Source organism: Thamnophis elegans, chromosome 2, assembly GCF_009769535.1.
Source record: "Thamnophis elegans isolate rThaEle1 chromosome 2, rThaEle1.pri, whole genome shotgun sequence".
Lineage (NCBI taxonomy): Eukaryota > Metazoa > Chordata > Lepidosauria > Squamata > Colubridae > Thamnophis > Thamnophis elegans.
The window spans coordinates 56,420,222-56,976,822 of NC_045542.1; the positions used below are offsets into that span (position 1 = coordinate 56,420,222).

Consider the following 556,601-nt stretch of genomic DNA (forward strand, 5'->3'; position numbering starts at 1 on the left):
AAGGAACTATAGGACAGGCGCACAGGGGCGAATGGGCGGGCCCACCTGATCGTCGAAGCGAACTGGTTCACTCCCAGCTGATCATCGGAACTACCGGTTCACCAAAACTGGTCCGAACCGGTAGAATCCCATCCCTACTTCTGACAAGCAAAGTCAAGAGGGAAGCCAGATTCACTTAATCGCTGAGTTACTAAACAAGGGCACTGATTCCTTTAACGACTGTGAAAAGGAAGGTTGCAAAATGGGGCAAAATTCAGTGGACAGCTGTCCTGCTTAGCAATGGAAATTTAGGGCTCAGTTGTGGTCGTAGTCAAGGACTACCTGTACCATAACAGAAATAAAATGTAGGGGGGGGGGGTTGGCAGGGGCACAGGGCACACACTGTGTGAAAAGACTTCTGGCCAAACAGGAGTCTCTGCCTGATAAGAAAGGAAGAAAACTCTATCTATCTCAAGAGAGAAGCTGGAATCACCACTGAGAAAGTCCCCCTCCTGCCCAGCAATTGGTTGAGCTCCACATCTTATTTAAATGTTCCATATTCAGAGCAAAGCCTCAGATGTAAGCGAAAGCCCATGGGATAATGTCACGTACAGAGAAAGGCAGCTCTAAGATCAGTTATATTATTAAGATAGTTGCTTACGCATTTTCCCCAAAGGAAAACCCATCAGCCAAAAAAAAGCAGAAGAAGATTAGTTTGTATAAAATTTGCACGCACTAGCTTTATCTCAGAAACAAATTTAGAAATAATTACTGCCAATATGCTAATTGGTTGTTTTGTTCCCTTTCTTTTGATTCATTTCTGGTTTTATTTTGTGTGTGTGTGTGTGTGTTTTCTGGATTTGGAACTGACATAGAAAACTACTCTGTGATATACGAACCAAAAAATGTATCTAAATGTTAGTTTCTTACGTAATTAAAATAAAAGAAAATCTGAGATAAGGAATATAGCATGAAAGTCAGGGTGGCTGTACCCTGAGTGCTCACTGTAAGAATAGCCTATCATTAGATTTAATAACAATAGTGAATAGTTAGTATGTTAGTAGGATTAATTGTTCAAAATTAAGCCTGGTAAGGATGCTCTTTCTCAAAAAGATATGTGTCACTTTACAGATGAATCAAGTCTTCAGCTGAGAAATTCTCTCAAATAAAAATCATTTCAACCAACCTTTTCTCCCAACAGAGTCCTTGGTGCTCTCTGAGCTTGGTTGCTTTCTCGCAGACATTTCATTACCCAAACTAGGTAACATCATTAGTTTGGATAATGAAACTTCTGCAAGAAAATAACCAAGCTCAGAGAACAACAAAGACCCTTCATCTCAACCCTGAGCTACAAATATTCTCCTTTAGAGAAGCTGATACCTGTGAGATCCACCTCCCATACATAACTGCAACCTTTCCTCTCTGCTTTTTTCATCTCATCATTATGGATATTTTCCCAGAATATAATAATAAGCTTCTTCTTCACCTTGGGGGCTCATAAGACATCTTCTCATACCTGTTGTCAATGAGCCCTTCAGAAATTTGGCTCACTAGATGGAGAACCCTCAGATCAAAGATAATCTTTTTCAGCTGGACTCAACACTTAAGATCAGCCTCCTCAACATCTAAGAAATGCCTATAGAAACCTGGAAAAAAAAAGATTCTTGATAACTGGAACATGTCACCATGCCTACAGGAACTTTCATTCTGGAATCTGCCTTTTTTCTTTCCCTAATTAGGATCAATGGGACACGGTGGCTCAGTGGATAAGACACTGAGCTGGTTGATCAGAAAGGTCGGCAATTTGTCAACTCGAATCCCTAGTGCTGCATAATGGAGTGAGCTCCCGTTACTTTTTCCAGCTTCAGCCAACTTAGCAGTTCGAAAGCACGTAAAAATTGCAAGTAGGAAAATAGGGACCACCTTTGGAGGGAAGGTAACAGCGTTCTGTGCGCTTAGTCATGCCAGCCACATCACCATGGAGATGTCTTCGCACAGTGCTGGCTCTTCAGCTTTCAAACAGAGATGAGCACTGCCCCCTAGAGTCAGGAATGACTAGCACATATGTGCGAGGGGAACCTTTACCTTTAATTAGGATGAAGAGCCGTTCTCTTCTTGGCCCTTATAGGCAGCATCCTATCCCTTCCAGAAGCAATACAAGCTGGCTGAAAAGGTCCAGAATTGTGGTAAGAAATTATCACCAGGTGCTTTTGTCAATCCCTGTTCAATTTAGTACACTTTGGCTCATACACACTCATAACCAGGTGCAGCTCTTGATGCCTGTAGAAGAAAGTTGACATATGCTGAAGTACTCATTTTGGTTTATTTAGGGATTTCACAAATATAGCTCCATGGCAGCTCTTAGAGGTGTGGCAGCCTTTTTATAAACAAAATCATTTGCATCTTGATTGGGAGCAGCAGAAGTCACCCTGAACTGTCAGGGAGTAAACATACATATTAGGCCAGGGCTGCTGCCAAAATGGGGAGGAAAAAAGGATTGAAATGTATAATTATGTTACAGCATGATGGTGTTTTGAAAGAGCAGGTATACTTGCCAAAATTCTTCAGGGAATATGGGGGGAGAAATGGCAAGAGAGGAAAGAGCATACTTTCCTTTCCATTTCTACACTCAAAATCAGCCTTCCTGGAGTAAGTTTTTACTTTAAAAATTCCAAACAAAAATGGGGTGGGGAGAAAGGGAATGATCACATATGGATAGGTTTTGGTTACATATGTTTGCATATATTGCAAAACCAGACCTTAAAGCATGACTGTCACCTCTTTTTGTGTGGTGTGTCCAATTTATTCATGAACTGGTATCATATTATATTATTTAATTGGTTACATTGATTAAAATACTTTGATAAAAATGCTATGTGTTTTTATCTACCTACGTATGTGTGGGGTTTCTCTCCTCATCTCTCTTGTTTTGGCATGGATACAGAGCACCAGCTGTTTTTTTCTTTTTTTGAGAACATGAACACATGATGGGACCCTCAGCTGGCCTCAATCCTTCATGAAGGCAACTTTTGCCCATCTGGTTCCATGGCCAAAATAGTCATTTTCCCTCCAACTTCTGCTACCACAAGACGTGGCTGTCTTTTTTCACAGAAGGCAATTTTCCATTCCAGTTGGCTATTGTCACCATGTTGGAAATGCCCACTCCCTTCCATTGAGCCAGTAAATGTTTACATTTCAATTGTTTTATTGGGAAACCTTTGAAACTATGACTGTCTGTCTATTTCTCTTGTTTTATCAGTCCATCAGTGGACTGGTGAAAGGTGAGGCTGCTTTCCTTTTTTAACAGAATCAGAGTGATTGGTAAAACACCTGCTTGTTTTGTTTTGTTTAACAGATTCACAGTGAAAGTGTGGATCTTCCTTACCTTCCCCTTCCCTAAAATTAACAAGTATTCTCCCAGTATCAGTGGTGGGTTCCTACCGGTTCAGACCGCTTCAGCCGAATTGGTAGTGGTTTGGTGGCCTTGGTCGCTGGAACCGGCAGCAACCTAGGCCTGCCACGCCCTCAAACCGATTCTCCCGGTGGCACTGAGGCGCTGCCATCTTGTTTTTTGCTTCTGCACATGCCCAGAGCAATTTTTATTGCACTGCGCATCCACACGCAAACATGCATCAAGTGTGCATGCACAGCATGGCCACAAGCAAACTGGCAGTAGTGAGTGCTGGAACCCATCCCTGCCCGATATCCCTTTCTAGCACATATGACAAGGAAGGGAAACAAAATTGGTTTTTTCTTTTTTCTGGCCCACTAATGAACCAAAAGGCATCAAGTATAAGAGAGGAGGCCATTTTGTGTGTGTGTGTGTGTGTGTTTGTGTGTGATATGTCAAAGCACCTGGTAACGAGAGGAAGAGCTTCAAATGTATTAATAGAAATTATAAGTTCTCAAAGTTTGGTTAATGGGAAGGAAGTGATTGGCACTTGCTTTCCCAGCATGGGTAAGGGATCAAGAGCAGGAGAATCAATCAGCCAGGATACCATATTAACTGGCATCCAGAGCGAGCACCTACTGGAATTGTTAGCAAAGTATTTGGACAGCAATCTGGGCAGCCATTTTGTATAGCAGTTTCATTTCCAACCGGCTTCAGCCTAGAAGTCAAGCAAGCTTAGGAGTGCAACGCTTTCCAATCTTTGCTTAAGAAGCTTAAGCAAGCTTAAGACTGCGGTGCTTGATGTATCGAGAAACTTCAAAAATCAAGGAATCAGTGAAATGAAATCAGTGGTATTTAAATTAATCATAACCACGTCAGTGACACTTGTGACACAGGTGCTCATACAAATTCCAGTCTTTTTTTTTTAAAAAAAACTGTCACTTCTAAAAAAAGGAAGAGGGAGGCCTCTTGAAGGATGTTTTGCTAGAGATAATCCTCCTCACCTCATATGAAGAGAGATCTTCTTATAATTATTCAGACATTAAGCCTGTATAAGTTCCAACAACAAGAGCCCCGACCAGGTCTATTCTAATATCCCCAGTCTCTTCCTACGGCATGCTGCAAAGGGTTATCTTGCATGCAAATGGAAGCCTCTGCTATGTTTAATTCCAATATAACAGAGTTCCTAATCACACTGATGGTCCTAATTACATTCAGGCAAACATCTTCCAGTTTAAACCCCGGGGATCCAGCAATTTCGCATGCACAGCTGGTGTCCACAAAGATGGCCTCTGTGTCTCTTACATGTGCTGGTATGTTGTATTTCAGGAGTCACATGTGGGATTCATAGAGAGAATTATTTAGACAGAGTTGTCTTGATGAGCATGTACAGTCAGGGACTTTTACTTATTCTTGGCTCATTTGTCCATACTTCTTTGGGGGATTTTTAAGCTTTCACATGTGGAATTCGGTCTTTTTCCAAACAAGAACAACACTGATGGTCTTCAGGTCTCTGTCTGGACTGAAACCATACAGCAGCCTTCTCCAGCAGCATCCTCTAGTGTCATACTGTCAGGGAAACCTGGGTGGGGCAGTCCCAACACATCTGGAAGGAAGCTGATTAAGGAAGCATCAAGCTGTGAAAGCCAGATGCACTTATTGCTTTTCTTGGAAGCTGCTTCTTGTGCTTGTGGCAGGAGAGAAAAATGGGCTTCACAGCCCAGAGATTGTTTTCATTAGACCAGAATACATTGCAGTTTCTCCCTAAAGGATGATAATTCAAATGCAGAACAAAGGGAAACACTCAGTCAAATATGAGTGATGAATCCTCTTCCCCTCAAAAAATACCTACATAAAGAGATTGTGTTTTAGTATACTCTGTATTAGTCATCAGGAAGCTGAAGTCTTTATTTTGTTAAGTTTTATACCCAAGTTTAAAATAATCTCACCACCATGCATGGCGAGACGAGAGCATTTCTTCCTTTCCCATGTTCATTCCAGCAGGGAGAATGAATCTGTGACCCTCTGGATGTTGTTACACTTCCCAGCATGTGTTGCCATTGGGGGCCCCTCGACTGGGACTGCTAAACATTGTGGTTTCATAAAATCTGAACGGTGCAATTTTATCACTCCAGTGCAGGGCTGTCACGCTCAATTTCATTGAGGGGTGCCTCAGGGTTGTGCTTGACCTCGCCCCCCCCTCCCTGGCCTCCCGGGCCCTGGGCTGGGGAAGTGCGGCCAGGATGGGCGTGGCTGGGGTGGGTGTGGCTAGCTTGATGTCACTCGTGTTGGGGCACCTGTGGTGGCTTGGTCGGGCTGGGGGAATCCTCCTGCCTCCCACTGTCAGTAAAAGCGGAGGCTGGGAGAGCCACACACGGCCCATTTTTTCTGCAGAGGGTAGCAGGAGGTCATTGCAGCTGAAAACAGAGCCCAGGAGGATCGTTTTCACTGGCAGAGGGCTTGAGGAGGCTGTTGTGACCAAGAAGAAGGCCCAGGAGGGCTGCATGCAGCCCTCTTGAGCTCCGTTTTCACTGGCAGAACACACAGACTGGTCCTTCATTATTTCCAGGGCCTTCAGTTTGACACCCCTGCCCCTTAGTGTAAGCCATATTTCAGAGTTCCTGGCAATTTGTTTACCCATTCATAGGAACTTTCACCTTTCTCTGCTTCTCACCTTCTGGATTTAAGCAAGCTATTGTTTTTCCCCTCTCCTGCTTCTCCTCTAGTTGAGGTTCATCATTTAATTCTGGGGACACATTTCTTCCTGAATGCGTTGTTTAGATTTTATCTTCCATCTCTCCCAATTTTGCTGCCATAGCAACTTGCAGCTATGATCACAATATTGAGAAAAGTGCCTGTTTGCAAAATTGTCTTTTTAAACTTAAAAGAGGAATGGCAGCAAAGTGGCTTGGGGGAACCTTGGAAAATTTCAATGCATTTCCTTAACACTTTTTACAGTAAACATTCCCACATAAAACCTCCCGTCCTATTAATCTTTCAGGGTTTGTTTTGTTTTGTTTCTACAAAGCATTAGACAAATGCATACAAACACAGATGGGGATCAGAATTACCAATTTATTCTGCTCTCTCCCCCTCCATAGAGTGGGAATGACTGTAGGAAGTGTGGTAGTTCTGAAGGTAGGCACTAATTGGAACTTTACGTCATGTTTCTATTGGTCAGTGGAAGGAAAGGTGGAGCTTGTGGTGTTCTTTGCCTTTCACAGCTGGCAAAGGTAAAGATAATTGCACATTAGTTTCAAGCTTTTTTTAAAAAAACTAAGGATTAAGGTGGAGGATTTGGGCAAAGATTATCCAGCTGGCTTCATGCCTAAATGGAACTAGAACAGAGTTTTCCAGTTTCTGATGCTTTAACTATTACACCAAACTATAGTTGGATGTCCATGTATTCCAAACTGGAACCCATGTATTCCAAAGAACCTGTTTGGCCTCAGTAATCTCTGAAAGTGATTTTTTTTTAAATGTGCCCCTAATTATTTCCTGGACTGTTGAAATAATTGTGTGCCGTGTGTCTTGCCTTTAGTTGCCCCTGTGTGGAAAACCCAGGAGGGCTGCAAAGGGAGTCTTAACAAGATTCACATGCTTCAACAGACTGTGTGAGTGAGCGTATAAACTGAACGTGGGAGCACATGTAAGCGAGTAAATAGTTTATATTTGCAAATTTCCAATCTTGTCAGTCCTAATTTATTAAATCTTATCCTACCAGAGAGTTGCAGGTTTGTGTCAGCCATACAAGGTAGATCACGAAAAAGAAGGCTCCACCTAGGTCTACTTTTATTAAGATCGTCTATACCAGTAATGGCTAACTTTTTCTGGACAGAGTGCCCAAAGTGTGTGTGCATGCACCTGAACCCCCAAAATGCAATGCGCCCCACCCCTGTGCATGCGCCCCACCCCTGTGCATGCGCACATGGCTCCCATGCATGTGCATGTGCCCCCTGCATATTACCTGCCCCCATGCTTGTTTGCCTGCCACCCCCATGCTTGTTTGCCTGCCACCCCCCTGCTTCCACCCCTGTGCATGCACAAATGATCCTGTGCATGCCCCCTCGCGAATGGGCGGCAGAGACCTGAAGACCAGCTGGTCAGTGGAGCTGAACTGGGGCAACGGCTTGCGTGCCATCAGAGAGGGCACTGTGTGCCACCTCTGGCACATGTGCCATAGATTCACCATCACACGGCTAAATTAATAGAGACTCGCAAGTCTGACTGTGCTTCCTCTCCTCCCTTTTTTGTTTATCTTCTTGAGATTTGGGGTGGTGGGGCTGTCTGAATCATTTGTGTAACCCTCCCTCTTTGTCTGAGCTGAAACAATTTATTAGCCACTTGTTGCCATGGTTACAGATCTTCCCTTTCTCCCTCAAGGTCACCTTTTTTACTTTCTACAGTTTGTTTCTCCATTTCCCATGCTGCACCCCTATGGTAGATTAGGCTGAGTAAGAATTGACTATCCAAAATCAGCCATTGGCCAAACCAGTGGATCTTGAACATGAGTCTCCTGACTCCATGTGTCAGCCTCTGCTTTGCTGTTGCTTCGGCTGCCATGAAATGGGGAGGGAGGGCATGGTATTTGGGAGGGGTTACTCATTGTGCTGGAGGAAGGTTCTGGAATTCAACGGCTGATCGGACTACGCATGCGTGGGAGTTTCCCGCCAGGACTAACGGCACCGACATTCCATCTTTGTGATGCCTTTTGAAGTTATCTCGCACCTGACACTTGGGAGAATTATGATTGTCTGTAACTGTGATGCCAAGGGGTGGGGAATGGGCTATTCTATATATCAATCGCTTTCGCGCCTAAATATTCAGATTTTGCTTCGCTATGCCTTTAATCATTTTTAATTAGTAAAAGTACACTTGATTTCCACACATGGAGTCTCATGGTCTTTCTTTCCTAATTAGTTAATGGAGAGGTGCTGACACCATGTCTTATACCTTTAATACTACACTACACTGACTCAAAACTTTACAAAATGATAATACACCAATAATGTTAACATCTAAACCCAATGCAGGATATTAGCATATACTGCAGCATTACGATGTAGTCCCTGATACTGTTACATTACAATGTACTGTAGTTGCTGTATAATCCTTCCCAAAGTAAACACTATTTTATCATCCCTAATAAAAGGATGATGATTATATGAGTATGGCCTACTGAGGAATGTTAGCAGAAAAGAGAAACATGGTACAAAAGCTAGCAAAGAATAGAATAAATTAGCAATTCAATTTAATAAAGATGATTATTTCTTTAAAAATGGGACTTACTGAAAAGTATTTTGACTTTTTTTCATTAGCGCTGCAGACCAAGGGACATGTGTAATTAGTAAACATTTGGTGAGCCAGTTTCTAATTAGTTTGAAAGGACACTGTCAAGTTTATATAACCATTTTAGCATATTTTCTTTGAAGAGGTGCTCCTAAAAACCAGGAGTCGATTTCCCAGAAGGATATTTTTGAGCTTAGCAATTAGAACCAAATTTGCTCCTACTGAGGTTCCCTCTCTAATTCACACCAACGTTGCTGAAATTCTTCAATTTTGTAAAATTCTTAGTGTGCAAACTATTTAAGAAATTTAGTTTCAATGTCTGGTCTTCAGTCAATTAAATCCATTTATACCTTAGGATTGCCATATCTGGTATGTAGAAATCATGATAACATCTCGCAAAGAGTTAAGAGTTTTTAGGTTCTTTCTGCTGTCATGTAGTGGTCATCTAGATTTTTTTTGTACCTCGGATGAGATAGTTCTTCATTCACAAACCATTTCTACAGATACTTACTTCCCTGTGGCCACCTTAATGTACTTTCCACCTTTGTACTACTGAGGGAGATACAAACTTTAGTCAGGAGACTATCAAATAGTTCGGTCAGCTGTGAATAAGTATCTTCTTCTTTACTTCCTCTTTTACTGCTTTGGATGTTGACGGAGATACAAAGAACTGGTTCTTGGTCTTCTGGCGGCCTCAACCATTGATAATTGATGCTGTTGAATTATGTCTTTGATGTTGTCTCTACATCTCCTTCTGGGTCTTCCTCATGTTCTTTGTCCTTCTCCTCTTTTTCTATATGCCTTGTATGGTATGGAATCTCACAACATCCTCTCCAGGTGAGCAAACTACTTTACTTGCTGTTTTTATATGTAGTTAAAGATTAGTTTTATGCCAATTCTTTCTCTTTGGTCTCATTTCTGATTTTATCTCTTCTGGTCACTCCAGCAGCTTTCCTCAAACATCTCATTTCTGAGGAGATGTGATATAAATAATAAATAATTTTTAGCTAACTACAACAATAACAAGGAAATGTTAATGGATAATGTTTAATGATATATACATGTGTTGTATTGGTAAAAGCAAATTGGATACAAGCTTTAAATAGTGAGTTGGGGGAAATGCTTAGATATCTTATTAATTGATTTTTTTTCAGAATATGTTATAAAGGTGTAATGTTATTGGAGGTTTATTGACATTGCGAATGAATGCCAGTGGGTGATTGTGCCTTTAAATACAAATGATTTCAGATAAAAGCACGTTTAAATAATTGTAGTTAAATGAGAATTGTGGTACATTGATAGTAAAATACATAAAGATTTTTGATTTAAAATGTACAATTCAATATGAAGTATAAGTAATGATTGTGGAAGAAACGCATGAAATGTATTTGTAACCAATCAACACACTTTCTACAAGATGTAATGAAGGATGATTTTTTTTGTGTTTTTGTTCAATTAAAACAATAAAAAAACTTAAAAAACCCAACAACATCTCATTTCTATGCTGACTAACTTTTGTTTCTATTTTGTTGTAAATGTCCATGTTTGGCACTGTAACATAGAATGGGGATGAATATACTTTGTATGAGTTGCTTCTTTGCACTGATACTTATATTTATGAATAAGTATAATGTAGAGAAATAGTTCCTGACCCACAATTGGAAATTAGCCAATTGCAAATTAGCTTAACATAATGTACAGGTTTGGATTCATAAAAACCCACTTTCTTAAATATATCTGTAGGGTATACACACCGACTGTACTATAAAAAATACATAAATGTATTATTAGATTAGAATGGGCAAGCCTATAGTCCAAATTCTCCCAAGATGGAAAGTGTGATTCTTTGCACACTATCTTTTGTAAACATCTTTTCTCTATGAGTTGGAATTTAACCACCTGCTATAATGGAGGTAGATACTACCCTGCCTACAAGCATCAGTATATCCTCAAACATACAGTATGTTTAGCAGATTTTGAATACATGGACAAAATTTCCATCTGGACTTTCTCCCAAAATAACAGATGTCCATTAGACTTGGAATAATCTGGATGAGGCAATTAAAGTTTACTTTAGATTGCATTGTATTTCTAAATTGTATATGAAAGTACATCAATTTACAAACATGTAAATTGATACAACGAATGCAATTTCAAGTAGTTGAAATAGAAGTAGTAGCTGAAATTGAAGCTTGGCTTTAATGTTGATCAAATTGTTTGCATCATTTTTCAAGTTACCCAATTTAAATTTTTGGCTTCAGATTATTTTGTGATTACATGTCTAAATTTATCCAAGTTACTTTATTTGGTGCTCTGATAATTCTTCCCAATGGGTAATAAAAGAATATGCACTCCATTCTTCCTTACAAATACACTGTTTTTGTCTAGTTTATTTCCCGTGATATTTCCTTCTTTGATACTTAAACTTAAAGCAAATGTAGAGAGCACAGAAGGTGACCTTGATGGAGATAAACAGGCTTGGTTGCCTTGGCAAAAGGCGCTGAAGCATGTCTAAAGTCCAGAACAGCCAGAGAACACTTGGGAGCACCTCAGAAAACACCTCCCTAATTCATTGGTGTATAAGAAAGAGAAAGAGGTGCAGCACAACTAAACTTGGAAGATTCTGTTATTGCAGCCAATACAGTAAAAGCAGTTTTTAGCTTTCCTGTGGAGTGGATTTCTTAGTCTGTCTATTTAGTGGAGTTGACAGCAGGTGAGAACAGAACAATTATAGTTTAGAATCATGCTTTCACTGTATCAATTGTATCTGACAAGTCTTTAAAGGTATCTAGGTACTTTTGAATACAGTATAGAGTTGCTGAAGGATAAAGATTTCCTTAAGGAAATGGAATGTGAAATTAAAGGTTTTTTTATTACATTAACAAGTACTCAGTTATATTGCTGTCTTTGATAGGGATACCAACAAACCACCCTGTTCTAGGTCAAGTAAAGCTACCCACATCTTATCAAAAGAAGTAAAACCAGCACTTGCTAAACCTTAGATGAAAACATTAAAGACACTTTGGTTCTTTATGCACCTTGATCTTTGCTAAATATAAAAAAAACCATGCTTCTCAACCAGAATCTTTATTACAATGTAAAAGTGAAAAGATGGGGGATGAGATGACTCTTGGTTAAAGATGCTGAGCTTGTCAACTGGAAAGCTGACAGCCCAGGTGTCAGGACCTAAGCAATGCCCTATGGGGTGAGCTCCTGTTACTCACCTCACCTCCTGCCTACCGACAGTTTGAAAGCATACAAATGCAAGAGATAAATAGGTGCCACTTAGCAGGAAGGTCACGGCATTCTGTGTACCTTCAGCTTATAGCCATGCTGGCCACATGACCATGGAAACATCTTGGAACAATGCTGGCTCTTTGGCTGTGATCGGAGATGAGAACTAGCCCCTAGCATTGGATACGACAGGCAGGGGAAACCCTTACCTTTATCTAAAAGTGAAGATATACTCCACTCAGGTTTGCTGTTGAAGATGACAACCATGACAACAGCAGAGTTATGGAAGTGTCTTGAGTTGAGTTGAGTTTATTATATTTCTATGCCGCCCTATTCCACGAAGGGACTCAGGGCGGCTCACAACCAAGTCAGGGGGGGAGGGGGTACAAATAAGAAAAAAAGAACGCGAACAAAACAATACCACAATTTAAAACACTCAACAACCATACCATTCGAGGGGGGGACAAAAACTCATTAGCCCCAGGCCTGTCGGAACAGCCAAGTTTTAAGGGCTTTGCAGAAGGCCTGGAGGGTGGTGAGGGTCCGAATCTCCATGGGGAGCTTGTTCCAAAGGGCCGGAGCAGCCACAGAGAAGGCCCTCCTCCGGGTGGTCGCCAGTCGGCATTGGCCAGTGGATGGAATTCGGAGGAGGCCTAATCTGTGGGATCTAATCGGTTTATTGGAGGTAATTGGCAGTAGGCGGTCTCTCAAGTACCCAGGTCCAATACCATGAAGGGCTTTATAAGTGACGACTAGCACCTTGAAGCGTATCCGAAGACCAATAGGCAGCCAGTGCAGCTCGTCTTGCCACTGTCTTCTTCTGGAATGGTCTTCCTTCCCCACTTCCTTCCTTCCTTCCTTCCTTCCTTCCTCCCTCCCTCCCTCCCTCCCTCCCTTTCTTCCCCACTCCCTTATAGCCCCCAAACTCCCAAGTTGTCTCATGTCAGAGGACTATGCAGAGCTTCTCTCAACTTCCGAGGTGAACCAAGATCATCTGGTAACTGTTAGGCATCCAGGGAACAATGCAGGGGAAAGAAAGAGAAGCCTGCTAAATCATTGACCTTCAGGTTCAAACAAGTGGAGTAATTGGTACCATCAATTCTGGGTATAAATGGGAAAGTGTTTATGGATTCTAGATCTTTTAATCTGCTTTTTTTGAATTGAATCCTCCCACCCGTGAATAGTTTATATTTCAAATCTATTAATAAAAGTATATGTTATTTCATTTTAAAGAAAGCAAAGTTCCACAGTTACCACATTCATCTTACTTCACTATTTTCACTGATGTTACAAATCTAAGCCAGGTAAGCTTCTGACCTTGATGGTTTTCCACTGTCTTCTTCTTCCTAGAGTATTACTGCAGGTGCAGGGTCCACTTTTCGGATCATTGAACACTACTTTGCATGGTCAGCTGCGTCTCCCTTGCATACTGCATGGGTACAAACTGTGCTTGGTTATTATCTCCTTTTTTATTGGAGTTACTATATAGAAAGTTTAAAAAATACACCCTTATGTTTTTAATGAGGCAAGCATCACTGTTATTCTTCAGTGAGGCAAGAATATCCCTCTGAATTTTAATTATAGGCCTAGTTTTTGATAAATGTGAATGGTGAGATTTCAACAATTATCTTGCCCTACAAATTATAGCTTGTGCTGGTGTCTCTTGTGCATAAGGCTGGATTTATACAGGACCATCCAACTTCTGACAATATCAGAGCTGAATTGATTGTAATTATGCTGCTGGATTTCAGGTTGGAGCCAGCGATAAACTCCCGCAGCACAATTGCTTGGGAAGCTAAGATAACCATTGATGTGGTTTCTTGGAAATGTTGAGGCTGTTTGAATTGTGCTGCATTTCCCCAAGTAAATGGATATAGTATATTCAGCTTCCAAGTCATAGGTTAGAAAACATGAATAGGGTGTCTTCTTTTTGATTATACTTGCACTGTGGTACACAAGCAGGGATGCCCTCTTCCCACCCCCACCCCACTTTCTTTAGAAGCTCTCATGCTTAGTTCTGAAGAAGCTGTTCTTAATACTTTTGTAGTTTGATCAATCTCAGAGTTATTCTTGGGAGACTTTATTCAATTCAGATTTCTGTTATGCTGCCTATTTATACAGATGCCTGTTACATCTGTATAAATAACTAGCGCAAATATGCATTATTTATTTATTTAGAAGATGTATTGGATATCAAAAAGATGAACGTTAGGAAAGATGCCAGGAAAGATTTTTATAATTAATATTTATTAAAATGGTTCCTAAGACGCTGAGCTTGTCGATCAGAAAAGTCGGCAGTTCATATCCCTAGCGCCGCGTAATGGAGTGAGCTCCTGTTACTTGTCCCAGCTTCTGCCAATCTAGCAGTTCGAAAGCACATAAAAGATGCAAGTAGAAAAATAGGGACCACTTTGGTGGGAAGGTAACAGCATTCCGTGTGCCTTTGGCATTTAGTCATGCCGGCCACATGACCACAGAGATGTCTTCAGACAGAGCTGACTCTTCGGCTTTGAAATGGAGATGAATACTGCCCCTAGAGTTGGGAAAGACTAGCACATATGTGTGAGGGGAACCTTTACCTTATATTTACAGCATTGGAGAATTATCCCTTCAGAGCACCATGGTAAGTCCAGATTGTGGGAGGTATGTAGCCACATACCCATTTCTCATGGATATGTTGGATATTTTTGTAGCTCTTCAACTTCAACTTCCCTCTGGGTCTCTTTCCTAGCCCCTCCAGTTATTTGGCCCAGACATCAGCAAGGAAAGGTTACATATCAATGAAAATGGATGAAAATGAAAATTACCCTCATTGCTAAGTGTCTGGCAGGTATTGGATGCCTAGCTGAGAAAAAGGTGGAAAACAACTATCTAATTTGGGTCAGAGTGGGACGTTTGTTATCTCATAACTTGGCCAGAGTAAATAGGAAAATATATCTGTCTAAGCAGCCTCTGTTCCAGGTGTTAATTAAGAAGAGGGGTAGGAGAATCAATGACAGGACTATGTCATTGCTGCTTTGGACATTTGACAGGAAGATTTAACTCTTGCTGCTAAGTAGGAAAATAGACATTAGATGTGAACTCACTTTCTAGAATGGAAGGCTTGAATGTCCTTGCAAAAGAACGGATGGAAGGTGACTTTGTGTATCATGAAATTACTTTCCTATGATCTTAAAGTCAGGTCAGTAGAACAACTAAACATATATTATTGAGGTATATTGAACATCTCAGAAAATATTTTGTATCATTACCAGGAATCCCAACCTGCAGCTTTCCTAAAGAACTGACAGATAAGCTTGGATACCTCACAGAGTGTAAATACTCCATGAGCTCTCCACTACAGTGCCTCCAAAGAATCAAAGACCATGGATGAAGAGGAAATTATGGTCTCATTTGATGTCACAGCACTCTTCACATTCACAGGTCTAGAACTAGCAAAAGAATCCATGACACTGACCTAACATCTGACCCATCACGCCTGACCTAATCAAGTACAGCAAGATTGAAATATCTACAAACATGGACCTTGTCAACCTTTGCCTGACCACATACTTTCAGTTTGAGGACAAATATATCAACAAATCAAAGGAACTCCTATGGGCTACTTCTGATGATGTTATCTAGTTTGGTAATGAAATGTTTATAAGAAAGCCACCAAGTGCAGAGAGCACCAAGGATCCCACAGAAAATATTTACAATTAGTTCTCAACTTACCATCATTTATTTGGTGACCATTCTAAGTTACAGCAGCCCTTAAAAAAGGGACTTATGGTGTTTAAACACTTAGAACCATTGCAGCATCTCCATGGTCATGTGATAAAAATTCAGACTCTTGGCAACTGGCATGTAGTTATGACAGTTTCAGTGTCCCCAGGGTCATGTGTTTGCGATTTCTAACCTTCTCAGCTGCCTTCTGGCAAGCAAAGTCCAGATTTTCTTAACATCTGCGCAATTCATTTAACAACTGCAGTGATTCACTTAATAAACATGGCAAAAAAGTCATCAAATGGGACAAAACACATTTAACTTTCTTGCTTGCTGTAAGTTGATGACTACCTATAATAAAGATTGCACTTTGAGGTGCAATTCAGAAGTTGGCCAATTAACTCACATAGACTGGATTTGTGGAAAGAAAAAAAAAGATTCTCAAACAGTATAATCTTCTCCTTCTGTTCATGATTTTCCAGGCCTCACCCCCTCATCTTTCTCTATGAGTATTATTTTTGATGTTATATCATTAACACAATTAATAGTGCATGTCCCTGCCCCTTTTCTTACTTAGTTTGACATGTCAATCAATCTATTTCTCTTAGAGAGGTATTGAATCAGATTAGAACTTGAAGGGACCTTGGAGGTCCTCTAGTCCAACTCCCTGCTCAAGCAGGAGACTGAAAGGGGCCTTCAGATTCTCCTTGTAAACTGCCTTAATAATTCCTGGCCTTCAGTGGTACACTTTAAAAAAATAAATTATTTTTTTAAATAAATAAAAAAAAAAAATTAAAACTCAAGAAAAGCTTGAGTTCTGGATAGCCTGGAGAGTTAGTTTTCAATGGGGATAGATTTCATTTAACTATTTGGTTGCTTTGGTCAGGGTGTTAGACGAGACAGATTGTTTTCTAAACACCTATATTAGCACTTTTCTAACTATATTAGCACTTTTTTTTTTTAAAAAAAGAAGCTTGTATAGACAAAAAGAGGCAGCTGAATTTTCAGTTGGTGGACAATATTTATTTGCATATCATATTTTAGCATTTGCATATCACCCCAAACATTAAGACTCTATTTATTTTATTTCATGTTTTTCTCCATTCCTGTATTTAGCAACCACAGCAGTGTGTTTTAGTTCCACATGAAATGGACTACAGCAAAGCAATAACTCAGAGTTGCTAAAGCTCCCTTCTTTTTCATCTTGATAAGATTACTACTTCAGCTTATATGAGTTGACCTAATGCTGACCAATAGTGTGGACTATTTACTGTACACTTAGGAAGTTTTTCCTCTCTGAGTGCTGCATTTAACAAATTAGAAAAAAAAATATTTGCCCCACAGGAACCTGCAGTGGGCCAGTGATTAAAACTGTATTGTGACATCAACCTGCAAATCCAAAAGGGTGAGGTTTTTGTTGCCAAGGTTGGGCACTCTTGTTATAAATGGTGCTTCTTACACTGATGGAGATGAAAGCAACAAAATCTTTCAAGCTGTGGAACATAGAAAGAAATCAATTTTTTTCTTTTGCCTTGTTCTTATCAATAGCATTTTGTAAAATATTTATGGCTTTGCAGTCAATCAGGCATGCTTGATGAAACCCTTCCAGCATTTGCTGGCAATTATATCAGGTGACGAAAAAGTGAGCAGGCAATTTTTTTCAATGAGGGGATGGTAGCTGTCCTGAACATATTTTTTTCCTCTATCCTTTCTCTCTCTCTCTGGACATGTTTCCAGCAAACTATTCCCTCCCCCCTCAAAAGAAAGCTGGTCAAAATGACCGAACACTGGCTGAATTTCAAAAAGAGAACAAGTGTTCCATCACGGGGGGTTTTCAAGAAGAGATTCCGATGGCCACTTGTCTGAAATGGTGTTAGGTCTCCTGTGTGAGCAGGGGGTTGGACTAGAGGACCTCCAAGTTCCCTTCCAGGTCTGCTATTTTGTTAAGGTTATGCCATGACATTAAAGGTAAAGGTATCCCCTTGCACATATGTGCTAGTCATTCAGGACTCTAGGGGGCAGTGCTCATCTCTGTTTCAAGGCTGAAGAGCCAGCACTGTCCGAAGATGTCTCCGTGGTCATGCATAACTAAACGCCGAAGGCGCACGGAACGCTTTTACCATCCCACCAAAGGTGGTCCCTATTTCTCTACTTGTATTTTTACGTGCTTTCAGACTGCTAGGTTTACAGAAACTGGGACAAGAAATGGGAGCTTACTCTGTTACAGCAGTGCTAGGGATTCGAACCCCTGAACTGCCAACCTTTCTGGTCGACAAGCTCAGCGTCTTAGCCACAGAGTCACCGAATTCTTGCAATGACATTGCGACTCATGTTTTGACATTTTGGTATTGTGCTGGATAAGAATAGTTGCTTTCAATCTGCTTCCTTCAGAAACTCATCTGCTGCTTTTGCTGTATTCTAAGCAAACTAAAAACTATCCTCCCATTTTAATGAAAAGGTATTGGGGAGAAAAATGTATTCTTGCAGGAAAATGGAGAGTCGGGGGGGGGGGGAGGATAATATCATCATCATCATAAGGTTAATTGAAAGGAGAACTACCCAGCTGCAAGATTTGCCATTATCTGCCTCTAGCTGAAATCATTTGCCTTGCGTGACAGCCGGTGATCTCCAGTGCATGATTTTCACTAAACTATCAAAGTGTTAATCAAAAGTTGTTAGATGTTTTCATTAACAACATTATTGAAAAAATGATCAGAAAAATAAAAATGGAATCGTTCTGGCTTTTGCTGAATCTGAACTGATTTTATGCTTCTGGAAAGATATAAATGGATTGCTTTAAACACACTCATGTACAAAGCACATAAGAAAATAGAATTTTATTTGACTGTTTTGAAATTTTGCCTAGGCTGATTTTATTTTAAAAAAAATGTAACAATCCAACTGTGTGTTACAATTTTTATATTACAGTTCAGATTTTTCATAAGGGTTTTGTTATACTCATTTTATGCTTTAATTTCTGTACTATTTTCCCAAAAATGTGACCTACTCCAAAAGTAAGTCCTAGCTTGATTTTTACATGGATGCTCAATATAAGCCCTGCCCCCTAATTAATACCCCACCCACTCCAGGTTGCATGAGTAAAAATTAAGCTAGGGTGTTCTGACCTAGGCTTCCTAGGAGCATGAAGCAAACTCCTTGTCCCAACCAAAACCCCTTTTATTAATTTACTGTGAATTCTGCTCATTCACATCCAGCAAAGTCTTTCAAAGGCGGATTTACAGTCACAGAGCTTGTCTGGCTTGGAGAGCTGCCAGGCCGATATCTGCAAAACTTGGCAAAGAGTATTGGAGAGTCACAAACTAATTAAGCGAACTAATTGTCTCCTGCAAACTTCACTCCCCTTTTGCTCCTCTTTTATTTCCTCTAGGAGGGCCATTCATTGTCCACCTGTGGCCTTACTCCCATGTTGCCCTGTTAATTAGCTGTTCCCTTCGTCTGGCAACTCTGTGCCTGTGCACACTGGGAACAGGCTCCAGCTGTTCATCTGCCTCACTGATGTCTAACTCTGAAGGCAGCTGACAAATGGCATACAGCTCTTCCCCCTCTCTGCCTCTGACACAGAGCCCTCATCAGAGCCTTCTCCAGACTCCAGGACTGGCCCACGTTTCTCCCCAACCTCCTCACTGTCCGAATCTGCTCCCAGCTCTGCTGGCTGCTGGTGGGGCACAACATAGGGTGGGAATGAGTGGTGGTGGAGATAGCCTACTACTTACCTTCAGACAGTTGCAGCCAGGCTTTGCACACCTTGTCCCATTTTCTCTGCAGCTGGCAAGGCTTTCCTGAAGGTCTCTGTAGCCAATAACCAAGCTCTAGATCAACCAGGAGCTCTGTGATTAGCTGCAGAGGCTTTCAGGAAAGCCTTGCTAGTCTTGCTGGTCTTGCTGGTTGAAGAGATGCCTGGAGGCCTCTGACAGCAAAAACGAGGCCGGGAGCGATGCATGCAAGTGAGGCAAGTCAGTAGATGACATCCGCCCGAAAATAAGGCCTGGTACCTTTTTTGGTGGCAAAAAATATAAGACAGGGTCTTTTTATTGGGGAAACACAGGAATCTATTTAAAAAAACATTATAATAGTACAGAAATTAAAGCATAGAATGAATCTAATAAAAGCACTATGAAAAATATAAAGATTTTTTTTCTCATTGTTTACGTTTAGGAAGACAGTAACAAAATGGTTCAAGAAAAACAAATGGTGATCACTCTTCACCTTCTCCACAGAATTCAACCTGGACTATCCAACAGGACTACCATAGCTTAGATCCAAGAAATATTGGAATCTATTATATGTCGAGTTGAATAATTGATCTGTCTATCTTAGAGTAGTTTACGCTGATTGGCAGAAGCTTTCCAGGGATTCAGTCAAGCTTTATTTATCTTTATTCAGAAATGGTTGAACTTTCCAAACTTTTTTTGGATAAGGCCAATGGCTTGAACCTGGATCCTTATTAATATGACACATATTATGTATTCTGTCCATCACTCAACTGCTAAAAGGTCAGATAATGGTGTGGAGCTTTTAAAAATATAGTTGAAAGGCAGGGAGAGCTGTTTGTTGTTGTTGTTGTTGTTGTTGTTGTTGTTGTTGTTGTTCTTCTTCTTCTTCTTCTTCTTCTTCTTCTTCTTCTTCTTCTTCTTCTTCCTCTTCTTTCTCCTCCTCCTCCTCCTCCTCCTCTTGTAATTAAATCTCATGTCCAAAAAGTGTTGCCCAATGGCAAAATAACTTTGCACAAGCAGGTCCTGTGGACTTTTATTAATCAAAAAATCTGTTCCATGAATGTTACATTCATAGATCATGTAACATGCATTCAAAGGTATCCTTGTGGTCAGACAACTTACAGGTGAGCAAAATCCTTTTGGAAAACAAAAAGAAACAAGAGTCCAGAGAGATATTGGAGGACTGTTCAAGGCAGGCAGTGGAAGGATATTTTAAGGAGGAATGCACATAGCCCCTTCCAAATAACTTAACAGTGCAAAGTATTTGAACAAGTATCATGAACAGAAGATCTCCCTCCAATCAATTGACAGCCAATACCATTGGATCTTCATGGAGAAAGATTCTAAGAGCCTTCAAATATCTAATTTGCCTTATCAGAGTTTGCATCTTTTGCTTCAAAGAACCATGCTAATGTCAGAATTCCAAATAGCATCCAAAAGTAAATCAGAGTCTAAGGCAAAGTATTGCTCAAAGTTCCAATTTATTAAGAGAGCCATGTTGGCACATCTGGGAAAACCCAAATCTGAAGGCTTCCTGGTTTTCCCCACCTAGTTGAAAGTTCAAGATCTTGCCCACAAGTCCATCACATGATCCAATCTTCCACTGCCATGCTGGCAGTTCCACCCTTCCAGTTCCGGTCAGGTGCAGAGGTGCAAAGACAAAGAATGACTTTGGCTTTCTAGAAAGAATTTTCTTAGGGTTACATAGCATGCAACTCCTTACAATCCCCCCTCCCATTTTCCCACAATAGAAAATGCATAGCAGACTAATAGAAAGTGTGGCAGGCCAAAGATCCAAAAGAAAAGATGGCTGAAGGCCTGACAGCTATTTTTTTTTTAAAAAAATTACAAAACTTTTTATAGCATGGACAGAATTAATGCTGAAGAAATTGGTGAGCAAATGAAGATCCTTTACCAATTTGCTTAGATTACTAGGAACCGAGCAGCTGCCTCCCTGTTAATTCAGTATAAACAATGGATGCATATATAATACTTGAATAAATATAAATGTACTTAGATTTATAAGGAAGTGGAGGAGTGGTTGTTTGTTAATTATTAGAAGTCAACAACAGCATCTTTATTTCTTCAAACACCAAGTGATGAAAAGTGCGTTCAGACCGATCCCTTTTCCATCATAATGGAACTGGTGCATGGCTGTTGGGGGAGGGGCAGGAGTGGGCAGCTGTTGGTAAGGAAGGCAAAACCATAGAACATTCATGACGTCATCATGCAAATGTTCTAGTTTAGTCTTTTCCTCAGTTCTCATGATGGAACTATATAATGGTGGGCTTTGCATGCTGGCATCTCCTCATGCATGTAATCATTTTGATCATGCAGATGTCACTGGCTGGAAATAGATCAGCTCGGTTGCCAAAGGCAGAACATTAAGATCCGGAGTTAATCCAAGAACGAAGTAAATCCCTTCTCTGAAGATGCCTTCTGTGTTCTAAAATATAGTATCTTGTTAGAAATAAACCTCTTCTGGGAAAGGCTTATTCTTCTAATCCAATCATCTTCCTTAAAGGCTTATTATAGTTGCTTAAAAAAAAAACACCTTTTGGGGCCATCTAAAAATTAAACATAACCCCCCCTCTGTTCTGTTTTCAGTCTTGAATCGTTCAGTTGTTTTCCATGTATACGCTACTCTTTTTGCACAGTTTGTAGACATCCACATTCTTTAATTGACATCTTGCTGTTTCCCCCCCCCTCTCTCTTTCTAAAAGAGGTCCTGCTACATCTCCGCATGGGGTTCTAATCAATGTCTCCGGCTGCAGAAGGTACTTGCCCACTGGTTATGCTCTACGCAAGGCAGGCTTGGGCGAGGGTCAAAATAACCTTTTTTTTCTTCTGCCTCTGTGGCTTCTGGACTCCATTCCGCTGCATAAGCACAGATGGTTGGTAAGTGATAAATGAGGCACATAGGGAGGAAGCATCCCTCCCTCCTCCCGCCCCAACCAAGCTTTGTCTGGCTTTTTCCTCCTAGCTAGGAATTTGATTTCATTATTTTTTCTCTTCAGGAAGACTCCCTAATTGAAATATATGTGGTTGCTGGAATGGGCTGAGAGGAGGCCTGTTGCTAAGCAGGTAAACTTAGGGATGTGGGAGAAAACAGTACGGAGATCGTCCATGCATCTGTCCAAAATTGGTGGTTTTGCTGTTGGCAATATATAAATCCAAAAGCATAGATGCACTTGTGCATGAAGGCATCGATGGTATTAATCTCTGCATAGCATCAGGTAAGAAGATGTACCTATAAGGTATGCTTGAATAAACAAAAATGCCAGGGCTGCATTAAGACCCTCTTAGCTCCTTGGTACATTTATTTGCCCTTCATGGTCCCTTCATGTTGCTAATCAGGATGGTTAGGGTGATAAAGGTATTCCTTGGCCCAGTGATGGGATTCAAAAATTGTTACTACCAGTTTTGTGGGCATGGCTTGGTGGGCATGGCAGGGGAAGGATACTGTAAAATCTCCATTCCCTCCCAATCAGCTGGAACTTGGGAGGCAGAGAATAGATGGGGCGGGGCCAGTCAGAGGTGGCATCTACTGGTTCTCCGAACTATTCAAAATTTCCACTACCAGTTCTCCAGAACTGGTCAGAACCTGCTGAATACCACCTCTGTCTTGGCTCTATATTCTTCAATAACTCACAGGAATGTTTCTTTTTGTCCCAGGACACATTGTGCCACATGATTGGATTACAATAAGCAGACACTTAGTAAGTTAGAACAGGTAGTTCTTGACTTACAATAGTTTGGTAGTGACCATTCAAAATTACAATGGCACTGGAAAAACCATTTATTCCCATAAAAACCATATATCACAGTTATGATCTTTGCAGCATCCCCTTGCTCATGTTATCAAAATTCAGATGCTTGGCAGCTGGTTCATACTGTACTTATGACCGTTGCTGTGTCCTAAGGTCATGTGATCCTCTTTTGCGACCTTCTGATGAGCAAAGTCAATGGGGAAGCCAGATTCATTGAACAACCAGGTTCCTAACTTATCAACTGCAATGATTCACTTAACAACTGAGGCAAGAAAGGTTCTCAAATGGGGCAAGCTCACTTAACAAGTGTCTCATTTAACAACAGAAATTTTGGCCTCAACTGTGGTCGGAAGTTAAAGACTATCTGTAATGAAATTAAAATAAAATAAATTCTTGTAGAATTATACAGATTCTAGGCCTGTGCCTTGAGAAAATCAATTGGTCAAGCTACTTCCAACAATGAATGCATTTGCAAAGAATTTGCAAAGATTTTCTCACCGTTTTGCAATTTTGAATGCCCCTTCAAAACAAAAATGAATACAGCTCATAGTCAACTATCCTGCCTAGTATCAAGAATCTAACACTTGGGATCCATAAATCAGGCAATGACAGCAGGCAATTGATTCAGTTGAAATGCATGGAAGGTGGCTCAGTAATAATTCCTGCACTTGGTTCAATGCAGTATTGATTGAAGGATTGGTTCATTTCTCTTTGTAGTGTAATCTGCAAGAGTCTGCATTCATTGCAAGCTGCATGGTAGATAGAATCCAGGGCTGCATTCATTGGCTGTGTTCATTGGCTTCTATTTAAGCCATGGTGATCTGGCTCTGTGCTGTACCCACTGCTTGCTCGTGATAACCTCCACCCATAAATCTTTCTTCTGCATTTTGGATCATTTGAGAATGTCAGGCTACAAGCTGACATTCACAGCTAGTCACCTGCTGGACAGGGAGAGAAACAAGCAAAATCTTCCCAGGCGGCAGCATGCTCACACACAGAGGAACATCTCTCTTGGAGATAGAAAGTTTTAAAACAAGTGAGAATTCAGAAGGCTGAACTGTAAGAAAAATCTGAGGAATAAGCTTGGTTCTGAAGCTGATAAAAAGATTTGGATTCTCCCCATCTCTCCGGTAGCTTTGGATTTAGTGAGATACTGTATTTCTTTAGTGAGATGCTGTAGTTCTTGGGGGTGAAGCAAGTCCTTTGGAAATGGTCCTCTGGCAGATGTGATCACTGAACCATATTGTTCAAAGACCCTGGAGCACTGGGGAACTATCAGAGCTGTTGTGTTCCCATCTTCAAAAGGGGAAGGGGGGGGGGGGAATGGATCCAGACCAAACAGCTTGACATCAAAAGTTGGAAGATCCTGGAAAACATAATTAAGCAACAGATCTGAGAACACTTAGAAACAAGCAAAGCTATTACTATAAGCCAACATGGCTTTGTCAAAAACAGATCATGCCAGGCAAACCTTATTACATTCTTTGATAAAATGACTAAATTAATGGACCAGTGAAATGCTGGGGACTTAAGTACACTTTGATTTCAGTAAGGCATTTGACAAAGTAGACCACCTCCTATTGATAAGATATAAAATGTGGGATACACAGTACTACCACTAGATGGATTCATACCTAGCTAACCAACCGTACTCAATGTGTTGTCCTCAATGCAACTAAAACTACACAGAGGGAAGCATGCAGTGGGGTACTCCAAGGTTCTTAGACCCAATGCTCTTCAACATCTTCACAAACAATTTGATAGATTATGATACTGTGTAAGAGGAACTCATCAAATTTGCAGATGACACCAACCTGAGGGGAATAGCAACACTTTAGAAGATTGGCTCAAAATCCAGAAGGATCTTGACAGATTTTAACATGGGCCCTTCCCACAAAATGCAATTCAGTGGTGAGAAAAGTAAAGTTTTACATATGAACAAGAAAAACTAAATGCACAAGTATAAAATAGGTGGTATGTGACTCAACAGCCATAATTTTGATCTAGGAGTCCTAGTGAACAACCATTTAAGTGTGAGCTAGCAGTGTGCTACAGTTGCAAAAAAAAAAAGCCAATGCAATTCTAGGCTGCATCAATAGAAGGATATTATCAAGATCATGTGAAATGTTAGTACTTCTTTATACTGCTTTGGTAAGATCACACTTGGAATACTGCATCTGATTTTGGTCACCATGATACAAAAAAGATGGTGAGCCTCTAGAAAGAGTCAAAGAATGAAGATGGTAAGGGGAGGCTAAAACATAGGATGAATGGTTGGAGGAACTAGGTATATTTAGTCTAACAAAGAGAAGAACTAGGAATGACATGATAACAATCTTCCAATATTTGGGGGGCTGTCACAGAGAAGAGGGAGGGAGAGTGCTGTAAAGCACTATGAAGCAGTATTCTAAGTGCTATTGCTATTGAACAGGAGTTGGAGTAGAAGACCTCCAAGGTCCCTTCCAACTCTGTTATTCTGAATCTTGTGGTTTGTGCCATGTCCCACTTAACTCTTTCTTCAAATACAGTACTGTACTGAAAAGTCTAGAATGGCAATATGAATTTTTACAGCTCCTGAAGAGTAATGTCAATATGTATAAAAAGATAAAATTTGGAATGTTTCGAGCATGGTTCAAGGATGGTACAGTTGAGAATTCAAACTGCTTACTTGGAGGGAACCAAAACTGCTCCCACTCATGTTTTTAAGACAGAATATTTGTGTTTTAAGATTGTTCTCAGTTCCAAAAACGCAAATGAAATGAGATGTTCCAAATTGGAAACATTTTACAACTTGAGTTATTATAATTATTTTCTTCTAAAGGAACTTTGCTTATAAAATTCTTCTTTTAATTTGGGTTTATTTGTGTTTAAAAATTACATTTTAAGTTCCTCCTTCTTTCCTTCCTTCCTTCCTTCCTTCCTCCCTCCCTCCCTCCCTCCCTCCCTCCCTCCCTCCCTCCCTCCCTCCCTCCCTTTCTTCTTTCTCACAGAACAACTTTTGGTGGTGTGCATTTTTGCACAGTAACTCTAGTTCCATTTCTCCTTTTTGACTGAATGCTAGCATGTTGTGTTGGCTAAGAACTAGCCCGAGTGACCTCACAGGAGATTTGTAGAGATATAACTGAGACAGTGCTTCCTCAGTAAGCACCTTTGAATCCTCGGAGAAAAGGTGGGATACCAATCTGACCGTAAATACATAAGTCTGCACTTTCAAAGGATGAACTCAGAGGTTAAAGTGAATAAAAATTCAGGATCATGATAAATACTGTCTGTTGCAGTAGTTGCTAAGTAGGGCAGTGAACGTGTCAAAAAAAGATTCGGAGGAAGTGTTTCAGACTTCACACAAGAACAGTAGCTCTCTGCTGCTCATTAAAGCAACCCAACTTTGTGACTTCTGCTCAAGTCTGAGAAAAATTGCTTTGTAAAATCCGCTCATTAAAATTAATGTGATGTAGATCTTTTATTTAGGCTCATGCACCTCCCTGGAAAAGATATTACTGCTACCCATAACTTTCAAAGGAAGCAAGCCACATGAAAGGAAAGGAAGCTCTGCAGCACACTTTCTGATACCTTCAAAAACGGTGTGCATGTGTGTAAATAATAATAATAGCAACAAAGTTCTCCAATAAGATATGTAGCATGGATTTTTGTTTCCAAGGAGACTGACATACCTAGCGCATCAGGTCAATATCTTTTACAATTCCATAAAAAAATCCTGCAAGGTATAATAATTCCACCAAAAGCCTGAAGATAACAAATTCCAAGATTAAAACAATGCTCTGGCCTAGCATCTGATCCACAGGGCAAAGGAGATCCACAGCCCCTGCTTTGTTGTTGGACAGTGAATTTTCTTCCTGCAACATAGAAAACTGAGGGCTTCTATACAGCTAGGGATGGGCAGATGAGTACATGTGTAGGATGACACCATCAGATTCCATACTTATGAGGCATTTCTGGTGGGGTCTAGGACAATTTGCCATAGCCAACTTGCCACAGCCAACTCACTGCAGTCAACCTGCTCTTAGGACATTTATTTATTATAGGGTGTGCCAATTTTTCAACTTGGTTGTGACATGCCTTGGGGATTGTAAAGATATTTTGCTTCCTTTAATATAATTTAGATGTGCTCAGTAAGTAGCTACATAAATATCATAACTTTTAAACATTTTGTTTGTTTCATTAGGACAACTTGCCATGGCCCACTCGCTGCAGGGCAAGAGTATTACTAATATCATAGAAATAGTGGAATAGAATAGAATTAAAGAAAGAATGCAAAAGAAAGGACAGAATGAAATGTGAATGACAAAATGTAAAATATTTTTTAATTTATTTGAAATAATTAAATTGAATTGCTGAATTTTCCTGCGGCAAGTTGTCCTGCAGCGAGTTGGCTACAGTGAGTTGTCACACAATGAGTTGGTTGTAGTGAATTGGTCACTGTGAGTTGGCCATGGAGAGTTGTCCCATTCTACTTCTTATAAGGCCAGCCAAGCTGGTGCCTGCATTTTTTCTCCTCAGAAATTATGAATTCAATTGTGCCTGGAGCTCTGCATGTAGCCTCCATGAACTCAAGGTTTGACCAAACCCCATCTTTTTAATCACTTTGGAGTTTATTGTTTTGTACTGTCTCTTTATGTGTGCCTTCCATGTTTAGTCGTGCTGGCCATATGACCATAGAGACATATTTGGACAGCGCTGGCTCTTCAGCTTTGAAACGGAGATGAGCGCTGCCCTCTAGAGCTGAGAATGACTAGCACATATATGCGAGGGGAACCTTTACCTTTATTACCTCTTTAAGATTGCAAAAAGCTTCAGAATGTCAATGCTATAAACCACTGGGAGAGTTTTTCTTCAATCTGTTTAAAGAGAAAGGAAACTATATGTTCTCAGCTTTCTAATATTTTAATATAATTTTATGTACATTTTTTGCTATATGCAACAAATGAGTAACTTTAGATTTTAGGGTTATTTAAACAGTTTAAATGCTAAGGCTTTCTGAGCTGGTTTAAAGAAAGATTTTGAAACTAATTAGAAAGATCCTCTTGTGTGGGAAAAAATCAGTTTTGTTCCAATGCAAAACAAGCCTTTGAAGGTTAATTACTAAGGCATATGATGGCTACTTTAAAGGAAAGTTTTAATCTGAGAAGTGTTTGAGCTTTTTAACTATTTATGGAACTAAAACGTGTCACTGAAGATGAACAAACTTCTTGGAGGCTGATCAAAATGGATTTAAAATTGGTTTAAAAATTACAACATACAAGACAGAGATGGAAATACTAAATTTACAAGTGGAATTGAATGATCTTTAAAAAAAAGACATTCAAATAATTTACCCAAAGGGTTATATGGACTAATGTTTTAAACTAAAATATGAGAGATTTATTGGAATGATTTGATGGAAAGAACAAATTAACTTTAAAAAAGAACTTTAAAAAAAGGATCAAAAAGACTAGACAAAGAAGAGTTAGATTTTTATCTATGGGATTTAAGTAAGGCTGGGTAGAGGAAGTACAAAAAACTCTACAAATTTAGTTTAAGAATAATTACTTGCTTCCTTTGGTGATGTTGGATAGCCAAATGTTTGGCATTTTTATACACCTAAGGAGTCCTTCTCAAGCATGAGATAGACAGATGTTGTTTGATGGTGCTAAAAGCATCATCAGAGGATTTAAACTGTTTCACATAAAGCTGCCTTTTGCAATTGACAAATGGTAATTTTGTCAATGCTGATGGCGTTCAAGTGCTGCTCCAGATATTTTGGGATTGCATCCATTACATCTATTATTTTTTGCTTTCTTTTGCCACGGTCATTCTATTTCTATTTGCAAGTGTTTGTATTTTGTGATTTACTCCAGTTCATTCTTTCTTATTCTGCTGTCTCCAGCACTATCCAGACTTTCCCTTGTGCAGCCAGAATTACCCTCCCTCCACCTCTTTCTTCAATTTTCCTACTCTTAGCCATTGCCAGGCCTTGTTTTACCTGTTATATTTACATACTTACCATGTAATGCTATGCCTTGCCGTGTCTCTATTCTACATTTGTACTTACTTATAAGTAAGAGTACAGAGTACAAATACTCTGTAAGTCTTCATGATGTACTAGTTTCAGTGCATCTTCTTCATTTTCCTTCAGTGCCCTTTTCCCCAACTGTGTAATTTACTTGCAACATTCCATACCTATTTTCCTTGATAAGTAGTCTGTCAACATTACTGCATCAATGAAGGACACAATTCATTGTCATTATATTTCCTATCCTGGACTTTTAGTTCTGCTTGAGTCCAGGCCACTTTTGCAACTGTCTGTCTAATGACTGGACTGCCCAGGTGTTAATTGCCTTGATGGTATTTTTTCTACTGAAATTGGACTTTAAGATATTTTTTCACTCTCATGATGTATTAAATTCTAACCTTCTTGTTGACTTGAGTGTGCTTGATGTTGTCACCTTGAAGGATGCCCAGGTATTTGCAGTGAGCATCTTAATCCAGACTCTTAATGTTATTTCCACAAGGCATCTTGATTCCTTCTGTTTTCACTATTTTCCCCCTGCTGGTCATGAAGAGGGCTCATTTGTCCAGTCCAAATTCCATTGCAATATCTTTATGTATGTGAGTGTTGAGCAGTGGTTCTATTTCAGATGGTGTTTTTCTGTACAACTTCTGATGATCCATGTAAAGGAGATGGAATACGCAGGCAAATGTTTCTGATGTTTGGTAGCCATGGCTTTGTTCAGTATGGTTGAAAAAGGAATCATTGCAATGACAAACAATAGTGGTGATAGTGTCTCTCCTTGAAAGAATCCTCTTTTGATATTAACTTTTCCCAGTCTATTGTTATAGAGCAGCAACCATTTCTTCCATTATGCCATTGACCTTTGCCTAAAGCTTCTGATGTTGTGATGTAATTCTTATTGCTATTGTTTTGTAATGTTCAATTGTGAAGAGAGGAATGAAGGGGATTTAGATTAAATGGAAAAGGATTAATTATATAATCTATGGAGATTCTCAGTCATCCAGGTCATGGTTTTCCCAAAGGTGCTTTTTCAGGAGGCAACTGGACTTTCTTGCTTTTTCTTTTGAAGACGTTTCACTTCTCATCCAAGAAGCTTTTTCAGCTCTGACTGGATGGTAGAGATTGGAAGGATTTATATTCCTTGCAGACAGCTGGTCATTTGCATCCTTTTAGAGAGTCGCTGAGGCCACTTGGAGTTTTATCCTGGTCCTCAGGGTCACCTGAGTAGTGCAAATAGATGTGGAGCCTTCTTGGCAGCAGGGTATTTTTTGCCCTGTGTTCCTTCATTGTTGAAGACAAGCACTGACTGTTGGGGATGAGTCTGTGTTGTCTGCATCTCAAACCATTTGCACTTTAGTACATGATAGTTTGGAGGATGTGTAAAACCTGCCATTTTATTGGCTACAATAGAGGCTGAAACAGTTGGTGTCAGTGATAGAAAAATATCTGAATAGATAGTCTCTTGGGTGCATACATGTGTGTGTTTTAATGCTTGTCTCAGTCAGCAGACAGGCAAAGATTTCTGGGAGGGAGGATGTGTTTGATGCTATCTTGAAAGTTCATTTTATGCTATTTAATCTCAAGAGTTCATTTTAAAAATGCTCTTTTAATTCTCTTGAGCTGCCATGTAGTTTTAATTTTAAAAAAACTAATTTTACGTATTGGGGAAGGATCGCTGAGAGAGATGGGATTAATTTTGCATTTGGATTGTTAATATAAAAAGCATCAATGTATCTAAATTTTTCCAATTACTCAGATACAAAATAAATTTTACAGTCACTGATCGTGTCAAGAACCCTTCATGGTTTGAACTGCTGATGGAGAACACTGTATTTATTGTGTCACATTTTTGAAGCTTCAGATTATTTAAAACTAAAGAGACACATTGCCAAGTTTGGCTCCTATGTCTTCTGCTTCATTAAAGACCCTTGCTTGATGGACTGCTATTGCTCCTATGTTTTCTTATCTAATGCAGATTTTACATCCTGAAAGCCACTCTATACTTCTGCCCTGGTCTGAGCCAGAGCAACCACCAAAAGCTTGGTTGAATCCCATCTTCCTACCATGTGAGAGGAGACATCAGAATCTGGCGGGGCATAACTGGTGGTGGTTTCCACACAATCATTTAAAGTTAAGCATCAGATCCTCAGGGCATCCTCAGATTTTAGAATCAAGCTCTCCTAAGTGCTCTGAATTTTATTTTTAGTTCAGGATGGATTTATATGAGTCCCTAATTCTGATCATCAACCATGACTTTGAGCTCAGCAATAGCACCAATCAGTTGAGGCATGTGTGCACAAAATGCCTGCATTGACATGCTCACCTCCTATTTGTTAGGGTACTTAAAAATAATAATTAATAGTCTTGCATGGAACCAGTAGACCCATGAAGACAAAATATCTGCATAATGGATGATTTTTGCTTGAAAATTTCCCAAGTTATCATGTTGGTCAAGCCAAAACAATCATGCAAGAAAGCACGAAATATCAAACTTATTTATTTTATTTATTTAGATAATTTATATTATGCATAATATATTTTCCTTAGCAAGATTTTCAGTAGTGACTTGCTATTGCCTTTTTCCTTGGGCTGAGAGAGAGTCACTGGTCCAAAGCCACCAGCTTCCTGCCTAAGGGAGGACCAGAACCCATGGTCCCCTGGTTTCTAGCTCTGTGCCTTTAACTAATACAATGCACCAAATTCCCCCTCACCACTTAGATCATTAGATCATAGCAAGTTAGACAATCTCAGGTATGAGCTTGGAATGAAACAAAGGCTGCATTAGGGGAACATGTTCTTAGAGAAGAGTTAGTGTCAGCCTTTTAAGACAGTCCAGATAAAAAGCACACCCAGAAGTAGTTTTAGCTCTGACTTTATTGTAAGGTTACATTAACATAATGTCGCATGTCTGAATTTTTTTTGTGACCTCTCCCTTTTACAGTCCAAGAAACTAGGGAAGGTCCTTTCTGAGATATTTGACATACTCCCATGACTTCTATGAGTTAAAGTGCCTCTTAACTGACTGACTCTTCCTCTTATCTTCCAAGCTCATTCCCAGACCATTATAGTTAGCAGGGCTTCATGAAGCCACAGTGAAAAGGTTGCGTGCAGTGGTAGGATTCAAATTTTTTTAGTGGTTCTGTGGGTGTGCCTTGGTGGGCATGGCAGGGAAAGGATACTGTAAAATCCCCATTTCCCTCCCCACTCCAGGGGAAGGTTACTGCAAAATCCCATTTCCTCCCGATCAGCTGGGACTCGGGAGGCAGCGTATAGATGGGGGTGGGGCCAGTCAGAGGTGGTATTTACTGGTCCTCCAAACTACTCAAAATTTCTGCTACCGGTTCTCCAGAACTAGTCAGAACTTGCTGAATACCACCTCTAATTTTGTGGATGAGCACTCAGTCTCAGAAAGTTCATTCTCACACATTCAATCCAAACCATAATAACTCTCCATCTAATGGTGTCCACACACCTTTCATCATGTTCCTAAACAAAATAAGTTCCAGATCTATTTGGCACCCTTTCCTTTCCTCTTCTTCTTCTTCCTCTCCCTTTGTGTTCCTCTCCCTTGATTTTGTTTTGTTTTCCCTGTGACATGGAAATGTTGTTGGGAAATGATGACTCTCCATATCACCACTTCAGGCTCTCAATGCAGACTCTCAGCCATCCTTGCTCTCACCTAGAGAAACTCTCCTCTTCCATAACAAAAGCAGACAGTGGCGGACAGTCATTAGGCAAATTTTGAAAAGCAATACTGAGCTGCCTGCATCTCGTTTTTCCTCCTCTGTCAAAACTTCAGACAGCACAATCTGCTCATGGGGTGGCATCTAATCAAAAGTGGTCAAGGCATGTGTGTTTATTTCTCATCTATAAAATGGAAGAATGGGCTAAAATTGGCATGAATTATTCATGTGAGCCTGAAGGAGAGTCATTCTACTCCCAATCACGAGAATATGGAGACGTACCTAAGAGGCTCTGCCTGGTTTTCTGCTGACACCCCCTTCCCCTCAGTTATTATTTTTGGATGTCCTTCCTTTTTAGTCTTCTAATGAGAGTTGCTTAATTGTTTAGAAGAGCGGTTATCTCGGTATAGGCGACTATAGTGAAGGAGCTATTGAGTTCAAATAAATCATTCTTTGGTGTATTCCTGAAGTAACAGTCTGTGCCCAGAACACAAATGCACCATCAGGGAAATAAATTAAAAACATTAAATTTATTGTGATCCAGCAGCTTCCATGGTTTATTGTCATGCTGTCAGCTTCAATTCTCCCCCCCCCCCGGCCCTAATTCCCTGCAAAGGCTGAAAAATGTATTTTATTGATCTTGGTCTCCATGTCTGATCCTGTGTCAGCACTGATATCACCTTGGTTGCAGGATAACCCATACTAAACCTTCTACTCCTCCTTCAGGTTACTCAGAGTAACAGATATGGGATAAATTAGTGGATGGTGTCCTGTCCATGACTTCTAATTGGCTCTGATTGAGCTGGTTTCTGATTGCTGTGCAGGTTGATGACAGCTTGTCTCTGGTTCTTTGTTTGTACCTAATATCAATTGGTCATTTTGGTGGCATTGGGCGCTTGGCTATAAAGACAACAGCCCAGTCAGTCCCTGTCCTGTTTCCTATGATCTCTTTGGCAGATCTCTTTGCTTCTGAAAATTGCGACCACAGTTCCTGGTGAAATATCAGGAAATATGTTCTCTGTATCAGGGTCAATAAACCCTGAAGCCCACTGGTGGGATTCACTTACCTTTGCTACTGATTTGCAAATGTGAGCACACTCACACGTGCCACCTTCTGTGCATGCGCAGAAGGTTGTGCATTACGTCGGGGTGTGTGGGCGCAGCATCCAACAGCTGCCGCTACTGGTTTGCCTGAAACAGTAAGAACCAGTTGCATACTACCTCTGCTGAAGCCCAACACTGCCCAACGAATACCAGCTGTGAAGGCCTACCCCTGTATAAGCTGATAATGGAACTGCCCAGTACCTCCCAGTAAATTCCAAAAGTAAGACAGCACTGAAATCAAGATTTCTCCGTCCAAGATCAACATTTTACCCATTTCATCCATCATGTTGCTTTTAGAGCAGCAAGTAACAGAAGCATACACCTACTGCTGCTTCATAGCATGTAGAATGTATGAGTACAGCCTAACAAAGAGCACGTCCCCTGAATCAGCTCACCCATATCCTGAGATCTTTACTAGAGGCTCTTCTTGATATTCTATATCCATGATGGCGAACCTAGGGCACGGGTGCCCAAAGTGTTGCCCGGCACACGCAGTCTTGCCTGTTTACCTTCCAGTTTTCTGGCACGCATGCACATGTGATGATCAGCTGTCCACATGCGCAGCAGTGCCAAAAACTAGTGCACGCATGCATACCGGCCAGCTGATTGTGGGGTGCGCATGCACGCTAGAACCCAGAAGTCCACCTTTTCCGGAGTGCAGCCCCAACGAGCATATTTGTGTGCATGCGATGTTTCCATGCAACTTTTTTTGGATGGAATAGGTTATCCCTCCTCAATGTTAGTGTGCAATCTGGAGGTCTTTCTGGACTCACAGCTTTTGCCTGAAGAGCAGTGCCAGCTGTAGCAAGGAAGAGCTTTGTACAACACCATCTGCTGAACCAGTTGCTCCCTTTTCTAGTTTAGGTGTAAGCAGCAATGAGCATGCTTCAGTATGCCCTATAAGTGACACTGTGCTTTGTGAGCTCCACTGGTTGCTGGTTTGCTTTCAGGTGCTGGTTGTTACCCATAAAGTCCTACGCAGCATAGGGTCTGGTTTAGAGGTGGGTTCCTACTGGTTCGGACAAATAGGTAGTAATTTGGCTGCCCACCCCACCAAACCAGTTCTATTGGCGGCAGTGTAGGCGCAGCCATCTTGTTTTTTGCTTCTGTGCATGTGCAAAAGCATTTTTTACCTACTGTGCATGTGCACATAGCGCACATGAAACATACATGCGTGGCAAGCATGTGCCCCCCTGAAGTGCCCCCCTGAGGAAACCGGCACTTGGTGTACAAGGATGACTTGATAAAACAAAAGCTGAACTGAATTTATTAATTGAAAGCACAAAAGAATTTAGCCAAGACATTGGTATGCAGATTGGAATTGACAAATGTGCAACAATGGCAACCAAAGCAGGCAAGGTCATAGAAGATGATGGAATAGAACTTGAGAATGAAGAAATGATAAAGGCAGTAAAACCAGAAGAAGGCTACAAGTACTTGGGGATTTTAGAGGTCTCTGACTTAATGCATAATAAAGTCAAGGAATTAACTTCAGCCAAGTACATTGAACAAATTTGCAAGATATTAAAGTCCAAATTGAATGGAGGAAACATCATAAAAGCCATAAATACCTGGGCTATACCTGTGATTCAATACTCTGCAGGAATAATTGACTGGATCCAGATGGAGTTGGACAATTTGGACAGAAAAACAAGGAAGCTTATGACAATGAATCATGCTCTGCCCCCTAAAAGTGATGTTGATATCTACCAAGAGCAGAGGATGATCGTGGACTCCTACAAGTAAAACAGACTGTGGAAGAGAAAAACACAGCTTGAATGATTACATCCAGAAAAGTGGAGAACCAATGATTAAGGAAGTAAATAAAGGAAGCCTTTTAAAGACAACTAAGTCAAAAGCTGAATATAAGAAAGAATTAAGAAGCGAGCTGAAAATTGGAAAAACAAAGCTATGCATAGCCAATACTTGAAAAGTATTGAAGGCAAAGCTGACCAAAAGCTAACTTGGAACTGGTTAAGATCAGGAGCACTGAAAAAAGAAACAGAAGGCTTAATTTGGGCAGCTCAAGAACAAGCCTTAGCCACAAACTACATGAAGGCAAAAATTCAACATGTTACCACCAACAGCAAATGTCGCCTCTGTAATGAGAAAGATGAGATAGTCGACCACTTGACCAGTGGGTGCAGCAAACTGGCTACCTACAATGCCATGACCGTGTTGCTAAGGTCATTCACTGAAAATTGTGCCAAAAGTTTGGATCTGATTACAGCAAAAATCACTGGGAACATCAGGTTGAGAAGGTTTTAGAGAATGAGAAAGTCAAGATCTTGTGGGACTTCAGAATCCAGACTGACAAACACTTGGCCAACAACACACCCGACATAGCAATAGTTGAAAAGAAAAAAGTATGGTTCATTGACATTGCAATACCTATAGATGAACAAATTGAAGATAAACAGCAAGAAAAAATCACAAAGTACCGAGACTTGCAAATTGAAGTTGAACGACTGTCGAAAAAGAAATCGTGTGTTGTCCCGATTGTAATTGGAGCCCTTAGAGCAATACCTAAAGGGCTACCTCACTATTTGGAAATTCTAAATTTATCAGACTTGAACATTCTGATTCTACAAAAAATTAGCCTACTTGGAACAGCTTATATCCTCCAACGTTACCTTAACAGTTGTTAGGTCCTTGGTTAGGACTCGAGCTGTTGAGCTACCAACCAGCCTCAAAGGCTGTGAATCTCACCAAAGATTAACCACATAATAATAATATGAAAGCAAAGATACAAAAATCCATTGACAACCCAAACTGCCGACTTTGCAATAACAAAGTCGAAACTGTTTCACATTTGATATGTGAATGCAGCAAAATCGAACAAACTGATTACAAAGCTAGACACGACCGAGTTGCTAAATTAATCCACTGGTCATTATGTAAAAAATATGATTTATCTGTATCTAAAAAGTCATGGGAACATGAAGTGGAAAAGGTTATCGAAAATGAGAAGGTAAAAAACTTGTGGAACTTTTGAATACAAACGGATCATCATTTGGAGCACAACATGCCAGATATCACGGTTGTAGAGAGCCGAAGTGTACAGTTTATTGATATCACTGTTCCAGGAGATGCCAGAGTTGGAGAAAAAGAACTAGAAAAAATAATGAAACATTGCGATCTGGCCATCAAAACTACACGGCGATGGATGAAGCATGTAACAGTGATACTCATTGTCATCGGGGCACTTGGCACCATGTCCAAGAATTTTATAAGATACATCAACAAATTGCAGCTTCCTGCATTAACACCAGCAGAACTGCAAACAACTGCACTACTCGGAATATCTTATATTTTAAGAAAGTACTTGGTTGATAACTAGGATGCTGGCAGCAAACCATATCAACCTTTAGCACCAGTCACTGATATTTGTAATGCATTTTTGAATGTTCAGTTGGCTGAGTTTCATGTTTAATGAATTAATAATAATAATAATAATAATAATAATAATAATAATAATGATGATGATGATGATGATGATGATGATGATGATGATGATGATGATGATGATGTTGGGGTCCCTGGACATCCGTCGACAAGTGGGCTACAAGTGGACCAGCCAACAAAACGACAAAAATATAGTGCAGATGAAAACCGTGCCATAATGGCCTGTTACTACAACTCAGAGCCAGAAAAAAGAGGCTATTTAAAGCGAATGTATGAATTATGGAAACAACAATATCCAGATTCAAATGTTAGTGAACAACGACTAGCAGATCAAAGGCGATTTATTATACGGAATAAAGTGTTTAGTGAAGTTGAACATGAGGAAATTCAGGCAAATTGCAAAACCCAAAAAACAATATCACAAGCGGAAATAACTGATATTCAAGACACAACTAAAGACATTATAGTAGAACTCCCAGAAGAAGCTCTTGGGGAGGAAATAACATCACCACCACTAGAACCAGTTATCACTGAAACAACTGATGAACTAACTCAAAAACAAAAAGAATTGAAGGATAAGATCATGGAGCATTTTCTGCTTAATGAGGAAAGGCAACGTTTACCATCACTAAAAACTGTGCCGAAGAAAATTTTGGCCCCTATCATGAAAATGGTTAATGCAGTGTTTTCAACAATTGAACCGGGATCCATCTTGGAAACAAACCAGTTAATGTACAGCGCAGCTGTAATAGTCACTAATGAACTAGGCATTAAAATTAAAATACCTAGTCATACAACAGAAAAAGCATCAAAGCCAAAGTGGAAAATCCGTTTAGACCAAAAAATAAAAAAATTAAGGACAGATGCTAGTAACTTAAAGAACATGCATGAGCAACGGCTTAAAAACAACAAAATCATAGATCGGCTAATCAGGAGATATAGATTGGATACAAGAAACATCAATGAAGCTGTAGAGATTGTAAAACAGCAGATAACAGCAACAGCTAGAAAAATTGAAAGATATGAGGCACGAATCATCCAATATAAACAAAATCAGCAATTTCGATCAGACCAACGGCATTTTTATCAAAGTCTTGATGTAAATGGTGACACCAAAAGTGAAAAACCAGAAAAACAGGCCACAGTTGAATTCTGGAAAGAATTGTGGGAAAATGCAAAGGACTACAACAAGGAAGCAAAGTGGATACATGACTTTGAGAAAAGCATTGGCAACAAACAAATGCAAGTATTAGAAATAACAACTGAGATGGTCAAAAATCAGGTTAAAAAGGTAAAGAATTGGACATCACCTGGAAAGGACCAATTACATGGTTTCTGGCTCAAATATCTGACCAGTTTACATGCAATATTGGCCAGGCAACTGAATGAAATTTTACAAAAGGGCCAAATTGATGAATGGTTGACAACTGGAAAAACATACTTGATTCAGAAAGATCCAACTAAAGGAACAACACCTGAAAACTATAGACCAATAACATGCTTGCCAACAACCTTCAAATTACTCACAGGCATTATTGCAGATAACATGATGGATTATTTGGAAACAAACAACATCTTGCCAGTAGAGCAAAAAGGCAACAAAAGAAGGAGCAGGGGCACAAAAGATCAGCTTCTAATTGATAAAATGATATTAGAAAATTGTAAGAACAGAAAAACGAACTTGAATATGGTCTGGATTGATTACAAAAAGGCATTTGACTCACTGCCACATAGTTGGATCATAAAATGCTTAGAAACAACTGGCATTAGCAAAAATATTACATCCTTTACTGAAAAGGCAATGAAACAATGGAGAACTGAGTTGGCAGTAGGGAATGAGAGCTACGGAATGGTTAACATCAAGCGAGGAATTTTCCAGGGTGATTCACTTTCACCTCTTCTCTTCATCATCGCAATGATCCCACTATCAGTAATCTTTAAAAAAATGAAATTAGGCTACCAAACAGCCAAAAAAGCTGAAAAAAATCTCGCATTTACTATATATGGATGATTTGAAACTCTATGGAAAGTCAGAAATAGAAATCCAATCATTGACAAATACAGTCCGAGTATTCAGCACCGATATTTCAATGCAGTTTGGCATGGAAAAATGTGCCACTGTATCCATAAAAAGGGGCAAAATCACTGCATCTGAGGGAATTGAAATGCCCAATGGCCAACTAATTAAATGCAAAGAAAATGAAGCCTACAAATACTTAGGCATTCTGCAGTTGGATAACATCAAGCATGGAGAAGTAAAAACTATTGTCAGACGAGAGTATACCAACAGAGTTAGGAAAATTTTGAAATCTAAATTGAATGGTGGAAATACAATCAAGGCCATAAATACCTGGGCAATACCAGTTATAAGATACACAGCTGGCATAATTAACTGGACACAAACTGATTTGGACCTTTTGGACCGAAAAACCAGAAAACTAATGACAATGCACTACAGTTTACATCCACGTGGTGATACTGATAGACTATATCTGCCCCGAAAATCAGGTGGCAGAGGATTATTACAAGTGAAGCAAACAGTTGAAGAAGAAAAACATGCACTGGCTGATTATTTAAAAGAAAGTCAAGAACATCTATTAATCGAAGTAAAGAACAAAAATCTACTGAAGGCCCAACAGACAAAACAAGAATACAGAAAAGATGTGATAAAATCAAGAATGGAGAGTTGGCAGAACAAAGCACTGCATGGTCAATTTCTGGAAAAAATAAAAGATAAAGTGGACAGGGAACAAACTTGGTTATGGTTAAAAACAGGTACATTAAAGAAAGAAACAGAGTCACTAATCCTGGCTGCGCAAGAACAAGCTATCCGCACAAATGCCATTAAGGCCAAAATCGAAAAATCCTCTGATGATGCCAAATGCAGACTCTGCAAAGAAGCTGACGAAACTGTTGATCACATACTCAGCTGCTGTAAAAAAATCGCGCAGACTGATTATAAATTGCGGCACAATTCAGTAGCACAAATGATCCATTGGAATTTGTGCAAAAATTATAATATTAAAACAGCAACAAACTGGTGGGAACATCAGCCTGAAAAAGTCACCGAAAATCAGATGGTCAAGATCTTGTGGGATTTCCGTATACAAACCGACAAAATACTGGCGCATAATACACCAGACATCACACTGGTTGAGAAAAATAAGGTCACAATCATAGACATCGCAATACCAGGTGATAGCAGGGTCGCCGAGAAGGAACATGAAAAAATCGCAAGATACCAGGACTTAAAAATCGAAATTCAACGACTATGGCACAAACCAGCAGTGGTAATTCCAGTGGTAATTGGCACACTGGGTGCTATTCCAAAAGCACTGGAATTACATTTAAAACAGTTAAAAATTGACAAAATCACCATCAGTCAAATGCAAAAAGCCGCACTGCTTGGATCTGCACGCATATTACAAAAATACGTTACGACATCCTAGGCCCCTGGGTGGGGCCCGACTAGTAACCAATGCCAAATCCGGCGAAACAACTGGCCGCTGTGATACAATTGTATAATAATGATGATGATGATGATGATGATGATGATGATGATGAACAAGCTATCCGCACAAATGCTATTAAGGCCAAAATCGAAAAATCCTTTGATGATGCCAAATGCAGACTTTGCAAAGAAGCTGATGAAACTGTTGATCACATACTCAGCTGCTGTAAAAAAATCGCGCAGACTGATTATAAATTGTGGCACAATTCAGTAGCACAAATGATCCATTGGAATTTGTGCAAAAATTATAATATTAAAACAGCAACAAACTGGTGGGAACATCAGCCTGAAAAAGTCACTGAAAATCAGATGGTCAAGATCTTGTGGGATTTTTGCATACAAACAGACAAAATACTGGCGCATAATACACCAGACATCACATTGGTTGAGAAAAATAAGGTCACAATCATAGACATCGCAATACCAGGTGATAGCAGGGTCGCTGAGAAGGAACATGAAAAAATTGCAAAATACCAGGACTTAAAAATTGAAATTCAGCGACTATGGCACAAACTAGCAGTGGTAATTCCAGTGGTAATTGGCACACTGGGTGCTATTCCAAAAGCACTGGAATTACATTTAAAACAGTTAAAAATTGACAAAATCTCCATCAGTCAAATGCAAAAAGCTGCACTGCTTGGATCTGCACGCATATTACGAAAATACGTTACAACGTCCTAGGCCCCTGGGTGGGGCCCGACTAGTAACCAATGCCAAATCCGGCGAAACAACTGGCCGCTGTGATACAATTGTATAATAATAATAATAAAACCTGCAAATAGAAATAGAATGATTATGGCAAAAGAAAATAAAGATAGTACCAATAGTAATAATAGGTACCTGACAAACTCACTATCAATTGCAAAAGGCAACTTTATTCAGATCAGTTTAAATGCTGTGGCAATGTTTTTAACACCATCAAATAACAACATTTGCCTGTCCCGTTTCCTTAAGGAGGACGCGACAGGTGGATAAAAATGCCAAACATCTGGCTAACTGTGCAACTAACCATGCTAATAACCAGGAATGGGCTTCAAAAATTTTAGCCAGGGGTTCTCTGCCCTGTTGCTTGGTGATCGTGGCCTAGTTGGCCTCTTGCACCACTGGGGGTGGGGTGCCCTCACCAGGCTCCAGAGGCTTTTCTCAAGTCTCCGCGGGAGGATGGTTTTCCCATTTTCGGCCTTCCCAAACTTCAATTAGGCACTTTTTTCACTCTCCCTGAGCCTGCTCATGCGCCCTACACTTACCTGCATCCAAAAAGGGCCCCATAGGGATTTCTGGGAGAGGAGGGGAGAGCCAGGAGTGGGATTTGGGGTTTCTCCGAACTGCACAGAATCTTAGCTAGAGGTTGTCCTGAACTCCTGCGAACCCCCAGAAGCCACCCCTGCTAATAATACTTAAAGCTGTTAAACATTACCAAAAATAATAACTGCTTAGAACAATTAGATTCGAATGCTCTTACTTACAATTGCCTTTTGGAAGGATCTGAGTTGTGGCTTTGCCACTGTGCTTGAAGATCTGGTTGTGCTATAGAGTCAATTCAGGGGTTAATGCTTTGAATGTTTTTGTAACTCACCTGAATATGTTTCAAAGTTTGAACATGGTTATATAAGTTTTGCTTTGTTTTTCCCCCCAGTGGTTTTAATTGTGAGTCACCCAGAGTCACTTATGTGAGATGGGGAGGGAGGGGGCTAAACAAATCTAATAAATATATATTGTATTTAATATATCATTTTTTAATTGGGTTTTTGAATTGTGTTGTATTCTTTAACTGTATTTATATTTATTGTATAATCTCTCAGTAATTCAGAAGATGACATAAATATATTTTTAATACAACACACAGTCAGAAGATCTCCTTGGAAGTTTATTATCAATGCTTGAAAGGTTTCTTGTTTCTATTACTGTAGTAGAATTTCATCTAACCTTGAATTCGGGGCTTTTTAGAAAGTGGTCCATTAATAATCATTTTAGAATTCATCCAAATAGTTGGCAGGAAGGTTGCCCTCCACAGCCCATAACACCAGCTGTTTCTTGGCTGAAATGATTATTTTTAACAGAACAAATTCTATATGGGCTAATTTAAATGAAAAGTGGCAAAACATTTCTTTGAATTATTTGCCAGGCTCTTGCAGACATAACAATAATTACAGGCATCTTATTGCTTAGATGGAGAACAGCAAAATAAAGCACCACATTTATTCTGCACAAGAAAGCTGGCTTGGAGAGGCTAAAATCTGATTGTTCACTCATGCATTTCTAGAGAAAATTATTTTACACTTTAGATGAAGCTCTGAAAGGTTTTGAAAAGTTGTTGCAATCTGTCTTCTCTCCACTAGCTAAACCTTTTGATTTGACCGTACAACATTTTACATAATCAACAAGGAAATATTTATTATATCATTTTGGTCTAATGGATCTCTTATTCATTTATTTAGTTGCTTCTTCAGGAACTCAAGACAGGATACATAGCATTGACTCCCCAAGTTTTCCCTACAGGAAACTCTCTAGTGAAAAGGAAATAAAGGAAATTAAAAAAGGAAAGTGTTTCTTGGAACCCTGACAATCACCTAGTTTCCTTCTACATCTGTAGGTAGATTTGAATCTGGGTGTCTGATTCTAATTCAACGCCTAAACTATAATGCCCCTGACTTTCTTTTGTTGCCATTCTCCCAAGACACTTTGGGATTTCTATGATGCTATCAGTAATGGAGTTCTGTGAGATTTTAAAAGTATTTCTGATAAGGGAATTAACTGTAAATCATATGTCTAATAGGGGCTGCAGACCAGCACAGAAGATGGTGAGCAATGGCTATTTCTGCTAACACCATTCATCTTCTTGCTATGTGCTGCTTGAGGAAGTTGCCGGTATCTGCCTCATGGCAGAGCTGATCAAGAGAATTGCTGCCTTCTTGAGGTGCTCATTTCCAGCTGTGCCATTCCTGCTGGCTACAGCAAAAATCCATGGCTAGATGTGTGTTTTGTATCAAGGAGAAATTGCGGGAAATGATGTCCTCTGGAAATTACACTTTGCCCTTATGTATTTCATCGGTTGTTTCATCTACAAAATGAGTGCTTTTCTTAGCTCCTTCCACCTTCTCCTTTTAGCTATGATGTTTTGACAGTGCTAATGTTTATCTGTAAAGTTTCCATCTTTGGGGAAGATAGCTGCCTGTATGCAAGATAGGATACATAGGCTTGAGAAATATCCTGGAGTTTTGCACGTATACAGCTAACTTTAGAAATAGAACTAAGGGGGTAGATACTCCCCATACATGTTGACAGCCCTATAAAATGTTGTTAGAGTATTAAAAGACCAAATGTTATGCCATATATGTTTAATTTTGGTTTGTGTTTAAGAGAGAGCATTTTAAGCTCTCTCTCTCTCTCATTATCTCTCTCTCTCTCTCTCTCTCTCTCTCTTTTCTTTGCCTTTCTTTCCCCACTTAAACTTTACAAGCAGGTGACAAGTTAAGATGATAAATGCAAGGGCAAAATAATTTTTAGACACACATATTCACATACACTTATGCTGAACCCTGTTGTATGGGTCACTGAAGTGAGATCCATTTATTATGTTTACTGTAATTATAATTCTGCTGGATACTTTTCCAAGAAGAATAACAGAGACGCAAGGAAAATGGGACTTTCCACCTCTGTGTTCGCTTCATCGCCTGATTCTAATGGAGCAGATCCTGTGAGTTCAGAAAAGGGCTTCCTAAAACAAACTTGCTATTGGTAGGTGTGATTGGGAAAAGATACTGAGAAAGGGTGGTTAGTGAAATTAGATGTTTTGTACTAAATATTATTAGTAAAGTGAAATGGCAGTGTCATTCAGCTGAGGATGTAACTGTAGATATGTGACAATTCGCCACAGCTAACTCACCACGACCAACTCACCAACAGTCAACTTGTCGTGGCCAACTTGCTATGGCCAATTCGCTGCAGAACAATTCTCCATGGCCAACTTGCTGCAGGATAAGAGTTATACTCTTAAACATTAGCATTATCAAAGAAAGGGTGGCATAAAATCATTAAAGAAAGGATGCAAAAGGAGGAGCAAAGTGAAATGAGAATGACAAAAATTAAAGTATATTTTTTACATTATTTTAAATAAATTGAATTGTTAAATGGTCTTGCGGCAAGTTGTGCGATTTGGCAAGTTGTTTCACAGTGAGTTGGCCATGGTGAGTTGCCTCATTCTGTCATCCAAGTTGCAGAAACAATAGTACATTATTATACTGGAAATGCAAATACATTAGAATATTTGGGGATTTTATTGAGTTCATATAATTTTAATTCTTGTTAGGTTTTACTTTTAAGTTTTAATAGTGATTGGACTGTATCCTAGTGGGGAAAGGGGTATTTTTGGCAGAGTAGATATTTTCTTTCCAAATGAAAGCGCTTCCTCAGTGGAAGGGCCACTGGTTTTTATTCATAATTACTGATAGTCTGGAGAAATATCTTTTGCTGGTTTAGGATAATACCAGTTTAGAAAATAAAGATCAAACCACATGGAGAAGGAAGAGAATAGAAGGCATGGGAACCTGGACAGGAAACACCATATGTTGAGCACTCAAAGTCTGTACAGCTTATTTCCTAGCTACCTTCAGTATGTTAATAATAGAAAAGCAAGGCCCCAGGGCTCAAGTACATGTATATCTATATATCTATATCTCACCAGCACTGTCTGCTTAGTAATTTAAATCAAATTTAGAGAAGTTTCTTCCCATTATTTCCTAGCAAAAGTCAGAACCTGAAGCAAGAAATCTGACTTGCTGGATTAAGAATTTAGTTTTGATGTCACCAAATCTCTGAGGATAATAGGTCTCATTTAAAAAAAAAAGCTTTAAGCAATATCTCTGGCAAAGCCACTTTGATTATGCTTTCTCAGCAGAGTGGGATTCAAACATGATTTGAGAAGATCAGTTAACACCAGCCATAGTAGACAGTTGTTTAATGCAATTATTTTGGGTGCAGTTATACCATCCATATGGAGAACCAGTAGGGGGTAATAAGTAAGGGTAATACACCCAAAATGGAATTCATTGCATACAGTGAAAAGCCGTCTCCTTGCCTAAATCACTTCATGGCTCTTCCACTGAATTCTTCCAATAAAAAGCTATGCATCCAGGTCTGCTGAGATAGCAAAACACGTAAGCAGAGGGTCCTTATGCTCTTCCATCTCGGCTGATCTTGAAAAGCAGGCCTGGATGGAAGACCACAAAGAAAGCCCAGAAGTACAAGCTAGACTGGGTAGTCAAAAATCATTTCAAGAAGAAGGCAAAGCACTTCCACATCATTATCAAGAAAACCATGTGGACATGTCCATGAAATCATAGGATAGGAGTTGAGCACAGAGGAGATTTCTCTTTAAAAAAATTTTAAGAATATTGTAAGGGCTCAGATTTAGAGGACAGCATATAAATTAATAGGATGAAAAGACTTAGATTTCAAGGTACCATGAAATTTAGAAATCTTGAAAGAGAACCACTTTGGTTAAGTGATTAAGGCACCAGTCTAGAAACAAGGAAGCTGAGTTCTAGTCCTGCCTTAAGCATGAACATAGGTTGAATGATATTGGGCGAGGCATTGTCTCTCAGCCCAGCCCACCTTACAGGGTATTATGGAGAAAATAGGAGGAGGAGGAAATAGCAATAGCAATTAGACTTATATACCACTTCAAAGGGCTTTCAGCCCTCTCTACAGAGTCAGCATATTGCCCCCAACAACAATCCGGGAAAGAATGTTAGGTAGGTTTGTCTGCTTGAGATATTTATAAAAATAATACAGATGGGATTTTAAAAAATCTTAACAAAATTCAATTCTAAGAAATATGGGTAAATTGAGACAAAAACATCTGAAGAATGGTTACAGGAATTGGGTATGGCCAGTCTAGAGAAAAGAAGGAGTAGGGGTGACATGATAGCATTATTCTAGTATTTGAAGGGCTACCATAAAGAAGAGGGGGGGACTTATTTTCCAAAGCACATGAATGTAGGACAAGAAACAGTGGATGGAAACTAATCAAGGAGAGAAGCAACCTGAAACTAAGGAGTAACGTCCTACCACTGAGAACAGTTAACCAGTGGAACAACTTTGCCTTCAGAAGTTATGGGTGCTTCATCACAGGAGGTTTTTAAGAAAAGACTGGAGAGCCATCTGTCTGAAATGCTATAGGGTCTCCTGCTTGAGTAGGGGGCTGGACTAGAAGACCTCCAAGTTCTCTTCCAGCTTTATTAGTATTGACTGACTTACAATACAGAACATGAACCTGGCTACTGTAATCCAAGTGGGAATGGTCTCTTTCTAGAAAGCTCTGTCACCCCATTTTAAAATTATCTCTTTGTGTTCTGTTTTTCTATTGCGGATTCAGGACAGATTCTTGATCTCTGTACTTTAAATATTTTCGAAAGTGCTTTCATCCCCTTTAGAACTTGCACATGTCAAGTATACATTTGATAAGCCTCTGCTCTTCCCCCTTTTCATCCAATAAGGCTTAACCTTGGAGGAACTCTCAGAGGACTCACTTAATCATTGTGCCTTAGTGGCACTTATCCCCTAATTCTGAGCAATAGGTTTTGAGCCACGCTTTCCAATCAAGCTCCCTTTCCTAACTGTTCATCATACTGTCATGCTGGATTTCTATCAAGGCTAGAGATGATGTGTATATGTGTGTTTTGTTTTAGGCTTTCAATGCAGTCTTGACTCTGGACAAGTCCCTGCAGTTTTCTTAGCAACATTTTTCATGAGTGGCTAGCCAGATGTTTCTTCCTGGACTGAGATTGAGTGACCTAAAGTCGCTCAGCTGGTTTCATGATTAGGGAAATCTAGAACTCCCCGTCTCCTGGTTTCTAGCCTGGTGCTTTAATGCCATGCCAAACTAGCTTCAAGATAGGGTTTGGCCATTTGCAAATACAAAATAAAAGATTGCTTTGTAAGGCAGTTAGGTGCCAGTGGCACACTCTTCCTTTCAAGGTGACTGGCCAGTTGAATCATATGACCTTACTAACTGCAGAGAAGGGTCCTTCATCCCACTTGTACAAGAAGTGTCCACACAGGTTCTACCTTGCCATAGCTCAGCACATCCATCCTGAAGCTCTTACCTCTTGGAGTTACTATTTTGTAGTGTTTAAAATGGATGATTAAAATGACAAGAACCAGGTGTTTATTAGCTCTTCAAATAGTCCTAATTTGGGCCTGTTTCTTAAATGTTGCTGTGTATGAGAACTACAGGTAGTTCTCGAGGTTGTGGGTCATTGCTTATGACCACAATTGAGCCCAAAATTTCTACTGCTAAGCAAGATAATTTAGTTTTTTTCCCCATGACATTTTTTTTGCCACTGTTGTTAAATGAATCACTGCAGTTGTTAGGTGAACCTGGCTTCACAAAAGATGATCACATGATCACAGAACACTGCAACCATCATAAATATCAGTCAGTTGCCAAGCATCTGAATTTTGATCATATGATCATGGGGATATTGCAATAGTTATGTAAAAAAAAAAAGGTCATAAGTCACTTTTTCCAATGCCATTATAACTTCAAACGGTCACAAAACAAATGATTGTGGGTCAAAGTCTACCAGTAGTTTAATTCATTGATGGTGTAAGGAAGAAAATGCCATGGTCTCCCAAATCCTCCAGTGCAGAACTGACAATGAGTCCACTCCATCATCATTACTCCAATCTTTTTGTAATGGTAAGCTGATTTCAAGCTGTGTGTGTGGGGGGGGTTATTTTCAGAGGTGGTATTCAGCAGGTTCTGACCAGTTCTGGAGAACCTGTAGTGGAAATTTTGAGTAGTTTGGAGAATCAGTAAATACCATCTATGACTGGATCCACCCCCATCTATTCAGTCCCAGCTGGAGTGGGGAGGGAATGGAGATTTTACAGCATCCTTTCCCTGCCACTCCCACCAAGCCACACCTACCAAGCCATGTCCACAGAAGCAGTAATAAAAATGTTTGAATCTCACCACTGTGTATTTTGGTCTGGTTTTGTCAAAACTAGGCAAAGTTTCACATAGCCATCTAAACTCTTCCTGTCCTATTAAGACACTAGGAAGGAAAGTCTGACTTTTAGTGAAAATATTTAAAAGCATTTGATCTCAGGCAATGGAGGAGGTCGTGGGTCATTGCTGATGTGGCGTTTATGCTGGGTGGATTGGAGATGCTGTGTGAATCTATGAACAGCTGAAGGAAGAATCTGCTGAGAAGCTAACTGGAACAAACAGGATTGGAGAGAGAGATTTGCAGAGCAGACTATCTAATACAAAAAGACTGCTATGTTTGGAAAGGAAAGAGCAGACATCAGCAAGGAAATCTTAAATTGCTAGGTTCTCAAGTAGCTTAGGAAAGAGTTATTTTTTCTCTCTTTCCACCTTTGCTTTAGGGGAAAAAGTAAGCCCAAGACATGACAGTACTGATGTCTAATGGAGTAAGCATATCATAGTTGTGATAAGAAGCAGCCGTGAAAATCAATGTGTGGGGGCGTGAGACAGCTAAGTTGTAAAAAGCTCCATATAGAAACGTCTGCATGATATGTTAAGCTAAGGCTAGTTATCTATTAGAAATAAGCACATTATTTACTTGAAAAACATTGTAGCAGTCTTTGTATATCTGGAAAATCCCTGTCCCCTTTCTCTGTCACTCTGATTGCCTTGTGGATCAGCATTGCTTCTAGAATTTGAAACATAGAATATAGGGCTGGAAAGGACCACAGAGGTCTTTTGTGACTATACTTAAGTGTTGTACCTTATGATTCTTGATGAATGTATCTTGTCTTTTTATGTTCACTGAGAGCATATGCACCAAAGACAAATTCTTTCTATGTCCAATCACACTTGGCCAATAAAAAATCTATTCTATTCTATTCTATTCTATTCTATTCTATTCTAGTCCAACCCCTGTTGAAGGCAGGAGCCTTATACATCCCGAGTCAAATGATTGTCCAGTCTTTTTTTTAAAAAAAATCTCCATATGTGAAGCAACCACAACCTCAGGAGGCAAGCTATTCTATTGTTTTTTTCAGAAAATGCCTCCTTACTTCAAGGTTGCATCTCTCTTTAACAAGCTTACTCTCATTAATTTTTGTCCTGCCCTCTGGTGCCTTACAGAATAATCCCCTCTTCTTTATGACAACCCTTCAAGATAAGGGACACGGTGGCTCAGTGGCTAAGATGCTGAGTTTGTTGATCAGAAAGGTTGGAAGTTCGGCAGTTTGAATCTCTAGTACTCCCATTACTTGTCCCAGCTTCTGTCAACCTAGCAGTTCGAAAGCATATAAAAATGCAAGTAGAAAAAATAGAGACCACCTTTGGTGGGAAGGTAACAGCTTTTGGTGTACCTCCGGCCACATGACCACAGAGACATCTTCGGACAGTGCTGGCTCTTTGGCTTTGAAATGGAGATGAGCACCACCACAGAGTCGGGAATGACTAGCACATATGTGCAAGGGGAATCTTTACATTTACTTTTACAAGTATTGGAAGACAGCTATCATGTCCCTCCTACTCTTTCTCTTAGATAGGCTAGACATACCTAGCTCCCCCAACTGTTTGTATATGATTTAGCCTCCTTTATCATTTTTGTTGCTTTTCTCTGAATGTTTTCAAGGATTCAACATCTTTTCTGTATCTTGGTGACCAAAACTGGATGCAATATTCCAAATGTAGTCACATTAATGCTGTGAAAAGTGACTACTATCTCTAGCCATTGTCTTGCTACTCTATCTTTTTATTGATGCAGCCTAGGACTGCACTGGCCTTTTTGGCAGCTGCAGCACATTTGCTGGCTTATACTTAAGTTATGATCCACTAGGACTAGGGCTTCTTTCACAATTATTATCCTTGAGCCAGGTACCACCTGTACCCATGTGTTTGGCTTTTCTTGCCTAAGTGCATGACTTTACGTTTCTCACCCCTGGATTGCATACTGTCTTTCAAAAGACTCCAAAATCCTGCTCCCTGCCCTGGCACTGAGTCAGGGCAAGGTTGGTGATGTGCCTGTCTTGACTGTTTCTGATTACAGGGTCTAAAGTTGCCTCTGGCATCATATAGTTTATTATGTTTTAATGCCCTTTGGGCTTATGTATGTGAGTCACCTGTTGAGTGGGCCATTACATTCATTTTATTTATTTTTATTTATTTGGTTTGTCAACCATGTATGAGAAAACAAGTATGAATATAGCATATAAACATATATGTATAAGCAAGTATACTTATATACATAAGAAATGAGTACAAACAGATGGGAACAGTAGGACAGGGATTGTAGGCATGCTGCTGCGCTTATGCACACCCCCTTACAGACCGCTTAGGAATGGGGAGAGGAGGTCCACGATAGACAGTTTAAGGTTAAGGTTTTGGGGGTTTGAGGATGTAACAACAGAGTCAGATAGTGCATTCCAGGCATTGACCACTCTGTTGCTGAAGTCATATTTTCTGCAATCTAGTTTGGAGCGGTTTGAGTTTGTATCTATTGTTTGTCCATGTATTATTGTGTTTGAAGCTGAAGTAGTTGTTGACAGGTAAGACATTGTAGCAGACAATTTTGTGTACTAAGCTTAGATCAGTTAGTAGGTGGTGTAGTTCTAGATTATCCAAGTCCAAAATTTCAAGTCTGGTGGCATAAGGTATTCTGATGAGAGCAGAGGAGTGAAGGACTCTTCTCGTGAAATTCTTCTGGACTGGCTCAATTTTATTAATGTCCAATAAATAGTGTGGATTCCAGGCAGATGAGCTGTATTCGAGAATTGATCTGGCAAAGGTTTTGTATGCCCTGGTTAGCAGTGCAATGTTACCAAAGAAGTAATATTTTAATAAAGAACACATCTGTAAATCAGCAAAAAAATTAAACTGAAAACAAATTTTGCTGTGTCCATTGCCAGTCCCAATGAACTATGCACTTACTTGAAGCCAGGGGTCGGCGTCTTACTTGCTATGTACTGAGGGCTGCCTTCCATTTATTCTCCACATCACTTGCTGATGGGAAACATCTGCAATGTTTTTGGCACATGGCTCTAGAGCCAAGGATTTAGTTATCTGTCAGCACTTACCCCTTTCATATCCCCAGCTAAATCTCCCACTTGGAGACCTGGATCAGATCAAAAGGTTGATAGGCATGTCTGTATATGAGGGGATCTTGCAGGAGCCATTTGTCTCCCTCTGCTGTGTTTCAAGCTGTTTTTGAACAAGAGGAAGAGGAAAAGTACTAAATGGGTTTCTGAAAGCAGCCTGAATGATGGCTACAGCATACAGATGATGGCTACAGTTGTGGGGGATGGGAAGTTTAGAGCCCAGAGTCACCTTATAGGGGAGATCGGAGCATAAAAATTTAACTATAAATAAAATAATGGTGTCATAAAAAGTACAGAAAACCAGAGGTGAGGTATAGATCAAGTAAACGCTGAAGCAGACTAAGCTCAGATTGCGCCATTAGAACAGCAGTATATAAAAATCAGCTGCTTTTCCCATCAAAAATGAGAAGCTTTCAGTCTGTTGGCTACACTGGTGGGACAAAGAAGCATGCAATTAGAATCTTGATTCTGCTATATGTATGGTTTTTGCGCTATACTCTGCAGTTCCTGTATTTCCTCATTAGCAGCTTTTCTGAGGCTTGTAATAAAATGGACTTACAAAAAGCAGTGCCCTTTAATTTGCTGCCTCTGAGACTTCTAGTATCTATTGGGGAACAGTTTGATCTCATCTCTCTCCCACCTCCTCTGGCTAAGTTGGCCAGCTGCCAGTTTGACTCATCCAGATCTCTGAATTTGGGATCACCTCCAAGACCTGGCAGATACTGTAGAGGGCAAGGGCTTTGTTTGAAAGAACTGAACTTTCCCATTGCCCAAAGCAGAATGACACTGGAGCATAGTGTATTTCTTGCTTCTGGTTTCAGATACTGACTCACACAGTTGCTATGGTATTTCACATATTACTCAAGGTCAAGGAGTTAACAAAAAAGATGCAAACCCAAAACAGTCTCAGACACTTGACTGAATGATTTGCTTTTAAATAAGAATATGCAGAAGAATAGTCCAAAATTAGTCCACCTTCCAAGAGACAGGTCAGGGTTGGTGCCAGTCCAGAGGTCAGGTTCAAGGTTTCTTACACAAACAGGATTCACAGGAACATCACACAAGATCTGGAGATCAGTTTCTAGCAAAAGGAACATGTGTAAAGGATACCTCTTAAATCATGCTTCTGCCAGCTGTCACTATTAAAGAGATTTACTCACTTGCTTGGTAAGAAGCCTCATGGACCATCTCTACTTTCTACTGGGGGGTGGGGAGGCTGATAGGTCTTATGTAGTCTTCCTCTAAGTGTTCCAGCTGTCCAGGTGATTCCAGTTCTTGACCAGCCTCATGTGATTCTTGGCTGGTTGTCTTCTGAGAGTGACATCCACAGGTTCAGCTGTAGCAGTTTATTTGGAATCAGATTCAGTGTTTGAGTCCTGGGCAATAATAAGGTCCAGGAAGCAGACTTTAGAAAGTATCTATAGCGGCTTAAAGTGGCCAGGAGGTTTCTCACTTCCAAGAGATTGTAACCATGGTAAAACACCTATAGCTTATTAACTAATTAGGGCAGTGAAGAACCCTAATTCAAGCTGCTTTAGATGTGTGTTTAGATGAAGGTAATATACAATAATACAATACAATAATACAATAGCAGAGTTGGAAGGGACCTTGGAGGTCTTCTAGTCCAACCCTAGGCAGGAAACCCTATATCGTTTCAGACAAATGGCTATCCAACATCTTCTTAAAGACTTGCAGTGTTGGGGCATTCACAACCTCTGGAGGCAAGCTGTTCCACTGATTAATTGTTCTGTCAGGAAATTTCTCCTCAGTTCTAAGTTGCTTCTCTCCTTGATTAGTTTCCACCCATTGCTTCTTGTTCTGCCCTCAGGTGCCTTGGAGAATAGTTTGACTCCTTCTTCTTTGTGGCAACCCCTGAGATATTGGAACACTGCTATCATGTCTCCCCTAGTCCTTATTTTCATTAAACTAGACATACCCAGTTCCTGCAACCATTCTTCATATGTTTTAGTCTCTAGTCCCCTAATCATCTTTGTTGCTCTTCTCTGCACTCTTTCTAGAGTCTCCACATCTTTTTTACATTGTGGTGACCAAAGCTGAATGCAGTATTCCAAGTGTGGCCTTACCAAGGCATTATAAAGGGGTATTAACACGTCACGTGATCTTGAATGTATCCCTTTATTAATGCAGCATTGGATTATATATATTTTTTGCACACCCAGGTAACCCCTAAACACTGGGACCGGTCCAACTTTCACTATCCATTTTAGACTGGTGCAGGAATGTTGCCTCTCCACTGCCCCCTAGACATTTTTCTGCAGGTTCATGTTTAAATGGTTGTCCACTAGGATTCCAAGATCCCTCTCACAGTTACTACTATTGAGGAAGCTACCACTATACTGTACCTATGCATTTCGTTTTTCTTGCCTAAATGTAGAACCTTACTCTTTTCACCATTGAATTTCATTTTATTAGATAGTGCCCAATGTTCAAGTTTGTCAAGATCTTTCTGTATCTTAAGCCTACCTTGAGAGTATTGGCTATTCCTGCTAGCTTGGTGTCATCTGCAAATTTGACGAGTTCCCCATTTATTCCCTCATCCAAATCATTGATGAAGATGTTGAAGAGTACTGGGCCTAAAACAGAGCCTTGGGGTACTCCACTGCATACTTCCCTCCATGTAGATGCAATTCCATTGAGGACTAAGTGTTGAGTGCGGTTGGTCAGCCAGTTACGAATCCATCTGGTGGTGATGCTGTCCAACACACATTTTTGTACTTTATCTAGTAGTAGGTTATGGCCTACTTTATCAAATGCCTTACTGAAGTCCAAGTAAACTATATCGATGGCATTCCTCTGGTCCACTAATTTTGTCACGTTGTCAAAGAATGCAATAAGATTAGTCTGGCATGATCTGTTTTTGACATACTCATGTTGGCTTTTGGCTATTACTTTGTTTACTTCTAAGTGTTCACTAATTCGTTGCTTGATTATCTTTTCCAGAATCTTTCTTGGTATTGAGGTCAGGCTGATAGGTCTGTAGTTTCCTGGATCTATCTTTTTCCTTTTTTGAAGATGGGAACCACATCAGCTCTTTTTCAGTCCTCTGACAGTTCCCGGTGCTCTAGGATCTCTGAAAGATATAGTTCAGTGGTTCTGAGATCTCGTCTGCCAGTTCCTTCAGAACCCTGGGGTATAATCCATCTGGTCCTGGTGATTTGAACTTGTCTAGGGTAGACAGGTGCTCACTTACCATTTTCTTCCCTATTTCAACTTGTATTCCTAATCTGATTTTTGTGGTTCTGTTTTTGATAGGTTGGACTGTTTTTTCCCTTTGTGTAAAGACAGATGTAAAAAGTGAGTTAAATAGTTCTGCTTTCTCCCTGTTGCTTGTCAACTTCTTGCAACTTTCTCCCAGCAATGGACCAATTGTTTCCTTAACTTTTTTCTTGTTTTTAACATGTTGGAAGAAGCTTTTTTTGTTATTCTTTACTTTTGTGACAAGCCTTTCTTCATTGTGAGCCTTAGCTTTCCTCACTTCATATTTACAGGCTCGGGCTATTTGCTGATATTCTGCCTTAGTTATGTCCCCCTCTTTCCACTTTTTATACTTATCTTGTCTTTCAATTTGTCAGACAGTTCTTTATGCAGCCATGCTGGTTTCTTTTGGGAGCTGTTATTTTTCTTCTTCATTGGTATTGTTCTAGACTGGGCTTTTGTAATCTCATTTTTCAAAATTTCCCAAGCTTCTTGAGTTGTTTTCCCCTTGAGGATTCTCGTCCATGGAATTCTTCCCAAGCTCTCTCTAAGTTTATTGAAATTAGCTCTCTTAAAGTCCAAGATTCTAGTTTGACTTTGTTCTACTACTTGTGTTTGCATAATGTTGAATTCCAATATTGCATGGTCACTTGCCCACAGGGTTCCTGTGACTTCAACACTTTCTATAATTTCCTCCAATATGGCCCATCCCATTGTTCCCTTGTTCCCGAGGTGGCGCAGTGGGTAGAGTGCAGTACTGCAAGCCACTTCAGCTGACTGTTATCTGCAGTTCAGTGGTTCAAATCTCACCGGCTCAGGGTTGACTCAGCCTTCCATCCTTCCGAGGGGGTAAAATGAGGACCCAGATTGTTGGGGGCGATATGCTGACTCTGTAAACCGCTTAGAGAGGGCTGAAAGCCCTATGAAGCGGTATATAAGTCTAACTGCTATTGCTATTGCTGTTTACGTTTTGGGAAACAAAGTTGTCTGCTAGGTTTGTTAGGAACCTGTTGGATCTTCCACTTGTTGCAGAGTTTGTTTCCCAGTTGATGTCAGGGTAGTTAAAATGCCCCATTACTATTGTGGTGTGCTTTCTACATACCCTAGTTAGCTAACTAACTAGCAAACTAGTTAACTAGCAAAAAGTTCATCTATTTCCTCTGCTTGGTTGGGTGGCCTGTAGTATAGACCTATGGCAATGTCATTCCCCCCCCCCCCAAGGATATCATGGAGACACTTCAGAAGAAGGGCTGTTCCAAGGTTAGGTGCAAAAGGAGAGAGACACTTAGTGGTATCCAATCATACAAAAGTCTCTTTAAAGTCCCAGTTTTGTTTACATCACAATGTAGGCATCTCTTCTTTTCTAGACCCATGAAATCAGCCCAAGCAGCTAAGATTTAAAATTTAGTTGAAATTGATATAGAACCTTATTCTATGCCTGTTTTGTACATAATTTGCTTGCCATAGAGAAAATATTCAGGTGAAACTGAGGTTTAAGAGCATTCATATTCCACACATCTCCCATTAATAGCTAAGCTATGTAGAAGTAACTTCTCTGCCCACATAAAATAAATTAAAAACTGCTCTGAAAACATTATGTTCCGTTCTAATGGCAAAGCGAACTCTCTTCTTGAATGATGTGCTGAAATGAATTGTGGTCTGTTTATCACCAGTGCAAAACTATCTCTTTATTGATTCTTTGCTTTTGGGAAGAAGAATGGAGAGGGTGAAGGAGGCAAGACAGGAGAAGAAGAGAGAGGATGGAATTGCCTTGGATACAGCATAATAATCTCCTTAGCATTTGATTCAGAAACTATATTCTTGCAAATTATGATGTTATTGACTGATGAATGCTTCATATCAGATAAAAATCTTTTAGAAAGTGTGTGTGGGGGGGGGGAAGGGGTTCTATTGAATAGTTCAGCAGATATCAGTAAGGGGAGCCCCAGAATGCTTTGACTTGGATGAATTCTAGAAAAGAGAAGGTGTCTGAAGACTTAGGCAATAAAAATAAAAATGAAGAGACAATACTATTCTGGTTTCTGATGCTTACTTTTTGTACAATTCAGGACAGTAAGCTGCGATGATCAGCAGGTTGTCTTTTTATTAAATGTTTTTTAGTTTTAGTTTAAAACGGGTACAGCATCTTTCTTAATATATCAATCAATTACAGATACGTTTTGGTACATCTCCTCCACAGTCAACCAACATAACTCATATTAACTCAAGCATTATTATATATCCATTTTCATTTAACTGTAATTATTATTTAGAAATATTGGTAGGAGTAATAATCTTAAACAATACCTACCCACACCGATGGGAAGGGAGAAAAATCAAAAAAAAAGAAAAAGAAAAAAGAAAAAAGGACAAATAGAAAATAAAAATTAAAATAAAAGATAGTAGATAATACAAAAAAAGACAAAAACGACAATCAGGAAAACAAAACAAAACACAGGTGTCTATTATGAAAAAAAAAGAAGTATATCAACTGGTTACAACATGTTTTGGTGCTTCTCTTCCGTTAGTTCATATTAATTCAGATATCTTAACTCGAATATTTACCATATCAACATCATTATACCTCCAGTTTTAATTATTATGGTTATTTGAACATCCTTCATCCTTAGCTATGCTAAAGAATTAGTCCATAACACATGCTGGCAATTCATTTACTTATTTGTAAAATCCTCTATTATCATCAAATCCTCATATCCTATTTTAGCTATACATCCATAATATTCAATTATATCATATATCATAACATTTTCCCAGTATTGATTAACATTTGATTGTATGAATTTTATTTAGTTTTTTAATAGTGCTAATTATTATAGTTAATACTCTTTATGTATAATCTAAAGGTGTTTTCTCATATCCAATTGTTAGTTATCATATCAACTCCACATTATATACATTACTATCAATATCAATTATTATTCAGCAATATCTGTTACAAGAAAAAGCAATTAGGTTTAACTAGTTTTCAATTGTATTCATCAATCTATCAGCCAGTTCCAAATTATATATATTGCTATCCATATCAGTCATTATTCAGCTATATCTATTACAAATTGAAGTAATCCGATTTAGCTAATTTTAGGTTGTATTGTCCCATCTGTCAGCCTGTGTCCCTCCAACAACGAGATTTCCTCAGTCCAATAGCCATTCGTTGGATAAATTTACCAAATGTTTCCATAAGCAAATCCAAACAAAAATATTTCGGCACCTTTGGATTCTGAATGTCGGTGATGAAATAATAATGTTGCCCTAGGCTTATAAAATTTCCCAAATTAACTTTAATTCTCAAGGGTGGATTCTCCATTCCTCCTGCACACTGTCTCTTTAAATGAGTCGTCTTTATAGCTTCCCCCCTCCTTTCTTCCTCTGAGATAGACCAGACACCATTTCTCACATTTTCCATTTGTGTTTCAGGAACATTTAAGCATTCAACGATCTCAGTTTTAACTTCATATTTTAGAATCAGTTGATCCAGTTTTCTTTCCAGTTTTTGGTAAGAATCAAAGAGTCCTCTACACGCAGAGAAAAGAGTCTGAAATGAAATCTTAGAGGTATTTTGGGACGCCATGATGTGTCGTAGTTAAAAATTAGAAGCTCTCTTTTTTTTTTCCCCACAGGCTTCAAAGCACTTTTTTTTAGTCTCTTACAGGCTGTCAATCTTATCTAGTTGTAAACAGAACTAGGTAGTAAAGTAATAAAAATGTCGAATCGTGACGGGCTAATTAGTAGGAGATAAGTTTTACGATCCACTTAGGGAGATTCAGAGGGGGGAGGATGTCGCGGAGTTTCTTGAAGCATTTAAGAAGTAAAGTAACCACCAGTCATAAATCCATTAGAAAAAGCCAATTCGCCGCTAAATCTTCCTGTTCTTTGGTTTCAGTTAGCTTAATTTTTTAACACGAACAGTCTCTCTTGGATAATAAAATCAGCTTACCAGATGACATCACTTCTTCCATTCTTAGGGGCAACCTGCAGTTTCAGTTAGCACGCAGCTAATCCAAAAAGGAATTGGCACGAGGAGTTAATACCCCCCCCCAGAGATTTGCGGATATCTCTGGGGTCCTGGGTCCCTCCCCACCTTCACTGTCGTCTCCGGGACAGCTAGAGTTCAAAGAACCCGTCCAAAAATCCTTTGGTATAGAGGAATTTCAGGAGTAGCCTGAAACTCCATCTTCTCACTGCTAAGCCCCGCCTTCTTCAGATCAGCAGGTTGTCAAGGGTCTGAAATAATTTCCAGGGTAGCAGATTTTCAGCAATTATACTCCCATCTTAACTACTAACTCATTATTATATTGCAATTCTTCTCTTCCACTTTTGTTCAGGGTTCATCCATTATCATCTGCTTCTTGGCACCTGGTGACATGGTGTTTTTTCAGGACCAAGGCAGAACATGGAGAGGAGAAATAATTGGACTGATGTATAAAATGAATGAAAAGGCCGGCAATAGTAGACAGTCACAACTTGGTTCAAAAGTTCTATGATTCTGATTATCTGTCTATTTATATAATTATATTTAAATGATTAATATAACTGTAATTTATATGATAGCATAACTTGTAAACTGTGACTTGGAGTGGGTTACATAAGATTAAAACACCCCCCTACCCAACAGAATATATAGAACAGAGGCCAACCACAATAATAATCTCAACCATTGTAAAATGGGCTCATCCAGCAACCTGGTCCAATGCCTTGAGAAATATCCAGCAGGCTGGTAAAGTCAGGGCCAAATGTATCCTGGAGGGAATGTTCTTCCATAGGATTGAGACTGCAACAGAGAAGGCACACCCCCTGTGTTGCACCAAATGAAATGGTTTCTCCTTCAATCAGGAGGTACTTTGGTACTTTACCTAGGTAAATGCAGAAATAAATAGGAATGGAGAGAATATAATAGCTTTAAGGGGCTGCCCATCCTATTGCTTCTCCCAATCAAGCCCAGAGGAATCTTAGACAACTAGACACAAGAACAGATTTTTCCAAATGGCATCACTCTGCTAAACAAATTATTCCCTCAACACTGTCAAACTATTTACTAAGGCTGCATTAATATTACTATTAATCGTTTCATTGTTCCTTTCACCTGTCTCCTCTCACTTATGACAGCATGACTGTAACTTTGTTGCTTGTATCCTTACTATTTATATTGATTGCTTCCAAGTATGATTTGATTGCTTATTTGTACCCAATGGCTATCATTAAGTGTTGTACCTTATAATTCTTGACAAATGCATCATTTCTTTTATGAGAGCCTATGCACCAATGACAAATTCCTTGTGTGTCCAATCACTCTTGGCCAATGAAGAATTCTATCCTATCCTATCCTATCCTATCCTATCCTATCCTATCCCATGCCATCCCATGCCATGCCATGCCATCCCATCCCATCCCATCCCATTCTAGTCAACCTACATACAGAAAGGAATGCAAGGATCTTTGTGCAAGAAAAGTGCTACTTATCCCAAATGTGTTTTTTCCCCAAAAGGCAACTGGACTTTCTTTGTTTTTCTTTGAAGACATTTTGCTTCTCATCCAAAAAGCTTCTCCAGCTCTGATGAAGAATTGGATGAGAAGTGAAATGTCTTCAAAGAAAAGCAAGAAAGTCCACTTGCCTCTTTTAAAAAAAGTACTTTTGGGACAACCGTGACTTGGATGACAGAGAATCCCCATAGACAAAAGTGCTATTTGTGTTTCCATTTCTGGGAAGCTTTACCAAGCTCACTTACAACAGAAGGAGGCATAGGAGGATAAGTAGAAAAAGGAGACTTGTGATCACTGACAGGCTTCCGCAGGTAGACGTATGCCAGCCCTGCACAGCACCATGATTTGTGGATGATTTTCCTGCTGGCTGGGGACCTGCTTGTAGAGGAAATTCAGATGCAGTGGGTAAGGAAAATGACCTTGATAGAGATAGGAAGCTGCCATTGCCTTGGGGGGTGGGTGGGGGAGGACTGAAGCAAGATTCTGGTAATGTAGCCATCTGATAGAAGCAGTCCCAGCCATCCTGTGGAGTTGATTGCATGGTCTGTTTTACCCAGAGGTGCTGACACCAGCCAAGTAAGAGGAATCCTCTTTGTCTATCATGCACTGCACACCTAATTAAGGGCAGCATTATTCAACAAGGCATAACAAAGGCAGCAGAAAGAACCGGCAAAAGAGACAGTAGATTTCATGGTGATCGTTTTCATGGCATCTCAGGAATGAGTGGATAGCATTTTAAGGAAACTCCTATAATTTCTGTTAAGAAAAAAAGTAGCAGCATGTTAACATACCCTCATTGCACCTTGCAAAAGGCTTTGAGATGCACAAGGAATGGCCTTTTTTCATTGCTAGGGGGCTTCTTATCTTAGTAACTGTTCAGATTTTTTTGGCACATAGGACACACTGTGTAGGGAAAATATAGAATGGAGGAGGGGAAAACATAATTTATTTCTTTTAACATGAAGGAGAGTGGGGAGATTTTTCTTGTTGCAGGTCTACCATTGGTTCAGAGTTAACTCTACAAAAATCAAGGGTGGCAGCCATTACTGCCGGTTTGCTTGTGGGTGCTTTGTGTGTGCGTGCATGCTTGATGTGTGCTGCGTGTGCATGCACAGTGCAATAAAAATTGTTCTGTGCATGTGCAGAATGAAAAGATGGCAGTGCCATAAGTGCCACCCAGAGAACCCGTTCAGGGACGTGGCAGGCTTGGGTCACTGCCAGTTCCAGCGACCCAGGCTGTCAAACCATTACCAGTTCATCCGAACCAGTCCGAACTGGTAGAAACCCACCACTGACAAAATATATTCCTAGGTGCCTACAATTGCCATCAACTTGCTACATAGTGCAACAAATTGGCCTCTTGGCATGCTGTACCTGCTACTGCAAAGTCATGCTTTTTTCTCTCTTAAGTGCATCTATCTCCCGGCTTTCAAAAAAGCTATATTGTGTGGAATCTGGGTGTGTGTGTGCCAAAATCAATAGGGGTCTGAAAGCCCACATGATTGAAAGGACTTACAAGCTCATTGTTTTATCTAGATTTTTTCCAGAGCATTCATTAATTCAGTTGAGTTATACTAAACAATGAGGGAGATTAAAGGTAAAAAGTATTCAAGATAAGTGTAAGTGTGTTGCTTGCTCATGTTAAAAGTTACTTCTCATACTGATAAAAGGGTTATTACCAGAAGAATGAGAATGGCCTACTTTCACCAAGTCTCCTCTGCATCAAAACAGCATGAGAAGACAAACAAGAATTTTGGTGCCTTAGATTGCCCATGTATAGGCTTTTCATTAGAAAAATGAAAATAAAATACTTTAGAAAATAGAATACTTCTTGTGTTGTAATCCTAAATTTCTAACAAATACAAGTTCCTTCTAAGTAAATGTAACATTAACGTTCCTTCAGAGCTCTTAGATCTTTGATAAAGTGGAAAATCCTGTACAAAATGAATTAGGGAACTTTTGAAGTTTTCTCAGTACATTTCAAGCTCTTTTTGCAATTGTGATATACCACATATTCACTAGAATAGAAAGTTGGTATTTCCATTGTTGCCTAGCACACTATTCCTCTTTTGCTCCTTGAATGAAAAAGTGGAAAAATGTAGTTTTTATCATTCAACATAATGTTGCACGTTATTCAATAACTATGTTTGCATTGTGAGCTAGTAAAGTTGGGGCTGCTGTCTGTTATTTTGAAAAGTAGCTGCAATCATGCAGACAAGTTTCTCTGCTCCTTCTTCAGGTATTCCTTCCTTCCTTCAGAACTGCATTCATGGGCATTCAAAATGGCGTCCCAATTGCCTGGCTCATTGAACCTTGGTGTTTAAGGCAGAGAGGGAAGTGGGGTGTATGAGGAAAGGTGAGGAGATATCTGAAGATTGACAGCTACTACAGGTAGGCCAGATGACTATCCCTCAATTGTCAGGGTCACAAATTCTGGTAAGCAGCACATCCTGTGGGATTCCTGCCTGGAGCTTGGCATGGCAGCTCAGCTGGAATGCTGAAGAGACAGAGCTTAGAGCTTGGCCTGGGGCTTGACAGCAACTAGAAGAGGGACAACCAACTGAAATAGCATCTGAATTGAGGGTTAAGAGACTGAAGAAGCTTCTTGGATGAGAAGCAAGATGTTTTCAGGGGGAAAAAAAACCCCAAGAAAGTCATTTTGCCTTTTGAAAAGCACCTTTGGGACAACCATGACCTGGATAATTAAGAATCTCCCTAGACAATAAGAGACGGAATCTAAAGGACTGAATATTAAGGAGATATTTAGGTGGCAACATCACCTAAGTCCTAGAAGCCCTAGATGGGGGAAGTTCACCCAGAGCAATATCTTGTTGGTGTGCTACAATAAAAATGTTGTGTATAGATTTGGTATGCTATTGTGTGCAGTCCTTGGAAATCAAATAATCTTCACATATATGCAGTAAATATTGCTTCTGAGATTGATCTTCTATGAAGTTCATATTACAATTTAAGATTTTTGTTTAATATATTGCCCTCATGTGGTATAATTTGCAATTGTTTACCGATTCCATTAACATAGTATCTGTGTAGTATCTGATCATATTCCTGGTCTCTCACATTCGTTGGCAATGGAGGACCCTCAGTGATAGAAATAGCTTTGTAGGAGTTGGGATGCCTTATAAGAAGGACTCTGTTTTGTGCTGGGGCACCCACTACAGGATAGGTGATGGCAGCACAGGCTTGGAATTAGAAGGACTTGAGCCACTGTGGATTAGGCTAAAAAGGCCTAGCAGTATACATAGCCCCTTTTGTATACCATTTAATTGCTCTCTGAGTGGGTGACCTGTTATATAGTGGATCCCATTTGGAGAACTGGGGGTTTCTGGGAGTGGCTCTGCCTGCCATAAAGAACAGAGGGGCTTGGAGTTTGGGCATTAGTGAACGGTATAGGGAGGGGAGGAATTTCACTATTAGTTGGGGATTGAAGTAAACCAGGAGGAGTGAGGAAATGTTGGTGGCTGGCTGGTATACCATTTTATATAGCAGTGATGGCTAACCTTTTCTGGAGCAAGTGCCCAAAGTGCGCAAGGGTAAACCCTCAAAATGCAATGTGCATGCAGCTACTGCACATGCGCCCTGATCCCCACGCATGGATGTGTGGCCCCCCTCATGTGCCTCTCCTTCCACACATGCATGGCAGAGACCTGAAGACCAGCTGGCTAGTGGTAGGCACGTGCGCATGTGCAGCAGAGCTGAATTGGAGCGATGGCTAATGTGCCATCGCTTGCCATAGATTCGCCATCATGGTTATACAGCAATGCCAGACTGCTGGTTAGCAGGTATACTTGGGTTGTATGAGTGGTATTTGAGGGTAAATTAATCCAGTTGTGGGGAGTAAAGGAAGACATGGTGGTAAGCTCTGGTGGGAAGGAATTGAGGAAGAGTGAGAATCTGGTGAAAATTAGCATTTCCAGTCAAGTGGAAATGTTTAATTCTGCTGCTTGAAATGTATCAGAAATCCAGAGACAACAGTATTTCTGTGCCACTTTCTTTTGTCACTCTTTGCAAATGCTCGTCTATCGGGGCCCAGAAGATCTGAAGTTTAAACTTCAGAAAGCGGAGAAGAGAGGAGATTGGAAGAAAGGAACAAACATCACATTCTTTAAGGAGGAGTGTCAAAATATATCATTACGTGTTACATATCAGATATAGTTAAATTATTTAAGAGGGAAGAAACAGGCAGCAAGTTGTAACAGAATGTGACTATGTTGTCTGAGCAGCCCATTCTATTTCTTAATTGCACAATTGCCTGACACACTTCTCTGCCTTTGTGAGTTCTCTATTCATTCTTAATTTGCTTTTCCTCCTTCACCCTCCTCCTTCCACTAATAGAAACCGCTTTGTTGTTCAACTTAATTTCACTCTTGAATGCATTGAAATGGGCTTATTTTCTATGCAGCCTTTACATAGAAGAATAATGCAATAATAAAATTAATACAATTAAAAGCTATTCCTCGGGAGAGATGAAAATGAAAATGTCATTTCGTTCTTTATAGGTTAAGGGAGAAATGCCAGAGATCTTGAAAAGTAGGTGAGTGTAATGGTGCACTAATGCCTTGGGTTGCTTTTTTCTTTTTCTTTCTAGCAGTCTGTTTTTATTTATTTATTTGAATGAATTTGACCTCACTTTCAACTAAAACTAGTTCCCAGAGTAGTGAAAAAGGTTTTAAAACACTCCAATTTACAAAATTGCATCACCCCACATCCCCATCAAATAAAAGCAGCAGAAAAACAAAACAGGAAACATGGAATTAGTAGAATACAAAGCACTCTCACTGGAACAATGAAATAGAAGAAAAACTGTTTGGGTGCTCAATTTATATCCAATCACTTCCAATTCCCTCCCCCCACCCTTATACACATATCATGACTTGTGTCAGAATATGTTCATAGACTGGAATAGACATAGTAACAGGCCAGCCAATGGGGACTGTTTGGATAGACATGGTAACAGGTCAGCTGATGGGGTTTGGAACTGTTTGACTGTTTGGAAACTGAAACATAATATTTGTTTGTATGGGTTTGTATGGGGCCATAGGAGACAGTTTGGAGTCTGGGCATGGCTTAGACCTGCTGAACTGTATATAGCAATAGCAGTAGACTTATATACCGCTTCATAGGGCTTTCAGCCCTCTCTAAGCGGTTTACAGAGAGTCAGCATATTGCCCCCAACAATCTGGGTCCTCATTTTACCCACCTCGGAAGGATGGAAGGCTGAGTCAACCCTGAGCCGGTGAGATTTGAACCGCTGAACTGCTGATCTAGCAGTAGCCTGCAGTGCTGCATTTAACCACTGCGCCACCTTGGCTGCAACAAAAACTCTTACAACTTGAACCAAAGAAGACCAGATATAAGAGTTGGTTTGGCCTCTGTAACTTTGCAGCCTCTGTACAATATTAGCCTCTGTATCTCTCTACTCTAATGACTTGCTTTTATGAATATTGCTTCTGTGTTCCTGATATTGTATGCTGAATTCTGCTGTATGGTATTGAATATAAAGAAGTTTCTTATATATAATTGAATCCTGCTGAAGTACATTTATGTGTATGTGTGTGTGTGCGTGTGCGCTGGTCAGATGTGCTACTGCAACAAAAACTCTGACAACTTGAACCAAAGAAGACCAGATAGAAATGTGGACTGGCCTTCCTGAATCCAGGTGCCCCGCACATGTGTGAAGATCCTTTCTTAGTAAGCTCCAAGCAGGATGGCTGCTGCTGATCATTCTGGGAGTTGAAGTCCATTCATCTGGAGGTTATCAAGGTTGGGAAAATCTGCTTCAGACTAGTGGTCGAACCTTTATTAGTGTATTATAGTATATTGTCTATCGCGATGCAGAAGAAAATCACAACAAAACTCAAAAGCCAGTAGAAATTGTAGAGATAATCCATCTGCCCCATCAGCTTGTTTCTCAGAACTTGTTCTTTTCTTTCAGAGAGGGAAGCTCCCCGCTCTTGATTCCAATTTATTGGAGACAAAATTATTTTCCAGGCTTGGGTTGTTGAAGTCCCGAATGAAGGAAAGTTCTTATCCCCAGTACAGTATATAGCTATGGAGCTTGGTCAGTTATTAGGATCAGGGATTCAGCTGGCTCGGACCGGTTCGGGCGAACCAGTAGCTCCGACGATCAGCTGAGAATAGACTGGTTTTAATCCAATGTTCAGGTGGCCCGCCGCCTGCCCCTGCACTAGTCTGACCTATATTTCCTTTGTTTGAAGCCCAGCTGATAGGTGCAGCAGAGTGGATTGCCATGCTGTTTTACTCACCGGGGGTGCAGTAGAAGTTAACTTTTTGAGCTGTTTTCAAACTCACCGCATGTGCTCAGCGAACTGGTTGTTACACCGGTTGAATCCCACCACTGATTAGGATGGTATGTGGGAGACAGCAGGAAGAGCTACGGTCAGGGCAGGGGTGGATTTCAAAATTTTTTACTACTGGTTTGGTGGGCGGGGCTAGATGGGGGCATGTGACTGAGTGGGCATGGCCACCTTGATGTCACTCATGCACACTCAGTCACATGGCTCCCTCATCAAGCCATGCCTACCAAAACGGTGGCAAAAAATTTGAGGTGGGGGAGAGCTCCTGCCTCACCATAGCTAAGGGAGTCCCTGCAAACTACCCAGTAAGAAGAAAAGGTTTTTGTCCTCCCCAGCCCCCAGGAACACTCTGCAGTCTTCAGCAGGGCTGGGAGAAGGGAAAAATGCCCCTCCTTTTTGCAAAAAAACAGGGGCATTTTTCCCTTTCCCCAGCCCTGCTGAAGCCTGCAGAGTGTTCCTGGAGGCTGAGAGAAGGAAAAAACACCTCAGTTTTTGCAAAAAAATGGCACATTTTTCACACATTTACTGCAAAACGGAGACATTTTTCCCTTCCCCCAGCCCTGCTAAAGCCCGTAGAGTGCTTCTGGAGACTGGAAGAAGGGAAAAATGCTGTGGCCAACCCCTCACTCAACCTGCTGCTCAACTTCCCTCCCGCCTTCACCCAAAGCCTCACGCCACACCAGGAGGCTGAAGTTGGAATTTCTTCCCCCACATTGCGCACCTTGGCAACAGGACTGTTTCTCTCTGCCTCCTTTTCCAGCCATAAAACATGCCGGCAATGGCAGTGGCGACTGAGAGCACCGGTTCAGTGGTGTGGCCAGGCTGCCATTACTACCGGTTCAGAAAGGTATGCCAGATGTTTACTACGTTTTCAGCTGAACCAGACTGAATATGTAGGAACTCACCTCTGGATCAGGGGAACTGTTGAATAAGAGGCACTTTAGCCCCCAGAAGGAGGGTGCTGTGCAGTGGTGGGATTCAAATAATTTAACAACTGGTTCTCTGCCCTAATGACCAGCTGGGGGTGTATGGCTCAGTGGTCATGTGGCTGGGTGGGCGTGGCCAACTCAATGTCACTCACATCATTGGGTGCTTCACCTTAACTGTTACAATGTAATAAGGGTTAACTGGAGAGGCAGTTTCTGTAAACAGGGCAATAAAGTTTAGGCTAGAAACAACACCAGAATGTTTCCTTCCTGCCTTCCTTACAGGATTAGCCCTGTAAAGTGGAAAAAAAACAAAATGAGATTTCTTCTAACAACTGGTTCTCCGAACTGCTTAGAAAGTTAACAACCGGTTCTCCCAAATAGGTGCGAACTGACTGAATCCCACCACTGGTGCTGTGGCTAATGTCTCACAAGGCACTCTCCCTAGTTTCTTGGGCTGTAATGGCCACAGGGGAGAAATGTACTTTCAGACTTTCAAGATTAATGTCTTACAAGCAGTCCAGAGGGAAGCCCAGGTGGATTAAATCTACTTTATTGTAGTGGTTGCATTAACAGAATCTGAAAACTGAATTTAACCTGGGTGTATGGTTTGCTCTTGTAACAGAAGCAGGGAAAAGATTACTTTCTCTTTCATCAGATGGAGCTTCTGCAAAGTGTAATCACAGCTCTGGTTTCTTGGATGCTTTGCAATATGGCAGAATTGTTCTACCTCCTTTGCTGTGTGGAAAATGTTGGAAAATATCCAAAGAATTTGATATCTAAATTAAAAAGCCACAAAGACATTTTTCATAACTAATCCATATCACAAAATTGTAGAGATGACAAAAAAAATCTTACAATTATATACAGCCATCCAAAGCACTCTTGGAAGTGTATTGCAAAGGGATTTTTTTTTTAAAAAAACCCTAATCTATATTCTATTGTGGGTCCACAAAGCAGGACTTTTTCTGTATTCAGCAATATTGATTGGAAGTAAACGTAATGCAGTAGCAGTAAAATTACTGCAAAAAATAATAAGAAACCTGCTATAGACAGGCAAGCTTAAGAGCTTTATCTAGTCCTTTATAGGCTTTTTAACACAGAAGCCTTTTGATTAAAATAAATAAATAAAATGTAGATAAATTGCCTCTGAAATTTAACATGTTCTCAAAATAGAAAGATAATGAATATTCACCAACATCCTAAATATGGGCCATTAAATTTTTTTGATGTTCTGATTTTATTTTATTTTTGATAAACTATATGTATGTTGAGAAACAAAGAAGAGTTACTTAACCATGATAATCTTAAGAAAAGGATCATAAGAAAAAAGAAAGGCAGCAGTCCCCAACCTTTCTGGCTTGGTGGACCAGTGGTGGTGGTGGGGGAGAGGGAGATGGTTCTGTGTGAGTGGCTGGCACCCGCGTGAGCATGCACAACTCCAGCGACAGGTGCTTGCTGCTCGTGTAAATGGAGTTGTGTGGGTGTGCATGCTTGCCTGCCACTTCTGCAGCCTGGTTCCGAAGAAGGCCATGGCCCGGTTATAGCTGTGGCCCAGGGGCTGGGCACCCCTAAATTAAGGACAAAAAAACAACAGGAAGGAAAGAAGAGGCAACCCCCTAAAAGTAGAGGGTTTAGGAGAAGTCACGTTGTTCAGGAATTGCTAAAATATTCATATTTGGAAGATAGATGAATATCAGATTTAAAATCAGAACTCGTATTGGAATGTGAAACCTCATCTTAGACTTTATTTTTCATTGTTGGAGAACCCAATCTCATAAACTCTTTGATACCATGCTCTTGTGTGCTAACAATCAGATTATAGCTTGCTGTGACAATATCATTGTCAGGTAACAAGTAATGTCAAATGCTGAATAGAATTGAGTACAAATACTTTGAATACCAAATAGCACCATATGTCTGTTCTTAGACAAAACAATATGTCAGCTCTCAAATGCTGGAATCAAATACTCGTAGATGCCAAACCTATGCTAAAATTTTGTAGTTAAGAATTTTGTGGGAAATTGGGAAGAATCATACTACTATATTCTACCTCTGACATAATTTTCAAGGATAAACAGGTTGTGTTTTGTGATATCTTCAGAAATGGGTCTCTTGTCATTGAAAAAAAAATCAGATATCAGAATTCACATGCCACAGAAAGGTTCTGTTTTTTCAATGAATAGAATATATAATTGGCATTGAGGGAGGGACTGCCTGCAGAGTGCTGGATGAAGTCAGAGAATATGTGCTTTGTTCTTGGGCAATGATGATAAGAAGCAAAGGCTGGAGGAAAATATTGTATCTTCCACTGTCCAAAAACAAGGCAAAACCCAAGCCGAGGGAAGCATGGCTCTATAGAAATCAAGAAAGCAGAACAGAAGGATCATTACATGAAATAAAGATATATGGCATCCTTTGAATGATAAAACACGCTGTGTCTTTCTATTCCTTGCTTTGAGGGTGCTCCTGGATACACCAAAAAAGCACAAGGGAAATGGATGGGAAAGAAATTCAGAAACCTAATTTGGCAATCAAGTCTTGATCATTACAGCTAAAACTGACATAAGGCCTATAGGAAGCCGAGATGAAGTTCCTAGCTCACCCAGGAACTTCTGAATGATCAACGGTATGATAAGACAATATGTGATTGTAACTGTGCCAGCAACAGGTACTTCCAAGCCACCTGAATATTTGTGTGTGTGTGTGTGTGTGTGTGTATGTGTGTATGTGTGTATGTATGTATGTGTATGTAATCAAAGCTGCCAGGACAATTTACAATAGAACAGACTAAAAACGCCATATGATTGAAAGCATATATGTTAAAATAAAGTACAATGCTAAATATAAAGACCATGTAAACTAGATGGCAACATAGCAGTCAACCAGAAATTAAAAATTAACATGCAATAAAAGTTGTGCCAGAATAATGCTAACATGGGTACCTATTCTGACCCCCCTTGTCCCGCACCAACACACTCCGAGTCAAAGATACTTTATGGAATTTATTAACAGACAGACAGGTCCTTAGCAGCAAACCGGCACAGACATGTCCGGACAGCAATCCAACACAGATAAGCCGTGGCAGCAATCCAGCCTGCCAAGCTCACAATCCTGTTCTCCAACATTCGTTAATGCATTGAATTCTGCAAAGGGGCGTGTGCACAAGCATTCCTTTATAGTCTGGAGAGGAGCCTAATTACTAGCAGCTGAGTGCAATTACCTCCTGTAACTGCGCAACTGTTCCTTACGCCTATTAGCTCTCGGTGCCGGGCATCCAGGAACAACTCACTGCTGACATCAGGATCACATTCCCTTGACTCCTCCCTACTGGCCCAAGGCTCAGGTGCCTCCTGGTGGCCAACCAGCCTCTCTGCACCCTGCTCGGAGTCGGAACCCTGCCCAGGGTCCTCCACATCCTCCAGAGCTGACTCATAGGGCCCCTCGCTGCCGGAGTCTGGTGGCAGCTCCAACGGCTCCTGCTGGGCCACAACAGGTACCAGTTGAGCCTCTCTGGAATTCAGAATTCTATAAATGAAACTAGTTCTCTCTCTTGCAAAGGACCAGCTCATCTCCTTCGGTGAGGGAACTTGGATGAAGGGCTCATTAGTTGTCCTTACGTTCTAGGTAGGTTGCACTCAGGAGAAGATGACCTTGTCCTAAGGTAACTTGGTCCTAAGCCTTAACTAAAACCTAAGCCTTTTTGGGCTCTTCTTATATCTAAATGACTCGCTTAAAATTTCCCCATGGCAATTGCCCACATAGGCCTAGTTTCTAGCTCAATGTCTGAATTTTAGAAATCAGAACGTTGATCATCCTATGTGCAAATTTTAGCAGCCTGCATCACTTCTAGATGTGGTGGATTTTCCATTACTCTTCCTCACTCACAACTTTATTATTGCAGACAAAGGGGAACATTGTCTATGTTTTTCTTGGTTGAAGGTGGAATATTCAGCTGCTAGCTTTATATTGTCCAAAAGCAGTGTTAGCAGAAAGGCTACAGAGTTAGTTACATAAAGTATTTATGGGAAAAAAATAGACCTGACAATCTTCATAGTATGTGGATATACTGGGGACTGCAGTGAATATATTGGTAGATAATTTCCACATTTCATCATCTATCATCCACAATCTGTTTCCCAAAATCAGCAGTGACAATTAATGAAAAAAAAAGTAAAGTAAGCCATTGTTGCAGTTCAAAACTTAAAGGCAATGTTTGACATTACCACATTACAGGCATGAAATCCTAGATTTGGGTAGCCTGACCTGCATTTGTAAGACAATTGTGACCAGCTTAATTGGAAACACAGATTTATAATTCCAATATCACATTGCCTAGATTTTATGCATTTATGCACAACTCTCAGTATAAAAACCACTGGTGACTTTCCCCATTTTGACCTAATGATATCACAAGAATGCCACGTCAACATATTTTCTTTTCCATGTCTCCCTAATGATGCCTCCATCTCAATTCTCAGCCTTATGGGTGAGACAGGTGACTTTGTCTTAGATGTACTGCTGTAAAAATACTGCTTTCCTCTTATTCTGGATATAGCAAAGTGGGGGACAGCTAATTTTTGGCCAGTACAGTTTTCTGCTGATTTGAGCATGTGTGGAGCACTTCAATTTAGTTGTGAGAAAAGGCCCTGAGTTGTGATCTGCAGACATAAACTGCTGGGTCACAAAATCTCAACCAACTTTAATAACACATCCTTAACCTGATTTCATTTCATTTCATTTTCATTTTATTTTATTTATATGCCGCCCTATTCCCAGCGGGACTCAGGGCAGCGCACAAACCCAAGGAGGGGGAAGTATTGTATTCTATATGTATTCTTATATGTCGGCTGTGACCAGGGGGGCGTTTGCCCAGGTTCGCCTGGTCCGTCAGTTACGGCCCTTCCTGAACCAGGAGGCTCTCGCAACAGTCACTCGAGCCCTTGTGATCTCTAGGCTGGAATACTGCAATGGGCTTTACATGGGGTTGTCCTGAAGTGCATCTGGCGACTGCAGTTAGTCCAGAATGCAGCCGCGCGAGTGATAGTGGGCGCACCGCGGTTCGCCCACATTACACCCATCCTCCGCGAGCTGCACTGGCTTCCTGTCGATCTCCGGGTGCGCTTCAGGGTACTGATGACCACCTTTAAAGCACTCCATGGTAGTGGATCTGGGTACTTGAGAGACCGCCTTCTGCCGATTACCTCCCTCCGACCGATTAGATCGCACAGACTGGGCCTCCTCCGAATCCCATCTGCCAGTCAATGTCGACTGGCGATTACACGGAGGAGGGCCTTTTCTGTTGCAGCTCCGACCCTGTGGAACGATCTCCCCGTCGAGATTCGTACCCTCACCACCATCCAGACCTTCCGCACAGCCCTTAAGACCTGGCTCTCCCATTAGGCCTGGGGATAGGTTCCCAATTTACCCGCCCGAGTGTTGACTGTTGAATGCAAGTTGTGTTTTATTATTTTATTTTGTTCACTTACTGTTTGTCTTTTGGTATTGCACCCCCTTCCCTGTGATTGTAAGCCGCCCTGAGTCCCCTCAGGGAGAAGGGTGGCCTATAAATCCTAATAAAATGTCTAAAATGTCTAAAAAAAAAGGGAAAAACACAAAAACTACAAAAAGTACAGGGCATTTAAAACAACCAACAGCCACACGATTCAAGAGGGGAAGGGAACTCATCGACCCCAGGCCTGCCGACACAGCCAGGTTTTAACGGCTTGTCAGAAGGCCTGGAGAGAGGTGAGGGTCCGAATCTCTGCGGGGAGCTCGTTCCAAAGGGCCGGAGCCCACACAGAGAAGGCCCTCCCCCGGGTAGTGGCCAGATGACATTGGCTAGTAGACAGAACCCAGAGGAGGCCTAATCTGTGTGATCTAATGGGTCTTTGGGAGGTAATTGGCAGCAGGCGGTCTCTCAAGTATCCAGGTCCAATACCATGAAGGGCTTTATAAGTGACGACTAGCACCTTGAAGCTTATCCGGAGACCAATTGGTAACCAGTGCAGCTCGCGGAGGATAGGTGTAACGTGGGTGTACCGAGGTGCACCCACGATCGCTCGCGCAGCTGCATTCTGGACGAGCTGAAGTCTCCGAATGCTCTTCAAGGGCTGCCCCATGTAGAGCGCATTGCAGTAGTCCAGTCTTGAGGTCACGAGGGCATGAGTGACTGTTGCGAGTGCCTCCCGGTTCAGGTAGGGAGGCAATTGGTGCACCAGGCGAACCTGGGCAAATGCCCCCCTGGTCACAGCCGACAAATGATGTTCTAAGGTCAGCTGTGGGTCCAAGAGGACTCCCAAGTTGCGAACCCTGTCTGAGGGGCATCTTCCATAGCCACTATCATTGCAAATGTTTTATTTGCTTCAGTTGTAATGTATACCGGTATCTCACCCCTGTTCTCATATAGAAACTATAGCTATTTTTCAGTTTGACCACATTTCTAATTCTAGTCAAACATCTCAATCTGTAGTATAGTTGAATAGACTAGTCTAATCATAGGATAACACCTCCCCCCACACACAACACAAGAGAAATAGTTGTATCTAAATTCAAGTGGCAGAAAAATTTCATCTCCTTGACATTCTGTCACTGATCTCAAGATATCATCTTGGAGTGAAGGGTTAACCAAAGAGTTTAGGTAAGATTTATTAAGTGATTTACTTCTACGTTTCAATGACAGAACAGAGACCCCAGTTTCTTTGGGGTTAATTAGTTCACCAGTTTAAGAATGTCTGCAATTTATATGCTCTAGTAGCTCTGACTGTAAGGCCTCACAAGCAATTCGCAGGAGCAGGTTTTGCTGTCTCCATTCACAAACTCAAGGGCTCTTTTGCACATCTATGGAAGAGCTGCCTAATTTGGGAGACACAATCATCAAATGCTACCACACTGAGCATTATTATACCTTGGGAATATTAATTTAAAAAACTCATCCATTACATAATTCACCCTAGTTGCTTTCCCCATGAAAGTAAATTATGTGTTATTATGATACTGGGAGGACAAAATTGCTTTGGTTATTGAAAATAGGTAATAGGCATGAATATGAATCTCCTTGAAGATATTGTGCTGGACTCTTAGGAAGTTTACTGTGTGTTACTTCTTCAGGGTAGTCCAGAGAAGAAAGAAAAATAACAATAACATTAACTTTACTGTAAGGTTATAGAAACAGAATCACACAAGTCTGATAGTACAAATCTCCCTCTAGCAATAGCAATAGCAGTTAGACTTATATACCGCTTTCAGCCCTCTCTAAGCGGTTTACAGCATATGCCCCACAGTCTGGGTCCTCATTCACCCACCTCGGAAGGCTGGAAGGCTGAGTCACCTTGAGCCGGTGAGATTTAAACCGCCGAACTGCAGATAGCAGTCAGCTGAAGTGGCCTGCAGTACTGCACTCTAGCCACTGCGCCACCTCGGCTCTTTCAGCCTCAGAAGTTAGGGAATTTCCTTTCTAAGTTTCTTCTTCTCTGTCCATTTGCAGCTGTGGGTGATGCCCTCTCTTATTTCATCATTCTCTAGGCCCATGATGGCGAACCTGTGGCATGCGGAGCCATTTCTGAGGGCACGCAAGGCGTTGCCCTGTCAACCAGCTGATTTTTGGGCTTGATTTTCAGTCATTTTTTGCCCTCCGGAGGCTTCCCTGAAGCCTCCAGAGGGCAAAAAAACTACTCAATCGCAAACCGGAAGGTTGGGAACACCACTTCTAGTTTGCGCATTGGGCTGTTTTTTTGCCCTCTGGAGACTTCAGGGAAGCCTCCTAAAGCCTCTGCAGGGAAAAAAATAGCCCAATGGGCAACCCAGAAGTCCATTCCCAATCTTCCGGTTTGCGTTTTGGGCCATAGAAAGCCTCTGCAGGAGAAAAATAGCCCAATGGGCAACCCAGAGGGTCCGTTTCCATCTTCTGGTTTGCGTGTTGGGTCATAGAAAGCCTCTGGAGCCTGGGGAAGGCGAAAAATGGACCTACTGGGCCCACTGGAAGTTGGAAAATGGGCCATTTCCAGCCTCCAGAGGCCTCCGGGGGGGGGAGCGGAGGCGTTTTTGCCCTCCCAGACTCTAAGAAAGCTGTGTGCACATACACGGGGCAGCAGGAGGTGGGGGTCACAGGCGCATGCACAGGGGGCATGGTGCGGGGGGCATTGAACTATGGGGTGGGCATGTGAGCATGCACGATAGCGTTGCACACATGTGTTTTTGGCACCTGAGGTGAAAAAGGTTCGCCATCACTGCTCTAGGCAGCATTTTCACCATCTCCTCGCAAGGTTACTCCTATATTCCCCTCCCTTCCCAAGGTCATTCCTACATTAGATTAGTTCACATGTAATGAAAGACCACAAATTCTGGTTTACAAATAAACCCAATTTGTAGGTTCAATACACTTAATTCATACACTTAATTATCTCAACTTGGAAATGAAGGAAAGAAGGAACTTAACATAAAATGTCAGCATAAACTGCATGGGCTCTGTCTCTAAGCTATAGTCCTTCCCAACAAGAGGGTTTTTGCCTGTTGGGAAAAATACACTTGCTATTGTCTAATGTTCTTATGTATTTTTCTTTGATACTTTCGTTCATTGTGTTCATTGTCATCATTCCAGAGAATGGATATTGAAATACTGACAGGCACCCCAATGATTAAGTTCATTGCCTTTAAGAGCAAGGACACTCTACAATAAATCCGGATGAAAATTAATGCTAGAAATGATTAATGGCAAGTCAGAAGAAATCAGGCATGATAGCAGATTTACATTATTACATCCAGTTCTTGGGTAGGTAAAAGTCCCCTTTTTTGCATGTCATAAAGTAATAATTTAGAGAGGTTTAATTGAAGGTATAGTTTCATCTGGTTCCTAAAACTATCACACAATTGAGGGCAATAATATCAGAAGAACTTGGTTTAGATCAGAAGTGGACATCCCTAGGTACTATTCAGAGGTGGTATTCCACAGGTTCTTGACCAATTCTGGAGAACCGGTCGGAGAACCGGTAAATACCACCTCAGACTTGCCCCACCCCCATCTATTCTCTGCCTCCCGAGTCCCAGCTGATCATGGGGGAATGGGGATTTTGCAGTATCCTTCCCCTGCCACACCTACCAAGCTACGCCCACCAAGCTATGCCCACAGGTAGTAAAAAAAATTGAATTCCATCACTGGTGCTATTTCTGACTATGATACTATTAGACCCCAAAAGCAAGAATGGCTGAGTTATTTTTTCTACACCTATAGACAGAATCTTGACAGATTGAGGATTCTACTACTATCTACCATGTATTCTGAGAACTATTAGGCAGAGGCTGTCTTCACCCACAAAATCTCTGGATTGAGCTGTCTCTTATTCCCCTGGAATGCATTCCCTCCCTGCTGAGAATCCTGCCTACTATTTTCCATCACAGATGTTTACCATTTTGCTGGTGCTTACCATATTGAGACAGAGCAAACTAGGAGACTAGAATATATCTCTTTATGTGAAGGAAGATTGGCCATCTGTACTGACGCCAATAATAGTTAGAAAATGAACAAGTACAGAAATAGACTAGTGGTTGTTAAAATGTTTGCTACACCATCTGCTAGAGGAGGTTTGATTTTCCTCAGCCTAGTCATACACCACCCTCCCTCTTAATGGCTTCTCCTGTCAGTGATGCAGTTGGTGAGCTCATGTCTATCTTGCTGAAGGAAAAATAACTATCATTTCTTGAGCCATGAAGGAGCACTTATGATATCCTCTTGCAAGAATTATCCATAGAGTTAACGGGGAGTAATGGCTGAGTTTGCATACTGTATTCATACATGATGTCTGTATTTCACATTAAAAGCTAAAGATTCCTCTCATACATATGCGCTAATCGTTCCTGATTCTAGGGGGCGGTGCTCATCTCCATTTGAAAGCCGAAGAGCCAGTGCTGCCTGAAGATGTCTCCGTGGTCATGCATAACTAAATTCTGAAGGCGCACGGAACGCTGTTACCTTCCCACCAAAGGTGGTGCCTATTTTTCTACTTGCATTTTTACATGCTTTCAAACTGCTAGGTTGGCAGAAGCTGGGGCAAGTAACAGGAGCTCACTCTGTTTCACGGCGCTAGGGATTCGAACTACTGAACTGCCGACCTTCTGATTGACAAGCTCAGCATCTTAGCCACTAAGCCACCACATCCCTGCATTTCACACTAAATGGAATGTATTTCACATTACACCATATTATAAACCGTGCACACAAACCAAAGACGCTTGGCTTCTGTGTCATGGTAAACCAAAGCTACCATCTCATAAATTAGGACAATGTGTGAATTTAGTTCTGATTTGAATTAGCCCACAATGGTTAATCCAGAAAATCAGGTTAAAAAGAATAACAATAAGAGCCAGACCAATGTGTTTTGAGTAAACAATCAAGATATAATTTATGCAAGATCTCAGTTTATTTTTTATGTACTAGAAACATTCATTGCTGAGTCTAACTGTATTTTTTAATGCCTGTTTGGGATGCAAATGATATAACTGTAATCAATAAATTTTTTCTACATGTCTTCTCTAGGGAATATTTCCTAGCTGCTGCCCCTCCCGCCTATTTCTAACCTTTTTATTTTTAATGCTGAAATTGGGTTTTCTTCTTTGTACTTTAAGCCCATAATCCTTCTATTGGATTATGCTGTGTGAAGATATAAATGCTACAAGATTTTCAAAGGCAATTAAATGTATAGCAAAATTTTGATGGCAGACGCTCCAGCTGAGCCTGCTGCAATTGTGGGAATCAAAATGAGAGTTTTTGTGAAAGAAGCCTCCTTTTATTTGGCAGGAGCTAAAGTGAAAAAGAAGAAAAGGCTTTCTAAAAATAATTAAATTAATTAGCAGCAGTGGTTGGGATGCAAAATGAATATGGTAATGGCTATATAATGCTAAAATGTATTATTTGGCACCTATTCCCTCTTTGAATCTGACTCCGAATTAAATACTAGGATTATCAGATCTGGATTGAAAAATTCTAGGTAACTACTAGATGGGAGTGAAGAGAGTGAATTTAGCTCTGTCACCATCTAGCTGTAGTCTGGCATTTTGCAGTCCATCTTAGGTTGTCCTATAGAGATAGTCCTCAATGTACGACATAATTGAGCCCAAAATTTATGTTGTTGTGAGAAATTTGTTAAGTGAGTTTTGCCCCGTTTTATGACTTTTCTTGTCCCATTGTTAAGGGAATCACTGCACTTGTTAAATTAGTAACAGGGTTGTTAAGTGAATTTGGTTTCCCCTTTAACTTCGCAAAAGGTCGCAAAGGGCTATCACATGACTCCGGGACATTGCAGCCATCATACATATGAATGTAAATCATTTGACCATGGAGTCTATGTACCATGGGGATGCTACTACAAATGGTCATAAGTCACTTTTTTTCAGTGTAACTTTGAACAGGCCCAGAACTGTTGTAAGTTGAGGAGTACCTGTAAATTTGTACCGTATATACTCGAGTATAGGCCGACCCGAATATAAGCCGAGGCACCTAATTTTACCACAAAAACCTGGAAAAGTTATTGACTCGTATAAGCCTAGGATGGGAAATGCAGCAGCTACCGGTAAATTTCAAAATAAAAATAGATACCAATAATGTTTTTGAATATTTATTTCCTCCCCTGGAGTGGGGAGGAATTGGGGATTTTGCAGTATCCTACCCCTGGAGGGGGGGGGAATGTGGATTTCAGAGTATCCTTCCCTGGAGTGGGGAGTTTGGGGATTTCATAGTATCCTTCCCCTGGAGTGGGGAGGAATTGGGGATTTTGCAGCATCCTACCCTGGAGTGGGGAGGAAATGTGGATTTCATAGTATCCTTCCCCTGGAGTGGGGAGATTTGGGGATTTCATAGTATCCTTCCCCTGGAGTGGGGAGGAATTGGGGATTTTGCAGTATCCTACCCCTGGAGGGGAGGAAATGTGGATTTCATAGTATCCTTCCCCTGGAGTGGGGAGGATTTGGGGATTTCATAGTATCCTTCCCCTGGAGTGGGGAGGAAATGTAGATTTCATAGTATCCTTCCCCTGGAGTGGGGAGGATTGGGGGATTTCATAGTATCCTACCCCTGTAGTGGGGAGGGAATGTGGATTTCATAGTATCCCCCTGGAGTGGGGAGGATTTGGGGGATTTCATAGTATACTACCCTGTAGTGGGGAGGGAATTGGATTTCATAGTATCCTTCCCTGGAGTGGGGAGGATTTGGGGATTTCATAGTATCCTTCCCCTGGAGTGGGGAGGATTGGGGATTTTGCAGTATCCCCCCTGGAGTGGGGATTTGGGATTTATAGTACCTTCCCCTGGAGTGGGGAGGATTGGGGATTTTAGTATCCTTCCCTGGAGTGGGGAGGATTGGGGATTTTCAGTATCCTCCCCTGGAGTGGGAGGATTGGGGATTTCTAGTATCCTTCCCTGAGTGGAATTTCATTCATTTCCTCCCACCCCTGGTGGGGAGGATTTGGGGATTTCATAGTATCCTTCCCCTGGAGTGGGGAGGAATTGGGGATTTTGCAGTATCCTACCCCTGGAGTGGGGAGGAAATGTGGATTTCATACTATCCTTCCCCTGGCAGGCTAGGAAATGGAATGAACGAGGGGGCAGGCAGGGGAGGGAAACGGAATGAATAAGTGGCCAGGCAGGCTAGGAAATGGAATGAACGAGGGGGCAGGCAGGGGAGGGAAACGGAACGAATAAGTGGCCAGGCAGGCTAGGAAATGGAATGAACGAGGGGGCAGGCAGGGGAGGGAAACGGAACGAATAAGTGGCCAGGCAGGCTAGGAAATGGAATGAACGAGGGGGCAGGCAGGGGAGGGAAACGGAATGAATAAGTGGCCAGGCAGGCTAGGAAATGGAATGAACGAGGGGGCAGGCAGGAGAGGGAAACGGAAGGAATAAGTGGCCAGGCAGGCTAGGAAATGGAATGAACGAGGACAGGCAGGGGAGGGAAACGGAATGAATGAGTGGCCAGGCAGGGGAGGAAACGGAATGAATGAGCGGGCGGGCGGGCAGGCGAGGAAACAGTCCAGCGGATGGAGCAGAAGCAGCCCCGGGGCTCCGCTGCCGCTCCCCGCATTTTTCTGGACGGGGTCTCGCAGGAAGGAATCCCCTTCCTCCAACAGGCAACAGCACTGCCGGATCCAGTTGTAGACTCGAGTATAAGCCGAGCCGGCTTTTTTCAGCCCAAAAAGTGGGCTGAAAAACTCGGCTTATACTCGAGTATATACGGTAATTTAGCAACATTGATACTTGAGCAAATTATCTCCCATTCACACTGTCAGTCATTCAGCTCTTAATACCTAAAACCTTTCTTAGTCTGGACAGGGAGAAAGGGGTGTGGAAGTCTTCTTACTGTGCTCTTTTCAATGAATCTTGATGGAGTGGACGATAGAATGGTTGAACTTCTCTTCCCTCCCACACTTTTTAAAAATAGAAATGTAGGAATACATGACAGATCATATCTGTCATGCTAACATATTTCTGTCATCAAAGTCTAGTTGTCTATCGGATTCTTTTCCATAACTCTTACAGTCCACGAGTAATGTAAGAATTTTATCAGGAAAAGTTGTGAAGAATTGTCTGTTCCTTCACAATCTGGCTTCATACTTTGATCAGATTTTGCACATGTATTCTTACCCTCACCCCGCCCCCTCCCAACATAGTAACAGGATTGCAACCTGGATCAGTTGGCCCTCATTTTCTGAGTCCAGGAAAAAATACATAAAGTATTCATTTGAAGCAGTTGCTTGGTTTGCTCCAAACATTCTCTTTGGTTTTGAGTGGAAACACTGTTTTGCTCTTTGACATCTTCCTCTGACTCTAGTTTCCACCTATCTTTACTTCCGCAGCCGTTCAAATTCTTTATCAATCCCACCGCCCAAAATAAAGGATACTGAGTGTATTCTATGAAGTCTAACTGGGCCAGTGTTTGATAATTCGATGCAATGTTTTTCCATCCCATTTCCTTAGACGGTGTTCAAATATCTGGACAGCAGCTGTTGGGACATGATTTTAGCTCAAGATCCTAGCCATGTGAAACACCACTGATGTTATTATCTTTCTTGAGTCTAAACAGATATTGTCTGTTTAGCTGAACTGATTTTGGTGCATGCTGCCAGGTCTTTCCCACCCATTGCAGATCAGTACAGAAGGCAGAAAAGTGTAACATTTTTGATGTGTCATGCATTTCTAGTAAATAAAGCAACTAAAAACATAGAAATATGAAGCTTTAATTGCAAATCATTTCAGTTTTGCCTTGTTTCATCATGCTGAAATCAATTACAAGTGTCAAGATGAAATCATAGAAGCTTTTAGGGAGAAACATTTCCAAGTAAGTTTTATTTATTCAGACATCCCATCTTATTTGTAATGTTGCTGTATCAGCTGCCCTCATAGTATATGCTCCTTTGGAGGGCCTGAAATTGTCTGCGATAAAGTGCTTGACAGCAATTTGATGAGAAAAAGGTAATCAAGGAGAGGCAGGTGGTGTAGTGGTTAAGGTTTTGGAGTGGCACTGAAAGAACTCAGATTCTAACAATCCATCCTCAGCTATGAAGCTCACTGGATGATTGTTGCAGGGGGAAAAAGGGGAGGGGAGAGTATTATCTGCACCACTGAGCTCCTGGAAATAAAAGCGAAGATATAAATCTAAGTAACAAATAAATAAAGTTGCAGATTTATGGCTACTAAACTATATGTGCAGATTAGCCATTTTCCTTTTAAATTGGTTATGACAACCTAGACATTAACATTCAGTGTATAAATTTACATTGCAAGACCTTTGGTATCTTTATAGGCTGGAGCTGATTGAATAGAAACATATTTACATGGTTAATAGTCTCAGTCAAAATGATACATGCACTATTAGCCTTCAATACTGTACTCTAACCACTGTGCCATAGGAACTGCAGTGGCACAGTGGTTAGCATGCAGTATTGGAGGCTAATTCAGCTCATTGCCAGGAGTTCAATCCTCACCGGCTCAAGGTTGACTCAGCCTTCCATCCTTCCAAGGTCGGTAGAATGAGGACACACAGATTGTTGGGGGCAGTATGCTGTCTCTGTAAACTGCTTACAGAGGGCTGTAAAGCACTATGAAGTGGTATATAAGTCTAAGTGCTATTGCTAAGTGATTTTGCTATCACATGATGGGGGGCAGGGTTGGGAGGAAGAAAGAAATGTGCTCAAATCAACACATGAAAGTATGCATTGTGCTCACAATCTCTAGAAACACATTAATTGTAGCAAAATATTAAGTTGATATACATATATTAAGTACATATATTAAGGATATACATATATTAAGTACATATATTAAGGACTCAGTGGCTAAGATACCGAGCTTGTCGATTAGAAAGCTTGGGAGTTCAGCGGTTCGAAACCCTAGCGCCGAGTAACGGAGTGAGCTCCCATTACTTGTCACAGCTTCTGCCAAACTAGTAGTTCAAAAGCACGTAAAAAATGCAAGTAGAAAAATAGGAACCATTTTGGTGTGAAGGTAACAGTACTCCATGGGTCTTTGGCATTTAGTTATGCTGGCCACATGACCATGGAGTTGTTCTTGGACAGTGCTGGTTCGATGGCTTACAAACGGAGATGAGCACTGCACCCTTGAGTTGGGAATGACTAACATATGTGTGAGGAGAACCTTTACCTTTACCTTACATATAACAACTTGACCTGAAGTCATATTTTGAAATGTTTTCAGTTAAATGCATTGTTTGAATCTAAAAAGCAAATAAGCTTGGAAATGTAACATTTCCAGTATGTGGTTCTGAATGCAGCTCAAGTGATTTGCAGACTCCAGACATGGCATCTTCATGTTGCTGCCAGTCTGCATACTCCTATTTCTGAAGGATTATTTATATGGGTGCATTCAGATGGGAATTTTGTTTATAGCCGAGTGCTCAGATAACAGCTTCCCTACATGCATATTCAAGTTCGGCCTGTCAAATAAAATAGACTGGATTTGAATTTTAATACAAAAAGTGTTTGTGCAAATCAACTGGAAAACAGCAGATTCTTTTTTTTAGACAAGCAAGAAGAAAGCCTTTTTACAACAGCCTAAATCAACGAGAGGCAGCAGATCTAATTTTATCTTTAGTCAGGGATGTTATTTTGCACGAGACAATTAATGCTGAATCTTTTATTGAAAGTTCCAGATTAAAACAGATTTAAGTAAATAGCATATCTCCTTGGGCCAGTAATAGCAAAGCATGAGCCTAGAGGGAATTCAGGGTTGTTGAAACTATACACTGAAACATGTTTGGGTCCTTGTAGCTATCACACCAGCCAATTCCACTTCCTATCTCAAGGGCAATCTTATACATGCAGCTATTTCTCAGAAAAACAGTCAGTGCTCTCTTACTGCATATTGTTTTCTTCTGCTTCTCTATTACTCTTTCTGGGAAAATGCAGTAAATCTTCCCTGGAAGAGAGCTTTGGAATGGAACATGCATAAACTCACTTGTGTTTTTAATTTGTTTTGGAGAAAACTACAGCACCTCTAAGCTCCCAAACCTCCAGTGTAAGCCAATAAAGCCTCCCTTCTTCATGTCCTACAGAGACCATAAAGTCTCCAGAAACAGTGAAGAGGTAAGATTGCTGATCCGGTTATTTTCTCCGTTGCAACTTTGCTTTTTTAGAAATAGTTAAGGAGGTTAAGGAAAAATGAGAGAGGCTGATATGTATCAGCTTCAGGGTTAAATAAATTGCACCTTCAGGTAAAAATTGGGAGATGAGTTGAGCCAAGCCCATGAAGAATAGAGACAGAGAAACACTCATGCACACAAACACACACACACGCAGGCAGGAAGGCAGGCAGGCAGGCAGGCAGGCAGGCAGGCAGGCAGGCAGGCAGGCAGGCAGGCAGGCAGGCAGACGGGACAGGTAGAGTGCATTAAGGAAGTATCAGGCTCCAAAATAAAGCCTTCATTTCTATCTTTTTAGCAAAGGGTAAAGAAAAGGAAATGCATCATTCTTTCTATGGGAAGCAGAGTGAACACAGAGGCAATCAACATTTTGCTGCTACAGAACTGAGTGCTTCCCACAGGTATTACATGTATGGATTGCAGATAACCACTAGATAGCAACAAAGAAATAACATGTATCACTAACTCGTTCTGCCTTCATGGTTGCGTGGACTTCTGCAGCCCAGAGATAGTTTGTATAGCTGGTAAGTTTGCTGGTTTGAAGTTTGCTCTCTCCATTGCTGATCCCTCTTTTGCCTCTATTGACTCTGTCCTGACTTCTTGATTATGCATCTCATTGAATTTTGTTCTCCTTCTTGGTTTACCTCTGGGGAACTTCTGCCAATCCACAAAGGACATGAGGATGGAGAAGGAAGACCTACCTTATTTTTACTACCTTTATCAGAGATGAGTTCCATGGTCTTCCAAGTAAAGGTGGTGATGCATATCCTGCTACAAGAAGCAATAAAACAGCTGGACTTTGCCCTGCTAATTCACACTTTGATCCAGTTCCTCTCCCACTCTACTTGTGCCAAGCTCCACACAACTGACCCAAGAACCATGTGGCTTTCAGGTGGGGAGTCTATGACAATTTCCCATGGCCAACTCACCATGACCAACTTGCCACAGCTGACTCCCCACTGCTAATTCACCCCAGCCAACTTGCCATGGCCAACTTGCTACAGAACATGTCGCCATGGCCATCTCGCCATAGGACAACTTACTGCGGGACAAGAGTTACACTAATATCAAAGAAATGGTGGAATAGAATCATTAAAGAAAAGATGCAAAAGAAGGGACAGAATGAAATGCAAATGGAAAAAATTAAAATATTTATTTATTTATTTTAAATAATTAAACAGAATTGTTACATTGTTCCTCAGTGAGTTTGCCATGGTGAATTGTCCCTCAGCAAATTGGCCATGGTGAGTTGGCTACAACATTTGGCTGTGGCAGGTTGTCCCATTCCCTTCAGATGGACATCTTTAATTTCAGGCTAAAAGAACCAGTTTGGGATAGTGGTTAAAGCATCAGGCTAGAAATTAGGAGACCATGGGTTCTTGACCAATGGTGAAATTCAGCCGGTTCTATCCAGTTTGGGTGAACCAGTAGCAGCGGGAAGCTCCATCCACCCACCCAGATGTCATCATGTCCCTTTTTTGATGCTCTGCGCATGCACAGATGGTCCTGCACATGTGCTGAAGGTGCTCACATTTGCGAACTGGTAGTAAAGGTAAGTTGATTTCACCACTGTTCTAGACCCACCTTAGGCATGGAGTCAGGTGGGTGACCTTGGGCCATGACTCCCAGTCCCGGGAAGACAGAATTACCACTTCCAAAACATTGTTGAGCACACATCCACACAGCACATTTTTAATGTTAAGAAAAAGCACAATCTTGAAAAACTTGAGGAGTTCTCAGATAAAGAACAACAAATTAAGGCAGACACTTCTTTGTTTCCCTCACAGAATCCCCACATCTGAGCTAGGCTATCTCTTCACATCAAATGAGCTCCTCCTTTGCTGCCTCCTCCCAGTTCTCACTATCTGTCACAGGTTGACAACTTTTCAGTGAAACGTGAAGCCAGTCCATTCAAAGAAAGCAGACACAATGCAGCTTGGTAAAGAAAGATGGGTGTTAATGATGTGCTTTGTTGGTTACTGCAAAACAGATGTGCTTTGAAATAACCCTAGACTTATCTGCAAATTATTTTAATGTATTATTTCAATGTCAGTCATTCAGTATTTCAGCATGAAAGATGGCTGGGTGACTTTGTCACTTTCTATCTCAGTCTAACCCACCCCATAGGTTGGTTGTTGTGAAGAAAATAGGAGGAGGGAGGAATATTAGGTATATTCACTGCCTTGAGTGAGTTATACAAATAATAAAGGTAGGAAACAAACAAAGAAACATGTAAATTTGTGCCAGAAGGGATGTAGCTAAGCTGGGATGAGACCCTAGAAAGCAAGATGGGCCTTTCATACCATGTAGATTGAGTCCACAAGCATGTATAGAGTTCAATAACAACAAAAACTATACCAAGTTCATCAGCTCGCCAGATCAAAATAGTTGCTGTTTTTTTTAATTCGCTGCTTTATCTAACTCAGTCTGATCAATCACTGAGATCAAGCCAGAAGCCAGAGGTGCTTTTCATCCAGTTCTGATCAGTTCTGGTGAACCGGTAGCAGAAATTTTGTGTAGTTTGGAGAACCAGTAAGTACCACCTCTGACAGGCCCCGCCCTCATCTATTCTCAGCCTCCTGAGTCCCAGCTGATCAGAGTCCCAGCTGGTCAGCTGTGTCTTCTTTTGTTGCCCTGCACAGGGGAACAGAGCTAGGAAGCAGGTTGGTGGGGTAGGGAGGGAATGGGGATTTTGCAGTATCCTTCCCCTGCCATGGCCACCAAGCCACGCCATGCCCACAGGACCGGTAGTAAACATTTTTGAATCTCACCACTGTCCTAGGCCATATGCAGGTGAAGTTCATGTGAGGGGGATTGAAAATAGTCTTTCAAGGATTTTCCTTTCATCTAATTACTTTTGGAATTGCCAATCCATTCTCAATCAGGAAGACAACTGTGGTGGTAGAGGGTAAGGGGTATGGCTCCTCATCTGGAAATAAGTGCCAATAAGTGCCAGACAGAACCCACATGACTGGACAGTGCCAACCGAATGGACAGAGAAGTGCTTATGATTTTACAGTCCCTGTAACTGCTATTGTTGCTGGAAATACTTGTCTTAAGGGATAAACACAACTTTAACCCATGTACATTGAAGGAGGATTTGAGCCTGTCTCACTCACTCACTGGGGATGAGTTGAAGGCAATATCAAAAGAAAGAAGTTGCCCGGGTATGTTTATACTAGATGCAAGTAGGCAGTGGCCCAAAGAGAGAGGAAGAAAGAGTCCCTTGTTTGCTGCCTTTACTCTTAGGGCTTATAGAGGTCAGTAGAATAATAGATGCAAAGGAGTCACTAGAAGAAGTGATGCAAAGAACTGATCAGAGGTGGTATTCAGCCAATTCTGACCAGTTCTAGTGAACCAGTAGCGGAAATTTTGAGTAGTTCAGAGAACCGGCAAATACCATCTCTCATTGGCCCTGCCTCCCAAGTCCCAGCTGATTGGCTGGGTCTTCTTTTGTTGTCCTGCACAGGAGAACGGAAAACCTGGAAAGTAGGTTAGTAGGGTGAGGAGGGAATGGAAATTTTTCAGTATCCTTCCCCTGCCACGCCCACAAAGCCACACCCACAGAATGTTTGAATCCCACTACTGGAACTAATGCTTCCAGAGGAGCACCTCTGATAAAATTGAACAATTTACTTAAATGCTTGGGTTTTTTTTGAAAGAATTTGAGGTAGGCCTGATATTATTCTGAAGAGCAGGGGTGTCAAACATCTGGCCCGTGGGCTGTGAGTTGACAGCCCTGCTGAAGAGCACGGAATTTGGGGAGCTATGATCTTGACCAATCTAAAGATACCAGCTTGACGAAGTTGCTCTGTACAATCTGTACCACATGGTAGCTCGCCTATTGTCTGCAAGTGAGACTCGGAAAGAAGACAGCAGCTTAATTGCTGATGCAACCTGCTAAGTAAGAAACAAATATATATGTGTCTATTGATTTTCTAGGCCGCTGCATTACTGCTCTCCTCTTGAAGGAGATGATGAATTCCCCTTATTACTCTATCTGAGTTTTATATCTTTCAAATTAAACAGGAAGCACCGTAGTAGTTTAATTAAGATTCTATTTTGTCAGCTCAAGGAAAAGAAAATGTGGCTACACAAATATTGCCTCAGGCTGAATGTCTCTTCCTAGACATTAACAGCAGACACACAATAATGCTTTTGTAAATGGTCCCCTCACATAGAAAATTGCAGGAAGTGCAAGTTTCCCAGAAGAGTAACATCTCTTAAGGAAGGGAATCCCAAATCCAGTGATCTGAACATGCCAAACATCTGCTGAGGAAAAACTGAAGGAAGGTGGCAGAAAGAAAATGGAATGGAGCATTCTGAAAAAGGGCAGGACTGCCCATCTTTCTGCCACCCTGCATAGGCCCAATCTACAGTGCAAGATTTTATTGCAGGTCTAAGAATGATGCTTTATTACAAATATGTTGCTGCACCTTATGTTAGATGAACAGTCAGAAAGCTGAAGAATATCTCAGAGGCAAAGTTTGGAATAAAGAATAAAGCTGGGCTATATTCTTGTCAACTATCATTGCAAATCAGACAGTCAATAGCAGATTTATTTATGTACTGTTCATTTCAATTTATATGGCCGGGTGGTGACTCTTGGCAGCTCACAACAATGAAAATAAAATAGATAATGGCAGCCAAATTTTTAAAACACCCAATTAACATAACTGCAGTTAACATAAGCACAATTAACATAGCACAATTGAAGCACAATTAACGTAGTCATCCCACAGGCTCTGACAACCTGGGAATACAGCCATGTCTTGAAGACTTGGGGCGGGGGGTGATCTTCCACAGGGCAGGTGCAAAGACATCCTACCAGATGACATTCCTTAGTTGGCATGCCACTTCTGCCAAATCTAATGGGAGAGAGTGAGTGGCTTCTTTCAGGCATATCCATACATGGAGAATTCTGGTAGAAAATACTGTGTGGTAGTTTGGCTGAATTGCTGGCTAATAAGTTGTATCATCTCAGTCAATTCTCTCCTTATCAAAGTCTTCTTATCAAGTCTTTAGGATTCACAAAACTAGCTTTGCTTTTCAGTTTCATTCACTTTCTCAGCTCTCACCTCCTTTAATGAATGAATTTTAACTGGTCCTGGAAATCCATATGATAGTCTGACTGTGCTCTCAGCACTCTAAAATATGGGCTCAAAGTTGATGGCTCCAGTACTTATTCATGGATCAAGCCTTCCTTTTAAATCCCGTATAATTTGGGGCAGGTTTTAGAATGGAGAGGTGGTGGTGGTGGCGACAGCAAAATTACAAATACCCACTTTTCTCTGTCATGTCTCTATGGCATTGTATCACACTGTTCCAAGCATAAAGAATAAAAAGAACAAATTCTTTTAATAAAGAATATTGTCAACAAGCCATATCTCTGACTAGAAAACTAGAGACCAAGCCTTGCCTAGGTGCTCCAATGATTCCTTCTCGGGGTGGGGTGTGTGGGTGTGTGGGTGTGTGGGTGTGTGGGTGTGTGGGTGTGTTAAATTTATCAGAGAGCTGTTCTGCCTCTCCAAGTTTTTTGTGAAATCCATTAGCAGAGGCAGCAAAACTATGCCACTCAACAGTGGGAAATTAATATTCTTTTCTGTGTTATGTGAAATCTAGTATCTCAGAAAAGTAAGTGAAAAATTAAGACTTTTAAACAGTTTTGGAAATACTGAAAGGCACAAGAAAAATAAAACACCAACAATCCCTAATCAAGGAAGCACAAATATGACAAAGTGATTCCCAGACTAGGAAAATGAAAAAAAATACTTTAAACCATATCCTGTAAAAAAAATATTCCGCTGATGAATATTTTCTCAGATTGCTTTGCCCTAGACTTTTGGATTGCAAACTTGAATTAAACACTGCTCTGTTCAGAATGCTCTGTTCTGTTCCATTTCAATTTGAAACAGGGGTGATTTGCATAAACCTAATAAGCAGCAGTAACCTATGAATGCTGACTTCACGTATCCTGGAGCGTAATGATAAATTCTGAAGCACAGAAGGCTACCATGACAGTTCTTAGAGTCCTAGTCCTAGGAGAATCCATGGTTACCCTTGAAAAGATGTATCTTTTGCTTTTCTGTTCTTCGTACTCAAAGGAGCAAACACTTTGGTTTAAATGTTGTCATAAAACACAGGCACACAGATCAACCCCCTAATAAAACATCGCTTGTCGGTTTATGGGGCATAACTGCAATCCTGTGCATAATAACCTAAAAGTAAGCTCCACTGAACAGAGGAGTGCTTACTTCTCTGAATGCAGAAATTCAGCTGGGAAAACACACTGAGCTTTTTACAAAGTATTCCAGCTAAATCTCTGTGAGATTACTTACATTCATCTCAACAAGGGACTACGGTGCTGACATCATTCTGCTTGTGGAAGCAAAGAGGCCACACAAATTGCTTCCACAAAGCAGATTGCTGCATTTCAAGCTTCCCATTGTCTCTTCCTATATCTTTGCTGCTTGCAAAAGCTACGAGAGGCTTCTCTGCTGTGCAGAAAACTCTTCCAGCATTCACAAGGGCTCAGCATGCTGATGAGGGGTATGAAGCAATGAAGCCACTTTGGTTCATTTTTAGAACACTTGGAAACCTTGTTATTTCTTCCTTCATTTTCCAGAGCCTGGAGACTCTGACCATTAGCTTGGCATTTTAACAGATGCTACCAAACTCTGTGTTTGGGGAAAACACAGAATTACATTCTCCTTCCATTCCTTTTCGCCTAAAAATAAATGTTGAGGTCGACTGTGGATAACTACATAGGGACACCTACAGAATGTCCTTCATGACAGGATGAATTTAATTTGTCATAGGGTTCTTGAAGTTTTTTTTTCCACATTCTCAATCTAACCAGCACCTCTAGGATTTCGGTGGTCTCCTATCAAACTATTAATCAAGTTAAATACTGAGTATCTGCTGAGATCAGCCAGAGTTTAAATACCATTCGTAAACCTCTTCCTTTCAAAGCCAGGAATGCCTTCAAACATGGGGAAAAAACACAAGCACACTGCAGAGAGGGAAAAAGAGGCTTCTCAGAGATAGGAATCCTGTGGCCTTGTACTATGGTATCCAGCAGTGACAGCCAATTTGGATTGTGAATAATTTTAGGATTTGTACTTCATTTGTACTTACAACATCTGAAAGGCCATTGGTTCCCCACTTCCATGCTACTAAACACACAGTAGGATGTTTTCTATATGTAAGGACTGTTTTCATAATGAGAGGAAACCCAAAACCAGTGACAGCTTATAAACTAGGTCATGGATAAGTGGCTTTCAAAGTTCTAGGCATTGAATTTTATGAATCAACATCTGATTTCGGCTTTTGACATTCTGGATTATCTTGAAAATGGTCATTTATAAATTTATACCATCACCCACTAATGTCAGAAATATACCAGTGTTCCCACTAGTCTCCTAATCCTATGGTACAGTAGTAAATTCCAGAAGTTATTTATTAAGAAACTTCCTTTATCCTCATTTTGAAACCCTGCCAGTCAACATATAGGAGCCTCATCTAGGAGATATGAAAGATTGTATATTTGTATGTGTTTATGTATGGCGTATCTCATCCATTTTGCCTTCCTCCAGTCTAAATATGGCTGAAGTAGAGCTTATATTGGGCTCTCCCTTTCGGAATGAGATAAACAGCTATGGAACCTGAATTTGGAAGCCTGCAAGAGATTCAAGCATTTAATTCCTTGAGCAGGCAGTTTATACGTTACTATATTTCATTGGCCAGGGGGTGATATGGCAATAATATCTGATACTGCAGAGAGCCTGTGTGCTTTAGTGCAGGACTGTCAAACTCGTGACTTGCAGGTCTGAGATGTCACACGCTGGCCACGCCCACACCTGGTTTAGCAAAGGGAGAAAAAGTCCCAATATGTCATGTGACGCTGCCATGATGATCTGAGTTTGACATCCCTGCTCTAGTGGTTATGGCACCAGACTAGAAATGGGCAGAGTTCTAGTCCCACCTTAGCCTGAAAGCCAGCTGGGTGACCTTGGGTCAGTCACACACTTCCAGCCTAACTCACTTTACATTAGCTGTTCTGGGGAAAATAGGAAGAAGAAGAAGATGGATGTATTCATTACCTTGAATTATCTGTAAAAGTAATAAAGGCAGGGTATAAACAAATAGAGAAAAATAGCCTCTGGTCCGGTTCCTCAAGTAAGCCTTTATTGTGCTGCTGCATTGTGAGTTTCTGTGCCATTTGGAGATCAGTTAGCCTGAAATGGCCCATTTGCAAAAGATTGCAATCATAATATTCCAGGCCAGTGCCTTTTAGAGATGAGATTCTTGGTGATTCTGCAATCAGCATGTGTCCTTCCACATGCCTATCAAGGATTAAGAAATCATAGACAGAAGCCCATCACAATTCTGCTTTAATGTTGATTTCTTGCCTTTAAGTATGTCTCAGATAGATCATGTATTGCACATTCGATCTCTTTAACCACTTCACTTTGCCAAAATACTACAGATCTGCTTGCATGGGGCCCACTTTCATTTCATTTTTTGGGTTGCTTATTATAACTTATATGTTAGATATTGTTAGCCTTCTGGAGAGTGAAGAGAACTGGGCATTTCCCCAGGAATTTGAGGCAGGTGAGTTTTCCTGTTGATGTGGTTTGGGAATGTTTTGCTTATCTCAGACACAGTTGGTTATTGGTTATAACTGTTGGCTTTAATTTTTCTATGTTATCCAGAGGCACTGCTGTGAGATTGGTGGTCATATGAATTATTTAAACAAATAACAGAATTAAAAAAAAAGGATAATGAGTTCTACCAATAAAGGACCATGACTCACTTAATGATGGAGAATATTTTTTTAAAAAGGTGGGGGTGGGCTAGGGATACACTAACTATAAAAACCAAAGCCATCTGCATAAGGCAAGTAAATAAAGTGAAAATCCATGGTAGGTTAATATCATTTTTGGTGGGCCCAGTGTGACAAGAGTGGACACATTTTTTAGTTCTGCAGCTCTTGATCAAGCACAATGGTATCTAAAGTAGATGAAAGGAAGAGAAGACATGATTAATTCTTAGATTTATGATCTGAACTATTGACAAAGCTTGGCATAGACACCAGCACTAGCAACTTGGCATGAAGGAAACTAGCTGTTTCTAGTGTAGTATCATTTTAGAGATCACATACAGAAATTACATTTAATTTATCTCTTCAGTTTGGTCAGGAAAGCAGAGAAAAGACTCAGAGAGATGAGTAAAGTAAAGATGTGTTTCCCCTCTTTTCTTCCTTTCGTAAGTTTACAAAGATTTAGAACTACTGTTTCCCTGAAATAAGACAGGGTCTTCTTTTCTCTTGATCCCCGAAATACACGCTTGGCCTTATTTTTGGAGAGGTCTTATTATTTTTGAGGTGCAGGAGGTGGCGAGTGTGGTCACTTCATGGTTGCTGCTGTGTTGCAATATTTTCAGGGAGGGCTTATTTTAGCACATGTGCTCAAAAACCTGATTGGGCTTATTATCTGGGGAGGTCTTATTTTCAGGGAAACAGGGTATTTCACAGCAGCTTTTCTTCAGACAGTTTCATAAACCAGTCCTAACAATTTCAGTCCAGATTGCAGCAGGTTGGTAATGTGACCAGGCTGTTCGCTCTGGATCGTGACAACCTCCCCCCCCCCCAACTGCAAAATCTGACTGGTTTTTCCCTCTTTCTGACCTTCCCATCCAAGCAGGGAGAGCCAGTATGGATGAATCTCCCAGTGTTTGCCTTTTCCTTTTAGGAGTAGTTCCTTTCTTCCTAGTCCTTCTGTTTTTCCCTTGCTTTCCCAATGTTTGCACACACAGATGCCTTCACGTGTCTTTCCCATATTTTGACACTAACACGAATCCTTTCTTCTTCCTTTTTTTCTGTTTACAGTATCCTTGTGTTTCTGATGCCACAGTCATCAAAGTAATACTGTACAGAACAGGTTCTTCTTTCATTTCCTCTTCCCTTGTGGGTGAACAGAAACTTTGTGTAGAAATAGAGATTTCTAATATTTCATAGAAGTAAAGTGGTCAGTTTCTAGTTGCAATTTAAGATAGTAAAAGGGAAAGGAAACTTTGGAATTTTGTGGGCAAAAGGTAGAAAAGCAAGGAGATCATGTTTCACCCAACCAGGGTTCCCACTGGGAGATGTAAGGGTTGAATGAAGCATGAGCTTAGGATAGTTCATTGATTTAAGAGCCTTGGTGGTGAGGTGGTTAGAATGCAGTATTACAGGCTAACTCTGCCAACAATCAGGAGTTCGATCCTGATGGGCTCAAGGTTGACTCAGCCTTCCATCCTTCTGAAGTTGGTAAAATGAGGATCCAGATTGTTGGGGGCAATATGCTGACATTGTAAACTGCTCAGAGAATGTTTTGAAGCACTATGGAATTGTATATAAGTCTAAGTGCCATTGTTATTGGTATTAATTTAACTGGTCAACAGTGGACCAATCACAAGGTTATAAAGAACAGCAATTGCCAACCAATGAGAATGTTTACCCTTAAAGGGGAGTGGGCCAACTATCAAAGTGGTGCCTTGTTCAGTCTTATGTGACTTTTGACATGGTGTCTCCTGAGGCTGACATTCCACAGGTTCAGATGGAACAAATGATTCAGATTCAGTTTCAGAATCTGATTTCTGAGACTGGATCATGACATAGGTTAGAAAACAGCAGTTTTGAATCAAAGCAGGAAAACAGGTGGGCTGAAAATGGGAGGTGTAGGCAGTCATTCATTCCTGAACTTAGGAAGTATTGGATGCCCATATTGATAGTGAACTGAGCAGAAACTGCAGAACTGCCATAAAGATTAGCATCTGTGTCTGAATATAGAAAGGATTCAGCTGCTATTACTATTCTAGTACTTCTTCCAAGACAGATCTGGGAAATAAGATCAGCTTGACCTGATCTGCTTCACTTTGAAGTAAATAAATGGTCTTGAAGAATAGTAGGAGAAGCAATGTACTAAGTTAAAGATCAGTAGTTGTTACATAGCAGCTACTGAGCGAACTGAAACTTTAAATTTTGCGGAAGGGAGGAGGGTGAAGTGCTTCCACAAAGAGGACTTGGTGGAAGATCTTCTGAGCCAGTTTGGTTTAATGGTTAAGACATCAGGCTGAAAACTAGGAGACTGTGAATTTCACCTTAGACACAAAATCAACTGGACAATCTTGGCCCATCACTCTTTCTCAATCCAAGGAAGAAGTCGTCAATGGCAAATCATTTCCAAAAAATAAACCTAGGCAAGAAATATGCAGGGATTTATCCATGTAGTCACCATGAGTCAACATTAACATGAAGAGAGTTTTTATTTTAATAAAAACTAAAAAAATGGTTGCCAGATGATTTCTTGGTTCTCTTTGGTTGCAAAAGCACAAATGGGCACAAAAGCTGAATGGGAGGGTGCACTTCTGGAATGGACTAATGTCCTCACTCAGATTCTGTGAATATCCTTTAGCTACTAATGTCAGGGTTCCAAATAGCATCCAAAATTAAATCAGAGTCTAAGGCAATGCATTCCTCAAAGTTCCAATTTATTAAGAGAGCCATGTTGGCACATCTGGGAAAACCCGAATCTGAAGGCTTTCACACCTAGTTGAAAGTTTAAGATCTTGCCCCCACATCCACAAGACCATCACATAGTCCAATCATCCACTGGCAGCTTCCACCCATCCAGTTTCGGTCAGGTGCAGAGGTGCAGAGACAAAGGATGATCTTGGCTTTCTAGAAAGAATTTTGTTATGGCTACATATCATCTAACTCCATACAATCCCCCCTCCTGCTTCCCACAATAGAAAATGCATAGAATAGAAATTGTGGCAGCCCAAAGATCCAAAAGAAAAGATGGCTGCAAGCCTGACAAATAGCCTGGTTTTGCAGTTCTCATTTTCCCATTCTGAACTGCAGTTAAATGTTAGCGGCCCCCTTGTAATATTGTGTTTTCTCAGGATGGCACAGCAGTTGTGGGAGGCAGCCCTGGGATCCCACAAGGAGATGCAATTGCTTTAAAGAGTCGCAAAGAGTCTTTATAATCTGTTCTTCTTTGCTCCAGAATGCTTTTTCTGAATTATTTCAAAATGCTGCCTAGCTCCCAAATGAAGGCTCCCATTTAAAAACACCAAGCTCCGGGCTTCACTCATGATTCCCGCTGCTTCTTTTCTTAGAAAAATGGTTTGTCTTCTAAAGATAAGCATGAAAATCAGCCCCCTTCCAAGAGAGGCTTTGAAGGGAAAGTCCTTTGTTCTGCTTTGCTAAAAGGAAAGCTTATTTCCTGCAAAGCACTTTCAATTGTTCTGAAAATGAAGAATGATTCTCTTCAGGAATTCCTATAACCACAATGCAGATGCAGATATTTTCCATGTCTAGACCCTGGGGTTTGCTGATTGCATGGTGAGGGGAGAGAGCCCCCACCTAAATTACCCTACCAGCAAAACTAGAGAAACCTCACCACAGTTTTAAGTTGGGGTTTCTCTTTTCTGCACCCTCTCAGAGAATGATTTAAGCTTAGGCATGAAAAAATATATTCATTTTGTCATTTAGGGTTTTTTTTAAACATTGTCTGAGATTACTCTAGAAAATTGAATAATGGCATACAATGGGTGCATTTTGACGTCTCTCCCCATCCATTGCTCTCATAAACTGGTAGACTGTAATTCAATGCACAATGATCAATATACTCCGTACCAAAAGTTGCAATTGGAATGGGTGGTTGTGATTTGAGATTTCCCCCGAAAAGGGGGAAAAACAGTGTAGTGGTAAATTTTGCATGCCAAAGCGCCACACTTGACCTCTAGCATTTCTAGTTAAAGAGATCAAGTAATAGGGGAAAAAAAAGATTATATCCCTGGGGCTTTGGAAGCTGTTTCCAGTTATCAGCATCCAGGAATGGGCAAAAAGCTCAAAAAGTATAAAGTAGCTTTCCTTGTGCCTACATTTTCTATGGGATAATGCTAATAGCCCATGTGGTTAACATGACAGCCAAAACAGACATACTGTCCATTTTAGATTTTTCCCATGGTTTGTTTGTTGTCCTAGTAACTACAGCCAAAGTCTTATCATTAAAGAAAAGGGGCAATTGCTTGTAGTGAAAAATGGGGGATATCTTTTGTTTTTTGACTATTCTCCTTTACTAGAGAATAATGTTTCTTGCATAATGGCATTTCCTACATCTTCTAATTCTGCTGTCCTCAGGTGTGTTAGTGGCACCTAACATTGCCCCTTGCTAAAGTAAGGTTGATAGGATATGTCATCACACTGTGCAGCAAATCAAATTTGTAAAGTCAGTTAAAAAAGAAGAGAATCCTTGACTCAATGAACTTTTAAGCAATCTGTTTTTAATGTCTCTTTCCTCCTTCCCCAATTTTTAAAGAAACAAATTAATGTAATTTATTTTCGTGAATCCCAGATAGCATATTTGAACAACATATAGTATCACTCTATGTATTGTACTATTTCCCCCATTCTGTTTTCCCATAGGCCTGCTGTTTTAAATAGGTTCTTGGTATTGATCATCAAAGAAAAATTGTCAATATTTCTGTATGTTAAAACAGGGTTAGAAAATTTGTAGAACAGCTGAGATGAGAAAATGTCTCCATTTTTTTTCAAGCAGGAATATTGGGTGCAGGAGGTAACTATTGAACACTCAGTTTGATGTCAAGATCTGGAAGAATTTTAAATAATTAAGCATTTTTGGGCTGGAGAGAAGGTCTGCCTATCGTTATCTCAAACAAACATTCCTGAAGAAGTCATGCAACTTTAACTTTATTTTCCACTTTAATAAATTTACTGTTATATGTCAGTGGAATGCAGGAGATGTAATCTATCTATTTTAGTATGGTTTTCAATGAAAGGCCATCTCCCACACGATATTCAGGTTGGCAATTTGGGAAATATAAATACTGGGACTGTTAGATGGATTTATAGCTGACTACAGACACTAATAAAGCAGTATACAATAACTGTGGCCTCATCTGAGGGAAGAGAAAAAGGACCAGATGAACCTGCTCCATCCTGCTCCATCATGAATGCCAATCCCAAGCATGAGACCCAGGAGGTGAAACATTTAGTTTTGATGAGAGAGAACCATCAGGCTGAGGGGAGTATACCCAAGAGTATATTTGGATGGTCTTGTGGAGAATCAAGCTTGAGAAGCACCAGCTGAGTGACCATGGAGATAACTACAATCTCCATACTCTTTGAGAATACCTTATTGATGGAAGCAAGATCTTTTGCTTGTGAAATACACTAATTTTTGCACCTGGTTGCAAAAGAGACTGCCCTGGCATATTGAGCCTGCTTTGCCCATTTTTCAGTCTTTTGTTCACGGCAATTCAGTTTGCACTTTGATTGGTTTAGACTTTTGGACCGACTTACTGTGTGACTTTTTTGGCCATGAATAATGGAAATAGACCTAGACTGAGCAACTACCCTTTTATCTCTTTTGTTATCCTTACCCGGGGGAGGACATTTGGATCAGATGTTTATAAATTACAGGGCTGTGCTTGGATACAGAAGTAAAGGGGGTGCTTATTGATTTTTGAGTGAACAATTTGATGGATTATTTGATAGGGCTGTGTAGATATTTGATGGGTTAAATGGCTTGAGTCTGGCAAGATTGATGCCCAACTTCAAGTAGCAAGAATGACATGTGATGTTACTTCTGAATAGTTGTATTTATTGTTCTTCACTGAGAGACAGAATCTTGGCAGACTAAATCAACTATCTGCATAACTATATAAATATTCAGAGAATAACTAAGAAGGAGCCATTGCAACTCTTTTCCTGCCGACCAAATTTTCCGCTGCTTCTTTCCCCTCTGGGATGTAACTCCTTGCTCCTGGAAATCCAGACCACAGTCCACCACAATATATGTAGCAACAAATAGAATGGTAATGAAGGTAATGAAGATGATGAAAACTTGGAGGCCAGTTTTTTTGAGGGAGGATTAAATCAGAAGTGGGTTACTCTCGGTTCGGCTCTGATCGGGCGAACCGGTAGTAGCCGTGGCGGGAGGCTCTGCCCACCCACCTGGACGCTTCTGCTCATGCGAGCACATGCAAGAAAGCTGGTAGTAAAAAAATTTGGAAACCCACCACTGGATTGAATGCACTGGATAGGTGGGTCTGGAAAAGAGACAACATAGCAGCTATATTTAAATGCATGAAAGATTGCCACATAGAGATAGTGCTCATGCTAACCAAGGAGTCCAAATTGCAAGAACTGAATATTAGAAAGAGTATTTTGGAGGTGTAAATTATCTATAGTGCAGAGGTGGGATCCTACCAGTTCGTACCAGTTCGGTAGAACCGGTTCATCAAATCTACCGAACCGGTTAGAAGAGGTTCCACCAGTGGACTGGAAAGCAGGCCACACCTACAGAAGAGGTTCCAAAAATTTTGAAACCCACCACTGACACACACAGAGAGAGAGAGACAGACTCACACAGAGAGAAAGAGAAAGAAAGGAAGAAATGAAAAAAGAAAGAAAGAAAAAGTGAGAGAGATGAAAAAAAAAGGAAAAAGGGATAGAGAGAGGAAGGGGAGAGAGAGAGAGAGAGAGAGAGGAGAAAGAGAGAGAGAGAACATACACATGGCTGGCAAGCCACTCCCACCAGGTCACATGGCTGGCAACCACTCCCACAAAGGAGGCCACACCCACAGAGTAGGTTCGAAAAATTTTTGAAACCCACCACTGCTATAGTGAGACAAACTGCACTGGAATATCATGGATGCTTCACTAGCATTTTAAACTTACCTTCTGTGGTGGATTGGTGGAGTTTCTGTAATGGTAGAGTGGTGGACAAGAGAATTTTTCATATATCCTCCAACTCTGATTCTATATCCCATTTTGTCTTCAAATTGATGTGCAAGAATTTTTTTCTCCTAATAGCCTTCGCATCTGGCAATCTAGCTAAATGACCTCTCATTTAGAGGGCAGTTGATCCTTGCTGTTCTTACTGAAGTTTGCAGAAAACTCATTTTCTTGAATATCAGATGTTGTCATGCTGGAAGTGAACACAGGCTGTTTGGATTGGGAAGAGATATGCTAAGACATTTCTTTCCATCTGACTTTGATCTCACTAACATGATGACCCATGCGGTTAAATCTTTAGTATTTATGCAGGTTTCACATCCAAAGAAGATAAACATATTTCAGCTCTGCCTTTTTTTAGCAGTTTCCTTTGCTTACATTGACAAATTGCATATAATCTAAGTAAAGAGCTACCTTTCTATGATGGTGTAGTATTGTAATTCTGGAAATAGCCTGGATGGATTTGGAATGATATGCCAAAGGAGATTCAGCTTTGGGATGGGAAAATTTTTGTTTATGTGCATAGTAGCTATAGGGGTTTTTCTTTTGCTTATTCTCCTAAACTTCTCTTAATATTTTGTTATTTTTTTCACAGAGAAAGTAATTATGGAAAACATAAGCTTCTTTTTCTAACCAGAAAACTATTAACTCCAGACGTTGCCTTATATCAAGTCCACCTAGCTAGTTAATTGTTCTCATTGACAGGAAATTTTTCCTTAGTTGTAGGTTGCAGTGATACTATATAGTGAGAACAATTAACTAGTGGAATGGCTTGCCTTCAAAAGTTGTGGATGCTCCTAATGGAAGAAGAAACAGTAAAGGAGACGATGATAAACTCGGCCAGAAATTTTGGCTATAGTATTGAATTAGATCATTAGAATAAATTATGGGAGAAAAATGATAAATTAACAATGTCAGCAGCCTACAAGGAAAACTTGAAGAAAATGTTTTATCGTTGGCATTTACCTCCAGTGAAATTGGCCAAAATGTTTCCAAACCGCTCACCTGAATGCTGGAGATATATAATAATAATAGATGTATATAAACAGGGAACCTTCTACCATATGCGGTGGACCTGCACCAAAGCCAGGAAATAGTGGCTTGAAATAAAGGAATGGTGGGAACAAATTACAGAACAAAAGATTGAACTGAAATTGGAGCTATTCTTATTGGGCATACTAGGTGGAAGTATGGGTAAAAAAATTCAATATATAATATTACATATACTAACTGCAACTAGAATCGTCTTTGCTCAAAATTGGAAACAGAATAATATCCCTTCAGATGCAATGATAATAAGAAAGTGTGCAGAGATGGATAGGTTGACCATGGAACTGAGAGACAGAGAAGAATTGGAGTATTATAAAGTGTGGAGTAGATAGTATAAATGGCTAGAGGAGAGACATAAAACTACTATATAAGAATTATATAATATCTATAATAACACAACAATACTGTATATATTTGTAAACATTATTGCAACCTAAATGACTATATAGTATTGATTGGTGAACTATAGAAATAGAGTTTATGTAAATATGAATGATACTAATCTTACCGATATGGAAATGCTGTAATGAGTGGAAATTTGTGTTTTGTTTTTTAATGTTTAAAAATGTTTTTAATAAAAAATTATTTTAAGAAAAGAAGAAGATGTGGATGCTCCATTGCCGGAGGCTTTTAAGAAAAGATTGGGCAGCCATTTGTCTGTAGTGTAGGGTCTCCTGTTTGGGCAAGGGGTTGAAGTGAATGACTGCAGTTGTTAAGTGAACCTGGCTTCCCCATTGACTTTACTTGCCAGAAGATCACAAAAGATACTCCTAACTTTGAGATGCTGCAACCGTCATAAGTATGAATCAGTTGCCAAGCGTCTGAATTTTGATCACGTGACCATGGGGATGCTGCAATGGTCGTAAGTATGAAAAACAGTCATAAATCAACTTTTTTTCAGTGCCATTTGTATCTTCGAACAATCACTAAATGAATGGTTGTAAATCAAAGATTACCTGTACTGGGGAATTATATGCAGAAAAGCTGGAGTGAACTTTTCCTGCAGAACCTTCCAATTGTCTTCATTATCGTATTTCTCAACCTTTCTTGCCCTTTAGTTGCTGCTCCGGGGAAACATTTAATGAGTGTTTTGATTCTTTAAATTGTAGGAAAGAAGGCATAAAGGCATATTTCCCCCATATATACAGTATATCTGAGAGAGATTGGGGACTTAAGCGTATCTCTTCCAATATAAGGCAAGCCAGAGTTTTTTCTCCTCCTCTAAAAAGAAATTGCCTATTCCTTTATCCCTGAAAAGCTTCTCAGATTTTGCCTCTCTAAGTGACAAATTCATTCATTATGAAAGGTAATACTTAAAATCTTCATGAAAGGTACAACCAAGCTTATGGAAAAAGATGAAAAATTTAAAAAGCAGCTCAGATTGGAGTGTGAAACTGGAGTAAGAAAAAGTAGAGGGTTAGGGAGCAGTTAGACATGTGTGCGTCCCTTTGGGCTGTATATTGCATTTTGATGCCGAAACCTCATAATATGGAACCCTATAGTAGAATTCAGTAAAGTTAAAATTTAAAAATAGGTGATAAGGTGTTCTATTACAAAGTATGAGCAGAAGCTGGGCTAGTTACTTTAAATTAATTAGTCTGTAATGATTATTTTAAGAATTTCTCCCAACTACAGATGGAATTTTGCATATCTAATTCACAACAGCGGCAATATAATCAACTCAATGTGGACCAAATTTCTTTAGCCACTTCAAAGAAACTCGAGATACTTTCTCTAATGATGGGGTCAATTTCTGAAACCAAATCAACATTGTATTTGTGCCAAAAATTGAAGAGTATTTTTTAAAGTTAAAAGTATTTTACATTCAAAAGGAATGGAATAAAGAAGTGGAATACCCAATGATGGATTTGAGACTGAAATTCATCCACCCCAAAAATATACTCTTTATTTTCCAGAGGCCCCAAAGATGTATTTGTAAGAATGGATGTTAGATGTTCTCTGCTGGTAAGGAAAATGATTTGAGGAGTCATTAACTCATGATATCATTTTGTGAGTTACCGTACTGACCTTTAAAGCTGTGAACTGTGCAGGGCCTGGAAATCTAAGGGAGGACCTCTTCTATTTCAAACTTACCCAATTATAAAATCTATAGGGGGTGGCTCCTTTGAAGAAACTTCTCTTGTGCTACCTGGGAGAGGTGCTTCTCCTCAGTTGCTCCCAGAACATGGAGTCCATTGTATTAGAAGAATTTGGCCTTGACTCTCTCAGCATTTAGAATACCTTAGTGGTTAACACAACTGCCTAATATGTAATACAGCACAGGTTCTAATCCCAGTATGGGTATGGCTAGCTGATGAGAGCTAAATAGCTTGAATAGATCTATACTAGTCTCCCTTTATTTATTTATCAGCTCAAATACAACACAAATGTAACAAGGCAACAGTAAAATACTGGCTTTCTGTCTGGATGGTCTCTTGTGACGAGCCTAGAGACAGGAAGCAGTATGTGTCCTCCCATATTTGGGCCATACCAGGGGTTGTGACACTAAATACATACCTATCTTCCCTGGCTCAGCTGATAAAGGAGGAGAACCTTGTGGCTTAGTGGTTACAGAACTGCCTAATATGTAATACAGCACAGGTTCTAATCCCAGTAAGGGTATGGCTAGCTGATGAGAGCTAAATAGCTTGAAATAGATCTATACTAGTCTCCCTTTATTTACTTATCAGCTCAAATACAACATATATATAGATATACATATACATATACATATACGTATACGTATACATATAAATATAAATATATAAATTGAAATATATATATTGGCTGAGCCTCCCTTTGTGCACACCCCCAACACAATACAACTCACAATGAAAGAAAAAATATCCCTAGCCCAGTGAATCCTACTAACAAACACCCAGTCCCATTGCACCATGTCAACTTATTACACCCAGTCCCATTGCACCATGTGAATGTAGTGCCGGCCCCGCAGTCAATCAACTATATTGTTGTAGTGTTATGTTTCATTCAGGAGTCTGACACCTATGCATAAAAACTGTTCTTCAGCCTGTTTGTGCGGCTGCCTATGCTTCTATATCTCCTTCCAGATGGCAGGAGAATAAATAAGGGCTGATCAGGGTGTGAGTCATCCCATATATATATAAATCTGCCCCTTTCACTAAGCATTTTATTATGAGATTTTAGTAATTATTTTATTAATTTTAATAGCAATAACACCTTAGACTTATATACTGCTTTACAGTGCTTTACATCCCTCTCTAAGCGTTTACAGAGTCAGCCTATTGCCTCCAACAATCTGGGTCCTCATTTTATCTACCCGCGGAAGGATTGGAAGTCTGAGTCAACCTTGATCCTGTGAGATTTGAACTGCCAAATTGGCAGCAGTCGGCAGTCCGCAGATGTAGCCTGCAATACTGCACTCTAACCACACTGCAACTTAATCTATGTTTCTAACTTTTTCTATCTTTTTAAAAAATGTTACCTGCTTTGGGAATGAAATGGAATGGAAATATATAAACCACTAATGAAATAATAAACGTGCAACAGCTCTATTGAAAGATTTTGATTGGTGACTGTTGCATGTGTTGAATCTCCTATGAGGGTAGTCCCTATTTTGCTCAGTCATAATATGGTTGCCCAGTGTTTTATCAGCATGGGCTAGGTGAACTTCTTGAGATGATCCATCATGACTCTTACATTTTTAGAGTGCATACTGAAACCAAGGCTTCCATTCAGATAAGAGCATTCATTCTTCAAGATCTGTGTAATGTAACAGTTTTTACTACTGTTGGAAAAGCTGAGGGTTTTTGTTAATCTTTAGGCTCCTATCCTTCATCTCTCTTTCACATGAAAAGGTGACTTCTGCACCTGTTAACCAGAAACTGTGCCTTGTTGCTTTGTGTAAACTCAGCAAAGATGTCTTAGTTTGATGCCCTAACCTGATGACAAATTATGATTTTAATAAACTCCGTTTTGATCAGTTTGGGAACAGCAACATATGGCTGACATCTTCTTTCAAAGCAGCAACATAAGGATTGTGTCATTTTCTTCACATGCAAGAGGAAGCTAGTGGTTGCCCAAATTCTCTCTCTGCCTCTCTCTCTCTCTCTTTCTCTCTCTCTATGCCAACCTACTCCTCTCTTGAAAAAGATCCCAAAGGAGATTTACTGTGTTAATGGGCACTGAGGAATTTTAGAGCTGCCTGTAGGGAAAGGGAATGAATGAATGAATGAGCCTTTAATGGGACGACTTGCAGAATAGATTCCTTCAGAAAAAACTAACAGTATTTGTTAGCTTAAGATAGATTTCCCTACTCTGGTAGCGCACACACATGGACACACACACGTGTGTGTGTATGTGTGTCCCAGAATTCCTTATCAAAACAGCCATTGGCCAGCCATGTGAAAATTATAGATGGAAGATTAGGTTTTGTTGGCTTGGGAGGGAATACTTATTTGCAACCTTTCTTCATATTAATAAATTAATGGTTGTTAACGCCAAGTGGGGTAATAATAGGATAATGTCACTTCATCTATTTCAGATTTTTAGTATGATGGAATTAATCTTCATCCTTTTTAAAATATTTCCCAAGGTATCCAATAATATGAAAACTACTTTTATTGTTGAATTTATCTCATATTAAGACCATAAAATACAGAGTCAATATTCTTTAAGACCCTTAGCCACTATTTTATAAATATGAACTATTCTACGTTCTTATTTCAAAGTTCTTGCAAATAGCTGATATTCACCTGAATAATATTTTTGAACTGTTTATTTTTTAATTTTTTAAATGTAGACTTGGAATGTTCTAAAGCGCATTCTAGACATATAGAAATCTGAGAGTTTAGATGCTAGTGTGATGCTAACTTCAAATGTTTTAAAAAAAATTGCTTGGCAGTGAGCTGAGCTATTAAAGTATTAAAATAATATATGACTTAATCAGTTAATATGCACATATTAACTGATTAAGGAATAAAAATACAAGCTAATTTCAGACAGAGGTAGTCCTAACATACAAATTGGTTGCATCAATAAATGCCAGTATTATAACTTCAAGATTTGTCCTCGATACTTTTAATTCAATATTACTGGGCTAAAAAGGAGCCACTATTAATCATAAAGTCAAAGAGATTACATAATCATCATAATGTTTTTTGACTGGATCACTGTTGTTCCATAAATAAATTGTCAAGTCAAAATATTTGCTCAGTAATATAGGTGAATATCAGGAAAGTTAAAACCTCTGACACTATCTGATAACCATAATTGAAATTGTTCTTTCCATAAAAACATTCTCACTATCTTATCAATCTGCTGGAAACAACTAAAAGGCATTAGAGTAGTAGGGGTTTCCCCATGGGTTCAGCAGGATTTTTAATTATCTGTTAATATCAATTTTGATCTGGGATAAAACTAAGGTGACCAGATTTTCAGATTGGTAAAAAGGGACACCTTTGACGGGGGGGATACAACACAAAAATAGTATTGTAATATTTTTTTTTATTTCAACATAACTAGAATTTGCAAATATAAATTGTAACTGTTGCCAAACATCAAAATTTACATGACCTTAGGACACTGAAACCATCATAAATATGAATCTGTTGCCAAACATCAAAATTTTGATCGCGTGACCATGAGGATGCTGCAACGGTTGCTAAGTGTGAAAATGGTCGCTAAGTGTGAAAAATCGTCATCAGTCACTTTTTTCAATGCCATTGTAACTTTGGTCACTATATCACCTTTCTTGCCACAGTTCTTAAGTGAATAACTGCAGCTGATAAGTTAGTAACATAAGTGAATCTGGTTTCCCCATTTGACTTTGTCAAAAGGCCACAAAAGGCAAATTACATGACCCCAGGACACTGAAACCATCATAAATACGAATCGGTTGCCAAACATCAAAATTTTGATCATGTGACCATGAGGATGCTGCAACGGTCGCTAAGTGTTAAAATGGTCGCTAAGTGTGAAAATGGTCATCAGTCACTTTTTTCAATGCCATTGTAACTTTGGTCACTATACCACCTTTCTTGCCCACAGTTCTTAAGTGAATAACTGCAGTTGGTATTTTGTATTTTGGATAGAATGTTTTTTTTAAATAGTCTAAGACAATTTAAAAAAAAGAATCCACACAGAATAATTGAAGTAAAACTATTTTAAAAAATTCTATGCACAATATATTTCAAAGTATTGTGCATAGAATTTTTAAAAATGGTTTCACTTCAATTTATTTTGGATAGAATCTTTTTTTAAATAGTCTAAGACAATTTAAAAAAAATCCACACAGAATAAACTATTTTAAAAATCCTATGCACAATAAATAAAATATTATTTAAAATACATTAAAATATATTTGTAAATTGTAGTTATGTTGAAATAAAAAATATTACAATACTATTTTTGTGTTATATGAAAATTTTTGTTGCTCCGTATAAAATATTTAATCAAGCCCCCCCCACCCCTGGTCAAAGGTGTCCCTCTTTACCAATCTGAAAATCTGGTCACCTTAGATAAAAAGAGACTATAAATGCCAGAAATGGAGGCAACTGCACCTCCAACCCTGTGAAGTAGACAGTGCCAGCCCTTTTATATTAGATGTGGACACACCACACTATTTGTGTGATTTATAATCAAGGACCAATTTCAGCTTGATCACACAAGACCTCCATATAACACATTGTAATTAAGTCTATGAGCCTAGAAATGGGAAGGGACAGTTGCCAAACATTTGTAGTAAGTTAGCACCCTCCCTCTCCTAGGAAAATGAGATATTTTAAGAAATATTAAAGGGGCAAAATATTTCCCCTAAAAGGGAGACAGAAACTCAGCCCTCAACTTTGTCAATGGACCATTAAGGCCTGGGCCAGTCTATTCTACATAACAAATATCTACCTCCTTCAGGCAGAGCCATAATAGGAATTGCCCAAAGCCCTTTCATTACATCATTGCCCAGCAAGAGTCAACCAAGCCTGGGACTCAGAACAGCCTACAGAGTTGCTCCTGCATGGCCCCATGGGAGTCTGACAACCAATCAGAATACAAGATCAAATTCAAAGCCCAACAGAGAGTATAAATCTCTCTCTCTCTCTCTCTCTCTCTCTCTCTCTCTCTCTCTCTCTCCCTCCCTCCCTCCCTCCCTCTCCCTCTCTCTCTCCCTCTCTCTCTCTCCCACTTATGTGCCTTTTTGCCCAGGATCTCAAACCATGTGGTCCTGTCCACCATTAAAACCATCTTTCCAAACAGCCACCATTCTTTCCAGTGTCTTTCTCCCCACTTGGAGCTAAATCCAGATGGACATTTCTTCCAACAATTTCTAGAACAAGAACAGATGGACGTTCCTTTTATATCTTATAAATGCATAGCCAGTTCCTCTTCAATTTGAGAGTGAAAAAGAGGATCAAAGACATCAAAGAGTGTCTATTTTAACATACTTACTGATGTTAAGCAACCACTTGATTTCCAAGATTCTTTGACCTAACCCACTGCTTGTGAGGGGTAAGGGCTGTGAGATTAATCTTGGGAGACAGGAGGAGGAGGAGCCATAGCCTAGACAATGGTTAGCAGAAGATAACTCAGCCCACAGAAGGAATAGAGATGGAGAAAGCATCTCAGAAGGAACACTTTCTAGTTTTCTGGGAAAAAAAGGTGGTGAGGCAAAAAATGCTTTCAGATTTGTAAGGTTCTGTACTGAAAATTTACAATAGGGGCAGTGGTGATACTCATGGTTTTTATTTCTTGCCCAAAATAAGGGGAGGGGGCTGATTCTATAAGACTTCCTCGGGGCTGATACTACAAAATTTTAAGCATTCGTGGTTAATGTTAGGGATTGTTCAGGCTTGTCTTCCAAAGCGTTTTCTTGCTTTAAGAGCCAGGTCAGTATATATGATCAGCAACCTGGCACATGAGCATGACCAAACTCCAAGACGCAGTAAACAGAAAGACTGAATTTATCCTGGTTTCCAATTCAGATTTAAATATTAAAGAATCCATCAAACAGGAGCCAGAAATGGACTTTGAAATGAAACAAAGACTCCACTTTGCTAAACAGAGCTGGTGGATTTTGACTACATAAATATCACAAGAACCTTAATTGTTGAGGATGTTTACCGGGGACTGTTTGGGATTTTACAGCAGGTTTTTTTTCTCTTTTCCAGATGCTTAAAGACAAGAAGAGTTAAATCATGTAGGAAGCTTTCAGAGAAGGGTGGATAGCTCACAGTAGCGTCTAATGAGGAATCAGGCTGACTAGTCCATTGGGATATTTCATCAAGTAGACTTAGACTAACTTTATTGTCACTTTGAATGTATACTTATTGACATACATTAAAATGAATTTTCATTGCATACAGCTCTCAAAGGGTTACCACCTCCAACATACACTATGTAAACATGTCACAATAAATAAATACAAAATTATGCATATACCCACATACATCATATGACACAGAGAAACCACAGTGTCTAGTCCAGATGTATACATATACATGGCGAGAAAAATGAATCTTGCACGTTTACCAGACGGGTGGCATAGGGAACAAAGCTGTTACAGAATCTGATAGGGACATTCAGTGCTTTGGATTCTGTTCCAAAATGATACTTTGGACTTTGTAAAAACAGGAGCATGGCTTATCTGCAACTGTTTAAACCAGCTACATCATTCTCAAGCAAAAGGATCTTTCTGGATTCTAAAGCTCCTTTTCTTGAATTATTTCCTAAGGTTGCACAGCCATAATGGATATCTCACAAAGGGTTAGACCAGTGATGGCTAACCTTTTTCTCCTTACGTGCCAAAATCGTGCGCACGTGTGCTATCACATGTGCATGGGTGTCCACACCCACCGTGCAATGTGCCCATCCCACGCACATGTCCATGTGAACCCTCCCCCTTGTGTGGTCTACGTGGCCTCCTGCATCACAGTGTGTGTGTGTGTGTGTGTGGATGTTTTTGCCCTCCCCAGGCTCCAGAGGTTTTCTTCGAGCCTCTGGGAGGGCAAAAATGGCCTTCCCCGGATTCCAGAGACTCTCTCTGAAGCCTCCTGGCACCAAAAATGGAGCATATCAGGGAGAAGAGCTGCACCCCCTGTGCTCCCCCTGTGCATGTGTGTGTGACCCCTGCACATGTGCATGCACATGTGACCCCCACGCATACATCCATGACCCCCACACATGCACACGGGTCTCCCATACGCATGACAGAGACTCGAAAATCAGCTGGCTGGCAGGAGGCATGCACGGAGGCACGGGCACATGCGCAATGGAGTTGAGCTGGGCGACGACTCGCGTGCCTGCACAAAGGGTTCCACGTACCACCTATGGCATGTATGCCATAGGTTCACCATCACGGGGTTAGATTGATGAACCAGCAGAATTCCTCAGACAAAAACATATATAGGCTGAAAAAGAGAGAGGGGAGATAGGAATTCCTGTCCGAGATTGAAAAGAGGGTGGCAGAGGATGCTTCTGCCCTTAGCATTTTGCAGAAAAGGGAGATGAGGCATTAACTGGGATATTGTTAACTTTGGCACTCATGTCTTTTTCTGATTTCTCTCTGAACTAAAAGAGAGAGAGAATTTTTGGTGATAAAAAAGTGTAAAAAGAATAAAAAGGAATTGAAGGTGAATTCTCTAATGTATCTTCTTCGTATCTCCTTTATTGGCACCAGTTTCTTATAAGTAGTTTGGCACATTCTCTTTTGAAAGAACCATGTCCTGGATGATTGAGAATCTCCATAGATATTTTCTTATAAGTAATGATTCCGAGAATATATAACTTCCCCCCTAAGATGAAAAAAATATCCCACTTTTCTATTATGGGTGAATTGTTGCTGTGAATGGAGACAATGATGTCTTCAAGCTACAGCTCAGGTGTGGGAACATGACAAAAGGGAGCACTGAATCAAATTTCTCTTTATGTATTTATATCATGACTGGGTCACTTGCAGCCCTTGTGTCACGAATTGTTCATCCCCATTTTGTGACTACTGGAATCTTCAAGATTGCATTCCCAAAATTCTGCACCAAAATAGTAATATATTGGATGATCCATTTTTCCTATGGGTAAATAGACATTGACATAGGTTTGATATTCTATTATGAATGAACAGTTTTCCCCATCCCAAATAAAAGAAGGCCAACATTTTTGCCTCAGGGGCATGAGTCAGTTTCTCAATAGCAAACTCTAAAGGTAAAGGTAAAGGTTCTCCTCACACATATGTGCTAGTCATTCCTGACTCTAGGGGACAGTGCTCATCTCCCTTTCAAAGCTGAAGAGCCAGCGCTGTCCGAAGATATCTCTGGTCATGTGGCCAGCATGACTAAATGCTGAAGGACCACAGAACACTGTTACCTTCCCACCAAGGTGGTCCCTAATTTTCTACTTGCATTTCTACTTGCATTTTTATGTGCTTTCAAACTGCTAGGTTGGCAGAAGCTGGGACAAGTAACAGGAGCTAGGGATTCAAACTGCCGAACTGCCGACCTTTCTGATCGACAAGTTCAGCATCCTAGCCACTGATCCACTGCATCCTCTAGCAAACTCTATACTACAGATAATCCTCAATGTACACCCACAATTGAGCCCAACATTTATGTTGCTAAGTGAGCTATTTGTTAAGTGAGTTTTGCTCAATTTTATGACTTTTCTTGCCACAGTTGTTAAGTGAATCAATGCAGTTGTTAAGTTAGTAACTTGGGTGTTAAATGAATCTGGCTTACTCATTGACTTTGCTTGTCAGAAGGTCATAAAAGGGGATCACATGACACTGAAACCTTCATAAATATGAACTAGTTTGCCAAACATCCTAATTTTGAACACATGGCTATGGGAATGCTGTAATGGTTGTAAGCAAGAAAAATGGTCATAAGTCACTTGTCCAGTCCTATTGTAAGTTTGAATGGTCACTAAATGAACTGTTGTAAGTCTAGGACTACCTGTATAGAATACGCTGCCCCCTCTCCCAAGTACAGGCAATTCTGCCCATTTTGGAAAGCTTGAAAAAAATCTTATTTTGAATTTATTGGTGACCATTTGGTTATTGTTCTGCTTTCATGAGGATTTAGGAGGCTCTTTTTTATTATTGTTCTGGAGCAGCCAAAGTCCATATAGATTGGAGCAGTGTTGTAAATATTGAGAAATAAGGAAAGTAAACCAATGTGGTAAGCTTGGAAATTTTGGTCTGGTTTTTCATAAGTCATTAATACAGATAATATCAAATAAGGTATATTTTTATGCCACTCTAGTCCTAGAGGAGGGACACGGTGGCTCAGTGGCTAAGACACCGAGCTTGTCGATCAGAAAGGTCGGCAGTTCAGCAGTTCGAATCCTTAGCACCATGTAACGGAATGAGCTCCCATTACTTGTCCCAGCTTCTGCCAACCTAGCAGTTCAAAAGCCTATAAAAATGCAAGTAGAAAAACAGGGATCACCTTTGGTGGGAAGGTAACAGCGTTCTGTGTGCCTTCGAAGTTTAGTCTTGGCAGATGATCACGGAAATGTGTTCGGACAGCACTGGCTCTTCGGCTTTGAAATGGAGATGAGCACCGTCCCCTAGAGTCCGGAACAACTAGCACATATGTGCGAGGGGAACCTTTACCTTTTTAGTCCTAGAGGACTCTAAAAATTGTGGTACTAATAGAGACACAATGCCACACAATTCTATCTTCAATTACTTGAAAGGATTTATTAAAAAAACTAAAATAGACAGCTGTTTAATAGTATGCTGGCTGCTGAAAAATGTTTTTTTAGCAAGAATTTGGGAAAATGCTTTCTACATGTAGAGAAATAGATCTGTGAAGTTTAGCTAGGTGAGGGAAAGTTTATGTATTAGCCCTTTCTTTTTAAAAAATTAGACTTTCTGCATACAGGTTTGAGGAATCTATTTGAAAGAGGCATCGGCATGGGTCTCCAGGGAAGATATATGGTGAACTGAAGATCAGAGGTAAAACCAGAGCTGACAACAATGGCAAAACCTTTGCAGATAAGGAGAGGATGGGAGATCGCCAATATAGGCTTTGGGTTGCTGTTCCCTACAAGTCAGTGGTTTTTCATGAGTTTGTGGGAAATGATAGGATTAGCCATCTTTAGTCCAGCAAAAATGTTTAAAGGACTTTAGGTTTGCAAATCTCACTTTCTAATCATTTTTGGAAAAAACCCATTAACTACTTCTAAGTAAGGATGGGATTCTACCAGTTTGGACCTGTTTGGGTGAACTGGTAGCTTGGAAGATCAGCTGGGAGCTCATTGGTTTGCTCCCACTAGCAAGTAGGCCTGCCCGCCCACCCCTGCGCTTTACCTACCTTTATCTTCTCAGCTGAGTCATGCGGCAGATTGGATTGCCATGCCTCAGCTGTTTTCCTTCCAAGCAGTAATATGGAAGGTAAGTCTTCTGTAAACTGTGCACGCACCATCAGTAAACTGGTTGTTAAACTGATAGGATCCCACCCCTGCTTCTGAGCTATTAGAAATCTTCAGAATGACACATTTAAAAGTGCCAGGTGAGTCTGTCCTTAATCCTAAATGAAAGTAAAATTTAATCATATGCCTAACAATTTGAAGGATCTGAAGTAAACAGCAAAAAGTTAAATAAGCTTTTGATTTTAGAAATTGGAACACTGAAACTTTTACAATTTTGGAATTCATTATAAAGTACAAGAAACTTCTTATGGGAAACAGATCTTATTTTGGTTTTTTGTAAGAAATAACATAGATAAATAGTTTTATTATTCCAACTGGATATTAGAGGGAATTAAAGGTTTTAGATAGAAGAAAGATAGAATGGATCTAACTTGATAAAAAGCATCCACAAAAGAAACCTAAAACAATATTGATCCATGACATCAGCAAGTATTGTGGGCTCAGTTGGCAAAAGAAAACTTAGGACTGTATCGGTTGGAAACTTGTGGAAGAGACCTTCATCCTGCAGTGAATAGACATTGGCTAGAATGGGGATGATGATGAGATAGAAGAAAGATATACTGTATAGCCTTGCAAGATGGTGGAAAATGTTATGACAATAACATTTTGACAATAAAAATACTGAAGGAGACTTTTGAAGAACGAATCAGAAAATGGTAGCTATAATATCAACAGAATCAATCATAATATCTGTTTCTATGGATCAAATATGTCAAGAAGAAGTTATTTAAGAAATGTCAGGTGTAAAACTAATTTTATCTGACAAGATAGATATAGTATCTAAAATGGATTTACAATGGATAGGCCAAGAGGATGATTTAGAAAAGAATGTTTTATGGGAACTACAAAAGAAACTGACTGAAGTTTTAAAATTTATAAGGGGGAAACAACCCAGAGAGTGACCTGAATAATTTTTTCCTACTGGATCTACAAAAGGGGCTTGCTAAAGCCTTGAAAAATTCAAATTCTATGACAATATTTGAACAAACTAAGGTTTAAAACTGTTGGAAGTAAAATGAAGGTCTATAAAGTTGATTTATTTGATCAAGCTTAAAATAAGATGTCGTTTCTTCTGGCTACACTTTATGTACTTTCTGCTAACACTAAGACTAAAAAGTTGATGCTTTAGGGATTTGTTTCTAAATAAGAGATGGGAAGAGTTTGGTTTAGTGGTTAAGTCACCAGGCTAGAAAGCTGGAGCGTGTGAGTTCTAGTCCTGCCTTAGCCATGAGAGCCAACTGGGTGACCTTAGTCCATTCACTCTCTCTGAGCCCAACCCACCTCACAAGTTTGTTGCTGCTGTTGTGGGAAAAATAGGAGCAGGAAGGTGTGTTGGATATGTTTGTTGCCTTGAGTTAAAAAAGACTGGATATAAATAAAGAAATAAAATAAATACAAAATATTGAAAGAAGAGATAAATGTAACTTTAGAGAGGGTGATGATTATTGTTTATATTTGTGATGAAGATTGGAAATCACTTATTTCCCTATTTCTATTCTTTCCTTATTTTATTCTTACGTTTCTATTTTTCTTTCTTTTTCTTTTCCCCTTCACCTTTTATTCATTTCTACTGTCTTTTCTTCCTGTAATTTGCCTTAGATTTTACCATTATAATCAAAATACTTAATAAAAATTATGTACATTAAAAAAAGAGGCATGGACACATGCCTTTGCAGTTTTGGGATTTTCTTTTTTTTTAAATTCACTTAGAATACAGCAAAAGGAATCATCAGGTCAAACAAGTTTACTTTTCTGGCTCTGCGTCTCCCTGTTTTGCATCATTTTGCATGTTTTTGTGAGTCGTTTCCTCTCTGGATTGATACCTGATCCAGCCTGATCCAGAGCGAGCTTTTATTTTCTACTGTACTCTCAGAACAGCTCACAGTAAGCAAATCACAGCAAATAATAATACAAGATTAATATATGTGTGTTAATCCTTGAGGAGGAACAGTGTTCAGAAAAAAGTGTTAGGGATCATTTAATTACATTGTTACAATAAATCCACTTTTCCAGAGGTGGGTTGCTGCCGGTTGCTGCCGTTTCCGCGCATGTGCAGAACAATTTACAGTGAACTGTGCATGTGCAATCGCTAAAAACAAAACAGGGCATGGCAGGCCAGGCTTGCTGCCGGTTCTGCAACCCAGGCCTGAATACCACTACTGGTTCGGCTGAACCGGGCCGAACCAGGAGCAGCTCACCTCTGCACATTTTGTAAAGTTTCTTAATGGATAATGTTTTTATTTTCCATTTTTTCATTTTCATACACTCACATATATACTGTGCATAGCCAACGCCATACAACATTAAACAATAATCGCAGCAATTCCTCTTGTCAACAATACCCCCCAAAATAGAAACCCAATATACCTCTTCCACTCTCCATACACCTCTTTCTTCCACCCCCTCCAACTTTCTATCTTCCCTCCATCATCCCCCTCTAGCCTACTTCCCCTCCCCCTCTACCACTCCTCTCTCCCAGTCCACTCCCTCCCTTCCTTCTCACCTTCCCTCCCACCCTCTCTCCCGCCCTCTCTACCCCTCTTCCTTCTATCCCACTCCTCCTCCCCTTGGTGTATTTCCACTATATGTCAATGTACTTAACTTATCCTATTTTTACAGAGAAATTAGAGAAAAACAGTATACATGTGAAGTCACATTGCATTGAGAACTAACACGTGTCTAGCCTAATGTATACCCCTCCCTCCCTCCACCCTCCCCCAACCCCCCTCCTCCTCCCCCCCCAACTTCCCAGAACCCGTACACAGTATAGATTTTTAACAAACACAGTCTAAAATCTATTGAGAAAAAAGAAATAAAGAAATTAATAACATCTCTACATTGATCTTAGCTTCTTCTTGCTGAGCTAACTTTAAACAATTTAAATCATTCCTGATCTTAAGCATAGGCTAACTGGAATTTCTTGGTCCCGTATTTATTTTGTATATAGTCAATCCATTTTTTCCAGTCTCGTTTATATCTCTCATTTGAATGATCTTTAAGATATGCCGATATTTTAGCCATCTCAGCTAAGTTTGTAACTTTCACATTTTGTAAAGTTTCATTGTATTTTTGTAATTGCTTATTTGTGTTTATTTTGGTATTTGGATTTTTAGAGGAAATGCATATATTAAGATTACGGGTGTGATGACAAAAAGCTTAGAAACCCCTTTTTGTATGTTTCTACAGACTAGAATTAGTTCTATCTAGAACTAAAAAAGAACTTAAAATTATACTGGCTGGCAGGCCCCAATCAATCAGGCTAGAAGCTTGTTGTTGCTCACTTTAGTCTGGCAGGTTTATTTTTCCCCTTTTTAATCATCTTCCATTATCTTCAGCTCCACCAAGAGTTTCCTGCAGTAAGCAAAATAGTCCTATAGCACCTCCTTCTTTTCAACACACTTGAAGTAGCATCTAAACATTTAATTTTCTCAATCTTTTCACAAAACTAGTTTAGCTCAGGGTTGCTTTATAACCTAGGCACAGTTTCTCATTTGGCTCAAAAAATTGCTTGGCTGTACCTGGCAGGTTGAAGGGTGCATTTCAAAAATCATAATGCATCTCTTTTGCCTCTTTAAAAAAATGCAGAAATTGTCGTCAGTCCCCCCCCACCCAAAAAAAAAGAGTCTATGTTATAATCCATTTATTATCTTCTGCTTTGGGACACAAAAGTGGTGCTGACCTTTTGGCTGCAATTTTGCCCTCTAGTTTATTATGCCACAAATAGGAATAAATAGGCCTTTTCATTTGGATTTGAAAATCCTCCTGCTCTAAAGCATTATTTAGGATCAGGGTCTGTTCATAGTAGCACACTTTGTTAGCATTTTTCATATACGTTGACATTACTAATTCAAACTGAGTCATATTGTAGACAAACTTTCACATTAATTTGGATACATCATTCTTCCATGGAGCCAGTTCACCCACTGAGCTGCTGGTTATTAAATATAGCAGACAGTTAAAAAAAAAAAGTAAAACTTGTATCCGCCTAGAATATTACATTGAGAAAGTGGGAAATCTAGCTTCAATAGGTACTCAGATGCTCCTATGAAGACTTTTGGATATCTGTTCAAATGCTGTCTTCTTGCCTTTGCTAGCCCCCAACTTTTTAACACAACCAAAGCAGCCTTCACAAAAACTGGCCTCTACTTAGTGTATCTGAACTCCAAGAATTGCAAGCCAAAATCCATCTGAGGTGTTGAGGAATGGAGTCCAATGCACTCAGGTGCTCGCTGAGATTGTTTGTTGCAGGCATTTCATTACCCAATTAGGTAACACTTATCCAGTGTCAATACATCTGGACTCCAATGCACTTTATGCCAATACATCTGAGTCCAATACATCTGGAGAACATCAGCTTGAAGAAGGTTGGTCCAGACAAGTTACTTAAGAGGCATCTGATTTTAATTTCACTACCGCCAGAACTGGTAGATAAATGAGACAAACATGTTGATATTCTTGTACCAATTTTGTGTAATGCAATTGCATAAATGTAATTTTTAACATCACCTGGAGATGAGAGCTGAACTTTAATCTGACCTTCATCTTGAGTCTTGATACTTTTTTTCTTCCTAGGCTGGATAATTTCATGCATTATATTTGGGCTGTGGAGAAGACTTTGGAGGAAAAGATCATGGATTGTAAAAGGCAGAAAAGTCTATTTCCTACTATCTACACCAGTGATGGGATTCAGCCAGTTCGCACCTATTCGGGAGAACTGGTTGTTAACTTTCTAAGCAGTTCGGAAAACCGGAAATCTCATTTTGTTTTCTTTCCCACTTTATAGGGCTAATCCTGTAAGGAAGGCAGGAAGGAAACATTCTGGTGTTGTTTCTAGCCTAATCTTTATTGCCCTGCTTACAGAAACTGCCTCTCTGGTTAACCCTTATTACACTGTAACAGCTAAGGTGAAGCGCCCATCGACCTGAGTGACGTTGAGTTGGCCATGCCCACATGGTCACATGATCACTAAGCCACTCCTACCCAGCTGGTCATTAGGGCAGAGAACCGGTTGTTAAATTATTTGACTCCCACCACTGATCTACACAAACATTTGCTTGTAAAAATCCTGGTTTACATCAGAATGAGTCTATTCTATCCAGCTATTAGATCTGTTTATGGTGGTTTAGCTTTGAATTGCATAAAACAAAAGGTACCAGAAAAGGAATGCATTTGATGTGGAGGGGATGGGGTATTGACTGATTGAACAACATATGTGTAATTTGAATTTTTCATCCTCAGTGCAACCTGTCAATCCCTCAAGATTTATTACATTAAGAAACAGACTCCAGAAGAAATATTGGAACTCTATTTTATTGATGTAGGCTACTTTAATACAATCTTGAAAGCCTGACTGTGTTTTTCCTTCTCTCTCCACTATGCCCTGTTGAATTACGGTGGAGGCACTCAGCTTCTTTCTCATGTTTCCTCTATTTCTTGGGCTCAAAGCAACCCTTGTTTTGCAACCATCATCATCTAATTTCTTCAAGGTCATGTCCATGGCTTTCTTCCTCAGCCCAAATATGTTGGGGCTCCTGGCCTGGAATTTCATGTTTGCTTTAAATCAGTGGTGAAATTCAGCCAGTTCTATCCGGTTTGGGTGAATTGGTAGTGGTGGCGGCGGGAGGCTCCGCCCACCCACCCAGATGTCATTATGTCCCATTTTTGATACTCTGTGCATGTGCAGAAGGTCCTGCGCATGCGTGAAGGTGGGCACGGTCATATTTGTGAACTGATAGCAAAGGTAAATGGATACCACCCCTGCTTTAAATTCAGGGAATTGTAGTCCCAATACCTCTGGGTGTCACTAAAGTTAGGAGTGTCCTATTATAAGCATATCACTGTATAAATAATTTGGTGATCACTGTATTCTCCTCAGTCCTCTGAGTTCATTTCCTAGTTTTTATAATTAATCTTCCACTTGGTATTAGTTTCCTATGACAAGTTTGTCAGAGTTAAAACACGCAAGTCCCAAAAATTGCTATAGAAATTTACCGTAAAAATGATGATGAGACTCTTGCTTGCTGATGCTATTCTGTGAATGGTATATTTTCTATTTGAAACTGGTTCCACCGTCCTGATTTCAACAGGTTAAACCTTCCGCAAAGAAGTTCCTTACAAATCAAAATTCATGCATTATCAATCCTCAAATGTCTTCTTTTCCAGCTTTAGTTGGTGAGATTTCTGGTGAAAGAGCATGGAATGAATGCTAAGATACCCAGAAACATGTAGAAAACTGGGACTATATAAATATTTCTCTACAACTATCTAAAAAAATTGTTTTCCACTTGAATGTTCTTCTAATATTGCTGTGTGATCAGGATTTTGGTAATATACACAATTCACATTGCTGGATTTGTCCATCTTAAATTAATTTGTGCCCTAGAGGGACAATAGGGTAAGATTTCTTGTAAAATAGAACAGTTTTAAGCAGTCCAGATCTTGAAATATTTTCCAAAGTTGTTTGAACTCGTGGCAAAAGTGACTGAGAACTTACACACAGCACTTTTAGCTTACTGTCACAGGGATCAGATGAAGCTTTGGAACATAGTTTATCGCACACACATTGATGGCCACTGAAAATTTGTGTGGTTTATGTCAGAGCACATTACACATGATCTGGTTCTGAGAGACGTATCCATCAAGTTGTTGTCATGGACAGATTAACTTTGGAGTTAATGTTTCTAGGGTTAACCAGAGCCACCAGCCATTGCAGCAAGGAAGGGACAATTATGATGGCCTAAGGCGCCTGATAATTCCCCCTTTCCTCAGCAATCTCGGGGCAGCTCTGTTGAGTGCCTGATCAGTCTCTGGAACACAGAAATAACTGGGAGCTGGACAGGATTATCCCAACAAGTCTCTCCTCAATTGCCAATCATTGGTTGTCCAATGGAAATGGAACAAAATGAAGATATGCCTGGAACCCAATGTGATTGAATAAGAGCTCAATTTCAGCTCATTCTGTGGCAATAAAAGTTGGTGAAGTGGAATTACTTCTCCGTGCTTAGTGCATCTGTGAAATGTCTGCTGCTACACTATTTAGAGTGACCCAGATTCTATTAAGGGAGGACGAGGCCAGAGGAACCAATTAGTATAAATTGTGATTATCTGACTGAGCATTTCATGTATAAAATCTCTTGCGTTCACTTCGAACTGGGAGTGAGGTTGATAGAAGCTTTTGAAATGAGTGAGAGGGGGATGCTTTCTGACATTACCTGGGAGATTTTTGGATTTGTGGAACTTGAGGAAATGGAGATCTCTACAATCTAAGCTTTGCTACTTACGAATTGAATTCTGCTGTACCTGGTTGGTAAAAGTAGCCAGCCAGGAGATAGAGATGGACTCAGTCAAGGCTTCTATAAAGAAAGGCCCAAGAGACACTTCCCATGTCTCAGGAGTAAATGTGAACTGGTTATGAAGCACCCAAAATGAGATCATGGCTGTGTATGTGGCCATTGGAACTTCAAAAACAGGTTGCAAGTACCTTTTTGATGGTCTGTTATAACTTCTAACAGGTGCAAAACAACTGCTCATTAAGTGAGGACTACTTGTAGTGAAGCTGGAATTACATAGCGTTTAGATCTATAGCATCCTAGATTATCCCAGGTCTGGGCATAGTTTAGAAACTCTCAGGAATGATCTATGGAGGGACTTGAACAGAAAGACTGCAGCTGTATTTGGTTTTTTATTTTTTATTTTTTTCCTTCAAGTTTTTTATTTTATAACATATAAAAATTCCATTTTTAATTAAATAGTGTGTTGTCTGGGTGCAAATAATTTTAGGAAATAATAATCACAATGTTTGCAACCATATTATTATCAATAATAATAATAATAATAATAATAATAATAATAATAATAATAATGTTTACTTAACCATTTTAACATACTTTCCTTATATCATTGATCCTTTCCATATATTTCCCTATTTCTAGCTCCTGTTTCTGTCAGCTAACCATCCAGTTTCTTTCTTTTCCTTAATTGTAAGTGTTAACCTGTTCATTTCTGCACATTCTAGTATTTTTTAAATCACATTTTCATCTGTTGGGATCTCTTCACTTTTCCATTGTTGTACAAATATAATTCTATCTGCGATCAGTACATGTAAAATCAAATATGCATTCCTTTATTATACTTATCCAGTAAAATGCCCAACAAAAATATTTCTGGTTTCAAATATTTCAAGTGTTTGCTTTTTTAGACCTCTCAAGACCTTTTGGTACTGTCAATAACAATATCCTGCTAGCTGCCTATGACATTGAGAGTTGGGGAAACCATGTTATAGTGGTAGAGTAAGCAGAATCAATTGGTAATTGACAGGTGTGGGAGAGATGAGGTCTTTATAAAGGTTATGTTCTGGAATGCCCCAGGATTTGGTTCTTTTCCCTGTCATGTTTAACCTTTACATAAAACTGCTGGGAGAGGCCGTCCACTGCGTTGGGATGAGGCATCACCAATATGCTGGTGACATCCAGTGGCTCCACCCCAGACCCAATGTGAGATTTGGTGGAAGTTCTGATCCAGAGCTTGGAAATTGTCAAGGTCTGGATAGAGAGAAACAGGCTGAAGGCTCAATCTAAACAAGTCAGAGTGGCTGTAAATTCAGAAGTTTACTGACTCCAATACTCCCCCCCTCCGCAAAAAAAGATCAGGCTTACTGTTGGAGGATCCTCCTGCCGCATCCCATGTAATGGCTAGCCACTCATGGTACAAAAATGACAGTCTGCAGGAATTGCAATAGTTGTCAGTGTTGTCCAGCAAGTACAACACTGTTGGCCATTCTCTTTAAAGCCGAAATATCTTATCCACTATCTTTAAAGCCCTTTGTAGTTTGGGACTACTAGGAATCTAAGAGGCTCCCTTCCCCAGATAGAGCTTGCATTGCTAATCCAAATAGTCAGCAGGTGTTTATTAAGGACCCAAATCTTCCAATAGGTGAGGCGAGGGAGGATCCAATGACGAGCTATCTCCTTGGGGACTCCCCTCCTCTGTAACAGCCTGTCTCCCAAATAAAAAATAGCATTCCCCTCTCTTAGCCATCTGGAAGACAGCAAAGACTTGGCTTATCTGGAAGGCTTTCAGGGGCTGGTGAGCACCTGCCACTTTGATCCATTGTACTCAATTAAATAATTCATTAACTCATTCAATGTTAATGCAACATTGATGATTGTTATTTTGATATATTGTTATCCATAAAATAATAGTCTACTAGGATTCAGGCAGTGCATAAATCGCACAAAGAGAAAATTCAAATAGGGAGAAGGAAAAGAACAGATCCCAAAAACATTGTTAGCACCCTTTAAGGTCTCATGGTTTGAAGGAGGAAAAATGGGATAGGGAACTTTGCCAACAAAACTCAGTACCCCCCCCCCCCCCGCCATTTTTTGAACAAATGGTCTAATCCAGAGGTTCTTACCATTCTGGAGAACCAGTAGTGGAAATTTTGAGTGGTTTGGAGAACCAGTAAATACCACCTCTGACTGGCCCTGCCCCCTTCTCAGCCTCCTGAGTCCCAGCTGATCAGGAGGGAATGGGGATTTTGCAGTATCCTTCCCCTGCCATGCCCACCAAGCCAAACCCACAGAAATTTTTTTAATAAATTTTTTTGAATCCCACCCCTGGTCTAATCCATTTGTATATTGAAGATGCTTGAATTCTGCTAGCACAGATCAGAGAGATACTCCCAGCTGTTCCCTGAATTCTCTGAAAACAGTGAACATTGAAGACAGACTTGCATACACCAGCATTATACGCTCTTTCAAATAGTGATCCCCAAAGAAATCTGACCAGAACATTCTGAACCAGATTTTGTTTCCAAATCTTTTTTCCCCCTGCCCAATCCTCCAAACAGCTAGGGCTGGTATAAACACCGAAATGACTTGATGGGCCACACCTTGGTCCTTTTCTCAAGCATATTGTTGGGGTCAGTAATGATGATATGAAAGAAACTGGCATTATTGATTGGCAAGGCCTTTCCTAGAAATGACAGGAGGGGATACACAGCACCGTTCCATGCACCTTTCAGGTGTGTTGTCCCTAGAAGTTACAAGATCTTTATTTGCAGAACAAAAATGCCAGAGAATCTCCCTGCAGCCGCCACTAGATGGTACCCAACTCACAAATTCCGGCTGAACACTCTTTCCCATCCTGGTTTGGAGCAGCGCATCCTTCACAGATGGAGACAGTGCAGCCTCTTTGCAAGACTAAAACTGCCTGCTTTGGATGGCCAGGATGAGACAAGGTAGCTGCCTGTCAGGCAGGGATGGAGCTAGTCCTTTTCATGACAGCTTTAGCTCTGGCTGGGAGTCACCACTCAAATAGACAACAATCCTAGGGAATGGCAGCTTTCTGGAAGTGCTGAAGGCAGCTTGGAGAAGGGAAGGAGGCAAGGCTTTGCTGGAGGATTTTTGGTTCAGGTGTAAGCAGAGAGAGTCTGGATGTGATGAGAGATCCCATGAACAGAAGGGGGTCTAGATCTAAGGGTTGCTCACCTGGGCATTGGATTTAATACTTGGAGGAAAGGGAAGATGTGCTTCTTGTTACAGCCTGTTTCCAAAATGTGACTGGAACCCTGGAGGAGACACCCCATCATCCAGCCTCCACTCTTGTGCATGCAGATCTATGTCTTTGGAAGCAACCACTCGTTAAGAGGCAAGCAGTCAAGAAGGCAGAGCTCCTAGCAGAGAAACTGATCCTGATCCTGTTCCCTTTGTGCTTATGGACTTCTTGGGTTGATTTTTGCTGGACAACCTTCACCTGTCTCTCACCATGAGCTGTTCCTAAGAACTGGGATCGGATTTCCTGAACGTCTGCTTTCCTTCCTTTTGGTTTTGCTTTTTTTCCTAAAAGAAAAGTTTGAATCATGATCACAGTGAATTCAGATGGGAAAATAATGGTCAGAAGATGTCTCGTCACCTTGAGGCCTTTTAGGTAAAGTTCTCCTCTACCACTTCCTGGGTGTGTGCAATTAGAAGGAAAAGGGTGGGTGGGTGGCGGCTTCAGAACTGCATGTGGTCACCCCTCTTTTTTCCTGATGTGATAAACCCTACAAGATGAATGCAGGTAGCAGAAAGTAATTTGTTTGAGACTCACCTGAAGTGTGGACAGACAGAGGAAGTGGGTGGCATAGCGCAGTTCGTTTGGAATTTGGGAAGGATTCACCAAGGGGAGGGCAAGATGTTGTTATTAAACTTCCTTGTTATATAGATTGTTACAAACTAACAGCTGGCATTATTGTAGATACAAACATAGCACCTTTCCTCTTTTCTTCCTGTCTCTAAGTGATTGCTGATTCTTGTTTCTCCTCTTTTACTGGGATAATAAGGATAGGTTATTTGGATCAGGTCTCTCACGTCAGTCTGCTTCAAAAGAACGCTGCTTGTCTTCTTTAGAGGCTTTTGTCAGGTCCTTCCTCTGCTGCTCTCCCTCTCCTTTCTCCTAAAATTAGTTCACAGGATTTGGAGCTTATTTTCTGGCTGCTTTCAAATGGCACCTTTTTTTTTTTGATTGCACCAAATACAGGATGAGAAATTAAATAGATGGCAGCAAGCATGAGTGAGAACCCCAAACAATGATCATCTGATGCACTGAGTTAGCATTTTCCAACCAGTTTCAGATTTTCTTTGTCCTAGGTAATGTATTTATTAATGTATGTAGCTTCCCCCTCACCATAGAGACTCTGGAAAAATTAAAACCAGAAACAAAATACAGTGTAAACAAAATAAACTTACAATATACTACATACCTGCGGTAAAAAAAAAAAAAAGGACACCACTTCAGTCACTAAGTCCACAACTAACAACCAGCCAATAGGGCTAACTTAAAAATGTTTAAGTTATAGTCTTCAGGGGTTTGGACACAAATGTGCCACAGTGCTGTTTTTATTTGTCTCATGTAGCAGAAGGCTGCTCCACTTTAAGGGGTTGTTGGTGAACTTTCAGAATGAGCAACAAGGTCAATTAAAGAAGAGGCTCAAATGAAGCTGGAATCTAGGCATGCAATGTATCCCATGGTATTACAAAAGAGGCCATAGATTGGAACAGGGTGGGTAATTGTAACTTAATTCATTTCACAGGTGGAAGACCTGTCTGTATGTGAATGCTGACAATGGCGGGGTTGGCAATATTCTAAAAATAATAATAATCAGAAGAGCCTAGTTGGCCTTGGGTGTAGTGCTTAATCTAGACACAGGAATGTACAGCTCTTCCAGAAATTTGTGGACTATAGTTCCCATCAACCCCAGTCTGTGTAATCCTTTGTGCAGCACATTGAAAGCTGAAATTCAATAACTCCCGGGAAGCCACAGGTTTCCTAGACTTTACCTAATGAGAAAACTATCAGTAATCTTTTTTAAAAAGTGTGTGTGTGTCAACAATTGTTCCAGCTGCCCATTGGCTACCCAGGTCCCCCATCTCATGAAAAATAGTCCCAAGGAGTAAGAAATAGCTGTAGGACAATTCTCTACTGCAGCTTGTCTCCCAAGCTGTTCCTGGCTGTTTAAAGAACTTCAGAAATTCTAGTCTGGATTGTAGTGAGCTGACAGTGGGTCCCATCTGGTGCTTAGACCAGACTGTGGCCAATGTAAGACCCAATTTGTCATCACTTTGCTTCCTCTCCTTCCCAATCCATGAAGGCAAACCTTGTTGTCTGGATTCTGTGTGGATGAGTCTCCCAGTGCTTGCCTTTTCCTTGTAATCATTATTCTATCCAAATTAATCCCCAAGGCTTTCCTCTACTCCCCCCACCCCGTGTTTGCATAAAGGATGGGATACTTTCACCTGTGCCACCCTTATTACTTTCTTTGACATTAAAACCACCTTTCCCCCCTCCCACTTATGGTAGCATCCAAGCTCTGATTCTACAATAAATAAAACAATAGGGAACAGGTTGCTGTCGATCCATAGAAACTTTATAGCAATGAAGAACTATGAGTTCAGCTTCATAGAACAGAAGTGTTCTTACGTTTCAACTTAAAGATGTTTTTTTAGAAAAGGGAAATGGAAGCTCTATAGGAATGGAAACAGAGATTGAGAAAGCAAAGAGTTTGTGCTCCACCCAACCTGGACAGAAATCAAAAAGTGTGCCTACTGGACTATGTATAGTTGAATGGAGCAGGAGCTTCTAGAGGGGAAGATTGTTCTTGATTTAACAGCTTCATTGTTGTGTTACTCAATGTTGCAAAAAAGAACAGAAAAACCCAACAGCTTGACGGGATGAAGTGATAGAGCCCACATTCTGCAGAGGACGGAGAAGGCTGGGCACTGCAGCCAATCAGAGCTGGGCTTCAATTAAAATGGAATGAAGCTCTGGAGATCCTCTGCTCTGAAGGGCATAAGGTCAAAAAAAAAACCCATCAGTTTTGAATGAAAGCAGGAAAGTTCAGTTGTGGGATGGATTTGCAATGGGCTGGGAATGGGAGAAGAATGACATCATCCCTTACGGCACTCAGGAAGCAGTGAGAAGCCTGCACTGGTGAAAGGCCAAGTAGAACCTGAGGATGAGTCCATAGATTATAAGGGCATACCCAGTGCCTGAAACAGGAGACCACTGATTAAAAAAAACTAAGGTTCTCAGCAGATTTTTTTTACCTATGTTGTCTTGAAAGGAACCCCAACAAGCTCTTGCTCTTAAGAGCTAAAACCAGGTGTGATCCTTGTTTAGGATTTCTGCTTCATAAAACCAAATAGTATTTGACTGCTCATGTATTAAAGATTGGAGACTGGAGTCTTTAGAGTGTTTGCTGTTCACTTGATCATTTCCCCAAAGATAAAGCTACTTCAAGGGAGAAAAAAAATGTACAAGTCTTTTTGGTTGTGGCACCCTGGAGTGCTCTTCCCAAAGATATTTGCTTGCCAGTGGTGTAAATACTTTGGCTCCAGGTGTTTGTTCAGCTATTTCATTAGGTAAGTTGGATGTATTTGATAATAATTTTATCTGTTTTTCTGAGTTTCCACCATCATCTTAATTGCTGCATTATTCTTGTAGGGTTTTTGCATATTCATTGTTTTTCTTATTTCATTGTCTGCTGCTCTAGGAGTTTTTATTGGAAAAACAGCATATAAATCTTCAAAATGCTTACTTGGAGGGGATGTACCAGTAATAATACCAGAATACAATTAAAATATCATTAAATATCACTATATTACGTTGTACTTGCAATGAGATAGTGTAGAAATATATCAAGCAGATAGATCCAGGGCAATCTACTGATCTGGAAAAAAAAGCCTCCTTCTCTCTCACCACACACACATTCACACGAATAATTCTTTCTTGTAGAAAAATTACAATTGGTTCTTGTGCCTGCAGTACAGAGAGTAAGAATTTCCATGTGAGATGTTCTTGTAAACTTTCTTTGAAATTAGCTATTACTAGATTTCCCCAATTTGTTGCTGTACAGATGTGCTGGATGCTTTGGGGCTGATAACAAATGTGATCGGAAGGCAGCAGATTCTGGGGAAAAAACTGATATACACTATGATAAATGTTTAGGGCAGCTGTCCTCTTGACAGAAAGACATAATGCAAAGCTGACTTCAATGGAAACGTGAAGTTTCCAAGTGGACACACTGTTTAGAGAGATACGGCTCAGATTCTTATACATCCAAAATGTAGACTGAGAAGTGCTTGAAAATACAGGTATGATGCTTATTGGTGGACTATAGCCAGAAGCAGCAGCTTCTTCTGTGTACATTTGGTGACAAAGCCAGATTTCTGTAAGGTAGAACAATTCCAACATGATGTCTTCTTAAGCATGAACAATGTGAATGCAGAGAGGGCTAACATCATCCAAGGATGTTTGTCAGGGAGCTGTAATTGGGTCTGCTTCCCTGTCAAATAAATTTTCCTGGATTCACTTCAATGATGCACCTTCCTCCCCATCACTCTAACAGAAAATGCCAGCCCTGACTTTGCTACGGTTGCAAAATAAAGCCACCAACATAAATGCAAAATGACTCTTAACGTGGAATGCACAGCAAGGCTAGGAATAGGGTTGAAGGAGGCCTTCTCTTGGTAGCAGGTCACCAGCTGTGCTGGTTGTGTCAGGAAGGATCTGCAGCCATCAGTGGGAGCTGTCACTTTTTCTCCTGTTGAATGACACCCAGCTTAACAGCACTGTAGAACTTGACTTAGCAGGTCGAGCTAAAAGATAGCAAGTGGAAAGATGTCAGGACCAGACTCATTTAGTGGGCCAGTTTTAGGCCCTTGAAAAAGTTAACATTGTGAGCCAATTTTTGCATCGCTTGGTTTTCTGGCGCTTTGAAATCTATACTTATGCATGAAGGTGAATGCATTAATGTAGGAATACTTGGATGAAGTCAGAATACAAACTGAAGAAGTTCATTTTATCCCTATCATTTTGATATAGTAAGAACCTAACACTCTTATTAGGAACCCCATGAAACAGTGGTGAGATCTAATTTTTTTGCCCACCGGTTCTGTGGGCATGGCTTGGGGGGATGTCATGTGACTGGGTGGGCATGGCCAACTTTTTTCCCCACTTTTTTCCCCTCTGCCGGTGCAGGACAAAAATGCTTTAAAAAGTGAAATAAAGAGGATCCGACAATCGTGCAACCCAGCTATGAGCTGCGTGATCATCAAAAGCTCTTTTCCCCCCCACTTTTTGAAGAATTTTCCCCCCTGCCTATTTACCCAAATCGGCAGGAAAAAAATGCTTTAAAAAGTGGGGAAAAAAAGTTATGATGTTGGAACAATTTTTTTCACGTTTTGAAGCATTTTATAAACTACTGGTTCGGGTTAATAGGTAGTAAAAATTCTTTTAAAAGTGAAATAAAGAGGGTCTGACAATTGTGCAGCTCACAGCTGAGCCGTGCGATCATTGGAAGCTTTTTTTTTTAACTATCGGTTCCCAATTTTTTACAATCGTCCCTACTGGTTCAGCTGAACCGGGCCAAACTGGGAGGATTTCACTCTTGCCATGAAAGTAGCTTCACTAAGCAAATAGCCATAAGAAACATTTATGTAGTACTAGAAGCCAAGAGGAACATACGTGCCAAATTTCAAGTTTGTAGGTTTTACGGTTCTGGAGATTTTGTGATGCTGCATGAGTGGCATCACGATAGATAGATGATAGATAGATAGATGATAGATAGATAGATAGATAGATAGATAGATAGATAGATAGACAGACAGAGAGACACAGAGAGACACAGAGACAGAGACAGAGACAGAGACAGAGACAGAGACACACACACAGAGAGATGTGTGTTCAGACATTCACCAACCTGCACCTCCCTGCAGAGACCAGCCCTCACTCACCAGGCTGCACCAATCAGAAACCAAATCAACTAAAAGCCAATCAGATGTTAGGACACCTGGCTATAAACTTTGGAGCCCAGTCAATCCCTGCTCACTTGTTTGTGGCCTGAAGATGGCAGCCACAATTGCCAGCCAAATGTCAAGAAAAACCGAAAGCTGCCCAACAGTTACTGGCCATGAAAGCCTACAACACTACAAGATGCATGTACCCTCCCCCCCATCTTCCCTTCCCCACTCTGGCCTTCATCATTGTAGTGTTCAAATGCTTTTGTAAACTATCTAGAGAGCTTCAGCTACGGATAGATGCAGTAAACTGACTAAATAAATGAGCTATGTGCTAGTTTGTGTTTGCTTTAAAAAATGTTGCTGTTTCCACTGCTAATGCACAGCACATTGTGCAGATAAACTAATAAAAACATCCATGTGCTAAATTAGGGATGGGCAATTGTTTTACATTGGTGGGCCTATTTGGAACTGGGGATATGTTGTAGGGCCACTCTCACAAAATGACTAGCATACAGAGGACTTGCCAATTCACAAATTGCTGCTGTGATGGAGCAATACACCCTCTTCTTTTTATGACACCTTTGTTTTTTTAGAGAAGCCATTTGATATTCATTCTCTCTCTCTCTCTCTCTCTCTCTCTCTCTCTCTCTCTCTCTCTCTCTCTCTCTCTCTCTCACACACACACACACACACACACACACACACACACACACACACACAGGGTCACCAATATATTACGTTTTGTAGGAATTCCTCCAGGCCCCACATAGGCTGCATAGGTAATTTCTAAAGAAAGGTAATTTCAAAATACTGCAGTAGTTAAGATATTAGCCAGGGATTGTTCATATGTTGATATGTAAGTTGACTCTTAGCTGTGGAAGTTCCCTGTGTGACATTGGGCCTTTCAGCAAAAAGTACCTCACAGTGTTGCTAATTTGAGTTAATCTTGAAGGAAAAAAAAACACGATACATACCTAATAAACACATATAACCACAAAAGGAACAGATTGACACCTTTCTTTGCAGCATGCCAGTGTTCCATTCATTTCTTCTTTTTTCTGTAATCAAAACATACCAGAAACAAAGTCAGATGGTTCATTAGGTTAAATGTACTTCAATTATTCTGATTGGTGTAACACATTCTTCCCTTAAACTTGTGTATTATGAGTGGGTAGCATAAACAATCGCTAAGGTTGTTGGAAAGAGTTATAGGAAAACACTGGAGGGTATTTTTTGTAAGCAGTGGCAGCCAATTTTCACATTTGACCAAATTGAAAGATGTTGGCAGTAGCCCCAGTTCTATTATTACCTAATGCTGATCTTTAACATACTATGGGATAAACTCTTTTTCCTCCTTACCTCTCCTAAAATCTTTGCACAAGGAAGCTTCTACTTTCCCCACCCTTCCCCTTTGACTAAAGCTTAATATATCTCCTGTGATCCATTTTGAAAGAGCCCCCATATGGCAAAACTAAGGCGTATTATGATAATATTATACTGATACTTTTATTTCCCTTTCCTTCCTTCCTTATTATTATATGCACTCTTTTTCCTGATTTAAAGAGAACTGATTGTTTTATCTGGATTGACATTTAAGGAACCATCTGTATTGGCATTCTGTATTTCTCCAAATGAAGGGAGAAGTCAAAAGAATGCCCTTGTTGTGGCTGTCAACTGAATTATCCAAACTCAGTCTATGTCTCTTAACATTGTTCAGATGAGCAAGCTCTTCCACTTGTGCAGTGGTGGGATTCAAATAATGTAACAACCGGTTCTCTGCCCTAATGACCAGCTGGGTAGGTGTGGCTCAGTGGTCATGTGACTGGGTGGGCGTGGTGAACTCAACATCTCTCAGGTCGATGGGCGCTTCGCCTGAGCTGTTACAATGTAATAAGGGTTAAGCAGAGGGGCAGTTTCTGTAAGCAGGGCAATAAAGATTAGGCTAGAAACAACCAGAATGTTTCCTTCCTGCCTTCCTTAGCCCTGTAAAGTGGGAAAAAAACCAAAATAAAATTTATTCCAACAACTGGTTCTCCGAACTGCTTAGAAAGTTAACAACCGGTTCTCTCAAATAGGTGTGAACTGGCTGAATCTCACCACTGCGACTTGTGATGCTTTTACAAACTTCCTTGGAGAAATGTTAGGAATTAAGAAAATGTAGCAGGAAAGAAGTTCAACCATGATCATCTGGTTGTTTTAGCTTCTTAATTGTCTGATCATCCTGTTAGCTTATTCTAGTTTCCATAATAGAGTATAACCACAGCTTCATTCTACTAAAATGTTCATGCTTTTTAAAAAATTCTGTAATGAGATTCTGTAGAGACTGGGCAACTGCTATTTTTTTCCCCTTTTCACTTAATCATGAAGGTTTTCTTTCCCCCTCCTCACTCCTCTAATGGTTTTAAGTAGTAATTAAAGGCAGTGTTTAACAATCACTTCTTGCTAAATTATAATTATGAGAATTGAAATGCATAAACATGCTTTTACATAATAATGAGTTTCTTATCAGCGGGAAGAGTTTAAAGAAACTTTGGGGAAAGAAAAGCAGAAACCATTCAAATAAGCCTTCCTCATCTGGAGTTCCATGGAAACCCTCAAACCTGGTGAGATGTTGCTGTGGGGGGGGGGAGTGCCACAAAATATGGTGTGGGAAAAAAAATTCCCCAATACAATGTCTTTTGAACTTCATTTGCTGTACATAGGTGGGAATTTTTACATGGCACAACTTACTGATCACACTCACATATTGTGAGCTGTAGATATAATAATTTTTATGTAGGGGGTCTCTGAGATCTAAACATGAGACCTAATCAAGAGTTTGTTCAGGATAAAAAGCTTGAGAAAGGGTCAGCTCCACTAATAGATAACTTCACAGGAAAATTAGAACTACCCTTTGAGATAGGATAGGCTATAACAGGGTGTCAAACTCAAGGCCCGCGGGATGCTTAAATCTGGCCCACAGGGCCGGCCTGGAAATAACAAAGGACTGGCCTGTGGTGCCTCTTGCAGCCAAAATGCCTCCCCGTGCCACGTTTTTGGCCAGGACAGCCTCCTGCAGCATTCTGCTGGCCAAAATGGGGTGTGGGGGCACCATTGTGGAATCACAATGGTGATTCACTAACAACAATAATCGAAAGTGCTGGTTAAGCAGCACAGTCACATGACACTGTGTTTTACAATTGCATTGCATAGCAACAAAAATTCTGGTCCCAATTATAGTCATTAAGTGAAAACTACATGTACAGAATGACTGATTCAGGCAATAAAAGTCTCTTTCTCATATTTAATTACATTCATAATTTTGCGGGAAGTGTGCTTCTCACTGCAGTCTGTGAAGCAAGTACAGAAATCAGATGCTCATGGACCTCCTCATAGTGAAATGCAATATTCGAATTGGTCAAAATTTCAGTTCAGTATTCTTAAGAGTTTGTCCCCTTCTACTAATATAACAGTAGCACTTAGACTTACATACCGCTTCATAGTGCTTTATAGCACTCTCTAAGTCACAGGTGTCAAACTCGATCACTTCATGTGACATCATGTGACGTCATGTGACATATTGTGACTTTTTTGCCTTTGCGGAGCTGGGGTGGGCATGGCCTGCATGTGACACATCTGGCCCGCAGGCCACCAGTTTGACAGGCCTGCTTAAGTAGTTTACAGAGTCAGTATATTGCCTCCAACAATCTGGGTCCTCATTTTACTGACCTTGGAAAGATGGAAGGCTGAATCAACCTTCAGCCCGTTTGAACTCCTGGCAGTGAGCAGACTCAGTCTGCAATATTGCATTCTAACCACTGCGCCATCACAACTCTTAATCCAATAATCCAGAAGTACTCTATCTCACACAATCTGTTAAATCATGATATGGTTTGGTTGACTTTACTTTAGTATCTATGTAGCTGTAACTATTGGATTGTGAGCATGATCGCTTGAGAAGTCTGGCTGTTGAGGGCCATACATCTTAGAGCTACCAAGGCTGACACAGATTGTACTAGAGGAAGCTTCTCTGGTCTTTTCAGAGAAAGAAACGTCCTCTGTAAGGAGAGTATAGAAATTAGAAAACTACACCAGCATTTTGCTAATATTTTAATTCTATGACATCAAATTGGCATAACCCTGAGTGTTTTAACAAACCATGCTCTGCTTTGAATAGGATGGTGGTTTTGTTTTTTATTGTATTTTCTTTGTAGGAAACCCCCTTCCCCCACCTTACATTAGGAGGTTTAGATATAGAAAATCAAATGCTCCATTTAAGATTGCCAGAACTTTATTCTGAAATGGGACGAGATACACAGTATGTATTGGAATGATACAGATCTCAGAACAGAATAGAACAGAATTGGAAGGGACCTTGGAGGTCTTCTAGTCCAACCCCCTGCTTAGGCAGGAAATCCTATACCACTTCAGACAAAAGGATATCCAACATCTTCTTAAAAGCATCCAGTGTTGGAGCATTCACAACTTCTGGAGGCAAGTTGTTCCACTGATTAATCTCAATGGTTTTGCTCAGATGGGATTTCAGTGGCCATATTGCTGAGCCAGCTACTGGTAATTAAGGAAATGGAAATCTAACTCATTTAGAGCATATGGGGACTATCACAAGGTAGAAAAGAAATGGAAAAGTAACCAAATTTAATTTGAAACCTGGACTCAAACCAGCTCTTGTTTGGGAAAGAAAAAAAACCAGTAATGAACTAAATCTGCTGTGTAGTAAAGGAAGCTCTTTGCTCTAGTAATTTTATTTTCTTAACTGAATGAGAATGTTACGAATTGTTCTAAATTGAAATTGCCACTTATGTGAGAAAATTGATACTGGGTTCAGGTTTTCTCCCCTGGGTCAGTTGAGAGCCTTCCATTTGGCCAGCTTTCGCTAAGCCCGGGGGCACTTTCATATGGCTGCCATCATTCATTTCCCCAATTCTCAGAAGAAGTTGGAAGACATGATCTGTGATTTCTTCATTTCTCCTGGCTTGTTGGGAAAAAAAGAGAGAGGAAAATCACTGTTGTGTCCATAACAGCTGCAGATGCTGCTGCAACTAATAATTTCTTTACTTCTGCTTTACTCAGAAGGGAAGAAAAAGGGGAAAAATAACTCTGTGCTTCTTTGAATAACCTACTCAACTCCTAGCAAAGACGAGGGAAACCTGGAAGCTGCTTGTCAATTTCACCATTTTCCATTTTTTATGGGCTACAGAATAGGACATCACCAGATGGCCGGAAAAATCAGAGAGCTGCAGTAAAAATGGGATTGGTCTGTCTGTAGGACTTTGTCTACCATTACCAGCCTATTTCTTGTGTTCCTTCTCCTGCACCCCATTCCATCATAACCTGATAAAAACATACATTTGACTGATGTCACAAAGGGAACTAAAGCATAAGAAACACTTTTGTGAAGGAATTCTGACCCCTTCCTTCTGTTTACATGCTACAAGGATGCTCCCTGCTCTGTGCAGGAGACAAAAGAAGATGAGTTGGCTCTTGATAGTCCACCATTTCAGCCTTGCATTAAAGCAGCAAGGACCGTAAAATATAGCCATGTGACCTATTGCCAACTGATCAGGCTAGCACAATTGTGCAAAACTGAGAAACCCAGCATAGCAATGCTTTTTGCATGGTAAAAAACAACAACTAAAAATCCCCACCCCAGTAAAGGAGTCCCTGCAGATTTTACTCTGCTAAATTGTTGCCGACAATAAGGAGCAGTGTTTAGCTCATCTCTATTTCAAGGCCCTTCTGCCAGTGCTGTCGGAAGACATTTCCATAGTCATGTGGCCAGCATGATGTCATGGAGCATTGTTACCTTTCCATCGAAGTGGTACCAGTGATGGGTTCCTACTGGTTTGGCCAAACCAGTAGTGGTTTGGTGGCATGGGTCACTGGAACTGGCAGTGACCCAGGCTTACCATGCCCCTGAACTGGTTCTCCGTGCGGCACCATAGGCACTGCCATAGGTGCATTCATCTTGTTTTTTACTTCTATGCATGCACAGAGCAATTTTTATTGCACTGTGCATGCTGGCGGGCGGGTGGCATGGCCATGAACGAACTGACAGTAGTGACTGCCAGAACCAACACCTCAGTGGTACCTATTTATCTACTTGCATTTGCGTGTTTTCGAAATGCTAAGTTGGCAGGAGCTGGGGCGACGATGGGAGCTCACCCTGTCACGTGGCATTTGCTTCTCAAACCTGGGCTGCTGGCTTTCCAGCCAAATGGGCCAGCATCTTAACTGCTGAGCCACTATACTCCCCCCGCCAAAAAAAAAAACAGAATGAGCAACTCTCAATCCCCTGGAATGAATGAACAAATGTAATGGATGTGTTGCAGTAGGTGCTATTGACTTTTGTCAGCTCAAACAGGGCAGTACTGTTTTAATACATGGACAGCTATATTGTAGAGGTTTGAAAGCTGTCTCACTCCTGGCTGCAGATAGGCTGAAGATAACCACCACAGGGGAATGGCAGAAAAAGAGGTTGCCACAGATTTTTCTGCTATGATTAAGTGCAAGTGGGGGAAGGCCTCAAATCTTAAAAAGTGTGTCATTTGTAATGATATATGTCAATTGAATAATTACATTGCTACACAAAGAACCCAAATAACGCTATTCATGTCAGTTTGTCACTTAAATCAATTAATGACATTGTTACTCAATGCAAATGGTATATGTTTATGTTAGGTTACATTATATTTAAGGGCCCCTTAATTTGATTCAAATGAAACAAATTTGTCTGTTATTTGGGGAGATATACAAGGGAAATGTTTATTGCATTTTTTTCAAGCATGAATCTGACCGGGTTGCTTCTATCATGGGTTATTCTGACATGAATTCAGGTTGACACAGTTTGGAGCTGAAGGGGGAAGTGGAGGTGGATGGAGTCTTCAGTAAAAACAACGTAGTTAACTGAAATTCATGTGAGAATAACCCAGTCACAGCAGTCTGCGAAATGGGTCTCTGTTAAAGTGAGACATTACTCTATTATTTTAGTTTGAAGTAATTAAATGATATTTTTGAGATTTATAAGAACTGTGCAGAAATGTTTCAATAAGGTGCATCTATGCAGGACAACATGTCTACCTCATGCTGACAAATACTAGCTTTCTCTGGAGGAGAAGTTATCTGAAATAATATTCACTGAAATCATTTATGGATAATGTAGAAATATTTCCATCTACTGCTCAGGTATAATGTTTCTGATTGGTGTCTTCTTTCTTTTTTCTCCATTTAGGATATTTGTGGTAGGCATTGGATTTTTCACTCTCTGCTTCTTAATGACATCCTTGGGAGGTCAGTTTTCAGCCAAAAGACTGGGAGACTCTCCATTCACCATCAGGACGGAAGGTAACACCACAACTCATTTTAATTAGAGGTTTCCAGTTTGACAGCCCAGAGAATTAACTCCCTTTAGTAATTTTGGGAAACATGGCTGGTGAAGAGAGAAATATGGTTGCCATTTAGCACCAAGAAATGCTGTTGGAAGCAAGTAGAGGTGAGCTCCATCAATGTGTGGTGTGCTATATGGTCAACTGCATCCTTAATTGCGCCTAAATTCAGGAGGGTTCCAAACACATACAAGGAACAGTATAGGAGCTACTGTATGTTGGATCAAACAATGAGCAACTCAGCCTTTGGTTTCCATAAGAACTAACCAGGTAGTTCTGGGAAGATCACTATTAGGGCATGTTCACAATTCTACCCCAACAATATTAAGACTTATGCTGCTCTGATATTGGAATAATACATGTCCATCCTGACTTAACTACCACGACTTTTCCTAATTCATTCGCAGAAATTCCCAAACTAGTGTCATCCCTAAATCTTGTAAAGGTAAATTCCATATTTAAATTTTGTATGGCATAAAAACATTCTTTTTCAGTACACATTTCTCGCCTCTTAGCTGCACCTGCTCTATTAATGTTTCTTTGTAAAAGACAAAAAAAAATCTCCATGTAAAACATGATTGTATATATCACAATAAATACTGCCCTTTGACTCCCATACCAGGTTCCAGATAGAAACTATGGGAATTTTTTTTAGCAGGACTAGATGGTGTTCAAATGGAAGAAGGAGGGTTATAAAACATAATTTCAAATGGAATTGAATAAAATCATAGTAGGTTTAAAGTTGATTTAAAGGTTTAAATCAACCAAGATTATACCAGCAGTTCCCATTCTGCAGTCTGAAGTTCACTGGTGAGGGCACTGAAGGGGATCCCTGTTGTGGACGTATACATACTATATGTATATATAGTCTTGCAAGATTTTGTTATTATCACTTCAAACTTCTTAAGAACTGTTGGTTGATGTTGAATTTATGTCTCATCTTTCCTCCACAAACCCAAGACCACATCAATAGCACTCTTTTTCTGAGTTTTCCCCACAGCAAAACAACAACAACAACCTGTGAGATTTGATAGAGAGGGAGTGACTGACTTAAAATAATTTAGTGAACCCAAATCACCTTAGTTCTATTCCAACATCTTAACAATACTTTTCCCAGGAATACCAGAATCTTATCAGATTTCCTCCACTGAGAGAAAATAAATATTGTTGATGGCATAATGATGTGCCTAAGAGAACAATTTGGACATCTTGGGTTTAAACCAAGTCAAAATTGTAATAGACCAAAGTTACTATTTAATGTGTTGTACAGTACTAAATTCTTCATGGGCTGGCCCTGTCCTGTCTCAGACAACACAATCACAAATATCCACAGAGGTGGTTGCAACCTTTACTGAGAAGCCTGTGAAGCAAATGAACAAGCAACAAAGGAAATGTGAGTGCAAATGCACAGAAACCCACACAAAATCAAGCTCCTCAAAGCCCAGCAAGTTTGCCTTGAGAGAATTCTAACTCCTAAACAGCAGTCAAAAGAGTGGTCAAGAGAAGCCCAAGAGTCCAAACATTGTAGATGGGTCATCAGCAGGCCCAGAGTCAGGAGGTTTCAAATTGGCACAAGAGTCTGGATAAAATGGTCAATTGTTACCAATGGAAAGGCTTGAGCTCTAGCAACCTCAATGTTATTCCTTTGGAAGTCTTTGCTCTACTCTTCTCTGCACATGGCAAGTCCTTGAACCAGTGTGTGTGTGTGTGTGAGAGAGAGAGCATTACTTCATTCAGTAATCAGGAAAGAAAACCAATGGACTCCATTTGAATTGAAATCAAGTGTACTTTTACTAATTATAAATGAACAATTGCAAAGCTAAACTGAGTCTGGTTAATTAGGCGCGAAAGCGGATAATATCAAGTACAATTCAATTCCCTCCCCTTGGCACCTCTGTACATCGTCCAATTATAATGCACCCAACTGTCAGGTGGGTGATAACTTCAAAGGGCATCATCAGGATGGAATGCCGGACAGTTAGCCTTGGCGGGAAACTCCCTTCTTCCACATGCGCAGTAAGTTGGTCAGATCAGTGACTAGAAACTTCCTCCAGCACATAATGATTCCCCTCCCAGATACCATGCCCCCCCCCCCCGTTTCAATGACAGCTGAACCAGCAGCAAAGCAGAGGCTGACATCCGGCCCTCCTCCAGAAGAGGGTGGTCAGACCTGCAGAAACGAAAAGAACACAAACAAACAGACAGACAACAAGACACGAAAAAGGGAAAGGGAGAGGGAAGAAAAACAAGAAAAAGAAAAAGGAAAATTAGGAGAATGTCCAAATTCAGGGCTTGTCAGGATAAGCAGAGTAGAACTTGCGGAGCAGACGAGGCGCCCAAACATGGGACCCATCAACCCATTCAGTGTGAGAAGGTGGGAAATGCTTCCAAGCCACCAGGTACTGGACACGGTTTCAACGCTTACGAGAGTCTAAAATCTCACGGACTTCAAAATGTTGCTCACCCTCAACCAAAAGCAGAGCGGGCGGAGGAGGGACAGGCGGCCTCAACGATGAAGTGCAGACAGGCTTCAGGAGGTTAACATGGAAAACAGGGTAAACTTGGTTGAGGTGCTTGGGCAGCTGGAGCCGGACAGATTTTGACAACGGGAAATGGGCCAACATACTTGGGCCCTAATTTCTTCGACTGCTGGGGTGTTTGAAGGAATTTAGTGGACAAATACACCTGATCACCAACCTTGTAGTCATAAGGCTTAGTCTGTTTCTTGTCAGCCTGTTTCTTATGAGCGTGGTGCACAGCATCTAGAGCTCGCAGAGCCAAAGGCCAAATGCGACAAAGGCGGTCACTCCACTCAGACAGCGACGATACCTGGGGCTGTTCACAGGGAACCTCAGGAATGGGCACAAAGTCCTGGCCAAACACCACACGGAAAGGGGTGAAACCATTGCTACTATGCACGGAATTGTTGTAAGCCACCTCCGCATGCGGCAACAAATCCACCCAATCATCTTGCTGGTAGTTGATGAAACAACGCAAATATTGTTCTAGAACAGAATTAGTCCTCTCACAAGCCCCATTAGTCTGAGGGTGGTGGGCGGAGCTTAATCCGTGGGCGGAGCCAAACTCTTTTCAGAAAATGGAGGTGAACTGCACACCTCTGTCCGATATAATGTGGTCAGGCACCCCATGTAAGTAGTAAATATGGGAGATGAACATCTTAGCAAGAGACTTAGCAGAAGGAATCTTGGAGCAAGGGATGAAATGGACCTGTTTGGAGAACAAGTCGGTAACAACCCAGATAACAGTGTGTCCCTGACTCTCAGGAAGTTCGACAATGAAATCCATAGATATCTCCTTCCAAGGGGCCACTGGGCGAGCTACTGCCTGGAGCAACCCTTGTGGCTTTCCCGGCGGGCGTTTAGCAGCAGCACAAATGGTACAATTGGCAACATATTTTTCAATGTCCTTTTTCAAAGAGGGCCACCAAAACTGTCTCTTGACGAGGTGGAGCGTCTTGACAAAACCAAAGTGCCCCGCCATTCGGGAATCATGAGCCCGTTGAAGAACAATGAGTCTAAGAGATGCAGGAACATATAATTTCATCCCAATCCAAGGCAATTCATCTCTCATAGTGCATTCATTCACGTGCTGCCGGAACCAATCATCATCAGTGAGGGTTTTCTTCAGGTTGGAAAGAAAGTCCTGAGACATCTCTACCTTAGAACGCGCTTGACTCCTAGTAACAACAGGAGCAGCGAGGCTCGTCGCGGGAATGACAGGCTGGACCACACTGAGTTTAGAGCAGTTGGATTGAGGAAGTCTGGATAAAGCATCAGCCATAAAATTTTTCCCCTTGGAATGTATTTCAGGGTAAAATTAAACCTATTGAAATATTGAGCCCAGCGCATCTGTTTAGGAGAAAGTTTTCTGGGCGTTCTCAAAGCTTCCAAATTCTTATGGTCAGTCCACACCTTGAAAGGGTGCTTGGCGCCTTCTAGAAAATGGCGCCATGTGGCCAAAGCCCAGCGAACAGCAAATGCTTCTTTCTCCCAAATGGCCCAACGTCTTTCCGTGTCAGTTAGTTTGCGAGAGGTGTATGCGCAGGGTTGTAAATTACCTTGACTATTAGCTTGAAGCAACACAGCCCCCACAGCCATGTCACTGGCGTCAGCTTGAACCACAAAAGGTGCGTCCATGTCTGGGTGTTTGAGGACTGGTTCCTACGCAAAAAGCCGCTTCAACTTCTCAAAAGCAGCTTGGCATTCCATGGTCCAATCCAGTGGCTTGCTAGGCTTGGGTCTCGCCCCACCTTTGGACTTCAGAAGGTTAGTTATGGGAAGAGCTATCTTAGCAAAAGAGGGGATGAACTGGCGATAGAAATTAGCAAAACCCAAATTTTTTTGCAATTGCCTGCGTGTACGAGGGGCCTCCCACTCGGTGACTGCTTTTACCTTAGCGGGGTCCATTTCAACACCCTCATGGGAGATGCGATAGCCCAGGTAGTCAACTTTCTCCTGATGAAACTCACACTTGGACAATTTGGCATAAAGTTCAGCTGCCCAAAGTTTTTTCAGCACAGTACGAACCAGCTTCACGTGTTCTTCACATGTTTCCGTGTAAATAAGGATATCATCTAAATATACAATAATGCCGTTGTAAAGATGGTCATGTAAAACCTCATTAATTAGCTGCATGAAGACTGCTGGCGCCCCCTGTAGGCCAAACGGCATTACTCGAAACTGGAAACAGCCAAGGGGATAGTTGAAAGCAGTTTTCCATTCGTCGCCCTTTTTAATTCTGACTCTATAATATGCCTCCCTTAAGTCCAATTTAGTGAAGATGCGGCCCTTCCCCAATTGGGCCAGCATGTCCTTCATCAGTGGTAACGGGTAGAGGTTCTGAGATGATATCGCGTTCAAGTTTTTAAAATCCACACATAATCTCAGGGAGCCATCTTTCTTCTCTCTGAATAGTACAGGAGCCGCTACCTTGGGTCTCGCCGGCCCAAGTTTTTATTGATGAATTTTCTCATTTCCTCCATTTCCCTAGGGGACATTGAATATATTCGGAGCTTTGGAAGCTTCACCCCAGGCAAAATATCAATGTGCAATCAGTGGGTCTGTGGGGGGGGGGGGGATAATTTATCAGAAGATTTTTCACTAAAAACCTCCCTGAGATCTCAATACTCCTTTGGAATTTTTTCTTCCCCTTTGATTCTCTCCTGCCCCCTGGCTGCCAATGTGGGGCTAATAGCGCCAGAATCTGGAGTCTCAAGCTTCCGTTCAGGGGGTATGTTTGTGCGAATTCGTAACCAACCCTTTCTCCAGTTAATGCGAGGGTTCCATTTACAAAGCCAGGGGAGTCCCAAAATAAGGGGCCGGTCCATGCCAGGTGCCACAACAAAAGTTATTAACTCCTGATGGGTCCCCATTTTCATCTCTATGGGCTCAGTAGAAAAATGAGCAGGACCGCCTCCTGCAATAGAACCATCAATTTGGCAAAAAACAATAGGGGTTTTCAAAGTCCTCAATTTTAAGCCTAGTTTCTCCACCATTTCAGCGCTTATCATGCAGTGAGAACAGCCGGAATCAAGGAGAGCTAAAGTTTCTCAGTTGCGCCAGAAGATGGCACTCTCATCTCAATTGGGATAAGCATGGGGCCCATTCTGGAACTTACCCAGTGATGAGGCTGGAAGTGCTGGAGAACATTCTTGGCAGCTAATGCAGCCTCCCTTCTCTTTCCTGGGGTCTTCACTGCTTTTCCCTCTCTCCGGGGGTGGGGTGGGCGGGGCGGTCTGAGCCAATTTTACGCGGCAATTTACAGCACAATGGCCTTCCTTCCCACAGCGGAAACAAGTGAACGGCTTGGCTTTGCCTGCGAAACCTCCTTTTCCCTCACTCCTGGGGGGAAGGGGTTTTTTTGGGACTGCTGGGGGGGATTTCTCCACATCTCCCTCTTTCATGCATTGAAGCCTGGCTAAATCCAACTCCACGTCTGCAGCGTACTCATACCAAGCGGTTACACGACGGGGAAGGCGTCTGTTTATGCACTGTTGGTATATTTTCTAATTCAATCCCTCAGCAAACTGATCCAGCAAAGCCTCTTCCGATCACCCCCTCATGTAAGCTGACAACTCCTGAAATTCCTGGACATAATCTGGCACAGTTTTGTTTCCCTGCTTCAGAGCCATAAATTTCAGGCGCCCACGTCTTTCGGTCAAAGGGTCATCAAACCTCCTTCTCATGGTCACCATAAAGTCATTAAAATTCCTCAGGAGAGGGGAATTACATTTGTGTAGGCCGACCATCCATTCAGCTGCCTTCTTCTCTAAAGACATCAACACCATCCTCACTTTCATTTAATTTGTCTCTAAATCAGGTCCATAGATTTCCATATAATTCCAGACCTGAATTATAAACAACCCAAGATTTTTAGGGTCTCCATCATATTTAATGGTTAAGGGAGGGACGTTTGCCATTCGGCGTCGCCTGCCCCCCCGCTCTTTGAACGACTCTAGCTGAAGGGGGGGAGGCTGGTTCTGAGTTTTCTTGTGCACAACCCCCCTCGGCCCCTTCACTCTCCTTTAAACTATGCATTGAGTACCTTTGCTCAAATTCCTCCGTCGGCTCCCTTTCCACTTCTCTCTCACAGTTTCTGCGTTCAGTCCATGCTTCTTCGAGAAGTCTCATGGCGTGGGAAAGCTTGTAATCTTCTTCATCAGAGTCACTCCAATCAGCTGATTTTTTCTTTAGTCTCCTTCTCATGACTCCAGCATCCAGTTCCTCAGGCTCCTGTTTTTGTCCCACACCCCAAGTCCATCTGGAATGAACAGCAGGTTCTTCCACTCTTAGTTCGGCCAGGCTTTCGGTTAAAGATGGTCCCGCCGCTACCCACTCCTCTTCCTCCTGGTCACTTACATGCAAAGACATTTCTTTTCTTCTTGTGAGGGCACCCCCCCCTCGGTAGGTTTTAGCTCCGGGATGGGTGTGAAAGGAGACTCAGCTTATTGTCAGCATTACTTCATTCAGTAATCAGGAAAGAAAACCACTGGACTCCATTTGAATTGAAATCAAGTGTACTTTTACTAATTATAAATGAACAGTTGCAAAGCTAAGCTGAGTCTGGTTAATTAGGTGCAAAAGCGGATAATATCAAGTACAATTCAATCCCCTCCCCTTGGCACCCCTGTACACAGTCCAATTATAATGCACCCAACTGTCAGGTGGGAGATAACTTCAAAAAGTGTCATCAGGATGGAATGCCGGACAGTTAGTCTTGGCGGGAAACTCCCTTCTTCCACATGCGCAGTAAGGTGGTCAGATCAGCGACTAGAAACTTTCTCCAGCACATAATGATTCCCCTCCCAGATACCATGCCTCCCCCTCCCCGTTTCAATGACAGCCAAAGCAGCAGCAAAGCAGAGGCTGACAGTGTGGCAGCTAGGACTCTTCACCTGAGACTGGCAATGGCAACTGTGTCCCCTAATTAGTGGGCAACACAGACTCCTTTGCCTGCAGCTGCTCAGGCAGGGGTTTGTCTGGCAGTTCTGAAATTGACTGACATTGTCAATCTTCTGGTTAGAGTCTGAGGTGGCCATAACAGGCCTTGGCAGAGCTTCCTGTACTGTTATGCCTTGCTGGGATCATAGGAGAAGAAGAGATTGTTTTGTGTTTCCCTCTCTGCAGATTTTATTGTGGATCTGAACTTCTGAACAGGGTTTTATTAGACCTCAATATATTTTATGTCATATAATCTCAGCCTTAAAACTCTTGACCTTATTTTATTCAGGATGATAATTCCTGATGTTTAAGGTCAGGATCATTTAAGATTTGTGAGGCAGATCAAACGGAACTCAAGGGGATATTTTATTGTATAAATATGATTATGATTCCTTTAAATGTGGCATTAATATTGTTATTTGACAGATCCTTATCTCACCTTCATTACTTTATAAGTAATTGAAGGCAGCAAACGTACCTAATAGTCCTTCCTTCTCCTATTTTCCTCACAAAACAATACTATGAGGTGGCCTGAGCTGAGAGAAAATAACTGGGCCAAAGTCGCCCAACTGGCTTTTATACTTAAGGCAGGACTAAGGCAGGAGTAGAACTCACAATTTCCTGGTTTCTACATTAACAGTTTACACCAAATTGGTTCTCCACATTACACTGAACTATTTTTAATAAATGAATGCTATTGAAAAGCAAGTTCAGGAAAAATTAAAGATTAACCTAGAAAATGAATCAAATAGCTTCCATAAAACAACCTCATTCATAAAGTCCTTGCTAATATATAGCTTAGAATGAATATTCTAAACCATTATTCTAAATATTCTGGACCTTATTTTTCCATTATAGCATACTCTCCTTAAATAAAGAGCCAATTTCTATCCATCTCTCTTTATTTCTTGCTTTTTCATTGACAGTTAACTAATTCCCCACTCTGAAGTCTTATAAATAAAGTGGGCTTATTTCATTCTGAAATGGAAATTTCATATTATGGTTAAACAGGGATTGTGTTCCAACATTATCCAGTTGGATTAAACTATGACCTTGATTTGATCGGTTTGTCTTCAGCATTATAAGTATGTCACAAGAAAAAAAAGATAAAGCTATGTAAATTCTTGCAGAAACTCATCACAGAGTTAATTCACTTTCTCTTATTTCAATTTGGAAGAATGAGGTTATCACTATCACAACTAGATTTAATGTATTCCACAACAACTTTGTAGCAAGGATGTGTCTTCCAAAGCTCTCTCTCAAAGTACAGGGAGTATCTGCATGCCTGGTATCTTTTTAATCGTGAGTAGTAAATCTAATTCTTGATAACTTCCACACATCATTATCCTAGCTTTGTAGTTTCTTGATGCCATTGATATAAATTTGGAAATAATTCATAATTTCCTACTACAGGTAATCCTCAAATTTCATCCACAGTTGGGACTGGCATTTTGGTCACAGGTAATATGCTTAAGAAACAAATTATCATGTGACCAGATCCAATTTTATGAGCATTTTACTGTGATCACTGAGCAAATCACTGCAATCATTAAGTGAATCAAGCAGTCAAGTCAATCCAGTTTCCCCAATTGATTTAACATATTGGAAGTCAGCTGAGAAGATCACAAATCATGATCACATGGCCTGAGGTTGCTGTAACTGTTGCAAATGTGAGCCTGTTGCCTATTGCCCAAATGGCAATTAATTTGGTATGAAGGTTATCACTTTAAGGGCAGATTGCAAGTTGATTTTTCCAGTGCCATCATAACTTCAAATGGTCATTAAATGAATGGTCATAGGTCAAGGACTGCCTATACCTCTTAGGTAACATATTGTCAGGTCCAATCCTTTATTTGCTTACAACCTTTGGACAGAATCTTGCCAAGATAAAGCTATAACTTTCCCACCTACTACATATATCCTAAGAGATATGACCACGTGGCTATCCAGTACCACTTCCTCCCTTCCCCATCTAGCTGAGGACTATGCAGTCCCTTCCTTTGGGCCTCTCTCTGGGAAAGCTCCGTGTTACCAAAATTCTTCCTGCAGATGCACATTCCATCACACACAGCTCTTATTAGAGCAGTGTTTCCCAACTTTGACAACGTTAAGACGTGCGGACTTAAACACTGTATTAGAGAATTAGCAAAATTCTGCTCTGCTTGCTAATTTTAATCCTAACAACCTTCTACTTAAATTGCGCACTTACTCAAACCACTTTTCAGAGTTGTGGAGTTGACTCTAAATCCACCATCTGTTGCCTGTGCAGGAGGTCCATTTTCTTTTTGCATCAATCATTACAATACAAGCTTGTTGACTCCCTGGCTCCTCCAAAGATAGTCACACATGCTTGATATAGTGCATGTCTCAGAGGACCAGGGGTGGGGGTGTGAAATTTATTTTTGTAGCTATTATTTGTTCAGTCTATATGATAACCCTGTGAAATGAGTGCTTAAAAACATGCTGGGAAAGAAACAAATTACTTTCTTGTGACATCTCATTTTTACAGTATCCAAGCTATATCTTGCCATAAATTATGGTTGCTTTTATTCAACTTCTCTAGACAGCATTTCCCATTAGAGTTTACTTTCAGCCTAATATTATTTTGAAGGGTAAGGAAATGATGTTGAGCGTGGTAACATTGCTGAAAATAGTGGCACCTGGTGAAAAGCAAAGTACCTGGACAGGGCACTAGTTATCGGTGGATATCTTCTTTCCTTACTTTCTAAAGGTAGATAACTAAAGCTAGGCCTTAAATAAAATAATCATTCAAGCTAATGAACAGGTTTGGATGGGAGGAAGGGCATAACTGAAAGACTTCAAAAGACCTAACTATTATTCTAGCCATTGTGTAAGTATGGGTAGAGGTAGTTTAGGTTTAAAAAACTTGGACAGAATAAGGGATTTCAGGCGAGCATGTTTTGATAACTCTGCAGTGGTGCCTGGAAAGGAAAAAGGACAGACCCCTCTATTTTTATAAGTTCGATTGAAATTGACTCAAGGAAAGATATGACAAAAATAAATAAATAAATAAATTATGAGCACTGAAGATAGCCACCCTCAAACAACTCTTCTTTTGCTCAAATGCAGAGTATAATTGAGCGCTCCCATTTGGAAACAACTGAATCTCTAATGTTGTAGCTGAATTGATTGTGGATGAGAGAGAGAGAAAAAAGAAATAGTATGCCTTTCCCTCCCCTTTTTTGCCTTTCTCCAACAAGATCTTCTTCATTTTATCTTCTTACTTGTCCTCCTTCTCCTCCTTCCTTTGAAACTAATGCTAATTTGGAGATCCCATGTTTCCCAGATGTTTTGCTATGCAGGACTGATAGACGTTACAACCCAAGATATCTGGAGGAAACTACGGTGGCCAATACATACAGTACGTACGTATGTACGTACATACATACATACATACATACATACACATACATACATACATACCAGAGGTGGTATTCAGCCAGTTCTGTCAGGTTCTAGAGAATTGGTAGCGGAAATTTTGAATAGTTCGGAGAACTGGCAAATAGGCTGGCCCCGCCCCTGCTGCCTCAACAAAAGAAGATCAGAAGCTGATCTTCTTTTGTTGCCCTGAACAGGAGAATGGAGCTGGAAAGCAGGTTAGTGGGGTAGGGAGGGAATGGGGATTTTGCAGTAACCTTCCCGCAGGAGTGGGTTTTGCAGTATCCGTCCCCTGCCCTGCCCACAAAGCCATGCTTTTTACCGGTAGTAAAAAAAATTGAATCCCATCACTGATACATACATACATACATACATACATACATACATACATACATACTAAGTAAGTAAGTAAGTAAGTAAGTAAGTAAGTAAGTAAGTATTTTGCTTTGCCTCACATATAGCTATAGGGATGGGCTTCTATTCAATCTATTCTACTCAATCATGATCTGATTCAAAAACCTCTAAGTGTCAGCCTTGATTTATTATTCCATAGGTTTGTCTATTGAAAATGTCAGTGCGATAGCTATGCCAAGACTGTTTATGCATTTTTTAAAGGTTGCTTGCTTGCTTAAAATGCTTCCATGGAGCAAGAGGGGAGGGAGAAAACATTAAATTTAGTGATCACCATATCTGTCGTCAGCTCAGAATAATTCTTGTGTTCTGTCCATTATTGATCACCATAATCACAGTCTTTAAATGAGTGGTAAAATCCTGGGGCAAGAGAGACTCTTGGACACTGCATGGGGAGTACAAGAGGCCCCCCAGAACACTTGAAGCTGGGCACTGGGGCTCCACTCTTCAGACAAATCTAGTCACAGCAGATTAAGGAGAACTTCGAAAGCATTACAGAAGTGACCAGAGCAAGCAATTACTATAATAAAGACAAAAAAACAGAATTCTAGAAGAAGGTGGCTGGGATAAATCATGCAAGGATCAATCATTAAATTCAGCTTGGAAGTTTATGCTCTTACAGTTGCTTGAAAGCACAATTGGGAGAACAGCCGTGGAAATGATTGGATAGTGGGGAAGGACTCTTCATTCTCCTCCCCTCCATCTGCACGTGATTACCTGTAAAGCTCTAGACACCAAGAGCAGGTCCTGAGTGGTTGTGCAATGGAAATGGCTTTTGGAGTCTCATTTTGAGTTGTACAGGACAGAGAACCTCTGAAAAGATTATGGCCACTTGTCACTTGGGAAAAGGGAAGGAAAAAAGACACCGAGAATCCTCCAAAAAGAATGAATCTCTTCCCTGTCCCCTGAATTGTGTTTTTGTACTGGAAATGAGTTAGAAGAAGACTTGAGGTTGGGAAGCATCAGTTTACATTTGGGCAGCCCTAATGGGCTATGATCTAGTCCTGTCTTAGGCAGGACTAGATGATCTTCAGCCAGTTTCTGTCTCTCAGCCCTAGGAAGCAGCCAAGGGCAAACCACTTCCAAAATCTTACCAAGAAGACTGCAGGGCTAGTCCAGGTGTTGCCAGGAGTCAATACTGACTTGAAGGCACCCTTTCCTCTCCCCCAAGTGCTATGATCTTTTTTAAAAAAAACCTGTTTATTGTATTGAGTTACATGGGCAAACTAGCTAGCCTGTATGTGTTGCAGCCTATCAGTGGAATGTCTTTCTCCATGTAAAAACTGTTCAACCCAGAAGGCCAAACCACTTAGCACAACGATGTTTTCTAATCAGTTTCAGATATTCCATACTCATTTTTGCATGTAATGCAACTCTCAGAAATCACAAGTAGAGAAAATTATCCATCCATTTTCTGAAAATGTCATGTCTCTTCACTAAATGCTACCCTGAGAAATTACAGCAAGTGGATGTCAAAAGATATTAATCCTGTCCTTTCACCTTGTGAAATATCGTGTCTGCTAAGAACTCCTGCATGCTTTCCTATTACTTTCTTCTTAGCTTAGGAATTATTGAATTCAATACCATTTTTTATTTTTTTTATTTTTTATTTTGTCAAGATGTATTAGATAATATATATAAGTATAAACATGATTTTGGATACATGAAATGGATAGGAATAAAAGGAACATCTTTATGTCCTGAAATGGATAGTTTTGCATCTAACGGGCAATTTCACTTATGAAATGATCTATGCACCAAGAGAGAGAACAGATAGGTTGTTTTTGACTGTCACAACATCTATGTTCCACATATGTACAATGGATATGACTGTGAATAAAATGGAATGGTCTTATCTGGGTTCTTTAATAACATCCAAAGATTGCCCAGTTGCCTCCTTCTTCCTTATACTCACTATAAAAGAAAGCTTTGAGGTATAGCTGCTCTTTCTTTCTGTTAATTGAAAGAGATGGGAAATTTGGTGGCTCCCACCCATCCCATCTACTGGGTCTCAAGCGGGACCTCCGCTTCCCAAAATTTAGATATCGATATCTGTGCTAAAGTTATTTTGTCTATCCTGGGAAAGGCAGTGGATTAACCAGAGCATACAAAGAAGCAACACCTTTCCCAACAGGTAGGTTGGATGAGGATGAAAATAAAGATGAGGATAATGATAAATGTATTAAACATGTATGCCACCCAACTTCAACACATTTGGTCGAATCACAATAATGAAAAGAATTACCATAAAATCAATAAACCATAAAAAAGATAAAGGTAAGTTCTTAATGTAAAAATAAGATGATTTATATTCTTGAGGATGCAGTGGGTGTTGGGGAACAGATGTTCTCTTGCCTGTTTGCTTGCTAAGACGTTTGACGATCTGCTGGCATATAAAACATTCATCATCTTTTTCTGCAAAGTGTTCAGAGAGTTTTCTTCAGTCCCAGTTTCACAAATCACATGATTACTGTATCACCATGCTTCCCCCCCCCTGCTGCCCCTTAGGCCTAATAATTCATCTAACCCTACTTTTAATTTTAGCCAGAGTGTCTTCAAATTCCAGCTGATTTTTGTGGAATGTAATGAAATGCACTTTATAGAAAAGGGAAACCTTGTCACAAATGTACCCTGGGACAGTGGTGGGTTCCGGATCCCATTGCAATCGGTACAGTGCAACAGGGCCTGACGTCCACCACATGAATGCACGCAGCGCGCACATGTGTACTTACCATCTGCGACGCCTCCGCAGCTCTCCAGCTGCTCGGTGGAGTGTTGCACAGGCGCTGTACACTCTGTGCGCATGCACGGGAGCCCTGAAGAGCTCAAATATAGGTAAGGACAGATGGCGGGAGGGAGGGCCCTCAGGAGCTCCATACCAGAACAGTACCCGGTGCTCCCATCAGGCACCGGTACGCCCGTACTGGGATGTACCGGCGTAACCCACCACTGCTTGGGAGAGTCAGAAACAGAGGTCACATTCCCATAAACTCTCATTTAGCCAGGATTTCCTTTAACTTCTCTCCTCACACAGAGTTACTCCAGGAGAGTTCCCGTAGCACAGCTTCTTACATTCAACTTAGCTGACCAAATAATTTTTGCTAGCTGAATGACAGTTTGCTTTTATGACCTGACTGCTGGGTTCATGAAGGGTGCTCTTGCAATGTTACCCCAATTTAAGGTTTAAATGTGGAAGATAGGTTTCTAAAGAAGCGAGTTTCCAGCCAAGCCTGAAAAACAGGGAAGCAAGAATCGGTTCTGTACAGATGTGTGTGGCCAAAGGATAGGCTATGCAATGTGTGAGGGAGATTCTATTTTTAAAGAGAGAGCAAAGTACCATGTTGAAATATTTCTGTTATTATTAGCCCTCTCCCATTTGTTATTCAGGTGGCATTTTCCTATAAGACATATCTTTCAAGGAATCTTTCATGGAAGTTATCCAATAGATAAAATCAAGCATTTTGGATTTTTCCTCCATCCTGATGAGATCTAATGGATAGTGTCCATCCTGCTCAAAATGTATCAACTTTCTTTGTGGGGGGGAGTAGTATAACATTTTATTTGGATTTTGGCAGATGCGTTGAATTCAGGGCTGAATTTCAGTAGTAAGATGAGGCCCAAATGAGCACTCAGTTGAATGGAATGTAAATTTAAATGGGATTAAAATGATACCAAATTGATTACATTCTGTTTAATCAAATGCACTGTTAGAATTTCTTCTATTTCATGAAGTAGTCTCTTTTTGATGTGGGGTTTGTGTCACAATAAAATTTCTAGCACATTTGGAAGGTGCCTTTTTAAAGAACTAAATGTGCCCATTTTTTTCTGTACAAAGTTTATTCTTGTCTTTTTTTTTCATACCAAATGACAGAGATTGCTAGCTAGTTCTGTACTGCATTGAAAGAAAATGAATAACTTGCTTGCTAAAATTTGGTGTGGTATTTATAAAGTACATATTTGCCTACATGAAACATTATCCTGCAATACTATCTCTTTGATATTTGATATTCGGCTTTCTCCATGATGGGAGAAAATATTATAAACCTGATTTCCTTTCTCTCTTATCTTTATGAATCTTATTACATTTGCTGCTAAAGGATTGTGTTCTGTATAGTGGATTTTGCTAGAATGGATATAGTTGGATCGCTTGATGTTTTTCTTCCCCACTATCCAATTACACCAAAGTCAGGCAAACCTTTTAAGCAGGATTTTTTTTTATTGTGGTCCAATATTTCTTGGTACTAAATCTTGATCCAGCTGAATGTTTGATTGTGACTTATCTGATGTTGTACTGGTTTTGCAATTTATACCATAATTAGAATCTGGACATTTGTGGCGATTCTTTTAAATATATCAATGTATGCTATGTGATGAATAACCATCAAAATCATGGATATTTCTTTCATATCACAGGAAAGCTAATAATTGGTTTTGATTACCAAGAGCTGCTTGAAAGAGCATATATAGAGTTACTGCCATTCCTATAATACAACAACATACAGTTACGGTATTTATTAAGATGTAGATGTTGATGCCAGAAATTGCATTTTACTGTGGAAACATTTGCAATAGATGAATAAACTTATAATTACATTAAAACAGATTTCTGCTACTTGGACCCTTCACTGTGTTGATCTTGTTAGTTAATAGGGTGGGGAATGATGTGCTATACACTCTAGTTTTCCAGTGACAGATAGTAGACTTTACAGCAAAAGCTTTATTAATCTTGTTACCCTTTTTGTTTTGGACTTTACTTTTGTATTTTCAAAATGCAGATATTTTCATAGAACTGTGATGGCGAAACTAAGGCACGCATGCCCAAAGTGACACACAGAGCCATGTGGGCTGGCATACGTGGCATCACCCATAGAGCCGAGGTGGCGCAGTGGTTAAATGCAGCACTGCAGGCTACTTCAGCTGACTGCAGTTCTGCAGTTCAGCTGTTCAAATCTCACCGGCTCAGGGTTGACTCAGCCTTCCATCCTTCTGAGGTGGGTAAAATGAGGACCCGGATTGTTGTTGGGGGCAATATGCTGACTCTGTAAACCGCTTAGAGAGGGCTGAAAGCCCTATGAAGCAGTACATAAGTCTAACTGCTATTGCTATTGCTATCACCCATTCCTCTTCCGGGTTTCTGGCACGCATGCATGCACAATGATCAGCTGGCCTTCGTGCCCGTGGCAGTTCCGGAAACGGAAACAGCTGGTCTTCCATTTTCAGGCATAAGCATGCGCACCAGCCAGCTGATTGTCACACATACATGCACACCAGTAACCGGAAGTTTAGCTGGCCAGTGGGCATGTGCCTGCTGGAAACCAGAAGTGCATTTTCAGGTGCGCGCATGCCCCCTGGACAGCTCCAGTTCCGGGTCGTGTCCCAGATGAGCATGCATGTGTGCTTCGATTTTGGCACTTGGTGCTGAAAATCTGTCATAGACTATGTCATCACTGTCATAGACTATGAATACTTCTTTCCTGAGGTGAGGATGGCCTCATTGCTTCTAAGCGTCTGAAGGTAGCTCAAGATCTTGTTATGCCAGAAAGCCTGGAGAGACCCCCCAGGAGATGGGTGAGCCGGCTCCACTATTATTACCACTTCTTGACTATTACTCTTGTTTTAGCTGTTGTTTTAAAAAAATGTTTTAATACTTATTAATGATAATGATTCTAGATATTTATAGTTTTAGCTTTGTTGTATGCTACCCAGTGAGCTTGCTTGTGAGATAGGTGACTGTGCAAATTATATAAATAAATACTTTAAAAAATACTTGGGATTACTTTGCTTTTAATGAAATGATACTTTAATGAAATGTTGAGCAGAGTGCTCCTTAAAAGCAAAAATATGAAGTAGTCCCCTGCAATGAGTGGTGCCTTGTGGAATATGGCTGCTGTTCATATGCTGGGCAAAGGCAGAACTCACTTCCTTTGAGAGAAGGTTTTGCTGATTGAAGCAGCTCAGTCTCACCTTGATAATTTAGGGGGCAGAGTGAAGTACTTAGTTGCATTTTGCCTTTCTTAGACCCACTTCACACTTCTAGAACATATAATTTAGTTTTTATTCTTTTACAAATAATCTAGGGTTTTACTTGTAATATATGCTTCTGAATTGTGAGATGCCCGGAGTCAACAAAGCTGTGATGAAAAAGATAAACATCAGTAAAGGATGCCAGACCACTGCATCCCTAAACAGCTCCTCTATGGTGAGCTGTCTCAAGGAAAGCGATCGTATGGGGTGCAAAGGATGTCAGGGTTCCAAAAGGAATCCAAAAGTAACTCAGAGTCCAAGGCAAAGTATTGCTCAAAGTTCCAATTTATTAAGAGAGCCATGTTGGCACATCTGGGGAAACCCAAATCTGAAAGCTTCCAGGTTTTCCCCACCTAGTAGAAAGTTCAAGATCTTGCCCCACATTTTCATGATGGTAGAAACATTTCTCAGACAACACAGGATCTCTTGTCTGAGAATTGGAAATGGGCACCCCCTCCCTTGAGTTGGTCATAGCAAAATAGGGAAAACTTAAAAACTTTTGAACTAAATGATAATTCCAGATTTTGCCATATGTTCATTTCTTAGACTTTTTAAAAAGCTTTGTGAGTGGTTGAGAATATTTTGGAGCAATAGGCCATTTTGCATTCCTCCTTTTCTTTGTGCAGGTATAACAGTGTCTCAGTTTAGCTTCATCTACAGAAATTATTTCAGATCCCCCAATGACTGTTGATTCATTCTTTTATGCCTCCAGATTTAATTAAGCTTGTCAGTCTTCAAATCACAAAACTAGGTATTTAAGATTTGCTGGAAATATTCAAGATGTTTTCTGATGCCTTTCAAAATTGCACATCAGTGGAAAATGATGGTTACACACAATGGGGAGCTAACTATTACTAACAAATATTTTTGAGATAATCATGTCTCAGTTCAGATTTTTCTCTCTGATATTAATACCCTGACACAATTCTGTTAGCATACAGTACTTAAATATTTTTATAAGGATTTCTCTTGAATTGGAATCGGGGGGTCCTGAATATTATGAACATTTCCTAATGATGTACTACAATTATAATTCAAAATGACAACACAAATAAAGTGACTTACTTTTAAATGTCCATACAATAATGAAAACAGATGCAGATTTCATCACATTGCTAATGATTATCCCTGCAAAAAGAGCATTAAAGCAAACATACACATAGCACTGTGCAACTCTCAATCTAAGAAATCTATAGGCACAACTTTTGCTGCAATAATTGATTTTATATTAACTGCAGCAGAAGTGCACTTTGAGGATTTGTAACTTGGATTTTTTCAGCAGCAAAGACTAGCTGATGTCAGCGGTGGCAAATCCAAGAGGTACTTCAATTAAAACATTCTATAAAAATAATCTGTTTATCCTAAAGTCTATTGTTTAAGTGTTTCTTCTCATTGCTGGATAACAGAGGTGGTTCCGTCCCAGGCACCTGATGGACCCTATGGGATTTCAGACGGCGCTTGGTGAGATACCTGACTCTCTTGTCCACAGTCCGGTGGAGTCCTTGGTTGCTGCTTGGAATTTAGCGGCGGCGGAGGCTCTAAACCGGATTGCGCCTTTACGGTCTCTCCGCGGCAGTGGATCCAGGAGGGCTCCTTGGTTCACTGAGGAACTCCAGGAGATGAAGCACCAAAAGAGACACCTAGAGCGACGCTGGAGGGCCAGTAACTCTGAATCCGACCAAACACAATTAAGAGCCTTTATTAGGACTTATCTAGTGGCAATACGGGCGGCAAAATGTGTGCATTTTTCCGCTCTTATTGCATCCGCAGAATCGTGCCCAGCCGCCCTGTTTAGAATAGCCCGCTCCCTCTTGAAAGGGAGGGATGCAGACGACCCTTTACAGGGCAGAGCTGAGGAATTTGTCCAGTTTCTGTCGGATAAAATCACTCAGATTCAGACGGACCTGGACTCCACTTGGACGGTATCAGCCGAGGCACCGGGGGAAGGTCTTGATCGGATTTTATGGAGCGAGTTTCAACTTGTCACTCCTGAGGAAGTGGTCAAGGCCATGGGAGCGGTGAGTGCCTCCACCTGTATACTGCACCCGTGCCCCTCCTGGCTGGTCTTGACCAGCAGGGAGGTGACACGTGGCTGGCTCCAGAGGATTGTTAACACCTCTCTTCGGGAGGGATCCTTCCCGCACCCGCTAAAGGATGTGGTGGTGAGACCCCTCCTTAAGAAACCTTCCCTGGACCCAGCCATTTTGAACAACTATTGTCCAGTCTCCAACCTCCCTTTCGTAGGGAAAGTTGTTGAGAAGATGGTGGACTTTCAACTCCGACGGACCTTGGATGAAGCAGATTATCTGGATCCCTTTCAGTCGGGTTTCAGGCCTGGTTATGGCATGGAAACTGCTTTGGTCGTGCTGATCGATGATTTAACATCTACATGAAGCCGCTGGGTGAGATCATTCGGCGGTACGGGATAAAATATCACCAGTATGCGGACGATACTCAGTTGTATCTGTCCGCCCCGTGCCAACTTAGTGAAGCGGTTGACATGATGTGTCAGTGCCTGGAGGCTGTCAGGGTCTGGATGGGAGTTAACAAACTGGCTCTCAACCCTGACAAGACTGAGTGGCTTGTGTTTTTCCCTCCCAAAAATTGGCTATGTTCTCCAACTCTCAGGCTGGGGGGTGAAATTATACGCCCCTCAGATAGGGTTCGCAATTTGGGAGTCCTCCTGGATTCACAGCTGACTTTAGATCAGTGGCTGTGACCAGGGGGGCATTTGCCCAGGTTCTCCTGGTACACCAATTGCGTCCCTACCTGAACCGGGAGGCTCTCACAACAGTCACTCACGCCCTCGTGACCTCAAGACTGGACTACTGCAATGCGCTCCACATGGGGCAGCCCTTGAAGAGTGTTCGGAGACTTCAGCTGGTCCAGAACGCAGCCGCGAGAGCAATTGTGGGTGTGCCTTGGTACACCCACGTTACACCTATCCTCTGCGAGCTGCACTGGTTACCTATTGGTCTCCGGATATGCTTCAAGGTGCTAGTCGTCACTTATAAAGCCCTTCATGGTATTGGACCTGGGTACTTGAGAGACCGCCTCCTGCCGATTACCTCCCAAAGACCCATTAGATCCCACAGATTAGGCCTCTTCCGAATTCTATCGGCCGGCCAATGTCAGTTGGCAACCACCCAGAGGAGGGCCTTCTCTGTGGGTGCTCCGGCCCTTTGGAACAATCTCCCCGTGGAGATTCGGACCCTCACCACCCTTCAGGCTTTCCGTAAAGCCGTCAAGACCTGGCTGTTCCAGCAGGCCTGGGGCTGCTGAGTCCCATCCCCTACTCGAATGGGTATGTGTGTTGAGACCTTTTAGACTGTTTTGTATTGTTGTTTGTTTTTTGTGGTTTTCCTTTTTGTATTGTCCTCCCCCCCTCCCTTGGTTTTGTTAGCCGCCCTGAGTCCCTCGGGAATAGGGCGGCATACAAGTCGAATAAAACCTCCAAACCTTCAAGCTTTCAAACCCCTTGGGATTACGTGGAGTTTTGCATGAATTGATCATAAAATGTGCTCTGAACTTCATCTAAGTCACAACAATAGACAAATACAGTCTGCTGAAAATAATACTACACAAACATTAGATGTTGCCATGGTTTAATTGCACATAACATGTAAACATTCACAGTGCAGGGAGGAAAAAGTATGTGAGCCCCTAACCTAATGACGTCTCCAAGAGCTAATTGGAGCCAGGTGTGAGCCAACCTTGACTCCAATCAGTGTGATGATATTGGATGTGTTGCTGACAGCTGTTCTGCCCTTTAAAAACACACACCTGTTGTGGGTTTACTGGTTTCAAGAAGCACTGTCTGATGTGAACCATGCCTCGCAGAAAAGAGCTCTCAGAAGACCTACGATCAAGAATTGTTGACTTGCATGAAGCTGGAAAGGGTTACAAAAGTATCTCCAAAAGCCTTGATGTTCATGTGTCCATGGTAAGACAGACTGTCTACAAATGGAGAAAGTTTAGCACTCTTGCTACTCTCCCTACAGGCTGTCCTGTAAAAATGATTGCAAGAGCACAGTGCAGAATGCTTCATGAGGTAAAGAAGAATCCTAGAGTGTCAGCTAAAGACATATAGAAATCTCTGGCACCACGGAGGAAGCCATTGCTGTCCCCAAAAAATATTGCAGCACGTTTGAAGTTTGCAAAAGAGCACCTGGATGTTCCACAGCACTACTGGCAAAATATACTGTGGACAGATGAAACCAAAATTGAGTTGTTTGGGAAAAACACACAATACTATGTGTGGAGAAAAAAAGGCACAGCACACCAACATCAAAACCTCATCTCCACTGTAACACATGGCAGAGGGAGCATCATGGTTTGGGGCTGCTTTGCTGCCTCAGGGCCTGGACGGATAGTTGTCACTGATGGGAAAATGAATTCCAGAGTTTATCAAGACATTTTGCAGGAAAACGTACGACCATCTGTCCACCAACTGAAGCTCCGCAGAGGATGGGTGATGCAACAGGACAATGACCCAAAGCATACAAGTAAGTCAACACAAAAATGGCTTCAACAGGACAGAATGCACCCTCTGGAGTGGCCCAGTTAGAGTCCTGATCTCAACCCGATTGAAATGCTGTGGCATGACCTTAAGAGAGCGATTCACACCAGACATCCCAAGAATATTGCTATACTGAAACAGTTTTGTGAAGAGGAGTGGTCCACAATTACTCCAGATCGTTGTGCAGGTCTGATCTGCAACTACAAGAAATGTTTGGTTGAGGTTATTGCTGCCAAAGGAGGGTCAACCAGTTATTAAGTCCAAGGGTTCACATACTTTTTCCTCCCTGCACTGTGAATGTTTACATGTTATGTGCAGTTAAACCATGGCAACATCTAATGTTTGTGTAGTATTATTTTCAGTATTATTTGTGACTTAGATGAAGTTCAGAGCACATTTTATGACCAATTCATTCAAAACTCCACATAATCCCAAGGGGTTCACATACTTTTTCTTGCAACTGTATGAGTGTGTGGTGGGCTGTGAGAGTTTCAAAGGAGGCTTCACTTTGATGAAAGCCAGAAAGAACCATCCCTCAAAGCTCCTTTGAAAAGCAACAGGGAGTCTTGTGCTAAGATTGAAGCAAAATGCTCCATTGGCTCATCTCTTCTCTCTCCTGAGCTTTCTCCACCAATTCCCACAGCTGAAAAAAACTGCTGAACCCAAAATAAACACACCAGGGGTGGGTTTTGACAATCATTTCTCTGCCCATGTGCAGAAGAAAAAAGATGGCAGCGCCTATGGCGCTGCCCAGAGAACCAATTCAGGGGCATGTCAGGCCTGGGTCACTGCTGGTTCCAGCAACCTAGGCCATCAAACCACTACTGGTTCAGCCGAACCGGTCTGAACCGGTAGGAACCCACCACTGAAACACACCCAGAAGCCTCTTCCAACCACTTCCAAGTGCCAGCAAAGGCTATGAATTGTCACTTTTTTGCCTTAGTTAACACAATTGTGTTGCTTCATAATGCAAGACTATTGAGGAAAAGATGCTGCCTGCAGGGTTAGCAATATGAAGACATCTTTAAGATATAAGGGAGGGAGGGAAGAAATTCAGCGTTCTTACAAATGTTTTATAACTGGCATACATTGTGGAAATGTTGCTAGGAAAGTAATCTACAAAATGGCAGGCAATTAATAGTGAGTCAAGGGAATTACACTGATTCAAATAAAAGGTTGTGTTTAGTACTGATAAGTAAAAGCTGACTGGAAGCTATAACCCTTTGAAGCTCTGTTCAGCCCTTTTTGCACAAACACATGAGGGAGGAATGGGATTGGACATGTTCCCAAAGTTACCTTCATCCATGATATTCCAGGATTAAGCAAAAGGGACTGAAGAGGTATCATCAGGTATTTAGCTGAGTGCACTAAAACTGTTCCATAATTAGAAAATACAGTATAATGAGATAAGGAACATGGTGCACAGAGGCATGATGGAAAGAATTAGCATGTGTGATCCTACTCCTCTTTTCTTAGGTCTCTTTCATAAAACATATCCCAGCGCTAAACTATTCCTGCACTCATTTTGTAAAAAGATAGCCAAGTGTGTGTGTGTGTGTGTGTGTGTGTGTGTGTGTGTGAATGTCTTATCTGCTTCATGAAACAATCATCTCTCCCTGACTTCCCACACTTCAAAACCCACGGGAAGGCTAGGAAGCTGGAAAGGGATATGGGGGTGTGCATAATAAATTTTGTCCCACGATCAAGTTCCTGGCTGCTTTTCATCATTCAAAGAAGCTCAGAAACAATCATTAAGAGAAATGCCAAAGAGATATTAAAGCAGCTTGATAATGAGGTCAAGAAGCAGAATCCTTTTTATAGGGTAAGAAACTTTTGGGCAAATTGAAAGGCAGATTTCAACATCATACAAATCACATCTGAGGAAAATGAGGGGAAAAAGCACAGCTTTTATTTAAAAACTAGAATCCAGTCACAAAGCCCCATACCATTCCTCACTGTCTGTAGGACTGTATGGAGAGCTTGGAAGGAAGTGCAACCATTTCTATTGAAGCTGTTCTCCAAAGCACCTGAAGGCAGGACAAGAAGCAATGGGTGGAAACTAATCAAGGAGAAAAGTAACCTGGAACTAAGTAGAAATTTCCTGACACTTAGAAGAATTAATCACTGGAATGGCTTGCCTCCAGAAGCTATAACACTGGAAGTTTTAAAGAAGAGATTGCGCAACCATTTGTCTGAAATAGAGTTTCCTTTTTGAGCAGGGGATTGGACTAAAAGACCTCCAAGATTCCTTCCAATTCTTATTCTGTTAGGAGGTAGCCACTTAAAACTGGCCTCTGAAAGTGCAATTCTTGCACTCATTGCAATTTAATGTTATTTTGTTTGCACTTTTCAAGCGTGAAGCTGGCTATTGGTTCTTGACATAACTGACATCTCTGTCCTGAGAGATTCTGGCTCTCAACTTCATCAATCTGAAATTTGATGAGTGCCTGGTTGGGAGGGATTCTCTTTTGATTTGGCCAATGCCTGGTTTATTATGAAGCAGCTTGCTTCAGCCAAAGGAAATGCATAACTTTTTTTTTTTACAAAAGAAAAATTAACATTTGTGTAAACATTGCAATTTTAATACTCTTTGCACAATAAAATGATGGGAAAGAGGTTTTAACGTAAATAAGATCTTCTGAATTCTGTGGCAATGTAACCACAATGGCTTTCAATATATTATGGACTTTTTGCCAAAGTTCCATAGTGCTTCAGATAATGTACAGTATGTGCATGAAACATTCTCTCTCTTCACATGTCACTGGCCCACAATTTCCACAGAACATCACATTATGTATTTGTTTGCTTATAAAACAAATGTCTCTCTTGTCTTTCTATTACAGAATTCCTCAAGGCAGGTTTTGTTAAAATTAAAAAGTGGTAGAACAAATGCTCCCCAAAGAAACGACAGCAAATTCATTTTAAGGGATAAATAACAGCAGAATAAAATATAACGAGACCACAAACATCCAATCAGAGAATATTTCCCATTTGTATCTTTCACTTTTGCTCCTCCGATACTTTTTTTTCACTGCACAAAACCTCAAGAAAAGAAGAGAAAGCAGAGAGCAACATGATAGATTTTGAATGGCAGTGAGCCTCCCTAAGGAATAGACTCTAGGGATAAGATCCCACAGCAGAAATAAAAATAAGCAGAAATAAAAAAGAGCAGCAGATCCTCCTAGGGCCCTGGTATTATTTCTCATTCAATCACACCTCTTTTCTACTTTCAGCTGCAAATTCCATTTTGGTTGTGGTACAAATGGAATTGTGGCAAAAGATCAGAGGTGGGTTCCTACTGGTAGTGGTATGGCGGTAGTGGTATGGTAGTGGAATTGGCAGCGACCCAGGCCTGCCATGACCTTGAACCAGTTCTCTGGTTGGCGCTGTTGGTGCCGCCATCTTGTTTTTAAGTTCTGTGCATGCATAGAACAATTTTAATTGAACTGTGCACGCGTACGCAGCATGCATCTAGTGCAAGCGAGCGAACTGGCAGTAAAGCCAGCCAGAACCCACCCCTGCAAAAGATATCCTTCCAGTATGAACACTGGAGCTTGGAGTTTAGTATTTTCCCACTGGTAGGAGCTACTGATTCGACTATTGTTGTGCTTCTTTGGTTCTTCACATTGTAGCTACAAAGCTATAATAGTGGCTGTTACTAGTCCATTTCAGTCTTCTAAACCTGCTTTTCTACTAACCCTGAAAAGGATTGATCTGGTTTTGTTTGGAAATCGTCCAGCATGAACTAAGGATGGGATTGCTGATTTTTCTACTGTCCCATTGACCAGCCAGAAAGAACACTGAAGGACTTACTGGAATTTTTCTGGGTTTTGAAGAGTGAAATTGCAACTGTCTTAAAGATGATTGCAGAGGGTTTGAAAAAAAAAAGACTTGTGTGGTAGTGTCCTAAGCTGTATATTTTCCTTACTTTGGAGGCAGAAGAAAAAATAGCCAATAGAAGAAGATTTACAATGCAAGGCAGGGCCCTGAGGGAGGAACAACTATCTGAGGGTGTTTCCAGATGATGCTATTTCAAATGCTATTTGTTATTTGTTATGTCTCTAGTATGAAGGGGAGGGAGGCAGGGACGGGATAGGAAGCTAGAGAGTATTTCCCATTTGTATCTTTTTGTCTTTCTTTTTTTTCCCACTGCAGAAAATCTCGAAGGAAGGGAAGGCAGAAAATGTACTGATATATAGTAAAGATCTTTTTCAGGAGAAAAAAAATAATCACACCAAATACATGAGTCCAGGAGAAAAAAATAATTTTGATTAAATAAAATTTAATTTTAAATTAGATTTAATTAAATATTCTTAACACGATTACTCCCCTAAATTTTGATAATTTTTTTTTGCTTCTATTATTTTATTTTTGAAATTACACTTGATCCCATCAGTTGGAAATATGCTAGAGTTGCTTTGTTATCCTTCTAATTGGAAAAAGGTTGGCACTGAATCTGGAACTTTCTTCATGAGAAAATGCCCATGCTGTTCTATGGAGCTGAAATCCTTTTGCTGAAAAGTCCTCCAGATATTCAGGACTCAGGTTGTTTTGTGCCTGGATTTACTCCCAGTTGGTGAGTAAAGTGTTTGTGTCAGTGTTTCTGAGCCTTAGCAACTTTAAGACAGATAGACTCCGACTTCCAGAATTCCCCAACCAGCAGACAAATTGAGGAATTCTGGTTGTTGAAATCTACCCATTTTAAAGTTGCTACCTTTAAGAAACATTGGTTTACATTATGGCACAATATGAACCAAGTCCAAAAGGTTAGCTTCAGTAGTGGGATTCAATTTTTTTTTACTACCAGTTCTGTGGAAGTGGCTTTGTGGGGATGGTGTGGCTTGGTGAGTGTGGCTTTGTGGGGGTGGCAGAGGAAGGATACTGCAAAATCCTTATTCCCTCCCCACTCCTGGGGGATGGTGTGGTGGGGCTTCATCACCTGATAATGTTAATGAAGCAATATATGCTGCTTTCCTGTAGTCTAAATGCAAACTGATATCAATAAAGCCAAAATGCACAATGTTTATAACATTATGGGAATAGTTTGCATTTGATAAACAGACACTGGCTTTTTGGCTTTGTGGAAGCTGGAATTCCTTCCCACAGGTGTGAATTATGATTTGCCTAGGGACCTAAACAGACCATGCTGAGATCTCTGGGGCACTGCTACAAAAAGTTGCAGCCAGAGGTGTTTTGAAACCCTGGCAGGGCTCTTGTTGAGATGCTTACAAAAGCCGCCCCCAACCTGGTGTACTTCAGATGTCTTGTACTACAATTTCTATTATTCTCAAGTCAGACTGGCGTGGGGCATTGTTGTGTTTTATGGACAACAAGAGGTTCAGTGCATCAAGTATCTGATAACAATAGAACAACAGTGTCAAGGTGTGTGGGTAGGAGGCCTCTTTCTAATGAAGCAGCTGACTGAATTCACAGCACACAGCATGGCTTGAATCATCATTTTACAATCAAGCTGTTCAAATACAATGGTGCTTTCCAGAAATCCCACAGTGAAGAACTGAAGTACTTCTTTAGTCTCTTTAGTTATTTAAGATTAGTGGCATTAGCTGGGCTTGGCTTGTTAAATTGCATCTCAAATATCGTCTCAAAAATCTTTATGCTGTGTGTTTGCCATACACAGGAACCTGCTCTTCAGCCCAGAAGGCATATAACTCCATGGTTTGAACTAATCCTATCCATTGGCTAAGTTCATGCCTCACATTAAACCATAATGTGATTTGTTTGGATTTGACTTAGAATCCAGGTCAACTCACTCACCATAGAGAGCAAGGAAGATGACCTTGACAAAAATATATAAGAACCATTACCTAGGCCAGCGATGGCTAAGCTTTTTGCCATTGGTTGCCAAAAGCGGGGGGAGCGCAAAGGGGTGATGAGCATGCATGCCCTAACCCTGCAGAGGCGTGTGTGACCCACTGCCCTCCCTCCACTTTCAGTGCGCGATGGCACAGTGGACCCATTTTTCAGCCTCCCCAGGCTCCAGAGGCTTTCTAGGAGCCTGGGGAGAGCAAAAACAGCCTCCCTGCCCCCCGCAGGCCCTCCAGAGGCTGGAAACGGCCCCTTTTCCAACTTCCAAGTTGCTGGTAGGGCCATTTTTCGCCCTCCAGAGGGAGAAAAATGGCCTTATGGGCAACCCCTAAATTCGGTCCCAAACTTCCGGTTTGCCCATTGGGTTGTTTTTTGCCCTCTGCTTCAGGGAAGCCTCCGTAGGGCGAAAAATGTCCAAAAATTAAGGCTGAAATCAGCTGGCCAGTGTGTGAATGCGCATTGGAGCTGACAGGGCAATACCTCATATGCCCTAAGAAATGGCTTCGCGTGCCACCTGTGGCATGCGTGTCATAGGTTCGCCATCACGGACCTAGGCAAAAGGGGTTGAAACATTTTAAGTCCTAATAAAGAGTTAATATTTGGAAGCAGCTCAGATGGATACCACCCTGATTCGCTGGAATATAAGAAGGAGGGAGAGATATAGCACAATCAGATCTGCAAGAGTCTGTTATTATAGTCAGTCTTAATAAAGATAGTTACAGCTTTCCTGTGGAATTGATTTCCTGGTGTGGTCTTCCTAATGAGGCTGACACTCACATGGTTTCTGACTTAGTATGTTGCTAGGTCTATTGTAGTTTATTCAATACATCATGGTTAGACAAATGGTGATCTCAGTCTGCGAGGGTTTTGAATTCCAGCTCTCCCAAATGGAAAAGATCAGGTAAACCGTTATGCTGAATTGAATCCAATAAATCATTTCCTCCATGGACAATGGCAGGGAACTAATTTATACTATCCTGTGAACTTCACACCACAATAATTTAACAGATACATTCTTATTTCATTTTGGTTTCTACTTCAAGCACAGCAGAGAGAAAAGTTACGTACAGGTAGTCCTCAACTTACAACTGCAGTTGGGACCAGAATTTCCAATTGCTAAGCAAGGAGGTTGTTATGTAAGTCACTCCTGATTTTACAACCATTGACTTTGAATCTATCCTCATTTTGTAGAGTTTTCTATATGCTACCTTGATCATTGGTGCCTGGGTCCTCCATCAAAAGCCTGAAAGATATGCTGAGAGCATTGCTACAGCTTCCCTAACCCTGAGTAACAACTTCTAGTAGCTGTCACTTCAGATAGATTAGGAGCCTTATTAGCAGAAAAGGATCTGATTGATCCAGTCTTCATTCCCAAGAGAAGCTCAGGAGTTTTTCATCCTCTCCCAATACTTTCAGTTAATTATTTTCATTAAGTAGGAATAGTCTGTCTGTAGACCTCCGCTAGAAGCCATGAAGATGCCACGTATGTCATGTTGTTGCACAAAGAATGTAATGCATGCAGTTTAAATCATTTTTTGTCACTAGCACAATAATATCATGGTGCAAACGATGTCACTTACTTCCCCAGATAGCAGACCCTCAATGCTCATAAAAGCAGCAAAAGTGTGGCTAGACAGAGGCCACCCAGAGGGCAGCTTCTTATTTTGATCACTCTGAGTGAACTTGTTGGTTCAGGGATAGGCTTAGCAGATTCTGCTATCAGATTTGCGATGTGGGAGAGGATCTTAGTCCATTCCAAACAGGGAATGATAGCTTTCACAGGATTTTGTGTTTAGGTCCCATTGAAAAAAAGCCGCAGGTCAACCACTTGATCATTTGGAACACGTTCAGTCATTTTTTTTTCATTTCTATCAGTCATTGGAAGACATAACCTGCAGATGATACTTAATAGATCAATTTCTGAGAAGAGGTTTGTGATTTAAGTATTTGTGTAAATGTATATCTTTGAGTCAATTTTTGACTCTTGCCTGATCAAATCCTTGCAGTTTTCTTGGCAGGATTTTCAGAAGTAGTTTACCATAGCCTCCGTCCTGGAGCTGAGAGAGTTGGCTTCATGCCTAAGGTGGAACTAGGACTTGTGGTCTCCCAACTTCATGCTTTAACCATTATACCAAACTGGCTAAGACTTACACTCCTTCAGATGTTTGCTTACTTGCCATCATCCCTGAACAGCGAAGATGTTGGCCAGAAATTATCCGCTATGTATGAGATATCTAGCTTTTGGATGCTCTCATAATCATATTGAATGATTATTAAAAATGAAAAATTAAAAAAAGAGAGCACTTCAGGGGATAATAATGTAGCCTCTATAGCCAGCCAGCCATAATTAATAAAAGAAATGCTGTCATTTGCAATTAAACTGCTAGAAGTTTCCTATCATTCTACTCTGTGTATTCCTCTGGCAAAATCCTGTAATTTCCAAAACTGCAAAACATCAAAATCCTCAGAGAAAATACAGAATATTTATTTTTTTAGAGAGTACAACAATGCACCTGTAGAATGTTTCAGGTAAAATAATTTCAGATGTAAAATAATTTCATTCTCAACATTCACTTTTCACAGTCAGTTTAAAACATCAGCTTTCCTTCCATACAGCATACTGTGCTTGCCCTGGGTGAATTTGGGGGCAGTGGTGCAAGGGTGGGTTCCAGCAGGCACTACTGCTGGTTTGCTCATGTGCATGCTGTGCGCACATGCGCAGTGCAAACAAAATTGTTCTGCGCTTGTGCAAAACTGAAAAACAAGATGGTGTCGCCTGGGCAGGGGTGGGTTCCTGCCAGTTCTAACCTCTTCTATAGAAGAGGTTCCACAAATCTACAGTGCCGTTTAGAACCGGTTCCAGCTCCCTCCTCCTGCCCGTCCACACATCATCAAGATGAAGAGCAAGAGGAGGAATTCTGGGAGTCGAAGTCCACAAGTCTTAAAGTTGTTAAGTTTGAACATCCCTGGGGTTTTTTTCTAAAGGGTTAGGGGTGCAAGGGTCTTGTAACTTGACAGCTTTAAGACTTGGATGCTTCAATGCCAGAGTTCCTGAGCCAACATGACTGGAGGAGGAATTCTGGGGGTTGAAGTCCACAAGTCTTAAAGCTGTTAAGTTTGAACACCCCTGGTTTTTTTTCTAAAGGGTTAGCGGTGCAAGGGTCTTGTAACTTGACAGCTTTAAAACGTGCATACTTCAATGCCAGAGTTCCTGAACCAACATTTTGGCTACAAGGCTACGCAAGAGCCTTGTTAAGTGAGTTTCACCACATTTTACAAGTTGGCCATGCCCACCCAGTCACATGGTCGGCAAGCCACTCCCACAAAGCAGGCCACCCCCACAGAAGAGGTTCTAAAAAAATTTGAAACCCACCACTGCGCCTGGGGAACTGGTTCAAGGGTGTGGCAGTAGTGCCTGCTGCCACCCTTGTACCACTGGTTGCTGCTGGTTCCAGTGACCCAGACCACCAAACCACTACCAGTTCAGCCGAACTGGTAGGAACCCACCACTGCAATGATAGGATTAAGCTAGTTCACACCACCACTTCGGGAGAACCGGTTGCTAACTTTCTGAGCAGTTTGGTGAACTGGTTGTTGGAAGAAATCATTAGGGCAGACAACTGGTGGTTAAATTATTTGAATCCCACCACTGTTTAGGGGACTTAATTGCATTTCCTGACTCCACTTTAAAAGCTGATACTTACAGCCAGGGCCCTCTTCAATATAGAGGGATAAGTTCAGCAGTTAAGCTTTCTCAGTTTCTGAAAACAGAACAGATGAGCATTGGTGAAATGGAATTACCATATTTTTCAGAGTATAAGATGCACTGGAGTATAAGACACACCAAGGTTTTGAAGAGGCAATTTTTTTAAAAAAAAGTTTTTTGCACTCTGCAAACCTCCCCAAAATGGCCTGTTTTTCGTGAACATTGGCCTGTTTTGTTTTCAAAAAAAGGGCACGAATAGGAGGCGTATAGAGTGCTCCTGGTGGTTGGGGGGGGGGGAAATTGAGCAAAAAATGGGTGATTTTTTGCTTATTCCTGCCCTCCCCAGCCCCCAGGAGCTTTCTGAAAGCCTCCTAAAAGCTATGCATGGCCATTTTGGTGAAGGGGTGGTGTTTTGGGAGACAAAAAATGCTGTATTAAGTGTATAAGACGCACCCAGATTTTCAGCCTCTTTTTTGAGGGAAAAAGGTGCATCTTATATCCAAAAAATACAGTAAGTTCTTTTCTCTCTGGTGACTTGAAACTCCCCCTTTAAAAATCCCAGCTGCCTCCAGTAGCCACCATCCTGTTATGATGGCTTCCAAGCAGCATGGCAGAAAGCTCCAAATACGAATTCTCCTTTTAGAAATGAGCTCCTGGTAAGAGGCAATTGCGAAATGTTGACCCAGAAGAGTTGCCGTTTTCTAAGAGAGGACTAATTTCTCATGGGTTCTGACCTCTTTGGCTTTGGCAGAAAACTCCTTTAGTTTTGTTTCTTCCTCTATTCGTATTTAGGGACATAGAATGACAAGCCTGTTTGTCCAATTTCTGAGCCAAATGGAATTGGTCTTTTCAACCAGAAAAATGAAGAAAATCCCCAAAGCTTTTGCTTCAGAACAGAGAATTGTTTTGTTGACAGTTTGCCTCTTTTGCTCCTGCGTTTATGGCTGCAGAGGACTGGCACATAATTCAAGGGGTAGCATAGCAAGGCTTTTCCTGTCTTGGAAAACACAGCTCTGGCAGATGAATGATCTTCAAACAAGCATGGCCTTTCTCATCTTAAAAACCAGTCTTTTCATTCATGTGGAACAAAGATATAGGTGGCTCTGCATTTTTATCACCTGACCTCAGTTTGTGCTTCAAGGGGAAAAAAACCATCAACTGGATCAATAGGTTGGAGTTCAGATTTGGATTTGGTTTAACCAGGTGGCCCAATATGGCTGAGGCTGCAATGATTTGACCACTCTGTGTCTGTATAGACACTGATGACTTTCTTCTCATTATCTTATCCTTCAAACACTGAGCATATGAATAGTCCTTACTACCAGAGGTGGTATTCAGTCAGTTCTGACCAGTTCTGGAGAACCGGTAGTGGAAATTTTGAGTAGTCCAGAGAACCGGAAATAGGCTGGCCCTGCACCTGCTGCCTCCCAGCGGATCTTCTCTTGTTTCCCTGAACAGGAGAACAGAGCTGGAAAGCAGGATAGTGGGGTGGGGAGGGAATGGGGATTTTGCAGTATCCTTCCCCTGACACACCCACAAAGCCATGCCCACAAAGCCACCCCCCGCCCACAAAACCATGCCAACAGAACCAGTAGTAAATTTTTTTGAATCCCACCACTGCTTACTACCACTAGTCCAACAATGGGAGCAATAGACTTGATTATTTCAGATTACCTAACTTTCTTATGGTTTCTTTTTCACCACCTAGCCAACCTTTCAGCCATTACATTTTATCAAAGATTCCCAGGGTGAAGATAGCATTCCTTTTACCCTGGCAATATCTCAACCAGACTAGTGAGATCAAGGTGTTTTTTTTTTAATCTGAAATTCGAGGTGAATCATTTCAATAGAAAATACCCTTCTGACAATGTAACAGGATTCTGCTTTTTTTTTTTACAGTGAACATGTGCAACAGGGGAGATCTCTCTCAACTATTGTAGGTATTTGTGTTCTAAAAGTGTCATACCCCCTGCTATCTGAGTCCTCATTTTTTTGCTACCATTGATTAACATTGTTCTCCTCAATATCATTTGTAGAGTGCCTGCAGTTGCTCTAGACAACATATCAGCAAGATACATCAATTTGCTTGGAGCATCCACTGCATTAAGTTGATGCTTCTGAAGCTATAAGTGTATGCTACACAAGCAGACAGGAGCACTATCAATAGGATTCTGAAAAATTGCTTCCAGAGGCTTATGATCAGTTTGACTCAAAACAATGTCTCCAACGCATAACTGATGGAGCTGTTTCATCATATGCAAGCAATACTTTCTCTGCATAATTTTACTTGATAGACTCGGAGATCTGGAGTTACATAAAACTGATGATTTGAATGTGATCCAAAGCCATACTTTCGTACACCTAGAAGCACCTAGAAGCACAGAACAGGTTTGTGGATAGTAAAATATTGAAGAATGGATGCCTACACATTTGTCTTTCTGATTTGGAAGCCATTGAAGCAATACCCTTTTCTTGGGCAAATGCCATGCCAATTCTGCCCCTCTAGGAACATATTGGGACACATATTGGACAGATTCTAAAAATCAAAGGACTTGTTTAATGCGTATTCCATCATCCCATGTAGCTCTAATGTTATCTTCATTAGGATGTATTGTATCATGATTTATGTTTGCATCTCATGATTTATGTTGTTTGCTTATTTAGTATCCTATCACTATCACTATGTATCTTATGATGTATGATGATTGTATTTTATGATTATGATCATGATTTATCATTTGTTGCTTCTATGTACACTGATGCACCAGAGACAAATTCCTTGTGTGTCCAATCACACTTGGCCAATAAGCTAAGCTAAGCTACTCTACTCTACTCCACTCCACTCCACTCCACTCCACTCCACTCCACTCACCCTACCCTATCCTACCCTACCCTACCGTATCCTATCCTCTATCCCTATCCATCTCTATTCCATTCCATTCCATTCTATTGAAGAAACTTTGAACTGAATCTTATTTTCTTAAGCTTAATCTTGCTAGCATGAACTATCTCATTACTTTATGCAGAATTTTATCATGCTTTGAAATCTTTGCTGCAATGATAATCCCATTTACTATTATATACGGTATATATCCTCCCTTCACTTGTCTGTTGGAATACTTTACTAGAGGATTTCTTGCAGCAAACAATGAAAACAATATTCCCATTGGACATATTCAATGTCTATTAGTATAAACAATGAAGATTCATTTAATTTCATACACTAATAGGTATTCCAGAATAGTGTAGTTTTTCATGTCTGCCAAACAGTCAAGACTTCCCCTGCTAAGGGATTTGTATAATGCTGTTTATGCTTAACTTTGTTTAGGGTGCATGTGGGTGCAAATAGGTATACTGGTTAATTAACTTTTAATGCCCCTGGCTAATAATCTTATTGTAGAATAAAAAGTTACATTCAGCCCTCACCCTCATAATACATAAGAATAATAAACCACAAAAATAACAGCTTCTCACTTTTCATATATTTTGGGGTTCACACAGTCTGTAAATCCTGTAACTGTAGACATTATTTCTACACTTTTCATTTTTCACTGAGTATCTTTTAATCTATGAAATACCACATAAGGCATTTTCTAGCTATGTATGACAGGAATTACTGCTTTCTCTCTATATATATCTATATATCTATATATCTATATATCTATATATCTATATATCTATATATCTATATATCTATATATCTATATATCTATATATCTATATATCTATATATCTATATCTATATCTATATCTATATCTATATCTATATCTATATCTATATCTATATCTATATCTATATCTATATATCTATATCTATATCATCTATCTATCTATCTATCTATCTATCTATCTATCTATCTATATCTATCTATCTATCTATCTATCTATCTATCTATATCTATCTATCTATCTATCTATCTATATCTATCTATATATCTATATATCTATATATCTATATCTATCTATATCTATATCTATATCTATATCTATATCTATATCTATATCTATATCTATATCTATATCTATATCTATATCTATATCTATATCTATATCTATATCTATATCTATATCTATATCTATATCATCTATCTATCTATCTATCTATCTATCTATCTATCTATCTATCTATATCTATCTATCTATCTATCTATCTATCTATCTATCTATATCTATCTATCTATCTATCTATCTATCTATCTATCTATCTATATCTATCTATATATCTATATCTATATCTATCTATCTATCTATATCTATATCTATATCTATATCTATATCTATATCTATATCTATATCTATATCTATATCTATATCTATATCTATCTATCTATCTATCTATCTATCTATCTATCTATCTATCTATCTATCTATCTATTTAGTGTCTATATTTAGTGTATATAAAGCAAATATTCTTATATTGAAAGTTTTTACTGTATTTACTACTTCTGTCTGATAAAACAAATCCAGGACAAATGAAAAAAAATTAAATGTATTCCCCAGCTCAAAGGTTATCCTGTATATTTCTGCCTGCTGAAGTTCAAACATAGGGAGGCTTCATAATGAATTCTTCAAATATACTGTATGTCAAGAGAAAATTCTGCTAGTTCTGTAGCTTTAGGAGAGGAAACATTTTCTGCCTTCTTGCACTGGCTTCCTTTCTTTCCTGATTGCTCTATGACAATATTTCTCAATCTTCTCATGGCTGACTGGGGAATTCTGGGAGTTGAAGTCCACATAAAATTGCCGGACTTGAGAAACACTGCTATATGAAACAGATGAGAACAGATGCACAAACCAGAGATAGAATGGATGGGAAGCTGAATAACCACATTGTCCTTGCTCTTCCTTTCTTGCTCACTGAGAAGTTTTCTCATGGAAGCGCTGACTTCATTGTCTCTTCAGGTTCAGGGTCCGTCTTCCTGTCTTATCAGCAAACTAAAAAAATGTTTTCTAGGATGTACTGGGACCTGTTTAATTCTGTTCCAGTGCAGTCAACAAATACACTTCTTGTGATTAAAGAGAACATGCAGGCAGACACGCGGAAGTAATTGATGAGGGAGGAATGGATGTTCAATTGCTTGCAATTGAACAAGATGCCCATTAAAGTACAAATAGCTGTAGTGCGAAAGGAATCAGCTTAGAGGGACAATGGCGGCATTTCAAATACGGTCCAATTATTAGCCTGACTGGCAGGAGCAGCTTCTTTGGATATGCACCCGCCTCCTCCGTTCTTTCAAAGGTGCGTGTGGGTGGGGGAGGGGAGAGAGATTGAAAGCAAATAAAACAACCACAGCATAACAGGCTGGTTAGGCCTGCTTTATTTTTGAAAAATCTATTCTGGCTTCTGTCAAGAAATGCATTCTATTCTAAATGCTCACAAATCAATTGCTTAACAATTTGTTCAAGGATATTTCCTGGTATAGATGGCCACTCCGTAGTAACTTGGGTTACTCCTTCTCTCTTCTTTTTTCTTTTTGAAAGTAGGAAGAACAGTTTATGTTCTCCAGGATCAGTTGTCATAGCATTGTTGCATAAAGGTTAGTTTAATTAAAATTATATGTTTGAGTTGATGCATCACTATTTGAGGGCAAGGTGTGTGTGTGGGGAGGGGGGGGCATAGAGAGAGCCTTCTCCCAAATGACAGTTCCTGAAAAAGTATTGTGTAGGTGTTTAGCCTTTTTCTTCAAAATATTTGTCAATTTTTTAAAAAGTGAATCCACAAACTTCTGTGAAAGAGTCAGTGAGACAGCATAGTAAGAGCCTCATCTACAAGTATTGAAATATTTGTGATTTAGTTTGGGAAGAAGTTCCACTGTATTAGAGTGGCTTATTTTCACTTATTTTCACAACAGAATTGAACCTTACAATGCCAAATTTTATGGCACAGGTTGGGAAACCTGTGACTCTGCAGTATTAGACAACTGATCTTTGATCATTGGCTTCTGTTGGATGGGAGGAAATGGTTTGGGAGTTGTTCAGCAGCCTCTAAAAGGCCACAGCTTATCTATCTTTGCACATATATTACTAAAGTAACAATAGTAATATAGGCTTGCCTTCTCAGTCATGGTGTCCTTCAAACAGATGGACTTTATTTCCCCAAATTCTTAACAGTGGCTTAGTTTGGGAAGTGCTGGGGTAGGCTATATTTGACTGAGAGATATGTCACAAGATGGGATTGAAGGTTTAATTGATTGGTTTTAAGCCATCAAGTCATTTTCAACACAGATTTTCCTTCCACATTTTCCAGCATTAGAGTCTTTTCTAGACATCTAGGTCTAGTATTTGGTCGCAAATACTTTGCAACCAAAGTATTTGAGCCTGATCATTGAGAACTCTGGGTTGATTTGTCTGATGATCCATTTGTTTTCTTGGCTGTCCATAGTATTCTCAGATTTAATAAACCCTGGTTTTGAACCTGGAGTGTAATTACCAAGTAGTGTGCTGTGCTGAATGCTTCAGTCCTGAATTGGCCAAATCTAGCTTTATTTCTTGTAACTATCCTGCCTCTATGACTGGAGTAAAAAATCATTTAAAAGCAATCTTTAGAGCTGGCACATATATTCAATATCACCAAGAAATTAGCAGTTCAGCTGAGTAAATGAAGGATTAAAGGTTGAATTTCCACACTCTCTCATTTACAGCTGGTCTTTAAAACTAAAGAGGAGAGATTAAGGAGAAAAAAGGATTCAGCATCTGGTTTATTCAATAATGGATTTATCCATTGAATTTGTATCTTCTAATTCTTCTTCCACTGAAGAAGCGGTTGATGGTTACAGGGTTCTCCTCATTCTACTCATTACATTACTTAATCATATGGCCCACTTCTAGAGAGGTCAGGGGAAGTTTTTTTTGTGTTATTTCATTGCCCCTCTTTTTCCAAAGGCTGATGGGCTTCTGACAATGGTGTGGTTGCTTGGGATTTTCTTCCTTATTGCTGTATCACCAGAGGCAGAATGACTTTATTCCAGCTTCCCAATGTAGTGTTTCTCAGCCTTGACAACTTGATAGTGTGAACTTCGACTCCCAGAATTCCTCAGCCAGCACACTGAGAAACATAGTTCCCAAGATGGTGTCCTGTCGTGCTTGAGGAGAGCTTCGGGGAGATGATTGTCCTTCTCGGGGGCTTGCAGGGGTACCCTATTCAATCGTTGGTTCCAGGTCTAGCTATGAGAACTTCCTGGGACCTCGGGGATACCCTTGAGCTGCCATTTACTGCTTTGTAGCTGGAACATCGTGAGTGAAAGGGGGCAGCTGGCGGTGAGAGAATGAAGATCGTCAGTGGCTGCCGATGTGGGTGTGATCAGCAATGGCAGCAGGGCGCCCGGCTTGGGATCTCTGCAGCTGGCGTGGATGGGAACGCCCAGCCTGGGGTCTCTATAGCCAGCATGGGTGTGCTCAGCGACAGCGGCAGTGGGTCGCCTGGCTTGGGATCTCTGCAGCTGGCGGGCTCAGCGCCAGCTTTCTGCTACCCCCCTTTGAACACAGCTGGCGTGGGTGTGGTCATCAGAATGCCCAGCCTGGGGTCTCTGAAGCCGGCGTGGGTGTGCTCAGCGGCAGCGGCGGTGGGTCGCCCGGCTTGGGATCTCTGCAGCCGGCATGGGTGTGCCCAGCAACAGCTTCCCGCTACCCCCCCCTGAACACTGTTGACTTCCCCCCCTCCGTGGACATGTCATCGCCTCGTTCCATCTCCCTGTGATGTCATCCCATTTGGTTGATTCCACATTCTCCTCTATGCTAACTGCAACAGAACTTTATTCCCTTCAGGAACTCCCCCTTTCCCATAGATGGCCTTCTTACCTATCAAGACACTTTTTAATGATGGATTTTGGGATCCCGAGAGGTAGCATGCCAAGAAGAGACTGCTTAGGGGTTTTTTACAGGGGTTTTTAAATCAAATTTTAAGGGGAGGGCAGGGGGGTTTGATATGGATTGCTCAGACAGGCTTGGGGGGGGGGAGTCTGCCAGGGCACAGGCCAGAGCTAACTAAGGGGTGCGGATCGGGAGTGCTGGGAAGGGTTGGGATTCCGGGGGAGACATTAAGCCATTCTATTGGGGGGTCCACCATCTCTACTGTTTGTGGGAGAGGCAGATATGGTGGGGGCCAAGGGCCAAATTATGTTCGGGGGACGCGGGTTTGCTGTTTAAGAGCGATTGCGCGTTCCGACCCTCATCACCCTTCTCACACCCCGGGTGCTCGGGATTACAGGACCCTGGTCTCTGGCTGGTGTCGCTTAACGCCAGGTCCATGGTACATAAGGCTCCCCTCATTTACAACCTCATACAAGAGGGTAGAGCGGACCTGGCATGCATTACGGAGACCTGGTTGGGCCAAAAGGGGGCTGTTCCCCTTAGTGAATTATGCCCACCAGGCTTGTGGGCGTTTCACCAGCCGAGAGCCCAGGGCAGGGGTGGGGGTGGGGGTGGCGGTGGTTATTAGGGAAAGTCTCAGACCTCAGGAGATCACTGTGCCTCAGATAGGCGGGTGTGAGTCCCTTTTTGTGAAATGGGGCCTTGGAGTTCAGGTGGGCCTTTTTGTTACGTACCTGTCTCCCTGCTATATTTCATCGGCCCTGCCGGAGCTGCTAAATGTGTTAGCTGGATTGGTGGTTGATTTCCCCAGGCTTACAGTCCTGGGGGATTTCAATCTGCCTTCCATTGGCGAGACATCTGAGTCAGCTCAGGAGTTCATGGCTTCCATGATGGCTATGGACCTAACTCAGTTAATTCAAGACCCCACTCATAATGGGGGACACACGCTCGACCTGATTTTTGTCTCTGGGCAGTGTATGAATGATCTAGATTTAGGGGATATTTCTATCCAACCCTTGTCATGGTCGGATCATTTCCTCATCAGGCTTGACTTCCATACTGCTACCCCTCACCACAGGGAGACGGAACCGATTAGATGGTTCCAACCCAGGCGCCTGATGGACCCTGAAAGGTTCCTGATGGAGCTTGGGACTTTTCCTGAATCCCTTGCTCACAACTTGACTGAAGCCCTAGTGGAAGCCTGGGATAGGGCGGCCACTGGGGCTTTGGATCGTGTTGGGCCTTTGCGGCCTCTGACCCGGTGTCGATCCCAGGTAGCTCCCTGGTTTACCAAGGAGCTCCGGGAGATGAAACACCAGAAAAGATGCCTAGAGAGTGGTTGGAGGGCCAGCCGGTCCAAATCTGATCAAACACTAGTAAGGATTCATATTAAATCCTACTTAGTGGTGATAAAAGTGGCAAAACGGCAACATTTTTCCGCTCTTATTGCATCCGCAGATAACTGTCCAGCCGCCCTGTTTAGGATGACCTGCTCCTTACTTAACCAAGGAGCTGGGAAAGACCCCTTGCAGGGTAGGGCTGAAGAATTTGTTCAGTATCTGCAGGATAAAATCGCTCAGATCTGGACACGCTTGGACTCTGACTGGGTAGATTCGGGTGAGTTGACCGGGATGAATCTTGTGGAGACCATCTGGGTTGAGTTTGATTCTGTGACCCCCGAGGGCATGGACAGGATTATGGGGAGACTCAGTGCTGCCACCTGTGTGCTGGACCCGTGTCCCTCTTGGTTAGTCTCGGCTTCCTGGGAGGTGACTCAAGGCTGGCTCCAGGCGATTACCAATGCTTCATTTAGAGAGGGGTTCTTTCCCACCACCTTGAAGGAGGCAGTGGTGAGGCCCCTCCTTAAAAAGCCTTCCCTGGACCCAGCTTCTTTAGCCAACTATTGTCCGGTCTCCAACCTTCCCTTTGTTGTGAAAGTTTTTGAGAATGCGGTAGCACATCAGCTTCCCCAGTCCCTGGATGAAGCTGTCTACCTGGATCCATTTCAGTCGGGTTTCAGGCCCGGATACAGCATGGAGATGGCATTGGTCGCATTGATTGATGATCTCTGGTGGGCCCGGGATAGGGGCTGTTCCTCTGTCCTGGTCCTATTAGACCTCTCAGCGGCTTTCGATACCATCGACCATGGTATCCTACTGTGACGACTTGAGGGGTTGGGAGTGGGGGGCACCGTTTTACAGTGGTTCTCCTCCTACCTGTCAGATCGATCACAGTTTGTGTTGACTGGAGGGCAGGGATCGACCCTGAGGTGCATCACTTGTGGGGTGCTCCAGGGCTCAGTTCTCTCATCCCTCCTGTTCAACATATATATGAAACCACTGGGTGAGATCATCCATGGTTTTGTGGTACGGTATCATCAATATGCTGATGATACCCAACTTTTCATCTCTACCCCAAACCACTCAAATGATGCCCTCGACGTGATGTCCCGATGCCTGGAGGTTGTGTGTATCTGGATGGGGAGGAACATGCTCAAGCTCAATCCCTCCAAGACGGAGTGGCTGTGGTTTCCATCATCCTGATTTGTGCATCTTGTTCCATCTTTGATGATAGGGGGAGAAATTTTAGCCCCCTCAGAGAGGGCCCACAATCTGGGCATCCTCCTGGATACGTGGCTTAGTTTAGAAGAACACCTGACGGCCGTGACCAGGGGGGCCTTTTACCAGGTTCGCTTGGTACCCCTTGCACCCCTTGCACCCCTTTCTGGATCAGATACTCTGTGCACAGTCACTCATGCCCTCGTCCTTTCTCGCCTGGACTACTGTAACTCTCTCTACATGGGGCTGCCCTTGAAGAGCACCCAGAAGCTTCAACTGGTCCAGAATGAGGCTGTGCAGCTTGTCATGGGGGCACCCAGGTACTCCCATGTTACACCCCTTTTAGGCGGCCTGCACTGGTTGCCGGTTGTCTTCCGGGTGCGATTCAAGGTACTAATTATGACCTTTAAAGTGCTCCATGGCTTAGGCCCAGGGTACCTGCGAGACCACCTACTGCCACCGGTAGCCTCCCATCGTCCAGTGCGATCCCACAGAGTTGGCCTCCTCAGGGTGCTGTCGGCCAGACAGTGTCGGCTAGTGACCCCCAGGGGGAGAGCCTTCTCTGTGGGAGCGCCTTCCGTCTGGAATGAGCTGCCCCCGGAGCTTCATATAATCCCCGACCTCTGGTCCTTCCGACGCGCCCTAAAAAGTTGGCTTTTCCAGCAAGCCAGCCTGGCCTGAACAAAAATCAAATTATTGATTACTGTTAATTTTAATTGAGTTTGGGATATCCTGTTTAATTTCTTCTTAACTTTTGTATTATATGTTTCTTTTAATGTTGTACGCCGCCCTGAGTCCTTGGGAGAAGGGCGGCATATAAATCGAATAAACCTAAACCTAAACCTAAACCAATGTATATGTATGTGCTGAAAGTAATTGGTGGGCAGTTAAATGCATGGGAGGGAAAGGCAGATATATCTCACAGATGACCAGCTTTAGCAGTTGCAGAATACAACATGAAAGTGTGTTTTCTTCCTTTGATGTTTTTATAGAGACAAGAGGAGTTAGATACATGGGTTGCCCTTTTGCTTCAATGCTACTGTTCCTGCTGGCATAAAAGCTGGGATATGCAGAGTTCTCTAAATTTACTTCATTTATTTGCTGGATTGAACAGATTTCCAGTTATTTAATTTTTTTATGGATTTTCAGTTAGACATTCTTAGAAGAATGGATGTCTAGGGAGATTCTCAGTCATCCAGGTCATGGTTGTCCCAAAGGGGCAACTGGACTTCCTAGTTTTTCTTTGAAGACATTTTGCTTGTCACCCAAGAGCTGAAGAATTCCTTTGGGACATTCTTAGAAGAAAGAAACCCCCCCTAATCATTTAGAAAATGAGGTTCGTGTGAGTGAGAGAAACCTGGTACTTCCTTACTTTAATCTTACACAAGGAAGTTATTGAGTTTTTCTACTTTTTCCTTTTAGAAGATCCTATAGTTTCAGAAGTTAGAGAGAACTTTCTCTCTTTCCCTGACAGTTTTGGATTGATTTTTATGAAAACATGAACCACCACCCCCTGATGAATAGCATTCATAGAACTATAGGTTTCCCTGGAAGACGAACACCTCAATTTTCTCCCTTCAGAATTGCAGAGACCCACCCAAATGAAAGAAGAAAGAAGCTGGAGGAGGCTGGTTCCACCTCTCTTCAAAAATTTAGCCCCCCGCTGAGGATTATTTTTTTTAAATTGGAAACTTTTCTACAGATCAATGTGGCATGTAGAAATACTTCAAAATTCTACTGGATTGTAACTAAAGAATCCTATTGTCAGTTCTTTGAGGGATCCCTTTATACTAGCACAAAAGACCAAATCTTTCATACTTATATAAAATTTTATAAGATGCTTTAGCAGTAATAGTGGTTTGAGTGAAATTGTATCTATATCTCTCCTGGGAATTTGACCCATTATTATTTAGGTTTGCCAAATCTTATCAGTTAGGCTCATCTGCTATTCTTTATTCTAACAGGGGAGGTGGTAGAAGAAACCACAGCTTGTTGAAAAGGCAAATGGGAATAAATTCTTCAGACTTTAAACTCGGCCAGGATAAATCTCTCTTGCATCCATTTGTATAGTGACTTAAAAAAAACTCTATTGAAGTTCTAAGGGTATTAATCCAAGCCTCGTAAATTGATGTGCCAGCAAAATTTCAGTGTAAAAACCATCTTGCCAAACACCCCCCCCCCCGCTTTCTCAGCAGGCAGGCCAGAATTTCAACTCAGATAATTGAATTCAGCCTCATTGAATTCCCCCTCACATTTCCAACAACGGTCAGTGTTCCTTCTTTTTTTCCCCTCTCTGGACTCAAAATATGGCAGTTGTGTGGCTGGCTCAGGAACAGTCCCCACTTTCTGCTCCAGGGTTGGCTTTTGTATTTATATTTTGAGAGAATCCATTTGCTTAGGCCTTTCTCTGAGGTGAAGCAGGAAAGCTGACCTTGAATTTTGACAAGAGTTGATGACTTGCCCTTGGCTGGAGATGTGTACAGAAAAATGAGATTCTGTATGTTGGGAAGAAAAATGAATGGGCCCCTCTATACTTAATTTAAAGTTATAGTTGCTAAGTCTGTGTAAATGGATGCAATGCTTTGGGGGACAATGCCTCAATGTTGGCAGTAGTAAAATCTGGTTTCAAATTCATATGGAGGACCAAGTGAAGCTGAATGTGATCTGGTTTTTGGAAATGCTGGGTCACTGCTGGACTTGTTTTGATGTTGAGGTTTGACAGATTTAACTGTGAATGAAATTACCAGGAGCAAGAGTTAGGCTGGATTTAATCTCTTTACTCATTCTCTCTCTCTCTCTCTCTCCCTCTCCCTCTCTCTCTCTCTCTCTCTCTCTCTCTCTCTCCCTCTCCCCCTCCCCCTCCACCTCCACCCCTACCTACCTACCTACCTACCTACCTACCTACCTACCTACCTACCTACCTAGTTCCAGAGTTTCAAAAAAATGAACCTATTGAAGAGCAAGTACATAAACAAGACAACCAGCAGTGAGAAGCAAAGTCATCAGAATGAATTTTTAATTCTAGGAGAATGAAAAAAAGAGTCCTAGGTAGTGACAAAGAAAAAAAGGCATATTGCTGCCCCATAAACCTTCCCAGGGGAGGTGAACCAGGGGGAAAAATCAGCTGATTACCTAATGGAGAAGCAGCTTGAAGTTCTGGATCTGGAGGAAACTTTATGGCCTCTGGATAATGATGCCTAAAAAAGGGAATAGTGTGAGAGGATATGTATATGTAGATGCAAAATAGATAAACATGACATCAGCAGATGGTCCTGCAGCACATATAGGTTGATAATGGAGAAAATGCTGTTTCTTTCGGGTATATCCCAGTTTTCAGTGGGCATTACAGTAAGCCAGTAGGCTGTATAGGCAGTTTTTATAGTACTCCTGAACTGTAATCTGAATGTACTGCACTATCCTAAAATGAATTTTAGGGCTGGGTTTGGGTCACCTTCAAAGGCAGTTTCACATATAATTTCATTACAGAACTAGAAGATGAATAAAACAATCTTCTGGGAAGACTTACTTAAAAACATCTTGTTGCCATATTCAGAATTTAATCAATCAAGGTTTGGATCTACACAATCCTTCTGCCATGTACCATTAGGAAAAAAAGTTGTTTTGGAATAGAGACTATAGTAATTTCAGTTTGGGGGCTGTTTTGTATCATGGTTAGTGTTCAGGAAAGGCTAAGGAAAATAGGTTGTGGTAGTTGGTTGAAGGAGATGGTTCCTGAAGAATCAGCATTGATCTCCATAAGGAATTTGTATTCTGTGTCTGTTTTTGTACTGAAAATACATTGTTCTAGACCGGATCCAAAGTGAAGTGGAAACGAGGATATACTATGGGAAGTAAAGTCTAGTTTGAATTGAGGTTGACTCCTGTTGAATTAATGGACACAACTATTTATTTTTCTTGCTAGCAGTAGGTTGCCATTGTCTAATGTTAGGATACTTTTTTCAACTTCCCAGTTTAGTAAATATCCTAAGATGTCTGGGTATTTCCATTCAGAGGCTAACCAGGTCCAAGGTGCTTAGCTGCTTGAGAGCAGTCTAAATTGGCTAAATGTATAAGGTTATTTTCTATCTATCTATCTATCTATCTATCTATCTATCTATCTATCTATCTATCTATCTATCTATCTATCATCTATCATCTATCATCTATCATCTATCTATCTATCTATCTATCTATCTATCTATCTATCTATCTATTTTTCACATTTTTAAACTTTCTATCCCCTTCAAGGAGGAACTCTAGGCAGTGCACAATAAAACATAAAAATATAAAACAGTATATAAAAATTTAAAATAATAGTGTTAAAATTTTGACTTAATCTTAAAAAGGCATATATATATGTATGCATATTAGTTTTCTGCCTATCCAACACATACTTCATTTATAATGGACAAAAATACAAACAGATAGAAGGAGCCCCCATGGGATCACCCCTCTCACCTGTCATTGCCAACCTCTACATGGAAAACTTTGAAACCCAAGCTCTAGAAAAATCTGATCACAAACCCAAACTCTGGCTCAGATATGTAGATGACACTTTCATAATCTGGCCACATGGGAAAGAACAACTGGACAACTTCCTTACACACCTCAACAGCCTACACCCCAAAATGCAGTTCACCATGGAAACAGAAGTAAACAACCAACTTCCCTTCCTGGATGTCTTAGTCTACAGGAAATCTAATGGCTCCCTAGGACACACCATCTACCAGAAGAAAACACACACTAACCACTATCTGCACGCACTCTCACACCACCACTCAGCCCAGATCAACTCCGTAGCCAAGACACTCATCTCCAGAACAAAACGCTTAGCTGATGAACAACACCTAAAAACCGAACTACACACTCTCACTAATGTACTGACATCCAATGGATTCCAAAGAAATAAGATCACCAACCTAATCCAAAAAGAAACCCCCATAAAATCCAGGACAGAGAACAAGAAAATTGAAAAGCCCTCCTCCCATACATAAAAGGCACCACAGACAGAATCAGCAAAATCCTCCGCAAACACAACATCAAGACAATATTCTGCACAAACCGAAAAATATCCACCATCCTAAGAAACCCCAAAGACAAAATTGAGTTAGAAAATCAAGGAGTATATGGAATCCCATGCACCACTTGCCCCCCACATACATCAGACAAACCAACAGAAGAATAAGTGCACGCATTGAAGAACACAAAAACGCAATCAGAAAAGAGGAACCAACTTCTTCCCTGGTCCAACACCTTAAAGCCACAGGACATAAAATTGACTTTAAAAAGACCAGAACTATTGCCAAGCCTGAACATTTTAACAACAGAATAATCAGAGAAGCCATCAAGATAGAAAAAGCCCACACAACATGAACAGGCGGGACGATACCTCCCGCCTGCCAGCCATTTGGAAGCCTGACCTTATTGATAAACGAGTCCCTAACATGATGAATGACACCAGGCCCAAACTCAGAAGGACCAGAAGCCAGACTGCAACTGCACCATTAGCCACTTTAAACCCCTCCTATCCTTACATGAAACACAAATCCCCAACCAATCAGAACACACCTCCACCCAATCAGAACACAGCTAAGCTCTCACCCAATCAGCTCAAACGTCGACTGGCAGTTAAAAGGAAGAAACAGCCGAGATCTCTCATTGCTCCTGGAAGCACGAAGCCTGAAGATGACGAATGAGACTTCGTCGAAACGTCGCCAAGACACCTCCAATTTTACGTGGGAGAAAACCCGAATAACCAAAGACTTACATGTATGCATATATGTATATGTATATGTATATGTATATGTATATGTATATGTATATGTATATGTATATGTATATGTATATGTATATGTATATGTATATGTATATGTATATGTATATATTACACACATACACACACACACACACACACAGAGAGAGAAAAGAACCCCCTTAGGCAGGAAACCCTACACCACTTCAGACAAATGGTTGACAAAGGCAAAGGGAGGATTCTCATGGCACTAACCAACCCTATGGTTTCTTTGGATTCCCCATGTGACACCACAGAACCATGTTTTAGCCCTCTTTGGAAGGGGCCAGGAGAATGAGGGTCTATCTCACCTCAATATTATAGCCCACATGAAACAAGCTGGAAACCCTTTAAACAGAGTAACACTGGGGGTGGTAGGTTAAAGTTCTTGATTGAATGGAATGAGCCTGAAATGGCTCTCTTGCTGTCTACGGATTACTGAGCAAAGGGGAGAGTTTAGAATGCATTGCCACAAAATTAACCTTTGTTCAGAAGACTCCAAGGCTATACTTAAATAAGAGGAAAAGAAATAGATTTTACTGAAAATCCTTGCCCTTTGATTTGCAAAGGAAACCTGCAAAGGGAGCTGCTCAGACTGGGCAAATCACATTGCCCCATACTTTTGATTTCTCTTTTGCAGGTGAAAAAATATTGAGACTATATAAGCAACACCAGGCTTCTCTCTTACAATCGCCATTTACAATTCATTAGTATCTAACTTACACATGTATATTCTGGGAGGACCCTTGATTATTTGAGCCAGAAATGTCTGGATTGCTGTTTCCGTTCACTCTAAAGTTAGTCATTTCCGCTTTCCAATAACGGGGTTTAAATTGACTGCCAGTCCTAAATGACAGAATCCAAATCACTAGCTGATTTCCATGCAATGTCTTGGAAAAATGCCCTACGCTATACTACCACTTGGTAGGTGGCAGATGGAACTGCCAGTCGGCTCTGTTCCCTCCACCCTGGAGACCTCCAGATGTGCTGGGTACACATTGCAAAATCCCCCTGATACTGAAATGATAAATTATGTGGTCCGATCCATCTGGAGAGTGCCATGCTGGGAAAGGCTGACAGAATATAATCAAATGCATATGTTGCCATAATCATGCCATTTGCTGGGAGTGCTGTAGCAGCTAATTATGCATGGAAAGAGAGAGGAGGAATCCTGGGAGTGATGTCACAATGATCGTTAACAGGCTTAGAGGAGTGGCAACAGGTCTGTTTTAGGAAATAAAAGGGAGAACAGCAATAAGAAATACTGGGGGAAACACTCAATACGGTGGTTTTAGTTTGCCCTCTTTTATATTCTTGATCCACTCAGACTTAATTCAACATCAGGGCAATCTTTGGGGACAGAACTGGAGACAGGTTAAATTACTGTAAACCACAGGGTGGCTTAAAATGAAATATAAATCACAGGAATAATGAAGCTGAAATATTATGGGGGCGTGGGTGAAGGGAGAGCTATTTTGAAGCCAGATTATAAGGATTTAAAATATATTAGCAGAACTGTAAGTCATAAACTGAATGCTAAAATCTAAGGGTACATCCTGATCAGAGTATTGTGTTTTAATAAAAGATGTCAGTTTTGTATTTTATTGCTTGATATTAATCTTTGTGTGTTTTTCATAAAGGAACATCTCTGCTTCTTTGAGAAATTACTGGTTTAGATTTATTCCCCATCTCCCCCTGCATATGTGCATGAATGTGCAAGTCTGTTCTGACGTGCTCTATGGTGACTTAGAAGTAACGTGCTGTAGAAAGCAGTAGGGAAGAAACCAAATTTAGATTATGCTTGTGCTTCTGTTATGTTCCTTTTACCAGGGAGCCTGCAATATGATTTAAATTGGGAAAGTATTGAGGGGGGGATTAAGACCCTTATTCTGTGCTCATTTCTCTGTTAGTTGAAACTAGGCTCCCACATTACACCTAGTTTGGCCAAAAAAAACCTGCTTCAGAATATATCAAAATAGGCCAAGTTGTATATAATCTCCTGTGTTCTTTAACGTCCATATTGCATGTTCCTGTACTTGATCCCAAGTTCTCTTATTTGCTTTGGAGTTTTGTTCATAGTAGTTACTTGCTCTGGGAATTGTGTGTTTAGATTGATGGGACTGAGGGTAGGAAGGAGAAAATTAAGGTGGAAAGGCAGGAGGAACAGATGGGAAAGCGTGAAAGTGAAAGTAATAGCCCAACACTTTTGGATGCAGAAAGTGTGCATCAGGCACACTTGGAAAATGGTACACTAGCAGAGCAACCCAGAAAAGTATTATTATGTGGTTATCTGGCACCAATATAGCATCAGGGACCAGAAGGTAGAACTAAGGAAATACAGTGCATTTTGTAGAGCTCTCATTTTTTGTGGCTACTCTGCATCAGTTCTTTTCTGAGAAAAAGAGGAAATGCTTTGCCAGCACCACTCCCCCAAAATCACCTAATTGAGAAGTATTAGTAAGCTGCAAATTTTGAAATAATTAATCTAATTTCAATAGAAATAAATTGATGGGGCAGATTGTCTCTGGGTGACCTACCAAGTGCCCACTCAATCTGCTATCCATATTCCAGGAGGCAGCTTCAAGGTCTTTGTCTCTCCACCGTTAGAGCCTGGAGCTTTAGCTTTTCTTGACTAGAGATTCTTAGCTGAACCCCAGCCTAGCTGTCACAATGTGTTCTCCACCTCATTTTCCTCTTTGATTTATGTTCTGCTACTGCCCAGTAGCTTGCAGTACGAAAGCAGCAGGATAAGACTGCATAAATCATTTCCAGGGGATCAACTTGGAATTGTTAGGCTTTCTGGTGATACTGTAAATAGTTAATTGGAAAAGGTTCTTTGATAAAGAAACCCATATGTATTTATGGAGGTTGCCTTCAAGTGTAGGGTTATCTTCTGACACTTAAGGCTCATGATGATCTTCCAAAGGACCTCAGTGTTGACTATATTGTGCTCTTCAGGTTCTGCATGTGAGTCCCACTGTTTGAAATTAGCATCTACGGACAAGATAGAGATGCAGTCAGAGGTGCTGTCCATCTATTCTATTGCCTAATTGCATCTATTCCCGACTTTTTCATCCTGGCTTTGGAGCTGATGACTGATTCTCTGGATAGTCCTTGGAGAAGTTCAGCTTTCATGTTCTGGATCTGAGTCATGAGTGGCTTTTGTTTTCTATGGCATCTAGCCTTAACTGAGTGGTTATAAGCCCGAGGTATCATATATAGGTATCATATTTTTTAATTTAGAGTAATTGGCTCAATATTTGGATTTGGAAGACATTTCTAATGACCATGTATTTTGCCACCATTACTCCTTTCTGTAATGAAGTAAGACTGATTAGGATAATCCATCCCAAGTGGGTTATGGATCTTACTGGTTTCCAGTGGGCTATTGAGGATTTTGTAAGACAGGCAGCTAAAATGCAGAATTGGTGAAAGTGGTGGATGAAGTTGCTCCTAAACAGTTTTGGTCTGCTGAGATCCAGGGTAGCTTTATCAACCATAGAGGAGCTTTGGGAGACTAAAGAGATGTCCAAGATGTCAGTGAAGAGTAAATATGATAAAAACTGGTTATGTATTCAAGTTCAAGTTGCACCTTGGCAATATGGGCATCAAAGCATTGGCACTTCTCCACCCTAATTGTGTCTGAGGAATGTCATTCAGCTGCCTTCCTTAGGATAGTCTAATCATATTGTGGAATATTGCTTTTTTTTTTAAAAAAAAATAATTTTTATTAAACATTATTACCTTTAAAAAACAGAAAAAACAATACAGCGACATAAATACAACGACATAAGCAAGACAAATCATACATAACAATATAAAGTAAAACATACAGATACAAATGCCTTTTTAGACATACAACCCCCCCTCCCCCCCCTACGGTGACAGTCATTCACAGCCCAGTTTTTCTTTCTTTCCTCATTGTTAGGTCTCTAAGCCACATCTTCTCATTGCAAGATTCAGGGATCTATTACGGTACCTACGTTAACTTTCCCCATTTTAAGTCCCTGCTGTTCTCCTAGTCGCCCACATATACCATAGGTTCCAGCTAAGATAATGTTCTGTTTCTCCTTTGTCTCTCAGCCAGCCCGTCATTCTGTCCATTTCTGCACATTCGTAGATCTTTTTAATTATAGCATCTTCCGACGGTATAGTGGTGGATTTCCAAGATTGTGCATAGGTTATTCTTGCAGCCACAATTATATGCAGGCTCAAGTGCCATATTGAACTGCTTATGTTATCTGGTTTGATGCTTAGTAACAGGTTCTCAGGTCTCCATTCAATGTTTGCCCCGGTAACCTCTTTTAACCATTTTTTAATCCTTTTCCAATATTTCGTGGCCTCAGTACAGGACCACCAAATATGATAGAATGTGCCCTCCTTTCTTCCACATTTCCAACACAATGGAGATAACCCAGGAAACATCTTGGCTAACCTCGTTGGGGGGAAGTGCCACCTATAAACCATCTTGTATATGTTTTCTTTGAATGCAGTGGATGTTGTAAGTTTAATGGTCTTACTCCATAGCTCCCACCATTTGCCCATTTCAATTTCATAACCTAGGTTTCTCTCCCATACTATTAGAAGGCTTTTGTCCATCTCTTCATTAGTATCTTGGCAGGTCAAAAATTGGAAGATCTTCGATAACTTTTTCTTGTCTCCACCAAACAAAATCTTATCTAGCCCCTGAGGGTTTGGGTAGATCCCGAAACGTGCCTTATCACTTTTAAACCTGTTTCTAACCTGTAAATATTCCCACCATTCCAAATTCCTGCCCTGTTGCTCTAATTCCATCTTTGTTTTTATGTTGCCCTCTTCTGTCATGATATCTTTATATGTTATGTTTCTTGTCAAATTAAATAAACTCGGATGCGTTAAGGCTTCTAATGGTGCCAACCAACACGGAACCCTAAGATAATATTTTTTCCTCATTTTTTCCCAGACCCCCATCAAAATCTTCCGAATATAATGTCCCATGAAGTACCTATGGGGGGTGTCTCTTTCTTGCCAGAGGGAGGCATGCCATCCCTGGGGGAGGTCATGTCCCTCTATAGCCAATAGGCGCCTTCTATTCAACATCACCCAATCTTTCACCCATGTCATGATTGCTGCGTTATAGTATGCTTCCCAGTTGGGTACTCCGAAGCCTCCCAGTTCTCTGCGTTTTTGTAAAGTTTGGGCTTTGATTCGTGCTTTCTTGCCTTGCCATATAAACTGTGTCACTATTGTCTCCAAGGATTTAAAAAAAATTTGTCCAATTTAGTTGGTGCCGTTTGAAACAAAAACAAAAATTTTGGTAATACATATGTCTTGACTGTCGCGATCCTGCCCATCAGAGACAATTGTTTGCTACTCCAATTAGTCATATCTTTGGATACCTGTTGTAGCAATTTCATATAGTTATCTACCTTGATAGAGGAACATCTCTCCGTCAGCCAAATTCCCAAATATTGTACTTTGTGGGCCATGTTGATCCCTAACAGGCTTTGTACTTCCCTTTTCTGGTTCAGAGTCATATTTTTAATTAACAGTTTTGTCTTCTCTTTGTTTATACGTAGCCCCCGCTATCCTACCGTACTCTTTTATTTTACATAAAAGTTGTATCCCAGACGCCATAGGGTCCTCCAGGATAAAAACAAGGTCATCGGCAAAAGCCTGGACCTTGAATTCCTGAGCTTTAACTCGTAACCCTTTAATTTGTGTATCGCTTCTTACTATTCTAAGAAGGGGTTCTAATGTGAGGATAAACAGTAGGGGGGATAGCGGGCATCCTTGTCTTGTGCCTTTACCAATCACAATGTCACCCGCCTCTTCTCCGTTTACCAATATTGTCGCGGTTTGTCGTACATAAATTGCCCGAATTGCATTTAAAAAACTTTCTCCAAACTTCATGTTTTCTAGTTGTGACAACATAAAATTCCAATTTACCCGATCAAGTGGCCTTTATGTTTCTTGACGCACAAGAAAGAAGAATGGAAACTATAGTATTTGGGTACAAAGTCTTAATGTTCAGTGCTGCATGGCTTCCAGATCAGTCCAACCTGAACTGGGTGCTTTTATGGCTTGTCAAACTGCGGATGGTAATCACCTCTGCGGGGTAGAGGAATTGGTTCCTTTAGAGACATATAGCTCTGCCTGAAGTAGTAAATACCTTTCCAAATACCAACTGTGTATGGGTATGCTTACAGCTGCTCAAATAAGCACCAGTGAAAATAACATTTAACTTGCTTATGACTCTAAAGAATAACCTTAAGGAGAAGGTTCAATTCACTGAGGACTTGTGGCATAAGAGATTCATGATGGGATCTCCCATTGCTTTTGATTTTTTCTCAAATCTGTTACTACAGAGCGAAGGGAAGCATCATTTCAGAACTTTCCATGTAACATTCCTTTGATGTAAATTGTGTGTTTCTGTTATTATCACTACAAGAGAAAACAATAACAGCTCTCAATTTCTAGTTCCCTACTTTATTACTAAAAATAAGAAGTGGGATATTACTGGATCATTCAAATACTTGTCTTCCTGCAGCAGTCCCGACAAATTGGTTGATTGCTTCCCAAGCTTTGACTGAATAAAGAGGGAAAGGGAGAGGGAAGAAGGTGGTAATAAATCCAGTCATGGATCTTGCAGGTAAAATTTAGTTTGGCTCCCAGATCTAGGTCAGAGAAGACAGATCATTTCTGCATAGGGAACATTAAGCAGAGGGCATGAACACAAGAGTGGAAATAGTAAACAATGCTATCAATATGTAAATAAACAAGAAACTCCAAACCACACTGTCCTTTCACTTTTAGCCTGAATTATGTTATTGGATGTATCCCAGTATTACAAAGAAAAATGAAACTCCATACAGGTAGACAAACAATGTAAGAGGTTCTAGCTTAGCCCTTTCTTTGACTTAGCTGAGTCTATATCCAGGGTTCTCCAGCATTCAAAATTACAGGGCTTCCTGCCTTAGCTTTATAGCTCAAGATACCCTTGAGTTGAACTTGAGACATCTGTTTCCACCTCTGTGCATTGCCTTCATAGCATAAAGGAATAGTCAGCTATTAATGTCTTCTTCTAGGATGTTGTTTTGGCTTCACAATCTAGCCTACAATCCTGACTTTCTGCCTTTCCCATTGCTGAGCCAAAGCTCTATCTACCAGGCCGATATCAACATGTAACTGATTATTTTGAGGGATCCTTGGTGCTCTCGGAGCTTGCTTGTTTTCTTGCAGATGTTTTGTTCCTAAACTAAGTAATATCATCAGTGCCAGTAAGCTGTAACTGGTTATTTTCCTTGCTGATCTTTCTTCAGTTCTCTGTTTCCAGCCCAGATTTTCTTAAAGCAATGGGTGACAAAGTCTAATGGACTTTTCACTCCTTGAAGTTGCCCTTGGAGAGTGTTAGAACAAGGCAAAGAAGATTACTATAACATAATTCCAACTAGGGATGAATAATTTAGGCAATCTCATTTATGAAATGAACTCAGTGCAGATACAGGAGGAAAAGATATCATGGAATGTTTGTATCATGATTAGGTATAGGTGGGGAGCTTGACTTTCATTCCAGGCCCCAAGGCTCCTGAACCCAAATCACTTTTCTGATTATCAAGCAACAACTTTTGACATTAAAATTTGTGATTGAAAATGAAACTATTTCCCAGTTGTTGTTGTTAGTTGTGAAGTCATGTTTGACCCCCCCCCCCACTCCCATCGCTATACCATGGACAATGTTTTTCCAGGCTTTGTGTCCTCTACCATCCTCTGGAGTCCATTTAAGCTCACACCAACTTCTTTGGTGACTCTATTCAGCCATGTCATTCTCTGTTGTCTCCTTCTTTTTGCCCTCAGTCTTTCCCAGCATTAGGGTATTCTCCAGTGTGCCCTTCCTTCTCATTAGGTGGCCAAAGTATTTGAATTTCATCTTCAGGCTCTGGCCTTCTAAAGAGCAGTCAGGGTTGATCTCCTCTAGGACTGACTGGTTTGATTGCCTTGCAGTCCAAGGGACTTGCAGGAGTCTTCTCCAGCACCATAGTTCAAAGGCCTCAATTCTTTGGCGCTCAGCCTTTCCTATGGTCCAACCTTCACATCCATACATTGCAACTGGGAAAACCATAGCCTTGACTATATGCACTTTTGTTGGCAGGGTGATGTCTGCTTTTTAGATATATTCTTTTTCCTACTCCTAAGATATGACTTGGTTTGTATTTACTTGCAAGTTTTTCCCTGCAAAGAAATAAACTTCAGTAGAGTTGCATCCCATAATGATATATAATTCAGCAGGTTATTCTGTGTAGGCTGGTAAGCAGGTCTGTCAAACACAGTGGAATCAGGAAGTTGAATGATCTTTGGATGATTCCACTTCAGGATTTTGTCCCTTGGATCATGGATTCGATTGCTGGATTGCCTAATTCACTGGCTTGGGAAAAAAACCCACTTGATTCTTATTTGGGTGTCTCCTGCCAGACACAGTGCTCTATTGTAAAATGTTGTGATTTGTTTTGCACACTCTCCTTTGTTGTTTGCAAAAACAGTGCCAGGTCGATGGAGCTTAAAACTAATTTCGAAATAGTGACAGCTTGGAGAAGTGGAGAGAGCTGTCACAAACTTAGTCCAGCCTCACATATTAACCTATGTATTTCATAAGAAAAGTGATGACATGGTGAACATGCTCAGTTTCCAACATCATTATGTTCAAAGTCACATTAGGGCTGAGACTCAAATTTTTTAGAAAAATGGGCCGTGCGAAATTGTTTTAGATGATAAACTGTACCAAATATATTTTTCTTTGATTTGAAAGCTCTTTTTGGCAAAGTTCAGTAACTTCCAAATTACTTTTTATAAGATTTCTCAAGTTTAGTAATGTATGAAAAGGTCAGGACTGTAACTTCTAGGATTCCAAAGTATATTATTCCTATGAATAACTGGGATACAGCAGAGCCTAAATTGAGCATAACCATATACATGTATGTGTGGCTCAGTGTCTAAGACACCGAGCTTGTTGATCAGAAAGTCGGTAGTTTGAATCCCTAGTACCGTGTAACCGATTTAGCTCCCGTTACTTGTCCCAGCTTCTGCCAACCTAGCAGTTTGTAAGCACGTAAAAAATTCAAGTAGAAAAATAGGGACCACCTTTGGTGGAAAGGTAACAGCGTTCTGTGCACCTTTGGCATTTTGTCATCCTGGCCACATGTCCACGAAGACGTCTTCCGACAAAGCTGGCTCTCCAGCTTTGAAACGGAGATGAGCACCGTCCCCTAGAGTCAGGAACAAATAGCACATATGTGCAAGGGGAACCTTTACCTTCATATACAGGTAGTCCTCAACTTAAAACAGTTGATTTAAGGAATGTTCAAAGTTAGAAGTGACTTATGACTATTTTTCATACTTATGACCATTGCAGCATCTTCAAATTCACATGATCAAATTTCAGATGTTTGGCAACTGACTCATACTTATGATCAGAGGTGGGTTGCTAATTTGCTCCTGCGCGCGATGCTTCTGTGCATGTGCAGAAGCATCCGGGTGGGTGGGCAGAGCCTCCCACCATCGCTACTACCAGTTCGGCCGATCTGGGTTGAACTGGCAGCAACCCATCTCTGCTTATGATGGTTACGGGATCACGTGATCACCTTTTGCTTTCTGACAAGCAAAGTCAATGGGAAAGCCAGATTCATTTAACAGCCGTGTGACTAACCTAACTGCTGCAGTGATTCACTTAACAACTGTGGCAAGAAAGGTTGTAAAATGGGGGCAAGATTCTCTTAACAACTCTTTCACTTAGCAACAGAAATTTTGGGCTCAATAGAGGTCATAAGTCGAGGACTATTTATATGCAGTGCCATGTTTCTACATCGATTTCTTCAGCTTTTTGATCTCAGGAGCCCTTCCGATTTTGAAAAATTATAAAAGACTCTGAAAGAGCTTTTGTTTCTATGGGTTATATTTATTATACTGAAAATTAAAATTGGCACATTGGTTGAACATTTGTTTGTTGAAATAATTAAAATAACATTAAATCCATTTGACTTAGCATAAGTGTTTTTCATGTAGAAACTCTTTTTAATAAATAAAAATACTAATGAGAAGACCTCAGGGGTCTTCCAACCACACTTTAAGAAAAAACGGTCTAGATAATTCTTCACATTTTAGGTGAACAAGTTTTATAGAACTTGATAAATTGACTGATACTTAAGGAGTGATTAGGTAGGTAAGGAATTGAATTTGTTGTGACTTGTATCATGACAGATCTTGACAGAACATGAAGAGTAAATACAAGGAATTTGTCTACTTTGGCATTTTTCTTTCTGTGGATTATACTTGTGGATTAATATAATAATGTACACTGAGTATAAAATTATGTGCTTATTTTATATTTGCAAATGTCTGGGGTTATTAGAATGCATTAGGGCTGCTTTATCCAAATAGCCCCTCAGAAGCCATTGTAGGATGGGAGAATATAGATATAGAATATATAGGCTTGGCAGCCGGATGGCTTGCTTCGAGCCTATCATCTTCCATTCTAAGAAGGCCAGATGATTGAGAATCAATGGAGGATGCATATCCAGCAGCTCTGCCTCTGTTACTGGTGGCTGCTACTATAGCCCTCAAATCGGATAGATATATAAATACAGAAAAGTAGGGAAGAGAATGCATAGACTTGGAAATGATGAAGGACACTAAGAAGATGATTGGGCCATGTGGAGAAAGGATAATGATGAGTCCATACATCCCAGAAATGACATTCCCATATATTCCTATTGTCATTGTAATTTGAAAAACTAAGGAGAACTTTCTATCCATTTCCAGCGAAGCTGACACTGTGGGAATCATAGAGATCTGGAACTGTTTTTGGACAGGTAGAAGGTCTGGAGGCACCCATAGTGAGAAGGTGATAGATAAAGGTTACTCCTATCGCATAGAGGTTGGCAATAGAAAGGGCATACTGTCAACTGTTAGGGCATCTATTCTACCTGCTAAATTCTCCAAGTTTAGTTTTAATATATTCATGTGGATTAGCAGAGCTGTTGATTCAATCCTGACAAAGTCCTGATAGATCTCCATCACTGATAGCCCTTGCTTGAATGCTAGGACAGCCAGCTCTTTGGGGAGATCTCCTTCCTTATATCCAGTTTTGAGAAAAAAGCAAAAGGAAGGAAGGAAATATTTGAATTTTCTTGACCAAATAAAGTGGATGAACAATACATTTGTAGAACATCAAATGTTAATGACAGAACTATTTGAATTATTTCAAAACATAGGGGGAAGATAGGTTGCAGAGGCTTAAGAAACACAAAATACAGAAATGTCATGTATTTGACAAATCAGTCTTAGGTTCTGTATGCAAGAATTTTCCCTATAATTCTACCAGGTCACCAAGGATTATAGATATCAGAAATGGAATATTTAAAAATGTCAATTTGAATGCTGTTGCAATACTTTGGGAACTAGCTTGGTCACAGGAAACCTGAAGATAGATCCCCAAGTTGTTAAATATATCTTTGCCTGATGTAAATGCTATTTTTAAAAAGAAGTTAAGAAATCACTGGCACAAGATCTGTCTCGTTCATTTCCACTGGCAATCTACTCAGTCCTTACCACAGCAATAATAGTAAATCCAATTATTTGGGTGATGGGAAAACGTTTCTATTACCCCTAAAGTTTCTTTTGGTATGCTTCCAAAGGTTTGTTATGAACAATTTGATTGATGCTGTCTGAGATGTATCATCTGCTTGGGAATGCTAAGGAAAACTGCTTAGCTATAATTAGTTTAACATGCTTGTATAGAATTATTTCATTGGCAATAATTGGGGAAAAAGTAGTTACTCTCATCAGAAAGTAACTGAATAGGAAGAGAATAATAGCAATTCCCGACAGCTTTGTTAATATTGAAATTCCAGTCCTCTTATTCAGTGCAAACATACATAGGTTTTGCAGGAATTGCCATGGATTTCTGATGGTTCCTGCAGCAGATGCAGAAAATGTATCTGGAAACCATCATCTTGTTAATGTTCTCAGCCCATAAAAGAACGCACCGGAACGTACTGTATTATATGGCACTGAGACTTAGGCACAGAAAAGAGTGGCTTATAATTTTTATATTTGTGCTCATTGAGACTTTCCTCTACTTTGACCATGAATCTGATAGCCTTCATCTCCTTCATAATCAGTTCAGCACTGTCACTCTGGGTTTTACATTTGGAATGGGACCAGTTCTACATCTTTCAGGTTATTTCTATATCTTATCCTTTCATCAAAACACGTGTCCAAATTGAGGTACATTGTCCTTGTCCTCAATGACACATTCTATGATGGTTCTTTTAATGTTGGGCTGAAAGGTTGTACTTAGCTACACATGCACATAGATATACATGTTGGGTTAGTGTGTGGTGGATATCAGTCTATTTAGAGTCTATGACTCTAATTTTGAAGCAACCTACCACATTGGTCTTGCATGCACAGCTTCTCCTCCCTTCTTCCCCACCTCCATTTCATTTGTCTCAAGCACAGATGTAAGGTATGCTTTTAGCTTCTTCCTATGATGTCATATTTTCCTTTGCCAACTAGCCACACTCAAAGGTAGTGCTATATACATGACAAATATAGTCTTGTGTGAATCTGATCCATATGTTCATTTGGGGTTTGGGTTCAAGGGTTTTGCTTGCTTTCCCCTTTTGTGAGACAATATGCACAGAGAAAGGATCAACCCACAGTTTCAGCACATTTTCTGACAAAAATCCACACTTGATATACGTGGGTCAGGGAGCCTTTATAAATTATCCACTGTGTACATATTTGCTTCCTATGATTAATTTATCAAGGATAAAAGAAAATATATTGCTTCATCACTATTGCTTCTGTGCCTTGGTGGGATCGAAGGCAGGGGTTAACATGAGAATCCCTCGGGGGAGGGGGGAAACAAAACCTCCAACAGACATTTCCATTTTTGCCTTTGGAGGTGAGAATTGCAGTAGCAAACAGCCAGTAATCACCAAACTGGGGGAGACTGAAAAACAAGTATCAGGCATGCAAATGTTTTCTTGGTGAGCTATTTGTTGTTGATGAGATAGGTGGCATAGAAGTTTAATAATAAATAAAATCATCTGTCCCACAGGGAAGTAAAATGGGTGTGAAATGAGTCAGGTATGATGGTCCACATGGAATTGGCGTCCATTTTCCTGTGTTCTGTAAGTTGAAAATTCATCCTTGTATTTGAAGGATTGCCTTATATGTTTAACATTTCTTATACAGAGACCAATAGAGACATGATGGCTCAGTGACTAAGATACTGAGCTTGTCAGTCAGAAAGGTTGGCAGTTCGGTGGTTCGAATCCCTAGTGCTGCGTAACGGAGTGAGCTCTTGTTACTTGACCCAGCTTTTGCCAACCTAGCAATTCAAAAGCATGCAAAAATACAAATAGAAAAATAGGAATCACCTTTGGTGGGAAGGTAACAGTGCTCCGTGCACCTTTGGTGTTTAATCGTGCTGGACACATGACCACTGAGAGGTGTTCGGACAGCACTGGCTCTTCACCTTTGAAATGGAGATGAGCACCGCCCCCTAGAGTTGGGAACAACTAGCACATATGTGTGAGGGGAACCTTTACCTTTATACAGAGATCACTATCTAAACAGTTTTTAGACTATAAATATAGAAACATACAAAATCTTTCTCAATAACAGCCCCATTTTATGCAATGTTCTCTCTTGGGAAGAATGGATGACCTCAAATTTGCTGGCATTACATGAAAAGGCTAAAGTAGTTTTGTCCCTTAAGGGCATTTGGCCCTTAAGAGCAATTTAGTTCAGTTTTTTAAGGATGCCTATGAGGTTTATCACAGTCTTTAATGATATTACTTTATTAATATTGAGCTTTTATTTCTGGCTTTATCTTTTATTGCACACCACCTACAGTCCATTAGGATAGGAATGGGATATAACTATGGTAAAATCAATAGACTGTCTGAAGTAGGGCTAAATGTTATTTTTGCGACAAGATTATAGTTTAGGTGAGCAAAGTCTAGGTTCATTTCCCAATCTGACAATATGCGTTTTTACTTGGCTGTGGCTGCAAAAAATAAAAAATAAAATTTATCTTGTTCTTTACCAACTGAAGTCTACTTTTTGTAAATAAAAGGTGTGGTTGTCATAAATCTAAACAACAGGTGACACCTGAGACAACACCTTTTTTTCTTTTTATGAATCTGTGATTTTTAAATTCGGGTAGCATTAGGGTGACTGATTGGAGCTGAGCATTTTCTGACTGGCTGCCCTTCCTGATGACTACATGGAGTTTGCAGCAGATATTTTCTCTTTGCTCCCTAAAAGAGAAAGATCCGTTGCTACCCAGGATTGGACTTTTGACCTTCCGAGTGGAAGGCGGGTGTCTTCACCGCGAGGCCACCTGAGCTCTATATCTGAAGCAACACTTTGATTTTCAGTATTCCCATTGCTCATAAAATTTGTCTCGAGTGGTCTAACTTCAAGTGCCACCAGATCATTTAGTGATGACTTTACATGGGGCCTTTTCTCAGGTTTTGGAACATACTATGGGTAGATATTAGAAGCCTATCCTTAGATGTTTTTAAGAACACTTTAAAGACTTAGTTTTTTTTTTTACCAAGTTTTAATAGTTTTCACTAAGCTGATGTTGCTCTGTGATTTTATTTTAGTGCATTTAAATGATCTGCATTTTAATTTTGGAGTCTTTTAGGAAGGGTAGTAGAGAAAGGGGAAAAAAAGAAATAATAGCCAACTGCTGAAAGACAGTGCTCTCTCTTTTCATGAAATCTCCTCTTCCTGTAGGAGCTCTTAGGATTGCTCCAGGTAATTGCCCAGGTCCATCTAGGACTCCATCAGCTGCTCCAGTTGATGTAGGGAAGGTGCGCAGTAAAAGGCAACTCAGTGTAGCCAGACAAAGCAGAGATACAGCACCAACCACAACTACATTTTTCTTTAAGACTATGCTGCCTACAACAACTTAGCTTGCAACTTTTCAACATTACATAGAAAATGTTAAAATAGCAATTGAACTACTCTAAACACAAAAGAAACAAAGCAATAGTGAGAGTAATTCAGAGTTCTAATGCATCAGATATATTTAAAATTAACAGGTTTATATATTAAAACCTTTTTTTTAGTCTGGCATTAAAAAGACTATAAAATTAATAGCAGGAATTCTTGTTGGGAGAAGCCTTTTGAAATGGATGTATGTGGGTATGTCTGCTATTATTTAGCTATTCTAGCAGGTAGCATAGCTATTATATACCCCTGATTTAGCTATAGCATAGCTATTATATACCAAAGAATAGTATGGTTGATTCTGGATGGTTGTTCCCTGCCAACAAGCACACATATTTGAGAGGAATGCTCATGGGAGTAGTGATGGAGGAAGGAGACACTTGCCTTAGACAATCAGGTTAACTAAATCAACCTTGGTAATCAATGAAGTGTTTGATCTCACAGCTAGATCACCTGCACATTCATGAGCATTATTGAACAATCACTCACTGCATTTTGGTAGGGACAACAAACACAGCAGGATCTGGGAATATATGGAAAGGGGCTTCTTCCTGGTAAAATTGTCCTAAGCCATGAAGAGGTGTATAGGTGAACATCATGAGCAGAGATGAACTGGCTCTGATAGTATAATGTTGGTGTAATAGTAATTTTGTTTTCATCATGATAGCATTCATGCTGCAGTATTGTGTACTAATGGTGTGTTCTAGACTGCTTTCCAGGAAGCTCCACATTTAACTGCATTGCAGTAATTTAAAAATGAAGTTACCAGGGCTGGGATTACTATAGCAAAGCTATCTAACCAAATGCTACCTATTGATCCAAGTAGGTTTATAGCTTATGCACTAGCTTAGCTGGTGAAAGATACTCTGAGTGCCAAGCATATTTGTGTCAGATATCTCTAGGCTGACAAGGCTGCAATGATATACTTCCCAAGACACAAAGCTTCAGATAAATAAATGTTATTGTAGAAACACTATGAAGCCATAACAAAGAACTCCAGCGACTTCTGTGATTCAAATGTGAGTGGTACTTAAAACAATCAATGGTCAAATTTATTGTGCTTTTTTTCTTGTCCATTTTACACAAAGACATAGATAAATATCATTTGGGCGGGATATACCAGGGGTCCTCAACCCTCAGGCTACAGCCCACTACTGGGTTGAGGCCTATTTGGAATTGGGCCATGCAATGGCTGTCAGGAATGCATGCAGCTTAATTTGCGCAAGCAGCAGGCCAATGGACACTCGTGCACAGGTGTGCTGACCTGCTGTTTGCTGAAGTTGAGCTACCCATGGCATGGTGGCTCACCACTAGTGGAGCTCAGTTCCCTCCCCCACCCAAGCTGGGCTTCCAAGCTGCAATGGTTGGGGACTACTGGGATATACAGTTCCCACTTGTTTCTCGTTTTGGCAACACTCTGATCAACTATCAGATTGCTCATTTTTGAGCATGTGAGACCTACCTTCGTTGTGCCTCTAATGACTGAGATGGATCTAGAAGAACTTCCAGGGTAGTTTTGCTCCTTTTAGGACAGGGATTTTCAGAAATCATAAGAAATGTGGAGGGGAAGTGTCAGGTTGTTTGCAACACCAGAGTGAGATTAAAGAGCCTTCCTTTTTTTGTTTGACCAAGTCAATAGCTTGTGCATAGAAATCTGCTACACTCTCAAAATTTGCTCCTCTTTTATCTGGGCAAGCCCACAACCAACTGGTGCCACAAAGTGGGGAACAAATCCTCAAGTAAGCTTTGGGAGGTAGCCAAACCCACAAGGTAAACCATCTGCCAAAACTATAGCAAACCATGGCTGCTTTATTTGTTTGTTCATTTAGTTTTAACCAAGTAGTGATTGCACAAATTCATTTTTCATTTCAGTGGGGCCAAGCAATGCAGGCTAAGAGAACTCTCGTTTTAGAAGGAGTGCAGCCCTCTTCTAGAACAGATTGGATACCAATTTGCTGGACAGAGAAATCATCCGTTAAGCCTCTTTCTCTTATCTGGAATGAGTGTCAGTTTATTAGCCCCGTAAACCAGGAAAAGATTGAAGCTTCAAGGCAAGATAGAGCTATCTTAAAGTAAGGACTCAAAGAGCTCACCTAACTCTATCCAGAAGCCAATCCCAGGTAATCTTACCAAACAGGTTATCCCTTCAGTTGCTGTAGCTTTCTATACAAAATCTTAACTTCTTTCTTGTTAGGCATTTCTTTCCATAGATATGGATTGGAGTAGACTGGAAAATGTTCCTTGCTTCCTACCCCTTCACTGGAAAGGTTTAAGGACCTTAGCATCAAAGGGCAGCAGCAGCTCTTTTGAGTCTCATTGATTAGAAATGTGACTCAAAAGGGAATCTTGAAATGTAGTTCTGATTACTCTCCAGAGTTATTGTCATGCATGGCAGCTCAGATTCTGAATGTTGCTAATCTAAGGCCATAACTCTACTTACTACTCCTTTTTTGAGAAAGGACAGTAAACTTGCCTCCTCAATTTGACCTCAAGTAAATGTTAGCCACTGCAACAGAGCAATAGTTAGGGAGAAGAAGTTAACACAATAATTCTGCTATACAACTCTCTTTTTCTTAGAGTGTGTGAACTGAGCCCCTATAAATGAGTGTGTACAATAATTAACACATTTTAATTATTGACTGGCCAAAACTGGCTGGTTTTCTCAACTAATTTCTTCTTTTCGAACCAAGAAGTTTCTATACAAAGAAATCGGCTTTCCTTATTAGCTGGTGGAATTAAATTCTCGTGAAGTCTTCCTAGGTAAACTTCATTAAAAAGTAATGGGAATGTTTAAGGGAGACTCTTGTTGAGAAGAGGTTACCGATTGGTCTCCGGATACGCTTCAAGGTGCTTCAAGGTGCTAGTCGTCACTTATAAAGCCCTTCATGGTATTGGACCTGGGTACTTGAGAGACCGCCTGCTGCCAATTACCTCCCAAAGACCCATTAGATCACACAGATTAGGCCTCCTCCGGGTTCCGTCTACTAGCCAATGTCATCTGGCTACTACCCGGGGGAGGGCCTTCTCTGTGGCAGCTCTGGCCCTTTGGAACGATCTCCCCATGGAGATTCGGACCCTCACATCTCTCCAGGCCTTCCGAAAAGCCGTTAAAACCTGGCTGTGTCGGCAGGCCTGGGGTCGATGAGTTCCTTTCCCCTCTCGAATCGTGTGGCTGTTGGTTGTTTTAAATTCCCTGTACTTTTTGTTGTAGTTCTTGTGTTTCCCTTCCCCTCCTTTGGGTTTGTGTGCCGCCCTGAGTCCCGCCGGGAATAGGGCGGCATATAAATAAAATGAACCTTGAACCTTGAACCTTGCCCTGGTTTCTCTTCAAGAACCAAACTTGAGTTGTGGAAAGTGCTGGGAGGCGAATGATAAATAGAGAGAGAAAAAAGCCTTTCTTTATCCAGCAGTAATGAAAAGGTACCCATTTATAATGTAAAAGCCCCTCGGCATAGCTGAACTGTGGCTTGTTGAAATTGGCTTGTTGAGATGTGCAGCCATGTTAAGTAAATTTCAGCTTAAGCTAAATCAAGAGATGAGGAGATCTGGGGTGAGAAGCAATGTCTTAAATGGTCATTCCAAAGATTAGCTGAACACACTTCTCCTTTAAAGATCTGGCAAGGGAAAAGACAAAAGGGACCCGGTGGCTCAGTGGCAAAGATGCTGAGCTTGCTGATTACAAAGGTCAGCAGTTCGAATCCCTAATGCTGCATAATGGAGTGGGCTCCTGCTACTTATCCCAGCTTCTGCCAACCTAGCAGTTCAAAAGCACATAAAAAATGCAAGTAGAAAAATAGGAACCAACTTTGGTGGGAAGGTAACAGTATTCTGTGTGCCTTCGAGGTTTAATCATGCCAGCCACATGACCACGGAGAACGTCTTTGGGCAGTGCTGGCTCTTCGGCTTTGAAATGGAGGTAAGCACCGCTTAGAGTTGGGAACGACTAGCACATATGTGTGAGGGGAACCTTTACCGTTACCTAAGAGAAAAGAAGGAGAAAGCTAGAATCAGAGGCATTTATTTCCTTCTGTGTTGTGACACTGCAAAGACTTTGAAAAAATAAAATGTGCATATTGGCTAGGGTTTTATTTGCCTTAGTTTCAGAAAGTTGGGAAACCTGTGGTCTCGAGATGACATGTCCCTTGTTACCTTGCCCACTTCACTAAATTTTGGTGAGATTATTATTCAAATCAGCTTCATGAAAACAGAAGCTTCTTTCCAGTCAATTTCAACTCTTGGTGGCTACATGGACTCATAATCTATGCTGCTTTCGTGGCAATAGAAGTGGTTTGCCATTCTGTTCTGGGATGGATCTTCCTATTCTAGTTTATGGTTCTGGAATTTCTGTAATCTCCAAAGAGTAAGTAGGCCCAACCTGACTTAGCTTTTTTTAGATCAACTAAGATAGGGGTGGTATTCACTTACCTTCCCTACTGGTTCGCAAATGTAAACGTGCGTGTTCTGCCTTCTGCGTATGCGCTTTGCCTTTAAAAAAGGGCCTAAATGGGATGCCATAAAGCCAGGGCAGGTGGGCAGAGCCACTCCCGATTTCCGCTACCAGTTTGGGCGAACTGGTCAGAACCAGCAGAATACCACCTCTGGACTAAGACCATCTAGACACTGCAATCTACATGGAAGGGAAAATTATTCATTTTAAAAGAGTTAAACAATATAATCAAATGCTGCATCTACAGCCTAAAATTCTGCTCCCAGATGATGGAGAATCCCTGCTCTCAGGCATGCCATGAACCTGCCTATTTTGCTTCATTATCAGTTTATGGAATCAATAGAAATTATTTTGATTTTTTTCTGTTCAGACTGCTGGGTATCCTATCTCCTTGTAGGTACTAGTACTACAAAAAGACATATTTGGTGAATACAACTAACAAGGACCACTGACAAAGACAAACAGAAGCCATCTCTGCAGGAAGCTATTCAATAGGGTTGGGTGTTTTTTTTTGAAGTTATTTGTAAGTTATTTGGTAAAATAACTTAAAAGGCAGCTTATAAATACAGAAGTAAAGAATTGAGGTACAGAATATAAAATATGCATTTTCTTTTTGGGGGCGTGTGTGTCATGATCAGTCATAGAAAGCAGAACAAGAACAAGCCTTTTATACTGATTGTATTAGAGAGAAAGGCAGGGTGGGAAATAAATTATCTGAGGAGAAAGTGCTGTGTGGCAATTATCTCAGAAACTTTCTTCTCCCGTGGAAAAGATTTCTTTGCTTCTACCTTACTCTCAGGATGCCTGAGAATTACTTTTGGATTTCTCTTGATTATGTTCCTGAGCTTTCTATTTTGCTGAAGAGAAAGACAGGTGAAACTGCTGGTGTTTTCTGATTCACTTCTTTCCCTCCCTTCACCCTGTTGCTCATACACTTCCTATACTGAAAATATCCAAACAGAGGAATTCCTTTGTGGGCCTTCCCTTGGAATTTCTGGGAAACAAGAGTTGAGAAGGGTGCCTATAGGATGTTTTCCACCCTCCTTGGCATTTTGTGAAAGAGGCATTCTCCATTCCCCACCCATGAGGATTTCCCTAAGAGAAAATGTGGAAAATGGATTCCCCATCAAATGAGAATTGGGAAGAAAAAAATTCTGAAAATTTTGCCTGCATAGCATTAAGAGCATAATTCAAACAATCAGTCCTATTCTCAGAAGACTCCAGTCTGCTTACTTGACCATCTGCAAGGGAATACACTCACTGTCAGTACACTTTAATGATATTCAGCAAGATTGTTGGTGCATCTGTAGAAGTTGTGAAACGCTACTTTTAAAAAGCAAGCCTGCAAGCTGATTCACAGGCATTTGCAGATATGACTTGATAGTGCTGACACAAAGGCCCCCGCAGTAGATTTCTTTAGATGCATATTAACTTCCATCTTTGCAGTAACCATTAACAGGGTTGTTCCTATTATTGTTATTATACAATTGTATCACAGCGGCCAGTTGTTTCGCCGGATTTGGCATTGGTTACTAGTCGGGCCCCACTCAGAGGCCTAGGACGTCGTAACGTATTTTTGTAATATGCGTGCAGATCCAAGCAGTGTGGCTTTTTGCATTTGACTGATGGTGATTTTGTCAATTTTTATTATTATTATACAATTGTATCACAGCGGCCAGTTGTTTCGCCAGATTTGGCATTGGTTACTAGTCGGGCCCCACCCAAGGGCCTAGGATGTCATAACATATTTTTGTAATATGCGTGCAGGTCCAAACAGTGCAGCTTTTTGCATTTGACTGATGGTGATTTTGTCAATTTTTAACTGTTTTAAATGTAATTCCAGTGCTTTTGGAATAGCACCCAGTGTGCCAATTACCACTGGAATTACCACTGTGCCATAGTCGTTGAATTTTGATTTTTAAGTCCTGGTATTTTGCGATTTTTTCATGTTCCTTCTCGGCGACCCTGCTATCACCTGGTATTGCGATGTCTATGATTGTGACCTTATTTTTCTCAACCAGTGTGATGTCTGGCGTATTATGCGCCAGTATTTTGTCTGTTTGTATACGGAAATCCCACAAGATCTTGACCATCTGATTTTCGGTGACTTTTTCAGGCTGATGTTCCCACCAGTTTGTTGCTGTTTTAATATTAAAATTTTTGCACAAATTCCAATGGATCATTTGCGCTACTGAATTGTGCCACAATTTATAATCAGTCTGTGCGATTATTATTATTATTATTATTATTATTATTATTATTATTATTGATCATTGCACAGTTGGCCAGATGTTCAGACTGGATTTGGCATTTTTGTCTATCTATCGAGTCCTTATCAAGAACCTGGGATAGGCAGATCTGGATGTTTGATGGTGTTACAGATGTTGTCACAGGATGGAACTGTCCCCAGCAACATTTTGCAATTGACTGATGGTGAATTTGTTAATGCCAAGTGGGTGCTCCTGTTGTTTTGGGATTGCATCCAAGGTGTCTATTAGCAATAGCACTTAGACTTATATACCACTTCACAATGCTATTACAGCACTCTCCAAGTGGCTTTACAGAGTCAGCCTATTACCCCCAACAATCTGGGTCCTCATTTTACCCACTTCAGAAGGATGGAAGTCTGAGTCAACCTTGAGCATGGTGGGATTTGAATTGCCAAATTGCAGTCAGCTACCAGCCAGCAGAAGTAGCCTGCAGTACTGCATTCTAATGACTGAACCACCACTGCACCACCACAGCTATTGCTATCCTTGCATGCCTTTGCCACAGACTTTCTATTTCAGTGGTGGGATATGGCTGGTACGCCCTGGTACAGGTGTACCGGTGCCTGCTGGAAGCACCAGGTACCGTTCTGGTATGGTGCTCTGGAGGGCCCACTTTACCTGCATTTGAACTGATAGGGACTTACGTGTATGCGCACAGAGTGTATGGCGCCTGCACGATGCTCCGCCAAGCAGCTGGAGCATCGCAGGCGGTAAGTACGCATGTGCTCACTGCGCACGTGCTGTGTGTGTGCATGTGGTGGATGCCCGGCCCCATTACATCATACCGGTTGCACCGGGATCCAGAAACCACCACTGTTCTATTTGTAGGTCTTTGTATTTTCTTATTTTTTATTTATTTCTTTCAATACCATACATACAAATCTAAGCACTGTTCCTTTGGTTGCTACTGCTGCATCTATACTGCCTGGAGCCACCTCAGAAGAAAAGTGATAAGAAACAATGGTGTAAGTAATAAACCAACCAACAAGCTACCACACAAACTAGCACACAAATGCTTGCAAGTTAATATGGCAATTATTTTATTGAGGAATTCTGGGGGTTGTAAATCCAATCTACCTAGATGGCACCAGGTTGGGGATTGGTGGTCTAAGTGTGTTTTAAAAAGGCTTTGCAACTCATTTGAAAGAAGTGCCCCTGAATGCATGAGTGCCCATCACCCACCCGCTTGACTCATTAAAGCAACTCTGTCTTTCAACCACATGTCTGCTTCAGAAGACGCTTCACAAGCATGCTTGTTCACAGGATGTCCCCATTGAGCAAAATTGCTTTACATTAACGGCATCTAAAGACAGTCAAAATTTATTTTTAAAAGATTTTCTATTTTTTTTCCCAGTATGTTGTATGCATTCCACGTTCTGAAGTACTTTCACAAAATTTGCACAGGTTTCCCCCCCCCCCCAAAAAAAAAATACATGTGAAAAGTTCTGCAAAAATCAACATACAGCTTATGAGGGTAGGGCAGGATTTAAAGGCTGGGGGGAGGGAGCTTCAAGTCATTATTGACTCTTGGTGACTCTCTGGAAATGTCTCTGCAGTTTTCTTAGTAAGATTTTCAAAAGTGCTTTACCATTTCCTAGGGCAATGCCTGAGGCTGAGAGAGAATGATTGGGCCAAAGTCACCCAGTTGGATTTAGGATTCCTTTTAGGGGGAAAAATGGCCAACTGTAGAATTTAGAGCAACCTGCTGGCTTTGCTTTTTTATGGTTGAAACAGATTTGGGTATGAGATACGTTCTCCTTGATATTGAAATATGAAATTGCTTTGGCAGATAGATCACCTGTGCAATTGTTAATTGTTGGCTGGTTGTTTAATTGTTGGCTGGTTGTTTAATTGTTGGCTGGTTGTTGTAAAGACAAACTTTTCCTTGCTTTACCCAAATCCCCCAAGACAGACCTTCCATTGCTCTCTTTACTTTGCTACACATTTGCATTCTGTCTCTTTCTTCCAGTTTGTTTCATACACCCTTAGATTTTTAAGCTAGCCTTTAAAAAAAAGCCTTATTCCTTGCATGAAAGAACAACAAAAAAAGTCAAAATATGACATCACAGAAAGGAGAGTCTAAGAGACAAGCTGAGCTGAATAAATTAGCAGCTGTGCCTTAAATGAGATGTCTTAGGAAATTAAAATGTCACATGTGACAGTACAGGATATATTATCTTTCTGTGGAATATAGAAGTGTGGGGAAAATATTGGCCTGTTTGCCAAGACTGGCAGCACAAAGTCCCATGGGAGAGATTTGGCTTGGATGAGGAAAGCTAAAACATCTTTAAGGAAGTATAGTGAGGGATTTTAAGGATTTTACTGCAACACGGGTTGTGCGAATTTGGACCCAAAGTTTAGGTAGCTTTGTGAATTATTATTTTTTCCATACAAGCCATGACATTCTGTTATGTACGTATGGACATTGTTACGTTTACATGTTTTCACATGCTCACCAGGGACTGGTTGCCCAAACCCTGGGAAGTTTAAACAACTGTCATTGGCCGGCTGGGCTGCCGGAGCTCCTTAATTTACATGTTTTCACATGCTCACTGGGGATTGGTTGCCCAAACCCTGGGAAGTTTAAACAACTGTCATTGGCCGGCTGGGCTGCTGGAGCTCCTTAATTTACATGTTTTCACATGCTCACTGGGGATTGGTTGCCCAAACCCTGGGAAGTTTAAACAACTGTCATTGGCCGGCTGGGCTGCCGGAGCTCCTTAATTTACATGTTTTCACATGCTCACTGGGGATTGGTTGCCCAAACCCTGGGAAGTTTAAACAACTGTCATTGGCCGGCTGGGCTGCTGGAGCTCCTTAATTTACATGTTTTCACATGCTCACTGGGGATTGGTTGCCCAAACCCTGGGAAGTTTAAACAACTGTCATTGGCTGGCTGGTCTATGCTCCTTAAAAGGCAAGCTCCAACAGCCCAGTCAGCAGAGCACAGTCACTTACTCTTGCAATAAAAAGTGCTGAAACTCACTCATGGCTCTCCCCTGCTGCTTCTCGCCGATCTGATACATTCAACAGAAGCTGATGGTGTTTGACCATATCTAGTGGTATCAGTTCTTATTCCATTGGAAAGAACTACTGTATCTAATTTAGATAAGTAGTAAGGCAACAGGGCAATTTCATAAATTCTTTATCAGGTTAGGGTGACTATAAAGTACAACAAGTTTTGTAAACTCAAGCAACATCTTCTCTAAGGCTCTAAAACAGTGCGTGGTATCTACAAGATCCAGAACTGCCAGCAGAATGATGAAAGCATAGCATGATGCACGCACAAAATTTGCGTGGAGTGTACATCACATCAGTACTTTTGTCAGACAGTCAACATATAACAAACAGCAGCAAATGCAGATTTGGAAAAGATACAGTAAATCAAGTAATTAATGAATGCAGCAAAATTGCTCAGATTGATTATAAGCCACCTAATTATAGAGTACTTGGTATAATCCATTGGTATCAGTGCAAAAATAACTTCCATAGTTCCTGAATGTGGTATAATCACATAATTGAAAACATTGCTGAAAATGGTATTAAAATGTATTGGAGTTTTGCATATAAACTGATAACTATTTAGAACACAACATATCAAATAGAACAACCATTGAAAAGAAAACAGCATTTTTGTCCACATAGCATTTCCTAGGGATAGCAGAAGTGAGGACAGAGTTAGAGAACTTACAACATATAGTAACCTAAGAATTGAAATGGGTAGAAAATGGAAAAGATCTTGCAAAGTCATCCCAATATAGTATATACAGTATCTAGTATATAGTATACATAGTATATATATTGTGTTGGATGGAATAAAAGATAAAGTTTTAGAAGAATTGCCGTAAATATTTTGGCTATCTCGATTACATCCCCACTCCCCTTGCAGGCCATAAGCTATAGCTCAAGATGTTACTTGGATAATTTGTAGGTGGATCAAATGTCTAAAGATGGATGAATGAAACCATCACCTCATCTATTAGAAGTGCTCTCCCTTTGCTGATTCACTTGAAGCTTTGGTGACAATAAGATCTGCATCAGTGCTCAGAGTGAAGCATTGACATTGGGCAAATTCATTTTGACCAGAAGCTTCCCCCCTCCTCTCTCTCCCTCTCCCTCTCCCTCCCTCCCTCTCTCCCTCCCCCCCTCTCTCTCATACACACAAAATCACACAGTTCCAAGGCCAGAAAAACAGCGGAACTGAAACACCCATGACTGCTCCAAGTCAGTAAGCCAAAGCATCTGCTGCTTCATGAGTCAGCTTCAGTGAGGTGTTTCAATTGCTTCCAGTCAAATTGCCCTATTGAAACTTTGCACAGCCCTGGTATCTTCTCAGAAGCAGGCAGCATTAGAGTTCCTGACAGAAAATCTGTCAGAAGTAGGGAGGGATGCCAAATGCCTTTGCAAAGGGTCATGGACCAGCCAAGGTGAGGAAAAGAATCAAATCTAAGAGAATCTTAACTTAGCTTTCTCCCACACTTGGCTGACCACAGACCTGCAAGAAATCTTTATCAGGGCAGCCAACACAAGGCTTAGTGTTAATTGGATGCAAATGAATCCCTGCAATCATTTGAAAATGCTGAAAATCAAGTTCCACTGCTATCTCTGTTGCAGCCTGAAATGTCCTCAGTTGTCCTTCCTTCCTTTGCTTGAATAATCTAATGATTATGTCATCTAAGCAGGCATTCATGTACAGGTGTTCTGTACAAGGGGTATGAGGAGTCAGATAGGTGAAGGGGGTACATCTCCTCACCTTCCATATCCTCTAGAGATGTTTTTTCTATCCCTGTTCAATTTATGGGGCAGATATAATAAATGGTTTCCCACAGGGGAGAAATCAACCTCTGATAATTGCTAGTAGCTTGATTATTAGTCCTGTTTTCTCCCTCCAGCCTCTTAAATGACTGGACTGAACTGGACTAGACTAGAATCTTTGTCACTTTAAATGTACACTAATCAGCATATATTAAAATGAAATTTTATTGCATTCAGCTCTCAAAAAACAACCATTATGCATGCACACACACACGACACAGAGAAACATCACAGCCTAGTTTATATGTATAAATATACAAGGTGAAAAAAAATAATCCTGTGAATTTACTAGTCTATCTCCTGCAAATGCAGGACTCATAGTTTGAAAATGATTCAGAAGTGCTTTTAACTTTGCCTAAGTGCTCAGTGACTAAGACGCTGAGCTTGTTGATCAGAAAGGTCAGCAGTTCGGCGGTTCGAATTCCTAGTGCCGCATAATGGAGTGAGCTCCCGTTACTTGTCCCAGCTTCTGCCAACCTAGCAGTTTGAAAGCATATAAAAATACAAGTAGAAAAATAGGAACCACCTTTGGTGGGAAGGTAACAGCGTTCCATGCGCCTTTGGCATTTAGACATGCTGGCCACATGACCACGGAGACGTCTTCGGACAGCGCTGACTCTTCGGCCTTGAAATGGAAATGAGCACCGCCCCCTAGAGTCAGGAATGATTAGCACATATGTGTGAGGGGAACCTTAACCTTTAAGCTCTCTTGACCATTAAACCCAGGGTTTTTGTTGTTGTTTTGCCAGGCTTCTCCCAAGCTGCTTTAAGGAACAATGTAGAGGTACTGTATTTATTGAGATCTGAAAAACAAGTTTTTCTTCGGACACTGCAACTCAGCCTTATGCAATATAGCTGATGTCCTATGTCAGGGTGTCACATCATCATGGAAGCATCATGGGATGTATCAGGACTTCCATCCCTTCGCTAAACCAGGTGTGGGCGTGGCCAGCTTGTGATGTGTCCGGCCTGCAGACGGGAGTTTGAAACTCCTGCACATGGTCACAGTCTCAGTATAAAACACAGGAGAAATGTGTGGGGAAAGGGGAAAAAAGAACAGTGTCTACTATCCACTTTGGGAAGCAATATTTTGGATTATCTTGATCCCTCATTTTGATAGGTTGACCATCCACAATGGGCAAAAAGGGAAATATGGTAGAAGGAATTATTGCTATCACTTGATCACTTTAGATCTTATTAAAACTATATTTCTAAGAGGCCTAAACCACTTATCAATTTAAGGCAGATTAAAAGTATATTGTGAGTTTCCAAAATTTATGCATTTAAAAGTGATTTTAAGTGTTTGTATTGTAGTGCAATTTGCTTGTGTTAGTGTGCACTGCAATTTAGCTTGAAAAAAATCCTTCTGCTGAAGCTTTCTGAAACCAACAGTTGGGTGTTTGGGGATAGGCATGGCAAGGAGGGGAGATGGTGCACGGGATGCGTTTCAGAGGTAACACAAGATGTGGCAAGGCAGTTGTTCTGAAGAGTAGGCAGTGCAATTACAAAATCTGGGCAATCGGCTTTCTCTAAAGAAACTGCTTTTGCTAGAGTCCTTTATATTCTACTGAGCCCTTGACTTTTTTACGGGAAAACCTTCATGGAGCAAATATAAAAGCAAATTACCTGGCTGTAAATGGCAGTAAGATATTGGCTAGTTATGGGGCATCTGTCTGGATGGATTGTTTGAAGCCTGAGTAAAGAGGAGAAGAATTGCACCTCTGTCAAGGCTTGCTGTGTCAATTTCTCAGTTGTCTGCTTCTTCTGTTAGAGAACAGCCACTTGAATGATAGATTGCATTTATTTATTGACTCTACAACAGCTATCTCGTGTGAATGCTGTGCGCACAGATTGCTTCAGTTTGAAGGAGAAGCTTTGCCCATTTCCCTGAGGCAAGCATCTGAAAGACATGCAGTAGCACTTGTCCTTTTGGGTTACCAAGCAGAAGAAAAAATGAAAAACAGCACCATACTTGTGTAGCAATCTCATCTCTTGTCCTTCATTTCTGAAACTAAGGCAAGAAAAGGCTACTAGGAGAAGTGATTCATTGAAGTCTCATGGATGCAATGAGCATGCCACTTTCCAATCTCCAGAAACTGAAGACCTTCCTTCCTTCCTTCCTTCCTTCCTTCCTTCCTTCCTTCCTTCCTTCCTTCCTTCCTTCCTTCCTTCCTTCCTTCCCCTAATCAGCTTCAGATGTGCTGGCTTGCCTATTTCCCCAAGCAACTCATCACCATCTCCAAAGATCATAGATAAGTATTAGGTTTACATATCTGGAGAGTGCTCAGTTGGAGATGCATTAAAAGTGGCTAAAGCGAGATATCCTGAACAGCAAGATGGTATTTTTCACCCTCTTCCATTCCTATTGTTCTTTTCATATTTCAAAGCTACCACTCAGCGTTTATGTTCTGTATGCTCAACAAATCTCCTTTACTGTAATTTGGAAGAATTTCTCCTCTATAAGTCTTATTGTAGTTTGTCTCCTGTCTCCCATGGTATGATAAATGGTACAGTATCTGTTTCAGCCATTTCCATGCATTTTGTAATCATGTCCACCAACACATAACCCATCACTTCCCAACATCAGCGGGAGAAATTAATTGCTTCTGTTTGGATTAACAACAGGATGCAACCTTATGATTTGAATAATCCAATCCTCAAATGCAGTAATAAATACAAACCTAAGTGTTCTTACAAAGAATTTAAGTAGTAGCAATAATTCTGAGCACTTTTAACACTGTTATGCTTTATGGCAATGAATCCATTCTCCGAGGAACAAAAAATCTAATATGTCCAGCATCTATGGGACTCAGAAGTGTGATAAAAAAGCAGCAATCTCCTATTCCGCAACATTTCTTAAAACTTTCTCCAAAAAACCCAGAGGTCTATCCTCAGAAGGACAGATCTGACCTCAGAAGCACTCTCAGTTAGCTTGATAAGTTATTTAGCAATATTGTAGCTTTCCATGGTCAGATCTCATGCCAGGCATGGGCCTAGGGAACACATTGTTTAGACCCTAAACACCTCCCCATCTGTATAATATTACTTTAGGGTATACCAAAATTAAATTATATAAATTAATTTTGGGAGGGATCCTTGGTCTGTGGATTTTGCCTCCTCAGCAGCATAGTTACAAGACATCCAACTCTTTTTTTATGCCCAGAGCTCTCTAATTCTTGAACTAGTATGGCACCTCCCGCTTCTTCCCTGAGAAAATAAAAATATATTCCAGTGATTGTGAAACTTAAGAGTGGTCTTTATCTACTTTAACCTCCACCTGATTGTTTTTATTTATGAAGTTTTATGCTCCTCTGCAGCTCTATTAGCAATTCCCACAAATCTCCTCCATGTTTCCTGTCACATCTCTGGAGGCAATGGAAGTGATTGATTATGGTGATTATTTCAAAGTACCGTATGAAAATCTCTACCTTACCCATTAATTGTCTTAAAGAGTGCCAATCTTTCAAAAGCAAAAAAGCAAAAAAAAAAAAAAAAAAAGCCGTCATTCTCTAGCAAAGTCCAATTAATTCCATGCAACTTTTCTTTTAACAAGAGCTTTTGGGTGCTTGTCTTTGTTATGAACAAACTCATTTGAAACTTTTGATTTTTTGATCTTCCTGTTGTTGGATTGAGTAATTTAGAACATGACTATGCCATCCCCTGCCTGACAGGTACGCCCTGGTCACCTTTTGTATGCAGAGATGGGCATATTGTTCAAATGGCCAGCTTGGTGGACATCATCCTTTAAAGTTTGTCACAGATCTAGGGCACTGGGGAACTGTGTGTGTGAACTTAAAATAGCATCTCGTAAACTGACCATCTGGTGCAAATAATTCAGTCAAAGATCAGCAATGTTGGACTTGTAGCTGTCAGGCCTGGGAAGCTGCCCAAGTGTGCTGGTTGCTGACATCTGCAAAGCAACAGAACACAGTTTTATTACTCAGGCTAGTAAAATGCAGGATGTTTGGTAACCCTGGTGCTAATAGCTTTATGGAAGGAAAGAAGGCAGTGTAATAAATGGATGCCAATGGATTCCCACTGCAGTTGTGCAGCTTCTTGGCAGCAGAAGTGGCCATTCCGTCCAATAGCCTATAAGAACACTGGAACAATGACAACAACAAAAGTCTCTCTCTCTTTCTCTCTTGCTCTTTTGTCCCCTGGTTTGGCTCTCTTTTGAATGAGGTGTATTTCTGTATTCTGCAAGTGCCAAGAAATGCATGTTGTGTTTAAGGCAAATTAATATTGGCTTCCTGCATTATAAAATCCTTAGATCAGCAACTCCCTCTCCCTCTCTTTGACTCTCAGGAGCAACACACGGCAAAAAAGAAAAAAAGAAAAAAGGTGAGGCTGGGAGAGAAAAGCTTCTGAATTTGTCAGCTGGAAATGACAGACGATCGGCCTTGACTGCCCCACCATGATTGCTCCACAGTTTAGCTTGGGAAAAAGAAAGAGAGCGAGCATGTAAAAGGATGCCATCTTTTGAAAGACCTCTTTGGCTAAAATTTTATTTAAAGGAAATAAACCCTAACTATTTGTTTTTCCGGGTGTGTAGTACTATGTGAATGAGTTGCTGAAACAAAACAGAACAAAAAAAATAGCTGGGACAAGACAATCACTCACATTTACAACAGTGCTGGGGACAATAAATGATTTTAGAAGGAAGAAAGGAGGGAGGGAGGGAGGTGGGCTGTGTTTTGTTATCTCTGAGAATTCCTAGCTGGCTTCCTTCTGCCTCAGGAGCTGAGGGTATGAATACAAACTAGCCCTTGTTTCCGGCATCCCTTGAACATGATAAACTACACCTTTAACTACAGTACTTCCAGTTTTATTACTCCGTTTCTAGGGAGGGACGGTGGGGGAAATGTAGGCAATGCTGCACTTCGATTTTCAGCAGTAGTGCTTGCTCCTCTAGGCAGCAACGGAGAGGAGGCATTTTATTTTTCACAACTACACACAGACACACCGCACCCCCAGCCAGCCCCGCACCATAAAGAGACTTAACAAAGAGTCTTCTTTCCAGGGAAATGGTGCTACTGACGGTGGACTATCCGCTTGCAAAGCGAGACTATCAGCCACACGAATAAACCTGGAGACAATTTCAATTGTGTCTCACATCTTCCAACTGTGAGCCAAAAGGGTATTTTCCAGGGAACGGCGGCTCAGCTTGACTTTTAACAGTGAAGCGAAATATCTTCCATTTCAACTATACATTTTTTGCCAGTTAGCCCGACTGGGGAAGAGGCGCCCGCTCTCTGCTGGTGTTTCAGGACAATGGATCAGTGAAGATCTTCTCTTTGTCTTGAAGGGATTGGTCAGCTCCTAGGCTCCCCTGGGAGCATTTCTGCCTTCACTTAGATGAATTATTGTTCATTGAACATTAAGACAGAGTTCACACATCACAGGAAGCTATAATTAGTTGTTGTGAGACTCAGCTTGTTTTATGAACCCAGCCAATGTGGGTTTGTAAACTAGGATTTAGTGCAACCCATTAACCCAACTCATTAAAGTTAATTCAATAAGCATTGTTAAATAAGCTCTGACTTTGCATAACGTACAAACTAGCCCAGGTTTCCTATAGGTAAAATAAAAATAATTGAAGCTATGCTGATAAAATTGATTGATTGATTGATTATGCAATCATGTTGTTTTTGACTTCTAGTAGCCACATAGATTCCCTCGTGCCCCAATTAAATCTGTCCCTAATCTGGTTTTCAGGTTCACCACCAGTGTATTAATTTCTCCTTTAACTGAATCCATACAATTCATTGCTGTAGTCCTCTTCTCCATTCCTTCCATCTTTTGCAGCATTAAAGCCTTCTATATTCAGTCAGGTCTTCACATAATTCATCCGAAGAAAGAAAATTTGATCCTAGTAATCCTAGATAATCCACTCTAAAGCCCCATTCTAGGTTATAGCCATGGCCTAAGCAGAACTGTTCACAAGACCCTTAAGGAAAACCCCAAGTTCACTCTGGGACCCAGCTGAGTCCATCATTTGCCTGGTGCAGGCCAATTGAATAGGCTCTGTTTGCCTGCAAGGATGGGGCAGTACCAATGAGCTGAACAGCAGTTAGAAGCATTGATTTGATCACGGCAACAGACTGATTACTGTGTCCTCCAAAACCAGATCATGTCTTGAGATAAAACCCAGGTCTAATGTGTGACTTCTAGTACGCCTTGAGCCCCTGCTGATTTGGGACAGGTCCATAGTTTCCACACAGGTCATGGATTCTTGAGCTACTCCAAACTCAACTTTGCCAAGTGGCAAATTGAACTTCTTGAGCACCAGAAGCCATTGAGTTTCCATCATCTGCTGAGTATCCAAATCCAGCAGGCCAGGCAGGGAGGATTGTACAACAACAACAACAATCCCATCTGTTTCCAAAACCCACCATCAGCAGAAGGTCTCATATCTAATAATAGGAGCATAAGTGATTCGCTGCACAGTGACTATAAGCACTTGTGACATTAAATTATTTTAAATTCTGTCCAAAATATAAAGTTACACAGAACTTTCCCCTCTTTTCCTTCTTCTTTCCCAGAGCAGCTGCTCTTTCATTAATTGCTTTCTGTCTTATGGGACAGTTTTCTCTATTATCTACATGCAACTCCATCTGTTGAACAACTGGCAGTCATGATGCTGTTAAATGGCTCTGAAACCTGACTGGGACCCCCATTTCTCTTACCCATTTCTTAACTGATCTCATTTTTCCAAATGGGCTGTGTGACCCTCTTGAACACTCACTATAATCCAGAAAGAGACTAAAACAAGTTGTATGGAGTAGCATCCATGGCGGCATTGCAAAATCCATTCTGGGCAGATCCAATACCAATAAATTACCATTGGGGAGAGAAGCAAAAGTTTTTAATTTTCTGAAAAAGGGATTTAAGGCAGCTAGTCTCTCCATTGCAAGTCATCTATAAATGGTATTTCTGTGTCATTCACCTGACATGTGCAAATCTGCTCAATCAATTAGATGCCAATTTTCTGGGGAATGCTCAATTCAGCTGTGATGGCATTCATTCATTCATTAAATTAATAACTAATTTTCAGCATTTTAATAGTGTTCTCTGCTGTCTGCATTTTTATTCCATCCAGATGCCTTTGCCTTCTCCAGCTCTCTTTCTGTGTTGGTGAATTCAAACTATTCAGTGAAACCCATAGGGGAAAAGAAAAGTTAAAATAATTGTAATCAAATGCTACGTTTGGGATCATTTTCAAATGCTCATTTGTAAGTTCCCTCTTTTCAAACAGGAGTGATTTTACTTGCTCCCGATATCTGGGCGAGAGTCCAGAGCTTTTGGGTCCAGTACAGGCATTCAAAAGGAGGCAATGCCCATATAGCGTCTGTGCTTGACCCTACAGGCTAGCAGTCACCTTTTCAGCTGGTTGCCTGTTTAATGGTATAATTAATAGCTGACTGCTCTTTCTCCTCCTGGAATCTAACACAATGCTCTGTGCCAGTTTCCATCCCCAAAGAGCTTTCCAAAAAAGGTGGAGCTTTAGAAATTGGTTTAATTTTGGCTTTGAACATTAAATTAGCATGCTGGTGATAGGGGGCTCTTTATGGGCTCACTCAGATCTATTCACGATGACCAGCCTTTCTGCCTCTCAACTCTCCTAATTGCAATGTAAAATGCATCCAAGATCAATCTGGGCTATTCTGACTGTTTGCCAGTCCACCAGAAACGTGTCATGCTCGTGTTTTGAAGCTCTGCATCAGTAGCTTCAGTACTACTCTTTCCCATCCTGAGCCATCTAGAGCGCATCCAAATAATTAGTCTACAATGCTTCATTTCAATTTTGCCACATCCTCAGTTCTGATTGGCTGCAATGCCTAGGGTACCTACTTTCTACCCCACTTTGTAGGGCAATGTCAACCAAGTCTGCTGGCCTGCTATCCTCTGTTCAGTAATTTTTGTTCCCAGGTTTATACAGTGATCTTCCCAGAGGTTTAGTAAAGTTTCCTATGCCATCTTGATCTAGTGGTTAAGCCACCAGGCTAGAAACCAGGAGATTGTGAGTTTTAATCCTGCCTTAGGTCTGAAAGCCCGTTGGTGACTGTGGGCCAGTCACTTTTTCTCAACCCAACTCACCTCACAGGGTTGTTGTTGTTGTTATGCCAAAAATAGGAGAAGTAGGAGTATCAGGTATGTTTAAGGTGACCAGATTTTCAGATTGGTAAAGAGGGACACCTTTGACCCGGGGGGGGGGGGGAATTGATTAAAAATTTTATACGGAGCAACAAAAATTTTCATATAATGCAAAAATAGTATTGTAATATTTTATTTTATTTTAACATAACTACAATTTACAAATATAAATTGTAACTGTTGTCAAACATCAAAATTTTGATCACGTGACCATGAGGATGCTGCAACGGTCGCTAAGTGTGAAAAATGGTCATCAGTCACTTTTTTCAATGCCATTGTAACTTTGGTCACTAAACCCATTATACCACCTTTCTTGCCACAGTTCTTAAGTGAATAACTGCAACTGATAAGTCAGTAGCATAAGTGAATCTGGTTTCCCCATTTGACTTTGTCAAAAGGTCACAAAAAGCAATTACATGACCCCAGGACACTGAAACCATCATAAATACGAATCTATTGCCAAACATCAAACTTTTGATCGCGTGACCATGAGGATGCTGCAACGGTTGCTAAGTGTGAAAATGGTCGCTAAGTGTGAAAAATGGTCATCAGTCACTTTTTTCAATGCCATTGTAACTTTGGTCATTATACCACCCTTCTTGCCACAGTTCTTAAGTGAATAACTGCAGCTGGTATTTTGTATTTTGGATAGAATCTTTTTTTAAATAGTCTAAGATAATTTTTAAAAAAAGAATCCACATAGAATAAAACTATTTAAAAAAATCCTATGCACAATAAATAAAATATTATTTTAAAATACATTAAAAAAATAAAAGAAAAAAACCTGGCTCACTTACCAGCAGGCAGGCATTCCAAGTCAATCCAGAATGATGTAGATGTTAATACAAAGAGCTGCGCTGGCTACCTGTCGATCTCCGGATGCGCTTCAAGGTGCTATTAGTCACTCATAAAGCCCTGCATGGTAGTGGATCTGGATACTTGAGAGACCGCCTCCTGCCAATTTCCTCCCTGCGACCAATTAGATCTCACAGATTGGGCCTCCTCCGTATTCCATCGGCCAGCCAGTGCCGGCTGGCAACTACAAGGAGGAGGGCCTTCTCAGTAGTAGCCCCGACCCTTTGGAACGAACTCCCCGTGGAGATTCGTACCCTCACCACCGTCCAGGCCTTCCGCACAGCCCTTAAGAACTGGCTAGCCCGTCAGGCCTGGGGACAAGGATAGTTGCCCCTCCCGAATGATGAATGTATGTTGCTTATTACTTTTATTATATGTGTCTATGTCACTGTTTGTACTTCCCCTCCCTGATTTTATGTGAGCCGCCCTGAGTCCCCTCAGGGAAAAGGGCGGCCTACAAATGTTAATAAACATTACAAACATTACAAACATTACAAAGAACTGAGCAAATTAAAATGGTGAAATTATTAGTCCCAGGGAAATATTTTTCAAAGCCACCATTTTTCCCACACGAGCCAACCTCCAACCTCCATGCCCCTCCCCTCCGGAGAATTCAGGAAGGAACACTCACGACTTCTCTAGCCAAGTATTTCCTGGAGCTCTATGGTACTGGGTCATTTTTTCTTATAAAATGAGGTAAAAGGGCAGGGGGGGGTCTGTTTTGTTGCTTTAACGTTTTAATATCTTCAATGAAAATACTGAGACAGAGAGAGGGTTTAGACAGGGTGTCTTTTATATTGCCCCGGTTAGGATTTCTTAAGCAAATCCACTGGGCTTTCAACATGAAGCCAGAAAATCGGGACTTTTTTAAAACGCCCCGGGACACGGGACAAATTGTTATAAATCGTGACTGTCCCGCCAAAATTGAGACATCTGGTCACCTTAGGTATGTTTTAAAATAATAAAAGTGGGATATAAATAACTAAATAAATTCTTTGTTGCCACATCCTTTTTATAATTCTACAGTGCAGTGGCGGGTTTCCATTATTTTTACTACTGGTTCTGCATGTGCAGAAGTATCTGGGCAGGCGTGTGGGTGGAGCCTCCCATCACCGCCACTACCGGTTGGCCTAATCCAGGCCAAACTGAGAGCAACCCACCTCTGCTACAGTGGAATGAAAGAGCATCATATTCTTCGCTTTTAATCATTATAGCATGAGAGCAATAAAAAGACCATAAGGGGGAAAAAGAGCTCCACAGTCATGTCAAAATGAGAATGTAGGAAGTATATGTGTCTAATATGTATGCAAATATCTGGGAAAGCAAAAGAAAGGCAAAAGGGTTAATCAGTTAATCAGAAGGGAGCAACTCCTATAAAGGAAAAGGCAAGCATTGAGAGACCCCCCCCACACAGAGGCCAGCTGATGAGATTTGTCTTCCCTGACAGATGGGAACAGTGGTGGGACCCTGCCGGCTTAAAAACAGGTTCGATGATCGCATGCTTCCTGCATGTGCCCGGACCTAATGCGCATTCCACGGTCGCGCAGAGTTTTAAAAATACTTACCTTCCATGTTACTGCTGGGGAGTAACACAACCGAGCAGGGTAATCTGCTCTGTTGCATGAATCAGCTGAGAAGATATAGGTCAGTATAGCGCAGGAGCAGGAAAACAGGCCCAGCTGATCTTCGGAGCAAACAGGTTCGCTCCCAGCTGAGTGTCAGAGCTACTGGTTTGCCTGAACTGGTCCGAACCAGTAGAGTCCCACCCCTGGATGAGAAGAACAAAAAAGCAAGTAAACAACCAATCATGTTTTGAGTATGAATATGGTCAAAACCATATTTATAGGCAATTTGGGCTGAATTTTGTTATATTGGCTTCACGAAAAGTTGGCAGACAAAGAGTTTATTATCCTAAGTCTAGGAACCTTGGCTACAGACCTTGCAGGCCAATGTTTACCCCAAAACCAATGATTTCCCAGCCCTGAATCCTTGTTCCAGTGATAGGGCAGATAAATTGTTTTATTTATTAAATGTATATGCCACCCATCTCAATATCCAAATTGATTCTGTGTGGGGTTACTACTACTATATCATAACCAAATGATACTTTTTAAAAAGTCCAGCGACAGCATGGAATCTTCTTTCCTCCATTTTATGCCCATGCTGGCTGTGGATGATGAGAATGATAGTCCATCTTATCAAAGACTGGTTATTGGGAATGGTTATTTTCTCTAGTTTTATGCTTTAATACTTCATAATGGTAAGATATGACCAGTATATATGAGCTATCTCTACTGGGCCAGAATACTAATGATTTAAAAGTATCATCTGTTGAGGTAAAGGGATCTCTGCATCAGGAAAGAGAATACAGCCACCCCAAAACAAAATCCTTCTGTATTCCATTAGTCAGTCAGTCAGCAGTCTATGGGCAACAGACTCAGACCTTCAGGTTTCCCCCTACTTGAAGTAAGGTTTTGTACTGTCTGTTCTATTATGAAACCCATGTTTTCCCCTGGAAGTGTAAAACAACATGATTTTGTAGAAGAAACAACTCTCTTTGATGGGGAAGTAAAATAAATTATGACAATTTATCACATATCCATTATTAAGACACAAGGCATCATGATTAGAAAGTCAACTTGAACTGGAACAGCTCCTAATTTTATTTATGCTAATATATTTAGCTCTGCTCTGGATTACTATGCTATCTAATCAGATGAAGAGTTGGAGGTTGGCATCTTTTTGTCTATAAATATGACAGGATTCTGTCATGATTGATCATGTTTTCCAAACTAATCTGCATCGATGCTTAGATTCTGGCTGTCGTGCTGTCCCCAAGGAATTAAGATGCTTCTGTTTTGGTTGCTTTGATTAGCAAGGGAGAAGACAATCTGATATCCACAGAAAATTGGGGCTGCAACTTCCACATTCTCAAACCAACACAATTAATGACTAGAGATTTAGGAGGTTGCCTCTGAGGAGCTTTGGAATAGGACTGTGGAAAACCAACTCTTTATTTATTCAAATTCTTGGATAAGAATTATTTTATTAAGCCAATGTCACCGGGTCAGTAACTCTGTCAGCATAGCCTCCCTTACAGGATTGTTGTGAGATACACAACTGTACATGTCATCTTGGCGTTCAAGCAAGATAAACATACTGTAACTAAACTATTCAAGTGTTAACTCTCCTCAGTTGCTTTTTCATTTTCTTCATGCAATGCTGAAACTCACAAAGTGAGTTATTTTGCTACAGAGAATGAATATATTTTACAAATCTCTAGCTCAATCCTACTCTTCATCTGAGGGAGTTATGGTTATATAACATTCAGAGGGTCTACCTGGGAGCCAGATAATTTAATAGCATCCCTTTTGCATCATATATCACTGCCAGCCAAGGAGAGTGTGGAATGAGAAATTAATGTGTGATTTTGCAAATGATGTATGAACAAGGACATTGCCTGGGGCAGGTCTTTGCAAGGCTGAAAGTTGCAACTTAGTCATGTCTCTTGGTAAAGGTCTATTGGTAATGTGTTTATATAAACTGGAAATACAATATATTAAAGGCACAGACACACACTGCAGTGGCCTTGTCAAAATACAAGCCTCTGAGGACTGGAGGTTGTTTGTTTTTCCTAGAACAAAGTTCCGTTTTGATTAACTTTGAAGTTAAAGAAGATAATTTCTCCATTTTGAAGCTGGTTCATAGCAGAAAGGGGTACATAGGGAATTTATTTTGTGTAAATATTGATTTGTAATAATGCAAAATGCATATTTTTCCATAAAAATATTTTAACTCGTCACATGAAAGAAATTACAGTTGTAGTATGCTTTTGTGAGAAACATGTTGATAATATATAGTCACATGTTTGTAGATGTGTATATAGGTAGAAAAATAGATTGCCATATTTTTTGCTCCATAAGAAAGAAGTGGGTGGAAATAGAACGAATATTGCATCAGAGACGCCGGGAACAGCTGATCGGTGGTATTCCGGGAGGCCAATCCAACTGCTGATCAGCTGCTTGGCAGCGAAGGCTCCAGTGTTCCCCAGCAGAGGCAACAGACATGGAGGAGGTAGCAATGGCGGTGTTTCTGGTCAGCCAGCCTGCTGATTGGCAGAGCTATGGGAGGCTGGGATCCAGCCATCGCTCAGCTGACATGTGGTGGGCACAACGGAACAGAATATTTCTTTTCTTGTTTTCCTCCTCTAAACCTAGGGGCGTCTTATGGAGCAAAAAATACGGTATATATTCTCTGCAACTGGGCCATGCCCTCTTCTAATCTCAGTTCTCCACTGTTGTTCCCTGGCCCATATTGGAGTCCAAACAGAACTGTCCCACAATCAGCAAGGGATAAGCTAAAACCTGGCCTGGATCCTGTGAACCAAGCACATTACATTTCCTACTGAAAACTGACAGGGTACAGATCTGTGGGGATGGATGGAGGCCACTGACCTCCTCATACATGTCTATAAACTATATCCATCAAAACGACTAGCTGGCTTCTTCCGACCCCATTTCAAAATGCCAGCACTTGAAACCTTGACATTTTCTGGGCTCAAACTAGGGTGCTGATGTTACTAGATTTTTTAAATGATTAATGAATTATTTTGCCGATTCTTCTATCTGTCCCTTTATGTTTTCTCCTGTTTCTACTTTCCTGTCTCTGGAGTTCCACATAGAGTATAAGTATTCAGTGAGCTGAATTTCATCTGGTATTGAATTGTGCTGCATTCAATATCCTTCCTCCTGAACCCTGGGCATTGCTTAAGGCAAAATACAAATAAAAATTAATGTACAAATAAGCCCCGGAGAGACCTGGGAACCATTTATGTGAAATGCCGTCCTGCCAATTCTTTTCCATTTCTGATTTGTTTGCACACTCAAGATCCACATCCAATTTGAAGGGAGGGCATGAAGGAAGCACTTTCTTCCAGCCTCTACCTCTTCCTAACAATGGAAGAAGCATTATTGGCTGGCCCTTTACTTACCCTTTATCTAGACCATTGTAAAACATATATCTGAAAGAAGCATTGCCCTTATTGCATCTCCAACAAAAATGTTGTTTCTAACAGTCCTTTTGTCAGCGTTCCAAATATCATCCAGAATTAAATCAGAGTCCAAGGCATAACTTTAATCAAAGTTCCAATTTAATTAGAAAGACATGTTGGTATATCTGTGGAAACCCGAATCTGAAAGCTTCCTGGGTTTCCACCCAGTTGAAAGTTAAAACCTTGTCCCCATACCCACAAGTCCATCACATGGTCCAATCTTCGTCTGCCACTCTGGCATTTCCACCCATTTAGTTCCAGTCAGGTGCAGAGGTGCGGAGACAAAAGATGACCTTGGGCTTCTAGAAAGGAATGTTGTATTTTGACAACAACACATTCTGCTCCTTACTATTCCCCCCTCCCTATTCCCCGCTAATGAAACAGCATAGTAAAATAATAGAAAGCGTGGCAGGCCAAAGATCCTAAAAGGAACATGACTGCAGGCCTGACACCTTTTCTATACAAGCATAATGGAGTTTAATACATTCTAATTGTTTTCACAATGTTCTATGCTTACTAAATTTGGGAAGAAAGTAGTGGATTATAAAAATAAGATGGTGCAAAAACCCCACCTAAAACGTCCAGAAGATAACATTCTCTTGTATTATATACCTATTACATGGAATTTGAGAACTGGGCTCTCCGTGAATTCTGAAAATGGATTCTCTATGCCATTACTATGGCCATAAAACTGATATTGCAGCATTGAAAAGATAAATATATGGCCCCTTTCATACAGTGGACTGAAGAAGGGATTGCACTTGCCACCTACAAACGTATTGCCTATGTAGACTATATAGATCTAGTCTTATGTCTAGATCTATAGCAGTAATGGTTTCCTCTTATCTGCACTATCGGTTTGGAACCAGGAGTGGGGGTAGTGCTTCTGCGCATGCACAGAAGGTTCTGTGCATGCGCAGAGCATCCATGATGACATCTAGGCATGTGGGTGGGGCCTTCTGTTGCCTCTGCTACTGGTTTGTTTGAACTGGGGAGAACCGGCAGAATGCCACCTCTGATCTATAGTCTACATCTAGACTATAGATGTGTGGAATATGTGACTCATTTATATAAAATACAGTAATTAAAAATACAATAGTTATATAAGTGTATTAGAACTATATATGTACTTGCCCCAAAAGTGCTCTTTCCAAAGGCAACTGGGTCTTGTTTTTCCTTGAAGATGTTTCGCTTCTCATCCAGGAAGCTTCTTCAGTTCTTACTGAATGGTGGAGGATGGAAGGAATTATATTCCTCACAGTTGTCTGGTCCTTAGCACTCTTTGAAAATGTTGAGGCCACTTGGAGGTTTATCTGTGTCCTCAGGGTCACCTGAATAGTGCAAATGGGTGTGGAACTTTCTTGGAACTGCTGAAACAACTGTTGTAAACGAGAGAATGTACTTGACTAATATTCTCTTTAGATAAGTATATATAGGTTTGTAACTGTTCCCTGTTAAAATGATTTATTGCAGTGCATTTTTTTCTCTCTCGTATTTCTTTCACTTTTTTTCTTAAAGCTTTTTTATTCATTGTACAGCAATAAATGATAATAACAATAACAAAATCTTATTCCAGGCCAACCAGTTACATCTTATGCTAAGTCAGTTTGTAAAAGTACAGTTTGCTGAGTAAGCAACAACGGTGTGAATTTGCATAAGTTAAGCTCAAACCAAACCACATTTATGATTACCTGCAATGAGTATTGGGTATTAGGCTTACATCTCTTGAAGCTTCCTACTTTAAAGCAAGGCAGGACATATTTGTGGATTGTAGGAAAGTTCTTGGGCTCCATCCCCTCCCCCATTTTTTTTTATTCTGATGGTTTTTGGATAGAAATTGATATTGTATATCCTGTATGTGTGGATATATGGGAAGGGCTTTATAGTAACTTATAGACCACATCACAGTATGTAGCCACATCCATGAAAGTATTGCAAGATGATCTGAGGTGAGGTGATCATAGAAACATCGCTGAAGAAAAGAAATAAAGTCAGGACAGTTTTGTATCCAAATTGTATATGCTAGCTTGTATTTTTTATTGTTTAAGGAAAAAAAAGAACCTTCTTAGTGGTAACATCTTTTTAATGAAACATCATCCACCCTGAGATATGGTTGCCCCCCCCCCCCATTGTTCATCCAAAAAGCTTGGGGTTTGTCAGTGAGTCTGGGGACCTTACATGGAGACAGCCCATTAAGTAGCTGATTTGATTGCGTTGTTGCTCCCATGGATGTGGGCAGGAGTGGGCTGCTGCAGGTCCGCCCGGGTTCAGGAGAACCCGTAGCTAATGTTATGACCAGTTTGAAGAACCTCCAAATTCCACTCCTGGCTGCGCCAGCCACACCCCTTCCACCCCACCCCTCCCAGGAGTCTCCACATGGCCCATTTTGGAGGCAAGGTAAGTGCAGGGCCCACATGGAGCCTCAGGCAGGGGGGGATGGGCTTTCTGGAAGGTCAGAAACAGGCCCATTTCCAGCCTATGGAGGGCCTCCGGAGCCCAGGGGAGGAAATTTTTCCCCTCCCAGAGGCTCGAGGAAAGCCTCCGGAGCCTGGAGAAGGCGAACCCTGCATCACCGCCATGGTGCAGGAGGCTGACTAGGCCATGCCCACCATGGCCACGCCCACCCAGCAACCAGGCAGAGAACCTGTTGCTGAAATTTTTGAAGTCTATTCCTGGATGTAGGGTCTGTTTTTTTTTTAATGGGTTTTATTATATGGTGGATTTTTTAAATATTATAAGTCAGACATAGGTACCTATGTAAGTTGGTTGGCTATATACATTTGTTTAATAATAAAAATAAATCAATAAAAGATAAATGTACAGACACAATTTTAGAAAATGTTATTTTATTATAAATAAAAATTATTTCATTCTGGTGGGACAAGCAGTTAAGGAGTGTTCTAGGCATCAGTCTTTTTCCTCAACTGTTGATAAAGCCTCCACATATTATTCTTATGATATTTTATCTTTCATTTAATCATTTTGGTTGCCCTTGAAAACTTAAACAGGTCTGACCTATTTAGTAGTGGGATGAGAGACCACTGAGAAATCATGTGCTATGAAATAGATTGGGAAACTATCTTGGAAGAAACTATTTTTATATGGCTGTTGTAGGAAGTCAGCAACCCCCACCCCTGCTAGAAGAATGAAATATTCAGGAAATATTTAAAAGGCAGAATATTATACCTCCCTGGATGAGAAAAGGAGAAACATGCTCTTGGAAAGCAGTTCCCATCTTTGTTAATGGCCCCCGTAAGACTGGTGCCAACCTATCTACAAGACAAAAGACTGGGCCATCTTATCTACAAAACACTTTCAGCTCCAGGATGATAGGATTAGCTCTCACTCAAGATCCAAACCAGGACAAAGCCATTAAGCCATAATAGGAATTGCCCAAAGCCCCTTCATTAAATCACACAGCAAGAATCAACCAAGCCTGGGACTTCCAACCTACAGAGTTACCCTTGCATGGCCCCATGAGAGTCTGACAACCAATCAGAATACATTTCTTACACAGGAACAAGAAGCTCCAAGGCGGGGCCCAAGAGAGGGAATGAAACTCTCTCTCTCTCTCTCTCTCTCTCTCTCTCTCTCTCTCTCTATCTATCTATCTATCTATCTATCTATCTATCTATCTATCTATCTATATCTATCTCTCTATCTCTCTATCTCTCTATCTCTCTATCTCTCTATCTCTCTATCTCTCTATCTGTCTATCTCTCTATCTCTCTATCTCTCTATCTCTCTATCTCTCTATCATCTCTCACTCATGTGCTCAGGACCCCAAAAAACCATTTGATCCTGTCTACAATTAAAAACCATCTTTCCAAACAGCCTCCATGTTTCCACTGTGTTTCTCCCCACTTGGAACTGAACCCAGATGGACATTTCTTTCAGCCCTGTCAAGAAACAATTTAGATGTGTCCATGAATTCACTAGAAATCAAACTCAACTTATGAGAATTTATCTTATCTGGATCAAACAATCTATCAAGGTTTCAAGTAACACATCCCATTCAATAAGAACTCCAAGGCAGGCACTTTCCTGTGGGAATATTTTATTGGGACATATCAAATTGGCATGTTCCTGGTGAAAAGCCTGCTCTAAGTTCCCACTGATTTTTTTTACCTAATTAAAAGTAAAACTTTGTCACTTCCACTCAGAGTCTCCAGTCACATGGCCCAATCAATCAGCATACAGTCCAGTTGCTAGGCGACTTCACTCTCCACCTTTCAAACATCTGCACCAACATCCTCAATTCCCATGGGAAGGAATTTTATTTTGGGTACAATACTCTAACTATCTCTACACCCCACTCCCTGGCCCCTTCACTCCAGGCTGTGTCAGCCCTGAAGCAATGAGAAAATAAACCCCTTAGAACCGTGATGGCGAACCTATGGCATACATGGCACAGGTGGCACGTGGAGCCATTTGTCAGGGCATGCAAGGCGTTGCTGACTTTGGCCTTATTTTGAGGCCATTTTGCAGGAAGCCTCTGGAGGGTGAAAAACCGGCCTTACAGGCAAACCGGAAGTTCAGGAACTGACTTCCAGTTTGCTCATAGGGCCGGTTTTAGCCCTCCCGAACCTTCAGGAGCGTTCAGGAGGCTTCGTTGAAGGCTTCAGAGAGCAAAAAATGACCCTATGAGCAAACCAGAAGTCACTTCCGGTTTGTCTGTAGGACTGGTTTTTCATGTTCCGGAGGCTTCAGGGAAGCTCCTGAAGCCTCCGGAGGGCCTCTGGGAGGGGGGAGGCTGTTTTCACCCTCCCCAGACTCCTATAAAGCCTCTGGAGCTTGGGGAAGGTGAAAAAAGCACCCCCAAAATGGGGGGGGCATTGGTCGTGCGTGCATGCGCACTGGGGTCGTGCACATAGCATTATGGGTGTGGCATGCCCGCTCATGACCCCCTTGCGCTCTCCCCACTTTTGGCACGTGAGCCAAAAAAGATTTGCCATTGCTGCCCTAGAGAAAACTACAAAAAGGAAAATGGGCACAGTTCAGCCAACTTCAGGGTGGAAACAATCTGTCAAACAGGAGACTGTCCTCTGTTAATAAAGGACTATCTATAACACAAGCTACATGGTCATTATAATTCAATGGTAAACTTAAGAACAGATGTCTGACATCTCACACATGAAAGAGCCCATGGAGCAGAAGCTTGCCCATGTTCACAAGGTTACCACTTGTAGCAGAACCTCCCCTTACGACTAAAAGACAAGTTGCCAAGAAAAAAAAAAGGGAAGAACACTTATCTTTTTTTTCAAAATGAGTTTTTAAAGCCAAGTGGAAATTCTTCAGTAAAACAAGGACAAGGCATCTCATATTATTGGACAGATTATTCATATTGAAGGCAGGCTAGTACTTAATCAAATGCACTGCTGCTACTGTCATGAATAAAGTTTTGGTTGGGTTTTGAACCATTTTCTGATGTCTTTGTTTTTTAAAAAAAATTCTACACAGCCTGAGATCCAGAAATTAAACGGCTGATCTGAATATGGATATGAAGTAGTGGGAAAAAAATCCAGTTGCTTAATTTCTACATGTCAGGTGGTTCTTAAAAGCATTGAAGCAGAACTAGTGAAGAATTTGGCAGTCCCAACAGCATCAGGGATTCTTAATTATCTCTGCTCTCATTTGGGAGGAAAATAAGCATGTTAACAATAATATAACAAGGCTGTTTTCCCTGGTGTATTGAGTTCAGTTGTCTAGAGAAAGACATTTTAAATTATTCAGGAAGATTTAACTGAATAACTTCATTTTGTTCACCTGTACATTTCATTTTTCTGTCATAGGGGATTGGGTCAGCTCTTTTCTTTGTAACATAAAAGAAATCTGCAAAAATATATGCATTCTGAATGCACTTTCTCCTAATAATATTCATTTTTAAATGCATTTCACCTAATGTATGCACTTTTGCAAGCAATTTTCTCCAATATAGTATATCTTTAATGTATTTTTCCATAATAGGATACTATAAGAGTTTTTTTTTAGGGGTGGAAGTTTTGGACAATGGGGAAATTTGCATGAAAATGCAAAGTAGTTTTTAACATTCCTAGCTCAAATGGCCATGCTTCTGACATTTTTTTGTGCCTTAACAGCCTCATTGTAGATATGTAGAACTTTATAGCTATAGTATTACTTTTCTTAGCCAATCTCTGCACAAGGATATTGGCCTTTTTATATTTTGCCTCTTATAATAGAAAATTTGCTAAGAATTAAAACTCCTCACAAAGGTCATGCAATTAATAACCTGAAATTTAAGTGATAGCCATTGTGGACCTGAACCTTGATTCCCAAAATACTTAATTCAGAGCTAGTATGGTATTGTGGCTAATTGGTTGAACTAGGATCAGGAAGACTTAAGTTCCATCATGAACAGAAATCTGCTCAGTGCTTATGGCCCTGTTACTTTCCTTCAGCCCAGCCTACTTCATAGGATTGCTAGGTAGGAATATAATGATGGGAGATGACTTGTAAAATGCCTTGAACTCTTGGAGAAAAGGATGGGTATAAATCTAACCAAATAACAGAAGCAAAAAATATAAATAAATATTAGTAATCTTATGCCTTGATTGGCAAAATCCAGATAGCACCTAGATGGCAGCAGAAGAGTAGAGATTTTTGCCTCCCAGATATGGGAGCTGAAAGAATTTTGTCTCTTAATCCAGAACCATTGGGGCACGCTGCGTTTTACTGTTTGGTGGCAGGCCTATGTTTGATGCTAGGGAAAATATGCATTACATTACAGTGTGTCTGTAGGTCCCCAATTGTTTCTCTTGTCCTCTAACCTCCTGCTGCTTTGTAAATGAAAATTTGCTTTAAAGAAGTTCAGAAGAATGAAATGACAGCAATAAATTTGATGAGTAACTTAGCTTTGTAGGGGGCGTACATATAAATATTATACAGGATGAATTTGTTCTCTGTCCTTTGCTTTCATCTCAAGGTCTTTCTGGCATTAGCATGAACTAAAAAAACCAATAGGCTTGGTTTCTCAGCCAACATGATAAAGGAATCTATGGGTAAATGTATTAAGTAATGAAAGTTAATGCCGTTTGTAATGTTCTCCGAAGGTGTTTTGCAAGAAATAATTCCCATAGCTGTCAAAATATTTATTGAATAACAAGACTAAGGTTACAGCACAAATCCTGGAAATCCTGGAAATAACTTTAGTTGGGTGGTCATGTTAATCTATTATATCAAAAATAAGAATCTTGCGATATATTAAAGACAAACTCTTAGCACATAAATATTTGAGTTCCATTTTCCATTTCATCAAGTATATTGATTGGTCTCCTCAGAAGTATACCTAATACTTCCTTCCTTTCCTCAGCTCTCACAATTTTAAATGTAGCCCACTATAAACCTTAAGGACTAGACTTTTTTTTGGTACTTTTCTGCTGGTCCTGACAAACCAACTGGGAATCAGTTCAATTCTTAGCACTTTGACTATGGGAACAAGGTGGATTTCTTATATGTACTTATCAGTCGTTTTCCTTTTAACATTCCAAGGATTGAGGCAGAGGTTTTAATCTCTGGACAATAAGTGAATAGGAATCAGAGTAGCACAAGAACAGGTAGTCCTTAACTTATGACCACAATTGAGCCCAACATTTCTATTGTTAAATGAGACATTTGTTAAAGTGAGTTTTGCCCTATTTTATGCTCTTTCTTGCCACAGTTGTTAAGTGAATCACTGCAATTGTTAAGTTAGTAACCCAGATGTTAAGTAAATCTGGCTTCCCCATTGACTTTTGCTTGTCAGAAGGTTGCAAAATGTAATCACATGACCCTGGGACATTGCAATCATCATAAATATGAGTCAGTTGCCAAGCATCTGAATTTTGATCATGTGACCATGGGGATGCTGCAGTGGTGGGATTCAAATAATTTAACAACCGGTTGTCTGCCCTAATGACCATCTGGGTAGGTGGGGCTCGGTGGTCATGTGACTGAGTGGGCGTGGCCAACTCAAGGTCACTCAGGTCGATGGACACTTCGCCTTAGCTGTTACAATGTAATAAAGGTTAACCGGAGAGGCAGTTTCTGTAAGCAGGTCAATAAAGATTAGGCTAGAAACAACACCAGAATGGTTCCTTCCTGCCTTCCTTACAGGATTAGCATTGTAAAGTGGAAAAAAACAAAAGAAGATTTCTTCCAACGATCGGTTCTCTGAACTACTTAGAAAGTTACCAAGCGGTTTTCCCGAATAGGTGCGAACTGGCTGAATCCCACCACTGGGATGCTGCAATGGTCATAAGTGTGAAAGCTGGTCATAAATCACTTTTTTCATTGTAACTTTGGTCACTAAATGAGCTGTTGTAAATTGAGGACTACCTGTAGTGTTGAAAAGCACACTTTATTTTAAAGTAGAGGACTGCAAACTACAAATACAACTTTCTCAGTAGGCTGCTTCTGTGGAAGCTGTTGTATTTCATTGTGCCAACCTGCTTCTGCTGTCTATACTGCTAGTAACTATCTAACAAAGTGTTAACAGTTTTCCACAACTCTGACACCATCAAGTCCTGCCACTGATGACGGGTTCTTTGGGCACCTAGCTTCCTGACACCTCTAAAGATTAAAGGATCAGAGGCAGCAAAGCTGCATCATCTAATAGGAGCAAGTCATTGATGGTTCTTCAGGGTTATACCAAGTGTGGCAGTATAGAAAAGCAAGACAAAAAAATAGAACTTACTTTTAAAGCTTGTTTGTTTGAGTTTTAAAATTAAAATAGGACATATACCTAATTGGGTTTTTAAAGGCTCTTTTCTTTCCCGGATCATCTGGAAACTGCTACGTTGTCTTTTTCCTTCGCGGCTTTCTCTGCCTTAAAAGTTATGCAGGGATAATATTTGGGAAAACGTATAGCCACCTAGCTGAAAATTGACAGGATTAGTGACCTCTGCTATTTTTACCCAAATTCTGATGGAAAATGAAGGTGTTGCAAACACTCTGAAACTTCTTATTGGAGTCTCATAGAGAAGGTTTCTTACAGCTCAACTTAGTTTTTCTATGAATCTCAAATGTATTTTTATATACAGTGAGAGCTTATGCACCGGAGAAAAATTCCTTGTGTGTCCAATCACACTTGGCCAATAAATAATTCTATTCTAATCTAAAAATTGCAAACTAAGCTGGATCTATGCCTTCTTTCTCTATTGAATCTGCACTTTGATCTCAATCAGGAGCGATTCACACAGGCCCATCACACAATGTTATATTTGCGGTTAGGGGGGCACAAATGTTATTTTATTGTTTTTGCTGAGAACAAGCTATTCCAAGAACAGAGCACACCATGTAGTAAAGTAGGTCGGATTAAAATCTTGTCAACAACTCTTTCTCGCCTTTTCCCCATTCAGAAGAATTAATGTTTGCCCTTTCCGTCTGTCTGAATGTATCTCTGCTTCTTCTTGAACACCACTGTAGAATGTTCTTCTGTTCCTTTCTCTTTCTCCTGCTTTCCTGTATGACTGCAGTGATGGGGACTCTGGAGTCCAGAGGAGTGCTGAGGAAAATGAGTGATATGCTGGAGACAATGGTGAAGAGGATGGAAGTGCTAGCCAGGCTGGAGAATAGCACAGACTTCCGGAAAGGGGAAGAAGCCCATTTTCCAATGGACAGGTCAGTATCTATGGACTGAACAGTTGATCTGGCATTCTGTAGTGTCCATCCAACATCTTCTAGATTTAAGGACTGAGGTCCAATCATTCACTCTACATAGGATTGAGCTGCATGAAGGATGTATGTTTGCATGGCTCCAATTTCTTGGCACAATTAGGTGTGTAAATCATTATGTGGAGTACAGAATACAGCTATGTTCTCTTACGGCACTAATTGATTAACCAACCATGTGAATTGGGTTTACTGATTGTGAGTTCCAGTCCAGCCTTAATCATGAAATCTTGGACCAATCACACACTCTCAGCCCAACTCACCTCAACTCACCTTGTTGTTGTTGCTGCTGCTGTGGAGAAAATAGGAGGAGGAGAATAGTATGTTTACGACCTTGAGTTATTTGTAAAAATAATAAAGGGGGAATATATGTGAAACAAAAACAAATAAAGGTCTTTGGGCCTTAGTGTGATGACTTGATAAATTTAATGGTTGAGTTTTAGCTTAGCCACTGTGGTTTGAAAACCATGTTTATGTTCAGCTTGTTATGTACATGCAATTAATGAATCTCTGTTCATTGGGTGGTACAGGTGGTATATAAAAAAGAGAAGCAAATATAAGCTTATGTTTGAGGTCAAAATGCAACTTGGGATTGCAGGTATCATATCACCCATGTGTTCTTTTGCTTATCCTGGCAAGCAAGATTTCAACATGGTTAATTGTAAAATGAAGAAAGGAAAGAGAAAACAGAAGGCTCAAGGGACATTGTTAGGAGAAACAAATTACATACTATTTTCTGGTGTGTGTGTGTGTGTGTGTGTGTGTGTGTGTGTGTGTAAGACATCTATAGATTGAAAGATTCAGCAATTCTAGGGTTCATTACATATGGTTTCAGTAAAAATTTCATACTTCAACAATTTAGAAGATGTGATCCAGAATTTAGCTCTGTAGATTCTCTGATGGTATCCAGAAAAAGGAGGATATTAGAAGAACCTTGAAATGAATAATAGCTACTGTGTAAAAATATGTTTAGAGCAATGATGGGAAGTGTAATGTAGTTTTTTTTTTAGTAAGGGTAGTGATGACAATTAATTTGTATGATGGATTGGCTGTTCATTTTTTAAACATAGAGTTCTAATTTGATTTCAACTTGATGTGGGTCTTGAGAACATGGAAGATTAAGTTCTGATGACTGTGCAATTGTTAACAATGGAAATAACATTTTTTAAAGTTGGGCATTGTTATGGAACAAAGTTAATATTCAGAGTAATTAATACTACAATAGTTTAGCCAAAGAAATCTCCCTCTTCTCTTATTTTCTCATTTGTTACCCTCAAAGCATAATGTCTATCCAGATGATATATTTTACTTGCTTACTTAGGCTGAGCATAGTGGCTGCAATTCTGCAATTTAGTGGAGCTTAAACATCACAGAAACAAATGGGATTTTATTTGTAATGATTTTCTCCTGTTTGATTTTGGTGGAATTTAAATGCATCTCTTTTCTCATTGTGGGAAATTTAGACTTTCAGAGATATGAGAATTCATGTAGAACTGTAATTGTCCATGGGGTGGATGAATCTACCTCTGTATCTATACATAGTCCCTTCACATATTCTAACCTTTCTGTTTTTGCAGGTTTTATAACACAGGACAAAATTCAGATTAACTCCTAGCTAGTGGTATTTTAAGAGACACGGTGGCCCATTGGCTAAGATGCTGAGCTTGTCAGTCAGAAAGCTTGGCAGTTCGGTGGTTCGAATCCCTAGTGCCATGTAATCGAGTGAGCTCCCATTACTTGTGCCAGCTTCTGCCAACCTAGCAGTTCAAAAGCATGTAAAAATGCAAAGTAGAAAAATAGGAACCATTTTGGTGGGTAGGTAAAAGGGTTCCGTGCGCCTTTGGCATTTAGTCATGCCAGCCACATGACCACGGAGATGTCTTCGGACAGCATTGGCTCTTCGGCTTTGAAATAGAGATGAGCACTGCCCCTAGAGTCAGGAACAACTAGCACATATGTGCGAGGGAACCTTTACCTTTGCCTTTAATGGTACTTTATGATTTGCATCCTCCTCTTAGTCCATCTTATGAGATAACACTGTGGAGTAATACAATTCTGCCTTGAGACATTTTGCATTCTTTTTGAGAGTTAAAATTACTGCTAAAATGAGAATTAGTTATCCTTTTCAAGAAATAATATATGATTATAAAACACAGTGCAAACCTAGATTTGGTTACTCAGAAAAAAGTCTGTGTTAAACTGGAGCTCAGTTCCTATAACTGTATATATGAGCGTAGCTGGCAGACTTCATAATATAGAGTAGTAATTCTCCCAATTGATGTATTAATCATCATCGATCCACACATGTAAATTTATCTCAGATGTTAAACAGTTATCAATAGTATCAGAGGTGAAAACTGACATCACCTGTTTCATATTGAATATTCAACAGATATTGGAAATCAAGGATTTATGTGAACAGTAGACATCTACTGTATCAACAAACACAAAGGACTGAAAGTAGAATTGTTGCATGCTGTGGTAATAAGCTGTTTATTGTTAGACACCAGGCAGATTCCATTCCTAATGTCCTTTTTCACATTTAGTCCTTTTTCACATTTAGCTCATTGTCTTTTCTCTCCAGGAATTGCCTTTCTGAGAGAGCCCTTCACTGCTTTTCCCAGACGGTCTACTAAGTCTCACAAAAGAAAGGGAGAGGAGACAATAAAAAGCAGGAGAAGCCTTAGTTTTTGGCTTCATTCCAGCTCAGTAGTCCAAGCCCGCTTTGAAGAGCAATTTCCTCTTTAATGCAGCTACGGGCTGCTTTGAAGTTAAGCTTTGATTAAGTTAAGAGCAAATAAGTGAGTGGCAATGTTGACTGCTGGGTTGCTTTAGCAATCTTTCCTCCACCTCTTCTCCCCCCACCCCAATCCTTTCTTCTAGAAACAAAACTGAAGCTTCATCCATACTTCCTTCTGATCTCAGAAAGGAAACAGATAAGCAATGAAACATATGAATAATCAATATGAAAAATCAACACCAGCTTTGGATAATCTTTTAGGGAGCTTAATAGATTGCATTGTATTAAGGTGCATACATCATTGAGTTTTGCAGAAAACTAATGTGTTTATCTCTACTTCCCCCCTTTAAAAAAAAGATAAGCCATCACTATACCATTCTCCCTAACACCAAAATAAACAGCGACTTAAATTTGTTTTTAAGGGGCTGTAAGTAATGTGCCTTTAACTGATTTGAGACTGCTTCAGGGTTATTACAAGGACAGACTATTTGCCCTTGATCTGAAATTAGACTTTTACAGACTTTTGCTGAGCTGCAGGCAGGGGTACAATGGAATGTTTGTCAGTATGCACAATTCTTCAAAATTTAAAGACAGACATTGAACAATGCTACAAAATTATGGGACCAAGCGTTGCTGGTGAGAAGGTAGTAAAGTTTTGTTTTGTTGCCTTTTGAGTCCTGCCTAGACTAGTCCCTGCTGTTTCCTTGGCAAGTTTTTTTGGAAGTGGTTTGCCATTGCCTCCTTCCCAGGGTTGAGAGTGACTGGCACAAGGTCATCCATCTGGCTTTGGACTTCGGGTGGGATTAGAACTCATTGTCTCCCGGTGTTCAGCCAGGAGCCTTAATCACTGCACCAAGCTGGCTCACCAGCAAGATAATGCTGTCAGTATAACTGTTAACATCACATATACGAAAATTTGTTTGTAAGAATTTATATTTCTGATCAGCTGATGTTCATACAATGGTTTTCAAAGGCAATTAAGAAAGTTAAAATACCTGACTATATTAACACAGCAAAAGTCAAAATGGAATTTCAAGTTGGCCTAGAAAAGCAAAACAGGTTTTCAAAAAACAAAAAAGGAAAGAGATGAACCTAATTTGATCTTTGGACAGCATCAATGGTAAATCACGTGTGGTCCTCTTGGATGCTGCCTGGATCAAGATTCATTGGAATTGCCTCAACTGCTCTTGACATTTGTTTAATCAACATCAGCTTCTTCTCAGAGGACATTTCAGCTAGTGGCAATCCTTGGCTGGGCTTAGAAGCTAAGCAGAGTCAGGCCTGAATAATACTTGAATTGGAAACTTGCAAGGTGAATGGAAAGTTGAAAAAAAATCTGAAAAATGGTAATGTCTAATTACTTCCATACTTTTGCCAGGAAAATATGAGAGTACATCAGGAACTAAAAAAGTGTACTGTCCTGTATCTTTGATACTTTTTTTTTTGCAGGATTGAAACACCCTTAAAAAAAGTAGGACAGTTTGGTTGCCTTTTACAAAAAAAAGCTTTTGTTAAATGTGATATTTATCTGTAAACTTGGAAATCTTCCCTTTCTATTTTTAAGAAAATTGCTCCTATCTGCAGGGAATGTAATACAATATACTCAATACTCAACCTGTATTGAGTATTCCATATACTTGATGCTTGGTTAGGGGTTATCCATGGTGCCAGGTTGCCCCATCCCAAGTATCCAGAGTCAACCATCTTATTTATTTATTTCAATCTTATAGCCACTCAACTCACTAAAGCAACTTTGGGCAGCTGACAAAAATAGTAGCCAGGACTCTGAGATATTCCAGATGTAAATATCACAAGCTTGGTTGTATCCATAATTTAAATTGTCTTCTTCAATTAACATTTTTTCAATAGATTAGATTAGATTTCCCTCCACCCACAGGACACTCATTGGCTGTTCTTTATGGATACTGTTTTCAAATATATCTGGGTAATGGCAAAAACTCTTCCTTTGGCATAATTTCTTCTTATAATGAAAGCCCAGACTTTCAGGAACAGCTTCAGAATTAAGTTCCACATGGGATGACCTTAACTGTAAATAATTGAGCCCTGCTACTTTCCTACCATGGGGGAAAAAGATTGAAAACCTATGTTAAGTCTTTCTTGGTTTAAACAGCTCTTGTGTTACATAAAGAAGAGCCGAGATGGTGCAGTGGTTAGAGTACATGCTACTTCAGCTGACTGCTAGCTGCAGTTTGGCAGGTCGAATCCCACCAGGCTCAAGGTTGACTCAGCCTTCCATCCTTCCAAGGTGGGTAAAATGAGGATCCAGATTGTTGGGGGGAATAGGCTGACTCTGTAAACCGCTTAGAGAGGGCTGTAAAAGCACTATGAAGCGGCATATAAGTCTAATTGCTATTGCTATAAGAACTAAAAAAAGCTAATGTGCTTGGATGAAGAAAAGTGTGTGGAACTAGAAAAGTTCATTATGAAATTAAATACATTACTGAAGATATAGTGTAACCTCAAACAATTGGGGTGGTTCTTTGCCTTTTGACAATCACAGGGTTTAGGGGTTTGGTATTAATAATGACTTCCAATTTAGAGAAAGAATCCAAATTTAAGATGCAAAATCCTATGTAAAAAAACAGTACATAGTGTCAAACTTCTTTATACAACTAATCTGAAATCTGGGAGAGATATGATAGATTCTTCCTCCTGCCACAAGGCTAACTCACTGGAGCTATTTTGAAAAACAAATTTGTGGTGACTCTAGTTGCTACCATTTCTGACTTGGACTCATTCTTTCCTATCTGGTACCTTCCTGGAATTAATAGTTATCAAGGACTTAATCTAATTTTAGATTAGATGAATAGATTATTGGCTGGCTTGTGTCTGTTTTTGGCAGAGTTGAAATCTATCAGTTCTTCTGTTAGCAGACAGAGAGAATCCAAGCCAAACCATCACTCTCTGTGCAGAGTATAGGACATAGTGGGTTTATTTCTCCAGGGCTTATAAAATGACTGAGCATCCCTGCCTTGCCTCTGCTGTGAAAGTTCTACTTTCAGAGACCAGGAAATCTGAGACTGGCAAGAAAATAGCAACTCTTTGGATAGTGATAGGTTTTTTTTAAAAAAAATTCTAATTAATTAATATTGCTGGTCCTTCTTTTGGACTTTCGGAGCACAATAGTCTACAACCATAATCTTTATCCAAAGTGGGTTTTCTGCAGAAGGTATAGAGTGCCTTAAATGCAGTTCCCAGATCAATGTTGCTTCCCTCTTTCAGTATGTCACTGTGAAGAAGAGTGAGACTGGAGCCTTGGGGGGTTCCTGAGCCATCCATTTCTTTGCACAGATGTACTCACATCCTGGGTAAAAACATGGCAACAGACTTAAGGTAGCAGCATAGAACAATGGGGGGTTTCTGAGTTCAGGCAGTGTTGATGAATGACTATTGCTGCAATTACAATAAGGACAATAAGGAGGGCACTGGAGAAACAGGGTTTCATCCATTCTTTGTTGAAATCCTGGAGGATTGTCAAGTGTAGATGGCTCAGGGCCCAGTAGCTTTCAAAACAGTTTGTCTTCTGGCATAGCAAAGCCAGTTTAGCATATTACATAGCAGCATGTCTGAGCTCCTTTCTGATTGGATTCACATATCATGCTAAGGCCAATTTTTGTTAATTGTGGTTTATTGTATAAATCAGTTTGCTTGATTCACACTTCACACTAATCCATAATTGGTATTTTACCAACTTGCTAGTCACATGCAGTATAGCCAGCCACTCTGTGATGTATGGCACAAGCCCAGCTATCACATAAATTGCACAAGGAACTAGAGAGAACCCTGGATGTTAGATAAAGAAATCTGTCTCATTCATATATTTTCTTGATTAAAAAAAGAGTAACATTTGAAGCAGCCTTGACATTCTGGAATGCGAAATTCAATTAAGAGTTTGGAAGGTGGTTCATCTATCTATCTATCTATCTATCTATCTATCTATCTATCTATCTATCTATCTATCTATCTATCTATCTATCTATTTTGTTAGCGTAATTAGTAAAGGTAGAGCTTTCCCCCATCCAGTTGTGTCCAACTCTAGTGCTCATCTCTGTTTCTTAGCCAAGGGAATCAGTGTTGTCCAAATAAACATCCGTGGTCATGTAGCCAGAATGACTATATGCAGAGGCACATGGAATGCTGTTACCATTCTACTGAAGTGGTAACTATTTATCTACTCACATTTACATGCTTTCAAACTGCTAAGTGTGCAGGATTTGGGGCAGGAACGGGAGCTCACCCATTGCACAGCACTCAGGTCTCAAACCCAGCTGTCAGCAGCTTTCTTACCTGCTGAGCCATTGCACTGCCGGAGTATGATCAGTATGATGAATGCCTTTTAACTAGGCTTGAATGAATTGACTTAGATTTCTTCCAGCATTTTCACTGGGCCAAGCCAAATGTGAAGTCTATTCATACAATTAGCAATGTTGGTTGGGCTTTTTTATTAACAAAAAGAAACTAACTTTAAAAATGGTGGGACATGACGATTAATAATCAAGAGGAGGAGAATTTATGTTTTTGCTGCTGTCATTCTGCATATTAGAGGGGCGCTCCAATTTTTACCATTTTTCTTTTAGTGATCTGCAGGACTTGGAAATCAGTGGGAATAGACGCTCATCAATATTTTTTTTAGTTTACAAGTAATATGATATACTATAGTTGGACTTGTCTTTTGAGACCATCCTTATTGTAAGAAGGTCTCATTCTATTCTCGAATTTATAGCCATTTCAAAACATAACTCAGGCATTAAAAGGAATGATGCTATGATGTTGGAACCCTGCTGACAAGTATAAGTAGATAGTTTATCTAGTTCTTTTTCACTCTAAATGTTTAGTGTTTATCCATAAGCTTCCTGAAAAGTATTTAGAGGCAGAGGGGTTTAAAACAAACTATAATTAAATATTTAAATGAGTGGTATCTACATACAACTGCAAACCTTAATTAGTTGGTTGAATTAGTTGCAGTTGGTTTAGTCTGTGGAATTTCAAAAGCACTGAAGTTTTCTGGAGAAATATGAACAATTTTGCTCCTCTGAGGGCAAATTTGGAATGTTTCTGTGGCTGCAAGAGTCATGTGCCTAATCAGATTTGCTGCTTGACTGAAGTGATACGAGCTCCATTGTGACATCTCTAGATTCTAAAATGCATTTTCAAAAGGCAGAAGAGGCTAGAAGTGATGAGTGCAGCCTTTGTGTTAGGGATGGAGTGGCTCTCCTACAGCTGTGTCCTCAGAATTGCTTGCAATTTTGTTGGCATAAAGACGTGTAATTATTTGATTATATAATAATGGACTGCCTCCAAAAAGTAGACAATTAATCATATTTAATTATTACCAGGAATCCATTAATTTCACAAATGTAAAACATTCATTTCAGTATTGTAGTTAGTGACTTCACTCCTGGTTACATATAATGAGTCACAGCATAATACTTAAAGACATGTTTTGTTAGTCTTCTGCCAGCTTTGCTCTTTTTAATTCTGAAGTGTTGCCATATATAGACCATCTTTCGATAAACTATTGAAAGGCCATGTGCCTTTCCATGCTTGTCCTCTTGATCTATTCATGCCCTTAAACATCAATCTAATGGAACTTTAGTTCACTGCCTATCCTATCCCATTCATAATAGACAATTGTCTGAGAAAGTTTATAAAAGCATAGGGCCACTGCCTTTGATTATATCTAGGTCTTAATAATGGAAAAAAGCAGCAGTGAGCCCTCTTTTATTAAACAGTACTTGAGATTTTGAGCTATATGAATGGCCATCACCTTTTGAACTCAATATCTAGAGCAATAACATAATATGTAAAGTACATAAGGATCTCAGCATCTTCCTTGAACATATCCCGCTGAAGAAAATGATTAGGTAGTAACACTTGACATTGTGCATATGTAATAATTGGCTAGTGCATGAAAAGTAATCACAGTTCATTTTCTGATAAAAAATAATGGTGGGCAGTATTCCACCAAGGCAGGAGGTTTTCTTCAGAAAATTGCTGTAACAAAAAGTTACTGAGGATTGTAGTACCAGAGGATTTTAAACAATCGGAAATAAACCTTAAATTATGTTTCTTTAACTACCCAAAAGAAGAGAAATAGATAATAACATCATACTTTATAAGCAAACAATAATGTATTCAAAAACAAACAGAAAAATAAGGATAACAGCATTGGGCCTGAAGGAAGAATAATGCTAACTTTTTAGTGAATACCTTTAATAATTCCTGCCTAAAATGCAAGCTTTCAAGGACTTTTTAAACTTCCTTCATCAAAGTATATAAGATATATATATATATATATATATATATATATATAGATAGATAGATAGATAGATAGATAGATAGATAGATAGATAGATGATAGATAGATAGAGATAGAGATAGAGATAGAGATAGAGATAGAGATAGAGATAGAGATAGAGATAGAGATAGAGATAGAGATAGAGATAGAGATAGAGATAGAGATAGAGATAGAGATAGATATAGATATAGATATAGATATAGATATAGATATAGATATAGATATAGATATAGATAGATAGATAGATAGATAGATAGATAGATAAAGATTGCCCCTCTCCAATGATGTCCAACTCTAGGAGGCTGTGCTCATCTCCTTTTCCTAACCAAGGGAGCCAGCATTGTCCAAAGATACTTCTGCAGTCATGTGACCAGCATGACTATATGCCAAGGTGTACTGAATGCTGTTACCTTCCCACCAAAGTGGTACCTATTTCTCTACTCACATTTGCATCAGGAGTGGGTTCCGGCAGCCGCTACTGCCCGTTTGCTCAGGGGCACGCCGTGAGCAAAATTGCTCTGCACATGTGCAGAAGTAAAAAACAAGATGCACTACCTATGGTACTGCCAGGAGAACCAATTTGGGGGTGAGGCAAGCCTGGGTTGCTGCCAATTCCAGTGACCCAGGCTGCCAAGCCACTACCAGTTTGGCCAAACCAGTCTGAACCAGTAGGAATCCACCACCGATTTGCATGCTTTTGAACTGCCAGATGGGCAGGAGATGGAGCAAGAATGGGAGTGTCATGTGGCACTCAGATTTTGAACCCAAGCTGTCACACACACACACACACACACACACACACACACACTCGTAGATTTTCACAGGTACAGGTACGCAGGTCTTGCCGTATTCGGGTCCTTTCCCATGTAAGATTGAGAGTATCTTGGCAATGTCTTGACGAGGTCCCACTTGCCATCTTCAGGCTGGTGCCTTCGGCTTTGTGCTTGTGCGAGCAAAGCGTGATTGGAGCTGCCGTCTTTGTATAAATATTGGTGGGGTGTGTGTGTGGAGTGCTGGCTTTGTTGCTGTAAGCGGATTGGTTGGCTGTGTTGTAACATTTTGATTAGTTGATGGAGTTGATGTTTTCAGATTAGTCGGCTGTTTTGTAACATCTTGTGTGGCTGAGGTACTGGCTGTGTGCCTATTGTTCTTTTGTGTTATAACGACCTGGGTAATGGGCTGTGTAATGACATCCTGAGCTCTATTGTAGTGATATCCTGAGTCCTGTGTTGCAACCTCCTGGGGGGTTGGCTGCGTTATAACATCCTGAGACTTTGCCTTGTAACCTCATGAGTTCTGTGATGTAATGTCCTGAATTGATGGCTGTGGTGTAAGCTGATGGGCTTGGTTTGGCTCTGAGTTTGCGGTCTGGCCATGTGTTAATGGTGTGTGTCAGTTTGCTTTGTGTGGGGGTCGGAGGGGAGGGAAGCAGTTGGTGATGCTGCCATGGTTTGACTTCTGGATGGTGGTTGCATTTGGTTTATGAGATGGGTTTGGGTTTGAGTCTGGTGAGGATGATTGGTGGCAGCATCCTGTGTTGTTCTAGGTCCAGTGTTGGTTTTCGTGGCTGGGACTCATTTGTTGAATAGGGCTGGTTTCCAGATTTCTGGTAGGTGGGAGGTATCGTCAAATTTATTCATGTTGTGGGGGTGTTTTTCTATTTCGATGGCTTCCATAATTATTCTCTTGTTGAAGTGTTTAGTTTTGGAGATTAACCTAGTTCCTTCAAAATTAATTTCATGTCCTGTTGCTTTAAGATGCTGGAAAAGGGAGGAAGTTTTTTCTTCTTTTCTGACTGCATTCTTACATTCTGCGATGCGTGCATTTATTCTCCTGTTCGTTTGTCCTATGTATGTTGCCGGGCAGATTTTGCATGGTATTTTATAGACTCCTTGGTTTTCTAGCTGGATCTTTTCTTTGGGGTTTCTTAAGATGTTGCCTATTTTTTGGTCAGTGTTGAAGGCCGTCTTAATATTGTGTTTGTGGAGAATTTTGCTGATTTTATCTGTGGTGCATTTGATGTAAGGGAGGAGGGCGATGCCGTTGTCCTATTCTGTGTCTTGGTTTTTTGGGGGAGTCTCCCTTTGGATTAGGTTGGTAATTGTTTTTCTTTGGAATCCGTTGGAGATTAATACATTTGTGAGAGTGTGTAATTCAGTTTTCAGGTGGTCTTTGTTGGCTAGGTGTTTGGTTCTGGAGATGAGGGTCTTGGCTACGAATACAACAAGACCAGCATACCTACAGCCATGAAAATCTATGAAAACAAATATCTTACCTCTATAGGGAGGAAACCTTCCTGCTCACCAGGACCTACGAGAAACTTGAAGTCCAAAGAGCCATCATCTTATATGACCTCACATTCCTACGCAACTGCCGAGATAAAAGCCTGATCCCCACATGCTTCCAACTAAAATTCCATTCTAAAACCTCAGCCACCGAAAGGACCCTGAAAAGAACTGAATTAAACCTAATCAGAAATGAACTCTACAGGAAAAGATTCCTACTAGACCAAACCAATCAGGACCTACTCACTCTTCACCTTAAACTCAGCAACAAAATCCACCCAGCATTCTGAGACAAGTCCAAACAACTGGCCCTCTGGAGAGCCAAAACAGAAACCTCCTACAAGATAGACACACACACCAACAAACTCCACAGACTAGAAAAACAAACAATCAATCAATCTTTATTGATTAGTCCTTGGGCCATATCAAAATATTAAGTTTCAGAGACAAAAACTACAATTTAAAATGAGATTAAAATAAACCACAATTTAAAATGTAAATGAAATAAAATACAATTTAAAATATAATCAAAATAGAATGCAATAATTTAAGATACAAATTAAATATGCTTGAAATTATATTACAATGTCATCCCTACATCTACCCCGTCAAGTGGTCTTTCCTGCAATCTATCACATTCTGCTGCACCAACTTTGTCCTTATTTCCATCAACTTTACAGTAAATTTGGCAATCCATTTCACCAACTTCAAATTAGTACCTAACAAACAATGTTGCAAAAAGTGCTCTTTAGACTTAGGGGTGCTGGTATAAAAGATCCTACCCAACTGGTGTTCCCTCAAATCTGAGTACAGGGGGCAATCAAAAATTACGTGGGATATTGTTTAGACTTCCCCCATCCCACATAAACAGACTCTTTCACTTACAGGGATCCCCTTATACCTGTCCCAAAGCATGTTTGTTTGAAATTGGTCCAATCTCAATTTGGAAAAAAATCTCCTTATGATGGGAGATAAAGGCGAAGTTAAAGATTTTTCTATTTTAAAAATTTGTTTGTTTACTGATAACCAGGGGCAAACTTTTGTTGCTGTCACTTGTGCAATGTCTAATTGTGCACTTATGTCCATAAATCTCTGTGCAATCCAAGTTCTGATCTGCCTAAGATCGTGCTGCTGCCAGTTTAAAGGAATACCAAAGCTTGATACCTGCTTCAAAATTCTTGATAACCAATTATTTTTATTACTTGAGATAATCTGCTCCATTAGCGCTACCTTTACTAACCTCCCTTCCTCCATCTCGATTATTCTTAGGCAGTTAGAAACAGTCTTCAACATGGCCCTTGTGCCAATTGCATGTACTCCCAATTCTGCCCTCACTACGCATGCTGGGGTTCCAGGGGACACTGCCAAGATTCTCCTCAAGATCTTAGAAAAACAACAGAAGCCCAACCCCCCTCCACAGCAACTCATGAAACAAACAGTACACAACATATCAGACTGAACCCTCACCACGGCTGAAACCAATGTCCTTTCCAGATGATTCAACTTTGCAGTTGCCCCTAAATGCATCCCCACTGAAGACATCATATGTGGAGTTGAAGCTACACTCACCAAAATCAACCCAGATGAAGCCAATAAAATCAGACTTGCAGTCACCAATGTCCTTTGCTCCAGCAATCCACCCAGAAGCAACTTACAGCAAGAAGAACAAAAAGCACTCACCAACCTGAGGAAAGACAACAACCTCTCCCAGCAGACAAAGGTAATACTACAGTGGTGATGAACACATCTGACTACCAAGCCAAACTATCCAACCTACTCCAAGACCCCGCTTACAAACCTCTAAACACGGACCCCACCACCTACCTGGAAAAAATCACCAAATGCGAAATAAAAGCCTCTCTCATCAGTGAAGAGATCCAGCAAAGAATCATCCCCAGAGAGAAATCTTCCAGATGCTCCTAACTCTATGGCCTCCCCAAGATACAAAAAGAAGGAACACCACTCAGACCCATAGTCAGTTCCATAGGCTCACCTCTACAGAATCTTGCCAAATTCCTCACCAAACAACTCCAACCCTACACAGAATCCATCATCTCACACGTACAAAACTCACTCCACTTCATAGAAACAATAAAGAAACAAAACCTACAACCCAGCGACCTACTTGTAAGCTTTGATGTCATATTCCTCTTCATCCAAGTCCCTATAAAAGAAGCATTGACAGCTATCCAGAACAAACACAACCCCCCTAAGCACATCCTGGACCTGACCAACCACTGCCTAACCAACACATAGAAGGAGCACCCATGGGATCATCCCTCTCACCAGTCATCGCAAACTTATACATGGAACATTTTGAAACTAACGCCTTAGATAAATCTGAATATAAACCCAAACTCTGGCTTAGATATGTTGATGACACTTTTGTGATTTGACCACATGGGAAAGAAAAACTGGACAACTTCCTCACACATCTCAACAGCCTACACCCCAAAATACAATTCACCATGGAAATAGAAGCAAACAACCAACTTCCCTTTCTGGATGTCCTAATCTACAAAAAACCCAATGGCTCCCTAGGACATAGCATCTACCAGAAAAAAACACATACCAACCTCTACTTAAATGCACAATCCCATTACCACCCTGCACAGATCAACTCTGTAGCCAAGACCCTCATCTCCAGAACCAAATGCCTAGCTGACAAAGACCACTTGAAAACTGAATTCACAAACATATTAATCTCCAACAGACTCCAAAGAAAAACAATTACCAACCTAATGCAAAGGGACGAGTCAACAAATGAGCCCTACCCATCACCCAGGCCGTTACAACATGAAACAACAATAGACACACAGCCAGCACCAATCAGCACCAATCTACCAATCATGATACAACTGCACAACCAATCATTCCACTTACTGAAATAAAGCCAGCACTCCACACACCCCCACCAAAATTTATAGAAAGACGGCAGCTCCGATCACACTTTAAGCCCAAAACCCAGCCTGAAGATGGCGAGTGAGATCTCGCTGAAACGTTGCCAAGACAATCTCAATCTTACATGGGAAAAGACCCGAATACAACAAGACCAGCATACCTACACCCATGAAAATCTATGAAAACAAATACATACAAGTTTTGGAACAGTGATCTATTTTCTAGTGAATGGAATTTTTGCAACCTCTCCTCCACCTCATTTCATAGTTAACTTGGGCAAAGGGGCTTTCATGAATGAAGGAGAATATACATGTCCCAGGATAATGTTGCAGGATCCAATCTGGGTTGGTCACTGGGACCAAAGATTTAATCTTCGAAGCTTTCGGATTTGTACTGGAGTCCATCATCAGGGAACTTCTCTCTAGCAGAGTGTGTGCTTTGGGCTATTCTTTGTGTGGTATTTATATGATGTCTGTTATGTGTGACTTTTTAGTTGTTGATTACTCAACTTTCCAGGTTCTGGTTTCATATCTGTACAATTTGGACTTGTTTCTTCATTCTGAACCCATTTCTCCCTGCCCAGCAGCCATAGTGCTTAATTGCAGCCATGCCATTATAATTGAAACCGTTCTGAATTTCTCTACCAGGATTTCTAGTATAATTATTTTGATGATATAATTGTTGCAAAATGGGGCAATTGTTTGCATTTGTTTTAACTTTATTTCTTTCCCTCCCACCCATATATAGCTGCCTCTCAGAGGTATTTGGGGTTTTTTTTACCCTTCCCTCCCTTTGGCCAATCTTTTGTTAACCAAGGCTACATGATGAAAAAGTGGTGAGAGGGTGGATTTCTGTTGATTCACAATTCATATTGTTGGGGATGGGGTGAGTATGTGTAGAGCAACTCAAGTTTTGATTCTGCATTTTAAACTCATTCCGAAGATGGAGACTGCAGGCTGAATGAATTAGTGCAAGCAGCTATGGTACATTACTCATTAGAATATGGTTTGCAGTCCCCTTTCATGTTTCTGAAAACATGAAGTCTGATTGTAATGCTTTGAGTGAAACTCACAAATTCCTACCTGGGAAGCATTTCTGAGAACTAGGAAACCAAACATACTGTAACAGATCTTTTGAATATTTGGATTGGTCATAACTGAAGTATTGCCCAACAGGTATTAAAATACTGCAATGTATTCCAAGCTATTTTGATCGAAATTAACCTGTTCAATCTTTGAAGAAGGCATAAATGTAGGTCAGAATAACATAAGCTTTACTAGATTCTTTCCCTCCATTTCTCTAAACTTGTCTGACTGTTTTGCTGTACCAGATAAGATGATCCATGCTGTACCAGGCTGGGCTTCATTCAGCCCTCATTTTCAAGAGATTGTAAGATTGGCTAATGTTGTTATTTCCCTTTAAATATGTGGCTATTCAGAGAAATGCTGCCCATGTCCATTACTGTGTTACAACTTGTACATATGGTTTATTGAGTTTTTTGCTTGGTGCTTTAGGTCAGGGTTAGGGTTAGGGTTAGGTCTGTGGACCGGCACTTGTCCATGGCATGCCAGAAACTGGGCTGTGTAAAAAAGCAAAGCCCCATCCGCAGGATGTAAGCAGCATACAAAACCAAGCCCCCTCTGGCCTGCAGAAAAAAAACCTCTCAACTCCGACGGTCCTTGGATGAAACCGATTATCTGGATCCCTTTCAGTCTGGTTCAGGCCTGGTTACAGCATGGAAACTGCTTTGGTCACGCTGATCGATGATCTCTGGCGAGCCAGGGATAGGGGTCACTCCTCTATCCTAGTGCTCCTTGACCTCTCAGCGGCCTTCGATACCATCGACCATGGTATCCTTCTGCGACGGTTGTGAGAGGTGGGGGTGGGAGGCACCGTTCTTCGGTGGTTCTCCTCCTACCTCTCGAACAGGTCACAGTCGGTGTTGGTTGGAGGGCAGAGGTCGACCCCTAGGCCCCTCAATTATGGGGTGCCACAGGGCTCGGTCCTGTCCCCCCTCCTATTTAACATCTACATGAAGCCGCTGGGTGAGATCATACGCCGGCACGGGATTAAATACCATCAATATGCGGATGATACACAATTGTATCTGTCCACCCCATGCCAACTCAGTGAAGCGGTAGAAGTGATGTGCCAGTGCCTGGAGGCTGTCAGGGTCTGGATGGGAATGAACAAGCTTGCACTCAATCCCGACAAGACTGAGTAGCTATTGATGCTCTCTCCCAAAGATTGGCTAACTATTCCATCTCTCAGGCTGGGGGGTGAAATTATACGCTCCTCAGAGAGGGCCCGCAATTTGGGAGTCCTCCTGGATCCACAGCTGACGTTAGAACATCATTTGTCGGCTGTGACCAGGGGGGTCTTTTTCCAGGTTTGCCTGGGGCACCAATTGTGACCCTACCTGGACCGGGAGGCACTTCAGATAGTCACTCACGCCCTCATCACCTCAAGACTGGATTACTGTAATGCCTCTACATGGGGCTGCCCTTGAAGAATGTTCAAAGACTTCAGTTAGTCCAGAATGCAGCCGTGCGAGCGATTGTGGGTGGACCTAGGTACACCCACGTTACACCTATCCTCCGCAAGCTGCACTGGCTGCCCATTGGTCTCTGGACATGCTTCAAGGTGCTAGTCGTTACTTATAAAGCCCTGCATGGCATCGGACCTGGGTACCTGAGAGACCGCCTCCTGCCAATTACCTCCCAAAGACCGATTCGATCGCACAGGCTTGGCCTTCTCCGTATTCCATCTGCCAGCCAATGTTGGCTGGTGACCCCCCGGGGGAGGGCCTTCTCTGATGCTGCTCCAGCCCTCTGGAACAAGCTCCCCGTGGAGATCCGGACCCTCACTACCCTCCCAGCCTTCCATAAAGCTACTAAGTCCTGGCTGTTCCGGCAGGCTGGGGGCTGTTGAAGTATCCGACCCCACTTCAATTGTGAATGTTGCTGCTTTTTTAAATTGTTGCATTGTCTTGTATTGTCTTATTTATCCCCTCTCCCTGTTTTATTGTAAGCCGCCCGGAGCCCTTTGGGAGTGGGCAGCATACAAAGCCAATAAACTCTAAACTCTAACTCTCTCCACAGAACTGGTCCCAGGCGCCCAAAAGGTTGGAGGGCACTGTTTTAGGTGAAGGCAGATAGTATAAACTGTAAGCAATGGTTATCTAGACATATTGGCAATCCCAGTCAGTTGAAATTAAAGCCAGATGAGATTAAAAAACAATTGTGACTTAGTGTATTGTGTGCTTAGGCAAAGATTTGCTTTCTTCTGGATTAAAAATTGGACAAAAGATGCAGCTAACTGTCATCTGATCTAGGGGAAATAAGTGCCATATCTGTGCTCCACTTCCTATTAACCTTCTTTTAGTCATTCTTCTACTCTCATTCATATGTGCAACTACACTTTGGCTCTCTCAGTCCCCCACTTTCCCAGTGATGCAAGGTCTCCAGAGAAGTTTGAAACAGTTTATAGATTGAAACTCATGTTTTTCTTCTTTCCTATCCTTTCCCCATCTAGTATCCAGACGAGTTGCAGTCGACAATCCTAGGGTTTGCAGGAACACATGCAAACAATGATTATTTAAAAAAAAACAACCCATCATTATTCATTGTACTGAAGCCTAATTGTTCAGTACTACTCATAAGAATAAAACAATATATTTAAAATTTGTTTGGGGTTAGAGAAATAATATCTCTATAAATATATAGATAAGAAATATTGAATTATAGTTCTTGCTAAAACAATGTCCTGTTTAAGTTTTTTCCAAGTTAGGGCTTTAGCTTTTAATTTTGTAACATGCCTTCATTTAAAATATAAAGAGGCGTGGTGGCTCAGTGTCTTAAAGATACTGGAGAAGGTCTGTGCTCCGGTGGTTTGAGTCGTAGCACCACATGACAGAGTGATCTCCCATCACTTGCCTCATCTTCTGCCAACCTAGCAGTTAAAAGCATGTTACATGCAAGTAGATAAATGGGTTCCATTTCAGTGAGAAAAATGATGGTGCTTTGGGCAGAAGTATGATCCCAACTGGTGCCCAAATGTAATGCCCAAATGAGATTCAACATTGGTGGAGGGAAAAACCCCACTAAGAACTAAGTGTGTAGCTAGTTTGGCTACTGTGGTGCACCATGGATAGCACATGAGCATGGACTGAACAAACTAGCAGTCTTAGGCAGCCAAACAACTACATTGTACTGAGTAGTGGGATTCAAATAATTTAACAACTGGTTCTCTGCCCTAATGATTTCTTGAAACAACCAGTTCACCAAACTGCTCAGAAACTTAACAACTGGTTCTTCGGAAGTAATGCAAACTAGCTGAATCCCACCACTGATTGTACTAACATTATAGTATCCTGGCTAATATCCCTTCACTATACACTAAATCCTAAGGGATGCGGTGTCTCAGTGGCTAAGACGCTGAGATTGTCGATCAGAAAGGTTGGCAGTCTGGCAGTTCAAATCCCTAGCGCTGCATAATGGAGTGAGCTCCCATTATTTGTTCCAGCTTCTGCCAATCTAGCAGGTTCGAAATCATGTAAAAAATGCAAGTAGAAAAATAGGGACCATCTTTGATGGGACGGTAAAAGCATTTCATGCACCTTCAGCATTTAGTTATGCTGGCCACATGATTAAGGAGACGTCTTTGGACAATGCTTGGCTCTTTGGCTTTGAAACGGAGATGAGCACTGCCCCCTAGAGTTGGGAATGACTAGCACATATGTGCGAGGGGAACCTTTACGTTACCTTTATACACGAAATAAATAAATACATTTAAGATATATTTCACTAATATTTAAATATTTTAAAATACAACAAAAATAGTTTAAAGCATACTTTTTTTAAAAAAAGTATGTAATTAGCAGCTGCAAAATGGTATTCCCTAAAATGAATGCAAGCCAACCTGTGCTACTTTCCCTGCTTAGCACATTCCTATCTGTGTAACATACTGCAGTTCTGTTTAGTCTCTAAAAGAATTGCATCGCATGCAGTAAACAACACAAGGAAACATGAAGATTACCAGTGGATGATGAAACTGCATATTAATCTAAAATAGCAATTAAGAGAAAAGTGGAGTGAATAATTCCTTCCTGATTTCCAGATTGGCCTTTGGGTGTCATTTTTCCATCAAAGGTTTCCAATCAGTACCAAGATAAATAGCACAGAGAGAAGGCTCCTTTAAACATCAACAACCGCATGGAAAGACTGGCCTGATTTGCATATGTATCGCCATGTAAAAATTCAGCTCAATATAATACAAGAAAATTGGAATGTAGTTCATGCATGGGCAAGTAGTAGTTGTAATGCAAACCGCGCAGTTCTGTTATTAACACAAAAGTCAGAATGGTAATGAGCAACATATATGAGTCTCCACATAGATTTTTGTTTTCTTAATAGCATTGTTTCAGGAGTATAAAAACCCTCAAATATAATGGCCTTGAAGTCAAATATTGTAGCTGTATTGACATGTGGACTGAAGCCATGTAAAGATTTTTGGCTTCCAGAGAAGTGAACTGATATTATTGATTCTCAACCTGGATTCCGTTCCAAAGTAGATTATGCTTCAGAGTACTTGAACATTACTCATCAATCACGTATGCCAGGCATAGGTATAGATCTAAATCTTCATCTATAAAAAATCCTTACTCATTGCCAAAGCAATTATGACAGAGTGATCACTAGGTGTTTCTGCTTTAGATATGTGAAGGTAGACGAAAGAGTAACCCTGATGTTTATTCCATGGATAAAGGAGAACCTCCATTGCAAATAATTCACATGAAAAAGCCTCACTGTACTTCATAGGCATCACTCTGAAAGTGACTGTGTGCATTTATGGCTTTTAGCAAATGTTCTTTCATTTGCCAAGAGATATACCCATTTCTTTGGCTATGTTCACAAGATGCACTGAATCACAAACCAAGCCTTCACATCATTTAGAGGCTATTGCAAGAATCAGTCATCTTTGCCAGAGATGTTTTTGTGGAATATCCTCCAAATATTTGTATATAAATAATTACAAGTACTGAAAGACTCACAAGATTTTATGTGGGAAGACAGAATTCTTGACATTTGATTATGTCCTGAAAATTAATGTTAATGTTTATGGAGATTCTCAATCATCCAGATTCCAGATGGTTGTCCCAAAGGTGCTTTTTTCCAAAAGGCAACGGAACTTTTTTTTCTTGAAAATGTTTTGCTTCTTATCCAAGAAGCTTCAGAACTCAAGAAACTTCTTGATTGTAATAAAGATGAGGCATCTTGTAAAGAGATAAAACTGCAAACATAAGGGAAAGCAAAGAGAATGGAGCATTGAATTAGTGTGTGTGCACATGCTATAAAGTTAACTCCCAGTCATCTTATATTGAACATGAAGTGCTATTAGGAAACTTCATATTCCTGGGAGTTTTTCAGATGTGATAAATACTGATTATAAACTCCATGTGGGCTGAATCTTAATCAAGACTTAGAATTATATAGTACATATAAAAAAAGAATTAAAAAAATCCGTATTGATGCACAAGAATAAAAACACTATATTTTTATTAGCTCTTAAGATCCCAGGGAAAAAATCATTTGCAAGAAGCTAAGGTAATTTATCTTAATTTCAATAGCTGGCAAATTCCCAGAATGTTTTGGTGGGATTTACATCATTGTTTCAGATAAAATATATATAAACAAGCATTATTTATTACTTTCTTATGGCTACCGTAGTTTGCTGATGCACCAAGAAAATGTATTAACAAGACAAGAATGCAGCTCTTCCAGAAACTGAAATACTGCATTTATGGGTGTTTGTGTGTGATCATTGTGATTTTTATTTATTGATTTAATTTATATAATACATTTATGGGCTGCTCATCTCATATATAGTATATGATTCTGGCTGGCTAACAATTAAAATGAAGTGAAACAATAAAAACAATTCTAATTAAAAACAACAGAGATACTATAAAAATAGCAGCCAAGATCACTCATAAATACTTAAAATAATCAGAATTTTACAATTCTGCAAACTGTAAGCAATATTATATTACTTTTTCATCATCTTTTTTTTAATGACTTGGATAGAGCTTAGTAAGACCAGCAAAAAATAAATAAATCAATTCACAACAGAGCATTTGTACACAACCAAATCTTCCATATGTAAAGAATCATACTTCAAGCATTATTTGATCATGGTTTGATCTGAGCACAGGACACTTTCACTTGGGAATTCTATGCTACTTTGAAAGCCCTCTGGCCCTCTGTGATCCCATGATGTCAGCTGGGTTTGATTGTGGAACCAATTTATTTCTTGCTCAGCTATGGTGTGTTTGAAATTGAAACCCAATAAAATATATCCTATTTCATAGCATATAGTTCACCCAGAAAGCTATTGCACTCATTGTTTTCACCATCCAATGAGTGCAATACCAAATAAAATGTGTTGGTCATGCTAGCTAGACCGAGATTTGTCAGCCCCCTTTATTCATAGTTTTTCAGAAGTAAAGAAGAGATTTTTCAATATCTAGCTTAGACACATATGTGCTGGGTAGCTGCATTGAACCTAATAGTTTGCAAGACTTCACTGATATTGAGGTTTTAGATAGAGAACATTCTGCCGACAATACTTACCTTAACTTTGCCAGAAGAACAGGAGTATTAGGAGGAGCAACATTTTCTTGCAGATAAATTAAATCTTCTTCCTAGAGTTTGAATTTCTAATATGGTCTCAAAAAATTATTTTGGTTCATGGTGGAGCATGCATATTAATGAAGGGGGAATCAAATTGTGGAGCTAGAAACTACATGTAAACATGTCTATACACATTAAGACACAAGATACACGTATCTAAGTGTTCCCAAATGTTGGCCAGCTATTGTTTCATTGAATTATTTGAAACATTCAAACAATTGAAAATACAAGTTTTAAAGAAATTAGTTTCATAATGTCTATTTTATTACTTGTCTAGAGAAAATATTTTGCAACTATTTTAGAATAAATGCAAAGAAATACTTTAGAGATGAGCAGTTCTTGTGTGTCTCTGTAATAGCTACAGAGGGAGCCTTATTTCCTATGCTTTCTTAGCAGTATCAAATGCCAAAATTTCTTTCCAAAGAAATATTCTTAGCACATTTCACATTCTAGAAGAGCTTCCTATGTGATGCAACAAGAATATTGAGCAGGATAACCAAACATTTCTTTCCAAATTAATACTTTTTGAGAAAGAAACACTAGATAGTTAATAGAACTGGTAGAAACTCTTTGTATGAATAGAAGACCAAACTACCATCCGTAGTAAAACAAGACTTAACTAGATGTAGTGATTTTATAGCAAATTGAAAATTTGATCATTCACCTCCTTAGAAGGATAATTCATTTTCCATCTAAAAGCTTCTTCACTGCTGAAGACAATTTAATTATTTGATTTTTCTTCTTCTTGTGAGATCGAACACCAGTTAGCTCAATAGTTAAGTCCTAATAAATATTTGGCAATAGGATTGCTGGTATACTTCACACCACATATAAAAGTCCATCTGATTCTGAAACTCTGAAATCTTGTCCCATTATTTGGAAAAGCTCTACATCTACAATGGAATCTGATTTTGGATGGAATGGGAGGTGGTGCTTGTTCAGATAGCTAGTTTTCCTCTAATTATATGAATGGTCAATAATGAGCCATAAATCACCTTAGTTGCTGTCAAAGAGAGGTTTTTAAATCAAGAGCTCAAGCTGTGAAAATCCACAAATGATTTTGGGTTTGCCTTGAGGTATTTTAAATTCCATGCTTCAGATTCACCAAGCTGTTCAGGAGCAAATCCAACACTTAAATAGAAGGGGCTTGAAATCAGAAGATTGTTGTTGTCGTTAAATTAAGATAACTCTATAAAGGTTTGCTCATTTGCAAACATAATCCTCTTTCATTTTGCTCTCTGGTTAGTTAGTTATATATGCTTCAAATGCTGAGTCCTGAAAGTAACCCAGAGTTGCTTTTCAAAGTGAGATAGTTGGCACATAAATTTAATAAATAAATAAATAAATAAGTCCTAGAGTCCTACAAAGAAAGATGAAGCAGGATCTTCTGCATTATCCCACTTCAGATATTTCAATCCAAATAGTAAATGTGTTCTGGGAGAAATGTTTAGATCAGTGCTGATCTAAATGTTACTTCAAATTCATGACTGCCCATTTCCCTGCTTTTGATATCCACATATAGCTATCCATATCCATGCAGACAGTATTGCAGTGTATAGTTTTGCCATATTTATGTGATTTGCCATATATATGGCATGTAAATCTGAATGACTTGCTCAAGAGAACATCCTGGCTGAGCAAATTTGAATCAGTTTCAACCTTAATATTTTACCTAGTACAAGGTCCTCATAGGCTAGAATTTTATTTTCCAAGGATTTTTATCTTTTTTCCCTCCTTTGATAAATTTGCCCTGAAACCCAGAAGCAGTTAAATTCAATTTTATATATGCCACACTTTGGAAAATGTTTTCAGCAGTATAATCCATCATTGTGTTTTATTTTTTGAAGTTAGACCTCAATCTTTTAAGCATCACTATCATTTGGGTACAGGAACCATCTTCTGCACTCAAGATAGCTGTGCCAAACATAATTAGGTGCTCAGAACATTAGAATTCCATTTAGCATTTTTATTCTTTTTCCCTTAGATTTCCTCTGCAACCTCTTAACCTGTCTTTGCCCTCTTTGTTTCTTAGAACAAAGTGCCCTTCTCCAATTTTTTGTAAGAAAAGCAAGAATGGCAAAAAAAGTGTGGCATTTGCTTCCCTTTATAAGATACATTTATTATATAGCCTAATAAGCTGATTTTTCTTCTTCGGGAAAGCCAGTCTGAAAACTAGACAAGGATTGGGCTGTTTTTATAAAAGGGAAAATGAGAGACAGTTTGCCCAGAAAAGCAAAAACTGAGTTGAGATTTTAATTGGGATTTTTGTAGAACTGGGCCAACATATTCATTACTGAGCCATATAATATCTCTATACTAAATGCTATACCTTGAAGCTTGTTATGCTTGTTATTCTGGGATTCCTCCAATTTATCTGTTAGGAAGCATAATTGCTTCGGTTTTCATGAGGAACTCTATTGACTGGGAATGACCAATCTTTCAATCTTATTGTCTTGTGCCATTAACACTTTTTTAGCAGTGGTAGGTTGCCAGTTTTTTTACTACTGGTTCGGGTGCGCGCAACACTTCTGCGCATGTGCAGAAGCGTCCAGGCGGGTGGGGAGAGCCTCCTGCCGCTGCTACTACCGGTTTGCCTAATCTGGGCCGAACCGGGAACAACCCACCTCTGTTGTGTAGGGGGAAGTGCATCTTTTTAGATATTTATGGCACTATGCATGTCCAAATTCATTTACTGTCTATTCATTGCTTGTGGAACTGTTAGATGTTCCAATGTTTAGAGCAATTCCTGTTATAGTTTTACAGTAGTCCAACCAACGACATTTGTAAAATTCAAATCCATCCCAGTTTGTTGAACCTATGCAACATAAGTAAAAAAAAAAGGAAATAAAAACATACAAATAAAAAATGAAAACGCTTGGGCAAATTAGGGCAATGCTGTGGAAAAGTTGCAGGAAAGGCTGAATATCCTGTAGGTTCAGACAGTGATCCTATATCAGGACCCAAATCAAAGACAGTTGTGATTCTTCCAAGCAGGTTTGTTTATTTTTCTATACTTATAGACAGAATCTGCCAAACTGAAGCACTCTACTGTCGGCATCCAGCATATATTCTGAAAACTGTTAGGGTGGGGCTGTCTTTACTCTCTTTATCTCACATAAAATATTTGGACTCAGCTGTCTCTTATTCCTCTAGAACAGTGGTCCCCAACCTTTTTATCGCCGCGGACCAGTCAGCCTTTGATAATTTTACCGTGGCCCGCTGAGCGCGCGCAGGGGTGGGGGGGGGGCGTTGTTTTAAATCCACCTTCCCAATTCAACACCTGAATCATATCCCACCTTCCATTTTGTATGTAGATTTTAAGGAATAAACAGCTGAATTAATCAAGGTCAAAGATAAAAAGAGCAAGGGCAAAATTAAATAAGCCAGAGGATAGCAATGTAAAAAGAATACAGTATTAAGGAGAGAAAGGAGAAGAAAAAACCTCGCTTCTGCTGAGGTCAGGGAAATGTTTGATACTGATCTGGCTGGGTAAGAGTCCAAGAGTCCATATCACCAATAACTACACGTGGGGGGAAAGGAAATGTGTTTTGTGAGGAAGAGAAAGAGCGCGCTTCACCGATGCCCGTTGGCGAAATTTTGGAAGAGAGGCAAGAGACTTCAGGCACCGAGCCCCCACCCCTGGCTGCGGCAACTGGAGCGGGCGGGAGGCAGGGAAGGGGTGGGCAAGACCGCCGCTTTTCCACCGTGCGCTGCAATAGCGGCAGCGGCGGCCTGAATCTGGCGACTGCCCCTCACCACCTCAGGCGGCGCTCATACCCTCCCCTTTCCTGCGCTACCGTTGGACTCCTCTCAGCCCCCCACCCACGCCCGCGGAGGGCGCCCGCGCGCCAAAATCGCGCACCCCCCATCTCCCCTCAAAAGACCCCCCCCCGCCCTCGGCTGCCCGACGTTCTCTCTCTCTCTCTCTCTCTACCTCTCCCGCTGTTCCTTCTCACAAGCCAAGGCCGGGCGGGGAAGCGCCGTCTCCGTCCCGGGCGCGCCGCCCCTCCCTGGGCAACTCGGAGACGACTGAGCCGAGGAGGACAGCGAGAAAAAGAAGAGAGCGGCCAGCAACGACCGCCGGGGAAGCCGCCAGGGCCTCCAAGGGCTCCGCTTCCAGCGCATGGTCCGCCCCCTCCTCGCCTCGCTTCCAGGCGAGCCGACTGAGGCGAGAAAGGAGAAAGAGGCGGAGGCGTTCACTGAGGGGACGGCTGACTCGGGGAGGGGGCGGAGGTGGTGTAGTAGCGGGGGATTGTTCCTCCTCGCCTCACTTGCTCCTGTGCTTCTGCGCAGCTCCCCCCCTCCGGCGACGGCGCTGCATGAGTGAAGAGTCGGCCGTTGCATGGCCCCCGGCCGCTGCGCGGCCCGGTGCCAGGTACTCCACGGCCCGGCACCGGTCCGCGGACCGGGGGTTGGGGATCACTGCTCTAGAATATACCCCCTTCCTCCTGGGAATCCAGCCCAATACATTCCACCACATCCTATTAATTTTCTATCTGCTAAGAGATCCACCTTGATTGAAATCCATATTGTAGATGTCTTGTTTCACATTGGCTGACTCTGTATATCAATAAGGAATAACTTGCAAGAGTTGTTTGGCCTTTGTCTTTTTCCATGTACTATTTCCCTCTCCTTTAGCTTTATTTGAAGTTTATAAAGCTGAGATGAATGGGAATCTGTTACAGGTCTTCTATATGCACTTATTTATTGAAATTTTCCTGTCACAGGAAATAGAAGAGGATGCAGTGCTTGTGACCTACCATGCAACCTGTCAGCCTTGTATGATGGTCAATACATGGAAAAAAATGAATCTCCTTGTATTGCTGCCTTATGGAATGACAAATGCTAACCTAGGAAGAAAAATACTGGGCAACCCACAATATATGGTTGATGAGCTGCATTTAGCTTGATGGGACAGAGACCATTTCTGCTGGTTCATGAGATGCCCAGGAACATAATAGTCCAGGTTCTGGTTCTGAAAAGCTGCCTTCAGGCTAACTATATATGTGACAGTCAATTAAGTTGGTTATATGAATTGTAATAATTGTCTAATGCTTTCAATATTATGGAAATTGAGACATCCTAAGTACAGTGTTGGGAGAGTTGTCGTCATCCTCCCCCCCCCCCCCCCCCAGTTTCTATATATATTAAAGATGCCAAAAGGATTTTCGGTGTTAAAGTAGAAGTGAAAGCAAATTGGAAGCAAAAAAACCACCAGCCCAACAACATTTCTATTCAATGATATTATGAGCAACAGGCCTTTCCCCCCAAAGGTCTTTTTTTCTGAAAGGCAACTGGTCTTCATTGTTTTTTTTCCCCTTGAAAATGTTTTGCTTCTCATCCAAGAAACTTCTTAGTACTGTGTTAGAACTGAAGAAGCTTCTTGGATGAAAAGCAAAACCTTTAGGACAACCATGACCTGGATGATTGAGAACCTTCATAGACATTGAGCAAAAGGCAAGCTTAGGTTTACCTTGTAGCCCTGCTATCACCTCTGTCAGCAAATTCTGAGCACTAATAGCAAGTTTTGAAGTAAAGAATTATATAACATGGGATTTGATCTGAAGAAAGAGTCCCATGCCAACATAACAAGAGGAGAGAAGGTGCAAATTTATTCCTTTCCTCAGACAGTAAGCTATTTTCTCTCTCCTCTACGCAAATCTTCTATATCAACTGAGAAATGTCTCCAAGGCAAGAAGCTAGGATGAACTGACCCAGGTTGCTCCAACTCATCAATTCCTCCCTTTCACTGAAACCCCAAAATAATCCCTCTACAGGCCTTTTAATTTTTTGGCATTGCAGGCTGATATTGCCGAAGGGTGGGAGCGAGAAAACCTTTGTGTTTTCCCATTATTGAATTTCAGCACAATGTTTCAAGGCACTTATTCTGCAATGGTTAATTTCTGTGGGTTGAGGGTTAGGATAGGAATGTGCTCTAGTCAACTACTAGTTTTTTTTTAAAAAAAGAAAACGACATTCATACAACTGGTGAAAAGTGAAAATTACAGAAATGATTATTTTAGTTAGTTTATCCTGCCTTTATTGTTTTTACAAATAACTCACAGTGGTGAACATATACAACGTATCTTCCTCCTCCTATTTTCTCCACAACAATTCTGTGAGGTGAGAGAGAGCAACTGACCCAAGGATACCCAGCTGTCTTTCACAGCTAAGGTGGGATGTGAACTCACAGTCTCTTGCTTTCTAGCCTGGTGCCTAAAACCCCTTGACCAAATTAGTTCTTAGTGCTGTATGGAGAACTGGCAGACATAACTTCTCAATGAAACTGAGTGTCTTAACTACCCCAAAAGTGTTTTGTCCGATTGGTGCTTGTAGGTATGTTGGCTTGGCAGCCCAGTCCTGAAAGGATGCTCATTCCATGAGGATTATGTGCCATTTTGCCCTCCAATCCCAAAATGTATACCCATGATATGAAATATTGCTATCTGTAATAATAACAATAAATCCCTGAATTATATAAAAAAGAAAGGAATAGGAACAATAATGGAGAGAAGAATAAAAATTATCCCAGTTTGACTTTGTTCTAAAATGCAAATGTATGCTTCCTCATTTACATCTCGTATAAGATTCCCAGCTGTGGTTGTTACAATACCTAGCATGCACTCCTACTTAGGACTGTTTATTGTAAATTGTGTTCAGTGAGCCCTGTACCCTGAAAATGTGGCAAGTAGGCTTGCAGCCTTTTGAAGAAATATCCATTATTTCATTAGTATTGCATTTGGCAAATTAAAAATGGCACAATTGCCCTAAGATTTACTGTTAGGATGCCACCTATTTTTTTTTTTAACAAATCACTCATCATTTAATTTTAAGATATAGTGAAAAAAATAATTTTTAACTATTCAGTTTGAACTCTTTTTTTTCTATTACACTCTGAAAGAACAATGGGGGGGGGGGGGAATCACCCAGTTATCCTGCAGCAAGCCCCTGTAAACAATGGGATATTTGTGAGTAAAACATAAATAAAGTTTCACTTTAACTAGCCCCCAGAGTCTCTTTACAAATATTGAATGATTCTGCTGAATTGGTTAAATTTGCTATTTCTAAACCCCCTTGTGCTGAAGTAAAAGCTGCAGTCTTAATTATATGACTTTGTAATTATCTCAATGGTTCCTCACTCCTGAATCCACCTTGCTGAGATGCAGACATCTATTTCAGATCAAAACAACCAGTTCATGCTATTTTGAGATTCATGTGAAATTCCATGGGAAATATTGTTGGATCTATAACAGTTGTAAGATCATTGTTAAGCTACATGAACCATTATCTTTATTGAGACCAGTGGAGCATATAGTCTAATATTAGAAGTGGCCTGAAATAAAGAACAGGAATCTTACTTCACTGCTCTGCAAATGCAAACAAAACATGCCTTCTTCTAGAGAAAGCATAGCACCTACCAGAGGGGTGTATATGGATGTGCGTGTGTGTACACATGCACACACACACACACATTTGTGCATATTGGAAAAATCAAGATGGCAGTCAAGACCATGTGACAATGGTTTCATCCACCATCTTGGTATTTTTTTTACTCTCCCTGTGGATGTTCTGCCAGTGAAGAAATGGATGCAAAGTGTTATGTAGAAGTGGATGTAAAGTGTTATGTGGTGAACTTAAAAAAACTTGCTGCAAATAAAAGAAAGTGGGCAAGTGTTGGTGGATGTTCTCTACAGATGAAAAAAGATTTATTTTTAAATCAAACTGAAGAGACCAAACAATGTGTGAGGCAGCAATAGATACCTCTAATATGCAGATTGGAAATACAATGTGCAGTGAAATTAATACAAGCTTGAGGCCACCAGATTTAATGCAAAACCATTGCTTGCAGTATTGAGTTAATAGCTTGTGTTTCCTTTTCATTAAAATGAAGGATGGTATGTAATCAGCAACAATTGTTTATAGATCTGGTCCAAAGATATAAACCAGATGCTACATTGAAATGTTTCAGTGTATGTGACCAAAGAGTGGGATACAAAAGTTACTTTGAATTAATAAAGGGAACATATCATAAACTCTGTGAGCCTAAAACAAACTGGCAACAAGACATTGAAATGTGCTTATCTCTAGGAAGCTTCAATGCAAACAAATTGTGAACAGAATTCTGGCTTAGCTTGCCATCGGAATATGGCCCATTCTGAAACAGCTGATAGGCTGATCCTTCTTTGGGGTGGCAAGCGAGTTTCACATTACATAGAAGCCAATTCATTTTTTCTACTATGAATTTATTGGCTACACAGTCAATATGGTCACACCTTCCTGACAAGTGTACCAGAGAACATATGTATTTGCAGGCACATAGTTTTGAATTTTACTTTTTCTTAGGTTTGTTTGAAGTAGCGTTAAGTGTATTCAAGTGGGGTGTGGGAGAAAGCAATTCAGAAATAAGATTGGTCAAAGGGGAAAAAAGAGCATTTGGAGAAGATGAGGGCAAGGCTAGAAAGAAACTGCCCATTGTCCTGTCCTCCAAAAATAAGACTCCCTATAATTATGAAAAATTAGATCTATCTCTCTTGGGTCCAACATCTTTTTGGTTCTCAGTGTTGTTCTTTTCTGGTAGTTGCCTTTTCTGCTTTGAAAAACTATTGCTTCAGGAGCAGAGTATCTTCACCACTGTTATTGACAAGCTGAGATGACCATCAAAAATGAAACATGTATTATATTTTTTTTTCCTTTTCCTAGGTTCCATCCAGCAGCTGGTCTGATGGAGAGGATTCAAGCAATTGCTCAGAATGTCTCAGACATCGCAATGAAGGTGGATCAGATCCTTCGCAACAGTCTCCTAAATGGAAAATGTAAGGACACCTTTAGGTGTGAAAAGAATAGTCTGGAGCCAGTATAGATATGGAGCTATGCAGTATACCCAAGGAACTGAATCTGAGTCTATCATGCTATAGTGCTTCTGTGTAGATCCAAGGTACCTTTTTTCCCTCACCCCAAACTCAGGTTAAGCATTAAGGTACAATAGTCTGACATGGAGGAAATCTGCCATGTCTTGTACTACGTACTGTTGCATCCTAGGGGACATGATTTAAAATAGTGGATTAGATCTACAGTAGAATAGAGGAATGTGAGTGCTATAATCAAGAAGACAATTCTCTATGCGAAAAACGTTCTGGTCAACGGTGGAAAGGAACATGATGACTTGAGAATGCCTATCAGCAGCAAACAGACCTGCCACAGTTTTTCCAACTGATGACATGTCTTCTGTATCTACTCAGGGTATTTATGCCCACATCTTTAGAGAGGAATTAGCATGGACAAATACGCAACCCTGTACCCTTTTTATAACCTCTTAGATAAGCTGCATATAAAGTTAAACCAAACCAAACCTACTTTCTAAGTATCCACTCAACCAGCTAAGCCATCAGTGAAACTTTCTCCACTCAGTAGAGTTACATGAGAAGAAAGCAATTTGGCCTTTTGTGGAAGGAAACACTTACTTAGATCCTCTATTCTTTTCTGGTCAATATAACACACCTCTACTTTCCTCCTATATCCATACCAGGGGTGGATTCCTACTGGAATTGGTACCAGTTTGTTTTGTGCACGTACACCAGACACATGCACAGTTCACTGTTAATTGTTCTGCACATGCGCAAAGACCATGAAAAGCTAATAAAAAACATGCCTGCAATGGCGGTGGAGACCGGGGAACTGGTTTGGGGGCGTGGCCAGCCTGCGTCACTGCTGGTTCTGTAACCCAGGCCAAATTACCACTACCAGTTTGCCCAAACTGGTGCGAACCAGTAGAAACCCATCTGTGATCCATACAGAGTTTCAAAGGAGCTTTTTCAAAAGGCAACTGGATTTTGTTTTTTCTTCAAGACATTTTGCTTCTCATGCAAGAAGCTTGTTCAGTTCAGTTCAGAAATGAAGAAGCTTCTTGGATGAGAAGCTAAACATCTTCAAGGAAAAACAAAGTCCAGTTGCCTTTTGAAAAATCATCTTTGGGACAACCATGCCCTGGATGACTAAGACTCTCCATAGATATCCATGCATAGATTATCAGACAATTATCTGTTTTGCTCATTCTACTTCCTAATGTAGTTCATGTCTTTCTCATTGTTATGATTTATAAGCTATTTGTGCTTTACATTTCACATTAGGCTTAAGATCATGGCCATCCCGTGACTATCTGTGTAATGAAGAGTTAACATCTTTCATGTTTGGATTCTGTACAGATCAGAAGCACTAATCCATCTTAAACTTGGCAACCTAGGTTGGACTGAATGGACACATAGTTACAGCAAAGTTGTTATAGGCATATGTTAATGCTAGACTTGAAAAATGGAACGTGCAAAATTAAGTGAAAAGAACATTTATAACCAAATCTTTCTTCCACATGGTTTCAAACTGTGGAAATTACACCATGGATGTTTGCACATTCAGTTCTGTTTGGTAGCTTTTGTGTACGTGGGGGGGGGGAGCGGGGAGAGGAGACCCATTTAACATTGGCCTCATTTGACTCTGATGGGAATGGAAGAGTTACTATCTGCAATGCCATTGATAGGTGGAATGTCAAACATCATGAGCTGTAATCCTCACTGTTAGAACTGCCAAGCCATCTTCTAAGTCAGCAGCAGCAACACAGTAGAAGGGAGGGGAAGGAGGGAAGGAGCCCATCCCCTTGGCAACAGATGCATATCCCGAGGACACCTTCGTCCTACTTCTTTCTTCAGCATTCCTCACTGTGTGTTTCACCTCCTTTTAGTGGATGGATATGTTAAAAGCCATAATCCTGGGGAAATCATGCTACAGTGATTCTGTTTGTTTCCTACTGAGCCACTGAAGAAAATGATCCCCAACAGAACCATTAAAATACGTGCCTTAAATCCCACGCGGACTCATCAACTTTGCTTTCTGTTGTTGTTCCCGCTCTCCATAACCCAGGCCTGTGATAGTCTTTTCTTCTAGGTTGACTTTCATTCGGAGCTAATCAACAGCACCTACTGTAGTTGCTCTGCCTTTCTTATTTTGCCATGCCATGGGAATCAAACGGGGCAATTATCACAGAAATCCTGTCAGGCTTATGTATTAAGCTGTGGGTTGTCAAGCTTTGGACTTGTAGCAATTGGGTCCCCTACCCACAAAAACATAGCCACTAACTAGTGTTTAATCCAGTATACAGGGAAGCCTTTCTGTTATGTGCTTATTTATTGTTTACTTATTTATTTATTACTCAAGCTTCTGTACTGCAACAATCCAAAGATCCTGAGTGGCTTACAAGTTACTGTTATAACAAAAATAAGAGTAAAAGCAATATATAAAAACTGCAAGAATAGGTAAAAGGTAAAGGTTCCCCTTGCACCTATTGTCTAGTCGTTCCTGACTCTAGGGGGCGGTGCTCATCTTGGTTTCAAAGCTGAAGAGCCAGTGCTGTCCAAAGACATCTCCATGGTCATGTGACCGGCATGACTAAACTCCGAAGTCACATCAACACTGTTACCTTCCCTTGCATTTTTATGTGCTTTCAAACTGCTAGGGTGGCAGAAGCTGGGACAAGTACAGGGACGTGCAGTCACTAGAGGCAAGGGAGGCGGAGCCTCCCCAGTCTCCTGAGAGAAAAGAAAGAGTTTTAAATATTTTTTTTAATGAATTAAAGCCAGGATAGTTGCTACCAGATTTCAAGTCACAGTGGCTTGGTGTCTGCTCTCAGTGTTAACTAAGAGGAGGCGAGAGAACTCGGGGCCTCTTTTGCTTAAGGAATTTTTCGCCTTTTAAAAGTTAAGGCGGAGTTAAAAAGCAAAAGATTTAATATGCAAAAGAGGCACTGATTCTCCCGCCTCCTGATCTGGGAGCAGCGAATCATATCTTGCACTTGAGCGACTGCGCAAGTACAAGGGTGATTCTGGAGAGGTTTTTCTTTGACCACTAGCCGCCATTTCTTCAGCAGCCAGCCCAGCACCGAGCGGGGAGGACGAGGAGGAGGAGGAGGAGAAGAGCGGTGAGCCCTTGTCGGGTGGGGGTGGCTGGCTGGCTGGCTGGGAGGAGAAGAGCGGTGAGTCTTTGTGCCGGCCGGCCGGCCAGGCAGGGAGCAGGTCGGGTGGGGGTGGCTGACTGGCTGGCTGGGAGGAGAAGAGCGGTGAGTTTTTGTGCCGGCTGGCCGGCCAGGCAGGGAGCAGGTCATGTGGGGGTGGGTGGGTGGCTGGCTGGGAGGAGAAGAGCGGTGAGTCTTTGTGCCGGCCAGCTGGCCGGCCAGGCAGGGAGCAGGTCGGGTGGGGGTGAGTGGCTGGCTGGCTGGGAGAAGAGCGGTGAGTCCCTCCCCAGCCAGCCAGCCACTCACCCCCACCCGACCTGCTCCCTGCTTGGCCGGCCAGCTGGCTGGCACAAAGACTCACCGCTCTTCTCCCAGCCAGCCAGCCACTCACCCCCACCCGACCTGCTCCCTGCCTGGCCGGCCGGCTGGCCAGCACAAAGACTCACCGCTCTTCTCCTCCCAGCCAGCCACCCACCCACCCCCACACGACCTGCTCCCTGCCTGGCCGGCCAGCCGACACAAAGACTCACCGCTCTTCTCCTCCCAGCCAGCCAGCCAGCCAGCCACCCCCACCCGACCTGCTCCCTGCCTGGCCGGCCAGCCGGCACAAAGACTCACTGCTCTTCTCCTCCCAGCCAGCCAGCCACCCGACCTGCTCCCAAGAATGTCAGTGGGGACGGAGGAGGTGGGGGGCGAGGCAGCAGAGCGCGGCAGCAGCGAGAAGCAACACCCCCACCGCTGTGTCCGACAGGCATCTCGCGTTTATGTCCATCATAAATGAGAGACGCCTGTTGGACACAGCGGTGGGGACGTTGCTCCTCGCCGCTGCCGCACTCTTGCCTCACCAATGGTATCCCTTACCACACGTCACGACAAGTAAAGGGAGCTCACTCTGTTACATGGTGCTAGGGATTCGAACTGTTGGACAGTTAACTTTTCTGAAAAAACAAGCTCAGCATCTTAGCCACTGACCCACCGTGTCCTTGCAAGAATAGTGAACACTAATTATCATCCTGTCTATCAACAGCCTCGGGGTAGCATCATCCTTTGATTCCATCCCCAAAAGTCCTCTGAAAGAGAAAAGCCTTAACTATGAGATAGAAGTTTAACAGGAAAGGAGCTAGGAATCTGTCTGGGGATTACTACGTGGCCTTTAATATCTTCCTGATAAAAATATTTTTTTTCAGATAGTCCTTTCAACATCCTGCACCTGCAGTGAATAGCATCTTGGTAGTTTCTAGAATAATCCAGCCTTCAGGAGAGGCCTTGAGGGGGAAAAGTGTGCTTTCCCACACATTTTCAATGATGCCTCAACAACTTCATTGCCTATGTCTGAGCTCCCCTATCACATTAAGACATAATGTGTTTTTTGTATGTGTGTGTGTTAAGTATTAAGTTTGAACGCATCAACTGAGCTTTATTCAATACACTATGGTAAACAACATAGTACTATGTACACTATAAATCCAGCCAGTATCTCTCTTTACACTTAAATAAAGTTTTTCAGGTTCTTATTGATAGTGCATTAATATTCACAGATTTAATCACTGATAAGGGGGCTGACTTGGTGTGCTTTACAAAGCTTGGTTGGGTATCATGTATAAGAAGCCCCTCAAATCTTGTGCCCACTTGGATTTCGGGTGTGCCATCAGCCATGATCCTGGGGAAGTGGGATAGGTGTTGCCATTTCCATCCAAGATGTTCTAAGGCTTCCAGAAGTGCTACTCCAGGCACTGCTGGATGTGGGACCTTATTTGTAAAGTAAAGAGCCTTAGAGATCAAATGAGGCCGCTGCAAAGGTATCAGCATCCCTGACATGAGGCTTCTTCTCTTCCTGAGCCATTTAACTCTGTGGCAAAAAATGGTGGTAGAGTTCCCTAGACTTAAAACTCTTGGGGACTTTAATTTGCCTTCTTTAGAACAAGAATATGAGCTGACTCAGGAGTTCAATTGTGGATTTGATTCAGGTTACTGATGGCTTATTTCATCAGAGTGAGTTATGTAGTCTTTTTCTTGTATACAGTATGTAGTATACTAATTAGGGCATACAAAACCTTTGCCAGACCAATTCTCCAATACAGCTCATCTGTCTGGAATCCACCCTGTATATCGGACATTAATACAATTGAATGAGTCCAAAAGTATTTCACGAGAAGAGTTCTCCACTCCTCTGCTCGCAACAGAATACCCTACATCACCAGGCTTGAAATTTTGAGCTTGGACAACCTAGGACTTAAGCACAGTACACAAAATTATCTGCTATAACGTCTTACCGATAATGACTATTTCAGCTTCAACCACAATAATACAAGAGCACACAATAAATACAAACTCAATGTAAACCACTCCAAACTTGATTACAGAAAATATGACTTCATCAACAGAGTGGTCAATGCCTGGAATGCACTACCTGACTCTGTTGTTACATCTTCAAATCCCCAAAACTTTAACCTTAAACTGTCTACTATTAACCTCACCCCATTCCTAAGAGGTCTGTAAGGGGCATGCATAAGTGCACCATCATGCCTACCACCCCTGTCCTACTGTCCCCATTTATTTCTACCCATTCATTCATACTCATGTTTATTCTTCTACTATTATCTTGTAAACAATTGACAAATCAAATAAATAAAAAATAATTAGAAGATGTCCCTTGTAATTGAGAGATTACTTCCAATTTGCCTCGAACTTCTCTGTGGGTTACCCCTGCTGCATGGAGAAAAAAGTATTTTGTCTCTCTGAAGCACCAGTTGGGGTTCCATAGAGAATGTCAAGTTCTAGTGCAGAATTCAACCAAAGGCTTAGTTGTTATATAAAATGAATATGTGATGGGAACCAGATTTTTATACCTGGTGTCTTTTGTTGTGTTCAACCCCTTCCCTACCCTGATTCAGATCTTTTAGCTTTTTTGTTTAAAACGTCACCTGGGGTTCATCTGTTCCCTTTGACTTTTTGCCTCTTCAGAAAGGGAAAGGGGGCATAGAGTGTTGTGGCCCGCCAGCAGCCAGCAGAGCAGACTCAGGCAGTGAGGAGGTTATGGAGGAACATGGGCCAGTCCTGGAGTCTGGGGAAGGCTCTGACGAGTGCTCTGCATCAGAGACAGAGATGGGGCCAGGGCCCTTCCGACAGTTATCAGCTGCCTTCAGAGACGAAGATCAGTGGGGCAGAAGAACAGCTAAGGCGGTTCCTGATGTGTGCATGCACAGAGCTGCCAGGAGAAGGGAACAGTTAAGGAACAAGGGCTGACTCAGGAGTAAAGGCACAGGTGGATGGTAAATGGCCCTTCCCATAGGGAATAAAGAGGAGCAAAAGGGTGGAGTTTGCAGGAGACAATTAGTTCAATTCATTAGGGTAAAGATCTGTTCCTGACTTCTTGCCAAGTAATTGCTGCTACAGCATGGCTTTTGGAGGATGTCGGCCTGGCAACTCTCCAAGCCTGATAAAAGTCCATAGTTGTGAAATCTCATGAAAGACTGTTAAACCGGGACTTTGCTGGAGAGGAATTCCCTTTTACCTAATTAAAAGAGGTGTTATCAGGGTGAGGAGTCTGCTTCATGATCTTGGGAAGCCAAGGTCAGAACATAGAGAATCTTAAGGAAATTAATTCCAATCCAAAGGGTCCATTGATTCCTAAGGTGTTGTTTAACTCAGAGTTTCACTCACACCTTGTTCTTCCACTTTTTCTGTTTAGAGCTTTCTTTATCATATCATATAAACTTGGAAATGAAGCCTTTGCCTTCCTGAATCAAAGACTTAATCTTTGAAATTGCCAATGGATTTCATTATGATGATTAATGTGGCAGATGCAACAGCTCTTTATGACTGCTTATCTAACCAAGCTACAGTGTGGTGACCCTCAAATATTAAATATTGACAATTTCCCTCTCAATTTTCTTTGCCCACCCAGTAGCTCCAAATAGCTGTGGCTCCCATCTCACCCCAGGCAAGAGAGAATGCAAAGAAGCCAATAAACTATAGCCGGGGGCTGTCTTAATATCAGTTTTTAACATCCATCTTTAATCTGCAGATAGGATTCTTAATAAAGCTGAGTAGCAATGACCTTATTTAACATTAGGGACATGAATAATTGCATGGGTTTCAGAAAACTAGTCATGAAAACAAATGGAGCACATTATAAATAGTTGATAAAGGTCTTGCTGGCTTGCTTTTGCATGAATAATGGATCATGCCAAAGTGGAGCTTCTGGGTGAGTGCTAAGCATGTGCTATGTAGGGACAGGCAGTATGTCTAGTTGCACAACTAACTTCATGGATCCACTTCTGTGGAAGCCCACATCCTAGCTGGGACTGATGATGTTCCCTGGAGTCTCCTGACTCTACTCCTTGCTGTTCCCCTCTTTGCTTGCCTTCCTGAAAGGGTTGGCGGCCTAGTGCAGAATTGTCAAGTTTGGGAAGATTCCTTCTGTGTTTGACTACCAAAGTGGAATTGGTTATGTTGGAGCAAGAAACCAGCTGTTCTAGAGCCTGCTGTGGTCTTTGGTCAAAGAACTGTACTCTTGGTAGCAATAACACTTAGACTTATATACCACTTTACAGTGCTTTACAGCCCTCTCTAAGCAGTTTACAGAGTCAGCCTATTGCCCTCAACAATCTGGGTCCACATTTTACCCACTTGGGAAGGATGGAAGGCTGAGTCAACCTTGAGCTGGTAAGATTCAAACTGCTGAACTGCAGCTAGTATTGCATTCTAACCACTGCGCCATCTCGGCTCATATCTTGTAGATATGATTGTGGCTAAAGCTGAACCCTAACCCTAACCCTAACCCTAACGTCATCACAGCGCGACGAAAACATCGCGCTGTGATCGAAAAATGTAAAAATAAAGCTAAAACCTTCCCCTAACCCCCCCAAACCTAACCCTAAACCTAACCCTAAACCTAACCCTTAACCTAACCCTAAATCTAACCCTAAACCTAACCGTTAACATAACGAAAAACCTAACGCTAACCCTTAACCTAACGCTAAACCTAACGCTAACGCTCTAAACCTGACCCTAACCCTTAACCTAACCCTAACCCTAACCCTTAACCTAACCCTTACCTTTATGTGAATCGGCTTGCTTTAATTTTAATTTTATTTCAATTTTTAATTTTTTTCGTCGCGCTGTGATGATGTCACATGCGCGCTTTCGGCGAGCGCGATTTTGTCCTCCGCGCTTTTGACGGGTCACGCTTCATGTGAGTCACATTGATTTTTATACTGTGAATTAAGTTCTTCCCATTGAGCATAGAGTTACCTGCGTAGAGAGGATGTTACACATGTGGTCTCTCTATCCAAACCTAGTTATGAGTCCTGAACCAAAACCTATTAAAACAAACTTAAATTTGAATACTGAAATTAACAAATTCAGTATTCTTTAGTCCTAAATATGTCTTAAAAGGATGGGACAGATACTACATGAATTTCTGAATTTGTAAAAGCCAGAGATGATAGCTAGATGATAATAGTGGTGGGATTCAAAAATTTTTACTACCAGTTCTGTGGGCATGGCTTTGTGGGCATGGCATGGCTTTGTGGGCGTGGCAGGGGAAGGATACTGCAAAATCCCCATTCCCTCCCCACCTCACTAACCTGCTTTTCAGCTCTGTTCTCCTGTTCAGGGAAACAAAAGAAGATCAGCTGGGAGGCTGGGAGGCAGTAGGGGCGGGGCCAGCCTATTTGCCAGTTTTCCGAACTACTCAAAATTTCCACTACCGGTTCTCCAGAACCTGCCAGAACTGGCTGAATACCACCTCTGGATGTAGATGTATGTATGTATGTATGTATGTATGTATGTATGTATGTATGTATGTATGTATGTATGCATGCATGCATGCATGCATGGATAATAGAGAGAAAGAGAATAAAAAGAAAAGACAGAAATTACAAATAAACATTAAATTGAAAACTGCAGAGTAGTGTCAGATATAATTACAAGAAAATTCAAACTACTTCATTAGAAGAAACATCTCACTTTTACTCTTATTTTTCAACTTGATTTAAAACAAATACAGAGAGAGTTGCATGGTAATTTAACACTTTGTCACATTCAGAACTGTTATATTTAACTGCTATTTATGTCAAATTTTAGATTAGCTATAAAAATAAAATGACATAATTGAAGAATTTAAACTTCTCATTTTAGTAGAATTCAAAGCTTGGATGCGGCAAATGGCCATGCACGGGATTGTACTCCATAGTTTCCAGATTAAATGAAAACTAGAATTAAATTTGGGATTGGTTTTTTTTTTTTCATGTCTGAAGTATTTTGGAGATTGCTGCATGCTCCCATAGTTTTATCTGCCATATTTCTAATAAAGGAATTATAAGTGCTTTCCAGTAAAAATCATAAATTATTCTAGTAAGAGCTTAGCATTTATAAAGCCAGTTCAGTCTATTTTATAGATGTAGTATATACAATTTAATAATACTGAATAGACAAATAACATCTAGAAAAGGAAACTCACCATTTAAGACTTGTTCCACCCTCCACATCATCTTCCACATTAATTTGGGCTTTATGGGATTGGAGCTTTTGCATAATTCATGATTATTTGGTTTAAATGTGGAGGGAAAAACAGAAATTGGAAACCATCTACGTATGTCACTCTTGAAAAAAGGATTTTTCATAATGAAGCTTTCAAAGTATTTAGAAGAAAAATCAAGACTCCTAACTATAGAGAGAAAAATCATTTTCCTAAAAGGAAATGTCTTGTGCTTGTCTGAAAATGTGTATGTGTATTTCTGTAGGTTTCTTTAATTGGAAAACTGCAGAGTAATATTTGGAGAAGAGCAAATAAATAAATAATTCTGCTACCCATATGAATGAATTTAATTTGCTTACATTTCAATGCAAATGACATATTTTTCTGCCCTTCCTCCCTCCTTCTTCCACTTAGCAGACCATCTGTGTTGGATGTGGGGGAACACAAGCTGTTTCAAAGGACAGCGTGGTTTGGTTGCTTCAATGATACAAAATATTGTTAGGGAACCACAGCTCATATAATCTTCTGACCTCCCTCCCTCCCTTTTTCCTACAGCCATAGAAGGCCGACGGGACCAATGTGAAGTGCCCAGAGATCCGAAGTACCCCGATTGCTCTGGAAAAGTAGAGGTGAGTATGCAAGATTTAAAATTATATTCTAATTAGGATCCATGAGAAGATCTGCTCTCTTATTGAATGAGAAGTTAAAAACAACAATTAAAACCTTTTGAGGAGAAGGTAACCTTTTTCTAGGAAGCAACATAGCAATCAACGAATCTAATCTGCTCTCAAGCGCTGCTATCGCTCTCAAGTTTCCCTCAAGTTAGACACAAAACCGTGAAGTGTAAAGGACAGTTAAGCAGTATACAGGTAGTCCTTCTCTTACGACAAGCCCAACATTTCTGTTGTTAAGAGAGAAAGTTGTTAAGTGAATTTTGCCCAATTTTACGACCTTTCTTGCCACCCTTGTTAAGTGAATCACTGCAGTTACTAAATTAGTAACATGATTATTAAGTGAATCTGGCTTCCCAATTGACTTTGCTTGTCCGAAAGTTGCAAGCCGTGATCACAGGATCCCAGGATATGGCAACATCATAAATATGAAATAGCTGCCAAACATTCAAATTTTGATCATGTGACCATGGGGATGCCACAACGCTCAAGTCACAATTTTCAGTGCTATTGTAACTTTGAATGGTTACTAAATGGACTGTTGCAAATCAAGGACTACCTTTATAGCTCTTCCTGCTCTATTGAAGTATAAGTGTATTGCATCCTAAGGTTTAGATAACCCTAACCCTGTTACTCTTTTTTCAAGGCTTCAAAGATCTGGCTATGTGCCAGAGCCTGGGGTGCTAAAAGTGTTAGGGACCCTGTTTAATTTTTATGTAATCATTATGAAAACTTTCACTTGCCTACAGTATATGTGAAATTTTTAACTATTTTTGTGCTTTTATGGTATGTATGTGTGTGTGTGTGTGTATATATATATACGTACACATATGTACGTACGTACACACACACACACACACACACACACAGACATATATATATATATATACATACATACATATATATATATATATATATATATATATATATATATATATATATATATATATAATGCTTTTTTAAAGTTTGCAAAATCATAAGAATTTATGTATTACTGAATACTACTGCCCTACTACCATCTATCCTTGAGTTGGCTGTAAACCTTGTCATGAATTTGACTGTCCCATTGCTGATTCCTATTCTGCCTCAGTTACAGACTTTCCTTCAAGATAACTGATTTTGCACAACTTCAGGCTGTTTTTGGTTTAGATCCGGATCAGGGACCTTTTGATGCAACCTTAAGGCTCTCTCGCTCATAGGCTTATCCATACTGCATACTTACTGTGGTGGGGAGAGACCCCTCTTACCATTTCTGAAGCGTCCTCAGCAGACCCTCTTAACTAGATCACTGCAGAGGCAGACTGACCCTAGTATGTCAAGCATGAAATGTTTTCCTGGGGAAAACAAAAAAAAATGACTGTGTGTGGATAATCCATGGCACATGAAGTAGAAAGCTTGAGATGTTATTGATGAGGGACAACTGTCTGCTTGGCTACAATAGCCCTAGTAAGATCTGATGTGAGACTATCACCTTCACCTGGTTCCTGAGCTTGAGGCCTATTCTGTGGTGTTGATTTGGCTACAAGTGATATTGGAAACTGGATTTTGCAGCCTTGTTCTTTTTCTAAGTCTTCCCAGATTTCTCTTCATTTGAACTAAATTGAGATAAACTGCCTCACCCACTGGTGGCTTTTGATTGTTTGGGTCTGTGTCTTCAGCAATTTTTTTCTCAGACTCCCCACACCCTTTCACAGTTTTTACCATTCTTAAAGGACCCATAGATTTCTAGTTTGTCTTTATTAAATTCTTTTGTTTTACTGTTTTAAAAATTATATTGATCCTAACAAAAGGCAAGGTTTTAATATTTTAATCCCTTTTGTATCAGTGGTGGGTTGCTAGCCAGTTTACTACTGGAGCATTCATGCTCACGTATAGGCAGAAGCATCCAGTGACTACTGGTTTGGCCAATCCAGGCCGAACTGGGAGCAACCCACCTCTGCTTATGTATAATGTAGGCTCTAGGCTCTATTTCATGATTAGGTTATATGTGCTTGTATTGGTGATAATTAAATCACTTCATTTATTTTTTTAAAAAAAACCTGGAAATAGCACTCCTACCTAGTAGGTAAAGTTGGCACCAGACATACTTTGGACCTAGAAACATCACTAGTGATCGTGGGGAAGAAGCATGGGACAGGGAGTGGCAGTCTTTTTAGATTTGGGGAAGGGTTATGTTTTTAGAGTTAGAGCTTCATACAACTGACTTGGGAGTTGCACATGAACACTTCATATACATGTACATTCACACTGAGAAACACATACATAAGTATCCATGCTAACTGATCTGTAGCCACTGGGCTACTGAGAAATTAGGAATGATAGCAATAGCTGCCCTTATCTCTAATATGGAGGGTTAGGGAAGCCATAGGCACCGACCAAGAGCTGTTTGAGACCCAATGCTGTGGATTCACAACTCTAGCCCAGGCTTTATGGTCACGTAGGAAGTTAAACCCCACCCCTCTACTAGTAAATGAAATATTTTAGGAAATATTAAAAGGGCAGAATATTTCCTCCTAAAAAGGAGTCAGGAACTCATCCACCCCCTTTTGTCAATTGCCATTAAGGCCTGAGACAGTCTATTCTATATAACAAAGATCTACCTCCTTCAGCATCTAGCAAACAGAAATTCACCACATGGCACCTGAGAAGATTACATCAGCCAGAGGCTCAAACAAGCTTGGGTCTCAGGACAGCCTACAAAGTTAGCTAAGACTCCGGTCCCCTGAGAGTCTGACCACTAATCAGAATGCATTTCTTACACAGGAATGGGAAACTCTGGGGTGGGACCCAGAGACCATAAAACCAGGGCACACTCAGCATCTCTGCCCTTTCTGCTCAGGAATTCAAGACGTGAGATCCTGTCTACCATTAAACCTTCTTTCCAAGCAGCCTCTATGTTTCTATGTTTCTTTTCCCCCACTTGGAACTGAATCCAGATGGACATTTCTTCCAACAGTCAGATACCCACAAAATCCATTTCCTTGTTATCTATAAATGAAGGCCTTTAGGATGAAAGATCATTGCAACCTCACTCCCCCCTCTTCAACATTTAATGGATGGCATCACAAATATACTATTCTTGTTTTATCATTCTAAATGTTTTTCACTTATTGTGCATTGTTTTTATGGTGAGGTAACTAATAAGCTAGTACCATATATTGAGACGGTTTACTCCAGAAGGCAAGGTGTTTCTTTATCTAGTCCATATATTTTGATGCAGCTGTCAGGTTATCAGTGTCTTTTCGTTGTGTTGTTTTCTGAACAGGCAAAAACTGTGCAGTAGGAAGAATCAGTAAAGGAGAATATTGTACCTCAGGGTTAAAATGAGGGGTCCTTGGTGCACTCTGAGCTTGGTTGTTTTCTTGTAGACATTTCATTACCCAAACTAGCACTGAAGATGTTACCTAGTTTGGGCAATAAAACATCTGCAAGAAAACAACTAAGCTCAAAGAGCACAAAGAACCCTTGATAGATAGAATGTCTTCTGATTTTCTTCAGGATATGCTTATCTGTGGATTTCATGCTGATGTTGCATCCTTGATCCTAATGTTAAATCTTGATTTCATGTCCTTTCTCTGCCTGCTAGAAAGGCAGAAAATGATATGCATTAATTTCCAAAAGTCCAGGAAACGCAATAGCTATTAAATATTGCAATTAATTTACTTTCTTTGCTCCCACCCAAAGACTGCTGAAATCATTTGTCATCTGCTATGAACGAATCGTGCCACACATTTCAACTTAGCCTCAATAGAAACGATAATGTTGAAAATTCTAGAAAGGGATTTGAAATTCCATTAAGTTCCAATAACTTGAAGAAATGTTTCTTCTTCTTCTTCTTCTTCTTCTTCTTCTTCTTCTTCTTCTTCTTCTTCTTCTTCTTCTTCTTCTTCTTCTTCTTCTTCTTCTTCTTCTTTATTAAATTAAATCTTCTAATAAAACTGGCATAGGCAATGCAAAACAATAGATTATTCTAGATATTGTGACTATGTGGAACAACCTTCAAAATGTACTGACCATGACATTTTTCCCTCCTCCTCCTCTTTTTCCTCTTCCTCCCTCATTTGATAATGCAAACCCCCAAAAGATACATCTAAAAGAATTCCAACTTTCCCCTTATAAATACGCTATTGAAATAGGAGACTCCACTATACTCCATATTCAAAAGGCTCAAAAGAGATGTAGGCTAGCTTAACAAAAAAAACTGAACAAATAGTCATTTGAGAGTGGGATGGAGAGGATAGATGTTTCTTGCTCTCAATTCACAGTAGCTCAGTTGCCCTGTGATTCATGATTAATGGATGGATGTAACTTTCATAGAGGTGTTAATTATTCACACACAAGCTATGAAAAAATAGCACCAATATGAATTTATCATCTTGCTTGTTTTTAATCTAGAAAGTCATCTCTGGCCTAAGGAGCTTTGGATGCCTTATATTTGTTGTGCTTTTAACAAAGAGCAGAACTTTAGCTAGCCTTGCCAGGTAGAGCAGACAGGAAACAGATCAGATGAGCTAATTCTACAGTACTTTATTGTAAGGCTACATTAACAGGAACTTGCAAGCCTGAAAGTACAAATCTCCCACCCTCACTTTTAATACACTGATAAATTAGGGGGGTTCCTTTCTGAGTTTCCTCTGTGCCTGTTAAGCAGCTGTGGGCTCCCCCCTTATCTGATTGTTCCCCAGGCAGCATCTCTTCCACCCACTTCTAAGTCATTCCTATAAATCATTACAGCTGGATGTGGATGTGTTCAGCACTATACAGCTGCACCCCAATGTTTTAGTTTAACTATAAGTTAAAATAGAAAGCCAGTTTGGTGTAGTAATGTAGTTAAGACGCCAGATTAGAAACCTGGAGACCCTGAGCTCTTGTTTTGCCTTAGGCACAGAGCTAGCTGGGTAACCTTGGACCTCCCTGCTCTAGGAAGCAGGCAAGGGCCAACCATTGCTGAAATATTTCCAAGAAAACTGCAGGTCAGCCGAAGTCAACACTGTCTGGACAGCATACCCCTAAGTTAAAATTAGTTATCTCCTCCCCCACTGAAACTCAGCTACCAATCTAACTATTTGACAATATAAATTAATGGTTAGATTAACAACACCCAACCTTTACATTACTCAGACTTTCCCAGTTCAGTAGCGTTCATTTTTGCTGCCTTTGTTCATGCCTGGGTTAAATTTTAAGTGTGATTTAATTGTGGGTGGCAGTAATTCTATCTCCTGTCTGGATGATTGGTGAGTTTTACATATTGGGAGTGGAGGGCTGTCTCTTGAGTGGATTCATTTGTGTAGTTAAGTTTGGAAGAGGATGGCACCAGCAATTATGGAGGATGATGGATCTACACAGAGGAGCCGATGCTTATTGCTCTGTGTGCAAAAATCACATTTTGAGGGCATGCTTCTTTTTTTTTTTCTTTCTTAGTACAGGATTGTCAGCTCTACCTTTCTGGGCAATAGAATATTAATGCTAGCAATGATCTTTCACCTACCTGTTTTTGAAACTTCCTAACCAGCATACTTATTTTTTTTCCTGGTGAAATTAATCCAAACCATTATAAAGTTGGTTTTTTTTCCCTCTGCTAGTACTGGCTGAAATAAAAGGCAAAATATACTTTGTGAATAGTGGATTGATAGAGCTACCCTGAGCTCCTCTGGCAGCATCTCCTATGCATTTAGATAAGAACATAACACCAGCAGATACTGTATATACTCGAGTATAAGCCTAGTTTTTCAGCCCACTTTTTGGGCTGAAAAAAGCCGCCTCGGCTTATACTCGAGTCAGTGAAAAATTTGCCCGAAATGGAGGAGAAAAAGGGGCGGGGCCATGCCGCTGGGTGACACTCGTGAATGGCCCAGTGCCCCTGTGAGTTTCCCCTCCCTCTGTGTCAGTTTGCCGCGCAGCGCGCACCGCACCATCCCCCCGCCTCACGTTCTAATGTAATGCAGGGCTGTCTTACGATTACCCTTCCTCCCCCTCCTGCCGCTCTGCAACGATGTCCCACCTCCTCCTTGTTATGGCAATCAGCCACATAGCGATGTCCCACCTCCTCTGGTACAGTGATCCAATGATAGGAATCACTGTGCCGTGTGTCATAGGAGGCGGGACATCGCTCCCGCGGCTGCACGGGACATCATCATCACAGCGGGACATCAGCATCATGAGGTGAGTGAAGTATTTCATTGAATACACCACTAGTTTACTGTTTTTCTTTGAAATAAATATTCAAAAACATTATTGGTATCTATTTTTATTTTTGAAATTTACCGGTAGCTGCTGCATTTCCCACCCTAGGCTTATACTCGAGTCAATAACTTTTCCAGTTTTTTTGTGGTAAAATTAGGTGCCTCGGCTTATATTCGGGTCGGCCTATACTCGAGTATATACGGTATATATCGGAATCTAATCTAGTTTAAACACAATTTTCTTTCACAAGATGTACTGTGGATATTTTTCCTGGAACAGAGGACACAAAAAGTTTCTCCTTATGTTGCATTTTTGCCTCCCCCCCCCCTCTCCTTCACAAGAACTTGTACTTGTTGCATATCTTCCTTTGTATTATCATTAAAATAATATTTTGCCTGGCAGTGGATGAGGGCTCGATGGACTTCAGACCCTTGCTATGCATTCTTTGGTGTGGATGGCACAGAATGCTCATTCCTGATCTACCTCAGTGAAGTTGAGTGGTTCTGCCCAGTGCTGCCTTGGCGAAATCAGTCAGCAGCTGCCCCTTCTTCCAACCCATTGCCCAGGATACAGGTAAGGCTTGCTGCTCTTGGACTGACTCAGGGCTATGACCTATATATCAAAGTGGCTTTATTTTGAAACCAGCTTGACTATGATCATTCGATAGTAATGGACATGGGCAACCATCCACAGAAAAAACATACGTTAGAACATCTGTTTGTGAAAAACGGTAGTTCCTGAATGATTCCTATTTTGGGATATGTGTGGGAGGAAAAGAAAAAAAATATTTCTGGTCTGTGACCATAATAAAGATGGATTGATTAGGAAAAGATTCTATACTGTCTACAACTAAGTATAATCACACATCCCACTCAATCTCTATTCTCCATTAAGTATACATAAGTAAAATCAGAGCACATAGTCCATTACGCTACTATGGGATCAGGTACAATAGGGAGAATTTTCCTCCCAATTATATTTTTTCCTGGTATGGTAGTAGTGTTAATATAGGTAGAATGCCTGAGTAAGGAGATGCTGCCTATAATTTCACTAAGTAGCAACTGAAGGAATTAGTTCCTCTACATCTGTCTGACAATCAGATGGCAAAAATGGGAAAGTTGAAACAGAAGGAAGTCTATTCTTAGCTTTTCCTGATAACTTTCAGGCTAATTTATGGAAAATAGTTTGGAAGTGGTTTGTCATGATCTAGAATGATTTTAAATCTGCCAGCCTATGCCCCTGGATTTTCCTGATGGCCTTGCGTTATCTGCTGAGCATAGAGTGGTCAGTCCATTGGGGTCATGAATGCAAGTCATAGGTACTCTTAAGGCAGTAGCAAAATGAAACCACTGAATAACATCAAGGTAACAGTTGTATGGTATACAGAACTATAAAATAAAAGTTATGGTTATAAAAGTTATAGGAGCTGAGGTGGCGCAGTGGTTAGGGTGCAGTACTGCAGGCCACTTTAGCTGACTGTTATCTGCAGTTCAGCGGTTCAAATCTCACCGGCTCAAGGTTGACTCAGCCTTCCATCCTTCCGAGGTGGGTGAAATGAGGACCCAGACTGTGGGGGTAATTTTATGACTCAATTTGCTAAAAATCTGTAAACCGCTTAGAGAGGGCTGAAAGCCTTATGAAGCGGTATAGAAGTCTAATAAATAAATAAATAAATAAATAAATAAATAAATAAATAAATAAATAAATAAATAAATAAATAGTGGGGAAAACCCAGCCCTAATAGCAAAACGTCATCAAATATATTGTACAATTATCAGTGGTTATAAGATGTGAGAAAGCAAATCAGTATCCTAGAGGAGAACACGGTTGCTGCAAATGTGAATGGAGACATTCCACATTACAACTTGTAGTTTGTAGTTTTATCACTTCACTCTACCAATAGGCTGTACCTGATAATGAACTTTCAAGATAATCCTCAGCATACTATCCTAAGCTCACCATATTGTCCTAAACCAGGGGTCGGCAACCTTAAACACTCAAAGAACCACAAAGGTCCTTATCGGAAGCCCCCCCCCCCTTTCAATTCTGGAGCTGACCAAAAATCCAGTTCCCCCACCATAGAGACTCCTCCTAGTGCACCATCCTTTTTCCTCTACCTGTCCTAACCAAAAGCCTTATCAATTGTAAAGCCAACTGGCAACAGGGAGCTGCAGCAGAGGGATGAAAGAGCCACATGTGGCTCCAGAGCCATGGTTTGTTGACCCCTGTCCTAAACCATTTCAGTAGTATCTTTAATCTTACCCAAAGAGGCAATGGAAAGAAGAACATATATCCAAGTGATAGATCTTATGAAGATCACTGAACCTTGCATGAGTAGAAAGTCTATAGGGTTTTTTTTTATCCCCCAAGGCGGCTTTTCAGAGAGACTTCGCCTATCTTCTGGAGTTAATTGGCAGTGGCAAGGAGTCCTTGATCTTCATGAAGAAACGGATCCGTCATCTGGCCACACAATGGCTGAGGGCCTCTCATAAACTGGAACAGAAGCTGGAGGGAAAACACCGAGATCGGAAGCAGGTAAAAAATTAAATTAGTTGCTTGTTCATTGTATATGGTGTTGTAAGTGTAATGCGCAGAGATTCACTTGGGCCCTGTTTTTGTAATTTATTTCTTGCTCACCTAAAAACCCTGTTTCTTTTGTACCTATTCAACCCATTCTTTCTTTCTTTTTTCTGGCTTTTTTCTAGATTTTGATCCACATTGGCTTCTTGACAGAAGAATCAGGAGATGTTTTCAGCCCTCGTGTATTAAAAGGGGGCCCATTGGGGGAGATGGTCCAATGGGCAGATATATTAGCCGTTCTTTACATCCTGGGCCACAGTCTGAAGATCACCGTCTCTTTGAAAGAACTTCAGAGGTGGGTTTTCTTCCATAGTTGAAGCATGGCATTTATGGCACAAAAATCATCTTAATAAGCACGGAAGGCTTATTTTTAAAACATTGTCAGCCTGTTCTATTTCATTATATTAGACCAAGTGCCTTGATTTAGATTCCTCATACTGTGGAAGTCACAGAAGAACTCCAGGCAGTCCTCAACTTACGACTACAATTGAGCCCAAAATTACTGTGATGAAGTGAGACACTCATTGTGAGTTTTGCCGACCTTTCTTGCCGCAGTTGTTAAGTGAATCACTGCAGTTGATAAGTTAGTAACCTGGTTGTTAAGTGAATTTGGCTTCCCCATTGACTTTGCTTGTCAGAAGGTCACAAAAGCTGATCACATGACCTTGGGACAAAGCAACAGTCATAAGTATGAAGCAGTTGCCAAGCATCTGAATTTTGATCACATGATCCTGGGGATGCTTCAAAGGTTGTGACTGTGAAAAATGGTTATAACTCACTTTTTTTCAGTGCCATTGTAACTTTGAACAGTCACTAAGTAAACAGTTGTAAGTTAAGGACTACCTGCATCAGAATTCAGAGAAGTGTTATTCGATACAATAGCAGTATATTACGGGGGGAAAAACACCCAGGTATATTTTATGGCTGGTAGCATCTAACGACTAATAGATACAATGATATTATCCATACACTCTCTCATGTGCCTTGTTCTTTCTCTTCTCTAAAGAGTGACAGAAAATTATTTAATGCATGAAAACTGACAAAATAATGTTCACATGTTTATGTGATCAACAACAACAAAAGCCCCCTGTGATACAAAACTCCAAATAATGCAGCTTTTCCTCAGATAAAGCATGGTAACATTAGCAGCATCTCAAAGCACTATACAGTAGATATCTTCATATCATCTGGCTTCTTCTCACCAAAGCTAACATTAGGCAGATTTAATTTCACAGAAAAAAGGGGGGAGTGATTATAATACCCTAAAATATTCCCTAAAGCAAATCTTTGCTGTGAAACAAATCCATGCCTTTTCCATACAAGTACTGTGTTAAGTGTTACTCCTCCTCTTCACTGCTCTCCCACCTTTAGACAGGGGAGCAAAAGCTCTTTCCTAAAATGATCCCAGCTAATCAAAGGTTCCTGCAGTGCAAGTGATGATTTAACAATGCTGCATAACTGCTGAGGGTAAACAAAGCTGGCTTAGCAAGAAAAAGCAACATTTCCTGGGACTCTATAGCTTATGTAGGGTGATGCTTTTTTAAACAGGAGAATTGCCACCCCTCCAACCCCACCTCCTTGCCACAGCGGATTCTTTTTCATGCTGAACGTTTGTTAAAAATTGTCTCGCCTCCCAACAAAGTGACTCCAGACTAAATTAAGCAAAGAAAAGTAATCTTCTTAAATAATGCAGGATTTCTTTGATTGTGGGGGAGGGGTAAGAAAAGGAAGAGCAAACGATGATCAGAGCAGGATTGAGCTGATTAGTATTGAACAGTTGCTGATTCAGTCTGAATTGTATGCTCCCTGATCATTCCTAGCCTTTTGCTATTCTACACCAAATAGATCAAGGTGACGAAGTAAATGTTGCAGGAAATGAAATTCAGTATCACATAAAAGAAAGCTCCATATGAAAATCCCCAGCCCTGCCTGTAATGTTTGGTACGACTTTCCCATTTTCTTATATCACTCTGCCCTCTGCTCTCCAGGTTTTACCAGCAGATATGTAACTAATCCTATGTCTCTAGTACACAGTAGTGATTGTTCAGTGCAATTGGGAACCTCTCTCCCCTGGTATGGCAAAAAGATACCTGTTGTGATCCGCCGCCGGCCTGTGGAGCTGGCAGCAAAGTCAAACAGTGAGGAGGTTGGGGAGGAACATGGGCCAGTCCTGGAGTCTGGGGAAGGCTCGGATGAGGGCTCTGCATTGGAGGCAGAGAGGGGGCCAAGGCCATCTGGGAGTGATGTGCTGCCTCTGGAGCCTCCAAAGTCTGACATCAGTGAGGCAGAAGAACAGTGTGAGCCTGTTCCCAGTGTGCACATGCACAGAGCTGCCAGAAGGCAAGAACAGTTAAGACAAAAGGGGCGACTTGGGAGTAAGGCTTGGAGATGATTGGCCCCTCCCATAAGACATAAAAGAGGAGCAAATAGATGTGAGTTTTTGCAGGAAGCAATTTTGTTCATTCTGGTGGGTTCAAACTCTGAGAAGTTCCATTTGACTCTGGGCTCCGTTTGGCCTTGCAAAACTAATTGGCAATTAGGTCTCTGGCAGAGTTTCAAGGGAGATAAAAGTGGGTGCTTATCAGCATTACCCTGAAAGACTGTGGCAGACATCTGTCGGCCTCTTCACAAACTGTTTGTGACTCATTACAGGCTGTGAATGACCATAATTCATAGCCGTTTAAATAAAAGAGGGTTTTGGGGACTAAGTGTGTGATTTATGCTTTATCAGGAAGCCTAGGTCAGAACAATACCTTAGTGTCACCTGTTGGAGACTCAGCCATATCTCTGGCCACTGATTAGCTTGGAGACCAAGTGGGTTCTGGGCAGTGGTGAGTTTCAAATTTTTTTAGAACCTCTTCTGTAGGTGTGGCCTGCTTTGTGACAGTGGCTTGCCAGCCATGTGACCAGGTGGGAGTGGCTTGCCAGCCATGGGACTGGGTGTGTGTGGCCAACTTGTAAAATGTGGTGAAACTCACTTAACAATCCTCTTGCTTAGCAACCAAAATGTTGGCTCAGAAACTCTGGCATTTGAAGCACGCAAGTCTTAAACCTGTCAAGTTACAAGACCCTTGCACCCCTAACCCTTTAGAAAAAAAACCCAGGGGTGTTCAAACTTGACAGCTTTAAGTCTTGTGGACTTCAACTCCCAGAATTCCTCCTCCAGTCATGTTGGCTCAGGAACTCTGGCATTGAAATGTGCAAGTCTTAAAGCTGTCAAGTTACAAGACCCTTGCACCCCTAACCCTTTAGAAAAAAACCCCAGCGGTGTTCAAACTTGACAGCTTTAAGACTTGTGGACTTCAACTCCCAGAATTCCTCCTCTCGCTCTTCATCTTGATGAAGTGCGGATGTGCGGGTGGAGGGAGCTGGAACTGGTTTTAAATGGCACTGGAGATTTGTGGAAACTCTTCTATAGAAGAGGTTAGAACTGGCAGGAACCCACCCCTGGTACTGGGGAAAAGGCTGGATTGAAAGATCTGAGCTTTCCTGATGCCACGAGAAAAATGAACCTGCAGAAGAATGTCTAGGGGGCAGTGGAGAGTGCACCAGTCTAAAAGGGATAGTGAAAGTTGGTCCAGTCCCGGTGTTTAGGGGTCACCTGGGTGTGCAAAAAAAAAAACACCACCATAGTCCAATGCTGCATTAATAGAGGGATACAGTCAAGATCATGTGAACTGTTAATACCACTTTATAATGCTTTGGTAAGGCCACACTTGGAATACTGCATCTAGTTTTGGTTGCCATGATATCAAAAAGATGCTGAGACTCTAGAAAGAGTGGAGAGAAGAGCAACCCAGATGATTAGGGGACTGGAGGCTAAAACATATGAAGAACAGTGGCAGGAATTGGGTATGCCTAATTTAATAAAAAGAAAGTCTGGGGTGATAAGATAGCAGTGTTCCAATATCCAAGAGACTGCCACAAAGAAGAAGGGGTCACCCTATTCTCCAAAGCAGCTGAAGGCAGGACAAGAAGCAGTGGATGAAAACTATTCAAGGAGAGAACCAACCTAGAACTAAGGAGAAATTTCCTGACAATTAGAACAATTAATCTGTGGAACAACTTACCTCCAGAGGTTATGGGCACTCCAACCTTGGAGGTTCTTAAGAAGAGATTAGATAACCATTTGTCTGAAATGGTATCGACCTTCCTGCCTGAGCAGGGGGTTCAACTGGAAGACTGTCAAGGTCCCTTCCAATTCTGTTATTATGTATCATTGAATGAATGCTCACTAAAGCCTGTTAAATTGGATCTGTGTGCAAAATTTTATGAGGATAAGAGGAGGAATTCTGCTTTAAAACCAAAATATTCAAGGATATGTAGGAGATTTTGATATTCACTATGATTTGGTGAACTGTGACTTGGGAGTTGGTGTGATGGAGACTTAGATCTCTTCCTGAATCACATCCAGTTTGTATGTAACCAGCAGAGGACCTCCTTCCTTTCAGCAGCCATTGTCCCACTAGAAATAAAAATGCTCTTCATGTCTTATCTCTACCAGGACTGTCACACATGGCTTCCTATAAGCAGAGCCACTCAAAAGTTTAATTTCTTTTGCTCTTCTCATATATTTTAGCACACTTTGGTTCTGTAGTGGCAAAAATCATGGGAAGATTTTTTTAAAAGTAAAATTTAAAGGTCAGGAAAGCTATTCCATTTAATGAAATTGGAGGTAATCTATTAAAAACAAACAGGCAACTCACACTTGCTGCATTGCTTTTTAGCATCTTGTTGGAATTTTCCCTTTCACGCCTTTTTTTTTTTTTTGAGACTGCATATTCTATGCAGAACAATCAGGCAGAGAAGGCCCAGCGCTGTAGTTATTAGGACATCAAGAGGAAAAATGACTCAGACACTTCATGCACACTTAAGAGTGTGAAGTTGTTAATTAGCACCAGTGATAGTGCAAATGAGACTGGAGCAAGGACAGGGGCAGCCTGGAGAAGGGAAGTTTCAGGTGTTGTTACCTTTGGTCCATGATTATGGTGATAAAATGCTATAGTGTCCTATATGTAGATCAATTTTGTTTGTCCAATTTATATCACTGCCCGTCTCACATATGTGATTCAGGGTGGCTTACAGAATTAAACACACACACATACACAAAAACAGTGGAAAAAATATAAGCAAAATCACAATAGCATAAGAGCAAATTTAAATTGCTATTTAAAAAGTAAAAAATGTGATTTGTAGGAAAGCATAAACAATCTCTCTAACATTATAGACTGTCGGGGTTCTAAGTAATATACTCATAGCAAACAGAACTGCGAGAAAGGCAGGCTCCTCAAAGAACAGGTTTATTGGACATATCATATTAGCACAGACTGGTGAAAACCGACTCTCAAGGTTCCCGCAGTTTTCACCTAATTAAAAATAAAAGTTTTCTCCCTTTCCCAAACAATCAGTCACATGATCCAATCACGGTGCTGTCTGGTTGCCTGGAAATTTCACTCCTCTCTTCAGCCACCTGTGGGAATGTCCTTGGTTCCCAGGGGAAACTATTTTGTTTTGGCTACAAACCCCAGCTATGTCTATTTCCCCCCTCCCTATCCCTCAGCACCATTGTGTCAACACTGAAGCCTCCCAAATGGTCTCAGTCAGGCCAGCTTCAGAGTTGACATAGACATTATTCAGGCTTCATGCTACTATTAGCAGATCTCCAGATCAGATGGCAAAGCCATTGTCTTCAGGCTCTGCTGGAGTGCTAATAGAATTGGGAGCAGTCTGGCCTCAAGGTGAATGGTGTTTCAAATGGTGGCGGCTGTATCAGAAAAGACTCTGGGTCCCATTAGAGGATGGGACCCATGTCATTTTACTTATTTATTTATATTTCATCTGTATTATTTCTTTAATAATCAAGTTAAGGTTGAAAACAAATCCAATACTCCTTCTTCCTCCTATTTTCCCTACAACACCATCTAAGGTTAGTTCGGCTGTGAAAGAGTGACTGGCTCAAAGTCACCCATGGCTAAGGTGGGACTAGAACTCATGGTCTCTGGGTTTCCTGCCTGGTGCCTTAACCCCTAGGCCAAACTGGCTACCTTTCTGCTGGATCTGACTGGAAGGGTTGAAGTGACAGAGAAAAGATGCATTGGGTAATTGCTCTACATTTTCCAACCTATACTTTGCTAGTGAAACTTGCTTGACATAGTAAAGTCTATCCCTATCCCCTTATTATTGTGAATGGAAAGAGCTGTTTTCTTCTATTATATAAAGGTGACAATATCTTGGAGACAAGCATCTCACCTGCAGACTAGTTGAACATCTCCCTATTGGTTTTTTTGGGCAGCAGAGAGAAATATTTTGCTATCATTTTGTTCTGGGGTTTCTGTTATAAATTCAAGTTTATCCATTTTGCATATCCAAATACAGAATCATAAATCCTTCTCTGCTTCATTAGCATTAATCATTACACACTCTTCCCGCTACATTATCAAGATGTGCATGTACATGGATAAAACACAGGGGGAAACCTGTATTGAAACAATTGCAATTGTAATTTAAGGGACTTGAAAAATCAGCAGGTGTCAAAATAAAAATGTTTGCTTAAATATAAACTTAAAGCTCATAGAAAGAGATTGTGTTTATTCATCATGCTGAACCAACATTACAAACCGTAACCAAATGAAAATGTGACTTAGCATGTTGCATCAACCAAGCTATAAAGAGCTTTGTGTCAACTTTACATACCCATTTAGTTAGGTTTAGTGTTTGATTAATGCAGTGTACAATTATGCAATTGTTATCTCTGATAACAAATATGGAAAATCAGAATAAAACACTAGGGGAAAAAATCTTCGCATAGAAATTTTTTTTATTTTCCATTTTCATAGCATATAATCACATGTATAATATTACATAGTCAATATCATGTTGTATTATTAAGTAATTACATCAATTCATCTTACCATCAACTACCAAAGGGGAAAAAAACCAGTTATTGGCTCTTCTGCTCTCCATACACCATATTTATACCTTATCCGACACTTTCTTCCCCCTCTCTCCTCCCCCTTTCTACATCCTTTCTTCCCTCCATCATTTTCTACTCTACTTCCCCTTCCTTTCTCCTTCTCCTCTCTCCCCTAACCACTCCTCCTTATAAACCTCATCTTCCCCCCTCACCCTCTCTCCTGTCCCTCTCTTCCTATCTTTCTTCTCTCCTCTGCTTCCCACTCTTCCTCTCATTCACTTGGTGTATTTCAGCTTCTGAGCAAACTCCCCTTTGTGTTGATGGTATTTATAATTCCATTTCAATATACATAAAAAAGAAAAAATAGCAGTATACATGTACAATCATAATAACCTTAAAATCCAACACTCCTCCTCCAACTTAGTAAACTCCACTCCCTCCCCCCCTCCCCCCAACCCCCCAACCTCCCCCCCCCGACTTCCCAGAACCAATACAAGGTATAAATCTTTAACAAAAACAGTTTAAAATATACTTAAAGAGAAAGTAAAAAATTAATAACGTCTTTGAATTGAGCTTAGGTCCTCCTTGCTAGGCTAACTATAAACAATTTGTATCATTTCTGATCTTAATCATAAGCTATCTGAAATTTCCTAGACCCATATTTATTTTGAATATAGTCAATCCATTTTTTCCAGTCTCGTTTATATCTCTCGTTTGAATAAGATATGCAGATATTTTAGCCATCTCTGCTAAGTTTGTGACTTTCAATGTCCCTTCTTGGATAGTAGGCAAATCTTCCTTCTTCCAGTATTGCGCCACCAACAATCTAGCTGCAGTTATCAAGTGCAAAATCAAGTTAATCTCTACTGCTGTACAGTCAGTAATTATACCTAACAAAAATAGCTGGGGGGAAAACTTTATCCTTTTTTTGAGAACATTTTGCATAATCCACCATATTTTTATCCAGAATGCCTTAACCTTTTTGCAAGTCCACCATATATGAAAATATGTAGCGTCCATACAATCATACCTCCAGCATTTAGGTTGTAAATTCAAATGCATAGAAGCCATTTTTGGGGGATCTAGATGCCATCTGTAAAACATCTTATAAAAAAATTTTCTCAAGTTTTGGGCCTGTGTAAATTTTACATTTCTCACCCATATCTTTTCCCATGTATCCAACATTATTGGTTCTTCAACATTTTCTAGGGAAAAAAATCTTATTCTGACCCCTGGGGCTAATTGTAACCTCTTTGGGTGATACTCACTGCCTCATAATACGGTATATCCCCATCAGTGAAATAGCAAAGAAAAATTATCTTGAGGCATTTCATATCAATGAAAATTGCTTCAGTTTTGCTTTAGTTTATTAGGTGATATATTAGGGACCGACAATTGAATTTTTCTTGTAAGCGTCTCTTGTTTCTTCATGCATCACTCCTGTTTCTGCATCTGCCAATTTTTAAACCCATCAATTACCGATATTTGCTTTTTATTTGTGGCTCTGATACACACACAGATGCATTCCATTAATGCATTTTACATCATGGCATTAAAAAATGCAGTTTGACTTCTTGTTTTGTTTTGTTTTTAGCCAAGAAATGTATTCTGACATTTGGTGGGACACAACATCACTTAGTCTAGAAGATATGGGCAGTTAGGCTCAGAGTTTATAAAGATTAAATTATTCAGACATCCATACTACAGGCACATTCATCCCTATGTATTATGTGCATAGGCACAATACACATGCACACAAGTAACAAAAGAAGAAAGATTTGATTAACAGAAAGCTATAGCTAAGATTGTACTCTCTAAATTCGGAGTTAACTGTAGATTTGCCAATTTAGAATGAAGCATGGCACAAAATAAAGAACAAAGCAGAACAAATAAGAGGTTGCATCATTAAAAGTGATGTGTTTCCATGTATCCTTACTGCCCTGCGCTCTGTGAATAAAGAATAGAATGCAAATGTAGCTCTTTTTTTTTCTAAATAGGTTATTATATGTTTCAATAACTGCCACTGGATGGGAAATCCAGATAACAAATTGGATATGTATATATTAAACCAGGTAACAAAGCTTAGAGAATAGTAATTCTTTTGTGTCTCCTAATGAAAGTAGTTCATAGAACTAATATAACCAGAACCTGTTCCTTGCATAGGATAAAAAGCTGCCTAAAAAGTCCACAAGGTTGATATGAAGGCAAAACTGGCATTAAGGTGGCAAATCACTTTGATCTGGGAAAAGTTCTAGATCCCATTTGGTTTGTAAAATGCTTTTAGGTAGGATCCCGAAAGGATACTCTGGGTCAAGTAGGAAGGCATGAAGAGAGTGAATGTAAAACCTATCTGCAACAGTATAAATTATTCCATCTTTTCCCATGGAGAGATACCTGTTCTCTACAGATGCTGCAAGGCATGGCTATATTAAACAGGTGGTACCTTTACACTCCTGTACAGGCTGAAGCAACTTTTGGGATTGAAGCCTATTCATTGTGCAGCCCTAACAATTACTAGTTGTGATATGTCACAACTTAGACCAGCCATATATATGTCTTGAACAAGTGGTGGAATTCATTTTTTTTTACTATTGGTTTTATGGGCGTGGCTTGGTGGGCATGGCATGACTTGGTGGGCATGGCTTGGTGGGCATGGCAGAGGAAGGATACTGTGAAATCCCCATTCCCTCCCGACTCCAGGGGAAGGTTACTGCAAAATCCCCATTTCCTCCTGATCAGCTGGGACTCGGGAGGCAGAGAATAGATTGGGGCGGGGCCAGCCAGTTCTCTGAACTACTCAAAATTTCTGCTTTTTGGTTCTCCAGAACTGGTCAGAATCTGCTGAATACCTCCTCTGTTTTGGACCAGCCAAGAATACTGGGAAGACACCCAGTTTTCCTGGCTGAAAATCCCCAGTATACAGTTCCATACTGTAACTACAACTACCACACTGGCTTTCAATGTAAATAAGCCTACGGTAATTCAAGAAAGAAAAAGATGAAAGAGGGGAGTAGAACATAATATTTCCTATCCTTATAATGCTTCTCAATGAATTAATGACTCCCAACAGGCACAGATCAAGGGAAGTGTGTTTGCCAGGAAAAGATAAAACCTCAAGATATATTGATGGTATAATTATACCTGTTTACTTTTAATAGAGATATTATCAAGGGAGAAAACTTCTCGTTCTACTGCACATTTTTTAGCCACCGAAAATTTACATCACTTTATGAACAGCTAATTCTCAGGACAAATTTCCTGCTAACTGCACTTGCTTCCAATCTACTGCTTTTGTAGAGGCAGATCCATTTGTATTACACCCCGATGATAATAATAGAACTGATCAATGTTTAGCAGATGAGTGGAAGCAAAGATATTGAGAAAAAAAGAAGTACTGTAGGTATGTCCAGGCAGGGGAAAGAGAAGGCAACATAGGCTGCATTAAAAACACTTGGTATGGATATCTTTGGGAAAACAATGACAGAGTGATGGGCCATTGCAGTGATAGGATTCAATTTTTTTTACTACCAGTTCTATGGGCATGGCTTGGTAGGCATGGCAGGGGAAGGTTACTGCAAAATCCCCCTTTCCTCCAGATCAGCTGGGATTCAGGAGACAGAGAATAAATGGGAGTGGAACCAGTCAGAGGTGATATTTACCGGTTCTCTGAAGTACTCAAAATTTCCGCTACCGGTTCTCCAGAACTGATCAGAACCTGCTGAATACCATTTCTGGGCCATTGGCCATAGATACAGGTAGTCCTCGACTTACGATCACAATGGAGATTAAAATTTCTGTAGTTAACCGAGGCATTTGTTTAGTGAATCTGGTTTCCCATTGACTTTGTCAGAAGGTCACAAAAGTTGATCCCATGACTTTAGGACACAGCAACAGTCGTAAATATGAACCATTTGACAAGCATCTGACTTTTGATGACATGATCACGGGGATGCTGCAAAAGTCATAACTGCGAAAAATGGTCACAGGTCACTTTTTTCAATGCCACTGTAACTTTGAACAGTCACTAAATGAGCTGTTGTAAGTCGAGGACTACCTGTATGTAATTGAGCAATATTTAGGATAAGTCCGCACTTCCTTTTTACCAAACATATGAACTGCAACATGATAAACACTGATTCCTCCCATTGTAACCATGAAATGGACCCATTGTTTCACACAATGCTACTGTGGATATCCCTGTTCATAAGGAAGCCAAACTTTGCATTTGGACTTTCTCTCTTTCCCCTTGGCACAACGTAGCAAACAAGCATGTATTATACATTGCCTGGAATATTATAGCTATAAAGAATATAAGCACATGGAAAGTAGTTGCTGCTAATATACCGGCGTTGGTCAAACTAGCATACTTTCAGGTATTAATCTATGTCATAAAATGGTCTGCAAATTCTATTTGTTTAAGGAAAAAAAAATAAGCAACAGCAATTGCATAACTTCCCTTGTGGCATTTAAAGTACACATCTTTTATAGGCAATTTCCCTTAATACGGGAAGTCCGCAACTTACAACAGTTTGTTTAGTGACCATTCAAACTTAAAATGGCACTGAAAAAGTGACTTATGACTGTTTTCCACACTTATGACCATTGCAGCATCCCCATGGTTATGGGGTCAAAATTGGATGCTTTCCCACTGGTTTATCTTTATGACGGTTGCAGTGTCCCAAAGTCATGTGATCCCTTGTTGGCCCCTTCTGACAAGCAAAGCCAATGGGGAAACTAGATTCACTTAACAACCATGTTACTAACTTAACCACTGCAGCGATTCACTTAACAACTGTGGCACATAAGATCACAAAATGGGCCAAAACTCCCTTTAAAAAATGTTTTACTTAGCAACATATAATTTTGGACTCAATTGTGGCGGTAAGTTGAGGACTACCTATGTATGTTATGCACTTTCCTCAGATTTTGTATTCTACTTCCTAGGTTTACTATTAGTAAGATTATAGCCTAATAAATATTTGGAGTTGAGTAATGTTGATTCCCAGCATTAAGTGTCCATTTGCTTTAGAACAGATTTTGATTTGGCAGATCATATTTTTGGCCTTATCCATAATGGATTTCTACTGCTGTACCAATTGCAAATACCTAACCTGCATTTTAAGCATGGTTTGTTTAATAAACTGCAATGATTAACTTCACAGTAAACACTAATTCAGAGTCAAATAAATATAGCTTAGCATAGTGTGACTCCAGCCAGGGGAGTAATGATACATGTTTATTAGATGTGAGGAATTCTGATCATCTGCAGAAGGTATGAGAGAAGCTAGAATACACCTCCGTTGCTTTATAAGATGGTCCCTTTGTGTTCATGACTCTAATGTTCAATTTTAATTGCATTTATTATTTTGCTGATAACTGATGCTTTTCAGGGGCAGCCCATATAGAGTGCATTGCATAGGTAACTAGGACATGAATGACCGTGAATAGGGATTGTTGGTCCAGGAAAGGGCATAACTGGTGCACAACCTGCAGGTGTGCAAAGGCCCTCCTGGCCATGACTGCCACCTGTTCACTTCCAGGAGAACCCCTGCGGGAGGGAAGTCACGCATTGCTTAACTCGCCATGGGCAAAGATATATAGCTGAGTATCATTCGCGTATTGATGATATCTCAGTCCATGGAGATGGAAGATTTCATTGAATGGCTTCATGTAGATGTTGAATAGGAGTGGAGAGAGTACTGAGCTCTGCAGGACCTCACAAAGCAGTGGGCAAGGGCTGGATCTCTCGCCTCCTTTTAACACCAACTGAGAATGGCCACAGAGGAAAGAAGTGAACAGGATAGCACAGAGCCCCTCCCCCTCCCAATACCCAAAGCCACTCCAGAAGAATATCATGATTGATAGTATTGAAAGCAGCTGAGAGGTCAAGTAGATCAAGGACGGATGCAGTATCCCCATCCCTTTCCTGCCAGAGTTCATCAAAAAGCATGACCAATGCCATTTCTGTCCCATATCCGGGCCTGAATCCTGACTGGTAGGGGTTTAGATAATCCATTTCAACCAGAAACCTCTGGAGTTGCCACATAGCCACCTTCTCAACAATTTTCCCCAAAAAGGGAAAATGAAGACAGGTCAAAAAATTGTCCAATAGGGTGGAATCCAGCAATGCTTCTTCAGCAGAGGTACACCACAGCCTCCTTAAAGTGCTGGGGGACTTCTGCCTCTTGTAGGGAAGCATTAATCACTGCTAGAGCTGCCTGTCACCTCCTGGGAAGTTTTCACAAGTCAGGAGGGGCATGGGTCTAAAACACAGGTGCTTGTGCACATACTCCCTATGATCCTGTACACTGCCTCAGGAGCAATGTTACCTAGTTTGGGTAATAAATCATTTGCAAGAAAACCAAGCTGAGAGAGCACCAAGGACCCCTCAAAGCCAATCTCTACCCACTGTCATTTTGGAATCTTGGAATAGTAGAGAAGTGCCACATGATTGAAGGAGGGCAAATATTGTCTCTATCTTAAAAAAAAAAAAAAACAAGGATAGGAGGAAGATCTGGGGAAGAACAAGCCAATCAGTCTGACATTCTAAGCTTGGTCATAAATTAATAAACATGTGCCATGAAAATTATATTATTAGAAAGCAGCATGGATTTCTTAAGAACAAGGTTTGCTAAACTGAGTCTATTTCTGTTCTGACTGGATATATGTCTTAATAGTTCCTGTTGGAGAAATAATATTTCTTGACTGTAGCAAAGCATCTGTTAGCCCTTTGAGGTAGCCCAAACAAGGAGGCACAGACATTGAGTTCTATGTCAGTATCTGACAAAGTGTTCCATGATATTTGAATTGGCAAACTAATTAAGTGTGGAGTTGATGGTGTGTTTATTAGGCAAATAGCCACTGGCTTGAAAACCATATCCAACAAGTGTTATTGTGTTTATTCAATGAAATAGAGTGAGATATCTACTGGGGTGCCATTGATCTTGTGTCTAATATTCTTCAGGAATGAATTGGATAATGAGACAGAATATTTTTCAAATAAAGAGAGGGCAGGTAGCTAATGCTGAAAGAGGCAAAAATATCTTGTTAGGTTAGACAATTAGACTGGAAATGACAAAAAGAACTTTGATAGAGACTAATAGAAAGTTCTTTCAGTAGGGAAAAGTTCAAACACAAATTAATGTAAGGGGGAACATATACTGTACTTTGGTACTAGTAAGATACATATGAAAAGGATTTTGAAAGGTATTTGATCACAAACATTATGGCAGCTGCCAAAAAGCAAAATGCAATTTTATGTTGTATCAATAGAAATATAGTTCCCATATCATGGAAAATAAGAGTTCCATTGTATTATGCATTGTTGAGACTATTTTAAGGGTTTTGCCATTTTTTGGCAATGTTAGAAGAAATACAAACAGGTTCATGGAATAGCTATTGGGGAGCTGCAAACTAAGTCTTAAGAGTGACTGATGAACCTAGAAATGCTTCGCCTTGAGGGGGAAAAATGACTGAGTGGGAAAATGAAAACACTTTTCTTGTACTTGAAGGAATGTCACACAAAAGAAGGTCAAGACTTGTTCTTTATCATCCCTGAATGCAGCACACAGAATAATGTTCTTAAATTATAGGAAGACACGTTCTTGTTCCTTTCCCCCCTTAAATCTTCCTTAAAAGCAGTTTGTCACTGAAACCATTTATCAGGGGCAGAAGGAGGAAGTTCTCATCATTGGATGTGTTCCAGCAGAAACTAGGCAGCCTTCAGCTGGCACCAGGCTGAAGATGGCGAGTGAGACCTCGCCGAAACATTGCCAAGACAATCTCAATCTTACACGGGAAACAGCCCGAATACAACAAGACCAGCATACCTACACCCATGAAAATCTACAAACACACACACACACACACACACACACACGTTATACACAAAAAAACCTGATGACCTTTTTGATCTACAAGCTCAGCATCTTAGTCACTAAGCCACCGTGTGTGTGTGTGTGTGTGTGTGTGTGTGTCTGTGTGTGTGTGTGTGTGTGTGTGTTTGTCTCTGTGTGTGTGTACATGTGGTGGCTCAGTGGCTATGATGCTGAGCTTGTTAACCAGAAAGGTTGTCAGTTCGGTGGTTCGAATCCCTAGTGCCACATAATGGAGTGAGCTCCCGTTACTTGTCCCAGCTTCTGCCAACCTAGCAGTTTGAAAGCATGTAAAAATGCAGGTAGAAAAATAGGAACCACCTTTGGTGGGAAGGTAACAGTGTTGTGTGTGCCTTCAGAATTTAATCATGCTGGCCACATAACCACGGAGATGTCTTCAGACAGTGCTGACTCTTTGGCTTTGAAACGGAGATGAGCACTGCCCCCTAGAGTTGGGAATGACTAGCATGCACACGCACACACACATGCACACAAACAAACGTCTATGCTACTTATTATTATTGCAATGTTGGAAGCATGGGCTGCAGTTTTCTCACAAATAGAGGAACTGTCCAACAGCACTCGATGCGCAATTGCCATCCTTTCCTCCCATGCAAATAGATCATTTAAAATAGAACAGATTTTTCTTTCATACTTGAAACTGCTATTAGGTTTGTATGTGTTTTTAAATCATTTTAAAATACCAAACATATGGAAATATTTCTAAAGTTAGAAATAAAGCATGAAGTAACAGGTGGTATGATTTTTAAAAAATTTGCTATTTTCACCCTGAGGCCAGATGTGAAATGAGAGGGTAGCCATTTGCACACAAACTATTTTTTAAGATAAAGTGATGCATAAAAAGAGAAAAATGGTAGACCCCCATTTCATCTCTATCTACTGTCCCAGAATTTCTCATTCCCAGCTCTGATGTCAAAAGTACTTCTGGGAAGGTAAGGCAAGGAAAGGGTGATAGTTAAGCAACCTTTGCCTGTATCCCTTTATACTTTTAAAACACGAACTTCTCCATTTGGCATTCAGGCAAACCAGTCATCAACAGGCACATACAGATAGCATTTGCACATCATTCAAAAAAGACAATAAAGCTAAAAAGGAAACCAGAATATCACCTTGCCAGCAATCAACATTAATGTTAACTCCAGGATTTACACTCAACAAATAATCTAGAAGTAAACAACACTCTAACCAACTCAGATAAACAATGAACCGGTAAACAATAGCCTAATCAAGGAACTACCAAGGAGAAAACAATGCCCCCATCAACACTGAGTGGACAAGTGACTGGATATAAACAAGAAGCAAACCCCACTGTCTTCTAGTATTGGAGATGTTACTTAGTTGAGTAATGAAACATTTACAATCAAACAATCAAGCTCAGAGAGTAGCAAAAGTTCCATAAACCTCCCCACTGTATCTCTGAATGAGGTAGAGATGTAGCATGATTTGTCCCAAGCAATACTACTGTTCCCTACAGACCATTTCAGTGATTTATCTTGTACTTGAAACTTTACATAGCTGATCTCTCCTGCTTCCTACTTGGCCGATGCAGCTTTCCACTATCCATAAACTGGGGCAATAGACATCCAGGGGATATTTCCAGAAATATAAAATTGTTCTTTCCCTTCTTTCAAAAACTTGTTCACCTATTCTTGCAGCAGCAGAAAAGCTCTACTTACAAAATGTTAACCAAAGTCTTATTATATAATTTCTCTCTATTTTTAATAGACATTTTTTGTGATTTTATATGCAGAGAACATCCTGTTCTGTCAACACTCATCCTCCAAAAGTTGTGTACATCTAGATGGACCTGAAAGTGGTGGTAGTGGTAGAAGGAAAGCAGCAAATAGAAATTTCAGTGAATCAAGCAAGGAAAAGCACTTTATTAAAATCCCACCATTATGCTGAAGGCATGTTTCCACTTCTCTGCAGTCCCTGGTGAATTTTTAGTGCTACTATTCATTGCTGTCAATGATGACGTATCTGGAGGGTGTTTCAAAAACAACCATTATGGAATACTCTAGAATGTACAAAGAATGTTCAGATTTTTCAAACATGCTGCAGGGAAGAGAGATTTCTTTATATTTCCAATTTTAAATTCAATGAATACCCATATTTTTCTCTCTTTGCTGAGATTAGTGGTCCCATCTGATGGCCTGCACACTCTTGGGTTTCTTAGAAAGAGCTGTCAAATTTAACCTCCTTCCTATAATTTTGATAATGCTTTCTCTATAACTCTTTTTCTGTATAGTGGAGGAAAAATTACATCTTATTTCCATCCAGCACATAAATGACTTCATGCATAAAGAAGCTTCATGACAACAACTAATAGAAAGTGCACACCATGCAAAATGTTTCCCTTTGAAATAGTAGTGAATATCTGTAGCTGGGGTGTAGGATGAGGGTGAAGGTTCATTCTCTCAACTTGTGGGTTGGTTTCCAAACATTTCATTTCCTGGATAAGTAAAATATTCAGCAGGGTTTCAGGGGTGTCAGTGTTCTTCTGTTTATAAGGGCTGCAGGTGTGGGTGTGTCAAGTGAGGGTCTTGTGATGGTTCAGCCGTGAGTCATCAGTGAGTCTTGTCATGGGTCTTGTGATTACATCAAATCGGGGTCATTGGGAGATGAATATCTGGTGTGTGGGCTGTTGAGGGTCGGTGCTGTCTCTAGTTGGCTGTGTGGTTGATTTGGATTCTGAGAGGTTCATTGCTGATCGAAGTCGATATGTCTGTTGATGGAATTGCTTGTGGAGTGCCAGGCTTCAAAGAACTTATGAGCATGGCAGGTGGTAGCATGGCTGAAGAATTTTGTATTGCTACAATCAAACTGGTGCTGTTTGGTGTTGATGTGGGTAGAGATTAATTAAAGCACCAACCCTCAACCAATCCTTTCCCCACCAGCAGTTCACCTCCCAAACACCCTGACCAGATGTAATCTTCTTATCACAAGACCCATTACAAGACTCACTGATGACTTGCAGCTGAGCCATCACAAGACTCTCACACCCACATCTGCAGCCCTTATAAACAGAAGAACACTGAGACTAACAACCCTTAAACTCTGCTGAATATGTTACCTAGCTGTTCTGACCCCCGGCCTGTGAATAAACCAAAACACAGCTTGGCTGTTTGCCACTGTTCAATTACTGAGATAACAAATCCTTTGGATGAGGGCCCAGGCAACTCACGTTTAATAGAGTAGCTCTGCAGCAACACAGATAGTTCAAACACAGTAACGCAGATAGTACAAACGAACAGACACGGTTAGAATACACAGATAGATTTTCTTAACTACTAATTCAAATGGTTGTTTCCTGCAAATGTCCCCTCCCAACGCCTCACCTATAATCTCTCTTGGGAGGGGCCAATCAACAACCACCTGTGCTTAATCATCTTCTGTGAGTCTGCCTACGGAGTTGCTGCTTCCGTTTCTCAGCCCTTCTCAATCTAGCATCAGGGAGAAACTGCCTTTGATCCTCCCCACTGCTCCATGCCTCAGGCACCTCCTAGTGGCCAACCAGCCTCTCTGGTCCCTGCTCTGAGTCTGAACCCTGCCCAGGGTCCTCCACATCGTCCAGGGCAGACTCATATGGTTCCTTGCTATCCGAGTCCATCAGCAGCTCAACTGGATCCTGCTAAGCCACAACACCTAGCCTACTAATGAAACATTTCGAAACCAACCTACAAGCATGGAGAACTAATCTTCACCCTCAAATGTTTCCCTATCCCTGTTCCCTATCTCTACCCTTCCCCACTCCAAATAGTAGGGAAGCATTTCTTAATTACATACTCTCCTTTTTGAGAAGATCCCCAAAACAATGAAAATATTGTGAAGAAAATAATACAATGGATGGACATGAGAGATATGCACAAGAACAAAGGAGGTGAATTTGGGAGCTCTACCTCTAATAAGACATAGAGATATAAATAAGGGTTTCCCAACATTTTGAACCCCATAGGTATATTTCGGATATTACCTGTCTGTAGAGCTGAAGACACTTTGAATGTTCTGTTTTCTGCTCCAAAAGAGGACCATGTTCACATCACTCTAAAGACAGCCATTAACATCACCCACTCTTGTGCTAGTCACCTCCCTCCAAGCTGTCTTCCTGCACTATACATAGTAAAGGTAAAGGTTCCCCTTGCACATATGTACCAGTCGTTGCCAACTCTAGGGGGCAGTGCTCATCTCAGTTTTAAAGCCGAAGAGCCAGCGTTGTCCAAAGATGTCACCGTGGTCATGTGCATGAAGCATTGTTACCTTCCCGCCGAAGGTGGTTCCTATTTTTTTCTACTTGCATTTTTACATGCTTTCGAACTGCTAGGTTGGCAGAACCTGGGACAAGTAACGGGAGCTCAGTCCATTACGCGGCACTAGGGATTCAAACTGCTGAACTGCCAACCTTTCTGATCGACAAGCTCAGCATCTTAGCCACTGAGCCACCACATCCCTGTCTATAAATAGTACATGCATCTATATGTTGAGCATCTTTTCCATTTTTTTCAAATCTCCTCTTCCTCCATAATCTTGGCCATTTTCTCTGCAATGGCCATCTTTTTTTCTTTTCAGTTCCCTAGCTTCATCCACTCCATTTTCCATTTCTTCACCCATGATTTCAGCCTGCAGCTTCTCTGTTATGTACAGTATCTTTTTTCATAACTCTCTGTATCCCCCCCCCCCCATTCATTCACTCCATATCCTATACATGCATCTATTGGTTTCCTTCTTTCACTCCCTGGTACAAACCAAAGACTCTGGTGTTAGATTAACCCAATATTTATAAATAAAAACAGGTTTTTCATGTAACTAGGATTGAGTCCTTTTGCCCCTATCTTTTACAGTGTTTGCACTGAAGAATCAACAGCAGAGAAATTAGAATATTAGATGGTCTTCTGTAAGAAAGTGGAGATCCCCCTAGATATATTTATGCTGGATCAATTTATGCTCAGGGATCAATAATTTGGAAGCAAAACTCAGTTTAATTTGAAAATAGGTCAATGGGCTGTAAAGTCATCCTACTGTAATCTGAATCTGCCATATAAGCTTCATAATGGTCTCTTGCCTAGGTAAATTACTTATAAGTGGGAAATAGTGGAGGAAATGCTGGCTACATATCTATTCTGGGATATGCGCAGATGTTCAAGACAGATGCCCCTAGACAGCCAGCACAGGTTTGCTGAATAGGTGAACACAACATTGATAAGCAGTTTAATTAAAGGGGAAACTAAACTATGCAAGCTATTGCTCATTTTAACTTCTTATTCAGTGAATGCAACCCAGACTAATTTTGCAGAGTTTTTTCTGTTCATTAGCTTTGTTATTTCATGTTCCAGAGCCATCTTAATTAATGATACCCTTGTAAGAAGTTCGAAGAATCTGAGAACGAGGTTACATTGGAATCCAATCAGGTTTTACTAGCAAATTTTTCTTCCCCTCCTCTTTTAAGATTAAGTTTTCAGAAATGACTGGCCCTGGATGCAAAGTTCATTTTCTCCCCTAAACAAATCTGTTAAGCTCCTGGCAAAGAAAGCATTTGTGTTCAATTTTATTTGCATAATTTCAAGCACCATTAATAGTACATGGCATGAGGAAAAATTACCACGATTTCACTCCAGCCATGAGTGAAATTGGGTTTAGGAGGAAATTAGTTGACTGAACTGTCAGATGATAAAGCGTGAATAGAGAATGTTTAAAGCAGGAGAAACTGTGGAAGTAAAGCTTCAAGGTGTAGGTTGAATTGAGCATAATACTTAAGTTAGAATATATTAGAAGATATGACGGATGAATGGAGACTAGTAGTGAATGCAGAGTTTTTGACTGAAAAAAACCTGGTTCACCAAATAACATACGGCATGAAAATGTACTGATTTTGAATTAGCCAACAAGTTGGCTTTTGCTTTAATGGGAAATGCAGATTGCAATGGTAGCCTGTAATTTGTAGCCAGCACAGAAAATCCCTGTGGTTTTTTTTTTTTTCTTGAGTCATTCGTATATTGGAATTAATGTACAACAGGTTCTTATAAAATCTGCCAGCAGGCTAAACTTGGAAATTAAAAATAGAAAAGAAAATAGATTTCCAAAGGAAACTATATTTTTTTGAACAGGGTGTTTGTTCATCTAGCACATATAGTTTGCAAAATGCTTTGCAAGCTTCATCTTAACATTTTTGTGACTATTTTTTTAAATGTCAGTTTTATAACAGTAATGGTAACAGTTCCCCTCACAATATGTGCTAGTTGTTCCCAACTCTAGGGGTGGTGGTGCTTATCTCCGTTTCAGAGCCAAAGAGCCAGTGCTGTCCAAAGACGACTCCATGGTCATGACTAAACGCCAAAGATGCACGGAACACTATTACCTTCCCACCCAAGGTGGTTCCTATTTTTTTATTTGCATTTTTATATGCTTTTGAACTGCTAGGTTGGCAGAAGCTGGGACAAGTAACAGGAACTAATTCCGTTACATGGTGCTAGGGATTCAAACCGCCGAACTGTTGACTTTTCTGATCGACAAGCTCAGCATCTTAGCCACTGAGCCACTGTGTCCCTCTCAGTTCTATAGATATACTATTAGAGACTAAGAAAATGCTGATTTTGCTCATATATGTGTGTGTGTGTGTGTGTGTTGTATTTGAGCTGATAAATAAATAAAGGGAGACTAGTATAGATCTATTTCAAGCTATTTAGGTCTCATCAGCTAGCCATACCCTTACTGGGATTTGAACCTGTGCCGTATTACATATTAAGCAGTTGTGTTAACCACTAAGCCACAAGGTTCTCCTCCTTTATCAGCTGAGCCAGGGAAATAGGTATGTATTTAGTGTAATAACCCCTGGTATGCCCAATATGGGAGGTAGCATACTGCTTCCCTTTTCTGTCTATTGGCTCACTCTGGGAGCCATCCAGGCAGAAAGCCAATATTTTTATGTTGCCTTGTTACATTTGTGTTGCAATTGTGCTGATAAATAAATAAAAGGCGACTAGTATAGATCTATTTCAAGCTATTTAGCTCTCATCAGATAGCCATACCCTTACTGGGAATCTGGCTGTACAGGTTCGATTCCCAGTAAGGGTATGGCTAGCTGATGAGAGCTAAATAGCTTGAAATAGATCTATACCAGTCTCCCTTTATTTATTTATCAGCACGATTGCAACACACACACACACACACACACACACACACACACACGTCTGTCTGTCTACTTGTCTGTCTGTCTGTCTGTCTGTCTGTCTATCTGTCTATCTATCTATCTATCTATCTATCTATCTATCTATCTATCTATCTATCTCTATCTAATCCATCCATTGATTCTTCCATATGCAGACATATGCACAACAATAGCTACATTTATTCAGAGTATAATTATTTGGAGCATTCAAGAGAGATCCACTTTGAAAGCAGGCAACACATAATCATAATGTTCAAATCTGACACCTTTTTTTGCTTGCCAGAAGATAAATGGATGTCATGACTTGCCAAATGCCCTGTAGCGAGATGAGGATTCAACATCGGGAAGAATTTTGTCTTATTCTTACTTATGGAACTGTAGCAGGTTGCAGATTGCTGGAATAAATAAGAATTGGCACGAATAAATGTGAAGGTGCCAGGAAGCTTCTCCCCCATTCTTTCAAGCCTTTACACATCTATGTCACCTTTCCAATCACTACTCTCTGCCAGCATGTGGAACTAATTGAGGCAAGTGAACAAAACAAAAGTGGTATTTTTAAAAATTGCAACAAGAAGAATCCCAGTTCAGACAACCTTCAGAGATTTCCTGCTTTTAGTTTCTCTCTATGCATTAAAAAACCCCTGAGCTGCTGAAATTTCTTTGCCTTGTAGGTCATAAAGCTCCCAGCCTATTACCCTTCTACTCCTGAAAGCACAAAGATAAATGTTATCACACTTCTCCATGATAATGATAACCTTCCTGTGCAATCTAACCTTTGCCTGTGCAATCTTGAATCTAATGTCTCTACAACCCAACAGGATTGTAGAGTTTCCCCCCCCCCCCCCACTAGAGAGAATGAATGAAAGAATTGTAACAAAATTGTATCTTCTACAAGCAAGAGAATCTGAAACCTGTGAAATGCATGCATGGCGGTTCAGTCTGTTATACCTCTAAGGTTTTTAGTTTTATGCAATTATACTTTTAAAACCTTTTTTAACAACAACAACAAAAAAAACCAACCCTTTGCTTTTAAACTGAGCTTTGTGCTTCATTATTCATCCCAATACATATAAATGCACTGGCTTTGTAAGTCATTCTAATAAGTATTGTGCATGTTAATTTTTCTGGGATCTAATATGAAGTACTATTTGATACTTGAAAAACTTCCTCATGCTTTCTTATTCTTAAAATGGCTAATAAAGTAGACAACAAAAAAGAGGGTTCTCTTAAACAAAACACCTTTGATTTAGTTCCACATGTCAGCATCAAATAATTCTTTGCTTTAGGCCTACATCTCCCTCCCCCACCCCCTCCCCCACCCCCACCCATCTCTCTCTCTATATATATATATATGTATGTATGTATGTATGTATGTATGTATGTATGTGTGTATATATATATATATATATATATATATATATATATATATATATATATATATATATATATATATATATATATATATATATATGAGGAAGCGTTGAGTTGCAGGTTCCATTCTAGACCTTCTACTGCAACATATTTATAAATAACTTTGATGTAAGTTTTAAGAATATGGAACGGATTTTTTTCCCCAAATAAGACCTAGATGGCAAGATAGTAAAATCTCAGACAATTGTTTCTCAATCTTAGCACATGTAAGATAGATAAAGTGGATAATTCTGAAGTTTAAGTCTAGCCATCTTGAAGTTGCTGAGGTTGAGAAAAATTGGTTAAGAAGACAGTACTGTGGTTAAATTTGAGGATCCTGATAAGCAGAAACAATGAATGGTAACAAGAATGATGAATTTCACTGAATATAAATGCAAAGTTCTACAATTGTTGGAAAAATCAAGTACAGAATGGAATCTATCACACTGGGCAACAGGATAGACAAAAAAGATCTCAGTATCTTGGTAGATCAATAGCTGAACTTAAACACATAGTCTGAGGCAGCTCCAAAAATGGTATATGCAATCCCAGAATTTAATGACAAAATCAGACAAAATAACTGTTCCTGTTTATTCTGCCTTGGGCAGAACACATCTAGAATATTGTTTCCAGGTCAAGGATTTTTTAGGAAGAATATTGATAAATTGTCCAAAGGACAGCAGCCAAAATGTTAAAGGGCTAGGAAATCTTGCAAGGAATGGTTGGAGGCACTGGATATGTTTAGCCTGAAGAGGAAAGACTGCAGGTAAACCTGGTCATTATCTTCAACTATTTGAAGAGCTGTCACCAAGAAGATGGAGCAGAAGTGTTCAAAATTGTTCCAGAAGATAGAACAAGATACAATAGGTTTAAATCAAAAGATTAGACAACTGGAAAAAAATCCAAATGGTAAGAACTGTTCAACAATGCAACAAATTATGTCTAGAGAAGATTGACTCTCGTTCACTGAAGGTTGAATGACTGAATTGCCAGCTGTTGGAGATATGGATTCCTAAAGTGGAAAATGAGACCTCCAAGATTCCTTCTAAATCTTACATTCAGTGGTGGGTTCCTACAGGTTCGGACCACTTCGGCCAAACTGGTAGTGGTTTGATGACCTGGATTGCTGGAACAGGCAGCGACCCAGGCCCGCCACGCCCCCAAACTGGTTTTCTGGAGAGCGCTGTAGGCACCAGCATCTTCTTTTTAGCTTCTGCACATGTGCAGAAATTTTTTTTGTTGCACTACAATGCGCACGCAAAGTGCACCAATGAGCGAACCAGTGGTAGTGCCTGCCGGAACCCACCCCTGCTTACATTCCATGACTGTACGATACTATGGAGTGGAATTGGTTTAATCATGAATGAAAGGCTAAAAGCAATGTCCAAAAAGCAAGAAGTTGGTGTCATCTGCTGTGGGTTTGTTTAAAAATAGGATCCCATAGGTGATTCTACTGAAGAAACAGAAATGATACATTTAAAGGCTTTGGCTCACAGTTTCTTACTCCCTTTCTGTGTTTCGCATACCATGAAAGAGAATATGGTATGTATAGCTCTAAATGAAATTGCATAATTAAATTCAGTCAAAGTCCAGCTAGCTGTATTGGGTTTTTGTCTGTACACAACCCATGTCTTTGTTTTGGACCTGCCCACTTTAGGAATCTAGCCTGGAGGTGCCATTTAGAAGCGAAGGGAAAATAGTTTATTATTATGGTTTGATGCATAGTCATCCAGAATTTTAGATTGCAATGGCATTTTTATCCACCTATTGAGTCCTTCCCAAGGACCTGGGATAGGCAGGTGTGGTTTCATGGTGTTAAATGTATCATCACAAGGTGTAAGCAGTTTCAAGTAAAGCTGTCTTTTGAAATTGACTGATGGGGATTTTGACTGATCAAATGGGGATTCCATGCCAATAGTGTTCATGTGGTGCTCCAGTTGTTTTGGGATTGCACCCAGGGTGCCTATCTCTATTGGTACTATCTTTCTTTTGCCACAGTCATTCTATTTTTATGAATGAAGGCAAATATACATATATGCAAATATTTGTTGCAGGATCCAATCTGGGTAAGTCACCGGAACCAGAGTTTCTGTCTTCTAGAGCTTTTGGAGTCATGCTGGAGCCCATCCTCAGGAAACTTCTCTCTAGCAGAGTGTGGGGATTCTGCTAGAGAGAAGTTCCCAGAGGATGGGCTCCAGCACAAGCTCAAAAGATTAAACCCCTGGGCCGTTGACCGGCTGAGATTGGATCCTGCATTCTATTTTTATTTGTAGTTTTCTGTATTTTGTGATTTTTCTCCAGTTCTTTCTCTTCTGTCCTGCTATCATGAGCCCACATATTCCACAACACATTTTAGAAATAAACCCCAATCATTGTATAATCTCACTGAGATGTCTGTTCCCTAGTGATTCTAAACAGAGGTGGGTTCCTACAGGTTCAGACCGGTTTGGCCGAGTAGGTAGCAACTCGGCCTGTCATGCCCCCAAACTGGTTCTTTTGGCACCACCATAGGCACCGCCGTCTTGTTTTTTGCTTCTGCGCATATGCAAAAACATTTTTAGTACTGTGCATGCGCGCATAGCACACATGTGTGCACAGCGCATCCCTGAGCAAACTGGCAATAGCAGCAGCCAGAACTCACCCCTGGTCCAAAACATGGTGTACTTCCAACATTGGACTACAGTTGATAGTAGTGATAAAAACCATTAAAGACATTGCTAACAGTGTTCTTCTAAGTCCGGTAGGACTATGCAGTTCTTGAACCTGCAAGGCCAGAAACACAATATGGGCAGGCCTTGGAATTCTCATACCCTTGTTCTCCTCTGAGTGCTGCTCTGAGTCACGGGAGCCTTTTGTCTGTCAAGTATGTCCCTCCTTTATTTTCTGTGGTATTGTATTCACGGCTATTTAAAAAGCCCCAGTAAACCTTTAGAAAGTTGTTCCTCTATAATAGTTGCCCATGGCCTTTTGTGCTGGTTTACATCATGTCTTTACTTTTAAGTGTCTGTCTGAGACCTTCTGGTCATATTGTGTTTCCAGCCAGCCACTTAACATAAAATTACCCATAAGTAACATGTCTTAGTCACTTGCCAGCCTTTGGTGTTTTACCTGGTGCTGGGCCTTTTATTCTTTGTGACAAGAGCAATGAAGCAACTGCAACCACTTATCACCAGTTAAGACTTTCATACAGGCAAGGACCTTTTCCCCATTATTTTGCAATATATTGTGGTTCTTTCCTTTATTAGTTTTCTTCTAAGTGTTTCCTAGTTTCAGCCCCAGAGAATGGCTTGAGCCTTTGTTCTTGAGCTAAGGCCAAGTCTTTTCTTTTATAAATTAGAGACTGAGCTTAATTTCAGAGCATTTTTTACCCTGAAGTTTCAGTGAAATGGAAATAACAAATTAGGAGATTAGGAGAATATTTTCAGCACATAGCAATAAGAAGCATTGCCAATACAATAGCATTTCAAAATTTCAGGTAAAACTGTCCTTTAAGTATGGTTGTCTTTCCAAGATGATATAATTTCCATTTCTATGAACTGGAAAATATGTTCCTTCCTGCTTTCTGTAAAGGAGCAATACCTGTATGCAGAGGTGTATTCAGCAGGTTCTGACCAGTTCTGGAGAACCAGTAGCAGAAATTGTGAGTAGTTCAGAGAACCACCTCTGACTGGCCCTCCCCCATCTATTCTCTGCCTCCCAAGTCCCAGCTGATTGGGAGAAAATGGGGATTTTGCAGTATCCTTCCCCTGCCACGCCCACCAGGCCATGCCCACATAACCTGTAGTAAAATGTTTTGAATCCCATCACTGCCTGTATGGCAAGGAAAGGAGAAACCGAGAGTAGCTCAGGGATAGTGTGCGGAAGGTCTCTTGGGAAATATACAAAGCAACAGCCAGTGTGGTGTAGTGGGCAAGGGATTGGACTAGGAAATGGGACAATCGGGTCCTAATCTGTTTTTAGCCACTGAAACCTGGGAGACTTGGGGCCAACTACTCTTTCTGAGCCCAGCTTCCACTTTATTGATGAGGGGAAATAGAAAGAATGTACATGGCACGAAATAGGAAGAATGTATGCCAAACATGGCACCTTGACTTCCTGGTTGAAAGGTTATATAAAAGTCTCATAAATAAATAACCAAATGGAATGTGAGAAGGAAGCAATGTTTGTCAAGTGTCCACATTCTGCTCCCGACCATGAACTTCTGTGGATTTCAGCTCATCTGTGCCACGTTAAACTCCTGTATTTTCCCCATTATCCCATCTATCTCCACACTGAACAACAATGGTGGTGATGCACACATTTGTCTTACTCCTGTTCTGATTGTTAAGGAGCAAGCTTTTGTTGGGTCCTCAGTTACATTGTTCATGTTTCCTATCTGTCGTTCAGGTTTCTTCTTACAGAGCAAGGCTGGCATGATAGCTGCATTTCATCTTTATTTTCCCACTGATGTTTTTCTTCTTTTAGAAGCACACTTTAAGCTAAAAAAAGCCCCTTGAGCACTACCAATTTGTGCAGCAGCATTAGTGGGTATCGTAGTCATTGATGCAGGGATGAAAGAGCCTAGGTACTTGAACTCATGCACCTGCTCTATTGACACAGCTCAAGGGGCAAGGTTAATTTGTTGCCACCAGGTGACATGGTATAGGTCTTTTGTTGTTGTTGTTGTTGTTGTATTTATTTATATCCCGAGCTCTCTGCTGCTTTGCTTATGACAGCTAATAGCTCCTGTTCTGATCCCTCTGTGAAAACAATACCATCAGTATATGTTGTTTCTGTAAAGTCCAGCTCATCTGTGCCATATAAATCTAATAAACCAAACCAACCATATTAAACTGCTGTATGCCAAGGATGCTTTCCTCCATTATCCAATGTATCACCATACTGAAAAGTAATGCACACACTCCTGTTTTGATTGTTAAGGAGCAAGCTTTGTCAGCATGCCCCGTAACATTCCAAGGAGTGTTGTCATGAAAGGCAGCAGTGATTCAGAAGGGTTTCAGTAGAAGAAAATATAAATAGCTGAGGGTTAAACTGTGGAATCCTTAGTGCTATCAGAGCTTAGTTTTTGCCTTGCAGACATTTTGCTATCTGACTAAAGGTAACTAAACTAGATAACCAATGAAAGTTAACAACTAAACTAGGTAACCAATGAAAGTTAACAACTAAACTAGATGACCAATGAAAATTAACAACTAGCTAGGTAACCAATGAAAGCCCTCTAAAATATCTTAAGTAAGCCAAAGATCCAGCACCCCAAGAATAAAAAACAAACAAACAGGAGCCATCTACCACATACAGTTTAAAGTACTGAAACAACCACTATGTAGCACAGACAAGAAGAAGACCAGCAGAGCACATCCATGAATACTAACTAGCAATCAGAAGACAGGATGAAAAATCCTTATTCTCACAACACACGAACAGACTCAATTGGAACACTGTGAGGATAGTAGACCAAACTAAATCCAAAACCGATAGGGAATTCCTGGAATCTTGGAACTCAGACCTATTAGCCATCAGTAGGCACATAGAGGTAAATCACATTTACACACATTTGAAAGACACAATAAAATAAGCAAAGAAAATAAAAAGACCCAAATATATCCTCTTTGGCAGCCAACAGCCAGATAAACAAGAATTAACACCAGACAAATAATCAAGCAGAAAACTATATCCTAATCAAAGAATAACCAAGGGGAAAACCACAGCTGCACCTAACACTGGCAGGACAAGTTACTTTATATAAATGAGCAAACACAATCTCACTGGCGCTGATGATGTCACCTAGATGGCTAATGAAACATCTGCAAGCAAACAACCAAGCTCAGAGAGAATCAGATGTGTTTGCTGGATATGCCAGATGCCATATTAACTTTCTACATAGAGTCCTAATGGATGCTGCCAAAGACACTCTTGAATCCTGTAAACATAGCAGTAGTTTGTTTTCCATAGCAAACACACACTTCAAATACTTGCCTGACAGTCAAAATCAGGTCCACACAGTCATGCCTTGGTCTAAAGCCAGATTGATTTTTCCGGGTTGAGGATTCTTACATTGGTTATATCTCTCCTTGTTTAGTGGTCAGAATATGTTCCTTAAATTGAGAATGACCACTAAACAGTGTGTGTGTGCGTGTGTGTGTGTGCGTGTGTGTGTGTGTGTGAGAGAGAGAGAAAGAGAGGGAGGGAGGGAGGGAGGGAGGGAGGGAGAGAGAGAGAGAGAGAGAGAGAGAGAGAGAGAGAGAGAGAGAGAGAGAGAGAGAGACTGCAAAGATCATTGGTTGTTCCCGTTTCATTCAGATAAAGTTCTCTTGGACAGCTATGCCAGTATTACTTTCACTCCGGTGTGCATTGTTGTCAGGCACACAACATTCGGTTGTAAATGTGTACATGGATTGGAAAATGAGTTTTTTTTAAAAAAAATGCTATTGTATTTGTGAATAGTTGTTATGGAAGATAACCTCTAAACAAAGAGTGGCTATATAATTATATTCTGACAATCTGCAAAGGAATCTTTCCAACTGTTAAAAGAGGACTGATTCCATGTTAATTTTCATATTGTATTTATTACTCTTTTCAAACATGAGCACCATATCAGTTTTGCAGTCAGGAAGGACCTGTTCTTTCCATACGGTTGAGAATAGCCTGTGCTACAGGCCAATCTGCCTTCATTGTTTCCAAGGGGACTTGCTCAGGTCCTGCAGCTTTGCCATTTTCAAGCGGTGAAATATTGCATTGTTCTCTGCTTTATTTGGCTCAGGTTCACAGGCAATATTGGAGGATGGTCCTGGATCAACTAGTTCCCAATCTAATACAGCTGATGGATCACATTTTAAGTCTAAATCAAAATACAGTTTCCGGCATTGTAGAATTTTCTGGCTGTTTTAGCAACTCACGAAGTTGCTTTGCAAATGCTCATTCTGAGACCACTGGCCTTTACTGATAATATTTTCCAAGTTGAAAAGAATGTCTCTTGGTCACAGTGCCAGCTGTTGCCAGCACCTCTGCAGCTATGTTATCCACATAAGGCTCCTTCTCACTTCTAGTTTTTTTTTAACAGATTTGTTTTTCAGGGGTTTGGGGTTGTTGTTGGGTTGGGTTTTGGGGGGGGGGGGGCTTTGTTGGATTTGCAAGATTCTCCAGTCATCTGTTTTTAAGTACAGTCTTTCTCCCCACAAGGGCAGATAATTTCTCTTGGTTTGTTGATGGTGTCTCCGATTTCAAACCACTGCTCCTCCACATTGTCATCACCTTGATCTGGGAGCAGGACCTCAGATCTGTTATACAGTGCTATCTGAAACACTTCATGGTGTTGTTGAAGTGGTAGCAAGTTCAACAGGAGTTACGATGGCAGCGTGATATTGCTTTCAATTTCAGTTTAATCCTGCATCAAACCATGTGATGATCAGACCCTTCTTCTGCACCTTTCAACAACTGGACATCATTAGCAGCAGACCTAAAGTGTTTGCCAATCAGGAATAGAAATAGAATGTAGAAGCACCCCTTAGTGCTTGTGAATATGAAGTTAATTGATGATTGGGCTTGGCTGGAATAAACTGTTGCAAATGACCAGTGAGTTTAACGATGAAGAGCAATCCAAGCCATTTTTGTTCATGCTACCAGACCCAAATGTGCTCACAATTATTTCCAGGCAAACCACAGTTTATTAATCTGGGCATTTAGATCATCCGCCAAGATGAGGAAGTCTCTTTTGGGGGTTTTGTGGTTCAGTATGAAAAAAATGGTCTGTTTTGTCTTCACTGCATATCTCTTTGGTGCATTAGGGCCAAAATGATAGGAATTAGTATGAATTCATTGAATTAAGGGATCTGTCAGTTTTCAAGGAATACCCTTTTCTAAAGGCTGCCTTCTTAATGCAAACCAAGGCCATAGAAAAAGCCTCTATTTAAAAAAAAGCGAATAGTGTCAAACCCATCACAAGCACATAAGCCAGCACAGTTATTTCCCACACACTATCAAGAAATCAAACAAGTGTAGTAGAATATACACAAGATAAGGTTCCTCTGCAGGTTTAAAATGGCAATACAGCCCAGACTGCTTCAAAGGATGTTGTTGAGTTGTTTTATCCATTATCGGCTGTGAATCCTATTGCTTGTAGTAGATATTCACACCAGAATAATACAGGTGCAATAATTTGGAACCATTTAGGTTGTAAATCTCCTTCCCGCTAGATTGATGCAGTTGCATCTCAATTAAAATTGCCACCATAGTATTACATGTGGGTGCAGTCTCTCCCCACTTGGATGCCACTTAAAATGTTCTGTGTGTCAAGGTTGGCAGTATTCTTTGGTGTTGCAATTTTCTGGGTGATGTCCATAACCTTAGGGCAATGTGTTGCCCTGGTATCCACATGGTAACCACTAGCCACAGAGATATGTTACCTAGTAATATACATTTTAATACTGTCCTGATAATTTCCAATACCAGCAAGTCAATTCTTCCAGACATAATACATAGTTTTCATTCATTTGTGACACAGCGCCATAGCTACATAGTAAAAAAATTCATACTGCTTGGCAGAGAACAACCATAGTTCTTAGGCTACCTCCCTAATACTATGTTGATTATGGATGGAGAAGTGAATGTAAGTTAGGGCTAGGCAAGAAATAAATAAATATATACCATATTTAATCATAATTTTTTTTACATATCATATAAAAGAATGATAGAGCCATACATAAAATCAAACCAAACCCAATAAAATGTAAAAACGTATTCTATATTATGTTACCATATATTCCCATTATATTCTAATGGGAAGCATGATCTTTCTTATTTTTCCATATGGCAAACTCTTTCTGAAATCTGGAAGTCAGGAGGGGGGCGGGGGGAAGAAAAAATAAAAAATGTGCTCCTTTACCTTAAATTAGGTTCACTTAAAATGCTACAATTTGCAAAACATGGGCAGACTGTCAATTCTTCTTGGCACCTTCTCTGCCAACTCAGTTTCACTGAAATCACAGGCCCCATCTTTTTTTGCTACCTTCCTCCTCTCCTCTCCTTCATAGTCCCCACTGCACAAAATCAGGTCTGATAAGGTTTTGCATAAAAGTCTTGTGCAGAATTCCTTATCCACTAAAAAGAGTTTTAAAGAAACACATAGAAGATTGAGAGTTCTGCAATCCTTACCTTGTTTTGTATATATCCTGCAAGGAGAGGCATTTTGGGTGACCCTCATTCATTGCCTTATGCACCCTGGGGAGTCTGTGACCTACTCTCTGAAAACACAGCCTTAGGCAATAAATCTGGCTACAACCATATAAGCAATTAATTGGGAGACAGCCCCACTGAATTTCCAGTGAACATAATTTGAATTAAGGCTTTCAGGCACTGTGGGCTTGTTGGTTCTTTCTTGGAAATTGATGGTTCAGCTTAGAACCTTTCCCTTACTTATTTCACTATGGCCAACTTCATATAACACCTCCAACCTAGAATTTTTGTTAATAAAAATATCCTTTTTTTTCACCTATCAGTATCGCAGTTTTATGTTGTGGTTTGGTTCACACACTATGGCTGGGTTCCTGTATAACTTATTGAATCACAAACAAACCTATTTTAACTGGGTTGTGTGAACCCCCGCCTATGTATAATAGTAAATGGTTTCACAGTGTTAATTCTTCTGAACAGATGGTCCTATTTCTTTTCCTCTGTGCACAAATGCAACTTATCCCTTTATTTTCTCCAGTAACTTAGGAGTGCCACCTGGTCGAGGTAATTGTCCCTTGATGGTTCCTTTGCCCTTTGATCTCATTTATACGGACTACCATGGACTGCAGCAGATGAAGCAGCATATGGGCCTCTCCTTTAAAAAATACAGGTAAGAACTGGGGCTATTTTCTGCCATCTCCTGACCCTCTTGCAACATATCTGGGAGAAGGGATAATGACAGAACTGGCTGACAGATATACAAGTTTACTAGTGTGGAATCCGTTTCCCGTAGAAATAAGATCAGCATCATCCTTGCTAATTTAAGTAGAGAAGGGATTTTTTTTTAAAGCAGGAGTTCTGGGATTGATATGGAAAATGTATGTACTGTAACTAGAATATGTATGGGCATTTCTTCTAAGAATGTAGTCATGATTACATTTTCATTTCTGTGAAGTTGTTATTATAATGTAATATGTTGTAAGCCACCCAGAGTTGTTGGATACAAGCTGGGCAGCAAATAAATGTCATAATAAATAATAAAGAAATAAATACACTGTATAATTTATAGTATACCCCTTTTGTAAATTACTGAAAACCAATTATTGAATGAAACTGCATTAAATCCCTATAATCATAAATATAGATAGTCCATGCTTAAAGTCACTAACCACACTATCTTTATTTCAATCTGTTACATCATCCCCCCCCTTTCCTAATTTCACAGACACAGAACATTTTTTTTTTCGTCCTTTGATTTCTTCCTTTCGACCCATTGCTATTTATTCCAATAGTGAAATTCAATTTTTTTTACTACCGGTTCTGTGGGCGTGGCTTGGTGGTGGGATCCTGTGACTGAGTGGGCATGGCCAACTCAATGTCATTCATGGCCACAGTCACTCACACGACCCCACCACCACCAAGCCACACCCACAAAACCTGGTAGGAAAAAATATGTCTGAGTCCACTCACAGCAGAGCTGCTGCTCCCTTTATGGTCCCCCCTGGCCCCCTCCCTCCTGGGAACTATCTTAAAGGGATGGGCTGCAGCAGCTCTGCTGTGAAAAGAAGAAGAAACGTTCGGATTGGGTGGGCGGGTCAAGAGGCTGGAAGAGGTGAGCGGTGACAGGGTGACCAGGTGGGCGATGACAGGGCAACCAGGTGGGGCCACCAGGGATTTTTGCCACCGGTTCGGAGAACTGATGCCAATTGTCCCTGCTGGTTAAGCCAAACCGGGCTGAACCAGGAGGATTTCACCCTTGATTTATTCCTCTTACACACCAATTTGTAGTCTTTCCAGGGTCATGGCTGACATACAAAGCACCCTTGTGCAGAATTCCACTTAGCATCCCCTCCAAAAAAAACCACATTTTAAAAATATTTAAATATTTTAAATATTTTAAATATTATTTATTTTAAATATTTTAAATATTTATTTTAAATATTCAAAATATTTAAATATTTCAAATATTCAAAATATTGCACCCCCTTCAGTTTCACAGATGGCCTCTTTCTATAAAATGGTGCTATGAGGCTTTGGAAGCAACTAGTGTCCTTCTAGGTCAGAAGTGTCCAAATTTGGGAACTTTAAGACTTGTGGACTTCAACTCCCAGAATTCCCCAGCCAGCATGGGGAATTAAAGTTCCCTGGTTTGGACACCCCTGTTCTAGGTACAGATTACAGAATAATAGAACTGGAGGAGACCTTGGAGACCCCATGCTCAAGCAGGAAGCCCTGTATCATGAAATGCCTTTGTGCAGGGCACAACTTATACAATGTGTTTTGTGATCCTGAATCTTCCACGTGCCTTGGTTACCATCATGTACTTTCATGTATATTTTCATGTACTTTTAGGGAAGAAGGCCACAGAATATTGATTCGATTACTTGCCTTATTTATACATGCAGCATTCCCTGCTAATATTGCTGGATGGTACTCACCATGCTGAATCTTTAAATTCTATTTTTTCTGCCTAGAGTACCAATTCACTTGAAATCTGTAGCCAGTATTTGACACTTCTCAGAATAGAAGCTAGAGTGATTTTGTTTCAATGGTTCTCTCTTAATAAATGGGTTTCGTTGTTTGCTTTTTCAAGGGAACAAAATGGATTGCACTATTCCCTGCTGTACCTGGACATCACTATAATATGCAGTTATTCCAAATTTCGAATGGGTCTGAAACTGAAAATTGCTTGAACATTTAGCCTTTTTTCTCATTTCAAGCAGGGAGAAGTACATTTCCAACACATCCTTAAGATTTACACTTCCATTTCCAAACCTTGATTATCTCCATGACTGTGACAGCTGGTCAATTGCACCCTCAATAGTCCTCCATTCTGTTTTCCAGCTGACATTGTCACATATTATGTTGTGCTTACAATGAGCAAAAGAGCAAAGGGCAAAGTTATATATTGTTCTCATAAGAGAAATTATCACCACCACCACCACCATCATCATCTACCACAGGCTTTCAAGGGAGGAGGGAAGAGTTTGGGTGTTTAGAGTGTGTTTAGAGAGCAGGGGGAACTAATGGATCAGCCTTCTGTAAATGTATTCTGTAAACATCACAAATGAAAGAAAAAGTGGCTGTTAAAGGGACAAAGTCATATTTATTTTGCCCCCTTTCCCCCAGTATAAAAAGTAGAGGAAAACAAAGCAAAATGACCCAACTCTCTGTCGCTTGCCAGATCATTTGCTAGCAAAATTTTGTGATGTCATTTTAGCACCGATGGTATCTTATTCTTCTCCCACTTGCCACCTCCACTATCCTTTTTGATTTTTGTTCAAAAATATCAGATCATGTTATGACTTTTATTGTAAATCAATTTTCTTTATGTGTTTTGGTTGACTAAAAGAGCAGAGTTGGGACTCTGATGCTTGTTTGGTATTTGCTGTATTTTCAGATCTTGCTCTCTTCCTCTCCCAATCCCAAGCTCTTTTGATTGGCTTGAGAATATTCAAAGGTGTGTGAGGATTGGGGAGGGATAAGAAAATGAGCTCCTCCCCTCCAGTGCCTGTCCAGGCTAGAGAGTCACTATAGCATGCAGTGGAAGGGCTCATCCATAGATATTCCATGCAAGGGGGAGCCCAGAAGAAGGGTGAAAACAATGAGAAGACTCCATCTCTTTTTTCTCTTCTATGCATATTGGTGGTTGCATGCTTCCAGAACAACTCTCTTTGTACTATTAACATTATACATCCATCTTTGATTGGCAAATAGAAACAAAAACCACAATGTACAGATAGAGAAAAAAGAATTCTTGTGCAACTATAAATGAAATTGGATTTTTTAGACTTATTTTAAAACACGGTGATTTAATTGAAAGAGGGAGTGGTGTCCTATCCAATACCTGGGTAATTGGGTGAATGAATTCCAACATCAGTAGAATGGGTAGAATCTAGTTCTTGGCTCACTTTATGTTTAGAGGGAGAGGTTGAATGGGGAATTTTAATGGAGAAAGACACTAATAATGATCCTTACATTTACCTTACAGTTCCCTAAATGGGACAAAACAATTCCCATCCATTCTAAGGGTGTTTGGGAGGACATAATATTACTCTAGGGGACTAGAGGCTATGTAGTTATGAAGTAGATTGAGAAGATTGAAGAAAAACACATAGATGCACTGTCAGTACATACACAGAGATAATGCAGGTTAGATTCCGTGATTCAAACTAGCATCCATTGCACATAATTTTTAATATAACATTTTGATTTGTAATATACTTCCATGGGAACTGAAATCTGTCACCCATCCAGATTTGTGGTGAGAGGGTCTTTGTGCTTTTTTTTGGGGGGGGAGGTATTGCTTGAGATCTTTTCTCTCCCCTGACCTTCACTTTACACTTTCTTTTGATCCAACAGCTGTCTTCCTTCTCTGAAGAAATATGTGATTGCAGAGGCTGTTTACAGACCGATATTGTTCACTGCACAAGCTTTTAAGTGTAAAATATACATGGAGTTGACTGTAGATTAATGGAGTGGCAAGTTTAATAGTAAAAGCTCCATGAAGTCTAGTGGCTCCGATTGTCTTTGCTGCATGCTATTCTGCATTTTGCAAGCTCTGTTTTAAAAGCACATTTTTTAAAATTCGTGAATATGGTTTCTCAAGGAAAAGAGAGTCTTAGAGCTTCTCCTTTGTCTGCATTAACATTTGTTTGTTGCTAGTTCCATTAGCTCAATTCTAAGCAGTTCACAAGCCACAAAATACAAAGCATCTATCAATAATACAATAAGCATATATCAAAAACATCAAAATGTAACATAATCATTCAAACTGTAACAATTCCATCCCATAATCATAAAGCATTTGGGCTATTTTATACCAGATTACACATCACAGAGGCTTATTTCTAATTCATGTTGGAAAATCCAAGTTTTGAGTGGCTTTCTGAGCATCAGGAGTGAGGGTGGAGGAGAGATCTTTAGAGCTGGTGGTGGGGCTTTTCACAGAAGGGGAAATCTCAGAAAATGCTAACCTCCAGGTTTCCTCTCATTGCCACTTTTGGTTGGTGAAGACTGTCAGTAATCCTTCTGAGTAGAATACCTCAGGCAAATGGATTCTGTTCAGAGTGAACTGGTCTGGTGGATAACCAGGCCCCAAACAATAGCCGTAGCACTTAGACTTATATATCACTTCACAGTGCTTTTACAGCCTTCTCAAAGCAATTTATAGAGTCAGCCTATTGCTCCCAACAATCTGGGTCCTCATTTTACGCATCTTGGAAGGATGGAAGGCGATTTTAAATATTGCAACCAGCTCCTTGAATTGCACCCAAAAACAAGCCAATGCTGGTCTTATAATCTTATTGTTACATAACAATATTGGCTTCTCCTATTAACATTCATGAATATGGTTTCTCAAGAAAAAGAGGCTTTTAACTGTCTTCAAGAATAGATCCCATTCAAGCTTCCAGTGGGCGGGGCCTGACAGGAGTTGTTGTTTTTAACAGCTCTGGAATCTTGGCTGCGTTAAACTGTCTAAACAGCATTCATCAACTGTTTAGCAGTTTGTTTATCTCTTCTTCGGGGTTAGAAGGAGAAGGCGAGAAACTATGCTTGGGCAGAACTGCAACTAACCTTCCCAGACTATAAATCTGGGAAGGGAGGGGGGGCACCCGGTAGCATAGTACCTCTGCGTCAAGAATTTATTCTGTCTTTTGCTGCAGAACGAAGGCCTTCGCTCATCCTCAGCACAAAGATTAACTTATTGCTGACTCCAAGACGAGCTGAACTAATACTCGCGAACTCCTAATTGTATGTATAAATCCTTAGCTTCATTTTTAAAGAATTCCTTCTGACAATCACTTGCTGAAAGACACACAAAATGGCGCCGAGCAGCTTTGTAGGAGGGGTCGGGCTTTGATGACATTCTTACGGAGCTGAGAACATTTAAAGATCAGGAAGTGATTCATTATCAAACTAAATAGCAATTGCTGTATAATTGGCTTGCCTGGACTTACTAATTGGCTAAAGAAGATTAAACCTGGAATGGCTTCTAAGCAAAAGTTTTTCCCCCCCAATACATCAAAAAGCACTGGCAGCTCGCCAGCTCCCACTACTAAATTACAGTCATTACTGCCCCACCTACTTCTGCAGGGGAGCCTCTGACCAGAGAAATTTTGGAGAAAGAATTAGTTGAAGCCTTAAAAAATCATGCAGCTGCGATGGAAGTTAAAATTACGGAAGAGATATCTGCTGCTCACAAAGAACAGTTTGAAGAGCTTATGACTCGCAATCAAGGAATTAGAGATGATATCCTGGTGGCTTTTAATTGCCTCTCTGACTATGTATCGGGAATTGAAGACAGATTAGAAGACCTTAGTGACTCTAATATTAATCTGGCAAAGAAGATGGATGTGGTTCAACAAAAGGTTAGCGATTCAGAAAATGAAATTATAATGTTACAGTATAGACAAATGGAATTTGCTTTAAGGATAAGGGGCCTTCCAGAGAAAAATCAAGAAAATCTGAAGCAGATTCTCTCTGAAGCCTTTGACCAACTGATGGGAAGGCCAGGAGGGAATTATGTATGGCAAATTGAAAAGGTTTATCGTGTCAACTCCTGGCTTGCAAGACAAAAGCAACTACCAAGAGATATTGTGGTGTACTTTGCTACTAGACATATGAGGAATACGATACTGCAAGAGTCTTACAAAACTAAGCTTCAAATTGTGGGTCAGGAGGTGACTGTTTTGAAGGAGATACCACCTAAAATGTTGAGATCTAGAAAAGACTATGCTTTTTTAGTCAAAGAGCTTAAAAATTGTCAGATACAGTTTAGATGGGAAACGCCAGCCGGACTTGCACTCACCTATCAGGGGCAAAGATACCATCTTAATTCAGTATGGAAGGCCCAAGATTTCTACTATAACATATTGAAGACTGGACATCCCCCCCTCCTGGACCCAGAGAAAGAGAACAAGAAGGACAGGATAGACAGCAAATCACTCAAGTATCAACAAGGTTGGATCAACTTCCTCTCTCAGAGGTACAAGGAGCCAAGGAACAAAGACAAACCCGTGTGATTACCAGGCGAATGGAACAAGAATTAAAAAAGCAACAATCACAATAAACACATGCCACCATTCAAGAAGCTACAGGTCTTAGTCTAGAAGCAGTGGGAGGAGCCAAGCCGAAGATTAAATTTCAGGATGTTCAGATGGCTCTTAAAAAGCTTCAGGGAACTAAAGATGACAACTAAGTTCCTAACTTGGAACGTTAATGGCTTAAATTCCCCACAGAAAAGGAAGAAAATAAACCACTATCTTAAACAATTCAAGAATGACATAATTTGCTTGCAAGAGACTCATATTAGATCAACTGATCAAAAATACTTGATTAATACAAGACTTGGACAATACTTTATAGCTTCTGTCACAGAGAAGAAAAATGGTATAGTTATCTACTTAAGAAAGGATATAAAAGCTGAATTAATTGAAGCAGACTCCCATGGAAGATATTTTGCAATAGATCTGGTATTAGAAGGGAAAAGGATACTGCTATTGGCAATATATGCTCCCAATCAACAACAAGACAAATTTTATAAAATGCTTCATGCTAAGTTAGTACATTGGGACTATAGATCCTGCATATTATTGGGTGATTGGAATGGCGTTATGGATACCAAGAAAGATAAGAAGTCTTCCCGGCAAAATACCCAAATGCGAGCAAAACTACCTAAGTCCTTTTTCGACATGATAGATGATTTTGAATTGAGAGATATCTGGCGAGAAAGGAATGCAGAAGAATATGACTTCACCTTTTTTTCTGATAGATATCAATCCTTTTCTAGGATTGACTTTATACTAACAACCAATGATTTGCTTTCTAGGGTAAAGAAGACGAAGATATGTTCCAGAGCCTTATCAGATCATAACCCAGTTTGGATGGAGTTGGGAGTTGGGATCCAAGCAAGAAGGCCTTGGAAACTGAATGAAAATTTATTTAGATATGAGAAAAATATTAATGAATGTAAAAAATTGTTAAAAGAATACTTTGTTTTCAACATGAATAAGGGTACATCTATGGAAATGGTATGGGATGCAAGTAAAGCATATATGAGAGGAGTTTTGATAAATTTAAATAGATTACATAGACACAAACAGGGGGAAAAGAGAATTCAACTTGAAGATGAAATTAGGAAGAGAGAGCAGGAGTTAATCTTAAAACCAGGAGACAAAAAGATTAAAGAAACAATCACATTATTAGGAGAGCAATTTAATATGCTGATATCAGACCAGGTGGCTACCAATTTGCTATATGCAAAACACAACACCTTCTGTAATGCAAATAAATCTGGTAGATGGTTAGCATATTTGATTAGGAAAAAACAGAAATCTCTCAATATACCGAAATTACATTATAAAGGGAAGGAAGTGTACCAACAGGAGGAGATTCAAAGGGTCTTTCATGAATTCTTTATAGGATTGTACACAAATGATAAAATTCAAGGCTTAGATATAGATAGATACCTGGATAAAAAAAAAAATACCCATAGTTAAAGACGAGCAGAGGGAAAGACTGAATCAACCAATAACTTCAGGGGAAATTCTCCAGGTAATTAAACAGCTAAATGCAGGGAAAGCACCGGGTACAGATGGCTTGACGGCGGCTTATTACAAAAATTTACAATTAGAAATGGTAGAACTGCTTAAGGAATTATTTAATAAGATCAAGTGGAAGGGAAGGTACCCCCATCTTGGAAGACAGCATTCATATCCCTGATACCTAAAGAAGATCAAGATTTTACTCAACCAAAAAATTATAGACCTATATCATTATTCAATATAGATTATAAAATTTTTACTAAAATACTAGCGAATAGGTTAATGTTGGTTATTCAGCAATTGATCCATAATGATCAAACAGGTTTTATTCAAGAGAGACAAATGAGAAGTAATGTAAGACTAATTGTTAATACATTAGAATACCTGGGAAAGAACAACCAAATCCCTGCTGCGCTTATGTTTTTAGATGCTGAGAAAGCCTTTGATCTAGTGAATTGGCAATTTCTGCTGAAAATATTGCAAAAAATGCAAATAGGAGAGCACTTTTTACAATCAATTAAAGCAATATATCGAGAAACAAACAGCTCAAATCATAGTTAATGGAAGTCTAACAGATTCATTTAAAATTGAGAAAGGTACAAGGCAGGGTTGTCCCTTATCCCCATTATTGTTTATCATAACTTTGGAACTATTGTTGAATAAAATACGGGGTTCAGAGGACTTACAAGGAATCAAGATTAGGCAGCAAGAATATCGAGTACGGGCCTTTGCGGATGATTTGGTTATAACATTAACCCAACCACAGGAATCTAGCAAGGTTTTAATGAATATGATTAATCAATATGGCCAAGTGTCAGGATTTAAAATAAACTTAGGAAAAACAAAGATACTAGTTACAAATATGAACACTAAACAAAGGGATGAACTAGAAGGAATGACAGGATGTGAAATAGTTAAAAAAGTCAAATATTTAGGAGTTTATATTTCAACCTCAAATGGGAAGTTATACAAGTACAATTACGAACCACTATGGCATAGTATACAGACAGAGATGAAAAAATGGGAGAAACGACAGTTATCTTTGCTGGGAAGAATAGCAGCAGTGAAAATGAATATTCTACCTAAATTTTTATTGCTTTTTCAAATGTTACCAATACTCAAAAAAGATGTGAGCCTGCTAGAATGGCAGAAGGGCATTAATAAATTTGTATGGGCAGGGAAGAAGCAGAGAATAAAACTAAAAATAATGCAAGATGTGCGTGAGAGAGGAGGCTTGAAATTACCCAATTTAAAACTATATTATGAAGCAGTAGTTTTATCTGTAATTAGTGACTGGATTAACCTAACAGATGATAGAATACTTAATATTGAAGGGCATGATTTGGTATATGGTTGGCATGCTTATCTGCTATATAACAAAAAGATGGACAAGAATTTCAAAAGTCATATTTTAAGGAATGCTCTACTGTGGGTCTGGAAAAAATATCAATACAAACTAAATGATAAGATACCCATGTGGGCAATTCCCAGACACGCAATAGAAAATATGAACATAGTACAAAAATAGGATGTAACTACTAACAGACAGCTTCTTACCTTAGAAAGAGGTGTACCACAATTAAAACCCTTGGATGTACTAAAAGAGGAAAAGGTAATTCAAACATGGTTTCAGTACGGGCAGTTACAGGCCAGATGGAAAATAGATCAAAAAATTGGCTTTATGCAAGTCAAGGATAATTTACTTAAACAAATTACAGATCAAAGTCCAATGCATATAAAGAGATTATATAATGTATTAATAGAAATGGACTCGGAAACAGAATTAGTTAAAGACTGTATGATAAAATGGGCTCAAAATGTTGAAGAACCAATAATGTTGGATACATGGGAAAAGATTTGGGTAAGAAATGTGAAATTTACACAAGCCCAAAACTTGAGAGAAAACTTTTATAAGATGTTTAATAGATGGCATTTAGATCCTAAAAAATTGGCTTCTATGTATCCAAATTTACAATCTAAATGCTGGACATGTGATTGTGTGGACGCTACATATTTTCACATATGGTGGACTTGCAAAAAGGTTAAAGCATTTTGGATAAAAATATGGTGGATTATGTAAAATGTTCTTTAAAAAAGGATAAGGTTTACCCCTCAGTTATTTTTGTTAGGTATAATTACTGATTGTACAGTTGTAGAGATTAATCTGATTTTGCACTTAATAACTGCAGCTAGATTGTTGTTGGCGTAATACTGGAAGAAGGAAGATTTGCCTACTATTCAAGAATGGACATTGAAAGTAACAAACCTAGCCGAGAAGGACAAAATATCTGCATATCTTAAGGACCATTCAAACGAGAGTTACAAACTGGAGTGGAAAACATGGATTGACTATACTCAAAACAAATATGGGACTAAGAAATTCCAGATAGCTTATGATTAGAGACCAGGAATTATAAATTGTCTAGAGTTAGTCCAGCAAGGAGGCGCTAAAGCTCAATTGAAAGATGTTATTAACTATCTTTTTGGGTTTTTTTTTAAAGTGTATTTTAGATTGGTTTTGTTAAAGATTTATACCCTGTATTGGTTCTGGGAAGTCGGGGGGGGGGGGGAGGAGGTTGGGGGAGGTTTGGGGGGAGGGTGGGGGGAGGGAAGTAAATATTTGTAAAGGTTTGTTTTTTAAAATGCTCATTAAAAAAAAAAGAACAGATCCCATTCATTCTTTCATGATTCATTGAATCAATGGAAAAAAAGTATGTGGGCATAACATGTACTACTCTGATGGCTGATGCCCACTACCAGAAGTTCAATCCTGACCAGCTCAAGGTTGATTTGGCCTTCCATCCTTCTGAGGTGGGTAAAATGACCCAGGTTGTTGTGGGTATCATGCTGACTCTGTAAACTCTTTAGAAAGAGCTGTAAAGCACTGTGAAGTGCTATATAAGCCTAAGGGCTGTTGGTTCTACTTTGTGCTAAGAGAAGTTGTGCAGAGCACTGGGTGCGCATTCTTCTGTTTCCAACATTGCATTTCCTCAGTGCCTGACTAGTAAGGCTATTCTTGGACACAAATCTAATATTGAGCTAGTATGTTATAGTGGTTAAGGTACTAGATTGGCATTGGAGGGACCCAGGATTGGAGTACTCCTCAACCATGGAAATTCACCAGGTATGTTTGCACCACTTTCTTTCTGCCACCTATTGGTTGCTATTGTGAGGACCAATGGAAAGCAGGAATAGTAAGTGCAGCCTTTGAACAAAAAGCAGGATATACATCTAAGAAACAAGCAAACAAATAAACAGGTCCCTGGCGCAATAAGTTTGTAATAGTCATTGAAGATCACAGGATTCCCAAATCCCATAATAGGACTCTTCCACTTAAGCAGTAGAAAGCATGACTTTCAAAGATGTCACTATTATGGGGTCCCCCCCCCTTATTTCCTTACACAGATGTCGTGTTCGAGTAATCGATACTTTTGGGACTGAACCTGCATACAATCATGAGGAATATGCCACTCTGCATGGATATCGAACAAACTGGGGCTATTGGAACCTCCATCCTAAACAGTTCATGACAATGTTTCGTAAGTGATTTTTTATGTTAATTGTGGTTACCATGAGGTGTGGGATAACAAGATAAGAACCTTCCTAGGTTTCCAGAGTGGAAATACAGAAATCTCCAGGAAGCTTAGGTGAAGAACTCAAAAAACAAACCTCCTCCACTATGTTCAGTCTGAAGTCCCTTTTGAAATGTGTTGGAATCCTTCAGATGGTCCAAAATGCTGAACATTGCTATTGACTAGTTATATGAAGCATGGATCACTATCTAAACACAATTCAATGTGCTATTCATTCCTCTCAAGCAATGAATCACTTACATGAAAGAAGAAAAGACCCGTTCAATTTTTACATTCTTTGGGAGCTGTTCTTCCTTTTTCACCAACTTGAAGCTGACTGAATGAACCTAGGGTGGTGGTGGGGGGGCTTCAACTGAAGTGCTTCAAATAGGGTTCATCAGAGATAAGCTAGCAAGAAATAGGTGATGGAGAGTCGCTCCATTACATCCTGTCCTGTCCTGTCCTGTGAAGGTCATGGAACTTGAGATAAGAGTAGTAATGTATGAAGGTCTCCAATGGGGAAAAAAAGTAGTTCTTTGTTGAACAATTTGTTGCTCTTTGGGCATGTTCAAGTTTCTCAAAAAAAATCCTCTTGGTTTTTCCTCCCCTGGAGTGAGGCTCACCAATTCTGTAAGCTTCAGAGCTGTCTGTCTGTCCTATGTGCCAGACCTGTGCTTTGTAAGCCTCTCTCTTATTTCTGCTTTTTGAGGAGTGGACACCCATAAAGGAAAGAAAAATGTATTATCTGAGCTCTTTTAGTGTGTCCTTCTTGTTTCAGCATAGTCGCATCTTCAAAACATTGTTTGTTCTAAGACAAGCTTGGTGATTATACTTTGAGCAATCAATTACTGATCTCGTTATCTGACCAGGTAATCAATCTGTGATGGGTCAGATCCTTTTTTTTCACCACAGCTGATTGAACCAGGGGAAACTAGATCTGGGCTGCACAGATGATCCCATGAAAGCAGTTAAAAGATGCATATAATTCTAATATTTTGCTATCATCTAGTGATGGCCCTGATTTTGTGGCAGCCTAAATCTGATCACATTTTTGAACCAGTAATTTGCATCAGGTTGACTGATTGACATTTCTTTCTGGAAACTAGAAGTTGAAGCTGTGAAAAATGCTAAACTCCCAAAGGGACCACGAATATAAAAACTAAAAACATCTTTTTCCATGGGATACCTCTTGTTGTGTTAAGATATTCCGCAACTTGTGCTGATTTCCCAAGGGCCCCAATAGGCAAATTTGCTGATTCAACCTGACCTTAACCTTGACAATGATATCCCAATGATAAGTTGGCTTAATGGGGCCTGCCATTTTAATTAGCTTTCACTTTAGTTTTTAACTACCCACTCCTACTGTTCTGTTAATTATGTTTTCAGGCTACCCCAGCATCTACCTTTTTCCTCAGCATAGTTTGAATGAAAGAGTTTTGACTGACACTGCATGATTCCCATGCAAGTCTCTCTCTCCCTCTCTCCCTCCCTCCCTCCCTCTCTCTCTCTCTCTCTCTCTCTCTCTCCAAAATAACCAATCATTTGTCACCTAGCTAGAAACAATTGAAGCAGTAACAGAGGAATGTGATGTTGTGGTCAAAACAATTTAAGGATCAAATGAGAAATGGAACAAATGGGCTTTTATAGATCGGCATCATATTAGATTTCTTATGCTCCCTCCTTTGATATATTCTATTGCACAGAATCGGTCTCAGAATTCCCTGCAGACATGATAAGAAGAGGCGGGTGGGAAAATACACAGTTCCAACTGGAAGGTTAAAGACAGATGGGGTGGGGTAATGACAACAACCAGAAATCATTGTTAGAAGCAGGCAGGTTTCTTGGAAGAAGGCCAGCTATGGGCGGCCTGAAGACTGTACCTCTAGTTTTAGCTAAGGACGGGTGACTTCATTGTTGCCAGGTCCCTGGAAATCAGTGAGGTGAGCATCAGCAATGTATTGGTTAGAAATGAAAAGTTTTTTGTAGTGAGATTAACTCATTCTTAGCTTCACAGGCAATCTCTTATAGTCAAAATAGATTTCTTTGCCCTATTTGTTAGCTTTGAGATCTGCTAGACATATCCGTGGGTTTCCCACTGACAATATGACATTCTCAATTTAGCTCCAGTTAGGACAGATTTATCCCATATTACTATTTTATTTGTAAAATAGACAACCTGTGATCCGTTGGGTCATTGTTTCAGAGATATTTTCTTACCAAAACAGAGAAACAGAATGACCAAAGGCAAAAAAAGCAGTGGCAGTGACAACGATTTTCAACTTTTTGACAGCTTTCCTGTGGCTGATTGCCTTTCCTTAGATCATAGTGGGATTGGTCTACCTGGCCTCCAAAGGGTTAGAGTGGGATGAGTTTACTTGATCTCCAGCAGCCAAGGAAGAGGCAGCTGTACCTGGTCTCCAGAGTGCTAGAGCAGGACAGGCTACTGAATCTCTGGGCAACAGTGTGGCAGCACAGAAGCAACTACAAATTTATCAAATTTCAATCCCACAGGAGTTGTGGATTCCATGGATGGATTCCATAAATTAGCCCATTTGATATCTTGGTTCAAAAATTGTTGCCTTATGATACACTGTTTTTCTCAGTTGAAGTTACAGACACAAGAGTTTCAATCGTATACAAATGTTTTATGCATACACTTTTAGCAAAGAGCACAGGTTTTCTTTGTATCCCCTTTTATCCTCATAATAAATTTATGATGCAGGCTGAGAGAGAAGATGAGCCCAGGATCTCCCAATGAAAGGATGTCCCCATGCAATACCCATAAACAAAGGGTAGAGGTTTGGTTACTGCCCCTGTTTTGTCTCTTCTGACCCTTTGGGATGCCCTTGCCAAGTGAACAAGAGTGAATTTTAAGAGTGAAATTTCTGTCCTCCCAATCAGTCCAAAACTCTCACTATTCTAATTCCTCTAATAATATATATTGGTTGAGGGTGACATTTAGCAGTAATCATCTCATAACAATTTTCTTGCTTGTAATATTATGTCAGGGATATGCTCATGGGAAGATTTTATCAGAGAATTAAGAATTATCTCTAAATAAGCAAAGTGTGTTTTCTAATAAAGGTTCTGGCATTGTTAACCACTATTCAGAAAGGCCATTCTCTATGGTTGGCTCTAGCATATATTTAAATGCATTGCAAAGGAAGCAGTGGATCTTTCCTGCCATCTCTTAAAAGAAATACAGCATGCAAAGAGGATAAGAATGAGTTCTTTGTTGAGTTTGACAACATGCTGGGAAAGCAAGCAGACCAAGGAAGATGCTGGTTGGTGCTTCTTTTTCCTGTCAAGAGGCAGTCAAAGCAAAGCCAGACTCAGAATTAGTGGTGGTTAAAAATGTATAGCCAAAATAATGGTATTAAAATATGTGTAAATTTAGCATGATTCTTTTGATTTTCAAAATATGAATTAGCGAGCAGGGCATTTATAGTTGATGAAACAGAGGTTGTTGCTTTTCAGATGTTGCTGAATATCAGAAGTGCCTGCACACCTGGCTAATGTTTGGAGGTAGTTCAGCAACATTAGAAAGTGTACAGGGATCCCTCAATTTTATTTTGCAGCCATTAGTAAATATGGTTACAGCAAACTGTCCTGATTGAGAAGAAGACAAAAGGGTTATTTCTAGGTTTTGTTTTGGAATGACTCTAGGTTGATCCTCAGGAAATGGTTCCGTAATGGTTCTGTTTTCTCTTCAGCCATTATATTCTGTTAGTAGTGTGAACAACGGGCTGTATATATGTCTATGGAGATTCTCAGTCAGCCTGGTCATGGTTGTCCCAAAGCAGTTTTTCCAAAAGGCAACTGGACTTTCTTGCTTTTCCCTTGAAGACGTTTTGCTTCTCATCCAAGAAGCATCTTCAGTTCCTCAAGGAAACGCCTCCAAGGCAAAACAAAGAAAGTCAAATTGCCTTTTCAAAAAGCACCTTTGGGACTGACTGTATATATGTTCACAGAAACTATATATGTGACTGGGACACAAGCACACAAATTGTACAAATGGCTGGGATCACATATTGTATAAATGGCTTGAATTCAGGAGAAAGAAATGTTCCTAATTGCACAAACCAAGTTGTGAGCATGCATATATACATACTCAAGATTGGAATGAGCAGCCTATAGCTCTCCAGATGTCAATGGACTGCAGCTTCTATGATTCCTTACTATTAGAGCAGATGAAATCTGACATCTGGAAGTCCATGTGATATTTTGGCACATAGTCTACAAAATGCACTGGGAATTAAACATACTCTATCATTGTTCCCTTTCTTCAAAGCTAGTATTGTTGCACTTTCTTTTATTCCTCTTTTATTTTCTCCCAATAAATATGGGTTGTTCATGAAAATCTGATGAATCACTGATCCAGGAACAGAATTAATAGCAGATAGTACTTAGTTTTAAGAAATTACCATTAATTATTTGATCATATTGTTATTTTGGATGAACATTTACTCATGGAACCAGAAGTTGAATTGACCTTATAAACTGCAAACTATAGCAGTTTGTTGAATTAATCCTGCAACATGTTTCAGTTCTAAAATAATTCAATTACCCAAACATTTGAATTGTGGAAAAATACAACTTTAGCATCAATACAAGTCATCAAGTGTACCCAAATCATCAAAGCTTTGAAAACTTTCCAAACAATAATAAGAATTAGTATGGCCAGCCAAGTTTATAATCACCTTTTTAAACAGTTATACCAAGTACAAATTATGAGCCAAAATAAATTGTTATATAAAAGTAACATTTTTTCCCCAGGACTGACTCTTTGTTTTTAAAAATTGTCAGACAGCTCATTCAGCTATTGTAGCTATTGCATTTTGTTTAATGAACAAAAATAGTGGATATTCTATAACAGAATTAAAAGTATCTGATAAGAAAGGTGTGAAATATATCAGTAGATTCATTTTTAAAATAAGGGTATTTGATTTCTAAACTAACAAAGCACCTCTCTTGTGGCTAACCAGAGGATTGGTAGTATATAATGGATCAACCTAGAACTAAGGAGAAATTTCCTGATACTGAGAATAATCAACCAGTGTAATGGCTTGCCTTCAGAAGTTGTGGGTGCTCCATTACAGGAGGATTTTAAGAAGAGTCTGGACATCCATTTGCCTGAAATGGCATAGACCCTAGGGTCTTCTGCTTGAGCAGGGGGTTGGACTAGAAGACCTCCAAGATCCCTTCTGATGTTGATGATGTTTATGATCCCATATTTCATGGTATGACACATACAAGTAGCAAAAAAATTGTAGAAACTCTAGGGCAGGGGTGTCCAACTTTGGCAACTTTAAGATTCTGCAACTCCCAAAATTCTCAAGCCAGGACCATCGCTGGTTGAAGTCCACAGGTCTCAAAGTTGCCAAGATTAAATACCCCTGATCTAGGGTGAGCACAACGTTCAATGTAGCTTCTACAAAGTATATACTGTTCCAATGAAATGGAATGTTATTTCATTGGAGGTGTGGTAGATTGTATTATTCAGGGGAGAGAGATGAAGATTTCCACTGTTACAGTAACATATTATGTTATTCCTCCACAGCTCATACACCAGATAATTCTTTCATGGGGTTTGTGTCAGAAGAGCTCAATGTGACTGAGAAGCAGTTTATTAAATCCAACAAGGCCAACAATATGGCAGTTGTCTATGGGAAGGAAGCCAGCATTTGGAAGGTGGGTTGCCTACACAAGAACTTCATCCCAACCATATAAATAATGAAACTCATTCATCTCTCACCACTGTTTGAAATGCCTTTTATGCCTTTGGGGTGCATTAGATATAAGCTCAAAGAACTTGTGAAATAAGGAATGTATCCTTTACTTCCTCAAATTGGGATTCAACCTATATAGTGAATTTATACACTTTCCCCAGCCTGATCCAGCTTCCACAGGCAAAGGAGTAGCAGGGTCAAAATTGGGTCTGAGTTTTGCTCCTGATTTTATCTATCCAAACCTTGAAGGGCAGTTACTAAATGAAGTTTAAAATGCCCTTCGTATTAATGAGTAAGAGTGATATGTTTATATCCTGCTTAACCCTACACCAATGAAGTTATTTGTTTAATTGAGGGTGGGGATGGGGAGAACCACATACATGTATGTGCCATTTTAAGTGTTGCAGTCCTGCAGAATTTGGGAACCTCTTTCTAGAGCATCTCATCTTCAGACACCACATCTTGCATGCTAATTCTGCCCAATTATGAGTGCAGAATCCACAAGTCTCTTTTTTCATACCAAATGTAGTTGCATAGTTTCACTCCCTGTTGAGTTCTTTGAATTTTTAATTTGACCTGGGAAAACTATAACTATTAGATCGATTTTGTGACGGTCCAGACCTTAATCTTTGTTTATCTTAATTTTTTATTCTTTGCACTACTTAATGTTAATAATGGCCCCAGGGACATTTATAAATGTCATAGGAAAGCAGGTGGAAGTTTTAAGCTATGGTGACATTCAATGAGAATTTTGCCCAGGAGAAGAAAAACTGACATTCAAGACAACCCCAAATCAACTGTTAAAAAGCTGTACCTAGGGTTAATTTCATGTGAATTTTCAATAGAAGCACTATTTGGACAGGATTCTGAATCTGCAACCAAAAGATTTTCCCAGAATCCTTCAATCAACTACTGTATGGGGGATCCACTCCTTCAAAAACCTGATTGTACAGTATGGTATGGAGGGTAGAATTGAGAGAAAGAAGTCATTTGTCTGGGTTCCAAATAGCATCCAAAAGTAAATCAGAGTCTGATGCAAAGGATTCCTCAAAATTCCAATTTATTAAAAGAGCCATGTTGGCACATCTGGTAAAACCCGAATTTGAAAGCTTCCAGGTTTTCCCATCCAGTTGAAAATTCAAGACCCTGCCCCCTCACGCACAAGTCCATCACATGGTCCAATCGTACACTGCTATGCTGGCAGTTTCCACCCTTCCAGTTCCGGCAAGGTGCAGAGGCAAAGGATGACCTTGGCTTTCTAAGAAAGAATGTTATTATGGCTACATATCACCCAACTCCGTATAACCCCCTCTCCCATTTTCCCACAATAGAAAATGAATAGTTGAAAGTGGCCTGAAACCTAAAAAGAAAAGATGGCTTGCAGGTCTGACATCATGATTGGTCTGACTTCAAGCTACAAAGCTCATATCTTGAGGATACAGACCAGCAATCAAAGCTTGCTTGTTTGCTTTATTTATTTATGACATCAAATTATTTCAATTCTCCTATAAGAAGACAAGCCATACAGGTCAACTGACCATAGCACATATTTTCCAGCATTAATGCTATAAATCGAGATCAGATTCTAAATTAATCACAACCTTTATGAGTTCTGTGTTCCATGTTTGATCGTTCAAGCTGACCTCTTCAAACATAAGTCATCTAAAACATTCATAGCATTGGTTCTGTTTTTTATTTTATTTGGAGAATATTTTTTTCCAGGGGAAGAGTGATGACAGCTATGTTGCTGGCCTTTTCAAGAATGAAGAAGAATTTGCTATGGGTTGACTATAAATTCAGCTTGTTTGGTGACCACCAGGCTGGGGGAAGTTAGATTTGATGAATGACTGTTCTGATCCACCAAAGCTCTTTACGTGGTCATATAACTTGTATTTCACCATCTTGGAGCATTTTAGTTTGTTGTCTTTTATACACAGGAAGTCAATCTTACCTCTTCTTGCTTCTCTCTATGTGCCAACATGGATTTCCAGTTACAGGTACAGTAAGTCACAAATTGTGTGTGTGTGTGTGTATGTGTGTAATGTATTATAGCAGAACAAATAACACTGTAATGCTTTTCATATGTAGATTATATGCATTTAAATAACCATTTTCAAAATGGAGTTTAATATGAATTATTACAAAGTGAGATTTTGGATAATTCTTTAAAGTGACATTCATCTGTTTTTTTTAAGCAAGACAAATCATTTTGTTCTGATTGCTTTGGTACAAATGGCATTTGCTCAACAGACATACGTACATTCTTTATAAAGGACACAGTGATGGCAAGTTCTCTTTTTCTTCATGTTGCTTCCTCTCATTTGCTGCTGGTGTCTACTTTGCATATCTATGAAAAGCGTTATCTTCCCTCCTGTGACTACTGTTCCATTTTTTGGAGAAAACAATTATTTCTTCCCTAGGCAAAATCAAAGTGTGCATAGTGAATTTTTAAGAGAAAGGGTTTTTCTTTTTATCCACACACACTGGCAGAGATAATTTCTCTCTGAAAACCAGGCCCCTCCACAATTGGAGAAATCAGTTATGCCTTGGTCTGCAATTGCTCCTTTCTGAAATATCTAGAAAGCTCTATTAAGAGGCAGTGAAGAGCATCACCCACAAAGCGAGACTGCAGACTTCTTTGGAGAAAATTCTTTCTCTTTTCCCACCATATTTATGACTCTAACCAAATGTGCAGCACATATTTTGACTGTCCTGCTCATTTCCATGCATATCGAACATGAAACAAATAAAGCAACTTAACGATAAATACATATCTGCTATCAAATGGTTTCCCTTTGTTGATATGTAGGAATAAATATTTGACTCATATAATTTATATATGAGAGGTCCTTGGTGCTCTCTGAGCTTGCTTGTTTTCTTGCAGATGTTTCATTACCCTAACTACATAGCATCATCAATATATATGGTCTTGTTGTATTCTTGTTATATATATGCTGGTCTTGTTGTATTTGGGTCTTTTCCCATGTAAGATTGAGATTGTCTTGGCAACGTTTCAGTGAGGTCCCACTGCCATCTTCAGGCTGTTGTTTTTGGCTTCGTGCTTGTGCAAGTAAAGCGTGGTCAGAGCTGCCATCTTTTTATAAATTTTGGTGGGGGGTGTTGAGTGCTGGCTTTGTTGCTATAAGTGGGTTGATTGGCTGTGTAGTTGCATCCTGATTGGTAGATGGAGTTGATGTTTGTAGATTGGTCGGCTGTTTCGTATCACCCTGTGTGGCTGAGGTGCTGGCTGTGGGTCCGTTGTTGTTTTGTGTTGTAACGACCTGGGTGGTGGGTGGAGCTTGTTTGTTGACTAGGGCTGGTTTCCAGATGTCTGGTAGGCGGGAGGTATCATCACGTTTATTCATGTTGTGGGGATTTGGTCAGTGCTGAAGGCTGTCTTGATATTGTACTTGTGGAGAATTTTGCTGATTTTATCCATGGTGCCTTTGATGTAAGGGAGGAGGGCGATGCCGTTGTCCTGTTCTGTGACTTAGTTTTTTTGGGGAGTCTCTCTTTGGATTAGGTTAGTAATTCTTTTTCTTTGGAATCCGTTGGAGATTAATACATTTGTGAGAGTGTGTAATTCAGTTTTCAGGTGGTCTTTGTCGGCTAGGTGTTTGGTTCTGGAGATGATGGTCTTGGCTACATAGTTGATCTATGCAGGGTGGTGATGGGATTGTGTGTTTAAGTAGTGGTTGGTGTGTGTTTTTTTTCCAGTAGATGGTGTGTCCTAGGGAGCCATTGGGTTTTTGGTAGATTAGGATGTCCAGAAAGGGAAGTTGGTTGTTTGCTTCTATTTCCATAGTGGCTATGGAAACACTATGGAAATTCTCAGCAAAATTCTCCACAAACACAATATCAAGACAGCCTTCAACACTGACCAAAAAATAGCCAACATTTTAAGAAACCCCAAAGACAAAATCCAGCTAGAAAACCAAGGAGTCTACGAAATACCATGCAAAATCTGCCCTGCAACATACATAGGACAAACGAACAGGAGAATAAATGCACACATCACAGAACACAAGAACACGGTAAGAAAAAAAGAAAAAACCTCCTCCCTTTTCCAGCACTTTAAAGCTACAGGACATGAAATTAATTTTGAAGGAACCAGGTTAATCTTCAGAACTGAACACTTCAACAAGAAAATAATTATGGAAGCTATTGAAATAGAGAAACACCCCCACAACATGAATAAATGTGATGATACCTCCTGCCTACCAGACATCTGGAAACCAGCCCTGGTAAACAAATGAGCCCCACCCACCACCCAGGCCGTTACAACACAAAACAACAATGGACCCACAGCCAGCACCAATCAGCACCAATCTACCAATTGTGATACAGCCACACATCCAATCAATCCACTTACTGAAACAAAGCCAGCACTCCACACACCTCCACCAATATTTATAGAAAGACGGCAGCTCCGGCCATACTTTAAGCCAAAAACACCAGCCTGAGGATGGTGAGTGAGACCTCGCCAAAACGATATATAATATATGATGATACATACATACACACACACACACACACATATTCTTCTGATCAATTTTGTTCAAACATCCCTCTGTAGAATCAGACATCATCAAACATCCATCTGTAGAATTTATGCCAGTGGTGTCAAACTCACTTTCATTGAGGGCCACATCAGGGCTGTGGTTGACCTCAGGGGGCTGGCCGAGTATGGCTGACTGGATGGGTGTGGCCAACTGAGTGGGTGTGGCCAACTGGGTGGGCATAGTCAGCTTGATGCCACTCCCCAAATTGCTGGTATGTTTCCTCTTCGCATTGGGTAGTCTGGGCCGAAGCCACACTGGCTTGATCTTTCCTCTTTGCACTGGGTAGACCAGGAGGCCCCCATGGGCTTTATCTGACCACATTGTGGGCTAGAGCCAACCTGCAGGCCTTGAGTTTGACACCCCTGATCTATGCTAAAACATTACTATGCCCCCGCTATAAGGTCCAATGGCAAGCCTAGTGTCTGTTTCATGGCCAGAAATACTAGAGGTAGAATTTTAAACCAGGATTAACCCATTGTTGAAACTTTGGGGAATCCGAGGAAAAGGTTGCCTGAGGAAAGGAAGCACATCACACACGTGGGCAGAACAGCATTATGATACTGAGAAAAGACATAGTTGCCTTTAAAAAGCACCAACACATTTGTGCCTCTGCATACTCAAAAACACATTTTGAAACAACATCTAAGGCATCTTGCACAGCTGGGAGGGACACAAGTGGATCTGTAGCAAAGCAGAGCAAGGAGTGGCAAGCCCTGCCCTGAAGTGACATCATACGGCAAGCCCCTCCCTTTTGCCTTCATCACGATGAAGCTGCAGGGTGGAGCCTGCAGTGACACTGCCACAGAGGCTCAGTTGCTATAAAAGTAAATCTCATTCCTTGTTTGGCAGATGGCTTCTTTTCTTGCCAATCATTATTAATTATGTCAGCCAAAAGAAGACCAGTAGCAACTTGATGGTACTGGCCTAATTTTTGACAAGAAGAAATAATAAAGGTGCCTCCCCCACTTTTGTTTTCCTTTCAATTATTTGCTTGGATGTAAAAAAGAAAATCTGGGAATTAGATTGTCAATATTGGCTTTGCAGGCTCTGATGGAAATGTCCCTCAACTCTTTTCAGAGTTTATACATCGATTTCAGTAGTGGGATTCAGCCAGTTCGCACCTATTTGGGAGAACCGGTTGTTAACTTTCTAAGCAGTTGGAAGAACCAGTTGTTGGAAGATATTTCATTTTGTGTTTTTTCCCACTTTACAGGGCTAATCCTGTAAGGAAGGCGGGAAGGAAACATTCTGGTGTTGTTTCTAGCCTAATCTTTATTGCCCTGCTTACAGAAACTGCCTCTCTGGTTAACCCTTATTACATTGTAACAACTAAGGTGAAGCGCCCATCAACGTGCGTGACATTGAGTTGGCCACACCAAGCCACGCCTACACAGCTGGTCATTAGGGCAGAGAACTGGTCGCTAAATTATTTGAATCCCACCACTGATCCATTTTTGAAACTGGGTGGGAAAAGTGTCTGAACAGAGAAAAAGTAGGCAGCCAGGTAGCCTCATTTCTTTTCCTAGTTTGAGTCCTCATAGGCTCCAAGGAAGCTAAAGAGTTCATAGAATCCAGAAATAAATATCTGAGTTTCCCAAAACATTTCACAACTGCTAGTATGTGTAGCTCTAGCTCAGGGGTGTCAAACTCACATAGTCATGGCGGTGTCACATGACATATTGGGACTTCCCCCCTTTGCTAAACTGGGCATGGGTGTGGCCAGCGTGTGACACATCTGGCCCACAGGCCGGGAGTTTGACAGCCCTGCTCTTTCTGCACTCTGTGGCCTATTCACTTGGATTCACTGTTTCAAAAAAGCTGATACAGATAGTCTTCAACTGAAAACCATTCGTTTAGTGACTGTTCAAGGTGACAATGGCAATGAAAAAAGTGACTTATGACTATTTTTCACACTTATGACCCTTGCAGCATCCCCATGGGTCATTTGTGATCAAATTTCAGACACTTGGCAACTGGTTCATATTTATCACAGCTGCAACATCCTGAGTTTATTTGATCACTTTTTGCAACCTTCTGATGAGAAAAATCAATGGGAAAGCTATATTCAGTCAATAACCCTGCACTGCATCACCCTTGCAGAGCTGTTAAACAGTTAACAGCTGTGACAAGAAAGGTTGTAAAATGTCGCAAAACTCACTTAACAAATATCTTGCTTAGCAACACAAATTTGGGGCTTAATTACGGTCATAGGTTGAAAACTACCTGTATATGATGTGCTTCAGGAGATAGGAATTAGATTAATGCTGATATTTGAAATTCCTAAGACCCACTATCTTCGTGATGGCAAACCTATGGCATGAGGAGCCGTTTGTCAGGGCACGTGAGGTATTGCCCTGTCAGTTGGCTTCAGCCTTCTTTTGAGGCCATTTTTCACCTTCTAGAGGCTTCCCTGAAGACTCCGGAGGGTGAAAAATGGCCCTTCGGACACTTCCGGTTTGGCCATAGGGCCATTTTTCACCCTTTGGAGCATTCAGGGAAGCCTCCTGAATGCTCCAAGGTTGAAAATCGGGGAACCTGGAAGTTCAGGAATGGTGACTTCCAATTTGTCCATAGGGCTGGTTTTTGATCTCCGAAGTCTTCAGGGGTCTTCAGGAGGCTTCCCTACGAGAAAACTGGAAGTGACTTCTGGTTTGTCCATAGGTCCGTTTTTCACCCTCCAGAGGGTGTTCGGGGGAGGCTGCTTTTGCCCTCCCCAGGCTTCATGGGGAGGGCGTGGGGTGTGTGTGTCATGCGCATAGCATTATGGGTGTGGCACGCTGGCGCATGACCCCCCTGTGCTCCCCCTGCTTTAGGCACAGCAGCCAAAAAAGATTTGCCATCCCTGTACTATCTGGTCTCTTGAAGTGGGAGCAATTGAGCACAATCTCTGTACCACATGACTGTTAAGAATTCTATAAATTGATCAGCAATACTGGGACATTCCTTTTTTTATGAGCGTTAATTAGAAGAATTTGTGTAAAGTTGAGGGGCTGACATGTTTCAGATCCACCATATTGAATTTTGACACCTTTGCTCTTTCCTCATAATAATTGGGTCTTTTAAGGCTGAGGTAGATGAAGAGTTGAAGAAAGGAAAGGGGAATGAAAAGAGTACTGTTCAGAGTACTATTTGGTACTGACCACAGCTGTATTTGCTTTTTTTGAGTATAATTTATGCTGGCACAGAAAAAAAGATCCGAGCTTGGGAATATTGTGCAACATATATTGATCTGCAAGCATATGCATTAGTTAGAGCGTTAATGAAGTCTTTATCAGCTTTGTGCAATTATTTAAAGATAGCATGAGATGAGCTCCAAATTAATCAACCTAATGCATGTTGGATCTCCAAAAGGAAACTTGCCAGGTTGTGGCAGCAAGAGGCCACTTTTCCTCTTTTTTAAATCTTTTTAAATCTGTCTATTTTCTTCCTGCAATAAAGCAATTAAACAAGATAGAAGCAACTACATTTTCTACCTGCACTCAAGGTGTTCAAGAGGCTCTCACCTTCTAACATATAAATGGTTTACCCTGTTTTTCTCTTTAGCTTTGCACTGAATGTGCTATTTGCTAAAAGTACCCTTTGAATGTTTCCAAATAGAACTGTTTACCGAGGCTTTTAATTGCTGTTTTTAATATCTCTGGTTTACACTTTTTTTTAATTGGGGAGGCTTTTCAGTAACCCGTGGATAAATAAATACATACACTGATCAAAGACAATCATTCTCTAACAGGATGGGAGAATGCAGAAGAATTAGAATGAAAGAGAAAGAGCGAAAGAGAAAGAGAGAGAGCTCATACAGGAAGCCCCTCTCATTAAGAATAAATGTCTGTGTTTATTTTTTGGGCTTGTGCTCCTAGATGTACACACAGACACACAAACATTTCAAGCAAAAAAAACCAACAACAACAACCATCCAAACTCTGTACTAAAGCAATATTTTATTAGTATCAACTAATAAATGCCAGAAACAAAATATCCATAGCAAGTTTTCAAGTGCTTAGAATTATTGGCTGGGTGTTTAGTTTGTCAAGGCTATGCTTTAGTGTTAAAGGAGAATTCTGGGGTGCAGAGTCACCCTTTGGGGAGAAATGAAGTGCAGAAGTAAACTACACAGATCTCTTGTTAATCTAAATTTAATCTAAAGAGCAGTTTTTATAGACACCTAGAGTGTGTGTTTTTTAAAATATTATATTTACATTGACATTCACTCTAAATATTAGCTAAGGCCAGTTGCACTGCTTAGTGGATTGAGTGAACTTCCACTCAGAAATGAAGGTTTGATTCTGAGGTAATGAAAATTTCATCTATTTTAGGACCTTCTCATTAAAAAGTAAACTTTGGTTTTTGAAATGGTGTGTGTGTGTGTGTGTGTGTGTGTGTGTGTGTGTGTGTGTGTGTGATAGTATTCAAACACCATAAATCAACCATGTTCATTAAAAAAAAAATCTTATAGAAGGGAAAATATCCATTGCCTTACAACCAGGGGTGGGAGTCTACAGGTTCGGCCTGGTTCGGGCAAACCTGTAACTCCAAAGATCAGCTGGGAGTGAACTGGTTCGCTCCCATGAGCAAGTGGGCCCGCTTGCCTGCCCTTGCACTTTACCTACCTTTATCCTCTCAGCTGAGTCACGTGGCAGAGAGGATTGCCATGCCTCAGCTGTTTTCCTTCCCAAACAGCAATCCGGAAGGTAAATATTCTCTGAACTGTGCACAAATGCTTAGTGCACATCCTGAAGCACACACTCAGCAAACCAGTTGCTAAACCGGTAGGATCCCACCCCTGCTTATAACATTCCTTCTATGGTAGGCCAGAATTTTTATCTCACATTCACAGAGGAGTCTCTAAACACGGACAACTTATAGCTGTGGTGGGGTTTTGAAGCAACAGCATTCTCAAATCACAGCTTATTCTTTTGTTCCCGCCCTAGTGGATCTACAAATGTAATTTGGAATGCATTTTATTTGCTCAATTCTATGTTTCTTCAGCAGAAGACTAACAGTTGAATAAAATCTGTATGTAAGTTTAATAAAATGTGAGCATTACAGAATCCTTACTCCCAAATTTAGTTGGCAGTCGACTGCTGAAAATGTATTTTACACTGGCTCTTCTTTTAGCTATTCATATTAGATTTGGTAGAAAAGATATTATATTGTACCCCCAAAGGAGAAATATATATATATCAAAATTTGCCTATGTATATATTACATTTCTAAGCTGCCTGACTCACGAATTGTCTCTGGTGGCATTCTTGCTTTTGATTTAGTTAGAGCTGAGTGTATTGTATCGCATCTTTCTATATGAAATTCCAAGAAATGTCTCATAAAGAACCCCCATGGGACTTAGTCATGCTAGGAAAGAGAGGGAGGTTATCTAAGCAGCAAAATATCTGAATACTGCCTAGATCTGATTGGATTGCAATAGTATTCAAACACCATAAATATGATAAAGGAAGAACAACAGTTCCTCTACTTCATCTTACAAGTTCAAAAAAGCCACCCAAAGAAACTCTAAAGCCTGTGGAGGAAGAAAAGTAGAGAGCAAAATATTCAGGATTTCAGGCTGATCTTAACTGGTCCTGACTAGCAACTTTCCTTTCCTTTCTTTCCAGGGTAAAGAGAAGTTTCTAGCCATCCTTAATAAATACATGGAGATCCATGGCACTGTTTATTATGAAACCCAGCGTCCACCGGAGGTTCCAGCTTTTGTGAAGAATCATGGACTTTTGCCCCAGCATGACTTTCAGCAGCTGCTGAGAAAAGCGAAGGTATTGGCCAGATAATTCTGTTCTCCAGCTGAGGAATGTGTGGATGCTAAAGGAAAGAGCCTGGTGAGATTCGATCAGCCAAATTGCAGGCACCCGGCAGGCAGCAGAAGTAGCCTGCAGTACTGCATTCTAACCACTGTGTCACCGCAGCTCTTAAAGAATAACAGATTAACAGTTGGAAGGATCTTGGAGGTGTTCTAGTCCAACCCCGTGCTTGAGCAGGAAACCCTATACCATTTCAGATGAACGGCTGTCCAATCTCTTCTTAAAATTTCCCAATGATGGAGCATCCACATCTTCTGAAAGCAAGCCATTCCACTGGTTAATTGTTAAATTACCTAGTTCATTTAACTGGTTAAAAGCCCCCTTTGGCAGAAAAAGCTTAACCCCCTGCATGAACACAGAAACAAATTATGAGAATGTATTCATACCTACAAAAAACCTTGGGAAGGGGGACCTAGATGGCCTTGTGTTGCTGGATTGCAGAGCTAAAATACAGTGGAAACACCAGGGGAGTAGTATTAAAAACATCAATTAAGAGAATATCCTTTGACAAGATGCTTAATTTGCTAGTAGGGATCAGACACTTGATAGCCTGTGTCTTTGCTCTAAATCAATGTTTCCCAAACCATGGGAATTTTAAGATTTGTGGTCTTCAACTCCCAGAATTTTCCAGACAATCATGGAAGTTGAGAAATATTGGTCTAAATTATGGTCAAACTATGAAGATTGGAGAAATGAAAACATAGTTTAAGAAGGGAGATTTTATTTTCCAGGAACCATGGGAAACTATGGCACAAATATACAGTAGTTTGCAATCCAGGAATGATATCTGTCCACTAGCACTATTTGTTAAGAACTCTTATCAGTAGATGACCAGATTGCCTTATTCTCATTACCCAGCTTGTTTTTCATGATACTCCAGAATAAAGCTAAACAGGATCACTCAGGACAAATGAAACAGAACTTTGGAACATTTATTTTTCAGGAAGGAAAGGTAGGATACAGATCAGTCATAGGACATTGCACATCATTTCCCTCCCAAAGTTGGATCATGTAACACTTTATGCTTATGAAAGTGTGTGGGAGATCACACTCTTAGATGTAGTTCCAAACACTTAGCTTCCTCCAAGGGTTAAGCGCAGGGCTAACTCTTAATAGCTCAAAAGGCATGTTATTACTGCAGTACAGAGGTGGGTTCAGACCAAGTAGGTAGTAACCCGGCTACCCACGCCCCTGAACCAGTTCAATCAGCAGCACCGTAGGCACCACCATCTTGGTTTTTTCACTACTGCACATGCGCGCATAGTGCGCATCAAGTGCACGTAAGCCCGAAGTGCATCCCTGAGTGAACTGGCAGTAAAAGAATCCGAAACCCACTCCTGCTGCAGTATATAGTACACTTTTTTTTCCACGAGTGCAACCTTTTGAAATTGCATGTGTGGAATCTGAGACCACAAGGGTGAATGAAGCCTTGTTTAATTGTATAGGCCTTCTCAATGCAGGGATTAAAGAAATGAAAAAACACAAGGAGGACTAGGAAAGAAAATATAAAGAAACCAAATTACGAACTTGTTCTTTTCAATTTCACACTGTTCATCATTTCTTTGCCTAAAGTAAATTACAAGATGACATTTGCAAACTTATCATTTGACATCTGGCCTATTGAAGAAAATTAAACTTCAATAGCTAATTATTAATATGTGTAAATTAGTACAGGATGGTGAAATGCTAGTAAAAAGAAAAGTTACCGGTTCACCCGAACCACAAGTAAAAAATGCTACCAGTTTGGGGGAACTGGTATTTCCGACGATCAGTTGTGACACACAATTTATATTAGCCAGAAAGCAGGATTCCCTGCTTTCTGGCTAATCTAAATCGCATGGCACGTTGAATTCGCTCCCCTCACTGTTCTATTTACCTTTCCTGCTGCACTCAGTAGTGGGCTCCCACCAGACATCATCACATCCATTTTTGATGGTCTGCACATGTGCGGAAGGTGCATGCAGGTGCTCACATTTGTGATCTGGTAGTGAAGGTAAGTAGATTTTACCCTGTAGTTAGTACAGGGTAATAGTTACAGGCAGCGATAGGAAAAACATTCTATGGCTTGTTCTATAGTATAAAAAAAAAGGAAGACTGCTCAGCCAATAGGAAACATGTCAATGAAAGGTTCAAGCAAAGACTTCTTGTCATAAGTTCCATTATGCTGAATGGGTGAGAGAGGAACAGTCAAAACTTTTTTACAAGAGTGCTCCCCCTGGTTGAGGCAAGGAACTGAAGGAGAAAATAAATATATTTGAATAGCCTACATCTCCCAAAGATTGCTAAATGCCTGGATTTCCTTTCCACAGCTCTTTATTGGCTTTGGTTTTCCTTACGAAGGCCCTGCCCCTTTGGAAGCAATAGCTAACGGATGTGTTTTTCTGCAAGCTCGTTTCAATCCACCCCACAGTTCACTCAATCATGAATTCTTCAGAGGGAAGCCAACATCAAGGGAGGTTAGTCTGCTTTATGATGTTACGACCAAGCTTGTTTTGTGTCTGTTTGCTTTTTTATAACACACTGCATTATGATTTCTGAACTGATGAGCCTGAACTGTCTTGTTGACTTGGATATGTGATGCAGAAAGGGGTAATTTGTAGCCAGACTAAATGTGTCAATACTTTTGAGACATAGCCTGCTCTAGAGGCCAGGATAAAGAAGTTGAATCACCAATTACTTAAATGTGCTCTTGTGACTACGAATGCATTTAAAAAAAAGTGTCATGTTATTTTTTTGCTTGCATAAAGCAAAGTAAAAGTCCATCTAAATATGCATTTACACATAAGTAAGAGATTTGGATCATATTTGGGCCAAATTCATGTTTGACTTTGAATAACCTAGAGAAATGTATAAATGGTTCAAATTATTTTGTAAGAGTTTCTCTGATGTAAAAGGAAGATTTGGTCCATGAAAATGCTTATGCAGACGTATGAAATGCATACTTTTGGAACCTCAGTGGGGCACTTTAGATGCCTGTGAACTTTCCAAAATCTCACTCATCATGAATGATGGTGAGAGCTTATGGGCTGTGTAACTACCACCCCTGGTTTTATACAAACAGCAGAAGATTTATGTGCCAGAAATCGGTAGGAAACATTCCTATAACATTTGTATAAATGTTTGTGGAGATTTCATTTTTTACTGAATTCACTGATGCAGAATGAGGAGTAAGAATTAGTTCAGAGTCAAGAAAAGAAGCAGTCACGAAACCAAAATGAACTCATCCCCACCCTTATCTCATAACTAGCTCTTCTGACTCTAAAGCTTTGCCATATTTTCAGAAATGTTTCCCATCCCAGAGCGCCATATGGGAAATGCTAAGTAATTCATTTCTTGTATACATTTTAGGTATCCTCTCAGCATCCCTATGCAGAAGATTTCATTGGAAAACCTCATGTGTGGACAGTGGATTATAATAATTCAGAGGAGTTTGAATCAGCCATCAAAGCAATTATGAGTACTAAGGTAATTGTAGGTGAATTATTGATAGACTGCACTAGTACAGATAATCCTTGGTTGCTTAATAGGTTTGGTTGCTTAACAACCATTCAAACTTATGATGAACTCAAAATTTTTAGAATCTGTCTTCAAATTTATAATTAACACACACCACTGTATGGTCACATGGTCACATTTCAAGAACTTGGCAACTGGCTTGCATATGTGACCAGTTGCAGAATTTCAAAGTCATGCACAAAAACTACAATTTGTGACCCTTTTTTTTTTGCTATTTTCCTCTGTCTGTCAATATCAAAAAGTGGAAATTTTGCAATTTTGACTTGTACCAAAGTTGAGTCATAAGAAATCCAGCTGTCCTGTTGTGACAATGTTGTGTTGTTATAACAATATGGTACCCACATAGGGTGCTGCCTGAGACTGTGAATGTGCCTCTGCTCCATTTTCCACAGCATAGTCTGATGATGGTTGTTAAAAGGAGGCTACCATGCTGCAAAAACACATGGCTTTTTGTATCAAATTTTACAAAGGGGTAAAAGAGCAAAGGTGCATCTTTGGAGAACACCCATCTTTTCCTTCCTAGAATGCAGGTGCTTAAGATTGTGTCTGGAGCTATTTCTTTCTTGTTATAATGGTTTCTGAGACACTATTGTGTCTATCTGGCTTGCAAACAACAAAATATAATAAAGATAAAATTGATGGGAGATGAGTGAAACAGATAAAGCCACAAAGATATCTCAAAGCCACCAGTGTTTTACCTCCCCTTCCAAGATCTAATCAACTTAAGTCCTTCTACTAGGATCTACTAGTATACATAGTGGATTCAAGAACCTGTTACACAATGTAGACTCCATCCATCAGAAGCCAGTAAATTAGTCTGTGCACAATTCATTTTAGTCTGGTTAGCTTCAAGTCAGTAATACTCCTGAAGCCATGTGATTTCACAGGTCCAAATGTGCATATCTTTTTTATCAGTTCAGCATCTGGTTTCTCTATATTTCTCATTCCATGCATTCAATCTGAATGTCTTAGCTCCTATAGCGATACATTTGGACAGCTATTCCTCTCTATGCCTTTTATTCCATTGCTTTGTATGTGTGTATGTATGTGTGTGCCATCAAGTCAATATTGACTCCAGGTAACACTAGTAAGGTCTTTCAGAAGTGGTTTTGCCATTGCCTCCTTCCTAGGTTGAGATAGAGTAACTGGCCCAGGTTCACCCAGCTGATTTTGCGCCTAAGGTAGGACTAGGGTTTTTAGTCCAGTGCCTTAACCACTACATCAAACTGATTCTCTTTATGGGATAGAAAGTTTGGCCCCCATTTCCTCTTTCTTATGCAGATTTGCAGGACAACCCATTAACCCTGGTTTCCTAACACTTTGCAATAATTATAACAAAGCAAGAGCAGCCTATAGCCCTTGATTCTTATTCTGCCTTGTATTTTATATACCATTTTGAGTTGGAATACAGCATACAGCAAGCATAATGTAAGCTTTATCATGGGTTTAAAACTATTAAAAATATGACTTTTCAATCCCTTCCAAACCAGAAAATCCTGCTACTTGCCTCTATAGATAATTGCCCATTATAATCTTCAGCCTTCCCCCAGTTTTAAAAGATTGCCCAGTCCTGCAGTTAAAACCTCCCTTGCAGTTCCATCCAATTTGCAAATAACGTCTTCCCACTCATAATTCTTAGGCTATCTTATCACCATTGTGCATCCCAGTCTCCATATCTTAATGGCTGATGTTATTTTTCATCATTAACAACAAGTAGTCACAGACTTCAGCACATTATTAATATATTCATTGTCAGCTTCTGGGCATTCCCCCCCACCTCTAGGAAGCTTACTTTTCCTCAAAGGTGAATGCAACAAAAACAAACAATGGTTGTTCTTTCATTTAATGATTATTAGTATTAGCCATATTAAGTTAATCAACAATAAGAGAAAATGTGTCAAGTACTCGCTTCCCAATATGAGTATTTCATATGCTAGTAAAATTGCTGGGAAAAATGAAAAAAGCAACTTCTGAAAAATGTGGGTCCTGCTGTGTGATGCAGTTTTTTCCTTCAGAATTTCAACATATATCTGTCAACTCCCTACTAGCAGGAGTCTTTCAACTTGTCTAGATCATTAAAGTCAATTTTCCTGCAGTGGGAGGGGGGGAAATAGGCTGATCTCCATTTTGCTTTCAACTTGCTCCAGGGGGTAGAAACTAGTCCCTGTTGTTCCAAAGATGATATACTGCAAAACGTTGCTTCTTTTTAATACCTGGTTCTGAAGATCAGCAGGAGCCAAGAAATTCGGCTCACCTGAGATGCTATTAAAGAGAATGTTTTAGGGACTAGTGTGAGAGCTTTCATATATTATAGCAAAACTGGCTTGTTTCCAACTGCACATGTGCCAGGAAGTACAATAATTGCTAATCCCATATTCCTGGTAAAAGTTCCTATTAGGCCTGTGCAAATCAGCTCTGATTACATTCAGATTGAATATTAGGGATTCAAAGGGCTAATGATTAAATCATATCTGAAAATTCAAGGGCAGGCCAGTTTGATTCAAATTATGTCATGATTCCATAAATGAGGAGGCGGCATCTGAATATTTGAAGCTGCTTCCTTGCTTCTTTCGTGGAATGGGAATAAGATAGCAGTAATGGGAGACTCGGTAGAGAAGCTTCACTCTCCATGTTCCATCCAGATTACCTTCAAGATGTTACCAGAAGAGATTTTTAAAATATTCCCCCTGCACCCATGGGTGTCCCAGGGGAGCAATGATTAAATAAGAACTGCATGATTATGTTGAAACTCTACCCCTTTTGTACTTGTATGTTGAGTTCTCAAGCAGGTACATAATGAACAGAGTTGTACCTCTTTTAAGGCAGAGACAACAGGAATGAGAAAAGGGATAGTTCAACAACCTTCACAATATCCTGCAAATAATCTGCATAAAAACCATGTTGAACCAATGCAGAAAATGTCCTACTCCAACTAAGAAATAAAATATTTTTAAAAGCAATAGAAAGGAAGTATGTACTCCTCCACCCACTTTTTGAGTATCCTGGGCCTGCATGACAATGGAGGTTGACCATTAACTAGTCCATACATGGAAGTACAGCTTTGCTTCTTCTGATTATTGAGTTTCAGGATAGCAATAGCACTTAGACTGATATATTGCTTCCCAGTGCTTTACACAAAAAAATACACAGAAATTGTTTTCCTCCCCTCTCCTCTAGACAACCAAGTTAGGAGCATGGAGATAGGAGAGATCCCTGTTTCCCTACCTTCAGGACACCTTGACTGTTAACTCTCGTCCCATCATCCTCAGTTAGGATTGATGGGAATTGTGCTCTAACATATCTGGAATGCACTATATTAGCAATAGCACTTAGACTTATATACTGCTTCCCAGTGCTTTACAGCCCTCTCTAAGCGGTTTACAGAGCCAGCCTATTGCCCCCAACAATCTGGGTCCTCATTTTACCCACCTCGGAAGGATGGAAGGCTGAGTCAACTTGAGCCGGTCAGGATCAAACTCCTGGCCGTGGGCAGAGTTTGTCTTGTAATACTGCATTCTAACCACTGTACCACCATGACTCTAATAGACCAACCATAATGGCACAGCTGGTTGATCTATTATTGCCTGTCCTGGAAAAAACCTTCTCCACACTGCCTTTGCACACTGGCAAAGTTGCTGGCAATAGTCTGTGTAAATTAGCAAGGACATCAGAAACATATTGACTCATTAGAATGCAATGCCTCAGAGGCCAGGCTATTCACAGAAGAAGTGGCAATCGTAGGCTTGCCACCCCAACTATTCTTTAAAAAACATAGAATATTGGAGCCAATGCCTGTAAATGTTAGTCTGGTTCTAGCTCATTCGTTCTCAAGAGGCATCTGACTCATGTATGCAGATTTTAAAAGTAAAGTTTGAGTGCTCAGGCCTGACTCCATATTAAGAGTGCTGTGAGCTGAGCTAAGCTCTTTAGTTGTTTGTTGGAAGGGGAATAACAGTCCATTAAGACGAGAGACAGCAAAGCTTAGGGAAGAAGGGAAGAAAGTGGACTAAGCCCAAAGGGATGTTAGCTTTTCACTCCTTGACAGACAGGAGAGTTGAGAGAGCTGGCAGATCAATGTCAGACTGACACAACCAGGGAGAGCAACATGCACACCCAGCATTCTCCATACATGGTAATGAAGTTGCAACATCAGGCAATCTATGTAACAAGACTGGAAAATAGCAGAAAAGTCATTCTATCTGAGACACTACACAAGTCTACTTCAGTGTGAAGCCTTGATTTCCAGATCTGCTTCATGAGCTGACAAAACTGCATCTTTGTTTGAAGGGAATCTTCAAAATGTTGCTGTGCTTTATTTTGTGTACAACTTACATCCAGGCACAAATTGTGTGTCCATTTTAAGACATTAAGTTATGTGTTAAGGAGATTGTTCCACAGTAAATCTTTTAAATCTTTTAAATATTTAAATCTCTTTGTTATTTTTACGCAGTACAAAGATTTCCAAATAGCCATATGTTATATTTGAACTCTGCATTTTGCATTCTGAGTTTTAGATTAATATATACTACACGCAATTCCTAGCTGGTGCAATGTGGGGTGGTATGTTGGCTACAAGATAATCTTTAGATTAGAGATCTTAGATTGCACATAATTGTATGAACATATTTGAAGTTGAAATTCAGCTTTAGCTATGTTTGTGGCACGTTGGTCAAAATGTGCCAAATTTGCTACTACCCAGAGAGTAGCAGAGAGTGATGCATGTAACATAGGTAACGTATGACTAAAGCTGGTAACAATGTTTGTTTTATTATTTTTGTAAATAATACCATTATGATTAATACCGTGATGGGAAGTATAGTTTAATATCTATGAGCTCTCGGAGAATAGTCATGACATATGGAAGATTGAAAACTGGAATATGAGGCACACATGACAATTAATGAAAAAAATGAATATATTGTATGTCTGTGACACTAAGTCTGGTAACCTAAATTACACTATCTTATTAAAAACATATGACTAGCTTGATTGGTCAAAACCATGATGGAAGACTGTGACTTGGAATATAAGTGGAATAAATAGTAATGAGCTTGAATCAACTAATTAAGTGAAAGAAAAATGGTTACATTTGTTTATGAAACTGAGATAAAAAGAAAATATATAACATAATTAAAAGATAGTATTCTAATCTTGTAGCATTGATAAATGCGTGCAAGGAAGTGAAGCATGCATTTCATTACAAATGAAAGTGATAAAACGTACGTCAGAAAGTCTTTGTGCACATGCATGAAAGTAAAAATTCATTGTTTAGTAAAAGATGCATGTTAATACTTGAAGGAATAATGAAAAGGGAAAAGTATGCAAAAGAAGAATTTTGAGAAAATAGTGCAACATATATCTGCAATCCAGGCAGTGGGGATGTTATGTTCAGTGACATAGGTGAATGGTGAGAATGGCATAAGAGATTACAGAGTATAGAAAATGTGGAGCCCCAAATGAGATTGGTGACTATTTTGTCAGTAACTGGCAAAGAAAGGTCTGTTTCAAATGTGTGGTTTAAGTTTAGATCCACTCATGCATACCCATGGCAGAGCAATGGCTCTAAAAACATATTCAAGAATTTATAATGAAAGACTGGAAGAAATTACTACAGGCTATTATTTGATAGTGTCAGGTATGGATTGAAAAACCAATATAGAAAAAAAAAGAAAGGAATGAAATAAAATTAGATTGAAAGTATAACAATTGTAGGAAAAGAAAAGAGGAATGTTCTATCAATAAATATTAGAACATAGATTAGTCTCCCAACAGAATTCATCAAAAGAGGACACAAAGAAGATGTGGAAGCTGGTTCTATCAGAATAAAAACAGTGGTTATGAAGGACCACAAATATTTGATAGGAGGTATGAAACAGTATGCTTCGTGGAACGGCGACCTGCAAGATGAAAAAAAAAATGGATTTAAGACAATGATGGCTAAAAACAAAATGAAGAGGCAAAAGGTTCCTATGTAGTGGAAAGAAAAGAGATAGTTGTGACAAACATAGTCTATGTAAAGAGTAAGGAAGAGGACCATTATCTAGGAAAAAGGGGTTGAAATGTTTTTTTAAACTCCTGAGAAATGAGACAATATTAGGAAATAGTTTGGGCAGATGCCTTCCTAATTCACTGAAATGTAAGGAAGACCAGGAGGCTTAGCACAAGCAGAATTACAAGATTCTGTTATTATAGCCAATCTCAGTAAAGATAGATTTAGCCTTCTGGTAGAGTTGGTTTTTTCTGACCTGGTCTACCTAGTGGTGTTGGCAGCCAAAGAGAACAAATAATAGTTAAGAGGAAAAAGTGATAGGGAAAATACAAATGGATTTTTAAAATCATTTGGAAATGAGTAAAAAATGGCTAAACAAGAAACCACCAACCCACTGAATGCCATTAACAATAAAAGTGATTGCATTAACTGTGATGTAATGGAAGAAGGGAATCCCGAAAGAGTACTTTAGGGGTGATTTGGAAATGGTAGGGATAGAATGCATTGAAATGAAGACTTTGAAATGTATGTAATAGTGTGTGATGGACCAATGAAATGAACAACTTCAAGTTCTACATTAATTGTGAAAAAGTAAAGTATATGAATCAATCTTGTATACTGTTTAGTAAAGATGGGAGACTGGATGGAAAAAAATTAAGATGTGGAAATGCTGAGAGAAAAGTACTTGGTAGTGCTGGTCTCCTGAAAATTTGAAAGAAGTGTGAATGACTGTGTGTAAGGTTATGCTTCTACCTACCTTGTTATATGGAAGTGAAAATAGGCTTTGTCAGAAAAAAACAAAAGTAAGCTGAATGGGGTGGGAATGGGATTCTTAAGAAATATATTTGGTGAAACAAGCATAGAGGAAGCCAAAAATAAAGGAACAATGAATCGATGTGGATTGAATACAGAAGTGGGTGATCCATATGAAAGAAGCACATTGAGGCGGTTTAGACTTATGGTGAAAATGAATGAGGAGCAAATCATAAAACATACATATATACAGAGTACGGTATGTATATAGTGTGTGTGTGTGAGAGAGTGTGTACACACACACATATATACATATACACATACATACATATACTGTACATGCATACATACATATACTGTATATATATAAATATAAATATATACATGAGAGAGTAGATACGTGTGAGCCAGAAAAAAGTACAGCTGTTACTTATACAACATGAGGTTATTTTCCTAAAAATTGGTGACTGCACACAATCTGAAACATTTCTTCCCTGCTCTTTTCCATTTGTGTGCCACTCTAATAATTAAATCAGTATTAACTGTGACACAGATGGTTCATTGTAAGAGCCCCACAGGCTGAATATTTATTTGAGCATCCTTTTTCTTTGCATTCCATCATATGCCAAATTTATTTTCCCTCTCTGCTGGAAAACAAAGGCAAGGATGGCACTAATGAGTTCAAAAGCCAAATGTGTTTGACATCAGCAGCTGAACATTTTCTGCTAATAACATTTTGAGAGGTGCACCTTGGAGAAACAGCAGGTAAGACTGAAAATTCCCTTGAGCTGAACTTTGACCTTTAGCAACTACCAGCATGCCCCTGTGGCTTGGTTTACCACTGCCTTCCTCCAGGATATTTCTTGACCCCAGTCTAGTCTACAATCCTGTGATTTCCTAAATGTCTCCCATCCAAGTGCTAAGGCACATAGCTTTTTCTTTTTTCTTGAGTGCAAGTCTGCTAAAAGCAAAACCAATGCAAGAATAACTACACCACATCATTGGCCCAAAAGAGCTGTCCTGGTCCTCATCATAGAAGGCTAGTGAGACTGAGGAGCTCTAAAACAAGAGGGTCCTCAATTCCGTCTTGTTTTTGGGGAATTGTAACCAGGTCTACATATCAGCCAAAATTAGGCTGGGGAGGTGGGGGAGAATTAAAAGTACAATGACTATATATGTATACCTTTTTGTTCTTTTTTTTAAAAAAGGAGGAGAATACATGTTAAAATTAAATATGTATATTAAAAAGGAAATACCATCAACATAAAATGGAGCTTGCTCAGAAGCTGAAATACACCAAGTAAAGGAGATGAAGAATGGGAAGTAGAGGAGAGAGGTAAGGGAAGAAGAGAGGGATAGGATTTGGATTTGGATTTGGATTTGGATTTATTCAATTTGTATGCTGCCCTATTCCCAGAGGGACTCAGGGCGGCTGAACAAAAACCAAAGGGAGGGGAACAAATACAAAAAGTAAGACAAAAACAAAACAACAATACAAACAATTTAAAAAACACAACAAGCACAACCAAATTCGAGAAGGGGTGGAACTCAAGACCCCCAGGCCTGCTGGGACAGCCAGGACTTAATGGCTATACGGAAGGCCTGAAGGGTGGCGAGGGTCCGAATCTCCATGGGGAGATTGTTCCAAAGGGCTGGAGGAGCCACAGAGAAGGCCCTCCTCCGGGTGGTCGAAAGCCAGCATTGGCCGGCAGATAGAATTCGAAGGAGGCCTAATCTGTGGGATCTAATGGGTCTATGGGAGGTAATTGGCAGAAGGAGAGAGGGCAAGGAGGGGAAGAGGGGGAGAGAAATGAGGAGTGGAAAGGGAAGAGAGGAGAAGGAGAGAGGAAGGGAAAGTAGAGAAGGGAAGGATGACAGAGGGAAGAAAGGAGCTAGGGAGGGGGAGGAGAGAAGGAGAAGAAAGTGATGGATAAGATAGAAATATGGTGTATTAAGAGCAGAAGAACCAATTGTTTTTGGGAGTTGATGGTAAGATGAATTGGTGCAAACATTTAATAATACAATATGATGTTGGCTATGTAATAGTATACGTGTGATTATATGTCATGGAAAAAAAACTTTCGGAAAAAAACCCCAAGAGGGTCCTCAAGGATATCTGTAGCCGTGGTACACAGGTTTCATAGAACTGACAGCCATAAACAGTACTGAATAGTATGGGGGAGACTGCACACTAAAAGGGGGCAGGATCAGGGGTAGAGTGTGGATGGCTCAATGACTTATGACTTAGCAGGAAGAAAGATGAGGATGCTACCCAGTGACATGGTACAGAAAAGCAGCAGTGGCAGGATGGAGACTCAATTAAGTGGATTAGTGCTACTTAAATTCAGTGACAGAATTTGGGGGGGATTGGGAGAACTGTGTGTGAACCCCAGATGGCCACACCTATGCCCAGACCAACAAAAATGCAAATAATTGTTACAGCTTAATTCAGTATTACATTTTAATATTAGGAAAATAATACTTCCCCAAGGCTGTGGTGGAAACTCACAGAAAGAAGATTGTGAGATTAATGCTAGCTAACTATGTTATATCTAAAACAAAGTTTCCTAGGGCAATTCCCAAAATAACTTCCCCAGCAAGTGGCCTGGGCTAATTTGGAGGTGCCAATGATCAGATACCAGTTTATTTGCAAGACAGAGAAAAAACATAGTAGTTTTAAACAGGCATTCCAATTTTATCATTATATATAAAGAGAGACAGTTTGGTCTAGCAGTTAAAACATCAGAATAGAAACCAGAGTTCTAGTCCAACTTTAGGCATGAAAACTGATTGGGACAGTCCTGGCTCTTTCTTAGCCAGTGATGGCATGCTCAGGAGACAAGTTGATTGGTCAATTCCTTTCACAATTAATGGATCAACACTCAGTTGATTAAAAAGAAGCAAACCCTCCATTTGGAGGAAGTGCTAGGAAGAAAAAAAAAATATAATTGTATTATTCACATTATTCAGAAATTTCAGTGATTCTCCTTTTAGTTAGATGTGCATGTAAACATGGGGTGGGGGAAGAATCTCAGGAATATAACAAGTAAACTGAGAACATCAACTTTCATAGCAACCCTCAGATATAAGTCTTGCAAAGTTTAATGAGGCTTATCTTAGACAAATGCATATATGCAATCTCTCTGCACTGGAATTTGTTTTTAATTTTCTTTCATAAGAAGCCAAACACTGGAGAAATCCAGCAGTGCAATCTAATAATAAGGCCTTTAAGATAAGTTGGTTTTGAAGTTATCAATTCAAAAAATGTAAAAAGAAATAAAAGGGTCAGAGGAGGGCAAAAATTAAACTAGATGTGAATATACCATGTTTCCCTGAAAATACGACAGGGTCTTGTTTTCTTTTTACTTACAAAATATGGCCTTGGGCTTATTATAGGGGAGGGCTTATTGTTTTGGGGTTGCCGGGCGGCTGCTCCCTTGCGAGCTGGCTCCCGAAGAGCTGAGCACAGCCTCAGGGGTGAAGCAGCCATGAGGTCACCAAACTCACGAGCAACCGCACGGCAAACCCCCTCTTCAGCTGGGCAGAGCGCCATTCACTGACCAAGGGGGTATCCCTAAGGCACCAAGCCACGTGGTGCTCTGCCTGCTCCCCAGCTCCCGCGGCTTGGCCCATTAGGGATACCCCCTAGGTCAGTGCATGGAGCTCTGCCCGGCTGGAGAAAGGGGTTGTGCGAGTGCCTGTTCCGCCCCCAGCAGGCATGCCTCCTAGCCTCAACATGTCCAGGCCCAGCTCTCCCTGTAGCAGCTGCCACTGCGCTCCAAGCATAACATCTTCTCCAGGTCCAAACTCCCAAACTTGGCTGCTGAGTCTTCCAGCAGCGGCCGCTCTAGGAGTGTGCTCTATGATTGTGGGCTGGCTGCTGGAAGACTCTCTGTCTGGAAGACTTTCTTACAGAGTCTTCCAGCAGCCAGCCCACAACCATAGAGCGCACTCCTAGAGCAGCCACTGCTGGAAGACTCGGCAGCCGAATTTGGGAGTTTGGAAACAGAGAAGATGTTATGCTCAAAGCATGGCAGCGGTGGCTGCTGCAGGGAGAACTGGGCAACTCCCCCCTCTGGCCAAGCAGAATGCCACTCCCCAACCTAGCGATATCTCGAAGGCGGCAAGCAATGTGAGTGCCTTTCTCTTCCCCCCGGCTCCTGCAGCTTGGCACCTTCAAGATACCGCTATATCGGTGAGCAGTGGTCTGCCTGGCCGGAGGCGGGGGGGTTGTCCAGGGGGTTTATTTAAGGGGGTGATCTTATATTTTTGCCCACGTGAAAAAATGTGGCAAGGCTTTAGTTTCAGGACAGGTTGTATTTTTGGGAAAACACGGTGCTGATACAATTCACATGATTATTTTCTGTGTATTTAACAATTCTTTACTTCAATCATTCAAAATTACAATTCCAGTGCTACGTTTTGGCTATCACCCTGATGTCAGGGTTCCAAGTAAGACCCCCAATGAAAGAAGACTCCGAGGCTTGAGTTTCCTCAAAGTTCCATTTTATTAGAAATGTCATATTGGCACATCTGGGAAAACCCAAATCTGAAAGTTTCCAGGTTTTCCCAACCCAAAAGAAAGTTTAAGTCCCTGCCCAGCACCCACATGTCCATCACATGATCCAATCAGGCACCATCCAAACTGGAGATGCCTCCCAGTCACACCATCTCAGGTGCAGTGTAAGGTATCCTTTACCCTCTGAGAAAAGAATGTTATGACTATACATCTATCTAATCCCCCCTCCCATTTTCCCACAGTAGAAAATTTGGCAGGCCTGAAGGCCCAAATGTAAAAGATGGCTTCCAGGTCTGACAGGATGTCTAAAGGAGTACCTATAGCTCTGAGGCTTCAGGTTGTGTATTCTGCCCTTAAATAGATGGTGTGTTTTTTCCTTAGCATTTCTTTCAGTGTGGAGTGAAAAAAATTACACTCACACATTTTGTTTACCTCCTACAATCTCCTTTGAACCATTGGAAAGGAGTAGGGGGAAACATAAAATGTATGCCTTAATAATCTGTCTTGAAATAATTTAAAAATCTGTTTATGGAACCCATGAAAAAAATACAGCACAAGCTTTTCTATGTACAGAGAGCTACCACTGTTTAGTTTGGAACAAAACACATGTGAATGTCTGCCTTGGGTTCCTTAGCAAAATGGTATCATCTATGGTGCCCCATGTAGTTTTGACACACATGTGCTACCCATGTATTTTCCAGTGTAAACTTGACTGTGGTCTTCCCTTTTAAAATCATCCTAGGCGGCAGCCAAAACAGAATGGTTTAGCGAGGCCCAAGTGTACCAGTGCACCATGAATTACAAGAAGGCTATAATTCTTCTCCTACAGAGAAAAAAAAAACCTTGCCCTTTGCTAGCATTTGAATGTGTGTATTTGGTTGTGCTCTCAAAGCTAAGTTATTGTTCCCCAAGATAATTACACTAGGAGCTTGTCATATTTCACATGACACACAACATTCATAGCGGGAGGAGAGGAGACTGAAGGGCAGTTGTACAGCACCCTGAGAGCAAGTGAGACAAAAAGACAAATTACAGTCCACCAAAGAAAGGTGATCTCAGAGGTATTGTCTCAGAGATGAATTGCAGCTGTTACAGAGAGGTTAAAAGTGACCATACAGATGGGACAGCTTTCCTTTGAGGTCCTTTACTTGAACTTGAACTTCTACATTTTAAAAAAATGATTCGTATATAAGCAATTTAATGCGGCCAATATTCTGGTGTAGTGAAGGGAGAAGGCTTTGTTATATTAAAGTCAAAATGAAAGGAATATAATAGAAAATTATATATTTCAGGTTATGCTTGGGAAAGCAGCATATTAAGCATCACTGCAAAAATAGCTGGTTAAAACATTCCCGCAGCTGCTGCAGAGTTAGACAATTGCATTATTTTTATTTACGGTATTTAGCTGGTACATTTGAATTGGGCCTTCCTTCCTTCCTTCCTTCCCTCCTCCCTCCCTCCCTCCCTCCCTCCCTCCCTCCCTCCTTCCTTCCTTCCTTCCTTCCTTCCATCCATCTTTCCTCTCCCCCACTATTTTGTTTCAAGTTAATTCATTATTCTTTTCAGGGCTGTGATTCCTGTGGAGAAATTCTATTTTGATGCAGTATGTGTTTCTGGATCTTGGGTTTTTCAGATAATGTATTTACTGGGGTATATTAGTATAGTTGCTATAAGTCCAATGTGCAGGAGACCTTCAGAAATAAATAAATGAATTAACTAGAAATTAGGACGGAAGATCAGGAAGATCTACTTCCTAGATCTGGTTGAGAAGAAGTCACTGCACTGCAAGCCTATATTTACTTTAAAAAAAATAAGCCCTTCTGGTTTCAGTAAGTTTCCCCCAACAGCGTTTTACAAACCTGGCAACTTTAAGATATGTGGATTTCAACTCCCACAGTCCCATGTTTGGACTTCAATTCTCATGCTGACTGGGGAATCCTGGGAGTTGAAGTCCACACATCTTAAAGTTGTCCAGTTTGAAAAATGCTGCTCTAAAATAAGTGAAGATAGCCTGAGTTGTTTTTTTTCATCCAGGCTTTTGCTGCTATCCAATCTTTATCTGTGATCTAAAGGAAATAGTCCATTTATTGAAAAGAAGCTTCTTGTTATGCAATGTGAAGGGCTATCTCTTACAATGGAATTATGTTCTGCTATGGCCATGCTATTATCGATTATCAGTATTTTTGAAGAATTTTGCTCCCAGTTTCTACAACATTCACTTTTAGACTACCTGTTGTCTTATCATACCACAGGTTGAATGGCTCATCTTATGATGAAAAGGAATGACTCCATTCCATAACTTTGTTGAAATAAGGTAAAGGTTCCCCTCGCACATATGTGCTAGTCGTTCCCGACTCTAGGGGGTGGTGCTGTTTCAAAGCCAAAGAGCCAGCGCTGTCCGAAGATGTCTCCGTGATCATGTGACCGGCATGACTAAATGCCAAAGGTGCATGGAATGCTGTTACCTTCCCACCAAAGGTGGTCCCTATTTTTTCTACTTGCATTTTTTTTATATGCTTTCGAATTGTTAGGTTGGCAGAAGCTGGGACAAGTAATGGGAGCTCACTCCATTACGTGGCACAAGGGAGTCAAACTGCTGAACTGCCAACTTTTCTGATCGACAAGCTCAGCATCTTAGCCACTGAAATAGGGCTATTTTAATAAATGAAATCAAAATATAATCCTTGAAATGAGCTGTTTTGTTACCTGTTTTCACTTTTCCACATAGTCATCACAATTACTTTATACTTCTGCCAATGATGGACCAGCTTGTTCCCAAGATGCTTTTCAAAAAGCAACTGAATTTTTTTGGCAACTTTTTTCTTTGAAAACATTTTGTTTCTCAACCAATAAGTTCTGAAGATCTGAAGAAGCTTCTTGGATGAGAAGCGAAAATATTTCAAGGAAAAAAAATCAGGAAAGTCCAGTTGCCTTTTGAAAAACACCTTTGGGGTAACCATGACCTGGATGATTGAGAATCTCCATAGAAGACATAGAAGCTTTTTAAAGCTTCTTAAGTTGTCATGAAAGAATGCTACATTTTGTGTCTTCAGCTAGATCCTGACAATCCTTTCCTTCTCTTCACATGAGTCAAAAGATGCCCCCAAAGGTATTCCTTAATTTTGGGGAAAGGCAGAAGTCATATGAGCAGCAAGTCTGGACAGTGTGGTGGAAAGTGAGGTCCAATTTCACAGTTGTCTCTTGGGTGTCTTGTAAAGCCTGGTGATTACTTCTTGTGCTTCTGAATTCAGTTTAATTGCTGTTTCAAAGCTTTGAAGGTTGCAACACAAGGGTTTGAATTGATACCGGTGTCATGTTCAAGGAGCATCATCATTTGTGTCCTCAAAAATTATAACTACACGTTTTTTTCTGCTGAAGCCTGGGTTTTGATTTTTTTCCTCTGAGGGTTATGTTTTGTGATATTCTATGGACTGATGCTTCATTTCTGGGCCATAATGATGAGCCTATGTTTTGTCAGCTGTCATTATACTATGAAGAAATTCCTTCCATTTGTTCTCAGAATGTGATGATGATTGCTGGCAAATTTCAGCTCTTGAAACTTTCATCTCTGCTATCAGCCTTTGAAAGACCCATTTTGCACAAACCTTCTGATATTGAAGAACATCAATAAAATGGCCTCCATGCTCCTGTGAAGTGCCAGAGTTGACAGCAATTTCCATTTCACTGATCCACCAATTGTTCTTAATCAGTTCAGCAAACTTACTCATCTGAAACTTATTGATTGCTCTCACAGGTTATCCCCTTTGTTCTGGAACACAAAAATCAGCTTTTTCATCTTTACATTTTTGGGGCAGCAATATATAATATTCACATTAATAGAGTCATAACATTAACAACCTGCATTTGGCAGTGAATTTTAATTGGCAGGACTTTGATGTCAATCAAAAATTCAATCATGGCACATTGCTTAAAGTGCTTTGATGCAGCCTTCCTTTTCACAAACAATAGCAACATACAACAATTTCCTGCCAATTGTAATGAAAGAACAGCTGTTAAAGAACATGTCAGAGTTTCTAGCATGTCACTACTGCCATCTATTGGTGACTTCTGACATTGGAAGCGCTGTTTCATTCAGCCCTTGTATATCTTTTGATGTATTTTTATTCTTTTCTAAAGTTGTTTTTAATTGCTTATAAAACAAGTAAAGAGGTAGATAAAAAGGTAGATAAAACTGTCCCAATAAAATGTTCTTTAAGGAGTTTGCCTGCCTTGGTGTTCTTATTGAATGGGATGCATTACTTTGGAACTCTGACAATAATCTCTTCTGAAGGGTTTATAATCTCATTTGTTAGATGAAATGCACATTTTAAAAAAGGACAAGCTTTTAAAAAGAAATATAGCAATTTTCTCTATAGTTTTAATTTTTGCTTGCATGTATATAAGAGACAGAGCTTGCATCGTGTTATCACAATGCATTTTGCAACATTACTGGATTCTGCAAACTTTTGTTGACTGGTGTAATTTCCATGAACAAAAGAGCACAAGATGGGTATGTAGTGCATCTATGATAATCACCAGAAACATATTCAAGTATTACTATCAGATTAGAATATAGTATATTTTTTCCTCCCAAATAAATTTATATTAAAAGGGAATGCTTGCAGCAGAGTCAAATAGACCTAATCACTGCACAAATATTCCTTGGCAAAAGCATTATTTCTGATCACCAACTCGAGTACATGAGTGAAAACAGTTTAGTTATTCTTGCTCTATAAGTACTAAAGTACCATTTCCCTGCATGAACTGCCAGTATCCAACAATGGCCACAAGGTCTCTAAAACCTACTGCTCTTGATCTAACAAAAATCAGTTTTGTGCAGTTGCTATTTTCGTACAGGGAAGCATCAAATGGCATCCTTGAGAGCTTTCTTGAAAAGCAAACAATAGGAGGGGAGGAGCCAATGTTGTGACAATACAACTTGCGGTCTCGACAGTCCGAGACTGCCGTTGACACTTTTGCCTCTGGACGGTCCAGTTGGACCTAAACCATCCCGTAGAGATGGTGAATAGGAAGAGAAAGCCTTGCTGGTCTCAGGGACATCACAAAGTCCCTGATTAACCCAAGGAAAGCGCTTCAAGCCAGCAGCAAACAGGCAGCCCTAATCTGATGAAGTCAGAGACGGCTCCAGAAGGAAGTGAAAGTGAGTCCATCAGGTGAGGGTTTTTTTTCTATACTGGGAAAGATTGTCCAAAGAAACTTTTTTAAAAGATAAATTAGTCCTTTAAGTAAAAGAATAAAGCGGCCAATTTAATTTTTATTGGACTGCTTTGCAAAGTTTTTGTTTTTTTCTTTGTAACAATATTTTGGGGGTTGAAGTGACCGTAATGTTTCCTGTTTCTCCTTTTAAAGTGAACAGATTGATTTTTCCCCTCTATTCTTTGTCACCTTATTTTTTGGCTTGAACTGAAACCTTCTTTTTTATGTTAACAATTCTTCCTACCATTTGTTATTACATTCCATTAAAGACAATTAAAGACTTTTGTTTCCCATAAGCTTGAGACAAGTATGAAAAAGTGGAATCTGCCACTTGGAAGTCAGAGTCTGGAGTTTTTTTGAAACAATGTATCTTTTGTTCTTTCTTCTTTGATCTCACTGACTTTGTAACTGAAGGGCTTGCAACTTGCTTACAAAATCTGATAAAGAGCCAAGGACACAAATTGTTTTCACAGGTGCTTTTGGAAAATATTTTGGCAAGGGAAGGGAAAGGAAAGAAAAAGATAGAACCCTTCTTCTTTGAAGAGTACAAAAGAACTTGTGCTTAAGTCAAATATATATATTGTAACATATGCATATATATGAAATATAACAGGCAACAGTAAAAATATTGGGTTTCTGTCTGGATGGTCTCTTGTGACGAGCCGATAGACAGAGAATGGAAGCAGTAAGTTTCCTCCCATATTTGGGCATACCAGGGGTTGTTACACTAATTACATACATACATACATACATACATACACACACACACACACACACACACACACACACACATACAAAAGAGGCTTGGAAGGCTAGAGTGGCAGTGGCTATCAGATTCCTTTTTTCTTTTTCTCTCCTCCTTTTTTTGGAAAAATGGATCAATATGCAGATGAGGAAACCTTAAAATTTCAAAATAACCTGGCTGGAATTCAAAATATATTGGAAGGATTTGGGAGATTTGAGAAGAAGTTGGATATACTATTGTTTCTCACAGAAAAAGATGATGGGGTTGGAGCCCCAAAAATTAAAGAAGAGAATGAAAATATAGAAGATAAAGACAAGACAATAGATGAACTTATTAATGGCACAAACATGGGTGAAAGTGGAAAGAAGGGAAGATGGAAAAGTGAATTTGACAATTTGGAGCTTTATCCCAGATTTCAAGATACAGGAGGAAAAATAGGGTAATAATGATGGAGTTAAGAAGAGAAACCTTTTTAGAAATAAGTCTGACAACCAAAGACAAGCTAATTTCAATAACAATTCAAGGGCAATAAGATTATCTGAGAGATCTTTCAAGCAATAAAGTGCGGAGAGAAGTTTATAAAAACTTTATAAAGGAGTTAAAAAGAGAATTGACACAACAACTGGCAAGAGAGATAAGACTGTTTTGCCACTGGAAAGATACAGGTTGATAATGAAAGTTGATGATAAAAAGTTAGTTAATTTTGGTATTAATAAGTAGAAATTTTAATATTTTGTAGATTGTTTTAGATTGTTATTAAATGTTTATTCATTAACATATAATTAACTACGATAACAATTATGAAATGATAACCTTAACTAGTAAAAGTAACTTGGGTATAAATTGTAAATTGGGATGGGGAAAGACCTATAAATTTTATTAATAAATTTTTGTTTAGATCTTGTTATAAAGGTGTAACTTCTTTTGGGTCTGATGAAAGGAGATGTGATATAAATAGTAAATATTTTTTAGCTAACTACAACAATAACAAGGAAATGTTAATGGATAATGTTTAATGATATATACATGTGTTGTATTGGTAAAAGCAAATTGGATACAAGCTTTAAATAGTGAGTTGGGGGGAACTGGGGGGGAATGCTTAGATATCTTATTAATTGATTTTTTTTTCAGAATGTATTATAAAGGTGTAATGTTATTGGAGGTTTATTGAAATTTCGAATGAATACCAGTAGGCGGTTGTGTCTTTAAATACAAATGATTTTAGATAAATGCACGTTTAAATAATTGTAGTTAAATGAGAATTGTGGTACATTGATAGTAAAATACATAAAGATTTTTGATTTAAAATGTACAATTCAATATGAATGAAGTATAAGTAATGATTGTGGAAGAAACGCACGAAATGTATTTGTAACCAATCGACACGCTTGCTACAAGATGTAATGAAGGATGATTCTTTTTTTGTGTTTTTGTTCAATTAAAACAATTTAAAAAACTTTTTTTTTTAAAAAGAAAAGCAAACAATAGCCTTGCAGAGAGGTACCATGCCTGTAAAAAGTTAACTTACAGTATATTAATCTCAAGATTGTTCAGGGACTTCTGTTTAGCAGTTATTTATGTAATAAAGGAGAATATTTATTGGACACACACAATTGACATCCCATTGACTTTGAGTTGCAATGATAACAGTTGTCCACGTAGTGTAATGATGCACATATGTGGCTTTTCAATCTCTTCTAGAACTTTCCTCTTCTCTTCTTCTGCAGCTTTCAGACCATCTTGAAATATTCTTGATGCAACCAGTTTCTTTGTAATCTTCTGCATTCTTCCTGGTGTTGCAATCCTTTTAATTGAATCTTAATTCATCTTTTGCACATATTTCTGATGACTCATCTGTTAACCATAGTCCCAAGTGCACCTCTTATGCTCCTATTCTTTACCCCAACTTTCTGTTTATAAATTCAGATTGTGCTGTCAAGGCCACAATGAAGTGTTAACTTCTCCAAAAATAATTGCTTAATTAAAAACTGACATGTTCTGTCTTCTGTTGGTCATCGCAGTGTTTGGGACCTTTCTAGAACACAGTCTGTCATAAGAGTGATAGGTACTTTCTCTGAGAACAGCTGGGCACACAGGGCCATCTACTGTTTTCTATGAACCCGTTAGAATGACTGGGTTTAGCATGAACTACCAAAATGTAGTTTAATTCTGATGGTAGCAAGTTCTAGCTTCAGACCTGGGGATAAAAAAAAAAAAGCTATCAGGAGAAATTATTATGAAACTATTAAAGTAAATTCTGTTTATCTATTTCTTGTGCTGAAAAGCTATGCAATTTGGCTGCAAATCTGGCCTGTGATTTGATTTTTAAGCATGATGAACTAACTAAAAATTCCTTTGTGAGGCTGGAGTAGGAAGTTTCATGACACCATATGTTTTCTGCAATGACTTTATTTGAGGATGGATTGTATGGCTTCATCCTAAATTACAATGAAACTGTAATAGGAAGCCTCTTCATCATTTCTCAAACTGGATTCACTGGATGTAAGATTTAATCTACTCAGGATAAGATTAGATGCTCTGGTGACAATACCAAAGCAATTCTTCTTCTCTACTAGTTATCTTTGTTAAGGGTCTGCATCATTTAGCAATTGTTCACAGTTAATAACAATAATGAAAAGATAACTTTGTCCCCAGCGCTTGCATTTATAATCTTGACAGATCTGAAAAGAAAAGCTGAAAACCATAACTACGGTCATGGTTGCACTTAGCAGCCTTTTCACTTAATGACCATGTGGCTAATTCCAATTGTGGTCACTAAATAAAGATTACCTATATAAAACACATACAAGGAAAGATGATAAAATGCCAGGTTCCCAGATTTGTTTTGCTTCAAAGTAATTATTTTGTTGGACTTGACTAAAAGGCTTGATACAATTTGCCAGTTTAGAAAATTAAGTTATCATAATATATCTTGATATAATTGATTATTGTCATCCTTCTTACAGAGTCAACCAAGCTACAATTATTTTCTAAAACTTTTATGCTCTGGGTAATGTCATTGCATCCCTTGAACTTTTTTGTCAATTACTTTGCTTATCACATGCTTGGAACCCATAATTAAAACAGAATATTTGGCTGTGAATCATAACGGAGGCAACAGAAAAGGAGGCAATGGGAACAGCATACTTCACACCAGTATATTGTTCCAGTGACTTGATGATGGGTGGCTAGTACTTTCAGTCACCAGTGGGGGAAAAGATCCAAATGTATAATAAATCATCTTTCAATCTAGTATGTCTAATTGTTGGAGTACAATACCCATAATTCCCAGTCAGCATGACTAGTAAGAGGAAGATAAAGCATGACTAAAACCTCTGAAAAGAGGTAGGTTTAGAATGAATGGAATGGAATGGAATGGAGAGGAGAGGGAAGAAAGAAAGAAAAAGATGGATGGATGGATGGATGGATGGATGGATGGATGGATGGATGGAAGGAAGGAAGGAAGGAAGGAAGGAAGGAAGGAAGGAAGGAAGGAAGGAAGGAAATACTTTGACCAAGTAAACTGGTGTGCAAATTCCCATGCATCTGGGAAGCTGTTGGGTAGCCATCATAAATTCTGAAGCCTTCCGATCCCACATTATTTGTGAACTAGTATGTGAAGTATGGGAAATAGAGAGAGATTATTGCTTGTGTGCTCTTCTGACTATAAATTTGGTAAAATCAAGACCTGAAATATCTTGAGAACATACCTCTTTGATTTACTTAACTTTCTCTCGTTCTAATGTCCTTGTCACTATGTTTGTACATCTGTGTTGATTTTCTGTGTATTTTAAACTAAAACTAGTTTACATCAGGAAATAATCTAGGGCAGCATCTGCCCTCTGTGGCCCTTCAAGTATTTCCAGCTGCCCTTCAGTCTTCCTCCTGTGCTCTTCTTCAGACTCTCTACCAGACAGGAAGAAGATGATTGAAAGGCTTCTGGCATATGGCTTAAAATGGGTGAAAAGTAATTTTCTGAGCTCCAAAGCCCCAGAAGCAGAAATCTCTCCCTCCAAACACTCACTTTTAAAAAACAAAATGCTTTTGATTTTGAAATATGATAAATGGGTCATAGGAAAGTTAGTTCTGTAAGTGAAAGTCAAGCACAATGCAGAGTTCTCCATTAGGAAGGATCTGGGCGATGACCAGGCCACTTAGAAGCCTCCTGCAATTGCTGTCTGAAAGTAACCCAATCAAACTGGGGGTGAGTTCAATAATTCATAGGCAGTATCAACTCCTGTCATTATGTCAAAACTGATTACCATTTGCACCTGTAATTAGATATAATGGGTACAATTTCCAGCCTTGCTGAACCGTCTGCTGAGATATTTATGGCAGAAGGTTGATAAGAGTTATCTTTCCCAGCCTTTGGAGTTTCAGCTTGATTCATTCATCAGAAGAGAAGAAATAATTCTCTCCACTGAATATATGGCTAGACCAATAGACTGAAAATAGGTCATAAATCAGAAGACACTCTTGGCTTAGGGCCCATTTATTGCCACTGTCCAAGCACTAGGAAGAACATTCCTTCATGGAGATTCAGAACTAGCAAAAAGGTGAAATATTTCCCTGAATCAAGCTTGACTTCTGGTGACTTCAGTTATGGGGTTAAAGTAATAGCACTGAGGCTTATATAACGCTTCAAAGTGCTTTACAATCCTCTATAAGCGGTTTACAAAGTCAGCATATTGCCCCCAACAATCTGGGTCCTCATTTTACTGGCCTTGGAAGGATGGAAGGCTGAGACAACCTTGGGCCTGGTGATACCCGAATTGCCAAACTGGTCATCAACAGAAGTATCCTGTACTACTGCACTCTAACCACTGTGACACCGCAAGAGATAATTGGCTCTTGGCAATTATCTTGGTAGTTTTCCATTATCTTCTTCCAGAGGATGGACGGATTGATTCACTCTCTCTCTCTCTCTCTCTCTCTCCCTCCCTTCCACCCTCTTCCTTCCTTCTTAATCCAATGTGGACTGACTATGTGCTGTCATTTTTTGAGATGTATGACATAGTGATCTAAATATTGACTCTGTAGTTTATTCCTTGTGCATACTGTAAATGCAAGCATCAGTGCAAATATCTTTTTTAAGCAAATGCAAATATTAGTTTGGGAAACTTAGTTCACTATTTTGAAATAGCTTCTTTTTCTGCAAAGGCAAATGTGCACTTTTCTGGAAAAGAGTTCTAAAATTTCAGAAACTGGAGAAGTAGGAAGTCTTTGGTTGGAATTCTATGGAAATGGACAGAAATGCCCACAATGATCACAACCAACAGTATACTTTGTACAAATGTGCAAGGACTACTAATTTTTTTATTAAGTATACTCAAGCTACTTTGCAAAATAATTGCCAGTTAATCTTTGGCTGCCTTATGAAATTAATAATATCAGAGTTGGAAGGGGCCTTGGAGAACTTCTAGTCTAGCCTTCTGCTCAAGCAGGAGACTCTATACCATTCTCAACAAATTACTGTCCAGTCTCTTCTCAAAAACCTCCAGTTATGAAGCACTCACAACTTGGGGGAGGGAGCAAAGTTCCATTAATTTTTCTTGCTGTTGATTCAAATTGTCATTGTTGCATTTCAAAATGATTTTTCAATAGACCTGCAAGACTTGCCTGAATTGTCACTGACATAAGCACTTCCTGAGTAGAGTTTGGCTCACAACACTCCCTTTGACAGAAGATGGGAGAGATTTATTGCCAGTATTTTATTCCCTAGAATCTGAAAATCTGATCCAGAGAGTTGGAGAACAGTTTAAAAGAAAAGGATACCACTGGTATTAGTAGGCATCTCCTTGAGTGCTCCACTTCATTTTAATTTTAAATAACAGGATTGGTTTTAGAAGAAAAATAAAGTTTTAAATATCCCCATTAGCCCCAAGGGTTTGACCATTGGAATTGATCTGGAATTGATTCTGCAAGAAGGAAGATATGATGAGAATCTGGGTAAAGTTTCTGCTAGATGTTGACTGTTCCATAACTAGAGGAGTTTCTATTTTTCATGAATGCTAGAACTCCAAGCCATTACTTTAATGTGCCTCTCATTGAAGTGATAGCCACTGTCCCACTAAAGGCAGCCATTTTAATGCTCCAAGGATTCTGAGTAAGAATAGAAACTAAGGAGAATCTCAGTGGCTAGAATCGTACAATTGCTTACACTAGGTTTGCTGAATAGCTACATGTTCCATGGAATCTGGGAAAGTCTGAGAAAGAAAATAATGCTTATTAAAGAGCCTGACACTACTGCTTCACTTTTTAAAAAATTATAGAATGAGTTAGTGGTGAAATTCAAATTTTTTTATGACTGGTTCTGTGGGTGTAGCTTTGTGGGCGTTGGAGGGGAAGGATACTGCAAAATCTCCATTCCCACCCCATTCTGAGGCCAACCAGAGGTGGTGTTTGACGGTTCTCCAAACTACTCAAAATTTCCACTACTGGTTCTCCAGAACCTGTCAGAACCTGCTGAATCTCACCCCTGGAATGAGTCCTTGGACCATTTATAAAGCAAGTGCATTTTTTCACAGCAGGGTTATGTCAAGGAGAGTAAAACATGAAAGAGCAGGTCTCATCACCAAACCAACCTTAAAGAATTAACCACTCCCAACCTGTCAAAAATTTCAGGATTGGAAGAGTAATCAAAGAAGAACCAGGGATTTAGCTTGGCCTCCTTCCCTCTCCCTCTCGTTTTCTAAATGAAGACCACAAAGGTTGCCATATGTTGCAATTATAGTGAGAATCTGAGTGAACAAAGTAGATTCAGGCATCCACAATATTTAGCATTCACAGTGCTGGAAATTGGCAGGACATCAGCCAGTTTTTGTGTTTCTTAATGCTGTAATATTAGAGTCTCCCTCTTCTTTCTTTAGGCCTGCTGGATTTGGGAACTAAAGATATTCTCCATTTAAATGCTAATCTTTTTCTGTGGCACAGATCCCTTTGTACATACAGTTTGATGTTCTGGTGCAATAAAACTTAACTGCAAATGTGAAATATCCACTGAGACTGCTTAGTGTCCTCCCTCCTCCCTTTTCAACATGCTAAACAAGGAAAAAGGGAAAAAATGAAAATAGAAGGTTGGTGGATAAGGAAAGGAACAATTGCTGGTAAAACATGGAAATGACTGTTCTCTTTCTTGGGTTTTTTAAATAGCAGACAGGAAGATGTTTATTCAATCTTTACTTCATCTGCGCAGATTCTTCAAAGAAGACTGTCTGTCTCTATTATATCTCAGAACTGAATTGAAATGCTATGCTTTTTGTTTTAGGGTTTGTCAATACTCTTACTATGTACAAAAGGGAAGGATGCCTTTCATGAATAAGTTCTACCCCTTGACTTCCTTCTCTTGTTTAAATAGGATTTGAACTGCCCTACCTGAATTCCCTCTCAAGTTCAAGTACAGTTGCAAGAAAAGTATGTGAACCCCTTGGGATTACGTGGAGTTTTGCATGAATTGGTCATAAAATGTGCTCTAAACTTCATCTAAGTCACAACAAGAGACAAACACAGTCTGCTGAAAATAATACTACACAAACATTAGATATTGCCATGGTTTAATTGCACATAAAATGTAAACATTCACAGTGCAGGGAGGAAAAAGTATGTGAGCCCCTAGCCTAATGACGTCTCCAAGAGCTAATTGGAGCCAGGAGTGAGCCAACCTTGACTCCAATCAGTGTGATAATATTGGATGTGTTGCTGACAGCTGTTCTGCCCTTTAAAAACACACACCTGTTGTGGGTTTACTGGTTTCAAGAAGCACTGTCTGATGTGAACCATGCCTCGCAGAAAAGAGCTCTCAGAAGACCTACGATCAAGAATTGTTGCCTTGCATGAAGCTGAAAGGGTTACAAAGGTATTTCCAAAAGCCTTGATGTTCATGTCTCCACGGTAAGACAGACTGTCTACAAATGGAGAAAGTTTAGCACTCTTGCTACTCTCCCTAGGTGTGGTCATCCTGTAAAAATGACTGCAAGAACACAGCGCAGAATGCTTCATGAGGTAAAGAAGAATCCTAGAGTGTCAGCTAAAGACCTACAGAAATCTCTGGCACATGCTAACATTTTTGTTGACACATCTACAATAAGGAAAACATTAAACAAGAATGGAGTACATGGGAGGACACCACGGAGGAAGCCATTGCTGTCCCAAAAAAAATATTGCAGCACGTTTGAAGTTTGCAAAAGAGCACCTGGATGTTCCACAGCACTACTGGCAAAATATACTGTGGACAGATGAAACCAAAATTGAGTTGTTTGGGAAAAACACACAACACTATATGTGGAGAAAAAAAGGCACAGCACACCAACATCAAAACCTCATCCCCACTGTAAAACATGGTGGAGGGAGCATCATGGTTTGGGGCTGCTTTGCTGCCTCAGGGCCTGGACGGATTGTTGTCATTGATGGGAAAATGAATTCCAGAGTTTATCAAGACATTTTGCAGGAAAACGTACGACCATCTGTCCACCAACTGAAGCTCCGCAGAGGATGGGTGATGCAACAGGACAATGACCCAAAGCATACAAGTAAGTCAACACAAAAATGGCTTCAACAGCACAGAATACGCCCTCTGGAGTGGCCCAGTCAGAGTCCTGACCTCAACCCGATTGAAATGCTGTGGCATGACCTTAAGAGAGCAATTCACACCAGACATCCCAAGAATATTGCTACACTGAAACAGTTTTGTGAAGAGGAGTGGTCCAAAATTACACCAGATCGTTGTGCAGGTCTGATCTGCAACTACAAGAAACGTTTGGTTGAGGTTATTGCTGCCAAAGGAGGGTCAACCAGTTGTTAAGTCCAAGGGTTCATATACCTTTTCCTCCCTGCACTGTGAATGTTTACATGTTATGTGCAATTAAACCATGTCAACATCTAATGTTTGTGTAGTATTATTTTCAGCAGACTGTGTTTTTCTATTGTTGTGACTTAGATGAAGTTCAGAGCACATTTTATGACCAATTCAGGGGTGGGTTTCTCGCCCCGTTCCAACCGGTTCGGTTGGAACGAGGCCGGCGGCGTCCTCGCGCACGCACGCGGCGTCCTCGCGCACGCACACGGCGTGCGCGTGCACGCACATGGCGCACGCATGCGTACTAGCATCTGCGCGATGCTCCAGCTGCTCCTGGAGGATCGCATAGGCGCTGTATGCGTTCTGCGCATGCGTGGAAAGCGCAGAATTCATAAAAACCGGGTAAGGAGCGGGCGCGGGGGGGGGGCTTCACCGTTCCCGGAAGTTACTTACTTCCGGGTTCGGCGACCAACCGGATCGCAGGGACCGGTGCGAACCGGTCGAAACCCACCCCTGGACCAATTCATGCAAAACTCCACGTAATCCCAAGGAGTTCACATACTTTTCTTGCAACTGTAGGACATCGGGGAATAGCAGCTAAGGAGACAACCTAGATTGCTTTGATATCACTCCTGGGTCAATATTGTACCCCCCGTATCCCTATATTAGCTTCTGCCTTGGGGAGTGGAGCTAATTTGTTTCTGGCTCAGTAGCAACACAGGAGGATTTGGAGATCCATAGATCAGCATTGTCTTTCTTGTTGCTGGCCATTTGGAGGGAGCCTTTCAGAGGTGGTATTCAGCCAGTTCAGATCGGTTCTGGCATACCGATAGCGGAAATTTTGAGTAGTTCGGAGAACCAGCATATACCACCTCTGGCTGGCCCCGCCCTCCACCCCCACCATTCCCTATCCTATATTCCCTTGTTTTTTAGCTCAGCTGATTCACGTGGCAGAGCGGATTGCTGTGCCTCAGCTGAGCTAAAAAAACAGTCCATCTCACTAGCGCTGACACCAAGGGTGGTCTTTGAACATTGCGTGCATGCGCGAAGCACTCTCTCATAGAACCAGTAGGAAAAGATTTGGAATCACATCACTGAAGCCTTTGTCAACTTGATCACGTGGTCTGAATGATCTATACAATGCACTTTCCTTTAAGCTTTTTGTCATCCCTACAGCATAGACCAGACTGAGAAACCAAAGCCACATACTGTAGGTTAGGACTACTTTTATTGTAACATCTATAGTAACAGAATCTTGGAAGTATGACTGTATAGTCCTTCCCTCTCACACTTTGCCCTCCTGGAGGGATTTGAGATATTTTCTCAAGTTATTTTCCTGAGCTGGACTCGTGCCCCACTTATCATTGTCTTAGTAGCAGTTGTTCCATCCCTATTCCATCCCTATTCCCTCTATAGTTTCAGAGAGATATAGATGTTAGAGTTGGCCATGTTACATTATAATGTAATCTTTCTCTTTCTCTCTGAAAGCTTATTTGCACTGTATATACCATTCTGATAGATTCTATATATCCCTTCTTGCAGCAGCACTGAGCACTAGGACCTGAATAGCTTCTAAAGTTAATGTACTGTATGTTGTCATTTTAATGAATACATGGTCCATGAATTCAATACCTGGCAGAGGGTTGAACCTTATAGAAAAGATGTCTACCCATATCTGATGAGTCCCAATTGTCAGTCCTCAAGAACATAATATAGAATGAAACTGGTTGTTGTGACCTGTCGGCTGCCGGCCGCTCCAGCAGCCAAATCAGAGGAGGAGAAGGAGGAGGTGTGGGAGTCAGGCTCAGCATCAAAGCAACCTGAGAGCTCCAAGCGGGAAGAGGGAGTGGAGCTGGCCATCCATCAGCCCTCAGAGTCAACAGCCCCCAGATTTGAAGGTGGTTGATGAGGAAGAGGAGAAACAGTCAGGCAGAGGTTGAGGGGAGCAGGTAGTCCTGCAAGTAGCTCGGTTCTATGTTATCTAAAGCTTTAAAGGCAATAACCAGGAAACTTGAATTGCACCTGAACATCTATTGGGAGCCAATATAAGTTCATATGCGAGTAAAGGCAGGTGAGCGAATACTTTTGGCAATATAGTTTATTTCGATTTATTTTTCTCTTTGCTGGCATATTTTTATCAGCTTTGATCTTTATCTTCTTTTCTTTTTAATAAAGGGAAGGGAGAAGGAGGAAAGATAGGCTCATTAGAACCACTGATCCTAGCAAATCTATTTGTTGTTGGCCCTCTTGCCATACAGGGAGACACTTCATCCAATTGTTTGCTGGTAGCAGATGGATGCAAGCATCTGCTGTCATTGCCATCATGAGTATATTTGACAGATCCAACAGGAGGCTTGCTAGTATTTCTGAGAAGGAGGAGAAGCAGGGAGGGAAGGAAAATATGTGCTAAGGCTTGCTAGGATGTAAGCTGAATGAAACTGAATAGTCTTCATATTCCAGGCCCAACAGAATGTGCCAGCAGTCTAATACACAGTCGGCATCAATGGTTTTGATCAGAACATGCTGGTGAACAGATCTGAAGAATCTTTGCATTTCAGCAGATGGTCACATGTAATTGCAAAATTTGGGACTTGATCAATACACTAATTTCATCAGATTTCTAAAAATCTCTCAAATGCAAAGCTGCCTTTGTAGTTTTGCACGAGAACCTGTCTGAGAACTAGGTGGTGGCTCCAGGCAATGGAGGTTGCATTTTTGTTGTTTGTGCAGTGTGCTTCTTCCAAGTGCTTTGCCTATGCCAAAGAGTGTTTGCTTGGACAGCATGCCTTCCTCAATTCAATCTAATTACTGACCAAATATATATATAAATGTTAAGTAGCTCTACATTGTAAATCAAATACAGTAGTTTTATGTGCATGGCCAAAACCTGTTTAAAGGCCTGTTTAAAAGTAAATGAGGATAAATTTTCACTTTTAACTATGAAAAAAGGTAAGTCCTTACAGAAAAGATTTTAAATCCAGCCAAATTAGCTTATTTGTACTACAATTTCTTCATATGGAAATTTAGACATTCTATCGTAATGACAGAATACCACATTTTTCACAACTTTTCACAGAAATTGGAAATAGTCTTATTCTGTGTTTGTTCATGTCCATATTTCTTCCTCCTCTGTCCCTCTAGGTTGAACCTTACTTGCCCTATGAATACACATCTGAAGGAATGCTAGAGCGGATTCATGCCTACATTCAAAACCAGGTAACTTTTCTTCCCCTCCTTTCTGACTCAACCCAGCAGATAGGAATATCCTAGAACCATTAATTTTGTTTATGTAGTATAAAATTAATCAACCTAATTCTTCCCATTGTGGTGGACTAGAATTCCCACCTTCCCCATCTAGCACAGCCCTCAGATACTTAAATATTTCTAACATCTACTAAAGAAAGGAAGGCCAAATTTTGAGTCCTATTTTGTCTGGGGGAGCTAAGTATTTTGAGAGAGAAATGAGGAACCTATTTCTCTTTTGGCAGATCTGTTGAAAAACTATGGCCCTGAATACTCCAGCGGTATCCATTGTCCATGTCCTTAGTATTTTTGGAGACAAAATAATTCTAAATAATAATGGTAATAAAAATCAAAGCATGAAAGTTGCCACTTCACATCACCTGAAGTGTTAATACTACTTTATAATGCCTTGGTAAGGCCACACTTGGAATACTGCATCCAGTTTTGGTCACCACAATGTAAAAAAGATGTGGAGACTCTAGAAAGAGTGCAGAGAAGAGCAACAAAGATGATTAGGGGACTGGAGGCTAAAACATATGAAGAATGGTTGCAGGAACTGGGTATGTCTAGTTAATGAAAAGAAGGACTAGGGGAGACATGATAGTAGTGTTCCATATCTCAGGGGCTGCCACAAAGAAGAGGACAGGGGGTGAAGCTATTCTCCAAAGCACCTGAGGGTAGGACAAGGAGCAATGGATGGAAATTAATCAAGGTGAGAAGCAATCTAGAACTAAGAAGAAATTTCCTGACAGAACAATCAATCAGTGGAACAACTTGCCTCCAAAAGTTGTGAATGCTTCAACACTGGAAGTTTTTAAGAAGAGATTGGATAACCATTTATCTGAAATAGTATAGGGTTTCCTGCCTAAGCAGGGGGTTGGACTAGAAGACCTCCAAGGTACCTTCCAACTCTGTTATTCAATTCTATTCAATTCTATCTCTCTTAGTGGGCGACTATGGAAAGGGAGTTTTTCTTCCCTTCTTTTGAGGCTCCAGAAATGGAAAAATAAAAATATGGAGAAGGAATCTGGAAGAAATTCTACATGAGATATTTTGTTTTTCCAAATGATCAGTAAAATTGAATCCCTTTCCTGCCAATTCTTGGCCGTGTTGGAAACTTTGGCAAACTTTGAGCAATTAAAATGGGAAAATGCTATTTTAAATGTATATTTTCTCTCAAGCTCCCCCTCCCCCCCGAAACATGTTTAATCTATTCCTGTATAATTTGATTCTCTCTATCCACAGTTAATGACAGTTACTATTTTCAACACTTATTTTTCTATTTGCTAATTGGAAAAATGATGTGCTTTGATATGACAGAGAGTGCACTGTTCCATTTTTAATCCTTGAAATAATATGATTATTGTTGGAATAAAAACTAAGGGTGTAACTTAACACCCTTTTGTGCACAGAAAGCAGGGTGTAAATTTTTCTCCCTTATTCTGTGATCATGTCAATACTATGGAAAAGTGTTTTGCACCTCAAGAAGGGAAAAGTCTATTCTGGAAAGCATATCAGCAGCTTCACAGCAGAGGATAAACAAGGCATATTAGATCCATAGTTTGAGTAATTTTAGTTGATTTTAGATATAATTAAAGTGCTTAAAAAAACTGACTACCAAATATTCACCACATCACATCACAAGGTTGATATCAATCTATTAAAAAGCCACTGCCAGTGATCCTGGAATTCAGTCTCCCTCTCTTAACAGACACGTGAGGTTTCTGGAAGTGGTTATAAACTCCATTTAACATAGCTATATTTCTCTCTCTAGCAGTAATACCTACCAGGTCTGTGGCACTACCTATGGGAGGATATGGATAAGACTGATTCTATTAAAGAACAGGATTAACAAAATTTAAGTTCTTACTTTTGCATAAAAGCAAGGGTGGTTTTGTTGGCCGTAAGAAACAGGCTTTATTGTAGTTGCAGGCAAAAATGTAGGCATCTCTGGTCAAATTGTATCCTTCAAAGACTCCTCAGTGAACAATAGCAGCGCTGCCATATGTAACGATTTAATCATGGCATGTTATTGTAAGTTGCGAAGTCGTGTCCGACCCAACACATCCCCAAGGACAACGTTCCTTCAGACCTTCCTGACCTCTACCATCCTCTGGAGTCCATTTAAGCTCATGCCTACTGCTTCAGTGATTCCATCCAGCTACCTCATTCTCTATCGTCCCCTTCTTCCTTTGCCCTCAAACATTCCCAGCATTAGGCTCTTCTCCTGTGAGTCCTTCCTTCTCATTAGGTGGCCAAAGTACTTGAGTTTCATCTTCAGGACCTGTCCTTCTAAAGAACAATCAGGGCTGATCTCCTCTAGGACTGACCGGTTTGATCACCTTGCAGTCCAAGGGACTCGTAGTAGTCCTCTCCAGCACCATAATTCAAAGAATCATGGAATATTTCTGCAAATTGTAATGCACATTTAATATTTATGTGCAGCTATTTACAGATACTAGATGATGAGAGATTGGAGAAAAGGTTTCCTTCAGATTCATGTCCCATGCACAGTATAAGCAATGCCATTCTGTGGACAACCCCTCCAACCCCAGTCAAACATTTTGGGTGGTTATTTGCAGTGACTTACAGGTTTTGTGTTGCAGATCTGATCTGCTTCAAGACAGTTCTGGCAAAGATATTTCTTTCTTGGTCTTCCGGACTTTGCCTTGACTTTAATAGTTACAGCATGTAACTTCCATTTCTTATCAATATTTTTCAATTACTAGAAATTACTAGCTGGAGGCATTTAGTTTTTGTAAACAGCCTTCTCTGGTTTTGTTACTTTAATTTTCAAATGCTTATATAGCTGGCTAGAGCAGCTCATTTTGCTGAAAGTAGATAGAACAACAGTCACAAACTGAAATATTAGAAGAATCTGAATATTTATTTACCTGTAGAATCATCTGGCCAAATATAGAGTTCGGGTAATCAGTGTTTTCTGTATTTATTTATATCCTGCCACAACAACAACTTCGTGAGGTGGATTGGGCTGAGAGAGAGTGACTTGGGGGGAAAGTAGCACTGAAACAATGGAACATTATTCAAATGTCTATGCTTGCCATGCTTACTGTTTTCTTATTTTTCATCTCTGAGCAACAATGCATTCAAATTTTGGAGAAAAAAGGTTGCATTTAACTTGTACGATATACAGGTTGTGTCAGCCTCTAGAGATCTATTGTAGAGATCTATTGTAACATGCAATTGAATGAGGGAAACACTTTCCCATGCATAGTAATTATTTTTATTAGGCCAGTTCAAGATCAGAAAGCAATATGTAAGCTTATATGTACTCCAGAATTTTGCACCTGGCAAGTTGATAATCAAAAAGGGGTGAGGAAAAAAAGAAAATTACATTAAAACTATGGCATCTGAATTTAGTTGCAGTCTTAAGAGAATAGGGGAGGAGGGAGGTGTGATATTCAAATTTGTCCTTGGTATAATTTGGCATCTTCTGGATGTGTTGGGATTACAGTTTCCAGGATTCTTAGGCAATATGCTGGCTAGTAATTGTGGGAGTTATAACCAAAAATGTCTGGAAAGAACCAGGTTTGGAGAAATCAGATGAGGTGACAATTTGCAGCACTGTCTTTTGAAATATCTATGTAACAAATGCTATTTTTCTCCCTTCCCCAATTGGATAGGATTTCTGTGCTACTGCTGCTCTACCAGACAGGTCCAGCAGTCCGACTATGCAAAGCTCTCTCAGTCCTTTCATCCTGCAACCCAATTCAACTGCCCTGGTATGGTCTCATAATATAACCAGCAGCCATCTTCCAGCTTGGCCCCCAGTCAAGTCCCTGCAGGTGTGGCTATCTGAGTCTGGCCAAGCATGCACCAGAACTTGCCAGCAGCACAATTTAGTCTGTGAGCCTGAGTTTTTCAAGTTCCTGAACAAAAAAGAAGTGTTCCAGCAGTAAGTTGGCGAGCTTTCTTATGTCCTTCCCTTATTCTCCCAACCAAGGAAGTTCTCCTCTTCTTTACGGAGCTTTAAAGATGTAAAATTCCAATGCAGGCTTTGGAAGTTGATTTGGGAGAAGCAGTAAAGGTCACCTTATTACCATTATCTGTACTGATGCTGAGTTTTGACATTTAGGCAAGACTATATTGAAAATTAATGTTTTGTATCCCAGATCTTATGGCAAATTTGAAGAGGGTGGCATGTTAAGCTTTTCACAGTTTCAGATTTCTGTTTCAAAACTTGCACTTTAATGCCTGAGTCTGAAATTTGCAGATGGCTTCGTTTCATAGGGAGTTGTAGAAATTCTGTTGGGGTGGTTGGTGGAGGAGGAAGAGGAGGAGGAGGGGAATCTGTTGAATATGAATCAAATGTTAATGTTTTAATTATTCTGTCATATTTAATTGATAATGCCAATAAATAATCATTACACAAAATTTTATGCCATCCTTCTCCAATCTTTTCCTCTCAGATCTGTTGAAATGACCACTCCCAGAATTCTGCAGCTATCAATATTGATTGTCTCAAAATATCTAGGGAGCTAAAGTTTGGGGGAAGGCTAAGCAGGAGATAACAATCCATGTTTCATGAATAAGGAGTCCCTAATCTTTGAAATATGGCAGAACTACAACTCTTAGAATCACTCAGTGTTGGAAATGCTTGTTGATGTTAGTAATTGCAGTTCAGCTACAGCTGGAAAACAATGTTTCTCTATATCTGCCCTAATTCAAAAGCTGTTTTGCTCTCTTGGCCCAATTAGCTTAAGGATAGGCAGGAGTTAGCAATAGCACTTATATACTGCTTCACAGTGCTTTACAGCCCTCTCTAAGCGGTTTACAGAGTCAGCCTATTGCCCCCAACAATCTGGGTCCTCATTTTACCGAACTCGGAAGGATGGAAAGCTGAGTCAACCTTGAGCCCGAGATGATCGAATTGCTGGCAGTCAGCAGAATTAGCCTGCAAGACTGCATTCTAACCACAGTTCTTAACTCTTCAAGTTAGTCTTGAATTAATGGGTACATTTTTCAGTGATTTGTATATTTTTTGCTGCCACATTATTTACTAAAAGCAAATAATGTGGTAATGTCAACAAAATGAAGCCCCTTCCACAAATTAAGCTAATGTCATGAAAAATTATTGTGGTAACCAGAGATAAGTTTTCTATGGAAAACCATAGAAAATCTCTTTGTTCTATCTTAAAGCCATGTGTATATCTACTTCTAGCTGCATTTGACTCACAGTTTGCAGCCAGTAGAACACAGAGTAAATCTCACAAGCCTCTCTCCTAGTCCAGAGACTTTAGCTGTTTATTTTCTACTTTAAAAGGGTTTTCCCCCCCGCCCACACATGTCTCCCTGACATTTGTTTAGTGTCCTTTGCACACAATGTATCAGACAAAAAATAATAATATTTGGACAGACCTTCCAGTTGTATTGAGCGTCAATAGCTTTATTTCAGCTGAAAAAATGTTGGGTTTTTGAGGTACCATTATTCTCTTCTCATCTCCTTCCCTTTTATCCTCTGTCTGTGAGCATGCATTTGGAACACACAGGCACTGACATTTTAATAGAACATAAATCTGCCACCCAGCTCCATACATAGCTCTGGACAATTAAAATGGGTGCATTATCATTTTTGTCACGGCGGCCAAGCAGGCAATTTGAGTCCAAGTGACATTTTTATATGATAAATAAGAGCCAGAGCTCAGATTCCACTTGCTAAGCTCCTTTAGCTTCTTAAAATTCAACTATTTTAGAGAAAATGCTGGTTCAGAATCACTAGTTCAAATCATAGTTTATTAAAGAGATGGCAGGCCATTTACTGAGTAGAAGGCAAGGCAAAGCTAGAGCAGAGGCTGCAACATGGGACCTTTCAGATTGTCTGAATTCCAGCTCCCATCAACCCTTGTCGGCCAGGTCAATGACAAACAGTTGTAGAAGTTGTAGTTTAATAGAACTGGATGGCTCCTAATTGTCATCTAAGGATATACTGTATTACTCAGTAACTTTCACTAAAGTCCAGAGAGAAAACATCAAGTGTTACTATTAGAGACCCAGTGTGATGAAAGGTTAAGATATTGGACTAGAATAGATAGACTCAGCTTCAGAGTCTGGACCACCCTCAGCCAGAGAAGCTCATTGGAGCAGAGGTGGTATTCAGCAGGTTCTAAACCAGTTCTGGAGAACTGGGTAGCAGAAATTGTGAATAGTTTGGAGAACCAGTAAATACCACCTCTGACTGGCCCCACCCCATGTATTCTCTGCCTCCCGAGTCCCAGCTAATCAGGAGGGAATGGGGATTTTGCAGTAATCTTCCCCTGCCATGCCCACCAAGCCATGCCCACCAAGCCACGCCCACCAAGCCATGCCCACAGAACCAGTAGTAAAAAAATATTGAATCCCACCACTGCTCAAGAGCCATGTTAAACTCTACCATGAAAAGTTCTTACCGAGTCTTTCTTTCACTTTCTAGGCTCAACATTGTTTGTGATAGCACAGAGTCTGAGATGAATCACCTTATCCAGCTGTGGCTGAAAATGTCCGGGAATGCTACCTTCAGAAGGATCATCTGTTATTCAGCTGTGCTGGATGCAATACCAAGTACCAGCGCCTCTGCCCATGCCGTGATTACCAGAAGGGACAGTGGCACTCTGCAGGGACTGTTTGTGACTTTACTGAGGCAAGTGTGTGGCAATATATCACATGCACTGAGTGACTTTTTTTTCATAAACTCTTCTGCAATAGTCAAGAGGGATCTGGAATTCAAGACAATTCCAAGAAGGAACTTGTTGTTGGAGACTTACAAAAACACTTGGATGCCAATGTTTTTGGTTTGTCTGCCATTCAAGGATGAATAACTCTTTTAATGTTCCTTTACAACAACTCTTCTACCACACCCCAAATCATTTGGCACCCCTGAAGGAACTTAGAAGAACAAGCTGACATTTTTCAGAAAGCAAAGCACCTCTTTAGGAATCTCATCTTCCTGAAACATTATTTTTTATGAGGAAAATAAGTTCAAATTAAAGCGGGAAAGTCATGAAATAGTTGTGTACGTGTGTTTTTATTGTTTTTTTTTTAAAGTGTCATGTCTTCAGAATGCTTGGTTATCTCTTTGGAAAGGGCTAATCTTTGTAGGAGTGTGGACTAAGCAATGGGGCATTCCCCAGTGATGTTGCTTTTAATGTCACAATCTTTGACAATTGGTCATGTTATCTCAGGTTTAGTTGCAATTCCAAACTTCTGGTTATTGCCTAACCCTGTGATAAAAGATGACATGGGATAAAAAAAAGAAAAGAATAAGGAAGTACTTGCCAAGAGATGTCATTCATTGTTATAGCTTTGTCTGAAATGGTATAGGGTTTCCTGCCTAAGCAGGGGTTGGACTAGAAGACCTCCAAGGTCCCTTCCAACTCTGTTATTCTATTCTATTCTATTTTACTCTACTCTACTCTACTCTACTCTACTCTACTCTACTCTACTCTACTCTACTCTACTCTACCCTACCCTACCCTACTCATTCTATTCTATTCTATTCTGATTTCAGGGTCATTTTTGCTGCAAGGTGGACGTCCAGGGCAGACTCATGCCTATCAGATTTAACATCTGCACTGGAAGTTCAAAAAACTGATAATGGCATTGTTGGTTTAGGGATGGGCCCCCAATATTTTTCTCACTTTCATTCTGAGTTAGACAGATCTTGCATTTTTTTTTCATTGTGAGGGGTGGGAGGGATTTGTTTGATTTGTGTTTCAGTATGAAGGTTGCCTGTTCATTCTTCCAATGCCTGTAAATAAAATGGAACAGAGTTTCATGCCACTATCAGTGCCAGTAATGTGCCCCTATCAGTATGCATTTATGAATTGCAAACTGCATTGCAACATTCCAGACACATAACATTAGGCACTTAATATTAAAGAGTGCAAAATACAATATAAGACAGTAATACAGAAAAGTGGTATTACAGAAAAGTACACACCAATATGCAACTGGGCATGTTATGAAAAGGCCCATACAAAATGTATGAGGAGAAAGGCACATAAAATGTGCATGTAACTTCAGGTGGCTTGCAGGGAGTAAAAAGAGAATAGATTGAAGAAATTTATAGTGGAAAGATGAGAAAATAAGTGAATTTTCTAGTTTCAATCATCGTTTGCTTTTAAGCCTGACCGGTATGGTGTTCAACTTGCAGACTGAGGCCTCTTGGTTTCAAAATGACCAGGAATCCTATCATTAATTACATTCATGTGCCATTCATTCATAGCAATAGTAGGTAGTAAATCTTTATTGTGTTCTTTGATCAACATGGGAAGGGGAGGGGAAAAAATAAAGGTATTAAAGAATGTAGTTGGGACTTTTTTTTTTTGCTTTACTCTTGTAGTAGCAACATTACACAATGAGTGATGGCAGTTTTATTGTCTGCTATACATAAAAGGAATGCATGACGTCACCACCCTTCAAACATACCATGTATGCCATGCCAATCTTATACTGTAAATGAGTAACACAGCAAGCAGCAACTTGCTACCATCAGGTGCCAGGCTTCCCTATAGACAAGCTCACATTTTCTTCTCCTGTTCAGTGGTTGTATGTGGAGTTCCAAGGCAAAATTTCTATAAGACTTTTAGACACGAAAAGAAAGTGTTCAAATCTCCAGGCTGGGTTAGAAGCAGGATGATTTAAAAATAAATAAATAATAAAATCCATTTTTTTTAAAAAAATTGCTCTTTAAAAATTATGATTTAAATTGAGTTGATTTAAATCAAGCCTTTTTACTTGTGATTTAAATCGTGATTTAAATCATGATTTAAACCAACTTGATTTAAATCAAATCCATCTTGGTTAGAAGCCAAGAAATGTTCAAAACGTTCCCTTTCTGTGCAAGGGAGTTTTTCTCTTTTTCCTTACTAGTACAAATAGGAATACTAGTAATACTTACTAGTATTCCTATTTGTGTACCTAAATATATTTGGACCACAATATAGATCTATGCCTCATCTGAAATCCTTCCATGCAAATTCTCTGACAATCTTCAATAATGATTATCTAGCTGTGATTTTTTAATATGACAGAAGGGGAGTTATCACGTGAGCTCTATTTAACTAAATAATGTGATTTTAATTACATGTGAATGAAATGAAATTAGATTTCCCCCCCCCCCCACCGGCTACATGTGTTTCATGAAATGCAGCTGTCAGCATGAAGACAGCCCTTGGCCCAAAAACATTGCACATTTTGGGTGAAAGCTGTTGACTTTCAGTCAGGATATGTATTCCAGGGACTGATAGGTTGTTATTTGGTGCCAACTTGCCCCAAGCAATGTATGTTGTATTGTGCCAATGTGAATCTGGCAATGGCTTAGGTGAGAGCAGCTATTTCTCCTTCTCCGTTATCTTTCTTTTGTTTTTACCATAACAAGTTATACAAAAAATACACAGAAATTGTTTTCCTCCCCTCTCCTCTAGACCAGTGTTTTTCAACCACTGTGCTGCGGCACACTAGTGTGCCGTGACATAATGTAAGGTGTGCCGTGGGAAAAACACCTGCCTATAGTCAATATAGGCACAGAGTTAAATTTTTTTAACATTTTCTAATGGTGGTGTGCCTCGTGATTTTTTCATGAAAAAAGTGTGCCTTTGCACAAAAAAGGTTGAAAAACACTGCTCTAGACAACCAAGTTAGGAGCATGGAGATAGGAAAGATCCCTGTTTCCCTACCTTCAGGACACCTTGACTGTTAACTCTCGTCCCATCATCCTCAGTTAGGATTGATGGGAATTGTGCTCTAACACATCTGGAAGGCACTATATTAGCAATAGCACTTAGACTTATATACTGCTTCATAGTGCTTTTACAGCCCTCTCTAAGCAGTTTATAGAGTCAGCATATTGCCACCCAACAATCTGGGTCCTCATTTTACCCACCTCAGAAGGATGGAAGACTGAGTCAACCCTGAGCCAGTGAGATTTGAACTGCTGAACTGCAGCTAGCAGCCAGCTGAAGTAATTAGCAGTACTGTACTCTAACCACTGCACCACCTCGGCTCTAGTCCACCCCCTTGCTAGTCTTAGCTATTTATTTAATTTTTTGGAAGCCATTAAGTGACAGAGTGAAGTGATGGAATTATTGAGATGACAAAAGCTCTAAGCCTTTGCTCTCATTGTCCCATCAAGATTAGATATTTCCTGTATTCCCATGGAGCAGAAGAAAAGCTTCAGAGAAGCTTAATTTTTAAAACAATAAACAGAAAAAACAAAAAGCATTTTTATTCCTTCTTGTTCTAGGGAAGTGAAACATGCTTGAAGCTTTGACTTCTCATGACCATATTGCAATTTTAAGGTACTAGAAGTGAGGTAGCATCCTAAAAGTACCTGCTAAACTGTAATTCTCAAAGCAAAAGAAGTGGGAGTTATTAAATACATGGGAAAATAATCCTATTAGCTGCATTTAATTCAATTTAAATTTTTGTTCTGAACTTGTCCACTTCATAGAACATAGCTTTCAGCAAGTCTTTCAAAACTCAGATATGGCCTGCAGTGTGAATAAAATCGTCCATCCCTATGCTAGAGATTATATTTGAGCCATTCCTTATCAGAGTGGAACATTAGAGGAAAGGAACTTAACTTGATAGTAACATGTATTATAAAAGTAAATATTTCCTGTTGATAAATACTTATGTTTTTACTCATTTATTAGGACTTTAATACCACTTCAATAGTACACAGAGTTCCCAGATCCAATAACATGAATTAAAACAGCAAAACAATATAACAACAATTACATCAGAGCAGCAAGGCGCATCACCCAAGAACAAGACAATACCATAGAATGACAGAATAAACACAAAAGCAGGGGTGAAATCCAGCAGGTTCTGACGGTTTCTGAAGAACTGGTGACGGAAATTTGAGTAGTTTGGAGAACCGGTAGCAGAAATTTTGAGTAGTTCGGAGAACTGGAAAATGCCACCTCTGGCTGGCCCCAGAGTGGGTGGGAATGGAGATTTTGCAGTATCATTCTCCTGTCACGCCCACCAAGCCATGCCCACCAAGCCACACCAAGCCCACCAAGCCATGCTCACAGAACTGGTAGTAAAAAAAAAATGAATTTCGCTACTGCACAAGTCACATTTCAAAAGTCCTCTGGAAAAATCAGCTCTTCAAAACTATTTGAAAATCTGAATTAGAAATTATTTGTTCTCTGCAGAAGGCTCTTCCAGATGAGATTAAAATGACTTAGAAGGTCACCCTAAACTGCCAAATGGAAGCATAATGTAGCAATTGGGATCCAGTGAAAGCCTTCTCTTCTAGATCTTACTGGGTAGGTCAATCTCAGGCTAAGAGAAGAAGGCAGTCTCAAAAGAGCATTTCTATGTGTAATTAGAATATGGGATTGGACTCAGTTGGACCTCACAGTGTCTTCTCTTGGGTTTGGGCTTGATGGTCCTCTATTGTACCACTTTCATATGTCCTAATCCTGTTTGTTCTCCTTTAGTTCAGACTTGGGCACCTTCCACATATGCAGCTCTCTCCCCCCTTGTTCTAGATTTTTGAGGGATTTCCTGTAAATGTTTATGATGGTGGTGGTGGGGGGGGCTTTCCAAACCTTCAGGAATCTTTCCATAGTACTAGGATGCTGCTCAATTATATTATAGCTTTATGTAAGAGCTCGGGGATCATAAAGGCAGCTAATTTGATGTGAGATACCCAGGCCCATTATTACTAGTACTACTACTTTTATTGCTTCTAAATACTGAATTTTCTTAGCTTGGCTTCAGTCTTGCATTATATAAATTTATGCACAATTATAGGGCGCTCTACATCTTTATAGATTTGATTCTTGGTCAGCCGTGATTCATACCCCATACAAGATCTATCAACAGGGTAAAACTTTGAGGAAGGAAATGCCTGGTTTATAACCTGCCTCCACCGTGAACTTGCCAGGTGGATCAAGCAAGCCAGACTCTGTCATGTCAGCCCATTTGGAAATCCACAGTAATAACCTTGGTAGTGGGATTCTGGGTGAAAAGAATGTATTGTAGATGATAGCCTTTTTAGCAAAGTGATAAAGAACATGAATGCTTTTCATAAGCATATTCAGAGGGCACGGAAATTCCTATTGTTGTTGTTTTTTCTTTAGTGTAGTTTTGTGGAACTCTAAAACAAAACCAAATACTGTATTCTAATGAATGAAAAGTAACTTCCCTGGCTCTTCTATATTATTATTACCTAGCATAGGAGCCTGCAGAAATGCATAATGACTTAAAGAAGCACTGGCTACCTTCCCAACCTTTATTCTCCTTTGAAGCAGAATTGGTCTGCATAAGGATTGACAGGCGGTCATATTTCCTTTGGTGCCAGTTGATGGCAGCAAAAGCAGTGTAGGCTCTGCTGTATGTTTGCGACACCACCCTGTGGGATTGTAAACTGATCCCACAAAAAAACCCTCTTTGCTACTTCTGTGCCTACAGCTTCTCTCCTCCTACTTCACTTACAGGGGAAATGAGGAAGGGAGGGAGGGAGGGGGGTGGAAGGAAGGAAGGAAGGAAGGAAGGAAGGAAGGAAGGAAGGAAGGAAGGAAGGAAAAGATTCCAAGTAGAATGTTTGCATTGCACCTAAGGGATGTTGTTGTTGTTGTTGTTGTTGTTGTTGTTGTTGTTGTTGTTCAGCCTGCTGACTAGGATCCTAAAACCAGAACCTCTAGAAAATTCTGCTTCTAGGACAAAGCCCAGCTCAGCAATGCTACATTTCTAGTCCAAGATGATCAAATATAGTTAAACTGTAGCGGAAGGAAAAGAAGGGGGAAGAGAAGAGACCCAGTCCTGGCTGGGGGGGAAAAAGTAGAGCAGTGTTTCTCAACCTTGGCGACTTTAAGTTCTGTGGACTTCAACTCCCAGAATCCCCCAGCAGGCTGGGGAATTCTGGGAGTTGAAGTCCACAGGACAAAGTCACCAAGGTTGAGAAACACTGAAGTAGAGGGTTTTCTGCTGACAGTTCTCTGATTCTCCAGAGAATGGTTTGGTTTATGGTTTTATGGTTTTATTAGCATTTGTAGGCCGCCCTTTTCCCTGAGGGGACTCAGGGCAGCTCACAGAAAACCAGGGAGAGGGGAATACAACATTAAGACAACAACATATAATAAAATAGTAAGCAACATCCATTCATCATTCGGGCGGGGTAGCGATTCTTATCCCCAGGCCTGACGGGCGAGCCAGTTCTTCAAGGCAGTGCGGAAGGCCTGGACGGTGGAGAGGGTACGAATCTCCACGGGAGCTCGTTCCAAAGGGTCGGGGCTACTGCTGAGAAGGCCCTCCTCCTTGTGGTTGCCAGCCGACACTGGCTGGCCGATGGAATGCGGAGGAGGCCTAATCTATGGGATCTTATAGGTCGTAGGGAGGTAATTGGCAGAAGGCGGTCTCTCAAGTATCCAGATCCACTGCCATGTAGGGCTTTATGGGTGATTAATAGCACCTTGAAGCGCATCCGGAGATCGACAGGTAGCCAGCGCAGCTCGCGGAGGATAGGTGTTATGCGGGTGAATCGGGGTGCACCCGCTATCACTCGCGCGGCTGCGTTCTGCACTAGCTGAAGTCGCCGGATGCTCCTCAAGGGCAGCCCCATGTAGAGCACATTGCAGTATTCCAGCCTAGAGATCACAAGGGCCCGAGTGACTGTTGTGAGGGCCTCCCGGTTCAGGTAGGGTCGCAACTGGCGCACCAGGCGTACCTGGGCGAATGCCCCCCTGGTCACAGCCGTTAAATGGTGGTCGAATGACAGCTGTGGATCCAGGAGGACTCCCAAGTTGCGGACCCTCTCTGAGGGGTGTAGAATTTGACCCCCCAGCCTGAGTGTTGGAATATTGGCCAAATCTTTGGGAGGGAAACACAACAGCCACTCGGTCTTTTCTGGGTTGAGCACAAGCTTGTTAGCCCTCATCCAGTCCATAACGGCTTCAAGACCCCGGCCCATCACGTCAACCGCTTCATTGATTTGGCACGGGGCGGACAGATACAGTTGAGTATCGTCCGCATATTGATGGTATCTGATCCCGTGCCTGCGGATGATCTCTCCCAGCGGTTTCATGTAGATGTTAAATAGTAGGGGGGATAAGACCGAGCCCTGCGGCACCCCATAATTTAGGGGCCTTGGGGACGATCTCTCCCCACCCACTAACACCGACTGCGACCTGTCCGAGAGGTAGGAGGAGAACCACCGTAGCACGGTGCCTCCCACTCCCACCTCCCGCAGTCGTCGCAGAAGGATACCATGGTCGATGGTATCGAAAGCCGCTGAGAGGTCAAGGAGGACCAGGATGGAGGGATGTCCTTCATCTCTGGCTCTCCAAAGATCATCCATCAATGCGACCAAAGCGGTTTCTGTGCTGTAACCGGGTCTGAAGCCTGACTGGAAGGGGTCTAGATAGTTTGCTTCCTCCAAGGACCGTTGGAGCTGGAAGGCCACCACCTTCTCAACAACCTTCCCCAGGAAGGGAAGGTTGGAGACCGGACGATAACTGTTGAGGACAGCTGGATCCAAGGCTGGTTTCTTCAGGAGGGGTCTCACCACCGCCGCTTTCAGTGCGGCGGGGAAGTTCCCCTCCCGAAGGGAGGCGGTTACAACCGCCTGGATCCAGCTCGTGTCACCTCACTGCAGTTAACAACCAGCCATGAGGGACACGGATCCAGAACACAGGTGGAGGAACTTACAGCTCTCATGGCCTTGTCCACATCCCTGGGGGTAACGTCCTGAAACTCAACCCAGAGCTGTTCTCCTTGATCCCCCTGTGCCTCGGCTGGAACTGCAGGTGTGGAGGAACTATTTTCATTCTTTCTCCCCACTCCTTTTGCCATGGATGATAAGTGAAGTAGGGCTAGCAAAGGAGAGGATACAGAACGGAATGTAGGAAAACAGCTTTTTCTTTGGTATCCCATGTAAAGAAGCAAGGCTTTTTGATGCTGGAAAACTATATAGAGTGAACCACTGGGCGACCAGCAAAATAGGAAAGATGATGTTTGGGCATCTTCCCTCTTGCCAAAAGGCTTATGGTCCTAAAAATCATGGCAGTGGCTAGGTGGGCATCCTGAAGGCCAGATCAGCAGAGGAACCCTGTGTCCCTATCCTTACTTTGTTTGATATCATGTGCTTCACCGCAAACCAGACAACCACAGGTTGTGCCATAAGAAGCTAGAAATCAGCCTTTATCAGAATTTGCAGCAACAATTACATCCAGAAAGCACCCACAGGTAACTGATTCAGCAGGATTCATTAACTTCTCTTTATATATAAGACATGAAGTAAATATACAATACCCCCCAAAAAAAACCTTTGTCCAACATGGTAGTAAATATAAGCAAACCAGTGGTGGTTGCTCCCGGTTTGGCCTGGTTTGGCCGAACCAGCAGTAGCAGTGGCGGGAGACCCCGCCCATCCACCTGGATGCTTCTGCACATGCGCAGAAGCATTGTGTGTGCGTACACATATGGGAGCATGCCCGAACCAGTAGTAAAAATATTTGCAAAAAATATTTTTAGTTCAGAGCAGCAGACTAATTTTGAGCTCAGCACAGACTCATAGCTTTAGTACAGAACAGTTGAGCTAAGCCACGCCCAGGCTCCTTGCTGTCTCCTTGTTGCTCATACAGCAAATACTCTTTCAGTTTCCAAACAGCCTGCATTGGCTGACCTTGTTGCCATGTCTCTTCCAGTCATGAACTCTCAATACACTGACAGCCTTTTACAAATGGAGCAGGAAAATATGACTTCAGGCAGTCTTCTTGGTGAGTCAGAGGTGAACTCCACTCGTGTCTTCTAAATTTGTTCACTGAGGCATCTGCCATCAGCAGGCCATGCGGAAATACCCTAAGACTTTCTTAACAATTCTCTCTTCCAACACTGATAACATGTGCTAAATTATCCTTCATTAACATTATTTTATTTAAAATAAGATTCTAAACTGCTTTCCATTAAAAGAAACCTCAGAGTGATTACACTTAAAAATTACATTTACATTGAAAACAGGAGGTTATCTCAGGCGACTCAAATATTCAATCCTATTTGCCAAAGTACAAAATAAAGCAACAAGGGTAAAAACAGCATTAAAAAGAAAAAAAATCACAGTGGGACAAATACTATTAAAAAGCTTTGGAGGATAAACAGATCCTTTACCTGTGGCAAAAAAAGACAATAAGAAGAGCACCAGAATTGGGGAGAACTTCCCACAGTCAGGATTTTGGAGGAGCTGCTCTCTGCATCTCAGCATACAAGGCCACTCAGATCAGACACTCAAAAAGTGGCCTTAGGGAATAGATAGGAACATAGGGGAAAGGACTAATTTCATTCTGTAACTGGGTCTCCTATTCTCACCAAATTCTCTTCCTGCAACATTTTAAACTATTTGAAGTTTCTGAAGCTTCCTTTAAGGGCAGTTCCATGACTCCATTGCAATACAGAGTCCTTGACTTGCAACCACAATTGGGACCAAAATTTCCATTGCTAAGCAAGTTGGTGGTTAAGTGAACTGTGCCTGATTTTGCAATCTTTTTTGCCAGGGTTGTTAAGTGAATCGTGCTATCATTAGGTGAATCCAGCTTCCCCAAATGTCACAAATGCCGATCACATAACAAGGGATGCTGCAACTATCATAATTACAGGCTGTTTGCCGAGTGCCTGAATTTAGATTTAGAATCAAGATCACGTGAAATATTAATACCACTTTATAATGTCTTGGTAAGGCCATACTTGGAATTCTGCATTCAATTTTGATTGCCACAATGTATAAAAGATGTGGAGACTCTAGAAAGAGTGCAGAGAAGAGCAACAAAGATGATTAGGGGACTGGAGACTAAATATATGAAGAACGGTTGCAGGAACTGGGTATGTCTAGTTTAATGAAAAGAAGGACTAGGGAAGACATGGTAGAAGTGTTCCAATATCTCAGGGGTTGCCACAAGGAAGAGGGAGTCAAACTATTTTCCAAAGCACCTGAGGGTAGACTCTTAGCAATGGGTGGAAACTAATCAAGGAGAGAAGCAACTTGGAACTAAGGAGAAATTTCCTGACGGTTAGAACAATTAATCAATGGAACAACTTACCTCCAGAAGCTGTGAATGCTCCAACACTGGAAGTTTTAAAGAAGATGTTGGATAATCATTTATCTGAAGTGGTGTAGGGTTCCTGCCTAGGCAGGGGGTTGGACTAGAAGACCTCCAAGGTCCCTTCCAACTCTGTTATTCTATTCTAATCTATTCTATTCTAGATCATCTGACCATGATGAGCTATGATGGTTGTAAGAGTGAAGACCAAATGGGTAGCCACTTTTTTCCAGTGCCATTATACATTTGAATAATCACTAAATGAATAGTTGTAAGTTGAGGACTTGAGGACTACCTGTAATCTAAATGAGAAGTTAAGAGGCCATGGATAATTATAATGAGTTAATTACCTCTAAGCAGAACTGCAGTTGGTGGGCCTATCTGGTGATTTGGGCTACAGAGGGCACTCATAGCCTCTAACATGTGAAGTAATCCCAAAAGTCACAATCCATTGTGGGAAGTGCCATCACACCCATAGCAACAACTTGACCTCTAATCCCCTAAATAATATATCACCCAGTAATTGCATATCTGTCTTTTCTGGATTAAGCTTCAATTTATTGGTTTTTATCCAGTCCCTTATTGCACTCAAGTATTGGTTCAGTAATTTCACCATCTTATCTAAATCCAGCCCAGTACAGGCATACTGGGAGCAGCTGGGAGCAGCTGACAGCGTACTGATATGGAGGCTCGTTTGGCCCACCCCCCTGCCCATGTTCTATACTTGTTTTTAAAGCAACCGGCCAATTGTGCACGCGTGCACAGCATGCGGCACCTGCGCGAGCCCCAACAAGCATCTGGGTGTCGCTGGGGCAGTGGATTGTGCATGTGTGTGCAGCCCATGTGCATGAACAGGACAAGCGGCCCTGTGAGCAGTGTACCAGTAGGAACAGTAAGAGCAACCTACCACTGCACTGAGTGGATATAACTGTCAGCACCTCTTCATTGAGTAATTAGGAAAGAAGACCACGAGACTCCATAGGTAGAAATCAAGTATACTTTTACTAATTATAAATGATTAGAAGCGTAGCAAAGCGAAGACTGATTATTTAGGCGCGAAAGCGATTGATATATAAAATAACCCATTCCCCACCCCTTGGCATCCCAGTTACAGTCCAATCATAATATTCCTAAGTGTCAGGTGTGAGATAACTTCGAAAGGCATCACCAAGATGGAATGTCAGTGCCGTTAGCCGTGGCGGGAACCTCCTCCGCATGCGTAGTCCGACAGGCAGCAGAACTCCAGAATCTTCCTCCAGCACAATTAGTAACCCTCCCAAATACCATGCCCTCCCTCCCCGTTTCAATGGCAGCCGAAGCAGCAGCAAAGCAGAGGCTGACATCTGGCCATCCTCCGGAAAAAGGCGATCAGGCCTGGAAAATGACAAAACACAAACAAACAGACGAACAACAAAAAACAGAAAAAGAAAAAGGGGGGGAGAGAAAGTCAGGAAGGAGAGTCAATCAGGTTTGTCAGGATAAGCAGAATAAAACTGTCAGAGCAGCTGGGGGAGCACGGACATGGGACTTGTCCACCAACTCAGCATGAGATGGAGGAAAATGCTTCCAAGCCACTAGGTACTGAATCTGATTCCGTCGCAGCCGAGAGTCCAATATTTTCCCGGACCTCAAAATGTTGTTCACTATCAACCAACAGGGGGGCAGGCGGTGGGTCCACAGTGTGGACGTAAAGACGAGAAACGAACAGGTTTAATGAGAGTAACGTGGAAAACTGGATAAACACGGCTGAGGTGCTTGGGTAGCTGCAAGCAAACCGAAACAGGATTGATGACCTTGATTATGGGAAACGGGCCCATGTACTTAGGTCCCAACTTCTTAGACTTTTGCGTAGTTTGAAGGAACTTTGTGGATAATAAACCTGGTCACCCACCTTGTACTGATAAGGTTGTGCACGTTTCTTATCAGCCTGTTTCTTATGCGCGCGATGCGCAGCATCCAAAGTACTAAGTGCCAAAGGCCAAAATATGGCTCAATCGCTCACTCCACTTGGAGACGGACGAAATCTGTGGCTGCTCAAGAGGAACCTCGGGAATAGGAACAAAGTCCTGGCCAGATACAACTTGAAAAGGAGTGAATCCAGTGCTGCTATGTACGGAATTATTATAAGCCACTTCCGCGTGCGGCAACAAGTCCACCCAATCATCCTGCTGGTAATTGATGAACAACGTAAATATTGTTCTAGAACAGAATTAGTCCTCTCGCAAGTCCCATTAGTCTGAGGGTGGTGGGCGGAGCTTAAACCCTGGACGGAGCCAATGCGCTTAAGAAATTCCTTCCAAAAAACAGAAGTGAATTGGACACCTCTATCGGAAATGATGCGATCAGGTACACCATGCAAAACGGTAAACGTGAGAAATGAAGAGTTTAGCAAGTGTCTTTGCAGAAGGAATCTTGTGGCATGGAATAAAATGAACTTGTTTGGAAAATAAGTCAGTAACCACCCATATAACGGTGTGCCCCTGGCTCTCAGGAAGTTCGACAATAAAGTCCATAGAAATCTCCTTCCAGGGGGCGACAGGGCGGACTACAGATTGGAGTAGACCTTGCAGCTTCCCTGGTGGCCGTTTAGCGGCTGCACAGACCGGACAGCTGGCAACATAATGTTCAATGTCCTTTTTCAAAGAGGGCCACCAAAACTGCCGCTTCACCAATGCAGCGTCTTCACAAATCCAAAGTGACCCGCTAACTTGGAATCATGAGCCCGTTGGAGGACAACGAGATGAAGAGAGGCAGGGACGTAAAGTTTCGCTCCAATCCATGGTAAATCGTCTCTTATTGTGCATTCACCTTGATGCTGCTGGAACCAGTCATATTGGGGAAGGGCCTTTTTGAGATCAGAGAGAAAATCTTGAGACACTTCCACCTTTGAGCGTGCCTGCTGCCTAGTAACAACAGGAGCAGTGAGGCTGGACGTTTGAACCACGGGCTGGATAACACTGAGTTTAGAGCAGTTGTATTGAGGAAGTCTGGACAAAGCATCAGCCATAAAAATTTTCCCTCCTGGGATGTACTTGATTGTGAAATTGAACCAATTGAAATGCTGAGCCCAGCGCATCTGCTTAGGGGAGAGGTGCCTGGGAGTCCTCAAAGCTTCCAAGTTCTTATGGTCAGTCCACACCTCAAAGGGGTGCTTAGCGCCCTCCAGAAAGTGGTGCCACGTGGCCAAAGCCCAACGTACAGCAAATGCTTCCTTTCTCCCAGATTGCCCAACGCCTTTCCGTGTCCGTGAGCTTATGAGAGGTGTATGCGCACGGTTGTAAATTACCTTGGTCGTTAGCTGAAGCAAGACGGCCCCAACTGCCACGTCGCTGGCATCAGCTTGAACGACAAAAGGCTTGTCCATCTCCGGATGCTTAAGAACCGGTTCCGCCGAAAGAGTCATTTCAACTTCTCAAAGCAGCTTGACATTCCATGGTCCAATTCAACGGCTTGCTAGGCTTAGGTTTAGGCCCACCTTTGGACTTCAAACAAATTAGTGATGGGAAGCGCAATTTTGGCAAAAGAAGGGATGAACTGATGATAGAAATTGGCAAAACCCAAAAATTTCTGTAATTGCCTACGTGTACGGGGCACCTCCCACTCAGTGACCGCCTTTACGTTAGCGGGGTCCATCTCAATACCAGCGGGGGAGATACGATACCCAAGGTAGTCAATCTTCTCCTGGTGAAATTCACACTTGGACAACGGCATAAAGTTCAGTGGCCCAGAGCTTCTTCAGGACAGTGCGGACCAACGTGACGTGTTCGTGATATGTTTGAGTGTAAATAAGGATATCATCTAAATATACGATAATGCCCTTGTAAAGATGGTCATGCAAATTTCATTGATTAATTGCATGAAACTGCAGGCGCCCCCTGCAGGCCAAAGGGCATCACCCGGAACTGGAAACAACCAAGGGGGCAGTTGAAAGCCGTCTTCCACTCATCCCCCTCCTTTATGCGGACCCTATAGTATGCTTCCCTGAGGTCCAATTTAGTGAAAATACGGCCCTTTCCCAGTTGGGCCAGCATGTCCTTCATCAGTGGTAATGGGTATAGGGTTCTGAGCTGAGATGCAGTTTAGGTTTTTGAAATTAACACATAATCTCAGGGAGCCATCTTTCTTCTCTCTGAACAACACGGGTGCTGCTACCTTGGGTCGTGCTGGCTCAATGAAACCCCTTTTCAAGTTTTTATCAATGAATTTCCTCATTTCCTCCATTTCCCTAGGAGACATTGAATATATTTGGGGCTTTGGAAGCTTTACTCCTGGCAAAATATCGATGGAGCAATCAGTAGGTCTGTGGGGTGGAAGTTTATCTGAAGATTTTTCACTAAAAACCCATTTCAGGTCCCAATACTCTTTTGGAATCTTTTTCTTCCCCCTCAATTTTCTCCTGGCCCCTGGTGGCCAATGCGGGGCTGGAGCCAGCAGGCTCTGGGCGTCGGCCTCCCCGTCTGGGGCTCTGCTGGTCCGAATACGCAGCCACCCCTCCCTCCAATTAATGCAAGGGTTCCATTTTTCGAAGCCAGGGGAGTCCCAAAATAAGGGGTCTGTCCATTCCAGGAGCCACAATAAAAGAGATCAATTCTACATGGGTGCCCATTTTCATCTCAAGAGGTTCAGTGTAGAAATGGGCTGGACCACCCCCTGCAATGGATCCATCGATTTGGCAAAAAACAATAGGGGTTTTCAAAAGTCCTTAATTTCAAGCCCAGTTTTTTCAACCATTGCAGGGTTAACCATACATCTCGAACAGCCCGAATCAAGGAGGGCGGGAAGCTGTTCTGTCTCCCCATCGGGTGGCACCCTTAACTCTATTGGGATCAACATGGGGCCTTTATATGAACTCACCCAACGAGGCGAGGCGTCGTCATCTGAGTCATCAGAGGAGCTGGTGGTGACGTCCGCTTCTTCTTCTGCCTCCTGCCAGAAGCGCTGGGGGGTGTTTCAGCAGCAAAAGCAGCCTCTTTCTTCCTCCCTGGGGTCTTGCTCGTCTTTCCTTCCTCTTGGCAGGGGGCGGGGTGGTTGCAGGAAGTTTAACGTGGCAATCCATGGCGCGATGGCTCCCCTTCCCACAACGAAAACACGTGAAAGGCTTGGCCTTGCCGGCGGAGCTTCCCTTCCCTTCACCCATGATGCGGAATGGGGCCCTTTGAGCTGGGGGGGGTGATCTCTCTGCTTTCTCCTCTTTCACACGTTAAGTCTAATCAAGTCGAGCTCAACGTCTGCTGCATTTTCATACCAAGCTGTAACTCGCTTGGGAAGGTGTCTGTTAACGCATTGTTGGTAAATGTCCTCATTTAATCCCAATGCAAACTGGTCGAGCAGGGCATCTTCAGACCAGCCTCTCATATAAGAAGAAAGCTGTTGAAACTCCTGAATATATTCAGCCACCGGTCTATCTCCCTGTTTCAGGGCCATAAATTTCATCTTCCCCCGTTTCTCAATCAGCGGATCATCAAATCTCCTTTTTAATGCAGTCATAAAGGCATCAAAATTCCTCAGGAGGGGGAGTTACATTGGTGTAAGCTGACCATCCAATCAGCCGCTTTTCCCTCCAAAGAAAGTAAAACCATTCGCACCTTCATTTCATCTGTTTCTTAATCGGGCCTATAAATTTCCATATAGTTCCAAATCTGTATAACAAAGAGACCCAGGTCCCTGGGATTTCCGTTATATTTTACTGGCAAGGGAGGGACTTTTGCCATTCTACATCTTCTGGGGGGGGCCCCTACTCTGGCAGCAGCCTGGCTGGGTGGGGGAAGCTGTTTCTGGGTTTGTTTGCTCCCATCCCCCCCTCGGCCTCTTCACCCTCCCTAAATTTTTGCATAGAGTACCTTTGTTCAAACTCTTCGGCTTGTTCTCTTTCCCGGGACCTCTGCTCGGTCATGGCTTCTTCCCAGTCGGCTGGTTTTTTCTTTTGTTTTTCCTGGTAACTCCAGCATCCAAACTCTCACTATCCTCCTTTTGCCCCACACCTAAAGTCCATCGAGGGCGAACCACAGGCTCCTCTATTCCTAGGCCAGCCAGCCTTCCAGGTAAAGATGGGTCTGCAGTTTCCCTTTCAGTCTCCTCTTCATCGCTCACTCGCAATGACATTTTCCTCATTCCTTCTTGTGAGTACACCCCCCACGGTAGGTTGAAAACTCCTGGTGGGGTGTGAGTGAGTCTTCACTTACTGTCAGCACCTCTTCATTGAGTAATTAGGAAAGAAGACCACGAGACTCCATAGGTAGAAATCAAGTGTACTTTTACTAATTATAAATGATTAGAAGCGTAGCAAAGCGAAGACTGATTATTTATGCGCGAAAGCGATTGATATATAAAATAACCCATTCCCCACCCCTTGGCATCCCAGTTACAGTCCAATCATAATTCTCCTAAGTGTCAGGTGTGAGGTAACTTCGAAAGGCATCACCAAGATGGAATGTCGGTGCCATTAGCCTTGGCAGGAACCTCCTCCGCATGCGTAGTCCGACAGGCAGCAGAACTCCAGAATCTTCCTCCAGCACAATTAGTAACCCCTCCCAAATACCATGCCCTCTCTCCCCGTTTCAATGGCAGTTGAAGCAGCAGCAAAGCAGAGGCTGACAATAACACTGGAGAGCAATGGTTTTGTGGCTATTGTTTTTGTGCAGCCTTCTAGAAGTCTCCACTTCATTGCCTTAGCTCAGAGGTTTATCAAGGATTAAACATCTTTATGCAGTGGAAGTGAACATCAGAACAATAATCCCGGATGCTCTGGTCAAAATCTCTATATCCACAGGACAATCAAATCTTCAAAGTTCTAACCATATTATGCCAGAAAGTCCCCCAAAGCCTTCTGCAATCCATCAGCCTCCAGTGTGGACCATTGTAATAAGTTCCTCAATCGTGCAAATTATTGTGGCAACTCTAAATCTCAATAAGAAATGAACCAGAGGTGGGTTCCTACCAGTTCGCACCTATTTGGTAGAATCGGTTCGTCAAATCTACCGAACTGGTTAGAAAAGGTTCCACCAGTGGACCCGGAAAGCAGGCCACACCTACAGAGAGGTTCCAAAATATTTGAAACCCCCCATTAGCCCCTCCCACACCCACACAGTGAGACAGACAGACTGACACACACACACACACCACACACACACACACACACCACACACAGAGAGAGAGAGAGAGAGAAAGGAAGGAAGAAATAAATAAAAAAAGAAAGAAAGAAAAGAGTGAGAGAGAGATGAAAGAAAAAAAGAAAAAAAGGAACAGAGAAACAAAAGGAAGGAGAGAGGAGAGAGAAAGAAAGAAGAAAGAAAGAAGAAAGAAAGAAAGAAAGAAAGAAAGAAAGAAAGAAAGAAAAGAAAGAAAGAAAGAAAGAAAGAAAGAAAACACATGGCTGTGCAAGCCACATCCCACCAGGTCACATGGCTGGCAAGCCACTCCCATAAAGGAGGCCACACCCACAGAGTAGGTTCCAAAAATGTTGAAACCCACCACTGAAATGAACTTGCCAGAAAACAAAAGTAACCTACCCCACTTTCAGCCTTCCATGCCAAGCTGAGAAACCCAAACAAAATTTGAGCCCTGCCACCTGTTTTGGGCCAGTAACGAATTCAGACAGATTATCACAGCAGAAATGCTATCCAGCAGAAACCCCATAATTTTTCCTGATTGCCCCATACAAATACTAAATTGGCACTTAAATGGCCAGGTAGCCCTGAGAGAGGAGGAAATTCCTATAGACCACAGCAACTCCTTCTAGCTCCTTGACTGGCTACTGCAAATACTGAGGGGGAAAATGGCAAGGAAAGACACAGAAGGTCACCTCTCTCCTCCACAATGAAATCATGGATTAAAAAAAGCTTAATATTTATTGACCTGATAGTCAGCAAGAGTAGCCACAAATTAATATGGGACCAGAGTTCATCTGGATAATGGAGTTAACTAGGATAAGGGGTTAGGGACAAGATGTCTGGTTTCACTTCTTCTTCTGATATGTTCCTTCCCTGGCACTGTGCTTTACTCTACATAAAAGGTAAGGTAAAGGTTCCCCTCGCACATATGTGCTAGTCATTCCGACTCTAGGGAGCTTATCTCTGTTTCAAAGCTGAAGAGCCAGCGTTGTCCCTATTTTTTCTACTTGCATTTTTACATACTTTCCCAACTTCTGCAGGGTTGGCAAAACTGGGACAAGTAACAGGAGCTCACTCCATTACGCGGCACTAGTGATTTAACCACCAAACTGCTGACCTTCTGATCGACAGCTCAGCATCTTAGCCAATGAGGCTCTGCCTCCCTTTTACTCTACCATAGTTACCCTCAATTAATTATTTCAATTGAATTTTCTCCATCTGCCCCCCCCCCAATACCCCATATTGCAAAACTAGACAAACCTCATGGATGCGTTGAGGAGCAGGTGATAAAGAGCATTCCAGGATGGAGGGGAAATGTTTTTACTTCACCCTGGGAACAATGCAGGCTGCTGGCAATGATAGAGCTGAATTGAGGGACTGCTGCTGCTGCCACCACATAGCAATGATAAATTTCTCCACCTGTCATAATTAGAACTGTGCAAACACCATATGGCCCAAACCCTGTTAGCCTTTCCTAAGGCCATAAAACCTGGCTATGTTCCCATGCCTGGGTGTTAAATTGTGTTAAGAGCTCGTGTTTCCTGGCTGCATTGCTAACCAGCCAAGTATCTCGGCTGCTATGTATATTTACTTTGGATTTTTTCGATTGGTTTGGTTTGATTTTTTGTTTTCAATATATTTTTAGCATTTTAATTGTAATATTTTTTTGGAATTGTAAGCCGCCCATTGACTGAGATTGGCATATATAAAATAAACAATAAACAAAGTGGTACCTTGATACTCATCGTTAATTGGTTGCAGAAGACACAATGTGCACCAAAAATGATGAGTACCAAACAAATTTCCCCCCATAAAGAATAAAGTCGTGAGTCACAAGAACGCTGACACCAACAAGTTCTTGCTTGTATGTCAAGTACCTTAACACGATGAGCACCAGGACAATATTTTCATGTCAAAATGTGTTGACAACAAATTTGATGAGTTTTCAGAGTAGTTGAATATCAGGTACCATGTATTAGGGTTGCACATACTCTAAAACCTTGCTTATTTCTGATTTCCCTCCCCCATTGGCTTCTATTATCTGGAAATGAATCTTCTGGGGGAAAAAGTGATTTTCTGTGATGCATACTGAATTAACCAGCCAGAATTTATGATGACTCACTCCCAGAAGATCCAAATCTGTACATTCCTGGTGAAAAAAAAAATTGTTTTTCAACCTTAGCCACTTCAAGATATGTGGATTTCAGTCTCCAAAATTCCCAGCCCTCACCCTGCTCTAGAACACGGAAACATGCTAAGGTTTATTTTAACTGAGCTACTGAGGCACTGAATGCAAGAGGAGAATAATGTACCGTTTTTTCAGAGTATAAGGCGCAGCAGAGTATAAGACACAGCAAGATTTTGAAGAGAAAAAAGTTTTTGCACTCTGCAAACCTAAAAAACGGCCTATTTGGACCTGTTCCCCCCCCCCCCCAAAAGGCATGAATAGCCTTTAGGGAGCTTGCAGAGTGCTCCTGGGGAGTTGAGGGGGTGGGGCTTCGGGAGGCAAAAAATGCTGGATTCAGTGTATAAGATGCACCCAGATTTTCAGCCTCTTTTTTGAGGTAAAAAGGTGTGTCTTATACTCCGAAAAATATGGTATTTCTAAAATATTTTTATTATAATACTCACTTTTGTTTGCTTTTAAAGAAACAATAATAGGCATTCCTTGTTACTGAACCATTGCTTATAAAACATAAATACTGATCTATAGGCGTTCATAAATGTTGCTGATGAGATTATGATCTCCTCATGGGGCAGTTCCTGAAATAAAGAATATCATATATCGGATATATCCCAAGGGTTAGGCAGAGGCCCCTACGATTCTGCCTATTTAAATAGGAGAATTCAGCATGTCTCTATTTCATGCCTATGAAACCCTTAACTGCTGTTTGGAGTTTTGCTCATGTAATTTGTTCTGACCAAGGCTTCCTGATACAATAAAAAGCACACAATTAGGTCCAAATCCAATACAAGTTTGCTTTTGAAAGTTACTGTACATGTACAATAATTTTTTTAAAAAAATAAACAATAACAATAATTAAGACTTAATTGAAACATACAGTGTGTGTGTGTGTGTGTGTGTGTGTGGTTTATTTGACCCCCTTATGATCAGTAAATCACAATTTTCTTTTTTTAAATTTCTAATATTTGTATTCCATCCCAGCCTGTAAGGACTCTGAACAGCTAAAAGAAAATACACCTAAAACCATAATAATAAAAAGTATACAAAAGGAAGGGGGGGGGAAGTCATGTAAACATAATACCTCTCATGCGTATTCATAATCACCCATGGGTGACTGTTTTTACTTGTTTCTGAACGCAAATAGTGCTGGACTTTTATCAGTTGTGTGACATACATTGATTTAAATTAAATTACCTTTTCCCACCATTTTTTCTTTCTACACCATTGGAAATTGCACTGGATCAATAATGGTGTGATATATGATTAAAACCAGAAATCTTAGTGCAGAGGAAAAATATGTTGGCAGCACTGCATATTTACAAGGATGTATCTTTGGCTATAATTCTTCCTCTGCATTTTCCTTTGCATTTTATTCTGCATGCATTTACCATTAAGCTTTAAAGCTGTCCGGCGAATTCAAAACAGGATTCAATAAAATATGAATAAATGGAAGCCTGCATAAATGTAAGTATAATCACCCTCTAGGTGGCAGCGATTTGTGAATGGTGTGATGTTATCTTGCTTGCCCTTTGCCACCTGTAACCACATCATGCGAAGAAGAAGATTTAGAGATTTGACAATTGGCCAACTTCTATCTGTATCATGAGGAACAGACTTACCTAATACTGTGAGTGCAACTATAAATCACTGTAAGTCAGATGGAACGAAGTTGGCCAGTCCACTCATTGTTTTCAGTTTTTTTTCCTGATTTAGCATTTCTTCCTTCCGCTGCCAATGCAAATGCCTCTTTCTTAATGATGTGTAGCTTCAAAGGGCAAAGGCACACTTCTTTTTTTTAAGAACAAGGGAGAAAATAGAACGTTTAGCATGCATAAATCAGTATCAATTGGCATGGAATTGTCAGTCCAACTGTGGAGGTCATCACGGTTGTCTTTCCTATAGATAGGGCCGACCTGCTGTTTTACCTACTGTATAAACAAGATCCATTAAGTTTATCAATCTGCAAAACAGCTAAATGTTTCTGTTCCTGTTCTTAAAATGATTAAATCTGAAGATGCTCCTGCTGTCTTCCTGAAACCAGGATGTACATAAAAACGATACTTTTAGCACTGGAAGTATTATCCTGGATTATTTAGAAAGCTTCAATAGATTGTGAGCAAATCCTACAATTTGCAAAATTGTATTTATCAGATGTTGGTAATTCTGAAAAGACTGATCCTTTGGATCTTACATTTATATTGTCTTAAATATTATAACAGTAGATAAGGGATTACATCATGAAGGCATTATTTAGGATCCATTTAGTTACCAAGTATTATCTCCTGCTTCTGAAACTGGTTCATTCCAGCAGTAGAAAAGCAGAAGCTGGGAGGGGCAAAGTCATTATACAGAAATTTGGATCTGGAAAAAAAAAACAGTGACATTTGGGTAAGGTGACCAGATTTTCATATTGGTAAAGAGGGACCATTGACCGGGGTGGGGTGGGGTTTGATTAAAAATTTTGTCAAAAGGTCACCCCAGGACACTGAAACCAGCATAAATACGAATCTGTTGCCAAAAAAATTTTGATCACGTGACCATGAGGATGCTGCAACGGTCGCTAAGTGTGAAAAATGGTCGCAACGGTCGCTAAGTGTGAAAAATGGTCATCAGTCACTTTTTTCAATGCCATTGTAACTTTGGTCACTAAATGTTTTCCCCCTCTTGAGACACCTCACTTTTCCTTCATTCCTCTTGCTTATCTACCTTCACCTTATCCGTCTTCTGCTCTTCCCTGTCCCTTCCTACTTTATCGTCCTAATATTCTTTCCTCACTCATTCATTCTCCTTTTCTCTTCCTATTCCATTTTTCAGCTTCATTTCTTTTGCCTATAACCTTCTCTGTCTTTCTGCTCTTTCCATATCTTTCCTCTTCGCTTGTTCCTACCTTCCATCTTTCCTATTTTATTCTTCTTCTTCCTTCTGATATATAATAACATTCTATGTCTTTCTGCTCTTTACTGTATTCACCTTTCCTCCTCCCTCCCTTCTTCCTTTCTAGTTCATCTTTTCTTCTTTCTCTCTCCTCCCTTTTTTTCTTCTTCCTTCCTCCTTCCTCTTGCCTATCAACTTCATCCTCTTTGTCTTTCTGCTCTTTCCCTCTCTTTCTACCCCTTTCTTCCTACCTCCTTCCCTCTTTCTCCCTCCCTTCTTTTTCTTCCTTTCTTCTTCCATCTTCCTCCTTCTCCTTCCATTCTTTCTCCTTCCATCCATCTTTTTCCTTCCATCTTCTCCCCCCTCCCTTCTTCTTTTCCTTCCCCCCTCCCTCCTTCCCTCCTCTCCTTCCCTTTCTTGCACACAGGAAGGGAGTGGGGCGGCTTTCTAGTCACTTTCACAGCATAATTTCTTTATCTAACTTTTAAAAAACAGTGTGCAAATCAAACTTGAGATTTTCATAACCTGCGAAGCACCAAGTTATTATCTTCTGTTGTTACAAATTCGCAGCTACTCCATTCTTTCCGATAGGGAACTGCATTTCCCAAGATGCCTCAGGTCCTCAAAGCACTGAACGTGGTTTTGCAATTGACTCCAGCGAGGCCCGGTAGCCGCCGGCAGGGGTGGCTGTCAGGGCGCTGACGGCAGAGCGGACGCGCCCAGTTTGTTACTGCTTCCAGTGATCAAGATCAGACATTGGATGTCGGATGTCAGCAGCGACTGTAACGACCGCTCGGGCGAGGCGCGGAGGAAGAACGGAAGGTCCCTCCTGCCCGCGACGACGGCTCCAGCCATGGATGAGCAGGCTGGCCCCGGCGTCTTCTTCTTCAACAACAACAACAACGCACTGCTCTTGCTGCCACCTCTGGGTGGGAAGCAACCACGCCTCGGCACCTGTGCTGCGGTGGGAAGTGAGTCTGCGAGGCGTGGTTGCTTCCCACCTGGAGGTGGTGGCAAGAGCAGCGCGTTGTTGTTGTTGGGGCAAGCCTGCTCGTCCATGGCTGGAGCCATCGGCGGGCGGGAGTGACCTTCTGTTCTTCCTCCGAGTGGTCATTACAGTCGCTGCCGACGTCCAACATCTGCCACCGCGCTTCCCTCGTCCGTCTCGATCACTGGAAGCAGTAACAAATTGGGCAAGTCCGCTCCGCCGTCAGTGCCCTGACAGCCACCCCGGGGTCTGGAAGAGGCGGAGGTAAAGAAGGCGGCAGCAGCGGCAGAGGGACCCTCAGCTCGCTTCCCACCACAGCACAGGTGCCGCCAGTGGGCTTGCTTTGCTGAACACGGGGGCGACTGACACTAGTTTGAGCGACCATGGCCGGCACAAACTACCGTCAGTTGCTCTGTGCTCATCAAAACAAGTGGGGAGGTCCTTTGCTAAAAGGGCCACAGTTCCCCATTCCTGTTTTAAAAAAGCATCAAGGAGCGAGATCACATGGAGGTACTGCTCAGCACACGCTCAGCCCCGCTAGCTAGTCCCAGCGAGTAACATTAGGCAAGGGGGCAGAATAGCCCGACTTTAACTTGCTTCTTTGACAACTCTTCTGTCCCGAAGAACAGGAGAAAAGATTCTGGAATTTAGCCCGGCCACCATCCTTCTGCATTACAGACATATGAATCTGCAGGAAAGCGATAATAACGCACTGAGCATTAATCTCGTGGAGCCTCCAGAGAACACCAGGGCTACGGAAGGAGGCAAAAGATGCTCCGAAGCAAATCGCCTTTCTCTCTCGGCACTCACCATTGCTGCGCTCAATATTAATCGATAAGCCAGGCTGAAGTCACTTGTAAATGTTAGAATCCATACTAAACTGCCAGAGAAATCTCAAGACACCTGCAAACTAGCCCGCTACCGCACAAGAGCACTCAACCAACTGCCGCCGTTTTGAATGGGGCGCGCTGAAAAGGCTGCCGGGAAACGACGTCCGTCCAGAGATTTCAACGTTTGCAGAACTACATCTCCCAGCATGCAGTGGGAGCCCTCGCGTTGTCCACTTTAAAATTACATTTCCGAGAGGCTTGGGAGCAGAAGATGGTAAAATCGATTCAAATCTGATGCAGACAGTTCAGAAAGTGGTAGTCGTTCTCAGGGCAGCCCACCCAACTCCGCAAAGGGGGAGAAGGAGAGGAGGGCCGTCTCCTCCCCCCAGCCGCCCTACTGTGGAGGGACAAAGGCTAGTGGAGGAGGCAGGGCGGGGGGGGGGAAAGCCAGACCATTTCATTTTTCATTTTCCCTTTATTTGTATGCCGCCCTTTTCCCTGGGGGGGACTCAGGGCGGCTCACAGTTCAAAAAAAGGGGGGGAGGACAAACAATTCCAACATACAGACAATACAACATATTTAAAAAAACACAACAGCCACACAAATTCGAGTGGGGTTAGAGTCTTAACCCCAGGCCAGCTGGGACAGCCAGATCTTTAGGGCGGCGCGGAAGGACTGGAGGGTGGTGAGGGTCCGAATCTCCACGGGAGTTCGTTCCAGAGGGTCGGAGCAGCCACCGAGAAGGCTCTCCTCCGGGTAGTTGCCAGTCTACACTGGCTAGATGATGGAATTCAGAGGCGGATTCTGCCAGCCCACGGCCTCCCTAGGCGAGAGGTCTCTCTCCACATCCACATGTGGAATTCGCTTCACCTGGGCAGCAGCGGGAGGCGGAGCTGGCGGCTATGCACCGGGCCGAGCGGCAGAACTGGGAGGGGGCAGCAATGTTTCTCCGCTGCCAGTCTCTGCATTTTCCTTCCTCCCCTCGCACCCCCACCTTCCACACACACCCAGCTTCCAAAATCTGGGGAGTTGCGGGGAGGGACGATCTTCTTCCCCTCTCTCAGGTTGCCCGGTTCCCCCCCCCCGAGTTCCTCTCATGAGTATCTCACAAAGGAAGGCCTTCCCTTCCCTTGCTAAAGGCCACCGCCACCCACCCGAAGCGGCGAAGCCTCCTGATTCCCACCGGCACCGCCGGAGTTACTCACCAGGGCAGTGCAGCGAAAGCAAACGGCGAAGGCGAAAAAATGGAGACTCATGAGAGTCACGACTCACGCGGCGTGCTTAAGCGGACTCCAGCCAATCAGTAAGCTGGCTGGGATGGAAAATTTTAAGCACGCCACATGCGTGTTTAAAGTTTTCCATCCCAGCCAGCTTACTGATTGGCTGGAGTCCAGGCCAATCAGTGAGCGGCAGGCTGGGCTGGCTTAGATTTTTAGTGTAGATATAATAGATGGGGAACGGGAGAGCTAGCGGCAGCTGATGGGCGGGGGAATCAGCGAGCGCCAAATAAAGCGGGGTTTTTTGAGAACGGCCCGGGACGCGGAAAAAATTATGAAAAGGCGTGCCTGTCCCGCCAGATGCAGGACGTCTGGTCACCCTACATTTGGGGTCTCTCTATTGTGATATTTGGACAGGCTCATGTGCCAGAAAAGAAATAAACAAATATTTTTGCAATTTTTATTTATTCTACTTGGGAGTGTCAAACATGTGCCCTTGGGCTGTTTTTATAATAAAACTACCCAACATATTGATGTCAAATTCCATGAAAATAACAATTTATGTTGTTTTTAGTTTTAAAAAATCAGTACTGTAAGCAGAAACATTGACTTAATTTCCTCAGCATTTTTTTAAAATCCATATCTTTACTTTCATGGGAGATTTGTACTGGATATTGAAGGGGGTGGGGGAAACCTGAAGTTAAGAGTACCAACTTTCTAATACTAAAATGAAAAAAAAATGGGATTTAGAAGACAAATGGTTGCTTAAGAGTTCATGTTCACCAAGTGGATTTTGTGTTGTTAAAAATCTAGTCAAATGTCTTCCTTTTATTAAGAAGATGAGCTTTAGCAAGGATAATGAAATGGCTGAGGATTTAGAAAATTGAGTCTTTCATCTTTCCCCACCATTTCTGCCCTGAGGTTAATTCCTCAATGTCAGAAACTTTCACACTCATATACAACCCTAGAGTTTATCTTCTGTGACACCAACAAATCTGTAATAGTTTAGTGTTAGCATGTTGTTAATAAAATATGGGAATGGCTCTAATCTGCTGAATGCATTGCAATAATTACTGGGATTTGGGGTACAAAATTTATCTGAAAATCCCAAGCATCTTGAACATTTATAATTGAGGCCTAGTTTCCCTGAGATGGCTCTTTTTATAAGTGGGTGAGGCACCAGGCTAAACACCAGGAGGCTGTAACTTCTAGTCCCACTTTAGGCATGAAAGCTGATTTGCTGACTTTGGGGTTAGGGTTAGGGTCTCAGCCCAACGCACTTCATACAATTGATGTTGTGTGGAAAACAGGAGGAGGGAAAAGTTTTAGGTAAGTTTGCCACCTTGAGTTATTTATCAAATAATAAAGGCAGGATTTTAAAAATCTAAAATAAATAAATAAATGTCCTGCATCTTTCTAAAAATTAAAACTACAATTTGATAATATTCTCCTCAGGATTAAGCCCCACTGAGACCAACAGGACTTAGTCTCAAATTGCACATACGATTGTTGTTAGAGCCCTATTTCAAATCATGGCACAATTCTTACAAAATTCTCTTGCCACCAAAGCTTTTTACAAATAAACTGCCAGTTTCCTCCCTGTTTAACAAAGTGGAAAATATTTTCACAATAGTATATGTTGCATCAGGAAGAGGGCTTTTTAGACATTTTGCATGAAAACAGCAGAAAAATTTGTCCTGGTTTTGCAATTGGGAGGAGATTTGAAATATATTGCAGCTTCTTTTGAAGCAGAATATCTGACATCTCCCTTTGTGATCAGATCAAAACTTAATCTCCACTGACATCTATTGTGGTGTTAATGGGAACCCATTTAAACTGCCAATCAATGTTTTCTCAGGGGACATGGGACCAGTTCAATATAATTTCTCCATCAGGAAAATAAAAAAAAAAACAGCAGTAGCCCATCAAGAAAACTGCAGCCCTGAAAAACTGAACATGTCATTCAGCAGAGAGAAAGTCTCTTCCAGTGAGACTGTCACTTGTAAAAACATCTGCCAAAAGGAATGGGAGCTTTGTTAACAGAAATGCTCAGAGCACCAGTGTTAAAACAAATGTTGCATTAAACATCTTCAAAAATTTCAGAACATACACACAGGGAAAAAGAATGTGTGGGGGGGGGGAGAAAAAATATCCCTCACCTGTTTTTATTTGAATTTTATCATTTGAAAGATTCCACACTTCACACTAAACAAATCCACTTCCATAAGGATTCCATAAACTGCCTTTGGTTATGTCCTCACAACAATGATACTCAAATTATAATTATTAATACAACAGATTAAGGGAATTATCAACAGCAAATATGAACATTATGCAATACAATTGATTTTATTATTTATTACTTTGTGTTTTATTCTTCTTTAATTAATCTTGGTTGTGGCCCATTTCAAGCTGATCCCACCTAGGTTTGGAAGGAGTGATATGTCAGACAATTTTCAAATGTGCCCTGTTCTCTTTCAGAAGTTGCAAGCTCTCACCTGGTTAAAGGGTTGGGTAAATTTGAAACACAGAAGACTATTATTACTAAAATGGCCTGACTTGCAATTAGGCTGGCATGCTTTCCTTTGGTATGGCAGAAATACGGCAGAAATATTTCCAGAGGCATTATGCGAGGAGCCTGTGTTTTAACATTTAGGAGAAAATCAAATCACACCATTATAGGGAAATATCAGGCTGGATCTCCTCATTGGAGGCAATATATATCCAAACTGATATATTATTATGGAGAAAAATTGTATGTTACAAAGATATCTTAGATGAAAGGGGTGAACTTAAATCCAGACAACAACTGCAGAGTCAGAGGATGGACTTATCTTGGGGGCCGTATTTTCAGATTCAGTCAAGGTACGAAAATGATGTTAAAATATAGGGTGTAAATAAGGAACAAACAGCATTGGATAAAATTTTAATGGGGATGGATGAAAAATTGGTTAAAAATATGCAATTCTTAAACTGAATTATAAAATGGAGGAAGAAATCATTAAAGAAACGATGATTGCCTGGGCAAAGAAGTTTGGATACAACATAGAATTAGAGAAATAGTTAAAAATTTGGGCTAGAAACTACAAACTTACTATGGCTTCAACCTGTAAAGAAAACCTATATAATATGTATAAAACTAAGACTATAGTAAGGGAAAAATTGTAAATAGGCTAATGAGAGTAGAAATTTAGTTTTTTTTCTTTACTCTTTTTGGTCATACTATTATAATTACTGTTATTATACTATTGTTATAGTTACTAGCTTGTGTGTTAAGATTATTATTTTTTCATTGGCTTTGCTTTATATCTAATTATTATCCTGACATGTCACTGTCTTTTCAATTAAAAAATAAAAAAATAAAAAAAGAAATTACAAGCCCATCACCTATGCATCTTATATACTTTTTAGAGTGTACCAAATACGTACTTATTTTTATAACAATATAGCTTTTCCACACAATTATATTCTTGTATCAAAAGAGATAGCATAAGGTTGAACAATGTTATGATGCTACCGAACGATGAGCAAAACAGGAGAAAGGATAAGAATCCTACCTTTTAATTTTTTAATAAAAAACTTAGTGATGTTGGTCCTTGAAAAAAAAGAAGAAAAAATTAAAAATCTACAGACTAGCAGTTTACCTTGTCAAACTACACTTTTAGGTTCAAACTGACACATAACTATATGCAAGTTACTAAACTCTCTGGACTGGATGATACATTAAAGAAGTCATCATATTACTAGTCTGCAAAATTCCAGATAACCACAGATGGCAGCAAAGAGCCACAACTCTATTTTCATCTAGTGGACATCTTATTTCTGTAATCCAGCATGGTTAGCTGTACATAAAGTAATAGACAGAAAAAGAAGATGGAAAGTTACAAATTTGGATCAGGCTTTGTGACTTTGAGAACTCTAATCTAAGATCAGTCTCAGCATGGAGACTGGTAGAAACTATGCCAACTGTTGTCCAAGAAATCAGAAGGGTGCCAGTTTTGTGCAAGATTTCAATTGGCTTCTTTGATAGTCTCTGTTATAACCCAGCAACAGCCTGTGCTGCGTTCTAATTGGTCAGGCGAAGCACAGCCTGTGATTGGTGGTTGTAATGACAGTTAAATGACAGTTGGTACCTGAGAGTATAAATACTGTGACAGTTGTAACACATTCTGAATCGCTGTCATCTCGCAATAAACATCTTACTCTCTGATTCCATGGCTCCTGCGTCTTTCCCTCACAACACATATTCAACACTGGCGACGAGGATGGGATCGCGATTCCGCAGAGCCTGGAATAAGAATAAAACTAAACAATAAGCCAGTTGCAACGCAACCAAGCAAACGCGAACAGAAAATACTTTGAAGACCTGTCAGAGCTGCAGCAGCAGTTGCCACTGCCTCAGGTTTCACCTCCGATCAAGCCAACCTGAGTAGATCCACAGGCACGGACTCCTTCAGTCAAAGGGACAGGCAACCTATGCTTAACCTTGGCTGGAGCCGTCGCCTCTGCTCAGGGACGAGCTACGAATCGCGTTGGCTCAACCGTGGCTGAAGCTGCCGTCTGCCTGCCTCTCTGCTGCGAAGATCTACCAGACACCACTTTAGAGTCTATCCGGTCTACTGTTTGCTACTGCTACAAACGGTCTTGTTGCAATAAACAGATACTGTTGCCTAAGAAGCCTCTGACTCTTCATACAGCTTTCCAAAGAAGCAGCTTCCGACAAGCCTGCTCTTCCTCCAAAGCCAGCAGCCTACTACCAGCCTGTCAGAAGCCTGCTACATGCATTACAAAGCTGCCTGCCTCCCCAGGAGCAACTCTGGCCACTCAAAAGCCTGCCTGCTGCCTTCCTAACGAGCCAGGAACAACTCAGCCGCCTCCAGGGGCGGTCTCCGCTCTCTAACAGAAGCTCCACAGCCGTTTCAGAAGCCTACCATTCTCTGCAGCAAAAAGTCAGCAGAAATCCTGTCAGCTAAACCTTCCAGCAACAGCAGAACCCTGCCAGCATGCCGATTGAGCAAAGCCAATCCACAAAGCCGCTAATCTCTTCATACACAAACTTACAAGTTATACTGCCTCCCTGCCGCTGCTGGCCGCTGTCAAATTCAGGAGTGAGCCAAAAAGTCTTGATTGAAGGTCCTGAACCAGTTTGAGGGCCGCAGAAACGACGCATGCGCAGAACTGATGGGGGGGGGGATGCAAATGTGTATATGTAAATGGTGATATATGCAAATGTATATGCAAATAGGAATATGAGAATGTGAGTGTCTGGTTAACTGGGGGGAAGGAGAGAACACAATTTGTAGATGTTGAACATGAACAAAAGAAAAAAAATGCAAATAAATTGTAAATGCAATAAATAAATAGATAATACAAAAAATGCAAACAAATAACATGCAAATTGACAACACAAAAAGGTAAATGGATAACACACAAATAAATGGTTATTATGCAAATAACTGGGGGGAAGGAGTGTATAACCCAGCAACAGCCTGTGCTGCGTTCTAATTGGTCAGGCGAAGCACAGCCTGTGATTGGTGGTTGTAATGACAGTTAAATGACAGTTGGTACCTGAGAGTATAAATACTGTGACAGTTGTAACACATTCTGAATCGCTGTCATCTCGCAATAAACATCTTACTCTCTGATTCCATGGCTCCTGCGTCTTTCCCTCACAACACATATTCAACAGTCTCACCTTCTCTTCACCATTGTACGGTGACAAGCATTCCCTTGGCTCCATTTGATGGAGAAAGGATCCCATATCTATGAATGAAGAGGCTGAGAAAAGCACCCCAGCTTTCTCCTTTGCAGAGAAATACCCTCCAATGTGGAGTGCCTGGGATAATGCCCAGTCTTCAATAACAAGGCTCTGCTTGGAAATGCTGAGTAATTTTCTTTCAAAGCTCTTTCTGCTACAGTCTTCTGAACACAGATTTTGTATTTTTCTTTTGGCTGCCAGTTGGAGGCTAGTATTCTAGGACCCCATCTTCTACCCAACTGGATGGGATGGCCTGGCAGACCAGCTGTTCTTCTTCTCTGCATGTGTCCACATGAGCTTTCCTCTGAGAAAAAGGGAATGGATTATAGGCTTAATCATGAAGTCATGGTGTAAGTGTGATATCAAAACAGTAGAATGGGAGTGCTATGTTCAGTCTTCCCTCTGGTCCGTGCCTGACACAGAAGCTGCTGAGCCCTGATTGGCTGAAGAGAAACTGGTGCCACTATATAAGGAGCTGGCAAAAGGCTGGAAGCTGCTGCTCCTGTTGGCTGAGCTGCAGCCGCAATAGCTGTCAAAATAGCGGTTAGTCAATAAAGACTGCCAGCTTTTACCAATTGTCTCGCCTTAGTATGTAAGTCCCCTCACACTGGGACATAACAGGGAGCAAGACATTTCATTTGAGGTGATGAATCGTCTATGACTGGAGAGGAGAAAGACAAAAGAGGAGATTACAGTACAGGAGACTACAGTACAGGTAGTCCTCAACTTATGATCACAATGGAGCCCAAAATTTATATTGTTAAGTGAGAATTTTTAAAAGTGAGTTTTGCCCCATTTTACAACTTTTCTTGCCACATTTGTTAAGTGAATCACTGCAGCTGTCAAATTAGTAAAACAGTCATTAAGTGAATCTGGTTTCCCCATTAACTTTGCTTGTCAGAAGGATGTAAACCCAGGACGCTGTAAGCATCATAAATGTGAGTCAGTTATCAAGCATGAATGTAAATCATGTGACCATGGGGATGCTGCAACAGTCATAAGTCTGAAAAATGGTCATAAGTAAGTTTTTTCGGTGCCATTGTAACTTCGAACTCACTAAGCAAACTGTTATAAGTTGAGGACTTTCTGTAATCAAGGAAGATCAGACATGGTTAAAATATTATGGAGAAATTCTATTGGATGAATAAGATTTGAAATGATGATAGAATATTAAATCCTGCTTTTCTTTACTTATGAGCCGCAGTGGCACAGTTGTTAGAGTGCAGCAGGTTACTTCTGCTGATCACCAGCTGCCAGCTGTGTGGCAGTTCGAATCTCACCAGGCTCAAGGTTGATTCTGCCTTCCATCCTTCCATGGTTGTTAAAATGAGGACCCAGATTGTTGGGGGCAATATGCTGACCCTGTAAACCACTTAGAGAGGGCTGGAAAGCACTGGAAAGCGGTATATAAGTCTAAGTGCTATTGCTATTGCTACTTGAATTTCCTTGCAAGGTTTTCAATTTTTATTGTAAAATGACCTTTCATACCAATGTCATCTCTTTCCTAGGATTTTGTTTCCTTGGTATGAAAAAACAGTTGAGTTTGTGTGATATATGGCTTTAACTCATATATAGTAGCTAAACATATAATACAGCCTGCAGCATCAACTCCTCACAGATACAAACGGTATCCCAATAGATTTCTAAAGTGATTTTCAAGACCTTGTGGCAAAAAGCAACTCAGGTTTCTGTATATTTCATCCAGTTCAATATTGAAAACTGTAGATTTATCCTTTGGTTGCCTATTAGCCATGTGATGAAACTGGGTTTATATCAATTTAGGACTAATCTGATTTCTTCTGTTTCTTTTGAGTATAAGAATTTAAAGTCTCATTGCCATCAACCCAAAAGGGCCAAGGTGGTATTCAGCAGGTTCTGACCAGTTCTGAAGAGACCTTGTAGCAGAAATTTTGAGTAATTTGGAGAACCAGTTAATACCACCTCTGACTGGCCCCATCCTCATCTATTCTCTGCCTCCCGAGTCCCAACTGATCTGGAGGAAATGGGGATTTTGAAGTAACCTTCCCCTGGAGTGGGGAAGGAATGGATTTTAGAATATCCTTCCCCTGCCACGCCCACCAAGCCATGTCATGCCCACCAAGCCACACCATGCCCACCAAACCATGCCCACAGAACCGGTAGTAAAAAAAAATTAATCCCACCACTGCAAAAGGGTAAATGTACGACTCTTATGGGGCATATATCTGAGGTGCAGAGATAGAATTACTGAATTGTAAAATTACTAAATTACTGAAACCTGACATTGTGTGAACAGATTTTGTTTAGGAATACAGAACTCCATGCTTATTTACACAAGGCTCACTCTTGGTCTTTATTTTCCGATTCCCTTTCTTTTCCTCTTTTTACTCTAATTATCAATATTCCTCTCTTGAACATTAATAAATTCTCCCAAGCTTTCTGTTCCATCTTCCTTATATGAAAGTTACCTCAAGGTAAGATAAGCAGCAAACAATGTTGAAACAATAAAGAAAATGAAAAGTGCCTAGTTACATCTGAACTTTATGACTTCATTTTGTACATATATATCTTAATTTAATTTTAAGAAGTAGAGTTTATGTTTTCACATAAATTACAGGGATATTTATCCTATATAAAATACCCATATGGTTTCCCATTTCTATAATTTAATCATTTAACCTTTGGGATAATTTTTGCCAACTTCCAGTAACTTGTTAAAGTATTTGCACTGACAATTTAAATTTTGCAGAAGTACACCTGTTCCTGCAAAACTGATTAATATAATTAAAACGAACCGCAAAATTTTTGGAAAGAGTCCCTGGGAGAGCCTAAGACCTGCGGAACCCAAAGGACCTGAAGAAACCCGGAGGCTTAGCGTTCCCTCACAGCAGCAGCGGGTCGCCCAGCTGCGTGGACGTTCGGCATCTCCCCTTACCACCTTTGGATCCCTGGGAGCTCCTGGTGCTGCCTGGTGAGCCCCTGGCCATTTATCTGCTGGCCCCTGGTCCTACCAGTTGTCCCCTGAACAGCGGAACAGCAGCTGCTGGAACTAGAAGGAAAGCGTGGAGGGAAAGATGGCGGCGCCAAACAGTGATTCACAGCATTTACACTCGGAGTTTCTTCCCTGGCCAGCCTGTTCGAACTTGCTGGAGCTGAGTGACTGTGACTGTGAGCCCTGGTGACTAGTGAGCTTAGAGGGGTTAATTTTCAACTTAATTTTTCATCTTAAAAGAAAGGGGGTTGTCAGAGGCTGCATTGAGACTGCGGAGCGACGGACTGAATGGCTGGGTTCGCTGCCGCCCCAGATGCTCCCCCCCCTCGGATCTATCTTTGCTCACCTTACTATCTGTTACCTATCCCACTAGCTACTATCTGCTGCCTGCTCCTGCGGCCCCAAGGAAAGATCTGGCCGTCCTAGGCTGACTGGGTGCTTACTCGGGCAGGGAAGAGGACGATCCTTGAACTGGGCCCTGCGTCATTGCAGCCTCCTCCGGACTTTGCTCCTGGGCCTTGCTTAACCATTAGGAGGAGTAGGATTGTGGCTGAGCTGGCGTGGGAGAAATAGAGGATGGCAGCTGCAGTGGCGAGGACTGAGCCCCGAAAACATCAGTACTTCCCCCTCCATCTGCTAGAGTGGCACAAGTCAGCCTCGAACTTTGGCCCCCTACATTGGGGCCCTTATCCATCTTCAGGAAAGAGACTTTTAAATATACAGCCCACTAACCTTCATTGGCAGGGTAAGACTGCATGGTTGCCGCCCATGAATTTTGGATCTTTATATCTAATCCTGCTTGTATACGGCCACCTTATATATCACGCACTTTTGACTTGGTGGCCAAGGACGTCTTCCCAGGACATAAGAAGGGAGAGGAGCGGATCACCGCTCCCTCCACCCTTTCCACATTACTATACATTATAATTGCGCAATTTTAAAACAGTATGATGAGTGTATGGGAGTTGGCTGGAATTGAATGAATGGCCCACTTTTATTATTTGTTACTATTGTATTTTTATATGTTTTTAAATATTACGTGGGAACTGCTAGGGTGGATAAATGAGAATGTTTGACTCGGAGGGCCTGCTGGGGAAGGCGGGGGTCAGTGGGGTGGTCGGGGGGACTACTGCTACGGGAGTGGGTCGGAGCATTACGGTCATTACAGGGAGGGGCAGACATGGCGGGGACTTTAGGGCTAGCCATTACCGGGGAAGGAGGGTTCGCTACATCACAGAGATCCCTCCTTCCGGCCCTATGAGCCCCACTCCAAGACCAGATGGCGCGAGTAGTCAGGACCCTGGTCTCAGGCTGTTGTCGCTAAATGCCAGGTCTGTTGTACACAAAGCTCCTCTCGTCCGGGACTTAATTGTTGACGAGAGGGCAGACCTGGCATGTATTACTGAAACCTGGCTGGGCACAGAAGGAGGAGTCCCCCTTGTAGAGATGTGCCCAGAGGGATTTCAGGTGCTTCATCAGCCGAGAGCCCAGGGAAGGGGTGGCGGTGTGGCTATTGTTATCCGGGAGTCTCTGTTACCTCGTAGGGTCCCTGCTCCGGAGCTTGTCGGGTGTGAGTCCTTGCTGATAAAGTTGGACCTCAAGGGTCAAGTGGGTTTGCTGCTAACGTACCTGCCTCCCAACTGCGTTGCAGCATCCCTCCCCTCGCTCCTCGAGTCAGTAGCCGAGCTGGCAGTTGAGTTCCCCAGGCTTATAGTTCTGGGGGACTTTAATTTGCCATCGCTCGGTGAACGCTCTGATGGGGCGCAGGAGTTCATGGCTTCCATGACAGCCATGGGCTTGACCCAGGTAATTCGGGGCCCAACCCATGCAGCGGGTCACATGCTCGACCTCGTATTCCTCTCGGAGCAGTGGATGTGTGATCTTGGTCTGAGGGTAATGAGATCATACCCCTGTCGTGGTCAGACCACTGCCTACTGAGGCTTGACTTCCGGAGGCCAAACCCCCACCGTAGGGAGGAGGAACCGACCAGGTGGTTCCGCCCCAGGCGACTTATGGACCCGTTGAGGTTCCAGACGGAGCTTGGGGTTATTCCTGATACTCTCGCCCACAGTTCGGCGGAGACTCTGGTTGCCGCCTGGCATTCGGCGGCGTCGGAGTCTCTTGATCGGATTGCGCCACTACAGCCCCTCCGGGTCAGTGGATCCCGGAGACCTCCTTGGTTCACCGAGGAGCTCCGGGAGAAGAAACGCCGGAGGAGATGCCTAGAGCACCTGTGGAGGTCCGATAAGTCCGAGGCGAACCGAGCACTTCTGACTACCTGCACCAAGGACTACGTCCGGGCATTAAGAGCTGCCTTGGTAGCGTCCGCCGAGTCACGCCCAGCCGCCCTGTTTAGGATAACCCGCTCCCTCCTTAATAGGAGGGATGCGGGAGACCCCTTGCAGGGTAGGGCTGAGGACTATGCTCAGTTCTTGGCGGACAAAGTAGCTCGGTTTCGGTCGGACTTGGACTCCACCGCAGTAGATCCAGCCGAGACACAGGAGGATTACTTGGCAAATCATCTCTGGGTTGAGTTCCAGGATGTTGCCTCTGGGGATGTGGACAAGGCCATTCGAGCTGTAAGTGCCTCCACCTGCATTCTGGACCTGTGTCCCTCCTGGCTGGTTGCCAACAGCAAGGAGGTGACACATGGCTGGATCCAGGCGGTCGTGACCGCCTCCCTTCGGGAGGGGCACTTCCCCGCCGTACTCAAAACGGCGGTGGTGAGACCCCTCCTGAAGAAACCATCCTTGGATCCAGCCATTTTAAACAACTTTCGTCCTGTCTCCAACCTCCCCTTTATTGGGAAGGTTGTGGAGAAGGTGGTGGCCTTCCAGCTTCAACGGGCCTTGGAGGAAGCTAGTTATCTTGACCCCTTCCAGTCCGGCTTCAGACCTGGTTACAGCACAGAAACCGCTTTGGTCGCATTGACCGATGATCTCTGGAGGGCCAGAGATGGAGGCTATGCGTCCATCCTGGTTCTCCTTGACCTCTCAGCGGCTTTCGATACCATCGACCATGGTATCCTTCTGCGACGACTGCGGGAGGTGGGGGTGGGAGGCACTGTTTTGCAGTGGTTCTCCTCCTACCTCTCGGACAGGTCGCAGTCGGTGTTGGTCGGGGGGCAGAGATCATCCCTGAGGCCCCTAACATGTGGGGTGCCGCAGGGTTCGGTCTTATCCCCCCTACTATTTAACATATACATGAAACCGCTGGGCGAGATCATTCGGAGGCACGGGATAAAATACCACCAATATACGGACGATACGCAACTGTATCTGTCCGCCCCGTGCCAACTCAATGAAGCGGTGGACGTGATGAACCGGGGTCTTGAGGCCGTTAAGAACTGGATGAGCGCTAACAAACTGGTACTCAACCCGGACAAGACCGAGTGGCTGTTGTGTTTCCCTCCCAACAATTTGGCTAATGTTCCAACACTTAGGCTGGGGGGTCAAATTTTATACCCCTCAGATAGGGTCCGCAACTTAGGAGTCCTCCTGGATCCACAGCTGACTTTTGACCACCAGTTGTCAGCTGTGACCAGGGGGGCATTTGCCCAGGTTCGCCTGGTCCGCCAGTTGCGGCCCTACCTAAACCGGGAGGCTCTCGCAACAGTCACTCGAGCCCTTGTGATCTCTAGGCTGGAATACTGCAATGGGCTCTACATGGGGTTGCCCTTGAAGTGCATCCGGTGACTGCAGTTAGTCCAGAATGCAGCCACGCGAGTGATAGTGGGCGCACCGCGGTTCGCCCACGTTACACCTATCCTCCGCGAGCTGCACTGGCTACCTGTCGGTCTCCGGGTGCGCTTCAGGGTACTGATGACCACCTTTAAAGCACTCCATGGTAGTGGATCTGGGTACTTGAGAGACCGCCTTCTGCCGATTACCTCCCTCCGACCGATTAGATCGCACAGACTGGGCCTCCTCCGAATCCCATCCGCCAGTCAATGTCGACTGGCGACTACACGGAGGAGAGCCTTTTCTGTTGCAGCTCCGACCCTGTGGAACGATCTCCCCGTCGAGATCCGCACCCTCACCACCATCCAGACCTTTCGCGCAGCCCTCAAGACCTGGCTCTCCTATCAGGCCTGGGGATAGGTTCCCAATTTACCCGCCCGAGTGTTGACTGTTGAATGAAAGTTGTGTTTTATTATTTTTCTTTTGTTCACATTTTGTTTGTTTTTTGATATTGCACCCCCTTCCCCGTGATTGTAAGCCGCCCTGAGTCCCCTCAGGGAAAAGGGCGGCCTATAAATCTTAATAAATGAAATGAAATGAAATAAAGGTTGAATGTCAGCTTCCAACACATTATTTGAAGTATCTTATCAAATCATCTACACTTAATCATTTGGATATGTTGACACCTGAACCAGAAATAATTTGTGTTATCAATAGAGTTGTTTCCAGTTCTTAATTATGTTTATATTGTAGATAATCTTAAATCAAGATGGAGAGACCAGCTATAGAACATTAAACATTAAACTGGAATTTTTTAAAGGCATAAAAATATGGATTGTATCTCTGTTCTAAGGCATGTCCTTCACTATACTCTAGTCTCTAGCGATAGGATTAAACTTTTCAACAATAATCTGTTGATTCTAAACTTAATAACATTTTATGTAACTATAACAACTGTTCACAATTCTGGGTTATGTGGAATAAATATAGGATATTTTTTCCTTTATCAACTCCTTTTCAAAGTCATAATTTTCACTTGAAGAATAGTTTAGAGATTTCTCATAGTAGGAAAGGATATGATATGTGAATTTAAAGATTTGTAAGTGACAGAATGTTTTCTCTAGCAATGGAATTAGACCAAAATATGGAGATCATATTGGCATCAATATCTGCAGGAAATCTGTATGTGAGTCATTTGGAAGATCCAGCCAAAAGAACATTTCCTGCAAATATTAGTCTTAATGATCACATATTTAGAGACATTTTGCATATGGTAGAAACATAATCCATCCACATACTGTATAAAAAAAATGGATTTCATTGGCCTGCTTGGATTTTTCCAATTAAGAACATTTCTATCACTCACATATGTATCTGGGGGCCCAACAAGTTTACATCTTTAAAAACTCTTAATTAAAAGAAAGAATCTGCCAAAAAAAAGCCAGCTTCCAACAATCATCCATATTTCTAAAAATGTTTTGGATCTCAGAAGGACTTTTCTTGATAGATAAAACAATTGAATGCCCCAGTTTTTAAATGTATCTTTCTGCCCAGAAATAGAATAGTAGAAAACTAAGCTAATCCAGTGCATTTCCAGAAGGTGAAGAGATAAATGTGGGTGGTGGCAGGTAGCATTCTGGTCATTTAGTACTTTGTAAATGGTTATGCCCTCATGATTATCACTTTGTCTATAGGAAAGTCTGTCTGTCTGTCTGTCTGTCTGTCTGTCTGTCTCTGTCTCTGTCTCTGTCTCTGTCTCTGTCTCTGTCTCTGTCTCTTCTCTGTCTCTCTGTCCTCTCTGTCTCTGTCTCTCTCTCTCTCTCTCTCTCGCTCGCTCGCTCGCTCACTCGCTCTTCCCCTCCCCAATCATTTTGCAAGAGTACCCACAAAATTTTCTCAGATTTCCAAATGCACAAAAAATGTTGGGAATTCCTGGCTTAGTAGTGTTTGGTTTGGTTTGTTTGGTTTGGTTTGGTTTGGTTTGGTTTGGTTTGGTTTTGTTTGGTTTGGTTGGTTTGGTTTGGTTTGGTTTTGGTTTGGTTTGGTTTGCTTTGGTTTGGTTTGGTTTGGTTTAGTTTGGTTAGTTAAGTTTAGTTTACTTTAATAATTTAATTAATAATTTAATTTAATGTAATTTAATTAAGTTAATTTATATTTCCCCAAAACTCATTGAACCTAGATAAACACACTGAAGCCCCTTTGCTTGCAGTAACTGGCAGTTTTGCTGAGTCCACTTTTACTTTCAGCAGCTGATATTTCATCAGGCAATATACATTAAAAGGTTTGCTGCATTTCTACAAGGACAAAGACTAGGGATACTTGTGCCCTCAAAATGAAAAGTGAGTGCACCAATGTGATGATTTTGATTTCTCATTCCCAATTGTCTGGGTCAACATACAAAAACTATATAAAGAATCTCACCAACCACCCAATTTTCAGGACCCACTCCTCCAAGATCACACCCTCAAAATGGCAGAAAATATGTAGCACAGTTTTCTCCCTCACCACCAGCAAATGAAAATGGAAGCAGAAAGCCCACAGTGCCACCTTTTAAGACTTGAAATTCCCAAATGCTGATATGGGCTCTTTAATAAATAATTTCTAACAAAGTTTACTTATAGGTATTGGGTTTTGGACATTGGTGGGATTCCAATAATTTAACAACCGGTTCTCTGTCCTAATGGCCAGCTGAGTAGGCGTGGCTCAGTGTTCATGTGACTGGATGGGTGTGGCCAACTCAATGTCACTCATGTTGATGGGCGCTTCGCCTTAGCTGTTACAATGTAATAAGGATTAGCCAAAGAGGCAGTTTCGGTAAGTAGAGCATTAAAGATTAGAAACAACGTTAGAATGGTTCCTTCCTGCCTTCCTTACAGGATTAACCCTGTAAAATGGAAAAAACCCAAAATGATATTTCTTCCAACAAACAGTCCCTCCCAAATAGATGCAAACTGACTGAATCCCAACACTGGTTTTGGATCCGTTGCTTCTTGAAGTCATGGATTCCATCTCTGAATATAATGAACAAAACTCTGGTCAAGGTTAACTCAGTTTTAGCATAGCAGTATGTTGACAAACCTGCTTCACCCTATTTCTGGAAGGTTTAATGAATATAGCAGTGTGTTTTCTTCTGTTCCTCTAAATATTCTTATATATTATATTTTGACAATATAAATAAAAAAAGTTTATATACACCAATTAGTTTTGACTTACATTTTTGCTCATTTATTTTGATGAAGGATGAAATTAAGATAATTTATATATTGCACAAAGTTTTTGAAAGTTGAATTTATACATCTCTTTGGGTTTTGCATCTGCAACTGCTTCTGATTATAGATTTTCAGAATTAAGTCAGTGGGGGTTTCTAAGGATTGAACTCAGGTTCATAATTCTCAACCCATGATTTGTTGTGCTGGGCTATAATTAACAACACAGATGGAAGCAGTTCTAGACCTTGATTAGAAATTGAACCATTTTTTTCCTATTCCCTATTGGATTTTTGAAAGTAGGACAATTACATTTCTCTGAAAACAGTGCAGAGTCTTTGCCTGTAAACTGTAGAATATTATTTCTTATAACCCCATCAGGACACCTTTTTTTATTATGCCTTCGAATCAGTGTTGACTCCTGACAACTGCATGGATGAATCTCTGCAGTTGTCGTGGCAATGTTTTTCAGAAGTGATTTGTCATTGCCACCTTCCTAGGTCTGAGAGAGAGTGACTGGCCCAAAGTCAACCAGCTGTCTTTGGGTTTAAAACAGGACTAGAACTCACCAGGTCCAGTTTCTCGACTGCTGCCTTAACCACTACACCAAACTGTCTCTCTTACATCTTACCTATTATTACTATTTTAAAAATCATTAGCAAAACAATTATTCATGTTTACAACAGCTAGCTATCAGTAAAATAGTCTATATAACCATTAAGTACATACAATTCATAAATATCCACTTCCAATTATTTCTTTGTCTATCTGTCATTGATATAACCCTTTATATGGGTTATATGCTAAATAATTTAGAAGTAGGAAACTTGGAGGGCACAGGCTATGAGATGGCGGGTAATGTCAACTTTCTGGATCTGTGAGGGCACCACAATATCCCATTCATTACCAATAATAATAGCAGTAATTTTATAATTGTAGCCAGTGACCAAACTTTGCTCATTACAATAAATAATAGGTAATATGGTAGTTAAGCTATTCTGCAGCCCCCAAACTTTGAAGGGGGCACTTCATTCCAATAATGGATTGAGAGAAGCACAATTGAGAGTTCTGTGTGTGTGTGTGTGTGTGTGTGTGTGTGTGTGTGTGTGTCTGGCTCTGTCTGTCTATCTGTCTGTCTGTCTCTCTCTGTTTCTGTCTCAGTCTCTGAATCTCTCTCTCTCTCTCTCTAACACACACACGCTCACACACACACACACACACACAGACAAACACACACACACGGTCAACCATAAACAGCTTAAAAAGAGATCATAAATTTTCTTTAAAGGCAATCAGAGTCAAGAAGGCAAACTACATTTTCCACTGGCTGGCAATTTCCAGTGTGATATGTAGATGTATATCCATATTCTTTGAAGTTTCTTTATGCGTTAGTAAAATTCAGTCCTTTTGTCAGTCATTTTTAATTCCTAATCTTTCAAAATAGAAAAGCTTTCACTGGGTAGTAAAAGACCTACCTCCTAGTATGTAAATCTACATCAGGAAAGTGTGGCCAAAGTCACATATATTTTAAGTAATTGGCGCATTTATTTCTTGCTTTATCTTAACCCCAATGAAATTATTAATTTTATTCATGAGAGAAGTTTCAAATATTCATTTATCATTAAAGAGGGCCATGGTAAGGTTTGAGAACTCTTGCTATAAAAAGATTGCTTATATCCCGCTAGGCACTCATATGCTTCCCCTAACATTTCATTTGTTTCTCAGCTAGCAGCAGGATCTAGCTGGCTGACTCTAGGTTTAGCAGCTTAGCAAGGTTAAGCCTGGTTAATACCAAGATGAGAGGTCTTCAGGGGATATCACAGCTGTCGGAAAAGCATCTCAGAAGAAGGCAAAGTCAAGTGACTTCGATATTGTCCAGAAACTTACAGTCTATTAACCTGTCTATGAAGTAGCAAGGCGATGAGCTTGTCTGAAAAATTTCACCTTTTTGTTTATCTGTAATGTATTTATGTATTCCGTTGTACTCGTCCCACCTACCTTTCCATGCATTTGTCTCCAAATCCCTACAGCGATGGATCCAATAGAAAAAGATATTATCAACTGCAGCTACAGCCGTGTTTCTCACCGTGGGAGCAGTTCTATCTGAAATTAATCCTGCCAGTAGCAAATGCTTATCTCAAAGATTAAGCCAAACATGCCTAGCTACAGAGGGGAGGACGGTAAAATTGTGAACAATATATTTCTCGCCTTACTGGATGGCTTTATAAATTGCTAGCCCTCTACAAGGAGTTGAGTATGAGTTCACTGGTTTTTTTGCGTGGATTTCTGATTGGTTTCAAAGCAACAAAAGGATTTTAAAAATAGAAGTTCTCATTCTTTATCAGTAAAGTCCCTGGTTTTGGTTTTAAAAATAAGAACAGATTTATATCAGAAAAGCAGAAGCTGTATAATAGAACTACTACTGGAGACTCTCATGTCACATCCTCTCTCCAGTTTATTCCCTCTGATCGGGCTACAATATCTTGATGCAGCAATATCTCTACTCAGGAAACAGGATTGGGAGGTGATGAAGACATTGCTAAATTGTTTTAGCTAAGATAAGAAGGCCTCATTTCTGTTGCATCAGCAATGCCATCGCTATTGTAGAACTCAGCCGACACCAAGGCCCCAATCTGATTGTACCAGATTTCTTTCTGGGGGAGAATGTGTGACACTCCCAGAACAGTAATTTCTCTACCCAAAAGTGTAAAAGCAGAAAAGGAAAAAGGACATCATTAGGAATGAGCTAGAACAATGCCCCCCAACCTTTTGGGCATTAGGGACCAGTGCTGTGGAGGGATTTTTTCCCCCACGGACCAGATGGGGTGTGGTTTTATGTGCTTCCTACATCCTGCAGATGGGGATTCACTTGTTTGCATGGCCTGGTTTCTGGCATGCTGAGGACCAGTGTTGATCCACAGACTGGGGGGTGGGGGTGGTTGGGAGACCCCTGGGCTAGAGACAACCAAGAGAGCTGGACAGGTGTAGCAGTTAAGGCACCAGGCTAGAAAACCTGAAGACAATGACTTCTAGTCCCACCCTTGAGTACAAATCCAGTGGGTGACCTTGGGCCAGTCCCTCTCTCTCAACCTGAGGGTTTGATCCTACTGCACCTATGGAGGTGAACAGAGTTCTTGCAACTGCTAGCACTGCACAGTTCAGCTGTGTTAGATCCATGCTCCTTATGGCTGGTTAAGGCTGCTCAGGAGGACATGTGATTGGCTCCAGGCATTAGTTAATAATTCCTTGAGGGACAGGGGGTTCTGCTGGCCCTCAAGGAGGCAGTGGTGCACCCCTTCTGAAGGAGCCATCAGTAGACAAATGGTTGTAAGTCGAAGACCTGCTGTATTTCTTCTAAGCTATCTGTCAGACCTGGAAGCCATCTTTTACATTAAGCCTGAAGGCCCAATGGAAAAGATGGCTTCCTGTCAGACCTGGAATTTCTATAGTTCACATTAACTGTTTCCTTTATATTTCTAATCATTGTGGTCTGAGTTTCTTTTATTGTATTCTATCATTGTTTTGGGGGCTTCCATTTTCACAATTTTTTCTGAATCTCTTCAGTTCTGCTTCCCTAAATAATATTATTTCTAGCAATAAATCTCCTTTGATCTGCCAGTTGTTGTTCAGTGATATTTGAGTCTTGATAAATCATTTTCCAATGTTCAAACCTTCATTTTAAATAGTCCTGCTTTGTGGAATCTGAGTTATACTGGCAGACTACAATAGTGTTATTTTTCAAAGAAAGTATACTTTTTGTCCTTTATGTGATTGTTGTTATTCCAGTAATCCGCCTACAGGGCTAGGCCCTGGTTGCCCACCATAGCTCCTGAGTTCTGTTTCCTACTTGTCAACTATTGATCTTTTCTAGGACTATTTTTCTGTTTTCTCACCATATTGAGTGGGTTGGTGTGTACACTGAGCCTGACCCTTCTGTTAGAATCACACTACTGCCAGCATCATCAGAGAGTCACAAGTTCCTTCCCCATGACAAAGGATATCCATGGACAGACTATTACTCTTATTTCTTCACAATGATGTGAAGTCAAAACTGCCAGTTCCTTAGCTGATATTGACCTTCAAATGGATCAAATTATTTCAAGAACCTAGGTTGTCAATCTATCAGCACAAGTATATGTGTGGATTGAAACAGCATGGCATTTTTGCAATACACTGATGGAAATTTTGTCATTACTACTATTATCGATTTACCTTATTACCTCACTTCCTAAAAAAGACGCTAAACCCAACACTGTCTTCAATTTTTCTCACAACAGCCCTTTCGCATAGGTTAAAATGAGAGTGACTCGCTGGGCTTTCAAGCCTGTGGATGGAAACCGAATATCAGCCACACCAGTTTTATTCCAACATATTAACTGCTGCGTCACTGCATTTTTTTTCATTTATTATTCCTAATTGCTATGCTGTCCTAATTAGTTTTTTATCTAAAAATGTAAAGGTTGCATTCTGTTTGTATTGATATTTTCTTCTTCCTCCTAAAAGAGCCAGGGTTCCAAGGCGAGCAGAAAAGAAAGAAAGAAGGAAGGAAGGAAGGAAGGAAGGAAGGAAGGAAGGAAGGAAGGAAGGAGGAAGGAAGGGATTCCAAGTAGAATGTTTGCATTGCACCCAAGGGGTTATTTTGCTGTTGTTGTTGTTGTTCAGCCTGCTGGTTAGGATCCTAAAACCAGAACCTCTAGGAAACTCTGCTTCTAGGACAAAGCCCAGTCAGCAATGCTACATTTCTAGTCCAAGATGATCAAATATAGTTGGATTGCAAGGTCAGCTAATAACAGATTATCAGCCCCAATTCTCTACGCTAAGATTGTCTTAATTAACTTCTTAGAATCATGAGAGTATATGGTTCACATTTTTTCATTAGCCATAATGCCAGTAAAAATGTTCTCCTCTGGCAACTTTGAGGCATGTAATATCATTTATAGGTTTGTTGCTCTTCATACTATTCAATTAATTAGTGGTCTCTGTTCAAAAGCTTGGCTTGCTCTCTTGAGTCCCTCAACTGTATTCATGCTTTGTCCAGTACTTATTATAGCACTTACCTAAAGTACAACCTCAAGACACACTTTAATTTTTAATGCGTAAAGTGTGATTACACATACTCTCATTTAGATTTAAAGTGGAAAATATTAATTTCCTTTGGTTTAATTATTCAGCAGCTTATATAGGCAGAGACTTGGATCCAGAGTTCCTCTGAACATAGTTTCACTCATGGGATGCTCTCACTAGAAGGGGGCAAACAATTAAGAGCTTTTCCACACAAAAGGACAGTTCCTCTTAATCATATAACATCATAATTGGGCTTGTAAACAAAAACAATTTTAGTGTATCCTGGTGTGGTGGCAATGAGCAGGAAAATGACATTTCAAGTCAGCAAATGCCACTAAAGCTGTCCACTGCTTGAAGGGCTTGTCTGTAGAAGAGATTTTTCCCTAGCTGTACTTTCTATCTCCCAAGTAGCTGTCATAGCACCGTGCTGGTATAATTAATTATAGGGATTGAAATGCGGCAGTGCGAGCATGTGAGCATTAAGTATTTTGAAGGCAAAAGAGATTTAACCGTGATAAGTGTCTGTATGTGAGAGAAAGAGACAGACAGACAGACAGACAGACATAGACAGACAAAGAGAGGCAGAGAGGGGGGAGGGTGGGGGAGGGAGAGGGAATGACAGACAGACAGAGACAGAGAGAGGGGAGGGGGAAGAGAGAGAGACAGGGAGGGGGAGGGGGGAGAGAGAGACAGGCAGACAGACAGAGACAGGGGGGAGGGAGGAAGAAAAGAGGGGTGTTTCTCTATTTCGATAGCTTCCATAATTATTCTCTAAGATATTCTCTAAGATATCAAAATAGAGAAACACCCCCACAACATGAATAAATGTGACGATACCTCCTGACTACCAGACATCTGGAAACCAGCCCTAGTCAACAAATGAGCCCAACCCACCACACAGGCCATTACAACACAAAACAACAATGGACACACAGCCAGCACCAATCAGCACCAATCTACCAATCATGATACAACCACACAGCCAATCAATCGACTTACTGAAAAAAAGCCAGCACTCCACTCACCTCCACCAAGATTTATAGAGAGATGGCAGCTCCGACCACGCTTTAAGCAGAAAACACCAGCCTGAAGATGGAGAGTGAGACCTCGCTGAAATGTTGCCAAAACAATCTCAATCTTACATGGGAAAAGACCCGAATACACAAGACCAGCATATATATACATATATATATGTATGTATATATGTTGTGTGTGTGTGTGTGTGTGTGTAATATGTATGTATGTATGAATGTGTGTGTGTATGTATGTATGTGTGTGTGTGTGTTATATTTATGCTGATAAATATTTGGGCATACCAGGGGTTGTGACTTTAAATATATATATATATATATATATATATATATATATATATTATATATATATATATGTGTGTGTGTGTGTGTGTGTGTGTGTGTGTGTGTGTGTGTGTGTGTGTGTGTGTGTTATATATTTGTGCTGATAAATAAATAAAGGGAGACTAGTATAGATCTATTTCAAGCTATTTAGCTCTCATCAGCTAGCCATACCCTTGCTGGGAATCGAACCTGTGCTCTATTGCCTCTATTCCCTCTATTCACATACACATACAATACACACACACACACACACACACACACACACAACACACACACACACACACATATATATATATATATATATATATATATATATATATATATATATATATATAAGATTTTTTACAACCCCTGGTAAGCCCCAATTATGGGAGGAAGCTAACTGCTTCCATCATCTGTCAATCGGCTCGTCACAAGAGTCCATCACGACAGAAACCCAATATTTTTACTGTTGCTTTTGTTATATTTGTGTTTTTTATTTGTGCTGATAAATAAATAAAGGGAGACTAGTATAGATCTATTTCAAGCTATTTAGCTCTCATCAGCTAGCCATACCCTTACTGGGATTTGAACCTGGGCTAAATTGCATACTAGGCAGAGTTCTTAGCCATTAGGCCACAGGCTCTTATCCGTTATCAGCGAAGCCAGGGGTTGTAAAAAAATCTAATAGATACCTTTCACCCTAGTGGGGTTTGACAGAAAGACTAATAGAAGCTATTGGAGAAAAAGGGAAGTTACCTGTGGATAATGTGGAGCAATATTTATCTATTTGTTCATTATGAAAGTTTATATACTGCTTCAATCGTTTTCATTCTAAGTGGCCAATTGAAAAACTGAACTGAACTGAACTGAATAATAACTGAAGACAGATCTCCCCCATCTGTTATAAGCTGAGGAAAGAGGGCTGGAAGAGGACAAACTGGCTTCATGTTTCCAATCCCTCTTTCCTTACAGGAGATATTGCCAGCATCTCCTGCAATCTATGTATGTGCCTGGCACTGTTATACCCTCTCCCTTCCCCCCCCCCCCAACCACCCTGGTTATTCAGGGAATGCATGCCAGCATAAATATCTTTTCTAGAATTTACAATCACCCAGGGGTGGGATTCTAGCGGTTCGAGCAAACCGGTAGCTCTGACCATCTGCTGGAAGAAGCCAGTTCACTCCATCGATGAAGTGGGACCACCCACCCACCCCTGCGCTTAACTCACCTATAACTTCTCAGCTGAGTCGCAGAGCAGATTGCCGCGCCTCAGCTGTTTTCCTCCCCAGCAGTAGGTACTTTTCCTACTGTGGAAGGTACTTTTCTCAAAACTGAGCACACACACGAAGAGCGCACTAGGCCCATGCGCGAGCGAAGTGAGCACACACGTGCAAAGCGTGCAATCACTGAACCAGTTGTTAAACCAATAGGATCCCACCACTGCAATCACCCCATATAATAAGGCACTTTCAGAGAGGTTCTATCAATAAAACATTTTGTTTTGTTCACATAATGTAATTTTCATAGGGATTCTAGCTGTTGTTATGTATTCATGTCACACAGAAGTTCAACTGAGGAGAAGGGCCTGCCTGAGCAAGAGTAGAGATTTGATATCTGTGTCAGCCTCCGCTTTGCCTCCGCTTTGTTACTGCTTTGGCTACCATTGAAATGGGGAGGGGGGCATGGTATTTGGGAGAGGACTCATTGTTGTGCTGGAGGAAGATTCTAGATTTTGGACTGACCACCTTACTGCGCATGTGGAGGAGGAGTGTTTCCCGCCAAGGCCAACGGTCCAGCATTCCATCCTGGTGATGCCTTTCGACGTTATCTCACACCTGACATTTGGGAGAATTATGATTGGACTGTGCACAGGATGCCAAGGGGAGGGGAATGAATTATACAATATATTATTCGCTTTCGCGCCTAAATAACCAGACTTAGCTTAGCTTCGCTTCTATTCATTTATAATTAGTAAAAGTACACTTGATTTCAACAAATGGAGTCCTGTGGTTCTCTTTCCTGATTTTTGAATGAAGAAGGGCTGACAATCTGATTTTGACTTCTGATGTTGGAGCACTCTCTCTCCTTGGGGGCCTGGAAGTGGATGTAGGAACATCCTGTGGGCACAAGGGGACTCCCAAGAAGTCTTTTTTGTTTGTTTGTTTGTTTTTATGCCTTCAAGTCATTATTAAATTCTGGCAACTGCATCTTTCCCATTTTCCTGTCAAGATTTCAGAAGTGGTTTGCCATTGCCTGTTTCTGGGGGCTGGAGAAAGTGACTAGCCTCGAGCTCATCCAGCTGGCTTTGTGCTTAAGGCAGGACTAGAACTCACAGACCTCTATTTCTAGCCTGATACTTTAACCACTACACCAACTTCAAGCCACAATATTAAAAATTAATAGCAGTCTGAGAGGGAGAGACTATCTGACATAGTGGTTTCATTTTGTCCACCATTCCAAAGGCAATACATTTGTTTTCATGGTCAGTTAATAACAAAGGTCAACCATTGAGCTAACCATTAATAATTGGATTTTGGTAGGAAAGTAAGAAAAAAGGGGAAGGAAAAATTGATTTGTTTTTCTGTTCTAGAACGATTAATCCCAAATTCAATTGAACCTTGAATTGCATTAACAATTTTAGTTTTTGAATTCATTCCAAAGTTCCTGTTCTGAATCTGTTTAGTGTACAAATTTCTGGCTGGCCAGAAGAGACTAATAAAGGAGTATACGCATTAGAAAATCTCTAAATTTGGAAACTGTAGCTAGATCTAATAGAAGGCATAATAATTGCAAATGTAAGAGCAGAAAATACTTCCAGTCCTTGACACATCTTTGAGCCCCTAAATAACCCAGAAAACAATTGGTGAACATCTGTCAAAGAACAGCTTTCAGATAGTAATAAAGAACAGCACTTGGCTTTAACAGGAAAAATAATGATCACTGTTGTTAATAATTCTGATAACAATAACGTTCTGAACGGCTAAGATTTAGCAAAAGACATCTGTTTTAATAGGGGTTCAGAGGGATTAACAGTCATATGATGAGCAGTATTTATATGTGGCTAATAGTAATACATTGATAGATGGCAGAGAGTAAAAAGACCAGCTGGGTTATTTAAAACTTTATAAAAATGATTAACCAGTTTATTATTATTTAATAAACATAGCTTCATTTGCAATGGAAATGAAATTAGTCTGCAGTTAATATGCATTTCTGCATGTTCTGATTAGCTGCTTTTAGAAAATGGTCCGATTTAATGTTTACAGATCCCGGATCCTACTTTAGATGTGGCAGGTTGATGCTTTCAAAGCAGCATAGTATGTAAAGCCCATAAACCAAAGGTCCTTAGTAATGAGTCAATATTTGGATCTGGGCAACAGAATAATAGAGTTGGAAGGAACCTTGGAGATCTTCCAGTCTGTCCTCCTGCTCAAGAAGGAAACCCTATACCATTTCAGAGAAACAGTTGTCCACTCTCTTCTTGAAAACTTCCAAAGTCAGAGGATTCACAATTCCTAGAGGCAAATTGTTCCACTGACTAATTGTTCTAGCTTTCAGGAAATTTATCTTTAATTCTCTCTTGATTAGTTTCCATCCATTGCTTCTTGTCCTTGGGAAAGTTCTAAAAGTTTCCTCTGTGGACAAACTTCATAACAAAAATCATGATTCTCACAAAAGCTTATGTGATCAAGAAGAAATTGATTAAATATAAATAAATCTTGACAAGTAGACTCTTTCGTTTTTAGATCTCAGTTGATCTAGGATTAATTGAGGACACAGTCTTCTTAATTTTCTTGCAAAATCTCAAAATTTGGGAGTGTTATCTAGAAAAAAATGGATCATGATGTTGAAACTAAGGGCTTTTTAAAAAACTTTCTATCATTTCTCTATGCTTGATTGTAAAGATCCCTCTGGTTTGAGATGTTTTAGGAAAAATACCCAATCTTAGGAAAAACCAAAGCATTTGGACAATTTGCAACAAAATTATTGTGTTGCCATGCAAGGAAATACAGTATTATTACTTGGCCCAGGCATTGAAAGAAACAAAGATTACATAGGAAAGAAAAGAATCCTAAAGCTATCACAAAGATGTAATGAATTTATGTCTAACCCATCTCAGATCCTTTTTTTCTCAGTAAATGAACATCCACCAACTGAAGAGTTATTGGATTTAGAAGGCATTGTACATATGTCATAAAATAGCATAAGCAGCTGTCACCATGATAAATACACTTGCAAAATACAGGTGTCCCTCATTTTCTCTAGTTCTATTAAAAAGGATTTTGCATAGCATGTTTTGAGGAGTTTTTTGTATATTTTACACATATGGAAATGACAGGTGGTGTCAGCCTCTGCTTTGCTGCTGCTTTGGCTGCCATTGTAACGGGGGGGGGCATGGAATTTGGGAGGGGAATCATGATGTGCTGGAGGAAGATTCTAGACGCTGACCTGACCATCTTACTGTGCATGTGGAGGAAGGGAGTTTCCCGCCATGGTTAACTGTCCGGCATTCCATCCTGGTGATGTCTTGTCAAGTTATCTCCCACCTGACAGTTGGGTGCATTATAATTGGACTATGGACTGGGGTGCCAAGGGGAGGGGATTGAATTATACATCATATTCTTTGCTTTCGCGCCTAATTAACCAGATTCAGCTTAGCTTTGCTATTGTTCATTTATAATTAGTAAAAGTACACTTGATTTCAAACAAATGGAGTTGAGTGGTTTCTTTCCTGATTATTAAATGAAGTCGCAGCTGACAGGTGGCTTTTCTGATATGGTTACAGTACGACCAGGTTCTTTTAAACAGGAGATGTCTCTTGGTTTGCAAGGATGGCAACTGATACAGAAAAACCAAGACTGTGGGGACATTATATATATGTTGTAAAAATCTAATAGATACCTTTCACCCTGGCTTCGCTGATAACGGATAAGAGCCTGTGGCCTAATGGCTAAGATCTCTGCCTAGTATGCCTAGTATGCAATATAGCCCAGGTTCAAATCCTAGTAAGGGTATGGCTAGCTGATGAGAGCTAAATAGCTTGAAATAGATCTATACTAGTCTCCCTTTATTTATTTATCAGCACAAATAAAAAAAACACACATACACACACACACACATGTATGTATGTATGTATGTATGTATGTATGTATATGTATATATATATCACAGTGAAGCTATTTACAGCAGGGTTAGGATAAGCAGTCCTTTTAACCTGTGGTGGGTTTTCCTCTAGCTCTCCTGCTGTTTCCCTTCTTCTCTTTTACTCTGTTTCCCTCCCTCGCTTCTGGCCTTATCAATAGAGAAAGAAAATGTATGGCTAGTCTGCTCAGTCCCATTTTTCTCCTTCTGCTAGATCTGCTCAGTGAATCATCTTCTCTCTTCCATTGGGAGTAAAACGTCCCTCTGGGTCTTCTGCCCAGTCCTTTCCCAATGATCAGTGTTTTGCCAACGACAGGTATTTTTCTAGTCCCTCCTTTCCTATTGCACCTTAGGTGTCTCTCTGGAAGTGTACTTCTCACCACCCAAGTGTTTTTCTTCTCTGTGTCCCACTGGATATTAGCAATTGTTCTCCGCATTGCTGTAACTTTACTCTCCAGCTTTTCTCTCCAGTTGCTTTCTTTTACAGTCATATTCTCTCTCTCTCTCTATCTCTCTCTGTCTCTCTCTCTCTCTCTCTGTCGCTCTCTCTCTCTCTCTTTCTCTCTCCCTCCCTCCCTCTCTCCAATTGTGGGTCAGATCAGAACCATGCCTTTCAACCACTAAAGAGGTAACTGTTCCCCACCCACCTCCACCCCCACTAATCCAGGGCTCTATCCCCAATACCTACATAACAGGCTGGACCTATCGGGTTACTCTCTATAGCAATAGCACTTAGACTTATATACTGCTTCACAGTGCTTTACAGCCCTCTCTAAGCAGTTTACAGAGACAGCATCTTGCCCCCAACAATCTGGGTCCTCATTTTACTGACCTCAGAAGGATGGAAGGCTAAGTCAACCTTGAGCCTGATGAGATTTGATTTGCCGAACTGCTGGCAGCTAGTACTGTACTCTAACCACTGCACCACCATAGCTCTACATCTTCCCACCACAATAACCTGTTACCCTTATAACATAGCTGCCCTTCAAGACTAGAATTGAATTTCTTCTCTCCTTTTCCATCACACCAGCACAACCACAGCATACTAGGGCAGTTCAAAGTCAGTGCCATGCATTGTGATGTGTGTGTGTGTGTGTGTGTGTGTGTGCGTGTGTGTGTTGTGTCATTGTGTCATTGTGTCACAACCCCTGGTATGCCCAAATATGGGAGGGAGCATACTCCTTCCCTTTTCTGTCTATAAGCTCACTCTGGGAGCCATCCAGGCAGAAAGCCATTTAACCTAACAATGCAACATACATACATACATACATACATACATACATACATACATACATACATACATAGACATATAACCACAATTAAATTGGAATGGAAACCTGTGAATAATGAGAATGACAACTATTCTATTTTCAATTATTCTCCTACCGGTGTTAGTAATATACTTTGGTCAGTTTAGTTTACCCCAGTGGCCTCCTATTTCACACTTTATTCATTTTATATTATATAAAATGAGGTGGGATACATTCCATTTCTCAAATAGTAAGGATAATTTTGGCAGCTACTACCATGTAAAATGTCTTTAACCTCTGCAGAGTCACTGTTAAAATATTTGAGTTCAATTCATATTAACATTCATAATATAATCATGTTGTTCCCCAAAAATATCTCAGTGTCTGTATTTGATATAATCCATGAACAACTGTGAAAATTGCTGTTGCAATTATGTTTCAATTCTCAGTAGTTCTTATGTGTTCTGAATAATTTGTCTTGAGTCAAATACCTTTGACCATCATTTCACAAAGATTTCCTTCAAAGCTGCAGCTATTATTTCTCTGTTTAGATCCATTAATAATGTCAATTCTTTATAAGAAAGCTTATTTGTAAGAATGCTTTCTATTCATTAAAATATCCTGGATTATCCTTCTTAATTCACAGCTGACATCTAATAAGGACTTCTTTGTTTTGTTTCTTTTAAGCCAATATTATTTTCTCAATCATTGAGCCAGACAACGTCAAACTTGAAAATATTAAAAAAGAGAGTCTTAACATGCTGAGTACTTTCAGAATAAGGGAATAAGAGATGATACTGCCATTTCTGAAAAAAAGAAAAGAAAAAAAGACAGCTGAAATGATTGAATCTGATTATTCAGATTAAATTTAAATTCTGCATATAAAGACAATGTTATGCTTAAATGATAGCATTACAGAGTTTCTATATCCTGTAGCTTCAATTAGGTTGGGAACTAATGATTAGCAACAACAACAACAACAACAACAACAACAACAACAATAATAATAATACACCAGACATCACACTGGTTGAGAAAAACAAGGTCACAATCATAGACATCGCAATACCAGGTGATAGCAGGGTCGCCGAGAAGGAACATGAAAAAATCGCAAAATACCAGGACTTAAAAATCGAAATTCAACGACTATGGCACAAACCAGCAGTGGTAATTCCAGTGGTAATTGGCACACTGGGTGCTATCCCAAAAGCACTGGAATTACATTTAAAACAGTTAAAAATTGACAAAATCACCATCAGTCAAATGCAAAAAGCCGCACTGCTTGGATCTGCACGCATATTACGAAAATACGTTACGACGTCCTAGGCCCCTGGGTGGGGCCCGACTAGTAACCAATGCCAAATCCGGCGAAACAACTGGCTGCTGTGATACAATTGTATAATAATAATAATAATAAATAATGATCCATTGGAATTTGTGCAAAAATTTTAATATTAAAACAGCAACAAACTGGTGGGAACATCAGCCTGAAAAAGTCACCGAAAATCAGATGGTCAAGATCTTGTGGGATTTCCGTATACAAACCGACAAAATACTGGCGCATAATACACCAGACATCACACTGGTTGAGAAAAATAAGGTCACAATCATAGACATCGCAATACCAGGTGATAGCAGGGTCGCCGAGAAGGAACATGAAAAAATCGCAAGATACCAGGACTTAAAAATCGAAATTCAACGACTATGGCACAAACCAGCAGTGGTAATTCCAGTGGTAATTGGCACACTGGGTGCTATTCCAAAAGCACTGGAATTACATTTAAAACAGTTAAAAATTGACAAAATCACCATCAGTCAAATGCAAAAAGCCGCACGCATATTACGAAAATACGTTACGACGTCCTAGGCCCCTGGGTGGGGCCCGACTAGTAACCAATGCCAAATCCGGCGAAACAACTGGCCGCTGTGATACAATTGTACAATAATAATAATAATAATGCATTTTGACTTAATTAAAGTATAGGTCTGAATCTGGAAATCTCTCTCTTCCGACAAAATTAGGTCATATCAGTCCAAGATATTTTCTTAGCATCCAGAATAAGTTTATGTTGTGGCCTGCCAGCAGCCAGCGGAGCTGGTGGCAGACTCAGGCAGTAAGGAGGTTGGGGAGGAACATGGGCCGGTCCTGGAGTCTGGGTAAGGCTCTGACGAGTGTTCTGCATTGGAGGCAGAGATGGAGCTAGGGCAGTCTGACAGTTATCAGCTGCCTTCAGAGTCGGACATTAGTGGGGCAGAAGAAGAGCTGGAGCCTGTTCCCAGTGTGTGCATGGGCAGAGCTGCCAGTAGAAGGGAACAGCTAAGGGTCAACTCAGGAGTAAAGCCACAAGTGGACGGTGAATGGTCCCTCCTATAGGAAATAAAAGAGGAGGGGAGGGGAGGTTGCAGGAGACAATTAATTCAATTCATTAGGGTGAAGATCTGTTCCTGACTTCTTGCCAAGGATTGTCTGCTACAGCACTGTCTGTTGTTCTGTTGACAAGCTCAGTGTGTTTAGAACTGCTGAGCCATCTTGCCCTCTGGATGTAATCAAATGGAAGAGCATCTGGGCCAGAAATTCCAACACCTTGTTTCTTCTCAAATAAACCTTGGAGGAAATACTCCATTTGCTATGAGAGTAATTTGTTATTCCAAGTATATAGAACATCTAATAAACCATTTCCTCCAATATCTGTTTAACATAGAAATCCTTTAAACCATCTGGCCTGAATAGAATAAATTAATTATTTTAAATTGTTAATTTTAATTTAATCCTAAATTTGATTTAAATTGTCAATGGAAGGTTGTTGGATTTCCTATTTAATCTTTTTTAACTTTTGTCATGTGTGTTTTTTTGTTGTATGCCACCCTGAGTCCTTTGGGAGAAGGGCGGCATATAATACAATACAATACAATAGCAGAGTTGGAAGGGACCTTGGAGGTCTTCTAGTCCAACCCCCTGCCTAGGCAGGAAACCCAATACCGTTTCAGACAAATGGCTATCCAACATCTTCTTAAAGACCAATAAAACCAAACCAAAACCAATCCCAGTATGTGACCATCTAGCCCTTCCCCCATTTGAAAACCTGTAGGCAAACAAGCTCCATAACTTTATAGCTCTTACCATAACATTCAGCCTGAATTTTCTTTTTCTTTTTTATTTCAGTCCATTAAATCTCCATCTGCTCTTTGTTTCAAAGAGGTCAAGTTCACTCCTTCTTGCATGTGAGAGCCTTTTAGATCACAATTATATAAGCCATTACTTACCTTTTTAAAGAAAAACTAAATGTGCTTCAATGTTGGTCTCTAGACTTATTGTCCTGATAACTCTCCTCTGAACTTAGTCTAACCTTTTCATGCTCCTTCTAGGATGCTATACCCAGACCTGGACATTAGTACTCTAAATGCAATCCAACCAGCGTAGAGTATAACGGAATGGTGACCTTTTATAATTTGGTTACGGTGTTTCTCAGTCTACACCATTTTATGTAAATTATCCCAAAGTTTTATGAACCTTTCCTTAGTAAAGGAAAGGTATGGTTTATGCAAGTTCAAAAATTGGCATAACCCTACTTACTATTTATTGTAAAAGTCCCCTATGCTGACTAAATCATTCTTTTTTAAACCAGACTAAACCAAAACTTCAGTCAAGTTTTAAAATCTTCCCTTTGATTTCTTGAGGCTTTCCTTCCTCCCACCCCCACCCACCCCAGAGAGAGACTACTAATAGGAAAGAAAATTCAATTTGCTTCCCAAATATAAGGTGATGAATTTCTTATGAAGTATTTTTTTTAACAAGTAAAAAAGAAATAACACTTGTCAAATTGTTTTTCTTATGACATTATTATCTGACAATAATAAAGTCATAAGATTCTGTTATGCATACAAATGGCGCCCAGCCAGGACCAATTCAACATTGTGTGACCGAGAACTACATAGCTAGAGTTCCAAATACAGATTTACTCTGCATATTTAGTGAGTGCTAGGAAATTTCAGTGAACTCATTTTTTTAATATAATGCACTGATTAAAAAGAAATGTTTTTAAAAGGCTTCTTTTAGCTTTAAAAATGCATCCTTCAAGAGATGCTATCAGTGTTGGCTGGGTCTCTTTGGTGCGTTCTCACCAAGAAGCTCGATGACCTGGCATGACACAAAATACATTTCTTTCTTTGTCATGGGCAGATTGAATGGTTAATGTCTGGGAGAGTCTGAGTAATGAAGGATTCCATTTCTCTAGTCCATTTCCCATCCTATGTTTGCTGCGGCTGGGGCATTTATTTATCACACTTTGTTAACTGGGATGGATACAGTTTTAAATAAATCCTTTAGTTTTGGCTATGATCAGATCAGCCAAGGGCTTAACCTCTTCAATGTAAAACATCATCTTTGTTCCTAAGAGTTGCAGCCAGCATTTTTGGATTATTCTGTGAAATTTTATTATTTGTTTTGTGGCACGTAGTTTTCCCATATAGTCATCAGGACACATCTCCTCAAATAGGTGCCCGGAGAGTAAATACTTTAATAACGAAATATTATGTAATATTATATAATGCTATTAAAAAGGATTAATTGGGTTGCTAAGGAAAAGGAAGCAAAAAGCCAAGTGGAATGAAAAAAGAATTCAGAAGGTTAAATCTGAGATACGGAAAAGGGTGGGCAGAAAGATCAGGAATGAGAAGCGACCATCCACTTTTCCATTTTCCTAAAAAAGAAAAGTAAAAAAAATGAAGACAGATATGGATGAAAGGACTACTTAAAAATTAAAAACTAGTTAGGATTTCATTGTTCTTCTGGGATCAGCTTAGGTAGACAACAGAGTTCCATGCATTAATGGCAGTCTTCTGTTTTATTTATTTTTATTCAATTTCTATAGTGGCCCATCTTAGTCAATGACTCAGTCAATTTTAAAACAATAAAAACAATAAAAAGTATCCAAAATAAATATACATAGCAGCCAAGATACTTGGCCAGTTAGCAATATATCCAAGAAACAGGGTTCTTAACACATAGTGTCCCAGTCATGGGAACATAGCTAGGCTTTTAGGGTCTTATGAAAAGCTAACAGGGTTGGGGCCATTCTAATATCCGAAGAGAGGATGTTCCATAGATTGGAAAAATCTGTCTTCTGACACTCTTTGGCTGACAGGATCTGCAGCATGCCCATTCTGCTAGATCTGGTTAGATAGGTAGACTCTTGGAAAAGGGCAATCCTTCAAGTACCCCAGTCCCAAGCCATGTAAGGCTTTAAAGGTAACCACCAGTACCTTGAATTGCACCCAGAAACACACAGGTAATCAGTACAGCTCATGAAGAAGTTCTGTTAAGTGTGCCTTGCATCTGGCTTCATTTACTATCTGCACAGCAGAGGTGGGTTTCTGCCGGTTCGCCCTGGATTGGGCAAACTGGTAGTGGCGGCGGTGGGAGGCTCCGCCCACTGGCCTGGATGTTTCTGCGCATGTGCAGAAGCGTCACGCACGCATGAGCGAACCGGTAGTAAAATAAATTGAAACCCACCACTGCTGCACAGCTGCATTCTGCACCAGTTGAAAGTTCTGATTGACTTTCAGGGGCAGCCCCATGTTGCAGTAGTCTAAACAAGAGGTTACAAGGACATGAGTTACTGAATTTTGGTAACAAAAATAGGATGCATGTTCTACAAGTGTTCCCACAGTCTACAGAAGAAAGTCAGCTTGTCAGTGAGTACATAGATCTTCCTTCTAGATTTTACTTTGTTTTTCACCATAATAAATGCTACACTATTTAGCCATTGTTTAAGAAGGGATTTCCATTTATTTCCCTGCTAACTCAAGCACTCTGATTCTCTCTATCACATAAAGATGTTGAAACCTTTGCTGCCCTTCAGCTCATATCAGTTACAGAGCACTGAGTATATTGAAAAGGCATAAGAATATATGACAATAGGAAGTACTAAATTGGATTAGATGAGATGTCTTGCTAGCTTAGAACTGTGGTTAAGATGGGGCAAACAATTTAACTCAGCAGGACAGCTCTTGTTGTCTTCTATTCTTATGTTGGACAAATACTACAAATGTCTTAGAGAAATTCATGAAGGGAGCCTGACTAGCATACATACTTTATTTCCCTCACATACAAGCATTTCTTAAACGTTTGAACATTTCTCTTGATTGGCATGAACGCAGGGGGAAAAAACCCTTAGAATCTCATTATGCCACTTAAAAGAGCAAGTTAAGTTTGACATCCTGCTTTGATTTGATATTTTTCTTCAACAGGGTCTGAGATGAAATGTTATTTAAAATAAATGAAGCATGGGATATCTCTCTATTTATTCTAGTGGCAAAATCCATACATAGCTATAACTTCATTATACTTGGAAGAAGAGAGTGAGCTTTTTGATAATAGTGTCCCCTTCTGGAGAGAAAAATAAACATACATTCAACCTAATTGTCTTTAAAATGTATGTGTTTTTAAGAGAACCATTTAAGAGAACCAGTTTAATTCGTGGAAAATATCTATGAGGATTTTGACTAGCTTGACGTATATCATGTTCCTGTATCATTTTAAGGAAATGCTCCAATTTGGGCCTGACTGGGCAGGGCAGGCTGAGGTCCTTAGGGCACAATCTGGGAGTGTGATCTAGAATGAGTTTGACTTGGTAACTCCCAAGGAAGTGGACCTGGTTCTCTGTGCTCCCAGTTCAGCTACCTGTTTATTGGATGCAGGTTCCTCCTGTATCATAGAAGTGGTCACAGAGGTGACCTGTGGCTGGGTCCATTCCATACATCAGTCTTTCTAAGAAAATGGTTGGTGCCTCCTGCCTCTTGATGTGGCTTTTGGTGGGGACAAATTCCAAATACTCTTGGTGGACAAGTTAGGCAGTACTGATGCATTTCACCTTATGTCAGGGGTGAAATTCAGCAGATTCTGATTTTGAGTAGTTCCAAAAACTGGCAAATGCCACCTCTGGCTGGTCCCAGAGTGGGGTGGGAATGGAGATTTTGCAATATCCTTCCCCTCCCATGCCCACCAAGCCACGCCCACAGAACTGGTAGTAAAAAAAAAATGAATTTCACCACTGCCTTATGTCCATTATTCACCTGATTAACCCAACACCAGGACCTTCCTTCCCTGTTCTCCGCTAACTAAACCGGTTCACGTTCACTTGCCTCTTCCTTTAATCTGTCCAGTAGCATCAAGTTCTGTTCTCTGTTTTTCCTGCTGCTGCTGCTACAGATAGATTTAAGACAGCCTAAACCAAACAGTCTATTCACCCATTTGTCAACCAATTTCGTGCCCTCCATCTCTTGTACCTTTTGCTGCTGGTTGGCTTTTTCTCTGTTATCTTCTGCCCTGGAACATCTTTCCTGATCTTTGTCTGGAACACAGATGCATTTTTAGGTCCAGATGATCTAAAAATACTGATTTTAGTCAATTTATGACCCATCTGTATCTGCGGCTCTGTACATAGTGTTGCCTGGGCATAGAATATGTTATACATTCCTTATAATTTTGTGTGCCTGTGTGTCAATCAGAGAGAAGCAGCAAAAATAACAATAGCACTTAGACTTATATACCGCTTCCCAGTGCTTTACAGCCCTCTCTAAGCAGTTTTACAGAGTCAGCATATTGACCCCATCTGGGTCCTCATTTTACCCACCTCGGAAGGATGGAAGGCTGAGTCAACCTTGAGCCAGTGAGAATCGAAGTGCTGGAAGCTGACAGAAAATGTCAGCCCTTTTGAGGTATGCCAAGTTAGGACACACAGTACAAGGATTAGACCAATGCTACTTTATCATTGCAGAATATAATAACAGAATCTTACATGTCTATCAGAATTTCCCACTGCCCCTTTTATAATATGTATAATGAAGGTGGGGTTATTTTGAGCCTCTTTCTCAGACTTTTATTTATCTCAATCTCTTATTTTGCCTTACTTGTTCCTGCATACCTTTTTCAAGGTTATCTACTTATCCCTCTATTTAAAAATGTAGAATCAGATAAGAACTTCCTTAATATTACCACTTACTAATATTATTATTCACAGGCATACTTACAAAGAAACCTGGACTTCATGCTACAACAGAGGACAGGGGAACGAAGGGAAGTGTCATCCTCTATGTATAATATTAAAGATGTGGGAAGGAATTATCTGCATTGCTGTGCAAATAAACATCATCAATAAACCAATAAAGGATTGGGGGCTAATAAATTGAATGAGCTGAAGCAGAGAGGATACTCCTCAGATATTTCAGACACTGAGAATATATATTTTACCCATGCAAATCTACGTTAAGCAAATATGCATTGCTAAAGGTGCTTGGCACATAGCTTAAAAGTCTAGGCATACTTTGGGTTCCAAATGGTTTCTTTTTCCCATGGTGGCACCCGCCCTCTGGAATGATCTCCCCCTTGGAATGGAGGAGAGTATGTGGTTGGCCCTTATCCTGAAGGCCATTAGAAACAGAAGTGAAAAATTGGCTCTTTCCTCAGGCCAGGATGATTGGAGTTCCCACCTCCCTCCCAGATATTAGGAATCTGAGGCCTGATTGCTGATTATGTGTGGTCTTCAATTTTCAGATGGTCTAATGGTTAAGGCACTTGTCTAGAAAGAAGGAAACCATGAGTTTAAGTCCAGTCTTAGCTGTAAAAGCCAGCTGGATGACCTTGGGCTATTCACTCTCTGTCAGCCCACTCTACCTCACACTGTGGAGAAATTAGGAGGAGAAAAGTATGTTGGGTATAGTCACCATCTTGAGTTATTTGTAAAAACAATAGATGCAGGATACAAATAAATGAATACATTTTGTTGCTGCATTTTTGTTCTTTAGTTTGTTGCACACTGTTCAGAAGAAGCCAGAACCAGAACTCAGAATACAGAAACACAGAAGCTATATAACACAGAGACTAAGGACAAAACAACTCACATATAAATCAGTCAAGCTAAACCACACCCAGGCTCCAAGCTGTTTGGGTCACTAAACAGTCCCCATTGGCTGACCTGTTACCATGTCTATTCCAATTCATGAACTCTCATACACTGACAAAATCTTTCTAGATCTGTATTACAATTTGGAAAAAAATACAATGTTAGATTATTTGGTCATAAATGATAATTAAACATGATATGTGGACTATTAATAAATCTTAGATCAAAAAGAATATAAAAACTTTCTTGAAGCTGCTTGAGCTACCCATACTGAGCAGTTCCTTCTTAATTATATATAGTTCAACTAGTCCTGCTAAGTACTTTGTTTCCCTGAAAATAAGACCTCCCTGGATAATAAGCCCAATCGGGCTTTTGAGCACCTGCGCTAAAATAAGCAAAAAAAAACAAAACCCGGAAAATAAGCCCTCCCAAAAAATATTGCAACACAGCAGCAGCCATGAGGTGACCATGGTCGCTGCCTCCTGAACCTCAAAAATAATAGGACCACCACAAAAATAAGGCAAAGTGCTTATTTCAGGGGTCAAAAGAAAATAAGACCCTGTCTCATTTTCGGGGAAACATGGTAGGCAAGTCTTGATATAGAAATGTATTAGTATGTGATTGTATAAATGCGATGCCATGCTAAATTAACAATTTTTAATGTTTGATATGATGGTTGCCTGTTTTAACCTGCAATAGAATTACATTTTAATAAAAAGAGATATATTTTTTTGCTTCAGAAAATGATTTAAAGATAAATATTGCTCATGTAAGACTCCAAAGAGACTGATGTCCCTAGGGACGTTTTACAATATACTTAAAAACTTTAAGAATATCTGCTAAGCTGCTAAGCTAATCGCTTAACTAAAACAGAGATATACAAATGGATTTTTGAATATAGAACAATCAATCATAAACTCAATGCTTGCAACATGACTCATACTTGTCAATGAACTCTAAGCTGATTCTAGGCATATTATATATGTAATTTTTTGCACATTGAAAGTTATGAGATATGGTTCAAAATATCCATTTCAGTTGCATGATATTGTGCAAAAACAGCTGTTCATGGGGGGGGGGGTGAAATTCCCCAGAAACTTGTAAGCCACAATTTTGGGTATCATTGGTATTTGACAGGTTATTCAACTCATGTATACTGTATCCAATAAAGGCTTATTCAGAACAAATGATGATATTCAAGTACTGCATTAGGAAATATTGAATTGAATATGGATTTCAATTCCAAAGAATGATTCAACTTTACACTTTGCAGGAGATTTAATCTACAAAGAACAAGATAATAAGCATCTCTCTTTCTCTTTCTTTGTACAACTATATAAATACCTATATTAGGTCATAATAGTACTTCTGATTCAGTTTTAAATCCTGCTTTGGAGCATGTGGAAAATAACACTTCTCTCAACCCTTTAAAGCCACTTTGCCTTTTGTTAGGATTACGCGGAAGCTGTAGAAAGCAGTCATATGCTCCCAAGAAAAGTTGCAGCTGCTATCAAGAGTTTATCTTAATTTTACCATTACGTCCCTGCATACTTGGAAATGAGCACCATTTTAGAAGCAGTGTGTACTCCTAGTGTATACATTTACTTTCGTTTACCTCTGTCCTTTAAAAGCAACACTTGTTGAAAGTTACATTCAAAAGGAACTCTTCTAAAAGGTGAGTTATAATGTCTAAAGCAGTAATTTGGCCATCTGAAGATTCATGTCTGCAAATACAAATGTTTGCCTTTCCCAAGTATTGCAACATGTTCTCAATGCATGATTTTAATGCAACAAACCCTTTTTGACTATATCAGTATTTCCCAGCTATGAAATTAAATACAATGTTTGCCAGCACTCAGCAGGTTACAGGATTAAAACAGTTTGGAAGTAGCTGCCAGAAATGCATATATTTTCATAAATAGTTGAATTTTAGTCAGCCTATCTGAGTGCTGATTGAAACTTTACCCAAACTCTCCTTTAGCAGGTCAGTAGAGAGGACCAATCAATTCTTGGATCTGTTTTGCCATATTCTGTATTCATTATATTTATCCAAGGTGATAGGATACCTTCACTTTTCCAACTTTTTGTTTCTTTCAAACACAAGAACCCTAGAGGTAATCACTCAGGGTCTCTCCAATCTCTCCATCTTTCCCACTTGCACTTACTCCAGCTTTTCCCAACCAATTTCCTTTCAAATGAGTTGGGACTTCAGTGGTCATGTTCACTATTGATTTAGAAGTTGAATTCCTGGCATGAGAGTTCAGACTGAGCTGCAGTCCTTTTTCACAGTTTTTCTTACGGTATCATCTTCTATTTTTTATTTACTGCAGAGATGAAGGGTTGAACTAAAAACTTCTGACTAAAGAGCATGGCATCTAACTGTCAGGAAATTTCTCCCTAGTTCTAGGTTGCTCCTCTCACCTTGATTAGTTTTCATCTTGCCCTGCTTCTTATCCTGCCCTCAAGTGCTTTGGAGAATAGCTTGACAGCCCCTGAGATATTGAAATTATCATGTCATATCTAGTCCTTTTCATTAAACTAGACATACCCAATTCTAGCAACCATTCTTTATATGTTTAAGCCTCCAGTCTCCTAATCATCTTGGTTGCTCTTCTCTTCTAGCATCTCAATATCTTTTTTACATTGTGGCAACCAAAGCTGGATGCAGCATCTAACATGGTGACTTATCATGAGCTCTGCTCAGTCCTCTCCTTGGGAGGGGAATTCCAATTTATTGTCATGTTGATTCCAAGAATTAAAACATAAACAAATATAATGTTCATTTCTCACATGCAATTAGACAAAAGAGGATCAACTGACGAGCAGCTTTCTGGTACCACCATGCATTGGTACCATTCATGTCCTACAATTTCAGTGCACTGATGATGTTAGCTAGTTGGGTAATGAAATATTTGCAAGAAAACTCAGCTCAGAGGTCACCAAGACCCCACAGTTCAATCCTGAGCTAACATATATTCTCTTATATAAAGATTACAAGGCTATGTTGACAAACCAAATGTCTTTATAGTCACCTCTATTATGAGGCTAACAAATTGCTTCATGGCTCAGCAGACATTTGAACCCAATTGTTCCTGATTCAGAAACAACACTATGCTCATTGCTTGCATTACCAACACCCAATGCTTTCCCTAAATTCCTGCAGGGTGTTTGCAGGATGAGAACCATTTCATTTGGGGGGGAGGCTACTGAATAGATAAGCTAAGTGCATGAAACCCTAAAGCAGGGGTGTCAAACTCACAGCATCATGTCTTCACATGACTTATCACAACTCCCCCCCTTCACTAAACCAGGGGTGAGTATGGCCAGTGTGTGATGCATCCAGCTCATTGGCCACAGGTTTCACATCCCTGCTCTAAAGGGAGAAGTCTCTGATCTGATTTCCAGCTGTGCATTCGCATCCCTTTTACTGAACAGGAGCATAGTTCTTCACTGCCAGTTGCCCAGCTCTCAATGCCAGATGGCATCCCCAAGAGTCTAAGGAAGCCAGACCGCCCTGTCAGCATGCCACTGCCTCTTGGATGCACTTGAAAAAATAAGGTGATTATTTCTTGTCAAGCCCTGGCTGTGAAATACTGGTGTGTTTCTTTGCTATGGGTTTCCACAGGCCAGTGCCTCTCTGCAAATCACACTGACATGCTGTCATAGGGCCAGCTTGAGACCTCTGCGACTCTATGGTGATGCAGTACATTACTTCTGGCTGGTGTTTCTCAACTATATCAGAGGAATTCCTGATTTTGGGCTTGTTTTAGGCTGGATTGCCTGTATTTAATAATAGAGGTATAGAGGAGACAAAGAGGCCTCCTTCTTGGAGTCTGTATGCTGAAGGGAGCCCCAGATGTGTGAGATTATTACCCAGTGTAGATGCATGTAATTATGCTGGGGGTGGATGCTACATACAGCTTTTGGGGGGAGAAAGTATTACAGGAAATGGGATAATATTGTAAGAGTGGTTTCACCATTCATATATACATACATTTTCAGAGGTGGGGTGGAATTGAGAAAAGGAGTTTTGAATTATGTTCTTGCAATTATTAAGCTCCTAAAATGCCAGGTAGATAAAATACAGTCATTGGAAGACACTCCAAATGCTACCCCCCAAAAAATGTTCAGGGTCACTCTACAACTGTTCAGCCCTCATTGAGTTGTCTAAAACGAGGAAGGGAGTTTTCTGCTCTTAGCATTCTTGGTCACACTACACTACAGTGGTTCATTTTCAGCTGGTAGCACCTGATACAAGCCCAGAATAGTTCAACTATTTATTGGCTGTGATTTATGAGCAAAGCACAGCTCTGGGATTTTAAAACTCAGTGTAGAAAGTAAGAAAGATGACTACGATGGAAATATACAAGACTGTTAACTAGGCAAAAGGAATTGCAATGTTGTTGTCTTTTTTAAATTCAGAAGTAGCTCAGGCAGATGCTTCCCTGATTCATTGGAGTATAGGAAGGGGAGGAATATATGAAGGGGAAGATCCAATCTCTAAAATTTTAGTTTTCTGGTGGAGTTGATTTCATGATTTAGTGGAGCTGACATTCCCAGGATAAATCTTATCTATTTTCCCCATATCCCAGATAATGTCTGGTTTTTTTTAACTATGATAATGCAACCTGGTCAGCTATTTAAGATTTGGTCACTTTCTAAACAATACATAGTATTATATCTACTACTTCCAACACATGGAATTTATGATAACTCTGTGGATGTGGCTTGGTAGTTGTGGTGTTGCTTGGTGGGCGTGGCTTGGTGGGCGTAGCAGGGGAAGGATATGCCCCACTCCAGGGTAAGGTTAGTACAAAATCCCCATTTCCTCCCAATCAGCTGGGACTCGGGAGGCAGAGAATAGATGGGGGCAGGGCCAGTCAGAGATGGCATTTACTGGTTCTCAAAATTTCTGCTACCAGTTCTTGCTATGAGGCCAGCCCATTTCTATTTAATTCTTTTACTCTCTTGACGATATTGTATACTTTCATTTGTTCTCTAATCCATGTTCAGGTCTTTCTATTTTGTCTTGCAATGCTGAGCATGGTAACTTATATCCCACTATTATTTCATCATGGAACCACAGTAGAGTGCATGAAATTACCTGATGATTATTATCCAGGTCACATCCTGTGACTTTGATCCATAGCATCGATTTTCATGCCAAACAATTGGTAAGTGAAAAATATCTAAAAACAATATAGACTTAATCACTGGATTCAAGAGCAGGCAAGCATGCCATTGGCTTATCTCCAGATCCTTAGAGGATATTGACCAAGATTATTGATTTTGGCATCAGAATGGACAGTTCACTTTGCTGCTCCTGCAGCTCTTGTTGATTTTCTTTGTTCTTGTCTGCATTCATGGCAGTCAATTAGAAAAGTCTTATAGAATATTGTTTTTATATGTGGTAACTGCGGTGAGATTATTATATGTACAAAGATAGAAAGCCTGAAATACAATGAAAGAGTAGTTGGTGAAGATGACAGAACTTGCATAAATGGCAAAACTGATATGCCTGATTAAAAGGAAATAATTTATTAATGACTGGACTTTTTCATGAAAATGGGGAAAAAGTGAACATATGATTTATAGGTTTGAAGATTAGTACAGGAAAATATGGTGTTACGCTTCCATTTTAGAGAGAGAGGATAAAGCGTAAATGCAACAAAGAAGATCAGAAGCTGCTCCTATACACTTTTCTATTGCTTCCCTTTCTTTTTCTAGCTATCTACCATCTTTTCTTCCTTTTTTCCTATAAAAACAGAATTGCTTTTATTCTGTAAAAATTTATTAATAAAAACAAATTTTAAAAAATGTCTTGTGCACACCCATGATATGAAGCTGGAACATATGGCACTGCAGCAGATGGTATTCATCTGGTTCTCTCCGGTTCAGGTAAAGCAGTAGTGGAGACGGCAGGAGGCTCCGCCCACCCGGCCTGACATATTGTGCGGGCATTGCGCATTTGCAGATGCGGTGCATACGCTCACATTTCTGAACCAGTAGGGAAGGTAAATGAATCCCACTGTTGCAGTGCAGCAATAGGAAAACAGGATGAAGGATATAATCCTCTTTCACTCATACTCCCTGAGTATGAGTGACCTCCAGCCAATTGCTTGTGCCATCCACCTTTTGCTAATGCAGCCTTTGTTACATGTTCCCCAGCATTACACTCAAACCATCAGCAGCCACAATGTGAACAGTCTGGGAACTGAATGGAATAACCTTCTTGCTGGCATCACAGAATGTTTCAGAATAAAAATGAACAAGAAAAGGCCTCTAGCCATAGTAAAACAGAAACATAGAGGACATTTTTTTCTTCAGAAGATTGATGGGATCCGCTGCCAAAACAGCAGAAAAACCAACAAGTCTTCTTTAAAATTTTCCTTGGCAGTATCGCTCTGGCTGTTTGCATTTGAGAACTTGCATTGCTGGACACCACTCCAGATCGAACAATGTTCCTTTTCTCTCAAGGAGTATATTTTTGAACACTTGTCCTCAAGAGTTCTTGGTCCTCACAATTCCATTTTGTACATCTTTCATCACCCAATTTTAAACCTGGGCTGGAATTGATTCCTAAAAACAAAAAAAATATTCCATTTGACATTTCCAGGCAGTAGCTATAGAAGAAGAAGAAAAATTCCTTCATCTTAAAATGATAGCTGAGAATCCAAGTCAATATCGGTCCTGTGCAAATCAGTTCTGATTGAGTTCAGATTGAAGATCTGAAATTAAAAGGGGTCATGATTTAATTCAAGTTCTTGATTCATCCCTGTTGGAAAGCATCAAAATGCCTGCAGCTGTTTCATTTTAGAATTGAATTAAATGAAAGCAGCAGGGATAGAATTCATTCCACAGCCTAGAGGTTTAGCAATCCTCATTCCTTATTACCAGAAACAAACTGATTTAATGATATCCCATCTCTATGCTCCCATCCAGGGCCTTTATCATTCAAGTCAATGATAGTTCATTCAAGGGGAATGTCAGCCTTGAGAGGCACACTCAGGAATATTATCTCTATCTTTATTGTAAGAGACCCTCTCACCCTTCATTTTTACTTTTCTGAAAACTAGGGCCACTCCTCTACCTTCAGACTCAAATTTTATTGAACAGACCATTGTCTAGGCTGCAGGTCTTCCTCCTGTCTCACCAAGGTCATTCCCCCCTACCATTTCATCAAGACAATGTAAAATAGATGATGAAAGTGAATGTGGACACAAGGATCCAGGACTATGGAAAGCACATGTTCAGGACTATAGAAAAAGATCTATAAAACATTCAGGACCAAGGAGAGCAACCCAACTAAATATTCATAAGTGCTCCCGGAAAGACAAAGAAAAGAGCAGAGATACTTCCATAGTCAGTTTTTACAGATAGCCAAACCTCAGCAGCAATCTTGGAATGGTGCACATTAATTCCTACATAACCAGAATTCTGAAGTGCTTCTTCCCTTGCACTAAACAGCACAGAACATAGCCAGCACCTTCTCACATCTTTGCTTTTCCATATGGGTTGCTTGTTCAGGTTGTTCAGCTGCACCAATGGGAGTTCTGTAAGTTAGCTGGAAGGCAACTGACTCAGCTGCCCAAGGACAATATAAGCAAAGGGATATGGCAGCTACCCAGCTGGGTCTCCAAAATACTTTGTATACTTTTAGTGCAAGGATGCACAATAGCACACTGGCAGCATACTTCAAAAGTGAGTGGTTCCAGGAATCATTGTTTAAATGATTTGGGAGATTTGGGGGATTAACGCATCTGCAAAACTGAAGGAACCTATTCTATTCCTTACAAGCAGTAAATCTTGTTCAATTTCAACATCCTCAGGATCTATATTTGTTTTTAAATGCTCAAAAACTCCTTAATATTGCTTCATTTTATGGGGAGGTATGCTGTCAGGAAGACTTTATGAGGAATCTTTGGAGTCACTGGATAAAATAGAACTTCACCCTTCCAAGACAGTAAAGACTGGCATTTGTTGGAGTTTGGCAGGGGGAGGAACCATGTTATCATGGAGCCATGTTTATAATTAAAGGGACATACAAGTGGTTTAAATGTGTATTGAAACATCCTCAGCCTGGCTCATCACTTTACAAGGCTTTTACCAAATTCAGATACACCAAGAAAGTTAAGACTGATATGATAAAACCAACAAATAAAGAAATGAACAGACTGGCATGTACATAATACTCACTATGTACTGTATTCACATAATACTCAGTATGTTACTATTTTTATACAATTGTAATTGGGTTAATAGCTCTGAGGCAGATGAATAATAGTAATGTGAAGTCAAATTTATGAAGAAAAACCTGAGGAATTCACATCTGGTTTCCTGGACATGTGATATGACATATTTTATAAATTCAGGTCTTTTTTTCTTCTTCCTTCCTTCCTTCAGGTATAATGTGGAAACTCTAGTTCAGAGATGGGTTCCTGCAGGTTCGCACCTCTTCAGGCGTACCGGTTCCAAAAATTTGCCATACTTTTGCGCACCTGTACCACGGAGGCATGGCCACGCCCCCATACTGGTACACTCCCCTGCCCTGCAGCCCATTTGCAAGAGAAGGAAGTGAGGGCGGGGCTTCTCCAGAGGACCCAAGGCAAGAGCAGAACTGAAGTCCTCTCTGAAGCAGCTGGAAAAGGTATGTGTGGGTTGGAGGGAGGGGGAGGAATTCAAATTTCATCCTCCTGGTGCTGTGCGGGGCTTTGGGCAAAAGCTGGAGGGAAGGACCCTGGCTCGCTTGTGCTCTCCCTCCCCAAGTGTAGTTTGATTGCAGGTGGAGCCATGTTGCCTTTCAAACCTGTAATTAGTGAAGCTGGGCTGGATTTTTACATAGTGGATCAGGGGTGGGTTTCGACCGGTTCGCACCGGTCCCTGCAATCCGGTTGGTCGCCGAACCCGGAAGTAAGTAACTTCCGGGAACGGTGAAGCCCCCGCCCCCGTGCCCGCGCGCGCCCGCACACCCGTGCCCGCTCCTTACCTGGTTTTTACGAATTCTGCGCTTTCCACGCATGCGCAGAACGCATACAGCGCCTGCGCGATCCTCCAGGAGCAGCTGGAGCATCGCGCAGACGCTAGTACGCATGCGCGTGCCACGTGCGTGCGTGCACGCGCTGCGTGCGCACGTGAGGACGCCGTGTGCATGCGCGAGGACGCCGCCGGCCTCGTTCCAACCGATCCAGTTGGAACGGGGCAAGAAACCCACCCCTGTAGTGGATCCTTCAGGGGCTGGGGGAAAGTGTGTGTGTGTGCTACAGCATGGCTCTTTGTCTGGCTTCCTGCCTCCTCCTGTGGTCTCCTCAGTATTTCTCCTCTCTCAAAAGTGGTTGCTCTACAGCTTCCGAGGACTTAGAGAAGACTGTCAAACTCCTGGCCTGCTGACCAGATGCATCATGCACTGGCCACGCCCACACCCGGTTTAGCAAAGGGGGAAAAGTCCCGATATGTCACATAACACCACCATGACAATGTGAGTTTGACACCCCTGGCTTAGAGAATATGAGTGGTTTAAGGTCATCTATCTGGTTTCTGGTCTGAGGTCTCCTTGTTGCTCCTAGTTGCTAGTTTGGTGCATAACCACTGCACCAAACTGGCTCTCTAGTTTTGTGTTCTAGAATAATAAATGAAGGAAAATAGCTTGTAGTTGGTTCTGTTTGTAAAGTGACTAAGATGAGTAAACTCAACAAGTTAAGAAAGAGGCAAGCTATACTTGTAAGCAGGCATATCATATCTCCTCTTCAAACTTCTGGGTGACTACTCAGTGACAGCAAAATTGGTGGAAAACTAACTCCTGATATGTGTTTTGGTGATCTGCATTTTTGCAGATCAGATCTGGTAGTTCTCTTTAAGCAGAATCCTCTGAAAGTCCATCATTATTATGACAAATTAGAACTAGATAATTTGAAGCACACCTGGCACCATCTCTAGGAAGCAGGCCCAATTATGAAGGGTACTAGAAATTGTTAGCAACATTTGGAGTGCCATCCATTTCCCATCAATATTTGCCTCTTTTCTTCAGCAACATGCAGCTACTCAGTTATGCAGAAACAAAATTAGTAATTAAGTCTTCCCATCACTAAATTTAAAATCCTTAGTTTGTTCCTTCCTGATCTCCTGCCATCGTATTCAAACAGGCTCTCACCCTTCCCTTAAGACTGCTTACTAAATAGAAAACCTTACCTTGAAAAGTACTTTCCACATTTCACTTTCTTCTCTTCTCTCTTAACTCTCCCCCCTCTTTTTTCTGTTCTTGCTGTCACTTTCTTAACTGTGCTATAGTTTGAAATGCAATCTACATCTGGCTTCAACCAGGATGTTCAACCAAGGATTCCTCATACGGATTTAATCACCTCATTAACGTCAAGAAGTTGTTGTTATTTCTCATAGCACTAATAGGAGCCAATTTGCATGCCATGCCAGCACAAAGTTCCCTGCCTATTTATCAGAATGGTCAGAATAGATATTTATTCATTAACTGCTTTCTGAGGTCATCAGAGATGGAGGGTATCGTCATCAGCAGTAGAGAAATGGCTCCGCATCTACTTTAATAAACTACTGGCTGGTCACAGCTTAATTATGTAAACTAGCAAGCATTAATGGTAAACAGTAGTGTTTGTGGAAGATAGTTCACAGATGTATGAATTAGCCTTGATTTGATTAGGAAATTTGAGATTCACTAAGGATGCGATTTAATTAAAGTATGCAGCTTGAGATTCAAGGGCAAGGCAATTTGATTTGTGCCACTTCAAGATCCATTTCTTCATAAGCTATAAAGGGAAGCATCAAAGTTTCTGCAGCTGCCTCGTTGTTTTGGAGAATGGGTTGAAAATAGCAGGAATGGTAGACCACTTTAGAGAACATTGACCTTGCCAAATTTTAACTGGATGCCTCAAGAGTTTATTGTGATGCATTTTTGAGATATTCCCTCTGCAGTATTATTTTAAGATATAGAGAGCAGAAATTAGAAAATCGTGATGCAACAGTCTTCAGTTGGACAGCAAAGAGCCTACATTGTGCTAAAACAATTTTGAAGTATATAATTTACCTCTAAAAAATTTAAACTGTGTAAATTCTAAGTGATTTTGTGGCTACATTCTATTCTATCCTTTTGGACCACCGAATAAATCTACAATTAATTTCATTGAACAACCCCAAGAGCTCCTCTTACATCCCCATAATCTTTTAGAAAAAGACTAGTGCTGGAAAGGACCTTGGAGGTCTTCTATTCCACCCTCTGCTCAAGAAGGAGACCCTATACCATTTCAGACAACATTATTTTACCATTTCAGACCATGCAATTTTCCCAAATCATGAGTCCAAGAAGAATAAGCGACAGCCTTTCCCTTGAGGTTTAATTGTCCCTTTCCACATGCCTTCAGGAATGTTTGCAAGGAATATCATTGTTTGTTTGTTTATGTTAGTTATACAGGTTGTGAAACTGACTTTTTGTTGTTCTTAATATTAATTTAATAAATAGAGATTGAAATGTTTTTTCAGCTTATGTGAAAGATAAATTACATATAGCTAAGATATGTACAAATGCATAGATATAAGTAGTATGTGTATGTGTATCATATTCAAAATTCAAGGGAACAGAGTGATAATCTTGAAAGATGTTCATTAGATGGTCATAAGGCTGGAGGTTTCTAAGCAGGGTTGTGCTAAAATATCTGGAACATACAACATGGAAAAGGCTGCCTTAAAAATCCACCAGGCTATTTCTTAGACGACATAGGAATTTAAAGACTCATTTAGTTTCTAAGTACCTTAACTGATTCTAATTTTATTTCCATAAAACCATACATAATTATTTCACTATGTATAACCCAATTCAGCAAACGGCAAGAATTTCTTAACTAAGTTTATTTTATTTAGCATTAAATCTCCAGAGTCTTATTATATTTTGTAATATTTATATTTATCTACATGTATACAAGTTATATATTGCTAGCAACTCTTGAATTATACACATAAAATCAATTCATTCTGACTTTGCTATCAGGCTGTCTCAAATTTCAGGCTGCTCTTTTATCCACACTGCCAATTATCTCATCCCTTATTTTATAACTAATGGCAACAAATACATCAACCAACTTTAGAACTGACAATGAGGAAATCAAGGTGGTGGATACATTTTGCCTTTTAGAATCAACCATCATCAGTAAAGGAAAAAGCAATATATATATGTATGTATATATAGTAATACAGCACAGGTTCAAATCCCAGTAAGGGTATGGCTAGCTGATGAGAGCTAAATAACTTGAAATAGATCTATACTAGTCTCCCTTTATTTATTTATTTATCTATTTATTTATCAGCACAAATGCAACACAAATGTAACAAAGGCAACAGTAAAAATAATGGCTTCTGTCGTGATGGTCTCTTGTGATGAGCCGATAAACAGAGAAGAGGAAGCAGTCTGCTTCCTCCCATATTTGGGCATACCAGGGGTTGTGACACTAAATACATACCTACTTCCCTGGCTCAGCTGATAAAGGAGGAGAACCTTGTGGCTTAGTGGTTAACACAACTGCTTAATATGTAATACAGCACAGGTTCAAATCACAGTAAGGGTATGGCTAGCTGATGAGAGCTAAATAGCTTGAAATATATCTATACTAGTCTCTCTTTATGTATTTATCATCACAAATACAAGATATGTGTGTGTGTGTGTGTGTGTGTGTGTGAGAGAGAGAGAGAGAGAGAGGCTGTGTCAACCTGGGGCCTGGTGGGATTTAAATTGTCAAATTGTAGGCAGCTGGCAGTAGCCTGCAGTACTGCACTCTAACCACTGTGCCAATATTTATCACAAATTAGCCCTTATAGGGCATCCATGAAGCCTTGGAAAAGCTATTCCAATGTTTGTCGCATCTATACCTAAAAAGTTCAAACTCATGCAAGTCATGGTATTCCCTGTGTAACTATGGAAGTAAAAGTTGCACTCTGAAGAAGCAAAATAGGAAGAATATTGACACCTTTGAACTTTAGTGCTGGAGAAGACTCCTGAGAATACTGGAAGAAAACAAATGGATCATCAATCAACCCAGAGTTCCCACTTGAGGCACAAATTACCAAGCTCAGATTATTCTACTTCAGACCCATTTTGCAAAGACCTTGCTTTCTGGAGAAGGCTCTACTGATAGGAAAGGTGAAAGGAAAGAGAAAAGGATGACCAGCAAGAAGATGAATGGACTCCACTACAGTGGTAATGAGTACACCATTGGAAGACCTGAAAAACCAAGTTTGGGGTAGAATGTCATAGAAAAAAAATATTTATGTGTTTGCTATGAGTTACAATGACTTGGTGGCAGACATTCCATGAATAAATCAATCATTCTCCAGAAAGGGAAAACAAGTGATAATTATATAAGTCAATTTATCCAAGGTGGCGCAGTGGTTAAATGCAGCACTGCAGGCTACTGCTAGATCAGCAGGTCAGCGGTTCAAATCTCACCGGCTCAGGGTTGACTCAGCCTTCCATCCTTCCGAGGTGGGTAAAATGAGGACCCAGATTGTTGGGGGCAATATGCTGACTCTCTGTAAACCGCTTAGAGAGGCCTGAAAGGCCTATGAAGCGGTATATAAGTCTACTGCTATTGCTATTGCTGCTATTATCTAAGTGCTATTAATGTGGGTCAGACCTATAAGACATTTTCATGTCCTTTATCCTTCCCTCTCAGAGTTAAAAAAAAAACCACTGTGCTGATCCATTTGTTCTAAGTCCCAGTTCTGGATCATACTGAGATGTTGAGATGAATCATGCTATTTCCTTTTAGAAAAACTGGACTCTGTCATTGTGATATAAGACTGTGATGGCAAACCTATGGCATGCATGCCACAGGTGGCACGTGGAGCCATATTTGCTGGCATGCCAGCTGTCAGCTCAGGTGCATGTGCACATCCTGGCCAGCTGATTTTCGGCCTTTCGGAGGGCCAGTTCATTTCCAAACTTCCAGTTGGCCTGTTGGGCCTGTTTTTCATCCCCCCAGGCTCCAGAGGCTTTCCTAAAGCTTGGGGAGAGTGAAAATGGCCTCCCCTGTACCCCACACGGAGGCCCTCTGTAAGGCAAAAACAGAATGTTTCCAAATTTCCAGTTGGCCCATTGGGCCTGTTTTTCACTCTCCCCAGGTTCCGGAGGCTTTTCTGAAGCCTTCTGAAGTGAACACTCCCCCCCATGCACACATGCATGGGGGGGGGTCTTGCATGCATGCACAGGTGGGTGGGATGCATTCCATTGTGGGTCTGGGCAGTAGTGCACGTGCCTACAATTTTGGCACACCTTTACAAAAAGGTTTGCCGTCACTGACCTAGGACTTCTCAGCATGATGGGGTGAAAGAAGTTCAGACTGCTTCTTCAGAGGACAGTTTTTTTGATTCTATGTTCAAAACCTTCTAAGAACCCAACCTTAACAAATACTTTGAAGTTGACCAACCATCACCATTATATATGCAAAAGAATCTTCCATCCATATTCCAGATTCACAAAAATCCAAGCAAAATGAATCAAAAGCCACTTCATAGTTCAGAAAGTTCCTTTAGCTAGTGGAACTGACCACAGTGCAAATCATGACTATCTACATAAGACTTCAGATGAGAAACCATCCTTTGATGGCCCTAACATGAAGGTTTAGGTTTCATTTGCTGGTCCTGGGTCATGTTGCTTCTCATAGTGAGACTCTGCCTTCACTGTGCTGGCAGTAGTTGCTTTATCTACATTGACTGCTCTGATTTGATTAATCTGTCTGACATCATTGACTTCCCCCATGAGCCTCTGAAGTAGAAATTGAATATTAATTTACTGTTCCCTCCATTCCAACATTATTCATACATTCTTCTTGAACAACAGGTCATTTCTCAAATACCTATAAAGAAAAGTGACGCAGCTTTCTGTTCTCACTGCCTTCTGCACTATTTTCCCTTGTGATCCAGTTATGGCATACTGCATAGTTAAAGATAGAAGAAAAGAGTGGATAGTAAATCTTCTGATAAACCCTCGTCTCTCAGGGAGTACCTTCCCAGTTTCACACATTAGAGAGGCTTAAGGAATTTGAGTGCTAATTTCAGTTCCTTAAATTTCCTACTAAAGGACAAAGAAGGATCTTAGAAAAGAACAAGAGTGGCAAAGAAACAAAAGCCACTAAAAGTGGAATATAACTTATGAAAATGAAATTTCTTTTAACAACAGGTGACCTTGCACATTGGATTATTTGATTGATGCCTGTAATCTGATGTGAATACAAATGCATGCTTCCTGAAGCACATTTTCTCTTACTACCTATTGCTACATATTACTGTCTTGTCTCTTATCACCCATCTCTCTTTCTCTTTCTCTCTCTCTAATCTATCTATCTATCTATCTATCTATCTATCTATCTATCTATCTATCATCTATCTATCATCTATCTAATCTATCTGTATCAATCCATCTATCATCAGTTCTTAATATTAAATATTGGCTCACAAGATGTTTCCCCCCCTCTAAATTGGGTAAACAAATTTATAAGATAGAAACAGTTGCAGTGAAAAGAGACTGCAAGATGTTTTTTAAATGAACAGTAGAGTTTCTGTGCATATTGTCACCCCACATTTTGTAACAATATCAGCCAGATGCTGTCTGACTGAATTGTTAGTTGACTGGCTAACTAAATAAATGATAGACAGACAGACAGACAATAGATAATCTCAACTTAATTTCAATTTTAGCAAAATATTTGCATATACCTTCCCATTGCCAATCTGTATAATTCTTAACATGGTGGGTTTCATTCCTATGGATACCATATGGGGAAAAAATAAATTATGCTGAATAAATTGAATTAAGCTACTATTTTAATTCTCACTTTCCACTTCAAAACAATTACTGTCTTTGATTTTTTTTAAGTTTTTATATTGTTGGTTATTTTGTTGTATTGTTTCTTGTGTGTGATGAATATATAAATTTAACACATAAAATAAATATTAAGATGCATGCCAATAAAGCAAAACTTGGGAAGCATATCACAATCCCTGAACATCAGCCATACTAATTAAGAAAGCAGCACATCCCACAGAAAAAGGTTGGACAAATCGCATGCACAATTTAGGAACATCACATGGCGATACATCAAATGGTGATATATTTGAAAGCTTTTAGGGAATTCTCCCATCTCTAGGCACAGATTAGGCAATAGTACCCAAATATTGTGTACCTTCTTTTAAGTAGGCCTTCTAGAAGATTACCCCTTCAATGTGGGGGAGTGGAGGTGGTTGTCTCAGTAGCTTCCATGATCCTGAGAGCAATGCTGGTGTGAACAGAAAATTATAGCGATATCACTATGGGTGAAGGGGCAGGAAATTTAGAACAGGTGTGAGGGACGGTGGGGCTCTGAATGCATAAGGAAAGCCAACCCCTTGGGAATTTCAAAATTTCAAAGAGAAAAAGAAGAAGTGGCTTTCAGAACAAGTTATCATGTAGCCAAGAAAAGACAAAGAATGAAATCTTGGGTAACAAGCAGGATATATGATAACTGAATGAAGACTTCCCATATATAAACAATAAGAAGCAAGGAAAAATATTTCAGCCAAGTATGTCAACAAGTAGATGAAGATAATGGGAAAGGAAATTATTTGTTTAAATCACAAGAAAAATTGTGGCTAATGTAGAACTATTCAAAATAATCATTGAAGAAATTCTTCCTTTTCAAATAGGATTATAGAATAGCAGAAACATTTTTTAAATATAAAAATATCCTTCAGAGTTCCACTAAAAAGTTAAACGTGACAGGAAATAGAGAAGGCAGTAGAATTTAAGATTTACTTTTGCTTTATTAGCTATAGCAAGGCCTTTGATTGTTTAGGACATGCCAGAAAGTGGAATACGGTATATTAAGAATAAAAGGTGTACCAGAAGAGCTGATTATTCTTCTGAGAACTATTTGTAGTGAAAAGGAATCTGTAAGAATTGAGTTTGAAAAATAGTGGTTTGAAATAGGGAAGGAATGAAACAAGGATAAATATTGTCTGCCTTGTTTAATCTATAAAATAAATGGATTGTTATGACTGACTAGATTGGAAAAAATAACACCTGGAATAAAAATTGCATGTTAAAACACTAAAGTGCAAACTTGAGATACACAGATAACATCAATCTGTTAACTCAATGAATACACAGATGACTATTAAAAGGTGAAGTTTTAACATTTGTGAACTATAGTTTTCTTGGACTCAACAATAGATTAAAATGGACAATATGCAGGAGAACTAAAAAGATTGATACTAACAGGAAAGCAAAAACAAACTTCTAGAAAAGCATTGTGAAAAATAAGGATATTTCCATGATAAAAATCAGAATAGTTGAAGCACTGGGGATTTTTTTTACAGTGGTGATGCAAGTTGGACATAGGGAAAGAATGAGCTGGATTTGATCCACTTCCAAATTTGATCTTTTTTTGCTGGTGCTTCCCCAGGCCAAATTGGATTCCATTATGTTAAATTTTTAAACAGTTATCCAGCTGGTGGCGAGGCAGAGTCTGATGCCTCTCTACATAATTTCTGTCATAATTTTGTTGGGTTAGACAGAATAACAGGTACTAAAAAGGACAAGATCGAAGGAATTCTAAGAAGGTGAGGCTAATCGAGGGTGAATGAAAGAGATCAAGGAAATCAGTGAAATACCCTTGGAAGAGCCACTGATTGGTGCCAGGGATAAAATGAAAGGACAGACATTTGCACATGTCTCCCAAAGATGCTTTCAAAAGGCAACTGGAGCTTTTTTGGTTTTATTCCCTGACCTGAAGAACTGAAGAAGCTTCTTGGATGAGAAGCAAAATATTTTCAATGAGAATAACAAGAAAGTCCAGTTGCCTTTTGAAAAGCACTTTTGGGACAACCATGACCTGGAGGACTGAGAATCTCCATAGACATTTGCCCATGTGATTGTCAGGAGTTGTGTCCAGCTCAATAGCACCTAATTAATTTTCCAAGGAATACTTCAGACATAACATAACTGCTACATTGGTAAGATATCAAGTTATTGTACAGCAATTCAATTTAGCACATTTAGATTTGCTAAAACTAATCCTGCTGCAAATTTTCTCTTCTCTGAAACAGGTGCTGATGCCATGCATCACGAAGTCCAAATATAAATAGTAGCAAGAGTCTAATGGAAAAAAAACAGCTGTTAATCCCAGAAGACAGAATTTCCATTTGCAAACCTTGGCACTCTGGAAGATGCTAGTTGATAAAAACATGCAGTACAAAGGAATTAGATCAGAGAGCATCAGAAAAATCTTTATAGGTAAGATTTATCATCCTATTGCTCTGGGACAAAATTAGCCCTCAGTGTAGAGAAAGGAAAGTATAAAGAAAATTCAGGAAACCTTTAATCCATTCTTCTCATGCCAAATCTTAATCTGTGATCTGATGGATTTAGTCTGATTCCAATATCCAGTAGATAGACTGAGCACATCTGTGGTATCTTGCAAAAGGGGTTGGGAGCTTTGGGAAATGAGAACAACATCCCTGAGGTGCAAGCACTATTCTAAAACGAGTGTGCTTTGCGGCAGTAGCCTTAATGAATAGCAATAGCAATAGCAGTTAGACTTATATATCGCTTCATAGGGCTTTCAGCCCTCTCTAAGCGGTTTACAGAGTCAGCATATCGCCCCCACAGTCTGGGTCCTCATTTCACCCACCTCGGAAGGATGTAAGGCTGAGTCAACCTTGAGCCGGTGAGATTAGAACCGCCGAACTGCAGATAACAGTCAGCTGAAGTGGCCTGCAGTACTGCACTCTAACCACTGCGCCACCTCGGCTCTGAAATGAAATAAATGTTATTGCATTCCTTGATAGTTTTCTCTCCCTGCATGAAATATGATCCACAGTAGAGAAAATTGGAGACAAAAAGTTGTGTCAATTCTGTACATTTCCAGAGGCATCACCAGAAACACAGGAAGCTGCCTGATACTTGGGTAGAGTGTTAATCCAATTAACTCAGTCACATTAATGCTGATGAGGAGTGACTTTCTATACTATTAGGCTGAATTCCAGTCTTCTCTGAAGGTGTCAAAGGATTGAATCTGGAACAGACTTTTTTTTAAATTCAAGGCATGTTTTCTGTCACTGAGCTATGGAGCTTCCGGTAATGGATAGGATGAAATTTATTTATTTTCTTAATTCTTGAACACTGAGGTTTTCCAATTAAAAATGCACCCAAAGCCAAATTGTATGTAAGGGCTTTTACCCCTGGTGCATGCAACTCACTACAGCATGTATTCTGAAATCTAAGGCAGTGTTCCACCAGAGAATTAAGGGATGACATTAAGAGATCTGGGATTCTTTCTATATCTAGTCAATTTTATTGCCCGCATTAATAGGATGATATTCTGGGCCATCTGGGGTAATTACCTCAATGGAATAATTCGGGCATATCCTGGGAGTATTGGAGCGAGACACTTATGTAAAACAGCAGAGTCTGTGTTATTTTTCCGTGTGTGTGTGTGTGTGTGTGTGTGTGTGTGAGTGAGTGAGAGTGAGAGTGAGAGTGAGAGTGAGAGTGAGAGTGAGAGTGAGAGAGAGAGAGAGAGAGAGAGAGAGAGAGAGAGAGAGATTACATTATTTGAGACCATGAAAAAGAGTAATTGGGTCAAATAGTTTAAGAATCACTGCTCTAGTCTGTTGTGTGTTTTTACATTTTTAAAAGGCATTTAAAAATTCCTTTTCATTTATAGTTTTTTACCAATGTGGAGAACTTTTCATATGCTGCCCTATTTTGGTAGCAAATGAATGTCTTCAGAATTCGCATTCCTGGTGTTCTTTTTTATTTAAATCCATCCTCCCCTCTATAGGTTTTAAAACTATAAATGTTGTATGTTCTTTTAGAAAAATCTGGTTTTATATACAGTTTTTTGAAGACCATGTGACTTTTTTTAGTCCTATAAAAAGGTCTTAAGAAGCAAATTTCCAACCAGGGGAAAAGAGATGCTGATAGATTCCATACAAGTAGTGTTGGGTTTCAATTTATTTTACTACTGGTTTGCTTGTGTGCACACGCGTGACTCTTGTGCACATGCTCAGAAGCGTCCAGGTGGGTGGATGGACTCTCCTACCACCACTACTACTGGTTCACCTGATCCGGGGCAAACCAGCGGAAACCCACCTCTGCAGACAAGGCTCCATTGGTGGCATAGAAGATGTTGTTTTGGCATCTCTTGATTTCTATGCAAATTGATGTATTCTTTTTTCATCCCATGTCCTGTATTATAATTGGCAATAAATACACACCATATAATATGAGCACATGTGATCCACTGATTTGTACAAGTAGCTCTTTGTGATCTTCATTTTTCTCCAAGTAGATTTGGCAATGTGATAACCAATACAGTTCTGTGGGTCTTGAACTGCTCTTTTCCTTATGACTTTCTTTGTTATCAGGTGATTATAGTTTTACATTCCACAGCTTTATGCAGTATTAGAGAAAATGGCCACTCTGTTTTGTTCATGGCTAGGGACAAAAGGGAATAGAGAAAGTTGAACAAATAATAACCAATGGTATGAAAAAAAGTCTTGAAGAATTTCAGAAAAACATGGGACAAAAAAATAGGGATATTCCACTTGCAATTGGAGGCTAGCTACCTGCTGCAATCTTATTTATTATTTGAAAAGACTATCAGCCTGTAGATTAATCTAAATATAGTCACAAAGTTAAGCAAGAAAATTTCAGGAAGGAAGTTATGGACAAATTGCACATCAACAAATCACAGGCACTGATGGCATTCACCCAAGGATTATTAAGGAAGTTAAAAGAGATTGTTGACCTTCAAACTAAAATATACAGCCAGTCTTTACATTTGTCCTTTGCAATTGAGGAATGAAAGATGGCCAACATGACTTCAATTTTTAAGAACAGCTCATAGGCTAATCCAGGAAATAATACGCTTGTTAGCTTAAACACTAGTATGTGAAAATAATGGAAACTACTACCCAAAATAAAATTACCAAACATCTAGAGACACAGTCTTTCTCATGACTTCATTAAGTAAAAATCTTGTTTAACTGATCTGCTAGAGGTTTTTTATTAGGGTTTTAATAAACATGTGGATAAGGACAAGCCAGTAGAAATTATCTACTTAGATTTTGAAATAACCTTTGATAAAGTCCCTCATCGAAGACTTCTCTGTAACCTTAACAGCCATGGAATAAAAGCTCTTATTATTCAGTAAATGAGTAGGAGAAAATGGATTTTTCTCACAATGGAGGGGTCTAAGTTGTAGGATCCTCCCCCAAGGGTTCTGTCCTAGGACCAGTGTTTTTAAACATTGTGTGTGTGTGTGTGTGTGTGTGTGTGTGTGTTCCAGCATAACTCTAGAATGCCTCGAGCAATTTCAACCAAACCTGTACACAGATGACTTACTCTCTGGAGAAAAAAATAATATATATATATACATACATACATACATACATACATACATACATACATACATACATACATACATATTTAAAGTCACAACCCCTGGTATGCCCAAATATGGGAGGAAGATCACTACTTCCATTCTCTGTCCTTCGGCTCGTCACAAGAGACCATCCAGACAGAAACCCAATATTTTTTACTATTGCCTTTTTGTTACATTTGTTACATTTTGTTACATTTGTCCATTTATTTATTTATCAGCACACATATAACATATATATATATATATATATATATATATATATATATATATATATATATATATATATATACAGTATATATATATGGTGTGTGTGTGTGTGTGTGTGTGTGTGTGTGTGTGTTCCAGCGTAACTCTGGAACGCCTCAAGCAATTTCAACCAAACTTGGTATACATAGACTTACTCTCTTGAGAAAAATACTGTGGGCGTAATAGCCCCTAACACCCCATGGGGTGTATGTTGTGTTAAGAGTCAGCCTGTTGTGCCTTAAAATGGCTTCTACTGTACTGTCTTAAAATGGCTTCTACTGTACTGCGCAGTGGAGTTGCCATGGCAACAGCTTCACAGTACTCCACAAGGGGACTCCCTCTGGTAAGGGGGAAAATCCAACATTAGAAATTACGTTTGGACTTTCGGGGCGGGATCTTGCTGATGGCGGCAGCTTAACGAGCTGCCCCCGGGTTCCTGGCCGCGTTATCTGCCTAAATACCTGGTAGATACCTCATTCTTCAGGCAAAGAAGAGTGAGAGAGAGATCCAGCTGGTAAGAGCTTCTCTTTGAAGTTTGCAGCTTTTTTTTTTTTGCTGCGAATGGAAGGGGGGCCGACCGAAGGCTGAATCACATCTCCATGCCAGAAACTTCTGCTGTAATCATTACGGCGCAAAGTAAGGAACCCCCACTTAGGACAATTTTTGATATATTTATTTGAGATTAACACAAGCAGAGTCCGTACCCGAGAACCTTATCTGCCTTTTTTTTTTTAAAAAAAGAAAGAGCTTTCTTTGTGCACTTGGTTTCTAAAAAAATAAGCTCCTAAAATGGCGGGTGCCGCATTCCTAACTGTCTGCAAAGAAAAAGATCAAAGGAACAGTCAGATAGCATTCTCTTACTAATTAGTTTCGTTTCTCTGAAGAATTTACAAGACTTTTTTCTTATCTACTTTTAAAAGCTTTAAAAGACTCCTTGTTAATATAGAGACATTCCAAACAGAGATGAATATGAACTGTTTCGTTACAATGCTAATCTTTTGAAACCTGCTTTGTTACAATGCTCTTTTCTGAAACCTTTTGAAAAACCTCTAAGAACAAATAAAGGGGGGACTTAACACTTTCTTCCCTCGTAAGCTACACAATGGGCCAGCAGAGTTTGAATAATTGCTGAATAATTGTTTGAAGAAAAGATATAATGGCATCAAAATTAAATTCGGGGAGACCTCTTTTTAGGAGTACATCTCACGAACTTGGCACAAAGTTGCAGCTTCCACCCTCTACGCCCCCTACTGGAGATTTGCTAATGAAAGAACTTTTTTTTGAGACTCTTAGAGAATTTAGAGAGCAGAATTTAGAAACTCTCAGAGAATTCAGAGAGGAGATAAAGAAATTTAATGCAGACTTATATGATAAGCTTGATACTAGGATTGCCAAAACAAAGGACGATATGGTGGGACTTGTAACTGTATTGACAGAATATGTTTCTGGAATGGAAGATAAGCTAGAGGTTCTTGATGAAGCCAACACTAACTTGACATCCAAAATTGAAGTGGTGCAACAAAAAGTTGAAAACGCTGAAAAACAAATTGTTATGATACACTACAAACAGATGGAGCTTGCATTAAGAGTCAGGGGGCTGCGTGAAAACGAACAGGAGAACTTGAAGCAGATTTTCTCAGAGGCTTTTAACCATCAGGTGGAAAGACCGGGGTCCAACTTTGACTGGCAGATCGAAAAAATTTATCGCGCTAACTCTTGGGTGGCAAAACAGAGGCAACTCCCTTGAGATGTAATTATATACTTTACTACAAGAGAGTTTAGAAACATGATACTACAAGAGTCTTATAATACCAGGCTTCAAATTGGCAGACAGGACTTGATTGTCTTGAAAGAAATACCACCCCAAATGCTAAGAGCCAGGAGAGATTATGCTTTTCTAGTGGAAGAACTCAGAAATTGTCAGATACAGTATAGATGGGATGTACCATTTGGTATCATAATTACATTTGATAAGCAAAAATATCATCTCAACTCTGTATGGGAAGCCCGAGATTTTTATCACAAGACCCTGAAGGTGGGACACCCTGAATTATCTGGAGAAAGACTACGAGAAGGACAAGATAAACAGCAAATCACACAACTACCAGACAAAAAGCACCATTTCCTCCTTCCGGAAGGGCAAGGGACCAGAGAACAAAGATCTAGCCGTATGACTACCAGACGAATGGGAAAACAAGGCATATTGCAACAACCTCAATAATCATCGGCCATTGATCAAGGAGTTATGGTCTGAACTCTTTACAGAAGAGAAAGAAAATATTTCACTATCTCAAACAGTTCAAGAATGATATAATTTGTCTGCAAGAAATTCATATCAAATCAACTGATCAAAAATATCTGTTCAACCCCGAACTTGGTCAATATTTTGTGACCTCTGCTACGGAAAATAAAAATGGTATAGTTGTATTCTTAAGAAAAGACAATAAGGCTGAGTTAATTGAAGCAGATCCCTTTGGAAGATATATCGCATTAGACCTAATTCTAGAAGGGAAAAAGACTTGATGGACAACTTTGAATTGAGAAATGTTTGGTGAGAAAGAAACGCAGAGGCATATGACTTCACCCCTTTTTCTGATGGACATCAATCCCTTTCAAGGATTGATTTTATACAAATCACTAATTATTTATTTTCTAGGGTGAAGAAGACAAAGATTGCGGCGAGGGTCCTCTTGGATCATAACCCAGTCTGGACGGAATTGGGAAGGGTAGTGCAGGCAAGAAGGTCTTGGAGGTCGAATGAGAGTTTATTTAGATATGAAAAGTATATTAATGATTGTAAAAAATTGCCATCTGAATACTTTGTTCTGAATACGAATAAGGGTATATTCATGGAATTTGTAGTAGATGTAAGTAAAGCATATATGAGAGGAGTACTGATGAATATAAACAAAATACATAGACATAAACAAGGGCAAAAACGAAAAGAATTGGAAGAGGAAATCAAAAGAAAAATTTGAAATGTATCCAAATTGTGTTATAGAGGGAAGGAGGTACAAAGGGGACAAAATTAAGGGTTTAGATATAGACAGATACTTAGATAAAGAGATAATACCCCTAGTTAGAGAAGAGTACAGGCAAAAGTTGAACCAACAAATAACTTCTGGGGAAATCCTGCAGGTAATCAAACAACTAAGATTAGGAACAATGTAAACTGCTTAAAGTTTGTGTAATGGCAAGAAGCTGAGTTCAACGCAGAGATTTTACTGATTTTTTTTTCTCTTTCTTTTTTCTTTTTTCTTTTTTCTTTTTTTTTTTAATTTCTTTGGCTTTAATATATCTTAAACTGTGTTTGATAAAAAGCTATACCGTGTATGGGCTCTGGGAAGTCAGGGGGGGAAGGGAGGTGGGGTCATAGGGAGGAGGGGGGAGGGGGGAGGGGGGAGGGGGGAGGGGGGAGGGGGGAGGGGGGAAATATAGTATGTGCCAGATTTTAAAGTAACATTAGGATTAGGATTAGGATTACTTTATTTATATGCCGCCCTTTTCCCTGGGGGGACTCAGGGCAGCTCACAATCCAAGGGGGAGGGGAGTACAAGACAAAAATACACACATAAAACAGTACATCATTAAAAAAATGCAACAGTCATACTATTCGGGTGGGGTTGAAATCTTAGCCCCAGGCTTGTTGGGACAGCCAGGTTTTAAGGGCTATACGGAAGGTCTGGAGGGTGGTGAGGGTATGAATCTCCACGGGCAGTTCGTTCCATAGGGTCGGAGCAGCCACCGAGAAGGCTCTCCTCCGGGTAGTTGCCAGTCGACATTGACCGGCTGATGGAATTCGGAGGAGGCCTAATCTATGGGATCTTATTGGCCTAGTGGAGGTAATTGGCAGTAGGCGGTCTCTCAAGTATCCAGATCCAATACCATGAAGGGCTTTGTAGGTGACAACAAGCACCTTGAAGCGCACCCGGAGATCAACAGGCAGCTAGTGCAGCTCGCGGAGGATAGGTGTTATGTGGGTGAAATGAGGTGCACCCACGATCGCTCGAGCGGCTGCATTGTGGACCAGCTGAAGTCACCGAATACTCTTCAAGGGCAGCCCCATGTAGAGCACATTGCAGTACTCCAGCCTAGAGGTCACAAGGGCACGAGTGACTGTTGTGAGAGCCTCCCGGTTTAGGTAGGGACGCAACTGGTGCACCAGGCGAACCTGGGCAAATGCCCCCCTGGTCACAGCTGACAAATGGTGTTCGAAAGTCAGCTGTGGGTCCAGGAGGACTCCCAAGTTGCGGACCCTATCTGAGGGGCATAGTATTTGACCCCCCAGCCTGAGAGATGGAACACTTGGCCAATTATTGGGAGGGAAGCAAACATGATTGCACTTGTATACTGTTGCCTTTTTAATTCTAGTGTAAAAATAAGAAGCTGAATATATTGATAGATAGTAGAAATACACCGAAGGGAGGAGCAGAGGGAAAGAAGAAAGAGGGGTACAGAGGGTGGGAGAGAGGATCGGAAGGAGGGTGAGATGGAAGGGAGGGAGTGTATTGGGAGAAAGGAGTGATAGAGGGGGAGGGGAAGTAGGAGAGGGGAATGTTGGAGGGGAGAAAGGAAAGTTGGAGGGGGGTGAAAGAAAGGGTGTATGGAGGGTTGAAGTGGTATATTGGGTTTGTATTTTGGGGAGTATTTTTGACAAGGATGGCTGTGTTTATTGCTCAATGTTATATGGCCCCGGTTATGCACAGTATATATGTGACTGTATGAAATGAAAATGAAAATGAAAATGAAAATAAAACATATTTGGGAATAAAAAGAAATTACGTTTGGTCCAAACATTGGGTCCCTACAAATGAATATCCGGTCAACTCCGGGTTATCAGCTAGTAAATGATAAAGAATCAGGCAGGACCCATAAAATAGACAAGTTTCCTGATGACACTAAATTGACAAATAAGAGACTGGGAAGAGCTCCAAAGTAATCTTTGTATATTAGGCAAGTGGGCATCAAAACGGTAGATATCCCTGAACATCAGCCAGTGTAAAGTGTTGCGTGTTGATACAAAAAAATCTCCCCATCTCATACAAATTATTGGGATCAGAGCTAGCAGTGACTGCTGAAGAAAGAAATCTTATGGTGACAAACAATTCAAATAGCCAAAAAAAAAGAAAAAAGAAAAGACCAACAGCATGTTAGGGATAATAAGAAATGGTACTGAAAACAGAGGTGCCTATACCATAATGCCTTTATAAATCAATGGTGTGATTGCATCTGGAATATTGCCTGCCAGTTCTGATCACTGCATATCAAAAAGCACATAGGGGAACTAGTGAAGGTTTAGAGGAGGGCAGTGAAGGAACCAGAACAGCTTTCCCATGAGGGAAGGTTATGACATTGGGGACTTTTTAGTCTAGAAAAGAGGCATACAAGAAGGGACATGATTCAGGTGTACGCAATTATGCATGGTGTGAATAAAATGGATAAAGAGAGGTTATTTTCCCCTTTCCAAAATATTAGAACCAGATATTAACCAATGAAATTGAATTCTGAAAGAATCAGGAGAGGCAAAAGGTTTTTTTTTACACAGCACGCAATTAAACTTCAGGATTTTTTTTATCATGAGATGTGATGTTGGCTACCAGCTTCACTCGCTCTCCAAAAGGGTTGGAACAGTTCGCGGAGATCACAGGGATCAACAGCTTGCAGATGTATGGTGTGATTGCTTCCGAAGGCCACCTGGAGATTAGTAGACTTCCTTGTGCAGCAGGCAGGCAGACTGCTGAACTCCATGGGCCAGAAATCCATTCCACCCAGCATGGCTTACAGTATATTCATATGTCTGACCCAATACCCTGTACGCCATATTTTAATATAGATTTTATAAGTGTTTTAATATAAAGTGACTATTTACACAAGTGGACCAGGTGGGTGGATTGATAGAAGAACACAAAAGGAACTGTGAGATAATAGGTGGTGATATTTTTCCTCTTTGCAAACAAGGAAGGAATTTTTGGATTATAATAGGTAAAGGTAAATGTTCCCCTCTCACATATGTGCTAGTCGTTCCTGACTCTAGGAGGCGGTGCTGATCTCCGTTTCAAAGCCAAAGAGCCAGCGCTGTCCAAAGATGTCTCCATGGTCATGTGGCCGGCATGACTAAGGCGCACGGAACACTGTTACCTTCCCATCAAAGAGGTCTCTATTTTTCTACTCACATTTTTACATGCTTTCAAACTTCTAGGTTAGATTATAATAGCCTTCCTCAATTTGAATCTTCCAGATTTGGGACTGCAGTTTCCATTATTCCTGAGATGAAAAAGAACAGAACCACTAAAGGGATTATAGAGGTCCGCTAATACAACCTTCTCCCCAGACATACCATTTCAGACAAACAGTAGAAGCCTGGCAATTTTATTGTCTGGATGCAGGACATTGTTGAGGAATAAAAAAATTACCAGAACAACACATTATTTTATCTCAATGAGACTGAACACAGATACATTCTAGGGGGTCTTCTACTGGTATCAAAAAGACTTGCAGAATCCCCCAATCACCCAATGACACAAAATCTTCTGATTGATGACTCCTTTGTCAGAGTCTTTCTAATATTTGAATGCTGCTGGATGAACTTGCATCCAATTAATATTTTACATGGGACGAGTGCCCCTCCCACTTAAGAACCCAAGACAAATCTTGCCGGGCAGGTTAACCAATGCAACCTGAACATCATCTGATGAAATCCAGGAAATGTTCTTGCAAGACCAGAGGCAAAAGGGAGATACTGCAATGATGCAGGAACAATATCGAATGCCATGTCTGATGTTGCTTTCTTTGACAATATGCCTGCCAGCATTATTTCACCATCAACAAGATAATGAAGAATGGAAAGAGGTATATGAAGTGAGAAACTGTGGCTTTACCATCTGTTAGCCATAAACACACACACACACTTTTCTCCTTTCTCAGAAGTGGTCACAACAGCTGGGGAAGGGGGAGAGGGGGGAAAAAAGAAACCTTAATTTTCTCCTTTCATTCCTTTCTGTGGTATTGCTTTGGTCTCCTTTGCACCATCTCTGCAGCTCTCCCCCACGCACATTGTTTTGCCTCTTTCTGCAGCAACAAATCAAATAGCTGCTGTCAGTCTCTGAAATGCGCATTACACAATATTGGCTGTCTGCCTTTTTAAAAAATACGAGGGACGTATCCTCTTTTTATCCACAAACATGCCGATTCTTCATTTAACGCCTTAAGATGAAACATTTATTTCCCCCCTTTTGGAGGGGTGTCAGTGGACCGCAACCTGCCCTTGGAAAAGAGGCCTCCGGTGTGCTTCCCCAAGGAAGGTACATCAAAAATCTCTCAGCTGCAGCCTTTCTGGGTCAATAGAAAAGGCAGAAATGTACCTAATGGGTTGGTTGGCATCCTGATTTTATCTCTGGGTTGCCTCCTTTACCATGGGGTCCTGAAGCCCTCGCTCTGTTCTGGCAGTGGGTGAGAAAAGCTTCTTCCCTCTTCATCTGATGGCTTTTTCCCTGCTTTAAAAAAAGGTTAAGAGGTTGTGGAAGGAGAATGCTGTGGTTTTGTGTGCAATTTACAGGTAGTCCTTAATTACAACTTACTTCATGTAGTGACTGTTCCAAGTTGTAACAACACTGGGGGGAAAAAGACTTACAACTTTTCCTCGCAACTGCAACTGCCCTAGCATCCCTAGGGTCACATAATCAAAATCTGGCCACATAACAACTGGGATGCTGTTACAACAGTTGCACCATACCAGATTATTTGTGACATTGACCAGAGATGGGTTGCTCCCGGTTCAGCCCAGTTCAGCTGAACTGGTAGTGGTATTTTGGCCTGGGTCGCAGAACCAGCAGTGACCCAGGCTGACCACACCCCCGAATTGGTTCCCCGGTAACCACTGCTGTTGTTTAGTAGTGTGTGGGCATGCATAGTACACTGTAAATTGTTCTGCCCATGTGAAGCTCATGTGAAGCAAACCAGTAATAAAACTGGGAGCAACCCACCTCTGACCTTGATCTTTGCTTCTGACAAGTAAAGTTAATGGGTGAAGATGGTTTCTCTTAATGACTGTGTGATTCATTGAACAACTGCAATGATTCATTTAACAACTGTGGCAAAAAAGTTCATAAAATCAGGCATGACTTACTTAACAACTGCCTTACTTTCCTAATAACAGAAATCCTGATCCAATTGTGCTTGTAAATCAAGGACTATTTTATTTTAAAAAGCCTTCCTTTTTATGATCCCAGAATCCCTTAATATGGGGTAGAGATCAGGTGGATGAAGCTGAGTGTTTACTGAGCATCTGTATATGGGACTTATATTCATCACTGATATTCAGAACCCCCTGATGAGCTACAAGAGCACTGCAGAAGAGCTATGATGTACTGTAGATGACAAAATGAATATAGTACTTAAAATAGTCCAAACCCCAAGGATTCAGCATCATTTGAAAGATTTTGGCATTCTTTGTTTTGGATATTGATTTGTTAATTTAATTAATTAATGGCAGTCTATGTATGCCATCTGGGGAATTATGTAACCATGATGTCCAGAACTTTAGGACTACTAAACCCTGATTAATGTAAAGGTAAAGGTTCCATTTGCACATATGTACTAGTCATTCCCGACTCTAGGGGGCGGTGCTCATCTCTGTTTCATAGCCGAAGAGCCAGCGCTGTCTGAAGACGTCTCCGTGGTCATGTGGCTGGCATGACTAAATGCCGAAGGTGCACGGAATGCTTCCTACCAAAGATGGTTCCTATTTTTCTACTTGCATTTTTATGTGCTTTCAAACTGCTAAGTTGGCAGAAGCTGGGACAAATAACAGGAGCTCACTCCATTACACGGTGCTAGGGATTCGAACTGCCGAACGAATGGCCTTTCTGATCAACAAGCTCAGCGTCTTAGCCACTGAGCCACCGTGTCCCTCTGATTAATTTGGTGGCCCTCAAAACCTTCCAGTAGCAATAAAATTGTCCACATTCAAGACAAGAATGAAAACCAGTGACATAAAGCATTAGAAAGGCATATAGTTAAAAAGCCTGAAACATTTTAGATAAAACAAAAGAAAAAAAGCTTTCTGATCTGCAATTTTTCAAATGGAGTTAGTTGGGGGAAGTTGTTTTGCCCCTTCCATTATCTTTTTGGGGTAAATGGCAATTATAAGAAGAAAGTTAGATTTCCAATAGTTGCTGAGTGACAACTCCCAACATCCTTCATCTTTGGCCATGCCGCTTGGCACTGTTGAGGAGTGTAGTCCAGACCATCTATAGGATCACATTTTCTCCCTGAAATGTATCTTAGAGAAGTTGCTAGCTGTGAAAGACTGTGGGAATAATCAGAGGAGGAGCTCAGAGGCTGCACAGCCTAGAGGTAGGGGCCAGGGGAAGGAAATATTTCAAAGAGACACCATCTTAATTGGCTCACTATAAATTTACCTTGACCTTATTTTTATTTTTTTAGTTTTCAAGATTGTTGTCAAGCCCTATGGAGCTGGCAAACTGAAGAAGTGAGAACCATGCGGATTTCAGAAAGGCATCTCGTCAGGATAAAAATTCAGTCTTGAAAATGATAAAACTGAGTTGCCAGGGAGACTTATGGCAAGCCAATTAAAGCTGAATCTCTTTAAAATGTTTCCTTCCCGCCACTGCTCTCTGCTGCCTCTTCTTACACCCACTGAACTCCTCCACCGCTGCCTTGTTCCCCGCAGCCTCTCACGCGAAGTAAGAAACTTGAAACCTGCTAATTGTTAAGCAAAGTAAAAGAAACCAGTCAGAAATCGTGATTGTGGGATCTCCTGCAATGTTTCTGATCCCCAGTTATGAGATGCAAATGTCATAACATGACATTGAGAATAACCGTTGACCTGTTCATAAGATTTTCAATATACGTCTATTGCCTAGCAAATAGAATAACAGAATAACAGAATAACAGAACTAGAAGGGACTTTGGAGGTCTTCTAGTCCAATGCCCTGCTCAAGCAGCAGACCCTATACCAGTGATGGCGACCCTTTTTCTTGTGGTATGCCAAAATTGTGCACGCGTGCCCACACCAATGCAATCCTCCCTGCCCACCTGTGCATGTGCACATGACACCCCCCCCCCCCAGGCTCCAGAGGCTTTCCTGAAGCCTGGGGAGGGTGAAAATGGTCTCCCCTGGCCCCCCGGAGGCCCTCCGGAAGCCGGAAATGGATTGTTTCTGAACTTCCAGTTGGCCCATTGGGGCCCTTTTTTGCCTTCCCCAGCCTCCAGCAGCTTTCCTGAAGCCTGGGGAGGGTAAACACAGCCCCCTCAGCCCTGCGGAGACCCATTGGGGCTGTTTTTCATTCTCTCGAGCCTTCAGGAAGGCCTCCGGAAGCTGGGGAGCCACCTGGTTGGCCCTTTGGGGCCATTTTTCACATTCCCCAGGCTTCAGGAAGGCCAACCTGAATTTGTTCCTTCCCCGTCCATATTTGCTGGACTGGCATGCCAGCAAATATGGCTTCATGTGCCACCCGTGGCACGCATGCCATAGGTTCACCATTGAGGCCCTATACCATTTCAGACAAGTGGCTGACCAGTCTCTTCTTAAATGCCAACATAAGAAAAACCATCACAAATACACAAATGGAACTTGTCTCTTATCCTTAATTGCAGTGTTTCCCTGCCTTTGAGGAACAAAAAAATCTGAAGCATCTGAGTGACCCAGTTCTCCTATTGCCAACTCCTGAATGAAACTAGGATATGAAAACAGGTTTGGTTTACTCACTTCTTCCCAAATCTTTAGAAATATGCAGCAAAGGCAGGAATAGGCAGCTGCACAGTTGGCTCTTCCCATATAAAGGAAGCTGTTGAAGAAGCACCAAAGGAACTCTTAGTGCCAATATAGGCACCAAGAGCATCGTTCTGCCTCGTCCCCCTGTGATAAAGGGAATCTTCTTCTTTCAGTAGGTATAAAAATGTCTCCCACAAGTAATAGGCAGCATGTAATGGATCTATTACAACACTGCTATGAAAGTTCATTCCTTGCTGCAGGTGCCTTGACTCCACACAGAAGGAAATGGCTGCATTAAGTACAAGCAGAGCACTTTTTTTAAAGCACGTTGGTGGCCTTTCAAACCTCCCATGTTTTAGAATCATTTCTTAACTAGAGATATTGCTAAGACTATTTGTCCACTCTAACTGGAAAGAAGCTTGAACGTTTAAAAAAATATAATGGCTGTTTGCTTCGTTATTTCTCAATTGAAGATATCCAAAGAACCCCTTCAGCAATTGCAAGCAGAGTATTCAAAACCATGGACTCACATTTACCTGTGCTGCCCATGGCTCAACCCTTGAGTTCCTGCTGATTTCATCTTTGGTTGACCAAAGGCAAATCAGATTATAATTTGGATCATGTGGTCTTCTCACCCAATACTGAATGGCAATAGACTTACATACCCCTTTACAGTGCTTTGCAGCCCTCTCTAACCAGTTTACAGAGTCAGCCTATTGCCCCCAATAATCTGGGTCCTCAGTTTACCCACCTCGGAAGGATGGAAGGCTGAGTCAACTTTGAGCCTGGTGAGATTTGAACTGCCAAATGGCAGGCAGCTGGCAGCCAGCAGATGTAGCCTGCAGTACTGCACTCTAACCATTGTGCCACCATGGCTCAATATTCATGTCACTGAATTCCAAGGTCCATTAAATTTTGTAGAGATTTGCAAATCTTCATAGTTGTGCCATTCTGAAACTCGTTTGAAAGATCAGTTCTTGCAATGTATTGATGATGGAGGATCCAGTATAGCCAGTCTCTTTCCTATCCTATGTAAAAAAAAAAAAACCTTAAGAGTTATGAAACATTTGATGATGGCATGAAGCTAGTGCAGATTCCCATAGCCTTTGGCTAAAAACATCTTTCTTTACTCCAGAGACTAGGAAATAGATAGTAATTCAGTGACTCCCATGACCCTGGACTGTTACCATTAAATAAGACTTACAATACTTTCTTATTTAAGCAGTTTATGCTATGCATGCAAAGAAGCTAATATTACATTGTCACACAATATATTTTTGCATGTATGTCAATTTAAGGGGAATACTATGCTTCTGCAGCATGGAAATCTTTAAATGAACACATCTATTATAACAAAGTTTTTGTCACTCACACTTTCCTTCCACATAAGTCTGCAATTTAGCTCCAGGAAAGCAGTATTCAGCTAGATGTGTGTGTGTATATATACCCATTTATCCTTGCTTAAGGTTTCATGGATCAAAATTCACTTTATCAAATGTATAACATATAGTCTGATGAGAGAAAGATGATAGATAGATGGATGGATGGATGGATGGATGGATGGATGGATGGATGGATGGATGGATGGATGGATGGATAGATAGATAGATAGATAGATAGATAGATAGATAGATAGATAGATAGATAGATAGATGATAGATAGATAGATAGATAGATGTGTGTGTGTATATATGTATACGTATGTATGTATGTATGTATCATCAGACTATATGTTATACATTTGATAAAGTGAATTTTGATCCATAAAAGCTTAAGCAAGGATAAATGAGTCTTGAATGGTGTCTCCAGACTCTCGCAATGTGAGTTTTCATGTCTACGGTGCCTCCGTAGCACTAGGATTCCAACCAGAGGTGGGTTCCTACCTATTAGATCCAGTATGGGTGAATAGGTAGCAACTCCAGCAGACCATACCGGTACTATCCTTGGCGGCGGCACCATTTTGGTTTTCTGTTCTGCACACGCACAGAACAATCTTCATGGGAAAATGTAATTTTTCCCTTTTTTTAATGTGGTGTGTATGTGCAGACCCTTTTAAGTGTTTTAAATATTAAAAAGAATAGAAAAGGGGGCTGCTGTGTATTGCTCAATGGACTGCTAAATTGGCAAAATGGGCTGCTAAATTGGCCATGCCCACCCAAATCACTCCCACCCAGTCACATGACCACCAAGCCATGCCCACAAAATAAGCCACACCCACAAAATAAGCCACACCCACAGAACCAGTAGTAAAAAAATTGAAACCCACCACTGATTCCAACATAACCTAGTGCAGTGATGGCTAACCTTTTCGGCGCCAAGTGCCAAAACCATATGCTTGCACACCCATAATGCAATGTGTGCATGCCACCCCTGGGTGTGCCAACCTGTGCATGCACACACATCTCCCGTGCCTGCATCCTGTCCCTATGCATGCATGCGTGTCTCTCACATGGGCACTGTCCCCCACATATGTATGGCAGAGACCCAAAAACTACCTGGCTGGCAGGAGGTGCGTGCACATGCATGGAGGAGCTGAGCTAGAGCGATGGTTCGTGTGCCCGCAGAGAGGGCTCTGTGTGCCACCTGTGGCATTTGTGCCATAGGTTCACCATCACAGACTAGTAGATTCAGATATATTAGTGATATTGTGACCCATCCAATTCAGGCCACCCAGAATTTATTCTAGAGTACAAGATATTCCTTCGCTAGGCTTCTAAAGAGTAATAAATGAGGCATAGCAACTGTTTCACAATATTCAATAAGTAGCATGCACAACTGGTCAGTTTTTGACAGTGCTTAGTAAATAATGAGCACCAGCTGATATAAAATGCAAAAGCATTAACTTGTTAGCCACAAGAAAATTCCAAAATTCATAATAAGGCCAACTCAAGGGCCTTACTTGGGGTGACCATAATTTAAAGCATATGTGTAGGGCCATTCAAATACAGCATAAAATCTTCAGTGCTGCTGTCTCTTTGCATCATTTTGCTATTCCACTTTCCTTTTCATGGGTTTTAACTTGTACAGTAAATGGGGGAAAGAGCAATTGGGGTTCTAAAGTTCCCCCTTTCCCTGCTGTTCATATAAGGTTATAAGGTTAAGGTTATAAGGTTTATTGCACTTGAATGCCACCCTATTCCCGAAGGGACTCAGGGTGGCTAACAAACCAAAGGGGAAAGGGATAATACAGACAAAAACAAAAGGCAAACAAACAAAATACAAAAGCAATTTAAAAGCAACCAACAGCCACACAAATTCAAGAGGGGGCGGGAACTCATCAGCCCCAGGCCTGTCGGAACAGCCAGGTTTTGATGGCTTTGCGGAAAGCCTGAAGGGTGATGAGGGTCCAGATCTCCACGGGGAGATCATTCCAGAGGGCCAGAGCAGCCACAGAGAAGGCCCTCCTCCAGGTGGTCGACAAACGGCATTGGCCGGCGGATGGAATTCGGAGGAGGCCTAGTCTGTGGGATCTAATAGGTCTTTGGGAGGTAATTGGCAGCAGGCAGTCTCTCAAGTACCCAGGTCCAATACCATGAAGGGCTTTATAAGTGACGACTAGCACCTTGAAGCGTATCCGGAGACCAATAGGCAGCCAGTGCAGCTCGCGGAGGATAGGTGTAACGTGGATGTACCAAGGTGCACCCACAATCGCTCGCGCGGCTGCATTCTGGACAAGCTGAAGTCTCTGAATGCTCTTCAAGGGCTGCCCCATGTAGAGCGCATTGCAGTAGTCCAGTCTTGAGGTCACAAGGGCGTGAGTGACTGTTGCGAGAGCCTCCCGGTTCAGGTAGGGACGCAATTGGCGCACCAGGCAAACCTGGGCAAATGCCCCCCTGGTCACAGCCAACAAATGGTGTTCTAAAGTCAGCTGTGGGTCCAGGAGGACTCCCAAATTGCGAACCCTGTCTGAGGGGTGTATAATTTCATCCCCCAGCCTGAGAGATGGAATACATGGCCAATTATTGGGAGGGAAAAACACAAGCCACTCGGTCTTGTCTGGATTGAGTGCAAGCTTGTTTGCCCCCATCCAGACCCTAACAGCCTCCAGGCACTGACACATCATGTCAACTGCTTCGTTGAGTTGGCACGGGGCGGACAGATACAACTGTGTATCGTCCGCGTACTGGTGATATTTTATCCTGTGCCGTCGAATGATCTCACCCAGCGGCTTCATGTAGATGTTAAACAGGAGGGGGGACAGGACCGAACCCTGCGGCACCCCATACTTAAGGGGCCTATGGGTCGACCTCTGCCCTCCAACCAACACAGACTGCAACCTGTCCGAGAGGTAGGAGGAGAACCACCGAAGAACGGTGCCTCCCACCCCCACCTCTCGCAACCGTCGCAGAAGAATACCATGGTCGATGGTATCGAAGGCCGCTGAGAGGTCAAGGAGCACTAGGACGGAGGCATGACCCCCGTCCCTGGCTCTCCAGAGATCATCAGTCAGTGTGTCCAAGGCAGTTTCCATGCTGTAGCCAGGCCTGAATCCAGACTGAAAGGAGTCTAGATAATCGGTTTCATCCAAGGACCGCTGGAGCTGGGAGGCCACCACTTTCTCAACAACCTTCCCGACAAAGGGGAGGTTGGAGACTGGACGATACTTATTTAAAATGGCTGGATCCAAAGACGGCTTCTTCAGGAGGGGTCTCACCACCGCCGCCTTTAAGGGGGGGAAAGAACCCCTCCCAAAGGGAGGCGGTAACTATCACCTGGATCCAGCCCCGTGTCACCTCCCTGCTGTTCGCAACCAGCCAGGGTCCAGCGCACATGTGGAGGCAGTCACTGCTCCCATGGCCTTGTCCACTTCCTCAGGAGTAACAAGTTGAAAATCAATCCATAGATGTAGCTCAAGACCCTCACCCGGTACCTCGGCTGGCTCTGCGCAATTGGAGTCCAGGTCTGTCCGAAGCCGAGCAACTTTATCCGCGAGAAATTGGACAAATTCCTCAGCTCTACCTCGTAAAGGGTTGCCCGCATCCCTCCCTTTCAGGAGGGAGCGGGTTATCCTGAACAAGGCGGCTGGACGCGACTCAGCGGATGCAATCAGAGCGGCAATGTAAGTGTTTTTAGCAGTCCAAATTGCCAGAAGGTATGCTCTGATGCAGGCTTTTAACAGTGCTCAGTCTGACTAGGATTTACTGGACCTCCAGTGGTGCTCTAGGCGTCTCTTTTGGCACTTCATCTCCCGGAGATCCTCGGTAAACCAAGGAGCCTTCCTGGATCCACTGCCTCGGATAGGCCGTAAAGGCGCAATCGGTTAAGAGCCTCCGACGCTGCTGAGTTCCAAGCAGCAACCAAGGTCTCCACCGGACTGTGGATGAGAGTATCAGGTACAACGCCAAGCGCCGTTTGAAAGCCCTGAGGGTCCATAAGACGCCTGGGGTGGAACCACCTAATCAGTTCCTCCTCCCTACAGTGGGGGATTGGCCTCCGAAAGTCAAGCCTCAGTAGGAAGTGGTCCGACCATGACAGGGGCAAGATCTCACTACGCCTCAAACCAAGATCACAACTCCACTGCTCCAAGAGGAATATGAGGTCGTAATATAGGAGAAAATGGGTTTAAACAGTCCCTTGTCTGGGTTTTACTTGGAGGAAAGTGATTGAAATGGGAAAAGCAATTGTATGAAAAGTTGCTCAGAACATGAAACACAGCTTTAAATGGTAATATCAAGGAGAATGAGCTATTGCCCTCTCTAGAGTAGATTTGCCCAGCTGGTAGTGCATAGTTGCAGACAAGATGGGAACTTGAATTAGTATGACTATATTTAGTTTAAGGTTTATAGCAGCAGTGCCCAAACCTTTTGGCACCAGGGACTGGTTTCTTGAAAGATAAGAGGAGTAGATTCCCCACATGGACCATTTACATGGGGTTTGTATTCCTTAGCTAATCTAATGCCTGATCTTCTGAGGTGGCTGCTCACCCCCAGTTGTGTGGCCCAGTTCCTAACAGGCCGCAGACCAGTATCGGTTCATGGCCCAGGGCTTGGGGACTCCTGGTTTATAAGACTCTAGTGGGAGGCACTTGACAAGATACCTATCTTGTCAAATGTCTCCCACTGGAGTTGAGAGGCTGGCAGAGGAGCCTGGAAGAGCTAGCAACCCAAGTACCACTACTCAGCTGGTATAAAATTAGTTCACCCCCTAGTGCACCAAGGATAGACATGCAAATGCCAAGCAAAATGAACTAGCAGTCTATGATGTCAGGACTGCATTATATCTAGCATTTGTAGATTTCCCTAATAATGTACGTTATATGCTAAATAAATAACCTCTTAATGCAGGGTAAAACATCTTGAGTAAGAGAATAACAACAAGTGTCTTAATTTGTTGGGTGAATCAGCCTTTTGCTCCTGCTGAATCTTTCCAAAAGTAGCTAAGAGTATCTCATATAGAATAAATTGGAGGAAATGAGATTTGAGGCATTCCTTTTATTTTAGATTTACTTTCTGATTAAAGGGGGTGCAGAGGCTTAATGATATGGGAACTGCTGTCCAGAAATAGTCTTCATTCCAGCATTTCAAGTCTGGCTCTGTGAGATGGAGTGAGCTCCTGTCGTTTGTTTCCTAGCTCTTGCCCAGCCAGCAATTCGGAAGGATGCAATATTGTGACTAGATAAATGGGCACTACTTTGGTGGGGAAAACCTTGCTATGTTTGTATATGCGGAGAATAGAAGACAGCACTGAACCTGGCTGGACACGAGGCATCACGACCTGAGATGAGGAAAGACCAGCAGAGGAACCTGGAAGAACCAGCAACCCAAGTACCACTACTCTGCTGGTGTAAAGCTACTTCAACCCAGTGGTGGGCTGCAACCGGTTTAACAACTGGTTCGGTGATTGTGTGCTTCATTTTCAAAATACAGCCATTGAAGCTCAGGTGCTTACTTTCTAAGGCAGCCCTGGTAGGTAGAACAGCAGAGGTGCGGAAATCAGCTGTGCCACACAAATCAGCTGAGCCAGAAAGAAGGAAATATAGGACAGGATAGGGGGGGCGTGGCCAGCTGATTGTCAGAACTACCAGTTCACCTGAAACAGAACCGTCAGCAGCCCATCACTGGTTCATCCCCTGTGGTGCACCAAGCATAGGCATACAAATACCAAACAGAATGAACTAGCACTCTAGACTGTCAGGACTGTGTTGTGTCTAGCATTTGTAGATTTCCCAAACAATGTAGACAATGAGCTAAATAAATAGCTTCCTGATTTAGAAGCAAAGCAGCAACAGCAATATGATTTTTTTAAAAAGTTGTGCCTTTTACATCACATTTTGCTGCAGAAGAGATTTCCATGGATTCTCAAATGCCAAAACCATAATTAATCAGGCAATGCTGTATTGCAAATTGGCTTTAATTTTTTTAAATATGAAAAATCAGCCAACTAATGTAACTATCCATGATAGTTTTTATAAAAATGGCCGATTTAAGATGCTTGTTCTGAATGGTGCTGTGTGCATAAACACTTGGAAATGTTTAGAGAAGAATGTTTTTGCCAAAAGCAGCATAAACTAAGGATTACAACCATACTGGTTTTTTTTAAAAAAATATTATTATTAGGTAGCAGTGTAAGAAATTTAGAAAGAAGCCATATTGCTTCAGTTCTCACCTCAGTGGGAAGGAAATGTACATAGTCAGTAAGAAAGTTAGGGAAAAATAAAACAAGATCCTTTCAGAAGTCCCTCTCCTTTTTGTTGTTCTATTTCTATAATTACTCCAAACATAATATTCACATCCAAATTATAATTGAATCATAAACTGGGAAATGAAAATGGACTCTGTTGAAAATTGTAATTATAAAGTTGTCAAAAGGATAATAATTTATTTTTGTAAAAAGTAAGTTTGGATGTTTGGGATTACATCCAAGATGCCTATTATTATTGGGACTATTTTTGTTTTCTTTAGCCATAGTCATTCTATTTCCATTTTCAGGTCTTTATATATATTTTTTTTTGGGGGGGGGTTCTTTTTTATAGTTCAAATTTTTATTAGTTTATCAATATATAATATAAAATACAAAAACACAAAAGAAAATAATGGGAAAGTGAGGGAAGGAAAAGGTAAGGGCGAGTGGGAAAAATAAAAAAAAAATGACTTCCTACTCCTTTTGGTGCTGTAGAATAAGACAATGACTTCAAGCCTCAACTTTTTACTTTTATATAATAATATAAACTAGCCATTCCTTTAACAACAAACCTATCTAATCAGGAAAACACAAAATCAAAGTTTCCTTTTTTCCTCACCTCAAGCATAAAGTCCAGAAGCGGTTTCCAAGTAGAAGCAAAAGTAACTGTTGTTTTCTTTAATCAGAGCAGTCAATTTAGTCATCTCTGCTATATTTTGTGATCCCAGCCCTCAGTTCTTTCTCTTCTATATTGCTATCTTCAGGTACTGTAGCATCCATTATCCAGGGGATTTTTTTTTGTCTTTCTTATCAACAGTGGGTAAATCTGGGATGTTATGTGACAAGAGATTATCCATTTGAATTATATAGTTGCTTTAGCTTAGCATTTTTTTTAGTATTTTGTCTACTTTTTGATCCCACCAGTTCTTAATTGCAGCAAATGTTATTTGTTGTAGATATTACAATTCCTCGTCCACTAACACAAGGGTGCCTACTTCTTCACCAGGCTGGGTTGTCCTTGATTTGGCTTTGAAGCAGATACATGGTGTACCACTGAAATGCCAGAGGTTGCTTTCTTCTGTCTTCTTTTACTGGGTGCAGATAAATACCATGATAAGTCCTGTGCAGTATTATTTGCTTGCACTGTTTGGCAGCTGTGGGGAAACCACTGTACCTTAGGTGACAGCAAAAATGATGAAATGGTGCACTGGAGAACTGTTTTGAAAACAACAATAAAGTGGGTAGATTAGCAAAGAAAAATTGTATTTTTAAAAAAGCATTCCTGGGGGTTTTTTGAAACAGCCTGCTTTTACGTATCAAGCAAATGTTTCAATCACTGGGTTATTGGAGACAATGCTAGAACAATAGCTGCTGGTCATTGACTGTAAATAAATAAATAATACAATAGTGATAGATGCAGCAGATTTTAAAGAATCAAAAAGAGAGGGGAAAAAAACCGCAAAAAAAAATATTCTTAAAGCTATGCCAGCATACATGTGAGTTTTCATGCTTTGACTTTGTAAACAGCCTTAGGAGTTTCAAAAAAGTATTTTGTGTAAGAACCACCCGCAGAACAGAAAGGAATTGAGGACATAGGGAATGGCCTTGAAGACAGGTGGAAAAGCAAGGCAAAACAACAGTCAGATAAAAGGGGTTTGAGCCCCGGATAAGAACTAAGTTGAGTTAATGTCTTAGACAAGTGCTTCCCTAATTCACTCAAAGATAAAAGATGGAGGAGATTTGAGATTTGTAAAATGCTGTTACTATCATTTTATAATAAAACTAGTCTTGACCTATATAGTTGTGGTTTCTTCATCTGATCTTCTAAGACTGACAGAAGCACAGCTCCAAGAGCATTGTCAGGGGGGGGGGGGGTGTTGGCTATCTGGATTGGTCCTTTGCAAGCCACTGCCAAAACATCCCAATTTGAACAGAATTCCCTTAAGCCATTTTAGAGTCCATTGGCAAGGGACAGGAGCAGTTTAAGGGAGCAGTATAAAAGTATGTATCAGTGGGGGGTGCTTTTCTGCAAGAAGGGAAGAAATAGGAAGTAAGGGAGTAGCAAGAGTGAGCAAAGGAACCAACACCACAAATCCAGGATTCTAACCTACTTTCTTGTGTTTTCCAATCATCCAGATGATGACAAGGCTTAAAGGGCTGAGCAGACAGCCTTGAAATGACTACAGAGTAATTGGTTGGTACTTAAAGTCCAGGTCTTAAAGATCTTGAAGTAATAACTCATTGGGAGGATATCGAAAACTCATCACAAATGAGAAATATAGTCTCGGTGGTGAGCATTTATCTGACAGCAAATCAGCACTAAGTTCATTACTCTCAACAGTCCAACTAAAAAAGAGAAGCACAAAATTAGCAATAAAATGAAAGAAAAGAAGGGAGTCAGGAGACATGTCTTAGCTGAAATCCAAACTGCCCAAGTAAACTTAAACTCTAACTGCTTCCTTCTATTCTGGCTTATCAAACAAAATTCATAAAATAAAACCAATTTGTTAGATATTTAAATATCCTGCTGATGTCATTAACATCTGTAATGGGACTATGAAAGAACAACAGATTAGTTAGGTAGTAAAATAATGGGATCACATAATAAAATAAAATATTGTTAAATCATTTAGTAGTACTGCACATGTTTTCAGTGGTAAAAGCAATAGCTATAGCACTTAGACTTATATACCACTTCATAATGTTTTGCAGGCCTCTCTAAATGGTTTACAATGTTAGCATATTGCTTCCAACTATCTGCATCCTCATTTTACTGACCTTAGAAGGAGCGAAGGCTAAGTCAACCTTGAGCCGCTCAGAATCAAACTCATGGAATGAATAGTGACTTGGCCTGCAATGCTGCATTCTAACTGCTGCGCCACCACGGTAACACTAGATATGGTTACCTCAGTATGGAAATAAATCTTCTAAACACAGAGGCACTTGCTTCCAAATAAACATGCATAAGATTGCAGTGTACATCAATTAAATAGATTGATTCAGGAAGTATGTTAATCGGTAGGATTGAATGCAAAAGTCCCTTTTTGTGCTTTTTTTTTTTAAAAAAAAAAACTCTTCTGAAATACTATCATAGGGAAACAATTGGAACCCATGAAGTGTGCCTAGCTCTGCTAACAATAATTTACTTGATCTTGTTTTTTTACAAATATGCAAAAAGGACGTAAACTGCAGTGTTAGTATTATGCAAATGTAATTGGTTAAAATTGGTTAAAAGGCTGATGAAAATCAACTAAATATTTTTAATTAGTTGCAAGCACTAATTAAAAATATACAAAGCTCCAGGTGCTCGGTGAAATGCTATATTTATTATTCCGACTTTCACTGTGATTGCAATTGGATTGTGGTGGCTCGGTTGTAGAATGGTTTGAATCTCTGCTCAATCCACAGCGGGTTGCCAGTGTTCATTTAGGAAGCAGAACAAGAAGTAACTCAATTAGGGATTTAGTTCCCCCTGCAATAATTCAGAGATAAATTTAAATGACTTGGATGACCATATAGCATCTCCTTATTTTTCAGGTTAATGTTTCCATGTTTCATATTACAGTGGTGGCTTGGAAGCTTATCCAGATAGGAAGTTCGAGAGTAGCAGACCAGGTTTCTTGAAAGACAATTCACAATGACTGGTAACATGTAACCTGGAAGAAACCGTTTCTCAAGATAGAACTGGAAACAATAGAGATCAAGAGCTTATTTGGTGATACCTCTTACATGCACCCTTGAGCTCTATTTGAGATCTGCCATTGAAATGAATCTATTAGAGTCTAGTAAAGATGAAAATAGAGCTACCTCATGCTTGTTCTAGGATATATTCTTAACGCACATAGCTTGAGTTGGTTTTTATATGGCAAACTCCCTTGAGTCAGACAAGGAATAGGCAGTAAATTCCACAGAGAGATGGATGATCATGATGATGAATATAAATAGGAATTGTGTTTTTATGATAACTCAAGAAAGGAAACCATTACAACCAGCTGACGTGATGAACAAGCAAAAAAGTTTTATCTTTAAAATGTGAAAGGAGTCCTTAACTTATGACCGGTCACTTAAATTCCAACAGACCTATCAATTTCAAAGTTCTAAAAGTCATCCTCCCCACTTTTGGCACAGGGCCACCAGGCCACATTTATTGCCATTTTCAGCATCCCACAGTCACATGACTACATTTTATGATGGTTTTGTCAAAAATTGACATTTGCCAGAGGTTTTTGGCAAAATCATGCCCTTAGTGAACCACTGGTTCATTTAACAACCACAGTGTTCACTAAATAACTGCCGCAAAAAAGATCATATAATTGGGACTCATGCACTAACAGTGGTGGGTTTCAAAAAAATTTAGAACCTCTTCTGTAGGTGTGGCTTGCTTTGTGGGAGTGGCTTGCTGGCCATGTGACAAGGTGGGAGGGGCTTGCCGGCCATGTGACCAGGTGGGAGTTGCTTGCCAGCCATGTGACTGGGTGGGCATGGCCAACTTGTAAAATGTGGTAAAACTCACTTAACAACACTTTTGGTTAGCAACCAAAATGTTGGCTCAGAAACTCTGGCATTTGAAGCACACAAGTCTTAAAGCTGTCAAGTTACAAGACACTTGCACCCCTAACCCTTTAGAAAAAACCCCCAGAGGTGTTCAAACTTGACAGCTTTAAGACTTGTGGACTTCAACTCCCAGAATTCCTCCTCTCGCTCTTCATCTTGATGAAGTGCGGATGGGCGGAGGAAGGGAGCTGGAACGGGTTCTAAACGGCACTGTAGATTTGTGGAACCTCTTCTATAGAAGAGGTTAGAACTGGCAGGAACCCACCCCTGCCCACCAACCATCACGATTTGCAATGATTATAACTCAAGAACTACCTCTATACCCATTTTTGCTTTAAGTCTTTCTTGCTTTCCCCCCTATGTTTCTCCCTGTGTAATGAAGCTTTGGTTGTTCTTTTCTTGCACTGTCCTGAAGAGTTCATTGAAGGCAATTGCATGTTTACATTATTTGAATTTCTGCTTGAAATTCTCCTCCTGTCAATAGAACTCTGAGATTGTACACTAAACACACCCTGGAACAACAATTCTCAAATAGTTTTTAGAGGATCCACTTTAAAAAATGTCAAGAGGTGGTGACCGCATACAATTTAATAACATTACTTTCCTTCCATCAGCATCTTTGTTAAAATTAGCCTATTTGTTAAAATCAACAAGAATGGATAATGGACAATGTCCTTACCTTTTTAATTGCTCTATTTTCATTTGTCTACCTCCAGAATGAAAATTTCCACATTCAGGAAGGGACATCACCATTTCATATAAATGTTTTCTCTTTCTGTAACCCTCTGTCTATGTGATAACAGAATTTCATTTTTTTTTAAAAAGACTTTCAAAGAATATTGCTCCAAATCCTCTGCACCAATGTTAGGCAATTTTAAGCAGGATTGGTCTTGCCATAAAAATGCTATTTATTTGAAAATGTAGCGGCCTTGTTCTTAAAGCAATTTGAACCATCTACTATATATTTTTCTATATTAGATAATGGAATAAAAGAAAACCACCATTACTCCAGATCCACACAATGAATTGGATCCAGTGGGAGTCAGATCAGATTGGCCCATGTTGACATGCAGGATCTGGCATCTGAACTGGATCTGCAAATCTCTCCTTGTCATCTTTATAGTACAACTGGGACATTACAACACTGCTGTAATGAGAGAGTGTGCCTGTGACCTTCAAAAGCAAAATGGCTTTAAAAACATTAAACAGACTATTAGCTATAAATCCAACATTTCTAAGAGTGTAAAATCCCTTATGCCTCCCAATAAGGTTTATTGGAAAAACAACTCTGGCTCTCAGTAACCTTCTTTAGAATTCCCAGCTTTAAAGATTAAAAAAAAGTGATTAAAGTGTTGGGTTAAGGGAGGTCCAGGTTCAAATCCACCCTCGGCTACAGAAGCTCCCTGGGTGGCTGTGGACCAATCATTCTTCTTCAGTCCAGTGTACATCACAGGGTTGTCTCCATGGGTAAAATAGGAGGATAAGCACTCTGTATAACACAAGGTGGGATATAAATCTAACCCATAAAATAAACAGTTTATATGGTTATAAATATAGATGGCATTAGGCCCTTTTGGCAAATAAAATACTGCAACATCTGCTAATGATTATTTAAGGCTTGGTAAAGACAACAACTCTCTTCAAGGAAATGTAACTATAACAGTACAGTAATTTACAGTCAGGAGATATAATGCATTATAAAAGAATAAAGAATTTGAGGTTCTCCAAATACTGCAGTGCTGGTTGGAGTACTAGTTCATCGGTCTCTAAAACAGGGGTCTCCAACCTTGGCAACTTTAAGACTTATGGACTTCAGCTCCCAGAATTCCTCAGCCAGCTTGGCAGTTGAAGTCCACAAGTCTTAAAGTTGCCAAGGTTGGAGACCCCCTGCTCGAAAAGGTCCAGGTGCCAGTTTATGTCCCACGACCACTGCCTTTCAACTTTTTTCTCACAAACATTTGCTCCCTTCAATAGCAGCCTTGGTGCTTCGCCTCAATGTCGGTTTTGCACATTCAGCACCCAATGTTCCAAACAAGACCCCTTTGGGAGATTCCTGGAACATCAAAGCCTTTGGAAACATCTCGTGCCAAGTGCTTCCTCAAGCTGGAAAATTTAGCCAACCGATCTGTGTCGCTGAAACTCATGCTCATTTATCTAAAAGAAGCATATAGAAATGCAATTAAGCAAAATTAGTCACTGTATCATGGAGTAAGTCAATGCTGGCTGCTATGGTAACCAAGGAGAGTGCATTTCTGCTCAAATGTATGGCCCTAATGACAAATCCTTGTGCTGCTGCTGCTGCTATTGTACAAATTATAAAAAATGATCAATTTTTACCTATTGATTGCATTGCAGCCTTTGAATTGGCCACTCCTTGAAATTAGTAAAAATTGCATTGGTGTCCCTCGTATTTAGTGGGGGGGGGGGGACTTTCTGAAAGACTGAAGTAAAGAACATTCGACTTTATCATCACAGAACAGCAACCTGGTGGAGATTTGCAAGGGCTTCAGTTCAGCTTGTTCTGTGTGTGAATTTGGTGCCCTTTGCCTCTGCAATCAACCATATAATATATTAAATGCATACGTTGCTTGATTGCCAGTAACTCTATATCACTAGGACGGAATCCCATCAATGTCATATTTTACATGGAGAGCCGCGGTGGCGCAGTGGTTAGAGTGCAGTACTGCAGGCTACTTCTGCTGATGACCAGCTGCCAGCGGTTCGGCTGTTCAAATCTCACCAGGCTCAAGGTTGACTCAGCCTTCCATCCTTCCAAGGTGGGTAAAATGGGGACCCAGATTTTGTGGGGGCAATAGGCTGACTCTGTAGACTGCTTAGAGAGGGCTGTAAAGCCCTGGGAAGCGGTACATAAGTCTAAGTGCTATTGATATTGCTACATAGATGGAACCAGATGAAATTTGCATTTAGCTAAAGGGGGGGGGGAAATTCCCCCTTAACACCAAGTCAGGTGAAAGAATTTAAAAATTGGAACTGAGAATAAGATGAAGGCAATAATGGAGGTTCATGCAGGCCTTTTAAAAAAAAAAGTTATAAAAATATTTACACACTGGAGAATATTACTGTGTTTTATTTATTTAGCTTTCTTCTTTTCCCCTTATACTTAACGTGTTTGTATGCATACATGGAACAAGACAAGTTTATTTATTCTTCCATACATTTTCTGGAGTGGGGAGTGAGGGAAAGAAGGAGGGAGGGAGGGAAGCTGTTGGAGGCCAAACAAAAATGAGGTATGCTCGTCCGTAGCTTGCAGGTGTTTTGGAAGCACACCCAATCCCCCTCTGATTTTTGGAAGTTCTGGAGGCCATGTGAGAGGGAGGGAGGGAGGGAGGGAGGGAGGGAGGGAGGGAGGAAGGAAGGAAGGAAGGAAGGAAGGAAGGAAGGAAGGAAATAATCCCCTCTAATAATAATACTTCCTTATTATTCGTGATTTATTTGTACATGCTTTTTAAGATTATTAAGATTTACCACAAAAAGGATCGTGATAAATTTACCTGAGTCTCATGGGTATTTTGCATTATCTAGAATGAATGAATGAATGGGGGGAAAAATCTCTAGATCTTTAATATACAATATTAAAAATTCCCAGACTTTTGAAGGCAATATCTCATTTTCACAGATCAAATCAGAAACCTTCTGGAAATTCATTACCACCAAGGAAAATGTATTATTTGAAGTGTATTGTACTAATTACCTATATACAATATTTTTTTCAGCAACCAAAAGATGGTCTTCTTGGGCCTGCAGTCAATATGATTGAACTTGCTTAGATATTCCTGTACTGCCATGATACATTGCCTGCCACACACCAAAGTCCTATGGTGAAATCTACTGCCTGACCAAAACAATGGTCAAAAACCCAGTGACATTCCATGTTATTTACAATCAGCATTAAGTTTCCATCATTCAGATGAGTCTTAGCTCAAATCATATGTATAAATCTAATAATTAACAGTGCTTATATAGCAATGTTATCATCCTAAATCTAATTCCAACATGTTCAACATATACAAGATGACCAGATCTTGACTGGAAACATCCAAATGGTCACTTGATGGCAACAAAGAGAGTTCTCTGTACCTCTTCTTGGCCATCTACTGGTTGTCTGAAGTTTTACAGTCCAGATGTGGTCACCCTACAGGATGTCCATTGGAAAACTAATCCTGTGAAATTCTCCCTCCATAAAACAAACTTCGACATATCATACTGATTACATTGTTCCTTTCCATGCCAATTCCAGAGCTAGGTGGGCGAAGGAAGTACTCAAGTTAGAGCCATGAGATCAGTATAATTATCTATGAGCTGCAACTGAACTAGTTGTAAATCAGTGATTAATAGTCATCACAGTGGGCTGTCATCTGGTAGGTGGTATTTTTGTAATTGCTTCAAGGTAACCTTTTCCAGATCAGAAAATCCCAATTATCTAATAATTCTAGATAAATATATGCTCATGAAAGACTGGGAGGAATACCATTACAAAACATAGAAGGAATGTCACCTGAAATGCTGGATCAGGAAGAATTGGTCTAGGGCCTTCATAGTCCAGGTGTTTCTTGGATTAGTGATGATCTTAAGATGATCTACATTTATTGGGGTAAGCACACTTTAAAGTATGGGGCAGCAAGTAATTTAAGGCTTTTTGCTGACTGATCAGTGCCTGCTTGAACTGAGTTCAGTATCTCACTGTCAATCAATGCAGTGTTTTGACCCATTAAATTGACAGCCACACTCTACCTGCTGCTGTCTTCAAAAGTTACCCCACATAAAGGGCATTGCAACAATTCATTCATGAGGTCATTGTTACCAAAGCCAGTATATCTCATAAAGAAATTCAAAATACAAACAAAATATCCCTTCTATGTTAATAGAAGGCAACTTCCCTAAAAGTCCTTCCTTCCTTCTTTCCTTCCTTCCTCCTTTTTTCCTTTCCTTTCCTTTCCTTCCTTCTTGCACTTCACAAATATAGCCTTTTAATAACTTCTAAATTTTGGAATATTCTCAGTAAAGATGTTTCATATAGAATTAGCATAATGCTACCATCTGTTAAAAACATTTCTCTATCAAATTAGTTTGCATTGTTTTATTTAGAAGGTTATTGACAATGGCTCTGCATTACTGCATAATGAACAACTGTTATTTTAGTTCACAAAGGATAGCTTCATCATTTATAAAGTCTCAAAAATTACTTTCCTGAATATTGATGTAAGCACCAGGACTAAATATCTCATGCAAATCAACCATCCCATTAAAGTTTTATATGAGATTAATGCAAAATACAAACAGAGGACCTGGATGCTAGGGCAACCTAACAAGGCTTGGAATAAGGATTTTTCTGAAGGGATGCTTAATGGATGAAACACATTGCTGTATCAAATATTGTCCATTTCAGTGACATAAAGTCATTTCCCCCCAACATTCTATGAAAATGCCACTGCTGGATGGCAATTCAAGATTTAACCTTGTAGTGTAATTTCCAATATTATAATGCAAGAAGTCAAAACATGAGTAAAATCAGTATAGTGTAATGCTATGATATAGACATACTTATTGAGGAAGAAGAGTTTGATAAATGCATTTTCAGGGGAAATTCAGTTACATTTTGGGGGTGTCTGAGAAAAGTGGTCATGCTTGTCCCATGTAACCTCTAAAAATTATGAATAGATTTCTGGAAAGTTTTGAATGAAGACAAACAAAATGCAGCTTAGCTATGAGATAAGTCCTAAGTTGGACGTCCACTGATCTCAGTCATCGCAGTACAAGTTTGGGATGGGGCTGCCCTCTCCAAAAGTTTGACCATTCTCCTGAATTTAGCACCTTTAAGTGCATGTATTAGCAGTACTTAACAATGTGTTTAATCAACATTAGCTGGTTCATCAATTGTGACTCTTTCTGCAGAATGCAGCGCTTGCCTTAATTATACATCTCTGCAATTACACATACTCTGGCACCTTCCTTGGCCATTGTTAACACATGCTTTGGCTTTAAATATGGTTCAGAGATTTCAGATGATACATGAATGCAGCTGTTCAGATTCTTGTGGGATCCAAGTAGTTGGCTGGAACACAGTTTAGAGTCTGTAATATTATTGGAAGGCAGATTACTTGAAAGACTGGCTATATATTTAGCACCTGTCAATCACCAAAATCTGTTAGCTTGGCTGCCACAATATTTTGTGGTGGACACATGCAAATTATCTTTCTTATGAATTAAGTATTTCCCCCAACCCCAATACTTTAATAGTTTCTAACAGATCTCTAAACTCTTTAATGTCAAACACTCTTTGAGTATATATCACACTTTGTATGCTTTTAACAACAGCTATTTTCAGCTTTAATGCTTTAATATTATTAAGGGTGTTCATATAGTTTCAAATGGGAGGGTTTTCTCTGTAAGATGATATACAGACCTCTCAAATACATTCGAATATAGCCATGTGCTAGAGAGTGAGAGAGAGACGATACATATATACTGAATAACAAAGATGTGTACAATGTCACATTGGCTCTAAAAGGAAAAGAATATGCAGGCAAAAAATAATAATAATGTAGGGCATGCTGACAAAAAGAAAACCATATTCTTCCATTCTCCACTATTTTTAAAAACGGACTTTGTACTTGTCACTTCACCTTTTTTTTAAAGCATCTTTCCATCCATTAGGGTGCATGTGTGAAAAGTTGAAGTAATATTTTATAGGACTCTAAAATGATTACTTAGCCATGTAGGGAGTGCATTTAGAGCTTTCCTGTCTGCTTATTTGCTTATTTCTTGTACTTGCAAATAAATGCATTCCAGCCAAAGTACATTTTAGACTCTCACCTACTGCTTTCCCCCCCCCCATAAAGATGCACATTTTTATCGTGAATTTTTCCTCTCCCCAACCCCCCAACACTTTTAAAACTTTCTATTCTCCCTCCCAGAATCCTTCTTCCTTTCAGATAGATAATTGGGATCTGTCCTAAATTCAATCGGCAGCATTCTCCCTTCTATTACCAGCTACGTTAGTAAGACTGATAGCAGGGGAGTCAATGTTAGCAATGCCCAATTGATTGTAACAGGTTTTTAAACAGAAGTACGGTATTACTGTGTGTGAACAACTGCTGTCGTACTTACAATTGCTCCTTTGAAGGAAATAAAAAGCGGCTGGTGTGAACAAAGATTTTTCCAAACTTTGTTCATTCCTACAGAATCCAAAGCTATATATCACACCTATCCCTGTCTAGGCCATTGTATTTTGCAGCAATTGTAGTCTTCAAATGCTTTTTTAACAACAGTCTCATACAGAACGCTTTACAGTAGTCTCAAACAGGAGGTGACTAATTCACAAGTGACCAGGAATCAGGAATGATCACAGTTGTTCAAAAGAGCTTCTGGTCACAGACGCCAGCCAGGAAGATTCCAAAATTGTGAACTGACTATTTTCAGAATTATCTTATGATTGTTTGATTCATAAACCCAGAGCCATTCCATTCAGAAGGGATTCAGTCTGCATTTGTTCCTGTCTATCCAGATCCTGAAAGTGTCCAAGTACCGGCTCAATATAGATGGGATTGGACTCCTTCCATCCTTAGATCATGGTAGCATACAGCCTATACGATATCAAAAGAGCAAAGCTACTCCAGCACAACTTCTAGAGCATTCACTGTCATGGTGCTTTCTTGAAGTAGAACTGGGTTGGGAAAGTCATGCCTTCAGCTAGAGACTCAAATGGAAGCATCATCATGGGGCACAGCAGGAAAAAGAAGTGTCAAGGTATGTTTGTACTGTGGTTAGGGGCAAGTGGAGAAAGGTCTTGGTTTCATCAAAGAGTACAAAAAGTCACTTTATTTGTCTACGAAAACAAGAGGAAGGAGTTGATGCTGAACATAAAAACATAAGTTATAAAAGATAGCAATATCCATTAAGAGAAGAAATGGAACACTCTGAGTCACCACTAAGCTTTGGAAAATTCCCATTTAATGTTGGCTTTGTAAAAACCACTGTGACAATTCTAATTATCTAGACTAAGCACTCAGTTTTGTTGCCTTCTCATTCAAAAATCAGATTAACAGCTGTTTCACCTCTGGGGTACTCTTGGTAAAAAGCTCGAGCAGAATGGCTTGCTGTCCCAACAACTGCCTGTATTAAAGGAAGCAGCAGTCTTTTCACAGAATACCCGTACAAAAGATTCCCTCTTCTGTCAATGTCTTTTGGAGCTGTTTATCAACATAGAAAGAAATCTGAAAAAAGTCTGCAAAGTCAACACCAATCTTGAAAGAGAAACAACAAACTGCATTGTAAATCTACTTCCGCTAGAGTTATCTGCGTTGCTGAATTTTCTGATTTTCTTTTGTAATTTGAAAATACATAGTGTCTCATGTAGGCATTTGCAAAAATATGCACTGTATGGGGCATTGGTAAATGCTGACAAACAAATACTTTGAACTTATTTTGAGGATCTCAGCTGATAGTCCAACTCAATACTGTGGCCTATGTAACACATGTTTTCCAGTGCTTGAATATCAATCTAGATCATGTCTCCAACTGCTTTGGATTTTAAGGAACATTTTGGAAGTGAGAAATGGAAATGGGAAAGGAAGTCACGTATAGTCACAAAACAGTCATCACAATGAAAACTCTTCATTGTGAAAGAAACAATGTTCCCCATTTTGATGACCTCTTGGTTGCAAATTTGCAATTGCAAATTTAGGGAGATTTGGCTACCCCCAAATCTAAATTGTAAGATGAATCTTTTCAGAGAGTACATCAACCCATCCTGCCTGCAGGAGGAAAACATCCTGTTTGTTAAAGAATTTCAACTGATGTGTTAGGAAGATGACCTTTTTTGCTATTTTCCTTGCCTATGGAACACCTTGCCCCCAGAGGTAAAGTAGACTGTGCTGGCTTTCCAGAACTTTACTTTCAAACTTTAATGGTATTTATATGCCGCCCACTCCCTAGGGACTCTGGGCGGCTCACAACAAATAAAAACATTTAAAACATTTAAAATTACAGAATTAAAATCAACACAACATCCATTTCATCAAATGGGGCTGGAATAATCAACAGCCCCAGGCCTGCCGGAACAGTCTTGGTCGCTTTATGGAAGGCTGGGAGAGTGGTGAGGGTCCGGATCTCCGTGGGTAGCTCATTCCACAAGGCCGATGCAGCTACAGAGAAGGCCCTCCCTCGGGGAGCCGCCAACCGGCATTGTCCGGTCGACAGCACCCAGAGGAGGCCCAACCTGTGTGATCTAATTGGTCGTTGGGAGGTTAATGGCAGGAGGTGGTCTCTCAAGTAGCCAGGTCCAATATCAAGAGCATTAAAGACCTGATTCTGACAATTGGCATTAAGATCTAAAAGTGATTTGTAACCCTTGGGGTTACATTATTCATTTTCTAGAATAATAAGCATCCATTACTTTCTTTTATACTTTTCACCACTAGTAGTTCGAATATTTAGGCAGCAACCCTGAGCATACCCTGTTTCCCTGAAAATAAGACCTCCCTGGATAATAACCCAATCGGGATTTTGAGGGCATGCACTAAAATATGCCCTCCCCTGAAAATAAGCCCTTCCTGAAAATATTGTAACACAGCAACAGCCATGAGGTGATCTTGGTCACCACCTCCTGCACCTCAAAAATAATGAGACCTCCCCCAAAATAAGGCCAAGTGCTTATTTTGGGGGTCAAAAGAAAATAAAGCCCTGTCTTATTTTGGGGGGAACATGGTACTTATTTAGAATAACTCTTCCAGAATTCCTAGCAGCCACCCATGCTGGGTAGGAATTGTGGGAGTTATAATAGCAACACAGGACACTGTGAAGGGCAATCTATTGGGGAAGAGTAATGTAGTTTATAGATCTTAGTACAAACAATTATTCAAGTAGGTTAGGTTAGGTTTATTGGAGTAAAGTAAATTGCTACTTCAAACTGAGATACAAATATGTTATATAGCCATATTTCCAGAGTTCTGCACACTATAAAATGCTTTTCCTCCCCATATCTATATGTATAACAGGATAGGATATCTTGCAGAGTTATTTGCAATGATTACATAAAGTCAGGGAAGTGATCGATACAGGAGCAATTTCATTATCAGATTTATCATGTATCCTTTCCCATTATCAGTATGTTTTGGGAAATGACTCAGTGGTCAGTTGTATTTTAATAAGTAGAGCTGGGACAAATTAGCTCTGTAGAAAAATCAGAGTATGTCATTCTAGTTGTCAAGCAGAAAAATATAATAGCTGTTATTATAATTATTGTATGATCAAGGACAATACAGTAGCTGTGATATTTTGCAAATCAACTCATTGGGGTAAGAATTAATTACATTTGAAAAATGGCACCACTGGAGCATATGACACAGACGGAATAGCCTTAAAATATATTTAATAGGTAAATAGTATTATTTTTTTGCATGGTTAGCCAACTGGCAGGAACTAGAAGCCTACAGTTCACAGGGCAGCCCATTAACCACCCAGCTGAATAAATAAGTAAAGACTATATCATAAACATTTGTTACCCCCAGCTACCAACTCACAGCCAGATGTTTGTGCATGGCATGTTACAGTGCATAATCCAAACTAAGGCTTGTGTGTCTTTGGAAGTAGAATGGGCAATTTTATAGTGTTAAAACTGCCTCTTTTATTTAACTATTAAAGGAGAAGAATCTCAGCCCTTTTTTAAAAAAATCCAGCTGTACACAAGAACGAAACGAAGAGCTCCAGCTTTGTGGATCAGAGTAGCATTCCCAGTGGCAAAAAGGTTTCCCCGCCAGGAAAGAAAATCACTGTGTGTATAACCACACATCCATTTCGACTTGTGCCAGCTGTACACTTTTCCTTCTCTTCTGTTTCCAAGTCCTAAACCAGTTGGTAATTTCCCCAGAGCTTTTGTCATCTCTAGTCTCACCTCCATCAAATGCTGACTGATTGCTGACGAGCTCCTAGGAGCCAATTCTTTTGTCACTGTTGAAATTCACGCAGTCTGAGAATGAATATAATGGATATAATCTCTGGATCTCCTCTCCACTCGGACCTTAAGCCAGAGAATGCTAAATGGGAGTGTCACGGGCTTTTATGAGTTTTCAGGAGTTTGATCTAAGTCAGTGTACGAGCCATGTCTAATGAGAGTTGTTGTTGTTGTTTTTTCTTTTTATTTGGCAAACCAAGCTGTTTGCAACACAAACCTTTTGTTTTGATTCTAGGCAGCTTTCCTTCCTTCTTGCTCCCTTGCCTCTTGGCACAGATAGCAGCAACTATAATGCAATCGGCAATGCTTGAGTTAGAGCTAACTGTTCAGACATTTTAAAAGTGCATTTTTTTTCTCTTTTGGCAAAGAAAACCTCCCTGCATCTAATAAAATCTAAATACGAATATTGTTACATCTATATTCTTTCTACTTAGAGATGAGATGACTGACTTTTGATCTCTAGTATTAGCCTTTACTGGAGTCTCTCTTATGCCTTCTACCAAAATGCCTCCAAAGAATAGATTTTTATGTCACAAGGATCTGTTTTCTACAAGAGGTTTTGTCTCAGGCCATGGAAAAAAAAACCCATGGCAGATAAAAATAAGAGTTTGAGAGCAGATAGGATTGTGATCTGCTTAGTTACGTTAGCATTGTCTTGAATAAAATGAAGGCTTTGATAGAATAAGGGGATGAAGAGAACAGGTAAAATTGATTTACAAGTGCCTTAAACCAGAACAGTTCTTATGCTTCTGAAAAATTTATCACTATGGAGGGATAGGTGTATTTCATTATAGAAAGAAAGAAAGAAAGAAAGAAAGAAAGAAAGAAAGAAGGAAGGAAGGAAGGAAGGAAGGAAGGAAGGAAGGAAGGAAGGAAGGAAGGATTGATTCAACTATAAATTTTACATTTAGAACAAAGCCAAAACATGGACAGATCATTTAGAAGAAGCATTTTCCAAAGATTTAAAGAAAAAAAGCTTACTCATGTAGTTAGGTTATGCCAGATGGGCTGCTATTGAGGATATAGCAAACCATTTGTCACAAAATTCTCTGAACAGCCAACCAAGAAGATTGCAGAAGTGCTGAATTAGAGCTTAATTTTAGAAAATAAGAAGATTGCATTTTCTATCAATACTGTGTTTCCCCAAAAATAAGACACTGTCTTTTTTTGCCACCAAAAAAAAGGAAACAGTTCTTATTTTCCAGGGAGATGTCATCCATTGACTCACCTCACTTGCGCGCATTGCCCCAGGCCCCCCTTTTGCTGTCAGAGGCCTTCAGAAACCTTTGCAGCTGGCAAGGTTTTCCTAAAGGCCTCTGCAGCTGAAAACAGAGCTCTGGATTGATCCTGAGCTCTGTTATCATCTGCAGAGGCCTTTAGGAAAGCCTTGCCAGCTGCAGAAGAAAAGGGGTGGCAAGGCAGGTGTCAGGGTGTGCAAGGCTTCACCCCTCCCATCCCCACCCTAACTTAATTTTTACCCTTGCACTCTGTAGTGGGCGGGGTCTTAATTAGGGCTTTTGGGGGGTTAGGGTTTATATTAGGCGCACATGTAAAAATCAAGCTAGGAGTTACTTTTGGGTTAGGTTGTATTTTCAGGGAAACACAGTATTGCTCATGAGATCTCCTTTGGTGTCCACCCACTGCTTCACTTCATTGACCTCCACTTGATAGCAAAGAATTAGCTCCCATGTTCATGCTTATTTCCAATTATAGGGTTACACATAAATAGGGGAGAGTGTCTGTGAAGAAGCCTTTGTGTTCTATTACATTTTTCTCGTAATAGCTTCATTGGCTGTAAGCCACACAAAAATGCTGCTGCAAAATCTCAATGAGGCTTCTTATATGAGGAAGGCAAGATGGCCACCAGACAAATTAGGGGAATGGAAGCTGCATCCACTGACATCCAATCGACACCAGCCCTTCAGCCTGTCCCAGCATCTCTCATATCAACCAACTCATATCCCCGGCACCCCAAGTCCCAAAAAAGAATGGCTGCCCTTTGATCTTCTAGGAAGCTGCCATTAGTCACTCCTCTCTTGGTCTCATCCAAAGTGATTCTTTCTTCATCCATGCAAGTCACCCACAGGCTTCTACTCTTCTTCCTGCTGCTGTTATGCTGCCAAATGTTGCTAAACATACAAGCTGGTTGACAGTTGAATGGTGTTTTGCAGGGGATGTCTTGTTGTCTCCCTACCACGGCTGTTGGTTCTGGGAAGCACTCATGACTTTATGACCTCCAGATTGGATTACTGCAATATGCTTTACATGCTTTACCTCTTGAAGAGTATTTGGAAGCTTCAACTGGTACAAAATGCAACAATGCAGGCAGCTAGTGCTCCAGTTACTCCGCACATGTGACATGACTCCTGTGCAAGCTGCATTAGTTTCTGATGTGCTTCCTGGTGCAATTCAAGGTTTTGGCTGTCATCTTTAAAACCCTTCATGACTTAGGGCAGTACCGTATATACTCGAGTATAAGCCGACCCGAATATAAGCCGAGGCACCTAATTTTACCCCAAAAAGCTGGAAAAGTTATTGACTCGAGTATAAGCCTAGGGTGGGAAATGCAGCAGCTACCGGTAAATTTCAAAAATAAAAATAGATACCAATAATGTTTTTGAATAAATAAATATTATTTATTTATAAATAAATAACTAGCTCTGTAAGTGGAAAAGAGGGTCAATAAAAACAATATGGTATCAACAATAACTTTAAATGTACAAAAACCTTAGCTCATTCAGCAACCAAGCTAAAACATAAGAGTTAAAATCCTTCAAAACTGGATTCCTCCTCATCATCTGTATGTCCAAACAGAGCTTCAGCATTAGCTAGTGTGAGGTTATCAGCATAGACATTGTCATCATCACTGAGTTCGCAGTCATCACCATCAGAGCTGTCGTTCTCCCACCCTCATACACTCCTTCTTTCTTTCTCTCTTCCCTCCTCTGGATTCAATGGGATTTTTAGAAAATCCACACTCCTGTGCACACACTTCTTCTTTCTTTCTTTCTTCCCTCCTCTGGATTCAATGGGGTTTAGGAAATCTCCCACCCTCATACACTCCTTCTTTCTTTCTCTCTTCCCTCCTCTGGATTCAATGGGATTTTTAGAAAATCCACACTCCTGTGCACACACTTCTTCTTTCTTTCTTTCTTCCCTCCTCTGGATTCAATGGGGTTTAGGAAATCTCCCACCCTCATACACTCCTTCTTTCTTTCTCTCTTCCCTCCTCTGGATTCAATGGGATTTTTAGAAAATCCACACTCCTGTGCACACACTCCCTCTTTCTTTCTCTCTTCTTTATAGCTAAATTTGATACCATTAAAAATTAAATAGGATTAAAATCTGTGGTTTATAATTTACCAGTTGTGTCCACCCCACTCCTTTCACCAGCGTTAGCCCGCTGCACCAAGGGGGACACGTAAGAGGAAGGGGAAAATACAAGAGTGCACGCGGCAACCTCGACGTCTAAGTGGGCAAGTTCACAGCATGCGCGCCTGCACGTCTGAGACAGGGCATAAAAAGGGGAAAAAAGGCTGATTGGACCCAGCTCTGTTTGGGGCGCAGGCGTGGCGCGGCAGCAGTTTTTCAGGCTGCTCCCAGATGGGATTGTAAACCCCTTCTACACCCTGGCTCCTCCTCTTTCTTTCTTTCTTTTTTTCTTTCTTTGAAAGAGAAGCCCAAATTAGCCAAAGGGGGGAAAGCGAGCGAGCAAGGGACCCCAGGAAACTAGACTCGCTTGGCTGGACTACGTACGCTCCTTGGCTTAGTTGCTTTCCACGCGCCTGTTAATATATTCAAGGAAACAAACCGCGGCAGTTTTCCCCAAGGGCAATGCCGAAGAGCAGAGCCCGGAGAAAAACCAAGGAAGTCACGGAGGGCATTTGCCACTTTCTCTAGAAGGTGATACGAGCTTCCCTTTCGAATGGGAAGGGACGGGGGGGTTGGCTGGGCTCTTCCCAGCAGGAAAGGGGGTTGTTTGAAACATTGGGACCGGGGGAGGGGTTGGTTTTGTTTTGTTTTGAAAGGAAATCTCAACCTGTTACAATCGTCCTTCCCAAATGAGCCGAGGAGGACAGCGGTGAAAAGTTTTCTCCAACATTTAGGGGAAAGTCGCGAGCAGCATTGCCCTCACAACTGAGGGGAAAAAACCCACCCTCTTCCCCTTCCAGGTTTTCTTTAAAAGCAGGCAGCGCTCCTTGGCCGCAGGGCTTCACAGGGACCCTTTCCCCCTCCCACTGCTTCGCTCGCTCGCTCGCTTTCCCCCCTTTGGCTAATACAATCCCCCTCCCTTCCCATCTGGGAGCAGCCTGAAAAAACTGCTGGCAGGTATGCGGTTCCTAGGTCAGCGGCGCGTGGGATCAAACTAGGAAGAAACTGGAGGTGGGGGGAGCAGTTTGAGAGACTATGGAGAATATGGACTTCAGAGGTGGACCAGAAAGAGGTCCCGACAAAGATCCGAGGCTGAATTCGGCAGTGTTTATGGATCAGGGTCAGCCCCACCAGCTGGCGACAGGAGAGCAGAGAGGAGCGGACGGAGCAGAAGCAGCCCCAGGGCTCCGCTGCCGCTCCCCGCATTTTCTGGACAGGGATCCCTTGGAGAGGGGATTCCTTCCTGCGAGACCCCGTCCACAAAATGCAGGGAGCGGCAGCGGAGCCCCGGGGCTGCTTCTGCTGCGTCCGCTGGACTGTGGGGCTTGGAAGGGGGCGGGAAGAGCGGCGGGGTGGCGGTGGCCGGCGGTGGCAGGCTGGTTCGCCTCCTCCTCCTCCAACAGGCAACAGCACTGCCGGATCCAGTTGTAGACTCGAGTATAAGCCGAGGCGGCTTTTTTCAGCCCAAAAAGTGGGCTGAAAAACTCGGCTTATACTCGAGTATATACGGTACTTACAGGACTGCCTCTCCCTAGTTGTTTATACCCAGCCTGTCCAAACTAACAGGAAGGGCATGCTCCTGATACTGTCAGCTAGGGAGTGTCAGCTGGCAGAGTCCAGAAGGAAAGCCTTTTCTGCCATGGCACCCACCCTTTGAAACATATTTCCCCCTGAGATTGGCCACATCCCTGTAGGCCTTTTGTAAGGCCTTCAGAACCTGGCTTAATGCACACATTGAGGGCCCTGGGTGTGGGTCTACTGGTGATATGCCTGCTGGCTATATGCATGTTGGATTACATCATATCCATCTGCAATATGTTTTTATTTTTGGTTTATATTCTGTATTTTGCATTTTTATTTGTGTTATAGCAAGCCACCCAGAGTCAAGTAAAAATGGAAAGGTGGGTGGCTAGATAAATTCATTCCATCTCTTGAAAACAAGATCCCATTGTCAAGGAGAGATCTATTACCAGATCCTGCCTTCCCTCAAATTTACTTCTTGGGAGAAAAGAAGGCAGCTGAATCTTTCAGTTTTTCTCAGCATGCCATTAAGCCAAAGCTAATTCACTTTCATTATTCAGAACCCATCTTCTTTTCCATTAAAAAAAACAAATGGAAAAACGGATAGGTTCGGGCAATGAATACCCTGTAGGGCGCTTATATATTAAAAACAAAACCTGTCCAATTAAGTGTTTCCTTCAAAAAAATGGATTTGATTTCTCTAATCTCTCCCCTGCCCCACCTCCCAATTTTCATCTGCATAGCACGTTACAAGCCCTGTGCAAAGGAGAGAAAAGCTATATTGGAAATAAATAAATAAACCAACCACCAAACTCCTGTTTTCCATGAATAACTCTAGTGCTAGTCAACCCAGAACAGGAAGGAGAAAAGATGCAAGTGGGGTGATGTTCTCTTTTTAAACAAATAGCTTTTAGTTGCTCAGATTTTGCTATTCAAAGCCATGATTTGTTTTCCTTGGCTGGATAGGCTGTTCCTGAACATCTAGAGCAGAACTTAAAGTATGAAACTCCACAGGGGATGGTTTGATGGAGCATTGCTAGCTGGATTGAACTACAATGAGTACTTCCTTTTTAAGGTGCTTTTTTATTAAAAAGTTGTTACATATATAATAAGAAATAAATCCAAATAAAAAGCAGAGTAAGTGTGTAAAAAGAAGAAAAGGAAGAAAAGGAAGAGGCAAAGAAAAAAGAGATAGGGGAAAAAATTAAATCAGAAAAGGACAGAAAGCATGAAAAAGTATCTAAAGAAATGGCTTCTGATTTTCTTCTCAGTGGTTATTCTTGCAATTTTAATCAAACCTCTCTAAGATTACATCATAATTCCCTTCTTTCTATGACCTTTCTAATCATCAAATGTATAAGTCACAAAAGCATTTTCTTTTTTTACATAAAAAGACCTAAGCAGTTTCCAGTCATTGATCAATGTCCATAATTCTCTTTCTCTAATCAAGGAAGTCAGCCTAGCCACCTCAGCAAGTTCGGTCAATTTCACCAATAATACTGATTTCCCCCCCATTTTTGTGCAGATAATAATCTTGCCACAGTAATCATGTATTGAAATAATCTTCAGTAATTGTTTTCTAACTGTGTATCAATCAATCCTGAAAGGAAAAGTTCTACCTTCAAATGAATATTATTCTTTAAAAATCCTCTGTATCAATGTGTGTTTTTGAATCCAAAGATTTTTTTTTAATATGTGTACCGAGTGTGATAAAATGTCCTCTCATGTTGTTCACATTTTCAACACTGATTTGGAACGCTGTTATACATTCTGGATTATTTCTCTGGCATCATTACCAAGGATACACCATTTTGTAAACTTCTTTAAGATCGTAATATAATGTAAATTTCAACCTTTTTGACCACCATATATTTTTCCTTAGTCCATTTGTATATTACAACCAACATTTTTAGTCCATTTCATCATACATTGTTTAACCTAAACTACTTCCATTTGAAATTTTAACAAAGTTTATACATGTTAGCATTTACATTTTCATGATTGATACACAATTGTATTTCAAATTTAGTTTTACTTTGCCCAGTGGTTGTAAAAATCACTTTATATTGTGATTTTCAGCCAAAATCATTGTAAACAACTTATAGTAATTATTCAATAAAGTACTGGTTGATAATTTATTATTAAAATCTGCTCCTTGGCCTCTTTAAATATTATTGCTATATTGGCTGCCAGGAATCATTCCATTCTGTAAAATAATGTTAATTATTGTAAAGGTTGTAAAGGTTAACAAAAGTTTGTCCTCAAAACATTTATAATAAGGCTGGCAAACCATCTAGACCAGGTGCCTTTCTTGTTTTAATTTTTTTAAATAGCTTTACAAACTTCCCTTATTGTTATAGGTCCATACAAAAGTTGTTTCTGATTCTCTGTAATATTCAGAAATACCATTTATATAAATATTCATCCACTTTTTCTTAATCTTTATATAGAATAGAATAATACTGGTGAAAGACTTTTCATAAATTTGCATTATGTCATTGCAGTATTTCTTTCTTGTAAATTTAGTATTACTTTCTTTTCTTTTTGTTTTCACAACTTGTATGCCAATTATTTCCTCAGTTTATTTATAAACTCAGAACTTTTTTGTTTTGCATAATTCATGTTTATTTCCATGTCTCTCACTGTTAAAACAGAGAGTGGCTTCTATAGAAGTTTCATTTGGTAGATAATAGTTGTCTCCTCTGGGAACATTTTTAGAACTCTTCTTTTTTAATTTGATTCAAAATCACTTGTATTTTCTCCTGCTTTTTCTTTTTAAATTCAGTGTTACATTGTATGAAATATACAGTTATAAAAAATTTGTTTGCATTTCAAACCATTCTGATTTCTGAGCCACTCTTAAGATTATTTTTTCAAAATTTCTTTTAACTTCTTTTTTTTTCAATTCTCCACTACTATTTCCTTTTGCAACAATATCTCGTTCAATTTCCACCTGAGTAATTTTTTTCTTTTAAAATTAAAGCCACTGGGTAATTCTCTGAGAGAGTCTTTGGTAACATCTCTACTTTGTGAGCATTGCCAGTCAAGGTGTCAGAGAGCCACATCATATTTATTCTAAAAGAAATCTACATCTTTCAGATAAAGAAGTATAATCTTTCTTTTGAATCACTATTTTTATTGTTTTGCAAGTGAGTTTGGTTTTAGTTTCTTCCTCAGTGCAGCTATTTAAGGGGAAACGTGTATCATGGAATGTATTCAATGTAGAGTTAATTAGACTAGATGATCACTGTTATAGTGCCTAGTCTTCAACATCACATATATCAAAAGTCCAGTGAGGGAACCCTCTATATGTGCTCATCAGACAATGTCACCAAGGCAATATAACTTCTGTGTTGCAGTGTTTACCCCCTGGAATCACCTCCCCTCTGAGATCCAGAAGGCTATGAAGACTTGGTCTTTCCATGGGCCAAGATGTTTGTTCAGTCCAATATGCTTTCTTTGCTCTGCTTTGCTCTGCATTTATTTTATTTTATTTTATTATTTTACTTTATTTTTTATTTTATTTTTTATTTCCACCTTGATCATTTTCATAAGTAACTCAAGGTCGTGAATATACATAATGCTCCTTCCTACTCCTATTTTTCTCATGACAACAATCCTGTAAGGCCATTTGCCTTTGAGAGAGAATGACTGGTTCAAAATTATTTGACCAGAACTACATAAAACTCATAGTATACTGGCTTCTAGCCTCAGGCCCTAACCACTAGGCCAAACTGGGTGTCAGGGTTTTATAGATGTAGTTGTGTTGAGAATTTGCAATGGTGTCTCAGTTGATTTTTTTTTTAACGTTTTCTTTATCTTGTATTTTGACGTTCTTTTTCATATGTCTTTTTGACGGTTTGCTTTTAACTAACAACCATATCAATTTTCCAAATAAATAAATGTTTCTAATATCTGATATCTCTGCACTAGATTTTAATTAATAAAGGTGTTTTTTATTTTTTTTAAAAACAGCAGCATTTCTGAGATGTATATGTGGAACAATCACACATTGTTAAATGTTGCTCTACAAAAAATATATTCTAATGGCAATTATTCTCTCCAAATGGACCTGGAAGCTGTAGTTTAATGAGAGTGCTCAAAGGGACAGTAGGATCAGATTATACGCTGGCCTTCTTTTTCGACATTAATCACTAAGACAGAATGAGAGCAAATCCTTCCTTTTTAGAGCAAAGTAGCAACAGTGCAGGAAGCAGGAAGGAGGTGCACTGCCAGCAAGACTAGAGGAGAGAACTTAACGAGGACATCCACAAGACTCTTGAATCAGCCCCATGCAAAGACTGACATGAACTCATGGCATGATTTTCAGACAGAAAATAGGATATCACAGTTTCCCAGGAGTAGATAGGCCACACAGTCAGTGGTGGGATTCAGCCTGTTTGTAGCTACAGGATGAGACCCAAGCAACTGAGGCTTTCAAGCTGGAGCAGAATAAGACCCAACCAGCCTGAGACCCAAGGACTATCAGCTCACCTTTCCTCAAAGCAAGCACCTGCATTGTCATGTCATGTTTATGACTCTTTGGGAATTACAAGGGCTTTCATAAGTAATTGTCTTATTTAAACCAGACTGGTTCCATCACCACCATCCCAACTTTCAACTGTTTTGTATGCTGTTTCAGTTCTGTCAGTGTATTAATATAGTGAGTCACTTCCTGATAATTAATTTCCTACATTTTTTGTTACTCTGCTGTTCCTCCTGTTTGCTATTCTATGTGGAACCACATAGAGCAGTGGTTTCCAAACTTGGCAACTTTAAGACTTGTGGACTTCAACTCCCAGAGTTCTCCAGCCAAAAGAGCTAGCTGGAGAATTCTGGGAGTTGAAGTCCACAAGTCTTAAAGTTGCCAAGTTTGGGAACCACTGACATAGAGGTAGTCCTTGTTTAATGACAACCTCTGCAGGTCTGTAAAAAAGGGAAAACTGAAGTAAGATCATAACCTTAGTCAAGGTTTCATGTAATAACCACTTCACTTAACAATCAAATGGTCCGTCTGGTTACTAAATGAGGTAGTCCTCAACTGGCAATTGGGACTGAAGTTTCTGTTGTTAAGTGGTGTGACCACATCACTTAGTGACAGCAATCTTGGAAGTCCCAGTTGCCATTATTTGTTGAATCCCATGGTCATTAGGGGGAGGCAATTTCCTGCCAGCTTCCTAGAACCGTATCAATGAAGTAGCCAGCAGGAAGTTGCAAGTCCAGGTAGCTTGCAAGTGCACTAGCAGGCAGGTAAGGGGATACCTCTGAATGGGAGAGGGTGTGAGGGATGCCCCAGGACACCAGGGAGATGTAGAGAAGGTCAGAGACTATGCACAATGGTGTGGGGTAGGCAGAGAAAGGCTCCGGTAAGGTGCATGAGGGCATGCAAGGGTGTTTGAGAACACCCTTGCAACAAGGATTGGGAAAGGTGTGAGGGAGATGTGGGGAGGGTGTGTTAGGGTGTACAGGGGTACACAAGGGTGCAAAGGAGCTACAGGGAGACTCAGGGAGGGTGCACAGAGCTGTGATGGGTGCACAAGGATGTGAAGGAGTGTAGGGAAGCTCCAGGAGTGAGTGTAGGTATCCAGCATGGTGCAAGTAAAGGGGGGTGGGGGGTGGTACATGGGTGGGAGAGACTTACTCCAGCAATTTGTAAACTTCCCTGCTAGCTTTTCCATTGACTTTTTGGGAAAGTTGGCAGGAAATGACACCAATGGTGGTCACATGATTGTATGGTATTACAGCCAGTCAGAAGCAGTCAGATCACGATCACATGCCTATAGGGATGCTGCGGTAGCCAAGCATCAATCAGAGATCTCATTCATTAAGTGTTATTGTAACTCTGTAGGGATGCTCAATTAATAGTCATAAGCTAAGGCAGGGCTGTCAAACTCCCAGCCCGTGGGCTAGATGTGTCATGCACTGACTACGCCCATGCCCAGTTTAGTGAAGAGGAAAAAAGTCCTGATATGTCATGTGATACTGCCATGACACCACTGAGTTTGACATCACTGAGCTAAGGGTTACTTGTGTGTTGTTTTATGTGCTAAGCTCTGCCAATATGTCATGGGTAGTCATTAAAGGGTACCAATCAGAGCAGCTGATATTCAGATATTGCTATCCGATGACAACTTGATGATGGTTAGAAATAGGAATGTAATCTTATGATAAATTCTACATGAACACTAGAAAACTATCCAAAGTTAAGTAACTAAAGCCAAATATCTTTTCGAATATTTGAAGAGTGCTATCATTTATGAAGACTAACATTTCTATCTCTTTAAATATCTCTTTTGAGAACTTAAGTTACTAGTCCTCTGATCATCTTTGATGCCCTTTTCTGAACTTTCTTCTTTGAATTTGTCATAAGATGCCTCAAAATACTTCAAATAAGATTTCTTGCTCTGATATATCTAACTACACCTGGAACACAAAGGCAGTTTGAGGGAGATTAATTGCCTTTAGCTGTCTAGAACTTCATTAACAATTATGTATCACAGGCATTTTATTCCACAGCTTTCATCTTCTACTGATGTATTTTTTTCACATGATGTGATGCTACAGATCTAAACAATAGAATATTGAGAGACTTTTTTTATTTTTACAAAATAGGGGTTGCCCCCCCCAAAAATAGGTTATGTATAAGTTGAGTAAACATGTCTATTATCGGTACCTTCTCAAAAAGCACCTTTGGGTGTGGTCTGTGATCCCAGTGCTAACTGGGAGCTTCATCCAGATTCTTGAGTAGTTGCTAGTTTAACTGAGTCTGTCCCACCTGTAGCTAATTCTCTTCCCTTTCTCAGCATTAAAACCTTTTCCAAAGATTTGGGTCCAAAGTTGGATGATTTGAGCTTGGTTATTTGTACTTTGAGTGTGACATCTGGGTTGATAAGTTCTGTGATCCATTTGTTTGTTTTCTTAGCTATCTATGGTATTCAGTAAATAAAACAAAATGAAATTAAAAGCCAATACCAAACTTTAAATTTTGCCTAGCAGGTAACTGGTTCCTGTAACTTGAATTAATTAGGAGTTAGCTGCTTTATTTTCACTAACTGCAATTATTGAAAACATTGAAAGGATGGCCCTGGCAGAGCATATCACACTAATCAAAGAAATGGATAACCTTTGCCAAATCCAGTTTGGCAAAAGTTATCAACAAGCTTGGGAAAGCTACAGCTGGTGCTCTAGGCATAATTGGGTGAAAGCATTTATCTTCATACCTGCAGTAAAATCCAGAAACAGCAAAAGGCCCAAGGAAGCACTTCTAAGTCCCTAAAAGCATAACTTTTAGAGACTTAGGAGTGCTTCCTTGAACCTTTTGCTGTTTCTGGATTTTACTGCAGGTATCAAGATAAATGCATAACTTTTAGAGAGATTTGTTTATGGAGATTCTCAGTCATCTAGGTCATGATTGTCCAAAAGGTGCTTTTTTAAGAGGCAACTGGACTTTCTGGTTTTTCTTTGAAGATGTTTTGCTTCTCATCCAAGAAGCTTATTCAACTCTGACTGGATGGTGGGGAATGGAATGGGAGACTGAACTTCAGTCACTGAATCTAGTTTGAAGAGCATTTCTGTGTTATCTGGATTTAATTTCAACTTGTTCTCCGAAATGGAGTTGGATGGTTAGAAGCAATAGATTTGAGTGTCATTAGCATATTATGGTAACTGTAGCCCAACATTTCAAATCCCTCTAGTAGAGGGATCATTTGAACAGTGTGGAGGCCAAGATGGAACCATGTGGGATATCAGGTCAATTTAGTTCTCCAGCGGCACCAGCCTCTAGACCTGGCCCAAGACAAAAGACCAGAACAGCACTCCAAAATCAACCAGCATTACCAGATGATCTAGAAGGTAACCAGATTTGATCTTGTCAAGATCCACAGAGGGGTTCAGAAGAATTAGCAGAGACATCTTCCCGCTATCTGGTACAAGTCATCCACTAAGATGTCCACTACAGTTTCAGAATTATATTCTTTTTGAAACCTGATTGAAATAGGTTCAAAAATGAAAATTATTCAAATATATCTGGAAATGTGGAGCTACCACCATCCCCACCCCACCCCAAAACTGAATATCTGAGGTTAACTATGATTGTACAGATTTATGTCAGTGCCACTAGGTAATCCAAACTAGAAAGTTATCTCCACAAAAGATTAGAACCATACTTTCCTGAGATAAGATATAACAACAGAATATTTCAAGTCTTTACCCTTTATTTTCCCATCTTCCTTTGTCCCAGTGAATCAGGGAGATGTTTGCCTGAGCCATTTCCAAATACCGTCATGATTCCCAGGAATTAAATGTTTCCTCCCCTTTGCATGTGTAATGGTTTTGGCATATCTCTTGCAAGGTCATCTCCCTTACTCATTACAATCTCTCATATCAATGGAGGATTTATGCTTAGTAAAAGCAAAACTACTCTTTGAAGGTAGGTGATGGGGATTCATGCAGTCATTAAAGCCATTGATCACCTTCTGTACTGAATCTTATCCCATTTAATCAGCTAAGAAAGGATATGGACTCAATACCCAGGTAGTAGTTCTCATCTCTGTATACATCCTATCCATATCCTTGAGATTTGTAAACTGAAAAAAACAGATTTACAGTACATGGAGTTGCCATGGCAACATCTATAATGTAGGGGGATATATGTAACTCAGCCTTCCATTGTTGGGTTTTGGTGTTCTCTGAGCTTGGTCCCCTTCTTGCAGATGTTTTATTACCAGGCTAGGTAACATCATCAATGCATGGGGGAATGGAATTTTGTGACAGCTTGTTCTATCAACCTTGATTAGGGCATTGTTTCTACCTGGTTTGTTTAATAGATGGGGTATTCTTGTTTATCCAGTGCTGATTAAAAGATATGTGATAAGGAATGTTTTATTTAATTGTTGGTTAGATTTTTATCCAGGCTTTATTACTTTATAAATAATCCAAGGCAGTGAACATACTTAACATTCCTTCCCCTTCTATTTTCCCTGCAACAGCTCAGTGAGGTAGATAGGGCTAAGAAACAGTTACTGGCTCAAGGTCTCCCAACTGGCTTTCAGGCCTAAGGTAGGACTAGAACTCACAGTCTCCTGGTTTCTATCCCAGCCCTTTAATGCAAGTATGCTTTCTGCATGGTGCTATCAGCAGCTGTCATTTTACCCACAATAAAGTTGGAAGAACAGCTGTCATCTCTTTGATTCCCCATCCCTATAATCTAAATGAGAGTCTTAAGAAAACCTGAATCTATCAGAGTGCTTCCTGTTATATTTCTGGTGAGTCAAAGGGTGGTATTCCTTAAACAGTCTGCTTATACCCTGCCTATGGTGAATTCATTGGGACTTAATGGCAATTAATTTCAACCTGAGGTGTTTTGTAAGCAGAAGGTATGAATTTCTGGGTGGGTTTTTTTTTTTTTTTTTTGGTTTCTCCATTTAAGATGTCCTGGGCAGAATAATTAACAATCACATTTGATCTTAGCCAAAGGGCCAAAAAATATTATTTTGCAGTACTAGTCCTTCACCTTGAAATTAGGCAGATTTATACATCATTTTATACAGAAAAAAGTATGACTGCTTATGGTATGTTTTCTCATAACCATAATCTAGGTATCTGCATGAGTTTGCTTTTAAAGGCAGGTCTTTCTTGTAAGGAAGTGTGCATCATGCACAGTCATTCTCTAACATGCTATTTGGGGACATTAGATGTTTTGGCCCCAAAATGCAATCTGTCCAGTTTGCTTGTTGAACTGTAAAACTGACTTGTTCAAACAGATGACTCTGTAAAAGTTTTTATGACCATCATATATTTGAGGTTTTTTTATATATAAAACAAGCTTTTCGAGTGACACCACTAAAATCTACTCTGTTCAATGGTTCAGTGCTTTTCAGATTATCCTTCTTAAGGTATTTCTGCCAAACTCTCTCTTTCATTTGTCAAGTATATAAGCTTTTGGGTTTTGTTTTTTTTAAAGGATTTCAGTCCAAACAAAACCTGTCCATGTTTTATGGTCTCCTTCTTCCCACAATTTTCCTCTTTTTTCTTTAACAGAACTTTATTGATTTTCAAAAAAACCATCAAGATTAAAAGATAAATGGGCAAGAAAAAAAGAACTGAAAAAGAAAAATGATTAAGAAAAAAAGGAAAATAAATATGCAAAAAAGAAAATAAAAACTAAGAAAAATAGAAAAAGAATTTATGGTATTTTTATGGTATTTATTAAGATTTATAGGCCGCCCTTTTCCCTGAGGGGACTCAGGGCGGCTTACAACCATTAGGAAGGGGGTACAATACAAAATAAACAATATATAAACAAAATAAGTAGTAAAAACACAACATGCATTCTACATTCAACACTCGGGTGGGGCAAATTAAGGACTTCTGACTTTCTTTGGAACAGATATAAATAAACAATACAACAAACTCTTACTTTAAGGTCTACATTTGTATACTTCCATATAATTCTAATCGTCAAATCCCAAAATCAACATCTCATTTCTTATAATTTCTTGCAAAAAATTCAAAAGTGGTTTTCAAGTAGAAATAAGATTGATCAAAGTCTTTTCTTTAATCAAAGCTCTCAAATTAGCCATCTCAATTAAAATCTATTACCTTGGCCATCCATTCTCCCATGTAGGTATTTGTAAGTCCTTCTACTTTTGTGGATATAAAAGTCTCGCCGCTGCTTTCATATATGATAACAAAATTCCATAAGATCTTTCAATCTATTTGTCCATTAAACTGAAAAGAAAAATCTCTGACTCTAATCATAGATTCACTTTAAAATCTTCAGAATAAGTGAAAGCTGAAATATAACAATGAGAGCTCAAGGTGGAATAAAAACTTTTTTAAAAGCTTTCAAGAAATTTTATAAATCCTTGACTCTGAATGCCAAGAATATTCTTCTTACTTCAGTCATTTCTTCTGCTTCAACAGCTAATTTAAAACTAGGGATGGGGGGGGGGGGAATTACTAAAAACAAGGTGGGAAATTCTAATTCTTTGAGTTGTTCCTTCTACTTAATCAAAGGGCCAATGCAGCGTAGAGAGCCGCACAAAGTTGTTTTGCTTTAGGTGAGAGCAGAGATATGCTTGTAGAGGAGAAAGCACAAACAAGTCAAAACTCCACAATCTCTTTGGAAATGCTCATGGACCCCTTCAAATGGCCTCCACCCTGTTCTATGGCAAATCAGTACAATCTGCCTTTTGTCACCTATATATGAGAACATAGAATGTTCCTGTATACAAGTCAGAACATTCAGTTGTTTTAACTTAGAACTGTCCACTTCAAAAGGAAAACTGATGAGTCTCCCATGTTAGTGAACTACATCTTCTAGCAAAGGCCATCTCTGGTCCTAATAGCTGGAAATGCTGGAAATTGTGGTCCACTTCACCTGACAGAATTACAGTTCTCCCATCCCCGTCCTATTTCCGACAGTACATTTTCTCATGAAAGAAGTCCCGAGATAATGTTGCAGGATCCAATCTGGGTCGGTTACTGGGACCAGAAGTTTTGTCTTACATGCTTTTGGACTTGTGCTGGAGCCCATCTTCAGGGAGCTTCTCTCTAGCATTTCTAGAATTTCTAACATTTTTTATCTCTACTTAGAGAAATTAAGAATTGCTGTAGAAACCTTCTAGATCTATTAACTTAACTATGGTTTCTCTTTATCAAGCCATTATGGATTCTGTTGTGCTCCTCAGACTTTAGTCCAAGTGCAGGAACACATATTGTTATGCAATTTCCTTCTAGGTGTTTAACACTTCATGAGATTGTGTGTCAGCACCTTCAGTGTCAGACCTGAGATACAAAATCAAGAGGAACAGTGTAAATATATCTTCCAACCAGTTCCCTTTCCATATTTTGGACTTCATCTCCTTATCTACCTTGGCCAGCATAATCAATCCCAGGGACTAGACAATACAATGTCATTCTAAAGATTCTCTAAGTCATGGGTGTCCAAACTTCAGAACTTTAAGACTTGTGGACTTCAACTGGCTTCAGGCTGGCTGGGGAATTCTGGGAGTTGAAGTCCACAAGTCTTAAAAGTTCCCAAGTTTAGACACCCCTGCTCTAAGTCATGCAGGGCTGCCTCATTGTCTTATTACAACGATGATGAAGTGTTCCTGGGAAGAATGAACTAAGAACATTGGGAGTATATGCCCCACTATTCCCAGTGACGGTGTGAAGGTCATCCCAACTGCCCTGTTAAAGCAAGAAGGTACCAACCACACTTGCAGGTAGTCCTCGACGTACGACCACAACTGAGCCCAAAATTTAGTTGCTTAGTGAGACATTTGTCAAGAGAGCTTTGCCCCATTTTACAACTTTTCTCGCAACATTTCTTAAGTGAATCGCCGCAGTTGTTAAATTAATAGCATGGTTGTGAAGTGAATCTGGTTTCCCCATTGACTTTGCTTGTCAGAAGCAAAGTCAAAAAAATGTGTTCAGTACCATTATAAGTTTGAATGGTCACTAAATGAACTGTTGTAAGTCAAGGATTACCTGTACTGTATGTTTACCTATCCTGTGTGTCCTGATCAGCGCACACTTGAGAACTTCATGGCAGCATGCAGTTAATTTTGCTAATTTCTAGGCAAGAATTTTGTAGATTTTTCAATCTTATATTTATATTTTAAATTTTATGTCATATAATATGACTTATTTTAATTGTGATGCTTCTGGCATGAATAAAGAAAGGTCGGACAGCAGTGATACACAAATGTGCTGGATGCCAGGGTTCCAAATAACATCCCAATTAAATCAGAGTTCAAGGCAAAGTATTGCTGAAAGTTCCAATTTATTAAGAGAGCCATGTTGGCACATCTGGGAAAACCTGAGTCTGAAAGCTTCCTGGTTTTCCACACCCAGTTGAAAGTTCAAGATCCTCCCCCCACACCCACAGGTCCATCACATGGACCAATCTCCCACTGCCATGCTGGCAGTTCCACCCATCCAGTTCCGGTCAGGTTCAGAGGTGTAGAGACAAAAGATGATCTTGGATTCTAGAAAGAAATTTTATTTTGACAACATCACATTCTACTCCTTACTATTCCCCCTCCCAATTCCCCACTAATGAAACAGCATAGTAGAATAAAATATTAGTGCGGCAGGCCAAAGATCCCAAAATGACCCAGCTGCAGGCCTGACACTGGAGGCAAATGATCACTTCAGTGACAATGGCAAAGACAGCAAATAATATTGCCCAGGAAAAGGCAATGGTAAACCCCAACGTGGATTGAAAATACAAACATTATGTGATGACCTAACTCTCTAGAGAAAGCTGTGATACTGGGAAAGGTGAAAAGAAACAGAAGAGTGGAGGAGAGGCATCATCAAGGTGGATGGGGATGGGCATATTGTCAGAAAACCAGAAGGACCAGTTTAGGAACACTTTGTCATGGAGCAAATCTAGTTATGTTAAGAGTCCACACTACCTTGATGCCACTTAAACATCATCAAACAAACAAAAGATCTTGAGGTCTGTAAGTTCTCCCCACCTGCTTAAAACAAAATTAAATAGTCATCTCAGTGGCTGAAGCTCACATAAAATCCTCTGGTTTTACTTTGAAATTCCCATTTTGTGGGGTCAACACAGAGGCAGGGTGACTTCATCAGAAAACTAGAAAAAGAAAATCGGCCGGGATAAAAAACTAAAGCAGTGATAGCTCAATAGCAGCAAACAGCAACTTAGCTAATTAAATGTCCACTCAAAGGGAAAGGAAGTGGGTGGGTGTGGATGTTTGTGGATGTGCACATGGATTCTTACAGAACATAAGTGCCAGGAACTTTGCCTAGTTACTAGTTGCAATTCATAATAATTTGATCATTTATTCCACAGCAGTCCCAAATGTCTCTTAAATCTCCCATCTATCTTTCCAACCTCCTAGAAGCTGCTGAAGACATGGCTGTGTTGTGTAGTCAATAGCACACAAAGATTCAGCATGAAAGGAAACCTGAGGTAAATTCATCTTATTAGCTGTGTATTTATTGCTTCCTACCCCATCCTAGTCCCTGGAATGCAGAAGGTTGATAGGGTCCTTTATAAAGCCTTTAACTGGGGCTGCCAGGCATAAAAAGAAAAGTGCTTTTTAAAATAAGCTAATATTGATGTAAAGCCAAGGCAGAGCATATTTCTTCCCCTCAATGCAAGTCAGAAAAGAAAGAAGGTGGTGTCCTGTTTGAATTTCAGCTTTCATCACTGGAGGTGGGGAGGCTTCTAGCTTTCATAACACCGAATAGCAAAATGCATGCAAGGAGGCAGGAAGGAGAGACAGTACGGTGGGTACTTATTCTCCTCTGCAGATGATAGAGGATGATTCGTCCTCTTTTCCTGGAGGGAGAATAATCAGAGCCACTTCTCAAAAATGAAATTGGTGTCCTCACGGGAGGTCTTTCCTGCTCTGGCAATCTATTTGAGTTCTGTAGTTTTTATAGCCAGAGAAACACCTCCTTCCTTATTCTTTTGATGAGCTCCCTATCTGCACAAGACCTTGCTATATTTCATTATTTTCCTATTGAACTTCTGGCCTGGGTGGAATTTAGATCACTTTAGACGCTCTGGTAGATTATTTAAGTCTTGAGATTGCTATACCAGTGACGTGCAGTCACTAGAGGCAGGGGAGGCGGGGCCTCACCAGTCTCCTGAGGAAAAGGAAACAATTTTTAAAATAATTAAAAAGGCCAAGGTAGTTGCTCCCAGACTCTAAATCACAGTGACTCTGAGTCTGCTTAGTGCAGTTAGTAGGAGGAGGCTAGAGAACTATGGGCCTCCTTTGCATAAGGAATTTTTTGCCTTTTAAGAGTTAACCAAGGGTTAAAAAGCAAAAAATTCTGTATGCAAATCAGGCACGTGATTCTCCCGCCTCCTCCTGCAGAGGGCACTTTGTTTAGAGCCTATTTTAAAACATTTAAGCAGAGTCATCCACATGGTGACTCTAGCAACAACTAGCCTAGCCTGCCTGGCCCTGGCTAGACCAAATCTAGCATTTTTGACGCAGCTGGAAGCTTTGTGGGTCAGAGGGAGGGGGCAGGGGGGAGGAATTCAATTTATTTGTAATGTAAGTAATTGTAATTTCTTTTTATTATGTGTATGTCCGTGTGTGTGTGGTGGTTTTTTTTAGCCGCCTCTGCTGACGCGCGGGCTGGCACATCTATTTTTATTTTTCATTTTTTTATTTTTTTATTTTATTTTTATTTTTTAAAGCCATGCCGCCTCGGCATGCTATAAAGCGAAACATGTCCTGGTTTGTGGCAAGCGTGCCGCCCGGCCACAAACCAGGACATGTTTCGCTGAATGGCGGCCAAGCCCTACCGGCACTCACATGTCTTTAAAGTGCCGGCTTGCCTTCCACGCCAGCCGGCCAGGAAGGCAAGCTGCACTTTAGAGCTCGGCCGCCATTCAGTGAAACATGTTTCGCTGAATGGCGGCCGAGCCCTGCAGGCACTTTAAAGTGCCAGCCGGCCAGGAAGGCAAGCCGGCACTTTAGAGCTCAGCCGCCATTCAGCAAAACATATTTCGCTGAATGGCGGCCGAGCCCTGCCGGCACTCTAAAGTGCCGGCATGCCTTCCGGGCCCGCTGGCCATTCAGCGCTCGCACCCAGCGCTCACATGCCCACCGGATGGCGCCGTGGAGAGGAACTGCGCGGGTCCTGCTGCTGATGGTACGGGCGAGGGTTGGATGGCTGGGGGTGGGGGTGGCTGCTGCCGAGGCCTCCAGCCTTGCAATCCTGGGCGGGGAAGGCGAAGGTTCGCTCTGGAGCTGCAGAAGACCATTGCATCAGGAGGGGATCCTGGGGGTCCCCCGCTCCCCCCATTCGGATTACCCCTGAACCCAAAGGAGCCTGGGTACAGGGGTGCAGGCCAGGGAAGAAGGGGTATGGGGCACGGAGGAGGAAGGGGAGATCTCCCCCTCCATTCGTCTGTCCCGCTGCAGAGCTCCTCCTGGGGGAGGGGGAGGGGGTGAGTGCGCTGATCCCTGTTTGCAAGACCTGCCCTCTGCCTTCTTCTCCCGTTGGGAAGGGGGGGTGGGAGACAAGAAGGGGGCAGGCTGGCCTCGCCACTTGCATTTCCCCTATTCCCCCCCTCCCAATATAGGTGCAGAGAAAGAGCCAGGCTTCAGAAAGGAAAGGATATTTTTAATAATTTTCTTTGTCTGAATATGATTTCCCATTGAGGAAAAGGAGAGTTTTAATTCCCCACCAGTAAAAAAAAAGTTTAGTCTTTGAAGGGCCCTTGTGTGACATCTGCCTGTGTTTGTGTGTTTGTGTGTGTGTGTGTGTGTGTGTGTGTGTGTGTGACATCAGTGCCTCACCAGCCATAAACCTCACTGCACGTCACTGTGCTATACAGTATATCAAGGCGCCTAGAAGCTTGTCATGCTGTAAATCAGGGTGTGTAACCTATGGCCCTTGGCCTAATTTTAAGAAAGTTTAGCTAATATTCAGATTATTTCAGAAAAATCTCCATGACAAATTAATTCAGACTCTTAGCAAGAGCAGTACGGTTTAGTCTATAGCATGAGGACTTATATAGCACTTCCCAGTGCTTTATAGCCCTCTCTAAGCAGTTTACAGAGAGTCAGCATATTGCCCCCAACAATCTGGATCTTCATTTTACCCACCTCGGAAGGATGGAAGGCTGAGTCAACCTTCAGACTGTAAAAATTGAACTGCTGGCAGTTGGCAGAATTAGTTTGCAATACTTCATTTGATGTTTGGGAGAGCATGAAAAAGAAAGGGAGAGAGGAATCAGAATAGAATAGATTTCATCATTGGGGTAGAGATCATTCCAGTCTTATAAGGCAGTAGAAATGGTAGATGTCATGGATCTTTGCTCCATTCTTTTTTAGGCTAGTCTTTTGGGAAATTAGTAGGAAACTTCCAGAGATTTGGTCTTCTTCATCATTATTATAAAGCGTGTGGAGCTATGAGGAGAGCGCTTCCAGAGCTTTGGGATAAGTTATTACCACTTTACTCTGTTTCATCTCCAAACCAGTGTCTGGTGAACCCAATTAGCTAAATAAGGAATAACGTGGCAGCAAATGTAGTGAGCTGGCTCATCAGTGCCAGGTTAGTTTTCAACTCCATATTAGGAACCAAGAGGCCAGCTGGATCACCCATGTGTTTTCTATCTAGTGTGCCTTGCAATGTCTCACTTTTCTCCCCTTGCAGGAAAAGATTCTATTGATTTTTCCTTATGTTCAGAGTATTTGCCAAATTTCTCTTGGGGATACCTTGAGCTTACTTTATTGGCAGAGTCAGCAGAAGATGCTATTATTGATGCTGTTGTTATTTGTGTTACAGAGCTTTCCATCACTCCAAACACTTTCTGTATGCCCACATTTTACAATAAAAAACAAACACACACCAATGATAGATGTTTTATGATATCTTTCCTTAGAATTTAATGGAAGCATGAAAAGTGAGGGAGACTGCAGACAACTGGAGAGAGGATGGGTCACTGAAAGACAGAACCACAACACACCATCTGATCACTTTCTAGGTCAGGGGATACTTAGATCTGGTCTGCGGGGCAGCCCTGGAAACAGCGAAGGACTGGTCCACAGTGCCTCTGTCAGCAAAAACAGAGCTCAGGAGGGCCATTTTAGATGGAGCACTCAGGCCACCTCAGGTGCTCCTGACATGAGTGACAGCGAGCTGACCACGCCCAACCTGCCACGCCCAACCTGGCCTCATTGCTCCCCCCAGGTCAAACAAAACCCTGATGCGGCCCTCAATGAAATTGAATAACACCCCTGTTCTAAGTCAATATTGTAAGGACAGGAATACCCATGGAAGTTTTCCCTAGCCAAATTCTCTCCTCTTATAAAGGAAATTTGGAAAGAAATTTCTTTCATAAACTTGTATGAGAACAAATAGAAAACATGCATGAAACATGTTCCATTAAACCAGCTATATCATTGGATGAATTTTTTTCTGAAGCATGTGCACCTTGCAAATTCCATTTGTACTCTTGTATAGATTGTCCTCAAACTTACAACCCCGAGTAAAAAATGTGTTGCTAAGCGAGATATTCGTTAAATGAGTTTTGGCCTATTTTATGTTAAACGAACTTTGCCCCATTTTCTTACCACAGTTGTTAAGTCAATCGCTGCAGTTGTTAAATTAGTAACACGGTTGTTAAGGGAATCTGGCTTCCCCATTGATTTTGCTTGTAGGAGGTCGCAAAATGTGATTACATGATCCGGGGACACTGAAATTTTCATAAATATTAATTAATTGCCAAGTGTCTGAATTCTGATCACCTGACTATCAGGATGCTGCAAAGGTTATTGCCAATGTGAAAAACGGTCATGTCATTTTTTTCAGTGCTGCTGTAACGTTGAATGGTCACTAAATGAACTGTTCTTAGAGGGCTTCCCATGCATAGCTTCTCACCTCCCTCTTCTAGGCCCGAAGAGGGGGTAAACAAACTGCTAAACACCTTGATGGATTGCTGTTTAAACAGTTTAACGACGCCAAGATTCGAGAGCTGTTAAGAATAACAACTCCCTGTCAGGCCCTGCCCACCGGAAGCCCTCTAACTAATCCTCTCAGTCTAAAACCTGGGAGGAAGGGGGAGGGCACCGGCAGCATAGCAGCTCTGCGCCAGGAATTATTCTGCCTTTTGTTGCAGAACGAAGGTCTTCGCTCATCCTCAGCACAATGAATGATTTACTGCGGATTTCAAGTCGAGCTAAACCAATATTTGTAAACTTCTAATTGTATGTATAAATCCTTAGCTCCATTTGTAAAGAATTCCTTCTGATAATTACTTGCTGAAAGATCTATAAAAATGGCGCCAAGCTGTGTAGGAGCTGTGTAGAAGGGGCGAGACTCTGATAGCATTCTTGCGAAGCCTAGAAGTGTCTTATTATCAAGAAGTGATTTATTATCAAACCAAATAGCAATTGCTGTATAACTGGACTGCTTGGACTTTTTAATTGACTAAAGAAGATTAAACTTGAGATGACTTCTAAGCAAAAATTTCCCCCTCCTTCCCCCAGTGTCAAAAAGTGCCGGGAGTTCTCCAGCGCCCTATACTAAATTACAGTCATTACTTCCTCCTACTTCTGCAGGGGACCCCTTGACAAGAGAAATTTTGCAGAAAGAATTAATTGATGTGTTAAAAAATCATGCTGATACGATGGAAGTAAAAATTAAGGAAGAGATAGCTGCTTCTAACAAACAGATGTCCGAAGAACTTATGACATGTAATCAAGCGATTAGAGGGGATTTCCTGATGGCTTTGAATTCCCTATCAGGTTATACACTCGGACTTGAAGAAAAGTTAGAAGATCTTAGCGACTCTAATACGAACTTGGTAATGAAGATGAATGTGGTCCAGCAAAAGGTCAGCGATGCAGAAAATGAAATCATAATGTTACAGTATAGACAAATGGAATTTGCCTTAAGGATAAGGGGCCTCCCGGAAAAAACACAAGAGAACCTGAAACAGATTCTCTCTGAAGCCTTTGACCTGATGGTGGGAAGGTCAGGAGGGAACTTTGACTGGCAAATCAAAAAGGTTTATCGCTTTAACTCCTGGCTGGCAAGACAAAAGCAATTACCAAGAAATATAGTGGTGTATTTTGCTACTAGAGATATGAGGAATATGATATTACAGGAGTCCTACAAAACTAAGTTTCAAATCAGGGGTCAGGAGGTGACTGTCTTGAAGGAGATACCACCTAAAATGTTGAGATTTAGGAAAGACTATGCCTTTTTAGTCGAAGAGCTTAAAAATCGCCAGATACAGTTTAGATGGGACGCGCTAGCCGGCATTGCATTTAGCTACCTTGGAAAAAGATATCGCCTCAATTCAGTATGGAAGGCCCAAGATATCTACAGCAACATATTGAAGGCTGGACACCCCCCTCCCTCTAGATCCAGAGAAAGAGAACAAGAAGGACATGATGGACAGCAAACCACTCAAGCATTAACAAGAGGGGACCAACTTGTTCTCTCAGAGGTACAAGAAGCTAAGGAACAAAGACAAGCCCACGTGGTTACTAGACGAATGGAACAGGAATTAAAGAAGCAACAAGCACAAGCCACCGTTCAGGAGCCTACAGGTGTTACTTCAGAAGCAGTGGGAGGAGCCAGGCAAAAGATTAAATTCCAAGATGTTCAGATGGCTCTTAAAAAGCTTCAGGGGGCTAAAGATGGCAACTAAGTTTCTAACTTGGAACGTCTATGGTTTAAACTCCCCACAGAAAAGGAAGAAAATAAACCACTATCTTAAACAATTTAAGAATGATATAATTTGTCTGCAAGAAACTCATATTAGATCAACTGATCAAAAATACCTGATTAATACAAGACTTGGACAACACTTTATAGCTTCTGCTACTGAGAAGAAAAATGGTATAGTTATATACTTAAGGAAGGATTTGAAAGCTGAATTAATTGAAGCAGACCCCCATGGAAGATATATTGCAATAGATTTGGTTTTAGAAGGGAAAAAGACACTACTATTGGGAATATATGCTCCCAATCTACAACAAAATAAATTTTACAAAATGCTTCACGCTAAGTTAGTACATTGGGACTATAGATCCTGTATATTATTGGGTGACTGGAATGGCGTTATGGATACCAAGAAAGATAAGAAGACTCTCCACCAAAATACCCAAACGCGAGCAAAATTACCTAAGTCCTTTTTTGATATGATAGAGGATTTTGAACTGAGAAATATCTGGCGAGAAAGGAATGCAGAAGAATATGACTTTACCTTTTTTTCTGACAGACATCAATCCTTTTCTAGGATTGACTTTATATTAACAACCAATGATTTCTTTTCTAGGGTAAAGAAGACGAAGATATGCTCCAGAGCCTTATCAGATCATAATCCAGTCTGGATGGAATTGGGGCTGGGGATGCGAGCAAGGTCTTGGAGACTGAATGAAAACTTATTTAGATATGAGAAAAACATTAATGAATGTAAAAAGTTGTTAAAAGAATATTTTGTTTTTAATATGAATAAGGGTACATCTATGGAAATGGTATGGGATGCAAGTAAAGCGTATATGAGAGGAGTTCTGATAAATATGAATAGATTACATAGATGCAAACATGGGGAAAAGAGAATTGAATTTGAGAATGAAATTAGGAAGAGAGAGCAGGAGCTAATCTTAAACCCAGGAGATAAAAAGATTAAAGAGACAATTGCATTATTAAAAGAGCAATTTAACATGTTAATGTCAGATCAGGTGGCTACCAATTTGCTATATGCAAAACACAACACTTTCTGTAATGCAAACAAATCTAGTAGATGGTTAACATATTTGATTAGGAAAAAACAGAAGTCTCATAACATATCGAAATTACATTTTAAAGGAAAGGAAGTGTATCAACAGGAGGAGATTCAAAAGGTTTTTCATGAATTTTTTACAGGATTGTATAAGAATGATAAAATTCAAAGCTTAGATATAGATAGATATTTAAATAAATAAAAAATACTCATAGTTAAAGACGAGCAGAGGGAAAGACTGAATCAACCAATAACCTCGGGGGAAATCCTCCAGGCAATTAAACAGCTAAAAGCAGGGAAAGCACCAGGTACAGATGGCTTGACAGCAGCTTCCTACAAAAATTTGCAGTTAGAAATGGTAGAACTGCTTAAGGAATTATTTAATAAGATCCAAGTGGAAGGGAAGGTACCCCCATCTTGGAAGACAGCCTTTATATCTTTGATACCCAAAGAAGATCAAGATCCTACTCAACCAAAAAATTATAGACCCATATCATTACTTAATATAGACTATAAAATCTTCACTAAAATACTAGCGAACAGGTTAATGTTGGTTATCCAGCAATTGATTCATAGTGATCAAACAGGTTTTATTCAAGGGAGACAAATGAGAACTAACGTAAGATTAATCCTCAATACATTAGAATACCTGGGAAAGAACAATCAAGTCCCTGCTGCGCTTATATTTTTAGATGCTGAAAAAGCCTTTAATCGAGTGAATTGGCAATTCCTGCTGAAAATATTGCAAAAAATGCAAATAGGGGAGCACTTTTTACAATCAATTAAAGCAATATATCAGGAACAAACAGCCCAAATCATAGTTAACGGAAGCTTAACAGATTCATTTAAAATCGAGAGAGATACAAAGCAGGGTTGTTCCTTATCCCCACTATTGTTTATTATAATTTTGGAACTATTGTTGAATAAAATATGGGGTTCAGGGGACCTACAGGGAATCAGGATTAGGCAGCAAGAATATAGAGTGCGGTCCTTTGCGGACGACTTGGTTATAACATTAACCCAACCACAGGAATCTAGTAAGGTCTTAATGAATATGATTAATCAATATGGTCAAGTGTCAGGATTCAAAATAAACTTAGGGAAAACAAAGATATTAGCTATAAATATGAATACTAAACAAAGGGAAGAACTAGAAGGAATGACAGGATGTGAAACAGTTAAAAAGGTCAAATATTTAGGAGTTTATATTTCAACTTCAAACGGGAAGTTATATAAGCACAATTATGAACCACTATGGCATAGTATACAGACAGAGATGAAAAAATGGGAGAAATCACAGTTATCTCTGCTGGGAAGAATAGCATATTTAAATGAATATGTTTAGGTAAAATGAATATTTTACCTAAATTTTTATTTCTCTTTCAAACATTACCAATACTTAAAAATGATGCAAACCTGTTAGAATGGCAGAAGGGTATTAATAAATTTGTATGGGTAGGTAAGAAGCCGAGAGTAGAACTAAAAATAATGCAAGATGTGTGTGAAAGAGGAGGCTTGAAATTACCCAATTTAAAACTATATTATGAGGCAGTAGCTCTATCTATAATTAGTGATTGGATCAACTTAACAGATGATAGAATACTTAATATTGAAGGGTATGATTTGGTATATGGTTGGCATGCTTATTTGCTATATAACAAAAAGGTGAATAAGAATTTTAAAAGTAATATTTTAAGGAATGCTCTACTGCGGGTTTGGAAAAAATATCAATATAAACTATATGATAAGATACCTATGTGGGCTATCCCCAGACATGCAATAGAAAATATGAACATAGTACAGAAATAGGATATAATTACTTACAGACAGCTTCTTACTGCAGAAAGAGGTGTACTACAACTGAAATCTTTGGATGTATTAAAAAAGGAAAAGGTAATTCAAACATGGTTTCAGTATGGGCATTTACAGGCTAGATGGAAAATAGATCAAAAAATTGGCTTTATGCAAGTCGAGGATAATTTACTTAAACAAATTAGAGATCAATGTCCAATGCATATAAAAAGTTTATACAACGTATTAATAGAAATTGATTCGGAAACAGAGCTAGTTAAAGACTGTATGATTAAATGGGCTCAAAATGTTGAAGAACCAATAATATTGGATACATGGGAAAAGATACATGGGAAAAGATACATGAGAAATGTAAAATTTACACAGGCCCAAAACTTGAGAGAAATTTTTTATAAGATGCTTTACAGATGGCATCTAGATCCTTAAAAAATGGCTTCTATGTATTTGAACTTACAACCTAAATGCTGGAGATGCGATTGTATGGACGCTACATATTTTCATATATGGTGGACCTCCAAAAAGGTTAAGGCATTCTGGATAAAAATATGGTGGATTATGCAAAATGTTCTTTAAAAAAAGATAAAGTTTACCTCCCCCCAGTTATTTTTGTTAGGTATAATTACTGACTGCACAGCTGTAGAGATTAATCTGATTTTGCACTTAATAACTGCAGCTAGATTGTTGGTGGCGCAGTACTGGAAGAAGGAAGATTTGCCTACTATCCAAGAATGGACATTGAAAGTCACAAACTTAGCAGAGATGGCTAAAATATCTGCATATCTTAAGGACTATTCAAACGAGAGATATAAACGAGACTGGAAAAAATGGATTGACTATATTCAAAATAAAATATGGGTCTAGGAAATTTCAGATAGCTTATGATTCAGATAGCTTATGTTTATAGTTAGCCTAGTAAGGAGGAGCTAAGCTCAATTTAAAGACGTTATCAATTTTCTACTTTCTCTTTAAGGATATTTTAAACTGTTTTTGTTAAAGATTTATACCTTGTATTGGTTCTGGGAAGTCAAGGGGGGAAGGTTGGGGGGGTTGGGGGGAGGGTGGGAGGGAGGGAAGTATACTAGGTTGGAGGAGGGGTGTTAGATTTTAAGGTAATATGATTGTACATGTATACTGCTATGCCTTATTTTTTCTTTCTTATTTTAAAACAAAGATATGTTATGTATATTGAAATGGAATTATAAATACCATCAACACAAAATGGAGTTTGCTCAGAAGCTGAAATACACGAAATGAATGAGAGGAAGAGTGGGAAGCAGAGGAGAGAAGAAAGATAGGAAGAGAGGGATAGGAGAGAGGGTAAGGAGGGGAAGATGAGGTGTATAAAGAGGAGTGGTAAGGGGAGAGAGGAGAAGGAGAAAGGGAGGGGAAGTAGAGTAGAAAAGGATGATGGAGGGAAGAAAGGAGGTAGAGAGGGGGAGGAGTGAGGCGGAAGAAAGTGTTGGATAAGGTATAAATATGGTGTATGGAGAGCAGAAGAGCCAATAATTGTTTTTTTTTCTGGTAGTTGATGACAAGATGAATTGATGTAATTACTTAATAATACAACATGATATTGGCTATGTAATAGTATACATGCGATTATATGTTATGAAAATGGAAAATAAAAACTTTTTATGTAAATGAACTGTTGTAAATCAAGGACTCCCTGTATTCATTTGACTCAGAAACCCAGGTTTTCTCTGTGTGTGTACATGTATGCATATCTGTGTGTGTGTATGTCAAAATAATGTAGAACATCTCTTACATAAATTATAAGCTCTTTGTATCTGCATATGTGTGCATCCAAACTCAGGAAAAAGAAAGAAAATAAATCCTCAAATATAACTCCAAAATGTGCCCCTGGATAGAATATGACAATATCCTGGCAATGGTTAAAACAATCTACAAATTCCATGAAAAGAATTCTTTACGGTCTCTGTTATTTTCCCATCGTTTTAATGACTGTTCAGTTGGGTAACTGCAAAATACAGCCCCCTGCCAACAAAGATGACAGTCTTTGCTGACATCTAGTGGCTACAGAAATAGAGGAATGGTTCTGACATCTCCATTTCATTTACATGGAGAATTCATGTTATTGGATTTCAGCTGTCCAGCAACCAGGCTGGCTGGAGTAATAGGAGCTGAGTTCATTACATTGAGAAGGCTTCAGGTTGGTTTCAGGCTCTGGCTAAGATTTTGAATTAATTTGTCATGGAGATTTGTCTGAAATAACCTGAAATTAAACATTTGATAAATACATCATTTTTTTAACCCACCATGAAAAATTGAAGTGCATGTTTACATACTGTATATATTTGAATATTTTCCTTTGTGTCCTTTGTGTTGTTTTTCATCTTATGGTGCTTTGCTTTTAAAGAAAGATTAACAGCTCTTGAAGAACAGCTTTTGTAATCTAAGAGTGTATGGATGGACTATGCAGCCTGTATTGGTTGTGCTAACAAAGGCATTCACGAATCCAGTCCATCAAAGGTATCCATCTTTTCCATTTTTAAATCACAAAACCTGTATTTGTTTCATTAGGCAACTTTTCCTAACATACATTTCACATGCATTTGGAACAGAACTTGTCTCAAAATATTATTGTGATATGCAGCTGACCTCAACATGTGTGTAAAAAAAATATATTGTTGCATTTTTTAATTTTACATTGGAAAAAAAAAACATTTTGAATCAGATTCAGTAAATTATATGTCTAACTCATAATTCGGTGTGCTGAATTGAATTTGGGCTGAATCTTACTTTGATCATATCACATTCAGGTCAAAGGGTGAGTGCAGACATCTAAAAATAGTTCCCCCATTGTTTCCCCTAAAAAGAGAAGTAGAAACACTGCCCCCCCCCTTGTCAATGGGCCATTAAGGCCTGAGCCAGTTTATTCTACATAACAGAGGATTAACCCTCTACCAGAGGTGGATTCCTACCAGTTCGCACCTATTCGGTAGAACCGGTTCGTCAAATCTACCAAACCGGTTAGAAGAGGTTCCACCAGTGGACCTAGAAAGCAGGCCACACCTACAGAAGAGGTTCCAAAATTTTTTGAAACCCACCACTGGTCCTTGGATATGATTATTCTACACTATCATGCTCATATTTATAAAACTCAGTGCCTCTGTGAAAGGTAAGGATGACTACTGCATTTGTGGTGTAATCAGAACATTGCGTGTGTTGAAGTTGTTTTAACGCAAACCAAAGATGCCTTTTAAAAAACAAGTTTACATCATATTCTTATGCATGCCAGTGTTGTGTGTGAGGTAATTTAAGGTGGTTCTGACAAGTGTCGTCGGCATCTTCCTATCCGGTCACATGGGCGACAAGCCACTCCCACAAAGGAGGCCACACCCACAGAGTAGGTTCGAACAATTTTTGAAACCCACCACTGCCCTCTACCCATCTTACCACATGGCACCTGGGAAGATTACGTCAGCCAGCAAGGCAAACAAGCTTGGGTCTCAGGACAGCCTATAAAATTAGCTAAGCCCCCCCCCAGGAGTCTGACAACCAATCAGAATACATTTCTTACACAGGGACAGGGACAGGAAGTGGGGCTCAGGGGAGGGTATAAAACTCAGAGACTCTCAGCATCTCGACCCTTTTTTTTCCTTCACCCAACAACTTGACGCATGTGATTCCTTTTCTGCTCAGGAACTCAAGCCATGTGATCCTGTCCACCATTAAACCAACTTTCCAAACAGCCTCCAGTGTCTTTTTCCATGCTTGCAACGGAACTCAGAGGGATTTTCTTCCAACACACTGTTGTTCCACAGAGAGTCCTCTTAGACACACAGACTACTTTCAATCTGTTTTCTGAAAAGGAGAAGGCACTTTTCAGGTCTTTCTGTAGCTATGGAAAGGTTTGCACTGCTTCTCCAGTTTTGACCATAATTCTTCTCATAATTTTGATCAAGACAAAGCAAAAAAGAAATCAAAAAAGCACTCCAGGGTTTTCCAGATCTGGAGAACGAAGAAAGAAGTCCATCAATGTTAAGAACGAGCATAATTCATTTCCTTCTAAAGCAAACCTCTCAAAAGAAAACTTTGGGTGGAGAGGAATAAAACACATAAAGTAAATAAAAATCTGCTCCTCCCACTATTCTGTACTTCTGGTACCACTCAAAAGGGCTTTAAATAGGACAGCATTTTCCAATTCCCCTCAGTTTCTTGCTCTATTAGATTTTCCTGTTCTATGCAAGAAATCCTTCTCTAAATGATATGATGATTTGCGCCAACACAGACTTGGTTAGAGAAAAGTATGGTATGGAACACAAGGACTGGGTATATCTCAGAAGTATATTTGACCCTCAACTCTTGCAAATGTCGTGCAGGCCCATCACAATGGACTGCTTTTAGGAGACCTGGACAAAGCATTGCAGAGGATCTTAGAATGTTTTAGGACAATTTGGGCAAGATGAAACTGGTTCGTCTATTTTGAAGATAAAACTGCATTTTCCTTTACAACTGGTATTCAAGTTCCTTTTTAGCTCTTCCCTGGAGGATTCACCAAGGCAGATTTTTCCAGAATTTGGACTTTTCCAGGAAGAATTTTCCAGGAAGGCTTACAACTTTTTATTCATTAAAGAAGGAACAAACTTGGCATGAAGAACTCCTATTCCTTCATCCAAGATTTCATACTCCAAAAAAGAAAGCTAGAAAGTAAATATAAATTATTTCTGTCTTGTTGGTTTTTTAAAAAAACTGAGGTTGGACATTTGTGGGGAGGGGAAAATCCAGCCCAACTAAGATATATCATTTTAAGTCATTCTTTTGAGCCAAATTGATTTCAACATGTAACATAGATACTTATGTTTGTACGCATCCATGTATATACAGCATGTGGTCCTCTTGTGCATGTAGTCGTTTCAGATGATACAAAAACTCCAGCAACTATTTCAGACAATACAAGAACTCCATTTCTTGAGGCAGTCACCCTTCACCATATGCCTGGGCATCTCTTCGCTTTAGAAAACCACCGAAATCTCAAGAGAAATTCCTTGATATGCCTGACAATTAGCAAAAATTAAGTTGGATCAAAAATGGCCTGCAGGCAGCTGCTCATCAGACTGAAGCTAAGAGGAACTTTTGGTTCATGTTTACATTCACAACAAATTAAACCGCAGAACTGGCTAACTTTCAAATTGCTTAATCCTATAATCCTAGGAGTACAAAGGTCTTATCTGCTCTGCCCGGTTGCTCTGCCACCAGCTTGGTCAGCAATTATTTTGGGAAGGCAGGAACAGATGATGCCACCTTACATTCCCTCTCTCCCATGATGTGAATCTTACCCTTGGGAGTGTTTTCCTGCTGTGCCTTTAAAACTCGTTCCCCTTTTATGTCACCTTGAGTGCTCCTGTCTGTTTGGATTGGCGGTCTGTACCTCAGAATAGGTTAACCACTGAACTTGTATTTTAAAAAAGCCCAGGATGGAGGATGGAGGGTGGGGGAAGGGGGAGAGAGAGAAAAGTACTTAAAATATACAGTATAGGTTTCTTTAGGGTTTCATACCAGCAACTTTCGATTTGCAATGCAAATATTAGAACCGCTGTACTATTACAGCAGTCCTAGCAAATATAAGTTTAGAAGACATTGGAGAACACAAGGACCAACTGGCTGTTGTGCTTAGATTTATGTATATCTCAATGCTTTTAACTTTGAATACATAAATTCAGCTTAATTGTGTGTCTGTGTCAGTGTGTATGCCTAGGAGCAGTGTTGACTCCTGATAAAAGAATAGAAAAGTCCCCTCACTTTTCTTGGCAAGATTTTGCCCTTCCCTTCTTCCTAGGACTGAGAGAAAGGCTGGCTCAAGATGCCACAGAAGGTTTTGTGCTCAAGGTGGAACTAGAATTCACAGTCTCCCAGTTTCTAGTCTGATGTCTTAACAACTTCCCCCAAACTAGTTTTATATGTGTACATGTATGAAAGAATATATGTCCAGGATAATTAATTCACAGGATGAAAAATATTTCATTTTTCAGCAATTGCTTTCTTAGGATAGAGTACTGGGAGAACACAGAGGCACAATGTGATAGCAGCAGTCCCAGACTAACTATCTCCAAAAGCATTTCAGTTCTAACAGGATTTTTGTAAATAGGCTGAAATTCATGCCAACATGAGAGATCAGCATAAGACTGAAGATATACGTTTAGTTACAAAAATATTTGCTGAATCTGTAATGCATTTAGGATTGTACATTGCATATTCTGTAGTTTATAACCTGATTCTAAAACAAAAACCAAATCTTCACAGAATTGAACTTACACATGTATCTTGAATCAGAGGATGATGTTAACCAGGCCTTATCTTGGAATAGCATCAATTATTCCTACTTTTCTCCTTATGATGCCATGGCGCTATATTTAAGTTTTTGAGACTTAAGAGATAGAAAATAAAAAGTTGTAAGTTCCTACTGCCAGTAGTTATATTCTACCAGGACATCTGAAAGATCATAGAACTGGAAGTGCAGGGATCCAGGTTTTGCCAACAGAAGAGTATCTCCAAGCACAGGAATGCATGGGTTCTACTCTAAGTCTGCTCTTTCTGTCAGTAAGGCTTCTCCTGTTATTTAACTGACCTCTACCTACTTGGAGTTTCAAACTACATTGACACACAATGTTCTTTGCACTATTTATTTATGTGATCCTACAATAGCTTTCAAGAATGTTTTTCTTCAACACAGTGATGGTTTACGGTTTATTAGGATTTGTATGCCGCCCACTCTCGAGATTGGCTATTTCCATACTTGCTGGTTAGAACTTTCAAAAATATTTAGTGAACTCTTGAAATGAAAGGAAAGTTTTTGAGGAAGTCTATTGTATTATTTCATAAGCAAGGTGACAACACTCCGAATATATGCATGCACACAAGCACGTACACAAAATTGACATAGTTTATGGCATTAAAAAATTATGTAAAACCATTTTTCCCAAATAATGCCATCCATTTAAAGCCCCATTAAAAACCAGCTATTTTTTATGAATACTCTATTTACCTACCATGTCTTTCAACTTCATCTGATTTTTGTCCTTACTGTAGGTGTATCTTATATGTTGCATTTCCTATTGGACAGTGGTTAAAACTGAAAGGGACTTTATCACCTGCTTTTTTGTTCATATTTTCTTCTTGTGTTTCATTCGGTTTCCAATAAGCAAAGACACTTGCATCTACAGATGGCTTTAGCAAAGGGAGGGGGAAAATTATTTGGCAATTTTTGCCTTTCTGCATTAAATGAAAAAAAAATCCCCTTTATACATACTTCCCAGGCACGTTTTGTTAAACTAAATAAAATTAGTAGTTCTGTTGAATTACATAACCCTGATATACAAAACAAATTTTCTAGCCTCTTAAATAAAATTATAGGAATGGCTCTGAAAAGAAGACATTAAAATGAAAAAAAAATAAATAAACAGGTGGGCAAGAAGACTAAAAATGCCAGCAAATACTGGTAATAAACATATTTATCTCCCTTATTGCTGAAGAATTGCTATGTTATAAACTGCACATATCTTTCAACCTTTTGTGTTAAATATTTAATTAAATGGGCTGTTTGGGAGTTGCAAACTATGTTTTATTTTTACATCCTTGAGTTTTCATCTTCTGCAGTTTTCTGTGAGGTTTTTTTGGGGGGGGTTCACTCGTCTCCAGCCGATAGCATTTTAAAAACTGTTTTGTTTTTGTTTTCTTTGCAATAAGATTGCTCTGAAATACATCTTAAATCAAATATTCTTTGATTTAAAAATTGACTTACATTAAAAATTTAAATTGATTTTTAAAAAAATAATGTGGAGGAAAACTAGATTAAGATTGGGAAATTTGGGGGGCATTATATCTATAAGTGTACATGTAATCCTTGAGTTACAACCACAACTGATCCCAAAATTTCTGTTGCTAAGTGAAACATTTGTTAAGTGAGTTTTGCCCCATTTTACGATTTTTCTTGCCACAGTTGTTAAGTGAATCATTGCATTTGTTAAGTTAAAAACACAGTCGTTAAGTGAATCTGCCTTCCCCATTGGTCAGAAGGTCACGGAAGGTGATCACATGACCCTGGGACATTGCAACTGTCATAAATATGAGTCAGTTGCCAAGCATCTGAATTTTGATCACGTGAACATGGGGATGCGCCAATGGTCACAAAAGCAAAAAACGGTCATAAGTCACTTTTTTCAGTGCCATTGTAATTTTGATCAGTCACTAAATGAACTATGGTAAGTCGAGGACTACCTGTAGTGGTTTCTTTGAAAGCGCAACTGATAGTGTGGACTTTTATTTTTGAAACAAGTTTTTTTTCCCCCAAGGTTCTGAGGTTCATCTCCATTAAAGGCACTTTACGGGTTTCCAGTTAGAATTTGCACGTGCTGGTTTAAAATAAATAAATAGAATTTGCCCCCAGAGCATTTGCATTCCAAAGTACATGAACAGCCATTTACTGGAAGGCATCATAGTATTTGACTAAAGACTGTTGGGGAGATGTTCCTAATGCTGAATTCTTAACAGGGAAGCCTTGAATAAATATCAAAAAAGGATGGAGGCTTTTGCTGGGTTTTATTGTTATTTGGATGGTGTATTTTCACATCTCCACAGATACAGAAATAATCTTCTATAGTTCACTGGGTGTTATGAATTACAGATACTATCTTTAGCCTTCAACGGGGTCTTGATCTCCTAGGAGCTGTTCCCCCCACCTTTTTCCCCTTTTGAATTTCATAATGGAAATTTGTGGGGGCCTAAGGCAATATTATTTTACATGTTCTTTGAATTAGCTTGTCCTTTCTGATTACACCATGGGGGAGAAAAAAATCAATGATGTTCTACTTGGAAATTGTGCCATTCTGTGAAGTTGGAAGCATAGAGAGCGGCTTGTTTTCCTTACAGGTTTCCATTTTCTTATTATCTAGGATGATTAAGGTTTTCTGATCCTTTTCTTAAAAGCTCTTTTTTTAACTTTGCTGAAAAATCAAAGGGCAGCTTGCAAGCGATCCAATTTTATCACTGCAGCGCTCAAATATTCCCCCCTTGGAAATTACAGGGAAGCTTTTATGAGTGAAGAAAAGCTGAAACATCTAGCAAGATAAATCTATTCTAGGGAATATACAGGGCGGGGCATAACCTTTTCCTAGGGGGTCACAGCAAGATCGACAGCAGTTTACAACTTCCGCGACACCTCATTTTAAAGCCCATAAAAAACTGAATTGAATGAGCTATTAAATGTTAAATTTGCTTTAAGAATGGCTGGAAAATTCGATTCGGAAGAACAAAGGATCATTGACAGAATAAAATGCATTGCCTTTCGAGAGGCTCGCGATGCTGGAGCGACGTTTATCAATCGAAAATGGATTGCAAACAAATTGAAACGTCATCCGGATTGGGTTACTGATAATTGGAACAAAACAGCCCAAGAATGTTTCACAAAATTTGGAGAAGGGCGTCCTCTGCAACTGTCCCAAGAAAGCAAAGCCATCATTGCAACTGGCAGTCGCAAACAACGAAAAGGAAACCGAAAAGTGGCCCAAGAAATCCTTCAAATTCGTGGAAAACGAGTTGATCAAAGGACAATCGGCCGATATCGAGACCGAGAAGGTTTGAAGCCATTCCACGTCATTTGCAAACCATTAAAAACTCAAACACACGTTCAAGATCGGCTTTGGTTGTGCGATTGGTTGTCTGAATGGACCGAGGAAGATTTTCTTCATTTGGCGCCATCTGACGAATTCTTCGTTTATGCCATTCGAAAACCGAATTTCCAGAACGATCGAATTTGGGCTAAAGACGTCGACGACATCGCCAAACATGAACGATATCGACAAATCATTCGCAATCCGACTTGCATCGGGATTTTCGTCATTTTCACAGCCAAGAAACTGCATTGGGTTTTGAAGGATAAAGGGGAATCCTGGGATGGCAGTTATTTCCGTGAGAAAATTTTATTGGAGAATGTCATTCCATTTCTCAGTGATCCAGACAATGTCTTGGTGGTTGGTGAGGCTGTCTTTCTTCATGACAAAGCTCCTTGCATGCGTGCAAATGCGACTCAGCAATTGTTAAAGGAAAACAATGTCGAATTTTGGGGCAATGACGTCTGGCCGGGAAATTCGCCAGATCTCAATCCGGCAGAGAACATTGGGGCCATAATTAAGGATGAAGTGGAAGCTCTGATGATTCAGGAGCAAGGTCAAAATCGATATTCGGTTGAAACTTTGAGAATGAATTTGGAAACTGTGTTGAAAAATCTGGAAAATCGAACGGAACTGTTTGAAGATTTGTTGTGTTCTTATCCACCTCGTTTGAATGCTGTTCGAAGGGCTAATGGTGGTCATACTGACTATTAAATCGTGTCAATAAACTCAGTTTTTGATGGGCTTTCGAATGGTGTATGAATTATTTGTGTTGTTATTACAAGTGTTGCTGTGACCCCCTAGGAAAAGGTTATGCCCCGCCCTGTACACTATCTCTGCCTAGACTAGGATATTTGAATGAGCAGTGCAGCTAGTGAAAGGGGAAACGATTAAAGAGCTTCAATTGTGAGTTAAGGCACCAAGCTAAAAAACAGGAGATTGTGAGTTCTAGTCCCTCCTTAGGCATGAAAACCAGCTAGGTGACCTTGGGCCAGTCACTCTCTCTCAGCCCCACCCATCTCACGGAGTTGTTTTTGTGGGGAAAATATGAGGAGGAAGGTGTGTTGGATACATTTGCCGCTTTGAGTTATTTGTAAAAAATAAAATTAACTATTTTAGGTTACCTTGATTAAATCAGAAGTTTGTACATTATATATGCAGGGGGAGTGGATAACTGTAGTTGGAGGATGGCCTATTTCAGACCTCAGAAAAAAGACTTCTCTCCCATATCTGCAGCTGACCACTGAAGGGGGGAGAAAACATTAGAAAGAGATGCAAGGAGATGGGTCATAAGAGTGTGATGGGGGAGAGAGAGGGAAAGAAAGGGAGGGAGGGAGGGAGGATGGAAGACTGGGAGGAGGAGGAGAAGACATTTCTCCTCACACTTTTGTCCTGATCTCTTCTATTGCATATTCATTCCCCCAACAGATTGCTCTCAAGTCATAAAAACTTACACGGACCCCTTTTAAAGGAAGCCATTGATGTACTTCCTCCTTGACTCAAAATAAACAATCTTCTTCTGTTTTGTGGTTGTCCTTTTTTCTTTACCTTCTTTTCTCTCTTTGCATTTAGATTTTAAAAAATGGAAATATGAAACAAATGTTCATCAGTAAAGAAAAAATGAAAGACTGTATTCCTACAAGTTAGCTCCAGAAGTTAGCTCATTAAGGATCAAAGCTGTTTTTCTTAATTATTATTCCTTGAGGTTCTTGAGGCATGTTGCTGATCTAGATATGCCTCTCACACAACTGATGCAGAAGTTTCCAGACAATTGGCTCCTAGGATTACCAGCCAAAATAATATTATGTACTATTGCATTTTTCCCCTTTAATGATTTTTTCTCATTCCTGCCTTCATTTTGTGGAGGGAAACAAGGACAGAAGAAATGGAGGTAGTTCTCAATTTACGTCCTCAATGGAGCCTAAAATTTCTGTTGCTAAGGGAGATAGTTGTTAAATGAGTTTTGCCCCATTTTACAACCTTTTTTACCACAGCTAAGTGACTCACTGCAGTTGCTGTTAGTTAAGTAAGTTTCCCATTAATTTTGCTTGTCAGAAGGTCACAAAAAGTAGTCACATGATCTCAGGACACTGCAACTACCATAAATGAGTCAGTTGCCAAGCACCTGAATTATTATCATGTGACCATGGAGATGCTGCTATGACTGTGTGAAAAAGTCATGTCACTTTTCAATGCCGTTGTAACTTCAAATAGTCACTAAACGAACTGTTATAAGTCAAGGACTAGCTGTACAGTAATGGGAAAGCAAGGAAGGTTACAAATGGAAAGTTGTTTGGATCTCCTATAACATTTGTCAACGCAGTTGGATAATTACATGTGGTAATGTTTAATCTTGCATCATCCAAATTTAAGTCTTACCTGGAAAAAATAGTTTTTACAAATGAATTTTGTAATGAATTTTACAAATGAATGTATTTTAAAGCTTCATAGTTTAACATGTAAGGTAGTAAAAGTGACATCTAGGTGAAGTAAAGTACTAACACAAGAATATAAAAAGTGGGTTCTTATTTTTCATTGACTATGTATTTACTTACATGTCGAGATAGTTACAAAGGAATAAAGAAGGAACACCTAATTTAGTGCCCCAAATTTACATCCAGATGCTGCACATTATAGGAAGATAAAGCAGATAGAACCCTGAGGTATTAATTTTTGATGCTGAAATTATGCAACCACTGCAGAGTTAAAGCTAAATAATAAACAGAATAGTTAAAATAATTGGCAGAGATAAAGATGCATTGGTATGTCATCAGCTAAAACACTTAATGTGACAGTCCATCTGGAAGATGTAATTACAGTTAAATTTGTTACTGTACTGCTAAGTTTTGGCAAGCACATACTTTATACATTCTGGTTTGTCAAGGGGATTATTTGACGTTAATTTCAGGCTTTTACCTAACTATCCCAAAACTAATGTTGTTTACTGATAATAAAAATCTAAGCCTGAAATTTGACAATTCCAAAAATAGCTCCATTTGACTCAAGTTAATTTGGAGGCCACCAGACTTGAATCACAGTTCAATTATATGTGAGATTTGAAAACTAGCAGCTCTGTATCTTCAGCTAATTATTATGGGACATCTACAATCAGCTGGGACTTCTTTTTAATATATTTGGCAGGCCTGTTGAACCCAATCTAGTGGGAAGAACTTTGCCTGGAAAAAAGGCTCTAAAAGTAAGTTCTAGTCTTTTGTAAGATTATCCCCCCTCCCCCAGATTTTTATAATCGTTTTTTTGTTCTAACAATTGGGACAGGGAAGAAAGAGTCCTAAGAATAAATGTCTCAGAACTCTGCTTAGTAATATTTATTAGAAGGAGAGTTAAGGTTGCAACATAAGCATTATAGTGAGAACTGATTTTTAAATTCAGTACCAATATGTAGAAATTTTATGGTAGAAAACTCATTCATTTTCTTGACTTTTTATAATAGCCAGCACTTGAAAGCCTGCTGCTTTGGCTTTGGCTGAATTACTTGCATAATTTTGTATTTTGGTGATTTCTGCTAGATGAGAACCAACTTTCACTTTTTTTAAGGAAATAGTTCTTGTAACTTTATTTTTAACAGAACTGATAACAATCATAAACAAAGTTGCCTTTTAGGTGGGGTAAATAAACTCTGCCTAATTTCACATAGCTGCTACAAGAAAGGTTGTGTGAATAGGGGAATTCTTGCACATGTTTTATTGCAATTTTTTTTAAAAAAATGTATTGTTTAGAGAGCAATTTCTATACCGATAGAAGAGGTTTGAAAAGTTTTCTCTTGGTACAACAACATAAGAGAGAAAAAACACCTCCCAGCCAAGTTATAAAATAATAGTGGCATTTTTGATCTATGCAATCTCAACAGTGATACCAAGAGAATAAGAGGGAAAACAGTCATTGTGCTGTCTCTGCTTGTGTTTGGCTAGCTGAACTAAAAGGGGAAGCATACTGAAATATAAATATATGAAACTTTGTTGAGACCCTCTGCCCAGATGAATAGCAATAGCGTTTAGACTAAGGTGACCAGACGTCCCGATTATGGTGGGATGATTACGCTTTATAACAATTTTTCCTGTTTCCCGCTGCGTTTTTAAAAAGTCCCGATTTTCTGGCTTCATGTTGAAAGCCCAGTGGATTTGCTTAAGAAATCCTAACCGGGGCAAGACAAAAGATACCCTGTCTAATCCCTCTCTCTGTCTCAGTACTTTCATTGAAGATATTAAAATGTTAAAGCAAAAAAAAAAAGGACACCCTCCCCATCCCTTTTTACTCACTTTTATAAGAAAAAATGACCAAGCACCATAGAGCTGCAGGAAACAGAGCTGCCTAGAGTAGTAGCAACTGTTCCTTCCTGGATTTCCCGAATGGGAGGGGCACGGAGTTTGGAGGTCTGCTCGTGTGGGAAAAAATGGTGGCTTCTATTTTTCTTTGAAAAATATTTCCCTGGGACTATTTCACCATTTTAATTTGCTCAGTTCTTTGTATTAACATCTATATCATTCGGGGTTGACTTGGAATGTCTGCCTGCTGGTAAGTGAGCTGGCTTTTTTTCTTTTATTTTTTTAATGTATTTTAAAATAATATTTTATTTATTGTGCATAGGATTTTTTAAAATAGTATTATTCTGTGTGGATTTAAGTTAAGAACTCCCTGTTATTAAGCTTTCTTCAATTAATCTCTGAGTAGATTCCCACCAACTTCAAGATCCCAAGGGTACATCTTGGAAGCTACACCTTTGCTTAGTTTATAGGTGATGCCTTTCCTTAAATATGAAAATAAATATATTGTTCAAATGTGTACATCTCAATAGAAATGACTCTCAGGGGTGTACAACAATCCACTAAAATAATAATATAAAACAGTAATTACAAAAACAGGAGCAACTGTTATGAAAACTATTATTAAAAAATAAAGAATAAAAATGGAGTTATTAAGTATATTAATTGCAGCAACCACAATACAATACCTCGGTCCTTCTTTTCATTAAACTAGACATACCCAATTCCAAGGAATTAAAAGACGCTTGCTTCCAAGGAGGAAAGCTATGGCAAATCTAGACAGCATCCTAAAAAGCAGAGGCATCACCCTGCGAACAAAAGTGCATCTAGTCAAGGCTGTGGTTTTCCCATTTGCAATGAATGGCTGTGAAGGTTGGACCAGAAGGAAGGCTGAATACCAAATAATGTGAAAAATGGTCATCAGTCACTTTTTTCAATGCCATTGTAACTTTGGTCACTATACCACCTTTCTTGCCACAGTTCTTAAGTGAATAACTGCAGCTGATAAGTTAGTAACATAAGTGAATCTGATTTCCCCATTTGACTTTGTCAAAAGGTGATTATATGACCCCAGGACACTGAAACCATCATAAATACGACTCTGTTGCCAAACATCAAAATTTTGATCGTGTGACCATGAGGATGCTGCAACGGTCGCTAAGTGTGAAAATGGTCGCTAAGTGTGAAAAATGGTCGTCACTTTTTTCAATGCCATTGTAACTTTGGTCACTATATCACCTTTCTTGCCACAGTTCTTAAGTGAATAACTGCAGCTGGTATTTTGTATTTTGGATAGAATCTTTTTTTAAATTTGTCTAAGACAATTTAAAAAAAGATTCTATCCAAAATAAATTGAAGTGAAACCATTTTTAAAAATTCTATGCACAATACTTTGAAATATATTGTGCATAGAATTTTTAAAAATAGTTTTACTTCAATTTATTCTGTGTGGAATAGTTTGAAATATTTTACTTCAATTTATTCTGTGTGGATTCTTTTTTTAAATTGTCTTAGACTATTTAAAAAAAGATTCTATCCAAAATACAAAATACCAGCTGCAGTTATTCACTTAAGAACTGTGGCAGGAAAGGTGGTATAGTGACCAAAGTTACAATGGCATTGAAAAAAGTGACTGATGACCATTTTTCACACTTAGCGACCATTTTCACACTTAGCGACCGCTGCAGCATCCTCATGGTCATGTGATCAAAATTTTGATGTTTGGCAAGAGTTACAATTTATATTTGTAAATTGTAGTTATGTTGAAATAAAAAAAATACAATACTATTTTTGCATTGTATGAAAATTTTTGTTGCTCTGTATAAAATTTTTAATCAAGCCCCTCCCCCCCCCGGGTCAAAGGTGTCCCTCTTTACCAATCTGAAAATCTGGTCACCTTAGTTTAGACTTATACTCCACAGTGCTTTGCAGCACTTCCTAAGTGGCTTAAAACTGTCCCACCAAGCGAGTCAGGATTGAACTGCTGGTAGGCAGCAGAATTAGCCTGCAATACTACATTCTAACCATTGTGCCACCACCCTGAATGGTGTCATTGTAGGTTTTAGTTTTTATTACAATGTATCCTCAGCAGTACTGAATCTTTCTTTTCCCTACTGTTGCATTCTGAACAGTAAACCTCTAAGAGACCTTATCTCTATAAGCTATACAACATTAGTCAAACATTTTTCAACACAAAATCTTTAACAGTAAATTAATAAAACTAAGCATAAGCATTTTTCATAAATTTAAAGAAAAGGTCAGCATGTATCACCTCAAATTAAAAATCAATAGTATATTTAAAAAGCATAAACTGATCTTTCAATTATGCACTTTTTTTAAAAAAAATGTGAAACAACTATTTAAGGTAAATAATTACTCTAAATACGGAAACAAAATTCAAAACCCATTACTAATCATGAACATATATCTTTCCCTAATTATAAACTATAAACCTTCTCGTTACTGGTTAACAATTTACCATCAATCCTATAAAAACATAGTAGTTTTAAGGTGCCATAAGACCCTGTAGCAGATTTATAACTACTATATATCCTAACAATTTGGGGCTCTTACATGTTCATTAACAACTTGCATTCCAGAAGAAATCATTTAATCATCCCAAATTAAAGCCTGTTTTGGAAACTATTCAATAGGGAATCTGTCTTTGTATAAATAAACACACACATAATTCACTCCTGAGCCCTGATTAAATCCTATGCAACAAAATAATATTATGAACAAAAGGTAAGAGCAGTGCAAGAAATGGTATTCCCTGTGATATTCTACAGAAGTTAAAGTTGGACTTTGAAGAAGCATGATGAAAAGAGTATTGATGCTTTTGAAATTTGATATTTGAGAAGATTCCTGAGAAGACCATGGACAGCCAAGAAAACAAAAATGGATCATCAAACACATCAATCCAAATCCATTCTCGCTCAAGGTAGAATGACCAGAGTGAAATTATCATACTAAGGAGACATTAGGAGAAGGCCTACCTTTCTGGAAAAGGTTTGAATGCTGGGAAAGGTAGAAGGAAAGAGAAGGTGAGGACAACCAGCAGCAATGTAGATGGTAGTGAGTACAATGTTGGAAGACACAAAGGACTAGCTTAGGAGCAGATCGTTAGGAGAAAATCTATGTGGTTACAAATAGTCAACACCAAATTAATAGCCCATAACCATTGAATCAATCAATCAAAGCCATAAATTATTAAAATATAATAAAATTATGTAATATATAAGCAATATTCTTAAATATACAAGTGTTGTAACTAATCAGAAATTTTTCCAAAGAAATAATAACATGAGTGAAATTAATTTTTCATTTTCTATGATAAGACATTATTTGTAAGTCTTTTGCCTTCTTAACTTTGCTTTTGATTGTGATACATGTCCAACAACTTAATCAAGAAACTAAATGTTCATGCTATTTTGAAGTCCATGCAATGGTTTACAGCTGGAGTTTTAAAACTTCTATTCTTACACAAGTCTTATGCTTGTTCTTATGTAACCATGTTCATTATTTATAACGTAGCCGCAGTTGCAATTCATGTGTAATATTTCCATAGTTACCAAGCCGCTATGCAACATACACTGGATTCTAACTGAACTCAGAATATATTTTCTTTTATCAACAGCATACTTATCAGAATAATTGTACATATTGCAGTGATTACATTGAAAGCTGACCCTTTTTTTAAAAAAAACCCACTAAATTATAGCTCATACTGGATAATGGAACAGTACACTTTCTTAAAGTTGTGTGTGTGTGTGTGTGTGTGCGCGCGTGCGCGCATGTGTCATGTTTAAAAATAGAAAGCTACTTTTCTTTATATTTTGGAGTTCCTCAATTTATAATTTAAAAAAAAATTTTTTATATATAAAAATAAAAGTGAGTTAAACAAAATAATAATAGACAGATTTATATCCTGTCACATAACACATAACACCCTCTTATTTTTCACCTCCACAGCAACCTTATAAACAGGTTAGGCGGCCTGGAGCCCCTTCCACTGAGTGCAGAAGCAGAAGTGGATGCGGGCCCGGATCCGTCTCTCATCCCAGAATGTATGATTTGAATGGCCTGCCGAGTAGAGACAGAGTGGGGTCTACGGGCATGGGGGCGGGCTGGAGCATTACGGTCGCGACTGGGAGGGGCAGGTACGACGGGAGCTTCAGGGCTAGCCATTACCGGGAAAGGAGGGTTCGCTATGTCACAGCGATCCCTCGTTCCGGCCCTGATAGCTCAACTCGGGAACCAGGTGGCATGGGAAATCAGGGCCCTGGTCTCAGGCTGCTGCTGCTAAATGCCAGGTCTGTGGTTCATAAAGCTCCCTTCGTCCGGGACTTATTATTAGACGAGGGGGCAGACCTGGCATGTATTACTGAAACATGGCTGGGAGTCCCCCTCTCAGAAATGTGCCCAGAAGGGTTTCAGGTGCACCACCAGCCACGACACCAGAGAAGGGGTGGAGGAGTTGCAGTTATAATCCGGGACTCATTAGTTCCTCGCAGGATCCCTGCTCCAGAGAATGTCGGGTGTGAGTCCCTCCTTGTGAGTTTGGACCTAGGGGGTCAAGTGGGCTTGTTGCTGACATACCCACCTCCCAGCTGTGTCGCAACAGCGCTGCCTGCGCTCCTAGAGTCAGTAGCTGGACTGGCGGTGGAGTTCCCCAGACTGATAGTACTGGGGGATTTCAACCTGCCATCTCTTGGCAAACGCTCTGATGGGGCCCAGGAGTTCATGGCTTCCATGGCAACCATGGACTTGACCCAGGTAATTCAGGGTCCGACTCATGTGGCGGGACACACACTCGACCTTGTGTTTCTCTCGGGGCAGTGGAGACGTGATCTGGAATTAAAGGGGATTGAGATCTTGCCCTTGTCATGGACAGATCACTCCCTGTTGAGGCTTGACTTCCGGAAGCTACTCCCCCACTGCAGGGAGGTGGAGCCAATTAAATGGTTCCGCCCCAGGTGCCTGATGGACCCTTTGGGATTTCAGACGGAGCTTGGGGAGATACCTGACTCCCTTGCCCACAATTCGATGGAGTCCTTGGTCGCTGCCTGGAATACTGCCTTTGTGGCCTCTCCACGGCAGTGGATCCAGGAGGGCGCCTTGGTTTACCGAGGAACTCTGGGAGATGAAGCGCCAAAAGAGACGCCTAGAGCGATGCTGGAGGGCTAGTAACTCCAAATCCGACCGAACACTATTAAGAACCTTTATTAGGTCTTATTTAGTGGCGATATGGGCAGCAAAATGTGCCCATTTTTCCGCCCTTATTGCGTCTGCAGAATCTCGCCCGGCCGCCCTGTTTAGGATAACCCCCTCCCTCCTGAAAGGGAGGGATGCGAGTGAACCCTTACAGGGAAGAGCTGAGGAATTTGTTCAGTTTCTGTTGGACAAAGTCACTCAGATTCGGACGGACCTGGACTCCATTTGGACAGTGCCAGCAGAGATGCCGAGGGAGGGCCTTGATCAAGTTTTGTGGAGCGAGTTCCAGCTTGCCACTCCTGAGGAAGTGGACAAGGCCATTGGAGCGATGAGTACCACCACCTGTCTACTGGACCCGTGTCCCTCCTGATTGGTTTCGACCAGCAGAGAGGTGACACGAGGCTGGACCCAGAGGATTGTAAACACCTCGTTTCGGGAGGGGTCTTTCCCGCAACCTTTGAAGGAAGCGGTGGTGAGATCCCTCCTTAAGAAGCCTGCTCTGGACCCAGCAGTCCTCAAAAACTACCGTCCAGTCTCCAACCTTCCATTCCTGGGGAAGGTTGTTGAGAAGGTGGTGGCCTTCCAACTCCAACGGACCTTGGATGAAGTGGATTATCTAGATCCCTTTCAGTCTGGTTTCAGGCCTGGTTACTGCACCAAAACTGCTTTGGTCACACTAACCAATGATCTCTGGCGAGCCAGGGATAGAGGGCATTCCTCTATCCTGGTGCTTCTTGACCTCTCAGCAGCCTTCGATATCATCGACCATGGTATCCTTCTACGGCAGCTGGAAGAGGTGGGAGTGGGAGGCACCGTTTTACGGTGGTTCTCCTCTTACCTCTCTGGCAGGTCGCAGTCGGTGTTGGTTGGAGGACAGAGGTCGACCCTAGGCCCCTGGAATATGGGGTGCCGCAGGGCTCGGTTCTGTCCCCCCTCCTATTTAACATCTACATGAAGCCGCTGGGTGAGATCATTCGTCGGTACGGGATTAAATACCATCAGTATGCGGACGATACCCAGCTGTATCTGTCCGCCCCGTGCCAACTCAGTGAAGTGGTAGAAGTAATGTGCCAGTGCCTGGAAGCTGTCAGGGTCTGGATGGGAATGAACAAGCTTGCACTCAACCCTGACAAGACTGAGTGGCTTTGGATGCTGCCTCCCAAAAATAGTCCAGATATTCCACCTTTAAACCTGGGGGGTGAAATCCTACACCCCTCAGAGAGGACCCGCAACTTGGGTGTTCTCCTGGACCTGCAGCTGACACTAGAACATCATTTGTCAGCTGTGACCAGGGGAGGTTTTGCCCAGGTTCGCCTGGTGCACCAGTTGCGACCCTACCTGGACCGGGAGGCACTCCAAATGATCACTCATGCCCTCGTCACCTCAAGGCTCAACTACTGTAACGCACTCTACATGGGGCTGTCCCTGAAGAGTGTTCGGAGACTACAATTGGTCCAGAATGCAGCCGCGCGAGCGATATCGGGTGTACCTAGGTACACCCACGTTACACCTATCCTCCGCGAGCTGCACTGGCTCCCCATTGGTCTCCGAACACGCTTCAAGGTACCTTTAAAGCCCTACATGGCCTAGGACCTGGATATCTCCGGGACCACCTCCTGCAACATACCTCCCAGCGCCCAATAAGATCACTCAGGGCGGGCCTCCTCCGAGTACCATCGACTGTGCAGAGCCGTCTGGCGGCTCCTCAGGGGAGAGCCTTCTCTGTAGCTGCCCCGGCCCTTTGGAACGATCTACCCCATTAAGATTGAGTGTATGTTGTGTCCTCCTTTTAACTCATTTTTGTTTTGTATTTTAAACTTTTTAAAATGCTTTTAAACTGTTTTTATGTAAGCTGCCTGGAGTCCTTCGGGATTGGGTAGCATACAAATTATTAAAATTGGAAAATTGGAAATTAGGCTGAAAGAGCAAAAATTGTATTACTGCAGTGTCTTCTTCTCTCAAATATTTGAGATCAATATATTCTTTTTTCTTTATGTGCCTAAGTTGAAAAATGTGAAATTGACATATGAGTTTCCTAAGGACACCAGTATTGATGTTTTTTTTCATTTCTTTCTTTTCAACTGATTTCTTCAAATCTTGATGTTGCTTTTGTCGATCCAGGAGATAGAAACTCTCATGCATGTCCTCATACAATATCTTTTCTATGATATCCTAAGACATGCCCTGATCACACCGATCATTTTCAAATACAAAGGCCACACAGATAAATTTTATGTTTATTATTTTTAAGGGCTGACCTCACACTCACATATCAGGAGGCTAAATATCTTCACCAATATCTTCTATTTAGGTAGAAATGTTGTTTTATTGTCCTATTATTTTTTCCCTTCACAGATAACAAAGAGTTCTATTAAACTACTTCTCTTTTTTACTGCGCTCTTATTGTAAAGGCTGACCAAAGACGGTAATAGAGATACTTGATTTAACATCTGTTTCCTAATCATGATTTTTTTTTCATTTCTCAGTACTTCAAAAAACCACCATCTTGTTCCTATTAAATTAAAAACCCTATGAAAGAATGTGTGACTTTCATAACTGATTTTTTCACATCTTTATTTTCCAAAGCACCTGAAAACATGACAAGAAGCAACAGATGGAAACTAATCAAGGAGAGAATCCCAATCTAGAACTAAGAACAAATTTCCTGACAGTGAGAACAATTAGCCTGAGGAGCAAGTTGGAGGTGCTTCTTCACTGGAGGTTTTTAAGAAGAGATTGGACAACCATTCTCTGCTTGAGCAGGGGGTTGGGCTAGAAGACCTCCAAAGTCCCTTCCAACTCTTATTCTGTTCTGTTAAGTTCATTTGCAGAGAATCCACAGGTATCAAAGCATTCAATTGTGCCCCCATAGCTTCCTTAAATTCAAGACATGAATTAATACATTTCTGAAACTTTTAAAATGTCCTGAGACTGATGCTCTCACAACTGATCTGATAAATGTTTCATTATATTATTACTATTCTTATCATTTCATGGGGTGTGGACCAGTAAAAGAACTTTGGGTTTGCTCCATTTGCCATTCAGGTGAAACTGGAAAAAGGAAATCATCACATAATTACTTGAAACTGCATAGCCAACTGGAGTGTCTTCACTCTGGAAGTTCTAGTGCACTACAAACATTCCTGCAATAGCTAGAAATGTCTGTAGTATGACTGGAAGTTGCAGAATGCTTTAAAACTATGAAATTTCCTCCCACCCCATGCCTCATCTTAGAGGATGGCTTATGATGAAACGGGTTGTGACACAAAATCATCTAGTTAGAACAAGATATGACTGTATGATGAGAGAATGAGGAGAGAAATATCAACAAATTAGTGAACATGTGAGATTCTACTACCCAGGGTGGCAAGAATTAGCTTGCAGATTCACATACAATTGTAACCACAACCATATAATAGGATTTTAAATGACATTAGGGATATCACCAAAATGTCATGCTGGGGGAGGCAGAACAATGCCTGCCTTATGCCCCCTGGAAAAGAAAGAAGAAAAATAATGCCAAGTTTATGCTCAATTTACCCTCCACAAATTTCATACCAATGTTTTACTTTATCCAAAAAAATGAGATAATGAGGAAAGAAGAAAGATAAAGAAAAGCAGGGGAAGGGTGAATGATACAATATAGTTTGTTTTCAGACTACTTTTTTTCTTTGTTTCCAGATAACCAGGTTGTGGTGAACTGTAAAAAAATATTTACTTTGTTATTTTTATCCCACCTTTATTAGTTTTATAAATAATTCAAGGTGGCAAATAACTATAATACTCTTTCCTCTCCCTATTTTTCCCCAACCCTGTGAGATGAGTTGGGCTGGGAGAGAGTGACTGGCCCAAGGCCATCCAGATAGCTTTGGGCCTATGTTGCAACTAGAACTCACAGTCTCCCGGTTTCTAGTCTGGTCTCTTAGCCTCAGTCTGGCTCTCAATTGGCTATAAATAATATACACAACATTACAAGCTGTCTACAGGCAAAGAAAAGTGGAAGGAGATAGGCAAGAAAAATAATGAGGAGTGCTAAATTTTAAATGGAATCCTGCAGCTGGCCCCAAGCAGAGCCCAGAATGCATTGTATGTATGGTTATATTGATGCAATAGTACAAACCCCTTACTATGCCACTCTTATAAACAGAAAATAGAAACATAAAATAGAATGGCACTTAAACTGATACACCTGCTTTACAGCCCTCTCTAAAGAGTTTTAAAGTCAGCATATTGTACCCAACAACCTAGATCCTCATTTAACCAATCGTGGAAGGATAGAAGGCCAAGTGAACCTTAAGCTGGTCAGGATCGAACTCCTGGCAGTGGAAATGCAGTTAGCCTGCAATACTGCATTCTAATCACTGTGCCACCAGGACTCTTCCCAGAAACCCTATGATCTGTTAAAGGGAAAACTGGCAGCATAAAGACTTGCATGTTTTTTTCTCAGCCATTTTGTCAGCACCTGACACACATATTATTGTGTTGCATGACCACCTGGTCTAGTTAGGGAAGAAGGGATACATCAATGTCTCTGAGGCCCATTTTCATCCCCTTGAACGGGTAGTGTAGTAGACATACATTTGTCGCTGCCACTCCACACTACAGATAGTCCTCGAATTACAACTGCAAGACAGCTGTTAAGTGAGTTTTGCTCCATTTCATGACCTTTCTTACCATAGCTGTTACAAAAGGTGATCCCATGACCTCAAGACACTGCAACTGTCGTAAATGCATAAAAAATAACTTTCCTAAACAACTTGGTTATAAGTTAGGTAAACTATTTCAAACTTGTATATTAAGCTTAGATGCTATTACAATTGCAAATTAATAAACCTACCTGTAACAGTAAATTATTGATCTATTTGACAGTCTCAAACTATTTAAAACCCCTTCTCATATTGCCTGAATGCTTAAGAACTTGAAATTGACTAGAGAATGAAGAAATAGTGCAAACCACTAAGCACTAAGAGGAAACTCTGTTGGGCTCAGCTGGAATTTTAAATCCCCAGCAGATCGAACACATTCTTAGTGTTAACATACTAAGAGGGAAAGCAATTTGTTGAAAATTATATGCCAACTACTTGGAGGAGTATGCAAGGTTTAGGCCACTAGCTCTTATTAAGTATTTAATGAGATGGTTAGTGAACCACTTACCCTTTTGAATAGTTCATGATTCTTGGCTTCTAATATGAATATTTCTTGCAAAGCAAGTATATAATTGGACAGTATTAATTTATAATGAAGAACTTTAGGAACAGACCATTCACACTGCTTGGGAAATTACTGAGATAGATCCTTGGAAAAGACAGTGGTATGGTGTGTGTTTTTAAAAAAATAAAGAACAACAATATTTATATTGCTACCAAGATAATGGAAAGTCCCTCTGTGAGCAAAATGTGATAGATAAATAGACAGATAAATAAAATACAGCCAAGCTTTCCATTATATTTCCCTGTGAAATATGATTGGTAAAATAGCCTAGGGGTCAGGGTCAATTAAGCAGACAAAATGAGGAGATTCAACATGGGAGTCAAAATCAGGATTTGGGAGGAAATTATCTGGATTTTTAAAGTATTAGGACAATTTAGGCACAAACAAGTCTATTTAAAAAAACAGTTTACATGGAGTCAAGACTATTAGCAATTCCAGTCACACCTACTTGGTTTGGTTTACTTCAGAATAATAGAATAAGTTGGAAGGGACCTTGGAGGTCTTCTAGTCCAACTTCCTGCTCAAGCAGGAGACCCTATATCATTTCAGGCAAATGATATAGGGTCTCTTCTTAAAAGCCTCCAGTAATGGAGCATCCACATTGGTCAGTA

General features: G+C 40.5%; 1 protein-coding gene across 1 annotated transcript; it reads left to right on the forward strand.

The window, feature by feature from the left end:
• Positions 1 to 124,627: 124,627 nt before the first annotated feature.
• On the forward strand, positions 124,628 to 385,219 carry MGAT5B (alpha-1,6-mannosylglycoprotein 6-beta-N-acetylglucosaminyltransferase B). The gene is given in 20 exon segments (XM_032211348.1): positions 124,628 to 124,695; positions 137,275 to 137,387; positions 235,002 to 235,146; positions 265,834 to 265,946; positions 276,171 to 276,244; positions 282,872 to 283,042; positions 284,840 to 285,004; positions 285,175 to 285,344; positions 318,136 to 318,267; positions 329,549 to 329,682; positions 335,276 to 335,406; positions 337,436 to 337,441; positions 345,616 to 345,771; positions 348,126 to 348,272; positions 349,165 to 349,281; positions 378,491 to 378,565; positions 382,237 to 382,508; positions 385,023 to 385,063; positions 385,066 to 385,191; positions 385,194 to 385,219. Coding segments are annotated over 20 exon segments (2,382 nt in total).
• Positions 385,220 to 556,601: the final 171,382 nt, after the last annotated feature.